This window comes from Urocitellus parryii, chromosome 2, assembly GCF_045843805.1.
Source record: "Urocitellus parryii isolate mUroPar1 chromosome 2, mUroPar1.hap1, whole genome shotgun sequence".
Lineage (NCBI taxonomy): Eukaryota > Metazoa > Chordata > Mammalia > Rodentia > Sciuridae > Urocitellus > Urocitellus parryii.
In genome coordinates this window covers 68,877,824-69,454,539 of record NC_135532.1, presented here as the reverse complement: position 1 = coordinate 69,454,539, position 576,716 = coordinate 68,877,824, and the positions used below count along the sequence as shown (strand labels likewise).

At 35.9% G+C, this 576,716-nt stretch overlaps 5 protein-coding genes and 1 pseudogene across 9 annotated transcripts; 4 read left to right on the top strand and 2 right to left on the bottom strand.

Moving 5' to 3' along the window:
* The first annotated feature begins 96,849 nt into the window (after positions 1–96,849).
* On the top strand, positions 96,850–377,275 carry Mycbp2 (MYC binding protein 2). Of its 4 annotated transcripts, XM_077795217.1 has the most exons (86): positions 96,850–97,405; positions 126,421–126,496; positions 146,229–146,444; positions 155,367–155,520; positions 160,497–160,693; positions 162,341–162,583; positions 162,815–162,886; positions 164,492–164,588; positions 168,799–168,872; positions 169,013–169,151; positions 170,682–170,758; positions 171,248–171,452; positions 173,270–173,434; positions 175,667–175,825; positions 178,909–179,113; positions 189,153–189,298; positions 189,635–189,736; positions 198,928–199,035; positions 205,191–205,310; positions 206,235–206,316; positions 210,113–210,230; positions 214,829–215,033; positions 215,649–215,802; positions 220,215–220,387; positions 221,562–221,687; positions 221,772–221,899; positions 235,266–235,357; positions 237,456–237,590; positions 239,009–239,092; positions 240,854–240,950; positions 241,709–241,901; positions 242,403–242,677; positions 245,787–246,008; positions 249,341–249,532; positions 251,875–252,081; positions 252,456–252,587; positions 254,515–254,693; positions 256,823–256,965; positions 258,322–258,422; positions 259,098–259,316; positions 261,519–261,744; positions 262,667–262,785; positions 263,408–263,495; positions 265,811–265,860; positions 269,483–269,655; positions 270,983–271,127; positions 274,624–274,839; positions 279,131–279,186; positions 287,839–287,954; positions 290,585–290,682; positions 291,380–291,496; positions 292,160–292,300; positions 301,738–301,812; positions 304,347–304,571; positions 305,393–305,525; positions 308,668–308,790; positions 311,703–311,858; positions 323,669–323,770; positions 328,159–329,799; positions 330,720–330,889; positions 331,770–332,014; positions 334,036–334,203; positions 338,014–338,171; positions 339,233–339,432; positions 340,315–340,464; positions 343,340–343,500; positions 344,570–344,726; positions 344,904–345,128; positions 347,168–347,233; positions 348,342–348,581; positions 348,832–348,930; positions 350,822–350,902; positions 352,467–352,733; positions 353,730–354,013; positions 355,714–355,810; positions 357,060–357,179; positions 358,713–358,814; positions 359,775–359,903; positions 360,240–360,372; positions 362,543–362,646; positions 363,459–363,647; positions 364,768–364,875; positions 366,060–366,269; positions 370,564–370,671; positions 371,263–371,428; positions 376,462–377,275. In XM_077795217.1, the coding sequence occupies exons 1-86, from the start codon at positions 97,104–97,106 to the stop codon at positions 376,575–376,577; spliced, it is 14,367 nt and encodes a 4,788-aa protein (XP_077651343.1). In that variant the 5' UTR covers positions 96,850–97,103; the 3' UTR covers positions 376,578–377,275. The 4 variants fall into 4 exon arrangements, with proteins under 4 accessions (XP_077651343.1, XP_026263278.2, XP_077651344.1 ...); XM_026407493.2 differs by lacking the exon at positions 323,669–323,770 and having other exon boundaries at positions 348,832–348,921; XM_077795218.1 differs by lacking the exon at positions 323,669–323,770.
* Positions 377,276–387,143: 9,868 nt separating this feature from the next.
* Positions 387,144–406,708, top strand: Fbxl3 (F-box and leucine rich repeat protein 3). 2 transcript variants are annotated; one of them, XM_026407505.2, is made up of 5 exons: positions 387,144–387,507; positions 392,282–392,630; positions 396,062–396,184; positions 399,582–399,753; positions 405,908–406,708. In XM_026407505.2, the coding sequence occupies exons 2-5, from the start codon at positions 392,283–392,285 to the stop codon at positions 406,549–406,551; spliced, it is 1,287 nt and encodes a 428-aa protein (XP_026263290.2). In that variant the 5' UTR covers positions 387,144–387,507; position 392,282; the 3' UTR covers positions 406,552–406,708. The 2 variants fall into 2 exon arrangements, with proteins under 2 accessions (XP_026263290.2, XP_026263289.2); XM_026407504.2 differs by having other exon boundaries at positions 387,235–387,325.
* An 8,578-nt stretch (positions 406,709–415,286) lies between these two features.
* LOC144250322 (ADP-ribosylation factor-like protein 2-binding protein pseudogene) lies at positions 415,287–416,412 on the top strand (annotated as a pseudogene).
* A 4,004-nt stretch (positions 416,413–420,416) lies between these two features.
* Cln5 (CLN5 lysosomal BMP synthase) lies at positions 420,417–428,969 on the bottom strand. The gene is made up of 4 exons (XM_026407507.2): positions 428,645–428,969; positions 425,305–425,470; positions 424,242–424,467; positions 420,417–421,617 (listed from the first exon to the last, which is right to left on the bottom strand). Exons 1-4 carry the CDS (start codon positions 428,809–428,811, stop codon positions 421,106–421,108), a joined length of 1,071 nt encoding a protein of 356 aa, XP_026263292.2. The 5' UTR covers positions 428,812–428,969; the 3' UTR covers positions 420,417–421,105.
* Positions 428,970–458,130: 29,161 nt separating this feature from the next.
* Acod1 (aconitate decarboxylase 1) lies at positions 458,131–462,755 on the bottom strand. Its single transcript, XM_026407508.2, has 4 exons — positions 462,588–462,755; positions 461,652–461,741; positions 460,061–460,266; positions 458,131–459,215 (listed from the first exon to the last, which is right to left on the bottom strand). Exons 1-4 carry the CDS (start codon positions 462,753–462,755, stop codon positions 458,264–458,266), a joined length of 1,416 nt encoding a protein of 471 aa, XP_026263293.2. The 3' UTR covers positions 458,131–458,263.
* Positions 462,756–521,811: 59,056 nt separating this feature from the next.
* Kctd12 (potassium channel tetramerization domain containing 12) lies at positions 521,812–523,901 on the top strand. Its single transcript, XM_026407506.2, has one exon. It carries the CDS (start codon positions 522,008–522,010, stop codon positions 522,986–522,988), a length of 981 nt encoding a protein of 326 aa, XP_026263291.1. The 5' UTR covers positions 521,812–522,007; the 3' UTR covers positions 522,989–523,901.
* The last annotated feature ends 52,815 nt before the right edge of the window (positions 523,902–576,716 follow it).

The following is a 576,716-nucleotide window of genomic DNA, read 5'->3' as shown; positions in this document are numbered from 1 at the left end:
CTAATCAGTCAACAGTTCTGATTAAAGTCATGCATGGCTGGCTCTTTAAATGACAGAAAATTAAGTCCAATGTTGAAAATAACATTTCCTGCTGAACAAATAATTCCAGTCTTATCCTTCCTTAGAGGATGAAGAGGGCTAATGGTTTACCACATGAAGAATCATCATTTACTGTCTTCATACTGAAATCCTAAAGATGCTACCAGACATCAAACCAAATGTTGATTATGTGCGGGAATGATATAGACAATATGTAGCCACTGGTACATGCAGGCACCAACCATTCACAGTGGATAACCCAGCCCAGTGGAAGCAGGCCTCAAAACATCAGGGTAGATGCCAGTGTAGATCACATGTCTGATGCTTTGTATGGGACAGAATCTTCAGCCCTACTCACAGGTGCTTAGAGATAAGGAGAAAAGTAGGTTGAAGAGTAAAGGAAAGTTAATGAGAGGGAGGAGAGCCATGGAACTAAGCTATAATGTATGGATTTGCTTTTAGAAACACAATAAAGTATAGTTTCTAGACCTGAAACACACTATTAAGAACAATCTTGTAGCAAGGCACAGAAGTTACTGCAGAACTAAAACTGCAGAACTACAGAAAGCTTGCATATTTGGTGCTGGATAATCTGAATATTCAGCCAGAGGTCCTGACAAATGAAGGAATCAGTCCAGTGATTTTGGGGGGTTATATCAAACCTTTAAGTTGATCCAGATTATCTGATTTAGCTGTAAGGATATTCTTTTCTGAACTTGAAAAGAATAACAAATGTGTTGGCAGGCCCATCTTCCATTCTTCTTTCCTCCTTTTCTTTCTTTTCTGTCTGAATTACCCTGTGGCAGATACAGAGGATACGTTGCTTTGTTCTGGACACGTCACTAGCTCTTAGAATGACCTGCTGCTGATTCGGGTATTTCCAAGTCTTCTCTACTTTCAGAGATAGAACTAATCATCCCACATCTGTGATTCCTGGCAGCACTGCTGCTTTGGAATAGTGCCTGGTTGTGATTTGAACTGCAGGTGATTGGACTTCTCAAGTAATTCATCTTGAATTACCCAGGACTACCATAAATATTAGAACTTATATTTTAAAACTTGTTGGAATAAGGGAGTATGTTGATAGTTATATTAAAAATGTTTACATGGACCTAAAAGGGCTTTTATGTCCTATTTCAACAGAAATTAAAACATTTTGTGGACACCTAAATATAATGGGCACTTGGCACTGTGCCCACGGTGTCTGATGAGAACATTGTCCCTGAGTACACATGTGCTCACATCTACATTTTTCTCACTTATACAACCTACAGCTGAGAGGGGCTTCTCCGAGGGAGGAAAGACTTAGTTCTAAAATCTGGTGATGAGACAAATTTGAAAGAAAGATCATACAATTCAACATCAAGAATGTTCTTTAAAGGAGGTTTATATATTTTTATGGAATTATTTCAAATAACTAATGACTCTTTAAAATGTTTTTAAACTCAAAACTAAGGCTACTGTGGGCGTTGGCAGTCATCTGCTTTGTGTGGGCATATGTCACTTTAGAGCAATATTTGAGTTAATCTGAAATAAAATAACTACTCCTTGCACGATACTTCCCAATTGACAAAGCATTTTCATATATATTATTTATATGATATGCACAATGACCTGAAAGCTGGATATAATTTATTTTTCATTTGGTAGCAAGAAAAACAAGCCTCAGACAGATTAAATGACTTATCCAAGGTCACACGACTGTTAGTAGAGTCTGGGAATCATGCCCAATTCTAATTCCAGAATCTCATTTTCTTTTCACTACTTCATGTGCCCAGAGGAAAAAAGCGTCTATGTGAACACGTGCATAAAAATGCTGAGCTCATTTTCTGAGTAGACTGATGCTCTTTTAGAAAACTTAATCGCATTTTTGGAAATGTAATTTTGCTGTGGATTTAGTTCTAAAACATTTTAATAAGAAGATGGTTGACAAAATTTTTTTTCAGTGGAAGTCTGAACTGAATGATATTTTTAATTTATTTTTATTTCTGTGGATCACAAACTTTGGTCAAAATAATGATAATTATGTCAAAAATGTAAAGATAGTTTAGACATATTTTAATTTCAGGTTGCAAGTCTTTGTTCTTTAGATTGTCCCAGTTCCCTCTTATTTCTTTCTCTTCCTAGTCTCTTAAACCTATCCACCTTGAGTAAACAAATGAAAATATACTTGACTTGGAGAGTTTTCTTTTATCAATTCTTTTGCTCCTGAAAAGGGCAATCTCCTCACAAAAGAAACAAATGGAAGGAAGTAAATGGCATTGAGCTAGTCTGATCTTAAAAAAGCCAAAATTGTGCAGGGCATGAAGACTAAATCATATATTATCTCGAAGAAAAAATGCAGGCTTATTAAAATCAGCATGGATCTTCACTCTTCACATGAAAATTAGGCAAAACAGAGAATGAAACTTGGGCTGGGGCTGTAGCTCAGAGGCAGAGCACTTGTCTAGCATGTGTGAGACACTGGGTTCGATCCTTAGTACCACATAAAAATAATTAAATAAAATAATTAAAAAGAATAAAAACATTAAAAAAAATGAATGAGACTTTAGGGATTTCAAAGGAACTGAACCAAAGCCATACAATACATAAACTCACTATGTCAAAGTACAAATGAGAGGGCTGGAGAAATAGCTCAGTTGGTAGAGTACTTGCCTTGCATGTACAAAGGCTCTGGGTTCAATCCCCAGCACCACCAAAAACAAAACAACAACAAAGTACAAAGGAGATAGTTTGGTCAGACTTACATGAGCTAGTCTGACCAAAACGAAAAGTATATTAAGTTAAGTTTGTAAGGTCAGGAAGTAATTGAAAAAAATTGAATGTGTACATGTCATCTCAGTTCAATTTAACTTTGATTATTCACAGAAGAAATATTGGGGAATATTTATAAGATTTTTTTTCTGATACGTATTTCTGAAGCCTTAAAATATTTATGTATTACTTTATTCAGAGATGAAAATTAATTTTACAAATGTATTTTACATATCTTACATCTTATTTCATTTGCAATATGAATACATATAATTATACTGCGGGGCTTTTGGATACACAACGTAATTTTGTTGTACATTCTATATTTTTTAATTTTTTGGTCTCTAGATTACAAAATAAAAGGCATATTTCAGGTTCAGTCTCCTAAGCTAGATTGATTTATCTGTCACTTATCTTCAACCTGCACCCTAACCAAAAAACCAGCAGTTCAACCAAAGGCTGCAGGTACAACCTGGCTCAACACAGCAAGGAAAGCCTTAAAGCAATTTTTGCACATTATGTGTTCCTTGTGCTCAGGCAAATTTGTTGCCATAGTAGTAAATTTCATTTGAAAATCTAAGAACAATATTTGTTGTCCCATATTTTCCTGATTGACACATGGAATAGTCCCAGAACTTTGCATACAAACATTAGAATGAAGAGGAAATAGTCAATAACGATAAGTTGCTTTGCTGGGCAGGTGGGGTTGGGGGGATACTTTTAATACCTATTTATGGAAGATCTAAAAGTTCAGGCATGTGTTAAGTGCTATGAGGAAAACACAACACCAACCTCAAAGAATTCAAAGGGGTTTAATAGCTGCTCAATAAATGTTGACTGAATCAGTATATGACTGCTTACTGTTGTAAAAAAGATGATAAACCTAAGCAACTTAGCAAGATCCTGCATCAAAATAAAATAAAAAGGGCTAGATATGTGGCTCAGTGGTTAAGTTCCCCTGGGTCCTGATAGCAATAAAAAGAAATTTTTTTAAACTGATAGAAACACAGATAGAGAAGCCAGGGTGACAGAGTAAATAAAAATATCAGGCAAAGCCAGGTTCGGTGGTGCACACCTGTAATCCCAGCAGCTTGGGAGGCTGAGGCAGGAGGATTGCGAGTTCAAAGCCAGTCTCAGCAAAAGCAAGGTGCTAAGCAAAACAGTGAGACCCTGTCTCCAAATAAAATACAAAATAGGGATGGGGATGTGGTTCAGTGGTCGAGAGCCTCTGAATTCAATTCCTGGTACCAAACAAACAAACAAACAAAAACACACAAAAACAAACGAACAAATAAAAACACCAGGCATGAATGCAATGAGGGGGATAATAGTAGGTTTGGTTGGCATTAGACAACCCAGGGGAGAAATATAGTACAGAAATATCTTCTTACAGTTAAAGATGTGGCCAGGTGCAATGGTGCATACCTGTAATGCCAGCGGCTCGGGAAGCTGAGGCAGGAGTATCATGAGTTCAAAGCCAGCCTCAGCAACAGTGAGGTGCTAAGTAACTCAGTGAGACCCTGTCTGTAAATAAAATACAAAAAATATGGCTGGGGATATGGCTCAGTGATTGAGTGCCCCTGAGTTCCATCCCCAGTACCCACCCCTCCCTCACACACACACAAAAAAAAAGACATAAGTGAATTTTACCAGAAAGGAAAAAAAGAGTTAACTAAAACACTAGAAAAAAACTTGACTTCATTGATAATACACCATTTTGTATCATCTTAAAGTATAAATTGTAGAATAAACTCTGAAGACTTTAATTAAGTCTTGCCATTCAAAAGATCTTCAATATTTTAAAACTTCCATTTTTTTCAACCACTTGAGCTTCTAGGATGAATAATTATATATTGTTAATTTTTTCCCCACAGTAATCCTTGAATAGCTTTTGAAATTAGTTTTTTTAATCTAGAGAAAGGATACTATGCTACAGATAGGATGATGTGAATGCCCAAAAGTAAAATTAATAATGAGTGCACTTTAGGAAAGATCAGTGCTCATGAAATTTATGACATACCAGAAAATTCTTAGCTTCATTTTTTTCAATTTTACTTTTAATAAAATTACACAGAACAATAACTAGTAAAAACTTGCGTATATCTACTGAGAATACTTTTTACATCTTCACAATGAACTTTTGATGCGCTAGAATTAACAGAATCAGAACTAGAAGCAGCAGGTCATCATCTTGACATAGCTGTTGAAGTCTGGCAAGGTTCAAAGAGTACTTGGCAAATTGGAAAAAGCAAAGAATGCAAAAGCATGATATTTTAGATCTGTGACATTTTGGCTATAGGAACTTTTTGAATTAGAAAACATAATAAATCTTAAAAGGACAATTGCTACCTAGGCTTTATGAGAGATAGGCATTGTTAACAAATACATTAATATACAATTCTAACAAAGATTTCTTCTTTCTTATAACTAACATATAGCTGAGAGTTATCTGCTGCCAAGACAGGTTTTAGCCCTTGTCACTGTCAACAGAAACTTTTTAAAAATTTATTTATTTGTTCTAATTTGTTACATATGACAGCAGAATGCATTTCAGTTCATAGTACACAAATGGAATACAATTTTTCATTTCTCTGGTTGTACACAAAGTACAGCCACACCATTCATGTCTTCATACATGTACCTCGGGTAATGCTGTACATCTCCTTCCACCATCTTACCCCCATGCCCTCTCCCTTCCCTTCCCTCCTCTTTGCCCTATCCAAAGTTCCTCCATTCCTCCCATGCTCCCCCTCACTCCCATTATGGATCAGTATCCACTTCTCAGAGAAAACATTCAGCCTTTGGGTTTTATTAAATTTTTTATTTGTTTTAATTAGTTATACATGACAGTAGAATGCACTTATATACTTTGGTATATCATACATAGATGGGCTATAATTTCTCATTTTTCTGAGTATACATATTGTAGAATCACATTGGTCATATAGTCACATACATACATAAAGTAATAATGTCTGTTTCATTCTACTATCTTTCTTATCCCTACATCCCTGCCTTCCCCTCCTTTCACTTCCCTCTACCTAATCTAAGGTAACGCTGCTATTTTTTTTTTTTTGCATTACAATTCTTAATACGCATATACACTACAATTTTTGTATCTCTGTATATAGAATATGTTGACATCCAACTCAGGTCTTCATACATGTATTTTGTATAATGATGTCCATCACATTCCATCAGCCTTTGGTTTTATGGAATGGGCATACTTCACTTAGCATGATATTCTCCAACTCCATCCATTTACCTGCAAATGCCATGATTTTATTATCTTTTAATGCTGAGTAATATTCCATTGTGTGTGTGTGTGTGTGTGTATATATATATATATATATATATATATATATATATATATATATATCTCAGTTTCTTTCATCTATTGGAGGACATCTAGGTTGGTTCCACAATTTAGCTATTGTGAATTGAGCTGCTATAAACATTGAGGTGGCTGCATCACTATAGTATGCTGTTTTTAAGCCCTTTGGGTGTAGGCCAAGGAGTGGGATAGCTGGGTCAAATGGTGGTTCCATTCTAAGTTTTCTAGGGAATCTCCTAACTGCTTTCCAGATTTGTTGCACCAATTTGAAGTCCCACCAGCAATATATGATTGTGCCTTTTCCCCACATCCTCACCAATACTTAATGTTGCTTGTATTCTTAATAACTGCCATTCTGATTGGAGTGAGATGAAATCTTAGAGTAGTTTTAATCTGCATTTCTCTAATTGCTAGAGATGTTAAACATTTTTCATATATATATATATATATATATATATATATATATATATATATATATATATTGATCCATCATATATCTTTTGAGAAATGTCTGTTCAGTTCCTTGGCCCATTTATTAACTGGGTTATCTGTTTTTCTAGTGTTAAGTTTTTCAAGTTCTTTATATATCCTGGAAATTACTGCTCCACCTTATGTGCTTGTGATAAAAATTTGCTTCCTATTCTGCAGGCTCTCTATTCACCTCACTGATTGTTTCTTTTTCTGAGTCCTTTTCAGTTTGAAATCATTCCATTTATTGATTCTTGATTTTATTTCTTGCGCTTTAGGGGTCTTGTTAAGGAAGTAGGGGCCTAATTCGACATGATGAAGATTTGAGCCTACTTTTTCTTCTATTAGGTGCAGGGTCTTCAACAGACTTTTCTATCCTACAAACCTGATAATGTTCAAAACCCTTTCAAAAAAAGGTCCAGAATTCCCATTAAAATATACCTGTACTTTCTTTGTTTATTTTCTTAGAGTTTTTTCTATGCTTTTTTTATATGTTAAAGTAATACAAACATAACACAGTTTTTCCAAAGACCTGAATAATAAACACATTTCTTTCATTTTAAACTTTTTGAAAAGTCTGACTACAAAAGACATATTTGACCTTCTCAGTGATATTTTTTAGAAAGGAATGTTTGAATTTCATTTGATAATATATAATTTGGTCTTGTAACTGTGTAGCCACTTAAGTTCGCAATGTCTCAAGCAATTCACAGAATAGTATCTTAATTTTAAGATTATCTTAATAAAATATAGATTTGTTTAAAAAATTTGAACTTACCTACTCTATTATGAATGCTAGTGATAAATTAGAATATGAATGCCAATGGCCAGATCAGTAAGAAAATCAGGAAAATTTGATTCTATTCAAGAAATGAAATTTTATTTTCAAAAGATACAATAGCAACTATCAAAATTATTGAAACTTCCTACACACATGGGCTCCTTAGCATCTCAGGATCCCATTGTACCCCAGCACTATATTAATAATTTGACTCTGTTTAAAATAAATACAAGTAGATTGTAAAAATATTAAAAGTCTGAACCTATCAATTCATTTTGGAAATAAAGACATTCACTTCATTAGAACCAATAAAAGCAAACTTGGAATGTGGATCCTTTTTTTATTTTCCATAATACTAGGGTGAGAGCCCTGAGAGGACAATGTTCTGAAGATGTACAGTGAAGTCTAACCAGGAGGAAGTGACCTGCAGAGGAGGAAGCAAGGCAAGACATTGCAGTTCCAGAAAGCAATGAGGTTCAGAAAATTTAAAAAATGGTAATAGAAATAGGGCATAGTGGGTTTGGCTCAAAGGAGGAAGAAAAGACATATGATTATAAAAAATGGAGGCAAGTGATTAGAAAAGGTCCAAGTAGAATCTTTTCTGTCTTAGGGTGATATAGAACCCAGTGCTTAAGTTTTACCTGAACTTACTAATAGGGGGAAAAATATATTTCCCTGTTGCTAAAGAAAAAATTCTAGGCAGAAGCCAAAAAAAGTGAGTATAGTATATAACCAGAAATGTCATCCTACACAGGTATCCAACATCAGTTCTTAGAAAAGTAATAATAAAATTTATAAACTTCTAGTCTAAGAAAAAAGAAAAAAGTCACATTGATCAATACAGAAATGAAAAGGGAGACATCAATACAAAGCACAGTCATTAATAAAATAATGAGAACATTATTAATAATATTTTCCCAACTAACCTGAAAGTTTAAATAAAGCAGTCAGATCCTAGGAAAAAACCAGTATACTGAAACTTATTCAAGAAGAAATTTTAAAAAATATTATCCTATATGTATTAAGTAAATTGAATCTAAAACTAAGTATTTTCTCTCCAAAAAGACAAAAAAAAAAAAAAAAAAAAACCCTCCAGGTACAAATGGGCTCAATAGTGAGGGTAAAAAAGAATACTGTCAATCTTACATGAACTCTTCCAAAGAATAAAGGAGATGGGACGCTGCAACTTACTTATGAGTCTAGCCTAGTTTTTATGCCAAACAGACATTATAAGAAAGAAAATTAAAAGCTAATCTCTCTCAAAAACACAGGTGTAAAAAAGTCTTAAACAAAATACTACCAAATATTTACCAGTGTATAAAAAGTATTGTCCATCATGATCAAGTTGGATTTTTTTCTAGGATTCAAAGGTAGTTTCCCATTTGAAAAGCAATGAACACAATTTGTTAGATTTACAAATAAAAAAATAATATAATAAAAGAGATGCAGAAAAATATTTAATATTTTTTAAAACTTATTTGTGATTAAAAAATTTTTTTTTCAAAAAACTAGAATAGAGGGCATCACAGACTAAAGATGGTCGCACATTCTTTGCTACTCCTCCCACTGAGAAGTGGAATCTAGTTCTCTCCTTGGATCTGGGTTTATCTTAGTGACATTCTTAAGAGTAGAATACAAGAAAGGGATATTCTGGGACTCCCAGAGTTGGCCATAAAAATTCTCCGAGTTTCCACTCAAGTTTTTTTCAACACCATCTCTGGTAGTCTTGACCTGCCATGTAGAAATCCAACTATCCAGAGACCATCATGCTGGGGAGGCCCTATATAAGCACCATGGTGAATAGTTCCAGCTGAGCCAGCCTTCCAATCACTCCCACCAAAGGGACACACGTGAGAGAAGCCACCCTTCACCTGAGTACCCCCAAATGACCTCTGTCAATACCATTTGAAAATGAAATTTTTTTCCCCGGGCTGTGCTCATTATTAACGTAGCTATTGAAAAATCAAGGACATCTCATACTTAAATGGGATGGGATAACAAATGTTACCAATTATTTTCTGACTAGCTAAGGAAGATCTGAGACATCAGGAAATGCAGGAATGACATACATAATCTCCTTTTACTTCTCTAGAAAAGAAGTTGGCAAACATTTTCTGCAGAGTCCTAAACAGCAAATATTTTAGGCTTTTCAGACCAACAGGCAAGAAAAAAAAGAGAAATAGTATGTAGTTAATGTCCTTCTATAGCAAGGGAGAAAACAAACTTCACAAAATTTTTCTTAAAAACATTCAAACATAATGGTCATATACAATTTATATATAAACATATACAATGATTATATATAATATATTTATATATTTTAATACATACCTACTGAGAAGAATGTAATGGTTATAATAGCATTTATTTTAATTAAGTTTCAAAATGAACATGCCCTATATCAAATAAATTGAAAGTGTTCATCTACAAAAACCATTCTAAGCTCATAGACCATACAAAAATAGGTAACAGGCCAGAAGGAGCCACAGGTTAGTTTGTAACCCCTGCACTGAATGTGCTGCAATATAAAAAATGTAAATAGACTAGATTTTCTTGAAGCTTCCCTGCATTTAGGTGAACACATAAGGAGAGAGTTGTTTTTGTTTTAAAGGCTTTTCTACTGCTTTGGCAGAGCAGGACAGGTCTACACACATTTGTAGAGGGCCTTCATGTGATCCCCATAAGTAAGGAAATGCAAAACTCTATCCTTCAGTTTCCTCCTTCCTTCTTCTTTTTTTAATTTTTTCTGCATTCCTTGATTCACTTAAGATCCCATTTAGAAAGCTGCTCCATCACTCTGGCATAGAGTCCTGGAATAGGTTCTATTCCTCTAAAGAATACATATTTGGGTCTCGGGCTTCAGGGTGACTCATTCTCCATCTGTAACATGTCCTCTAATTGACTTTAGGCATCTTCACCAACAGAAAACAATTTTTTTCCAAAACAAAATTTTTCCAACCTCAATCATTTAAGTTGGATTAAAACTGCTTTGAATCTGATTAAAATAGAGGCCAGTTACTTCTCTGCGAGTACCCTCGGTACCCTAGGGAGAATTCCATCTCTTCTTCTAAGCGTGTGACAATGTCTCCTTGACTACAGGAAGTGTGTTGCTAAGAAGCACATTGTTGTGCTTGATCTCAGACAAAACCCAACACCATCAATGAAAACAGTTGTGTGGCACAATGGCTTCCTATCAGTGATTAACTGTGAGGTTTTTGTTAAAACCTAACAGACTGCATCCAGAAAACAATGTGATTTGAGGCAAATCCACATTCTAAGAAAAATTCCAGTAACTCCTACTAAAAATTGTACACTATCATTAAATAAATTCACATGTTGCTAGCAAATAAATACTTTTTAGACAATCGAATTCAATTACTCTAGGAGTAAAACAATACTATGTTGGAATAAACAGCACTTTAGCTGTCATGACTAAGCATCCTCCCATTCTCCCATTTTATTTCTTTGTGTGAAAACATTTGTTTTGTAATTCTAGTAGTGTGGAGGTTTGAAAACTAAGTTATTGGTTTGAAATGATAGAGGTGAGTGAAAAATGCTTAAGATATTTGTACAAGCAGATGAATCGCCTTAAATTAGAATTTCTTCATTCTCTTTTGTGCTTAGAATTTCAAAGGAGCTCATATCCATCCTCAGACTCTTACATGATGTTTTATTTGCATATACTGCCTTATAATGGGTGAGTTATATGTATATCTTATATTTCCTATTGGGGAATTTATCAGCCCCTTGTCCACATATTTCCATCTAGAGAACTCTAACAATGATAGGCCAAATTAGGTTGATAAAAATACCAGCTTCGATGAGTTCCCACCAATCTGAGCATTTTCATCTTGATAAGGAAATGAAAGGATCGATGTAAGCGTTGTCTGCTTTTGTAACAGGATTATATTTTAGCTTACTTGGGTGAGCGGGGGTGAGGTGCTTTATTCCAGAGTAAATATATTAATTAGGACCCTAAGGAATTTAGCATCTTTTGCCTACCTAACATGTTAAATATATATATCATGCTTTTTCTATTAGAATAGGCTCTTTTATGGGAACAATAAATTTTCAATCTCTCTCTCTCTTTTTTTTTTTATTTGTCTCAACTGAAATACAGCACCATCTGTAAGCCTGGGAGAGACCATTCCTAGAAGCACAATGAAGTTTCCTACAGTGAATTTGGTCACTTTGAAAGGTCAGATTCATCAGAAGACTCATTAGCTTCTGGGTTTGTTTGTCACCTGGGAATGGAATGGAGGAATCATGCCAAAAGATTTCTTTACTCAGTTTGGAGTGCTTTTCTTGAAAGGACATAATGTGTTCTATTTACAATTCTTATGTCTCTTCAGGATTGCTCCATTTCGTCTCTGGGTGTAATGGAAAGGATAGCATGTTTTGATATAAATAACTACATATGGCAAAGAGGTTCTTGTTAATTGATTGGTTTTTAAGTGAGTTCTACCTTTAGCAATTAACTGGAGTATTTCACTTTTCTCTGAATTTTCCCAAAGTATGTATTATGTATTATGTATTTCCCTTAGTATGTATTATGGGTTGAATTGTATTGCCTCAAAATTCATAGGTTGAATTCTAATCCCCCCTCAAAATCTCCAGAATGTGTATTTACTTGGGGATAGGCTCTTGAAAGGGATAATTAAGTTAAAATAAGGTCAGTAGGGTAGGCTCTAATTCAATATGACTGGTATCCTTGTAACATGAGGGGAGTAAGACACAGAGAGGAGACCATATAGACACAGGAAGAGAATGCCATCCACGAGCAAAAGAGAGAGGCCCCAGAAGAAACCAACACCATGGACACCTTGATCTTGGATACCTCCGTCTGCAGAAGTGTAAGAAAATATATTTGTCTTGTTTTAGTCACTTATAGTCAGGTTCTTTGTTTTAGCAGCCTCACCAAACTAATACAGTATGCCACATTGGGCAATAGTTATGTATGCATATATGGTATTTTAACTCCTAGGGCCTCACCTTATGTGTTCTTTGGAATCAAAGTTCATGTACTAAACATTCCTGTGTCCTCAACAAACACTCCTTTGCACATAGTAAATGTTTAATAAATATAAACTGAATGAATAAGGTTGTTAATTTTAAAATACAGAAATGGTACAATATTTTTAAGAAATATTTAAAACAAACTTGAAAATATACTTTTAGAAAGACATTTAATTTTTAAACACAGTATTAAGGAAAAAGATATAAAATGTATTATGATGTTCTACTATGAATACTAATATATTATAATCTTGAGATAAATATATATATATACACACACACACACACACACACACACACACATATATTTATATTCATGAGTGATTGTATTAGTTCTCTATTGCTCCTATAACAATTGAATGGCCTGAAACCATACAAATCATTCTCTTACGGTTCTTGAAGTCAGAAATCTTAAAACAAGGTGTTTGCAGAGATGGTTCTTTCTGGAGCTTTCAAGGAAAAATGTTTCCTTCTCTTTCTTTCCCAGTTTCTAGAAGTTGCCTACATTCCTTAGTTTCTGACTCTTTTCTCCATCTTCAGAAGGCATCTTTTCAACCTCTGGTTCCATCATCATGTCTCCTTTTTCTGACTTTGATTCTTGGGCTTCCCTCTTAGAAAGAACAATGACCTGGGGCCCCCATCTCAAAATCTTTAAGGACGTCTGTGCTGTCCCTTTTACCATTTCAGATCATGTATTCACAGGCCTCAGGCATGAGGATATAGACATCTTTGGGGGGTCATTTGAACATGAACTTGGGCGGGTTCTTGGGCTAGTCATGGCAAAGAGGCTGAGGCACAGAGAAGGAAATGGGAAAAGTCCTGCATGGAGCACATTCCTAGTAAAAGCAGTGGGCAGGCAGAGGGCCAGTGCTCAAAGACACATCAGGAGTCATACAAATATATGGAAGAAAAGGTTGTTCCCAGTTTCTATCAAGCCTTCTACTACATTAAATTAACTTTGAACTTATGTAGTAGAATGCAGAGATAGAAAAATATTAATTCCATTCAGACCATGAATCTTGGTAATCGTTACAGGCCCGTGTCCTATAAAGTACTTAAACCTTACAATAGCGTATTAAAACATAATTTGATATAGCTTAATCACTTTAATAGAACTGCTGAGAAAGTGACACCATTAAATTTCAGAGATCTGTGTATAATGACTATATCTCTAGAGGAAGTGCAGAATACAGAGTTTAATAATTTATTCAGAGATTATGATCAATTAGGTATTGTGGGGGGAAATTTTACAAAACAAATCTACAAATGAGCAAAAACCAAAACAATTTCAGTTTTGGAAATAAATGGTAAATTTGATATAGTTTTTTTTTTTTTGCCAGAATTTTCCAGATCTATTATCTACTTTTCTTAATTAGACCCAACCTTATAGCCATATGAAATGAACACACTTTGTGAATATCTTTAATCTTTATACCCATATCTATTTACCAAACCTAGATTTTTAAGATTCTTCTTTTCTTTTGTTCAGTTTTTTAAGTTTGTTCTAATTAGTTATACATGACAATAGAATGCAAGATTCTTCTCAACTATAAAACTAAGTCATATTTTTATGACCCAGGGAATGTTAAACCCACTAAAAATTGTGAAAAATTTCACACCCACATACCCACACACACATTTTTTCATGCCATAAAAACATTCAAGACATACAAAGGCATCTGAATAAATTTGAAACCCTTAAAATATAACATATATAGCAAACATCACCAGAACTGTTTTTAAATAGTCACTGTCATTTATATATTTGAGCAAACAGACAAATACAATATCCTACATCACTGAGTAGAGTGATGAATTCTTCTCCAGGTTTTAGTTCTCTATTAGCTGCACATTAAGGTAAATCACACAACTTTTCTGAGCCTCAGTTTCCTCCTCTGAAGCAAGAAGGAATTAAATTAAGGGATTGTATAACTTGCTTCCCATTCTCAGATTCTATGATTTTTAAGCCTGAGTCCTCATTACTTGTATAATAAACCCCTATTATGGTGAATTTCATACAAGATTTATAACTTTGAGTCAAAATGTAGAAAGGAAATCAATGTTAGAATCCACATATAGTTTCTATAAGACCTGCAGATAAAACAACCAAGGAGAGAAATTAAGTGAAAAGAAGTATGGGGACCTATTGTTAAAAAGGAAAAAACATAATTTCCTTATATACCACTGTGTCTTTCCACATGTCTCTAGACTCTATCTGTGTGATCCAGCTGTAGTAGGTACTCTAGGAATTCAGGTGTGTTTTCCAGTAAGAGTTTTTGAAATATAAGTAAGATGAGAAAACAAAAACAGAAGGGTAATAGTTAGCTGATGTCCATGGCAAAAAAAATAGACAACTACATACAGATGCGACCTTAGATGTGCAATGCAAAGAGCGTACACACAAGCTGTTTTGACATCCACCCAAGACAAGAAAACAATTTGTATAAAAAGCATTGAGAGTAGAGATCCAGCAGAGGACTGTGAACCCTTGGCAGGGATAGAAGGTAACTCTGCCACAGCAAACTCTTCATTTCATGCCTTTCTTATCATTACACATTTAAGTCTAAATGCTCTGCTACCTGACTGTGGCCCACCTGGCCTGTCCACCTGCACTGATGTCCCCAGGACCATTGGCTGTGAATGGAAAAGACCAAGGTGTCTGCAGAGAACAGATGGGTGCATATGGCTGTAGGCAGTTCAGTCTTCCCAGAATTACCAGCTTGTTCTGGCAGAAGAATTTAGAAAATGAACCAAAGGAACCACTCGGTTCAGACAAAGCAAAACATCACTACTTCCCCCTTTGCATGCATAACTGAGAAACTGTATGGATAACTGAAAGCTACACACGTTAGTTCTGTTGATTATGAAAAGCCAGGAAATAAACAGAGTCATTTTCTGGGACCAGATAAGAATGACTTTCATTTTATGTCAGTTAATGAACTGGGTTATTGGGGGTTGGGGTAGGAGAAGGTATTTTGTTTTTCCAAAGAATGTTTAAAAGTTAAACAAACTGGTCAGGGATGCAACTAAAAGCCTTTCAACAAAAATTTTCCCTGACCACTAAACAAAATTTGACCCATGAGGAAGACAATGGTTTTAGAGACAAAAGAAATATAAGTAATTATCTAGTTATTTTTATCAAAGGTATAATCTGAGCTGCTTACAGCACCAGTGTTTACTCCCTAGCTCCTGGTCTAAATTAGGTATGTACAGAAGAAAATCTGTGTAATTTCCCTAAAGACATAATAGGAACTATTTCATTTTTCAAGAAAAACCACATTCTCCAGTGAAGTCCATGTAAGAAAATGTCCTTCATGATTCCTCCACTCCTCATCCCCGGTTTGTGACTCAACACTTCATTGCTGACCTCAGGGACAAGGTAGGCACATTTACTAATAGGCAGGTGTCCTTACTTGGATTTCAGAGCCTATTACAAGAGTGACCTAAAACCAAAAGAATGTAGAGAATTTCTCTGGAATGCAGCTTCTCCTAGGAATCTTCTGAAAGCAGGCCCTAGGAGAGGAAGAGGTCCAGGTTGCTCAAACACTAAATTTTGCAATATCAGAGAACATTATATCCGGAATGGTAGGTCAATGTTGTAGCACCCAAGACTGAAGCAGTCAAAGCAAAAGACTGACTGATGTGCAGGGTGTAGCTCTCTCGCACTCTGGCCCTCTCTAGGAGTGAGGATGCTGTATACATATCTATAAATATTAGATACTTGCAAGGTGTCAATATTACTCCTTAAGGCTTAATTTAAATATTAGATTTTAACATTTTTTCATTTTGTTCCTCTAAGTAAAGCTTTTGAAAAATAGTAAGTAGCAAGATCTTTAAGGTTAAAATTTTGGTCAGGAAACTAATGTCTACACTATGCTTTTACCTAATAGTAGATGAGTAGGCCTCTCAAGTCAACTGCATCTGATGATTTTTTTTGTGTGTGTGGCTGCTGAAGAGTTAAACTAGGACTCATGGTCACTGGATATATGCATGGAAAGAGTAATAAAGCATTTTTATTGTAGAAGTCGCCCCTCAAGCTACCAGTTAAGCACCATGATATTGGCCTCTCATCTCACTAAAACAAAAGAGAGGGTTCTAATAACATTTTATGATGACTTTTTATTTTTCACTAAAATAGACTACAATGTTATTTCATTCTGATTGTGAGTGTAGCAGTGTGTGTGTGTGTGTGTGTGAGAGAGAGAGAGAGAGAGAGAGAGAGAGAGAGAGAGAGAGAGAGATACTAAAGCAAACTGAGCCCAGTAAAATCAAGTGTCCGGACCAGCAAAATAACAGATTGAATTAGATATAGTTTCTTCGTTACCATAGTGTTCCACAAAATGCCTAAACAATTAGAAAATTTGGTCAAAACCAGTGATTGAGAACAATAAGGGACAACCACTAACTGGATTTCTACTTTCAACTAGTCACATGCTTCTGCTTGAAAAAAAAAAAAGCTTCCAGTAAATCTTATCAATTATCATATGCAAAATGACAGGAGTCTTACGTTTCAATTTCAAAATCCCTTCTAAGAGTCAAAACTTACAAATTATCTGCTGCTAAAAGACAGGCAAAATTTTATTTTCAGCCATGTGACTAGACAGAAATCACTCAAATTCAAAATAGGGCAGGTCTGTGATATAACTGGGTTATCTTAATTGTATAAGCCAAATGCTTTTCTATTGCATTACAGAAGCAAAACATCAGGACTGTTCCTTTGCATGTTCATAGGTCAGCAAGCATCTCCCTGGAGATGTTGTTGATGTGGGTGTATAATAACTTTAAAATCAGAACAGTTATCCAATTTTTTGCTAGAGAAGAAAAAAGACTATTCTCTACCATACCAGTGCTCTCTGATAGAACTATAAGTATACTCAAAAATTTTTTCCATGTTTTATATGTATCCAAGTATATACTAGATCCATAAAATGAAAAAGAGATTCAAGGTAATGGCATACTAAAGAATCTGAAAGCTTCAAATAGGCAAAAGTTATTTCCTATTAAATACATGAAAGCTTTTTTTTTTTTGACATTGTACTTGATCTTAGAAATACTACAAAAGATCCACTCATTTCCCCTTTCCACCATACAATTTGCCTCCACTTTAGTAAACACAAGCTCTCTCAGTTAAACTGCTAGAACTAAAGGTTCAATTTTAGAAAAGATTTCACAGTACTTAAGCAGATGTTTACACATCTGTTTCTGAGTAAACAAATACAAAGGGAGCAGGCCCTTGACAGAGGTGTTCCTGGTGAAATGAGCATCCATCATGTGCCCTTGCCTACCAATATTGAGCATTTGATTACAAATTAGAGGGTGTGCCGGGGGCTTGGAGGGAGCTCAGGAGTGAGTGAGGCAATCATGATCAGGTTGACCCTTTAGGGTGACAAGGATACTGGGCTTACAGCAGATTTCATGTGGGTTAAGTCTCATATTTATAAACAGGAACCAAAAGATTTATAAGGGCTGTGCAGACTGCATACAACAGCCAGGCTTTAAGCAGATGGAAGGAAGAGATTCTGGCTTCTGTAGAGAGAGCTGGAGAAGTGCTTGCCTGTCCCAGAGGAGGGGGCTGATGTAATGACATTATAACCTTCAGGTCACCAAGCTGCAGAGAATGGCCCAAGGGGCCCTTGGCAAAATGATGTTGCTTTTACGGGGTCCCATGTGGAAACATGTAATGGGAAATCAAAACTGAAGCCCTCGTCTGCACAGGAGGAGTCAACATGGGTTCCATCTCCACAAATGTGCTGTGTGTGTGCGCACACCCAGTCCCAGGTCTTGAGGCTTGGTACCCAGCTGTGAGAGGGGATAAATACCTCTCCTGGGTGGGCCTTTGGAAAGAACTGTGAAAGAGCAGTGGCCTGGGAGTTGGGGCTCCAACTTCAGATTAGTCATCAGCTGGTACCAGAGCTGGCCTCCCTTCTGAATTCCACTTCCCAGCTACTCACCTCAGTCCCTCTCCTCCATTCTTCTGTCTCAGCTCTGGGTTCATCCCTCAAGGCCCTTTCCAAGATCATTTCAAGTTTTCTAACTTGTCTTCCTGACTCCAGTCCTTCTGTCTTTTTAATCCCTCCTTCAAGAATCATCTTGTCAAGATGACATTTGCTCTTCAAATAAAAAGTAATGCATGTCTAACAAGATGTTACATCGAAAAGACAAAAAAGCCTGCATCACTCCTAATCTCACTTTTTCTTATGGATATGAAATGAGAAACTCTTCCTTTCCTTCTCTCCTGACTCTTTGGCCCCCACTCTGGCCCCCATGATTAGGAGATCATTTTGTATTCTTCTAGCCTTTATTCTAGGTTTATAGTAATAAACATTTCGTTGTTTTTATTTTCCCAAATGAAAATAGAATCAGGCTGTGAATATGGTTTTGCAGAGGGCTTTTTGTTGTATTTACAACATCTGGTTTTTCCAAACCACTGTGAATGAATCGGCTTTTTTTCTACTTAGCTGCTTCATGAATTTCCTTCAATGATATTCTGTAATTGATTCAACCATTTTTCTCTCAATTGAATTTTCCCTCACTTTTTGACTAGTAAGCAACACTGCAAGGCAGCCTGAGGCATAAATATTTTATATATTTAAGTAGTACTTCTTTTGGATACTGGAAGTGAAATTGCTGGGTCAAAGGCCATATGTATTGTTTTTATTTTGATAGATAATGTCAATTTGCCTCATTAAAATTACACCTATATTCACTCCCACCAATACCATATGAAAGTGCCCATTTTCCCTTTACAAAGACTGAGGATGTTATCAGTCCTCCAAAATGTTGCCAACTGATAATTTTTATTGTTTAATTTTCATTTATTTATTATTTAAATGAATTCTTTTATCTGAAGCTTATTGGACATTTATAGCCCCGTTTCCTTGAATTTTTTTCATTTGTATTCTTTGTCAATTTTCATATATATATGAACTTATATATGAGGCATAGATATTAACAAGCCCACCACTTCTTCCACAATACCTTAATTTTATTTACTTACTTATTCTTATGTGGTGCTGAGGATTGAACCCAGCACCTCCCATGTGCTAGGCAAGTGCTCTCTGCTGAGCCACAACCCCAGCCCCCTTCTTTGTCAATTTTCTATCTGGCTGATTGTATTTTTTCTAAATGATTAGTAAAACATTCCAGTATTAGCCTTTTTTTTCACATATGCTGCATACATTTTTCCCAGATTCTCACTTATCTTTTAACTTTATTTTTATCCTTTCAAATGAATCAGTTTTTATAATTTTTGCTATATTACACTTCTCTCTATGGCTTCTAGGTTTTCTATTACACTGAGAAAATCTGTCCTCATCCCCAAATTATAAAATTTTGTTTCATTCCTTTTTTTTTCTAGCATTTTTATAGTTTTTAAGTTTAAAAAAATAAAAGTATAGCAGGGCCCAGTGGCACACACCTGTAATCCCAGCAGCTCAGGCAGCTGAGGCAGGAGGACCACAGATTGAAAGCCAGCCTCAGCAATTTAGCAAGGCTATAAGCAACTTTGAGAAACCCTGTCTCTAAACAAAAAATAAAAAGGGCTGGGGATGAGACTCAGTGGTTAAGTGCTGCTTAGTTCTATCCCTGGTACCAAAATAGATAAATAAATAAAAGTATAGGCTAGATTATCAATTATTATAACATCATTTGGAATAATTCTTTTTTTGTCCTATCATTTATGAAATACTACAACTGTCAGTTACTAAATTATCAAATTTATTGATGGATTTTTTAATATTGAGATATTACATGTTTATGTATTTACTACATATATTTTAATATCTGGTAGGCAAGCTTCCTATAACAAAAGAATTCATCCCAAAGGCAGCAATAAATAATGTCTAAGTCTATAGGACATAAAATATAAATGAGATTGTTCAAGAAACTCTGGTTTACTTATTAAAAATGATGTTCTCCGAAAGCACAGACACACACACACACAAAAAAAATTGTTCTTCTAAAATATTACCAAATATGTATTAGTGTTAAAAATAGTATTATATTATACAGATAATATTTTTAAACATTATCTCCTGGTCCAGTTGAAAAAAGTAATGCTTTGTTTTTGTTTTTGTTTTGGAAAAGCAAACAATTTTCTGTCATTTCTTTAAGCTGACAGTAAATTATTGCTACCACATTTTACAGTCCATGTCAAGACATAACTCCAATTAGGAAACAATTTATTCTATCCAGTGAGACAGAATAAATGGCTTACAGTGGCAGTCCATTTTGCAATTGCCAGGACTATAGCCCAACAGAAATTTTTTTTTCACAGATGGTAGTTCCCAAGAGACCTAATCCCTGGGATCTTCCCTCAGATAATCTGCATTTTTAAAAATCTTTGTTTCAATCCAGAAGAAATAAATTTTCACTAAGCTGTATTCTTACCAACACCAAATTATAGAAAAGAAGCTTTTTTACAAAAGATTATTTAATGACCCAGATGAAGCTAGCATGAGGGATGTTATCAGTAAGAGGCATAGATATTAACAAGCTCACCACTTCTTCCACAAGATGTTTACCCCATTGCTACTATGGCCATAGACGTTCTGGAAGGAGAGGGGACACAGGGACAGGGTTCCAAAGGAACACCCCCACAAACATGATCCTAACCCTGGACTCAGGTCTTGCCAACCCCTCCATCCTGTAGCATTCTTATTCAGTGCAAACATCTTCCCCAGGGGAATGAATGGAAATGTATACAAACCACTGAATTATTCATGTCCTTCACACTGGGAAGCTAAATGATGAAATGTTCCCCAATTTAGCTTGACATGAAGATGTGGATTTTGTTATCCATTAGGCCATCTTTGTGGCTGCTGAAGATCATTCAGGCAGAGGTCAAACATAACTGAATACAGACTGAGAAAAAGTCTGCCACATTGTTCTTAATGAATATCATGTCACTTGAAATCAGTGGGCATCCCCCAACCCCCTAAAAAGACACAAGTTCTCCCAAAGGAGTATTAGCATCTGTTTGCACACCTGAGTGTCTGCTTCTTCAAACTGACAGAGACAATTAAACCAGACATAATTTGCATCTTGAATATATAATTCTTCTTTATCATAGCCATGAGCTAAGATCACATCATTATCATTAAAACTGCTGTCTTGTCCTTTAAATATTGTATAGACTGCAATGCTCAGAGCCCACATTTGTGTGCAATTTGTCTTAATCCCTCCACACTAGAAATACAGGACTGTGCTTTACTCATTTTTATATCCTTTACATGTCCCATTCTCAGGTTTGCATTCCTTACAGTATAGAGCATAGTACCTTGCACATAGTAAGTATTCAGTAAACATAATAGAATTATATGAAGCATCAGATATTGTCTAGAATAGCATCCTCTGGGTGGATATGTGACTCAGTATTATTCATATGCATAAGTCATACTCATTTGAAGATGTAATATTTAGATATTTAAAAGCCCTTATACAGAAAAAATATTTCATAGAATTTGTATTAACTGAGAATCTGTTGTCTCATATTCTTTCAGATGAATAGCAGTTCTTATGTTACATACCAAAAGAAGGCAAGGCATGTCTAACTCAAATATTTACCTTGCTTGTTTCTTTACACATTAAGAATTCAATAAGTTATAGAATTATCTCCAAAAGACATTGTTAAAAAAAGCAAGAAACAGAACAACATGCACAGAATGTAGATATTTGTGTAAAGATGTCATAACTACATATGTATTTATATGTGTGCTTATATATTTATATGCACTGCCTTGACAGAATAAATAAGCAATATGATAAAAACAATTCAGTAAGTAGTTACTATATTAAATGTGTTCTCATGCTAATTTTTTTATATGCCCTTCAGAGCTAAGCCAGAGGAAGTACTTCCAACACCCCCAAAAGAGGGAACAAACTCCAAGTCAATTGATCTAATGATGAATACTCAGGTGGACCTCCTTAGATCCACAGCCATGTCTGTTTGGGTGGCTTTTGAGCCACTCCTTTGCTCTTTTCCAAGAGTTCTCAGGAAAGGGGTTGATAAAGTTTAGGAAGAATATAGTGTTCGGCAAGAAAGTTGAAGTTAGATGAATATCTGTTCTGAAGATGAAAGTGGAGTATAGAAATGCAAATCACAGGAAGAGTTTTGTCATAAGTCTTGGGCAAATGTGACAAGGAGTGCAGAGGAAGAGGGTGCTGTTAAGAGTGATTGATAGGGATATTCCTCTTGGACTCAATCCAGAACTTCCTCCACTGCCCCCAGCTCCCCAACCCTGCACCAGCTACTTTTTAGTCCATTGATATACTATTTTCTTGGATAAGATTGGTTCTGAGTCTTCGCAGAAGAGGAGTGAGCCTGCAGCAGGAAAGATGATTTCAGTGTCTGCAGCTGAGGGGGCTGGAAAAGGTAGAAACAGACCAACCACCACATTCAATAAGGACAATGTCCTCCACACCATCCCACTCATACCCAGTGACCATCTTATCAGATAATTTAGTCACATGAACACAGTTCAAGTATGCTGCTTTTAAAAAAGAATTTTCAGGTTGCCCATTTGACCCCCCAACCACTATATTGCCTTGCTTTATTAATTATAAATTTACTTTCTTGATGTTTTGAAGATAGAATTTGAGACTAAACAAGAATAGTAGGTGAAATTGAGAAAAGACTTAAAACATTTGCAAAACAGATTTGGGGATTTAATGGCTACTATAATAAAATGTATGTTAAATTTATAAACAAGCCTATGAAATGTGCATCATTAAACACTGTCCTTGGGGTTTATGCTATGAAATTACTTTTCTATGAGCAAATTTATTTAAACATATATACATTACTTTTTATAAATGTTCTGAGACAGTACAAAGAGAATTTCATTTTATGCCAAATTTCCTTCTATCAAGGATCATAACTGAGTACTATGAACTGGGATCTGGGACAAACACCATGGAATTGGGAAGAAAAAAATTGTGTCAGAGTATAACACCCCAAGTCAAGGCCATAATAGGAGTCAAGAGAGCCAGCAAAGAGAGGAGCAAGCAATGTGGGAAACACCAGAGCAGTGAAACTAGGTTCAGAGCCCAACATGGAGCAAAAGTCCAAAGGAAGTTCCAAGATAACATAGTTTCTAGATCAGAAAGCCAAGACAACATAAGAAAGCCAATTTTAGATGAAAGAGGCCATTAGGCTCTCATTGATTACAGAGGAGTCTGAAAAATCAAGGTTCATGGACAAAAGAGTTGAGAGATAGACTTAGGACAATAGACAACTTCCCAACTGTATTAGATACAACATTCCATTTTTTAGATTACAAAAACTTAAAACCTAAAATACCTAGTTTCAGAGCATTTTGTGAAAGCATACTTAGAAAAGTGTTCGGTAAAGTTTTGTGTCTGTTTACCACCCCAGTCTTCTCCACCATCCCTAAACAGATTTAGCCACGTCTTCTGTTTTGTTACCTGTTCCCTCTAGTAAATAATGCCCTCTATTATACATTTACCCAAGCATTCCCCATCTAAGACCAATTCAAATTCCAATCACGTATGAAGTGGTTATTCAGCCCAACTTGAAAGGATTTCTCACAACTCAGAATTTTCAGGTTGCCCGTTTGACCCCCAACCACTATATTGCCTTGCGTTATTAATTTTATTTTCCTGGTCCTATTGTCTTATGTTAAGACAGTAAGATACTTATCAATTGTCTCCTATTGAGAAATACTGTGGAAGTATTTGATAACTAATCCTATCATGAGGAGGGAGAGCCTCATAATACTGATATTCTCTTCTCAAAATGTAAAACACAAAATTAATCTTAGCTTCCACATCTATAAAATGGGATTAACAGCTACTTCACTGATTTAGGGATTAATAAGGTATATATGTGAAGCATTCAGTTAGCCTACAATGTGATATGTCATAAGTGTTTGTTGTCTTTGAATCTGAATCAGCCACTCTTAGGAAAACTGAACACTGCTTTTGATCCAACTTGATACCTGTGAAATCTCCCAAAAATATTGACAGACTTTATCCGGGAGTTCTATTTGTAAAATCCCCAGAAACATATTGGGGGGTATCAAATTCACAGAAAAAAAATCAAGTGGGTTTTCTATTCAAACTCACACCTAGTACTGAAGACATTTGATAGAAAGCGGACCCTCCAAAAGGATCTTATTTTATGTTATTTATAACATAGTATAAATTTAGACACAGTGGATTTGATTTATATATGTTAACCAGATGGTATTGAGAAATAAATAAGTTATATGAATATCACATTAGCCTTAAATAAAATGAGAAAAAAAATTAATCAGTAGAATAACAAAAATATTGCTACAGAAAGTACTTGGTCTTGAAGAATGAGACTAAGGGAATTCCATAACTGGATAGGGAAGAGAATTGACAGTGGGTACTAGAGATGGTTCAGACTGGCCTGCAAGAGCCAGTTAAATTACCAGGAATTGTGGAGCCAATTGTTAAAATGGCTATTATTAAAAGTTTCATTATATAAACTTACAATGAAATAAGTCATATTAAAAGGTAATAAGCATTCAAAACTCATCATTTCCTACTTACTTTACTAAATTTTAGTATTATCTATTTTTAAAAATTATTTATGTCTATTCTGTCTGTGTGATACAAATATACAATAGTGTGCTACTGTGCATCTCTTCAAAACTTTGCATTCATTGGTGTTCTATTGGTGGCTCAAAATCAACAGTATTACCATATAGACATTATGGAAATTAATAAATGCTGCAAATCAGGAATTCCCCCACACAGAGCTAATTGTTAAATATCTGTCAGCATACCACTGATAGTATCCTATTTGCTTCTTAAAGTTTATAAATTCTAACTATTTTCTGGTTGGTTAGAAATGATTCTTCACGAGTCTCCCATGTTTTCACATCTCTTGCAAAACAGGGCAATGACTGTCAATCATTATGAACCATCTTTTCAAGGATTTTTGTAGTAGTTCATAGACTTAAAAATTACGGGGACTCCCTGCAGAGCAAAAGCCCTCATGCTTGTGCCCATTATAAAAGACTCAGGTTCCCTAAGTTTCAGATTCCTCTTCTTGAACTCAACCCACTGCCTCTGGAGGAATTCATATGGACAACTGTGTGGAATTTGGGGGCAAAGGAAACAATCCCAAATATGCCAGTATTCATACATCTTGCTATGCTATATTTGTGATACTCTCCACCCCAGAATTTCATCAGCCTCCATCAAACTGTGGCAGGCTCACTTATTAGTTTGCAAATAGGGTAAAATCTCAGACCCATCATAATTCTTGATAATCCTTTTCTAAAAAGAATAATCTAATATTTTAGTATAACCTATTATAAAGCTGGAGTGGCTAAAAATTATTTCTAGATATATTTTTTTAGTTGTAGATAGACACAATACCTTTATTTTATTTATTTACTTTTATGTGGTGCTGAGGATTGAAGCCAGTGCCTCACACATACTAGGCATGTGCAGTACCACTGAGCTACAATTTCAACCCTTAGACTTATTTTTAATATGGTGATTTTCCTAAATGTTGGTGGGAGAATTTTAGTTGCTAAAACTTAAATACTTACCTAGATCCTTTTCTGCCTGCCCAAATCTTTGTATGCCCTCAATTGTAGGCTAGGTCTCTTCTGTTTGTCTTTTATATGCAACAACAACAAAAAATCTATTGTCAAGAAAAGGAGAAATAACAAGATAGAGGCAATGGAAGTAATAGCTTAAAGGGAAGGAAGTTATCTTTCATTTTCAACAATGAAAATTAAGCTTAAGATACCAGTAACAAGTTTAAACATGCAAAGACTGCTAGAAAAATAATGAAACAACTGTTATTTTAGGAAATAACAGTTGACGTAAGAGTAATAAATGCTGTGTTCTGGGAAAGCCGTGCCTGAAGGTCCTATGAAGACTTTAATACATTTCTTTTTATTATCATTTTAATGTAATACTTTACCCATTTGAGAAATATTCATACCTTAACACAAAATCTTATTTGGGGAGGGGATCATGGTGTCTAGAGGTTTTACCCCACATAGCCAACTTGAGGATCTATGAACTTATCTTGCCATTAATTAGGACAGGCTCTAGGAACTAGAGGCCATTGTGAGAGTCACCAGAATGAAGATATATAAAAGCCAACTTCTCTATCATCAATAAAGTACTGCCTGATTCAGGCACATGCTTGGAGCATTGCCATCAAAGTCATGACAATTAAATTGCACCTATTCAATATGAAATGGATAGCAGCATTTACAAGCTACCATCCCTTTATAGTATATTCTGACATAAAATCTCTTAAACATTCAAGTCCATGGCTGTGTTGTATTTACAAAAGGAAAAAAAAAAGAGTAAGGAACGCATAGCAATAGAAGATAATCCATTATACACCAATAGAATTTAAACATAGAAAATATTTTTATTTCTAAGTTACATTCACTGCATTCTCTAACATTTACAGACTTGCAAGAGCTTCAGAATTAATTAGCACTTACAACACAGAAAAGTCTCATCATTTAAAAATAATCAAGAGTGCCAGGAAATAATTATTGTACAAAACAAGATATCTGTTTTATAAAGATATGTTCATGAGTAATTGATTTCATCTTTTTTTTGTGTCTCATTTAACTGGAATAAATAACAATATTTTAAATTAACATAACCAGAATATGTTTGCCTTTATTTTCTCATATAACATTTAGAGAATAGAGTTAAGGCACAATAATAGTAACAACACAACTTCTTCTTTGTCCCTGCCCCTCAACCCCAGTCACAATTTTGGAATCTCCAGATTTCAAAATCTCTAGTTCTATCTGGGAGTTCCCAGAAGCAAATCTATTGTGTTTCTACTAACCATAAAGGAGCAATAACAGAGATTGCATCAGCAAGAACCAGCCTTCACAATGATAAATTCCTACAATGCTAAATGTGAAGAGCTCTCTGGAAATTCAGTGTGCCAAAGCATGCTGTGATCACTCCTGAAAGGGGAGAAAGAGGAGAGTGTATCTCTTCCTCCTTGGCTTTGTGTCCAGAGACCAAAGTAGAGATGGCTGGTGTTTTAGAGATGGCTGGTGTCCTCCCTTCTTAGAGACTTTAGACATTCCTATTCTCAACATCTGTTCCATGTAAGACCTGCATTGTGCTGGTCCAGAGATAGGGCTAAGAGGCTGACAAGGTACTATACAAAGTCAAGGCTCTCTTGGATGTCAGAAACGTCTGTTAAGGCAAGAGTTCCCTGCCTGCCCCTCTCTTTCTAGGCATGAATTCTTTTCCCAATTCTTTTCCTTTAGTCCTGCAAAGAGACCACTGGCAGGCCCACCCCAGCCCCCAGCCACACAGACATGGTTGAATCCTAGCAGGAAATACAGCTTAGATTCCAATGGAGTCCCTAGGATGTTCAAGCTGTTTAAATTAAAAAAAAAAAAAGAAAGAAAAAAAATGTAAAAGTTGGCAATCATCTGTAATTACTTACATACCCAGTGACAAAAAGTTTTTAAAGAAAAATTCTGGTAAACTGAGAGTATAAAACAGAGTGAATTTTTCACAACCATCAAGACAGTGAAATTGATGTGAGGATGAACAACAACAACAACAAAAAAACATGTGTTAAGCAAAAATAGTCTTATCAATCCATGGTGCTGAAATAATTGTATATCAATATGCACAAAGGAACTTTAATTCATATCTCATATCATATATATATAAATTTATCTTATATACACTAAGGACTTAAATGAACAATAAAACTAAATTTTCAGGACAAAAACATAGGGGATATTATTTGTGACCTTGAACTAGGTAAGAAATTCTTAACTATGCCACCAACAACACAATTTTTAAAAAAAACTTAAAAAATGATAAATTGGTGCTCTGGTCTAAATGTTTGTGTCCTCCCAAAATTTATATACTGAAATTCTAACCAATGAAGTGATGACATTAGGAGGTGGGGCCTTTGGTAATTAGGTCATGAGGACAGAGCCCTCATAAATAGGGTTAGTGTCCATATATAAAAGGCCCCAGAGAGTTAGCTTGACTTTTACATCATGTGAGAATACAGTAACAGGTCACAATCTAGGAATCAAAAATCTGACTCTCCAGATCTGCCTGTGACTAATCTTGCACTTTCCACCCCCCAAAACTATGGGAAATAAATTTTTGTTATTTATAAGCTACCAATTTATGGTATTTTGTTATAGCAGCCTGAATAAACTAAGGCCATGGGTTTTGTAAAATTTTAAATATGCTATTCTTAAGAAGAAAAGTCATATAACTTGGGAAAAAACATGAAGAATATATATTTTAAAAAAACCTTTCAAAACTCCACAGTTAAAAGAAAACCAAACAAAAATTATTTTTAAATGGTCAGAATATGTGAACAAACATTTTGCCAAAGAGGATTATGTGAATGGTAAATAAGCACATGAAAATTCACTTAACACCTTTAGTCCCTTAGGGAAATGTAGATTAAAACAAAGAGTTACTACAACTTCACCATTAGAATGCTTAAAACTAAAATGATTGACTATACCAGACTTCAGTGAGGACATGAAGCACTGAGAACTCTCCTTCACTGCGAGTAGGAGCATAAAATAGTCCAGTCACAGGGTACAGCCACACCAAAGTTTATGGCAGCACAATTCACAATAGCTAAACTGTGCAACCAAACTAGATGCCCTTCAATAAATGAATGGATAAAAAAGTGGTATATATACAAAATGGAAAATGACTCAGCAATAAAAGAGAGTAAAATCATGGCATATGCAGGTAAATGGATGGAGTTAGAGAAGATAATGCTAAGTGAAATTAACCAATCCCAAAAAACCAAATGCCAAGTGATTTCTCTGATATCAGGAGACTGATTCATATTAAGTAGGGAGAGGACTGTGGAGAAATAGACAAACTCTGGATAAGGCAGAAGGGTGGGAGAAGAAGGGAGGAGATATGGGTTAGAAATGATGGTGGAATGTGATGAACATGATTATCCAAAGTACATGTATAAAGACATGAATTGGCGTGAATATACTTTGTACACAACCAGAGATATGAAAAATTGTGCTCTATATGTATAATAAGAATTGTAATGCATTCTGCTGTCATATGTAAATTTAAAAAATTAATAAAAAAATAGTCCAATCACATTGGAAAATACATATTCAGATTTGAAAAGTGAAACATCATGTTAGGATCTCACCGTTATACATACAAAGATTTATGTAAGAATGTTCACAGCAGCTTTATTGTAATAGTCCAAACCTCAAATACCCAAATGTCTGAATTTAAGTAAATGGATAAACAAAAATGAGATATGCTTACACAATGGAGTACTTAGCAATAAAAAAGTGTTTGTCTATTCCTCCCACACTCCCCTCCCTACTCATATGAATCAGCCTCCTGATATCAGAGAAAACATTTGGCATTTGGTTTTTTGGGATTGGCTAACTTCACTTAGCATTATCTTCTCTAACTCCATCCACTTACCTGCATATGCCATGATTTTACTCTCTTTTATTGCTGAGTAATATTCCATTATGTATATATGCCACATTTTTTTCCTTTCATTTATTGAAGGGTATCTAGGTTGGTTCTACAGTATCAATTCTTGGTACAGATGACAACGTAGATGATGCCAACATTATGTTAAGTAAAAGAAGCCAAACAAAAGAGAGTGTATAGATAACACCTTTATCTTAAATTCTACAACATACAAACTAATACAAAGTCACAGAAAATAGGTCAGTTATTTCTTGGTGATATTTAGGAGAGGAGAGCAAAGAGGGATTATAAAGATGTAGGACAAAACATAAAATATGATGGGTATATTCACTATCATGACTGTGGTGTGTTTACACAGGTATATGAATAAGCCAAAACATATTGAATTGTACACTTTAAGTTTGTGCAGCTTATTGTATACCTATTGTAATTCATTAATTCTTACCAAAACACATAAAAATACTTCCCTAGAATATCAAATGTCAAATATCACTTAAAACTTCAAATTTGGCATAAATAAGAATTACAAACACTCATATCAACTTTCTTATTTCTAAACAGTCTGCAAAATCTGAAATAAATGGAGATTTAGAATTGTAACATTTTAAAGTCATTAATAGTCTTATTTTGCAACTTAGTAAAATAGTATAATGTTAAATTACAACTGAATTTCACTATTATGTATAATTATAATGCACCAGAAAAAACAAAAGAGAAAACATTAACATTTAACATCATATAACAGTATAATAACATTATACTCTAGTAAAACCTTAAATTGCTAGTCTTTAACATGAAAGGCTTCAATCAATTTGAGAAGTTAAGCATCCCTACTCCAAAAATCTGAAATCTGAAATTATCCAAAATCTAAAACCTCTCTCTCTCTCTCTCTCTTTCTCTTTCTCTATACAATGGTGCATTATAATTATACAAAATAGTGGGATTCACTGTTACATGTTCATAAATGCATATAACATAATTTGGTCAATTTCATTCCCTCCCATCATCCCTTCTCCTGGTCTACTTCCTTTACTCTATTGATCTCCCTTCTATTTTCATGAGATATTCCCTACTTTTTCCCCCTTCTCCTCTCTATCGTCCATGTCTGAAAGAAAACACTTGATTCTTAACTCTCTGAATTTGGCTTATTTTGCTTAACATGATGCTCTCAACTTCCACCATCTTCCTTCTAATGACACAATTTCATTCTTCGTGGCTAAATAAATCTCCATTTTATATATATCACATTTGCTTTATTCATTTATCTATTGATGGCCACCTAGGCTGGTTTTCTAATTTGGCAATTGTAAATTGTGCAGCTATAAACATGGGTATGCATGTTTTGCTATAGCATGATGACTTTGGATAACTACTGAGGAGTGGAATAGCAGGGTCATTTGGTGGTTTCATTCCTATTCCTTTGGGGAATCTTCACTCTTATTTCCATAATGGTTATACTATAATTTACAATCCTGCCAACAACATATAAGTGTTCCTTCCCTCTCAGCATTTATTAGTATTTATATTCCTTTTTTTTAAGTCAGTAAGGTTACATTTTATTTATACCAAAAAAACCCCAAAATTAATTGAAAGTGAATTCCTTTTTAAAATTTGTTCTAATTAGTTATACATGACAGAAGAATGCATTTTGATTCATTCTACATAAATGGAGCACAACTTTTTATTTCTCTGATTGTACACAATGTAGAGTCACACCATATGTGCAGTCATACATGTATCTAGGGTAATGATGCCCAACTCATTCCACCATCTTTCCTGCCCCCATGTTCCCTCCTCTTCCCCCTCCCCTTTTCCCAAAATTCCTTCATTTTTCTCATGCACCCCCATTATAGATTACCATCCACTTATCAGAGAAAACATTCAGCCTTTGGGTTGTAGGGATTGGCTTATTTCACTTAGCATGATATTCTCCAGTTTCATCCATTTACCTGTAAAAGACATAATTTTATTTGTATTCTTGATCACTGCCTTTCTAACTAGAGCAAGTAAAATGTCAGTGAACATTTTTCTTCTTTCTTTCATTTTTATTTATTTTTTTCTTTCTGTGGCACTGGGGATTGAACCCAAAGCCTTGTGCCTCCTAGACAAGTGCTCTACCACTGAGCTTCATTCCCAGCTCTTCTCAGTGTAGTTTTGACTTGCACAAAATCTGAAATTTTTTGAGCATTAATATGACATCACAAATGGGAATTTCAGCACTGTGATCAGTTGAAGTCAAAACACAGGTGCACTAAAAATATGTAAAATTAGCTTTCGGCTACATGTATAAGATGAAACACAAATGAATTTTGTGTTTAGACTACGGTAAATCCCAAGATATTTCATTATGTATATTCAAATACTCCAAAATCTGAAAAAAGAAATATCCAAATCCAAATACTTCTTATCCCAAGAATTTTGGATATGGGATACTTAATCTGAAAAGGAATCCTTGGAGTAGAAATCTACTCTTTCCTGAAGTTTTAGCTAAAATGCATGGAAAACAGTGTATTACAGTGGCCTGTGCTAGCAACTGCAACCTTTGAAATTATTAACAGATATTAGGTGCCCAGCATTCTAGCCCGTCAGTGTGTCAAGAAGTCCATTGACCTAACAACAGGATACAACACTTTAATCTTGTCTCTACCATAGGGTATCCACTCTACTTTGTACCAGGCCCAAAAAATATATGCCAGACACATGAAAGTGATTAATTAGGTTTCTGTTCTAAGGAACTCATAGTTTAATATTATCGTCACGTCAGCAGACAGTGATATTGTGTCATGAAGATAATTTAGCAGACATATTGCTAAAGAAAAAGACATAATTGTTTAAATGCAGAAATGATTGCATCGAATCTATAAGAAACATTGCTTCATTCATATCTAGGGAAAAATAAAGTTTATTAGATGACACTATGGTTTATGGTTTTGATTTGTGAACACCCTGTGAATCAGACATTCTGACACAAAACAGGTCAAGTACAATGCATGAACAGTGCAAATGAAAAAGAAAGATATAGCAAGCACTATGTAGCAACTTGTCTTTTCACTAATCCTGCATTAGTCAGCTTTTCATCACTATAATGACATATCTGATACAAACTACTTATGACAATAAAGGTTTTTTATTTGTTTGGGTATTTTTTTAGCTACAGGTTTGAAGTTTCAAAATCTGAACAGCATAGCATGGTCTCTGTGTGGAAACCTTGCTGCCCTTCGGCTGTCTCCTTGTTGTAGATAACAATGGCAGGAACATGGGTCAGAGCCAGTGGTCACATCTCCAGGAAGCAGGCCTGCTCCTTTTATAATGACCCTCCCACAAGAACTCAACGGGATCCCACAAGAGCTAGCAAAGGGTCCCAGAAGAACTACCTCACTCCCCCAGGGACCTAAGAACTTAGAATCCATTATAATCCATCTCTTTAAGTTTCCTCCACTTCCCAACACTGCCCTGCTAGAGACCAAGCCTTTAATTGCTTAAACCTTCAGGAGCCAATAAACCATATCCAAACCATAGCAAGGCTTAAGTTACTGCTCATTTTTTAGAATTTATTTTTGTCAAATATGAGGGTTGCTGTTTCCATTAGACTGTTTTTACATCTGTTGGGTATTTTTCATTACCTTGGTGATAGGTTTCAAATCCTAGTTCTAGGCTTTCTTTGCAAACTCCAGGACTAAGATCATCTGCCCATTTGCTCATTTCTCAAAGAAGCAAGTATGTTGCATGATTCACATAGATGTGCCCTCTATTGCGGTCAGCAAGTTTAAATAACAAGTACATCTAATGGGTGTAGCGCAGGATAATGAGTGTACTTAGGTAGGCCCTTCCCTGTAATTATTTGTGACTTTTCACAATAACCTTCACTCCTATTAAGAAATCATTATAATTTTAGCACTTAACTCTGCTTGGGAAACTTGTTTGAAGTTCTAAATGCACTGGCCATGTCTACACAACGCAGAGCAAAATGAAGATTTGGGGAAGTTAATCTGCACTTAGTAAATCTGAATGATTCAAAGCTATAATACTCACCTATAACAGTCCAAAATTTGTCCCTTTTACTAAAAGTAAAAAATGTTGTCAATGTTTATAGTAGCTCAATTTACAATAACTAAACTACAGAACCAACCTAGGTATCCTTCAATAGATGAGTGGATAAAGAAAATGGGGTGTATATACTCAAAGGAAGATTACTCAGCTTTAAAGAAGAGTGAAATTATAGCATTCACTAGTAAAAGGATGGAGTTGGAGAATATCAAGTGAAATAAGCCAATCCCACTAAACCAAAGGCCAAATGATTTCTCTAATATGCGGACGCTAATTCACAATAAAGCACACGGGGTGGGGGGGGCAGTAGAGAAGAATAGCATTACCTTAGATTAGGTAGAGAGAAGTGATGGGAGGGGAGTGGAGGGGAAGTGGGGATAGGAAAGATAGTAGCATGAAACAGACATTATTTCTGTATGTATATATGTGACTACATGACCAGTATGATTGTACAACATGTGTACACTCAGAAAAATGAGAAATTATATCCCATCTGTGATATATCAAAATGCATAAATTCATCCTACTGTCATGCGTAACTAATTAAAACAAATTAAAAAATTAATAAAAAAGAGAAAAAAATGTCATTCAGACATAGCTAATACAGACTAGAAATAACTAGGCATTATATCCCCATTTGGCATGCCCACGCTTAATTAGTGATGTTTTTGAGGTGTTCTGCCTGAATCTAAAGCTTTGAATTTTCCAAAAAGTAATGTCAGAAGAAAGTACAATAGAAAAATTACACTCTGAGTTGAGTAATATTAGAGAACCTATTGTTTTGCAGATTAGGATTGTCTGGACAAGCAAACAGGATACAATGCTAATAGAAGTCTCTTCAGGAGTTTGTTTTAGTTTTCTCACTCTTCTCAGTCAACATCAGTCAGAGCAAGCACAATGATGCTGTACATTTCTATCACCAAGAACCAAAGTTCAGTTGATACAAACTGACCCAGCTTACAGGAGAACTTTCTTTGTATGAATGTATTGATTCTGCTACAGTTTTCTAATTGCTATACTATTTCCAACTTGCTAATAAACTGATATAACTGATAATTTATTGTAGTATCATTATAATATTGCAATTTAGCAAATTTCATGATATTGAAGTGAATGAATGAGGATATCCAAAATGAGCCTCCTTGGAAGTTTCTAGAATGTACAATTTAACATCAGCAAGAGAAATTAAAACAAAATCTTGTTTTAATGATTCCATTCTCTTTCTACATATTTTTTCACTAAGAATATACTGTTTGTTAATGTTTGCTTTTGTCTATTTTTAGAATAAAGGTGAAACATTCTAAACAGGAACTACTTTTTGTGGAGCAAGGGTTACATTTATTTCTTTTCCAGTATTCTTTGCCTGATGATTACATACTTCAATTACATTAACATTACTTCTCTTGGGAATTTTCCATTAACTGATCAGTCTGTTCATTAGGATATTTTCCCTAACATCATATTGAGCTCCTGCTCTCATTTTCTACTTTCCTCCCCACTATTAGTGATAATTAGGTCCCCTTGAATCAGGGAGAAGAATGCTGTTCCATTTTGGCATTCATTCTTGATTCTGTAGACATGATGCACAGCTTTATTTATTATGCATTGAATACTTATATATCGCCCTGAATAATTCTGTGTGAGACTGTAATTATGTCAACTTGCCCTTTCAAAGTTTTTAAATTGTCTGATCTTTTCAAAGATAAAATATTTTAAATTCATTATAATATGCAATATTAGAAGAAAACATGTTGGCTTCTGAACCAATGACTTCTAATTGTATCCAGATACAAGGCAAGGAGCAGGGAGAGAGAGACTGGGAGGGAGAGGGGAGGGGAGGAAGGAAGGAAGAGAGTGTCAGAGGGAGAGAGAAGGGAAATGTGGTTTATCAAAAAATGTGATGTGCAGAATTTCACATAAGGTACATTTATAAGGATGTAAACTATAAGATTGATTCAATTTCTAATTTAAAAATATAACTTTAAAAGTAGTTCAGTTTTTATATTTAATGAGCTTAAAAGCTTGGTTACACTTTTTTTTCCTTTTGTATTCCTACTCTCATGTTCTGATAGTCTCTGAAAATGTATTTTGTTCAAAACATCTTAGGCATTCAATAAACACTAGTTAATCAACAAGTACAATGTTGGTGAATGATACAAAGTGCAGAAATACTTTCAAATAGGATTAAAATGTCTTACTTCCAAAAGATGCAATATGTGACACTGGGTTGACAAATAATTTAATTAGCTATGGGAATCCATGCTTGAATTACTTCTTTTAGTAATTACTAAATTACAACTAGTCAATAGTATGGAAAAAATTAGTGAAGGAGATTTTAAAAAGAAAAGAGGTGAAAGCGATTGAATATAAGATTCTTGTTTGAATTCTGTTTTAAAACAGCAATAAAAGAGGCATTTGTTGAGACAGTGTGATTATTGCTATAACTTGGATCTTGAATGTCCCCAAAGACCAATGGATTACAGGATTGGTTTCCAGAATGGTACAATTAGGAGATGGTGGAACTTTTAGAAAGAGACCTTCTAGGAAGTCCTTAGGTCATTGAGTTTATGCCACCAAATGGGATTGTGGGACCCTAGTTCCTTCTTCTTTCTCTCTTTTGCTTCCTGACCATGAGGTGCGCAGTTTGCTCTGTCATTGCTCCCCACCATTGTTACTGGCACGCTTACCAGAAGCTCAATGTAATGTGTGCATCCAGTCTTGAGCTGGAAGCTCCAAAACTGTGAGCCAAAATAAATCTTTTTAATTTATAAGTTAATTATCTTAGGTATTTTGTTACAGTGATGGAAAGCTGGCTAATGAAAGTATGGACTGGGTATTAAGGATCATTATAATTATTGTCAATTTTTAAGGTATGATAATGGCACTATAGTTATGTAATAAAATTTCTGTAACTCTCATTGATATACACTGAGCCAGTTATGAGTGTAATAGAATGCTGTCTGGAATTCCTGACATTGTTGGCTGTAATAGATAATGCATATGTGGAGATTCAATACGTTATTCTCTTCTTTGATGAATGTTTAAAACTATTAAATAAAATGGTGTGTTTTTTTTGTTTAATTATTTGTAGTATTGGGGATTGAACACAGGACCTCATACATGCTAAGCAAGCACTCTGACACCGAGCCACATACCTAATCTGTTAAAATTTTTTATTTCAAGGCAGGGTCATCTGAGGATGACCCAGAACTTGTACTCCTCCTGCCTCAATATCCCAAGTAACTGTAATTACAGGTGTGCACCATTGTGCCCAGGTAAAAAGGTTTTTCAAATAAAACAAAAGTAATCCATATTCAATACATTGAAATAAAAATAAAATAAAATACATATAAGTTAAAATACAAAAGTCCTCCTTTACCATCACTACCAAATCCATCTCTCAGGAGGAAACCACTAGGAACAATTTGGTGTGTATGTCAGTATGGTCATTTCTATCTATTATGTATATATTTAAATTTTTACCAAAATATTTCTAAAATTTTCTTTGTAAAGGTTATATCTTGGGTATTTTTTCATGTCAATAAATTTAGATCTGCCTTATTCTTAGTAACTAACACAGTATATTCTGTTGTTTGGGTATTTTCCAAGGATGATTTTATTTTTACAATCCCATATGGATAAGTATTTAATCTGCTCCCAGTTTTTAGCTATTTTACAAGCAATATTACAGGGACATTTTTGTACATGCTTCTTTGCACATTTGTAAGATGAAGCTTTGAAAGTAGAATTGAGAGGCACTCTAAGATAATGAATAAGCATGGGGCCCCTACAGTCAAGATCCTTGAGATCCAACCCCAGTGCAGCTATTATAGTCTTGAGTGACCTTGGGCATATCGTTTAACATTCTCAGTTTCATCTTACTGAAAGTAAGATTGACAATTATATCTAGTTCATGACATTATTACAAAAATAAATAACATAATACATATAAAGTATTGAAAATGGCTCATGACACTTCGAATGAGGCTCACTAAATGTCAGTGATCCTTCAGTCATTACTGCTAATATAGATTTGGTTGATTTATATTCCTACCAATATTAAGAAATTCAACTCTTTTAATGTGGTGAAGGAAAATTTGTTTCAGTTTTCATGTTGTTGTTGTTGTTTTTTCGGTACTAGAAATTGAACCCAGGGCCTCACACATGTTAGGCAATCAGTTTTCTTACTGTTTAACAATGTTGGACTCATGTTTATAGATTTCATAGCCACTTGAACATGATTTCTGCAAAATATTAATTGCTCTGATGTCCATTTTCCCACTGCTACAGTTTGGATCTGAAATGTCTCCCAAAGATTCATGTTAGAGGTTTGCTCCACAGCCTGGTACTACTGGAGGTGGCAAAAACTGTAGGAGGCAGAGCCTAGAAAGGGGTCTTGGGTTATGAGGGGTGCACTCTTGAAGTGAATCGTGGGACCCTGGTCTCTGTGTCTTTCTTTTCCTCTTCCCAGTCATGAGGTAAGCAGTTTTCTTCTGCCAGACGCTGCTGCCATGATGTGCAAAGCACTGGACACAATGATGATGATGGACTGAATCTCTCAAATTATAAGTCAAAATAAACCTTTTCTCTTTATACACTGATGATCTTAAGTATTGGTTATAGTGACAGAAAGTCTATGTCCTAGGACTGAGAACGCCAAAATATACCCACTGGAATATAAAATGAGTGATGGCAGATTCCAGAAAGAGGAACAGCAACCTACAAGTTCTGGTCAGACCTGAATTACCAGAGATTCTGAAAAACTTAGTTTCAGTCTGTCCTGTTTCGAGAGCAGTGTTAACAATAATCATATCTACTTCAAAACATTATGATGAGAATAAATAACATAATACATAGAAAGTATGGAAAGTGACTCATAACACACAGAATGGGTGCTCAATAAATGTCAGTGATGATTCATTCATTGTTGCTAATATAAATTGTTTTGGTTTACATTCCCACCTATAGTAAGATGGATTCTTTTAATAATGGTAGAGGAAATTGCAGAGGACCTCTACTTCCTGCTGTATGTCCAACCAACGCTCTCACTAAGAAGCTGGATGAAATTCTATTTTTAAAAGTCAGTTATTCTAAGGCACTAGGGAACAACCTAGAGAGTAAAACTTAAAGGGCCATGAATGAAGAAAGAAGAAAAGCACATAAATGTGAGTTCAACATCCTCCTTCACATTGCCCCTTGATAAATTTGCCAATTCTGAAACACCACAGGGGCTATTGGCCAAGCTTTCGACTTCAAGCTCAGTGCTTTCAGCAAGTTCACAGGGATAAGAAAATAAAAACCATCAAGAACCGTCAAGATAAATAGCTTGGCTTTGACTTAGAACACAAAAAGTCTATGTCCTGGGACTGAGAACACCAAAATACACCAGATCTTACACGGACTGAAATTCCATCACAAATTAACTTAATCATTAAATAAATCAAGTGATCTATCCTTACACTAACTGCCTAACAAAAGAAAAGTAAATCCTCCCTAGAAAAAAAATATAATGTTCCAAATGTCAATAATTCTTTATATATAATATCTAGTATTCAATAAAAATTATTAATCATACAAGGGACAGAACCAAATTACCAAAAGTCAAAACAACAAAGAAAAGAAGTCAGATAAAAATGGAAGAACAGAATATCAAATGGTAGAGTTAGCACTTATAGCAAAAAAAAAAAAAAAGGGAAACATTTTATCCAAGTCAGAAATAACAATACTAAAAGCTGACTTCGCATCATAAATTATGAGAGAAGTCATTGTCAAGTCATATTTCGATACTCAGAAAAAATAGTCATCAAATGTGAAGAAGCTGGCACAGTGGAATGCACCTATAATTTTGCAACTGGGGAGGCTGAGGTGGGAGAATTGCAAGTTGAAGGCCAGCCTTGGCAACTCTGCAAAACTGTTTAAAAAAAAAGAAAAGAAACAAAAAAGAGGGGCAAATCTGGGAAGGTATCTTTGTAGAGTATCACTGGGTTAAATCCCCAGCACCTCTTCCACCCTCCAGAAAAAGTGAAAAAGTTTCACAAAATAAAAATGATCTGGAGATTGATTCCACAACAACATGGATGTACTTAACACTGCAGAATTATATACTTTAAAATTATTGACATAGTAAATTTTATGTTGTGTATTTTACCACAATTTTTTTCTTATTTTATTTATTTATTTCTATTTGTTCTAATTAGCTACACATGACAGTGGAATGCATTTCCGTTCATCATACACAAATGGAGCACAGCTTTTCATTTCTCTGGTAGTACGCGATGTAGAGTCACACTATATGTGCAGTCATATTTGTACCTAGGGTAATGATGTCAGTCTCATTCTACCATCTTTCTCTCCCATGTCCCCTCCCCTCCCTCCTCTCCCCTTTGCCCAATCAAAGTTCCTCTATTCTTCCCAGCCTCCAACCCCTACCCCAGTTAAGGATCAGCATGCACTTATTGGAGAGAATATTCGGCCTTTGGTTTTTCTGGATTGGCTTACTTTGCTTAGCATGATATTCTCTAACTCTATCAATTTACCTGCAAATGCCATAGATTTATTCTCTTTCAAGGCTGAGTAATGTTCCATTGTATGTATATATATATATATATATATATATATATATATATATATATATATATCACAGTTTCTTTATCCATTCATCTACTGAAGGGCATCTAGGTTGGTTCCATGATTTAGCTATTGTAAATTCAGCTGCTATAAACATTGATGTGGCTGTGTCACTGTAGTAGGCTGATTTTAAGTCCTTTGGGTATAGACTGAGGAGTGGGTAGCTGGGTCAAATTGTGGTTTCATTCCAAGTTTTCTAAGGAATCTCTATACTGTTTTCCAGATTTGTTGCACCAATTTGCAGTGCATCAGCAATGTATGAGTGTAACTTTTCCCCCCACATCCTCGCCAACACTTATTGTTGCTTGTATTCTTTTTTTTAAAATATTTATTTTTTAGTTATAGATGGAACAATGTCTTTATTTTACTTTATGTGGTGCTGAGGATAAAACCCAGTGCCTCATGCCATGCCAGTCACGCCCTCTACCTCTGAGCCTCAACCCCAGCCCATTGCTTGTATTCTTAATAACTGCCATTCTGACTGGAGTGAGATGAAATCTTAGAGTAGTTTTGATTTTCATTTCTCTAATTATCAGTTAAGTTGAACATTTTTTCATGTATTTGTTGTTCGACTGTATTTCTTCTTCTGTGAAGTGTCTGTTCATTTCGTTAGCCCATTTATTGATTGGGTTATTTATTCTTTTTTACCACAATTTTTTAAGTGAAAGAGACAGAAAAAAAATAATGTGGAAGAAAAAGTGACTTTTGTGTACACAAATTATAAATCTGTTTTAAAAATAGTGAATAAAAAATAAATTTTAAAGCAAACAAAAACTTAGAGAATTCACTATTAGCAAAAGAGTCCAAAAAAGGAATATTTAAAGTAGTTCTTCAGACAGAAGGAAAGTAATACAGGTAGAAATATAGAAATTCAAGACAGATCGAAAAGGAACAGAAAGAATAACTATAAATAATTTTAACTGCAGAAAATAATAATACTCTTAAGGGAGAGGTACTAAAAATATGCATATTTATAAATATAAATAAATGCATTTATTTATACATCTTAACAAGCATCTTCATTTATACATATGAACATAGAAGGAAAAAAAGGCAAGAACAAGGGCTGGGGTTGTGGCTCACTGGTAGAGCACTCACTTAGCATGCATAAGGCACTGGGTTCAATCCTCAGCACCACATAAATGTAAAATAAAGATATCATGTCCACCTAAAACTAAAGAATAATTTTTTTTAAAAAAAAGGCAAGAACACAGTACATGGAGTCAGACTGCCCTTATCTCCTACTACTGTTCAGGAAGTAATAGATGTATTAAGTTTCATAGACTCTATGAAGTCAAGAAAGTCTTTCATAATAGTGATGATAACCACTAGGAAATATACCAAGTAATTTATATTCAGTTATTAATAGAAGAGAGAATAAATTTCTAAAAATAATGCAACAATTTAAGCACCAAGAAAGGGAAGAAATTTAAACAACAGAAATGACAAATAGGAAAGAAATAATAAGATGCTATTTAGGAACACAAATATATCAGCAATTTAGATAAAATTCTCCAATTACAAAAAGTCAGCCAGGAACTGCAGCACACATCTCTATTCCCAGGGGCTCTGAAGGCTGAAGCAGAAGTCTCCTGAGTTCAAAGCCAGCCTCAGCAATTTAGCGAGTCCCTAAGCAACTTAGTGAGATCTTGTCTTTAAATAAAATATAAAAAAGGGCTGGGGATGTAGCTCAGTGGTAAAGTGCCCCTAGGATCCAATCCCTGTTAACAAACAAAAAAGCGTTAAAAAATGAAACTCTTCTTCTTACAAGAGACACACCTTAAACAAAAGGGCACAGAAACAACATATTGGAAAAATACAAGGCAAAAGCAAAAGAAAGTTGCTATAACTACATTAATATCGGGGAAAAGGGGGACATTATTAAATATAGCAAATGTTTATAACAATTAAAATGTCAATCCACCAAGTTGATTTAATAACTAGAAATTTGCATGCTTCTTACAATGTAGCCTTAAGATGCTTCAAACAAAAATTGACAGACTCCAAGAAGAAATGGGTCATCAGAATTAGATTAGAAGATTTTAATACATCTATTTCAGTAAAGATTGGGGGGATGGAAACCGTAGTATTTAGATCTTAACATGATTAATGAGCTACATTTAACTGCTGTATGTAATATTATAACATTTTTTTTTCAAGTGTGCAACATCCACTTGCCAAAACTGATGAAGTATTGTGTCATAAATCAAGTCTCAACAGATTTCAAAGCACTGTGAACATTAATCTTATAAAGTTAGGGTAGAAATCAATAATGAAAAGTAATTAGAAAAGGCCCAAATGTTTGAACAAAAACAGTATACTTAATAACCCAATGGGCAAAGATTCACTCACGATGAAATTTGGACTGATTTATGAAAGAAAACACAGTATGTCAAAAAGTTTGAGGTGCCTAGGGTGTGGCTCAGTGGTAAAGCGCTTGCCTCCCACATTTGAGGCACTGGGTTCAATTCTCAGGACCACATAAAAGTAAATAAACAAAATAGATACTGCGTCCATGTACAACTAGAAAATATTTTTTTTTAAGTTTGAGATGTAAATAAAACTACTCAGAGTAAAATTTAAAGCCTGAAATGCTGATATTAGGAAAACAAAAAGGGCCACAATCAAATGATCTAAGTAAGTATCCATCTCAGTAATGAGCTCAGATTTTTGGTTTTCAATATATTCTAGTGTTGTTTTGTTGTTTTTGGTTTTTGGTTGTTTATTTTTTATCTTCTTTTTTTTTTTGGTACCTCGAATTGAACTCAGGGGCACTCAACCACTGAGCCACATCCCCAGCCCTATTCTGTATTTTATTTAGAGACCGGGTCCCACGGAGTTGCTTCGCACCTAATTGTACTGTTTTTAAAAGAATTTTTTTAAGAAAATGGAACTCCATAAGATTCAGTCTTAGGTTCTACAAGTATTGAATGGATCTCAAAGTCTGTATATGTGTTTGACAAGCGAATAGCTCTCATTCCTCCTTAAAATGCTTTTACAATCTTGTGCATACCCTAATCTGGGAATGGGTTTTTTTTTTCTTTCTATTTTATATATATTTGGAAGCCAGAATTGCCTTTTCAGAACCACTTTGTAGCAGAAGATACTCAAACATGCAGTGGTTCAGACACATCCTTCCAGAAACAGGCGGACACAAGCCTCTGGATCAACAGAAAAAACCAGTTACTCTTCAGGCGTTCATCTCACCACACCCCGCCAGTAGGAAATACCAGTGCAGCATATGCATTATCACACTAGCCTAAAAACGTTTCTCCCCTTCTTTTGTAACATAATAATTGATTAGTGGTATGTTTTAGATTATCTAAGCAAACAGTATTTCATCACAGCAATCTACCACAATTAACCCTACTACTATACCTTACTCATGAAATTAAATGTTGTTTTGAGAAAGCAAAGAATTCATTATCTTAATATTAGAGCCTAAAAATCAATGTATCCCCCAAAAAGTTTTCATGATGTACTTATGAATTTTCATTTGAAAAAGTATTTGAGCTGTGGTATGTATGTATTAGTATTATTCCCCCAGTAAATGAAATTATCTGCAAGCATGAATTAGAAAGATTTAATGTGAAACGTCAGATTAATATACTATCAATAGAATTCCCAATCACATGAAATGATCAAGAGTTTTGAAATGTTCTTTATTTTCTTTTACAACATTAATATGAGACTATATAATTTTATTAAATAAACATAGAAAACTACTCTTTCATTGAAATTACTAAATTCATTTCTAATATTCTCCTAATACAGAGTATTGAAAATAATACTCTTGAGAAACCAAGAGTTCAATGCGCCCCATTGAATTCAGGCAATGCATTTCCTTAAGCCTAAAAGGCCAAAGAAACCTCACCCTTCCCTGTACTTAGGTTTCTTTTCTTTTTATTTATTTATTTTTGGGGGGTGTGGGTGGGTATTAGGATTGAATTTAGGGGCACTCGACCACTTAGCCATATTCCCAGCCTTTTTGTACTTTATTTAAAGACAGGGTCTCACTGAGTTCCTTAGTGCCTCACTTTTGCTGAGACTGGCGACTGGCTTTAAACTTGCAATCCTCCTGCCTCAGCCTCCTGAGCAGCTGGGATTACAGACATGTGCCACCAGGTCTGGCAGCTTTCTGTGGGAACAGATAGCTTCGACTGTCAATAAAATCACCTCTCCTCTAGTTGGACAGGAAAATCACAAGATAAAAACAAGCACTGCTCTAGCAATTTCTTATTGGACACCCCCAAAGCCCAAATCAATTACCCACTGCCCTGTGACTGATTTTACAAGGAAGATACTCCTTCTTCTTAAAAATACACAAAAGGAATTTTCTCCAGAAGTTTGCAACAGTCTCACAAGCAGGGAGATGACTGGAAAGGAAGAGCTTAGAGCTGATATTTAATCTGAGAAATTGGCAACTACCAAGGAGAGTATCTGTGCCTTTTTTTTTTTTTTTTTTTTTTTTTTTTTTAGCTGTAAGTGTGTACCAGGCACCACCCTTTGTTCGAAACTAATTAGCATCCTGCATCTCTCTCCACCCCAACCTATTTCCTCATTCTCTTCTCCTTCTCACAGGAACTCAAAGTAAGGCACCCTTCCCACAGGTACTGCTTTCACTAACCCTGATTCTGACCTCTTTCTGCCTGAATTCTCATTTTCTAAAGTACCCTTGGAAATCATCAATAAATCTCCCTCCAAACAAAACCTCCCTTTTAGAATAATTTAAAACAAAAAAATGCTAGTTTGATCAAAATGTGTTGGATTATATGTGATTAAACATCTATCAACTTGCAACTACAGCCCATGAATATGGATAGGGAAAAGGGCCCTAAATATTATTTAGTGCATTGAGACACTATGAAAAACAATCCTAAATAATAGTTTAGCATTTTTCTCATTTATTTGTCTTTTTTTTCCATTGAAGTGTCTCTAATACCATGGTAACTCATTCCCAGTGAAAAGGTATACTTCAGAAGGAAAATAAATACTTTCATTCCCAAATCTAGACAAGGAGTAATTCAAACAACAATATTTTATATTTGGATAACATCCTAGTGATACTTCATTTGCATAGATTGCCTGTAATTTAATCTTTCAAATAACCACATAGGTAGGCAAGACAAGCCTCATGACTTGCATTTGAGAACCAGAATCATACAAATCATGTGATCTGACACAGTACTCTTGTACTTTGACTATAAGCACATTTTGCCTTTTGAAGCATTCATAGCAACTCAAATTTGCCTAGCAACAATCCGTCACCATAAATAATATCTAAGAGGTACTAAATTTTATTTCATTTTTTTCTTTATTTTTTTTATTTAAATAAATGACAACGGGATGCCTTACAATACTTATTACGTCAGATAACCTAAAGGACATGTCTTCCCAAAGATTGTTGCAAAAGATTATTACAAGTGCATGGCCCAGAGTCTGCCATTTATTGGGCAGGCATGAATCTGTATGCTTTTGTTAAGGAGAGGGCTTAAGGAAAGAGTCATCAAGAGTTTATTATACATATAGAGTACAACTTTTCATATTTCTGTTTGTATATAAAGTATGTTCACACCAATTCGTGTCCTCATACATGTACTTTGGATAATAATGTCCATCGCATTCTACCATCCTTGCTAACCCCCGCCCTCTCCCTTCCCCTTCCACCCCTATCTAGAGTTCATCTATTCCTCCCATGCTCCCTCTCTCTACCCCACTATGTGTCAGTCACCTTATACCAGAGAAAACATTCAGCAATTTTTTTTGGGGGGGGGGATTGGCTAACTTCACTTAGCATTATCTTCTCCAACACCATCCATTTACCTACAAATGCCATGATTTTATTCTCTTTTATTGCTGAGTAATATTCCATTGTGTCTATATGCCACTTTTTTTTTATCCATTCACTTACTGAAGGGCATCTAGGTTGGTTCCACAGTTTAGCTTTTGTGAATTGTGCTGCAATTTTTTTTCATTTCCTATAACATCTTTAAACTAGAAAGTAAGATGCTAAATATAAATTTAGCCCAAGGACCAGAGAACCTAAAGGACATAAACCAAATATTGTTGCAAGAGATTGTTACAAGTGCATGGCCCAGAGTCTGCCATTTATTGAGCAGCCATGAGTCTGTATGCTTTTGTTAAGGGGAGGGCTTAAGGAAAGAGTCATCAAGAGTTAATCAGAACATGCCAGTTCGTGACCCACATTTCAAAGACTCAAATGGAAAGAGAGCCAGGATCTTAGCATGAAGGTCTACATACAAGAAAGGTAATTTCTACTCTCCCTCTGCACTCCTTACCCCCAGTCACTGGCAATAACATTGATAGAGGAGCTGATCAACCATTTAGAAGGGCACTGAATGCAGCCAAAATGAATGGTCTGAAATAGCTGAGGAGTTTTCTCTATAAACTTTCATGTGATCACATTGTGACCACTACATTTTATGACATATCCATTTTTATAAGTCTATTTATGAGTACAAAGAGGTAGCCACCACTGCTTTGCCTTGCCAGCTTGGACTGACTGCTGCTATTTTAACCCCACGGCCCCTGTAGAAAGAGCATAGCCAACGATTCCAAATTCCTGAGGGACCAAGATCTGTTTCTACCAAGAAAATGGAATGATATATTTGGAAATTTGCAATTTGAGACATATCAACTGGTGGGGGTTTTGTTGTTTGTTTGTTTTGAGTAACCTCTTAGAGGACCCAAGTTCCATATTCCCACTCCTATTCCCAAGGGTGACTGGCTCCAGGAGTGAAAAACTATCCTGAAGAAAAGCCCAGACAACCAGACATCAACAACCAACAGACCCCAAAAAGGAAAGTCTCAGGGCTCAGCCAACGGTCCCCAACAGGTCAAGAATATCACTTTTCCTTAAACACTAAGAGTGAAAAACAATATGAACAGCCACTGAAGGAGAGCAGCCCAAGAATTTAGCACCTCAACAACTCAAAGACTCACCTAAAAGTCACTTTTAGAGGAAGGGAAAAAGTGCTATCTTTATGAAAAGTCATACCCTAGAGAAACAAGGAATCAAGGGTTACTTCCTGCTAACCTGTTTCAGGAACATAAGCTATCCTAACCTCAAATGCCTGCCCACTTCTTGGTCCTTCCATTCTTTCATGGCTGCTTTGAGCATGGTTTTAGCTTTTCTTAGGTAATATCAGATCAACCTGATCATTCTTTGATATTTCTTACTTGCCTCAGGCTATTACTGCTTTTCAGATTCAACCTCTACCTCACCGTGATCATTCAGCAATGACCCACATTAGGGGTCTTTTTTTTTTTTTAAAAAAAATATTTAGTTAGTTAGTTAGTTCTCGGCGGACACAACATCTTTGTTGGTATGTGGTGCTGAGGATCGACCCCGGGCCGCACGCATGCCAGGCGAGCGCGCTACCGCTTGAGCCACATCCCCAGCCCCCACATTAGGGGTCTTGATACTCGGGAAAATCCTCAGGTAAAGAACTGTAAATACATTTGCCAAAAGTTTGCAAGCTGACGAATTATCCTGCCCTAGTTTATTGAATATTGGCAGAGGACATAAGATTCCTGGATCAAAGAACTTTTTTTCCAGAGACAAAGAACTTTATAAAGGACTTTATAACTCATAGCACAATCTAAGGAGGACTCGTGGATTCACTGAGCCTCAATGGTGACAATGAGACTGCCCTATTACATACCTGATGAAGTAGTGTCATAGGGAAATAAGTTCAAATGTCCTTCAACTGAAACAAACATGACATATTGGGGAAGGAAAGGACAATTTGGCTGTTGCAAGAAGCAGCAAGGGAGACAATAGTACTGGATGGGTTTAGAATAGACTGGATGATATAGAAATCTATAAGCTTTAGTAAGGAGTTTGAATTTTATTTGAGGTACAATACTACATCTTATAAACTGTCATTATTTTTTAGCAAACAAGAGCTTATTATAGAGAAAACTATTCCTTAATATGGTTTACATACTGAGCTTCTACATAAGCAATCAGAAGGGAATTCACACAAGCCACATCTTCACACCTACTATATCTGGGCCCGTGGACCCCTCCTCGTCTGCTGTTACTGTGGATGAACTGTCTTCCCTGAGACAACCCCTCCATATGTGCATTCATGCCTATCATCTCTTTCTTTTTTTTTTTTTTTTTTTTTTTTTTTTTTTATCATCTCTTTCTTAACAACATCCTTCTGACTATTCTTTCCTCTCTCTTCCTTATCTCAACTTTTACCTTCCTACAGGTTTGTACCCATCAACATTAAATATATAGTAATTTCCTTACACCTATACATAAAACCTCTCTTGGCCCCTACATCCCTCTCCAGATACCATGCCATTTCTCTTTTAGATTTTATAGCAAGACTTCTCAAAGTACTTGTCTATAATTATTGCTTCAATTGCCCTCTTTCCACTCTCTCCTGAACTTTCTCCAATCAAGTTTCCACCCCTACTTCTCCCATAGAATGCCTCTTATTCAGGTTACTTGACCCATCTACAGCAATACTGTGGCTTATCCAGACCAACTTCTTTGCTCGTAAAACAGCTATGTGCTTTAGGGGACTGGGACTTCTCCTTCACAAAAGTTGGAAATCATGATTAGTCTCTTAACTAGATATTCATGCTACCACCACTACCCTTGTTGCCCCACTAGCTTAGGAAGGACTGATGTGAGTCATCAAATCTCAGGGAGCTTTTGCTCTTATAATAAAGTGAAATATTATTTCCCTGATAATGAATTGTTAAATTGATTCCAATTTAGTATCAATCATTTATCAGACAGTGACAAATATTTTATTGAACATAGGGATTCTGCTTCCATCCACTTTGTTGATGGGGCAAAGTCCTTGGAATATTTTCATCCTTCTACCCTCATTCTACCAACCTCCCATGTAATTATAAATGGTTGCCTTTTAGCTCTCAAGTTCTCTCTTGACTTCTATCAATCACTCTCATAGGAGGTACTCAGTAATTATTTATTGAAGACAGGGAAGCTGACAAAAAAGAAAGGAGGCTTTCTGTATACTGCATTAAGATGTGAAAATATTTCACATGCAGAATGGGGTTGCATTCAGACTTTTGATTCTTCATATGGTGAATGAATTCATTTTCTCCAGGTGGTACATTAGGCAAATGCTGTCATCTGTGTTTTATTATTATTATAAGCATCAGAAACCAATTCTGCATTAAGTAATACAGAGAAGAGGATTTACTGGATAAATGTTACAGCATTTCACAAAGTCAAGGAGAGAAACAATCAACCAAAGCTCAGGGCAGCAGGGACTATGGCAAGAATTCATAAGCCTCATTTCTGGGCATTTGTATAAATGCAACAGGTCTCCAATGCCCTTAAGTGCTTCTCTCTTACAAGTTTCAAAATTGTCAGAAAGAGTATGATTGGCCCCAATTAGATCAACTGTCAGCTTGCACCTAGACTGATCAGCTTTGGCCATTACACAGTAGAGACAAGGTTACTCTGTGTTTTGATCCATTCCCAGAAGAACAAAGAGGGACCCAAGATGACATCTTCTCTAGATAAGGACAAGGTAGACATTTACATTGCCCAGCAAATGTGCCAGAGCAAGGTGAGTGGAAGCTTCTGTTAACAAGTATTCTAACACAAGTTTTATTTACATTTATTATTTTCTATATTTATTGTTTTATATAATATACTATCTATAAAATTTAATTTACATTATGAAAACACAGAAAATTAGAGAAAAAAGAACAATGGCCACAATGTACCCATCAACCAGCTTTAATAATTGTCAGCATTTTTAAATCCTTATTTTATTTTCTCTATAATATAATATATAATAATTTCTTCCAAAATTTGTTTCTAGAGTATGTTATAATAAATGCCAGATATCATATCTTTTAACCTTATAAATACTCCAGTATATTAAATAAGTAACTTTAAAATTATAACTACAATATTGTTATCATACTAAGTAACAATAATTCCTTAATATTTGTGATCATTGGTATATATCCAGGTGCATAAGACTTGTTTTCCGTTACCAAAAAGCTTAGAATTTAGAAGGAATGATAAGACATTTATTTAAATAACTACAAGAAACAAAACACATAAAGAAAGCAGAGATGAAGTGCCATGGGATAATGAGAGGAGACACTCAAACATACTCTGATAGAACAGATGGGTGCATGGATTTTATATAATTGTGCAGACACGTTATTAAGCTATCTCTAAAGCTCTATAGACCAATCTCCCCCATTCATTCAATTACCTTCTGTTTTCAGAGAATCCTATTATGATAGCTTCCAGCTAGGATGATACATTTTCTCGTTAATCCAATCTAAACTGACTCTAAGAGAAAAATTAGAAAATTTCCAAGACATATTCTCAGTATGCCTCAAAAAGTGTATACTTTCCACTAATATTTAGAGAATACTTTAAAAGAGAACTGTATAATTATTGCCAAATTATCCTTATTGTCAATTTAGATATTTCTCTTATTTGAAGGGGCATGAGTATAAAATCCTATATCTTAACAAAAAATATCCAATGGATAAATTCCCTAACTGAAAAAGAATCTTTTCAAATACCATAAAAGCAGTAATATTTTAAGATTATCTTCTTATTCTATAAAACAAGAATTACCTAGAAATCATACATTCCTGATACTTCTAATAGTACAGGAATCTTTTCTATTACTTTATCACTTTGGAAAATGTGCAGTCAGTGTAACTATCATTTGATAGTCACATAGTTAATTCACACTCATTTACATAAAGACTAAGATAGTTCAAAAAGTTCCTGAGCAAGTTTTAGCTTGTATGGGAGCGCTGAGTCAATTAAGCCCTTTGTGCTAGAATGAATAGGGCTGGTTAATAACAGATCATCAACTCATTGGGCAGAAAACTTCGTTGTTATATAAACAAGCTTATAGAAGTATAGTGCTGACTAAGACATTTGGTTTGGTTCACAGATCACTGATAGTCATAATTTAAAATTATATGTAGTTTCCTCAGGCAATCTCAGAAGTTTGTACCTCTATTTTTTTTCTGAGAAGTAAACATTCACATTAAATTGGAGTACATTTTTGCTCTACAATAACAAAAATAAAATACCAATTATTCTTTCCAGGGTCATGGCCACCTCCAGTGTTATTCAGAATCCCAGATGGATAGAGTTGAGTAAAGAGAGAGTTTAAGGGAGAGACCCGTATGGGCAAAGGTAAGGAAATCAACACATGTTGGTAAAACAGCCCAAGGACAAAATAATTGGGAGTCATCACCATCTCTAAATCTGAAGGGGGATGTTGTGCAGTCAACTGGAAACTGAAGAGGGTTATACCTGTGAGTATAGGAAAAGAATGATCAGAAGGATCCATGGATGTAGTCATGAGTTGCTGCAAAGAGAGAGCACCACTTCTGCCACTCAGATTTCCTTCCACTTCCTCCTGTTGGCAGAACTCAAGTGAAAGCCAGAGCGAAATGGGGTGAGTCGATACACAGCCCACAAAGGTCAGCCAGAGCAAGCAAGCAAGAGATGAATGGAGAGTGGGTCTGGAAAGCCAATGGGAAATCCCCAACATGTATGCTTCTACCATTGTAATTCAAGTTTGACCAGATTACATATTTTCCAGCAGTTTCTCTTATTCCCATGGTGGCTGAACCAAAAAGAAGCAATCTAACAGATTGTAGGACTCAATTAAGTTCTCATAGAAAGACATGAATTCTGCCCCCAAGATGTTTATATTAGTTGAAAGCTATGATAAATACATGTGGAATAAATATGAGAGAATACACAACAATTTATAGAATATAGAGAGGGTTGAAAATCTGGCCTCAGGCAGGACTAAGTATTGCCTCTAAAGCATTTTTTAGAAGGTCTTGGGTGTAAGTGGAAGTTTTTGCAAATGTTAAAGAGAATACAGGAAAAGGAAATGGAAGAGTAAAGATGTTATTTGAGAGTAACAGTAAACTAACATCCTTAGAAATATTCTGGTAGCACCCTGAAACTTTGCCCGGCCTAGGTGGCTAAGTAACCTCTTCCAGAAATGAATAGTTAAGGAAGTTAAGGAAGTTAAGGAAGGAGAAGTCGCTTATTCTTTTCACTCTTTTCACACAGTCATTTCCAAGAGGAGCAAAGAATTAGTCATCATAAAAGCCATTTTCAACATTGTAAGGCAATCACATCAAAGCCTAACCCAACATCAGTTGGTAGAGGCTAGTCTACCACCCTGAAATGGTTAAGATACTTCCTCATCATGCAAATGTCTATTAATTCTTCAGGACTCCACTTTTAAACATAAGACCTATATTACTGAGCATTCTAGGCAAATCCAGACCCTTCTCTGAACTTTAATCTCCAAAAGGATTTAAAAGGGTTATTTCAAAATCATACCCTGGTTCACATAATTATGTTTGAAGAAGTTACATGATTATCTTCTTTTATTTCTTTATTTCAGTGTAAAAATTTCATAAATGATACACACAAATAACTTTGTTCAGGTTCAAAAGTATGACCCAGAGAGATCTTTTCAGGGCAAATTCTCTAAAAGAGGAAACCAAAAACTTACAATTATTATTGTACCTTCTGTGACAATAACTCTAAATATGAACATATAAAAACTTTCAAGGTCTGGGGATGTGGCTCAGAGGTAGCGCGCTCGCCTGGCATGCGTGCGGCCCGGGTTCGATCCTCAGCACCACATACCAACAAAGATGTTGTGTCCGCCGAGAACTAAAAAATAAATATTAAAAAAAAAATTCTCTCTCTCTCTCTCTCTCTCTCTCTCTCTCTCTCTCTCTCCTCTCTCACTCTCTCTTTAAAAATAAATAAATAAATAAATAAATAAATAAATAAATAAAAATAAAAACGTTCAAGCTAATGGAAAACTCCTCTTCTCCCATTAAATATATCATCCTTTGTTGAATAAAAAGCTATTATCCAACCAACATTGATTTATCTTTTATGGATTTTTCCATAGTGATAATTAAAATCATGATTTTTCTGTTTTCTAACCATTCCTATGGGATCTAGTGATTTCCTAACTTGTCAAATCACCACTGAGCTTGGTTAATTTTGAGAGAGGGAACAGGAGTACCTATAGAGAAATAGTCTATACTTGATCTCAGTCAAAAGGTGAAGAAGTGAAGAGAGGGAGAAATGCTCTAAAAAATACCTTTTTATTTGAAAAGTAATCATGATAAAACAGGAGAGAATGTATTCTGGAATTTTGCTCTGTGAAGAATATGAAGAAACAATACTTTTACCTCAAATATCCACTTAGATTTTTAGAAAACGTGACCATTTATAATGGAAAAATAGGGAGGAGAGAGGAGGTAAAATAGCTGCAGCCTCACCCAATTTTCTATTTGAATCAGGTTTATAGCTGGTTTGAATAGAGAATTAATTGTTTAAATTGGGCTGGCGATTAGTTCAGTGGTAGAGCACACGCCTAGCCTGCTGGAAGCCCTGGGTTCCATTCTCAGCATGGGGTGGTGCGTGGGAATTATCCATTTAAATCAGGTAAAAAGCCATGAATTTCTAAACAATTTGGAAAGAAATCAGAAATGTTCAGCAAATGTTTACTGAGTACCTGGTTGTGAATAGGCATTTTGGCTGTTTCTTTCCCTGCCTGTATATTCTAATTGGGGATAATAAACACATTGTTAACATTATACATGTTATATGCTAAAAGGGAAGCAAAAAAATTAACATTTAGTGATAGGCCATACACATCACACAGAGAACCGTCTTCACAATGATCCTATCACCTAAGTACTATTCAATCAATATTAGAAATGGGAACTTAAGATAAGAGACACTCAAGTCACCAAGTTTACCCTACTCTAATGAGTATTGGGGATATCTGACTCTAGAGTTCATTATCTTCTTTCTACTCAAGAAGTTTTTGCTTGCATACTCACACACAAACCAACATGAAATTGTTATTGAAACAATGGCTTTCCATGGAAACCATGCATAGAAAAATAATAATAAAGTTACTTTGTTGTAGGGGTAGAAAACCTTTTCTTACCCATCACCAGGTTCTTGACTGAAGCCCCTATAACAAAAGACAAATTAGAAGAGTGAAGTCCACAAATATATTTAATATAAATTCTAGGTAATAACAGAGCCTTTAGAAAGGAAGACCCAAAGAAATAGGGAATCTGTGTATTTTTTAAAGAGTGGATGGAGAAATGATGGGAAGACAAATGATGTCATATAAAGCTAATAAACTGAGGGGAACTGAGCAAAGTTTGTTCAGATTCCTGATATGTCCTACAGAGACCAAAATTTTTTTTTTAAGAGAAAACCAAATGCCAAGCTTTTGTAATGCCAAGAGTTATTGTTATGCAAATTGATGTCCCTGTTTCTGTTAATTAGAGCTTTTTCTCAGTGGAGAAAAGTTTTCATCTTTGACAATGGAAATTTAACTGATTTAAAATACACAATAAGACTCAACAGAATAGCAAAATGTGTTTTCCTGTAATTAACATATTTCAGTGACCCTGTTTTCTATATTTCCAATATACACTGTTTCCATAATTTGTATTTCTTCTTTTTGCCATTCAATAATATTAGGCAATTCAGCAATTTTGACTTTCAGTAAATAGTAAATATCTCATCATTGGTTAAAATGTGTACAAAACCAAATGAACTCTAAAATCAAAATGAATAGGCATTTAGCACTATTAAAAATTCCTCCCAACCTGACACGTAAGTCTGATATTAAAAACAAACAAACAACCCCCCCCCCAAAAAAAAAAAAAACTCTTGGCTAATTTAATCTAGCCTTAATCCTAAATACCTAAACTTGGTACTTAGGAAAAGGAATAATATAATTACTTTGTTGTAGGGAGGAGAAAATCTTTTCTTACCCATCACCAGGTTCTTGACTGAAGCCCCTATAACAAAAGACAGATTAGAAGAGTGAAGTCCACAAATATATTTAATATAAATTCTAAGTGACAACAGAGCCTTCAGAAAGGAAGACCCAAAGAAATAGGGGATCTGGGTACTTTATAAAGAGTTGCAATCTGGTACCCCTAAAACTAAAGCAATCTCCTTGTGCTCAACAATATTATCTAGCCTCTATGGCTGGGCTTGTGTCCCACTGGACATTGGTATGACCAACTGGGACAGGGGCCCCTGAACCCCTTCCTGCTAGAACTGGGACTATGGTATTCTTCCTGGTCCCTCTTCAAAGGGAATAGAATTGCTGGGAGAGTTCTCCCACACACTCAGTAAGCCTGTCCAAATCACGAATGCTGTTTCTAGCCAGATTGTTTGAGTATCCTTATTGCCACGATAATCCTACTGCTGTTGAATAGGTAGGACAGTCAGATAGTAAGACGTAGCAGGCAGTTAGGGCAACAGACCCCAAATGGATATCTGTAGAAACATTCCAAACATCCCAACCACCAAAACCCTCTGACTCTGAAAAGTGGAAAAAGGGAATGTAGGATGGACCTGAGGTGGAAGGTACAAATAATTTCGAACCCAACAGTTAAAAGAGCACAACCAACCAGATCTAATAATCATAAAGTTAGGCCACACCCTGAGCCATGTTGATAAAGACTTCTAGGCCAAACCTCTCCTTGGCAACCCTCTATCAGGACCCCGCTTCTTCAGCAAGAGCTCTATTTCTTCTCTTTCTCTTGAATAAATATTTTTCTTTCACACTAACTCTTGGTTGTCTGTAGATTTTATTCTTTAAGATCATGAGATAAGAAAGTGCAAAGGGATCACTGGTGCTCTGCTGCTGAGCAATATTACTAGCAGGCACGGTCTGCTGTAAAGCTGAAAGAGGGCACTGCCCTCTGCGATACTGACAGCAGAAAATCCAGCTTCAATGCGCTCATAAAAGAGCCCATTTCCCACCTGCAGCCCTCTTCTGACTTCCAACCACTCTTCATCTGGCTTCTTTCTCTATCTAATGGCAATTACCCTGAAACTGCAGCAAGTGTCATAAAATCAGATGACTGGTCACTGTGTACTCTTTTTATTTTTCACTAAACAGTGAGAAATATTGGGTTTTTGTTTTGTGTTAATGATCATTAGAGTCTAAATAAGGAAAAGGTGCACAGAAGCAAAAATGGAAATGTCCCTTCTAAAATCACCAACATTTGTATCTTTTAATGACCCACGCAAAATATTCAACCCTTCAAAGACTATCATTCTAAATGATGCAATGGAAATTTAAATTTAAATCTAAATTTTGCAATGAAAATGACTTTATTCTTAACGGCTAAGTACTAATGATACACTTTTTTCTGAGATACAATTTTTTTATTGAATTATAACTCACCTACTTCTGCTTTAAAGTGTACAATTCAGTGTTTTTCAGTATTTCCACAGGGTTATGTAGCCATAACCACTAATGACAAACATTTTCTTTGCTCATTTCCTATATTACCCACTAGTAGCTATTCTCCATTTTTTCTTCTCTCAACCTCTGGCAATCACTAATCAGTCTAACTTCTTGCATTTTGCATTCTAGACATTTCATATAAATGGAATCATACAATATGGCCTTTTAAGTTTAACTTCGTTCATTTATTATAATGTTTTTAAGATCCATCCATGTTGTACCCTTTATCAGTACTTCATTCATCATATGACTGAATAATATTCCATTGTGTGGATATGCCATCTTTGTTTATCCACCTACCAATCAATAGATAGCTAGGTTATTTCCATTTTGGAGATATTGTAAATAAGAATGGTGTTATAACATTTGTGTACAAGAATTTTTTTGTGTGTGTGCATTCGTTTATGTTTTTTATTTTTTATTTTTTTTAGGCATTGAGTTAGGATTAGAATTTATATGTCATATGGTAGGTAACTCTATGTTCAACATTTCAAGAACTATCAAACTGTTCTCCAAAGTGATTCACTGCTTAACTAATACCTAGATTGAATGGTGGTCTATGCAAAATGAGTCTGAAATGCCAAAGATGTCAGCAAAGATAGGAGCCTGAGTCACTTGTGACAGCATGCAGCTGCCACACTAGCCTTTGGACAGCACATCACCAGGCTTCTTTTGTATGGGGAAGAAAAATCTTTGGGCTTATTTGGATTATTTGAGTAAACTTTACAAATATATCGCTCTTATTAAGCCAAAACTAATCCCTGTTAATACAATATTATAAGCGCATAAATCTTTTTTATTAGCCATTCTCAAGTGGACAGATGGTCATTTACCCAGCAACTGTGCACTGGGAAATCATGGTGTATTTTTCTCTTTATTAAATTATACATTTCCTAATTCTTTCTACAAAAAAAGACCCCAAAACTATGGCCAATCTAGTAGCAATGAACTCCCTAACACCTATTAAAATGAATAAGGGTAACTCAGAAAATGGCCAACACTGGATCTGGGTCAGGAAATATACAAAAAGTGCCTTCTTCCTTGTGCTAGGAAGCAAGGAGTTTATCAGAGACTAATGGAGTGCACAAAGAACACAGGAGCCAACTTGAATATTCTCTTAAAGGTCCAAGATGGAATAGAGTAAGTGTCAAAATTGTTTTCAATTATTAAAATACAACAGATACATAAAAAAATCTTTCATGATGATGCTAGAAGAAAATAATTTCATTGTCTATCATTAGACATAATTGACCACACATGAACATACCGATCAGTCCTGACACTGAAAAAAAATAAAACCATCAGCCAGTATGAATCTAATAGGCAACAAGGTAGTCACCACCTGTGAAATATTTTCAGCCCCAAAAAATAAAACTGAGCTTATCTTAAATCTCAATTTAGTCAAGTCAATGCCCTAACAGAGCATATAGAGTGAACCACGAACAGTCAATCAGCCAAATCCAGAAGGTATGAAATCCTTTTTAAGCATGACTCAACTTTTTTCAACAATGACATAATAATTTAAAAAATAATTTTGAAAATCAAAAATATAAGGAATCTATATAATAAATATTGAAGGGATTGAATAATAATAATAAATTATAAGAGACTTAGCAACCAAATAAACAAACTAATTTGGCTCCTGATTCAAACATTTGAGAAAATCAGAGAAATATAATTATGTCCCATGTGTAACCAAACACAATAGGTTAACCTTCTGGTGAGTGCAAAGCCGATAAGCACAACCAGGAGATGAGAAAGTGGAGAGAGGTTTATTACTTATGGAATGGAAGAACACCACTAGAGATAGCTCTCAAAGCAGTATTCTCCCTGAACAAAGACAATAAGGAGCTTTTATTGGAAAATGTATGCACATCCATATAGGAAAAACTTATCATCACATGTAGAGATGGACATACTCCTCAGTTTGCTCAGTTCACAATCATATGTCACATGTTTCTTTAAAAAATGATGAATAAAAATGCTTCTGGAGGGAGAACTTAATGTTATGATGAATGTTATGATTTAATGTTATGATTTAATCAAAGTGACTTGGCCTTTTGGATGGTCACTTGTAAATTTCTCTGAAGGAATTTAGCTGAAACCACAACAATAGCAAGAAAACTTTGCAGACATATTGATTCTTCTATAGGGTCAACAGCTTATCCCTGAGTTTGTATAGAAGCTTGTCCTATACATACAGTGCCTGCCTAGAGGCTACCAGAGGCATGTAAGGCCATATTACAGAAGTTTTTGTTATTTGTATGTGATATATTGGTACTATGTTAGTGATCCATTTTAAAATATTTGTGAATGAAATTATACTTTGTCTAGGATTTGCTTTAAAATATTCCTGTTAAAGCAAGAAGGGAATCCATGAAACTAGATTGGCAAAATGTTGATAGTTGTGGAAAATGGGGAAAAGGTGCATGGGATTCATACTAGCATTATCCCTATTTTTGTGTATGTTTAATATTTTCCAAAATAAAGAACTGGAAAAGGAGAAGGAATAGGGGAAAAGAAGAAAATGATGACAACTGCTAATGTTGCCTCCTCTTCCTTGTTTCTCCTTCTTCATGAATGGTATGTGACCATGGAGCTTACGTTGCAGTCACCTTCAGGCTGCTGCAAGTCAAACACAGTATGGGGATGAAAAATAACATAAGAATGGCAGACAGAAAGATAAAAAGGAAATGCTGAGCTGCAACACCAAGTCATTACTCTCCTGTGGACACCATTTTGATGAGACACTTCAATCCCTGCATGTGTAAGCCTCTGTGAGTTGAGTTTTCTATTCACTGAAGTCTCCCACTGTGATTATGAATACAATTTGGCCAGATTGACATTGGAGGATTTGGGGCTCTTCATATCCTCTGTATAAAGCTGGGTGGAGTGACCCATATTAAGAAGAAATAGTGTTGCTATTTTTTGTTGACTTTACAATAAAGTCAACTGGCAAAATCAACAGACACAAAATAAAAATTTAACCATTTTTTTTAATGGAATCTCTTATTTCATAAAAGAGAAAACATTAGAAGGTAAAATAAAAGATCTTATCCTCTGTCAGTTATTTTGTGGTAGTTTACTGGTGTAGTTGGAACTGGTGTAGTTGAGTTACTGTCTCAACTATTCTGTTGTTTGATCACACACCACTGATGAGAGTGCAAAGGTTGTAAGTGGTCATACTATAATTTATAACTTACTATAGTGTAAAGGTATATTTGGATCAATGTCAGTATTAAGACCACATTCTAAGTGCATGCAGTGGCTCAATTTCAGTGTCTTTATATACCTTAAGCAGAACCTAGTGACTAAGTGGCAGAAAATCCCATTTATTTTTTGAAATTTGGATTGGCATTTACATTACTGCTACTTCATACACAAGGAGAATAGAAGCATTGCCCTCTATTAGGTTTAAAAAATGACTTAACAGAAAAAAAGATCACATTAAACCCTCTACTGATTTTTGTGCCACCGGATCAGTGGAGGTGGTTATTAGGCCTTTGTTAATTTCTTTCATGTCTTAAATTTGGTTCTATTTTCATGATTCCATTGATTTCTGGATTTCACAAGTACACAAATGACTTAACACTATACAAACAACTGTGCATTAGTCAAAACTTTCTTTTTTTTAAAATTTTTAGTATTTATTTATTTTTTAGTTTTCGGCAGACACAACATCTTTGTTTGTATGTGGTGCTGAGGATCGAACCCTGGCCGCACGCATGCCAAGCGAGCGCGCTACCGCTTGAGCCACATCCCTAGCCCAAAACTTTCATAAAATTCTACATGGCAACTTCGAGGAAGTTCATAACAAAATGACAGATAAAATTTAAAGTTAAGTAGTAAGAACATGAATAAAGGTATTGAATTTATATGATCTGTAAAAAAGAGGGCTTAAAGAGGGACTGAGTCTCCTTTTTTGAGTATAAAAAAGATTTCCAGGGCTGAGGTTGTGATTCTGTGGTAGAGCGCTTGCCTTGCACATGTGAAGCACTGGGTTCAATCCTCAGCACCACATAAAAAATAAATAAACAATATAAAGTTATAAAAAAATTGAGAAGGAAGAAATACAACTTTTTTTTTAAAAAAAGATTTCCATATTAATGATAGAAAACAATTACTGTCAGTCTCATGTGGTAGACAGAAATTGCAGTAGGGAAGATTTAAACTAGCTATTAGAGGAACTCTGAGGATTGTAAAACACGGGTATAGAAGGCTGCTGTATTATGCAGTTGGTTTGGTTTTTAAAAATGGGTCAGAGTTAGTAGTGATTTTTAAATAATTTTAACACAAGCTAAAAATGGGACAACTCAACTCAATTTCCTAAGAAATATTCACATCAAGACTCTTTATAGGAATGCAGTAAAGTAAAACCCATTTCTGCCCTCTGTCAAGTTACCATGTTAGAAAGAAGGTGAATAGAGTTGCCAAGTACAAAGATAACTACTTAATAAAAGAAAGCATAACTGATAAGTAATAAAAGCAACCTATATTTCTACAAGTTGTGTCACAGTCATGGCCACATATACATCAGGTTACGACACTAGTAACAAAAACTACAACTCAGATGTCTCAGCCCTGAGAGCCATGATTGCTCCTCAAAGTGAAGCCGCGCACTGGCAGGACGCATACGGGATGGACGCACCACAGAATATAAAAAGAAGCTGCTATTTGGCTGAGCTGTATAGTAATTTAATTTAACAAGTTGGTAACTAGGATTGAACATTATATGCTTTTCTCATCTTTGAGGAAGTATATAAAGAAGGAAGATCTTCTAAGTTAGCAGAGGTTGCTTGAAATCTGCAAAGAAGAAATGCAAAAAAAAATGTGCTTAAGGAAGAATCTTTTTTAAAAATTTATTTATTTATTTTTGCATTACAATTCTTATTACATCTTTATACCACAAGTTATCATATCTCTGGTTATATATAAGGTATGTTGACACCAAATTCACATCTTCATACATGTATTTTGTATAATGATGAGGGTCTCCTTTCACCATCCATGCTATTCCCCTTCTCCCTCTCTTTCCACCCACTCCTATTCCCTATCTAGAGGTAATCTTTAAGGAAGAATCTTTAAAGTTTTAAAAAAAGTCTAAAAGTGTTATACTTTAAAAATTTCTATGCATACCCAGGTATTTGTGATTCTGGCAATCAATTTCTGACCATTTCAAAAATATCATCTGTAAACCTCTATGAAGGAACCAAATAGCCTTGGAAGAATAGTTTTAAACCTTGTTCCCCATATATTACCATGCTTTGGATACTTAGAAAATATATTCATATCCATTGCTAAAATATTTTCTAAATCATATAGCAATTTAGAAATGGCATTGCTTTAAAACACACTTAGACTATTTGATTCTGTTAAGTATGGAGAAAAAAAAGCTTTTTGAAAACAACATTATTTTCCACATTTCTTAGCATCCCTCAAATGTTGGCAGGACCATGGTATCACTAGTAAAACAGTCTTCTTCAAAAGTTATTCTGTAAATTTCAAATAATTTGTAATAAAATATAACTTAGTTTGTAGTCACTGAACATTTACAATTAGGAAAATGTTTTAATTGCCATAGAAAAACTGGCAATGGCATGACCAAAACAATTTCTAGGAAAAATACAAATTAAAAAAATGAAATACAAATAAGTATTTTTCTACTATATTCATAAATGATTTTTAATTATAATGATTAGCAATGAAGAGTTTATCATTTAAATGAATGCTTGTAAACAATTGGTATAAGCAATTTAGTATAATCATTCTGGAAAGCCAGCAACAATTCATACCATAAGCTTTAAAAAGGTTTATAACTGTGGCCAAGTTTTTCCACCTGTAAAAATCTATCCTAAGGAACAAAAATCTTGGAGAGGGAAGAGAAGTATGAGGAAATGTTGATCAATAGGTAGTAAGTTATAGTTAGATAGGCGCAAGAGGTTCTGGCATGCTACTGCACAGTATGGTGACTATAAATGACACTGATGTACTAGAAGAAATGATTTCAAAAAGTTAGAAGGATTTCAAAACTTTCATCATAAATAAATAATAAATGTTTGAGAAGCTGAGTATGTGTTAAATATCACATAGTGTATTCACATATTGAAACATTACATGTTCCTCCACTGATATTTGCAATTTTTATTCATACCTGTCAGCTAAAAAATAAATTTAATTTTTCCCAAAAGCTTGAAGAAAGACCTAGCTTCAATGATGTTCACTAATTACAATAGTGACAAGTTAGCCCTGTCAGGCTCCATGGGGAAGGCAACCCTGGGAACCCATGCTTGGGATCACCTTTGCACTGTAATGACTATACAGAAAGAACCATAAACAGGCTGCCTAGTACTTCTCAGCTACTTCATACACTAGGAGAATAGAATTCAGAGTGGAGGCCGATTTCCTAACAAAATGTTGGGCAATGAGAAGGGGAGGTGGGACAAGGGGTTCTAGAATACTTAGACAACTGTATGTGTAAATCAACTGGGGTTGCCGTAACAATATGCTGTATAGACTCCAAACAACAGTTCTGAAGACTGAATATCTGAGATCAGGGTGCTAGCATGGGCAGATTCTAGGAAAGACCCTCTTCCTCTTTCTGCATTTCAGATAGCTGCTTTCATGTTGTGTCAAATGTGAGAGAGAGAAAAGAGAGAGAGAGAGAGATAAAATAGAAGAAAGAGAAAGTCCAAGATTTCTGGTGTCCCTTTTTGTAAGAGCACTAATCTCATGATCTCATCTAAACCCAATTATCTCCCAAAGGCCACCATGTTGGAGGTTAGAGCTTCATTATATGAAGATTGGGGGTAAATTCAGTCCATAGTGCAAAGCCTGAATTAAAAAGTGAAAGACCAGGTATTGTTAAGTTCCTCTGCTACACCCAGAACCTGAAATTCCTGAGGCAGTTAAGACAACGCCCTACTGACCATTTAGCCTAGGGCCCTGTGCAGCTTGTCACTAGGCATACAGGGCCCGAACCAATCAGTTTGAATGTGTACCCCGCTTAGGAGTGGCCAATCACCCCCACCCGACCTGTTCCGGCCAATGAATGTGCTAATTATGTATGAGAGTTGTTGTTCAATTTTCCCGTGCCTCATGCTGATTTGTTCTGATGTCTGCAAAGACCCCGCCCTCCCCAAAAAGTGTACTTAAGCACTGCTCGATCCCTCCCTGGGGCTCTGGGCTGCTCTCTCTTCTTGAGTGAGCCTGGAGCCTCAGTGCGCTGAATTGGATCCTCAATAAATCCCCTTCTGCAATTGCATGAGTCAGTCTCTTGGTGGTCTCTTCCTCCGACTTTTCGCCGGACTCTTACATTAGTAGTATATTAAAGAATAATTTTTCTAGGTAAGCCTACCTATAGAATAACAACATGGTAAAATTTAACTCATTCATATGAACTAGAGCTCTAGCACCCTGATGTAATTCTTTTAAAAGCAAAAGAAGTTACTGAAAAAATTCCTGTTTAGTATGACTGGATTAGAAAATCATGATTCTGCAATACCTAGTGCCGCAGTCTGGCTGGGCACAAATCACCCGAGCCGCCACAAAGCACTTGTATGTTCAAACAGGAAACTCCAACAGCACTCCACGCACTCCCCGGGAACTCCCGAACGCCCCCCACGCGGCCCCTCTCCAGCACACCTCACCAACCAGAACTCCCTCCACCGGAACTTCACCAACCAACGTGAACTCCCCAGGAAATCCCCGAGAGAACTCCAAAGTATGTGCATACAAAGGGAGGTAAATTAATTACTCATAATTTTAATTCTCATTTTATGCTGACTTGTCACCATCCAAGCCGGACAGCAGGGGTCTATATACAATTGAATCAATCCAGCATCATCTTAATGGCTTGCCTCTCAACCATTACTTCTGGCAAAATGCCAGGGGCCATTCCAACTCGACTGTGGCTCTCAACAACCTAGTAAAGAGCTGCTAAAATTTTTTAGTAGGTGGGTTGGAGAATAGGATATTCTAAAGAACAAAATGCACCTTTACAACACAGAAGTCTGGCAGTCACCATCAAAATCAATGCAATCACACTGAGAAACACAATGCAACATGATTAGTCTCCTGATATGTGAAGTCAAACATTAACTTTACCATGAACGAAGTATTCTTAACAAATAGATTTAACCTCAATTTAATCAAGTTAAGGCTAAATTTTAGTTTACCAGACACCAAGGGCATAAGAACAAGTTAAATGACATCAAGTGGAAACAATCAGGATATAGGATACACTGTGTAAGATGACTGGTTGAACTCTGCAAAAAAATTCAGTTAGGAAAAAGGAATTCTGGTTGATGATTATCCTGGATTAAAACAGAAAACTGTTATAAAATTCATTTGTCAAATTCAATACATTCACATATGCATCTATAAAAGGAATTTGGAGAAAATAGGATGACTTTACCACACACTGAATATTAAATAATGTAAAATGATTGCTAAGTTTATTAGGTGTAATAATGGTATGTTAATAAGCAGAACATTCTTACTCTTAGAAATTGTATGATAAAATATTTAGGAACAAAAATCCATATGTATGTAATTGACTTTCAAATATTTTAGCCAAAAAATAAATTTATACATGTACTTAGCAATATTTTAAAATTTGGCAACAAGTTAATAATTGTTTAATTTAGTGGAGGGTACATGAATGCCTTTTATATCATTATTTAAATTTTAAATTTTTCTCCATATTTGAAGTTTTAGAATAAAAAGTCAGAAACACTCCAGCATCAATTTTTGGTTTGAATTTCCAATCTGTCAGCCAGCCCCATGGGGTTTATGCCATACTACGCTCATGAAGCATAAGTAATTCCCTTAAAATTATACATATGTCTGTGTGCATATACACACATGCCATCAACATACATATACTTGTGGATGTATGTGCATACAAAGGGAGGTAAATTAATTACTCATAATTTTAATTCTCATTTTATACTGACTTGTCACCATTCATCTGCTTAGGACTTCTCTTTTGTAGTATTAACCTATTTCTTATTTTCCATAATGTCCAGTACCCACTAATTATTCTTGTCCATTTTGACATGATATCCACTGTTGTTGACATATGTTCTTCAAAAACATATATTTTGTGTACATGTTTTATTGCACATGTGCTGCAAATTGAATCATTGCATATTACTTCACTTTGATGTTTATGTTTTATTTATTTCTTAAATAAATTCATTTATTTTTAATTGAAAAAGTCAGAAACAGAAATTTGATATTTTTATTTAAAAATAAATAAGACTAGTAATTCATGTAATAAAGATGAATTAAGTATCCTTAATGTCATCCAACCTGAGATCTATAATAACATTATTAAATTAATATTTATCCTCTTCCCTATTGTATCCCCCGGTCTCCTCCCCAACTACCTTGATATTTTAATATTTATTATGGAAAATTTCAAGAACACACAAGAAAGTCTACTCCAGGCTTTGCAGCTTTGTTTTCAAATATCAGAGATTATCCTTAGAGAATTCCCCCATTACTTGTAAAACCAGCAGTGCCTTTAAAATGTATCTTGTCCAGGAATTTAATATTCTGTAAAGGAAGATATTTAGTCCAACTAATGTCAGAAGTGAAAACTTTAGTGCAATGCTTATCCTTTCTGTGGATGCACACACAATCTTATTTCACTTGGAATCAGTTCTAAAAAGCAGCATTGTTTTGGAGACAATGTTTCTTTCTATATAAAAAATAAATATATTTTTCATAAGAAATTTAGAATATATAATAATTACAATCACCTGAAGAACCTCTTCTGGTGTTTCATTCAATTAATTCATTGCTATTTTGAAATTTGCTTGTAAAACAGAAGTGAAAATTGGTTCTCCATCCTGAGAACTAGATGAGTGGAAGGAAGTATGCTAATCAGGAAACTGATATTACAGGAGTTCAATTAATAAAGTAGCACTTAGTCAAGAATAAAGAAAGGATTCTAGAACTGAGCAGAACATTGAGTGATTAAGAACAAAAGCAAGCAAGCAGGAAATAAAGGGAAAGAAAGACTTTAGTCAAAGTTTAGCATAACGTTAAAGAGGAAATAAAAAGAGGAAGTGGTTTACAGAGTAAAGATTTTTATATATTATCTTGAGTTTTTAACCTCTATTGACAGGAAACGTAATAGCCACCATAAAATAGTTAATACATTATGAGAAGAAACTGTAAAAAGCATAAAGTAATTATGTTTTTCAAATCAATCAGTTCTCTGTTGTGCATCTAGATGCTGTCTCATGATCTGATTTTAAAGAATTATAAAATGTGTAGCTATTAGGTGCTGGATTATCTTATTCTAACTTAATTCTAACAAACACTCTGGAAGATGAGAATTGTCCTCTCCACTTTATGACTGAGTTAACTGGGACTCAAAGAAGTTAAGTATGGATTCATAACACACAACTAGTAAGTGATAAAAATAATTTTGAACTCTGGTTTCTTTGGATCTAAATTAATGCTTTCCATTTGCTAGGCTAAAGAGTATAAATTTATAAATAAAGTGGCTCATGGGATTTCTGAGCTATTAATGTAAGATTAGACAATTTGATTATTAATCAACCTGAAAAATAGAACTTAATAGAATGAGCTTTTAAAAAAATTGTTAGTAGTGATTAGAAAAAGAAAGGACAGTTCCCAGAGATAAGATACTAAACTTACATACACACTGGCATACACACTTATACTATAAATATGATGTGGCTCAGCGGTAGCGCGCTCGCCTGGCATGCATGCGGCCCGGGTTCGATCCTCAGCACCACATACCAACAAAGATGTTGTGTCCGCCGAGAACTAAAAATAAATAAATAAATAAATAAATATTAAAAATTCTCTCTCTCTCTCTCTCTCTCCTCTCTCACTCTCTCTTTAAAAAAAAAAATATATATATATATATATACTTTAAAACACCTATCTAGAAAACAAAACAACAGCAAGAAAAACAATGATATGACTATTTCACCTTTCAATTTGCCTAATTATTTTCATGTTACAAGAGTACTATGACACAGATGCTTCCATAATTATTCCTGGGAGTTATAATGAGCATCATCTATCTTGAAAACAATGTATAGTATGTAAAGCCTTAAAAGAAAACCTGTTCATCCAGCATTTCCCCTTCTAGGAATGTAGCTCAACTGAAATAAAATTGGAGGTCATATCAAAATTTTATGGAGAACAATGTACATCTTGACATCATTTATAAGGGTGAAAGAAGGGAAACAGTTGAACAACAAAAGGGGAATTGTTGAACAAAATATGGAACATTCATATGTTGTTCATTATATAGTTATTAAAATTAGTTTCTCATAAAATATTAATTACATAAAATGATCAAAATATAACTTTGAGTTAAAGAAGCAAGATATAGCCAGGCACAGTAGCTCACTCATGTAATCCCACTAGCTCAGGAGGCTGAGGCAGGAAGATCGCAAGCTCAAAGCCAACCTCAGTAATTTGGCAAGGCACTAAGCAACGGAGTGAGACTCTGTCTCTAAATAAAACACAAAAAAGGACTAAGGATATGGTTTGGTGGTTAAGTGCCCCTGAGTAAAATACCTAGTACCCTCTCCCCAAAAAAAGAAAGAAGAAGAAGAGGATGAAGATACAATGCTGGATGTAACAGTATAATCTTAAAATATCTTTAGAAACATGCATACATAAAGAAGAACTATTAAATGAAAATACACCAACATATTAACAGATGTTACTTCTGGGTTGTGAGATTATCAATGATGTTTTTACAACACCTTTCCAAGTGTTTCTATAAATGAGTGCATATCAATTTTATAATAAAAAGGCTATAAATCTGGTTTTTAAATTGCAAAGTCTTGTTATAGTTTAATGACATATGGTAATATTTCCTACAAAAGAATACAGTATCAATCCTTGGATTCATTTAGATTAAAATTTTATTTGCCTACAGACAACATTTTGCGTTTTTTGTAGGTCTAAATTCTGGTACAAACAAGAATTACATTCCTACAATACTGACTGGTCAACTAAGATGAAACAATTGGTCTATTTTATTATGTACTTGGTTTGTTAAGAGATCCCAGATAGCAGAACAGAGAAGGGCACATTCCTGGCTGCTCTGTGGTATGAAACCAAGAAATCAGAAAGGCAGCTTCTCTACAAGTGAAGTACTGGAAACTTTCAGGGACACTCTAAGTCCACAGGGTAGAAACTCTTCTGCCTCAGATCCATACTGTTAGATGGGTAGACACACAAAGGTCATGAAAAAGCAAGGAAACAAATTGCCCCAAGCAAACCAAGATACTCCAATAACAGAATCCATTGATACCACAGTGGAAGAAATGTTAGAGAAGGAATTTAGAATTTACATAGTTAAACTTTATCTTCAAAGTAAAGGATGATGTAAGAGACCAAATACAGGTAGCAAAAGATCACTCAATGAAGAGATAGGGATTCTGGAAAAAAAAAAAAAAACAGAAATCCTTGAAATGACAGAAACAATAAACCAAATTAAAAATTCAATAGAAAGTATTACCAACAGATTAGACTACTTGGAGGACCGAACTTCAGACAATGAAGACAAAATATATAATCTTGAAAACAGAGTTGACCACAGAGAGAAGATGTTAAGAAAACATGAACAGAACTTCCAAGAATTAGGGGATAACAGGAAAAGACCAAATTTAAGATTTATCGGGATAGATGAAGGCACAGAGATACAAACCAAAGTAATGCAAAATCTTTTCAATGAAATAATATCAGAAAATTTCCCAAAACTAAAGAATGTAATGGAAAATCAAATATGAGAGTCTTACAGGACCCCAAATGTGCAAACTTGCAACAGACTCACATCAAGGAACATTGTAATGAAAATCCTTAGCAAAGAATATGGATAAGGGGCTGGGGATGTGGCTCAAGCGGTAGCACAATCGCCTGGCTTGTGCGGGGCGCTGGGTTCGATCCTCAGCACCACATAAAAATAAAATAAAGATGTTGTGTCTACTGAAAACTAAAAAATAAATATTAAAAAAAATAATATGGATAAAATTTTAAAGACTGTGAGAGAATAATATCAGATTACATATAGGGGGAAACCAATTCGGATCTCAACTGATTTCTCAACCCAGACCCTCAAAGCTAGGAGGTCCTGGAATAACATATACCAAGCTCTAAAAGAAAATGGTTGCCAACCAAGAATCATATAGCTAGCAAAATTAAGCTTTAGATTTGAAGGTGAAATAAAAACCTTTCATTATAGAGGAGCTTTGGGATATAGCTCAGTTGGTAGAGTGCTTGCCTCACATGTACAGGGCCCTGGGTTCAATCCCCATCACCACCAAAAACAAAACAACACAAAACAAAACAAAAAACAAATAAACAACAACAAAAACTTTCCATGATAAACAAAAATTAAAAGAATTTTCAACCAGAAAACCTGTACTTCAGAATATTATCAACAAAATATTCCATGAAGATGAAATAAAAACAAAAAGTGAAAACCAGTGAAGGGCAGAAGTACACTAAAGGAATAGTCAATCAAAGGAGAAACCAATTCAAATTAAAAACTAGAAATAAACCAAAATGACCAGGAACACAAATTATGTCTCAATAATAACCTTAAACGTTAATAGCCAAAACCCATCAATCAAAAGACACAGACTGGCAGATTGGATGAAAAAACAAAACCGAACAATATGCTATCTCCAAGAGACTCACCTCATAGGCAAAGATATCCACAGACTAAAGGTGAAAGAATGGGGGAAAAAACATACTACTCACGTGGGTTGCATAAACAAGACAGAATTTCAATCCTCTAAAATAGTCCAAGTTATGTAAGCCATATAATTGTAATTATTCAATTGTAATATGACCTTAATACATTTTTAGCATCTGTAGGGTTGTTTTGAGAGCTCCCTTTCCACTGATATTTTTTCTTGATTAGACTTGTTCGATTTTTATCAACTTTTAGCTGTATTATTTCTTTTCTATTTCACATAGTTCTGCTGCTATTCCTATTTTTTCTTCCTACTACCTAACTTGGAAATGATTTATCGTTAATCTAGCTTCTTTCTGATACAAATACTTTAAGTTATAAGGGCACGTCTATTTTGTCCCAGAGATTCTGATATTTTAAGCTTCTATTATCACTTAGTTCAAAGCACTTTTTGTTTACTTTTCTTGTACTTTCTTCTTTGATCTGTGAGATATTTATAAGTATGCCATTTAATTTTAAAGTATTGAGACATGGGGACAGAGTTCTACATATCTTAAGGTGATTGATTTCTAATGTAATAAATCACGCAGGAAACAGTCTGCATTATTTCAAATTTTTAAAACTCCTCAAAGCTTATTTTATGAGAGGATATAGTTTCTCCTTATTAATTTTCTACTTGTCATTTTTTAGGTATAGTTCTCTGTAACAAATAGGTCAAGGTGGCTGATAATGTTGTTAAGCCTTCTATCATTAGACTTTCCAGCAAAGTGAGGGGGCTTAAAACCTCCAAATACAGTTGTGGATTTGCCTTTCTAGTTTTACTTATTTTTACTTCATGTATTTAAAACTTTGTTATAACGAACATACATATTTAGGATTGTTAAACTTTTGTGAAGAAATTACCCTATTGTGGTTATGAAATGTTCCCATTAATCTCTGAAAAATACTCTTTCTTGAACTTTATTTTATATTAATACCTCTCCTTTAGATTTTTCATGTTTATTTTCCCCTTCTTTTACTTTTAACCTATTGGTGTATTGGTATTTAAACTGTGATATATGTATATAGTATTTAGTTATTGTTTGCTTTTTATGCATGTTGAACAGTTATACCTTTTAATTATAATATCTTGATCATTTATATTTAATTATTGATATTATTGAAAAAAAAGAACACCTGCTGTGACAGTCAGTGGAAAATTGGGAAAATGATAGGTTGGATGTTGTAATATTTTGGAAAACAGGTTGACTAGTCCTGCTGTCAGACTCAGAGAGAAGATTGTTGGAATGCCTTTGTTGTAATTGTTCATTAATTTTTACTTCATGTATTTTGAAATTTTGTTATAAGGAACATATGCAAAATTTGAGATTGTTACACTTTCTTGAAGAAGTTACCCTATTATGGTTATGAAATGTTTATCATATGGTACACTGCAACAGATCTATTTTGTTGTTTGTTAATACTTTTTATTTTGCAAATTAAAAAGAATATATACATATATATGCACAATAATATATACATATGTATGCACATACATATATATATATATATATATATATATATAGTACCATCTCTTAGGTTGGTACATTATGGTTTTAATATGAAATTCTCTAACAACAAATAATGCTGGGTATTTTTTTTCATATGCTTATTTGCCATTTGATTATCCTCTTCAGTGGAATATATGATTATGTATTTTGTTAATGTTTAACTTCCTTATTTGCTGATTGTTGAGTTTTCCAATCTTTGTATATTTTGTAAACAAGTTATTGCAAATGTTCTTTTTCACAGTCTATGGATTGTTCCTTTATAAATGATTTGTTAACTAAAAAAGTTTTTAAAAATAAAATTATGTAATAAAAAAAGAAGTTGCAACTCAGAAGTATAAATAGAAGATGGTTTTATTTTCTTTAATCAATTATACTCTGTTAACAACATCTTAAGCAGATTCCAGATTCTGTAAGGTAAACTCACTTTTTTTTTTACCTCCTCTCCCTCCTTCCCCCAGTACAGGTTAGACCAAGTAGCTAATCTCAAATGTGAAGAGTGATGCCCCCTGTGCATTCATTTCTCTTTTCCTCTTCAATGTACAGGTTCAGTGGGGTTAGGGAAAGGAAATGCAGTTAAGGGAACTTTACCAGGTGAGGAGGTGGTCCTCTCTACACTCCTTCTCATTTCTGAACTGGCCACCCTCTGCCCCAGCCATCCAGAACACTGGCTTTCTCGTGGGGTGCATGTGTAAGGTCCTTTGCAATTGTAAAGAATTTCCCCTCTAGACAGTTCCCTAGCCTGTGGACGACCTAGGTCAGTTCAACCTCTTTTACCTTTCCTCTACTCACAGTCTCCCTCCATCTGTGGAATACCCACAGTCTCCAGGTATTGCAGTCCCGTTTTCTGGCAGGACATGATTCTAAGTGTTATTCTGAATAGAACGCTCAAATCCAACTCTATTCCCTCTTGCTCACTGGAGCCACAGAAATTCATATCATTGTCCTGTTGGGAGACTGATTCTTTGTATCCACATCCTTTAACATGACTTTGTAGACTCTTTAACTAAAAATGTGGAGTTTATTTCCCAATTCTTCATGTCTGGACTTGTCAGAGAATTTCTTTATCCCAAGATGGTTTTATTTTCTTTAATCAATGCCAGTTCTGGGTTGGGGATTTCTTTGGTCTGTGGATTACGAACAACTGTTACCCAAGCAAAAACTTGGGAAGTGGTACAATTGGGCTTGTATGCACTTGTTCACTGGCATTACCATGAGAAGGGCTTGTTTTTGTTGACCCACTGTCTCCAAGGTCAGAAATGCCAAAGCTATCCTAATAAAAGACACGCTATGCCATTCAACAGCCACCTAAACCCAGAAAAATCAGTGAACCCCACCCAGATCAGCTGAAACTCTCAGATATTTGAGTGAAATAAATGCTTGTTATAGTCACTGAAATTTCATTATTGGTTATTACATTACATTATTGTGGTGATAGTCAACTTGTGTACCCAGTTCATTCATAGTCATGCAAGCTGATCCATTAAATTTTGTAATAAAATATTGGCAAGCCACATACAAAAACATATTAAAAAGATAGTGCACCATGATCTAGTGGGTTTCATCCCAGGGATGCAAGATTGATTCAACATATGGAAATCAATAAATATAATTCACTACATAAATAGACTTAAAGATAAGAATCACATGGTGATCTCAATAGATGCTGAAAAAGCATTTGACAAATTATAGCCCCCATTCATGTTTAAAACACTAGAAAAACTAGGGATAGAAGAAACATAAATCAAGATCATAAAGGCTATATATGACAAGGACAAGACCAACATAATTCTGAGTGGAGAAAAACTGGAAGCACTCCCTTTAAAAACAGGAACAAGACAGAGATGACCACTTTCACCACTCTTCATCAACACAGTCCTTGAAACTCTGATCAAAGAAATTAGGCAAGATAGTGAAATAAAAGGGATACGAATAGGAAAAGAAGACCTCAAATCATCCCTGTTTGCTGATGACATGATCCTATAGTTAGAACACCCAAAAAAAAACTCCATAAACAGTACACCTGCCAGAAGAAAATATAGCTCCAACACTCCAACTGTCAGCTCAGAAACTGATTTTCCTAATAAGACAAGCACAGGAGGTAAAATAAAATATCAATAAATGGAATGGTATCAAACTAAAAAACTTCTTTACAACAAAGGAAACACAATCAAGAGTGTGAAGAGAGAGCATATAGAATGGGATAAAGTCTTTGCTAACGCCTCCTCAAATAGGGTATTAATATTGAGGATATACAAAGAACTTTAAAAAACTAAACACACACACACACAAAAAGTCAAATAACCCAATCAATGAATGGGCAAAGGAACTAAACAGAAACTTCTCAAAAGAAGAAATATGAATGGTCAACAAAAATGAAAATAAATGTTCAACATCTCTAACAGAGAAATGCAAATTAAAACTACACTGAGATTTCATCTCACTCCAGTCATAATGTCAATTATCAAGAATATAAGCAACAAGAAATGTTGGCAAGAACATGGGGAAAAGGTACACTCAGATATTGCTGGTGGGATTGCAAATTGGAAGGCAATATGGAGATTCTCAAAAAACTAGAAATGGAACCACAATTTGACCCAATTATCCTGTTCCTCAGTATTTATCCAAAGGATTTAAAATCAGTGTACTATAGTGATGCAGCCATATCAATGTTTATAGCAGCTCAATTCACAATAGCTAAGCTATAGAGCCAACCCAAGTGCTCTTCAACAGATGAATGGATAAAGAAAATGTGCTCTACAAACACAATGGAGTATTACTCAGCTATAAATAAGAATAACTTAGGACATTCACCAGTAATCGAATGGATCTGGAGATTATCATGCTAAGTAAAATAAGCCAGTCCCCAAAAGCCAAAAGTCTAACGTTTATCTGATATGTGGAAGCTAAACCATAATAAGGGGGATGGGATAAAAGAAAGAATAGAAGAAAGATTAGTGGAATACACAAAGGAGAATGAAGGGAAGGGAGGAGAGGTGGGATAAAGAAAGACAACAGAATGAATCTGACATAACTTTCCTATGTCCATATATAAATATACCACAGTGAATCTCACTATCGTGTCCCTCCACAAGAAATTAATTTAAAAAAAATAACTATGAGTAAATGGCAGAAAGATCAATAAAACAGAGGGAAGGGAGCAGGGGACAGGGGAAGGGGAGGGAAAGCGGAGGTACTGGGGACTGAATTAGAACAAGATATATTCCATGCTTTTATAATTGTATCCAAATGTATTCTACTATCATATATAACTAAAGAGAACCAATAAAAAAGGACAAAAATTACTAGTTAGACTCACAAAGATGAATGAATACATTTTGATCTAAACACTGCAAAAATTAATGCAGCAAATATATGAAGAACAAATTCATTTATCTCAGAAAATAAAGGATTCCCATGAGAATGTGGATAAATTTCAAAACCAGTAGGCTGAATATTTAAAAAGATATAAAAGGCTACACAATTTATAATATCTTATTTATATGCCATTCTTTACAGAGGTCATATTAGCATTTTTCTGGGGTAGTTTTATATTTTATGAAGCAATGGAAATAGCCTATATATTGACAGGTAGTGGTGGAGGTTGCCTAACTATATATTTTTGTCCCTGAACTGTATATTTGAAAAGGATGGATTTTACTGCTTACATAACATACGTCAATAAATCTAACTCTAAAATTAAAAAAAAAAAGGGTAACTGATCAACTGATCTTAAAGTAGATTATTCTGCATAATCCAGGTGGACCCAGTATAATCACAAGGTCCTTCAATGTGAAAGAGAGAAATAAAAAAGGAGAACTAGAAAGATGGCAGCATGAAAATTCCCTCAATGTTGCTGGCTTTGAAGACAGACAAAGGGGACCACTAGCCAAGAATTGTGGGCAGTCACTGGAGCTGGAAGAGGCAAGGAACTGGATTCTTCTGTGGAACCACAAGAAGAAAGGAACATAAGCCTATCAACACCTTGATTTTTAGACCAATAACACCCATATCAGATTTCTGATCTATACAACTGTAAGAAAATAAACTCATGTTGCTTTCAAAAAAATTAAAAGACGCTCAAATTAGGTGTGTGTATGTACACACATGCACACAATACACATGCATAAATAAAAGTATGGGAAGTAAATGTTAAACAATCTATCTCAAAGACCTGAAACTCAAAGTGCTGGGGGAAAGGAAATTGAATTAGAATTTAGAAGTCTCCCTCAAAACAAGTGGGATTATTTATGGACTAAGGAAAAGACCATAAAAGATCAGTGCTCTCAGAATCCCAGCAGTCAGCATTTGCAGAGCTGTGATGTCCACTAAGCATGGTGCTAAGAGTTTCCAAGAATTAACTCATTCATAATCCTGTCAGGCAGGACTACTATCTTCATCTCAGAGATGTGTACTATGAAGGACAGGGAGATTAAGTAATACGCCCAAATTGTGAAGAAGAATTCAGTCAGCTGGACATAGTAGCACACATTTGTGATCCCAGCTACTTGGAGGCTGAGGCAGGAGGATAGCCAGTTCTAGGCCAGCCTAGGCAATTTAGTGAGGCTCTGCCTCAAAATTAAAAAAAAAAACAAAAAAGGGCTGGGGATGTAGCCCAGTGGTTGAGCACTCTTGACCTCGATCTTCAGTACAGCAAAACATAAAAATTAAATAAAAGGAATTCACTCAAGTTCTGTATATGCACATAGCTTGGAGACTCTTCTAAATACCATTTTAAATTATGATGAGAATAAAATACAGCACTCAGGCAAACTTTAATTTTGTGCCCTTGAACACATCTTAAACCTTTCTGGACTTAGTTGCCTTTATCTAGAATATAAGGATAGTAGTTTAATGTTTTCAGTTATATTCTGAAAATGATGTTTAAAACTGCAGCATTCTACATACACATGAGATAATATTAGTTGATATGCTAAACAGACTGAATTTTTAAAAATATTTATACAGTTTATAAAATCCTAAAGTTGAAGATGTATAGTAAAGACAAATATCAGTTTCTTTTATTTTAGACAATTTTAACTTCTTCCTTGGCTATTATTTATGCATGCATATGTGTGTATTTCTGAAGATTTGTAAGTAGTCATGTATTTTCCTAAAGCTGGTAATAAGTAATAATTTTTAAATGTCACTGCATTTCAAGTTTATTCTTTTAGGAAAGGAAGAGTAACAATGAATTAGCTTATTGAGATTCTTTTAGACAAATAATTTATAATCATAAATCATAAGATGCCACAGTGATGATTTCTATGTAGAACATAATGGGGAGAACAAGAATGAGATGCCTTTATTGATTCTGCAAAATTATGCAACTCTTCTAGTTAATTACTACCCCATTCTCACATTTTCTCTTTCCAGTCCAATTATTTTACTTTATGAAGTAGGGCTGCTTTCTCTCTTAATATCAGCTGTATTAAAATGATCAGATAAACAGAACAATGGTCCTGGAGTACTTTTCGTTTGCAGTACAGGGAATTGAACCCAGAGCCTTGCACTTGCTAGGCAAATGTTTCATCACTGACGGAGCCACATCCTCAGGCCTTTTTTTTGTTTTTTATTTTGAGAGAAACTTAGTATTTGTTATCATTTGGTTTTATTACTACCTTTTTCTTGGTCCAAAATTAAGTGAACTCTTTAACCAGTTGAAGAAAGACTTTATGATTTGTATGGGAGGGAGGAGTGACAAAGATTAGTATGTCAAAAAGATTACAATAGCATTTATTATTGTATATTTCTAATGTCTTAAATATTAGTGATTAAATTAAGTAACTACTTTCACTTTCAAGAAGCAAAACCAACTTTTCTCTTACCACACAGAATTGAGACTGACCTAGTTTCCCAAACTAAAACTGAAGTAGACATGGTGACTGACTTAAGTAGGGATTTTCTCTCTATAAGTATTCAAGGTTCTCACACCAGTGAACAGTTTTGTAAAGCATGCAGATAAAGTTTGCTGTGAAATTGGGTTTCTCATGCCCTTCTAGTAGGCTAGAAAGGCAAATAGATGTTTATCTGAGGCTACTGTAGCAACAGTAGTTAAGTAATCACACTTCTTACATCCTTTCTATAATATTCTTTTCAAAGGGGTAACTGACAGAGAATAATTTACTTGAGGATGATTTATAAGACTGTTTTAGTTTTAAGATCTTGCTTTTCTATTATTCCACCAGAGCAGAAGGGCAACAGCTGTCTAACTAGACCAGGAAAGTATAATTTATCTAGTAGACAAGGAGATCAGTAAGTGTCGACCAGACCAGGAGGCAGCATTTACCATCCAGAGCAGGAAAGCCACCTGTCTACTAGATGAGGAGTGCAGTCAGTACCTGTCCAATAGAAACCAAGGTCCATCTGTCTACCAACCTTCAAGGTATCCTCTGTTTACTAGAAACAGGAGAAAAACATTTTTCAAAGGATATTAAGTGAACTTATTTGGTTTCTGTATTTGTTTATTTGCTTTAAAAATAATTATGGGAAATGCTGATGATTTAATAATCATAGACACATTTATGTATTTTTCTATGGAAGTATAAATATTAAAAACTGACCCCCTGAATATAGAGTAATACATCATACCTGCATAAGCAATAGAGCACAGAAACAGATTATCAGTAGGTATGGCTCTATAGAATTTAGTTTTAGATGTTAATTATATTTCAAGTACAGTACTTATTGAACTTGATATTTTAAGGAAGGTTATAGGAAAAACAATTGCATATAGGCTGGCTTTCCTAAAAGGTCTAATGGTTATTTTATTTCTTTAGCACGTCTTAAAATGAGGTGAAACCATTGGAAATGTCAGAAATCTAAAATAGGTATGATTCTAGTTTTATTAAAAATATGATAATATAGTAGATAAATCAAGAACTATCTTCTCCTCCCTATAAAGCAAGCTTCTTCTCACATCAAGAGTGGAAATCCCCTACACCTAACAAAGTAGAAGAAAAATTAGGCCCAAATCTTCATCATCTCGAATTAGGGCATGTCCTTCTTTCATCCAACTAGGCATTAGGTACCTTTGAGGAGCATGCAATCTCTTTAAAGCTTAGGGAGAAGACTGTCTTGCCAGACCTAAAGTGAGTGAATGAATAAAAGTGTTAATATTTGGGGTTCTAAGGAAAGAACTTAAGGGTCTTCTAGTTTATTTATTATTGTAATATGTGATATTTTGTTTCTGTTTCCCACATTATAATTTGTTTTTCAGAACTTGGAAAAGGATTCTAACAAATATCAAATTTACTATTTTTCACTAACCAAAGATTAACGAGAATCACAAAAAATATGTATTTATTGATTAAAAAAAAACCAGGTATGATGGTGTATGCCTACAATTCAAGCTACTTAGAATTTTGAGGCAGTATTATCACAAATTTGAGGTCAGCCTGGGTAACATAGAAAGACTCTGTCCCAAAATAAAATGTAAATGGCTAGGGAGATAGATCAGTGGTGGGGCACTTGCCTAGTATGTGCCATGTGCAAGGCCCTGGGTTCTACCTCTGGCATGGGACAAGTTGGGGGTGGGGGTGGGTGGAGTGGGAATAAAAGCCAGAAATGTGGCTGCCAGACCCATAGATTCCAATGTCATCTGCATTCAACCAATGTCATTTGCTCCTCTCCCAGCAACAGGACTGGGGCTGCTGGTGCCAAAAGCCTTGGCATCACCTTGGGACCTGGAGAAGTTCCCATCCATGTCCTGAACCTCCAGGAATGTAGATGCTAGAGCCACAAGCCTCAGTACCACTATAAGTGACTCAAAGGACCTAGGGAAGGTCCTTTTTGCATCTCACTTTACAAGTCAGTAGTTACCAGTACCATAGATACCAGTACCACCTGTACTTATTCTATAGAATCTAGGGAAGGCTCATCCCATCCTAAAGCTCTAGAACTTTGGCTGCTGCTGCCATGGATACAGGCATTTCTCACTTTCATCCTGATGGGTCCTATGACTCTGGGATCATGGATGCTAGCACCACGACCTTTAATGTCATGTGTGCTTGCCTAATGGAACCTGGGGACAATCCTTTCCACGTTTCGTACCACAAAGACCACAGCAGCTTCCCTAGCACCATCAGTGCTTGACTCCTTGTGGCCTGGGAACATGCACCTTTGGAAGCCTACATCCACTGCAGAGTCATACAACTACTTCATGAATTGCTATGGTTGTAGACAGTTTTGACCCTCAAAGACCTGGTGACATCAATCACAGCCAACGAAGTCACACAGAAGCTATACTTTTGAGCTCACATGTCATCAAAGTTAGAGTACCTACTCAACTGAGACCTCACATCCTCTAAATAAACAAGGCTTTTCTTACCAAAAAAAAAAAAAAAGCTACTTCATAAAATCGGAAAAAGCACCTGTTAATCCAGATGCACAGATGTCAATGTAGGGACATAAATGCAAACACAACACTTCCAAAGGAAAATAATAATTCTAGAGAAATAGATTCTAATTTGAAGGAAAACTATGAAATGCCTGAAAAAAATAATGATCCTAAGGAAACTCAGTGAGATGCAAGAGAATACAGATAGACAATACAAAGAAATAACAAAAACAATTCAGAATATGAATGAGAAATTCACCAATGTCGGGAGCTGCCCCATGATCCTGCCTTTAAGTCCTGATGCCCCAGGGGCACTCAACGATTATTACAGTAACTTGGGATTTACCTCCTCCGCTTGGGCAATGAGGCAAGGCTCCAGGTATATGCGTTACCAGCTGAGGTTGAGTTATACTCATCTGTTCCTTTGTAATCCTACCCCTTTGCCCTTTTTGGGATAGAATGCTCCATGGAACCTCCCCTTCTGTGTCCCCTACATAAGAATAAAGAATTCCAGTGGCTCTCTCTTTCCACGGTCCCTTAAAGCAGAGCCATCCCCGGATTATTGAAAAGGTACTTCTGTGTGGTTGCATGCTTTCTTAAATTATTGGAATAGTCATAATTTGTGAGCCCAGCATTAGGTCACCCGCTAGAATAGATGGTAATACACCAAAGACATAGAAATCATAAAAAAGAATCAAAGAGAAATCTTGGAACTAACTTCAATCAATGAAATAAATACAATGGAGAGCTTCCACAACAGAAAGAAGAATTTCTGAACTCAAGGACAGGTTTTTAAAATTAGCCCAGTCATATCAAAAGAAAGAAAAAAGAATAAGAATTAAGAACAAGGAAGAAAGACTATGAGACATAAGAAACCATTAGGTTAAAAAAAATCACATTCTACAAATTCCAAAAGGAAAAAAGAGGAAAGGCACTGAAAATCTATTTCATGAAAAAATAAACCCCAAACTTTTAAAATCACAAAAATCATCTCAAAATGGATAAAAGACCTAACTGTAAACCTGAAACCATGAATTGCTATGAGAAAACACAAGGGAAACACTTGACAACATTGGTGTAGGTAATGATTTTTAGCTAAGACCCCAAAAGCACAGGCAATTAAAGTAAAAACAGACAAATGGGATTATATCAAACTAAGAAGATCTGTATAGCAATGGAAACAAAGTGAAGAAACAACCTATAACCTTCAGAACGAGAGAAAATATTTGCAAACTCTTCATCTGAAAAGGGCTTAATATCCATAATGTCTAAACTAACTCAAAAAACAGACCCACCAAAAATATAAACAATCCAATTTTAAAATGGGCTAAAGAATTGAAGAGACACTTCTCAAAAGACATACAGATGGCCAACAAGTATATGAAAAAATGCTTAATATAGTTAATCATTAGGAAAATCAAAACCACAATGAGATATCATCTTATCTCAGAATGGCTATCTTAAAAAAATAAAAAACAATTAATTAAGTTCTGGTTCAGAGAAAAAGGAACTCTTTGTGCACTACTGGTGGGAGTAGGGCCATTATGGAAAACAGTATGAAGATTCCTTTAGAAATTAAAAATACAACTTGCATATGAGCCAGTGATCCTACTGTGTCTATATCCATCCAATGGAGATGAAATCATTATAGCAAAGAGGTAGTTGCCCTTCCGTGTTAATGGCAGCACTATTCCCAATAGCTAAAACAGGGAATCAGCCTAGATGCTCATTAGTGGATGAATGGATTAAAAAGTGGTACATATACACAACAAAATATTATTCAAGTTTGAAAAGAATTAAGTCCTGTTATTTGCAGTAATATGGATGGAACAGAAGATCATCCATTACATTAAGTGAAATAAACCAGGCACAGAAAGACAAATAACACACGTTTTGCTCATTTGTGGAAATTAAAAGTCTGTCTCATAGAATGGAGGGTAACAATGGTCACTAGGATGTGGGAAGAGTAGAGAGAATGTAAAGAAGTTAAATAAGGGCACAAAAACACAGAAAGGAAGGATTTTAGTTCTGTTTTCAACAGTAGGGAAACTATTGGCTAAAATGATCTATGGTATATTTCAAAATGACTAGAATATGAATTCCCATCATAAAATGATTAACATTTGAAGAAATGAAAATGCTTTTTACCCTGATTTAATTATTACATAGTGTATTATACATATTTCCAATTGCCATAATACATCTATCCTGTAAAGATTTACAACATTATGTATCAATAAAAAACTAATATAAAGTAAAATCACAATATATTTAAACCCCATGAAAATATTTGGCAATAGATATGGTACTAGATAACTCATTTTACAGCACAAACAGAAATAACTGAAACGTACATCTATTTAACCTGGGTTGAAACTTTTATAATAAAAATATCAATCACATTTAAAAAAAAAAAAAGAACAGGTTTTAGGGAAAGCAAAGTCTTTCTGAGTACCGATTATAAAATGAAAATTTCAGGCAGGAAATTTGAATAATGTCATCAATATTTTTAAGCAAATTTAATGACAAACATTACATTTTAATTAAAATACTTTAAACAGAATAACCATCTTAGATTAAGTTTTCTGGAAAACCAGTTGTGAAACAAAAAACCTATTAGATTTATTGCTAGTATTAAAACTGGTAAAGAAGTGAGGAAAGTTGAATTAGTTGGCAGGACAAGTTGAAGGATCAATCAAAACAAGAGACATCAGCTAAACCTCCATGGAGCTCTGGATTTGGGATGGTCCTTGGAGTCGTTCCCAAATTAAACACTGGGATGAAGTGTTTGTACCCCTGCAATGTTAAGTTAGTAACTTGAAGTGAACTATGCCTTATGGAGGGACATCTACATGGGCCAAGCAGCAACCATCCGCCAAGGACAGTTCTCAGAGAAGGGCTCAGCTGTGAACTATCAGCCGCCAATACTTTTGACATGTGGGAGATGAGCCATCCAGTCTGGAAGGGGGAATCTGATAATACACTACAGAATCAATTGCAGTTCACACTTAGCATTGATAACTAAGATCCATTTTTCTTCTCTAAAGAGTTTACTACATGTCCAGGATTCTGGAGAGTTTTTTTTAACTATAGAAACATAAAATAGGAAGGTAATTAGGGTGATCTACCACCACCTTTGTTGCTGTGTATGATTCCAATTCTACAGCTGAAACTCATAATGCCTCTCTTACATGTCTGGATTAGATCACCTTCACATTCAGCGAGAAAATTTGCTAGTCTGGGTGGCCTCCCTATTAGGATCACACACACCATGAGCCCTGAGAGACCTGAACCCACCCTCAGGCCATGAAGACTTAACTTGTTCATTTAACAAAATTCAGTAAGAAGCATGAACAGACACAGCTATGTATCACCTAAGTGCTATACATATTTTCTCTGTTTCCATATTTAATAGCAGCCCCATTTATTCCTCAAGATAGAGGTCAGTTATTTTTACCAGAATAGGGACTCCTTTCTTTGTCTGCTGGTCTCTCAGACTAAAAAGTGATGGAAAGCAACCATAATTTAAAGTATAGTGTGGCTCTTATGGGTCTTCCAGTAGAAGCATTAAACCTTTGGGACCCAGGTCCCCAAGAAGGCAGAAAACAAAAATTCTCTAAGGGGGTCACCCATACCACTATTTGTGCTCTGGGTTCCTGAAGTTAAATATTCTGTTAAAAGACACAGCTTTATATTATACTTGTTAAACTGTACTACATGTAGCTGTGCCCCAATTTCACCTTCAAAAGGCCACAGCATCATTCTATAAACAGCAGGTTCTGGGTGGTGTTTGATGTGATAGAATACTGGATCCAAAGGATGTTTTATTAGTTTCCTGTTGCTGCTGAAACAAATTTACTTAAAACAGATTTACTATCTTACATGTTTGGTGGTCCTAAAATCAAGGGGTTATCAGGCACATTTTTTTCTAGAGACTAGAAAGAAGACTTAAATGAAAAACTTTTTCGATATTTAGAGGCCATTTGCACTTCTTAACTCTTGTTTTTTTCCTCTGGCTTTAAAGCCAGAAGCATAGCATCTTCAAATCTTTTTCTTTCTCTCTTGCCTCTGATTCTGTAGTCACATAGCCTTCCCTCCCTCTTACCCTCCTGCCTTCCTCTTGTTAAGAACTAGTGAAATTACACTAGGCTCATCACCTGGGTAATCCAGGATAGTCTCCTCATTTGAAGGTCCTTTTTGCCAAGTGATGTTGACACCAGAGTTTTGGGATGAAACTCGAGTCACTGCTTCTGCTGGCAGGTGGGGTCTACACAAGCGGCAGGCTTCTGCATCCTAAAAGTGCTGTAGCTCTTAACAGCGGGCCATGCCTTCCAGCGTTGCAGCAGACCCCAACATTTCCCTGTCATTTTCTTCTTCTTTCAGAGTTCTTGTCTTGTGAATTCCAATAATGAAATCCACAGACCAGAATGAGTGAGTGTAACCACAGGATTTATAAAAGAATAGGAATGGAACTCTTAGAGTGCAAGAGGGGACCACACAGCAGATTTTCTCCAACCAAGTGTGCTTGTCTGGGGGTTTATGTAGGATTTGGTTCACTGCTATTGGTCCAAATTTATGCCAATTAGGATCTGGGAATGTACTAATACTATTATTCTTTTAAGAAATTTTTTAAAAAAATTGTTCTAATTAGTTATACTTGACAGTAGAATGCATTTTGATACATTATACACAAATGGAACACAACTTCTAATTCCTCTGGCTGTACATGGTGCAGAGTCACACCAGTAAGAGTAATCATATGTGTACAGGGTAATAATGTCTATCTCATTCTACCTTCCTTCCCATCCTACATCCCTACCCCTTCCTTCACTTCCCTCTGCACAATCCAAAATTTTTTTATTATTCCTTCTCCATCTCCCTCTTCACTACAGATCAGCATACAATTATCAGAGAAAACATTTGGCCTTTGGTTTTTTGGAAATTGGCTTATTTTACTTAGCATGATATTCTCTAGTTCATCCATTTACCAGCAAATGCCATAATTTCATTCTTCTTTAAGGCTCAGAAATATTACACTGTGTATATGTACCACATTTTATTTATTCTTGATCCCAACTTTCATTTAAGTCTGTCCCACTTCCATTTTCTCATGGCAGCTCAGAAACCCAGAAGCTGAGATGGTTAGATGAGGCTGCAGCACTGTGTAGAGCCAGCTTCTGCCCCTGTGACTGACCCATACCCTGGCCTGGCTGCTACAGGATGACAGGTCAGCATGCATTGGCTCAACTAGGCACTGGCTCACTGTGTCTGCATGGTGGGCTCCACACCACTGCAGGGCATGCGTGATGCCCATGCTTCGGCCCACCTGAGCTGCCACTCCATTGCTCCACTGCTCTACCGCTCTACTGTTCCTTCTCCTCATAGGCCAGTAAGCTTGGCAGTCAGGGAGCCGTGTTAAGGCAACATATTTACAGGTTAATATGGACATCTTTGGTGAGGTGTGATTTAGCCTACCACAGTCACATATCCACTCTCACACATTGTTTACTACAAAGTGGGTAATGTTTTTCAGGATCCTGGATTTGTGAAAGTCTTCAGATAATGGTGCAAGCCAATGAATGCCTTCTAGGCGGGAAGGCAACCCCAAACCAGAGTATATATCAACCTCAGCCAAGTTGAATCATTGACACTTTTAGAGTGTAATGTAATCAGCTGTCCAGCAAGTGGCTGGTTGATCTCCCTAAGAGATCATGCTATCTTAAGGACTTACTGTTATTCTCTTTTGTTGGCATTTTTGTACATTTGGCAATAAATCATACCATTGCTGTTCAGTGAAAATCCTGGCTATAAATTCCATGCATAACCTCTGTCCTTACTACCAAGCATAACTCTCATCACTACACCGTGGCTACTCTATCCATGTGCCTTTGTGCCACTGTTGGGTGGATAAAACTGAGGCTAACTGACATCAACTGATGGAAACTTCCTGTGTGACTCTTACTGTGTTTTCCAGGAAGGATGCCCTCTAATGAGTATCACTCTGTCATCCAAAGATATTCACACTTCATACCCACTCCCATAGGTCCATTCACATATCTGTTTCATAGACTTCTTCCCAATCTTCCTTTCTTCATCCAGGCCTCTAACCAGTCAAAACATGTGCTATGACCCACAAATCTTACATACTCTTTCTTCAGGCCACATCTCTTTATCTGCAAAATGGGTGATGATGTGCACTGAAGGATTTGAACTACTGGAAGATTTTGTCTCATCATCATGTATCAAGATCATAGTCTAATAGCAGTCCATTTTCAGCTTGCACCCACTTACTAAGTCAACTTATGCATGAACCAGTCTCAGCCTTTTTCTTCTTCCACCAGTTAGTCATAAGTCACTCGGTGCAACCATATGTTTGAGCGTAGGGGACAGGCACTAGGGCAACAGTGGTGGATGACATGTGAGTCTTGCCACAAAAACATGTTACTTACTTTTATTCTGACTCTGTGCATGTCTAGTTCTGACCCTGTTTATGCCAAGTCCTCCATTTTTGCCATAGATTGATGCCAGTTGAAATTTCATAGTTGGTGGGTCTGACAAAATCCAGCTCCTGATGTAAATGTAAATGTAATGTAAATATCCTAGCCATTTTGCTTCTCATGGTGATGACTTGACATGTCATGGTGAGGTGCTCTGCCTTTATCAGGGCCCCAGTAGTGTGCCAAGGCCATTTTAAAAAATAGCGGATGAGTTTTTTTCCCCTAAAGCTCACATGGTCTTGCTCCAGAGCTCTGGGCTCTTTTTTATGATTGTCCCATGAAACTCTCCATTTATTTCACAGCATTTTTTTTTCCTGCCATGAATACAACTAATTTCCTAGGCTGTGACACATTGTGGTCCAAAAAAACAAGACTGACGATGCCACAGCCCAGAGATAATATGGAGCCATTTCCCACTCTGGACACAACTTAAAGCTGGCACCATCCCTCATTAAGTAAATTGTCAGAGCTACATTCCCAAGTATTATGCCTTCAGAACCCAAAGAAGTTCAGCAAGTGTTGTCCATACTTTGCTGTAGGAAGTGTGAGATGTGATAATTTACCCTTGTCTTTGTAGGAGACACCTGACAGGCCTCAGACCACTGGACCTAATAGGACCTAACTCTCAGCCCTTCATTTCTCCAGTGCATCTATATCTTGGGTTATCTTGTACCTGCAAGTGCAGTCCCATCTACAGGAAACACATTGTAGTTTACCTCCAGTGAAAAGTTCAGCAACTATACAGCTACATTTACCATAGGTCAGGACTATCAAAGCTCTTTCTATCATCTCTGATGATACTGTGTTTTCCAGGAAGGATGCCCTCTAATGAGTGTTCTATTTCTGCATAACAGTAGCATCACAAACTTAGGGCCTTAAAATGATACATTATTATCTCACAGTTTCTGTACATTAGGAGTCTGGGTATGACTTTGGCTCTGTCGTCTGTAAGGCTGTAGTCAAGATGATGTTTTAGGGTGGGTGTGGTGGTACACGCCTGTAACCCAAGCAGCTTGGGAAGCTGAGACAGGAGGATCACCAAGTTCAAAGCCAGCCTCAGCAACATAGTGAGGCCCTGTCTCCAAAAAATAATAAATAAATAAATAGGGGCTGGAGATGTAGCTTAGTAGTTAAGCATCTCTAGGTTCAATCCCTGAACAACAAACAAACAAACAAAACAAAAAGAAAAGAATAAAAGATGTCATCTAGGGCTACAATCTCATCTGAGACTCATGCAGAAAGTAACCACTTCCAGACTACTCTTGTTTTTGATAGAATTCATTTCTTTGCAGACTATGGGACTGAAGGACTCAGTTCCTTATCAGCTGTTGGAGCGGCTTGCTTCTTCAAAGCCAGAAAGAAAGAGAGGGTCTCAGTCAGACAGGATTTATAATAGTTTAAACTTAATCATATTATATAACAGCATATGACTTAATCAAGTATAATCATGCACATTCTGACACCTTGGCATATTCTATTGGTTGGGAAGGATTTTTAGATCCTTCCCATATACAAGGGGGAGGGTTTATACAGGTTAGAGATATTTTGAAATGAAGATCATGTGTGTTATCTTAGATACTGTCCATTATAGATAGGGTCCTCATCTATAATGATCAATAAATAATCCAGCTCCCAAATCCCATTTGAGAATCCATTTCTTCAGATTAACTCCCCAAACCAACTGACTCAAATTGGACTCCCCTAGAGACAGACTCAGAGATAGAGACTTACATGTAGAAAGTTTATTATAAAGAGTTTTCAACATTACATGTGAAAGAGCAATGAAAACATGAGTAGTGGGGACATAGGGCAGGGAGACAGAGAGAAACTGAAAAGCAATGCAAAAGCTTTGGCTAATTCTAGTTCTGGAAGCTGCAATGGCTCTTCAGAATCATCCTGAGTCAAAGTCAGAGTGCCAGGTCTTTGTATACCATATTCGGGAGTTGTCTGAGGCAGCTCCGCTAGAGAGGGGTTGTAACCTTGAGTAAAACAGCTTCCTAAGGTCAAGAGCAATTCATAATAGGGGTTTATTCATGAGCGGCCAGCAGTCAAATTTTCAGCCACTGGGGACTTACCTTAGACCTGGAAGGGGTTATCTGGGAGGAACAATACTGTAATAATAATGAATAAAATCCAAAGGCATAATATAAAATACTGTCCAGTGAACTTTCTGATCTTCTGACTCAATGAAATGAAGAAAATTTAGGACCCAGGTGGATGAGTGGATGTTTATGCTTTTAATTACTTTCTATAATTTTTGTTTTAGACTACTGGTGTTCTCCAGATAAGAAGTGCACGCTGATAAGATGCTGGAGTTTAACATTTTAACCCCAAGGAACAGAATAGTTCGTTAACCCACCCGAGACCATTAGAAGTTGATTTTGCTTGCGTAAAAATAAGTTGTTTAATGGCTCTGCAATGTCACATCAATATCAGTGATATTCTTGGCCCTTATCTCAGGGCTAAAAATATCAGCCATTCTGTCTATCTTTGAGGTGAAAAGGAAGAGAGAGAGAGAAAAGTAGTACCAACAGATTTTTCCCTCCTTGCTGGCCTGAATTATGTCACAAAGCCAACTTAGCAGAGACTTCCAGACAGACTATTTCACTTTTTCCAGTATCTAACATGGAAGAAGACCAAAGAAGAAGGGAATTTAAAATAGAATGGATATGGCAAATCAACCAATACTGTTTTCAAAGCAGGTTTTTGTCTGGCTAATTGAAGTCAGATCCAACAAGTTTTAAAGTCCAGTTCCCATCATTTGGGCTGAGAAGCCACATATTGTTTACTATTTGGATGGAAGAGCATTTGTATCATTCAGGGTCCAATCAGGAAAACAAGCAAGTGCATGCCAGGTCATAAAGGTGGAGAATGGAATATGGAAACGAACTGTAATGGCACTGAAGGAATTAAAAAGACAAACAAGGGACATCTCAGGGATTAATTTTATCACGAAGCTTTACAATCCAAGGAAGAAATGCTGATTCTGTAGCAATAAGTTTCCTGGTTGCCCCTGAACTATGGAGGAGAAACTGTTAAACAGGAGCTGGAACCACAAAATGTTGTCCAAAGCAGTGAGGGGCAAAGGGAGGGAAGGAGGAGAAAGAGAGAGAAAAAAAGGTGGGGGAGGGAGAGAGTGGGAGAGAAGGATCTGGGAGAAAGGAGAGAAGAGAGATTAATTCTTTCCTCTACCCACTTTCCAATCACCCATTTCATTCCACAGTCTTACCTAATTTGAACCTAGCTGGCAAGAGACCTGGAAAATATAATATGCAGAGGTCATTCTCCTACTGTACAGAGCAGAAGTATCTATAGGGAAGCCACAGTTTTTTCTCTTCAAGAAGTAAATTAATTACTAAGGGCCAAGGACCTGAACAGACACTTCTCAGAGGAGGACATACAATCAATCAACAAGTACATGAAAAAATGCTCACCATCTCTAGCAGTCAAAGAAATGCAAATCAAAACCACCCTAAGATACCATCTCACTCCAGTAAGATTGGCAGCCACTATGAAGTCAAACAACAACAAGTGCTGGTGAAGATGTGGAGAAAAGGGTACACTTGTACATTGCTGGTGGGACTGCAAATTGGTGCGGCCAATTTGGAAAGCAGTATGGAGATTCCTGGGAAAGCTGGGAATGGAACCACCATTTGACCCTGCTATTGCCCTTCTCGGACTATTCCCTGAAGACCTTAAAAGAGCATGCTACAGGGATACTGCCACATCGATGTTCATAGCAGCACAATTCACAATAGCTAGACTGTGGAACCAACCCAGATGCCCTTCAATAGATGAATGGATAAAAAAAAAGTGGCATTTATACACCATGGAATATTATGCAGCACTAAAAAATGACAAAATCATGGAATTTGCAGGGAAATGGATGGCACTAGAGCAGATTATGCTTAGTGAAGCTAGCCAATCCCTAAAAAACAACTACCAAATGTCTTCTTTGATATAATTAACGAGAGCAACTATGAACAGAGCAGGGAGGAAGAGCAGGAAGAAAAGATTAACATTAAACAGAGACATGAGATGGGAGGGAAAGGGAGAGAAAAGGGAAATTGCATGGAAATGAAGGGAGACCCTCATTGCTATACAAAATTACATATAAGAGGTTGTGAGGGGAATGGGAAAATAAACAAGGAGAGGAATGAATTACAGTAGACTGGATAGAGAGAGAAGATGTGAGGGAAGGGGAGGGGGGATAGTAGGGGATAGGAAAGGTAGCAGAATACAACAGTTACTAATAGGGCATTATGTAAAATTGTGGATGTGTAACCAACGTGATTCTGCAATCTGCATTTGGGGTAAAATTGGGAGTTCATAACCCACTTGAATCTAATGTATGAAATATGATATGTCAAGAGCTTTGTAATGTTCTGAACAACCAATAAAAAAATTAATTAATTACTAATTAGTTAATTAATGATTTAAGTAATAATTAATTCAGTTCTTAACATTTGATATCACATAAATAATATTATTTTGTATAAACTAAGAAAACACTGTCATTAACCACAGATTAATTTAGGAAGAATATATAATATTTTTCAGGAATCATATATCCTTTATTTTAAGATACTTTTTTAGTTGTATTTTGACACAATATCTTTATTTATTTTTATGTGGTGCTGAGGATCCAACCCAGCGCCTGGCATGTGCTAGGCGAGCGCTCTACTGCTGAGCCCTAGCCCCAGCCCCAGCCCAGGAATCATATATTCTTAAGAACTTTTTTCAGTAGCGTCTGGCCTACTTTGAAGACAAACCTAATGTAGCATAAAAAAAAAAAAAAAAGCCACATATTTTTAAGAGACTACATACAGAGTAAGGTGACTCTTTTTTACTTTCAAAATATAAAAATAAAAACAATTATCAAAATAGTCAAACTAAGCAGAGGTAAGATTTTCATGTTAATTATAGATAAAGTAACAGAGCTATGAACTATGAATGATTTGCAATTTATATATGAGTCTTTACATATAGTATAGCCACTCAAAATGTGAGAAGAAACTATCATCTGTTTTAATTATTACGTGTCAAAATGTAATCATCAGTTAAAATTCTAAAAATTCACTGAACTGATGGAAGGAAGTAATGTGTTTTGTAAATTAATGTTACCCAAGAGGAGGTATTTCAGGGAAACAAGTGTTGTCTTTGAATTCTACTCTTCTTGTCATGTCAAGATACAGTAAATCTGTATTTGTTGACAGGACTCTATTAAAATAAATTCACTTACACCCCTCAAAAAAGAACCCCAATTTTCAAATTTAAGTCTATATAACTCAAACTGTATAACTGTTTTTTTTTTACTTCCCCTATCACAGGATTGTGAAATACCTCAAATAAAGGACCATTAATATATTTGAACAATATTAATAATAATAATTATTGCTGCCTGAGTGTGCCAAGTAAGTACTTCATACATATTACTTAATTTTTAAATAATCTAATGAAGTACGCACTGTTATTATTCTCTTTATTAATGAGAACATGTAATTTGAGAAAGGTTAAATGTCTTTATACAGAAACAGAAAAGAAAATTCATGCCTAGTAAAATCAATTTAAATCCATTTAAATATAATCTGATAAATGAATTTACCAACAACCTTATTAAATATATTTTTAAAAACTCTGATATGATAAAATTGCTGTTTTATATATGAATTCTAATGATCCTTTAGTGTTTGAAGGTATATAATTTAAATTATCTAATCTTCATAATAAACACCAATCTAGTAATTATTTATAAACTATATTGAAGCTTTCAAAGTTGAAGTTCTGTGATTCTTTAACTTCTTTCCTTGGGAGAGTTATACTTTCTATGACTTTCTCAGTTGTGAAAGCATGCTATGCTTTAAATCCATTGTAAATAAGATTTTTTAAAAATGTTGTGTTTTATGTCTACATATATATTATGGAATTCACACATTTCCGGGCATGTATTCACTAAGAATATTTTCAAATGAAAATTCAGGGGTGAAAATATTCATATATAACTCAGGCCCCTGGGAACTTAAATTTTTTATTTGTAGAAAAATTTGGACATGTAATTTGCATCTTTTAAAACTAACATGAATAAAAAAGAAAAATAATTAATTCTTCATGGCTACTGGACAAAATAGCGGAGGGATGCAAATTGTAATTTATATTTTAAAGAATTTCCAATTTGGGTGTAGTGGAGGCTGAGACAGGAGAATTGCTTGAGCCAGGGAGTTCGGGCCAGGCTGAGTAAAAGAGACCCTCTTAAGAAACAAATAATTAATTACAAATAGGAGAATTTCAGTTGCCATGATCAATTCTCATATTCACTGTGGAGTATTCAATATATTATATAAAAATTACTTTATTTTAAAATTCATTATCATCCTAAATGACCTTAAAAAAGTAAAGGTCACTGAAGAGTGAGCATTTCTTTACTTTTCAATCCTGAGCTCTAACCCTCAGCTACCACACTTGTTTTAAAATGCTCTCAGCTCCCTATTTTGTTTTTAAATGTTCCAGCATATTATTGTACAAACCAGGGAAACAAACTCAGACTTTTGAACACGGTTTTAGCAGTCTTTGTGTGTCTGACAATATACATGCTTCCTGTCTTTGTCAGAGTGTAGCATTCGTATATTAACCTTCTAAATGAAATTTATTAACACTGATGTGTAACTACACTTTATGGGCCCCTGACACGTTATTTATTACACCAGCTCTGCAGCTCTGGCTTCCTTTTTTTTTTTATAGAGTAGAAATATTGTGATAAAATTTCAAAAAATTGTGGTGCATATTGGCAATGTCAAATGGAAAAGAACGACAAAAATCTATGATCCTAAGAGTGAAGGATGCAAGAGTCCTTTGAGGAAATGAGCCGATCAACCACAAAGACTGAAAAATTGCTACGCCCGTAATGAAACGGGTAAAGGCAGGATTTGCCTTGGTTCCATGCTATTCTTTCAGAGCGACTGCTTCAGGCACTCTGGTCTAGCCCATGTTGACACCCAACGCTGCAAGTGCGGCCCCCAGGGCTGTGCTCCAGCAGCCAGGCTCCTAAAGCGAACCCATTGGCGCCCAGCCACATCAGGATAAAGCTAAGATGGCAGCGCGGAAAGTGCAGGAGCTGTGCTCGGTGGGGCTGGAAAAATAAAAGCAAAGCCCTCTGTATTCTTTTATTTTGCATAGTTCCTTAAATAACACGACACCCCTCTCCCCAACACACACACACACACACACACACACACACACACACTTGGCCTGCATAAGGCAATATAGTAGTAGAGCTTGCAGAAGTGGCGGGAGAGGACACAGGCTAATGCATCTGCAGCGATGGCTTGGGCTTGCCTTGGGGTCCACCCTCCCTTTCACGTCCCCTTGACCATGGAATTAAGGGTCACTCCAAACACCATTTTCTGCCAGATACGCGCCCCATTCCCCGGAATCCGAGGGCAGCCTTCTGAGGTAGCCAGCAGTAGCTGTGGCAGTTGCAGGAACCAAGGAGGACACAGCGAGGAGGAAGAAAGAGTAGGGTGAGAGTGGGGGCGGAGAAAAAAAAATCCCGCAGCATTGGCTATCAATTTAGAGTAGAGCGACCACTGCCGCTGCCGTGGAAGGAAACGCTGCCAACCGCAACAGAAACACCACCCTCGGATACCTAAGTGAGCATGTGTGGACTTTGCGCACGCCTAGTGGGGTTGCTCAATGTTATCGGATTTCTTAGGAAATTATCCAGTTACCAGGTTTTGCATGTACCTTAGGCTTAGGAAGGGGCTTGTTTGGGACTGAAAAGTAGTTATAAAGTCTGAAGTGAAATGAAAAGGTGGGAGGAACCCGGAGACCAGTGAAGCCACACGGGGTCTTTTTCCACTAGAAACTCTACAGGGGTCACAGTTCTTTAGAAATTCTAAATGGGCAATGAATGCATATGCCACCACCTAAGCCTGCCCTGGAAATGCTTCTCTGTGTAGGCAATATTCATTCATTCATTCACTCAACCCATTCCGTGCTAGGAGCAGGGAATGGAAGGGTGAATAGACACAGACCTCATTCCTACGTTTATGGAAGAGTCTAGTGTGTGTGGTTTAATGTATATTATAGTTTTCAAAAAGCCATGTGTCAAGGTGGACATCCAAGAAGCTTTAAATCCTCTCTTATGTAGTAGTTATTATTTTTGACCATTATTCAAAGTAGAAAACTTGTCCAAAGATATAAAATAGTAAGTAGCACCAAGTCCAGGTCCAAATCCAAGGTTGTCTGATTTTAGAGTCTTTTAGCTATCCTGATGACTTTTGCAATACTAATGCACCTTTGCAGAGCCTACTTGTCTGGACTTGAACTCCACCCTTAAGAGTGTAGAGCCAGTGTCTTGATTCTCCTCCAAGGTGGTGGTAGGGTGTGGGAACTTCCTGTTCTACAGTAGGGTTTGTAACTGTGCTGAAGAATTTGGATAGAAATTTAGCTTAACAAAGTATATATTGCATACTTATTATGTGTGAAGTTCCAGACAGGGACTAAGGAAGACAAAAATAAACATAAGCTCTGAGGGTACTTAGAGCTGAGGAAACAAAAAGTGCAAAATTTGTTGAATAGGTATTAAAATATTGATTCTCCATGTCTGCCTTTTGTTCCTGTATTTTCATTATCTCATTTCTAGATATCTTTTTAAAAAACATTCTAAATGACATTACATCTATCATTTAAAACTCCAGATAACATTCACTCTTTTTAGCACCTTACTTCTCCAAAGTAAGAATTAATTTACTTCTCCACTCTTTTTTGTACTTTCAAAAACTAAGCAAGACTTCTTTTTTTTCTTAGAGATAAAGCCATTTAAAGAAGAGGAACAGATAAGAACTAGTAAGCAGATGAAAGATACTGTGATGATAGCACTTGGAAATTATTTTGTCAGAATTGTAAATTAATCAGGCAAACTCTTGAAATTGAGAGTCAAAAAGAAAAAAAAAACACTGGGCATTGGCACATGTTTTTAGAGCATTTATGTAGATGAGGTTAGTAGAATAACTTGGAACAGAGCACTCTGCAAATGATACATTTTTATAAATAACAAGGATAAGATCATTGGTAGCTCTGAGATTTACAGATGTTATACAGTCTTAGTTACAATTATAGTTTCAAGTCATATTCAAGAATTATCTTTAATAATGTAAGTACAGGCAGAGAAATATGGTGACCACTGTCAAGAGATAAAAGTGCACCCTCGGGGTGAGTGAGGAATGAACAAAATAATATTTAGGAAAAACATTATTGCATTAAGGTTTATTTAACTCTGATATAAATGACGAGAACAAGAATTTGAGAATGACTCCCTATTGGGAATGTCAGTGTATTAATTATATCTTCACAGAAAGAAAGAATATATCTGATTACTACCTCTTTGTAAGTGATGCTGTTTCAAGAGACTTAAATCCTAATGATAAAAAATCCAAAATACAAAGGCGGACGGGATTCGGATGGTCGTTTCTATCTTGAATTCTGAATTAATTAGCACCATTCACAAGGAATCTTCCTGTTGGCAGCAACGACTCAGGGAAAAGGAAGCAGGAGAGCATAATCCTCTGGTGATGGGCAAGTTCCCTCTTTCAGGTTCTTGTTCTTCCAACTGGATGGAACAGTACCTGAAGGCAGGCGCCCTTATCTGACAGCCTTCCAAGCACTGTCTCCTTTTAGTTGCTCATGCTGCTAGTAAAACACGGAGAAGTGGATTTTTCTGTAGATTCTGCACCGCCAGACTGCCCCCACACCCCAAGCCCAGAGGCGGAGGGAGCAGTGGTAGAGGAGGGGCGGGGTGGGAGGAGACGGACTCGAGTTACTGAGCATGTGCAAGGCCTGGCGCATGCTCAGTGAGACCGGCAGCTTCCCATTGCGGGTACCCCCGGTGGTGGCAGCGGTGGCGGCGGCAGCGGCGGCACCGCCTCCTCCTTACACACCCGGGGTGGCGGGGTTAGATGAGCGGCCCCAGTAGCGGCGAGGGCGGCGCGGGGGGGAGGAGGAGAAGGAGGAGGAGGTCGCTGTCTTTGTAGTCTCCCTGCTGCGGGAGCCAGAGGCCGCCGCCAGAGCCGTCGTCGTTGGCAAGGGGTGTAAGTGCGCGCGCGTGTCTGCCCTCCCGGCCCGCGGGGACGAGGCGGCGACGGCGGCGGCGAGGATGATGATGTGCGCAGCGACTGCCTCCCCCGTCGCCTCCTCCTCGGGGCCCGGCGGGGAGGGTTTCTTCCCAGCCGCCACAATCTCTTCCTCCCCGGCGCCGGGGGCGCTCTTCATGTCGGTTCCCGAGGGCTCCGTGGCTGCTGCGGGGCTGGGGCTGGGGCTGCCCACCTTGGACTCTCGGGGCCACTACCAGCTGCTGCTGTCAGGACGGGCCCTGGCCGACCGCTACCGGAGGATTTACACAGCTGCGCTCAGTGACAGGGACCTGGGGGGTAGCAGTGCTGGACACCCGGCCTCCAGGTGCGTTTCTTTACTTGTGCCACATGTCGCGTGTGCACCCGTGTGTATCCATGTATGTGTATACTGAGCTGTCTTTCAGTGGGCGCTTGATGCTGGTGGTAGAGCACTTATCGAGATAAGAGGGTGCGGTGGCTGTAGTGTCACCTCCGTGTGTGTGTGTGTGTGTGTGTGTGTGTGTGCGCGCGCGCGCGCGCGCGCATGTGTGTGTATGTCTGTCTATGTGGGGATTTATGGAGGGTGGGAGCGTAGCCTGTGATGCTAGAAAAGGTGATGGTGCTGGTCATTTGTGACACGTATGTGTATTGTTGAGGAAGGAGGAGGCATAGGTAGGGGATAAAAAGGTAACACGAATAGAAATTGCGAGAGTGGTGAGGAAAGTGGCGTTTCTAGTGTCTCTGCGGCAATGTTATTTTGCACGCCCCCCCACCCCCAGATGACATTCTTTTCTCTCTTTGCTACCCTCTATGGAAGAAGTCTGCCTTTTTCTAAGGGGAGCAATGGTATAGGTTAAGGTTAGTGTCATTATTTGTAGAATGAGTTTTAGATTATCAGGCTAGACGTTTCGTTTTAAGAGATTTATGAATAAGAGTTGCAGATGGAGATTTATGTAGATATGTAGATGAGAAAGTGTCTAATAAAGATTTTCAGAGCTGTATTTAGATAACTGGGCCTTTTGGCCTTCTAGAAATGTTTGTAGCTGCTCTTGTGTTCTCATATCCCATCGGCCATTTCCCTTCATTTTCTGTTCTATTTCCTCCGGTACTTATAGAGTAGAGGGGATTTTGTGGGAAAAAGGAAAGCTGAAAAACTTCAAAATATGACAACTGGTATGATGTACAACTGCTATCAGTTAGAAAATTTGATTAGCTCCTAGATCTTGTTCATTTAAAGCCTGCACCTTTAGCTTCCTCCATGTAGATGCTCATTCACTTTCATTTTCTTTTTCTTTAAATGTGGGTACCTTTTTTTGCCAAGGGCTCTCCCATTGTTTTCTTTCCCATGCCCTTACTTGCCACACACCCTGAAGGATGGTGACTGACTTGTTTCAGCAGCTTTGACAGTGATAATTGGGAGTTGCCTTCATTTCTTCCCACAGCTTCTTGCAGTGCATTAGGAAAGCATAGTAGGGTTTTGTCAAATGAGTATACAGTATTACTGAATGTGCAGTTTATTAGGTAATAACCAGATCTCTTTTTTCTTCCATTCCTGAGTGGTTAGGCTGTAAGTCAGGTATTTGTAGTTTATCAGTATGCATTGTGCTTTTTCCATTGAGACAGTTGTGAAGATGGAGCTTTGTTCACACCCTTCTTTTCTCATGTGTATGATTGTTTATGGAATTGAGCACATGAATAATTTTATCATATGGATATGTAAAGATGTGTAACTGCCCTTTGCTATCTAGACTGAAAGCCAGAATGGTGCAAGTCTGTTTCTTGCTAATGTTTTTGAAAATAACACAAAACCACAGAGAGAGTTTGCTCTGATAATTAGGTATAGTTTTGAGCTTCAAGTCTCTGAATTGTGACACTCAAAAATTATTATCTCTCTCAAAGGTTTAAAATTATTTTATGTTTTTTCCCAGACATACAATAATTTGTGACTGGTATATTCCTGTTTTGACTTTCAACTACTTTATTTGTACAATAATGTGATTTCTGTGGATCTAGAAATTATTAACAGTTATTAGACAAAATTAATATTGGTTAATCATGCACATAAAATTTGTGAATGATCTTTAGTCTTTGGTTTATTTTGGTACAAAGTGATGAGAAATCACTTTGGTTTAGGTATTTCAAGAAATACTGAAGCCAGACTTATGATATTGATATTATCTACTAATGCTTGTTTATAACATTATTGTTTATGATAGTTTGCCTTATTTTTTTCTAAGTTTTAGCTTGCAGCTACTCTTTATTGAAGTTTGATTAAGGATTCGATCACATTTCTTATTAAAGGTGAATGGAAAAGAAGAGCTTAATGCGTGATATAATTATTTGTTTAAAGCTTTAGTTAGAGAATGGATTGAGAATAGATGGAGTTTTAGTGATCAAAAAGTTTGAAGGTGTGAGAGAAAGGAGATAAGGAAACTAAAAAAGAGATCAGAAAATTAAAAAGAGAATCAAGAGAGGATAACATCTCTGGCCCTAGGAAAATAGATGGAAAGTGTTTTTCAGAAGGGTTAAGTGCTGAAGAAAGTTAATCACATGTTCTAGGTCACTGAGAAGTTTTAGGAAAAGATTATAGTAGAGGGATGGGGTGAGGAGTGAATGGGAATAGCCTGGGGGAGATCAGGATTGAAGAAAGAATCAGGAAGTGTTGGAGGCTGGTAGGGTATTAAAATATGGGAGGGTAAGTGGAGAGGGAGAGATTAAAGAATTGAGGGGGGGATAATTGATAGAAACATATCAGTGGATTATCTCAGGAGCAAGTTTAAGCTGATAGGCGGAAAGTTAGTTTGTTGAGAAGAATAGGGGCTGGTCTTTATTTAGACAGGGAGGAAATATACAGACTGGGAGTTTGTGGAGGATAATATTCATTCATTTTGGTAATCTGAATGTCTAGCACGTTTTTGTGACATTCATCCTGTAAATATAAAGGGCCTACTGTGTGCCTGGCACCATCGTAGGGGCTGAAGATGTAGCAGTGAGCTCAATAAATAAGGTCTCTACTGTCTTAGAACTTCCACTTTAGTGGGAGAAATAGACAACTGGTAATTTCAGTTAGTGATAGGTAACTATGTAGGAAATGCAGCCAATTTCATGTGATAGAGCATTTGTAGTTGGGTTGTTTTAAGGGACATGATTGTGAAAGATCTTTGGTAGCTGGTGTTTAAGTTGAAATATAGTCATGAGGAGGCAGATCTAGAGGAAGAGTGTTTAGGAAATTATAAAGTTCTGAGATGGGAACAAGCATGTTGTGTACAAGGAACAAAAACATTGGGAGTGATTTCCAACCACAGTTGAATGAATTAATCAGTATAGATTGTATTTTAGTAGTATGGGGTTGAGAAACTGAATGATTAAAGCCTAATGGAATATCTGTGACCTTGATGACATACTAACAAACTTGGACTCTGATGCTGACTGGTTTTTAAATCCTGGCTCTATTATTTGCTAGTTATGAAACTTTGAGTACATTGTGTAACTTCCATGTAAAATGCAAATTCCTGTTTTGATTTGTTTGCTGAGAGTGAGGGCTTTGAGGACTTGAAGACAAGGATCTTGTCTTTTACTCTTGCTTTTGGTCTCAATGACAGCGTTGAATGTGGAAATAACTCATTCGGTGACTGAGTAAATATGTTTTTGAATGAATGAGACTTATCAAAATTGGAACATTCTTTTGGGGAAAGGGTTGACAGGAAATGATTGTTTGATCAGTTCTGAGTGTAAGTGGGATAAGCCTTACATTTCGGAAGCATCATAGCTCAGTGGCTGGATGTTAGAGCTATGGAGGCTGACTGCCTTAGTTCAAATGCCAGTTTTACTTTTTTTTAATGTGTTGAATTGGGCAAGTTAAGAGGTTTTCTTGGTCTGTTTCTTTACATGTAACATAGGGTTTTGCAAAGGACATTGTGCCCACACATGGTAAGTGCCTATAAAATGTTAAAATTTCAATCATAAGCTTTTACACTCAAAGGAGACATGGAATAACTTCTAATTGCTTGTTTCAAGGTTAAAGTGTGACTGGAAGTCAAAGAAAAATAGACATTGAAGGTTTTTGGTAACTGTGTTTGACTATTTGGTGAAAAGAGCAGTAATGCCAGGAAGGAGCTGATAGTCTACGGGATAAAGAGGAGTCAGGATATCTGGGTTTTGCAGTGGTAGAACAAAGTTAGTGGAAACAATAAAGGAGATTGTGACCAAAATGGGGAATTGCTTTTCTTGTGTAAGCTATTTAAACCAGCATAGTTCCTTCATCTTTTTTTTTTTTTCTTGTTAGAAATGGTATTTGAGCCCATCCTACAGGCACAAGGGATTCTAGTTGAAAGAGGTTAAACAGTCAGTTAATCTAACAAATATTCAGGGATTACTACTTAGCCCTAATTGTTGGTCTTATAAAGATTTATACATTCCTGTTCCTAGATTTGAGTGTATTTTCTATCTAGGAGTGAAAGACACAGAAGCAGATACTTTTGTGAAAGTGTTAAATGATGTAGCTAAGAAAGCATGACCTATTATGAAAAGGGTGGCACTAGGCCTGCTCAAATGTATGAGTAGAGACGAAAAACAGTTTGTGGGTAGGTAATGGTGAGATTTTTGTTAATGCTGTAGGTATCAAGAGGGAGAGGAGTGGGAATTCATTCTGAAAATGGAGGCTTTGGCTAAAAGTGCAGGAGTACAGGATATCTTGAAGAGCAAGTTAAGAATTAGATTTTAGGGCTGTGGCTGTGGCTCAGCGGTAGCACGCTTGCCTGGCAAGTGTGAGACACTGGGTTCAATTCTCAGCAACACATATAAATAAATAAAACAAGGTCTGTCAACAACTAAAAAAAAAAAAAAGAATTAGATGACTTTTTTTTTTTTTTTTTTTGGTAGTGGGAGCACTCATGGCTGAGCCGCATCCCCAGACCTGTTTTATATTTTATTTGGAGACACGGTCTCACTGAGTTGCTTAGGAGCACCTCACTTTTGCTGAGGCTGGCTTTGAACTTGAGATCCTCAGCCTTAGCCTTCTGAGCCATTGGTATTATAGGCATGTGCCACCAAGCCTGGCTAACCCTGATGGTTTAGAGGTAGGAAAATTGGAGTGTATTTTATTTTATTTTTTTAGTTTTAGGTGGACACAGTATCTTTATTTTATTTTTATGTGGTGCTGAGAATCGAACCCAGTGCCTCACACATGCTAGGCGAGCGTGTTACCACTTGAGCCACATCCCCAGCCCTTTATTTTATTTTTTTAATTTGTCTTTTTAGTTATACACGACAGAAGAATGTATTTTGACATCATACTGACATGGTGTATAACTCACCATTCTTGTGGTTGTAAATGATGTGGAGTATAGTAGTGTATTAAGAAGTGATGTAGGATGTATTTATGAATAGGTAGTAATTTTCTTGATATAGTTATTACATCTATGGAGTCCTATACAATGTATAATTCAATGTTAATTCAAAGACTGCTCTGTTGGCATATGGAAGGTAGAAGTGTGAAATGAATTAGTTTCTCAGTTCAAAAAAGAGAACAATCTTGTTTGGGGTCTTGAAAAGAAAATAAAAATGATAATTTAAAAATACTTTCACATTGTACAATATTTGTTTAAAAATCAACAGAATAAGCCCAGTGTGGTGGCACACGCCTATAATCCCAGCGACTTTGGAGGCTGAGACAGGAGGATCACAAGTCCAAAGCTAGTCTCAGTAATTTAGTGAGGCCCTAAGCAACTTAGTGAGACCCTGCCTCAAAATTAAAAATAAAAAGTACTGGGGATGTGGCTCAGTGCTTAAGGGCCCTTGGATTTAATTCCTGACACCAAAAAACAAAACAACAGAATGGTCTCATGTTTTTCTCAAAAACACTAAATTTGCAGGATTTTCGGGGAGGGGTTAGTAAGGTTAATTGAGGTTTAATTTATGTATACTAAAGTATGCATAAAGTACACTCTCTTTAAATATTCATTTGAAGAATCTTGGAACCATCATCATAGTCAAGTATAGAACATCTTCATCACTTCGGAATGTTTTTTTAGTCCTTCCTTCTAACCCCTGGCTATCATGACCACTTTTTGTCACTAATATTTAACCTTTTCTATAATGTCATATAAATTTAGCTCCTTAAGGGCAGGGCCCCAGCTACTGTTTATCTCTTAAGGTTTCATTAGATTTTGTTTAGACATTTTTAGCAAGGATATTTTGTATATAATGTTGAATACTGTGTGTTGCTTCCATCAGAGGTTGTCAGTTTATTTCACTATAAAATGGTGCTGAGTCTGATTACTTGGGTAACATGGTACCCACTAGACATTACTTTTTCCATTTGTAAGGAGCACATAATCATGTGCTAATGACTTCAGCACACTGAATATCTTTTACCTAATGGTTTTAGCATCCTTTAATAATCCTTGCCTGAGTCAGTAATTTTATTAGGGATTTAAAAATGATAATTTTTCCCTATAATTTTATTATTCCTTCTATGTTTGTTAGCTAGAGCTTTTTTGTAAAGAAAAATTTACTCTTATTAACTGTAGTTTCTCCTAAGAAAGCAGAGCAAATGCTTAACTGCCTTCCCTCACTAACCCAATTGCTGTCATAGTCCAGTGGTGGTGTGGCAGGTGCTACTAGGCCCCAGATCTCTCTCCATACCCAGTTTAGCACATTTTCCTCTAGCTTTATGGGAGTATTAGTAGCTAAAGCTAATTATAGCTGAGTTTTTTCCCCAGGCATTGCCTTGAGCTAACAGAGCTTCCTCTCCCAAAGGCAAGCCTTCCCTTCTTGTGAAGCCAGTGTCTTTTCTGTGTAGGTGTATAAATGCCTGGCTCTTTTGCCCTAAGGCAAGGTAACTTTGAAAGCCCATCCCTTCACCTTAGTTCCTCTTGGGACTTGTCAAGCTCTTCCTGTGACTACATCATAGGTCAGCTCATTTGACTGCTCAGTCCTACTCCATTCATTGCCTCACAGCTGTAGATTCTGAGAGCACTCCACAATATATTTCTGAGTGTGCACATCTTCATTTTAGTCTTTCCTGAGGGACTCTACCCAGGTGGTACCAGGAATATTCTGAGGAAGTAGATTTCAAAATGACACTTTGCAGTGGACCTGTCATTCCAGCAGTTGGGAAGGCTGAGGCAGAAGGATTGCAAGTTCGCAGCTAGCCTGGGCAACTTAGCAAGACCTTGAAGGAAGAAAATAAAAAGGGCTAGGATGTAACTCAGAGGTATCTCTGGGTTCAATCCCTAGTCCTACGAGAGAGAGAGAGAGAGAGAGAGAGAGAGAGAGAGAGAGAGAGAGATACATACATACATACATACAGACTTTGGAGCTAGATTTATGTACTGGCTGGCAATGAGAACCCCATTCTGAAGTATCAGTGGAGACCTGATGCTGTTAATCCTTGGCAAGTACTGTGGCTGTTCCACTGTTAGAATTTTCACTGGTGTGAATTGGAATGCAGTTTCTGTGGAAGTGGAACACTATCTTGGGCTTTTGAGAGAGTCAGGGAAGTTATTTATTATTAGAACAATGTAATGAGAGGGGTATTGGTGAGCAACATTGATGGGTTGGAGAAAGATGATGAAAAGCTGAAGATAATTTGGGGAAAAATGTAAAAAGAAACATTTTTATTAGCAGCATATAAAGGAAAACCTCCAGTAGGAGGAAAGAGGTTAAATTGTAAGGATAGCAAAGGTCCAGGGTATGTTTAATTCACAACACCGACCCTCTGTTAATGCCAGGGTCACTATTCTGATTAGGAAAGGATGCACCCCTCGCCCTTAGGTTGAGATATCTAAATTGATGCACTTGAAAACTATGAACCCCCAAATTTGCTTGAACCCTGGGGGCTTTCAAATTGGCCTACTTCTGCTGGCTAAAAGGTGCTTGCATGAAGATTAACCAATAACTAGAGTTAATTTTCAACAAATCTACTTGTAGGTGCTGGACCCAGGGAGGAAGGAACTGTATACACACACAGACACACATGTACACTGATTTCCAACTGCACCAAGGCACCTCAGTGTACCACAGCAAATGCACTGGTATGCCATCTACTATTTCAGAATTTCAAAAGAAACATGGTAAAATCTGTCATAAACTATTAGCTTGAGGTAGTAAATGTTTTTGACATTCGATCATACTGCATTCCTTTCAATATTGTCATATTTTTGTGAAGTTGGTTGTTGTGATATAAATCATGTACAGAAATGTGGAACATCAAAAGAGGGTGGCATGTTCAATCTCAGATTCTAAGTTTGAGAAGTTTTTATGGTGCCCAACAGGTATAAATGTCCTATAATTAAGTAGTTGTCATTGTCTAAGAATAAAAAGTGTATTTTGTTTCAAATTATGTGTGTCCTTTTTCAAAGAACCACTAAAGTGATATCACATAAATTATTATTAATTATTTGTATCTAATTATTTTATAAATATTACTGTTAGGTAATTTTTTTTGGTCTGTGAGTATGTGGAAAAATTACTGATGATGGCTGTGCATGAGTTCAATAGAGGGTTTCTGTTTGTCAGTGTTGGTGTAGCAACTGCTGCTGCTATTGAATGTCTAGCCTAACAGCCGCAGGGAATAACCTTCAAGGAGATCAACCACTTCTTATACCTTGGAAAGGACTATAGTTCATTTTGACTGGATTTGACTTATTTTCTGAGTATGAGTGTACTTTTCCAGCTTGCAGGAGCTCATCCAACACTACTAGCTAAGCACATGGATCATTTGAGACGAGGGATCCACTTTATAGCAAAGAAGGATCCATGAGATCCATTTATCTCATCATGTACCATACCAGCCAGAAGCTGCTGACTTAATAGATTATTAAAATCTCTTTTGATGGAAGAACTGATAATGATATCCTGGAGCTTGGATCTAATATCCTGCAAGGATGGGGTGCTATCCTCCCATGCTTCCAATCTTAAGAACACATGAAAAATAGGAGTGGCTCTACTTAGCATCACTCTCCATGATACACCTGGGAAATCTATGCTTCTCATTTCCATAGCTCTGACTGCTAGGGAAATAAAGGATACTGTTATCAGATGAGAAACATTTCCAATAGAAGATGCTGCAAGAATCCTATTATAATTGAAGCTACAGCTGCTGCAAAGATGTGGGTCTTCTTTTCTACAGAAAGAAGTCTCTGGGTAGGGATGATATACCTGTTTATCTGGATTAGGAAGGACTGCTGTTACACAGTAGAGCACAGATGTTTGGTATGTAGGTGATCTGAGGAATATCTCTTGATACCTCCTTGTCCAATGATGATGGTAAAGGGACATGAGAAAGTCCTGATGACGACTACATGAGGTCAGTCAAATGGTTTGGACTAGCAGGAATGCTAGCCAGAGATAAAGAGAATCTTCCATAACGTTGGAAAAATTGTCAGAGAAATTGTCAGTGTTAGTTTGCTCTTGAAACTATGTTTGGGGAGTATTTATTAGGATTGCATTGGATCTACAGATCAGATTGAGAAAAACTGACAGTTTAATAATATTGAGCCCTCCTATCTACAGTTATAGATATTTCTCCATTTATTTAGTTGTTGTTGATTTCTTTCATCAGAGTTTTGTCATTTTCTTCGTATACCTTTTGTACATAGTTTGTTAGATTTATGCCTGTGTATTTCATTGTTTGGGCTGGATGGATATATATATATATATATATATATATATATATATATATTTAAACTCTATTGCTAGAATAGGAAAATAATTGACTTTTGTATTTTCAAACTCTATTGCTAGAATAGGAAAATAATTGACTTTTGTATATTAACCTTGTATCATGCAACTAGACTATAATCTCTTATTACTCGAGTTTTTATCTCTTCTTTTGGATTTTCTGTAGTCAATCGTGTTATTTTCAAACAGCTTATTTTTTCCTTCTCAATCTGTATATTTTTCCTTTCCTTTTCTTTTTTTATTTCTATTTTTATTTTTATTAGCTTAGACTGTTAGTCTGATGTTGATAAAGAATGGAGAGGGAATACATCCATGCCTACATTGTTCCTTATCTTATTGAGAAAGTTTCTAATTTTTCACCATGAAGTGTGATGTAGCAGTAGGGCTGTTTTTGTTGTAGTGGTAGTGGGGATTGAACCCTGGGTTGCTCTACCACTGAACTACATCTCCAGCCCTTTTATTTTTTTTATTTTGCAGCAAGGTCTCAATAGTTGTCAGGCTGGCCTGGAACAGGAGAGCCTCCTGCATCAGTCTTCAAGAAGCTGGAATTACAGGCATGTGCCACTGTGCCCAGCTAGCAGTAGGGTTATTGGTAGTTATTCTTTATTACATTGAGGCATTGCCCCTTGATTTCCAGATGCTGAGAGTTTTTTTTTTTTTAATATTTTTTAGTTGGGGGATCTTTATTTATTTATTTGTGGTGCTGAGAATCGAACCCAATACCTCACACATGCTAGGCAAGTGCTCTACCACTGAGCTATGTTTATCACTAGTGAGAGGTTGGCTTTTGTCAAATCCTTTTTTTTTATTGGTTGTTAAAAACATTACAAAGCTCTTGACATATCATATTTTATACATTAGATTCAAGTTGGTTATGAACTCCCAATTCTACCCCAAATACAGATTGCAGAATCACATCGGTTACACATCCACATTTTTACATAATGCCCTATTAGTAACTGTTGTATTCTGCTACCTTTCCTATCCTCTACTGTCAAATCCTTTTTCTGCATCTATTGATATGAGCCTGCAACTTATCATTTTTAGCCTGTTGATGTGATAGATTACATTAATTTTTTTCAGACATTGTATACCTGGATAAATCTGATTTGGTTGCATCTAACTTTTTTTAAATATATTGAAAGATTTGATTTGCCAACATTTTGCTGAGGATTTTTTGGAACTGTTCCCATGAGAGAGACTGATTTATAGTCTTTAGATGTTGTAATGTCTTTGATTTTAATAGTAGAGTTATATTATCCTTGTAAAATAATTTGGGAAGTATTCCTTCTGATTCTGTCCTTTGAAAGATATTGTAGATAATTTATATGATTTCTTCCTTAAAAGTTTGATAGGATTCACTAATGAACTTGTGGGGCTTTTTATTTTGGAAGATTATTAATGATTGATTCACTTTCTTCAAATAGTATAGACAGTTAAGCTTACCTATTTCTTTGTGAGTTTTGACAGATTGTCTCTTTCAAGGAATTATTCTATTTTATCTAGATTATCATATTTGTGAGCTCAGAGTCATTTATAGTGTTCCTTTATTTTTCTTTTAATGTCCATGGGATCTGTAGTGATGGCTCCTTTTTCTTTTGTGATAATATTTTCGTCATTGTTTTTTTCCGCCACTTTATCATTCTAGCTGGCAGTTAGTCAATTTTATTTATAACTACAAAGAACCAGCTTTTGACTTTATCTTTTGTATTTTATTGATTGTTTTCTTTTTTTTTGTTGACTTTCTTATCATTAAATTTACTTCTTTCTGCTTTGAGTTTGCTTAGCTTTTTTTCCCCTTCCTAGTTTCATTAGTTAGAGTCACTTATATTTTAGATTTTTCTTTCTTAATATAAATATTTAAAGCTATTAATTTTTTATCAAAGCTCTGCTTGAGAAGCATACCAAACATTTTACTTGATGTGTATTTTTAATTTAGTTCAAAATATTTTTGGGCTGGGGTTGTGGCTCTGAAGTAGAGCTCTTGCATAGCACGCATGAGGCACTGGGTTTGATCCCTAGCACCACACACACACATACGCACACATACAAAATTGTCTATTTTTCTTTGTGATCTTAATTGATTTATACATTATTTAGAGTTATTTAATTTTCAGATATTTGGTGTTTTCTTATATATATTTGTGTGTTGTGTATATATGTAACTTTCTAATGCACATTTTGATCTTTTAACATTACAAAATGTTGGTTCCCAGGTATATGTTTGTCTTGGAGATTGTACTGTAGGCGCTTGAAAAGAATGTATATTCTGCCACATTTGTATTTAGAATTCTATGAATATCAATTATACAAAGTTGGATGATAGTGTTGTTTGGATATTTTGTCTGTATTTTCTTTGTCAAGTTGTATAAAATAGAGAAAAATATTAAAAACTACCAATTTGTGGCCTTTTAATTTTGTCAATTTTTGCTTTTGTCTCTGTTATTATCTTTGTATACATTGATAATTGTTAAAAATTACTAATGTATTTTTTTCATTGTGATATCTCTGTTTTTCTCCAGTAATACTCTATGGGATCAATTTATTTTTCTAATATAAAATAGCCCTTCAGGATTTCTTATGTTTACTTTTTGTATGTTTATGTTTCTCTGTTCATTTAATTTTTACTGGTCTGTATTTTTATATTTATAATTTCTCTCAAATGGGCAGTATGTATAGTACCTTGCCCATCCTCTCATAAAGCAAAAGTACTCTGCAAAGTATTATAAAACAGAAGTACTCTGTGGGACTTTGTCCTTTAATTGAAGCATTTAGATTATTTATATTTAATGTAATTAAGTTAGTGATATGATTGGTATTAGGTCTGCCATTTTGTTTGTCTAATGTTTATTTAACTCTTTGTCCTTTGTTTTTTTTCTCCTTTTCTGTCTTCTTTTGGATTATTTTAAAAATTTTGTTCTAAAAGTTATACATAACAGTAGAATGCATTTTTTATTTTTATTTTTTATTTATTTTATTTTAAAAAAATATTTGTATTTTACTTGTAAGTGGACACAATAACCTTTATTTATTTATTTTTTTGGTGCCGAGGATGGAACCCAGTGCCTCATGCATGTTAGGCGAGTATGCTACTGCTGAGCCACAACCTCAGCCCCACTTTAAAGTTTTCATTATTTATTTATTTATTTGTTCTAATTTGTTATATGTGACAGCAGAGTGCATTTCAATTCATAGTACACAAATGGAGCACAATTTTTCATTTCTCTGGTTGTATAAAAGTAGAGCCACACCATTTGTGTCTTCATACATGTACCTAGGGTAATGATGTCCATCTCATTTCACCATCTTTCCTACCCCATGTCCCATCCCTTTCCCTGCCTCCCCTTTGCCCTATCCAAAGTTCCTCCATTCTTCCTCCCTCCACCCCCATTATGGATCAGCACCCACTTATCAGAGAAAATATTGGCCTTTGGTTTTTTGGGATTGGCTTATGTCACTTAACATGATATTCTCCAGCTTCATCCATTTATCTACAAATGCCATGATTTTATTCTCTGTAATGCTGAGTAATAGTAGAATGCATTTTGACATATCATATATAAATGAAGTATAACTTCTCATTCTTCTGGTTGTACCTAATATAGAATCACGCCAGTCATGTAATCATGTATGCACATAAGATAATAATATCTGATTCATTCTACTATCCTTCCTTTCCCTATACCCTTCCCTCCCTGTTACTGCTCTCTCTCTGCCCAATCCAAACTACCTCTGATCTTCCCTAGCCCTCCCACCCTTATTGTAAATTAGCATTCACACATCATAGAAAACATTTGGCCTTTAGTTTTTTTAGCATGATATTCTCCAGCTCCATCCATTCACCTTGCAAATGCCATAATTTGATTCTTCTTTAAATCTGAGTAATATTCCATTGTGCATATAAACCACATTTTCTTTATCCATTTTTCTGTTGAAGAGCATGTAGGTTGGTTCCATAGTTTAGCTGTTGTGAATTGAGCTGCTATAATAAACATTGATGTGGCTGTGTCACTGTAGTATGCTGATTCCTTTGGGTATAAACCAAAATGTGGGATAGCTGGGTCACATGGTGATTTTTGGATTTTTTTTTCACATTTTATTAACAGTCTTTTTGATTATATCTCCTATGTTAATTTTTTATGCTCTAGGAATTATAATATACGTACCGAACCCTTCATAGCCTAGAGTTATTGTTGTTTTGCTTCACTGAAAACAGAGAAATCTTTCTACCATATACATCTTTTTATTTTCCCTCCCCAACTGATGTGTGTGGTCATATATTGTGGCTACATGCTTTGAAAACTTCACCATATGATATTATCATTTTTGCTGGTAACAGTCATGTATTTTAAAGAACTGAAAGAAAAATGTTTTTTATTTTGTTTACCTGTGTATTTATTATTTCTGTGGTTCTTCCTTTAATCCTGAAGATACATTTCATTTCAGCTTAATGTTTACAATAGCATTTCTTGTACAGTAGTCAGATGGGGATAAACTTTCTTTGTTTTTATGAGAATGTCTTTGCTTTCATTCCCAATGGATATTTTAGGTGGACATAGAATTCTGAGTAGGTGCTTTTTTCCTCTTAGCACTATAGTAAACTGTTAGGCTTTTCATTTCTATGGTTTCTGACAAGAAATTTTTGGCAACTTGAACTGTTCTCCTGTACATTTTGTTATTTTTCTCTATCTGTTTTCAGAATTTGTTTCCTGTTTAGCAGTTTGATTTAATGTGTCTAGCCATTGTTTTCTTTGTGTTTGTCCTCTTTGAAGAATGCGGAAATTCTTGAATATGTACATGTGTGTCTTTCATCTGTTTTAGGATTTTTTTCTGCCATTTTTAAAAGATGTTCTGCTCTAATTTTTATCTGTTATCCATTGTTTACAACTAGATACTTAGTGCGCGCACATACACACACACACACACACACACACACACACAGAGGAAAAGAAAAAATTACTTGGGGACTATAAAAAGCAACTCCAGTACAATTACCATAAAATTTTAAATTTTCTAAGAGTCTGAGGCTGACCTTGAAATTGTAATCTTCCTGCTCAGCCTTCTGAGTCATTGAATTACAAGCATGCACCACTGCATCCAGCTAGATTAGATATTTTTATTGATCCATTTTCTTATTGAATTTTAAAAATTTAAAAAATTTTCTTATTGAATTGTCATTTTCATTTTCTTATTGAATCATGACGTAAATTTTTTATTTTACTTGTTATATTCAATCTAATTAAAAATAATTTTCTTAATTGAAAACTTCTTTTGATGCACTTTAGTTGTCTTTGCCTTTACTTGATGGGGCATATTTATAGTTGTTGCTCTAAAGTTATTTTTAGCTATAACGTGGATTATCTTAAAGTTGGCATCTTTTGATTGTCTCTTCTTTTGAAATCAACCACAGTTTTCTCTTTTTATTGTAAGAATTTTGGGTTGTATCTTAGATGTTAAATGTTTTGCAGTCTTCTGGGCTTATTATAATTCCCTGGAGAATATTGGTTTTTGTTGTTTCAGTTAGCAGATCATCAGCTCATTTAGGTTCTGACAACAAATTTGGTCTTGCCTTCTGCAATGGTGGTTCAAATATTAATTTGCAGTTGATATGGTTTGACTCATACTTGTGCAACTCCAGTGTAAGTCCAAAATGTATATGTGTGTTTATGGACAGGATTAATTTGTCTCTTTCCCTGTCTTTCTCTTTTCAGAATTTCCTTCTGAAATTCCTTCAGAAATTTCCAAGAGAAATCTTATTTTTTGGCCAGAGGAAGTGGGAAAAGGGGCTTCTTCACATTCTCCAGCATGCAGGAGCCCCTGGCCAGAAAGAGATTTCTCTTGGATTTTTAGCTACTGGAGTGTTGCCTTGTAGGGCAGTGATTACTTTCTGGCCTGTAGGCAAAACTTTAGAGAAAGGAGAAAAAAAATAAAATTGGGAAATTCATGCTCCTATGGGTTGCTTTTTCAAGTTTGATTCCTTTCCACAATCTGTTTTTTGTTTTTCAGAGTCCCCAAATAAGTTTTTTTCTCCTTTCTCTCTTCCTCTCTTTTTGTACTTTGCCCAAAGTATTGTTATAAACAGTGGGGAAGATAAGCTGTCTTTTGTTTATGCCATCTTGCTGGAATCAGAATACTCTTTTCTAGCTCCTTTTGTGATTTTTTTATTTTCTCTTTCATTTTTAGCAATTTGATCACATTGGCAAAATTGGGAATTTTTTTTTTTTTTGGTGTGTGCTTATCCTATCCTACTTGGTATTCATCGAGCTATTGAAATCTGTGTGATGATCATTATTTAATTTGGCAAGTTTGGGTCTTTATTTCTTCATGTTATTTGAGACCCAGTCTCTTATTTTCCTCTGAGGATCTACTTATCACACCTGATACTGTTTGCTATCTTATGTATATAAAATCATACATTAATGGCACATAAGTACTCTTTATGGTGTATACATATGGCATATATGCAGTGATATATGTATATAATCATATACTTACGCCTTGTGGCCATGCAGTCTCTGTTTTAACTATTTCACCCTGTTTTTGTTTGAAAGCATTGGTAGACGATATGTAAACAGGTGAACATGGCTGTGTATAACTTTGTTTACAAAAAGAGGTCACAGATTAGATTTGGACTTTGAACTATAATTTGCTGGCCCTTGAGATAAATGGAGGTAGGTACTTCAGTGTAGGTACATTGTAGATTCAGGTAAAATCAACACAAATATTGGCAATAACTGAAGTTTTGGGGAGCTAGTGAATGAGAATTAAGTGGGTAGGAGATGAGACTAGAATGATATGTTAGGACCAGATTATTTTGTTCCAGGTATTGCTTTATATGACAACAGTGTGGAACCATCATAGGTTTTTAGGTAATGTAGTGATATAATTAAACTTTCAGTTTGAACAGATCCCTAGTAGCGTTGTAGAAGAGGAATCAAAAGGAGCAGATCCCCAAAGCAGGGCACTTTCAAAGAAGCAATTGCAGTAAAAATAAACTCAGAAAAAGGCATTAGATACTGATGGAATAGAGTGGATTTAGACATATTTTGGTGTTAGAAAATGAAGAAGGAATATTGATGTAAGTAGATAATTAGATTTCAAATATAGAAAGGAAAATGCCTTTCTTGTAGATGCAAAGGAATGAGGAACTTGTTTTTTAGGAGTACATTCTTGGTATTTTGTAGTTTAGATATGAGGTATCCCCCAAAAGCTTATATATATGAGACAAAGCAGGAATGTTCAGAGGTGCAATGATTAGGTTATGAGAACTGTAACTTAATCAGTAGATTGATCCATATGATGGATTAATAATTTGAATGGATTACGGGGTGGTTACTGTAGGCAGATGTGACAAGATGGGGTGTGACGAGAAGAAGTCATTGGAGGCATGGCCTTGAATTATATCTTGTCCCTGAATCCATGCTTTCTCTCTCTCTCTGCTTCATGGCTGCCATGTACTGAGCAGCTTTCCATTGCCACACTCTTCTGCCATGTTTTTTGCCTCAACCTAATGCCCAGAGCTGTGAAGTAAACTGATGATGGACTGAGACCTGAAATCAAGACCTAAAATAAACTTTTCTTCCTCTAAGTTGTTCTTGTCAAGTACTTTGGTCACAGTGACAACAAATGAACTGACAGTGTCCTAAATTTTCTTCATTGTTTAGTTCAGTCTTGTGGTTTCAAATATTACCTAAATTGCATTTGGTATCGCAGTCTGTAGTTTGTTGCTAAATTTCCTCTAGATGGTATTTTGAAAAGTATTCTGCTTAGGTTCTCCCAATCTTGTCTCAGCTACGTTATGTTCATTGTGCTCAAGGGTTCTTTATGAACATACTGTTACTTACACACTCTCTTTTCCTTCAGGTCAGTTAAACAGAGGTTTGAGGCCTGATCACAAAGTTGGCATTAAGAGATCATTTATGAACTAACATCCATTCACCCTCACCTTCTTTTTTCAAAATGCTGAAGAAGTCACATTTCAGTGCTATAGTAAGGTTAGATGAAGAAGGGAGTAGGGTATTTAGAAATCATGTTGGAAAGGAAAGGAGAGTGGTAGCTTAGGGAAGGGGATAAAGAATTATCTTTTGGATTAGAGATACTATAGCACATGTTCTTAGAGTCATAGTTATATCCCTTTGGTATTTATTTATCTTTATACTGTTTACTGTAAATATCTGTGACTTTCTGTCAGAGAAGTGCCATGCTTGATCTCTGTGCAGGGCAGTCCAGAAATGCTGGAGAGTTTGTGTTTTCAGAGAAGATTTCAACAAATAATGGATGGAAAATTGATAGGTAAATACTTCATATTTCTTACCTACAGTTGGGATAACTCTGAGCCATTTTCTGTACCATTTATGAGAGTTGTCCAGTAGGGTCAAGCTCTTTTACATCTGGGTAAAAGGTTTTATAATGTAACCTTTCTTGACTTCCTTCTCATTGCTCTTTTACTTGTTATTTTCCTTTCCTGAAGAATTATCTCTCAGAACAGCTACTGCACATGAATCATTGACTCAAAGTCTTCTTTTTGGGGACTAATAATAAATAAAATTTATTTAACACTTACTAAAAATACTTATACTATAAGTCTTTTTGTTTTGGATTTTTTCCCACCTTTTTTTTTTTTTTTGATTGGTGCATTGTAGTTGTACCTACTGATGAAATTGGTGTTACATATTTGTACAAGTACATAATACACAATATAACAATATAATTTGGCTTAAAGCACTCCTAGGTACAATTTTTAAGTGCTTTATCATCCAATGAAAGAAATACTATTTCATCCTATTTTACATATGAAAGAACTGAGACACAGAAAGTTTAAGTAACTTTCCCGAGATCACAAAGCTGGTAAATGACAGAGCCTACATCTGAACCAGGCCATTTGTAAATTCTGTATTCTTTTGCCCAGTAGGCTGAAAGAGGTGAGAAATTGGAGAGAGGGAGAGATTATGAATGAATCACTGAATGAATAAGAATGAAATGGGGGATAATTAATGAAGTCCTAGTAGAGATTATGCCAAGATGGATGAAAGGAAAGAAAACATTCATAATGGTGTCTACATTTTATCAAGTTCATAGTTAAATCTGTTCTGAGTTGATGAGTAGGAATTGAAGTGGCTAGAAACGTGTAACTTTTTTATGGTGTGGGCATGCTTTTATAGTTAGAGAACATAAATAGTTCTAGATCAGTATTCTGATGATGGATATGGACTGCAATACAGTGTAAAGAAAGGGAATATAAGTAGTTAGGCAAATCTGATGGTTGGTGATTGAGATATGGAGTCTAGTGAATGAGAGGTAAGTTGTAGTTGGTTAGGGTAAGGGCTCTGTCTTCTGGGGTGGGGGAATGATGAGTAGTAGGAGGTTTCATACTTTGAAAAAGTCTAGAGTCATATTTTCAGCCTTTTTTTCTTTCTGGGCAGAATTATAGATTAAAAAATAATTTTCCCCCTACATTTTAAATTCTCCACTCAGCTGTGTCTGGTATGCTTTAAAATACATCTATTGAATTTTTAGTTTCAGTTATTTTCACTTCCAGAAGTTTGATTCTTTTTCAAATGGAATCTCTTCATTGAAGATATTTTAGTATTTTATTTCTTTAAATTTGGTAAACATAGTGGTCTTTTAAACCATCTGAAAATTCTACCATCTGAGGTCTTGTTTGTGTCTATTTTTTGTTTCTTCTGTTCTCAGTCATGGTACCTTTTGTGAGTTTGTCCCTAGTTATTTGTTAGCTCTTATAATCTGGGTTTTTTTCTGAGACCTGGGATGAAATGTTGTCTTCAGAATGTTTTACAGTTGCTTCATAGTTTGTGTTTTTGTGGCTTGTCTAGGCTATTTGTATTTTGAGTATAATCTGCATGGAGCATAGTCTATAGTCACAACTTTTCAGAGACTTCTCCCCTCGTTTTCTATCCTGTCCCCATTCCCCCTCTCTCATTTTTCATCTGCTGCTCTGCCACTGCCAAGGTATCTTTATTTATATCTTTTCCCCATGTGAAAACTTTCAGACAAGGTGGAGAGTGTTTTAGTCAGCTTTTTAGCTGCTAGACTTAACAAGAAAAGTTTTAGAGGAGGAAAAGTTTATTTGGCACTCAAGATTTTAGAGATCTAAGTCCATTGCTTTGGGCCCAAGATGAGGAAGAACATCATGGTGGAAGTAGGAAGAAAGCAGCTCAGGACAGGTCACTGGGGAGCAAAGAGAGCTCCCTACCATGAACAAAATATAAACCCCCAGTGACCTACCTTTTGCAGCCACACTCTACCTGCCTATGGTTACCTCTCAGTTAATCCTTATCAATGGATTGACTACTGATTAGAGTAAGGCTCTCCTAACCCAATCATTTCACCTCTGAATGTTCTTGAATTGCCTCACATAAGCTTTTGGGAGACACCTCATATCTAAATCATAGCAGAGACTGAGCTATATATATATAGGAAGTCTGTTTGCATCTGTTTCCCAAATCAATTTGAACTGTTAAAATCTCTTTTCTTCCAACAAATTAGCATGCTAGGTTAAGTATGTAAAAGTTTTCTGGATGAAAACCAGACTACTGTTCCCTCTTATTTATTCAGTGATTCCTGAACATAGTGATGAAGTATCATTACATTAATTACATGGGAGAATAAGTCTGGCTTCTATAGAAAAACTTTAGTAAATAAAATGGTTGATTTTTAAAAATTGATTTTTGATATCAGTGACCTTTATAATTCTCTTATAAATTCTTTATTAGTGAATTATTTTGCATTTTCTATAAATATAATTATGCACAAATGAAATGAAAATACTTTACTTTTCCTTCTTCTTCTTCTTCTTTTTATTTTTGTACTGGGGATTGGACCCAGAGGTGCTTTACCACTGAACCACATCTTGAGTCTTTTTGTTCTTATTTTGAGACAGGGTCTCACCAAGTTGCTCAGGGCCTCCCTAAGTTGTGGAGACTGGCTTTGAATTTATAATTCTCCTGCCTCTGTCTCCTGAGTCTGGAATTATAGATGTGCGCCACTGTGCCTTGCTTACTTTTTACCTTTCAACCATTAAGACTTTTGTTTCTTTTGCTTCATTTACTGACCTTCAGTACAGTGTTAAGTAGAAGTGATGACAGTATAAATACTTGCATTTTCCTTATACTTTGTGGGAGTATTTAATTTTCATAATTGAATATAACTAAGTATAGTGTTAAATGTAGGGATATTTTGTAGATAATCTTTTTTTTTATATTTATTTTTTAGGTGTAGATGGACACAACACAATGCCTTTATTTTTATGATTGAACCCGGGTCCCGCCTGTGCTAGGCGAGCACTCTACCGCTGAGCCACAATCCCAGTTTCTGTAGATAATCTTTGATTAAGTAAATTCTCTTCTGTTCCTAGTTTACTGAGGTGTTTCATCATCAGTGGCTTTTGAGTTTTATTAACTAACTTTTTCTGCTTTTGTTTAAATGATTGGTGCTTATTCTGTTATTGTTTATTTGAAATTTGTATCTTATATGTTATCTTTTTTATATTACTAGATAATAAAATTATTAAATGATTTTTTTTCTTGTACTTTTTTATAAAGAGATAATTTACTTACCATAAAATTCAACCTTTAAAATGTATATACAACTCAGTAATTTTTAATATATTAACAAAGTTGTGCAACTAGAACATTTTTGTTACCCCCCCCCCCAAAATTTCTGTAGATATTGGCAGTCACTCCCTATTCTCCTTTTAGCTTCTGGCAATTACTAATTTTCTTCTTGATTTTATAGATTTACCTATATAAACATTTTACATAAATGGAAATTTATAATTTTGACCTTTTGTAACCGTTGTTTCTTTCATTTTGCATAATGTTTTTAAGCATCTTCCATATTGCAGCAAAAATCACTACTTCATTTTTATGTCTGAATCATATTCTGTTATAGATAATTTGATTATCCATTTACTATTCAGTAAATATTTGGGTTGGTTCCTCTTTTGGCTATGTAGAATTTTTGCTTCTGTGTTAATTAGAGCCATTGGCTAAAATTTTCACATTTTGAAAATCTCCTTTTCAAATTGTGGTGTCAGAGTTATGCTAGTCTCATAAAATGAGTTGGGAAGTGTTTTTTTTTCTTTGTATAGTCACTGGAAGAATTAGCCTGAGGTTGATATTGTTTGAAAGAACATGCCAGTAAATTCTTTTACATGTTTGGAAGAATTTATCAGTTGAAGCCATGAGTGTGGGAATTTACTTTGTGAATAAGATTTTGATAGAGATTTAATTTTTTAAAAAGATTTATTAATTCTGTTCTTGTATTATGTTGTTTTTTACTTGTTTAGTGTTGAGAACTGTTTTCAAGCAATTTGTTTGTTTGTTTAATATTGTCAAATTTATAGGCAATATTTGTAGTGATGTATCTTCTCTTATTTCTCACATTGATAATTTATGCTTTTAAATTTTTTCCTATAAGTGTTGCTAGAGATTTATTACAGTTATTACTTTTCTTTGGTTTTCTCTGTTGAATTTTTGCTTTCTGTTTCATAGGTATCTGTTTTTATTTTTTTTCTTTTTATATTCTTTGCATTTAATTTGCTGTTCTGTTTCTATCTTCTTGTATTGTAAGCCTAAGTAATTTACTTTCAGTCTCTTTTGTTTTTAGCATTTACATTTGGGTATGTTCAAAAAATTATGCATTTTGGGGCTGGAGATGTGGCTCAAGTGGTAGCGCGCTTGCCTGGCATGTGTGGGGCACTGGGTTTGATCCTCAGCACCACATAAAAAAAATAAAATAAAGATATTGTGTCCACCTAAAACTAAAACTAAAAAAATAAAGTTATGCATTTTGTCTAAGCACTTGCATTCCACAAGTTTAGATGTCATATTTAATTTTCATTTAAGTGAAAATATTTTCTTATTTCCATTATGACTAGTTCTCTGACGCAGTCCTTGGAAATTTGTTGAGACTTGATCTGTGGTCCAGCAAATCATTTATTTCAATAAATGTTCTATGGGCATTTTAAGAGAAGATGCCTTCTGCAGTTGTTGGATTTAGTTTTCTAGGTATAGTCAGTTAGGTTGAGTTTATTAGTCTTGTTTTAAATTTTTCCTGTATTTATTTTGTTTTGTACTTATTCTATCAATTAAAGAGGAAGATATTTTATAATATACTCTATTCAGTTGTGGATTTGTATTTTCTCTTTTTACTTTTGTCAGTTTGCTTCATATTGTTTTGAAGCTGTATGTTATTATATGTATGCACATTTGATAATGTTATGTTTTCTGTTGAATAAATCCTTTCAGCATTATGAAATGCTCTTCTCATTTATTTGGATACTGTAGCCCTAAAAGTTATTTTGCCAAATATTAATACAGCCACACTAGCTCTGTTGGGATCTTGGGGAGTATATTGGAACTCCATCTTTTTCTATTGCTTTTCTTAAAATTTGTCCTTTTATTGAAAATTATGTCATACCAGTTATTAAAGAAAGACCTTTATTTTAATATTTCATATAATAATGGTCATTTGAGAGTTATTTTTTTTTTAGCTTTTATGGGTCTAAAAGCATCTTTTTTATCTTCATTTTAAAATTATATTTTTGGTAGCCTATACAATTCTAAGTTCCTAAGTGCATCTCTTCACCATACTTTTTAGTACAAAAATGAACATTTTATTTAAAAAAATTTTTTTTAGTTGTAGATGGACACAATATATTTTTATGTGGTGCTGAGGATCGAACCCAGTGTTTCAACACCTGCGAGGCAGGCATTCTACCACTGAGCTACACCCCAGCCCCTAAAATGAACATTTTTATTTATATTTATTTATTTATTTAAAAAATTTGTTTTTTTAGATGTTGATGGACCTTTAATTTGTTCATTAACTTATATGTGGTGCTGAGAATCAAACCCAGTGCCTCACACGTATTAGGCAAATGCTCTACCACTGAGCCACAACCCCAGCCCCTTAAAATGAACATTTTAAATTGTATTGTTTTTAAGTGTATCTCTTTTCTCTGACTGCTTTTGAGATTTCCCCTGTATCTTTTGTTTTAGCAGTTTGATTATTGTGTGCTGAGATGTGATTTTCTTTTGCATTTTTGTGCTGGAAGTTCCCTGAGTTTCCTAAATCTCTGAGTTAATTTTTTAACTTTTGGAAAATTATCATTAATCATCTCTTCATATATTGCTTTTGTCCCATTAATCTTTCTTTCTCTTGTGATTCTAACTATATGAATATGAGAAGACTATTTGATTGTGAACCACGTCTTATAATGTTTCATTTACGTTGTTCTTTTTTCCCTGTGACTAAATTTGGATATTTTTCTCTTGGCCTGTTTGCAAATCCATGAAATATATCTTCTTGTGTCATATTCTGCTCTTAAAATTGCCTAACATTTTATAATTTTAAATATAGTGGTACTCCATTCTCTGCAACTTTACTTTCTGTGGATACAGCTACCTGTGGTCAATTACAGTCAGTAAGTGGGGTGTTAAATCCCTAGAACCCCCCAAATGGAACATTACAGAAATAAACAACTTATGAGTTTTAAATTGCATCCTGTTCCAAATAACATGATAAACTCTTACATTGTCCAACTCCATCCTGCCTGAGATGTGAATCATTCCTTTGTCCAACATATCCATACTGTCTCTTAGCTGTCTCAATTAGGAGATGGACTGGTATTGCAGGGCTTGTGTTCAGGTAACATGTAAGATTTGGTACTATCAGGGTTTCAGGCCTCCACTGGAAGTCTTGGAATTAACCCCCTTACACATACCCCATAAGGGTGGACTACTCAAATTTATAGTTCTGGAATGTCTGCTTATTTCTTTTTAAATAGAATACATTGAAGATTGCCTTATTTGATTCATTTTGTTCATCTCTACATCTACCATGTCAATGACATCTACAATGTCAAGTCATTGTCCTCTAACTTTGATATCTGGATTGTCTGTGAGTCTGCCCAATTTTCTGGTTTTCTCTTTAATTATCTACCACATTATTTTGTTTTTCTGGTTGTCCCTTAATATGTTTATATTGTGCCCCAAACAAGACTAATGTTATATGCAAAAATCAGTTATTTTCTTTCAGATAATATTTTCTTCCAGAAAAGTTTCTCTTTTTCTCCCAGAAAGGTTAGACAGATAGCATGAGGTATCATTTCAGTCCATTCAGGAATTAAGTAGACCTCTTTCTCTGCTGGGATTCAGTCTTCTAAATGCAAGAAGACAATGGAAAATTTACTTTCCTTTTGAGCAGGCTCCATATCTTCCTTCCCCTGACTGAGGAGATGTGTTTCTGACAAAACTAGTCGTGTTTCTAGGCTTTTTCTAAATTCTAATTTTCTTTTTTTTTATATTTATTTTTTAGTTGTAGTTGGACACCATACCTTTATTTTATTTATTTATATGTGGTGCTGAGGATTGAACACAGGGCCTCGCATGTGCTAGGCGAGTGCTCTACCACTGAGCCACAACCCCAGCCCTAAATTCTAATTTTCATTCCAGATAAGTGGACATCCAAAGCACCATCGTTTTTGTTTGCTTAGTAGAGTTCCTTTGCCTACATGAAGCTCAGTTCTTACTCATGCTCAAACTCTTTAAATGCCCCCAACGGAGGTCTCAGCTCATTTTGGAAGTACTCTTCTATCTGTGGATCTTTAGTTTGTCTAGTCCTCATTGCTTCCATATCTCTGTTATGTTAGTCTAGTCCTTGAAGGAAGATCAGTGTTCTGTTTCTCATTAGTATCTTACACTAGGGAAGTGGAGGTCAGGAATGTTTCTTTACAAAAAGGAAAGGTACATAATTTTAAGAGTGATTATTTGTATAAGCATAGTGATGTATTGAGTAGTCTTCTCTGATATATATATATATATATATATATATATATATATATATATATATATATATATATATGTAATGAATGATATGAATCTTTCTGATTCAGTATTATCAAAGTGTAACTTGGACCAGGGAGGTCATCAAACAGTGACCCATGGACTAAATCCTGACATGTTCTTCCTCCTTTTGAGTGGCCTAGAGCTAAGAATTTTTAAAAACATTTTTATAAAGTTGAAAAGAGGAGAAAAGACAAAGAAAATTTTTAACACATGGAAATTAAATGAGTTACAAATTTCAGCATTCAGAAACAAAGCTTTATTGCCACACTCAATCTGTTTATGTGCTTTCTGTGGCTGCTTTCATGCTATAGTGGTTGAGTAGTTGCTGTAGAGAGCCTGTGGCTCACAAAGTGTAAGAATAGTTTACTTGGAGAACAGTTTCACCTATTCCTGCTTTAGACCATTGGCACAGGAATTTTTTAGTTTTCATTACTAAGTAAAATTAAGATAAAGATTGAAAACTTTATTCCAGAAATTGTGTAAATTTGAATTTATCAAAATCTTAGTATTTTAGAGTTAGAGGAAACCTCAGAGATAATCTCTTTTATATCTTTATTTGACAAATGAACAAATAGATCTGAATGAGAGAAATTTTAAAGTTATATTATGACTGACTTTTTGTTAGAAAACAGACTCTGATAGAGAAACTAATGATCTATATCACTGAATAACTTGTAAAATCCATTTGTTCTTACATTGCAGAAGAATTTGGTTTTCTTTCAACAGTGTAGCTGTTAAGATAAATTCTTCCTTTGAATTTTTGAAGTAAATATTTAATGGTAAATATGGCATTTTACCTTTTACTTTTTATTTTTAGCTATAATTCTTTTAGATCTAGTGGGTAGAGGTTTTTTTGTTTTTTTTTTTTTGAGAAGACTAAAAGTCTCAGGAACAATTCCATATACTCTTCATTAAGCTTCTTATTGACTTAAAATATAAAATTCTAAATAATAAAATTAGAGATTCAAAAGTCAATTGTTAGTGTGTAAGGATGATTCCTAGAGTTTTCTCTGTTCATCCTCACATATGAAAAATTTACTCATATTTAGATATAATCGTATAATGGAATGTTAACGTTACTAGCAAATAGTATTATTTTCCAATGATGAATAGATTTTCTTTATATAATTTTCTGTTTATTTCTGGATTTTTTTTCTTCCTACCTTGCTTCCTTCCTTCTTTTTGTGTGTGGGGGCGTGTAACCAGGGATTGAACCCAGGGGCACTTAACCACTAAGCAACGTCCATAGCCCTTTTAATATTTTATTTAGAGACAGGTTCTCACTAAGTTGATGAGGCTGGCTTTGACCTTGTGATCCTCCTGCCTCAGCTTCCCAAGCTGCTGGGATTACAGGTATGCCACTGTGCCTGGCTGAATCTTTTTTTATAATTCTGTGCTTATAAAAAAAATCAAGTCAATAAACACATTAAAATAAGTTAAAGTTATTTTGTAAGTAATTTTAGGAAAGCTGGTTCTTCAGATGGCCTATATGCAAGAGTTGGTTGGTTCAGACTCATCAGAATTGTTTAATCAATTAAATGCTACCACATTGTTTGGAAGTTGGATAGATTTTATAATTAGATGTATCTATTCATTTTTAGCATTCAGCACTGTCAGCCACCTTTTTTTCTTTAATTTGTTTCATAATATTCTGGAGAAATGTCAGCCATATATGTTGTTTATATTACATCCTTTCCACCAAAATTTGTGTAAAATAACCCCATGTATGTAAAATAACTCTTCAGTGGATATTTCTGGCTAGATATCCTTTAAATGATTTGTTGTTATCTACGAATCTAATCTTAATCCTCTTCTTATTTTGCTCTCTGACTAATGCTTGTCTAGAAGTAAGGTTTATTCTATTTCTCTGAATTTTCTCATTTTAACCCTCTTCTTTTTCCTTCCCTTTTATTTTCTCTTTCTCTCAAAATACCATTGAGTACTCTGTTCCAGGTGCCTTTCTGGACAAAGAGGATAGGCAGTGAACAAGATGAACATGGCCTCTGTATTGTTGGAGCTCATGGTTTGGTGAGGGTATGATGCATTAAATCATAATCTCAAATAAAATTACAATTATAGGTTATGAGATAAAGTCTAAAAAATTTTGAATCAAAAATGAAAAATGAATTGAATGTGCATGTTAGGGGACGTTACCCAGTCTATAGAGTTAGAAATACTTTCCTGAGTAAGTGACACTTAGGCTGGGGATTCAAAGATGAGTAGTGGGTAACAGGAGATATGGAAGAAAATTTCAGGCAAAGGGGAAGCTTTTGTGAAAGTACCAAAGGAGCTCAATAGGTTCAGACAACTGAAGAAATGTCATTGTAGCTGGAGGATGTTGAACAAGTTAGAGAGGAATGTGGAGTGAAACTGGAGAGGTGGGCCAAGATTGGTTACTGGAAGATACTTTAATCAGTGCCAGTGCTTTTAGATTTTATGTTAAGAGAATTGAGAAGATACTGAGTTTTAAATGGAGGAAAGTTCCCACTTAGATTTGTGATTTTAAAAGGTGACCTAGTTCCTAGGTGAAGAATGGATTGAAGTGGGATAAATATATATGTGCAGAAGTAAGTTAAGAAGGTTTGTCAGTGGTCCAGGCAAAAGATGGTGATAACTATATTATTAGTTACCACAGTAGAGATGCTGTGGACAGAATCAAGAACTATTAAAAGATATAATTGACAAGATTTTGTGATTATTTTGATTGGAGGAGAGAAGCCTGAGGAATTGTTAAGGATAAAATTTTCTTATGCTGGTTGCTCTTGTCTGTCTTGACATTTTAGTATATTAAATTCAAATGTCTTCAAAATGGACGTTCCCTACCCACAAATGACCTAGGCTTAAAACTGTTTTTCTGTCATTGCTTCTACCAGTTTTCAGGTCTAAGGACTGGACTTCTTTAGTCCTCTAGAATTTTCCTCTCCTCCCCATCTCCCTGTAGTCATCTAGAATTTTCCTTTCCTCCCCATCTCCCTGTCTTCTTGTAGTTGTCCTATCATTACCCCTTCACCGCTCTTAACCCCTTCTCTTTTTATCTAATGGCTATTGTATCCTCTTGCTAGATTATTATACTGTGCTTTCTATTCAAGTCTCTGAGCTCCTCCAGGGCAAGAACTGTCTTTTTCATTTAGTATCTTCACTACTTAGTAGTGAGCATCTAAGTGTGGTGAAAATAAAAATGTTTTGCCTTGCCTCTTGTTTCTTCCACTATAATCCTATTCTTACCACCTTTCCCCCCTGCTTTCTTAGAGTCACTCAGAGACTTCCTTTTTCTCAAAAAATATTTTAGTCTTAAGGATGTGAGGTAATGAAAAACTCATTGCTGGATATACAAGTGTATGTGTTCAGGATTTTTCGTATATTAATTCAGTAAAAAGTGACTTGAGTTTTTTTTTCTTCTTTTCTTTTTGCTGCAGTGTAACTCATTCCCAGAGAAAGCAGTTTTTTTTTTTTTTTTGGGGGGGGGGACGTGACTGATGTTTATTAGCAATCCCCACTGTTTAATAAAGTTCTAAAAAGCTTGATTTGATACCTTTTTCATGTTTTACTTTTTGTAAAATTTGTTTTTGCAGAATTCAAATTTTATAATTATTTATTATTTAATGTATTTCCTAGCTGTCCAGTATTGCAGACAGCTCAATAGCTATTTATTTGATAGTATCTTAATGTGTATGCAGAGTATCCTGTTTCATGGAAAGTTTGTAAGAGAAATATTCAAATGTCTGTTTTGGTGATACCTATTTTTAATAGCTTTGTATATCCTTATATGAATGTTCATAATTATTTTGTCCACTTTTTAAATTTTTAGGAATAAGAAAATTTTAAATAAGAAGAAATTGAAAAGAAAACAGAAAAGCAAATCAAAAGTGAAAACAAGAAGCAAGGTAAAGTTGCTGGTAATTTATGGGAAATGAGGACTTTTTTCATATAATAATTTTAATAAAAATGACAGGATTTTAAAAATATGAGTATAATTAGCAAAACATTCTGCTTCTATGTGCTGAAATAATTTTGTAAAAACTTTTTATAATTTGGTTCTGCTTTTACCTTCATCTTTAGTTTAGGCTGTTTCTTTACTGAAAGTTATTAATATCTGGGTATGGAAAAATATTTATTATTTATTCTCATTTTTTTTTTTTTTTTTTACGATACTGGGGATTGAACTCAGGGTCACTCGACCACTGAACCACATCCCCAGCAATATTTTGTATTTTATTTAAAGACAGGATCTCACTGAGTTGCTTAGCACCTCACTGTTGCTGAAGCTGGCTTTGAACCTGTGATCCTCCTATCTCAGCCTCCCTAGCCACTGGGATTACAGGAGTGCGCCCACCATGCCCAGCCTATTCTCATTACTTAATCCGTTCTTTGGGGAACATATTCGTAGTTCTTCTCTATTTTTCACTTTGACTACATGTATTTTAAATAGTAAATTTTGGTTTGTGAGTTGGGCCTTGGATTTGGATTCATTATATTATGCCCTTCTTGACATGAATTAAGACGACTCTGGGTGTGTCTATATTGTTCTGGCTTTTGACTGGTGATAGTTGTGCAAAAGAAAAGGCAATGTGGATATTTGTTTTAGGGGGAACCTTAGAGACTAGAAATCTACTTTTTTTTTCCCATCTGATAGAGAAATCTTGTCTATAAAGTCTGTCTAGAGCCAACTTTCTATTTTTTAGAGTGTTTTCTATTAAATAGTTCTACTAAGAAACCTAGACAAGAGGAAAAGAAGAGTTGTAACTATGGTTTACTGAACAGTTCATATTGAGTTAGATAAATAGTAGTTTAGCTGGGTCTGCATAGTGTATTTAAGTTCTGGAGGCAAGTGTTTCCTGCTTTTTAAAATTAGTGTTCTTGCTATTATAATTAAACAAAGTCTACTTTGAAGTAGTAAATCAAATAAAATAAGAGTGGGGGATGGGATCTATTTGGTTTCTCTGTTTGAAAACAATCTGGATGCAGAAAATAATGTCATCAAATCTGTGCCTTCTCTTGTCTATGCTTTCCTCTGATGTGTGCCTATGCTGGTGGCTGGAGGCTAAAGCTGCTCGCAGCTCCAACTTAATTTTCTTTTATTAAGAAGCATTTCTTTTACTGCTAGCAGAAAGTCTGGTAGGAGTTTTGATTGAACCCATCACTCATTTTGATCAGGGAGATGGGGTACTTTGGTTAGACTAAGTTAAGTTTGTAAGCCAGTGACAACCATAGTGAGTATACCATGTGGAATGGGGGAAGGCAGATATGTAATAGGTGTTGGGCAGGCAGATATGTAATAGGTGTTCAGTTGTATTACCTCTCATTACCTCTGGTTTTGGAATAGAAGAGGGAGGTAAAGAGCTTTCTTAATATATAAAAATTCTAACAAAAACACATCATTCAGATTCCAGCTTCTATACCTTTTCCACTTTTTATTGTGTGCAAAGTCAGAGAGTGGCAATCTTTAAAATTTTTTTCTTTCAAGGTTTCATTTGGTAATTTTCCTAAAGTGGGCAGGAAGAGATGGGAAATCAAGGTGTTTTATCTCCTCTAACTACTTTTGTGCCTGTTGTAATTCAAGTTGCTTTTCTTGTCCTCAGTGTTGGATCTTTTTTAAGAGTAGCTTTTAATAAGAGTGATGTAAATAAATTCATTCATTTATTCTTCAAACATTAATTGTGCACTATGTGCAAACATTGGGCTAGGTATTTTGATACAAAAATGCTAAGAAGCATTTCCTGATCACTATAAGCATATGTAAAATTAGAATAATCTCCTTACAAGAGAGATCCTTAATCACAAGCTCTTTAGTCATATCTGCAGAGTTCCTTTTTCTATGTAAGGTGTCATATTCACAGGTTCTGGATATTAGGGTGTTGATATTTTTGAAGGCCATTATTTTACCCACCACACCCCTCTTGTATATTTCTTGCACTTAGCTGACAAAATTCAATCCTATACAAATCCAATATTTTCTCTTTCACTGAAGATCCATGTTCTGCTGAAGGGAATTCAAGACTAAATAGATAATATTAGACATTGATGATCACCAATCTCAAATGGATCTTTCATGTCCAGACTATTTTATTGCTTTTTATAAAATAGTTCTTCCATTTTTTACTGTGATTGGTATGTTTCCCAATTTCCTTAAACCTCTGGTAAATTCTATGTTCCAGTATGTCTTCACTTTCTTTATTTTTTAAGTTATTTTATTTTATTTGTTCTAATTTGTTATATACGACAGCAGAATGCAGTTCAATTTATCTTACACAAATAGAGCACAGTTTTTCATGTCTCTGGTTGTACACAAAGTAGAGTCACACCATTTGTGTTTTCATACATGTACTTAGGGTAATAGTGTCCGTCTCATGCCACCGTCTTTCCTGCCCCCATGCCTCCTCCCTTCCCCTTCCTCCCCTTTGCCCTATCTAAAGTTCATCTATTCCTCACATGTTGCCACCCCCCCCATCTCTAATACGAATCAGCATCCTTATATCAGAGAAAACATTTGGCATTTTGTTTTTTGGATTTGGCTTACTTCACTTACCATGATATTCATTTATCTTGATTTTATTCTCTTTTAATTCTGAGTAATATTCCATTGTGTATATATACTACATTTTCTTTATCCATTCATCTACTGAAAGATATCTAGGTTGGTTCCACAATTTAGATATCATGTATCATGCTGCTATAAACATTGATGTGGCTGTGTCCCTGTAGTATTCTGTTTTTAAGTTCTTTGGGTATAAACCAAAGAGTGTGATAGCTGCATCAGATGGTGGTTGCATTTCTAATTTTCCAAGGAATCTTCATACTGCACCAATTTGCAGTCCCACCACCAATGTGTGTGTCTTTTTCTCCACATCCTCGCCAACACTTATTGTTTGTATTCTTAATAGCTGCCATTCTGACTGGAGTGAGATGAAATCGTAGAGTGGTTTTGATTTGAATTTCGTTAATTGATAGAGATGTTGAACATTTTTTCAGGTATTTGTTGATTGATGGTATTTCCTGAGAAGTGTCTGTTCAGTTCCTTGGCCCATTTATTGATTGGGCTATTTATTTATTCATTCATTCATGTATTTATTTTGTGCTAAGATTTTTGAGTTCTTTGTGTTCTTTCTGATGTGCCTGTGGTAAAAATCTGCTCCCATTCTGTAGGCTCTCTATTCACTTCACTGATTGTTTCTTTTGCGGAGAAGAAGTTTTTCTGTTTGAACTCATCCCATTTATTGATTCTTGATTTTAATTCTTGTGCTATAGGAGTCTTATTAAGGAAATCAGGGGCTAATCATGATGAAGATTTGGGCCTACTTGTATTAGGTGCAAGGTCTCTGGTTTAATTCCTAGGTCCTTGATACACTTTTTGAGTTTTGTGTGTGGTGAAAGTTAGGGGACTAATTTCATTTTGTTGTATATGGATTTTCAGTTTTCCCAGCACCATTTGTTAAAGAGGATATCTCTTCTTTAATATATGTTTTTGGCTCCTTTGTCTAATATGAGATTCATTTATGTAGATTTGTTTCTATGTCCTCTATTCTGTACCATTGGTTTACTGGTGTGTTTTGGTGCCAATACCATGCTGTTTTTATTGCTTTGTAGTATAGATTAAGGTCTGGTATAGTGATGCCACCTGCTTCACTCTTCTTGCTAAGGATTGCTTTAGGTATTCTGGGTCTCTTATTTTTCCAGATGACTTTCATGCCTGCTTTTTTGTATTTCTGTGAGGAATGTCATTAGACTTTGGTTGGGATTGCATTAAATCTGTATAGTGCTTTTGGTAGAATGGTCATTTTGACAATATTAATTCTGCCTATCTAAGAACAAGGTAGATCTTTCCATCTTCTAAGGTCTTTAATTTCTTTTTTTAGCATTCTGTAGATTTCATTGTAGAGGTCTTTCACCTCTTTCGTTAAGTTGATTCCCAAGTAGTTTATTTTCTTTATGCTGTTGTAAATGGGGTAGTTTTCCTTCTTTCCCTTTCAGAGGATTTGTCACTGATATGCAGAAATGCTTTTCTGTGGGTGTTGATTTTGTATCCTGTTACTTTGCTGAATTTATTTACTAGTTCTAGAAGTTTACTGGGGAATTTTTTTGGGTCTTCTAGGTATAGAATCATATCGTTGGTAAATAGTGTAAATTTGAGTTCTTCTTTACCTATCCGTATCCCTTTAATTTCTTTCATCTAATTGCTCTGGTCAGTGTTTCAAGAACTGTGTTAAATAGAAGTGGTGAAAGAGGGCATCCTTGTCTTGTTCCAGTTTTTTAGAGGGAATGATTTCAATTTTTCTCCATTAAGAATGATGTTGGAGTCAGCGGCCAGCATCCGGGAAAGCTGAAGGATACACCGCCACTCTCCTTCAGAGTGCGACATCAAAACAGGTCGGTGTCATTCAGCTCACCCCACAGACAGCGGGAATTCGCATAAAATCTCTCCTAGGCTTGCCGGGAGAGGGAGTATCAAGCTGAGCCTCCATACAGGCCAGGGGGAAACCAGAGACACCTGACCTCCAACCCCTCCTCCCAGTAGCAGCCAAAAGGAAACCTGGCTAGCCAGCGCTGGGGGAGGGGCAAGCAGAAAAAATCAAAGTGATAGAGTGCCAGGGATCCCAGCAGCCTGCAGCAGGGCCCGGAGAGCCAGGCCAACTGATTCGCGTGGCCTGCCCTGCGGCTACAGAAGGCGTGGCGCCTCAGTGAAGCCATTAATTGGCAAGCAGGGAGGGTAGGGAAGGCCATTAGGTGGAATCCCACCAGCCAAGCCCACACGGACCCTTGGGCCGAGCACGGGTTCTCAGAAGGGGAAGGAAGCGGTACAGTCCCATCCCCCACAGCGGACACCCCGCCGAGACAGTCAGCGGCCAGCATCCGGGACAGCTGAAGGATACACCGCCACTCTCCTTCAGAGTGCGACATCAAAACAGGTCGGTGTCATTCAGCTCACCCCACAGACAGCGGGAATTCGCATAAAATCTCTCCTAGGCTTGCCGGGAGAGGGAGTATCAAGCTGAGCCTCCATACAGGCCAGGGGGAATCCAGAGTCACCTGACCTCCAACCCCTCCTCCCAGTAGCAGCCAAAAGGAAACCTGGCTAGCCAGCGCTGGGGGAGGGGCAAGCAGAAAAAATCAAAGTGATAGAGTGCCAGGGATCCCAGCAGCCTGCAGCAGGGCCCGGAGAGCCAGGCCAACTGATTCGCGTGGCCTGCCCTGCGGCTACAGAAGGCGTGGCGCCTCAGTGAAGCCATTAATTGGCAAGCAGGGAGGGTAGGGAAGGCCATTAGGTGGAATCCCACCAGCCAAGCCCACACGGACCCTTGGGCCGAGCACGGGTTCTCAGAAGGGGAAGGAAGCGGTACAGTCCCATCCCCCACAGCGGACACCCCGCCGAGACAGTCAGCGGCCAGCATCCGGGAAAGCTGAAGGATACACCGCCACTCTCCTTCAGAGTGCGACATCAAAACAGGTCGGTGTCATTCAGCTCACCCCACAGACAGCGGGAATTCGCATAAAATCTCTCCTAGGCTTGCCGGGAGAGGGAGTATCAAGCTGAGCCTCCATACAGGCCAGGGGGAATCCAGAGACACCTGACCTCCAACCCCTCCTCCCAGTAGCAGCCAAAAGGAAACCTGGCTAGCCAGCGCTGGGGGAGGGGCAAGCAGAAAAAATCAAAGTGATAGAGTGCCAGGGATCCCAGCAGCCTGCAGCAGGGCCCGGAGAGCCAGGCCAACTGATTCGCGTGGCCTGCCCTGCGGCTACAGAAGGCGTGGCGCCTCAGTGAAGCCATTAATTGGCAAGCAGGGAGGGTAGGGAAGGCCATTAGGTGGAATCCCACCAGCCAAGCCCACACGGACCCTTGGGCCGAGCACGGGTTCTCAGAAGGGGAAGGAAGCGGTACAGTCCCATCCCCCACAGCGGACACTCCACCGAGGCAGTCAGCGGCCAGCATCCGGGAAAGCTGAAGGATACACCGCCACTCTCCTTCAGAGTGCAACATCAAAACAGCGGACACTCCATCCAGGCAGTCAGTGGACACCATCCGGGAAAGCTGAAGAATACACCACCACTCTCCAACAGCTTGCAACATCAAAACAGCCAGCAGCAGGACCCCGGAGATCCAGGCCAACTGATTCGCGCGGCCTGCCCTGCAGCTACAGAAGGCGTGGCGCCTCAGAGAAGCCATTAATTAGCAAGCAGGGAGGTTAGGGACTGCCATTAGGTGGAATCCCGCCAGCCAAGCCCACCGCCCACGCCCGGAACAGGCCCAGCGATCTGCCAGCATTGTAGTCACGATACCCCAATTGGAATAGGGACAGAGCAGAGCCGCCTTCCACTCCCGGAACAGGCCCAGAGAGCCGCCAGCGTGGTAGACACGTCACCCCAATTGGAGTAGGGGCACAGCCGCTGCCCGCACCTGCAAGGGAGACTTTTCAAGTATACAAGAGCAACATAAATAAATAGGGGGTAAATTTCAAAACACAACAGTTGCACCAAGCAGAAAGAAACGCGAGCAGTATGAAAAGACAAGGAAAGAAAGGTCCACAAGCAATGCAGGTCAACTCAACTTTAGAAGAGGTAATAGCTGCAACAGATGGAATATCAGATAAAGAGTTCAGGATATATATGCTTCAGATGATCTGGAGTCTCAAGGAAGACATGAGACAGCAAAATCAGACAATGAAAGATCACATTGACAAACAAATCCAGGAAGTAAAAGATCAATTTCACAGGGAGATAGAGGTAATAAAAAACAAACAAATTGAAATTCTAGAAATGCAGGAAACAATAAACCAACTTAAAAACTCAATTGAGAATACTACCAGCAGAGTAGATCACTTAGAAGAGAGAACATCAGACAATGAAGACAAAGTATTTCAACTGGAAAAGAACATAGACAGCTCAGCAAGTCTGCTAAGAAACCATGAGCAGAACATCCAAGAATTATGGGACAATATCAAAAGACCAAATTTAAGAGTCATTGGGATACAGGAAGGCACAGAGCTCCATTCCAAAGGAATAAACAGTCTATTCAGTGAAATAATACGAGAAAACTTCCCAGAATTGAAGATTGAGACAGAATCCCAAATCCTAGAAGCCTACAGGACGCCGAATGTGCAAAATCATAAGAGATCCACACCTAGACACATTATAATGAAGATGTCCAACATACAGAATAAGGAGAGAATTTTAAAAGCTGCAAGAGAAAGAAAGCAGATTACATTTAGGGGTAAACCAATCAGGATAACAGCTGATCTCTCAACACAGACTCTGAAAGCTAGAAGATCCTGGAATAACATATTTCAAACACTGAAAGACAATGGGCTCCAACCAAGAATCGTGTATCCAGCGAAATTAAGCTTCAGGTTAGAAGATGAAATTAAAACCTTCCACAATAAACAAAAGTTAAAAGAATTCGCAGCTAGAAAACCATCTCTTCAAAAAATCCTTGGCAAAACATTACAGGAAGAGGAAATGGAAAACAACATTGAAAACCAACAATGGGAGGTAGGACAGTAAAGGGGGGAAAGTAGTCAAAGAGGATAACAAATCAGGTTTAGTAACATCAATAAACAAATATGCATAGAAGAACAAACCATATCTCAATAATAACCCTAAATGTTAATGGCTTAAACTCACCAATTAAGAGACACAGGCTAGTAGAATGGATCAAAAAACAAGACCCAACAATATGCTGTCTACAGGAGACGCATTTGATAGGAAAAGATATACATAGACTGAAGGTGAAAGGTTGGGAAAAATCATATCACGCATATGGACCGCGGAAACAAGCAGGAGTGTCCATACTCATATCTAATAAAATAGATTTCAAGCCAAAGCTAATCAAAAGGGATATAGAAGGACACTTCATACTGCTCAAGGGAACCATACACCAACAAGACATAACAATCATAAATATATATGCCCCAAATAATGGTGCAGCTGTATTCATCAAGCAAACTCTTCTCAAGTTCAAGAGTCTAATAGACCAACATACAATAATCATGGGAGACTTCAACACACCTCTCTCACCACTGGACAGATCTTCCAAACAAAAGTTAAATAAGGAAACTATAGAACTCAATAACACAATTAACAACCTAGACTTAATTGACATATACAGACTATACCACCCAACATCAAGTAGCTACACTTTTTTCTCAGCAGCACATGGAACCTTCTCAAAAATAGACCATATACTATGTCACAGGGCAACTCTTAGACAATACAAAGGGGTAGAGATAATACCATGCATCTTATCTGATCATAATGGAATGAAACTGAAAATCAATGATAAAAGAAGAAAGGAAAAAGCAAGCATCACCTGGAGAATGAACAATAGGTTGCTGAGTGATCAATGGGTTTTAGAAGACATCAAGGAGGAAATTAAAAAATTCCTAGAGTTAAATGAAAACACAGACACAACATATCGGAATCTATGGGACACATTGAAAGCAGTTCTAAGAGGAAAATTCATTGCTTGGAGTTCATTCCTCAAAAAAAGAAAAAACCAACAAATAAATGATCTCATACTTCATCTCAAAATCCTAGAAAAAGAAGAGCAAAACAACAGCAAAAGAAGTAGAAGGCAAGAAATAATTAAAATCAGAGCTGAAATTAATGAAATTGAAACAAAAGAAACAATTGAAAAAATTGACAAAACTAAAAGCTGGTTCTTTGAAAAAATAAATAAAATTGACAGACCCTTAGCCATGCTAACGAAGAGAAGAAGAGAGAGAACCCAAATTACTAGCATACGGGATGAAAAAGACAATATCACAACAGACACTTCAGAAATACAGAAGATAATCAGAAATTACTTTGAATCCTTATACTCCAATAAAATAGAAGATAGTGAAGGCATAGATAAATTCCTTGAGTCCTATGATCTGCCCAGATTGAGCCAGGAGGATATAGACAACCTAAACAGACCAATAACAATAGAGGAAATAGAAGAAACCATCAAAAGACTACCAACTAAGAAAAGCCCAGGACCGGATGGGTATACAGCAGAGTTTTACAAAACCTTTAAAGAGGAACTAACACCAATACTTTTCAAGCTATTTCAGGAAATAGAAAAAGAGGGAGAACTTCCAAATTCATTCTACGAGGCCAACATCACCCTGATTCCGAAACCAGACAAAGACACATCAAAGAAGGAAAACTACAGACCAATATCTCTAATGAACCTTGACGCAAAAATCCTCAATAAGATTCTGGCGAATCGGATTCAAATACATATCAAAAAAATTATACATCATGATCAAGTAGGATTCATCCCTGGGATGCAAGGCTGGTTTAATATACGGAAATCAATAAATGTTATTCACCACATCAATAGACTTAAAAATAAGAACCATATGATCATCTCAATAGATGCAGAAAAAGCATTTGACAAAGTTCAGCATCCCTTTATGTTCAAAACGCTAGAAAAATTAGGGATAACAGGATCATACCTCAACATTGTAAAAGCAATATATGATAAGCCACAGGCCAGCATCATTCTGAATGGAGAAAAATTGAAGGCATTCCCTCTAAGATCTGGTACAAGACAGGGATGCCCTCTCTCACCACTTCTGTTCAACATAGTCCTCGAAACACTGGCCAGAGCAATTAGACAGTCAAAAGAAATTAAAGGCATAAAAATAGGAAAAGAAGAACTTAAATTATCACTATTTGCAGATGATATGATTCTATACCTAGCAGACCCAAAAGGGTCTACAAAGAAGCTATTAGAGCTAATAAATGAATTCAGCAAAGTGGCAGGATATAAGATCAACACGCATAAATCAAAGGCGTTCCTGTATATGAGCGACAAATCCTCTGAAACGGAAATGAGGACAACTACTCCATTCACAATATCCCCCCAAAAAATAAAATACTTGGGAATCAACCTAACAAAAGAGGTGAAAGATTTATACAATGAAAATTACAGAACCCTAAAGAAAGACATAGAAGAAGACCTTAGAAGATGGAAAAACATACCCTGCTCATGGATAGGCAGAACTAACATCATCAAAATGGCGATATTACCAAAAGTTCTCTATAAGTTCAATGCAATGCCAATCAAAATCCCAACAGCATATCTTGTAGAAATAGATAAAAGAATCATGAAATTCATATGGAATAATAAAAGACCCAGAATAGCAAAAACAATACTAAGCAGGAAGTGTGAATCAGGCGGTATAGCTATACCAGACTTCAAACTATACTACAGAGCAATAGTAACAAAAACAGCATGGTACTGGTACCAAAACAGGCGGGTGGACCAATGGTACAGAATAGAGGACACAGCAACCAATCCACAAAACTACAACTATCTTATTTTTGATAAAGGGGCTAAAAGCATGCAATGGAGGAAGGATAGCATCTTCAACAAATGGTGCTGGGAAAATTGGAAATCCATTTGCACCAAAATGAATCTGAATCCCTATCTCTCGCCTTGCACAAAAGTTAACTCAAAATGGATCAAGGAGCTTGATATTAAATCTGAGACACGGCATCTGATAGAAGAAAAAGTTGGTTATGATCTACACGCTGTGGGATCGGGCTCCAAATTCCTCAATAGGACACCCATAGCGCTAGAGTTAACAAATAGAATCAACAAATGGGACTTACTCAAACTAAAAAGTTTTTTCTCAGCAAAAGAAACAATAAGAGAGATAAATAGGGAGCCTACATCCTGGGAACAAATCTTTACTCCACACACTTCAGATAGAGCCCTAATAACCAGAATATACAAAGAACTCAAAAAATTAGACAATAAGATAACAAATAACCCAATCAATAAATGGGCCAAGGACCTGAACAGACACTTCTCAGAGGAGGACATACAATCAATCAACAAGTACATGAAAAAATGCTCACCATCGCTAGCAGTCAGAGAAATGCAAATCAAAACTACCCTAAGATACCATCTCACTCCAGTAAGACTGGCAGCCTTTAGGAAGTCAAACAACAATAAGTGCTGGAGAGGATGCGGGGAAAAGGGCACTCTTGTTCATTGCTGGTGGGACTGCAAATTGGTGCAGCCAATTTGGAAAGCAGTATGGAGATTTCTCGGAAAGCTGGGAATGGAACCACCATTTGACCCAGCTATTCCCCTTCTCGGTCTATTCCCTAAAGCCCTAACAAGAGCATGCTACAGGGACACTGCTACATCGATGTTCATAGCAGCTCAATTCACGATAGCAAGACTGTGGAACCAGCCTAGATGCCCTTCAATAGATGAATGGATAAAAAAAATGTGGCATTTATACACTATGGAGTATTACTCTGCATTAAAAAATGACAAAATTATAGAATTTGGAGGGAAATGGATGGCATTAGAGCAGATTATGCTAAGTGAAGCTAGTCAATCTTTAAAAAACAAATACCAAATGACTCCTTTGATATAAGTGGTGTAAACAAGGACAGGGTAGGGACGAAGAGCTTGAGAAGAATATTTACAGTAAACAGGGATGAGAGGTGGGAGGGAAAGGGAGTGAGAAGGGAAATTGCATGGAAATGGAAGGCGATCCTCAGGGTTATACAAAATGTCATATAAGAGGTAAGGAGGGGTAAGTCAAGAGAATACAAATGGAAGACATGATTTACAGTAGAAAGGGTAGAGAGAGAAAAGGGGAGGGGAGGGGAGGGGAGGGGAGGGGGGATAGTAGACAATAGGACAGACAGCAGAATACATCAGACACTAGAAAGGCAATATGTCAATCAATGGAAGGGTAACTGATGTGATACAGCAATTTGTATACGGGGTAAAAGCGGGAGTTCATAATCCACTTGAATCAAACCGTGTAATATGATGTATTAAGAACTATGTAATGTTATGAACGACCAATAAAAAAAAAAAAAAAAAAAAAAAAAAAAAAAAAAAAAAAAAAAAGAATGATGTTGGCCTGGGGCTTAACATAGATAGCTTTTACGATGATGAGATATATTCCTGTTTCCCTGGTTTTTCTAGTGTTTTGAACATGAAGGGGTGCTATATTTTGTCAAAATCTTTTTCTGTATCTATTGATGATCATATGGTTCTTTCCTTTAAGTCTATTGATGTGATGAGTTACATTTATTGATTTCTGTATGTTGAACCAACCATGCATCCCTGGAATGAACCCCACTTGATAGTGGTGTATTATTTTTTTGATATGTTTTTGTATTCAATTTGCCAGAATTTTATTTAGAAGTTTTGCATCCATGTTCATTGGAGACATTGGTGTGGAGTTTTCTTTTTTTGATGTGTCTTTGCCTGGTTTTGGAATCAGTATGATATTGGTCCCATAAAATGAGTTTGGTAGTGCTGCCTCTTTTTCTATTTCCTGAAAGAAATTGAAGAGTATTGGTATTAGTTCTTCTTTAAAGGTCTTGTAGAACTCTCATGTGTATCTATTCGGTCCTCTGCTTTTCTTGGTTGGTAGGCTTCTGATGGTGTCTTCTATTTTGTTGCTTGAAATTGATCTGTTTAAATTCTGCATATCATCCTGATTCAATTTGGGCAAATCATATGACTCTAGAAATTTGTCGATGCCTTTGAAATTTTGTATTTTATTGGAGTACAAGTTTTCAAAATAATTTCGAATTATCTTCTGTATTTCTGTTGTGTCTGTTGTGATATTTCCTTTTTCATCATGGAAGTTAGTAATTTGAGTTTTCTCTCTCCTTATCTTTGCTAGCATGACTAAAGGTTTATCAATTTTATTTATTTTTTCAAAGAACTAACTTTTTGTTTTGTCAATTTCTTCAATTGTTTCTTTTGTTTCAGTTTCATTGATTTCAGCTCTGATTTTAATAATTTTCTGTTTTCTACTGATTTTGGTGTTAATTTGCTTTTCTTTTTCTAGGACTTTGAAATGTAATGTTAGGTCATTTAGTTGTTGACTTTTTCTTCTGTTAAGGAATGAATTCCATGCAATGAACTTTCCTCTTAGTACTGCCTTCATAGTGGCCCAGAGATTTTTAATATGTTGTATCAGTGTCTAATTTATCTCTAAGAATTTTTAAATCTCCTCTTCTGCAACTTACTCTTCATTCAATAGCATATTATTTGGTCTCCAGGTGTTGGAGTAGCTTTTATTTTTTATTTTATCATTGATTTCTAATTTCATTCCATTATGATCTCATAAGATGCTGGGTAGTATCTCTGCTTTTTTGTATTTGCTAAGAGTTGCTTTGTGGCATAATATTATCGTCTATTTTAGAGAAGGATCCATGTGCTGCTGAGAAGAAAGTGTATTTGCTGGTTGATGGACGAAATATTCTATATATGTCAGTTAAGTCTTAAGTTATTGATTATATTATTGAATTCTATAGTTTCTTTGTTCAGCTTTTGTCTAGAAGATCTATCCAGTGGTGAAAGAGGTGTGTTAAAGTCACCCAAAATTATTGTGTTGTGGTCTATTTGACTCTTGAACTTGAGAAGAGTTTGATTGATGAACATAGAAGTTCTATTGTTTGGGCACATATTTTTGAAATTGTTATGTCTTGTTGATGTGTGTGGTTCCCTTGAGCAATATGAAATGTCCTTCTTTATCCAGTTTTGTTAACTTTGGCTTAAAGTTTACTTTATTTGATATAAGGATGGAAACTCCTTCTTGTTTCTGCAGTCCAAATGAGTGGTATGTTTTTCCCCAACCTTTCCCCTTCCGTCGATGGATGTCTTTTCCTATGAGATGAGTCTTAAAGGCAGCATATTGTCATTTTTTTTAAAAAAATTAATCCAATCTGACAGTCTATGTCTTTTGATTGGTGAGTTTAGCCATTAACATTCAGGGTTATTATTTGAGACATGATTTTTATTCCCAGCCTTCATATTTGTTAATTTTTAGTATTTAACTTGACTTGGTTTCTCCTTTGATTAGTTTTTCATCTAGTGTAATACCTCCCTCTGCTGATTTTCATTATTGTTTTTCATTTCCTCCTCATGGAATATTAGGCCGAGGATGGTCTGTAGTGCAGGCTTTCTAGCTGTATATTCTTTTAACTTTTTTTTTTTTTTTAATCATGGAAGGTTTCTATTTCATTATTGAGTCTAAAGCTTAGTTTGATGGATATAAGATTCTTGGTTGACATCTATTTTCTTTTAGAGCTTGATATATGTTGTTTCAGGATCTTTTTTTAGCTTTCAGGGTCTGGGTTGAAAATCTGCAGGTATCCTAATTGGTTGCCCCCTATATGTAATTTGTTTCCTTTCTCCTGTGGCCTTTAAGATTCTCTCCTTATTCTGTATGCTAGGCATTTTCATTATAATGTGCCTTGGTGTGGATTTGTTGTGATTTTGTACATTTGGTGTCCTGTAAGCCTCTTGGTTTTCCAATTTATTCTTTATGTTTGGAGGAAACATTTTTTATATTATTTCATTGTTTATTCCTTTGGTTTGGAACTCTATGCCTTCCTCTATCCCATTTGTTCCTTTTATGTTATCCCATATTTCTTGAATGTTCTACTCATGATTTCTTATCATCTTCACTGTGTGTTCTACATTCTTTTCAAGATTATATATTTTGTGTTTATTGTCTGGGATCCTGTCTTCCGAGTGGTCTAATCTGTTGGTGATACTTTCTATTAAGCCATTAATTTGGTGTATTGTTTCTTTGATTTCTATTTTTTTTTTTAGAACCTCTATCTCCTTATTGAAGTAATCTTTTGCTTCCTGTGTTTGCTTATGTACCTCTTTATCGAAATGATCTTTTGCTGCCTATATTTGTTCTCTTATATCATCCTTTAATTCACAGAATATTTTAATTATGCACCTCCTGAACTCCTTCTCTGTCATTTCTTGTATTGTGCTAGCCATGGATTCTAGTAATGTAGTGTCTTGATTTGTTTGGGATACTTTTTTTCCTTGTTTTTATTCATGTTGTTCCAGTGTCTTCCCTTCTAGCACTGTGAATCCAAGATGTTACTGTTTTTACCCTATAGGCTTATAGCCCTTGCAGTGTTCTAATACTTCTCCTTTGAGGGGAAGAATAATGTTAACAGATCCCAGTACTAACAATATACAACCTTAAACCAAATAGTTGCTATTAAGACATTTACAATTTTGTCACAATATACGGAAATGGTGAGTTCAGTTATTATCTACAGTATAAACAATAGGTTTGCAAAAGGTTTTATAGTTTCTGATGGTGGTCAAAGAACAGAGGGTGATCTGTAGGATGAGATGTTGAGAGGGTAGGAGGTGAGGATATAGAGTTATTAGATCTTAGGAAGTGTGAAAGAGGAATCTAAAGAAGATGGTTAGTAGCAGGAGAAGAGAGAGGAGGTGATTTTGGGGAGACAAGTAAGTGGGAAGACATTAGAGTACATAAAAGAAACACATAAATATTAAGAAAAATAAAAAAATGTAAAAATAGGAGATAAAAGAATAAACAAAACAATTGTAATATCCCATTCACACATCCCAGTCCTTAGTATCCTAATTCATACAAAGTACTTGGTTTCACAAATGTTGGGGATGTGAGGGCGGGAGAAGAGAGAGCGAGAAAAAAACAAACAAAAAAAAAATGTTGAAGGAAGAAACCAGGATTGTTTTGTTCAGAGATCAGTATCTTTCCTTCTCTTCTCATCCAACAGGTTGGGTTGTTTGTTGTTTGCTGATATCTCCACCCTCAGGATGGTGAAGGTTACCAGGGTGGGAAGATTGGTCTTGGGTACAGGGCACCTGGAAGTGGGTTATGACACCATTGGCCCCTGATGGGAGACCCCACTGGGTCCAGAGACAGCCTACAGCCACAATGCTGCATGCCACAGAGCTGCGTCTTTGAACATTCTGCATCATATATCCCAAGGATTTCCTTTGGGGCCTGCTCGTGTGATGTAGGTGCCTGTTTTTTTTTTTTTTTTTTAATTTTTTTTTTTTATCATCTGTAGGCCTCACAGTTCCTGGTCTCTAATTTAGTCTCTAAATTATATCTCACTCACCCTCTCCCTTTCTACTTCCTAATCGGGAATCTTTCTCTCTGGAGTTCTTGTGGGTTGTGCTCTGGGTGCTGTGTACCTGTCTTGGAGAGTTGTTTTGTATTGGGCAGTCACTGTGCTGAGTTACTGACTGTAGGGGAAGGAAGGAGTTGGGGACTATTGTACCTGCCTAGCCAGTGTTCCAAGCTGAGTTGCCTCAACTAAAAATGGCAATGAAGGTGCCCCACGATGGCTGCTTTCAGTGATGAAGTTTTGGGTTGAGGGGGGGCCTAGGCGGTGGTGTTGGGCAATGTTTTCAGAAATGCAGCTATGTGGCATGTAGCATTGTGGCTGTGGGCTGTCCCTGGACTCAATGTGGGCTCTGTGGGGTTGGCAGGGCTGGCCTGGGCCTGCCTGGGCTCCCAGAGGGTCAGCGCAGCTGTCTGTCTTCACTTTCTTACAAGAGAAATGAAATGAATAACACAGGAAGCTTCCTCACCATCCTGATAACAAATGTATTTATATGTTAGGTTAGGTTTCTTAACAGCAGAGCTTGAGACAGGGATTTAAAGTACATACTTTTGAAAATTAACATAAATGCAAATACTATACCAGTCAAGCTTCAGAACATTTCCATCATCTTCAAGGATTTTCTCATGCTCTGCTGCATTCCATTCCTTCATGCAACCCTGGCTCTAACAACCACAGATACATTTTCTGTCACTGTAGATTAGTTCCCATTTTCGAGAATTTAATATTAATGTGATTATACAATTGTTCCCTTTTTTATATGACTTCTTTCCATAAATACAGTATTTGTGTTTACATTATTGCCTATGTCAGTGGTTCATTCCTTTTTGTTTTGCTTACCAGTATCTCATTGTGTGGTTATATCACATTTTGTTTATCCAGTCACCTATTGTTGGACATTTTGGTGGTTTTTCTAGTTTTTGGCTATTGCAAAGTTGCTATGAACCTTTATGAACTAGTCTTAGTGTAGATATGTGTTTTTATTTTTTTTTAGATGATTACCAGGAGTGGAATATTTAGATGGAATTTCTTTTGAGGATTTGCAAGAATCCTCATGTGTTTATGTGTTTTCTGTACTTTTATTTTTTATACATGCTTCCCAAGTCCTAGTATAGTACTTGGTTTCTGGTCCTGGTTCTTCTCATTCTTTAAAAACTCAGGGTAAGATTTCTGAATAAACCTGGTGTATTAACCACTTTCACCTCCATTTCCACGGAGTGAAGTTTTCTGTTACTTGGAAGTATGGTACAGCAGCAGGATCTCTACTCTGTGAACTTGTAGTGTCCCGATCACTTCCCACTTATTTTAGAGAAAGAGGGAGCAAGGAATAGCAGTAGTGTTAGCAACTGATTTCTAGCCTTAAAATAAGTGTCTGCTATCTACTTTAACATCTATAACACTAATTACCACTTGGAGAGGTATTGTGGTCAGTATTTGACATTAGCACTGGCAATAAATAACTATGAACTAGAGAAGACGTTGAACAGCAGGTATCTACAATGTATCGTGTAGTCACAGCAACATGAATGGGGTAGGAATTATATAAACTATATAATTCTTTCAGTTAGTGAAAATTACTGATCCTTAAGTGAAGAGAAGAGAAAATAGAGTGGAAAGGCAAGAGAAGGTTTAAAATATTGAAAAAGTGAACAAGATGGAAACAGGAGAGAAGGTGGTATGATGGCTATAAAGGAGGAGGAATGACAAATAGCTAAAAGTAAACAAAGAGAGGAAGATGGGATGGGAAAATTTGGCTGTTAATAGATGTAGAAAGAGAAAGGGGAAATAAGAACAAAACCCAAAGTATTAACAAGCAAATAACTCAAGCCCATGTAAAATTTTACCCTTCCAAAAGTTAAACCAAGGCTAAATAATAAACACATGAAGAAAAAAGCAATTAAAATGAAAGAAAAATTATATGTGTACTGTATTTTATTTTAATTTAATTTTCGTAATGATTAATGATGCTAATCTCTTTTTATGAGCTTATTTTTGTTCTCTGTATCTTTGGTAATGATTCAAGTGTTTTGTCCACTTTCTAACTGGATTGTTTGTTTTTACTGTTGAGTTCCAGGCATTATGTATTCTGAGTACTAATTCTTTATTGGATATGTATTTGCAAATATTTTTTTCTTGTCTGTGACTTAATGCTATTATTTTAAAATGACATTTAAAATTGTTCATTCATTGTATATGGTTATATTACATGTTTTTATGTACTGATCTTGCATCCTGTGACTTTGCCTAATCCACATATTACTTCTAGAAGCTGTTATTTTTATTTTATTTTTCTTTTTGAAGATTCCTTAAGATTTTCTACAAGCCTTCCAGAAATGAAGACTTTTTTTTTCTGGAAGATATTTTTTTCTGATTATCTTTTTTGTTTGTTTTTGTTTTCTTAGTTTATTGGATAGTGTATCTCATACACGACTGAATTGAGTTACTGAGAGTAGTTTTGTTTGCTTTGTTCACAGTCTTAGAAAAAGGCGTCATTCAATCTGTTATGCTAGGTGTGGGTTTTTCCGTTACCCTTTATTAATTTGAAGAAATTCCCTTCTACTCCTAATGTGTTTAGATAATTTATTTTGAATTGGTATTATATTTTTTGTCAAATATTTTTCCATGTTTATTTGTAGAATTTTATGTTTTTTTACTCTATTTTGTTTGATGAGAAATTACACTAATTTCTTTTCCATTGTTGTATCAGCATTGTTCCTGTGTTATAAATACCAGTTGGTTATGATGTATTACTTTTTTATATATTGTTAAATTTGGGTTGTTGATATTTGCTTTCTTTTAATCTCTCAAAGATATGCTCACAGGTTACATGCCAGTTTAACTTTTTCTTGGCAGTTTTCTTGGAATATTTCTTATTTCCTTTTCCCCAAATTCTTTATGGAAGAAGAGCAAAATTTGGGGACCAAGTGTATTTTTACTTGAGTTTACATTTTATTTACCTTACATATACTTCCTGGACATACTCTAATTGTTAGAACTTGAATTTGCAAAATATAACACTTTTCTATATTTGTAATGTACATATTGATATCAAAAGTGTAGTGCTATCTATCTGATGAGTGAAACGCTGGGCATTTTTGTTTACATATTTAAACAAGTAAATTGTTTTATTTTAACAGATTACCAACCACGTGGTTTTTTAGCCTTTATACAAACTGATAGCTAAGAGAGAGTTTGAGAAACATAATTGCAGTTTTCTTGACATTAGTGTTATTTGAATGAGAATGAAATTAATGAGTTGATGAAAATTATATCTTGTTGAATCCTAATTTCTACATAAATCCCTATACTTTTGACAGAATTCAAAATGTAATGCAGCATTTTTAGTAGTTCATTGAGATGCTATAGCATGTTTGGTGTCCCTTAAAAAGGCATTAAATTGATGTTCTTTTATATGTTATTCCAGCAGTTAAACTTTGTTGACTTTATTCAATCATGGGGACCAAAGGATATTTTTGTTAAGTTCTTTGACCTTTTCCAGCCTTGTCAGTTTTGTTAATTGTTTTATTACTCGAAAAGTAGTGAAGGTAGTGGAAAGAGTACTAGAAGTTGAGTGAATAGACTTAAAATGTCTTTGTTATGTCACTTATATGACTTTTGCATGTCAGTTTAGTTTGTCTATTCTTTACATTTTTATTTAAAATGGAAATTAATGATTATAGAAAAGAATGTGATATTGAAATGTTCTATCTTGTATTTCAGTCTGAAAACTTGGAGAATACAGTAATCATACCAGATATCAAACTACATAGCAATCCTTCTGCTTTTAATATTTACTGTAATGTACGCCATTGCGTTCTGGAATGGCAAAAAAAGGAAACATCATTGGCAGCTGCATCTAAGAACTCTGTGCAGAGTGGAGAATCAGATAGTGATGAAGAGGAGGAATCCAAAGAACCCCCTATCAAGCTTCCAAAGGTAAGCCACTGCATTCTATTTAGATGCATTACTTGAGGGGTTCTGGCTATAATACACATATATTGTATGGTTAAGAGATTCAGCTTTTTATAAAATTAATTAATTTTTAAAATTTGTTCTAATTAATTATACATTATAGTAGAATGCATTTCAATGCATTGTACACAAATGGAGCACAACGTTTCATTTCTCTGATTGTACGAAATGTAGAGTTGTACCACATGTGCAGTCATATATGTACCTAGGGTAATGATGTTCATCTCATTCCACCATCTTTCCTACCCCATATCCCTTCCCCTCCCCTTTGCCCAAAGTTACTTCATTACGCACCCCCCCCAAATGGGTCAATATCCATTTATCAGAACATTCTGTCTCTGGTTTTGGGGGATTGGCTTACTTAGCATGATATTCTCCAGCTCTATCCATTTACCTGCAAATGCCATAATTTTATTCTCTTTTAATGCTGAGTAATATTCCATTGTGTATAAGTATCACAGTTTCTTTATCAATTTATCTGTTGAAGGGCATCTAAGTTGGTTCCACAGTTTAGCTATTATGAATTGAGCTGCTATGAACATTGATGTGGCTGCATCACTACAGTATTCTGATTTTAAGTCCTTTGGGTATAGACTGAGGAGTAAGATAGCTGGATCAAATGGTGGTTCCATTCCAGGTTTTCTAAGGAATCTCCATACTGCTTTCCATAGTGGTTGTGCCAATTTGCAATGCCACTAGCAATGTATGAGGGTACCCTTTTCTCCACATCCTCATCAACACTTATTGTTGCTTGTATTCTTGGTAATTGTCTAAAATGGTGATTTAAAAATAACCTGACTTATGGATAAGAGTAGGTTTGGAACAAACCAGGAAAACTACAACTTTCTAACTAGAGCTCCAAGAAAGTTAATAGTTGGTACTTGGAAAGCCTAGGCAGGGAGACCAGTGGGCTGGTGGATGTTACAGGGACAATTATAAAGTACAGAAGCAGTACTGAGTGGAGATGCTGGCATGGAGGTAGTGAGCCACTGCAGGTGGAAGTGGAGCTCTGAGGTGGTGGGCTGCCAGTAAGGTGAACACAAGAATAAGCACAAACTGCTATAAGCCAAGAGCCATAGAAAGCTGAGAGAGTGCCCCAGCAGGGAGTGATCTCTAGTGCAGGTATATATTTTATTTTATTTTTTCCTGGTTGAGCAGCAGCTGAGCTGAAAGCTTTTTCCTTTTCCACCTAAGTTTATAATTGTACTCTTGCTATTCTGGCTCCCCTTGTCTAGGAAAATAATCAGTATCAATACCATTTTGATACTGTTCCCTATTACTAGATGCATATAAGGTACTTGGTGTTACAAAAACATGTATTTAATAGATAAATTATTCTTAATGAATTCTGATTAAGTATTTGTATATTTTAAAACTAATATTATTTTATTCATAAAATAGTTTTTCAATATAGTAAGTGCAATTAATATTTATAACAAAAGAATAGATGAAAATATAAACACTTAAAAATGGTAGATTATGTGATTCATGCATATTGCTATTTTCTAAATAGAGACATTTAAAAATGATTTCTGTCAAAAATGTTCATATTTTGTCTTTTTTACCAAAATGATATTCTAAAAGTATGTCTTGAAAACTTACTTCCTGATGTGTCTATATACATGAGATACAATGCAAGTGTTTTTTATTCCTTGGCACTAGCAGCACAGATGGAATCTGTGCTTCTGATCTGATTTCTCTTGCCCATTTCATGATAGATATTCCTGAGTATGCCACTGTCCTCAATGATTCTGTCAGATTCTTCTAACCTAATTTTCAGCAGATGACTTGCTTTCTGTTTCACATAATAGTAAGATTTTGTGAACATTCTTGACTTCTTAATCAGCCATCTTCCAATGTCCATATCTTCTGTTTCATGATCCTTTACTTTTTACCTGTCTCTAGTGTGTCATCTGCACCAATTCTAGCTTCTTTCTTTAATCCCTTTAAGTCTTTCCAGGTACAGATCATGGTCTCTAATTATTATTTCTTATGCTTATTTAGGAGAGGTTTAGGAAAAAAAATGTTAGGATGTAAGACTGCAGGACTTGTATGGTATTCTTTTATAAGAATATGATTCTGTGTGTGGGCAGGTCACACTGTACTATGGTAATCAGTGTTTAAGTTCACTACAGTATTGGATGGGGTGAAGTACAGAGAAATCTTTTGCAATAGAAATGCAGATGTTGAAAATAAACTGTGGTACATATTAAAAAATACTGTATAACTAAGTGCAACTGATTCTTAGTTTTAGATCATCAGGATAAATGAATATTAAAGAAGTAAAGTATCAGGCATTCTCAAAAAATTTTCAGCATGATAACAGAGCCAAAAGGGTATCTTTAAAAGAAAATTAAAAGCCCAAGTTCTTAATTTTTTTTTTTAATATGGACACAATATCTTCTTCTTCTTCTTTTTTTTTTTTTTAGAGAGAGAGAGAGAGAGAGAGAGAGAGAGAATTTTTCTTTCAATATTTATTTTTTAGTTTTCGGTGGACACAACATCTTTGTTTGTATGTGGTGCTGAGAATCGAACCCGGGCCGCACGCATGCCAGGCGAGCACGCTACCGCTTGAGTCACATCCCCAGCCCCTGGACACAATATCTTTATTTTATTTATTTATTTTTTATGTAGTGCTGAGAATCTAACCCAGTGCTTCACACGTGCTGGACAAGTCTCTACCACTGAGCTGCAATCATAGCCCCCAAAGCCCAAGTTTTTGATAACTAAGTTTTTCCACCATGTACTGACCTGTTGGGAAACACAGTGTATTGCTTAGGAAAATGGGTTATGGAGCCAAACTGTTTGTGTTCAAACACTCCATATTAAAGTACGAGTTATGTGGTTTGTAGTACTAAAGTACTAGGAAAGTGGTTTGACATATCTGTGCCTCAACTTTGTCATGTATAAAATATGACTATTATTTACTCATAGGGTTGTAGTGAAGATTACATGAATTAATGAATGTTGAGTGCTTGAGAGAATAAGTACCTTGCAAATAGTAAGTGCTTAATAAATAACAACTATAGTTAAAGATGTCAGGTTGGGACAAATGATTTTCAGTTGCTTCCCAATGAACCCTGTAATATATTAAGAAATATACTATTTCAAGAAATTAAGCTTGGAGAGAATCAATGTGTTCATATAATCAATGAGATACAAAGAGAGAAACGAGCTCTCTCTGCGGTGGCAGCCAGCATGCTGCCTGGATAAGGAGTGAAACTTTGAGGTGATGTTTTTTGGCAGCCCTTTACATCACTTGAGGGATTATGGTTTAAATTAATAGGAAATTGAGGGCAGGCAAGAAATACTAGCATTTTTCTTTTCCTTTTGACTATTTCTTTCACTCCAAATGCTGCTTATCTCAGGTTTTTCCTCTTCCATTCTTTTCTTTTCCTTCTCTCCTGAGATTTTTCTTCCTCCTCCCTTTTTTTCCTCACGTGGTTAAATGCAGGTTTTATTTGTTGTTGAAATGTCATTATAATACAGTTTTATTTTTCCCCTTAATTTTTATTTGTTTTAATTAGTTATGCATGACAGAATGTATTCTGACACATCATACATAAATGGAGTATAACTTCTCATTCTTCTGGTTGTACATGATGTAGAATCACACAGGTCATGTAATCATATATGCACAGAGGGTGATAATGTCTGATTCATTATACTATCCTTCCTACCTGCATACCCGCTCCTCTCCTTTTACTAACTTCCGTCTAATCCAAAGTACCTCTATTTTTCCCTAGAGCACCCCACCTCTCCCCTTGTGAATTAGCATCTGCATATCAGAGAAAATATTCGGCCTTTTTTTGGGGGGGGATTGGCTTATTTTGCTTGGTATGATATTCTCCAACTCTATCCATTTGACTGAAAATGCCATAATTCCATTCTTCTTTAAGACTGAGTAATATTCCATTGTGTATATATGCCACATTTTCTTTTTCCATTCAGCATCACTAGTAATTAGAGAAATGCAAATAATAACTACTCTAAGATTTCATGTCACTCCAGGAATAGTGACAATTATCAAGAGTACAAGCAATAATAATTGTTGACAAGGATGTGGGGAAAAGTATACACTCGTACATTGCTGGTAGAACTGCAAATTGGTGCAACCATTATGGAAAGCAATATGGAGATTCCTTAGAAAACTTGGAGTGGAACCATCATTTGCCCCAGTTATCCCACTTCTTGGTTTATACCCAAAGTACTTAAAAGAAGCTAGATCATGCAGGGCCTTAGGTGTCACATGACCAGTTTAGTTGTCTTATGAATAGAAATACTACAGTGACACAGCCGTATCAATTTTTATAGCAGCTCCCCCTTTCTTTTAAAAGTTAAACTGAATTTGACTGTTATTAGATTTTGTCATTTATTTTTGCATTTTATGAGTCAGTGCTCATTGATGTTCTAAAAAGAGATTTTTTACCTTTGCCATATTCCTTCTATGTTGAGTTTTTTATCTAGCTCAAACTTTCACTGATAAATCAGATCCTCTAAAGCTTTCTAAATTTTATGGCTGCATAATATTTTGATAGTAATATTTAAGAGTCATACTTCTAACACTGAACAGATTTGAAGGTAGTCCTACTACATATTTTTTAAAAAGATGTAGATTCACATATACTTATTTATTTAGTTTGTACTTCAGTAAGTTTTATGTGTGTATATATGTGTGTTTGTAGCTAGCATTATATTAGGCCTTGAGAACAAATGGATCAAACACAATCTCTGCTCTCAAGAAAGTGTTCTCTAGTAGGTATAATAAGCAAATCAATAACTGTGCTTTCGACCTTTAATGATTGATAGGTATAGCGGAACACATGGGAATGAGGATGCAGCACTGGCTAAGATAGGGATAGAGGCTGAGAGCAGAAGCTAGATCATGCAGGGCCTTAGGTGTCACATGACCAGTTTAGTTATCTTATGAATAGAAAGCATTGAAGATCGTAAGCCAAGGAGTCTTATTAGACTTGTATTTCAGCAGTGTTATTCAGGTGCTAGCAAGGCATATGCACTTGGCTGGGATAATGATGCAGTTTAGGTCTGAGTATTCAGATTTTAAGGTGGATGTTAGGTGTTCAGTGTGTACTATGTGGGACTCAAGCTCAAAGGAAAGTTGCCAGCTAGAGATATCAATTTGGGAGTTATCTCTGTGTGAGCACAAGTAGAAGCAATTCTGTGAGGTGGGAGGTGTAGGGTCAAGAATATTTTATTTATTTATTTTTTATTTTATTAGTTATTGATGGATATTTATTTATTTGCTTATATGCAGTGCTGAGGATTGAACCCGGTGATTTATACATGCCATACAAATGCTCTACCACTGAGCCACAACCCCAGCCCCCCAAGAATATTTTAGAAAAAAAAAATTAGGTTTGAAAAGTGGAAACAATGAGTTTTCCTCCAGGTATGAAGAGAAGAAGATGATAGTACTTGTAGATAAATTTGTGTTAGAGGATAAGAACTTAAACATTTCATAATCCCGAGAAGCAGAATTCTTCTTCTCCTTCTCTTTCACCTTCCTTCTTCCTCTTCCTCTCTTTGTTTTTTCCTTCTCCTCTTTTCCTCTTCCCTTGTAGATTCTATTTTTTATTGTTTATAAATATTATTTCTACTAAATATTGCTTTAAATGAACAATTTCAAGAGGCATTATGCTTATAATATTTAAATATACATATATAAGTTGTAGTTGGACACAATACCTTTATTTTTCTTAATTTATTTTTATGTGGTGCTGAAGATTGAACCCAGCACCTCGCACTTGATAGGCAAGTACTCTGCCACTGAGCCACAACCCCAGCCCTGCTTACTCTATTGTGATATATAAACCTACTTTTGACTCTGTTTTAAGCCTTATAAAAATATTCTATAAATGTTAGAACTGACTCTAGGGCTTTTCAATAATAGAATAATGTGTGGTTTATAGTGGCAAAGAATTATTATTAAATCGAAAAGTGATGTAACCAAGCTTTTATGATTTCACTTACCTGAGAATGAAAGGTCACCTTTGGAAATACATAATTTGTGGAGAGCACAGTAGAATGTTGAAAGCTCATTATGGCATTTTTCTTTGGCTGAGTATATTTTGATCCCACTTTTCCTAGCATTGGTGTTAAATTGGCTATATTAGGTAGTTATTTAAGCTTTGTTCCTTCATCTTTCAAGTATAAGAGATAGCCTTCAAAATTTAATTATTTGAAAACAACAGTAAAGGCAAAATTCAGTAAATTTCCCAAAGGCTATTTTTCTAAGAGAAGTGGAAACCCATGTTTTAGGTGGTGAGTGATGGTTTATCATCGAAAATATAAAAGCTTAGTGTATCTTATCATTATACTTAATTATTCTTTTTAAAAGTTACATATGTTTTGCTAATTATAAAGTCATTGTGTAATCATTCTAGACAGTGTGGAAAATGCAGAACTTTTTTTAATGAAAAGACATGGAAATTACAAATAATTTCTGAAATGTTATTAACCCCAAAATACTCAAAGGAAACATTTTTTTTTTTTGGCCTCTTTTTTTCTGTGCACAGTTGAAATGCATTTATTTTGGGGCTGGGGTTGTAGCTCAGTGGTAGAGCACTTGCCTAGCATTTGTGAGAAATTGAGTTCCATTCTCAGCACCACATAAAAATAAATAAAAGAAAAAATTTTAAATGCATTTATTTCTACCAGATGAACTCATTCTGTATCTGCAATATTTTTGTTCTGTATATTCTTCCTAGAATTGAGGGAGGAGGAAGTATAATTTGATTTCAGCCATTTAGATGGACTTCGAAGTGTGAAGTTCAATTTCAGAATTTTTACTTTTAAAATAAAATACTCTATACTCAGTCATACTGCTGCAGATAAATACTTTAAAGACCAACTCTATTCAATAATTCAGAGCTAAATATTAATTTTTAATGATTGGAAAACTTGAGGTTGTTTTTTTTTTTTATATTGCCATATATCAGATACCTATCGGTATTTGTTTTCCTGTTTATAATAAGCCTGCAGTGAACCAAGGTATGGATAATTAGTGATAGTGTTTAATCTAGACAGATGGAGAATTCTCTGCCATGGTCCTTGTGCCTGAAGTCTTGTGGGTATTGCTCACTATCTTTCTCTTTCCTATGTGAGTTACCTATCATCATGCATTTGTTATCAATACTTAAATTTATGAGAGGGACAAATCAGGAACCTGTTTGATGAGCAGTCTTAACTGTTTTTGGCAAATTTCAATAATTTCTGTTACCATGGGAAACTTATTTATACAGATAAAACTTAGTAAAAAGTGTGATCAATTAAGAATCTTCTTAGATTTATGAAAAGTCATAGTAGTAAAATAAGCAATCTTAAAGAATGATAGAATGTAGAGTCTCACACTAGCTTGGTAATAGAGCCCCCATGTTTTATACTTTAGAGTTTTTTTTTTCTCCTGTATTTCCTGTATTACAAAAGCAGATGGAAATCTTAGTGTGTTTTCATTTTTTAGTCCATTCTAGGAAAATAAACTGTATCAAGTGGAATTTTTCCCAGTTAATGGATTTAATCAATTGAAATTGTATGCAAACACTTGTGGAATCTTAGTTGTAATCAAGCCTGCTAGGATTTTAGATAACTTCTCTAAAACAATTCTACTAGTTGGGTTTATCTTCTTCAGAAACCTTGCAAATGATAATTAGAACAGTTGACATGCCTAGAACTGATTTGATTTTATCTGGAAAATATATTTCTGACTTGCAGTGCTTTTTAACACACAAAATGAGTGGGTAATTAAATAAATCACTATTTATGTTGTGCCCACCATGTGCCAGTTTTAATTGAGCAATGGAAACAAATAGTAACACTTTAATATAAAAAGTGCTTTAATAGAAGTCTGGGATAGGTAAGAATTATGTACATGTTTTATTTATCCTATTAGATTATAAACTCTTAGAAGACAAGAGCCCAAATATAGCTTCATATCTTCTATAGTGAGCTGCAGAAAATAAGTGCTTGTATATATGAACTAGTGTAAAAATCTCAACAGAGAAAATATTCTTCCACCATTATGTCCAACAGACTTTATCTTTGGGGCATTTATACAAATTACTCTCATTTTAACTATTTTTGTTTCTTGCTTCTGTAAATAAGTATTATTCTCAAAATGTTGACATTGATTGAGAAATAGAATTTCATTGTCTATTGTTTCATCAGTCCTCTGAAGGTATATCCTTATACTACTAAATTACAATTTTCTCTTACTCTTTAGTTATAGATTTATCTGTTTTGCTAAATAGAGTCATATTTTTCTTGGTCCCAAAGAGGACTATTATAATTAAATAAAAGTATCAGGGATATTTTTGGCTAAGCAGTTTTCAGTTTTTTTGATGATAATTTTCAAGAATAAGGGATGCTACCTATAAATAATAATATGTCATTATATTATTATGGAAGGGCTAAGATGAAAGATTAAAAATTTTTTGGCTGCATGTTGTTTATATTTATGGTTATAAGTAACAGTTAACCTGACTTAACAAAAAAAAGCCCTGAGTTTTATTTGAGTACAACCAAATGAACTTTGTAAATTAATAAAGTTTATTTCTTCTGAGTGACATATTCTACTCTCCAGTTCACTGTTACAAGTTGTTTTCATGCTGTGATATTATGGCTTCATAATACTAAAACTGTTTTTTAAACAGTGCCACTTGTTTTTAGCCATCTCATAACCAGATGGTTTTTCAAAATCTTCACATTAAATACACTAGGTTTTTTTTCTCTAAATGTGTTGTTGCTTTGCCTTTTAAATATCATAACAGTTTTTCATTGGGTGTAGAAGTAACTTGTACCAACTAGACTGTGTGGAAAGTGGCATTAGCTTACATGTTATAAAATGTAATTTCTTTTTATCTTAAATAGATTATTGAAGTTGGACTTTGTGAAGTTTTTGAATTGATCAAGGAGACACGATTTTCTCACCCATCCCTGTGTCTGAGGAGCCTCCAAGCCCTGCTGAATGTGCTTCAGGGACAGCAGCCAGAGGGCCTGCAGTCAGAGCCACCTGAAGTCCTGGGTAAGAGCCAATTCAACTATTTTTTTCCTACTTTTATATAAAATATTTAATTTTTAAAACAGAGTGTTCATTCCACATAAATATCTTCAATTTTAGGTTAGCTGTTTATGGTCAGCAGAATTATCAGGTGTGACTATTAATAACTTAGATACACTCACTTATAGGAAAATGACTCTCCATATTAAAATTTCAGAACTTGAATACTATGGCTATTTTGCTAAATTTCAAATATTTATTTACTTTCTGTAATGTGGTTTTATTATAAGTTGTTAGTACTCCAGTATTCAAATAAAAGCAAAATAATTTTTCTTTCATTCATTTTTTTCTTCCCAACAACAAAATTCCGCCCTAAAATAAAATGATCATCTGACATCAACTCATTTTATAATAGTAAAATGGTAAATTATCCTCTCTAAAATATGCTTACTATTACCAAACTATGTTTCCCACATCCTGTTTTGAAATGTAGATTCACAAATCAGAGAGCACAGGGTTAACTGGTTTTAGAACTGGAACAATTTTCATTCTGTAATAGTTGTTCCAATTTAAGACTCCAATCAAAAGATTAAACAGGGCTGGGGCTGTAGCTCAGTGATGGAGTGCTTACCTTGAAAGTGTGGGGCACTGAGTTTGATCCTTAGCACCACATAAAAATAAATAAAGATATTGTCTCCATCTACAACTAAAAAATATATTCTAAAAGATTAATCAATTAAAACAAAATGGTTAATTGGCACAACTTTGATTTGAAACGTTTATGATGAATTAGTTCTCTTAGGAAGTACATGCAGTGTGCTCCTGTAACTTGGCCTCTATCTGATTGTGTACTGAAATAGCTCGGATATAAATTTTCAGGTTTTGCTATGTTTCACTGAAATTATGGTTTAAGAGTTATAGTTCATGCACAAATATTTCCTAATTATAGTAATGATGGGGTAAAAGCAAAACAAAAATTCCTGAAAACTAGAAGTACTTTACAAATCTTAAAATCACCATTAACTTAAATTAGTTTTATTAAACCTTTGGCCAAAATGGCTAACATTTCACCTTCTATAACTTTACTTGTTACTAAAAAAGTAAAGAAAAAGAAAATAAAACAGTTTCTAAAAAAAATGGGCATTTCTTTTGTATTCATTATAAATAAAAATATATTTGTGTTGTGGAGAAAGCTTGTGACTTATTACTAGTTTTCATTGAGTAAAAATATTGGTTTTTCCTTAAAGTGAGTTTAAATTTTATGGATGCTTGCCAGAGACCTAGGCTCAACATATAATCCTATAAGCAAGATAGGAACTTTGACTGTCTTCACACAAGAGTGTTAAGGAATAGAAATATGGATGGAAGCATAATTTTTAATGGGCTTATTTCTTTAATACTAACTATGGGTCCCAGTCTAGAATTTCTAGATCCTTCAGGTAGTATAGGAAAGTTGTCACAATTACTAAAGCTGCAATTCTCAATTATTAGCATGCGTCTGAGTCATCAGGGCCCTACCTGTGGAGTTTCTCACTCAGTAGAATTGGAACGGGCCCCAAGAATTTGTATTTGGAGTAAGTTTATGATGTTGGTCTGGGGACTACACTATTAGTTTGGAGTAGAATTTGGTTCTTTTTTTCTCTACATGGCTATTTAGATTTTTATTAGACACACATGTTGAGAACCTAATTGCATGAACTTAATTACATGTCATATTTTTCTCTTGTTTTTTGTTCACTTGGGATATTTTAGTTTTTGTGTTGATTTTGTTGTTTTGTGTTGGTGGGGAAGGGGAATGCTCACCATGAAAACAAACTGAGGATTTTTAAAAATACCACCACTCCATCTTCCCACACATGCAGTTATTAAAATGTTCTTATCCTTTGATAGGTTGGTGATTGTTTCAGTAGCATCAGTGATCATAATAATATTGTGCTATTTGACGTAACAGCATTTTACTGAAGATTTGATTTATTTTAAGAATAATGTGCTATTCTAGTCTGGTCTGTTCTTTTTCTCTTGAACCCAGAAGTACCCTATCACTGAGCTACATTCCTCCCTAGCACTTAATCTTGCTAAGTTGCTAAGGCTGGCTCTTCAAACTTGTGATCCTCCTCACTTAGCTTCCTGCATCACTGGTACTACAGGCTTGCCTACTGAGCCTGGCCTTGCACTGATTTTTCTTAACTCTGTCAGTCATTAAATAATTGAAGTATTTAAAATAACCACTAAACCCATGAAATCATCTTTTGTACTTTGAACACCCCGCTAATCATTTCTTTCCTCTTGGGTCTTCTACCATTCTGTTGTCTCCCATACACTTTTTTTTTTCTTTACCTAAATACTTTCTTTTTTTAATTCTTTTTAAAGTAGATCATGTTCTTAATACTAGTTTTTGAAATTATAACACATACTAATCATCTTCTGTCTATTAAGACTTTCACCCTATTTATTTTTTCATTTTTATCTCCTTGTTAGCAGTTTCAAATGGTGCTATACTATCTTTGGTCTTCTCTCTTTTCTGTGCTTGCTTCTGATCTCACCACTTCATATTAATTTTATTTAACCAGCTCCAAGATATAAGTAGTAATTTGGTTTTTTTACTACTAAACTTCTATTAAAAACTTGCCTCTGCTTTTTTTATTTGATCTCATACCACAATCACATTAATTACCTAGACCCCCACCCCTTATTTGGTTATTTTCATTGTTCATGAAAATATGTGTACATTTATAATACTCTTTTTGATTTTATTATTTTTTTTAAATACACGACAACAGTGGAATGCATTACAATCCTTATTACACATATAGAGCACAATTTTTTGTATCTCTTTCTATATAGTATATTTATGCCATTATACATGTACTTTTTTTTGCATTGCAATTCTTAATACACATATATACCACAATTTTTCCTATCTCTGTTTGTATATAAGGTAATAATGTTAGAGTATCTTGAATATCTTGAGAATTCAGTGTATACTAAGATTCTTTGCAAACAAATTTTTATTGTTATCTATCTTTTTGTTCAAGGTCAGGATATATGTTCTGAAGTATTCACTTAAATGTGTAATAGTACTTTCAATCTGACTAAGAGTGTTTGATACCACTGCTGTTACTATGGAGTTTAGCATTAGAGATTTTGACACATGTATAATTAGAAATGAGGCTAAATAGAATAGAGGAGAGTAGAGGGAGTTCTGAGATTCATTTTTCCAGAAGGTATGACATTTGAGATTTGGAGAATGAATAGGAAGGGACAAACCAGGTTATAAATATACCAGACAGAAAGGACAGTATGTAGTCAGGCTGAGACAGAAAGAATGAAGAAATACCAATATGACTAGAATTTGGAAAGTAAAAGGAGGGAGGGTCTTTTTATCTTTTTATTTTGAGATAGAGTCTCCCTAAGTTGCTTAGGGCCTCACCAGGTTTCTGAGGCTGTCTTTCAACTTAGAATCTTCCAATCCTGAGTCACCGGGATGACAGGCATCCACACCACACCCAGTTAAAATAGGAAAGGTCCTGTGGTGGAGGAGGCAAGGACATGTGGAGCTTTACAGGCCATGTTAAGAAGATTGATTATGGTGCTAGGAGGTATGGAGAGTCATTGTCCATCTCATTACATTTAAAAAAATCTGTTTATTTTATAGCACTTATTTGCCTAAATTATTGATGATTTTCTTCTATGTGAATCTTAACTTTTTTGAGGGTAGAGATGTTCTTTGTCTTATTTGCTAGTGTACTATTCTGACCTAGAGTAGTTCTTAGACAGCAGAAAGAGTTCATTAAATTTTTGCTGAATAATTAAAAGACGGAATAGCTGAGGATAATGGTAGGAGAAAGGATGGGGAAATAGAAGAGATATATATTAAAGGCTAGAGAGAAGGAAGTATACTTGAGGGGAAAGATGGATAGGTTGGAAACAGACAAGTGAAGGGAGGGGGAGGAATGGGGAGAAGGGAAGAAAAGGGAAAATAATTAACAAAGGAGTGAGTGGATTTTAGGCTGACAGATTTTTGGTTTGAAAAATCTCTCCAGCTGTAAGTGGGAAAAGTGAATGGTAGAAGAGAATTTGTGAATGTTTTTTGGTAGCCTAGTTAAGAGATGGTGATAGCATTGATTGAATTGATGGATCAAGATAGAGAGAGATAGAGGAATTAATTAGAAAATAAATAAATAGGGCCTTATTTGAGATTTGATATGAAAAATGATTGGTAGAGGACACTTAAATTTCTGTGAGTTACCAAGTAAACCACAGGTGGCCTTTCAGTCCTTCTTACTGAGGAAGTACCCAGATGTCTTGATTTAATCTTAGATGGAGTTGTTCAGGGAGTTTTGTGAAGAGACCTCTGCTTATCATAAGAACATTCTTGTGTTAGTTGTCCATCTTTGTTACTGCGTAGCTTTATGATTTAGGAAAGTCTTTTAACCTCTTTGTGTCTCAGTTTCATTTCCTTGGAGGTTTTTCTAGGATATAAGTGAATTATATACCCCTTCTATTAGTGTAACCTGCTGTTATATTAATAATAAAGCATTTTTATATTAAAATTTATAGTATATATTTTGTGGATTCTGTTGTTGTTTTGCAAGTATTGACGTAATTTTCTAGACACTTAACAATTTAAGAAACCCATACTCCTCCCAATATAAAAGGTAAAAATAAATGCAGTGAGTAGTCTATTACTTGATTGGATGAGTTTCTTAAATATGTGAATGCCTGCAGACAAGTTTGTTTTTTATGATCTTAGAGACAGATTTCATTTCTTCATTTGTGAAAATGAGGCAGTGAACCAAAAATGTTCTCTAAGACCCTTGTTACATAAATGTCTTAACTTATGGGGAAAAGGGAGTAAATAGAAAGAAACTAATGCAAAGTAAGTATTCTAGCTACCTTAAATTTTGTGTTTAGAGAGACAAGGTATAAATAAATAAATATACCATATAATGTTTTATATGTCAGATGAATGTAATTGAATCCAATTATTTTATCCGCAGAGTCTCTTTTCCAGCTCCTTTTGGAAATCACTGTTCGGAGTACTGGGATGAATGACAGCACAGGACAGTCCCTGACAGCACTTTCCTGTGCTTGCCTCTTTAGTCTAGTGGCTTCTTGGGGAGAAACAGGAAGGACACTTCAGGCCATCTCTGCTATCCTCACTAACAATGGTAGTCATGCTTGCCAAACTATTCAGGTATTTTATGTTTATAGCTGCTTAGACATTTTATAAGATGCTACATTGCAGTTTTATCTCTGTTCCTGTCAATGGGAATTTTATGATTTTTCTCATTCATTATATAAGAGTTTGATCTTTCCAAGGTTGATATATAAACAATCTATAGTATTTGAGTGAAACTACATGTGTGTTGACTCTGTAGCATTAAAGATAATAAAATGAGTTTTGGCAAAATTCTTGAATCTAGAACTTAGTTTTGTATAAGCACTATGACCTTATCTTTCTTTGCATTGTCTCTGCCTTCCCCTTATATTTCATTTGGCCCTGAATTTTCAAGCATAGAATTCTTTCATAGTTTTAAATATCTTCTTTATATTGAAAGAAAAAGATGTGCCATCAATCTGCTATATTTTTATTGATTATGATTTGTCATAAGTTGATTTGTTTCTGATTTACTTCAGCTATGCCTCTAACATTTTGAACTTTTAATATCTAGGATAAATAAGTAAACTTTTCATCATTGTTAGTAGGGGGAAAAACAGTCCTCTCTATAGGCAAACTTGATTGAATTCCTTAAGATGGTTCTTAAAATTGAGAAATAAGTTGTAATTTTAAGACCCAGTTATCTGCTTTTCTCAGGCCCCTTGGACAACTGCCACGATGGGCAGAAGAGCCCCCTCAAAACTCTTAGCATTGTTCTTTATTATTTCACCCCTTTCCTTCTGCCACCTCCATTCACAAATCTTTCTTGGCCTGTGTGTTGATCAAGAAAAGTCTTTCATTGGAATGTGTAACTCAGTAACATCTCAAATTGTTTGTACACCCAAATGTATATTACCTATTCCAAAAAACTTAACAGAGTGTTTAAAGTAGGGTAAGGTGGTAATGTACTGCAAATTGCCTTATTAAAGGCCTCTAAGAAATCCTTTATTTGAGATATGAACTGCAGATATCAGAGACCTCCTACAGAGGAAACACTATTGCACTTGAGTTTATAAATAAAAAAAAAAGGGAAAAAAGGAAAAAGAACACCACCATTGAGAGAGGAAACAAATACAGTAGAATCAATCCTTCCAAGTTTTTAAATGTTGAAATTATTTTATATTTAAGAGAAAATATTTAAATTATGACTAAGGAATGAGAATATAAAGAGTAGTCAGGTTGAACTTTTGGAAATGAAAAATAATTACAAGTAGATAATTAAGGGATGGGTTAACTAGTAGATAATACAGTTGAAGATAGAAATAGCAAATTGAAAGATTAAAGAGAAAGAAATTGTCCAGAATGCAGAACAGAAATATAGAGAAAATATGAAAGATGAAATAAGAAATGTGAAAAGAATGAGACAGTTTACTGTATTAATACAATCTGAGCTCCATAAGGCAATGATAAGTTTATGGAGATAAAGAACTTGAAATAATGGTCAGCATTTACAGAATTGGTAAAAGACGTAGAATCCTAGATTAAAGAAGTCTGCTTTGCTTGAAATTTGCTTCTTGTTGATGACCTTTTTGTTTGTACTTTCTATTAACATGCCATACATGATCATTCTGACCAATTCATTTTCTTAGAAATAATATGTATAGAAAATATCTTTTATTTTGTCTTTTTTGTGTTTGGAACATTTTAAAATGTGTTTTTCTTTTTTCTTTTTCTTTTGAATAGGTGCCAACTATACTAAATTCACTACAGAGAAGTGTACAGGCTGTTTTGGTGGGAAAAATTCAAATTCAGGACTGGTTCAGTAATGGCATTAAGAAAGCAGCTTTAATGCACAAGTGGCCATTAAAAGAAATATCTGTTGATGAGGATGACCAGTGTCTACTTCAGAATGATGGATTTTTTCTTTATCTCTTATGCAAGGATGGATTATACAAAATAGGCTCTGGATACAGTGGAACAGTTAGGGTAATGCAATTTTCTACAGTTCTTGATCATAGAGTTGTAACTGTACTGAATTGGATTCTGTTTGTTTCTGGCTTCATTTGTAGAGTACTGTTCTGATTTTAATGTTACAATTTTTCTTTGATAGCTATAACTAAAACATATGCCTTAAATTGCATTCATTCACTTGTATTCATTCATTCCATTGACTATTGATTATGAAACTGTAAATAACTAACTTTTGTTATTTTGCAGGGCCATATATATAATTCTACATCCCGCATCAGAAACAGGAGAGAAAAAAAGTCTTGGTTAGGGTATGCTCAGGTAGGAGAATATCCTCTATGAACCAAACTGTCCTTATCTTTTAAAACATGGAGTTCATACTTGTTAAATCAATTTTTAAAAATCCTCTGTTTAAACAGAAATGGTGTATTTTTAATAATCTGGCTATAACAGTGGTATAGTGTAATGTAAAGAATATTGGCTCAGAATTCATAAGAGGTTTAATTTTAGGTTATGTCCTGCTTCTTAATAATTGTGCAACTGGGGGCAGTTAACTCATTTGGTCCTGTGCTGTTTAGCTGTTAAAAGGTAATAAAATATCTTCATTGGAGTTCTTGCTTAAGTGAGAATCTGAGTAAAAATCAAGGCCTTTTTTATCATTAGCAAATCTGAATTGAGAATACATATGTGACCTGAGGTCAGATTAAGGCTTCTTGTCAAAAACTTTTCCATTCTAAGTCTAGATCCACTATGCTAGGAACCAGTGTTTGGTCTGCCCAGTGAACAACCAACTGCATAAGGATCATGCAAAGAATCATCCTTTCCTAATGCTATGACCCCATTCCCTGACAGAGACAGATGGTTATGTCTCATTAGATCAGCAGTCAGATATATTCTTTTCCTACCATAGAGAAAAGCAAATTGAAAGATGGACAAAAGGGATCAGAAATATTTATTTCCCGACTGTACCCTCTTAAGAGACATGTTCCCTTATAGAAGGATGAAGAATAAAAATTTCTCTGTAACTCCTGCCTCGCTGAGCTCACAAGTTCTATTACCAGCATGAAAAGATAAAAGATACTTGAAAGTGTTTGAAAACTAAAGAAATTATTATTGTTGTTATATTATGAAACATCCTGCCATAGCAACTATTGGGAATATTTTGAAATTAAATTTTACATATCAAATTAACCATTAATTTGATTGTCTTTTAAAAACAACCTGGTTCATATTGTCTCTTCAGATTTTTTATTTGCCAGCCTTCTATGTTTTATCTAGGAAATAAAGCCATGGAAAGTATATTATTATGGCACTGTGCTCAATGGCACACCACTGCATCCAAATATTTTTGAAATAGCAGCTTATATATTTTAGTTATTTTTCCTTAAAATATTTATCAAAGAAACAGTGATCAGGGGCTGGGGTTGTAGCTCAGTGGAGTGCTTGCCTAGCATGTGTGAGGTACTGGGTTCGATTGTCAGCACCACATACAAATAAAATAAAGGTCCATCAACAATTAAAAAAACATTAAAAAAAGAAAAAAGGAAACAGTGATCAATTTCTGTTATTTCCATGACCAGTGAGTGATATAATCATTTTGAACAAATGTGCTGTATGGTTCCTGTTTAGTATGCCTTTTCTATTTATCTGAAAATATAGCATGTCTTAAAATTGATTCCTTAGAGTATACGATTCCTCCTCTAGTTAAATATACTCATGTTCTTTTATTTTTAATATTTAATATATTTTATAAAACAATACTGGTTGATTCTTGGAGCTCCAGTGGCGCAATCGGTTAGTGCGCGGTACTTATAAAACAATACTGGTTGATTCTGCCTTAAAAATTGTAATATTGAGATGGCTGCCTTTTTGTGCTGAAGTTGGTAATGAAAAATATTTTAACACAGGAACATTTTCTGTTACCAGGGTTATTTATTATATAGAGATGTGAATAACCACAGCATGACAGCCATAAGAATAAGCCCTGAAACACTGGAACAAGATGGCACTGTGATGTTACCAGGTATGCTTTAACTAGTCATTTTTTTCTTCACAAATGACTTTAAGAAATATGCATGTTAGGCTGTTTAGATAGGTAAAGGTTGATTAGCAAGGAATTGTTTGCTTACAAATAGGTTTAAAATTTTTTGACATGAAAAATGTTTTATAGTCTACAAAGTTAATGCATATGAGGACAGTACATATCAGAAATATAGTAATAATGAGGCCCAACATTTGTTTTCAATTTTTTGCCTATCTGTGTTGTTTAATCCTTTATCCTTACCCCACCAAGATTTTTTCAGCTGCTGAATTAGTGGGATGATATTATTTTATCACTCTTAATAAAACTGCAACTTTTTCACATGGCCCAGTACTAAGAACATTTTACTTATTTTTGCTTTAATAATAGTGCATTTGGGTTTTTCTTTAAATTTCTTTAAATATATCTTTTAACATTCTTTTTTTAGAATTTTTTTTTAGTTTTCAATCAGTCTTATTTATTTATTTATATGTGTTGCTGAGGATCAAACCTAGGCCTCACACATGCCAGGCAAGTGCTTTACCACTGAGCCACAACTCCAATATTATTATTTTAATTATTGTTTTCTTTTTTACCAGGAATTGAACTCAGGGGTACTTTACTACTGAACCCCATCCCCAGTATATTTTTATTTTGAGACAGAGTCTCATTAAGGTGCTTAGGGCCTTGCTAAGTTGCTGAGGCTACTTTGGAATTTATGATCCTCCTGTCTCAGTCTTCTGAGTTGCTGGGATTACAGGTGTGCACCATCACACCCAACTAATATTGTTACTTTTCAGAGTGCTCTGATGAGGCAATTTGGATATAATTTATCTTATTTTTGTATGTGTGTGTGTGTGTGTGTGTGTGTGTGTGTGTGTATATATATATATTTTTATCAAATCATTGCTGTCTAAATTCTGTGGCAGTAGGTGTCAGGTTTTGGGAAACATTGGGTAAATGCATAAAGTAGTTTTCATTGTAAGGTCTTTGAATTTGCTTATACCTTTTATACTTTCTAAAATTGTTTACATTAAAATCTTAAAATTTAAGATTTAATGTGTTTTTAATGTATTTAATTTGTCTGTAATTTTATGGCAAGCAGCAGTATTACTTCTGGGCACTTGACCATCTGAAAATGAGACCTACTTCTAAAGAAAACATTAAGAAGGATAATTGCTCCCAGACTTTTTGTTAATTTTTAAAATATTCTTACATTTTCATTAGACATTTATTTGAAATTTGCTAACTGTGCATTTCCAAATTAGTGTACAGTATATATAGTGTTAAAGCAAAGGAAACATTTCATGTCCATTTCATAGTTAGGACAGCTTTGGAAAACAGAAGACTTAACAATAGGTTTACAGAGGCAACCCCATCCCTTTTCATTATAAGTCCTGGACCACATCTTTTGACTTACTAATAGTAATAACAGTAATTCCAAAAAATATTTTTAATAATGACATGCATATTCACCCTACATATATTAAAATAATCATATTTATGGTATAAAAATCATATTAGCATGATATATACTTATAAAAATGTGATCATATGCTACATGTTACTTTTTAATTATCACTTTCACTTAATATTCTGAATATATTTCCAGCCATTAAGTAGTCTTTACAATATCATTTTAATATTGCAAAATATATTCTGTTGATAAATGTGTTAGAATGGGAGCTTTCCATTTTTTTTTTCTATATAAATTACACTGTAATGAGCATCCCTGTCACTCTGACAAGGCATTTTTAGGATAATGGTCATAGAAGAAAAATTCTCAACTGACAAATGCTGCTCCCCCAAACAGATGGATACATGTATAATGGACTTAGTTTTACTGTGCTTACTTAGGAAATTGTAACTAAGAGGACAATTTGAAATTATTTACCTAGACCTGTTTTGTTTATTCAGACATAATACAAAATGACTTGTTAATGTCTTTATTTGGTTTAAATTTCTCTGCATCATTTAACATAAAAAAATGCAACTTTTAACAATACAAGCGTGGCTTTCTGTGTTTCATAAATATGTGCTGTATTCATGATGAAGAATGAATCAAACGTTGGGAGGATAGTCCCAATATTGTGTGTCTTCCGAGCTTACAGATGTTCCTTGATATATTCCTGAAGATTCTGTCTTATTATATTACACGATGCATGAAGAAAGGATAAAGAGAAAATCTTGGAATCACATTGCAGGAAGACTCAGCTTTCAAGCCTGAAGAAGCCATTGTTTGTCATTTTTCTCATTTCTTTGAGCTGGACTGCATGTTCTTCAATAGTACCTTTTGCTTATTTATGTAGGGACAACTCTGCTCTGTAGCTTTCTCAAGAAGAGCAGAAGTGAATTGCTGGGTTTTAGGTAGTAATGAATACCATGTTTAAAATTGAAGTAATTCCTTGATCTTTATGTTGCAACTTGTCTTACAGCCTAATTTATAGAAAAAAAATATTTCAAACAGTTATTGATGAACTTCAAACTTACATTCCCCCCAGATTGTCATTTTGTTCTTTATATCTTGCCTTACCTTTCAGATTATGTCCTCATGTCATATGTTTTCTGTGTCTGGTGACAGGTTGCCTCAGATCATGAGGCTTTTTGCTACACTTCTTGCGCCGCTTCACTCCTCAAGCCTGCATTTATCTGAAATTATAATGAGTTTTTCTTCTTTGCTTTTTAGTTTAAAAATCTTACTGCTTAAAGCTTGAGAAGCATCTTTCTTGCGCCTCTTTGTATTCTGTACAGTGGACTAGGAACTCTTTCTTTCGATTTCTCCTCTCTTTGATTACCAAGTCTCTTGGGCTACCAGTGGGCCTTGTCTCCCAGTTTCTATTTCCAGTTTGTGATCACTGAATTCTCTATTTGGTAAGGGTCTGCCTGTGTTTTGCATATTTATAATAAGGAAGTATGCTAGTATGAAGCTCCTGGGCAAAGATATAGAGTAATCCAGTTTATTTGAGTGGGCTTCATTACTGAATTCCAAAAATCAGAATTTTATGTTTTGTTGATTCAGGTGGAACTAGAAATGAAATATTACTTTTTTGGCATTGTGATTTATGGAGAGATTCATCCTAGTTCTGTGCAATTATTTTGGAAAATGTGTGTGCTTTTATACTTGCTTGCTGAACATTTGTTTTCCCAAAAGGATACAATTTATACTTAAGATACTGATTTTGCTTGTAGATTTGTGTTATTTAGAGGCAATCACTAACACTTGTTCCAGTGGTCCTTCTGTAATACTGGTATCCCTTGTTACCTTTGAGTTTGTGCTTTGTTTGGATCAAAGTATGTGGTGTACTGCTCTACAGATATCTATACAGTATTGACAAAATATGGTATGCTAGTTAAAAGATTTGACCATTTATGACAAAAAGAAATAAATGAGCATGAACTTGTCTCTGAAAAATGAATGTTGCCGTTTGCACTTCTAATCCCACTGGCTTGAGAGGATAAGACAGGAGTATCATGAGTTCAAAGCCAGCCTCAGCAAAAGCGAGGCTCTAAACAACTCAGTGAGACCTGTCTCTAAATAAAATACAAAATAGGACTAGGGATGTGGCTCAGTGGTTGAATGCCCCCGAGTTCAACCCCTGGTACCCTCCCCCACAAAAATTAAAAAATAACGAAGAATGTTAAAAAGTTTAGAGCATTCTAAAACCTAAATATGCTGGGAATGAATTATTAAGTGGGAAATATTCAACTAGTTATGAATATCATATGTTTTATAAAGCAAGTGATATCTGTAGTTGGACACCATAGACCTCAAATACAGAAGCTTTAGGTCTGTCTGTATTTCTTTGTGACACTAATGACTCTGATGTATGTCTGAGGGTAGAGTATTGCCTACATTGCATGTGATTTTATTGAAATGATTGTAACCAACATTGTAGTTTGTTCATTGTGTTGCATGTTTGCTGTCAGACTATATCTAATACTAATTCATTTTGAAATTTGGTGGGCTCTCAGGTCCTTGATTATGGAAGATTTATAGATGTAGGCACAAAATGTAATAAGTATTATTAGCAAATTATTTAGTTTCTGCTAATTTGTAATTCTTTATTAAAAAGCAGTCTCCTTTTGAGTTTAAGCCTGTCCTTATTGCGTGGAAAACTCTCATTCTATCTTCAACAGAAGAGTAAAGTCATTTTGTGAGTTGTTTATTTATATTTATGTTGTAATATAATTAATTTTTCTTCCTTTTGCACAGATTGCCACACTGAAGGTCAAAATATTTTATTCACTGATGGAGAATATATTAATCAGATAGCTGCCTCAAGAGATGTAAGTGTTTTGAATCATGAGTAGCTGGTATAGATGGAATACCTTTCTTTTATTAAATTATTTGTTTTTTATTAGATAAATACAGGGCCTTAAAGACAGATTTATGCAATGTAATATTCTGGGTGTTTTATTTCTTTTAGGATGGCTTTGTTGTCAGAATATTTGCCACAAGCACTGAACCTGTTCTCCAACAAGAATTGCAACTTAAACTGGCTAGAAAATGCTTGCATGCCTGTGGTATTTCATTATTTGATCTGGAAAAGGACTTGCATATTATAAGTAAGATGGAAAAATTAAGTTTCCCCCCATATTTAATAGCTATTTTATGTCTATTACTGTAAAACACAGTTTTGAGTTAATATGTAGAAGTAACCTGGAAATATAACCTTTAAATAGAGTGTAATATTGGAAGACTATGTTAAGGAAGTGACTACTACTAATACTTTTCCATTACTATTTTGAATGGAGCAAAAGAAAATAAACTTAACATGTAATAAGAATTATGGATGGACACTGGTGGACATCAGTGGTAGTTTGTATACTATTTTTCAATTATTTTGAGAACTTTTTTTGTAAATGATATTATAGTAGCATACATAGCTCTCTCATTTGAACTTGTGATTTTTATTTGAGCAGATTTTCAAGATATCCATAGAATGATCCTATAGATCATTAAAAATACTAATTTGCCAAATTAATCAGTAAGCTTCATCTGGATACAGAAATATAACCAGAGTTTATTTCTTTGACTTAATATACTTGCTCTTGGAATGTGGAAATAATTGGAATCACTAGCTCCTACCAGGGTCTTGATTTTTGTTTTCCATGCCATTTGAGTTTTAATAGTGATGTTCTTTAACTTATGGGATTCTCTGTAAGACTTACCTTTTTTAATTGTTGCCTCCCCAAACTTAATAAACTTGACATTAGTGCTTTACCTTTCATATCCTAATTATGTGGTGTTTTTGTAATTCTTCCATAGGAAAATATATTGAATTGGAGTTTAAAAAGCCCATACAAGAGTTTTTATGACTAGATAAAATCATAAAGTGCTGTATATGAAGCTATAATTAAATATTCTTAGTTTTAAAATTTGAAATGTGCATAAGGATACACATTCAAATTTTTGGAGAAGCTACATAAAATGTGCTGTAGAAAAAAGCATGGGTCAGAGAATCTGAAATACTAAATTCAAATATTTTCAAGGTGTCACTAAAGCTCAAATGACTATCTAGATGAATCTCCCCACATTTTATAATTGTTTATTTAGAAACTGGGCAGTAAAATGAGAATTAATACCCCATTTGAATCAAATGTATGATATGTCAAGATCATTGTATTGTCTTGAGCAACTAATAAAAAAAAAAAACACCACACAATCTAGTTAAAAAAGGAGGAAAAAAAATAAAATAAAAACTGGGCAGTATAATTTTAAGAATTAAACTAGGTAAGTTTCATAAGCTCCCAAATGCCTAGTACCTAAATGATACTTAATTAAAATTTATTCATTTATACCTTAATTCAAGGAATATTATTGACATTGAAATTTTTATTTTATTTTTTTATGTGTATTAAAAAATTTGACAACAGTTTAGAATATGTTAAGATTATGATAAATTTATCTTTTCTGGGAGTGGTATTATCTATTACCATTAAATTTTTTAAAAATTAAGGCATGTCATGTTTTCTCATCTTTCCTTTGAATGGTGTTAATTGAATTGACCTAAATTACTCTAAAGAGTACATGGTGTACTTGAAATTATTCATATTAAAAATGCAGTAGTATTTATTAGTCTTGTGATATTGTAGGTACAGGATTTGATGAGGAGTCAGCAGTCCTTGGTGCAGGACGAGAGTTTGCACTAATGAAAACAGCAAATGGAAAGGTAAAGTACTCTTTTTAGTAAAAATTAACTTTCTCTACTTTACGAGAATGTATACAATTTGTTGATTAGTGTATATAACTTTTTTTTTTTAACAAAATCAATTTTGTTTTTTATGTGCTAAAAATTTAATTCATGTTGAAAATAGCATTGTGAAGCAATGGTGATATTTAAGACCCTAAAAATATTAACCTCATAAAATGTTAAATTGTTACAACTATTTAATTTTAATTATGAAACGGTGTAACTTTTGAGTTGTGGTGAATTCCTATTTTGTGTTTATTTTGATGATTGAGAAACTCATGTAAGTTTCTGTAAATGTACTGAGTATAAGTTGGGGGGAAGTTGAGTAATAGAAAAAATAGTTTGGGTCATTAGTATTTTTATTTTTCAATAAAATACTGAAGCTTTTTTATTTTCTCATGTGAAACCTGGTGTGCTATTCCAAAAGGCACTATAATTCCCTGTTTTTTTCTTCTTCTAATATACAAGATATATTACACTGGCAAATACCAGAGTCTTGGAATCAAACAAGGTGGTCCTTCAGCAGGAAAATGGGTTGAATTACCAATTACAAAATCTCCAAAGATTGTGCACTTCTCAGTTGGACACGATGGCTCTCATGCCCTTTTAGTTGCAGAAGACGGAAGCATATTCTTTACAGGATCTGCTAGTAAAGGAGAAGATGGAGAGTCAAGTAAGTTGACAGATCAACTGAGCATTTAGTAAACATAATGTGGAATTTATTAACATAAAATTTATCAATTTGAGTAACACCTCACCAAGTTATAGATAATTTTACATTGAAGCATATTCAGTAAATAGTGTACTGTACATTAAAAAACATGATTGCTGATTTCAGTCTAGTGCTGATATCGATAAATTTTTATGCTTTATGGATACATGACTGTTCCCTGCAGTATATGCTAATTCTGTTGCATCAGTTGGTGTTATTTTTAAAACTTATTTATTCCAATAGAACATTTTTAGAAAGCTGAAAACTTTGGAAGGAATATATATTCAGAATGAAGGTAAATCTTATGCAAGCTCATATAATATTGTTGATTATGGATTACTGATGTTTTTATTAGTGCATTATAACTATATCAAATAGGTTTATTTTGAAATATTTATAAATTTGTATGACATAATTTGCTCTATTCCAGTCCCTAATACTTCCCCCCGTCCTTTCCCCCTCTTTCTCCCTCATCCCTTTTCTCTACAGGTCTTCTATTTTTTTTAATGTTTCTTTTTTAATTGTAAGTAGACACAATACCTTTATTTTATTTATTTTTATGTGGTGCTGAGGATTGAACCTAGTGCCCGATACATGCCAGGCAGAACTGTACTGCCGAGCCGTAGCCCAGTCCCTGGTCTTGTGTTAATTCATTATTTTTTTAAATTGGCACATTATAGTTATACGTAAAAGTGAAACTGGTTGTAATGTATCAATACATGCACATAGCATAATTGGTTCATTTTCATTCTGCATTTCTGTGCTTTCCCCTTCCCTTCCTTCCCCCAGTCCCACAGTCCCTTTCCTCAGTTCAACTTTCCTCTCTTCTATTTTCATGAGATTCCCCCTTTAAAAAAAAATATTTTTCTCTAGTGTCTGCATATGAGAGAGAATATTCAACTCTTTGACTTTTTGAGTCTGGCTTATTTCACTTAGCACAGTGTTTCACAGTTCTATCCATTTACCAGCAAATGACATAGTTTCATTTCTCTTTGTAGCTGAGTAAAATTTCATTGTGTGTACACCATATTTTCTTTATCCATTCATCTGTTGACCAGGGATTACTCTTTTTAGTGTTCTTTCTCTGATAGCTATCACTCAGCAAGGAAAAAATGTATAATCTCTTACATTTTCTATTCTTCTATTTAGAGTCTTGAGGAAAGGTGTTATTTTTTTTGTGACTTCTCTTTTGTACATTGGAGTTACAACTTAAAAGGATTAGGTTTTGAAGTCAACACATATGTAAAAATCATGTGAAAATAAAAGTTACATTGGAAAAATTGCTTAATATAGCTATAAAATATATTACTGTCTCATAGAAACTTCAGCATAGCCAGTTTTTCTTTTAATATTTGGAGAACATTTTCTTTCTTTTCTTGAGGTTAAGTAGTTACTGTACATATGTAGATGGATTATGTCATATAAAAATGTAATGATATTTATAGATTATTATAGAATGGAGTTGATAATGTAAAAGCTAAAGCAGAAATTGGGCACCCCTGAAATTTGGTGGAAAATTGGTATTACTCATTGGGAATTTCCATGTGTTACAAAGAAGGAAGATCTGACAGTGATAGCTTAAATATTAATTGACCAGATGAAGCTGGCAAGTTGACTCATTTTAATTAACATGCTGGAGAACCCAGACGTTTTTGAAAATAAATAAAGTATATCATAACTGCATATAATATGCTCTGTTTTGGGGGCGTTGGGTATAAACTGCTGTTATTATTGTTTCTATATAGATGCCTTAAATAATTTTATTACTATATTTTAAGCTAAGAGCAGACGGCAATCAAAACCTTATAAACCTAAAAAGATAATTAAAATGGAAGGAAAGATTGTGGTGTATACAGCTTGCAATAATGGAAGTAGTTCTGTTATATCTAAAGATGGAGAACTGTACATGTTTGGAAAAGATGCCATTTATTCTGATAGTTCAAGTAAGTAATAAAAGAACTTAAAAATCATTTAACTTTTATACAAAGAAGGTCCAATCCTAATCATTAAGTGTTATAAAGATATGTTTAGAAAATTTACATTTATAGCGTGCTTTCTCTACATTTTTACATTTTATTTTAAGTGTTTCATTTGGAAAGAAATTTTCCTTTGTCACTAGAAACTGTCCCTTTCAGTTTCATGAAGAGGTAGTCATAGAGCTTGTGAGTGACACTTTACTTTAGTGAGCAAAGCAAAGCTTTCCCAGACTCAGTTGCTCATGTGCCACGACCCTTGGGGAATGGTAGTACCCTGAAGGAAATGATTTTCATAACAAAGCAAATTGGTGAGTGAATTATTTCTCTCTCAACTAGGTCATGAAGGTGAGATTCTTTTTTTCTCTGTTCCTCTAGTATTATATTCCTAACCCAGTACAGTGTCTGGCACATGGTAGGGTCTCAAGAATTACTTGCCAAGTGACTGGGTAATTGATAAACAAAACATTAAAAAGTGGGCGGGAAGAAGAGAATTAGCTAAATAGTTTTATAATTGTAAACTCTAGTCTCTAAAACTCTTTGTATTTGATTGTTCTTCCTAGCAATCAAGAATTAGTATAAAGAATGAGTTATCCACTTAAGAGGATTTTATGCAAGATATATGTGTAAAGCCTTTGAATTTTTTTTTGTAATAAGGAAACTGGAATTAATAAGTATATTATTAGAAGTTTAAGTGATTATTTTATGCTGGGAAAATGGTACACATAGAACAATTATAGCAATTATTAGGTTGAGTTGTACTTAGGTGGTGTGAGCTGGCTTAATATGGTAATGTGTAGATTTAAAGTTGGCTTCAACTGTTAGTGAATCAGACTTTTAGTTTAGTACGTGTGAAGTTTAAAAATAATGTTCAAGCAACTGTTGTTACTTGCTAAAATCTTCTTGGCTAGGACTGGTGGAAAATATTCATTTAGTCAGCATAGACCACTGATGTGGTCCCTTCCTGCCCTCTGAGAATCTGAGAAACAGTTGGGTAAGATAATCAAGGGATATGGTTTAATGGTTATGGACATGGGCTCTGATGCCGGTACCAACTTGTTTATTGTTTAACAGTTTACTTAAAATTTCAGGGTTTTCGTTTTTCTTTTCCCTTTTCTTCTGGCCTTTAAAAGGGACTAGTGATAGTACCTGCTTCATATAGTTGTTACCAAAAATGTAGGCGTTGATACTTGAAAATTGTAGGAATTGAAGTGCTTTTCACAGAGCCTAAAACACGTAAGGTCTCAAAATATGTCAGCTAGTACTGTTAAAAGAAGTACTTCTGTTAAATCTATATGACACGTATCTTTTTCAAGTATAATAAATACTGAAAGTAGGAATTTTTTGAGGTGAACTTCATTAAAATGCAAAACTAGTGTAAGAGAAAAGGAAGGCCAACTTGTGGAAGCTTATATCAGAGTTCCTAATGTAGAATAATTTTCCTAGCATGTTGTAAAAGATAGGTAATATTTGCAATTTAAATAAATAATTTTTAAACATTGTTTTTATTTTAAAGTACATTAGAAAAATATTTAATAGTCTGAATTTTATTGATATTACTACTTTATAAAGTTAGACATACTTCTGTCAAAGGTGATATAAAAATACTAAATAGATAATGTGGGTGGCACTTGGATGTGACAAATATAATAAAACTAATATGTGAATAAGGGAAATTTAAGAAATAGCTTGTAGAAATTTAAGAAATAGATTGTAGAAGAAAGTATTATAGATGGAAAAGAACTGAAAACTACTGCTTTAGAAAATCTTACAGGTTTCTATAAAATCAATGTCATTACAGTGGCAAGGGTTTTACTTTGTTTTGTGGAGGCAGAACAAAACAGGCAAGGTGACTGATTTACAGGTTTCTTAGTGCCTGTACCAGGAAAGTTTGAGAACTGTTGACTCTTCCAAGTACTGTTGAGGTATTGGTATGTGGAGCAGGCATTCAGGAGGAAAGTTGAGATAAAGTTAGATAACATAAAGATTTGTCCCAAGTCTGAGTTTTAAGATACATTGAAACGCCATTACAAAATAAATTAATTTAATGATACCCTCCTACTCTCTTGGTCAATCATTTCCCATTGTTGTGAATTATTTTGCCCAGAGATAAAGAGTTCTACATTGAAGTAGTTATTTTACTAGGAATAGAAGGGTTTTTTTTTTTAAGTTGTTTTTACCAAATTTGTATCTTTTTTATAGGTTTGGTGACGGATTTGAAGGGCCATTTTGTAATTCAGGTAGCTATGGGCAAAGCTCACACATGTGTTTTAATGAAGAATGGAGAAGTTTGGACATTTGGTGTAAATAATAAAGGACAATGTGGACGAGACACTGGTGCCATGAGCCAAGGAGGCAAAGGTAGGTATTTAATTTTTGAATATTAAAATTTGTGTTGCCTTTTTGTCAGTTTTTCAGGACATACTGAAGAAACTCACTCTTATTCAGAATGATTTTGATTTCTTACTATGAATTAGGAAAACTTCTGAATTTCTTATTTATTTGATAAGTTATTGCAAAGAAGTATATCACTGAAAAGTTGAATCAATATGTAATTTCTGGGCAAATGAACTGGCTTACTAAATGGTTTCTAAAATTCTACATAAATTTGATTGTCTATCTTTAATTTGGCATTTTGATGATGAAATTGTTTTGGAAAAGTGAATTTCCTAAACTCTTTGTTATTAGCTTCTTTTATATCATGTCTTCAGTTTTAACTATTTTTTGGCAGCAGTTTCTCTGGCAAATTTCTCCTATTTAACAGCATGTGTGATCTGTAATTTAATCTTTTCTTGACAACTAAGAATGATTTTTATGAATATTTGATCTTTTGTCAAGATAAGTCTAACTTGTAGATGGCAACTTGATCACAGTATTCTTTGTATCACCCTTAGACTTCTTAAGGAAAGGAGGAATTTTCCCTTTGGTTGTCCTGCTGTTATGGTCTTTGTGAAAGTGTGTGTGTGTGTGTGTGTGTGTGTGTGTGTGTGTGTGTGTGTATGCTTGTGTTTAAAATACAGCAGTTTTTTTTTTTTTTTAAAGGACGGTCTGTTAGAAGTATACTAATTTTAAAAAAATGGGTTATTTCACAATGGAAATATTTTATCTTTTTGCTAAACTGGTGAACCATGGTTTTGGATAATACTTCTATGTCAAAGAAGAGAATCAGTTTAGTTTTCTATATATGATATAAATATATACACAAATTGTTTTATGAGAGTTGCTGAGCTGAACAATTATTTTCTGAAACTTGTGAACATTGGCATAAATTATCATTGATGTTCTGGATTCATAGGGGAAGTTCTATAATAATCAAAATGAAATTAAAATATTTTTCCTCAATAGGAATCCCACCCACTGTCTTAGTGAATTAGAAAGCAGATGAGTAAACTATGACACATAAAATAAATATGGATTGCAAAATCAAAAAGAACATATAGAGATTTTTTAAATTTTAAAATAGGGAAAGTACAGAAAATAATATTGAAATTTAAAAAAAATTTTACCTATGACCATATTGTCATTTTTTAGTGGAAAATTACAGATAAAATTCAAATGCTCTGTGTTCCCTTTCAAGGCTTATTATTATATTCTGTTTCTCTCTAGAACTCACCACTGTTATGATATTGATAAGTAGGCTTTCAGACATTATCTCATTTCTTAGCCTGTTCATAGCTTAGATGTGGCAAAGTCAAAACCAGCTAAGTATATTATGAGTTTATTTCTTGATTGTAAACCTGTATTGAGTGGTAGTTCTGTTAGATGCTTATTACTGGTATAAGAAATATAAGAGCCGTGACACATGCCTATAATCCCAGTGGCTCAGGAGAATAGGGCAGGAGAATCTCAAGTTCAAGGCCAGCCTCCATAATTTAGTCAGGCCCTAAGCAACTCAACCCTGTCTCTAAATAAAATACAGAAAAGAGCTGAGGATGTATCTCAGTGGTTAAGCACTTTGGGTTCAATTCCCAGTACAAAAAGAAACAAGATAATAATATTGACTAAGAATAAAGAAGTTCAAGTAAGTAAAAAAAACCCTTGCCTTTGAAGGTCTAAATCCAGTGGGAAAGAGAAACATAAATATAATTACTTGATTTGCACAGACTTGCTCTTCTGTACTATGTGTTCCTTCATAACCTTATCAGAGTTGTGTTTTTACACTTGTTTGGTTATTTGAAAATATCTATCTTTCTCACTAGATGTTAAATATCATAGTCTGTAGTGCCTCTAGTAGAAATATAGTGAACTATATTCTGATGTCTTATTTGCTCACTACCATTTTTTATATAGCTCTCCAAGCTAAAAATGGATTTTATAATTGTAAAGGGTTATAAAAAATGTAGCATATATTAATATTGCCCACAGAATCTAGATTATTTATTATCCAGCCCTTTATAAAAAGTTTGCTAACACTTCCATATGGAATCCTTGGAGCGTATTTGACAATTTAAAAAAATATAGTTGAATAAATTATAACACAATTTAAAAAGTTGCAGTTGAGGTATGAATGGGCTTTGAGAATAGTGACTAACTCCCTGGACAAGGTAGTAAATGCTTTCTTAGGAAATGACTTCTGAGCAGAATTCTTTTTTTTAATATTTATTTTTTAGTTGTAGTTGGACACAATACCTTTATTTTATTTATTTATTTTTATGTGGTGCTGAGGATTGAACCCAGGACCTCGCATGTGCTAGGCAAGCACTCTACCGCTGAGCTACAACCCCAGCCCCTTAGCAGAATTCTTGAAGACTAAAAAATTCTCTGCTAGGTAAGATAGGGAGAAGCATCTTATGAACTCAGGAATCAGAGGCACTAGATATTTTTGGAAGGAGGGAGAGAAAGTATTTGTGCAAGGTAGAAGGAGCAAGAATGAAGCCCTCGGCATGTGAAAAGACTCAAGATATTTGAAAAGCAATTGGAATGTAATTCACATGGGAGAAATGAGGTCGAAGAAAATTGGGAGCCATATTGTGATTGTTTCTTGCTGAGGAATTTTGTTCATTTGAAGACCTTGAAGGACATTGAAATTTTGTACATTGGGAAGTCAGACATATTTAAATATGTATTTTATGATAGTGGGAGGGTATTCTAGAGTGGGGTGATCTTGGCTTAGTGCAATTAGGTTTTCTTAGATCTGTTGAATGAAGGTGTTGATAGTGAGGACAGAAAAGAGAGACAAAGTCACAGAAGATTTAAAAGTATGATTGATAGTGAAGAGATGTATTTGACAATAGTCTTCCCTGCCTCCTTTTGCAGAAAGGAAATGGGCAGAGAATTAGCAAATTCTAAATTAAAATTTATTTTTATTATACTTATATTTTAGCAATCCTTTGTATAATCACTTGGACTAGCATTGTGTTATATAGTTTTTAAATTGGGAAATATTCAGTTTTTTAGAGATGGTCATAATCCATACAAAAATTCTAAATTGATCTGTCAAATAGGGTTTGGAGTTGAAAATATGGCAACAGCAATGGATGAAGACCTGGAAGAAGAACTAGATGAAAAAGATGAGAAATCCATGATGTGCCCTCCAGGCATGCATAAGTGGAAGCTGGAGCAGTGCATGGTATGCACTGTGTGTGGAGACTGCACAGGTTATGGAGCCAGCTGTGTTAGCAGTGGGCGTCCAGACAGAGTTCCTGGAGGGTAAGATGAGGATTCCTACTGCAGAAAACATTTCTTTCAAATGACTGTAGAGTATATTTACTGTGTTGTTTCTTAAAGGCACATTAATATATAATTATGATTCTCATACTTGTTTTTTATTATGACAATTTATAATTTGGTGTTGTCTTTAATTTTGTCTTTCATTTGATTCATTTAAACCATTTTTAATTAATACATTATAGTCATATAATATTGGGATTCATTTTGACATAATTACACAAGCATGGGATATAATTTGCTCTAGTTTAAGCCCCAGTACTCTTTAGATTTAGTGGGATTTCTGGATTATATTATCAGTTTATTTTTGATCTTTTGAGGGACCACCGTTTTGTTTTCCACAGCTTGTACCAATTTACATTCCTAATAGTACACAAGTACTCTAGTTTCTCCACATCCTTACCAACACTTGTTATTTTCTAATTTTTCTTTTTTTGATTAGTAGCCATCCTGAATGGGTATGCATTGGTTCCTTATTATAGTTTTAATTTGACCTTTTCTAATAATTACTGATATTAAACATCTTTCACTTGCTTCTTGGCTATTTATAGATCTTTAGAGAAATATATTCAACTCTTTTGCCTGTTTTTGAATTCAGTTGCTTATTTTGTGTTGAGTTTTAAAAGTTCACCATATATTCTGCATAGTAATTCCTTGTCAGAGATACAATTTACAAATAAATTGTGTCTGTAGGTTGCCTTTTTACTCTGTTGATATTGCTTTTTGTTTCACAAAAGTTTTAATTTTCATGAAGTTCAGTTTGTCTATTTTGTTGTTGCCTATATCTTTGGCATTATAGCTAAGAAATCATTATCAAATCCATGCTGTAAATGTTTGCCTGATAATTTCTTCTAAGAGTTTTTATATGTTTAGGTCTTCCATTTAGGTCTTTGATACTTTTTGTGTTCATTTTTCATATGGTGTTAGGTTTAAAGATCCAGTTTCATTTTTATGTATGTAGATATATAGTTTTCCCACACCATTTTTGAAAAGACTGTCCTTTCTCCATTTAATAACTTTTCAACCTTGTTAAAAATTCAAAATTTGAGGGTATATGTGAGGGTTTATTTTTGGGCTCTCTGTTCTTCCTTTGGTCAGTGAAGTTTTGTTATGCCAGCATCACACTTTTGATTGATTACTGTTGCCTTGTAGTAAGTTTTGAAATTAGGATGTATGAGTAATTTGTTGTTCTTTGTCAAGATTTTTTGACCATATAGGGTCCCTAGGAATTCTGTATGAATTTTAGGATATATTTTTCTCTATTATCTTTTGATGATGATAGGAATTACATTGAATCTGCAGGTGGATTTGGGTAGTATCTCTACTTTAGCAATATTAAAGTTTTTTAGTACTTGAACATGGGATGTGTTTCCATTTGTTTCTGTCTTTAATGTCTTTCAGCTGTGTTTTGTAGTTTTTATTGTACAAATCTTTCACTTCTTTAAGTTCATTACAAAGTATTTTATTCTTTTTGATGTTATTGTAATTGGAATTTTTGTTGTAATTTTCTTTACAAATTGTTCATTGTCAGTATTCAGAAGTGCAGGTGAGGCCTGGGGTTGTGCTCAGCTGTAAGAGTGCTCGCCTAGCACATGCAGGGCTCTGGGTTCGATTCTTAGCACCACATAAAAATAAATAAATAGAGGTATTGTGTCCAACTACAACTAAAAAATAAATATTAAAAAAAAGTATAAGAGAGTTTTGTGTGTCGACTGCTGATTTTGTTCTTTAGAGCTTTCTATGTATGAGATCATACTATTTTTGAACAGAGGTAATTTTACTTCTTCCAAATTTGGATGCCTTTTATTTTTTATTCTTACCTAGTTGTCCTGGCTAGACTTTCCAATACTACATTGAATGGAAGTGGTGAAACTGAGCGTCCGTGTCTGTTTGAGATCTTAGAGGAAAAGCAGTTTTTCACCATTGAGTATGATGCTCATTATATGTTTTTCACATATGGCTTTTATTTTGTTGAGGTAGTTCCACCTATTCCTAGTATTTTGAATATTTTTTTAAATTATAAAATATCGAATTAGATTTATCTAATACTTTTTCTGTATTGATTGAGATAATCGTGGGTTTTTCCCCCTTTATTCTGTTAATGTGAAATATTACATTGATTTTCTTTTTTTTATTATTGATTTATTTTTTATTGTTGGTTGTTCAAAACATTACATAGTTCTTGATATATCATATTTCACACTTTGATTCAAGTGGGTTATGAACTCCCATTTTTACCCCGTATACAGATTGCAGAATCACATCAGTTACACTTCCATTGATTTACATATTGACATACTCAAGTCTGTTGTATTCTGCTGCCTTTCCTATCCTCTACTATCCCCCTCCCCTCCCCTCCCCTCCCCTCCCCTCTTCTCTCTCTACCCCCTCTACTGTAATTCATTCCTCCCCCTTGTATTATTTTTCCCTTTCCCCTCACTTCCTCTTGTGTGTAATTTTGTATAACCCTGAGGGTCTCCTTCCATTTCCATGCAATTTCCCTTCTCTCTCCCTTTCCCTCCCACCTCTCCTCCTTGTTTAATGTTCGTCTTCTTCTCGTGCTCTTCTTCCCTAGTCTGTTCTTAGTTACTCTCCTTATATCAAAGAAGACATTTGGTCTTTGTTTTTTAGGGCTTGGCTAGCTTCACTTAGCATAATCTGCTCTAATGCCATCCATTTCCCTCCAAATTCTATGATTTTGTCATTTTTTAATGCAGAGTAATACTCCATTGTGTATAAATGCCACATTTTTTTTATCCATTCGTCTATTGAAGGGCATCTAGGTTGGTTCCAGTCTTGCTATTGTGAATTGTGCTGCTATGAACATCGATGTAGCAGTGTCCCTGTAGCATGCTCTTTTTAGGTCTTTAGGGAATAGACCGAGAAGGGGAATAGCTGGGTCAAATGGTGGTTCCATTCCCAGCTTTCCAAGAAATCTCCATACTGCTTTCCAAATTGGCTGCACCAATTTGCACTCCCACCAACAATGTAGAAGTGTACCCTTTTCCCCACATCCTCTCCAGCACTTGTTGTTGTTTGACTTCATAATGGCTGCCAATCTTACTGGAGTGAGATGGTATCTTAGGGTGGTTTTGATTTGCATTTCTCTGACTGCTAGAGATGGTGAGCATTTTTCCATATACTTGTTGATTGATTGTATGTCCTCCTCTGAGAAGTGTCTGTTCAGGTCCTTGGCCCATTTGTTGATTGGGTTGTTTGTTATCTTATTGTCTAATTTTTTGAGTTCTTTATATACTCTGGATATTAGGGCTCTATCTGAAGTGTGAGGAGTAAAGATGTGTTCCCATGATGTAGGCTCCCTATTTACCTCTCTTATTGTTTCTTTTACTGAGAAAAAACTTTTTAGTTTGAGTAAGTCCCATTTGTTGATTCTAGATGTTAACTCTTGTGCTATGGGTGTCCTATTGAGGAATTTGGAGCCCGACCCCACAGTATGTAGGTCGTAGCCAACTTTTTCTTCTATCAGACGCATAGTCTCTGATTTGATATCAAGCTCCTTGATCCATTTTGAGTTAACTTTTGTGCATGGCGAGAGAAAGGGATTCAGTTTCATTTTGTTGCATATGGATTTCCAGTTTTCCAAGCACCATTTGTTGAAGATGCTATCCTTCCTCCATTGCATGCTTTTAGCCCCTTTATCAAATATAAGAAAGTTGTAGTTTTGTGGGTTGGTTTCTGTGTCCTCTATTCTGTACCATTGGTCCACCCGCCTGTTTTGGTACCAGTACCATGCTGTTTTTGTTACTATTGCTCTGTTTGAAGTCTGGTATCGCTATACCACCTGATTCACACTTCCTGCTTAGTATTGTTTTTGCTATTCTGGGACTTTTATTCTTCCATATGAATTTCATGATTGCTTTCTCTATTTCTACAAGAAATGCCGTTGGGATTTTGATTGGCATTGCATTAAACCTATAGAGAACTTTTGGTAATATCACCATTTTGATGATGTTAGCTCTGCCTATCCATGAACAGGGTATATTTTTCCATCTTCTAAGATCTTCTTCAATTTCTCTCTTTAGGGTTCTGTAGTTTTCATTGTATACGTCTTTCACCTCTTTTGTTAGGTTGATTCCCAAGTATTTTATTATTTTTGAGGATATTGTGAATGGAGTGGTTGTCCTTATTTCCATTTCAGAGGATTTGTCGCTGATATACAGGAATGCCTTTGATTTATGCGTGTTGATTTTATATCCTGCCACTTTGCTGAATTCATTTATTAGCTCTAATAGTTTCTTTGTAGACCCTTCTGGGTCTGCTAGGTATAGAATCATGTCATCTGAAAATAGTGATAATTTAAGTTCTTCTTTTCCTATTTTTATGCCTTTAATTTCTTTCATCTGTCTAATTGCTCTGGCCAGTGTTTCGAGAAGTATATTGAACAGAAGTGGTGAGAGAGGGCATCCCTGTCTTGTTCCAGATTTTTCTCCATTCAGAATGATGCTAGCCTGAGGCTTAGCATAGATTGCTTTTACAGTGTTGAGGTGTGTTCCTGTTATCCCTAGTTTTTCGAGAGTTTTGAACATAAAGGGATGCTGTACTTTGTCGAATGCTTTTTCCGCATCTATGGAGATGATCATATGGTTCTTATTTTTAAGTCTATTGATGTGGTGAATAACATTTATTGATTTCCATATATTGAACCAGCCTTGCATCCCAGGGATGAATCCTACTTGATCATGGTGCACAATTTTTTTGATATGTTTTTGTATCCGATTCGCCAGAATTTTATTGAGGATTTTTGCATCTAGGTTCATTAGAGATATTGGTCTGTAGTTTTCTTTCTTTGAAGTGTCTTTGTCTGGTTTCGGGATCAGGGTGATGTTGGCCTCGTAGAATGAATTTGGAAGTTCTCCCTCTTTTTCTATTTCCTGAAATAGCTTGAAAAGTATTGGTATTAGTTCCTCTTTAAAGGTTTTGAAAACTCTGCTGTATACCCATCTGGTCCTGGGATTTTCTTAGATGGTAATCTTTTGATGGTTTCTTCTGTTTCCTCAATTGATATTGGTCTGTTTAGGTTGTCTATATCCTCCTGACTCAATCTGGGCAGATTATATGACTTAAGAAATTTATTGATGCCTTCACTATCTTCTATTTTATTGGAGTATAAGGCTTCAAAATAATTTCTGATTATCTTCTGTATTTGTGAAGTGTCTGTTGTGATATTGCCTTTTTCATCCTGTATGTTAGTAATTTGAGTTCTCTCTCTTCTTCTCTTCTTTAGCATGGCTAAGGGTCTGTCGATTTTATTTATTTTTTCAAAGAACCAACTTTTAGTTTTGTCAATTTTTTCAATTGTTTCTTTTGTTTCAATTTCATTAATTTCAGCTCTGATTTTAATTATTTCTTGCCTTCTACTTCTTTTGCTGTTGTTTTGCTCTTCTTTTTCTAGGATTTTGAGATGAAGTATGAGATCATTTATTTGTTGGTTTTTTCTTTTTTTCAGGAATGAACTCCAAGCAGTGAATTTTCCTCTTAGAACTGCTTTCAATGTGTCCCATAGATTCCGATATGTTGTGTCTGTGTTTTCATTTAACTCTAAGAAGTTTTTAATTTCCTCCTTGATGTCTTCTAAAACCCATTGATCATTCAGTAACCTATTGTTCATTCTCCAAGTGATGCATGATTTTTCCTTCCTTCTTTTATCGTTGATTTTCAGTTTCATTCCATTATGATCAGATAAGATGCATGGTATTATCTCTACTCCTTTACATTGTCTAAGAGTTGCCCTGTGACATAATATATGATCTATTTTTGAGAAGGATCCATGTGCTGCTGAGAAAGAAGTGTAACTGCTTGATGTTGGGTGGTATATTCTACATATGTCAATTACGTCTAGGTTGTTAATTATGTTATTGAGTTCAATAGTTTCCTTATTCAACTTTTGTTTGGAAGATCTGTCCAGTAGTGAGAGAGGTGTGTTGATGTCTCCCATGATTATTGTATGGTGGTCTATTAGACTCTTGAACTTGAGAAGAGTTTGCTTGATGAATATAGCAGCACCATTGTTTGGGGCATATATATTTATGATTGTTATGTCTTGTTGGTGTATGGTTCCCTTGAGCAGTATGTAGTGTCCCTCTTTATCCCTTTTGATTAACTTTGGCTTGAAATCTATTTTATTTGATATGAGTATGGACACTCCTGCTTGTTTCCGCAGTCCATATGAGTGATATGATTTTTCCCAACCTTTCACCTTCAGTCTATGTATATCTTTTCCTATCAGATGCGTCTCCTGTAGGCAGCATTTTGTTGGGTCTTGTTTTGTGATCCATTCAACTAGCCTGTGTCTCTTAATTGGTGAGTTTAAGCCATTAACATTTTGGGTTATTATTGAGATATGGTTTGTTCTTCCAGCCATATTTGTTTATTAATGTTACTAAACCTGATTTGTTTTCCTCTTTGATTATTTTCCCCCCTTTACTGTCCTACCTCCCACTGTTGGTTTTCATTGTTATTTTCCATTTCCTCTTCCTGTAATGTTTTGTCAAGGATTTTTTGAAGAGATGGTTTTCTAGCTGCAAATTCTTTTAACTTTTGTTTATCGTGGAAGGTTTTAATTTCATCTTCCATCCTGAAGCTTAATTTCGCCGGATACACGATTCTTGGTTGGAACCCATTTTCTTTCAGTGTTTGAAATATGTTATTCCAGGATCTTCTAGCTTTCAGAGTCTGTGTTGAAAGATCAGCTGTTATCCTGATTGGTTTACCCCTAAATGTAATCTGCTTCCATTCTCTTGTAGCTTTTAAAATTCTCTCCTTATTCTGTATGTTGGGCATCTTCATTATAATGTGTCTAGGTGTGGATCTCTTATGGTTTTGCACGTTCGGCTTCCTGTTGGCTTCTAGGATTTGGGATTCTTTCTCATTCTTCAAGTCTGGGAAGTTTTCTCGTATTATTTCATTGAATAGATTGTTTATTCCTTTGGTTTGGACCTCTATGCCTTCCTGTATCCCAATGACTCTTAAGTTTGGTCTCTTTATGTTATCCTATATTTCTTGGATGTTCTGCTCATGGTTTCTTAACAGTCTTCCTGAGCTGTCTATGTTCTTTTCAAGTTGAAATAATTTTACTTCATTGTCCGATGTTCTATCTTCTAAGTGTTCTACTCTGCTGGTAGTATTCTCAATTGAGTTTTTAAGTTGGTTTATTGCTTCCTGCATTTCTAGGATTTCCATTTGTTTGTTTTTTATTGCCTCTATCTCCCTGTGTAATTGATCTTTTGCTTCTTGGATTTGTTTATGTAATTCATTGTCAAAGTGATCTTTCATTGTCTCATTTTGCTGTCTCATGTCTTCTTTATGACTCCAGATCATCTGAAGCATGTATATCCTGAATTCTTTGTCTGACATTCCATCTGTTGCAGCTATTGCCTCTTCTAGAGTTGAGTTGACCTGCATTGCTTGTGGTCCTTTCTTTCCTTGTCTTTTCATAGTGCTCGAGTTTCTTTCTGCTTGGTGAAACTGTTGTGTTTTTGAAATTTTCCTTCTATTTATTTATATTGCTCTTGTATAGTTGAAAAAACTCCCTTGCAGGGCAGGTGGTGGCTGTGATCATCCTCCAATTGGGGTGATCTGTCTACCTCGCTGGCAGGCTGCTAGGTCTGCTCTGCCGGTCGGTCGCAGGTCCGCCTACCCTGCAGGCGCGTGGGGCAGCTCTGTCACTCTGCAGGTTGCTGGGCCTGACCTGCCGGTGGGTCGCAGGTCCGCCTACCTTGCAGGTGCGGTTGGAGGGGGCGGCTCCGCCCCTCAGCAGGCCGCTGGGCCTGATCTGCCGGTGGTCACAGCTCCGCCTACCTTGCAGGCACTGGGGGAGGGGGCGGGCCTGCCCCTCAGCAGGCCGCTGGACCTGTTCTGCTGGTGGGTCTCAGGTCCGCCTATCCTGCAGGCGCGTGGGGCAGCTCTGTCACTCCGCAGGTTGCTGGGCCTGACCTGCTGGTGGGTCGCAGGTCCAACTACCTCGCAGGTGCGGGGGGAGGGGGCGGCTCCGCCCCTCAGCAGGCCGCTGGGCCTGATCTGCCGGTGGTCACAGCTCCGCCTACCTTGCAGGCACTGGGGGAGGGGGCGGGCCTGCCCCTCAGCAGGCTGTTGGACCTGATCTGCTGGTGGTCACAGTTCCGCCTACCTTGCAGGCAAGGGAGGAGGGAGCGGGCCTGCCCCTCAGCAGGCCGCTGGACCTGCTCTGCTGGTGGGTCGCAGGTCCGCCTACCCTGCAGGCGCGTGGGGCAGCTCTGTCTACATTGATTTTCTTATGTTGTATTTCGGGAATGAATTGTCTTTGTCATATAATGTTCCTTTTAATATGATGCTGAATTTGGTTTGTTAGTATATTGTTGAGTATTTTTGCATTAGTGTTTATGAAGTATATTGGTTTGTGTTTTTATTTTAATTTCCTTGTTGTGTCTTTGAATTTGGTATCAGGGTACTCCTGGCCTGATAGAATGAGTAAGTGTTCTTTCCTCTTGAGTTTTTTTGGAAAAGTTTGAAAAGGATTAGTTTTATAAACACTATTTTAAAAATAATGTCCTTGGACAATTCAGTAGGGCATATTATTTTATAACAATTTTTTAAAAAAATATTTATATTTTAGTTGTAGTTGGACACTATACCTTTATTTTATTTTATTTTTATGTGGTGCTGAGGATCCAACCTAGGGCTTTGCACATGCTAGGCAAGCACTCTACCGCTGAGCCATAGCCCCTGCCCTATCACAATTTTTATAGTGTGTGTTAGTGATCCTCCAAATTGTCAGTAATAACTTGCTTTTAAAAGCTAAAAGAGTTTTGCAGAGTACCTCGCTGTGTCTTTCAAACTGCTGTCAGGTAGATCCTTGTTCTTGTACCTCTACAAATCTGATTAATTATGGTCTCAATAAAGCTGTCAAAAGTTTTTAAGGCTGATCCAACAAATAATAATAAAGATATGACTTGTATATCTACAAAACATGTGACTAAGAAGTTAGTTCTTCATTTGCTGGTTAGCCATCTTCTGGGAGTATTCTTGCCTTATTTTGTTATAAACACATATCATATAGTTCACAAGACCTCCAAGAAGGTCTTAGAATTCACAGTATTAATATGAAACAAAAAGTAGAAAAAGAATAGATAATTGGGCACAGTAAGCAGAGAGAATGGCAGATGATGGCATATAAAGAAGAGGGGGAACACTTACGTATGAAGCTGACAAGCTGGGCTTACTCATTGATAGCTGCCATCACCTCCCTTAACTTACCTGGTAGGTAGCAGTGTTATTTGCTTACTAGCCAATGACCCACCCAGGCCACTTAATACAAAAGCTGCTACTGTTTTACTGAGAAAACTTGTAAAAGAATGTTTTTTTGAATAGTGACTTTAACAATGGCAGACTCTTTTTTTCTTATTTTGAAAATAAAAATGCCTGTTAGGAGTTTAATAAACTCTTATTTATAGTTTTTAATTTAAAAAATGTATTATTAATTTTGAGGGATATTGAGGATTGAACTCAGAGGTATCTTACCACCAAGCTACATCATCCCCAGCTCTTTTATTTTTTTTTATTTATTTATTTTTAGACAGGACCTTGCTAAGTTGCTGAGACAGGCCTTATTGCAATCTTATTGAGTCTTTGGGATTATAGTCATGCACCACTGCACCTGGCTAAACTCTTATTTTAAATTATTTGCTTGTTCATTCCTTTTCTTTAAAATTAACTTCATCTCAGAAACATGGAAAATAAGTTAGAAAAGAATTTTAAGGAGCCACCATGCCTGTAATCCCAGTGGCTTCGGAGGCTGAGACAGGAGGATCTTGAGTTCAAAACCAACTTCAGCAAGGGTGAGATACTAAGCGACTCAGTGAGACCCTGAGATTCTAAATAAAATGCAAAATAGAACTGGGTTGAATGCCCCTGAGTTCAATCCCTGGTATCAAAAAAACAAACAAAAGAAAGAAAAGAATTTTAAGGAAAGATTAAAGGATTTCAGTTAACCCTGTTTTATTGTTCTTTGTCTATTTTTAAATAGGATCTGTGGTTGTGGTTCTGGAGAATCTGGCTGTGCTGTGTGTGGATGTTGCAAGGCTTGTGCAAGAGAGTTGGATGGTCAAGAGGCAAGACAAAGAGGGATTCTTGATGCAGTAAAAGAAATGATACCTTTAGATCTTCTTTTAGGTAACTTGATTTATTATACTGAACATCTTTTTCTCTACTCGATAATTCAAATATTTTAAATAAATTCTATTAGGTACATGCTTAAAAATTAGAGTAATAGTTAATAAATGCAATATTGCTCTTTTGGTAACTGACATTATGAAATTAAGTGATGAGATTCTTTTTCCCTTTTTTGCTAAGAATTCTTACAGTAAAACTAACTTGTTTTAGATCATGTTTTTGTTAGCTTTTACTTTCTTGAGTTTTGTGTAGTCTGTTTTAGCTGTTATATAACATGTATTGTTGTTGTTGTTATTATTATTATTATTATTATTATTGTTTTGATCAATCATCTAGCTGTCCCAGTACCTGGGGTTAACATTGAAGAACACCTACAGTTACGACAAGAAGAAAAACGGCAGCGTGTAATCAGAAGACATAGATTAGAAGAAGGAAGAGGTAAGATGTTGCCACAGAGAAAAAAAAAGTAGGAAAACTTTATTGTACTACACTAAGACCACTGAGAAATTTAGAAAATTGTATGGTTTGGTAAGAAATCACTAAAATTAGTAACATTCTGATAACTCATGAAAATATTCAGGGTATTTATAATTGTGTTAATAACATAGATTAATTTAGTAGGGCGTTTTATGGAATAAGTCAACAATTAAGAAATTTTACCATCTGCTGTGTATCAGTAACTACCACTGATGATAATTTTTTATAAAGAACAAATTCTGAGAATATGTCTTTGACCCAGACTTTGGACTTACATATTTGACCATGATACAAAATTCATATTGATCTAGTCTTTTCCTTTCTGTTCTTTTAGTCATTCATGATCTTTGCCATTTGGGCATAATTGCACCATGCTTCATATTAGTCCAGTTCAAAATTGTGCTTTTGTGTCTTTTTAGAAAAAACGTACTTTATATACATGCAAAAAAGAATAAGTTGAAAAATCTTCAGGTTTTATGTATGAAGATATGTTTTTTCTTTTTTTTCTTCATTGTTTATAACCATTTCTTGACCCCAAAATACATTTAATACTATTTATACATATTTGGTATTTAAATATACATCCTCCAAAACTAAGAGGTAAAAATATTTTTAAAAGTTTTGTTGTATATAGATTTTTTTTTGTAGGATTAAGAGAAATTGTTTCAGAGAACTGTTATTTTATTCCTCTGTTGGGTAAAAATTAGAAATATTTATTGATAGTGCATGTTAAATTCTTATTAGAAGTGGCATGGTATTTGATACATGAAATAAAGCTGTTACCATTTAGCCATCATTAAACATTTTTTTCTAGCTGTTTTTAAATGAAAAATGGAATAAGTAATAAAATATATAGTATACCTTATGAATTCTATTTTTAATAAATTTAAATTGTGCAACATGCTTGGAACATGCAGATTGTTCTTTATAGCATTTGATAAATCACATTGCTTAATCATTACAGTGAATATTTGCCATTAAGTTTGGCTGTGTTTACATAGTAATTTCCTTTAAAATATTTTTATGAGATTAATATATATGCTGTTATTACTTATAATATGTAAGTATGTGGGAAAATTGCACCTTAAATATTACTTAGAAAATAGCACATAATTTACATTTTGAGTCTTTACCACATATGATAATTATGAGATCATTCCTTTTATGATACTGTTTGCATAAGGCTATCAATAAATCTATTTACTACCAGTTTTTCCTTTTCTTTGGGAATATTAGGTTGAATCATATCAATTGACCTACAAAACTCAGCAATTTCTTACATTTCAACAAAAATATAGTAAATCCTTATGATGGTATTAAATTATTTGGTAGATGCTATACATCTTGTTACTCTTTTTTCCTCCCTTTTAAAAAGGTAGTCTTCTCTAGTTATAGTAAATTTCAATATTAGAAGTAAAGAAATATTGAATTATACATTGGTATATCAACAAAATTTAGTGATTGCAGATATTTATTTTAAAAGGTATCATAGACCTTTAAAACGTTATTTATGAACTCTGTGCACTTTCAAAAACTGTTCCACTCATTAAATATTTAAACAGATTAATTTTTTGTATATGAGTCTACAAATACAGGCGTAGGTGTATATTTGGTAACAAATTGATTTTTCTCTGCAGTCCTATTATATGAAAACACTTAAATATAAATACTTCATTCAGATTATTGGTGCACAAAAATTTTTTCATATCTTTATATTTTTTCATATCTTTATATTTACACATACCACCCTCTTATGATCATTAAAACAGAATATATTGTAAATGTCTTTTTTTTTTGAGAGAGAGAGAGAGAGAGAGAGAGAGAATTTTAATATTTATTTTTTAGTTTTCGGTGGACACAACATCTTTGTTTGTATGTGGTGCTGAGGATTGAACCCGGGCCGCATGCATGCCAGGCGTGCTGCTTGAGCCACATCCCCAGCCCGTAAATATCTTTTCTTGATGAGTTGAAATCTTCATTATGTACCTCAGTTATGGCAGTTCTGCCTTAGCTGCATGGATTTGGGACCTTAAATTCATTTATTTGGAACCATACCCTCCTGTTGCATAGTCACCAGAGTCATCACAGAATCATTCAAAGGCAGTCCAATGTGTGTGTTTCACTTAACACAGCACTATGCAGGGTGACACTTGCTTATATATTTTGTTTATTTTATAAAAATACTTTTATGTAAGAATTCCAACTGTATATCTATTTTTAAAACATCAGACTTCAAGAACTGGTACTCAATGATTTTGGACATGCTATGTTATATGTGAAGTAAATAAAAATGTGTTCAGATACAGCAGTTTAAAAAATCTTCATATTCCTTTTAGCATTCCCTTAATTTTATAAGAAAACAATTTTTGTAAGAAAAATTCAAATGTTCACAGATTACATATATATCTACACACACACACACACACGTGTGTGTGTTTTTTCCTGAGAAGTGAGTTTATGAGTGATTTTTATTTTATTCTAAGATTTGAAGGCTGGGGATATAGCTCAATTTGTGGAGTGCTTTCATGCACAAGACCCTGGGTTCAATCCCTAGGACCAAACACACACACACAAAACGATACCTAAAATTTCTTTTTCTGAATATTCTCCCACAAGCATATTACTTTATAAACAGATTAAAAGTTATGTTTTAAAATGTAAGCCTTTCCTTCTTGTAAAATACAGATCAGTTTTAAGGCATTCACACTTTAAAAAAAATGTCTTTATTTTAATTGGATGCAGGAATCCCTTCCAAGTACTATTTTCACTAATTTAGGGCAGTAGTTCTCAAAGTGGTTTAACAGGGATCAGGATCACTTGGGCACTTGTTAGAAATATCAGTTCTCAAGCTCCACCCTAGACCTACTGAGTCTAAAACTTGGAAAATAGGGCCCAGAAAATTGTACTTTAATCAGGTGACTCTCATGGTTCCAAAAGTATGAAAACTAGGATTCAAGGTCAGTGTTGTTCTCAGTTTGTCCCTTTGACCTTCTGTATCAAAATCCTTGGGCCTAATAGATCAAATTCTAAGTCTGTGGTCCTGGAAACAGATTTCAGATATACACACAGTGTTCTAGGCTCTTCTCTGGCATGTGCTGTAGAAGGTTGTTAGTCTTAGTTTGTCATTATAAAAAACAGTAATGTCAAATTTTTAAGGTTCCAGCTGCCACACATAATTATTTTTTGTATTCCTGGGTTCTGAGATTAACAGTTTAGTAAAATATTAGTAATTGTGTTTATTAGTAAATTGGCTCTTACCTGTGTTAACATTTCTGTTACCATTGTAATGTAATCATAATTTGATTACATTTACTTATTTGTTTCATTGTGTTTATCAAGTCTGTGTGCTGTTTTAAAGTTGATCAGCATTTTAGGACCCCTAGCTCTTCAATGAAAGCCTTGCTTAGTCTGCCTCAGGTCTATTGATATAATTTAGCTACTGTTTCTATTGTAACAGGATGTGCTATTGAAACCCAAACAACAATGTTATTACTACTCTTTGATACATTTAGAACTTTGTCTTTAATTTAAATTTTTGGCACTATTAATCTTCTAGATGACATTTTCTGAAATCTTTTAGGGGGCTGGAGTTGTAGCTCAGTGGTAGAGCGCTTGCCTAGCACATGAGGCACTGGGTTCAAACCTCAGCACCACATACATATATAAATAAATAAAGTAAAGGTATTGTGTCCATGTCCAACAACAACTAAAAGTCTTTTTAGGTATCATTAGGATTCATTTACACATTTTAGTTCTTTGGTGTTCGTGATAATTTTCGGTTTTTTAGATTACATGGAGTTGATTGGTATATCATTTCTCTGGTAACTCTGTAATTATAGTGCTTCTTCCTAGGAATTCTTAAGTAGAATTCTCTAAGCTATTAGAACTAATGGAAGATTGTATAAATGGTCTTATCTGTATATTCCTTTTCAGCATTCTGTTGAAAGGAAAACTAATCTTTTTTCCATTAGTGTCAAATTGAAGTTTTATAAATATGATATGTAGGTGGGGTGAGCCTGTGTTCTGGCTTGTTGGGGACAGTCCCATTTATGCCTATTGTCCAGGCAGATTTCTTAATAGTGCCCTCTTACTCTCAGTGGAGTCTCAATTGGATAAGTAACATGGCTAGCCTAGCTATAGAACTTGGTGGCTAAGAACATCGGTTCAAATCAAGGCTAAGGCTTACCAGACTCGGTTTCCTTAGCTTTAAAATGGGGATGACAACTGCCTAACTGGTAATGTTAATGAGAATTAGTGATATGTATGACAATGCCTGGCTGTACTAAGCCCTAAGTAAATGTTTGATGATGATGATGGTGTGGGCTAGTTAATAGACTTCTTTTCTCTTTGAGCTTGACTCTTTTCCAGCTTTGTCCTTGACATAATTGCTTTAACAACATTGTTAGGAATCACAAAACTGATTGTTACTAAGAAAAGTTCACAACAACTTCTCTAGAACAAAACAGATTTCATTTGATACAAAATTAGTTTTCTATTATAAATTAATGAATTTATTATTGTCTAATTCCAGAGTCATTGTCAAGTTGATGTTGCTAAATCATTTTTAAGCGTCTGATAACCATTGAGTTTTCTTGATTTGACACATCAAATACACTATGAACTGCTATTCTAACGTGGCACAAAAATCTTGGAATTATTATGTGAAACATTTAGAAAATATGAGTAAAAGTCACTGTAATTATTCATGGAAAGATACAGTTGGTGTAATTTCTTATAATTTTTATGTGTGCCTTTTTGTTATTTTATATAATTTCACACTGTAATATATATTGTTCTCTTTCCCCCATAATATTAAATCATAAATTTTTTATGTGCTTTATTACAGGTATGGTAAGTAAAGTAATAACAGGAATTTAGATTAAGGCTTTTCACGAACTTATCTTTTAATTAAATCACTACTTTTATTTGATTTTCATCTTCTAAGCAAGTTTTATATATTTCTGTTTATATCACTGACTTAATTTTGTTTTATGTATTTGCTTATTGCTATGACATACACGTTTTTATATTTTGTTAGGGTTTTTATTTGTTGTTTGGGGGATAATGACCTTTCCATTTTCTCTACCAGGCTAATAAGGTTAATAGTATAATAGATATACTTTCATGTCGTATTCTATTCTGATGTAATCATATGTAGATATATATATATATATATATATATATATATATATATATATATACGTGTATGTTAAAGTTTAGGCATGTTTATTTACAAAAGTGGCATAGTATGATATATACATTTTCAGCATGCTTTTCCCATTTTACGGTATATGAATCTAAGCTAGGTCAATAAATAGGATCTACCACATTCTACTTAGTAGCTATATAACATTTCATAGTATGATTATACCACAGTTTATGCAACCTTTTTTTATTGATAGGCATTCAGGTTATTTTTAATTTAATAGACATTTCACATTTGTTTTAAAATATTATAAGAATTTATATTCTCAAGACCAAAGAATAATAGTGGTGTTTTATTTTGGAGTACCTGTATTATTCTTTTTAATTTTTAGAAAATGGTGGTGAACTGTGTTTTCTCATTAACTTAAATAGCACAAAAGAATTTTCTTTGTAAAAATGCTTTATAAAGTAATGGCTGACTACTGTTCCATTGAGTGGATATACCATAGTTTTTCATTAATTTTTCTCTTATTTGGGTTTAAAAATTTTTTTATACAATTAATAGTAAATACCTTTGGAGCAGAAATACTTTAAAAAATATTTTAGTTTTCCTTAGGATAGATTTGTATAGGTACACTTACTGATTCAAAGGATATTAATTTTTAAGGTCTTGAAACACATCACCAATAGCTTTCTGAAAGCCCTTATTGCACACTTTCTTCACACTTACCTTTGGGCTGGTCTCCGAATAACCCTTTTTGTCTACACATGAGTGGTATATATCTAAATCTGATCATTTCATGTCCATTTTGTTCAGTCTAGTTCCAGTGAAAGAAATAAACCAACAAGTTCTATTAACTCAGGCTTCTTAAATCTTCAATAGTTTTGGAATATATTCACTTTTCAAAATTCCACTTCTCTTTCCTTAGCACAGGCCATCCTCTTTTTTTGCCTGCATTTTATACAAAAGACCATTTCAAACTGGTCTTACTGTCTAATCTTATCTCTTTCTGAGCTTTTAGCTACCCTTTATCCAGAATGATCTTTGTGCAATGCAAGTCTAATTGACAGCACTTTTCTGTTTAAAACCAAAAGGCTATTCATAGTCCTTAGAATGAATTCAACATTCTTCTTTCTATAACCTCATCTTTCTATCTTCTTATTCCTGTTTCCTACAGCCCTTCCCATTTTTTCATCATGGAACCTTTGTAGTACTGTTATCTTTTTTGATTAGGTCTCAGTTTCTGTGGTGTTCTCTTCCTAGTACCTTTAATCTCCTTACTTTGCCACCCTCAGTTGTGGTAGGTGCCCTCCCAGTGTGCTTCCTTTTGTGAAGTCTGGCTCATAATTTCTTGTTTAATTGTGTGCACATCTTCCCTCCCCCAGTTAGACTGTATGCTTCTTGAAGCAGGTGCCATATTTTGTTCACCAAGTGTTTTTAAGACAAAGCATGCTGCCTGAATCTGAGTATGTGTTTGTTGACTTGAAAGCAATTTAGGGACTGACTTCTTATCAGTTCTAGGTCAGTTTTCATGGTATCAAAACATTTTAGTTATCTGTTTTTTGTACTTCTCCATGCTTATTTTCTATCACTTTCTATTCCATAATCTATTCTCCATTCATTTCAGCTGTTTTTAAAGACTATACAATATTGTTTAATATTTTTATGCTTTTATAAGTCCTATTTCTTTTAACAGGAATGCCCTCTCCTATTAAACTTTTCACATTCTTTGAAACCTCTCTGATTCATCCAAGTTGATTTGATCACTTCTTCCTTTAATGTACAGCCACAAATTTCTTTAATTATTCACAATATGTTGTGGTTCTTTGTTTTTATTTCTGTTTTTCTTAGTGGATTGAGTTCCAGTGAGATCTGTGTCTTTGTTGTTATAGCCATGACATCAAATGTGTACTGTGTAAAGATAATAAAAAATGTTGGTCAAAAAATGAATTATTGAATTATGTTTATAAGAAAATTTATTTTAGTCCACTGGAATACAAAGTATTCTAAAGACTGATCGTGTTAATTTGTAGGCATGATTGCCTATGGGCCTTCTAGATATATACATCAAAAGATTCTAAAAACATTGAATTTAGTGAGAAGCTAATTATTGAATACAGTAGGTCTAATATATTTTTATGGGGAGAAATAATATTCCAGTCAGACCATAGAAATCAGAAAAGGGAAATACAACTTATTGTTTTTATTTTAATATTTACATATCTAATATTTAATATTTTCTGTAGTTGGAAAGTACTTTTCAGAGTAATTAATATTTTCTGTAGTAAATTGAAATATAATTCATGTTGAGCAAATAAGACATTTTGTTTACATTTTAAATACATCAACTTTGTTTTGTTTTAGTTATGGAACTCAATTTATATAATCTTAGCTTAAAAATAATTGGTGTTGTGTTACTGGAAAATATTTAATTCTTCTGCTAACATTAAATTGTCATGTTTCCATCTGTAGAATAACAGTTAATCATAGAACATGTTATTCTTGTTTTTTCATAGGGTCAGTACTCCTTTTTTGGGGGGTGGGTAGTGGAGATTGAACTTAGGGGCACTCAACTACTGAGCCACATCCCCAGTCCTATTTTATATTTTATTTGGAGACAGGATCTCACTGAGTTGCTTAACACTTCGCTTTTGCTGAGGCTGACTTTAAACTCATGATCCCTGTGCTGCTGCCTCCTGAGCTGCTGGGATTATAGGCGTGAGCCACCCTGCCTGGCTACTGCTTTGTTTTTGTCAGTATCTAGAAATATAATTGAAATTTTTTTCCTTTATCCATCTTTTCTATACCTGTCTAATGAAGGATAATTTGTATTTAGACTGCATTCCAAATTTATTATAGGATGGCAGTTTCAGTTTGTTTCATCAATAGAAAATTTAATAGAAGTATAAAGATCAATGGTCATGAAAAAAGCTTGTTTGATTAAAAATGTCCAGTGTTTATGTACTGTCATAATTTCTTTTTCAAATACTGTTTAACTGTCAAATTTAGAATGTTTTGAAACTTGAAGGCATTTTTGAAGTTGCTAAAACTCTATAGTACTGTTCTATAAGAAAACAAAGTGTAGCTCGGATTTTTCTTTTCAAGCAAAATGTTAATAGGGAAAAATTTGTTTTAAATTTTATTGAAATTAATCTATCGATTTTTTTCCCTTAAAAATCATGAAAGTAGCAACAACTATAATTTGTGTGGGTTTGTTTTATATATATGTCTATATATATATACATATATATATATATGTATATATGTATGTACATAGTAATCACTTCAAAAAGAAACAATTTAATGAAACATGGTTAATAGTCCTAAAATGTTTATTGAGTTAGACATTCCTTTTCACCATCAATGTAAAGCTCAGGTTATCCTTTGTTACATGTGCGCGTGCGCGCGCGCACACACACACACACACACACACACACACATACACACAAGATTATAGAAATTTTTTGGTTTTCTTTTTGATCATCTGGTTTCCTTAACCTCTATCACAACACGTAGAAAAGTCAGTAACATTTTTATCTTGGTTTTGTCCCAAGACTGTTGCAGACATTAAATCTCAAAGACCTAGTTAAAACTAAAGAATTAAATTAAAAGTTGGTTTCTGGTATTTCTTCAGGAAAGATATTTGTTTTAAATAAATGAATGGTTTATTAGGTTTTAATATATGATGTTGAAAAATATTTGTAAGATTATGTATTTTAATAGAACTTACTGATTATCTGAGACCTAGTAACTATACCAATTATTTCATAAGATAATAGATGGGATTTGTACTTTATAAACTATATTTAAGATATTAATGTGTGTGAAATGGTGACTAGTTTATGGTTGGGGGTAGGGGGTTGGAGTAGGGAAACTGGGAGAAAAGTATAATGTCCAAAGATGGTTAAGAATAAATTTTCATGATTTTAGTTTGACTTATTTTTGTTCGTTATAGTGTTTTCATTTTGTGAGCTTTTCTATGCACATACAAAATGTTTCTCCTCAGGCCCCCTTGTATTTGCTGGTCCTATTTTTATGAACCACCGAGAACAGGCTCTAGCCAGACTCAGATCCCATCCAGCACAGCTAAAGCATAAACGGGACAAGCACAAAGGTATTTGGTCTTCATTATCAACTAGGCGGGACACTCTCCCAATTTCTTCCACTCATTTGAATATTGTCTCTGGGAAAATGCACAAATCTGATTTCTTTTACTTTCTTCTATCGTGTTTTGTAGCCTGAGGAGAAAGAACATGCTGAAAGTGGTACATGAAAGTGACTGTTAGGCTTCTCAGTTTTCTGTTGTTGTTGTTAACTTTAATAAAGACGTCTTACAGTGTATCTTCATTTCTTTTCAAATTTCATTTTTAAAAAGGTGGAAAAATTTTGTTTCTTTCTAATTTTGGTCTTTATTATCTGTTTTCAGATGACCATGATGTAGCATTTTATAGTCCTTTTTTTTTGATTGCTGTTTATATGACTTAGAACTAACAAAATTATTAAATGTAATGAAGTGGTAAGTTAAGACTGCCATTATATTTTTCTGTTTTAATATTAAAATTTATAATACACATGAATATACAAATAAGGATATTTGAGGTTTATGTAGAGATAGATGTAAATAGTGAGTGGGCTTTAATTAGATTAACCAAGTCTGAAAGGGAGTAGGAATTTATTTCTGAATTATTCTTTGAGATCTCAGAGTTCTGGGTTAATTAAAAATATTTTGAAGGTATGCTTGTTTTTGTTTTAAACAATAAACAATGGATCAGTTAATATCAGGAATGAATTTAATGCAGAGAATTTTAAAATTTATAAATTATGCCTTGAATCCTGGCATATAAATCAGGGGGGCTCTTCACTGGTTAGTCCAACTTATTACAGTTGCTATCTTAAACTCCCAAGTCCTGAAAAATAAAATAGGAAGTTTTAAAACCACATATTCTAATAGTTTGATTAATGTTTGTGTCTTATTTTTTCTCTTGCTGCAAATCTTAGAGTTGAATAAAAATACATATATTTTAGTATTATCATCTTTATTTTCATTTACCTTTCTCAGTCTGTTTGCCACTCAGCAAAAGTAGAAAACAAAACAGACAAAACTTCTGTTTTTAGGAAAGCACAAATAGAGAGCTCAAAACTTAAGATATATATAGTCTGCAGAAATAAACATTGAGTGTTTATGTAATTAACCATAGTAAGATTTGTGATCACTCTTTTTATTGAGTGCTCAACAATGCCATTAATACTTAAATCTAAGGAATAATATTTGGAGTGTGAATTATTTTAATTATTGCCAGAACTTTGATCTCTCATGCCACTGTTAGAACAGGATTGTTTCATTTGTGTTGTCTCCTCAATTGTATGAAAGTGGAATTTTTCCAAGACTTTATCTAAAGCTAATACTCATATTCCGTGAAATAGTTTAAAATGTTAATATCTCAGAGATAAGAATCTTTAATTTTTCTAGATATTTTAATTAAATGCCAAATGAAGACCAATGTTACAAATTTAAAGAAGACTTTTTCCAAGGTCATATAATTATTAGCTATAGAAACTATTAAATGATAGCTAGCCTTATATTAATTTTGTCTGCCACAGGGCTACTTTTTTGTATAGTTTTAAAAACCTCTTTGGCAGGACCTCTTTGCAGTTCTACAATATAGGACAAGGATTTTTGTTTTTGTCTTATTTTTCTGGTTTTACAGAATGAGACTGTTTCATCTCTTTACTCCTTAAAATGAATACAGAATACAAATAACATCATCATATGATACCTTATTTACATAGAGTATTAATTTACCACTTACTAGTTCCCATCCACACACTAACCCTTTACCTTCATTGTCCTGTTATTTATTCATCAACTGCTTTCCTTAGATATTTTCATTGTCTTTTACTATTTTTCCCTGTATCTCTCTTTATTTTAATCACCTTTTCGAGTTTATGCACTGAGAAGTTTACTATACTAATTGTTATACTCTGTCTTACTAATGTTGTTGATACAAATTGTAGGGTGATAAGGATTAAAATTTTCTAGACTATAACTTTTTTGTGGGGTAAGAGCTTTGGATTTATTGTTAACAGGAGTGATCTATAACTTGGAAATTGGAGAACTTCTGGCCAATTGGAGATCTCAGAAGGTCATGGAATGGCAAATTTTGACTAGAGGCAAAATAAACTATAAAAAGCTGAATCAATGAGTAGAATGTATTTAACATATAAATTATTCGAAAATGTGAAAATAAATGATATTTCAAACAGAGACCTGGGTAAACATTTGTTTCAGTGATTTAGTGCTTTACATAGAAAGATTTCAGTATAGTATATCTAATTATGAACATCTGTTTCCATATTTAATCTTGAAATCTGATGTTTCAAGTGACTGATGTTTAATTCTGAAGGCATGCTGCTAAACACCTGGGTTATGTTATACCTATTTTCTGTTTGGAAGCAGTACAGTGTAATTGAAATCTTCTAGCATTTGGAATTAGAATTCCACTTTAATCCTAAATTTGTCATTTATAAGAACTACATGGCTGTTTCATAAATCTTTTAGTCTCTTTGACTTTAGTTTCTTTATGAAAATAAGAATGATAATGCATAACTTTCTATGAAAATTAATCTACATATACATACACATATATACATGCTTAAACTTAGTCTTTGCATATGGAAATCCTCTATGAATTCTAGCTTTAATTCATTAAAATGAGTTCTTTGCTTTCTCTTTTAAAATTCTACCAAGGGTACAAAATTCACAATTTCATTAAATTTATAGGTATTTTATATTTATTAAAGATTTAAGATGTCAACAATTTGGTGTATGAGCCTTATATATGTTCCTACTCTACCGTTTATGAACTTTGGGCTGGTTACTTAACCCCTTAAACAACTTAATTTAGTCACAACCCCTATAGGTTAGTTTTCTTATTTGTAAAATAGTTAAACAATACCTGCATTATTGAATTGCTGTATTGATTAAAGAAAGCAACAATAGACAACATTGATTACTTTTCATACTTTATTAATTTAATTCTCATAAGAACCTTGTAGGTATGTACCATTGTTGCTGTTTTATAGGTAGAAAAACTAAGACTTAAACAGTCTAGTGTCCAGTGTCATACCACTAGCAAATGGTGGAGCCAGGATTCTAATCTAAGTCCTAAGGCTCTAGAACCCACAAGGACATATCCACTGTGGTTTTTAAATTTTTACACAGAGCAAGTGCTTAGTGAATTGCAGCTGCTTCTGCTCTTACTATATTCTTACTATATTCTTACTCACTATATTCTCTGATAGTTTTGGTGACTGGGAGTACCCCCCCCCATCATGTAGCTTTATGTAAAAATTAAAATTTAAAGTGCTTTAGAAACTGACTTTTTTTCTTCTTCTGTGTACAAAACTATGTCTAAACAATATATACACAATATTTTAGATACATATCTGCTAAAATGTTATAGCTGTTTTAGTACTAATATCATATGATGTATACCTGTGAACATATATTAAGGAAAATACAGATAATGTTCATACTTAAATGGACAGTTACATGACTATTAAATAGATTGTTTTTTCTGCAAAGTTGAGATTAAGTCTTCTTGCTGCTCATTAACACTTTTCTGAATAATGAGCTTGGACAAAACTAATCTTGCTGCATTTCATTGTTGATTCTTAAATTTGCACTCAATTTTTGGTTACTTATTAAGTACCTTTTTTCTTTGTTCAACTTTTATATATTTCTCAATTATTAAAATTATATATGATTTTTGACATCAAATGCTATATGTGTGTGTATATATACACACACACATATATAAAAATATATATATATATATTTAAATTCTGCCACTACTACTGCTGCTAATCAAGAATCTCATCACCCCTTTTTTTACTTATAATATTTCATCATCTATAATAATTGAGAAGTTATTTTATATAGATACAGTTTTGTTTAGATGAGCTTTAACAAAATAGTTCTTGTTGAGTTTTAACCTCTAAATAATAGCAATTACTTTTTTAGTCATTATAGTTTTATTCAGTAAATTGCTAGGTTTCCCTTTTTTCCCCTTTCCTTCCTTGATGCTATGCCTCTATTGTGGGATTTGTGTCTATATTTAGGCTCCAAATCAAAAATGGGGACAAACGCTAAATGCAAAGGTAAAAGTTAAAAGCTTCTAACCAGACATCAGTTCATGTTATAAAGTGGGATGATACTTGAAATTTTTAATTTAGTTAAGTCTGCCAAATCATGTGAATACAACTTGTTTTTCATTTTCATCATATTTGGTTTTAATAATTAGATATTTTTATCAATTCAGAGAAAGTTGTGAACTTTCTTTATATCTGATTTAAATAGTTTTAGAAGGTATGTATTTCTTTTTGTGTAAGATGTTACCAGTCGTAACCATTCCACTGTCTTTTCAAAATGAGGAAGCTTTGAACTAAGTATATTTTAAGTATATTTCATTTGAAATGAAACTAAATGTGATTTTTTTTGTTGTTGCTGATTCTTTGATTTAATTTGGCAAACCCACATTAGATAATTTAGCAGAAGAGGAAGCATATTCTTTATCCTATTATAGTAAAACCTCTCACTAATTCTGAATTTATGATACTTCAGATGCAGTATTTGTGATCTTTATTTGAGTAAAAAATTCAAAGTAATTTCTTCCTCTGAATTTTCAGGGTCATACTTTTAAGGGGAAACCTGTCTAAAATCACTAGCTTTTCAAACCAAGGGCTCAAGAAATGAAGGATTCCTTCAACGTGCCTTCAACCTCTGGGTCCAGCAGTTAATTCTTGTATGTTAAAGGACTTTTATGTTTATGGTACATTTTAATGTAATATTGGCCTATTTTGAAGTATGGTATAGGTGAACACATTTATTGTAGCTTTTAGTGTAATCTGTGATCTGTTCTGCGTGAATGTAACAAAACTAAATTTACTTAAATATTCTACAATTAATATTTTTTGGTAAGTCATATGGGCCTACCAATTATGTCATTCCGAATTAGTGAGGTTTTACTGTCCTAGTGTTATAAAGAGTTTAAAGCTTTTTGAAATGATAATCAGTTATAGAAAGTTAAGTCATAATTTAGGTAAAGTTTGCCTTACCTGAATATTACTGAAAATAAGGTTAAAAGAAAGGATGAAATGAAAATACATTGATTTGGTGTTGTTCTGTTTAGCATTCTGAAATGGGTAATGAATTAAAAGTGTGTGTCTGTAGTTTCACATATGTATCTGCATATTATATATAGTTGTTTAGAATTGCTGTGCCATAAGAGAGTGGTTTAGACTAGTTGACCTTTTGAAATTCCTTCCAGATTTTTATTTATTCTGTGTGCAAGGAATTTGAGTCTCCATGACATAAAGGTCATATTTTAATAGTATTAACATATAGTTTTTTTTCAATTAGGAAAAGCAAGTTGTAGCTTGTATTTATACATTCCAAACTAGGGTTTTTATATTCTGGAATGTGGTTTTTGATGCTGTGGTTAAAATCCTAGAAAATTTAAAGTCAGAGTAGATTCTAGTAGTGGAGAAAAGGCCTAAAGCAAGCTTAGTAGATGAAATTGTGAAAAGGATAGTGGAGGAAAAATGCAATGAAAACAGAAAGGTTTGGTTGAGGGTACTGATTGGGGGCAGAAAAAAGACTACAAAGCAGAATGGCTAGGGGGCTTAGGTGGGACAAGAGGTATGGTGAGAGTATTTCATGAAATATAGTGCATTGAATAAAGCTTTTTGATCATCATAGAGTTTTCAAAGTGCAGTTTAGTTTAGCAATACTGGACAATGTAGCCTTTTTGAGATCTGTTTGGGAAAGCTAAGTCACTTGGGACTCAATTTAAGATGACAAGTACTAACAATATCACTAAGAAAAATAATTGTTAAATGACTTCGCATGCAATTTTTTAATGCAAACTAAATTTTCCAGTATAAAATTTAAGTTTTACATTTAAAAATTTATTTCTATAACTTAATTACCTATTTTCATGACATAACTGGCTAGCTTAATAGGTTTTATCCATAACTAGATCTTATCTTTGTTTTTATTGATTTAGTGATATTTGCAAACAGAAGTATACAAGGAATCTTTTCAAATTTGCTTCTTTGCAGGTAGATTCTTGATCTATCACTTCTAACAGCTGCAGATTCTTCTTGCTTGTCCCTTTTAACATTTTTATCATTCTTCCATAGTAAACTGATAGTAAATTTTATTGTGAAGATAAATAATTGCTTAATTACAAATTATAACACTTACAGATGGAAGTGGGGAAAGAGGAGAAAAGGACGCAAGCAAAATCACAACGTATCCTCCAGGCTCTGTGCGATTTGACTGTGAGCTCCGAGCAGTACAAGTTAGCTGTGGATTTCACCACTCAGGTAGCAGCTGGAACGTTAGGGTATAACTGCCTTTTTACAATTGTGCTCAATAACTTGTTTAATTTTGATGAAGTAGCCTGTTAATTGTGTAAAAGTGTGACAGTGTCTCTTAATTCTACAAGACTTTTGTATTGATTACAGAATCCCTTTTAAAAACTATAACATGATGAACAGGTACTGTACATGTTCAGAGATCTGTCTTCTAGTCTGTCTTTTGAGGGACTTATTTTATCATTCATGAAATCACCAAAGATGAATTTATCTCCCTAATCCATTTTAGTTCTTATAAAGCACTGTAGTTTTTATGATATAGTCCTATATTTTCTTAATGTTTGATAAGAAGAGTTTATCATCAAATGTATTATCTTAAAATGTACAGAATAATCAGATTCTTAGTAAATTATTGACATTTGGGTTAGATAGCTCAGGTTGTATATTCAACCTTTATAAAAATTAAAAATGTTAATTTTCTTCTTTTAAATGAAATGTATTTTCTTATTTGATCAGGTATTGATAATCATTAAAACTCTATCATTTCATTGATGTTGTACATAATTTGTAGCATGCCAACCATCTGCTTCCTATAATTACCCTAGATGTTAGAAGCAGGATTTTATATGGAATTATTCCAGATTTTATAGTTAATAAGAACCGATGTTATTTAGCATTAATATTTTAAATGGCATTTCTAAGAATTTTAAAATATGTATTATGAAAAGCATGCATTTTAATGACCTACAAAAGTGTTTTTCAAAACTAAAATTTATAGATTCTCATTAAGTACAAATTTGGATTAGCTTTCCATTATCTGTTTTTAATGACTATAAATTTTAGAAAATGAAAATTACACTGTTTTCCATATAGTTATGATAGAAATATAAAATGTATGTAATGAAAAAATAAAGTTGTATATTTTGATTTCAGTGGTTTTAATGGAAAATGGAGATGTGTATACTTTCGGATATGGGCAGCATGGGCAGCTAGGACATGGAGATGTCAATTCCAGGTATTCACTGACTTTTTGTTTGAAGATGCTGGATTCTTTCCCATGGCCCTCTTTTCTTTTTAATCCTTAGTGTTTCTTTTCATCTCTCTTCTTAAATATGCATTCCCAGAATTTAAATAGTCATATGCTATTGCAAAATATGGACCTTGAATTATTGTGGTTCCTGATTTTGTGGTTGAGTGCTTTTTTGTGTGGTAGGTAATCATGTATTATAAGGAAAAAGTTGATTTACATTTATGCATTTTAGATATAAAAGATTATGTTTATCACAAAATTCAACCATGTTCTTAGAGTCTCTTTTTAAAATTTTGAATATGTGATAGAAAAGACAGTGAATATCCTCATTGCATTTTTTTAAATAGCAGCAATGGGGTTGGCGCTGTAGCTCAATGGTAATATAGCATGTGTGAGGTCCTGAGTTCCATCCCTGGCACTGCAAAAAAAAAAAAAAAAAAAAAAAAGAAAAGAAAAGACATATGTAAATAAATAAAACATAAAATCAACTGTAGATTGATTTAATCATGTTCCTTAATGTTGTGTGTTTTGAAATGTCATCATAAAGTTATTAAACTTATGAATAATTTTCAACAAAACCTTTTCGTCTTAATAATTAACTATTTTGACTTATCCTTCAAATAGCAAAGAACTATTTAGAGAAAACTTGGTCTTATGATAGTTGTGACTTCAGCATCATATGAATGGTCCCATGCAATATTCTTATTTTGACTCTCTTATATAGGTGAAATTCATTTCTACCTTCATGGAAGTATTTCCTATGGCCCCTGGCTGAATCTAGCACAGTTATAAATTAATTCTTACTAAGTTTAAACACTTATAATCTGAAGCCATTTTCTTCTTCCATTACGTAGCTCCATTGTGGTTGCCTTTATCAGTACTTTATTCCCTACTACTCTACTTTTTTACTCTTTCATCCTTTTCACTCTACTTCCTAGCCAACTTAGAGATTTTTATCATCTCTTCATTCAAGATAGAGAAAATCTGCTTAATAATAGTATAATAGTATCCTCAATTTTTCACCTTTCTGGTCCTGTTATTAGAACCTGGCAAAACTTTGCATGAATCAATATGTCTATAATTTCCATGCCTACCCTCAGGTTTCAGGAAAGAAAGAATCCCTATAACTCTGAAGATTATTACATGATTTTCAGATTTAACCAATTCCTTTGAAGTGGAATTGTAACTCTGCTGTTTTGAACTGTTTGTTTTAAGATCTTTTGAGAGAATTTGATGAAATGTATGGGCTCTCTCTTAAGTAGATTAGAAGAATATACACATGACAGTTTGCTTACCAATTTAGGGGGTTCCCAGATCTCTTGAGGCTCACTCATGGTCTTCCTAAAAGTCTTGTCAATCAAATTTTAAAAGCTCTTGATCTTTTAAAGTTTTTAAAGTTCTTGATCACCACCAAGTAAGCAGATTTTCTCTATCTTGAAGTTCCCTGTTCACCCACCTTCTTTCTTTCATCATAGAATGTCCACTCATATCACATAAAAAAAAATAAAATTGTTAGAAATTCTTCAGCCCATCAAATGTACACACTTGGCTACTTCTATATCATTTCTCTACTCCTATCCTTAATTTACAGTGAAAGAGGAACTTGCCTTGTTCATGCTGTAAAACCTGTGTGGCTTTTCTTTAGGCATGTGGTTCTGTTTCCTTTCTTCTTTCTTATCTCTGTCTATCCAGTCTCTATCTTCACTCACACTTTTTTGCTGGGGGTGTGTGAGATTGGGGATTGAACTCTCTGGCACTCAGCCACTGAGCCACATCCCCAGCCCTATTTTGTATTTTAATTAGAGACAATGTCTCACAGAGTTCCTTAGCACCTCATTTTTGCTGAGGCAGCCTCCCAAGCTGCTGGGATCATAGGCATGCATCACCAAGCTCCTGGCCTTCACTCACACTTTGAAACTTCCTTAAATTTCTATTATCTCAAAAAGAACAAACTTCTGCCAGACCTTGTGACACATGTCTATAATCCCAGCCTCCAATCCCAGCATCTTGGGAGGCTGAGACAGAAGCATTGCCAGATTCAAAGCCAGCCTCGGCAACTTAATGAGACCCTGTCTCAAAATTTAAAAATTTTTTTAAAAAGGGGTTGGGATGTAGCTCAGTGGCTAAGTGCTCTTGGTAGCTGTCCCCCACCCCCCGTTCCCTGAACAAACAACTTCTTCAGTCTCATTTTCATTTTTATTTGCTGGTTCTCCTTTCCTTTTCTCTTTACTAATGGGTTACTTCTAGGGCCTTTGCCTGTGCTCTGTTTACTCTTGTTGGCTATGGTGTGGCTCCTGCTTCCACCAAAGAGTCTTCTGCTAAGTCAAGTAGCCACTTCTATGTCTCTCCAGAGTATTGAACATGTATTTTATTTCCCCTTTTTGAAACTTTCTTTCAGTGGCTCTCCCTGCCTGGTATGTACTGAACATCTGTGAGCTTTCCTTTCTCTTATCTATACCTGAAGTGTTAGCAGAGACTCTTTAGAAACCTAGGATCTCTTTCCTCTTTCTAGTAGCCTCATTTCTTCTCATGGCACAAGTGAATGTTACCACCACCTACCTTGTTGCTTAAGTAGAAAACCTTCCTTGCCTCATATTTATCAAGTTTGGCTGGTCCTCATCCTTACTTAGCTGTCAAATTCATCCATTCTTTTCACTCCACACTGTTCCTAGTTCAGGCCTTCATCATAACTCACTCAGACTCTAGTAAAATTTTCTTACTTAGGCTTCCAGCTGCTAATCTTGCCCCTTTCCAATCTGTTTTTCATTGTAGTGTGAATAAACATTATTTTTAGGTGATTTTAAGAAACTTGAAGTGTCAAAATTACATTATCTCAAAGCAAAGCTATCCTGTTATGTGTGAACTGTTTCTATTGACAGATATTGGTTATTTTAATTATAGATAATAGTTAATAAAATAGTTACTAGAAGTAGGAAAGAATATTAGGATGCCATTTATTATAGTTACCATTTATTAAATGTTTATTGTGTGCTGCCAAACACTGATTTAAGCACTTGATATGTATGAACTTCTTTATTATTTACAAAAATGATGTGGACTAGATACTGTTTATTATTGTTCTCTGTGTTATATAGGACAAAACTGAAACACAAGAAGTATGAGTGACTTGTTTAAAGTCTTGGTCTCATTGTTGAGTGGCAGAGCAGGATTTACAGTGAGCACTTGGGCTGTAGAGCCTGAGTCCTAGCCACTGCTGTGATTGATACCTCTCATGATACTGTAATAACTGACTCAGTAACTACTGTGTTAAAATCTAAGATTATAGTGATAAAAGTTAGAAAAGAGGATTATAAAACTGTTTAATCTAGTTCCTAGGTTGAATGTTGAATTCCTGTTAAAGTATCACATAATTTTTATTTTGTTCAACAAAGATCTTTGACATGCCATCCAGACTATAAGGTATCAGATTTTTTTCCTTTTAAAATAAAAGCAGCATTAACATTTTAGAAAAATTAAACATTATGTGTTCATAATTAGGGTAGTAATTTCTGAATATCTAATTATGAACACATAAACATTATATGGAAGTAGTTTCTAAATAATCTCCTTAAAGCTAGCATTTTCATCTTTATTTACGTAGCATATAGCATGGAGACAGGTATAGCACCTAATTAAGTATTAACTGAGTATCTTTTTTAGTACCTTTTTCTACTCCTATTGCACTGTTTATTGTTTTTTGTTGTTGTTGCTGTTGTCTTTAATATCAGATGTGTCACGTAAGAAATTGACTTAAATTTTTTTTTTTTTTTTTTTAACCTAGGGGATGTCCCACACTTGTTCAAGCCTTGCCAGGCCCTAGCACACAAGTCACTGCAGGCAGCAACCACACGGCAGTCCTTTTAATGGATGGACAGGTCTTCACATTTGGAAGTTTTTCTGTAAGGAATTTTTTAAAATATTGATAATATTGCATCACACCATTGACTTATAATTTATCTACCTTATCTTTTTATGGTTCTGGTGAAATTCTTATTTTATAATAATTGCATATACATATTTCTTACCTCTGCCTCCAATACTCACAAAACCTGAATGGCATTCTTTGAAAGGATTTTCACCTCTAGCTCAGCACTAGAATTTATTAATTTAACAGATGTATTAAGATTGGACATGGGTATTCCATATCAGAACCCTTTAATCATTCAGTAGAGCTAATTCTGTCATTTTGAAAGTTATTTCTCAATTTTAAAAGATTCTTTTTCTTAATATATAGAACTGTTTCTATTTTAGAACTTTTTAAAAGCCTATTTTTTAAAAATTAATTTGCTTAAAATTATGCTTCTCTTTTTCATCTCCTTTTATGTGTTTGTCTGCCTATCTGTTTCTCTCTTTCTCGCTACCAAAGCTTGAAGAGTGAACATGCTCTGAGAGTTTTATAAAGTTTGGGAATAGTAGATATTAAATAAAATCTTCCTAAGACTGTGCTGATAAATCTGTACCATCTCTGACATGAGTAACTGTTCAGAAAGAACTGTAAAACTTAAGTCTTCAGGGTGTAATTTACAACTCTTAATTAAAAACAACAACATCAACAACATGTGAACTTTAAAAATATGTTGTTTGGAAATGATTTCAAAAACTTACAGAAAGTCTGCAAAAATAAGAATAAAATATAAAGTGCCATACATCCTTTAATCAGATACCCTTATTGGCTAAAGAGTGTATGGCATTTTACATGCTATTCTTATATATTTAAGAGGTGAATAGATTTACCTATTGGTATTATTTCAATCAGTTTAGTTCGCAAATGGGCACACTATTAACTGTGTGTGCTTAGATGTGTTTGTATGTTGTGTATGTATTTTATAAAATTTTCATCTGAATATTTTAACAATAATTTATGTGTACTCTAGCCCTTTACTCATAAATATTTTAGTTCATATTTGGTCAGTGGATTTAGTTAATACATATACATTTTTTGGTATTTTTTTTCCCTCTCCATTCCAGGATCAGGCATTGCATTTGCTTTTCTCTTTAGTCTATAACATTCCCATAGGTTTTTTATTTTTATTTTTCACTTGCTGTGAAATTTTTGAATAATAATGTACTTTTTTCTTGTTTAATAAAATGTTTCTCATTTTTGTTTCTCTGATATGTACAAAAGTGGTAAGCTCAAACAGATGTTACTCTATTTCATTTCCCTGCATCCCTGCTTCCCCTCCCCCTTTACTCTACCTCTGTAGGTAAAGAATGCCATTGTTTTCTAATTAATCTTTCTTTTATTTTTATCAATAAGTTAAATAAGTGCATACATACACAAACACACCACTCAGATATATATACACACACACATATATAATTATTTCCATCTCTTTTTTTAATGTTTTTTGAAGTATTTATTTTTCAGTTGTAGTTGGACACAATACCTTTATTTTATTTATTTTTATGTGGTGCTGAAGATCAAACCCAGGGCCTTGTACATGCTAGGTAAGCATTCTACCATTGAGCTACAACCCCAGCCCCTCCATCTCTCTTTTTCAAAAGGTGTTTTTTTTTCTATATATGCTCTTTTATATTTTGCTCCTTTCACTTAATATACCTTCTAGAAATAACTCTATGTCAGTTCACAGAGATCTTTCTTTTTCTTTTTTTAAACTTCTGCATAGTTCTTTATTGTATGTATATATTGTAGTTCATTTAGTTAATTTTTGTGTGTGTGTTCTTTTATGGTGCTGGGGTTCTAACTCAGAGCCCCACACATTACTAGGCAAGTACTCTGCCATTGAGATACATCACCAGAAATCCTCCATCCCACCCAGCCCACCCCCTTTTAAAAAATTTTTTAAAAATTTGAGATAAGGTCTTGCTAAGTTGCCCAGGCTGGCCTTGAATTTGCCATCCTCCTGCCTAAGCTAAGCCTCCCAAGGAGCTTGGATTATAGGCATGTACCACCATACCTAGCCAACTTGTCAATTTCTTAGCTTAGAAATTTCTTATGATTATTACAAAGTTTAAGACCTTGTAATATTTTGCAATGATAATAATAATAATAAATACTGTTCAGAAGTGTATCTTTGAGGTAAATTCTAAGAAGTGAGGTTAGTGCCTATGTAGGTTTGTGGGATATTAGCAGTTCTGTTTTGCTTTCACATCAGCAATGGATGAAAGTCCCTATTTCTCTTCAGCCTTACCACACAATATATTGTCATGCTGTTTTAGTTTGTGCAGGGTTCATAGGTGAGAACCATCAAGTCCTGACCTTATGTTTTGAAATTAAGCGTTGAACTCACTTTTGGAGGATTGTTTTGTCAGTGCTTTTTTGTTCCCCTTTGTAATCCTCTTTCATGCTCTTTGAGTAGTTGGGGTTGCAGGGTGAGGCAGGCAGAGAGAACTCTATTGGAATTTGGTTTCTTTCTCTGGTTACTGGTAACTTAAAGACTCTAATATCTGTTGTCGTATTTTAGTAAGCATTTAAGCCATTTGTGATTCATGTTGACTTTGTGTTGTTTGGGAGGAGAAATGTAACAAGATGTGAAATCAGTTAATTGTTATTATTCTCCAGCCCCAGAAGTTCTAGTTGCAGACTTTTATGAACTCAAGTGTCTTATTTATAACGACATTCTGAGTCCCTTTTGGGGGATATTGCGGCATCTTTTATTTTTTGGTTGCTTTCACATGAGTTCATTGGTAGAAAGGAGTGCATGTTTAGTTCAGCAGTCAGTGTAATTTCTTCTTCCTTTCAAAGCAGAATATTTCCCTGTATAAGATATAATTCCTAGGGGTGGGGTTGTGGCTCAGTGGCAGAGCGCTTGTCTTACACATGTGAGGCACTGGGTTCTATCCTCAGCACCACATAAAAATAAATAAACAAAATAAAGATATGTGTTCATGTATAACTAAAAAAATATTTTTTAAAAAGATGTAATTCCCTCACTGTTCACAATTTTATGCTCCTTTACTTTTGTCCAAAAATGATAGACATTGAAAAAGATGAGAATAAACATTGAATGATTTGGCTGCTTCTCTAGTCATGTATTTAACTTTCCCTTTTCCTTATACTTCTGCATTGAAGCTCAGTTGCTTCTGCAGTTGTAGCTATTTACTTTCTATTATGTTAAAGGACTAAGGGAACTCAGAAGAAGAATTTGACCAGAGTGTTTGAATTACTTTAGGCTCCCTTGTTCTTCAAGTTTTTGTCATGGTTGGTTGATCATTCCTGTTGTGGAAATGCTTGTAAATATTCTGAAGGCCACATACAGCATTTTCTGCCTTCCAGCCGTTTTAGGAAGGGAATGCTGTGGGGAAGGAGAGGTCCTCATCCTATATGAATGAATGATATAGTCTGATCCAACATCAACATTCTTCTATTCTTTTTCAGGTACTTGCATAGTAGTGAAAAACTTTGTTACTTTTTAAACTCTTACCTAAACAGGTACCTATAGACATCCATATTGAAATAATATTAAATATTTAATATTTATTTGAGACATCACATCTTATCATTGATGATCCTGTTTATTTTAAAACAGAAATAAACACAAGGTGCAGTGGCACATGCCAGGAATCCCAGTAGCTTGGGAGGCTGAGGCAGGAGGATTGCGAGTTCAAAGCCAGCCTCAGCAACTTAGTGAGGCCCTAAGCAACTTAGCAAGACCCTGTCTCTAAATAAAATATATTTTAACAAGGGGCTGGGGATGTGTCTTAGTGGTTGAGGGCCCCTGGGTGCAATCTCTGGTATTACCTTACCCTTCCCCCCTCAAAGATAAAGCCAGGAATGAAATAATTTACTACTATATCATGTAAAAATTACCAAACTTTTTTGTGAATTGATGAAGCACTTATTAATTCTCATGTACTTGCTACATCATGGATTTTTCTAATTGTATTAACAATTCCAGTATTTATTATTTGATATTTTACCCAAATATTCTCTCTTGTGGGTTCAATAGTCATGTTCTTTTGTATTTTGAACTTAATATGTCAAAGATATTTTTTAAATGAACCATTTATAATACTGTTGTAAACATACTTGTGTTAAAAATAATTAAACATATTTATGTTTTTTTAATGTAGATAAAGACAATGTATTTTGGGAACATTTTCTTTTTTCCTTTTCTTTCTTTCAATAAAAAGGAAAAAGGCTTATTGCTTTTCCAGCAAAGGAGAAACACAAGGGACTCCTGTCTCAGAAGCTGTTCCTGCTCTTCAGCAGGAACAAGGGCTTTTAATGAAGTGATTCAAAGGCTATATTCCATGTGTTCTCTGTTGGAGTTATAATTCACTTGTTAATTTGGGAGATAGTCATTTCTGCTATCTTCTGGTACTATTGGTGAACATTTCTTGCATGGGAAAGTATCTCAAAAAATAATTTTGTATTTGGTCCAAATTTCATATGTATTTCATCTATTAAGACAAACAGTTAATGAAGAATAAGTTCTCATAGTGGTATTTTTAAATCTAATGTCTCTTTAACTTTACAAAAAGTCTAGTTCATTCATCTAACAATGTTATTAATATGGTTTATTTAATTTTTTAGAAAGGACAACTGGGAAGGCCAATTTTGGATGTGCCATACTGGAATGCAAAGCCAGCTCCCATGCCTAACATTGGATCAAAATATGGAAGAAAAGCCACTTGGATAGGGGCCAGTGGGGACCAGACTTTTTTACGAATTGATGAAGCACTTATTAATTCTCATGTACTTGCTACATCAGAAATTTTTGCCAGTAAACACATAATAGGTAATACCAACAACATATAAATGTCCTCCCCCAAACCCTTGTGTGGGTTAATATAGTAAATGGTTTGTTGTTCCCTATCATAATGAAATACAGTCTTAGAACTTTTTGTATTTTTCTTTCTTTCTGTTTAAAGAAATTTAAATAAAACCTCTAAGTGGCTGTGTTTATATGTGTCTCTATGCTGGAATAATTGGGAGAATTACAATTCAGAATATTCATAAGTTAGGCAGTTGTATAAATATATGGTAAATTGTAAAGTGAGAAACTTTCTGCATGGTTTCTTGTTAGTAAATAATAAGTATTAATTTTATGGGTGGTTGTAATGATCAAATTTTGAAGTTTCATTAAAACCAAGATATCACTTCATACTTGTCCATGATACCATGAATAATTCCATAATAGAATGGTATAGCATAGAAATTAGGAGCATGTGTTGTGGATTTATATAGCTGAAAGTTGTAATTCTAATTCTGCCACATAAAGATTTACTACTTAAGGTTATGTATGTTTCAGCTTTTCACCTGTAAACTGGTGATAATCTACTTACTTGGTGGGTTTGGGAGAATACAAAAAGGTAATGCATATTAAAATTACATATATATTTTTTCCCCTAAGGCCTGGTACCTGCTTCTATATCAGAACCTCCTCCATTTAAATGTCTTTTAATAAATAAAGTAGATGGGAGCTGTAAAACTTTTAATGACTCTGAGCAAGAGGATCTTCAAGGATTTGGTGTGTGTCTTGATCCTGTGTATGATGTAATTTGGAGGTAAGCATATAATAAACAAGTTTTAATTAAATTATACTTTTTTCATAACATAAAATTCATTTGTAGGCAGATTTCCACACATGAGAACACTCCTGTTTAGTAATTAGAGTTTTATCATGGTGATATACTTATTAATTAATGAAGCACTTATTAATTCTCATGTACTTGCTACATCAGAAATTTTTGCCAGTAAACACATAATAGGTAATACCAACAACATACAAATGTCCTCCCCCAAACCCATTTACTGTATTACTATACTTAATATAGTAAATGGTTTGTTGTTCCCTATATAATGAAATACAATCTTAGAACTTTTTGTATTTTTCTTTCTGTTTAAAGAAATTTAAATAAAACTTCTAAGTGGCTGTGTTTTTATGTACTTCATAGTACAATGTAATGGTTAAGAGCACATGTTTTGAGCCTTGCTACCTAGTTTTATCCCAGCTTCATAGTCTTCTCTGTTACCTTACTTTGTGTGCCTCATTTTTCTCATTTATAAAAATAGGTATTATAGTATAGAAACTCATAAAGATAGTGTAGAGGTGTGATGCTGCATCATGTACAACCAGAGAAATGAAAAGTTGCGCTGTAATCGTGTACAATGAATCAAAATGTATTCTGCTGTCATATATACCCAATTTTAATTAATTAATAAAAAAAGAAAATGGAAACTGATTTTTAAAGCAAAGGCTTCTTCTTTAGTGAGTGATATAAATGTAAAGCTTGTTAACAGTGATGATATTGTAAAAGTATATTTAAGAACAAAATCCACCATAGGTATTAAACAGGGTTCAGGTCAGGGCTTTGGAGAAAGCACAAAATTCAGGAGCTTATCATTTGATTTCTAAGTCCAGAATACTGATTGTGTAAATGTTGATTAGTCTCAATTTATAATGAATAAATTATAGTTAACAATATTACTGGCAAAAAGGTAGTGTAGAAATATTTGCTGCTATGTTATATAATTATTAGTTTTACTTTTAAGAGTTCTATTGTTAATAATTTTTAGTCTGTCTGCAATGCTGTCTTATTACATAGAATTCATTCTATTCTTGTTTCCATAAACATGTAACTATTAACATCTATATAGAAGAAATTATGCCAAAAACAATACAAAATAAAAAATAATTAAGCCTGCCCTTTAGCAGTGTACATAATAAAATACCCGTTTTGGCAGAGGAATCTATAGGATTATATAAACTTGGTAAAATATTAAAATGTAGCAAAAAAGTTACATAAGAGTATTAAGAAAGAAATTATATTGTACTTGTTTGAAATATGATTTATGTACATAATGAATAAAGTAAAGAGTTCTTATTCTCTCTTTTTTAATTTAATTGATTTTTTAAATTACATGATAGTGGAATGCATTACAATTCTTATTACACATTAGAGCACAGTTTTTCATATCTTTGTATATGAAGTATGTTCATGCCAGTTCATGTCTTTATACATGTACTTTGTTTTTTTTTTGCAGTACAATTCTTATTACACATATATACCACAATTTTTCATATCTCTGTTTGTATATAAAGTAGGTTGATACCCAATTCATGTCTTCATACATGTACTTTGGATAATGATGTCCATCACATTCCAGTTCTTATTCTCAGTGTTTCTAGCTTTGCATACTGGTGGGACAGAGATGTACCCTACCATTACAAGAGTGGCTTATCACTCTAAGCACTTTTTTCTTTTCTCTTACTGTGTTTATTTGGCTGGTTGTAGTAGTCAGTAATTCCAATAAGTTGCAAGTTTGAAGTAGCATATGTGAGAAGAGAGAGACTTTTTCTTTCTTCTTCCAGCAGCTCAGTCCTGCTTGCATTTTCATCAGCTCCCATTTCTGAAGAGGTCATAGTTTCTTTTGGAAGGAATTGTAGTGCTTCCCAGCTTGTTGACTTGCTTACTGTCTGGGCATTTTGTGACAAGATATGGAAATAAGAATTGAATTCTTTTAGGTATCTGTGGCAGCATTGTGCAAGGTAGATTAAACAAGGAGAGACTTCAAGTGAGTAGTCTTTTGTGGTCATTCTTAGGAAGAGAATGAAATACTGAGAACCAAAGTTAATTAAAGTGGTGCAGTCAGATAGAATGGAGAGGATAAAGAAAGAGTTAAGTGTTAAGATAGAATTCTTTATAGTTACTTACTGAATAGAAATCAATGTAGAGAGATTTAGTTACCAAGGAATAGACTCTGATTTGGACTTAAATGTAAGTTGATTTGCTTGCTTCCTTCCTTCTTAAATGATTTATTTGTAAATAAATTCATATTAGCATGACAAAAAAATTGACAACATGAAATTTATTTCTGGATACATTCCTTAAGTTAGGGATAAAAGTATAAATGCTGGGAGTTCAGATAAACACTTGAACTAGATCCCTTTCCCTGGGTTCTTAACAGAACTCTGAAATATAATATCCATCTAGTTAAACCTTATCTTTTTCATATATGCTAGTAGAATGAATAGGACAGATGATCTTAAGTGCTTGCCACCTTCTACTTCATTTTCTTCATTGTTGCAAAACAGATTAAAAGATGAAGGGCAATCTCCTGTGTTTCTCAGTAAAAAAAGGTGGGAGATATTTTCCCCTCCAGTCAAGATTACAATTTCTTTCATTATCCTGACTTCTAGCCACTTTGTGTATTTCAGTAGGGCCCTTTTATTTTACAGCTATCACAGGTATTGCAGATCCAGTATTAGCTTACTTTAACCTTTCTTCTCGTCTCCACCTGCTTCCTTTTGTATGGTTTCTATTATTTGATGCCATTTCAATTGCATGTACTTTGCTTCCTCCTTAAGAATATAACAATTCAGAAAGTTGTATTTTTTTCTCAGCAATAATTTTGCCCTTTGTCCTAGTCAGTAAAAAACAATGTCATTATTAAAACCATTAAAATTCTATACTCAGTACATAGCAAATATACCTGTTTTCCCATCAGTGAACATTTTAGATTGTTTTCTAGAAAAGTTTTGGTTTTACCTACAATGCTACAGCAACATATATGCACACATATCCACTCATTTTTTTTTTTTTAATATGTGAGAGTATTTCTATGACATAGCTTTCAGGAATCAGAATTGTTAAGAGATAAGCTCATAGAATGTGGAGGTAGACTGCTAAACCGACCTTCAGCAGTGTCACTTTGTAATAGAATTCATATGTCCCTATATTGTCAGCATCAATAATTAGTTATCATTTTCATCTTTTGCTATTTTAGTTTTATTATTTAATAAATGTATATTAAGTTTCTACTATATGGTAAGTAAAGATTGATATGAAATATAGAAGATAGTAAATGTCCTGCTCTTATAGAACTTATTTTCTTAGTGAAGACAGAAACTATGTGAAGGCTAATAAATAATATACTTTGTAGATACTGCCCAGGAAAAAGAGGATGCTATGAGAATACAACATTCTCCTCTCTTCCATACAATGGAGAAAATATAAGTTCAGACCTTTATGTATGAGAAATAAGCATTGAGAGTCAGAAGTTTTGTAGGCAGGGAGAGATTAGTAGGCCTAAATGCTTTTATGTAAACAAGATTGGCAGTATTTTAAATTTGAAGAGAGTCATTATAGCTAAAGTATATTGAATGGCATGAAATAAAATCAGAAACCAGGTGTGGTAGCATAGGTCTGTAATCTCAGCTATTTGGGAGGCTAAGGCATTAGGATTGAAAGTTCTAGGTTCAACCTCAGTAACTTAGCTAGACCCTGTCTCAAAATGAAAAAGGGCTGTGGATATATCTAGGTGATAGAGCACTCCTGGGTTTAGTCCCCAGTATAGTAAAATAAATACATAAATAGCAAAAAGATTGGTAGGGTAAGGATTTGTAGAACTTTGTAAGCTAGATTAAGGAATTAGCATTTTCTTCAAAATAGGAAAGAAGCCTTTCTAGGAATGTGAGTTTAGAAGTGATATTGAGATTATACTTAGTGTGGAAAAGTAATGGAAAAAAGTAAGGTAGTAGCTGTTGCAGTAGTGCAAGGGGAAAAGATGATGGTTAACTAGCTTGAACTAGATTAATTAGCTTGAACTAGAGTGGGTAGTAGGAAAATGAAAAGTAATTGTAATTTTATCTTATGTATGCTTCACATATTTTCTTTCACCTTCTCATCTTTAAACTTCTTAATGGGTTTTTTTTTTGTACAAAGAATTTATCTTTACATATGTGCATAAATTTTTAAGTATATAGATGTATTTTTGTGAAGCATTGTGATCTACTTCTCTGATCATTTTATGTTGTGATATAAATTGCTTTAAATATTTAGCTTTGTTAAGAAAAATAATGAGTTTATTTTTTACTATTTAAGCCAACTATTATTTATTTGTATCTTTAATTATATTTTAGAAAATTTTCAAAGAAAACTACATGTTGAGGTGCTGTGATATGTTTTCTTGAAAGGTTTCGTCCGAATACCAGAGAATTGTGGTGTTATAATGCAGTGGTTGCTGATGCCAGACTTCCCTCTGGAACGGATATGCAGTCCAGATGTAGTATCCTAAGCCCTGAACTTGCCCTACCAACAGGATCGAGGGCTCTTACTACTCGGTCTCATGCAGCTTTGCACATTCTAGGTAGGGTTACTATTTGATGTGTAGCTAATTTTCATTAATGTGTGCTGTTCTGAGGATTGGGGCTTCTTTCAGAGTATTTAAATTTGTATATCATTCTTTCATAGTTTGTTAAATGTAACAATATGTTAGGTACAAATTAATTTAAATCCTCTAAGAAGCTTATCCTGTGCAAATCAATGCATAAGACCTGTACCAACTTTCTTTTTTTAAAAATATATTTCTTAGTTGTTGATGGGTACAATACCTTTATTTTACTTATTTGTTTTTATGTGGTGCAGAGGATCAAACTCAGTGCCTCACATGTGCTAGGCAAGCACTCTAACACTGAGCTACAAACCCATCCCTGTACCAACCTTATTATGAAAGTTTCATGTATGTGCATAAGCAGTCCTGAACATAATTTTTCATAGTAGGTAAATCCTAAAAAGTAGTATTTTAGTTTAACTTGAGTGCAAAACTTTTAGAGAGATAAAATACTCAAATGTAAATTATACTATTTAACTTATTTTTAAATAACAGTCTACAAAAATGTTATAGTGTATAGTTCTGTCTCTTACATAACCCAGTTTTCCACAGAACATCAACTTGACATCTGTTTAATAACTTTGAGGTATAGTACTTTTGCAATATATGTGTGCTGTTGCTAAAAATGTATGTCAATCCACATACTTACATGTTTTGTTGCTTTTTAAAAATGATCCTTAAAAAGAACTCATTTATGTTGACCTAGCTTTTGCAGTTTTGAAATCATAATTCTTTGTTTCTTTTTTCTCAGATTTCATTGGGAACCATTGTAAACATTTAAAACTAGCATCAGTTAACATTATTTCAGGCTAATGTGTTTTCCTCAAATAGTACTTTAGGAATCAAAGTAATTCAGAGAGTTTCATAAAAGAAAGAACCTTGGTGAAGATTTTTTCAGAGCTTCAGTTTTGTACAAAATTTTGTCATCAAACATATGTTTAAATATGATAATTATTCACACAAAGGAGACTTTTTATTTGTTGTAAATATTCTATGAAGCAGTATTTAAGGCTTAGAATAAATTTATTGAAATTTAAACATTTAGAGTTTACTTATTTATTTTAATGTAGCCCCTATAGTATTTAATATCATCAATGTTATAGGAAATTTTAATTTCAAGAAGTTGAATTTTATTTGTTTGTTGTTTTAGGTTGTCTTGATACCTTGGCTACTATGCAGGACTTAAAAATGGGCATCGCAAATACAGAGGAGGAAACTCAGGCAGTCATGAAGGTTTATTCCAAAGAAGATTATAGTGTAGTAAACAGGTTTGAAAGTATGTATACTTAGATTTAGAAAATATTACCTTGTAAGTGAAATACATATGGATGTTCTAAAATACAAGATTTCTATCTTTTAGGTCATGGAGGTGGCTGGGGTTACTCTGCCCATTCAGTAGAAGCTATACGTTTTAGTGCTGACACTGATATTTTACTTGGTGGTCTTGGTCTGTTTGGAGGTAGAGGAGAATATACTGCTAAAATTAAGGTAAAGTTCATAGATACCAAGCCCTGTTTTGTTTGAAGATGTCGATTTGACTTAGTTTATTATTCGATGCTTCCTCTTATTTTTCTTTTTTACTTAGTTTGTTTTTGTTAGTGTCTCTTTTTATAAAAAGGTAGAGGAAACATTGCTAAAATCTAAAGCAATTATCCTAACTTGGTTTATTTGGTGTTTTTATTAATGCCTCTTTTTAGAAAGAGATAGAGGAACTTTGCTAACCTCAGTAACTCATTAAAGAATAAAAACTCAAAAATAAGGAAGGAAAGGAAAATGATTTTTTCATACTTTAAGACTCAAAAAGAGACTGGCAGTCAGTCTCAGCCCTTTGTACCAGTGTAGCAGACTTGTTTATGTGGCTGCCTAGAACTTCTTAGTGGTCTAGGAATAACAGCACCTTTTCTATGTGGCTGCCTTTTGTAGCTGTTTTAATAACAGGAGCCATAATTATTTTGATGTAACGAAAAAGTCTTTAGCATTTTTAGTGCCAAAAATGTGTAAAAGACATGATCATCCCAGGGGTAGGGATCAGGGATAAAATAAGAGATAGAACAGAATGGATGAATTCTATCTGTTAAGTGAACTAAAAATAATTTAGAATTATTAGTTTATCACACCTTTTCATCTCCAAAAGGGCGTACAATTCTCCTAAGTAAAATATGTCTATTCTTTGAATAATTCACCACTAGCTTGAACATTCTGCTTCTCAAATTATCTGATTTTGCTTTTAAAATAAAATAAAACCTTAATAGTTTGCACCTTGATTTTACTGTCAGACTTCACAAAAAAATATTAGTAGATCTCTTCTGTTCAGGAGGTGTTTTCTTAGTTTTCTCAATATTATCTAAAAATTATATAAATGTTCTTTGAGGATACTTTCCTTAGAGGCCATCCAGAACTGTTAAACTTTTAAAGATGTTTGCTTACTTCTGTTTACAATTATAATAAATATGCTAAAAATGCAGATAATATAAGAACAGACTAAGTAAATATTAAAAATACCCTATACTTGCAAGAATTATAGAAATAGAATAATGGTTAAGGGTACCTGTAACACATACATTGACACTAATAAAACCAGTAGTTTAGTGTTTGTATCATTTCAGTGCAGCTCTGTCACAATGGTTATTTTAGGATGGTTTAATTCATTATCAAGATAGAGAAGCAAACTGAGTGAGTTATATACTTCTGTTTGACACTATGTAATAAGATCATCAAAAGGATATAAATCTTTTTCCTTTTCCTGGCCATGGGAGATTTTGTTTGTTTGTTTTTCTAGTATTGAACACCATAGTGGACGTTATATCTTCAGTAGTGACCTTGTATACAAGTTGTTTTCGATTGGTCCTACTTTCTTTTTACAACTCAAATTCTGTCTCACTGCTCTCTTCTTTAGAAGTAATCTTGCCTTTGTAGTATTCAACAAGTGGACTGTGACCTTCTATTAGAATTTAGGCCCCGCACCTTTTAAATTTACTTCCCTTTATGTCACTAAGGTAGGCATTTTCTTTCTTTTCTTCTTTTTTTCTTTTCTTTTTTTTATTGGTTGTTCAAAACATTACAAAGCTCTTGACATATCATATTTCATACATTAGATTCAAGTGGGTTATGAACTCCCATTTTTACCCCAAATACAGATTGCAGAATCACTTCGGTTACACATACACATTTTTACATAATGCCCTATTAGTAACTGTTGTATTCTGCTACCTTTCCTATCCTTTACTATCCTCCCTCCCCTCCCCTCCAATCTTCTCTCTCTACCCCATCTACTGTAATTCATTTCTCTCCTTGTTTATTTTCCCATTCCCCTCACAACCTCTTATATGTAATTTTGTATAACAATGAGGGTCTCCCTCCATTTCCATGCAATTTCCCTTTTCTCTCCCTTTCCCTCCCACCTCATGTCTCTGTTTAATGTTAATCTTTTCTTCCTGCTCTTCCTCTCTGCTCTGTTCTTAGTTGCTCTGATTATATCAAAGAAGACATTTGGTCTTTGTTTTTTAGGGATTGGCTAGCTTCACTAAGCATAATCTGCTCTAGTGCCATCCATTTCCCTGCAAATTCCATGATTTTGTCAGTTTTTAGTGCTGCGTAATACTCCATGGTATATAAATGCCACATTTTTTTTTATCCATTCATCTATTGAAGGGCATCTGGGTTGGTTCCACAGTCTAACAATTGTGAATTGTGCTGCTATGAACATCGATGTGGCAATATCCCTGTAGTACGCTCTTTTAAGGTCTTCAAGGAATAGCCCAAGAAGGGCAATAGCTGGGTCAAATGGTGGTTCCATTCCCAGCTTTCCCAGGAATCTCCATACTGCTTTCCAAATTGGCCGCACCAGTTTGCAGTCCCACTAGCAATGTACAAGAGTACCCTTTTCCCCACATCCTCGCCAGCACTTGTTGTTTGACTTCATAATGGCTGCCAATCTTACTGGAGTGAGATGGTATTTTAGGGTGGTTTTGATTTGCATTTCTCTGACTGCTAGAGATGGTGAGCATTTTTTCATGTACTTGTTGATTGATTGTATGTCCTCCTCTGAGAAGTGTCTGTTCAGGTCCTTGGCCCATTTGTTGATTGGGTTATTTGTTATCTTATTGTCTAATTTTTTGAGTTCTTTGTATACTCTGGATATTAGGGCTGTGTCTGAAGTGTGAGGAGTAAAAATTTGTTCCCATGATGTAGGCTCCCTGTTTACCTCTCTTATTGTTTCTCTTGCTGAGAAAAAACTTTTCAGTTTAAGTAAGTCCCATTTGTTGATTCTTGTTATTAACTCTTGTGCTTTGGGTGTCCTACTAAGGAATTTGGAGCCCAACCCCACAATATGTAGATCGGAGCCAACTTTTTCTTCTATCAGACGCAGAGTCTCTGATTTGATATCAAGCTCCTTGATCCACTTTGAGTTAACTTTTGTGCATGGTGAGAGGAGGGGATTCAGTTTCATTTTGTTGCATATGGATTTCCATTTTTCCCAACACCATTTGTTGAAGATGCTATCCTTCCTCCATTGCATGCTTTTAGCTCCTTTATCAAATATAAGATAGTTGTAGCTTTGTGGATTAGTCTCTGTGTCCTCTATTCTGTACCATTGGTCCACCCGCCTGTTTTGGTACCAGTACCATGCTGTTTTTGTTACTATTGCTCTGTAATATAGTTTGAAATCTGGTATCGCTATACCGCCTGATTCACACTTACTGCTTAAAATTGCTTTTGCTATTCTGGGTCTTTTATTTTTCCATATGAATTTCATGATTGCTTTATCTATTTCTACAAGAAATGCCATTGGGATTTTGATTGGCATTGCATTAAACCTATAGAGAGCTTTTGGTAATATCGCCATTTTGATGATGTTAGTTCTGCCTATCCATGAACAGGGTATATTTTTCCATCTTCTAAGATCTTCTTCTACTTCTCTTTTTAAGTTTCTGTAGTTTTCATTGTATAAATCTTTCACCTCTTTTGTTAGGTTGATTTCCATGTATTTTATTTTTTTTGAGTGTTTTTCCTCATTTCCGTTTCAGAAGTTTTGTCGCTGATATACAGAAATGCCTTTGATTTATGCGTGTTGATTTTATATCCCCCCACTTTGCTGAATTCATTTATTAGTTCTAGTAGTTTTTTTGTAGACCCTTTTGGGTCTTCTAGGTATAGAACCTGTCATCTGCAAATAGTGATAATTTAAGTTCTTCTTTTCCTATTTTTATGCCTTTAATTTCTTTCGTCTGTCTAATTGCTCTGGCCAGTGTTTCGAGAACTATATTGAATAGAATTGGTGATAGAGGGCATCCCTGTCTTGTTCCAGATTTTAGAGGGAATACCTTCAATTTTTCTCCATTCAGAATGCTGCTAGCCTGAGGCTTAGCATAGATAGCTTTTACAATGTCGAGGAAAGTTCCTGTTATCCCTAGTTTTTCTAATGTTTTGAACATAAAGGGATGCTGTACTTTGTCGAATGCTTTTTCTGCGTCTATGGAGATGATCATATATTCTTATCTTTAAGTCTATTGATGTGGTGTATAACATTTATTGATTTCTGTATATTGAACCATCCTTGCATCCCAGGGATGAATCCTACTTGATCATGGTGCACAATTTTTTTGATGTGCCTTTGTATCTGATTTGCCAGAATTTTATTGAGGATTTTTGCATCTAGGTTCATCAGAGATATTGGTCTGTAGTTTTCTTTTTTTTTTATTTTAAAAATATTTTTATTAGTGCATTGTAGTTATACATAATAGTGGGGTTCATTTTGACATATTCATAAATATATATAATATTATTTATTCCATTTTAGTCCCTAGTACTTCCCTCTGCCTTCTCCTCCCTGCCTCTGAGCCCCTTTCTCTTCTCTATTGGTCTTTCTTTTTTTTATTGGTTGTTTACAACATTACAAAGCTCTTGACATATTTTTCTTTCTTTGAGGTGTCTTTGTCTGGTTTCGGAATCAGGGTGATGTTGGCCTCATAGAATGAAATTGGCAGAGCTCCCTCTTTTTCTATTTCCTGAAATAACTTGAAAAGTATTGGTATTAATTCTTCTTTGAAGGTTTTGTAAAACTCTGCTGTATACCCATTTGGTCCTGGGCTTTTCTTGGTTGGTAGTCTTTTGATTGCTTCTTCTATTTCATCCATTGATATTGGTCTGTTTAAATTGTGTGATCCTCCTGACTCAAATCATATGACTTAAGGAATTTATCGATGTCTACACTATCTTCTATTTTATTGGAATATAGGTTTTCAAAATAATTTCTTATTGTCTTCTGTATTTCTGTAGCATCTGTTGTGATATTGCCTTTTTCATCCCGTATGTTAGTAATTTGAGTTCTCTCTCTCCTCTTCGTTAGCATGGCTAAGGGTCTGTCGATTTTATTTTTTCGAAGAACCAACTTTTAGTTTTGTTAATTTTTTCAATAGTTTCTTTTGTTTCAATTTCATTGATTTCCACTCTGATTTTAATTATTTCTTGCCTTCTGCTACATTTGCTGTTGTTTTGCTCTTCCTTTTCTAGGGCTTTGAGATGAAGTGTGAGCTCATTTATTTGTTGTTTTTTCCTTTTTTTGAGGAATGACGTCCAGGCGATGAATTTCCCTCTTAAAACTGATTTCATTGTGTCCCATAGATTCCTATATGTTGTGTCTGTATTTTCATTTATCTCTAATAATTTTTTGATTTCTTCCTTTATGTCTTCTGTAACCCATTCAGTAACATATTGTTCATTTTCCATGTGATGTAGGATTTTTCCTTCCTTCTTTTATCATTGATTTCCAGTTTCATTCCATTATGATCAGATAAAATGCATGGTATTATCTCCACCCCTTTATATTTACTGAGGGTTGCCCTATGGCATAATATATGGTCTATTTTTGAGAAGGATCCATGTGCTGCTGAGAAAAAAGTATATCCACTTGATGATGGTTGATATATTCTATATATGTCAGTTAAGTCTAGGTTATTGATTGTGATATTGAGTTCTATAGTTTCTTTATTCAACTTTTGTTTGGAGGATCTGTCCAATGGTGAGAAAGGTGTGTTGAAGTCACCCATAATTATCGTGTTGTGGTCTATTTGATTCTTGAACTTGAGGAGAATTTGTTTTATGAATGCCACAGCACCATTATTTGGTGCATAAATATTGATAATTGTTATGTCTTCTTGGTGAGTGATTCCTTTTTACAGTATATAATGTCCTTCCTTATCCCTTTTGATTGACTTAGTCTTGAAGTCCATTTTATTCGATATGAGGATGGCCACCCCTGCTTGCTTACGAGGACCGTGTGCGTGGTATATTTTTCCCAACCTTTCACATTCATCCTGTGTATATCTTTTCCAATCAGATGTGTCTCCTGGAGGCAACATATTGTTGGATTTGTTTTTTTAATCCATGTTACCAGCCTATGTCGCTTTATTGGAGAGTTTAAGCCATTAATGTTTAGATTTACTATTGATATATGGTTTGTACTGCCAGCCATGTTTGATTATTTATCTTTTTTTTTTAATTTAGTTTGTTTCTCCATGATTAGCTTTCCCACCCGCCCTCTGTCATTACCGAGGCACTTCCCACTGATGGTTTTGGTTGTTGTTTTTCATTTCTTCCTCGTGTAGTGTTTTGCTCAAGACACTTTGCAATGCTGGTTTTCTGGCTGCAAATTCTTTTAGCTTTTGTTTATCATGAAAGATTTTTATTTCGTTGTCGTACCTGAAGCTTAATTTTGCTGGATACAGAATTCTTGGTTGGCATCCATTGTCTTTCAGTGTTTTAAATATGTTGTTCCAGGATCTTCTCGCTTTCAGCATCTGTGATAAAAACTCTGTTGTTAACCTTATTGGTTTACCCCTGAATGTAATCTGCCTCCTTTCTCTTGTAGCTTTTAATATTTTCTCTTTGTTCTGTATATTGGATATCTTCATAACAATGTGTCTTGGCGTTGGTCTACTGTGATTTTGTGTGCTCAGTGACCTATGTGCATCTACAATGTATATATCGATTTCCTTTTTTATTTCTGGAAAGTTTTCTGTAATTATTTCATTCAGCAGGTTACTCATTCCCTTGGTTTGAATCTCTGTACCTTCCTCTATCCGATGACTCGTAAGTTTGGTTTTTTTATGTTATCCCATATCTCTTGGAGGTTTTTCTCGTGATTTTTTACCTGCCTTTCTGAGTTGGCTAGACTCTTTTCAAGATGATATATTCTGTCTTCATTATCTGACGTTCTGGCTTCTACTTGCTCCACTCTGTTAGTAATACTCTCAATTGAGTTTTTAATTTGGTTTATCGTTTCCTTCATTTCTAGAATTATTGTTTGATTTTTTTTATAATCTCTGTCTCCTAATAAAGATGCTTAACTTCTTCTTTTATCCGTTTATGTAATTCCTTTTCAATGTGTTCTTTCACTGTTTGGATTTGCTGTCTCGTATTCTCTTTAAGGTTCCATTCCATCTGTCTAAGGTATTCCTTGAGTTCTTTATAGACCATTTTTCTGATGATTCTAGGTCCTCCTGAATATTTAGGCTGTCCTTCGTTGTTTGTACTCCTTTTCTTCCTTGCTTTTTTATGCTGCTCATGTTACTTCTTGTTCTGTTTGACTGCTGAGTTACTTTTTCCTCTTATAAATTTATTTGATGCTTGGGAGGAAAGATATTGTAAGGGAAGGGAAGAAGTCACTAAGGAGAATGAGAGTAGGCAGGTCGAATTCAAGGAAGGGAGAATAAGAAAATTGAAAAGAAATGAAAAGACAAAAGAAAAAAATAGAAAATAAAGAAAGAAAAAAATTTTTTTTAAAAATAATAATGATAATAAAAAAAAGAAAATTAAAATTTTAAAAAATAATAATAAAATAAAAAAATTTTAAAAACATTTAAAAAAAGTTAAAGAACAACAACAAAAAAATGAAAATTAAAGGAAAAAAACCCAAATTAAAAAATAATAATAATAATAAATGCAGTCATAGAGTTCGCTTAACTTCTCTTCCAGTAGGTGGAGCTGTGCCCACTGGGCCAAGCTTCTCCTCTCAATAGGTGGGAACCAATCACTGTGCAGCAGCTCTTCCTCCCAGACTGGGCGGGTCTCCAATCCTGAGTGTCTAGGGCCTTCTCTTGTGTTTCCTCAAGCCAGGCCCCGCTCACCTGTGACGCTCATCACAATACTGGCTACACGCCAGGTCTGCTGCTCCTGGGAGCCCTGTTTTCATGAGCACCTGGGAACACTCTCCCTGTTTGCCTCCCTCAGACCCTAAGTTTGTAGAGCTTGGGGCTGAGTACCCCCAGCGAATTTGCTTGCCCTCCGGTAGCCACGCCCCCAGTAGCTGGTGCAAGAGACCTCAGTTGTCAGCACTGGTGGGAATGGTAGCCGGGAGTTCTGCGCCTCGAGTCCCGCGCCACTCCTGATTCCCTCAGTCTGGCTATCGCGCTCACGGGAGACCTGGGAGGGGCCCTTAAGTTTTCCCCCGATGTGTGGAGAGGGATGGCTAGGGGATTACACACCTTTCGCTGCTGGTTTCAATGAAGTTATCTCCTCTGCCCGTGATGTCAGTTCTCTGCCATGGTGGTATCCCATGCAAATGGTGACTGTTCATTCCCTTTGCCAGGTGACCAATGCAACGGGTGGGTCCTGACTGTCTCCCAAGCCCCGTTTCAATCCTGTGGCCACTGCCTATGAAGGCTGGGTTGGCTTTTACCTCTGTAAGTTCAGAAGGGCCGACCAATTATTTCAGCGGGATCGTTAGTGCTGAGTCACGAGAAGCAGGCGAACCGGAGCTTGAATGCAGCCGATCCGGGCTCGGTGTATGTTTTGAGAGGCCCAAACTGTTCGCCCCAGATCCACGTCAGCTCAGCATTGCCTAGTGATCCTGAGCAAACAGCCTTTATCCAGTTTAGGACTCCCTATGCCTGCGCAGCTGAAGAGGTCAGAGACTTGATCTCTCAGCACCTGCCGCCATGTTGGATCTCTGCATTTTCTTTCTAATCCTTCTTTATTTTGTTTTGTTTTCATCCCCTTACTGTTTCTTCTGTCCCTCTGTAGATTCATTCTCTTCTGTGTGATTCATAGATATCAAACTGACATCTTCAGTGTGATTCAGCCCAAAGCCTTTTGGCTTCATTCTATGTTTTCTCTTAAGCACTCTTCTAAACTCAAGGTTTCAGTAGCCATCAGCATTCCATGATGCCCATATTTATATCTCCAGCTTAGACTTCTTTTTTGACCTGTTTTCTTGTCAGATATCAGTCATCATAATAATCTTTTTTAAAAATAATTTTTTAGGGGCTGGGGATGTGGCTCAAGCGGTAGCGCGCTTGCCTGGCATGTGTGCGGCCCGGGTTCGATCCTCGGCACCGCATACCAACAAAGATGTTGTGTCCGCCGAGAACTAAAAATAATTTTTTAGTTGTAGATGAATACAGTGACTTTTATTTTATTTTGTTTTATTTGTATGTGGTGCCAGAGATGAAACCCAGTGCCTCACACATGCTAGGCAAACATTCTGCCATTGAGCCACAATCCCAGACCATATATAATCTTAACTGAATTCATGCTTTTCCCTCTGGCTCTTTGAGAAATACCTTTCTAATGAATAGTACCATCCATTAACCTGAAAATGCCATGATTTTATACTCTTTTATTGCTAACTAATATTCCATTGTGTATATATGCCACATTTTTTAATCCATTATCTACTGAGGTAAATGGATGGCACTGGAGAAAATAATGCCAAGTGAAATAAGCCAATCTCAAAAAAACAAATGCTGAATGTTTTCCTCTGATATAAGGTGACTGACCCATAATGGGGTAGGAAGGGGGAGCATGGGAGAAATAGAGGAACTCTAGATAGGGAAGAAGGGTGGGAAGGGAAGGGGGCAGGGGGTTAGTAATGATAGTAGAATATGATGGTCATCATTATCCAAAGTACATGTATGAAGGCACGAATTGGTGTGAATATACTAAGTATACACCAGAGATATGAAAAACTGTTTTCTGTATGTGTAACAAGAATTGTAGTGCATTCTATCATATATTTAAAAAATAAAATCAATTAAGTATTTATAAAAAAGAATAGTACCATTCACCATATGCCTGCTACATAAGCCAGAGACCTAGCTATCTTTCTTAATAGGTTCTCTGTCATCTCTTTCTTCCTCCTAAAAAAGTCTTCTCTACTACTCTCCCAGGCCAAAACTATTGTCTTAGATTAGCAATCTAGCTGATCTCTGTTTATATTCCTTATTTTCTATATTTTGTCTTCATTCTCTCTTCCTAGTCTTTCTCAAGCCCATTTCAGTCAGGTTTGTGCCCCAACTACTTTAGTGAAATTACTCTGGTCAAGGACAATGATAACTCTTATTGAGATGATGATGATGATATTATTGTTGATGTTGTACTGGGGATTGAACTACATCCCTGTTCTTTTTTATGATTTATTTTGAGACAGTCTTATTAAGTTCCTGAGGGTCTCACTAACTTGCTGAGGCTAATCTTGAACTTGTGATCTTTCTACTGCAGCCTCTCAAGTTTTGGGATTATAAGTGTGCATCACCACTCCCAGCTCACTGATGCCTCTTAAATTGTTAAAGCCAGCTATCAAGGCTCATTCCTCACCTTCCTCAACAAGTCAGCCAAATATTATCTGATTGAGCTCTTTGAAATACTTCATTCTCTTGCCTCCCAAAGCACCATACTTCATTTTTGTTCTGTCCTACTGCTTACTTTCCTTAGTCTCCTGCTGGCTGCTCTTCTTTTGGACATTTTTTAAATCATCCTGGACAGGCATGGTGGTACATTCTTATAGTCTCATTTACTCAGGAAGCTGAGGCAAGAAAATGGTTTGAGCCCACGAGCTCCAGGCTAGCCTGAACAATACAGCAAGACCCTGAGTCACAAAATAATGAATTGGGCTGGGATGTGGCTCAAGCGGTAGCGCGCTCGCCTGGCATGTGTGCGGTCGGGATTCAATTCTCAGCACTACATACAAATAAAGATGTTGTGTCTGCCGAAAACTAAAAAATAAATATTAAAAAAAAATTCTCTCTCTCTCTCTCTAGACTGGGGACTGAATTAGAACAAATTATATTCTGTGCTTTTTTAATTATGTCAAAATGAATCCTAATGTTAACTAAAAAGAACCAATGATATATAATAAAAAAAATATGAATGAATGAACAAATAAAAGCAAGAAGAATAGTCATTCCCATACTGATCCAACCTCACGGCTCTAAATGTTTTTTTTGGTAACTTCCATACTTAAAGACTTCTCTCTTAATCTCCAAAGTGATTGACAAACACAGATACACATACACACACACACACACACACACACACACACACCTGTCTACTATATGTCTCCACTTAATGCCTAATAAATATTTTGTAGGTAATATGCTCAAAACTATTTTTTTGATGATATTTCTTAACCTGCTATTCTCACTTTCTTCCCATGACTTAGAATGGCATTAACATGATTTTTCCAATTGCTCAGACCAAAAATCCTACAGTCATCCTCACTCAGTTTCTCTCTTCCTTTCACTCCCTACATTCACTTGAACAGTATATACGTTGGCCTCACTTTCAAAATGAATCCAGAATCTAACCACTTATTAAAAAACTGCCACTAAGTTGTTCCATGCCATAACCATTCTCACCAGAATTATTAAAGTACCTTTGCCATTTTATCCTGCTTCTGTACTTGCACCATTCAATGTATTTTCAGTCCAGCAGAGTGAGTCTCTTAAAATGCACACCAAAGTATGTCACTGCTCTGTTTAGAATAATGTAGTGTCTTCCTGTATTAGAGTAAAAGTCAAAGGCCATATAAGGATCAAAAAGATCTCATCAGAACTAACTGCCAGCTCCTGTCTGACCTTATGTTTTATTGGCTGCTTCACTGTAGTCTGCTGCTTATTCTTCAGGAAGGCCAAGCACAGTCAAGCATCAGGACCTTTGCTGTTGCTATTCCCTCTAACTATTAGCTCTTTTCAACATCAGCATAGTTTACCTCTTTATCACTTTTATATCTCAACTCTCTGTTCAGCCTATTAAAATATAATCCTTTTCCCTTCTACAAACGTACTCTTGGTAGTCTTCATTGCTTGTTTTTATTGTTTACCACTGTATGTTTAGTTCTTGGAACAATGCCTGGTGCATAGTTTATGTTCAAACATACTTGTTGAGGATAAGCAGAAGAGCCAGGTTAGAGGAAAGTCATTCAGAACCCCAGAACCCTTATAAGATGCTGCAAAGGTGAGAAACCACTGAAATTTTAGATTTAAGACAGTATTTGGATTAAATACTTGTTTTTTTTTTTTAAAGAGTACTAAAAATTCTAGCATAGAGCTATTTATATCATTAAATAAAAATAAAAATCTTCACCTTTGTGGAACATGGATTAGAGCCAGGAGAGAATAGAAATGAGAAGACTATTAGTCATTATGGAAGTAATCCAGCCAATAAAAGGAAATATGCTTAATTTGATAAGATTTTATGCCAGCAATAGAATAGATATAGTGATGGCAGAGAAATATGGAAAAAAGATTCTAGGATTTTTTATTTTGAGTGACTAGTTTGATGAAAGAGCTTTTAATCAGAACAAGTAAGGTTGTTATTAGTACTAGTAAGAGCAAGCTGGCTGGGTGATTCAGTGACTTTTCAGAATCAGATTCAGGCTACAGACAGATTTCCAGGTCATTAGCATAAAATTGAAAAGTTTAGACATCTAGGACTGTACCTGCCCAACAAATTTTAATGAATTTTAATGTTTTGCTGCTTTTCTTGCTGTGGATTCACCAGAGTGAAAAGATTTTTGTTTTTTACACTTAATAGTGCATTTTTTTTAAAAACAAACAACAACAAAAAACTCTTTCTTCCTAATTCTCCTTTATTTTTACTTAATCTCAGAACCTCTTCCCGTTTAATATCTCTTCTCTCTATTCTTACCCATATTCTGTAGTTTTTTTGTGTAACTTTTTTCATGTGCTATGCCTCTTTGGAGCCCAAGTGCCTCAGACATGCTGTACAAGTGTTCTACCACTGAGCTATGTTGTATCCCCAGCCTGCCATATTACTTTAAAAAAAAAATCAGTTGTAAACAGATACAATGCCTTTATTTTATTTATTTGTTTTATCTGGTGCTGAGGATTGAACCCAGTGCCTCACACATGCAAGGCAAACGCTCTACCAACTGAGCAACCCCAGCTCTATTACTTTTTGAACTGTTTTTTATGACTTGATTTGTCTTTTTTTAAAGGATCCTATCACCTGTTATTCTTCTCTCTCTACAGCTAATATTCTTATAGCCTTTTTGCTAGGTATTTTTTGAGGTTTTTAAAGTACTATTTTATTTAATTTTCTCACATTTAGTACGAGGTGGGTAATACTGTTTATTGTCCAACCTCTTTTTATGGATGAGGAAACTAGGTCCCAGGGTCTTATAGCTAGCCACTATTCATAAGAGTTTACCTCATTTAGAAACTCTGAGATAAAAATTCTTTGGTCCAGTTCTCTCACCTCCTTCAGATGTTTATATTCTTACTTTATTGATTATATCATGTACAAAATTTCTAGTATAGAGCTATTTAGAGCATTTGATATAATATAATATATATATATATATATATATATATATATATATATATATGGAAGACAGATTAATATAAGCCATAAAATATTGTATATGTTTTTTTTAATTTAATGTGTTTTATGTAGTTCAGTAAATAATTAAAAACTTTAATAGTAGGTATGAGATTTTTATATTCTGTGTAGTTAGTTCTGTGTATATTAGACACACACAGAATTATAAACACATTAGTCAGTAGATTTATATAATAAAATGATTGGGAAAAATGTATTTTTCTTTTGTCCTCAGCTGTTTGAGTTGGGTCCTGATGGAGGAGATCATGAAACTGATGGAGACCTTCTAGCAGAAACTGATGTGTTGGCTTATGACTGTGCTGCTAGGTAAATGACTTGTTCATTATTCAGTGTAATCCTTATCTGCTTAAAATTAGAAATTTATTACAAGTAAGTAAATATAACTTTTAAAAAGTTTTAACTAATCTGCTATGAATATGCTTTTGCAAATTAAATTATATGTAGTCATATCCCACTTAGTGATGAGGATCCTCTCGAGAAATGCATTGTCAGGCAATTTGTCCTTGTGTAAACATTAAGATGGATAGCCTGCTTTATATATTAGCCATATGGTACAGCCATGATCCTATATGCAATCTGTGTAGGCAGCAGATGACTGTATTAGGAAATGTAAGTATCTGTTTTAATGATACTTGATCAAAAATATTAATATTCTTTGCAACTTTATTTCACAAGATAAATTGGTTCAAAAAGTAGAGAAATGCATATATTTTGCATCCTTTTGTTTTCATGCATCCCTGAGAGAACACCTAGAATGCTTGTGTTTTAGTAACTGATAGTCATTTATTACATTACATATAGTGTCAAGTAGTCATACTAGGCCATAATTTATATGGCCTATGTACTCTGATGTCATACCAGTAGAATATGCTTGACAATAACATACTTTGTAAGATGACCAGCTTTACTGAAGGCTCTAGGCAGCTTGCCACAACAGTAGGTTTATTTATGAAGGTTCATAAATAGGAAACTTAGGTTTGATCTGTCCTCTGTGTAATCCTAAGAATTATCTCAACACTATGCTATGATAAGTTAGTGGTTTGAGTCAGGGTATGTTATGATGTGAAAAAATATATCCAGAGCTTTGTAATAATAATACTATACTATACTTCACAATAGTAACTGTGTTAAGAAAACCTTGTGGATTATTTATAGGCTTTTTGCAATAGAAAATGTATATTTTCTGAAATAAGGATGAAAGTAAGACATTGATTTTGCTTTTACCAGATATATACTTTTGACAACCTAAAGAGTGAATCTGAAGAAAACTAATCTGCTATGAATATGCTTTTACAAATTCACTAAAGAGTGAATCTTCATTTTAGGTATTAGTCAATATCAACAGATAATTTTCAGTAATTCTTAATGTTTTATACAAATGGTCATGAGGGGGAAATTCAGGAAAGCTAATCAGTTAACTAAATTTCACAAGCTTTAATTATGCCATTGTCATTTACCATTTGCTTTCAGTATATGATTATGAGCCAAAGTTGATAGCATGTACTTCATGTGTTAAGAAGTCATCTGGATTTTCTTCATTACCCTTTTAATGAAGCCCAGACTCTCAAGGGTAGCACTAACATACTTTTTCGACCTTTTGCCTATTACTCTTCTTCCATCTGTCATAATGCAATAATCAAATAGATACCCTGCCTTTTCCCAATCCTCTCTTATACTTTTTCTCACCTCTACAGATTTGTTCTTGGCATTCTCCACTTCCTTCAAGGCTTTTCATTCTTCTTAATTCTAGTTACAAATAGTTCTTTCTACTCTGTTACCTAGTACTTTGTAATTGACTGTCCTTTGGCAGATGTCCTTAAATAAATACAAGTCTTTTGTCTCCTCTACAATCAATATACTTTTGTCTGTAGTTGCTGTGTAACATGTTCCTTTCCATATACTTGATGAATTCAGTCCTCAAAACAGCTCATTGACCTAGACATTATTTTCACCTCAATTTTCAGATAAAGAAACTGAGGTACAAAGAGGATATAGTAGCTTGCCCAGAGTCTCCAGCTGCCAAGTCTCAAAGCCAGGCTTTGAATGCTGGACTTGACTCCAGAGCCATTTTCCTAGCTTGCTGACTCTCAGAACACTTGAGCTGAATGAATAAACTTTAAAATTTAAGTCCAGATTTTCATTTTCTGCAAAATGTTCATCTTATTTTAATAGGAAAGTTTTATAAGCATGTTGTAGAAACCAAGAAGAGGAGATCTAGCAACATAACACAAGTAACTGTTAACTTCTCTGTGGCCATGTCTAGACTTTTTACATGGAAGGTTTTTAATGCCAACAAGAATCTTAAAATGTTATTTTTATGGTTTGGTTATAGAGGATTTAAAAAATAAATATATGTGACAGGGAAGTACAAAGGCATTGTCTTTGACTCACTAATCTTTCTCAGAGAAAAATATGCAATGATGTTTGATGAACCAGTTCTCCTGCAAGCAGGATGGTGGTATGTAGCGTGGGCTCGAGTGTCAGGACCCAGCAGTGACTGTGGTTCTCATGGACAAGCATCTATTACAACAGATGATGGGTAAGTAGAATATTGAAGTCTTTCTTAAACAGTTCTCATTTTCATCTGTGAAATATTCTTTCAAAGACTCAGAGGACTTTCAGCAGGATAAAAAGCTTCATATGATTAGAACATAATTGCTAAAAATTAAGTTTATGTAACTTCATATGCCAGTAAGCAAATACTTCAAGTTAAAGTGTAGACAGGACAGGAAACTAATTATAAACTACTGTTCTTTGCTCTTATAAGACAGCATTTGTGTGTGTTTATGAGTATCAAATTGCTTGAAAGCTTTATTACAAATTAGGAATTAGCTAGAGGAGAATGACAATATTGAGGAGTTTTGAGGACTTTGGAACCATAAAAAAGAAACAGATACTTATAGTTAAATTTGACAGTGCATGTGTAAACACTTTATAAATTGCAAAGCTTCTGTGGTCTGAAATGATAGTTTTAATGAAATATAGGCAAAATTTTTCTTCTTAAAAATAACTTTCATTTATAGAGTGGTTTTTAGTTTATACAACATTTTCATATATGTTATCTTATTTGGTGCCCTTAGTAATTTTGTGAGCAGTGATTAGCCCATTTTGTACTTGGGGACTAGAGAAACAAAGAGGAAATGATTTACTTAGAGTTCTATGGTAATCATGTGGCAGAGCTAGATCTGGACCTGGAATCTGTTAACTCTAAATCCAGCATTCTTCATACTCTTACTACTACTCTTACCTCTACTCTTACTTCATACTCTAACTCTGATTCATGAGTTAGGGATAACTATCATTTGTAAAAGAAATTCCTTATTACACTTAGCGTAAACTATTTGAAATGGGTACAAACTATATATTGGTATATTTCAGTTTAGTTCAACTCAAAATCAGAGTAGACCAAAAAAAAAAAATCCAGGCTGGTTTAATAAGTGAATTCTATGTTGCTGAATATTCAAGGAGCCTACTGTAGAAAAATTAATTCTGTTGTATGTATGCAATTCAACTTACTCTAAGATTGTTTGCTAGAACTGAGAAGACTGGTCTGACCCTGGACTGTGTGGTTCCCATTTATAGTTTGGTCAAACTTGGAATATCTTGGAACTTTAAGGCTTAACCCTGTAATGCATATAATCAAATAGATTTTATATTGTTTGTAAGTGGAAATCTTTTGTTAAGTTTACTGCTTTCTGTCCAGAAAGATGAGCTAGAGGACTAGGGCTGAGCAGGAGGACATCTATAGAGTTCCTGATTATATTCATTTCCTTCATTTTGCTGATTCAGTCATTTATAGTTAAAAATCAGAACAGTACTTATGTCTTTCTTTTTTTCTGAAAGCAATGAATGATTTACACTATTGTAAGATTTGAAAACATGATTATTAATTTCTTAGTTCTTTTAATGAATCTTAGATCATGTTGTTTTAAGCATCATTAATTTTTCTCTTCTTAGTGTTGTTTTCCAGTTTAAGAGTTCAAAGAAATCAAATAATGGTACAGATGTCAATGCTGGTCAGATACCTCAATTATTATACAGGTATTTTGCATATTTATATTTAATTAATGTGGCTTATTCATTTGCTATACTGAAGTAGAGCCAGTATAAAATATGTGCATAATAAAGGAGAATTTATTGAAGCATTCTAGAAATTATAATATACTGATAAAAATGTAGCTGATTTAACAAAAACATTTAGTTAATAATTTGCATATTTTAAAACATTTTCTTTATCAGGCTTAATTTTAAACTTTGCCTAACGATTCACATTGATAGTGTTATGCCTATAATCATATTTTAACAACTGATTTTTAAAAATTTGTCTTTTTTCTTACAAATTTTATCCAAATTGATCTTAAAGAAATGTAATTGGGTGTGGGAGGAGTACTTTAGATATAGGCTTAATCAGTTTACCTTAGTGTTACGTTTCTTATTTATCTTATGGTGGAAGGAGTTGGAAAATTCCTTATTGTTGATGAATTTCCATGTCTAATTGAAGTATTAAATAACAGCATTTTTGTGTGACATTTTTGACATTAAGAATTTTAATTAGTCTATGGTTATTCAGACATTTGGAGGCATATGCTTATGTGTTTTTGTATTTCTACATTACCGCAGTACTAGAATAAAAAAATGAAATGGATATAACCCTCACTAAAAATGTTATCATTTTTCTTCAATTTAATTGATTTTTCTTAAATACACGACAGCGGAATGCATTACAATACTTATTACACATATAGAGCACAATTTTTCATAACTTTGTATATAAAGTATGTTCGTGCCAATTCATGTCTTTATATATGTACTTTTTTGCATTACAATTCTTATTATAGATATATATCACAATTTTTCATATCTCTGTTTGTATATAAAGCAGGTTGACACCCAATTCGTGTCTTCATACATGTACTTTGGATAATGATGTCCATCACATTTCACCATCCTTGCTAATCCCCTGCCTCCTCCCTTTCCCTCCCACCCCTCTTCCCTATCTAGAATTAATCTATTCTTCCCATGCTTTCCCTCCCTACCCCACTATGAGTCAGCCTCCTTATATCAGAGAAAACATTCGGTATTTGTTTTTTGGGGGGGATTGACTAACTTAGCATTATCTTCTCCGGCACCATCCATTTACCTATAAATGCCATGATTTTATTCTCTTTTATTGCTGAGTAAAATTCCATTGTGTATATATGCTACATTTTTTAATAGTAAAAAATCAGAAGCAATGTTTCTAGAACAGGAATTCTCTTCTTCCCATCTTTCTTCCAAATAATTGCTTAAAGAACATGAATGTTACAAACTTCATTTTTCCCAAGAAGGGTTCTGGTTGGTTGGTTTATTCGTTTGTTTATTTTTTGAAATCCTAGGTACTACAGAATTGTTTTTAATGCAATGTCTGTTATAGTCATTGTTTGTAATGCATAGCTTTATGAACATAACAAGTTGCATTGGACTACTCCTAACTAATATTGATTGAATAACTTTTTGATAATAACATTAAATAGTAGTGTTGCTGCAGAACTTAAGTTACATATGTTCTCTACAAGAGGAGAAAGCCTCTACTCCAGTCTTACCCAGGTAGAATTTAAAGAAAGTATTTGACATCCTAAAAACTTTGTTTAGTGTTGGAAAGTGTTTCCAAAAAGCTCCCTATTGGCGTTTTTACCTGCCCCCACCCCCCAGAATGAAATGTTTTATTTAATTATTTTACTATTGCAAAAATGTATTTTTTTAAAAAAAGAAAAATGTTGTCAGATTTTTCAGCATTACTTTATGTGCATATGTTACCTTCAGACTTCCAACCAGTGATGGCAGTGCTTCAAAAGGCAAACAACAAACCAGTGAACCTGTACACATTTTAAAGAGATCTTTTGCAAGAACTGTCTCAGTGGTAAGCCATTTTTTTAAAATTTCAACTTTTTCATTCAGCATTGTTTCATTTTGATATTTAGTATTTGTCTGCTATCTTCTAAGAATTTCTCAGTATAGCTTTCTGAAGTCAGATATGCTTCTGTATTAACATTTATATTCTAGGCCAAATATAGTATATACTTTAAGTGGAATAATGGAGGTGTTGCCTATGATGCCCAGTTGACATGGCCTTCCCATTTTTGAAATAAATGTTAGCTTTTCGATTAAGTCATGCATGAATGCATATATGAAGGAATTAGAAGATGAAGAGAAAGTTAAGCATGGTGCTGTCCCACAAAGCATTACTTTAATACTTGAGGAACTAAGTAGAAGATTTGCTTGTCCAAGTAGGAACTTGTTAAACTGCTTGATCATCCCCATTCTGCATTTAAAGTTGCACTATGCTCTCTGGGTTACCATGGCAGAATGAAAAGTCACTTGATGTAATTCAGAGATCATAATGTGTCCATTCAGGAAGTCTGAGTTAATTTTTTTTTTAAATGCATAAATACTGAAGAATGTTTCTAAATGCCTGCTTTATCTTCTTTGTCAAACTTCAAAGATACTCCTCTTAATGGTAATTTAGTAAGTGAACTATAAGAGTGTCTATGATTTGGGCTGACAAACTTAGTAAAAAAGTTCAAGATAAAGAGGTTTTGAAGTTACATGTCATTACTTCTATTTTGATTCAACCTCTGGTCTCATAATTTTTGTCTATATTTTCATATTCTGGATTAGGAATGTTTTGAGTCATTGCTGAGTATTCTTCACTGGAGTTGGACCACCTTAGTCTTAGGAGTTGAAGAACTTAGAGGATTAAAAGGATTCCAGTTCACAGCTACACTTCTAGATTTAGAGAGACTACGCTTTGTGGGTACCTGTTGTCTGAGGTTATTGCGTGTCTATACCTGCGAAATTTACCCAGTGTCAGGTATGTTGTAGTTATTAAATGACTTTAGGGAGAAAACATTTGAGACCTTGAGAGAAGATTTTTGTAAAGCTTACCAGGAGTTAAAGATCTCAACCTGCTTTTAAGCTGCTCCAAAAATGAGCTTACTGCGACTCTTGTGTATTTGCTTATAAAAATAAAATAGATTTTCTATCATTCTGATAACAAAAAGCCATCATGGGCTAAGATTAAATATTCTAATAAAAGTGTTATTTTACACATATTTGTCCAATAGTAATATTTTATCAACAAATGGTTTGAACTTAAATATTAAAACCAGTTAATTTTTTTCCATTTAGTTTTTTTAAAGGAATAATTTTAGACCACACTCAATATCTTAAATTGTTTAATTTCTAGGTTATTTGTGATTTTAGCCACATAGTTAATTATGGAATTATATTATTTTAATGCCTGTTTAGTATTTGTATTAATTAGTATTTAATTAGTAACATTAATTAGCAGTTTACTTTTTTCCCCTTACAGCTACAGGAAAAGCAGTTGTAGAAGAAACTAGCAAATTAGCAGAGTGTATTGGAAAAACCAGAACTTTGTTAAGAAAAATTTTATCGGAAGGAGTTGACCACTGCATGGTGAAGTTGGATAATGATCCTCAAGGATATCTCAGTCAACCCTTGAGTCTTTTAGAGGCTGTCCTCCAGGAGTGTCATAATACTTTTACTGCCTGTTTTCATTCTTTCTACCCAACTCCTGCATTACAGTGGGCTTGCCTTTGTGATCTCTTGAATTGTTTGGATCAGGTAATTTAAGTTTATAAAATCGAAGTTGAAAATATGATACATTATTTAGTATGCTTTCAGAAAGTAAATTGCAGTTGTCTCCATCTTTTTTAACTTTTTAAAAGGTAAAGTAGAAAGCAATTTGGTATCTATGATTTACATAATACAGGTTTAAAAATTTGTTTTCTGTTTATCATCTTTTAATCAATACATTTGTGAATCTGCTGACTTACTCTTGGAATGTATTGGTGGCAGTATGTATAAGAGGGTAATAGATAATAGAGGAGAGAGTGTGTGAGGAGGACAGCATCAGACAGTGACCCTTGACACTTTCACATCTGCAAGAACAGGAAGGAGAGAGGCCTTGAGTGAACAGACATGGTTATATCATTCACTCATTCTTTTTTTAAAAATATTTTTATTAGTTATTGATGGACTTTATTTATTTATTTGTTTTATATATTGTGCTGAGAATTGAACCCAATGCCTGACACATGCTAGGCAAGTGCTCTACCACTGATCTACAATCCTAGCCTTCAACTTTCATAGATGTTTATGTACTAAATCACAGTTTCCAAACAGAGGGGCAAAAACCTGACAAACCTACAATGAGAAATAGACAAATTCACTTGATAGTTGGATCCCTCAGTGCTTCTCTTTCATTAATTGTCAGGAAAACTAAATAAACAACAACAACAACAAAAAAATCAGAGATACAGAAAACTGGAACAGTGCTATCAACTACTTTGATCTAGTTGACATTTATAAACTAGAATATGCTACTGCAGGCTGCAGTTTCTTTTCAAGTACACATGGGATATTCACCAAGATACATCATTTGTTAGGGTATAAATAAGTTGAGTAAGTTTGAAAAGATTAAAAGCATAAAGAATGTGTTTTTTTAGTTCACAACAAAATTAAATTAGAAATCTATAGCAAAAGCTATTGAGTAAGGTACCCAAATATTTAGAAAACTTTGACAATACTTTTAAGTAATCAGTGGACGAAAGAAGAAATAATAAAAGAAACTTTAAGTACTGAACAGTGAAAGATGAAAAATCTAACATCAGAATTGGTGAGATGTAGCTATTGCATTACTCAGAGAAATATATACTTTTTAATTGCTTATACTAGCAAAGAAGAAATGTTTAGGACTAATATCTAAAATTCCACTTTAAGAAGGCCAGAAGGAACTGAGTGTGGTGGCTCATGCCTGTAATCCCAGTGGCTTGGTAGGCTGAAGCAGGAGGATTACTAGTTCAAAGTTAGCCTAAGCAACTTAGTGAAATTTTAAAAAAAGGGTGTGGGGACTGAGATGTGGCCCAGAGGTAAGCAAATCAAACCTCAAGTAAGAAAAAAAACAATAATAATAAGGAGAGAACTCAGTGAAATAGAAAACAGAGAAAATTAAGAAGCTGAAGTTTGTTTGGTTCTTTCAAAAGAAAAATTGATAAACATCTAGCAAGCCTCTTTGAGAGAGACAAGATACAGAGAAAGAAAAAAAACATAAAATACTATTATCAGAAATAAAAGAAGGAATATATCACTATAGATCCAACTGATGTTAAAGTGATAATAAGAATGTAATAGATAAACTTAGGAATTTTACAACTTCAGAGGAAGCTGACAGTTTCCTTTAAAAATGTAACTACTAAAACTGATACAATAAAAAAATTAAAAATCCTGATTGCCTTATATCTATTCAAAAAATTCATTTTTAAAAACTTTCTCATTAAATAAGTTCCAGGCCCAGATGTTGTCATTCATGGATTTTGTTAGACAGTTAGAAAGAAGTAATGCTGATTTTCTAGAAATTCTTTCAGAAAATATATGGGGCAACACTTTCCAACTGATTTTATGAATTTAGTCCTATCGGGCCTGACACCAGAATCTAACAAAAGATATAACAACAACAACAAAATAACAGACAAGTATCACTGAGAAACATAGAACTTCATTAAATTTTTATTAAGTCAAATCCCAAAATATATCATGGATTTTATCTTAGGTAAATTTAACAATTCAAAAATCGATGTAATTCATTTTAACTAAATAGCAAAAAATTATATGATCCCCTCAATTGCTTGTGGGAAAAAAATGTTGGTAAATTTAAGTCATTCAGTGATGAAAACTTCTTGGCAAACTAGGATATAATAAAACTTCCTTATTTTGTGGACAAAGAGTATCTATAGAAAATCAACAGTTGACATCCAACTTAGTGGTCAAATATTAAATGCTGCCCTAAGTTTGGAAAGAAGGCACAAGTGCTGTCACTCCTTGTATTCAACATTGTACTGGAAGTCCTACCCCACCTCTTTGATCCACCTCCCTCCCAACTCAGTTTCATCACTGGGGTTTCCTGGACAACTTTGGATCCATGTGGCAGGAGATTTTAGGACTTAAATAGTAACATAGTGGATAGCACATTATAGTGGATAGCACAATTATTGCCTGCACTAGTATGTAACTTAATTACTCTCTCACTTTCAACCATACCACTCTAATATGGTTATTTTCTTCCTTTGCTGCTCAACAAGTAATGTTTAGCAAGCATTGGTTCAACTTAGGGAATATGATTTTGCATTATGCTTGACTTTGTAACAAATGTTTGATGAACTAAGTACTATGTTCACAATTTTTGTGAGTTAAGATATCCTATGTGGATAAGTTTTATAGGTATGCTACTAAATTTTTGGATAAACTGAAATGTGATAACATAATTTTGTGACCTTAGTAAAGTGTTACTATAGTAGTATAGAATTATAATTTAAATAATTTATTATTTGAGAAAAATAGTTTCAGTACTTACAGGAAAATGCTGTATATTCTAATTCTAGTACTTTGAAAATAGTACTAAAGAGAACATTGACTATGGAGATACATAAATATTAACTTTGATTTACTAGAGACCTGGATGCTTATTTTTGTTGACCATAACTTTTCCATATTCATTGGATAGTCAAAATTGTACTTTAAGATTGATGTGATATTATCCCATAACAAAACAATTTAAATGATTGATAGAAAATTTTGGTATAATTAAAAATATTTACTATTTATATATTCAGAAATATGGCTTATATTGATGCAGTATTTCTTAGTGGGAATTTTTGTTTGTTTGTTTTTAAAGGATATCCAAGAAGCAAACTTTAAGACCTCAAGTAGCAGACTCCTTGCAGCTGTTATGTCAGCTTTATGTCACACTTCAGTTAAGCTGACTTCTATTTTTCCTATTGCATATGATGGAGAAGTACTACTGCGATCAATTGTTAAACAAGTTAGCACAGAGAATGACTCAACACTAGTTCATCGTTTTCCCCTTTTGGTAGCACATATGGAGAAACTCAGTCAAGTAGGTCTTTTCTGAAATTTCTTTTATAATGAAGCAATAAAACTGCTTATTTCTCTGTGTTAGCAAATATGTTTACCCATTGATTATTTAACAAATGATTATCTGTTTCATAACAACAGCCAGATTTAAATTTTTAAAAGATTTTCATTTATTTATAAAGTGAGTTATGCAATGAACAGCTATATATTTGTTTTTTGGCTGTATCATTTAAAGGTTAAGTTCCAAATACAATGTCTTTTCTTTTCTAATGTAATATTTTAAGTTTTCAAGATAGAATGATATGGAAATAAAGAACTTTTAAGATTTCTTCTGTGAAACATTTTAGTAAATTAACAACTACTTTTATTTTACTAGAAAGTGCTATAGAGAAAAATTAACTAAAAGGCATTCTTATATATTTACTCTCCAAATGGGAACTAATCGGTAAAAGTGGAAGCCAGGTGCAGTGGTACACACCTGAAACCCAGTGACTCAGGAAGCAAGAAATAGAACATAGAAAGTTTTCCTAATTATTGTGCAGTAGCAATTTTCTGTTGACTAAATCAACAGAAAAAGAGTGAAGAAAGTTTCAACAATGGAAAGAAAAGTTGCAGGGAGTTAATGTAGTATCTTTGCAGGATACCAGAAGAAATACTAAAAATAAATATAAGAGCCGGTGTGGGAAAAATTTCTCTCTTATTAATAGTGAATGAAAGTAATATTAAGGTATCAGTGTGTTTCTATGGAATTAAGAAAAAATATTCTCTTATAAATTCCTATGCTTGTGAGACTATGAAGAAAACTACTAACCGTATACATTGCTTGTGGCATTATTTAATTAGTTTAAATAAATAATCCTTTTCTTTCAATCTTTTAGTATTTATTGCGTATTTACTGTTCACTGGAATTTTTATTAGTTGCTAGTTGAGACAGGAGTGAAAATATAAATATAGCCCTTGAATTGAGATTCTGTAAACTAGCAGATAACCTCAAGATGAATTTTCATTTCACTGTTAACGTGTTATGAGTGTTTTCACAGAAAATTCAGGGAATAATTTGTAGATGAAATCTATATGCATTTTACTAAGAATAACATTTAGAAACCCTAGTTAGAACTTTAAATGTTCTTCACTAACTGAAATAGCTGAATGAGTATATTAAAACTTTATAGAATATGGTTCATAGAATAATGGTTCAGCCATTAAAAACAGATATATTTACATTTAACATTAAAAGAAATCTTTTAAAATATTTGAAAAAATGAAAACAAAAGTGTATATATGCAATGATGACTATGTAAAATATGTATGCAAAATTTATTGATTGGAAGAGTATACTTAATGATGAAAATAATATATGAGTGATAAAGTTATAGATAATCTGATGTTTTATTTTGTAATTCCCTTTAGTCTTATAGTATTAAAAAATTTATATACACAGTAAATTTTTAAAAGCTGCTAATATGTAGTGATTATTAATAATAATTGTATATTTGTATGTGTACATTAATAATAGTCTGAATATGTATCCTGTTTAATATATATTCTTCCACCATTTTTTTGTGGACAAAGCATTCTAACATTTCAGTATAGTATAATCATTCACACACACACACACACACAAACACACACACACACATTTACAATATTCTTAGTATTACAGTATTTTGAACAATGCTCCTAGAAATATCATTGGCTAAATTTTCATGCATATTTATGATTATTTTCACCTTTAAGTGTAGAAAAATTCTTAATTCAAAGGAAAGTTTGTTAATTTGTTACAAATTGCCAAATGACTTTTGAAAAGCTGGTGTCAGCTTGTATTTGCCACCATGAGCAAATGAGAGTATATTTTTCTAAAAGTTTAGTGGCTGTTTTTTAAAAATTTGGTCCTTCAACAAATCACATTGACAAACTATTAACGCTGTACTATCTGGCAAGTTTCTTGTATTAATCTCAGCAACTACTAATTAAATACTAAACAGGCATAAATGAACACACTTCATATAATCTCTCACCATTCCCTCCCCATTCCAGCGAAGCATAGCAAGATTCTTGATTTATGGAGTACAATTGAGGGTTGAATTTTATCAAAAGCTAACTTTCTGATATTTTCCAGAAAGTCAAGTTTCTGGAGAATGGGAAGGTAAAAGGGATAAAAGAATAAGGGTTTTAATAAAGATCAAAAATTGACTATTTTAAATTCATAAGAACTAGATTAGAAGTGAATCAAAATATTATGGTGATTTTATTTAAATTGTAATAGAAATAACTTAAATATGAAAAGTTATATCTGAATTTTTTTTCAGCCTAAAATTATATTAAGAAAGAAGTTAAAATTGTAGTCATGATGATTTTAATTGAAAGGTCAGCTAATTTCCAAATGGATTGAAAGTACATTCATTTACATATTTGATTTATTTTGAGAACAGAGTAATCTAACTCTGTGCCCCTCTTTACCCTGAGATTTTGGTTCCTATGGCTTCCTGATGAAATCGTACATTTCACTTTCTGTTCAGTGTGGGCTTAAAGACATAGAAGATGGCAGAGAAGAAATAATTTTCATGCTGGATATCAGCTAAATTAATAATATTTTTCATGTTTTTCCTTTGGTTTTTAAATGGGATTTTGATTTCTTAATTATATTTTTTCCACTGGTAAAAGTTGGAATTTTATTTCCCTTTAAAATTTGAATATAGTAATAATTGTAAAACTGCCTACTCCACGTATGGACAAGATAATTTTGTTAGAAAATTTATTTGCACAGATTTAGAGTTGATTTACCTCTATATATTCCAGAAATAATATCTCTGATTGAAATCTTGTATTATAGAAAAAGTTTTAAGTGGGAAGAATAGCTTTCTCTCTGTTTTATAGGATTATGGCTTAGAAGTTAAAAAAGGGACTATGTAAAAATTACTCCAGGCTATTAAAAACATAAGCATAGCCTATCATGGTGATGCACGCCTGTAATCCCAGCTATTCAGGAGGCTGAGGCAGGAGGATTGCAATTTCCAGGCCAATCTCACCGACTCAATAAGACCCTGTGTAGCTCAGTGGTAGTGTCTCTTGTGTTCAATCCCCAGTACCTGCCTCCATACACAAAACATTAACACTATGTAAATGTGTGTTGTTTTTAGGATACAAAGATTTTAATCATTGAAAAAAGACTTTACAAATGAAAAGTAGATAAAGAAGCTTCATATACAACTGGATAAATTTGTAGAAATAGGCTCTGATTTTGGTCTGGATTTTACAGTTGTCCTGTGGAATGATAAGATTTTGCAATGAAATGCTCATGGGAAGTAAAATTTTAAAAAATGTCTGGGCGCTTTCTCTTCTCGTGTATCATAGAGTGAAGAGAATATTTCAGGGATGACAAGCTTCCGTGAAGTTCTGGAGAAAATGCTCGTTATTGTTGTGCTACCAGTTAGAAACAGTCTGAGAAGACAAAATGAACTCTTCTCTTCCCACCTGGTCTCTAATACTTGTGGATTATTGGCCAGTATTGTCAGTGAACTGACAGCATCAGCCCTGGGATCTGAGGTAATAAGTTATATTTTTTAAGACTGAATAAAAACATACATAAATTTTCCAGTTTCTTTTTTCATATATTTTCATTTTATGAAAACTAGTTTATACTTGTGTTGATTAGAAAAAAAAATTCTTTTTTCAACTCAGCTTTTTATTTTTCTGCCTTTCCTTATACCTTTTTATTTGCTTTTTCTTCCTTATAACTTTACCCAGAAAGTTACAGTAATATAAAGCATACATTTTCCCCTTGACTAGATTCTCATCTGCCCTATTACACAACTCCAGCTCCATGCCTCAATAAAAGTGAAAATAGTTCCCATTGCTGGTTGATGAGTATTATTAAGTCAGGCTACTGATAAAGAACACATGGTATTGAAAAGGTAAAGAGCTTCAGGCCATTGCTCTACCCACTCAATTGACCCAAGCCACATATATATGGAAAATCAATTTTTTTTCTTTTCACTCATATCAGTTTTTTAAATTGTAAAATATTCATAATATAAAATTTGTCATTCTAATTATTTTTGTGTACAGTTCAGTGACATTAAGTACACTCACCTTGTGTAGCCATTGTTAAACAAAGTTTTAAAAAGTATGAAATATTATGTTTGAGAAAATCACCTGAAACAGTTTTAAACACAATTTCACTTTTTAAGGTAACATTTTTTTTTCCACTCCATTTCACTGCCTTACTTATTCTGTTGGTTTGACTAAATTTAATATTTTTATTTTCCCCCCAAAAAGTAGACTATAGATTGGTTTTGGAAATCATGTTTTAATGTGAAATACCTTATATCACTCAAAGAAATGTTTAATAACTTACAGATGTTCAGTGGCTCCAGCTCTCAAATTTCTTGCCAAGGAACTTGTTATCTCTATTTTACTTTTATAATTTCTAGACTTTGCGTTTTTTTTTTTTACACTTTCATATTTATTTCAGAATCTATTCTGGAAATCATCCAATCTATGTTGGCCACTGATTCACAATGACTAGTGGTTATAATTTCTGGTTGTTTACATGGACCTGAGCAAATCTTAGAATCTCACCCTAGGAAGCATTTCCTAGGTTTCTTGTTTTGCTTTGACTTTGCCCTTGGATGCCATTGACACTCTTGTCAGAAAAATTTTTAACTAATTTTTTTAAAATATTCATTCAGTCTATAAAATGTTTTCCTTTTGTACTAGACTCTAGAGGATATAGGAAAGTCCATAATTCATATGACCCCCTCCAAACATTAACTCATATGTAAACTTAACCTTTCTAATGGAACAAAATTTCTAACGAAATGCCCAAGTCACAGGGCACTTAATATACAACCTTAGGAGTTCCCAAAGATCCTAGTTTAGATGCCCACATTTCTCTCTCTCAAAGTAGTTTATAAATCTTGATAAATCATAAACTTCAACTGTTCCCTCTCTTAACTCTCTCAAGGATTAGAGTTAGGGTTAGCAGATCACTCATATATGGAAAACATTAGATCAAAAGAGAGTGATTTTATTTGATTATTTGAGTGACATCTTGTATTATTCCTGTCTCGTATTTTTTGCACTTTTGGAAAAGGGAAGAAAGTGGAATTGAAAACTAGTAAGTGTATTTCAAAGCCTCTGATTGCAAATCTTGAGTAATTTTTTTTGTTGTTGTAATGTATAGGGAAAAGCTTTTGGCTAATTTTATATGCAAGGAAATAAACTACATTAAAACAGTAATTAATTACAATGTAACCAACTTAGATTAGAAACAGTTTCTGTAAATTAAAAGATTAGTTTCAAATCAAAATAACTTCTCTGATCCTCTGTACTGCAAGTCTGAAATTAGTATGGTTGTGTATATATCACGCATACCTTAGTGGTATTCAAATTTAGGAAACAGTATCGTTTTCTTCAAATGAAGTATCACTTGGAAGTTCGAAGATAAGAGAAATGGTCTGGCTAAAAAACCTTTAATCCACATCGTCTTTGTGTACCTATCTCTGCAGAATTCTCAGAGCTCTGTATGTATGTATGAAAACTACTCTTATAGAGAATGTTGATTAAATTTTTGGTATCTCTTTTCAAAGTGAGTAATGATTCATATGTTGTGACTGTGGTGACATATGGGTTTGTAGTTCTGACATACTAAGTTAAATTTATGACTAAAAGAAAATACTGTGAAGTGGCATTGATTTGAGATGTTAGAATGACAAAATCTGGCTCTATTATGGGTTAATTTCTTAATATAATACACCCTTACAAGAATCTAAACCCATATATTATGTATAGGTTATTTTACAAACCTTTAGATAGTTTTGTTACAGGTGTATTATTAACACTCAGGTTCACACAACTGCTGATGTAACTGCTTGTGCTATTCACAGGTTGATGGACTTAATTCTCTTCATTCAGTAAAAGCCAGTGCTAACCGATTCACTAAAACAAGTCAGGGAAGAAGTTGGAACACTGGAAATGGGTCCCCAGATGCAATCTGTTTTTCAGTAGACAAACCTGGAGTTGTTGTAGTTGGTTTCTCTGTCTATGGAGGAGGTGGAATTCATGAATATGAATTGGAAGTGTTAGTTGATGATGTAAGTATCAGTTGGGTGGTCTGTGAGAACTTATCATTGTCATAGTATGACGGTTTCATATCTTTGAGGGTTTAGCAGATCACTCATATATATGGCAAACATTAATTATTATTTGAGTGACATCTTGGATCATTTCTGCCTCGTACTTTTTGCACTTTTGGAAAATGAAAGATTTTAAGTGGAATTGAAGACTAGTAAATGTACTTCTAAGCCTCTGATTGCAAATCTTGAGTAATTTTTTTGTTGTACAGAGAAAAGCTTTTTGCTAATTTTATATGCAAGGAAATAAACTGCATTAAAACAGTAATTAATTACAAATCAAAAATGTTCCTAAAATAAGAATCTAATGGATTTTGTTTTGGCATCTTCATTAGAGTGAGCATGCGGGAGATTCAACTCATTCTCACCGATGGACATCTCTAGAATTAGTCAAAGGAACTTATACAACAGATGATTCACCTAGTGACATAGCTGAAATCAGACTTGACAAAGTTGTTCCTTTAAAGGTAATTTCAACAATATGTTTATGTTGTTAAAAAGAGATAATATTATGTAGTTTTAAGTAGTGAAAAATATTCCGTAAATTTTCTTTGTTAGAAATCGCTTTTCCTAAGTTATCTTTCATGTTATGCTTCAAATATTAATGAAGTTCCCTACTGTGTTCCTGATATTGTACCATATTATATTCTGTTTTTGCATAGTATCTCTTATAGTATCTCTTAAATTTGGTAGGAAGAATAGTTATGTTTTAGTCAAACATAACTTCAGATACCTGATCTTCCATGTTAGCTTTAGCAACACTAACAAGTCATTGTTTTGAGCCTAATCTGTAAAGAGGGAATGATAACATCTGTGTTGTAATGTTATGCAGATTAAATTAAATAATGGAAATAAAGCGCCTGCCTCCCTGTGTAGCACAGTATGAAAACTGAATAAATGTTAGTTCCTTTCTTTCTTCTCTTACTGTGCCCAAACTCTTTTAAAACATAAGTGGTCTTAACAGTATTATTAAAGTTACCACTTTATGTAAAATAGTTTTCTAAAAATGAACATTTGGCAAAATAGCTTATGCCTTATTAATTTTCAGTGTTAAAGTAGCACTGAAGTATTTCTGAGTTCAACTGAAATAAATTCATTTTAGAACAAAATTTTGGATTAAGTAGGTTCATCAAAAACTTCATCAAAAGAGTTTAGAACTGGGCACAGCAGTGCATGCCTGTAATCCCAAGGTATTTAGAAGGCTGAGGCAGGAGGATTGCAAGTTTGAGGCCAGCTAGGGCAATTTTGTAAGACCTTGTCTCAAAGAGCCAGGGATGCAGTTCAGTGTTAGAGTGCTACTGGGTTCAATCCCTGGTAGCTGGGGCGAAATGTTCAGATACTGAAAAACCAAAAATCCTTTATTATAAGACTTATGTCTTGAGTTATAAACATGAGTATCTGTAGCTCACATTTTCTATGTACAGTGCCTGATATTCTAAACAATTATTATCTTACAAATATTTTCTCACATCTGTCTGCCTATTTATTTTTGTCTTTGAATAAACCTCTGCCAAAATAATACAATGGACTCACTTATTCTTTTTTAATATTTTTTTTAGTTATCAATGGACCTTTTATTTATATGCCGTGTTGAGAATCGAACTCAGTGCCTCACACGTTATGCAAGTGATCTGCCACTGAGCTACAACCCCAGTCCTCACTTTTTTTTTTCACACATTTAAAATTATTTCAAAATTTAGGGGCTGGGGATACAGCGCAGTTGGTAGAGTGCTTGCCGTGTATGCACAAGGCCTTGGGTTCAGTCTCCAGCACCACACACAAAAATAATAATAATATTTCAAGATTTAAACTTCTCTAGGAAAAATATTGTATTATATTCTTAAAATCCTTTATTAATAGCTAATAGTCTAGCAATGTGATTTTAAGAGCAGGAACTAGCTCTGTTACTGGTGTTCAAATCCTAGTTCTATTATTAGTTGTATAATTTGGGCAAGTCATTTAACCTCTGTACCTCAGATACTTCATCTGTAAAATAATGCTGATGAAGATATTTTAAGGATTGATTTAATTAAATCACAAAGTAATTAGGACAGTTTTTGTTATGCCAAAAGCGTTCAGTAATTGTTAACTGTCATCATATTTGATTCATTAAAAACTCATTCAGTGAGGCTGGGGGTGTGGCTCAAGTGGTAGTTCGATTGCCTGGCATGCGGGAGGCACTGGGTTCGATCCTCAACACTACATAAAAATAAAATAAAGATATTGTGTCCACCTAAAAAAAAATTTTAAAAAAACCTCATTAAGTAACATCATCTATAAATATTATAAAGAAGTTCAATATATTTATTTGCCTAGTTTTATTGCTAGAGTTCTTTTTTAATCGCCTCTGTACTTTATGAACAAACAAACATGTTTTGCATCTTTATCATGAAGGAAAATGTTAAATATGCTGTGCGCTTGAGAAACTATGGAAGCCGTACAGCCAATGGAGATGGAGGAATGACTACGGTTCAGTGCCCTGATGGTGTGACCTTTACATTCAGCACATGCAGTTTGAGTAGCAATGGCACAAACCAAACCAGAGGACAGATTCCACAGATACTCTACTATAGGTAGGTGTATCTATAGATGGAATGGAAATATTCTAAAGCAGCATAACTTACAGTATACTGCCAAGGTAAAAAATTATAAATGAACAGTTGTAATTAAATACAAAATACCTTCCTAACACATATTTGTGCTAATTTATATAAACAAGTCTCATTTTAAGATATAAATTAAAAATTTAATATAATGGTAAATGCTTTAAAACATGGGTTTTTGGTAATTTCTTGACATTTTTGTGTATTGGACACGTGCTGGGTACTTCATCATGAATCATAAAAGTTTCAAATTTAATTAGAATTTATTTATTTTTATAAGTACCTAAAATAAATTATCAGATTGACTCAACCCAGGTAGTGGTGTTGCCTTGATCCTATTATCAGTCTGTAGAATATTTCAATGTTTATAAATCTCATATCTGCCTGAGGTATCCTCTTGGACCCTAGAATATACAATGGTTCTTTCTTTTATTTCAACAGAAACCATTCTACAAAAAGAATGGAAATAAAAAATAATATTAACCTTTGGGTTAAAAATACTTCTCTGAATTTTTCTTTTAGTAACTTCGCTAGAGTCTTAGGTAGTAGCGAGTACTATTGACCACATTTGTTCTTAAGCCAACTAATTACTAAAGTTGCATAGGCTTGATGCTTCCTCTCTTTCCTTCATAAACTATCTAGGGACACCTCCTAGATTGTTAGTACAAAATAATTTCCCTAAAGATTTTCTCCTCCCTTTATTCATATGTCATAGAGTAGAGACAGTACACAGTATATAGCTGTACAGTACAATGCTGTTGCTAAAATATATAAGGTTTCTAGTCTTTTTATCCTAATTATGAAGAATGTTTTTTGTTACATAAGCATTATAATAAATAGTTCATTATTCTCTATCTCAACCATAGATTAAAAGCTGTAACATACACACAAGGACAGTTTTATATTTCAAAAAGCTAGAGAGCCATAAACAGCAACTTGTATTCAAACTTCTGGATGTTTTCATATTTATAAGCAAGCTTTAAATACTCTTACTTTAATAATTTAGGTTAAAAAAGATTAAAGTCTCTTGATATTTAACATCATTCTTGATGTTAAACTCATATCTAGTTTTGGTATCCTCTCTGAGAGCCCTAGACTAAATATTCAAGTCTCTGATATCTTTCTTCAGATAACCCCGGGTGGAGATGATGTGATTCATATATACTGAGCGCTTAAACTATGTGCTTTATCTGTCTTGTCTAAGGTAGTCATGAGGTAGGCACTTATACAGAAGAGGGAACTGAGGCACTGAGTGTTAAAAATCTTGCCCAAATCACACATAATCATTTATGGTACAGGGATTGATAGGCAGGAAATCATATTCCAGATGTCATCATCTTGAACCACTACACATTCTCTTTTAGAATGCTCTGTAGTTGACTAATAGACATCTTAGGTTTAACAGATCCATAGTACTCCTCTCCCTTCTGCAGTTATAGCCACATACCTTGTCATTTTTTGATGTCTCTATTACCCTCATACTTTATATCTAATTCATCAGCAAATACTAAACTAAACTCCTCAATCCAACCTTTTCTACCATTACTATGATTAGTAACCTAGTGCAAATCACCACTATCTCTGTCTGTAAAATTGCAATATCCTGTCTACAAGTCTCCTTCCTATCTCTGTTGCCCACCTACCATCACTTCTCCTTGGCACAGCCAGTGATATAATGAAACCATAAATCATACTGTATTCTGCCCTTTCTCAAAGTCCAGTGGCCTCCTGTTGCCATACCAGTATGAAACGTGAAGTTAGTTGATATTGTGACTCCTGTTTCCTCTGCCCCCCATCGCCACTCTTTACTCTTTCCCCTTTCATTCGAGCAATACTTGTCTTCACTCTGTTCTTCAAACTCAGCATTGTTGTCTTTGTCCTGACACTTTTCCCTCACATCTTTGCATTGGATTTTTTGTTGTTGTCGTTTTTCTTCAAAGTCTTATTATTTCCTGAAACTGTATGATTACATATTTACTGTTTTAACTTTAACTTTTTAAATGTAAATTAAATGAGAGGCTCTGATCTGTATGATTTCTAAAATTAGGTCATGTTTTACTTACTATTGTAGAATACTCTCTTGTTTACTCATGTCACAGGAGTGAATTTGATGGGGATTTACAATCTCAACTTCTGAGTAAAGCCAATGAAGAAGATAAAAACTGTAGTAGAGCTCTCTCTGTGGTAAGCACTGTTGTTCGAGCTGCCAAGGACCTCTTGCACAGAGCTCTTGCTGTAGATGGTAAGACTATCCTTTTTTTCTCTTTGTAGTCATATTGTAGATTCTTTGTTCCCTAACTTTGCATGGAGTAATTGAGGAGGAGCCATCTTGTAGAATCCCTGAGTGATTTATTCACTCGAGATCTATGCATACGCGGATTTCGGACCAGCAGATTTTTAAAGTATGTTCAAAGCAATTACTTGGCATTTTAATTTCCTTAGTTAACCTAGTAAAAAAAGAATTCTGTCTTAGGTATTGCCTTTATTCTTTTTTTGGTAATCAAAAAGCTTTTTCTTCCTATATATGTTGTCTTCAGTAATGTGTCACCATTCACCCAAATGTCTGGATACCCTAACCATCTCCTTGGATTTGCTTGTCTAAATTAAGTTCTATGAGTTCTTTCACTGGAAACCTTTCCAGTTTGTATTCATCCCTCTTTCTGTTCTCCCAGTGCTTAGTTCAGGCTGCCATAGTGCAAGTGCATGCCCTGCCTCCTTTTCATGGATGGATAAAAATCATAATAATCTTATCACTACCTTTCCCACTTTCCCTATCTAGTTATCTAATCATCCCCTACATTGGAAACAGTTATCATTATAAAAATAAACTGTTGCCCTAGTACTCTGTTACTATAACATTCATTCCTAAGCCTAGGTGCACATTAGAGTCACCTGAGAAGTTTGCCAAAAATGAGGAATATTTGTTCTATTCCCAATCTATTTTGTGAAGCAGCACATCTAGAATCCAATATTTGGAAGAATAATTGACCTTATAAGTATCTTTAGTATCTAGACTCAAATTTATCCTTCCACCATCGTGACTAATATGTCACAGCACAGATTTTTCTTTAGAAAAATAAAACACAATATAGCTTAATAACAGCAAACATTTTTGGAGTGCTTTATATGTGCAGGCATTGTTCTAAGTGTTTTACATATATTAACATATTTAATCTTTACAGCATCCAATGAGAAAATGAGAATTATTATCCTGTTTTACAGATTATTTTCCTAACATCAGTAATAGTCATGTTTGGTACCAGAGTAGTAGTTTTAAAATCATGGCTCTGTTACCCTAAGTTCTAATCCTAGATATTATACAGATACATATACTTAATACCCATAAAGTATTTTGTGTAAGATACTTAAACACTGTGTGCCTTGGTTTCCCCTTCTAAACAAATAGTAGGAATAATAAAAGCATTTTATTGTGATAATTGAGATGACATGTGGAGGTAAAACACTTAGACTTGTACCAGGTCCTTAATAAACAGTTAATGTTAATAATTTTGTCCAAGAGAACAGAATATAGGTAGTATAGCATGTATGTAGTACAATGAAAACTGCCTTCTAACTATAGTTTTAATGCCTTTTTTAGCTGATGACATTCCAGAACTGCTTAGCTCTTCCAGTCTATTTTCCATGCTGCTTCCCCTTATTATAGCCTACATAGGACCAGTAGCTGCTGCCATTCCCAAGGTGTGTAATTCTATAACTTTGATTTTAAAAAAATAACATTTTTTAGATTTTATATCTTTTATTTAAAGATACTTTTTAATCCTTGAGGCACCTGGGTTATAGGTAATAGGCAGAGATTGATGTGTTATGTGGGAAAAGTTATTCGTTAAATCTCTCAGTTCTTAGTATGTTTACTGGGTTATTGTGCTTACATACTGAATGTACATTTGAAGAATTTGGGAATGGGAAATTTTATGTTTTAGAAATATGTCATGAAAGGAAAGACTTAAGATAAAAGATTTTTAAAATATATGAGCTTGATACCATATCTTCATCATCTTGAATAATAATAATGGAAAAGGAGAGAAGAGTTTTAAAGTAGAGAAATATTGAAGACATGGAAGAAATTGTAAATTATTGATTCTTTGGCATAATTAAATATTGAGTATAACCTAATTTTCTGTAGATCACAAAAAACAAAAGTGTTTAAAAATACAGACTAGGTATTTTAGTATAACATCTAAGAGAGATCTTTTTTATCCATAAAGCAGATTTCTCATTGAACAAAAACTTAGAACCAACCTCTTGATGCAAATTGTTGCTAATGAGGATAACCAACACTTATAGTAATTCATAATTTAAAAACTAATTTCACATTTATCATCTTAAATCTTTTGTTTTATATATATTTACTAGGTGGCTGTAGAAGTCTTTGGCCTTGTCCAACAATTGCTTCCCTCAGTTGCTATTTTGAATCAGAAGTATGCACCCCCTGCTTTCAATCCTAATCAGTCAACAGATAGCACCACAGGAAACCAGCCTGAACAAGGTCTCTCAGCTTGTACAACCTCTAATCACTATGCTGTCATAGAGAGTGAGCACCCATATAAGCCTGCCTCTGTGATGCACTACAAGGTAGGCACAGATTTCTGATTAGACTCAATTGTAAAACTTTATTTGAGGTTCTATAATGATATCTTAAAGAACGCTTTGCTTATTTTCAGAAATGTAATCTCTTTTTTAGTGTATAAGTATAGAAAATCACAGATAGATACTACCAAATACACAGAAGGCTTTAAGAAAGAATTTCTCCCTAAAGAATACAGGTTTATGAGGATGGTTCTCAAATCTTCTTACAACTATATTCCAGTATGTAATTCTAAACTCCCATGCTGTATATTGTAATAATAATGCATTTAAGAATTAAAATTCATAAATCATTTTTTGAATTGACATTATTTGAATCCAGCCTAAGCTCTGAAAATTTACATATTGTAGGATTTAAGGAGTCCTCTGTTTAGTGTTAAAAAAAACCCCTGCAAAACATTTATAAATTTAATATCATTATATTCAAAATCCTTTTTCTTTGTTTTTTTTAAATTACATTATGTAAATTAATAAGTCATTCATTTCATCAGTTTTAATTAGAAGTTAACATTTTGTATTCTTATAAAATTTTCAGGTTTTTTTATTGTAGAGAATATTAAATGTATAAAAGTAAAGCAAGATAGTATGTTATACCTGAGCTATTCATCTCCCCAAGTTTAACAGTTTCATTATTTTAAAGTACATTCATGATATTTTCTTAAGCATATCTCTAAAATATAGGACATTTAAAAATAATCATAATTGGACAGAGAGAAGTGAAGGGAGGGATGGGGGTATGGGGATAAGAATGATAATAGAATCATATATGTGCATATATGATTATACAACCAGTATAACTCTAAATCAGAAGTTATATTCCATTTATGTATAATATGTCAAAATGCATTGTACTGTCATGTATAATAAATTAGAACAAAAAATAAAAATAACTAATATTATCACTTCAAAAGTGAATGATTCCTTAATAAGATCATGCAAATTTTGCTAATTTATTTAAATCAGAATATAGATAAGATGCATACATTGCAGTCAGTTGTGTCTCTCAAATCTCTTTAAATTTTAAAACCCTTTACATCTATAGATATTTTCTCCACCTCCCGCCCTTTTCAATTTTGTTAGTTGAAACTGGACCATGTGTCTGTTGGGTGAAGTCCTCTTCAGTTTACCTGCTGAGTCCTATAGACACCTTTTGTAGGTGTGAAATTCCTCATTTCCTTGCTCTCTGGTATAAGATGTTCCTGCTTCAGTACTGGAACCATCCAATTTTTTCAAAGACCTTGGTTTCTTTTAGACATAAACATGTATTATATGTGCGTGTGTATACATATATATGTATACATATATTTGTGTGTAGATATATTTATTTATAGACATATTTATCTATATATGTAGTTTTAGAAATATGTTTTTAAAGATAAAACCCTTCATGAGTTGTATTGATGATATTAATTGAAATACGGATCACCAGAGCAGTGATACACACCTGTAATCCCAATTGCTTTGGAGACTGAGGCAGGAGGATTGAAAGTTCAGAGCCAGCTTCAGAAGCTTAGGGAGCCCTTGAGCAACTCAGTGAGACCCTGTCTCTAAATAAAATATTAAAAAGGGCTGGGGATATGGCTCAGTAGTTAAGCACCCTTGGGTTCAATCTGCAGTAGCAAAAAAAAAAAAAAAAGGTTGGGGGAGGACACCTGAATCTCCTTTCTCACACATCTAGAATTTCTATTTTCAATGACACTGGGAATATTAAAATTAGAAAAGTGTATGTGCATGGGTAGGTAGGGTGGGTATGTTGTCCATTAATTATATCATAACTACAATGTAGTCAAATTGCTATGTTTTAAAGTAAATTAGAATGATCAATTACTGTCTTCTAAAGTAAGTTAGAATAACCTGTGATTATAAAACAATTGGTTATACATTTTGAATAATTTGTTTTATTTTAGACTTTTCGTAATTGCTTTTAAATTTACATTTTGTTTTATAAATGTTGAAATAATTACATAATATATAACAAATCAAGCTTTTATCTCTGTCCACTTCATTCATTTCCTTCCTTTTCTATCCTTGGTAATAATTTCTTTTAATTTTGTAGTTAACCTGTGGTTTTATTTAGTAAATGTGAAAACTCACTCACACACACATATACAGAGGCAGAGTTGTGTGTGTGTGTGTGTGTGTGTGTGTGTGTGTGTGTGTATGTATTCATATCCTCTTGCCTATTGCCAGGTGGCATTCCCAGAATGTGTCAGGTGGATGACAATTGAATTTGACCCTCAGTGTGGTACTGCACAGTCAGAAGATGTCCTTCGTTTGCTGATTCCTGTTAGAACTATTCAGAATTCAGGATATGGACCAAAATTGACATCTGTTCATGAAAATCTTAATTCATGGATAGAATTAAAGAAATTTTCTGGATCCTCTGGATGGCCTACTATGGTTTTAGTGTTGCCAGGTAAATGTCCTCTTTTCTGTCTTATGGGGTAAAATATATATGTGTATGTACATTTAGTAAGGTTACACTATTGAAAAGTTTATTTAATTTTTTGAGGAAATTATTTTTAGACTTATGGAAATTGCAGTTGAGGAATAAATAAGTTGCCCTGGATAAGGAACATACCAGGATCTGAGTTTTGGAGCAGAGTTAATATTGAAGAGTGGGTGTTTGTATACTTGGGACCAAGATATAGAAAAATATTAAATATTTTGTTTCTCAGTAAGTGCTAAATTTTCACAACTTAATTAAGGACTCCAGTCCTTCCTTTGAAGAGAAGTTGTAAACCCTTCCGAGTTGTGTTGAAACTATTATTTCAGTTGGCTTTAAAGGTATGTGTGAGAGAGAGAGAAAACATAAGTGTGTACAACTGTAATCACTGATACTCATGTTCTTTTAAAAGAAAGTTAAGTTTTTAAAATTATATGTAGTCTGTTGTGTTTTTATCCAATTAATCATAACTACTCTTGTGGTGCTTTAAAGTGATAGCCTATTCAGAAACTTCTTTCTTGAACTGTAAACTGCCTTTGTTTGTTTGTTTATAAAGAGATGAGAAAAATCCAAATGCCAGCCTAGAGGATTGCCTATTTGAAACAGCAAAGATTAGACTTGATCACCTCTGTGATTGACAGAAATCAAAAAATTGCTAATGTAACTTAACAGTAAATTTGGGGGAAATTAATTATGATGAAAAATAACAATCATTCTCTTGAGATGTTCTATTTTTAGTTTTACTTTTAGCACAGTTCATTTAGGAACCCACCTTCCAAAAAGTTTTAGTGTCTAAGTTGTATACTGCTTGGGATGAATAAAAGAAAGGGGAATTTTTGATAAAATTGTTTCAGATTTTGACCTCAATTCTGGCTTTTTTTTTTTTTTTAAGGAAATGAGGCCCTTTTTTCATTAGAAACTGCTTCAGATTATGTGAAAGATGATAAAGCATCCTTCTATGGTTTCAAGTGTTTTGCAATTGGATATGAATTTAGTCCTGGACCTGATGAAGTAAGAACAAATTATCTTTCCATTCTGTTAAGGAAGATTATGTTTTTAAAGACGTATATCAACTTAAATTGCATCATTGCCTATATTCAAAAGTTTGAAATTTATTGTAAGCTAAGGATGTATAATTTAAAATATTTTGTAGTTTATGAGTGTGCATTGATTTTTTTCTACTTTTAATACATGAAGAAAATGAGGTTTGTGCACTGTAACCCAGTTTGATTGAAGTGTAATTTTGAAGTGTAATTATGTCTTCCCTGAGCCTGCTCTAATGGATAAATCTTTCTGAGTAAATCATAGAACTTGATTTTATAAAGAGACTTTCAACTTTTCTGAATACTTTAAGTCATACACTAAAATAAAATCCAGGTCAGAGTTGATCGTGTTCCTTCAAAATGATGAATCAAAAATTATTTAGATAGTGAACCTATAAAACTGAACCTTATAACCTGCATTAGACAAAATAATGAATCTCTTCCATTCCCAATTTAACCATTAGCCCATACATACTTCTTTCTAATTTTAAAAAGTATATAAAAAGCTTGAACTTGAATTAATTTTTATTGATAATTCTTATTGTCTTTCAAACATTTTTTAAAGCAGCAAATTTTATACAATTCTACAGGGAGTCATTCAGTTGGAAAAAGAATTAGCCAATCTTGGTGGAGTTTGTGCAGCTGCTTTGATGAAAAAGGATCTAGCACTTCCTATTGGTAAGTCTTGTTGGGTATTAGTTGTTTATTGATAAATGTTTTTAAAAGTTAAGAGTAAAATATGTTTATTACAGAACACCTGACAATAGATTTGCAAAATGAATTCCATATCACATACTCATAATCAATAACTGCTTAATATTCTAAGGGTTTAAGTTTATTCTAAAGGGTTCTGTAATCCTTTTTAATTACACAAACCCATGCACATGTACACTCTCCTTATGTATGTGTATACAATGCCAATCATTGGGTTAAGCATTAAACATAGAGGATTATGCCAAAAGTGTGATATTTCTAAATTTCTGTGGAAATATCAAGTAGACAGTTGAATATTTAGTGCTTGGGGCTCAGGGGATATGTTAATAAAAATGTCATTTGAACATAGTTGTTATGTAAAAATAGCCCAGGGTCAAAGCTGGGACCACTAAAATTTTTAAGATGAACAATCAGGAAGAAGAGGTCACATGTAGAACTGTAAATGTGAACAGCAACTGAAGGAGCAGGAAAACTAGGAGTGGGTATTCATGAGAATTGTGTATACTACTGAAAATTAATTTAAATCTATCATTGCATTTGAAAATTTGTTTATTTGTGTCCTCAGTGAGAAATAAATTAGTAAAATTAGATATCTAAGGACCTTCAGAATAGATTGAGAATAGAAAGTGAAGGACAGCCTTCACTGGAAATAGCTTTTCAGAACCATTTTCATGTGGAGGAGAACAGAGTGAGTGACAGAAATGATACCTCTACATGAAGTAAAATTATATGTGTGTTAATTAATTTATGATCAAGAGGGTTATATATGGTTTAACATTGTATTTTCACTATAGTTATAAAGAAAACGTTTTTTTTCTTTTTCTAAATCTCTTCCCAAAATTCCATCTATAGCTCTTCCTTATAATATTAGCTTTCCAACTCTATCCTTTGTTTCCTCCCATTTTCTCTCTCTTCTCCTTTACTTCTTTCTGTATTTTACTTTTTTTCTATTGGTCCCTTTCAATCTTTTCAGTTCCCTTGATCAGACTTAATATTGGTATATATGTGAAAAATGAGACCTTTTATATTCTATTCATATGAAAAAAATGTTTTGCATCCTCTTTAGAGGATAGAGGATATTTGTTATTTGTTAATAAGTGTTCAATTTTTAAATATATATACTTTTTGACATGACAATTTTTTTATATACACTTGCACAGATGATCAAAGAGATAAGTTAAAGAAATGTAGCAGTGCGTGTGATTGTAAAACCTAAATGCAATTAAAAGGCTGTCAATGGAATCTGGTTATATTGTAATCACATATTCATACAGTGGGAGATGTTAAAGTACTTTTATATGGTTGACAAAGAAAGATGTCCAAATTATATTAAGTAGGAAAAGCAAGTTGCAGAAGGTTCCATTTTACACATGTTATCTTATTTACAAATGTGTGTGTTCATGTATGTGTATATTGACACACACTTCTGATTTATACATTGTTTATACAAATAATACGTAAGAAACTGTTGACACTGGTCATCATTGGAGGAGATGTGAAGCTCATTAGAAAGATAGAATTATTTATTCCATCCAGGCTCAGCAATGCACGCCTGTAATTCCAGCAGTGTGGGAGGCTGAGTTAGGAGGATCCTGAGTTCAAAGCAAGCTTCAGCAACTTAGCAAGGCCTTAACCAACTCAGTGAGACCCTGTCTCCAACTAACTGCTGGATATGGCTCAGTGTTTAAATACACAGTGTTTCAATCCCCAGAACCAAAAGGAAAAAAAAAAAAAAAAAGAATTCCACACTTCTGTACAATCTGAATATTTCCCCTTGAACTTTATTTGTAGAATTTCACAATTGAATCTATCAAAAAAAATCAATAAAATATGTTCTATATTAAGAGTAAAGAAGAAAATAGGTAGAGCACATGGTCAGTACTTTATGTTTCTATGTGAACCATCATTGTTTATGAAAAGTATAGTTATTCTCTAAGTCAACCAAAATACAAAGGTTCAGATTCAGAATAATCAGTTTCCTCTTTTTAATTAAATTAATTAAATGCACTAAATCAAAAGCCTTTATTTATTATGCATAAATATAGTATATATTTTTGCATATTATTCAGCAAATCTTTTTTGATTATTGGTTTGAGAATTGTAGCTTTTATTTTCATTAAAAATATTTTACAATTTAAAATCTAAATCACTGAGATTTACCCAAAACAATAAATCTTTTCCTTATGGAATAGCAGAATTGTGAACAGGGTGTGATGAATGAAAGACTAGAAGGTTTAAGTATTAATATATCTTAGTAAAACTTTTCATTTGCATAATAGGTAATGAATTAGAAGAAGATCTTGAAATTCTTGAAGAGGCTGCATTACAGGTATTGTCCTGAACACTAGAAGGATAAATTTTATTAGTTTCAAAGCAGTATTTTCACAAGATCAGCCTTACTTTTCTTGAACAGTGTTCTTCTTTAAATAATTCTTTCTCTTCCTCAGCAGTTATAAGAGACACATGACTTTTAATTGCTCTCCTTGATGAGAGGAACTCATGTGAGCTCAGACTATATTGTGTGGTGGGTATTGACTCTGGAGTTAGACCAAAATCTTATCAGAGAAAGAAGAGGAAACCAAGCTGGAAGGGAAGGAATCCGTTTCAGAACTGTGGACATTTAAATTCCATTTTGAAAGTTCCCTTTACCAGCTAGACAAAGGGGAAGGGCCTCTCATAGAGGAAACTAGTTTAAGGTGCTAATATAAGGGCTGTATTTGAAATACTTATAGAGAGTGGCAAAATTTGAGGAAGATATATTTGGTGAGTTTAGACTGTGTGAGACATATATGTCATATTAAATGGCAGAACCAGCCAGGCGCAGTGGCACACACCTGTAATCCCAGAAGCTCAGGGGGCTGAGGCAAGAGGATCGCAAGTTCATAGCCAGCCTCAGCAAAAGCGAGACTAAGCAACTCAGTGAGACCCTGTCTCTAAATAAAATACCAAAGGATGGGGACATGTCTCAGTGGTCAAGTGCCCCTGAGTTTAATCCCTAGTTCCAAAAAAGAAAATTAAAAAAGAAAGTAAAACCAGTTGGCTTTAGACATTTGGGAGCCCTTAATTTGTTACCATTATTGGTTGGTTTGTTTGTTTATTTATGTAGTCATTAGTTATGTAGACCATGTGACAGTGTAATGGAAATATATCAGTACTATATTTCAATTGAAATGCTCTTTTTTGTCTTTTTTGTCAAACTATAATATCTTCTTACTTATAATTTCTAAGAGATTTAAATTGCTCTATGAATTCATCAGTATGAATTTATCTGGGTAGCAGTCATTATTATTTGGATAAAAACATCAGAATGTGCAGGAAGCAATTTTTCAAATTATAATATCTGCTGAACCCAGGCCAGAAATGCTGATGGTACTAATTGAGCATTAATGTATGCTACATACCAAGACTATTAATAATGAGTGATTTTTGTGGATTGAAATGGCAAAGGTAGAAGATAGATGGTGACTCAGACATTCAATTGAATTGATGGCATCCAACCCAGATTTCATGGGTCTGTAAGGTCCTCTGGAAAAAAAAAAAAAAGTTAAATCTTTGTATCTTAAATTTTTTTTTCAGAGCTAGTGTGAAATATTTCCCCTTGAACTTAATTTTGTTTATTAGGTAAAAATACTCTAAAAATACACTATTTAGATGGGTGTGGTGGCACATGCCTGTAATCCCAGAGGCTCAGGAGGCTGAAGCAGGAGAATTGCAAATTCAAAGCCTGCATTAGCAACTTAGTAAGGCCCTAGGCAACCTGTTGCAAAATAAAGGGCTCAGTGGTGAAGTGCCCCTGGATTCAATCTCTAGAACCAAAAAACAAAAACAGTATTTTTATTAACAGAAATATCAATTAAAGGGCATTTTAATAGCCTAAAATAAAAAGGCTATATTCTTCAAATAAAGGACTCACTCTTATCGTATCCTTATTCTTACTAATTTTGCCAGCTCCAGAGAATAATGAGCACACATTTATGCTCATTATTCATGTTTACATTCTGTTCTAGGTGTGTGTAGTTAGTGGTAGTAACAGCACTTTTCTCGTTTACAGTATCTTTAGTATTATTTCTCCATTTTTACAGTTAGACTTTCAAATCAGTATTATTTTTTATGTGTTACAATAAAGTGAATTTCAGAGAAATTATGTGACTTATCTAAGAAGTGAGTTAGTTAAGAAATAAAGGTTAGTACATAGGTCTTCCAATTCCTAGAGCTGGTATTTTCCATTTTACTTATTTCCGGAGATAAACTGAACAAAGCAGCAATACTAAAACCAAACATTTATTTCTTATTAACTTTATTAAGCACTATCCTAAAAATTCTTCATATTTTTATCTTATTTATTCTGTAGGAAATTCCTGCAAATTAGAGATTCTTATCTCTGTTAACATATTTTAAAAAGAAAAACTGAAGGGCAAAGAACTTGAATAACTTGCCTAGGGACGCGGAACTTGTAAAACACGTGAATTGGAATTCAACTTATCGAAGTTTGGCAAAAAAGTTCCTAACTTTGACCATTAAGCACTGATGATAGGGAGACATCATATTCTCAGTAATTTTAAGAAGCCTCTGGATATTAGCAAACCACCAGTTTGTCCTTGTTTGAAAAAACAAAAAAGTTAAATCTTTGAATCTTAAGATATAAAAATAATAAACATTATATAATAAACATATCAAGCAACATTTACGTTTAGGTAGGCCATCAAGGAGCTCATACATTATGATTTTAGAAATTATTATCATATGTAAAATGTCCTTTAAGTTGGATATAAAGAAATCTTTAATGTGTTACTATTTAAGAACAAAAATGTTCCCACCTTTTTGATGTATAGTTGTGGTGATCTAACATGCATTAAATACCTTCCATTTGTCAAACAATATAGTATGTGTTTTATATGTGTCTGTAATTTAAATTGTGTAAGACCCTTATAAGGCAATTATTTGATCATCAATTTAAACATTTTGCAGATTCAGGGATGATAATTCATTAGACAATTTGTCGACAGCACAGAATTATTTGTCCAAAGTCAGGATTTGACTCTGAAGATAACATTTTTTCTGAAATTACATAAATTATAGAATGTAGGTTGCTGTGGGATAGTTCAATAAATTTAGAAGTGTAACCCTTTTCTACGAAAAATATTTTTGAAATTTATTATTTAAAAATTTTTAAAAGCAGAGGTCATAGTTCAGTAATAGAGCACTTGCCTAGCTGCCCTACCCATTCCCCGCCACAAAAAGTAGGGTTAAGCATTTTTATAGTTTTGGTAGTTAAAGCAGGTCTTTCCCTACATTTGATTTGTCAGATAAGTGAAAACTAAAATTTTACTTTTATCAGCCTATTTTTTCTTAACTTAGACTAATGAAGCTTGTATGCAGCCACAGTTAGGCTTCCACTCACTTTTTGCAATAATTTGATCATCAATTTAAACATTTTGCAGATTCAGGGATGATAATTCATTAGATGATTTGTTGACACCACAGAATTACTTGTCCAAAGTCAGGATTTGACTTTGAAGATAACATTTTTTTGAAATTACATAAATTATGGAATGTAGGTTGCTGAAGTCATGACCATGATACCCCCTACCCAAAAGAACAGATATGATTTACTGATAATTTCTGTCAATAAGGAAGACTTCAAGAAAGGGAGACTTAGAAAGAACTCTGGCTCTAACAGATGAGGATGTGAGGAGTAGAGGGCTGGCATAGGAAGAGATGCATCACTTCTGATAAGATGCTTATTTGTGAGGAGGGGAAAGAGACAGGAAGTATTATCCCTTATTTTTCCCTCCTAGAAGTTTCTACAGTATGGGCTAAAGGAAGGAATATTGCAGCATGGGGAGAAAATGATTTTTCTGAGAAGGCCTAACTAAAATGTGTACAATTTGGAAAACTTTATGTAAATTTTTGTATTTCAGAGTATACAAATAATCTTTTTTACCCAACAGGTGTGCAAAACTCATTCTGGTATACTTGGCAAGGGATTAGCTCTTTCTCATTCACCAACTATATTAGAGGCTCTTGAAGGAAACTTACCACTTCAAATCCAAAGCAATGAGCAGTCCTTCCTGGATGATTTTATTGCTTGTGTCCCAGGATCAAGTGGTGGAAGGCTTGCAAGGTATTGTGCTTTATATAATATACAGTTACTTTCTTTTAGGGCATCATTGCTGAAGAAATGAAAGGAGAGTCATTAGGATATTAAAATGCTGACTAAAATATTCTGGTTTATGTGTTTTGCAGTTGCTGAAATATAAAATGGTGATTAATATTTAAAACTACATGATATTTATTAATGATTATTGTTTTGCCATTTGCTTTCTTTTTTATGATTAAAAAATGCTGGCCTGTGTTATTTTACTAATAAAAATATAGCTGGATGATATAGCTCAGTTGGAAGTGATTGCCTAGCAAGAACAAGGTTTTATTTTTAAAATTGCAGAGATTACTCTACTTTTTAAAATCCAAATAGTGACTGACAATTTTTTCAGTCAGCCTCACTGCAATCTTTGTAAATATTTTTAGGTGATGCTTAATTGAATTACTCATTACTCATCTCACAGGACAACTGGAACATGTAAATCACAAAATGAGTCTGGGGGGTATGTTACAAACCAAAGAAAATTGCAAATTTTACATGGAAGGGAAAGTAATAAAGAATATAGTAAGAAATTGTGTGAAGAAAGGGTGGACAGTCTACCTTTGAACCTTGCTGCCCTAAAATCAGAATTCTTTTTCTGTCCAGCTATCATAGAACAATTGTTCTTTGCCAGGCTTTTAGACAGGTAAAATCAGAGAGATTTCCTGCAGTAAGAATAAGTGTCCTTAGGACTTCAAACTGTATATAAATTCAGTTCATTTTTGGGGGGTATTTAAATTAGCCATATTTAAAATTTCAGATTTTCTGCTGGGCATGGTGGCGCACATTTGTAATCTCAGCAACTTAGCAAAGCCTTAAGAAACTTAGTGAAACCCAGTCTAAATAAAATACCAAAAAAAGCGGGGGTGTGTGGCTGGGGATGTGGCTCAGTGTTAAGCACCCCTAGGTTCACTCCCCAGTACCAAAAGAAAAAAAATTCAGATTTTCTGATTTTTAAGACTTTTATCAAATTGTACATAAACATCAGAAATTTCATATGCTTTGGCATTTTTTAAATGAATATAAATAGTATTTAATTTTTATTGGTATATTATAATTATACATAATAGTGGAATTCATTATGCCCATAAGCATTTACCAGTTTGATCTCATTTCTCAGTTGGTATTTTTTAAATGAATTTATCATTAACAGTTGCCAAAGAGGCCACTTGTGATTATCATTGAATCAGAAATAGATATTATTTAGTATTTTGTTCAGTGAAAGTTTCATTTATTTGGCTTAATTTCATTATAATCATTGAAGGTGCTGATGAATGTTTGCTTTTTTGTTTGTTATCATTATTTTAAGATGGCTTCAACCAGATTCCTATGCTGATCCTCAAAAGACATCACTGATACTGAATAAAGATGATATTCGTTGTGGTTGGCCTACTACAATAACTGTTCAAACAAAAGACCAGTATGGAGATGTGGTACATGTTCCCAATATGAAGGTAATTCTGTCTGAATTAAATTAGAAGACTTTTGTACACTGACTGCTGTAACTGGTAAAATATTAGGAATGGCAGGTACACAGAGTCTAGTTTTTCTGTCCTTTGTATATATAATGTAGGACACAGAACATTTAAATGATTTGGTTATATTAATTCTAAATTATATGCTAGAAGATGTGGTGAGTCAAAGGAAGGATTCGAAAGTCTATGTATAAAGAGTGCTAGGCACATAGGGGGAAGGCCCATGGTAATAGTGATTGAATTTTTAATGAATGAAAGCATGTTTTTCTACATTTTTATTGATTTTTAAAAAATAAATGACAGCATAATGTATTACAATTCTTATTACACATATAGAACACATTTTGTTATATCTCTGGTTGTATATAAAGTATGTTCACACCAATTCATGTCTTCATACATGTACTTTGGATAATGATGTCCATCACATTCAACCATCATTACTAACCCCCTGCCCCTTCCCTTCCCCTCCCACCCCTCTGCCCGATCTGGAGTTCATCTGTTCCTCCCATGCTCCCTTTCCCTACCCCTTTATGAGTCAGTCTTATATCAGAGAAAACATTCGGCTTTTTGGGGGATTGGCTAACTTCACTTAACATTATCTTCTGTAACTCCATCCATTTTTCTGCAAATGCCATGATTTTATTCTCTTTTATTGCTGAGTAATATTCCATTATGTACATATGCCACATTTTTTAATCTATTCATCTACTGAAGGGCATCAAGGTAAAAGAATACATTTTTAAGTTATGTTTGTTTGTTTGTTTGTTTATATATCTTTGGTTCTGGGGATTGGACCCAGGGGGCTTAACCACAGAGCCATATTTTCTACTTTTTATATTGAGATAGAGTCTCGATAAATTGCTGAGGCTGGCGTTGAATCCACAATCCTCCTGCCTTAGCCTCCTAAACTGCTAGGATTATAGGCATGTCCAGTACCTGGCAGTTTTGTTTATAATTTTAAAATACTAAAGTACATTTTGCATTGGTATTATTGTTACCACATTTTAGAATAATGATATTAAATAAATTCGAAATCTATGAATTTAGGTCATAAAAAAATAAGGAATAGAAATAATCAATTACTGTATTAATGAAGAAAGAGTTCTTTGGACACCACTTTTCTGAGACATTAATAAGGATATTTAGGGCTGGGGTTGTGGCTCAGTGGTAGAGCACTTGCCTGGTATTCATGAGGCACTGGGTTCGATTCTCAGCACCACATATAAATAAATAAATAAAACAAAGGTCCATTAACAACAGAAAAGAAATTAAAGTATTAAAAAAGGATATTTATATTATATTGTAATATAATCTTGAATTATGATACCTCATCTAAACATTTTATCATCTTTCTGAATAATTGATACTGAAAGAAATTTTAGGCAGATCCCAATCTTGTTTTGCTCCAGTGTTGAATTGGAGGGATTGGTTTTTTGAAGCTTAGAGGTAATTAAGCCACAAAACTATTTTTGCTCATAGGATACCTAATTTTACTTCAGTATTTACTTACACTAGAATTGTTTCACCTACTTCTTACATTATTTCATGTACAGCATTTTCTTCCCATCTTTGGGTTCTTTTTTTTAATCATTAATCATTCTTTCTTTTCTGTCCTGTTTTTCTCTCTTCTTCTTTCCTCTCTTTATGTCTCCTCCCTCTCTTCCCCTTCTTCCTTTCTCCTATCTATGTGCTTTTTCTACAATGTCTCCTACTCCATCTTTAGACCTCTTATTCAATGTGTTAAAAATTGATATCATATTGATCTCCAAATTAGAAACTGTACCTAGAATACTCCTTTAAAAAGGAGAAAAGTGGGTTTTTAAAATTTTATAATTTTTAATTTTATTAATATCACATTGTAACAGCTAGAAGCAACATTAGTCTATTTTTATTTTTAGCACAGGGTCTAATTAGCATTTTAAACCTTCTCAAAATTATTAAAATATTTATGTAGTGTTGTGTTGCTAATTATTTGAAATGTAAGAGTTGATTTGCAGGTAATATTCATCAAATTCTATAATGCTTGGGAGATTTTTTTGGTGTGATGCTAGGGGTTAAACCCAGTGCTTTGGTATGCTAGATAAGTCCTCTACTACTGAGCTACACCCTGAAGCTCCAAAATGCTTTTTAAAGCAATGAATATTATATTTCTTTACTTACAAAATGATCATTCCAAGAAAGTCTTGTTTAGTAATGGGACCAGTCACATTGGAAATAAGAGAATAACAACAAGTTTATAAAAGAAAGCAGAATGATTAACATTCTGTAATATCTCAGCATTAACATTAACATTTACTCAGAAAATGGTTGTTTAGCTAATGATTCAGCCAAAATGATATGTATCAAAATATAGTTTGTTTTATTTATAATCAAATGTCTTAGAATTTGAAAGCGTTTGCTTTTTTTATTATATTTAAAGTTTAAAGATTTTAATCATGACAAATATGTATGAGCTGAGGAATTTTACCTTGTAGACTTAAGGTGTTGGTTTATTTTTTCAAAATACGAATGGGTTTTTTACTATTCCCAGGTCATTATGTCAATTCAAATACTGATTTCTTAACCCCAGCTGAAGATTGTGTTTCTTCAATAGATTATGTGTGTCAGCTACACTTAACTTTATGTATACATAAAAAGCCTCAAATTACAGATTCCATGGGATGACATTATTAATAAGGATAGTAAATATTAAAGATATTCTGCAATTCCAAGATGTCCCTCAGTTACTTAACTAATACTGTCACATTAATTTACACTACCTTTTCTATTTCTACAAAGATCCTGCTGTTTGATTACCTATTCAGAAGTATTGTCAATAGGAACAGCAAAAATTTTTTAGTGAAGCTCAGAATGGTGATGCCTGATGAGGAACTAAAGCAGAATTCAGATTGTAAATCTGTAGTTAGTTACCTAGGGTTCAAAATGCCCCACCCCCCCACCCCCCAATGCAGTAACAGACAAAAACAGAATAAAACAGTTTGCTGTAAATCCTGGTATAATTTTTGATGCTGTGCAGTGAATCAGGACCTTATGCTTGCTACATATACACTCTTATCACTGAGCTACACTCTACACTCCCAGTCCTCCTAAAGTATTTCTGAAAAATGTTTTGTTATAAGCCAGTTTGTATTTTCAGTATTTTAACATCTTAAAACATATGCTTGCAGGTGTGCTGGGGTTGTGGCTCGGAGGTAGAGTGCTTGCCTAGCATGCATGAGGCGCTGGGTTCTATCCACAGCACCACATAAAAAAATAAAGATATTGTGTTCACCTATAACTAAAAAATTATTAAGCTTTTAATAATTATTATTAATAATTAATAATTATTAAACTTTTGAAGAAAATGCCAAGGTAAATCAATGCTAATATAGAGTTTATATAATTATGAGTCCATGATTGTAAATTGCCTCTTTTGATGTGTCAAGGACAATTACATAATAATAGTATTTGTGTTTTATAATATCATGATTAGGTGGAAGTGAAAGCCGTCCCCGTTTCTCAGAAAAAAACATCTTTACAGCAAGAGCAAGTAAAGAAATCTCAAAGGATTCCTGGCAGTCCTGCAGTAACAGCAGCATCTGCTAATGCCGACATGACTTTTGGTGGGCTGGCATCACCGAAATTGGATGTCTCATATGAACCAATGATAGTTAAGGAGGCTCGATATATTGCAATAACAATGATGAAGGTAACTTATTTAAAAGAGAACTTTTTTTCATTATTTAACAAAAAATTCAGTCATTCAAATACAGACACAAAATTATATGTCTAAAGGTCTATTATTAGATGTTAAACTCCCAGAATATTTTTTAAAATGATGCTATCTTCTTCTACGGGGGATTTTCGTTGCTTTCAGGCAGATATGTAGAGGGGAATCACTAGTTTCAGAACAAGTTAATCCCATCAGAGGTTGATTTTTTTATTCCCTGCAAAAGTACTTGTGTATTTTTAATCCATATACTACTACTATTAGAACATAGTTCTTAAGGGTTTTATGTTTTTCCTATGCCCCCTTCACTTTTTAGTTCCTCTCAAATGCCCAATGCATTTCTTTATGTTTCCTACTTCTTTTGGCATTTTAGTTCTCCGATTCCTTTATGTAGATTTAAAAAAATATTTTGTCTAGCTATTTTTATCTTATCTTGAGAGGTAATATTAGTCTAAATTATCAAGATGGTCATTATATGAAATTGAAGTTATTAATAAACAGTGATGAGCCATTGAAGGCTATCTGTATCTAGTAAAATAATGGTCTGATTAAATTGGTGTTTTATACAGATTGTGGTGGAGTAGAGACAGTACAATTGGGCAGATAGATGATTATGAAGCATGGTTTGATTTAAACCTCTAGGAGACTATTGAAATGTGCTGAACTCTTGGACAAATGAGTTGTCACTCAGAATAGGAAAAAAATGAAGATATTTCAAGAGATAAAAATGGTATCTAACACTCAGGTTGTAGGGTTGGTCTTAAAGAGGAAGCATAATAGTGCCTTGTTCTTTCTACCAAGAGAGTGTAGACAATAATTAATACAGATGTTGGTAAATTTGTAGATTGTACACCTAATAAACTACTTAAGATAATATTTTTGTTTTAGATTAAAGATGGGAGTTAGGAATCTTAGGGTCAAGATTTTGAATCAAAACAAAAAAATAACAAAACAGTTAATGTAGAGAACTAAATATGAAATTGACCAGAAAAGACTTGTCATACATCCTTGAATTAATTGAAATTGAATACCATACAGTGTAGTGTGATAAGAATGTGGATAATGTGAGCATTTAGATTGATTCAGCATTGACATTTTGCCAAATAGTTTAAGAAGAGTACTAAACAGGAGTTGCGTATGTGGTTGTTAAAGAGAGGATAGTATAACCTATGTAGTTTTGGAAGGGGAAATGGGAGAAGATTCAGACAAAGAGAAAGTTGAGTAAGAGGGACTGGAAGTCTAAAAGTAGATATAATGCTAGAAATTGAGGTAGGAAACTGAGCAGGCTGTATTCTTTTGATTTCAGAGATAGAACAATTTTGTAAAATATTACGGGTCTGTGACTTTTGTTGTAGGTGTTTGAAATAAACTTGAAGTTGGTTATTAAGGATGAAGAAATTCAGGATCAAAAAGCTGGAATTTTGGGCTGGGGTTGTGGCTCAGTGATAGAGTAGATGCCTCGCATGTGTGAGGGACTGGGTTCGATTTTCAGCACCACATACAAATAAATGAATAAAAAAAGGTCTGTCAACAATTAAAAAATATTTCTTAAAAAGCTGGAATTTTAAATGTGATAGACATCATTATCCAAAGTACATGTAAGAAGACACGAATTGGTGTCAGCATTCTTTATATACAGCCAGAGATAAGAAAAATTGTACTGTATACGTGTAATAAGAATTGTAATGCAGTCCGCTGTCATTTATTTTAAAAAATTCAATTTTTAAAAAAAGCTGGCATTTTAGATGAACTGCCCACTGGCTATTGAAGAATTCAAAACTAAACATTCATTTCAGCTTGTATCTAAGGAACTGACTTTCTGGGTTTTTTTGTTTTTTGATTTTTTTTTTTAACCTCTCTCTCCCTAATCATTCTTCTTAGTTTTCTATTAACATGCCTCCACTTGTATAATTTTTTTTTTTTAATTCAGAACTGAGAGCAGGATTTCAGAATGTTCTGAATGGCACCTGGTTAGAGCAGTTAGAGAATGCCATTCCCAGACTATCTCTTTGGGACGTTCAGTCATGTTTCAGGAAAGTAGACATCATGTGCCCATTTAATAGTGAGTGAAATATTGTGGAAGGTGGAAAAATGAGATATAGTTTCTTCTCTCATGAATACATTTAATAATATATATTTACAGGAAAAGGAAAGTGATAGAGTAGAAGACACTACTGGGAATCTAGAATCCTGGGTTTTCTAACTGTTGACTCCTGTCGAAATTTGTAAAGACTCAAAGTGCATTTTTCTGGTCTAGGAATATACTCAATGATACAATGTTTTCCTGAAATATGTGAAGCCCTGGGTTCAATCCCCGGGACCACAGAAAATAAAGCAGAGGATGTTTATGTACAATGTTTGCATAGACAAAGGAGGTGAAATAATTTCTAAATTACTTTCATGAGGACAAAAAGATAAGGAGAAGGAAGGGGGGTTTTAAAATGGATATGCTCCTCTTTATAAGTATAATAGTTAGAAGCAGATGTGGAATTGGAAATCTTGACCTGAACTTTAAAAGATAATGATTAATTTGGTAATGTTGCAGATATACAAAAGCATAAAGAATAATGTGCCATTTTTGTCTACACATTTCACCATAATTGTTTCAATAATTTTGCTATTTTTATTAAGTAACAGATTTTTGCAGGCACAGTTGAAGCCATTTATAAAACCTCAATCAACTCCCATCCCATCCTTAGAGGTGACCATTATCCTGAATGTCATGGTGTTCATTCCCCTTACATTTGTATGTTTTTGTTCTGTGACTGAATACATATTTATCCATGAGCAATATATTTAGGTGTTCTGTATGCATCCCAAAAGTTTATAAAATGATATCAGATTTTACATATCCTTTTGCCAGATTTTTACTCATCATTAATTTTGAGTTTTAGTGAGATAGTTGAAGTTTATTCATCTTAACTAAATATTTCATTAATTTCTCTTCCAAAATTTGTTCATTTTCCCATTGATGTACATTTAATTTAAGCTGTTTGAAATAAACATCCTTGCACTTGTTTCCTTTTGCACTGGGTTTTTGTTTGTTTGTTCATTTGTTTTTAATAGACTATATCTTACTATGTTGCCCAAACTCCCACCTAACCCTCCAGTGTAGGTGGGACTATAGGCATTTACTATCATTTGATTATTATTAACACAATTTGATGACTGTGATATGATTATTTTGTTGTTTAGTTAAATAACTTTCAATATTTATTGTCCTTTCAGATTTCTTCTTTTGGAAATTGTATTTACTCACTTTTTTTTGTTGTTTGTAATATAATTTATTAAATTTTTACATTAATGTTTAAAACATATTGCATATGTACCATTGTACCAGTCTCTTTAATGTACGTAATCTTTTTTTTTTCCTTTTCTTTTGATCCTGGGGATTGAACCCAGAGTACTTTCCCACTGGGCTACGTCCCCCATTCTTTTTAATTTTAAAATTTTTAATTTTATTTATTTTTTAATTTAGATATGACAGTGGAATGTATTACAATTCTTATTACACATATAGAGCACAATTTTTCAAATCTCTGGTTGTATACAAAATATATTCACACCAATTCGTGTCTTCATACATGTACTTTGAATAATGATGTCCATCACATTCCACCATCATTTCTAACCCCCTGCCCCCTCCTTTCCCCTCCCACTCCTCTTTTAGAGTTTGTCTATTCCTCCTATGCTCCCCCTCCATATCCCACTATGAATCAGCCTCCTTATATCAGAGAAAACATTTGGCATTTGGTTTTTGGGGTTGACTAACTTCACTTAGCGTTATCTTCTCTAACTCCATCTCTCTACTTGCAAATACTATGATTTTATTCTCTTTTATTGCTGAGTAATATTCCATTGTGTATATATACCACATTTTTACTCACTTTTATTTTATGTAGTTTCTCTCTTTTATTGATTTGACCTTTATTATGGATGCATATCTCATTTGGGTTATATATATTACAAATCCACTCTCCTTTTGATGAAGCCTTTTCTCTAGAGCATATTTTTAATACAAATCTACATTTTAATATACTGAAAAGATATTCTTTTTAAAATATTTTGTTCAAGTTTTTTCATTTGAATCTTTAACACAACAGGAAAATATTTTTGTAAATGATGTAATGTAGGGTCATTGAATTTTTTTTCTTTTCTCCTTGTATGGATAACCAGTTTTCTCAATACCATTTATTAATTGTTTTATCATTTCACTGATTGAGAATGTTTTTAATGATTTTATGACTACTACTGGTTTGTTTTCCAAAAGGTTTATGAAAATTACTCATTTGAGGAGCTGCGTTTTGCATCACCAACTCCTAAGAGGTAAGGATCATTTTCTGAAAGAATAGCTAAAATGTCAGTTGTCATCTGCTAACACCTAAAATAATTCTACATTTCAACTTTTAACTTTCATAAATAAATAATTACCACCATATAATAAGGTGTAGATTTGCTAGCAGAGTGTACATTCAACTGGAATACTGTCAGTATTTTACAAAACTACTAGAGAAACAATAAATACTCATTAAAATAAGTATTAATTGGCTTGTTTGGGGTTGATTGGGTTTTGTTTGATTTTTTTGCTGTTTTTTAATTATTCCTTTTCTTCTTCCAATGAGTTATGAAGAGATTTCATATTTGGTTATGATATCTTAAGTTTTCAACCCCTGATTAATTCTGTTAACTTCATATTTAAGCAGATCCATGGTACTTCAGAGAGTTCATTTACATAAAATTTAGGCAAAGCTCTGAAGTAAATCTGAGAAAGCATATTTACTTATAGGCTTCATTGTATTGCATATCACATGACTTTACTAGAAACCAACAGATTACTTTGACTTTGTTTTGGTATATATGCAAAGTACAATTGTAATATATAATATAGAAAGTTTTCTTTTTTCCTAAAAAGCAGAGTGCTGTACATTGTATCTTTGGGTACATGAAAGTAGCATTTTGTTCCTGACTTTAGTTAATAAAATGTCTGCTGGAGTAGAAGCATATGTATATAGGTGACTTTTGAACAGTGTGATTCTGCAGTCTGTACAATTAGAAAAATGAGAAATTATACCCCAATGATACAAATGTATGAATTGCCAAGATCATTGTAATGTCATGTGTAGATAATAAAAAAAATTGTAAAATATATGTGAACAGTATTAATTTATAGCATGTTAAATAAGATCAAGCCGACCATTTCCCTACTAAACAGGTTTTTGTATACATTGGGCATCTTAAACCTAATTGAAATAGTCTCATCTAAGAAAATTAATGTATTCATTTTAAAAACTGTTGAGCTTCTGCTATTGGAAAGGCTTTGAGTACCTTTATGAACGTGACATTTGTGGTTGTGATTCTCATAGCATTTACATTCCTAAGGAGAAACAAACTATAAATAAATCATAAAGATAAATAAGGTTATTTAATGATGTTGGAGATGAAGCAAATTGTCAAAGTATTATTACATGACAGTAGAGGGCTACTTGAGGAGTTGTATTTGACTAGAGGGTTTGTGTTAGCTTTGGTTTGCTATGATCAAGATACCTATCAAGAACAACTTAGAGACAAAGTTTATTTTGGTTCATGAACTTAGAGGTTTACTCTATGGTTGGCTGACTCCATTGCTTTGGGCCTGAGATGAGGCAGAACATCATGGTTGAAGGGTGTGGCAGAGGAAAGTTGTTCAGCTCATAGCAACAAAAAAGGAGAGAGAGAGAGAGAGAGAGAAGATCCAGGGTCAAAATATAATCCCCAAAGGCATGTCCCCAGTAACCTACTTCCTCTAGCCACACCCTACCTGCCTATAGTTATCACACAGTATTTCATTCCAATTATTAATCAACCAAATGGATTAATCCGCTGATTAAGTTATGGCTCTCATAAACGAACAGAATTCAGTGTTGGTGGTTGACCAAGTAAAGATTTGGGGAAGTAGTTTTCAACAAAAGAAAGCCTGAGTGGATGGATCTTGATTCCTTTGAGGAACAGACAGAAAAGAGGCTAGAGAAAAGTGAGCAAGAGGGAGGAATAATAAAGGCGAGTTTGGAGCACTGTTTACATTTGGAGTAGTATTCTATGTTAAATAATTTAAATTTTCTTCTAATCAAATTTACTTAGAGAGTTTTAAACAGGAAAGTCACACCATCTGATTTGTAGTATTATAAAGATCATTCTGGCTGTTCTCTGAAGATGAATTATAGGGGTACAAGAATGGGAACAGAGAGATAAGTTAGATACTATTAAGTATCATGGAACAGTTGTAAAAAGACTAAAGATGGAATTTGGGATACACCTAGGAGGTACAGCTAATAGACCGTGCTTATAGAGTGGAACAGAAGACAAAAGAGAGAAGAATCAAAAATGATCATAGTTTTTCTTTGATTTCACCAGAAGTTTTATGATTAGCCAATTTGGTCCACAAACCAAATCTGGCCTGTTGCCTGCTTTCCTAAATAAAATGTTATTAGAGCACAATCTTGCTCATTAGTTTATATATTGTTTATGGCAATTTTTGTACTACAATTGTGTAGTTAAACAGTTGTAACAAAGACTCTTTTGGCACAGAAGGCTAAAATATTGCTACAGCCTATGGTATAGTATAATGGTTTTTATGAAAATCAAAAAGTCTAAGGAAAAAACAGGCATTCATTTCTCCTACTTTGTTTTGTAAGTTGTATATGGATGAGAAATGAGTTTTTCTTTAGATATGTTAAAATCGAGACACCAAGATATCCCTAGTTATCTAAGTGGAGATGGCAGCTTATAACTAGAAAGAGTTTGAAACTCATGGAAAAATAAATTTGCGAGTCGTCCTTATACATATGTGTGATTCTTAACACTGAGGAATGGATGAATTAGCTACTGAAAAGTTAGTATAGAAAAAAATGAAAACCTAGACCCCAGTCCTGGAGCTTTCTGTAAATTGAATGGTGATTAGAGAGCCAACAACACTAAGAATGGCCATTGAAGCAAAAGAAAAAAACTTGGAGAAAGTTACGGAAGCAAGAAGAAGGAAGTTTTTCAAAAAAGTAAGAGTTGACAACTATCAAATGCTACTGAGAGATTGCCTGGAAAAAATGACCATTACATTCAGAGACATGATGGGCATTCGTGACTTTGATATCAGCAATTGTATTGCAGTGTTGGGATCAAAAAACCTAGTAAGTTGTGGAAGTGGAAATTTTTTTAAAAAATGAAGAAGGTAATTGTGGACATTCTTTAGATAAATTTTGATATAAACGCGAGAAGACCTAAGAGACCTTACTGAAGACCATAATATTAAGAAGAGGTATTTGATTTGTCAAGATGGGAGAATCAAGGAACAAATAGTGATTCCAGATTTCCCAACAACTCAGAAAGGATACAGAGAAGGATCAGCAAATCAGAGAAGGATGACAGAATAAATACTCTTAAGATTCAATATTACAAAGATTGAGACCTGGAGAGCCTAGAAGATGGGTTACCAGCATAGAAAATAAGATCAGAGTTCCCTAACCCTGAACCTAGATCAGGGAGGGGGAAGGAGGGAGGGACACCAGAAAGAGAAAGAGAGAATGGAAAAACTCTTAAGCCTCACCCCTTATTAACAATATTTGGGGAAAAAAACATTTTAAAATGTATTAACAGCAAAGGTGTTCTCATACCAGGTCAAGCAGTTTAAATGCAGAAATGACCTTTGCTTTCATTTCATTTCCAAGCAGCTTGGAAATCTGCAGCCTTGTTGTGTAACACACAACTGATCAATCACCCTTTAAATAATCTTGTACGAGCCCAGGCAGGGAAGGGGCCTTCTGCGTAGTATCCAACACCCCCATACAGCATCCCACGTGAAAGCTGGCAGGGAGGGAGGGCTTAATGCAGCCTCTGCAAAAGCACTGGTAGTGACCTGGAACCAGGAAGGGAAGGAGTACCCTGCACAGCTTCTGCAAAAGCCCAGGCAATGAAGGAGCACCCCACTCAGTTTCCTTAGGAATGAGAAAGGAGCACTCCATGCAGCCCTAAAAAAGGGCCCAGGCAGGGAAGGAGTGCCTCATGCAACATCCCTGGAACACAGGCAGGAAAGGACCATCTGGAAGAGCCCTGGCAGAGAAAAAGCACTCTGACGCATCGAGGAACCCTGGGCAGAGAAGTAGAACCCACTCCATCAACCCCTGGCTGAAAGGGAGAGCTCCAGGCACTTGATTAGTGCCTTTGCAAGCCAGAATAGAGACAGATCTGTGGCCTGCAAATTTCAGTGGTGGGAAATAAGAGCTCTCATCCAAGCCAGAATACAGTTTTGGCCCCAAGCCAAAAAAAAAAAAAAAAAAAAGGAAACCCTTAAGACTGCTATTGGGGAAATTGCCTGAGTCCTAAGAAATCTAGAGGGCCTCTCCCCCGGATTCTTGCCACAGTTTTATGTGAGGCCTGTCCCAGAGGGAAGCAGCCTGGATATCCAGCAACAAAGCTGGTCTGTCCAGATCTTTGCAGCAGCCAGCAGAAATTATATGAGTCTTATAAAACTTAAAGGGAAGGTGTTTGGGCCCAGATCATAACCAGTGGGAGGTTGGTTGAAGCCAAAATTCTCCTGGTACGAGGCAGCAAATAACCATGGCACAAAGTCTGACCTGTGAACACCACAGATGTGTCTCTAGACACTTGTGGAACATTGGTTGGGCACTGCCTCAGCCACAGACAGCAGAGGAAAGCAGCATCCACTATACCCAACCTGGGGCAGTGGAACATAGAACCTAAGTGAACCAGCTAAGTTATCCTAAGTTATCCTACTCAATATTAAGGACCCCAGTGAGCTGCATCCCCAAAGGGGAGTGACTCCATCACAGATCACCCATGTAGAACCCACAACCCTGTGATTGGTGCTTATAGACAGCCACTAGGCTCTACACCACCTTGAAAAGAATCTGGTAGGAGAGAGCTGGTACGAAAGAGATATACAGCAATAATCCAGAGACCTACATCATTATCTCCAGCACACAATAAGGAAAACAAAACAAACAACAAAAACAACAAACAGACACAATACTGCACCCTTTGAGTAGTCAGTTCCAGGCCCCTGAACTGACAAACCAGTAGTGGCTAGTGAGAGGTTTATAGCAACTAGGAAAGTAGCTCCTGCATCCAAGCACTGCTAGAGGAATTCAAAAAGACTGCTGGACATCCTCAAAACATCCCAAACCCTAATGAAACCCAAACCAAGATTTAATAAGAACTTTCTTTGCCTTGATATGGTTTACTGTAAATAACTGTAATGTCAGCTTTGATTTTAGAAACTATTCTTTTTTTTTAAATTGCTTTTTAGTTGTTGAATAACCTTTATTTGTTTATAGGTGGTGCTGAGAATTGAACCCAGTGCCTCACACATGCTAGGCAAGCTACAATCCCAGACCTAAACTATTCTTTGTTTTGATTGATAGTTGTTACCCTAATAGCCAACTTTGCACCTTCAACCCATTTGAATGTATTTCTTCTAATGGTTTAAACACATTAATTGGAATCATTTTTTCTAGCTGTATTTTCTTAGCTCTGGTTTGTACTTGCTCTTCTTTCTCTTTGTTCTCATGCTTACACTGTTTACTATTGCCTCAAATCCCTCCCATTAATTTCTGTCTCCTTTTTACCTTGGTCTGTATCCTTCTTGCCTGTTCTTTTCATAAGGTTGAATAGTATGTGGCTTGGCTCTTAAGTGATTTCAGTAAATAGCATCAGTAACTGCTCTCAGAGTGGTACTGATACTGCAGTTATCAGAGGCCACACATTGAGTTAAACTACCAATACTTGGTTGTTTACTCAATCCAGGGCTCCTAAGAGGGAAAATCCCACAAAATAGTTGCTTGCTTAAAATAGGATGGTTATATCCTAATAATGGGTAGACATACAAACATAATGAAAAAGCAAGGGAACAAACTACCCCAGACAGTCCATAACACTGACTCCATAGATACCACAGTCAAGGAGATGTCTCATACAGAATTTAGAAGATTCTTGGTTAAAATGATCAGTTAGCTAAAAGAAGATGTATAGAGTGAAATTAGAAAATATAGGAAATGAAGATTACTTCAATAAAGAGACATAGATCCTGAGAAAGAACCAGACACAAATCTGGGAAATCAGGACTCAATAAACCAAATTAAAAATTCATTGGAAAGCCTCACCAGTCGATTAAACCACTTTGAAGATAGATTTTCAGGCCTTAAAGACAAAGTATATAATCTTTAAAATCAAGTTGACCATAAAGAAAAGATGTTAAGAGACCATGACCAAAATATTTTAAGAAATTTGGGACACCATCAAAAGACCAAATCATTGGAGTAAATGAAAGTTTCCAAAAACAAACTAAAAAGATGCACAACTTTTCAATGAAATAATATTGGAAATTTTTCCAAATATGAGGAATGAGGTGGTAATTCAAATATAAGAGACATACAAAACTTCAAATAGACAGTATATATATTCTCCAACACAATAATAATGAAGATACCTAATATACAGTATAAGGATAGACTTTTAAAAGCCACAAGGGAAAAACAGCAAGTCACATTTAGAGGAAACCAATTCAGATCTCAACTGACTTCTCAACCCAGACCATAAAAGCCAGGAGGGCTTGGAATAATGTATACCAACCTCTAAAAGAAAATGGATACCAACCAGGATTACTATAGCCAGAATTGAGGTTGAAATAAAAAAACTTCCACAATAAATAGAAATTGAAAGTCATAACCACAAAACCTGCACTACAAAACATACTCAACAAAATACTTCATCAAGAAGAAATGGAGAATTATAATGAAAACTAACATTGGAATGCATTGCATTAGAAGAATAGTCAATTGAAGGAGAATCAAATCTGAATCTTAACATTTGAAATAAATCCAATGACAGGAAGTAAGAATCACCTCTGTATAATAATATTGAATGAAAATATTGAATGTACGTCAAAAGACTTAGATTACATCTCTTTTTCAATCCAATCAGCCAAACATAGGATGTAAGAAACTCACCTTGCAGACATACATTCACAGACTGAAAGTGAAAGGATGGGAAAAGATATACCATGCCAATCGTTGCTGAAAGCAAGCAGGGATAGCTACTTTATCAGACAAGGTAGACTCCAAGACAAACTCAATCAGAAGAGACAAGGTCACTTCATACTGTTAAGGGAATCATCCAACAACAAGAAATAATGATTATAAATGTTTATCCCCAAACAATGTAGCTTCTACGTACATAAATTCTTCTAAATATCAAGAATCACACCTCTTTCATTAGTAGAGAGATCATACAGACAAAAACTAAGTAAAGATTCTTCTGAACTAGGGGCTGGGGATGTGGCTCAAGCAGTAGCATGCTAGCCTGCCATGTGTGCGGCCCGGGTTCGATCCTCAGCACCACATACAGACAAAGATGTTGTGTCTGCCAAATACTAAAAAATAAATATTAAAAAAAAGATTCTTCTGAACTAAAAAATACTACTTATCAAATGGACCTAACAGACATCTATATAATATTTCACTATTTAATGACTGAATTCACTTTCTTCTCAGCAACACATGAAACATTTTCTAAATAGACTTTATTTTAGGTCAAAGATCAAATCTTAACAAATACAAAAAAATAGAGATAATTTCTTCCATAATTGAATGAATTTAGAAATCAGCAAGATGAAAACAGAAACCACTTTAATATGTGGAGATTAAATAACACACTTTTGAATAACAAATGGATAGTAAAAGAAATCAGGAAAAATTTTTTAAATCTTACAAAACAAATGAAAACAGTGATATTATAATACCAAAATCTCTGGAATAGTACAAAGGCAATTCTAAAAGGAAATTTTATAGCACTTAGTTTATATATTTAAAAAACAGAAAGTTGCAAAATAAATACTCTAACAGTACATCTCAAGACCTTAGAAAAAGAAGAAGAAACTAACACCAAAATCAGCAGAAGATTATGGTGTATATACACACAATAGAATATTACTCAAGTATGAAAATGAAATTATGTTATTTGCTAGTAAATGGATGAAACTGGAGACTATAATGCTAAATGAAATAAGTCAGACTCAGAAAGTGAAGGATCAAATGTTTTCTCTGATATGGGGAAGGTAGTCCAAAATTAGGGTGGGACAAGAGAGAGAAAAAAGAAATGGGGGGAGAGTTCCGTCAAAATGACAGAAAGGTTAGGTGAGTAGGAGAAGGGGATTAAGGGGCAGAGAGAAGAGATGGGGTAAGGAAAAAACAGAGGAATGAATCTTATATAACTTTCCAGAGGTACTACAGTGAATTTCACCACCGTGTATATCTACAAGATATTAATTTTTAAAAGAAAATGTAAATAAATAAGTCAGTAGAGGAAAAGAAATGTGGAGGGCTGTACAGAGGTTAAGAATAAGTAAGGGGACTTAACTGGAGCATACTATACTACCTGCATTTACAATTATGTGAAAATAAATCCTAATCTTATATATAACTATTATAAAGCAATAAAAAAATTTAAATAGGAAATTCTCAAGTTTTTTGTATGCTAATAGAAATGATCCAATACAGTGGGAAAAATTGAAAATGCATGGGAGAAGGAGCAAGGTAATTGGAGCAAGGAAGTATTGAGGGAAAAAGTTTGGCAGTTCAAGTAAAGGGGCTGGCTTTGGATAAGGTCTAGGATGCTTCTTTCATTGAAACAGGAGAGAACGTGAGAGGAAGCAGGTTTAATAATCTGATTGAAACCTGAAGGTTTGTATCTGTATCATTTCTTTACTGAAGAAAAAGGTGAGGTCATAATCAACTGCAAGTAGGGAAGAAGGGTGATGGAGTTTTGAAGTGAGAAAGAAAAATTTCAATTGTCAGGGGTGGGGAAATACTGTAGCAGGCTTGCCAGTCAGTATTGAAAATGCCAACCAAAATTAAATGTTTACTGTAATATCATAGTGATCTCAGTTGTTTAATCAAAAGTAAATTTTCCAATATCCCTCTTAATTTTTTTCAGGCCCAGTGAAAATATGCTGATTCGTGTCAATAATGATGGTACTTATTGTGCAAATTGGACTCCAGGGGCTATTGGACTCTACACTATTCATGTTACCATTGATGGCATTGAAATAGGTATATGTGTATATATTTAAGTTATAAGTTATCTAGTGAAAAGAACTAGACTCAAAATCCTCCTTCATTGTAGTTTTGACACTTTTGTTATACACATGTATAGGTTTCATAACTTTTATATGTCTTCATTTTGTCCTTTATAATGAGTATGTAGTTAGTGCATTCCTAAGGTCTTAAAATTACGCTCAAGTATTATAGCCCTCATGACTTCTTCCTTACTTTCCCCAATGTGCCAGTCAGGTTGTGATGCCCTCCATGTTGCTGTATTATCATATGCATAACCTGTCTACCAATCATGGTCTGCCTTCTTCCTTTCCTGGATGTGAGCAGAAACCCTATTGTTTACCCATGGATTTCCCACTCTAGATCAGTAACAGCCATATAGTGACTACTTAGTAAATATTGTTGAATGAATGAATTTTCTTTATCTGCCATTAGCTTTGAAAAACATTAATTTTGGAAGGGAAATGAATCTTAATTTTTAAACTCCCTGTGTGATAGGATAATAGTAGATTTTTTTTTAAAAGTGTTTATCAATGTCAGTTTCTTAAAACGCTATCCTTTATGACACTGCTCAATAAATGGAACTCCTATGATCAGAAAATCTAGTATATCATAATTTCACCATAGACAATCACATGATTTACATCAACATATTAGGAATTCTGAGAAGTTCTAAAGTTAAGAATCTTGTTTTTATTTAAACCAGTGGGATCTCTTACCTATGGAAAAGAGGGAGAGAGGTCAGAGATAAGAATCCAGTCAGTCTTCTGTGTCTTTGGGTTCTACAGCTGTAGATTCAACCAGTTGTGTATTGATAATTTTGGGAGGTTGGGGGGAATGCATTTATAATGAATATGTGTAGACTTTTTTCTTGTCATTATTCCCTAAACAATACATACAATAGCTGTTTACATAGCATTTATTTTGTATTAAATTAGTAATCTAGAGATGATTTAAAGTATACAGGAGAATGTAAATAGACTATATGCAAATACTGTACTATTTTATATAAGGATCTTGAGCATCCATAGATTTTGGTAGGTGAGGGGGATCCTGGAACCCATCCTCATCAGACACCAGGGATGACTGTAATTCTAAAATGATTTCCTTTGGGAATCCCTGTCTTTAAGCAATTTGTTTTTGCAGTGGAGTTAAAGAGGTACATTACATTGATGTATATAGAATATATATTAGTATAACTGTATAGAATCAGACATATAAAATAATACCACCCCAGAATTTTTTTTTATCCACAGACTTTGCTGCTGCATATCCATAATGCCTTTTGTTTTGCAAACATGCTGATTCTGAGCAAAATATTATTGTACAATTCTCTCCAATATTAACTGTTTGGTGAAGATTGCTGAGATAAAACAAGCAAACAAAAATCATTTGTATTAGAATATAAGTAGTGACAGATGAGAGGTACAAATTAGAACAGGAATTTAAAAACCATGGTAGTAAAGAGTAATTTCATAAAGAATTTTTTTCTCTGCAAATATTATTAAAATTTCAGTAGGTTGAGTTTTTAAATCTTATCTAATATTGGAGTAAAGGAAACTGATTTATTTTTTAGAATGAACCTGAAGAAAGAGATTTGTATTTACTTAAAATTATTCTTTTTCTTTCTTTCTTTCTTTTTTTTTCTTCCCTCCTGTACTGGGGATTGAACCCAGGGGGCACTTTGCTTTACCACTGATCTATATCCCCAACCCTTTTTATTTTTTATTTTGAGACAACCTCATTAAGTTACTTAGGACCTTGCTAAATTGCTGAGACTGGCCTTGAACTTGTGATTCTCCTGCTTTAGCCTTCCAAGTCACTGGAATTACAAGTGTATGCTACTACCTATCCAGAATTATCCATTTTCTTCTCCACTCAATTTTCATACTCTTCCTAACTCAGCTCTCTCCCAAACTGTCAATAGACTAGGATCTTGCTCAATGATAGATAAGGACAAATGATAATTCATTGGAATGATTATAATAAAAGCTAACATTTTTGGATAGTTAATATACCTACATTGTTCTGCATATACCTTATGTATTTTAAATTATTTAATTTTTATAACAGCTCAGTGAATAGGTGTTATTACTATTTCCATTTCAGAGATGGTAACATCGGACACTGAGAGTTATAAATTAGTGGCAAATGTTGGAGCACCCAAGCAATCTAGAGCAAGAACTGAGCTTTCAACCACCATGCTGTATTGTGCAGTCTGCCTGTCTCTTATGCTGTCAGGCATGCTGTACTGCCTGTCAGCAGCAGAAGTGACTGGTAAAAGTAATGGGTGCTCTTGTCAGATAATATTTAATCGTACAAGGTTTATTTTTATTGCTATTCTGAATTTTCAGTATCATTTCATATGTTTAAGTTAAACACTGGAAACCCCATTTTTGCTTGAAGCCCTGAGGAAAACTTTGTATCTTGCCACTTTGGAAGCTCTGGTCCATTTTTTAAATATTTCTCTTTTTTAGCTTGTTCAATCACCAATCATCCTAAAAGGACAGATCGAGACATTTGTTTTTGTTGTTTAAAATAGCTTGTGAGTGTTTATAAGGTTGAGTTGAAAGATCCTTCCTCTCGTTTTTTTGTCAAATGTTTTAGCTGCCTTCCTTTTCTTACAGATGCTGGCCTTGAAGTAAAAGTAAAAGACCCACCAAAAGGGATGATTCCACCAGGAACTCAGTTGGTCAAGCCAAAGGCTGAACCTCAACCAAATAAGGTTAGGGTAGATGAAGTCCAAGCTGAATAGGGCACAGGTTTTTTAAGTATTTCCTTGATACTTCAAAATGGCCATGAAATATCTAATATTTTACTGATTGACTTTAGCATTTGAATTCTAAATATCTCAAATAAATTTGGAGAGTGTTACATGGTAATTATTTTAAATTATAAAACCTGTGCTTTGGGGTTTTTGTATGTAATGCTGTAATAATCATTGTGTATTTTCTGTTACTGAAAGTTTACAATTAACAAAAAGTTTACTGAAATTAAATGTAAAATTTGCAATGTCTTTTGCCCTTAAAAGAACAATTAATTTCCTAACATCCAAAGAATACATATAGGAATTTTAGTAAACCAATTTTTAGAAAGGAAACATTTTATATGCTACCTTTCTAAAAAGGTATCTTTTAACATTTTGGTCATATGTATTTAAAATTTAGAAAGGAAATTCTAAATATATATTAATAATTCTCTTAAGTTTTTTTCCATTCATATACATTTCAATATGTATCAAGATTTCATTTTTATAATTTCATAAGTAATCTGTTATTTGAAGATGTTCACAGCTATACGCAATTTTGAAAAATTTCTCAAAATTATAGTACTTTTAAATCTGTTTAATTTTATCTCTTACTCCTTATGAAATCTCTCTTCTATGTTTTTCCTGTTTTACTAAATATTTTTGCCTTTCTCAGGTTCGAAAATTTGTGGCCAAGGATAGTGCTGGGCTCCGCATCCGGAGCCACCCTTCCCTTCAGAGTGAGCAGATAGGCATAGTGAAAGTCAATGGAACTATCACTTTCATTGATGAGGTAATTCATAAAGAAACTCTTAGTAATAAATATTGGACAGATTTTTTTTTGCATTGTTTGCAGAATAGTAAGGCTACAAAGTTTTCTGTTAAAATGTGTTTTAAGCAGTGTGAGAATCTTTTGAAAATTGTTTTGCAGTATGTGTCCATGGAGTTTCAGACATTTGAATTTTTTTCTTTTATCAATAAAAACATAGCTAAAATTATATTTTGAACATAATAAGAACTCAATTAGACATAGTAATCAGAACCTATATAAGTATTCACTGAAAATGGGTATAATTGTTTTTCATTAAGTTTTGAAATATTTTTTAAACATATTATTTGTATTACTTTAACTTTGGTTGGTACATATTACATTTTTCTGGTAATACAACCAATTAATTAGTTCTTTGGGAAGACATCTGATTTTACTGTTTAAGCTATTTATCTTTAAGTGTGATTTCCTTTAGTTTTTTACTCCTAAGCAAAATTGTATTTTTCAGTCTCACACTAGGGATTATACTACTGTGGCATTCCTTGCTTTTTTCCTTAGAGGATCTCTAAAACTAAATGCCTAATCTGTTTCTACCACTTTATGCCTACTTCGAAGTCTTTCAGTCCTTGCTACCCCTATAGGAGTGACAGGAGGGCATGGCTTGTTTCTGTTGCTTCTTTCCCTTAGATCCACAATGATGATGGTGTGTGGCTGAGACTGAATGATGATACAATAAAGAAGTATGTTCCTAACATGAATGGTTACACTGAAGCCTGGTGCCTTTCATTTAATCAACATCTTGGCAAGAGCCTTCTGGTCCCAGTTGACGTAAGTAAAAAGTACTTTTAAACAACATCATAGGTACAGTCTGTCCTCATTACAGGCTTTCTTTAATTAAGGCTTTTCAGTTCTGAGGTAACCAACAATTAAGTAACTTTGACTTTAGAAGTGTTTCAATTCTTCAGGGCTTTTGTCTAATGAAAGTAAAATTTGGCAAGGTTAAGGTCCTTAATGATTATTTTGATTCATCACCAACAGGAGGTAGTAAATTTAAAATAGGCTTACTGAATTTCTTTCAGAGAGATAATGAATGAGAGTAGATGCATTTTTCCCTTTCTTATTTACACTACTATTTTGAATGAATTCCAAACTAAAATTTAAGAATTTAGAATTACTGTTCATTCAGAAACAGGTATAAATGTTTGTAAAGTGTATGTTATGTTGACATTTTGCAGTCATTTCTTTGTATTATGTTTAACTTTGAATCTTTTCTTCTTTGGCTTACAATACTATTACGTTAACATAAGATGGGTTTATACACTTGTAATGGTATTGAAATCTAAATCCTCATCTCTGAGAAAATTCATTGAACCTCTGGTTAGAACCATTGGTTATAAGATCACCTTAGTATTTAAACAGTTGAATTTCTTCAAAGTCAGTGTTAGCTTATTATATCAACCATTCAATATATTGTATTTGTTTCTCTCCTTGATAGCCCATAATAATGTTTTTCAAAGCAATGGTTTTATAGGATGCTTCTTTGTGTAAGAAAATATTGGTACTTTATGTTATTTGTACATATTTAATAACAGCACAGTGGAGAAAAAAACATTAGCCATTTGATGAAGAAAGTTTAGAGTGTTGGCCTACTGCTTAACCGAGGTTAAGCTGATGAGTTAAGTTTTAAGCAAATAGATCAGGTATTAGATTTTTCTTAGGTTTGCATCTACAGTGAAAATGAAAACAATTTTGACTCCCTGGAAAAGACGAATGATTCTGAGGCTGGGGATATAGCTCAGTTGATACAGTACTTGCCTTGCATTCGCAATGAGCCCTGGTTTCAATCACCAACACTACACACACACAAAAAAAAAGATGAATGACTCTGGAAAGTAAATAATAATTCTATAACATCTATGATTAAAAAGTTGGCTTTAAGTAGTTATAAACCATTATCTTTTTTTGCTTGGTTTTTAAAAATATTTCTATTAGTTATTGATGGACCTTTTTTATTTTATTTTTTTTATACGTGGTGCTGAGAATCGAACCCAGTGCCTCATGCCAGGCAAGCACTCTATCACTGAGACTCAATGCCAGCCCCAACCATTTTCAATTATTATAACCAGATAGTCCTCAGGATTATGAAAAGGGTATATTAAATAAGAATACTATAACAGTTTTTTTTTTAATTTGGCCAATTTGGACTTGGGTTTGTTTTTTAAAGAAAATTTTCTTATTTCGTACTAAAGCATTTTACTAGATTATATAATCTTTCTTACCTATCCCACTTCAATATTTTCTTCCTAATTCCTTTGTTTGCTAATTTGAGGAGATATCATTGAAAGAGGGAAGTATCCACATACATAAAGCAAGAGAATAACAAAGGTAGAAGGGGAGAGCAAGAAGTTCTGTGTTGAAATTCTAGAGCCCTTGAATTCATTTTGGGCTATTCTATCACAATTTGTAGTATACCGTCTCCCTTAAAGTCAGGGAGAAAAGAACAATATCAGATAAAAGAGGAAGCTAAATGGAGTGATCCATACTCCATAAACTTGTTGAAGATTTTCACTGGAATGTGAATGAGGAGTTTCACTGACATATTTAAAAGTTCTAGATGTAGAATATTAAAGAAAACAAAATGATAAAGTGCCTTTTTTATTTTCTGGCTTTTTTTGTATTGTTGAGGAATTGCATAAGTTGGGTTTTAATGTAAATATTCTCAGGGTGTCTGATAATAATAAGAATATTAAAAATGCTGAGATTTTTCAGGTTCGTATTTTGAGATCCTTAAAAGTTAAAACAAAGACCACCAGTATTACAGTGAGAATATACAGTTATAGATTAGAATAGTGAAAAAAGGAAGAGATAGAATTAAGGGCACATTTGGAAAGTTTATTTCTGTAAAGGAAAATGGGATATTTATGGTAATAGACAAATTGGGAGGGAGGGAGGGGATAGATTGAGGAAGAACACAATTTTTAAAATAAAGAAAGGAAAATCATCAGGTAAGAATGAGTGAAGTTAGGGAATTTAAAATGCAGTGAAGATTTGAAATAGTAGAGAGAAACAGTAGAGGTATTTGATCAAAAACAAGTAAAGAATTATTAGGCCACTAGGAGTTCAGTGAGACCATTGTATGGACCCAATCCAGACATCCCTTTCCCTCTCCCATAATCCTAAATGTCCAGAATTAATGTAGCCTTCAAAGAGCAGATTATAGTATTGGTTGGAATATTTTGGAATGTTATGACTAAAAATTAGGGACTAAAAGGGCTTGCTAATAACTGATTGATGCAATTAAGATAACCAACTGTGGAATTGGAATTTAGCCTAATTTAGTATGGGAAAGAACAAATGGAGGGTCCCAGGGACTTGGAGGACTTAATAAAATTCTTTAAAAATGTCTTAGGTGCACTGTAGTTAAAAAGCTGGAAAGATATAGGCAGTTTGCATGATGAAGTAAATTTGTCTTTGATTTCATAGATTAAGAAATTTAATGGATGAAAGTTCAATTAGGTTGCTGTCTGAAGTGTGGTGCAAGTGAAAGTCACTGGAATTGCCTCAGTCTACAGATAAAAGGCTAGACAGTTGGAAGATCACTTGCATAGACATGAAGACACACCAGTGTGTACTGCAAGGATAAAGATGAAAGTAAATTATTTACTGTTGGAAGAAGAGTCCCTTTGAACACAGTTTAAAGTCATGGGAGGGATGGGAGTCATTGATTTTGAATCAAGGAGACACAGAGAAGTTTTGCTATAAAGTGAGTGAACAGGTAGATAACTTAAGGACTTAAATTTTGGTTAGTGATCAAAGATGACAGAGGGGATACAGTGTGGCAAGATTAACTGGCATAACAGATCCTCAAACAGGTCTACTGTAAAGTTGATTCAGTGAAGGCATTAGATGAAGGCCCACCCAATCAGAGAGGCCTGACAAATGCAGCAACAGGTTTAGTTTTCCAAGATTTTGTTTGCAGGGCTAGACATGAGCACAAAAGGAATCATGATTCCATCTCATCCAGTGAAGGAAATAATATAGCTAAATAATTACATTTTATTAACTGTTTCTTTGTATCTCTTGATACATTGATGGCTGGAAAAACACTTTTCATCTGTTCTCTCCTCTTACTTCAGCCCGTTTGTGAGTAAATGAGCTATGATCATCATTGATAATTATAATTCTCTAACAATAGAAAAATATCAAGAAACAATCAAGGACCAATGCCACTAACTTAAAAGGATGCAAAAGTACTAAAAAGTTGCCTTCAGCAATTTTACACTTGCTTTTCAACATTTTCTAGTTAAAACAATTTTATATTCACATCAATGCATATACCTTGCTTGGATCCTATTGCAAGCAAACTGTAGGAGGGACATGGGGGTAGGGACTGGAAATCTGAACAGTAACTGAATATTTAATGAAGTATTTAAAAAACAAAGTTACCATAAATAACCAATTTAGATTAAGTTTTATACTTATTTTGTTATATTATTTTATTGTATTTTAGAACTTTTGTGTCCATTGAGGATACATACTTTAGCTAAATTTTGGCTTGCTTAATAGTAGTCCTGTTTAAACACCATTACTTCACTTAGAATTATTAGAGTCCTACTTTAGTTCAAATGAGACTTTTCACTGTTTTAGCACTTAGTAATGTTCTTGTTTAGAGATTAAATAACATTAAACATTTATATTATGACTGTATTTTCAAAACATTTTTTGAGTCAGTGGGAATAGAGTTAATTAGATAAAAATATAAATCCTTTGTGGGACATTAATTATATGTTGGAATGTTTTGTTCTTTTTAGGACAAAAAAACACACTTTTCAATTTTGAGTCTTAGAGTCTTTGTTTTGTTATTTTATTTATTTAGAATGCTTTGGCATATATATATATATATATATATATATATATAGTTCTAGTTGATTTTTCTCCTCTGGAATTCCCGAAATACTATAGTCTTTAATTGGTGCAGTTCTTGCTTTTGGGGTACTTACTACATAATATAGTAGGTATCTTGTATTCAAATAATTAAGTCATCTTGTGGTAAGTTGAAGAATAGCTTAACTCAGAAGGTAACATTTGAAGTAGACTTGAAGAAAAGCTGCCAGGAAAAAAATGAAGAAATGTCTAGACAGAGAATCAAATGTTCAAAATTAAAAAGACATGATATGCTTGGGAACTGATGAATAATTGATATGGATGAAGCAAAGGATTGGTGGTGGAAAGCAGATAAATGATGGGGAAATTGAGTTTCCCTCACCCTTTCCAGCTAGCACTAAGTCTGTAGAAGTAAAAGAGGCTTAATTCTTTCTCCAGCTACTCATTATATTTAGTTTGTTTTTCTCACCTTCAGCCCATTTGTATTCATGTACCTTTTATTTCCATTTTTAACCTCCTTCAGAATAAGAGCTAATAAAAGATTCCTTCTTCATCAAGTGTTTGTTTGTTTTTTCCCAAAGTGTTAAATATTTACTGATGGAATCTTTTCAACATCTGTTTATATCTAGTTTGAATTCTTTTCATTCGGGGTGTGATCTTGCTGCTTTAAGTAATTCCTAACACATGCTCCTCACCTTGATTGTCTCATTTAATTCTCAGTGTGACCCTGTGATGTTTAGGGTATTATTCTCATTTTTCCAATGAGGAAAGATAATTAGTCACCTAAGATCCCAAGTTGAAAAGAATAGAACTGGTATTGGAACCCAGTTGATTTTATTCAAAGCTCATAGTTTTATTTTAATATGCCTTATAAAGAGATAAGTATAAGTATAGCTTTAAATGAATAAGGTAAATAGCTATGTAGCTATAAAGATCATTATTTTGGCTAGAACTGCCAAATTAAATAATATGAATACTTATAATTTTAGTGAATGAATGAAGATGGATACCCAGAGATTTATTGAAGGTAAACGAGTCCATCTGAGAAAGCATATCTGGGGAATGTTGATTTTTTTAATTAAAATTCTTATGATTTGAAAGCTACAAAATATAAGCTAGTAGAAAGTTTCATACCTCTTGGAAAATATGAGTTAAAAAAGAGAACCAGTTATCCACATGACATGGTAAACATTTGACTACCTAAAGGAAAGCTGGGGATCTATCTTTAGAAGTGATGTAAGATTTGTTTATAATTTCTATATTATCTAAATTCTTTTTTTATCTTGCCTAAATATGTATGTAATAGTTGGTATATCATAGAGGGTATTACATATTACTGGAATCGTGTTCTCATTTATTTAGGAATTTTATTTGATTCTATTTTAAATGCTGTTGTCTTATTTTTTTATTTGTTTATTCTTATTAATTATTTTTAGTTATATGTAACATTAGGATTTATTTTGACATATGATAAAAACATGGAATATAGGAACATAATTTGTTCTAATTTAGTCCTTGCTACTTCCTTTACTTTGCTATTCTCTCCTCTTTCCCCCATTCCCTTCCCTATATTCTACTGGTCTTTCTGCTATTTATAGTTATTTTTAAATTAGTGTCTTGTGGATGTACATGATGGTGAGATTCACTGTGGTATTTTCATATGTGTACATAGAAATGTTAGGTTCTTGAAGAAGCAACTTGGGTCTCTGAACATCTCCATGTATTTATATAAGTCACTTCCTATTTAGACTCACGAGTATTCACATGCAGAAAGTATGTTGAGCTGCGCATGGTGGTAAATGCCTGTAATCCCAGTGGCTCTGGAGGCTGAGGCAGGAGGATCACAAGTTCAAAGTTCGCCTCAGCCTCACCAAATTCATGAGGTTCTAAGAAACTTAGCAAGACCCTGTTTCAAAATTTAAAAAAGGGCTGGAAATGTGGCTGAGTGGTTAAGTGCCTCTCAGTTCAATCCCTGGCATGAAAGAAAGAAGAAGAGGGAGAGAGAAAGAAAAGAAAAGAAAGCTGATATCTAAAATTTGGGCCACTGAAGATTTGGAATAGAAATGAAGGGAAAGTATCATTTTGGGTCTGTATTATAGAATCACAAAGAATTAGTAAAAGTGGCAAACATTTATCTTTAATTCAATTTCATTCTTTTGAAATACCTAATAGAACCAGACAGTATGGCTTTAACATACTGCATATTTCCTGGTTTTGAGTTGTTAATAGGTTTGTGCACTTGTGTATACACAAACTTTTTAAATATTAATAGTATTGTCTTTATTTCATATAGCATTATAAATGTGCTATCCTTAGATGGTTATAAACTGCTTCATTTCATCCTTTAATTATTAAGTTTCTTAAACAGAGTGAAGCCAGGTATGGTGGCACATGCCTGTAATCCCAGCGGTTTGGGAGGCTGAGGCAGAAGGATCATGAGTTCAAAACCTGCCCCAGTAACTTACCAAGGCTCTAAGCAATGTAATGAGACCTTGTCTCTAAATAAAATATAATGAGATGTTGGGGATGTGGCTCAGTGTTTAAGTGTCCCTGGTTCAATCCATCTCTAGGTTCAATCCCCCCACCTCCCCCCCCCAAAAAAAAAAAGGTTGAGATAGTTAGATAATACTGTAATTGTTTATATATACATGTTATGCTTAATTTTCCTAAGTTATTTTATCTCTTTTTCTTTAAAATTGGAAGCTCTTTAACTCTGTGTTTATCTAGCACAATGAAAAAATTTTATTTGGCATGTTTGATCGTGTATTTTCACTGTGATAATTATTCACTTCTTTGCTGTCTTCTGTGCCTTAAAAAACTACCAGCTTGGAGTTGCAATCTGGTATTGTTAGTTTACCTAGGTTTCTAGTATGCTTTCCTTTTCTAATTTTCTTGACAGAGCTTTTCTACCTTTGAAATAGAATTTGAGAATAAAATTACTTTAATTATTGTGGATATGTATATGTGGTCCATATTGATCTATGGAATTATGCAACTTGAAGTCTAATTCATACAGTTTAATACTGAGAAATTAAGATTTTTGGAGAGATTAATATTTTCATGAATGTTCATATAATTAGACTAAAACATTTCTAAATTTTCAAAAGAAAGCTATTTACGTATTTTATTTTTAAACTCCAGCTTTCTATTTGGCAAATATTTGGTACTTAATAAATGCAATTTAATATGATTATAAGATAATCTAGTGTGAACTAAGAATTTTCTACAACTTTAGACACTAAATCAAAAAAGTATCAAATTTGGATTCACATATAACATAAAATTGATTATATTAGTAATTTAGTACCAGTGTTAGTTATATCACTTTCAAATATCATTGTACATTAATTGACTCAGAAAATGGTTAAATTTGCACATTGAAATTAAAGACAGATTGGGCACGGTGGCATGTGACTGTAAACTCAGAGGCTCCGAGTCTAACGCAGGAGGATCGCAAGTTCAAAGTCAGCCTTGGGAACTTAGTGAGACCCTGTCTCTAATATAATATAAAAAATGACTGAGGATGTGGCTCAGTGGTTAAGCATCCCCGGGTTCAATCTCTGGTACCAAAAAGAAAAAGAAAAAGAAAGAAAGACAAGTATGAGTGTTTAAAAAAAAAAAAAAAAGTGTTTCTTTATTGCTAAATTCATGTGCATTGTTTCTAACAATTGCTTTTCATGTTGCTTTTAATAATAGAATAACTTATGCTTTTAAGTTAAAAATGCTAAAAAAAATCTCCATATTGTTTTATAGTTTACTCAGGTGGCTTTAGTTTCCCTTTAGAAAAATTATATTTCAGTATTGATGCTAGAGTAAAGAAAAATGTTGTTATGGTGATACATCTTCTGAAGATGATATTCTGTTCCCTTTCTTTATTGATATTTTACATCAAAAGGTCTGCACTACTATTCTCTGTATAGGCTAAAAACCATTGAGCAAATGCCCTACAAATTCTTATGTACATGGATGAACCAACAAGGACATTATTCTTCCCTGCAAAATAGTACTTTAGTGTGCTTTGCAGTGTTTCCACTTTACCTAAAGAGAAAGGATCTTATTTGCTATCTAATTTTAAATTGGGAGATTGGGTATGGTATTGGTGTCAACTTTGTTTTACATTTATTTGTAGGCATATTACTAGAAGTCCTTCTTTTTCTGTTTTAGATGTTGTATATTTCTTATTTAGTATATATGTATTTACATGGTTATATATCTCTAGCTGTCCATACACGTTTATACATGAGGAAAATAAAGAACTAGAGAATAATAAATACATTCTCATTGTCTAAAATGAGTTAGAATTAATTGAGATTTGTGGTGTTTATTTTGCATTGAAGACTTAGATGATGATAGTATTTTTAACATCCTTTTTTGGGTCCAGAATAACCATTTATCACAGTAATTACATAAGCATAAAATTGTTCAGTGGCTACTCGCTAAACAGATTTTAGTTTCAGATCAGGTAAATATAGATTGATAGTATAATATATCTATGTAAAATGTGTATTATTTGAATAGTCATTGTGAAAATACTTATTTTTCTGGAATTGTGTTACAGTGAATTGTTTGTTCTTTAACAAATATTTTTGGACTTTAACATAGAGATACTGAGTGCTTTCGAGATGGAGAAAAGTAGATCTGTATTTTGATAAAAGATTCAGATTATATCTTCCTTTATGCTTTTCTTAACAAATTTTCTAATAGCTTTCAAAAACATTTCAAAATCATTTTTTTTAATTCATAGAAGGGAAAAAATTGAAAAATTATTTAGGTTTTTTTGTTTCGTTTTACTTTTTCTTTTTTTGTACTTTAAAAAGTAATAAACCGGCGTGGTGGTACACACTTGTAATCCAGCAACTCAGGAAACTGAGGCAGGAGGATCACAAGTTCAATCCAGCCTCAGCAACTTAGTGAGATGCTGTTTCAAAAAATAAAAAGGACTGGGGATGTGCTCAGTGGTAAAGTGCCTCTGAGTTCAATTCAGTATCAAATAAAATAAAATAACCCAAAAACGTGATTATTACTTCACATAACACTATATACTCTCGTTATTATTCATAATAATATCCTCACTTAAGGAGTGTTAGGGTTGTCTTCTTGCATTGACTGTCTCAAACTTTATAAACAATGTCTTAACCCTTAATTTTAGTAAATGGCATGACACACTATATCTATGGAGAGCTTTTTAACAAAAACTTATTTTTCAGAATTTCCTTGGTGTGTGGTTTACTCAGGTGGCTTCAGTTTCCCTTTAGAAAAATTATATTTCAGTATTTATGCTAGAGTACAGAAAAATGTTGTTACTGTGACACATCTTCTGTAGATGATATTCTGTTCCCTTTCTTTGTTGATATTTTTCTTTCTTAAACTTTGTTGCTCAGAATATCTTTAATGCTAGCCAAGGAGTCAGGGATTTGGACGTATTTTCATGGACTTCCAAACCTTTTTTTCCCCAGGTGAGTTAACTGTAAGGAACAATCATACATTATTCAGGTATTTCAGCATGTACAACAAATTTTTCATTGTATCTTTGAAGGTTTTGCTTAGGATTAATAAAAATTGCTAACAAAAAATTAAAAAGATTTACATGAAGGGCTACAATTGAGTTTTCCCTCTATTTTCATCAATAGATGTACTATTAGTGAAAGTGACATTTCCATGTGACTTCAGAGTTGCTATGTTTACAGTTTCATGACTGACTTCACCAACAGTTACCTCCAAGTTTACTTTTATAGAACTAACTAATTTAGCTGGTAGTGCCATGACCTTATGGTGCTTCCATTTTTCTGCTGCCTACCCTTTCATGTTGCCCTTTTGAATATTCATCCAAGAACTGGAAGGGAATGGAAGGGGAAAATTAGTATTGACATTCATCAGTTTAATATCCTAGTGCTGAATCTCAAATTTCTGTATTGAATAAAATGTGATTTTAGGATTGTTGGAGAAGGACAGGCGACAGGCACAATTACATGATTTTATGTCTGTCAGTTCTTTTTTATGCTGTTTGATAGAAAAGAAATGGATTAGCTTTGTTTTGTATTTATTTAAGTAGCTTCATTAAGTATTTGATAAAATATTGACTATTATAATAAATGTTCTCGTATATTGCCTTTCATTGACTAATTCACTATTATTTTGCTAACATTTATCTCCCTGTGTTACCCTGAATGACCAGAAGTTGGAATTACTGTTAGAAGTAATTAAATGCTCTAAGAATATCATTGAATACCAATTAAACTTTTTTTGATGAATTTATTTATATTTACTTTCATTTTTATGCTGTCATATAATTTTAAAAAATCAGTTGTAAGTAGGATGAAAACTTGCCTCTTCTGCCTATGAAATTGCATTGTTTTTCACTAAAACTGATCATTCATAAATATAAATTTTTAAATGTTTTCCAAAAACCTTGTGGATATAGTAGCACTATTTCAAAGTTTAGATCTTAAACTTCAGTTTTATTTTGAGTGTTCTCCTTGTATTAATATAGTTGTGTACACTCACACAAGGAGGGCTATATAAAATGTACATTTTAAGCTTATTTTTAGTTGCAAGTCTGGTCTGCTTTATAAGGAATTAAAATTCCCATTTCCATTAATTTGGCAATATGTAACTAAAGCATATTGATACATACAGTATGATAATTATAGTAATATATAAATTATCCATAGTATGTATTCATATAAGTAAATTTTTTTGTCATCAGAATGAGATTTACAAAGTATTTAGTAAAAGTTAATAGTAGTTTAAATTTTTCCTAACCAATCATATATTGAACTAAGAGTATATAAGAATTCTTGAATCTATATATTTAGCCTCAGAATTTTATTTTTAATGTTCTACTATGTATATCGATATATATATACACATTTGCTATTATGAGACTTACTTATAAGGATAGAACTATTAAGTAAAATCTTACTTGTATAGTGTTCATTTAAAAATATTGTTTATAACATTATTAAGTATTAATTTTTAAACTATTTTTTATGAGCATCCCATTATGTTTATCTTTTACCCTATTTAACTATAATTCTTAGAATCCATTTTAGTGTATTTAAAAGTGCAGTTTCAAAGGAGTAATGGCAAGGGAAGAAATTCTAGTGGGGCATTTTTATTTACATTTAGGTGAGAAGAAGAGGAAATATCAAGGTTAATATTTCTGTTTATTATGTTACAGGGAAACAATTCATCACAACATTCAGATTCAACAGAAAATATAGAACAAGTTTGTTTCTTTGATCTTAGAATTGACTCTGTTCATAAACATAATTCAAATTCCTTTTATTTACTTAGAATGCATCCATAATGCTAATCTTTCCACAAAATATAATTGTTTCCTATTACTAGCATTAATATATCACTTCATAGTAATGATCTAACAAATCTAAAAAGACATTTTCATATATAGTTACATTAAGAAAATGTAAGTTGCTAAAATCCTAAACTTATTTCATTTTTAACTAGAAAATATTAAAATGTGGCTATTATATTTTGTATATATTTTTATTATTGTTATCACTGTTTGTTAGATGTCTCCAGAGTCTTCATATCATTTTCTCAATTTATAAATAATTATTACAAAGTGGGAAGAAATGAATATTTAGACTTTTTTGCCCAACCAAACAACATATAGCATTGTAATAAGAATTTAAAGCTCTTCAGTGTGGTTTGCATAATAAATTATTTTGACTACTCCTTTTAAATGTTGCATATAAAAGATAAGCAGAAAATTAAGAACTACAGTACTGTATTTCTCAAATGTGGTGGGAAAAGCCAAAGATTCAGTTGTTCTCCCATATTTTTTTTCTTTTGAAATTTATTGAAAGATTCTTTAATAGTGGTATTGACTAATACTTCATTTACCTCTAGATATTCTCTTTCTTAATTGGTGGGATTGTAGGTTTGCTATGAAAGTAAGGATTATGAGGATTTCAAAATGATAATAGATTGAATTTTGTTCACTTTTTTTTCTTATTCAACTTTTCAGGAACCTAAAACTAATACTGATGACTTTTTCAAAGACACGAACACCTGCTGCCCACAGGAAGCAACAATGCAAGAACAAGATATGCCGTTCTTGCGAGGAGGGCCAGGCATGTACAAGGTAGTGAAGACGGGACCTTCAGGTCACAACATCAGAAGCTGCCCTAACCTTAGAGGTATCCCAATTGGAATGTTAGTTCTGGGAAACAAAGTCAAAGCAGTGGGAGAGGTATGGATTCTTGTAGCTTCATGACTTCTAAGATATTCATTTTCAATGTAATACAAACCAAACATCTCTTTTTCCCAATGGTTTCCATTTTCATTCTGGGTTTTTGACTGTTAATATTTTGACTTTACTTGTATTAGAAATACTAACATAAATTTTCTTTGCTTCTTTTCTAATAATTCTCATAATTATCTTATGAAAATAACATTTATAATACATGATTTGTATTGCTTATATAAATGTGATATTTGTATATATCTTATTATTGCATATGTACTGTATGTACTGTTATGGATTATAAGCACTTACAATATTTTATGTGAATCAGCATGGAGAGGTGATGATATACAAAAGGATTCATTTCTTTGTTCCCATTCATAGGTCTCACTGAAGTCCTGAGCAAATAAAATTATTTTTTAGTCCACTGTGGCATTTGCCTGAGCCAATAAGCTTGAAGATGTAGTGTGTCATGCTATTTCTCAGTATCAGGGTCATTTTCAACTTGTACTATGGTACTATCGACCTAAATAATAGCAAGTATACTGTGTTGGGACATTTTAGATGTTAAAAGTCACATGTTCTGGGTAATAATTATTTAGGCATTTATCTTTATGCTTAGAAAATATTATTTTAACCAAAGCCTTCGATAAATAGTCATTTAAAGAACTTTTTATGATTTCTCTCTTACCTCAGGCTGTGGTCTTAATTTCAGAAACTAATTTCATGGTAGAAATGTTTTGGAACACTTAAGCTTTTTACTGGTTTTCAGCCTGAGTTATCTGAAAGAATCAAGCCAATCAATCATGCTTTTTGTTATGTACCAGGTAACCAATTCTGAAGGTACATGGGTGCAGCTGGATAAGAACAGCATGGTAGAGTTCTGTGAGAGTGATGAAGGAGAGGCATGGTCCTTAGCTAGAGACAGAGGCGGAAACCAGTACCTCCGGCATGAAGATGGCAAGTTGGCTTAAATTTGTGATTATTTTGATTACCCTTTGAAATACATATGTTTAATGTTTTATTGCATTTCTTTGTCTTAAAGAGGCTTTTGTGTTTATTTTTTAAGTAAAAGCAAAACTAGAGGCTTAAAAATATTGTAGTTATTAAATTTGTTAAGTACATTACTAAATGATTATCCATGAAAAAGGAAAATTGAAAATATATTAATCCATCTTTATAAATATGTGCTTTTATTTTATTTAATATGAATTTGTATGCCTCATTTTTTTTGTGTAAGTCCATGACTGGACATTTTATCCTTTTTACTATAAACTAGAAGTGCAGTTTTCAAACCACCAGTCACAATACTTCTCCCAGGTAACTTCATTTGATTGAATTTATTTCAGGAGTAGAGCATTGAATAAATGCATAGGAGTTTCCTATTTCACTGTTAGACTTTCGACTTTCAGCTTTATTTTTTTCGATAGTGGTCTCAGTAAGATTTTCTTTTTGTCTCTCTCTTTATTCTCCTGGTGGCAAAAATTAATTATTCACAGTTCACCTAGTGTCTTTACCCATAAGAAGCTTTAACTGATCCTTACAGTGTTAAGAATTCCTTCTAAGTCCCTCAACAACTGTATTTACCCCTAGAACACAATTGATGATATCATAATGAAGCTAATTTTTATTTTCTCATGTCCAGATTGTGAGTCCCTTGTGGACAGGTACAAGGTTTTTATCTTTTATTCCTAGTTTTTAAACAGTCTTGATACTAACTAGTTGCTTACAAAGTTCATAGGTGTAGGTTGAATTATAAAAATAATAGTTACAATATTAAAATAAATATATAAGAAACACCCCATATTCATAATACTCATTATCCAGGAGGTAATATGGCCATGAATATAAATAGATTCAAAAAAGTTTTGACATTTGCATGAATGATAGAGTACATATATATAATCTCCCTTTTTTCCATTACAATGAGCCTTTGAGGTAGGTAATATAATCTTCAATTTACAGATAAGGAAAGCAAAGCTCACAGATTTTAAAATTGATATGATTTGGGGCTGGGGTTGGGGCTCAGTGGTAGAGCACTTGCCTAGGATGTGTGAGGCCCTGGGTTCGATTCTCAGCACCACATACAAACCATAAATAAAGGTCCATCAATAACTAATAAAAATATTTTGGAAAAGAAAATTACTGATTATACAGCTGGTTACATGAGAGATGTAAGCCTTGACCCAGAATCATCATTCGTATTTTAAGTTCTACACTCATTATACCACACCACACATTGAACATCATTTGAAAACCTAATTTTTCTCTTATTTTTACCAAATAAACACTTTTTAATCAAAGATGATGTGGTTGTAAATGTTTTAACTGCTAATATAGCACAATGTGTAAGAGGGACTCTGAAACTGGTCTGCCGGGATACTGATTCTAGCTCAACTTTTTAGTTGTCTAACCCAGTATCTCTGTACCTTAGTTTTCTCATTTATAGAATAACCTCCTAAGTCATGACCTCATAAACTTGATATGAAGACTAAATAATAAAATAACACATAAATCTAGGAAATTGTATGCCTATAGTTTATTGTTAAAATGTAAAATGCCCTTTATGATAAGTAACAAGTTTAACATGGGAAATTGGTTCTCATAAACTTAGATGGTAGAAGATTCTTCTAAGATAAAATGCTTAAATTCAGTATCATTTCTGGTGAGGTACATATCGCACTCTAAGAGAAAGTATTGTGTGTTATCAATGAATCATCCTTTACTCTTTTGGTATGTATCTAAATAGATAAATATGCACACTTGTACTTGGTCATAATGTAAGTCTTAATATTGTAGTACCAATCATGGCTGATAAGATGTAATACAATGTTAGCAACTTAAAAAAAAAAAAAAACACTAGAATTAGTTGATATGGATTCCAGATAGTCTACTCATTGGTATTAATATGTAACTGGGTTTAATACAGAAGGGAGAGGATTGGGCACCATCCTTATTTTTATGAAGAAATGAGAGTAAAACAAAAGCATTTCTCTTTGTAAAAATTCTTTATTAACCTTTAATATCAATAGATAAAGTTTGTAAGCAAATATATTGCTGTGATAAAAACAGACTTCACTGTGGGTGCTAGAGCATTACACTAAGTTACATTAAACTAAGGTTTAGAGGTGGAGAAAAATTAGATTACTGTTTCTGGGTGTTTTTCAGGAAACATACACGCACATGTAAAAACACACACACACACACACACCAAAAAAAAAAAAAAAGAAAGAAAGAAAGAAAAAATTCCACTGCTGAAATATGTTATACTGAAGAATATTGCCAATGAAATAAATTTCTTTTTCTCCTATTACCTTTTGTTTCACAGATTTTATTTTGCCCTTTTTTAGCTGTCATTAATATGGCTTTTTAACATTTTAGATATTTTTTGTATTATTTCAGTATCTTAGAGCCACTTGATTATTTATAGGAAATTGACTGAACTGTAAACTAAATGAAATAATTGCCATTTCTTTCTTAAATTAAGAATTAGGACACATTTGTTGACTTCAGGATGTTGTAGTAGATTAATTTTGTAGCCCTCTTGCTCCTTCTTTGACTTAGGGATATATCTTTTTATAATAAGTAAAAATAAATTAAAAATTATAATTTTCACATTCATGATTTAAAATATTTTACAATTAAAAATTATTCTTAGTACTGTATTCTTCTTAGACATTTTGAAGACTTTTTTGAGTACTTCTATATAAAATGATTTTGATTTCTAGTTTATAAGGTGTCCACTTTTGTATTGTGAAATGCCTTTGTATTAATTGTTTAAAATTATAAAACTTCACTATGCAGAAATATTAGTATTCATTCAATGATGTTTCCCACCACAGTGAATATAAATTGACTCCTTAAGAGCATATATCTCATTTCTAAATTTTACTGTGTATTTGCTAAATGAAAGCAAATATTTAACTATGTGTTTTGCCAGTGTTAGGCAGAACTGATAGAAATTTAAACTTATCAAATCTAAATATGAAGTTATTTTTAAATTGAATCTTCATAAAATCTTTCTTAGAATTTTCTCTCTTTGTTGTATGAACAGGACATTGTACATAAGAAACTAATGTTATAGCTGTGGCTTTTATTGTAGAACAAGTTCTTCTGGATCAAAATTCTCAAACTCCTCCTCCAAGCCCTTTCTCAATGCAAGGTTTTAATAAAGGGGCAAGTTGCAGTGCCCAGGGATTTGATTATGGACTTGGAAATAATAAAGGTAGGTGTCTGAAAGTGAGTCTTTTATTTAATCTAATTTCAAAGTGCTTTTTGTTGTTACTTTTTACCCATTTATTTTATCCTGTGCACCCATATATTTTTCTTAAATAGAATTTACTCTTAGGAGACTAACACTCAAAAATTTTTTACAAAGGTGTTTGTTTCATAATATTATTTTTATGAATTTCAGATCAAGTTTAAGGGAGTTCTTATTTATTTGTTTTAAAGGCATATATTTTGAGTTTATGAACCAAAATAAATATGTGTCGCCACATCTAGTAAAATAACTGTTTTTTCATGCACCTATATTGGAGAATAATGATAACGAGCAACAGAAAACTTTCTTAAATGATAAATTTAAAGTCAGAATGTTACCCTTAAGTAATAATCACGAGCCTTATTAGATATATGTGGTTTTGAATGTCTGATATGTTTGTCTTATTAAGTTAAAAACGTATGAAATGTAATGATTGAGTTTGGCGTGCTTAATAAGAAAGGTATAAAATGAAAACAAAAACCCTAAACCATTGCGTGTAAAATATATATAACTGTTTTGGATGCATTACTTGAAGAGACCAGCATCATAGTTTAAACAATAATTTTGGAACAATTTATAATTGAAATTTATCCAAAATTACTTTTGAATTTGGTAAAGTCAGACAGTCCCTAGTTTTTTTCCTAAGGCCTTCAAAATCTACCATATTGTCAGCAGGTAACTTACAGTTGGGAGATGGGTAAGAGAAGATAGCCCATGTAGAAATAATTTTAATTTAAAAGTTTATTTAAAGTAATTTGCAGGACTTGATTTTAAGAAATAAATATGGTGTGATCATACATGATTCTCAAAGCAATTGAAAAAATGAAATAAGAAATGCAGAATTATATCAAGGTGTAAGAGATAAGTAATGTAAAATAAAACAACTTTCTGTTGGGTATCAATTATTTTCTACAAAGTATTTTTAGGAAGAAAACTTAGCCACAAGATTTCTATTTTGGGGGGGTTGGGGGCCAGGTATCAGGAATTGAACTCAAGGGCACTTGACCACTGAGCCTAATCCCCAGCCCTATTTTGTGTGTTATTTAGAGACAGGATCTCACTGAGTTGCTTATTAGTGCCTCACTTTTGCAGAGGTTGGCTTTGAACTCATGATCCTCCTTCCTCAGCCACCTAGCTATAATTTTTATTTTTGACTCTTGTTTCAGTCTGTCCAGTAGGCTTGGTTACTGTCTGCTTGCTCACTTTCAGAGTTCTGCTTTCTGTTAACTTAAGGCAGATCTTCATAGTAGGGTAAATGGTTGGTGGTGTTTTCATGTGCATTTCTACTATTATCAACTCTTAAATTAAAGTCTTAGTTTTTACTTATTGTACTATACTTCTATAATTGTTTTAAAGCCGAATTTAATTCATATTTATGTTTTCAGCCTTTAAAATGTCTCGGTCAATCCATAAATATATAACATGTCAAAATACATTCTTCTGTCATGTATAACAAATAAGAATTTTTTAAAAGTTTACTCTTTGAAAAAACAAAAAATAAAATGTCTCAGTAATTATACTATGGCTATCATAATAAATCAGTCTTCAAATTATAATTTACTTGTCAGTTTTCAAAATATGATTAAAACGTCATAACAATTTTTAAGAGACAGATGTTGCCGAGAACATTTGTTAAACTAGAAATTAAAGTACTTTTTTTAAAAAAATGTGATTTTGTGAATGTTGTTCAAAAATGGCATGCATTTAGTAGGCTTTTTAAAAATTCAAAAGGAATAAAGAAGCATTAAGAACACTTAAATTCAATTAAATATTTTTTTAACAGAACCTCTCATTTTCTTTAGCTATCTATACTGAGATCAAGGAATTGTTTGCAAAGGTGTTTATGTTAGTATTGTACAAAATTCTTTATAATACTTTGCAATCCTTCCTGTAATCAGTAACATTTATTTATTAAAAAAATAAAAATGTATAGCTTATGTACACGGTTCTTTCCATAAATCTGTTACTTCTTGCTGCTTCATTTGAAATTTTCATTTATAAAACATTTATATTTGGAAAGATGGTTTTGCAATTCACATCAACTAGCCTGAATATGGGGCTTTTCCTCTCCTCTTCATCATCTAAACTATTTAATACACTTCCTCTCACAAATAAGGTTATTATTATTGTTTTCTTTGAAAATATTTTCTATTAATATCCTTTATATTTAATTATAAGGAAAAAGTCAGAATTCATATTTGATGCGCTATTCAAATTAGGTAGTTCATATTCATGTTTGTCTTATAGAATTTTCAGATTTTTATATTATCTATTCAAGCAAAAGAGGTCTTGCTGAAAAAAAATAAAATTTTAAGTAACAACTTAAAATATTGATTTATAGATTTAAAACTATGTTATATTGCTGAGTTAATAATATATTTTATCCCTTCAGTCCTACATCTTTAAAAAAAAAGTCTTATCATACTGTGCTTATTTTTGGCATGAAATATACTACAGATGAGGCAGAGTGGTGTTAGTCATTATTGGGCACCATGGAAAAGACATGATTTACAGTACTTAGATCTTTTATGTACGCTTAATGTCAAAGCAACTTCTTATAGATTCATAGATTCTTTATTTTCCCATAAATCATGGAAAATATTACATATGAATTTAAGTGGATTTCTTTTTTTGTAGGTGGGTTGCTATTTAGGATTTGTGGAATGCTTCTGTTTAAAAAAATAAATAAATAAATAGCATGCAAAATTTGATCCTCAATTTGAGGATAATTATCACCAAACTTCCATACTTTTTTTCAATTGGCACAGTTTTATTTAGTGTTGAATTTATCTACATGTCATAAAGCACCATTTACTTTGCCATTTTGGATGTTAATGGATAACAAGTTGTAGTTTTGACTGTTTTGCCCCCTGCAGGTGACCAACTGAGTGCCATATTGAATTCCATTCAGTCACGGCCCAATCTCCCAGCTCCTTCCATCTTTGATCAAGCTGCAAAACCTCCCTCTTCCCTAGTCCACAGTCCATTTGTGTTCGGACAGCCCCTTTCCTTCCAGCAGCCTCAGCTTCAGAGTAAGTCTGTCAGTCTTACTTGCCTCATCAAGCATTTCTGAAGCTTAGTTCTAAGTTTTATTAGTTAAATTAATTATCAACTCACCTGACTTATTTTATATAATTAGGTTGTTATCCCCTCATATTTTTGAAGTATTTAAGCTGTTCTAAGATGTTCTGCAGCTAAAACATTGGTTTTTAGTCACACTTTTAATGAAGTGTAGTTATTAACAAATGACTATTATACTTTATATTCTAATCTGGTATAAGTAAATATGTACTATAAAACATGTTAAGAGAAACATTTTTTATTTCAAGTTTTCTTTTTTAACATGCATGACTGTGGAAAGCATCAGTGATAGGGATAACTTTCATTGCTTTCTTTACATTGAATTTTTATTACTTGAGATATGCCCCAAAAGAATAAGCTTATTTCATTATCCTGATTAGTGGAAAAATATACTTGTTTGGGCCTGTTTGTTTCTTTTAAGTAAATTTGATTGATATCTATGAAATATGTAATAATGTTGGTTCCCAGATTTTCTCAAATTGTCATTTCTTTTGTTGTTATTTCTGTCACATTATACACCGATTATTTTATTTCAGTTCTACCATCTAGGATTGCTCTACCCCTTTATCCATGACAGTAACTCACATTGGTTTGGAAAATAGACCCAAACAAATTAAACTTAACTGAAGATTCTTTCTCTTAAGTACCTCCTGAGCCTTCCACATACCCATCTCAAAAGTCTTTGTAGTATCACAATAATACATTCTTTTAGGCATTCGGTTCTCATGTTGGCTATGTAATAACATTAACTGAACAAGATAGCTTATGAAAGTCTCAGTTTATACATCCATTGTTTGGATCCAAATGCATGACCTTTTTGTTTTGATAAAATACATTCACACTTAGATCTAAGTTATTTTTCTATAAAAAGACTGTAGTAACTGTTAATTAGAGTTAGTTAAGAAAATGTTGGCTAATTTTGTTTGTAAATCTGTGTATTACCTAGTTAGCAATAATGCTGTTTGTTGTTATATTATTTACCCAAGGTAGAGAGTTTATAAGATTGTAAACTTTGTTGAGTTTACCTTGTACATAGGCATGATTAATTCATGTAGTTAATTTGAACATATAAGTGCTACCAATTTCTAGCTTATTACTGTGTCTATGCATGTATAACATTTACTTGAATGTCTCTTAAAAGAAAATATCAAGGAAACAAACTAGTGTCGCCTTGTGAAATAGTATTTTTTTTCTGTGATAAGCATTATTTCAGAATGAAAGAAAAATGTGAAAAAAAATGTGTTGTAGGAAGTTTTAAAGGTAAGGACAGGTGGGGATGGGGGGTGTTAAAAAAAAGGAAAAACATTACAGTCAGTCAGGCTTAAAATTCATATTAGGAAATTCAGATTCATTCATTTTCACATTCAGTTTTAAAAGAGATTGCCCTATTAATGATGTCACATCAGCAGCAGACAAAAGAACTAAGGCATTAGGACCCCTTAGTTCCACCTAAAGGATCATTGCAGGTATTGACAAAAACATTCAGTTCCAGCTCAAATTGCTATTTTTATTTTACTAAATTTAATTGATAAAATATTTTAGAACACAATGTAAATACTGAAATAAAATTAGATTTCTCTAGACAACAATTTTCTGAGTGACAATGTGTCAATATAATTTTATGCATATAATGTTATGAGTGTTATTAATACCACCAGGTCCTTTATCACCATCTCAGGACAAATTTGAAATCATGTCCTGGATAAATCTTAATTACTAGTGTTTTGAATCATCACTATTCTGTACTCAAACAGTGGGAGATAATTAGATTTTTTTCACAACCTCTTATTCTCAACAAAGTATCACTGAAGTTTAACTTCCAAATTACAGATAACAAAAGTCTTAACTATTTAGCATAACTAAAAAAGAATAGAATATGAACAATTGTTTTAATATTTCAAAAATATTATAGAATTGTTTTTTACATCATATTAGGAAATGTTCCTGGAGCTGGGTGCTTACTGTTAAGATTCCCTGAATGAAACATTCTTTTCAGATTTCATTGTTATGCATCTTGCCAGCATTTCACCCTGACTATAGAGGAAGTTCTGTGCATTCTGAACTTCCCCATACTAATTAGTAAAATGAGGGTCATTTTGCTTTTATATTTTGTGATGCTAAAATGAAACATTATATGTAGATGACTGTATTTACTAAATTTTGCTTATAGTACTAGTCACCACTATGTACCTTAAACACTGTATTTAAACATTTTAACACAACCTCATTTGAGATCATATTTCTTCTCTCCATTTTATAGTGAAGACAAAGGATTAGCGAAGATAAATGATTTTCCCTAGAAAATACATAGTAAAATGGTAATGCCAGAAATTGAGGCCAATTCAATTAACCAGAAAGGCCGTGTTTTAAATATTCATTTATGCCTAGGTAAATAGTATAAAATCTGTTCTTTAATATACATAACTTGAATTTGTTTAGTTCTAACATCTTAGAATATTGGCTTTGTTCCAATTAATTATTTTTCTTCTTTTGATAGTTTAAAAGGAAAAAAGATTTCATTAGTGTTGTAGCTCAAATTTCCAGTTAACTAGAAAAATTCTACAGAGAAGCTCATATTAACTTAAGTATTTCTATAAGTTTTATTTTTAGTTACTCTCTGGCTTTTTATCCCTAAAGTGTTTTTTTTTTAAGCTAGTCTTTGGAATCTATTATTTTATCATTATTACATTATCATTTACTACATGCCTTTTAGGAGGCTAAATAGTTTGCTTTCATTTTTCTGGTAGAAAAAAAATTGGTTAAACACAGCTTAAGACAATTACAATTCTTCCAGAGATTTTAAACAAATAAATACAACATATGCTAAAATATATATTTCTTTCAAATCCAGATATTATAAGTTATCTTCCAACAAGATTTTTTTCTATTATACTTACATGTTATATTCTTAAATGGTACTCCCCCCAAAAAAAGTTAAATGAGGGGGAAATGTCCATTTGGTTACCTGCATGGATATTTATTTACATTTGAGAATTATTAACATTCTAAAGCATTACTGGTTCACTAATCTTGTAGAAATATATCATGGAAAGATTTTCAGCTCAAGTTTCTCCTCCAGCTACTCAATAGCTTTAAAATTACCTGACCCATTTGAGCCCCTTTTAGCTCACCTATAAAATAATGTATCCAATAAACATTACCTGCTGATACTACACTTACTACCTCTCATGCTCCAAGGAAGAAATAGGAAATGTCACAGTCAAAGAGATGGCAGGCTATTCTCAGTTGTGGAATGAGGCGCAGGTAGGAATTTATTTTTATTTAATTGATTTTATTTTTTTAAATACACGACAGCAGAATGCATTACAATTCTTATTACATATATAGAGCACAGTTTTTCATATCTTTGTATATAATAGTGTGTTCACGCCAATTCATGTCTTTATACATGTACTTTTTTTGCATTACAATTCTTATTACACATATATACCACAATTTTTCATATCTCTGTTTGTTTATAAAGTAGGTTGATACCCAATTCGTGTCTTCATACATGTACTTTGGATAATGATGTCCATCACATTCCACCATCCTTGCTAATTCCCTGCCTCCTGCCTCCTCCCTTCCCCTCCCACCCCTCTTCCCTATTTATAATCCATCTGTTCCTCCCATGCTCCCTTTCCCTACCCTACTATGAATCAATCTCCTTATATCAGAGAAAACATTCGGCATTTGTTTTTTTGGAGATTGGCTAACTTCACTTAGCATTATCTTCTCTAGTGCCATCAATTTACCTGTAAATGCCATGATTTTGTTCTCTTTTATTGCTGAGTAAAATTCCATTGTATATATATGTGCCACATTTTTTTTTTATCCATTCTTCCACTGAAGGGCATCTAGGTTGGCTCCACAGTTTAGCTATTGTGAATTGTGCTGCTATAAACATTGATGTGGCTGTGTCCCTGTAGTATGCTATTTTTAAGTCCTTTGGATATAGTCTGAGGAGAGGGATACCTAGGTCAAATGGTGATTCCATTCCCAGATTTCTAAGGAATCTCCATTCTGCTTTCCATATTGGCTGCACTAATTTGCAGTCCCACCAGCAATGTATGAGTGTACCCTTTTCCCCACATTCTCGCCAACACTTATTGTTTGTCTTCATAATAGCTGCCATTCTGATTAGAGTGAAAGCAGTAGTAACAAAAACAGCATGGTATTGGCACCAAAACAGACTGATAGACCAGTGGTAGAGAATAGAGGACACAGAGACTAACCCACAAAATTTCAATTATCTTATATTAGACAAAGGTGCCAAAAACATGCACTGGAGAAAAGATAGCATTTTCAACAAATGGTACTGGGAAAACTGGAAATCCATATGCAACAAAACAAAATTAAACTCCTATCTCTCACCATGCACAAAACTTAACTCAAAATGGATCAAGGACCTAGGAATTAGACCAGAGACTCTGTGTCTAATTGAAGAAAAAGTAGGCCCTAATCTTCATCATGTGGGATTAGGCCCCAACTTCCTTAATAAGACTCCTATAGCACAAGAATTAAAGCCAAGAATCAATAAATGGGATGGAATCAAACTAAAAAGTTTCTTCTCAGCAGAAGAAACAATCTGTGAGGTGAACAGAGAGTCCACATCCTGGGAGCACATTTTTACCCCTCACTAATCTGTAGGGTATATAAAGAACTCAAAAAGCTAAGCATCGAAAAAACAAAAAGCTAAGCATCGAAAAAACAAATAACCCAATCAACAAATGGGCCAAGGATCTGAGCAGGTAGGAATTTAAAAAGGGATAAATGAGTTTTTCTAGATAGTTTTTGGTCTATTTTTACAGCATAACTTGATTAGAGATTAATTCTTAATTTAATTAGGTTATTAAAATATCAGAATGAAAGTCAGGTTTTTTCGTAGTAGTTAGATAATTTTTGTCCTGGATTATAATCTTTCCTTGTTTGTTTGCCTGCAATGAAAGTGTGTGGATGGAACTCTTGACTTAGAAAGGAGGCCTGTGTTTAATCTCTATAGTTCTGTCTAGTTTACTCTAGTTCTGCTTCTAACCAGCTTTGTGACAATATCAGCCAAGATCTTTTTCTGTTACTAAAGAAAAAATTATGATTTTCAACAAAGATTTCAGGAAATCAGGTCAACTTTATTTAAATATTCAAATTCATTTTTTTTAACACTTGAACTTACAGCATCTGTTATAATGAACAATGTATTTAGTTTTAGTTTGGGCTGTAACATCTCTAGCACCCCTACAAATTGTTATCATTTTAGTCCTGGGCCTGAATTTTTTTTCACGCAGCAGAACCATCTTCCCTATGATATGAAAGCCTTTACCCAGGTTATTTTGCTCCTCAGTCAGTAATTTCTCAACAAGTATTTATTATGTGTCACCCATATATTCCAAGCACTGTTTTGAGCACTGGCTGTTCACGGAGGCTAGTATGAGAGAGTTTGGCACAGAATTCATGGTGACTTTACCATAGTGTAGCCAAGGAGATGTTAGTAAACCATGGAATGTTGGATTTATTTTGAAGAGGAATCCTCAGGTTTGCTTACAATGAACAAGCAATGAGAAGAAAATTGTAAAGGGTAAATTTAAGTTTTTTGCTTAGGCAAGGGCTGCAGGAGAACCAGGTTTTTGGCGGGAATAACAGAGCTTAATTTTGGACATCATGCTGGTAAGCTATTCTTGCATAACATACCCCAGAACTTAACAGTTTAACCAAATAAAGCACTCTTTATTTGGCTCACAGTTCTGTAGGTTGGCAGATTAGGCTGGGTTCAGTTGTATAGTTCTTCTGGTCTTGGTGCTGAATTTCTTCATGCATCTATAGTCAACAATAGGACAGCTAGACATCTTTGTTTTGGGAAGATGACAGACCATTGCCTGAGATAAAGAGGTGATTGAGTCAAATGTCTCATGATTCAGCAGGCTACTCTGGGTTTGTTGTAGAATTCTGAGAAAATAAAAATATGCACAATCTTTTCAGGCTTAGTGTTGAAACTGATACATTACATCTGCCATTTCTGTTCATTTAAAGCAAGACACATGGCTAGCCTACCTTTGTGGGTACAGAAATAAACTCTTAGACTTCATATTTTGGTTGGAAATTCTGCAAAGGAGCATGGATACAGGGATAAGCATTACTGTAGTCATGTTAGCATATAAATGTATTTCGGATGCATTGAGTTTGAGGTTACTAATAAATCCTTTGGAGATACCAAATTGAGATTTATATATTACTCCAAGTTCAGAGGAAATGTCTGGGTAAGGCATATAAGTTGGTAGCCCACTGACTTATAACAGAATAATTTGAGAGTTGCTTGTGTATAGGTAACAATTAAAACTATATGGGTGAATGAAAGCAGCTGCAAAGGAGATAGAGGTAGAAAAGAAAAAAGGCCTAAAGACCAAACCCTGGCACATTCCAGTTTTTAGAGGGTGGAGAGAGGAGAAGTTGGCTAAATAGACTAATAAGAGGCCTTATTCAATTGTGTAGAGACAACGTCTTACACTAGAGAGCATGGGCCAGATTATGTGTTGTGCACCATACTTAGTGGTTTAGACTTTTTTTTTGTAGGTATACTGAATGAGTGCAGGGAGCAGATAGAGGAAATAGTTTTGTAGGGTATTAAAGAGAGAATTACAATCGATTTTATATTTTTAGAGTTTAACTAAAAATAGTCAGATATGGTGTCGTATGCCTGCAAAACTTTACTTGGGAAGCTGAGATAGAAGAATTTTCAGAAGTTTGAGCCTAGCTTGGCAACTTAATGAGGGCCTATCACAAAATTTTTCAGATAATTTATGAAGGGCTGTAGATACAGCTAAGTTGTAGAGGGCTTGCCTAATATACATGAGACTCTGGATTTGACCCCCAGTCTGTCTGTCCCTGCCAGCACATACACACAATATAACTGAAAATATTATGAAAAAGACAGAGGAAAGGGAGAATATTGGTGGTAGAGAGTCCAGAGAGAAGCTAAGTAGGGTTAATTGCGGAAGGAGGAACCAAGTGTAGAAATGTTGAGGCAATAAAGTACCCAGGACATACTAATCACAGTTGTGGAGTCAATCTAGAATGACATCCACTTTTCTGCTTTGTTTTTAAAGACAATATGCTTACTTAATACTAGAAATTCAGAATCAAAATCAGGTGTTGAGGAAAAATGAGTTAAGTTGGGTAACTTAGCTCCAGTGGTAGTTACATAATTAGAAATTACAAAATTTATTTGGCACTCTCATAACTAAAAATGGCACTGCTGAGAAACAATTTGAAAATATACCATTAAATATACAATTTTATCAGAAATTCATCATTAAAGCATTGTCTTGATTTGGCACCTAATTGAATTTATAAGGATTAGGTCTGCTATATCTCCCAGTTTATTATTCTCTCAAACTTCCACACTATAATTTATCTTTTTACTTAGGCTTAGCAAAACAGTTTGTCTTTTAATTCAGATTTCTCATTCTTATTAGATTGTTCTTCCTCCTCTTCTATTAAGAAATGAGTCAGAACCATCATGTGAAATAAATTTCTAGTGTTCAAGAGGCCTAAGAAGTCTTCCAGCTCCATTTTAGAGATGACAGAAATTCTCATCACTTGTTTAAAGTAGAAATCTAAAACTTGAAATGAGAATCTGCTAATTTACTCCAGTGTTGTTGTTGTTGTTTCTTTTTATCTATGACATTTCATTTAATCTTACATTGATTGTAAAAATTGGGAAAGACAAGAGGTCAGTTATTTCAAACTTCTTATTTTATACTTGCAACCCACAAAATAACCCAATATCATGAGCATGAGACTGTTCTGATTGTATTTCTTAGTGTTTGTTAGAGACTTAAAAAAAAAAGATAAGAAAGAATGGAAGAGAGGCCCTCTACTTTATCTGTAGTTTACATTTATCCCAACTTTAAGGCAGTAAGCTGGTATCTACCTTTTCTAATTTCTCCAAATACTGCTTTAAAAGATTGTTATACTAAAAGCACTTTTGTTTATGGTTTAGGTTTTAGCTGTCTTTCTATTAAGCATGGTGTCTGCCTCAGGCAGGACATGGTTATTATTAATGTTAATTATATGTGACCAAAGTGCCTGTTTCTCTGCTGTGTAATTACTGGTTTTTCCCCTTGTAACTAATAAGCAATTTGTGAAAAGGAGGACTTTCATTTCTGAGAATATCTTTAGCTCTTTAGTGTCTGAAGTTGTTGTTTAAAGAGCAACACCTGTCTCATCTTGTCTTTGCTTATTTATTTATTTATTTATTTATTTAAGTACTGGGGATTGAACCCAGAGGTGCTTAACCACTGAGTCACATCCCCAGCCCTTTTTTATTTTTTATCTTGAGACTAGTGTTACTAACTTGCTTAGAGCCTCACCAGATTGCTGAGGCTGATCTCAAAACTGTTTCAGCCTCCTGAGCTGGTGGGATTATAGGTGTGCACTACTGTACTCTGGCAATACCTGTCTTTTCTTGAAGTGTTTTGAAGTTTTTTTTTCTAAGGTATAGGATATATATACCTGTCAAATTATATTCAGAAATGTTCTATCTCAGCTTTCACAAAAGGAAATGAATGCTTTTCATTCTTTTGTAATTCTTTTAGTATATGTGTATGTAAAGAAGCTTTAATCCCATTGGGGGTGTAGCTTAGAGATAGAGCCCACACCTAGCATGTGCAAGACCCTGGGTTTGGTTCCCAGCAGTCAGTCTATGAGATGAATAAAATTTAATTCCTATTCCATGTCTTATTCTCCTCTCCCATTCAAATAATTCCACATTTCTCCTGATAAATTTACCACAAAGAAGAATACTGGATTCATTGATTGTGTACATCTAAAGCTGTCAGATAGTTGCCATAGCTAAAAGTATATAATCATTACTTCACCTTATTTTAAATTCTCTGAAACACTGATGGAAATGGGTATAATAATTATACTTAATTATACCTTTTTCTTTTTTCTTTTCTTTTTTTTTTTCAGTACTGGGGATCAAAACCAGGGTCTTACACATGCTAAAGAAGTACTCAACCATTGAGTTATACCCTACCCCAATTATACCTATTTTTTAATATGTATGTCCTTTGGTTACTTGCACCTTTTGGACAGATTGAAGGTATTATTTATATATTGTCTCTATTAGGGCCAAGAAACTAGTTTTTTATATTTTTTTAAGTAGACAGTTTTCCAGCAAATAATTTCTAAGAAATTTGAGCTGTGGGTTATACTTAACTATTTACTGCCTATTGTAGAAACTTATGCTGTCTTTAAATTTTTAATGTTTTTGAGCATCTTTTTTTAATGACTTCTATGACAACAAAATGCAAAAGGTGTCAGGTGCAAAGGAATTCTTATGCTGTTTAAATCTTATATAATAGATAATAATCTTTAGTTATCATTGAATGCTTGAGTTAGGACAGTGAAATATTTTTCTTCTTCAAGAAACAAACTGGAAAGATGGCAGATTCTGAATGGAATTCAAACTACCAGTGTCAGGACACAGTCTCTTGTCTTGTTTGCTAATATCTATGAGGTCCAGGTTTATAGGAAAATAGAGGAGAGGTGAATCTTAAGAATACCATTCTTTTTAGGTCTTTAGGGAATAGACCGAGAAGGGGAATAGCTGGGTCAAATGGTGGTTCCATTCCCAGCTTTCCAAGAAATCTCCATACTGCTTTCCAAATTGGCTGCACCAATTTGCAGTCCCACCAACAATGTAGAAGTGTACCCTTTTCCCCACATCCTCGCCAGCACTTGTTGTTGTTTGACTTCATAATGGCTGCCAATCTTACTGGAGTGAGATGGTATCTTAGGTATCTTATGGTATCTTGCATTTCTCTGACTGCTAGAGATGGTGAGCATTTTTCCATGTACTTGTTGATTGATTGTATGTCCTCCTCTGAGAAGTTCAGGTCCTTGGCCCATTTGTTGATTGGGTTATTTGTTATCTTATTGTCTAATTTTTTGAGTTCTTTATATACTGTGGATATTAGGGCTCTATCTGAAGTGTGAGGAGTAAAGACCTAAAAAGAGCATGCTACAGGGACACTGCTACATCGATGTTCATAGCAGCACAATTCACAATAGCAAGACTGTGGAAGCAACCTAGATGCCCTTCAATAGACGAATGGATAAAAAAAAAAAAATGTGGCATTTATACACAATGGAGTATTACTCTGCATTAAAAAATGACAAAATCATAGAATTTGGAGGGAAATGGATGGCATTAGAGCAGATTATGCTAAGTGAAGCTAGCCAAGCCCTAAAAAACAAATGCCAAATGTCTTCTTTGATATAAGGAGAGTAACTAAGAATAGACTAGGGAAGAAGAGCACGAGAAGAAGACTAACATTAAACAAGGATGAGAGGTAGGAGGGAAAGGGAGAGAGAAGGGAAATTGCATGGAAATGGAAGGAGACCCACAGGGTTATACAAAATTACATACAAGAGGAAGTGAGGGGAAAGGGAAAAATAATACAAGGGGGAGGAATGAATTACAGTAGAGGGGGTAGAGAGAGAAGAGGGGAGGGGAGGGGGGATAGTAGAGGATAGGAAAGGCAGCAGATTACAACAGACTTGAGTATGTCAATATGTAAATCAATGGAAGTGTAACTGATGTGATTCTACAATCTGTATATGGGGTAAAAATGGAAGTTCATAACCCACTTGAATCAAAGTGTGAACTATGATATATCAAGAACTATGTAATGTTTTGAACAACCAACAATAAAAAAATAAATAAATAATAAAAAAAGAATACCATTCTTATTTGAACCACCCATAAAAAGAAATGTGAGAAATTATAAGGGTACTTGTAAGATAAGATAACAGAGGCTTAAGGACAAACTAATGGAAAATGGTATTGAAGTCTTTTCAATATGTTACAAAGCCTGGAGAAACTGGATTCGTAGGTATAATTCAGTGAGTGAAAAGAAACATTTTTTTTGAAGTGAAAAATCTAAAAACAGATTGATGTTAAAAGACTAAAGAAATCAAATTAACTAGAAATAGCACGTGTTTTACACATTTAATTTTTATAAAATCTGGTTTTTGTTTAATCATAATTTCATAGTTACACTAGTTAACTTTTTAAAAAATTATATTTTTTAATTTAAAAAAGGGAAGCAATTCTATAAGAGAGACATAATATTGATGCACAAAAGAAGTTCATCAGTTTTTAAAAAGCCATTTGATGGGGACTAAATGATCATACTTAATAAGAACCTTCCATTCATAGATGAAGTAACCCATTATTTAATCCATCTTTATAAAATTAATTCTTTGGAGAATCATATAGTTAACTAAATAGAATAATACTAAAAATTTTTTAAATCAGAATTTTTCTCTAGTGCCCATTTGAAGTCAGTGTTGATTAATAAAAAATTTCCTCTTATATATAACATGAGCTCTTCATGCATCATTAATGCTCTGCTTTCTTTGTTTTGGATCCCAAATATCAAGTCCTAAATTGCACTTTAAAAGTTATTATACATTGCTAAGGGTACTAAAACAGTGTATTTTTTTTTTTATTCTCATTTTAACTTATTAAGTTTCAGGTCAACACATTTGGACATGTTAACATGTTATTGATCAAAATTCATTAATTTTACCTTTGTTTTTAGTTTCAATTTTATATAAACTATTAGGAATATAAACTATTAGAAATAACAGTTTATAGTTACAGACCATTTAAAAATGCTTTGTTTTTGCTTGTGTTCTCTGCTAAATTTTTTTTTCCATTGAATCTGTGCTGCTTCTTTGCCAATGTTTTCCACTGTAGAATCTCCATCCCGCAACCTTGCTTCTCGTGAGCGCATTTACAAAAATTTTGGTGTAGCTGGGCCTGCCTCTGCTCTCTCATCTCTGTCTCACAAACTGAAGGGTGGGTATACGTGCATCCATGGATGGGCCATTCTTATTGAATGAAGGAAGTATCAATAAAGAAGTTTCAGTTCATTTCATTTTCATCCCATTTCATTTTTTAAAAATTAAGGTTTATCATTTTATTTAAAATTTTATGTGTTTGAGATAATTTATGATGTTTCTGTTCAATATTATAGTATAGATTATACTAATTGCTGTGCATGTTTGTTATCTGTGGTTAAATAATATTCTTGTTTACTTTTAAAACTTTGTGAGATCTTAAAAGATGCAGTAGGTATACAGAAAGAAATCTCTAACTTGAGGAATTTTAAGTCATTATCAAAAAACAATGGCATAAAACACATGATTATACAAATATAGGGACTTTATGTGACACTTTAAACATATTTTACTGTCATGTAATGTAAAACTTATTTTTACCATTTAATTTTTTTAGGAGAAACATTTTGATAAGTTAAACACTTTTTATTTTAACTTAGTTATCAGGGTGGTTGCACGCATTCCCCCCCACTGCACACACGAATACTCATAAGTCTACCTGTCCTGTCTGACATGAATGAATCTTCCTTAATAGTTTCTTAGTGACTTAGTTTTAATATTTTCAATTTCAAAATGTTTAAACTATTGACAATTAACAAAATTTCAGAACATTTTAAAAATATGCCTTTGGTACTTTAAATTACTTACAGATGCCAGCCCTGCAACTTGGAAGGCTAAAGCAGGAGAAACACAAATTCAAAGTCAACTTGGGCAACTTAAGACTCTATCTCAAAATAATAAATATTCCTGAGGCGTAGTTTAGTGGTAGAGAGCACCCTAGGACACAGAAATAATTAATTGATTAATTAATTTATTAATTAAAATACTATAGATGTTTACTCAAGTATTTTTCTTAATGATTAAAGTTTTAAAATACCATATTTTAAGATAATTTAAATAAACAGTTTTGCATCAATAGCAAATACATTGTAGAAGTTGTTCAAATAATTGCTAATTTCCTTTTTTCTTTAAAATGGCTAAAACAGTTTTATATTTCTCCTTTGCATAGTAAATAGGGTTATATAACCTGATCTGTATAGTATTATCTCTAGTAGCTTATATGATTATGGAATCTGATATGTACTTCATATTATGTTGCAGTATATTATATTATAGGATATAATAGTATGGTATCATATAACCTGATTATGATTTGGGCATGAAAAAAATCATGTAGGTCACTTAGTGAGTGAATAGTTAACATTTAAAATGTTTACTTGAATTTAATTTGAATGCACTAAATTTCTATTCTATTATGCATTACTATTCAGAATTCCTTTGAGGTTAAAAAAAAATTTCCTATTATCACATAAACTCGCCTATTATAAATGTAGTCATTAAGCAATAAATGTGAAATGTTATATATGGTCTGAAGATTTAGTTATCTTCTTATATTTATTGATATTTTGGGGCAGCCACAACATGACAATTCTTAGTAACATTTCTAAACTTTTGAAAGCCAAAACTTTTGAAAGCCACATGAAGAATATAAACAAAAATTAGTTAGCATTTGGGCTTACTCACTTAACATATCATTTTCTTTTTTAAAAAATATATGAAGTATATTTTGAAGAAGTGTTTTTAGAAGGATTTAGCTATGATTTGAAAAATACATCTCAGGAAGAAATACTTTTGCCATTTTTCATACACTGGAACTTCAACAGATGTTTAGCTATCATCATTTACAGATCTTGAGAATATTTATCCCATTACTAGAGGAATATAAATAAGGTATACTTATTGCTTACATATAACAAGTGGTGATCCTAAATATTTGGCAGTTTCTGTTGTTTAGCCAATTAAAGAACCCATTTCCATTATGATATAATAACCACCACTGTGAATGCACCCACCCTTAGAATTAAATGCAACATAGGTATTATTCACTGTTCCATGTAACAACTATATAGTCAGCTATAACATGAGATAGGTAGTAGATAATCTTAGTCAGGAACTCTTCTCATTAAGTTTGAAATCCTAAAGTGTCCTTTTTAATAAATAAAGAAACTCTCAGTTTTCAGATTGAAATTTTGGAGAATGGAGTACCAAATATAAAATATTTACTGCCTATTTGTATAAATTCATCATTATATGTGATGCAGCTTCTGCAATAAATGTGGTGATAAAGAACAGTTTCTAGCTCTTAGAATAATAAAAAAATAATACTCCAAATATCACATACTCAAAATTGTGGTCAAAACTATGCTGACTTTTAACTCTTATCAAATATAATTTATTTGCCTATAAAATTTGCTCTTGACTGTTACTTGGTCAATAAAATAAAATAGGCAACAGCGTCTTAAACTACTTTTGAATAGTTTGAGAGTATCATATATCAAAGTCACATCTGTTTGTATTCTTCCAAGACAGGATCAATATTTGGAAATCCTTTTTTTGTGTGTGATTTTTTTTCCACCAATTCCCACTCAAATTTAATTATTTCTTATAACTATGTTTAGGTCTGCGTATGTGACACAGTGGTAGAGCATTTGCCTAACATGCATGAGGCACTAGGTTCAATGCTGTGCACCACAGAAAAAGAAGAAAGTACATATATGATAAAGGAAATTTATGATAGAATAATAAAGCATTGCAAGAAACCAAAGAACAGTATGTTCAGAATAGTAACTTTTATTTATTCAAAGAACCAGAATAATTATGCTAGACATTGACATGTAGGAATGGAAATAAATATTCAGTTCATCAGTGTGCTCTGCACCCTATTATTCACATCCTATTATTTTTTTCTGTAGAATTATCCACTTGCAAGCCATCTAATACTTAACATAGCAATGACTGCTATCACCTCTGCCCTGTGGTCTTGGGAGCTGTTATTATAAAATGTAGATTCTTAGGGAATCTGAACAATAGTAGAAGAAAAAAATTAGGAAAATAGTAATTTATTGCTAATTCAACAAATATTTTTTGAGCATCTACTGTATTCCAGGACCCATTTTTGACATGACATCACTGAAGAATAACACAAAAATACTTGCTCTTGGGGACCTTATTTGAAGAGGACAGATTCTACCGCACTACTATCCTGACATAGATTACAAGAGTGTGATTATAACTCCCTACACCCATACACAAAGCAAATGAAAAAATTTTTGTATGTTATACAAATTTGTTCACATCCTTTTCTATAAAAGCAAAAGAAATCTGTGGTTATAACCAGCAAATTAATCTCAATTTCCTAAGAACCCTCTTTCAAAAAATATAAGTACTTCTAACAAGATTTGCAGTTTTTCAGTTTTTCATACCACTTGAATCACCGCAGTCTGGTTGTTTTCCTCCTAGCAACTAATTAATAGTACATGAACTAAGACTAGGAGTTTTTATTTTAAGGGGAAAGGGAATGCTGAAGGCTGTAGCACTTACTGGGGACAAAGATAGCCTGGCTCTTAATGCCTCAAAAGAAAGCATAATATCAGCAGAAAGGAGAGACACTGAGTGAGGACAGGATGCCACAAACAGATGGCTTCCATGTAGAATTATCTAGTGTTTTGCTTTAGAAAAGGAAGGAGGGAGGTTGTTTTGTTTTGTTTTGTTTTGTTTTGTTTTGTTTTTCCCCTTGCTCTTGTCATTTTCCAGACTCCCTTGTGTCAAGGGCCTTCAGTTCAGACTTGTACTTCTCATCCTCAGGATACTGCCATTCCTCCTATTTCCAAAAGCCATGGACTCTTGAGTTTTAATCAGCTAAGCTTATTGAATGTTTGGAATAGAGCCTGTTTAAAAATAAAAGACTGCCTGACTTGCATACAACTAAATAATAGCTTTAGGACATTCCTATGTTAACTATACATTATGCTAATGCAATCATTAAAATAGGGTGTCTCCTAAGCTGTTCTTTATTAATCTTAATTGTATTCATTGTGCAATGGATAGCAATAAATGCAGAAATTCAGCCTCCTAACTCAGCTTAAGGATGTGATGTTTTAGTCTACAGGAAACTTAGCTTGATTAATTCATTTTGAAAACACATGTATTTTCATAATTTCTTATTTGAAAAAAATTAGATCTTTGGTCTTTCTTGTCCCTCACTGAACTTAAAATATATTTAGTTGTACTAGGACTGAGGTTCTGATTGTCACTAATAATTCACAGTGGGTCCTTAGATAATATCTATTCAGTCTATTTTGCATCTGTGAAAGTTTTTAGTGGTAATGGTTGTATAATGATATAATAGAAATTTTAGGAGAAATAGTTACCTTTTTTCCTTTATTCTTAAACATATGGCAGAAAATGTAAATTTTATAGCTTTGTTTATTATTGTAGTTTTTAGTGGCTAAATTATCAGTGATTTCTGATTTATTAACAAGTTTCACTATGAAATGGATCATACAGGTGACCGAGGAAATATGTCGACATCTTCTAGACCAGTCTTGACATCAGGAAAATCAGAACTGTCCTCTAAACACAGCAGATCACTGAAACCTGATGGACGCATGAGCCGGACTACCACTGACCAAAAGAAGCCAAGGGGTACAGAAGGTTTATCTGCTAGTGAATCCCTTATGTTAAAGTCAGATGCTGCAAAGTTGAGATCTGACTCCCATAGTAGGTCATTGTCTCCCAACCATAACACTTTGCAGACACTAAAGTCTGATGGGAGGATGTCTTCCAGCTTCAGAGCTGAATCTCCAGGACCAGGTTCTCGGTCATCATCTCCTAAGCCAAAGACTCTCCCAACCAACAGATCTAGCCCATCTAGTGCTAGTTCTCCACGCTCATCCTCACCACAAGATAAAAATCTACCTCAAAAAAGCACTGCTCCTGTTAAGACAAAACTTGATCCTCCTCGGGAACGTTCCAAATCAGACTCTTACACACTTGATCCAGACACCCTCCGCAAGAAGAAAATGCCCCTAACAGAGCCATTAAGGGGACGATCTACATCACCAAAACCAAAATCAGTACCAAAGGATTCTAAAGACTCCCCTGGATCTGAAAATAGAGCTCCCTCTCCCCATGTAGTGCAGGAAAACCTCCACAGTGAGGTAGTTGAAGTCTGTACTTCAAGTACTTTGAAAACAAATAGTCTGACAGATAGCACCTGTGATGAAAGCGAATTTAAGAGTGTGGATGAGGGTTCAAATAAAGTTCATTTCAGCATAGGAAAAGCACCACTGAAAGATGAACAGGAAATGAGAGCATCCCCCAAAATAAGTCGAAAATGTGCTAACAGACACACTAGGCCCAAAAAAGAAAAATCTAGTTTTCTTTTCAAAGGAGATGGATCCAAACCTTTAGAGCCAGCCAAGCAAGCCATGTCTCCATCTGTGGCTGAGTGTGCCAGAGCAGTGTTTGCCTCTTTTCTGTGGCATGAAGGCATAGTACATGATGCAATGGCTTGTTCTTCTTTCCTAAAATTTAATCCTGAACTTTCCAAAGAGCATGCTCCTATTAGGAGTAGTTTAAATAGTCAACAACCCACAGAGGAAAAAGAAACCAAGTTAAAAAATAGACACTCACTGGAAATATCATCTGCACTGAATATGTTTAATATTGCACCTCATGGACCAGATATATCTAAGATGGGAAGCATCAACAAAAATAAGGTGTTGTCTATGCTTAAGGAACCACCTCTGCATGAAAAATGTGAGGATGGGAAAACGGAAGCCACTTTTGAAATGTCCATGCATCATACCGTGAAGTCTAAGTCTCCCCTTCCCTTAACTTTACAACACTTAGTGGCTTTTTGGGAAGATATCTCTTTGGCTACTATCAAAGCTGCTTCCCAGAATATGATTTTTCCAAGTCCTGGTTCATGTGCAGTTCTTAAAAAGAAAGAGTGTGAAAAAGAAAATAAGAAGACCAAAAAGGAGAAAAAGAAAAAAGAAAAGACAGAAGTTAGGCCTAGGGGCAATTTGTTTGGTGAGATGGCCCAACTAGCAGTAGGAGGACCAGAGAAAGATACCATCTGCGAGCTCTGTGGAGAATCACATCCATACCCAGTGACCTATCACATGAGACAAGCTCACCCAGGTAAATGACATTATTAAATATATATATATATATAAATACTTTAATTTTTAATGAACTAGATCATTTCTAACTTCAGCTTCTCTATGAATTATGTCAAAGTATATGACAACATTTGTCCAGAACTTATAGTATCTGATACTGTCATTTTTATATAATAATAGGCTTTGTGAAAAATGGGTAGAGAAATTCGAATAGTGTGCTGATCAGGCAATATAATATTACTTCATTTCAGTGTAGTAAATTTTAAAATATTGTTTATTTTCTAAATATGTATTGTGTTGTCCAAAGGATGTCATTAAGAAATCACACAACAGAAATAATAACATGTTCAAACACAGAGGTATGATCCCAGAGTTAGATGTCCTTCGATTTTCGTATTTCCTGTTCAAAATTGCGAACTAAATGGATTCTACTGATTTCTTAGGGCTTTCCCTGTTAAAATGATATAAGTTCTTTTATGAGAAAACTGCACTTTAGGAAAATATAAGAATTTCTATAGCATTAATCAATATTTCAAAATTCACCTAGAAGAACTAAGATTAACTTGCTTCCTCTTTCTTCATATTATACCCCAAAAGTTTTATAAATTTAATTCCTGAAAATATGTCATTCTTACATAATATTTTATGTTTGTTTTGTCTATTTTTATTGACATTCTTAAGTAAATCTAAAGGTTACCAGATACTGTATTTCTTTTAATCTGCTCATCTAGAAATGGAGTATCTAACATTTGGCCATTATTTAATTAATTGTTTTTGGTCAAGCATGCTATTTTTTTTCTAATGTAGTTAATAGCCTCAAAAAATAATCAGCTGCTTACTTTTGCTTACTTTGAGAAGGTAAATTTGTCATTAATATATAATAAGGGTCAAACTATTAAAAACCCTTGTAATATTTATTATTTTTGTTACTGTTTCAAGGTTGTGGCCGGTATGCTGGTGGACAAGGTTACAATAGCATTGGGCATTTTTGTGGAGGATGGGCTGGTAACTGTGGTGATGGTGGCATAGGAGGAAGCACTTGGTATCTGGTTTGTGACCGCTGTAGAGAAAAATACCTCCGTGAAAAACAGGCTGCAGCAAGGGAGAAGGTATTTTTCAATCCATTGTGGTTTTTAATGTTGATGATATTTATATACCATATAAGGCACTGGGTTTGTGGCTCAGTGGTAGAGCACTTGCCTAGCACATGTGAGGCACTGGGTTCAATCCTCAGCACCACATAAAATTAAATAAATAAAGGCATTTAGTCCATATACAACTAAAAAAAAGAATCTCTTTATAATCATACATTCAATCAGTTCCATATGGGATTTTTTTAAAGATCAACTTATGAGCTCTTTATAACAGAAATAATATGCAAATTTAATATTTGTACTGGGTCAGCTATTTTTAATTTAAAAGATAAATTATGTCTTATGATAATACAAGATAACTAACCTATGGGACATATACCTCATTGACTCATAGGAGTCCTGGAAATTCAAGATCATTCCCACTAATGGCCTACTAAACCATGGAATTTTGTTGAATGCCCCTCTCGCCCCCCTCGCCACACATATATTGCTGGTTTCTTTAAACTGTATTTAGATTTAATGAGTTAGATTTTAAATTTCCCCAAGGATAGAAAGGAAATATAGTTTGTGTATAATATAAAGTAGTTTCATCAGTTCAGGAGAAGCATAAAGTGAATGCTGGTTTGGTAATCATTATTATTTCTAAATAGTTTTAGAAGTGTTTAATAAATTTTAAAAGAAATTCAAGGACTAGAGTCGTAGCTCAGTGGGAGAGTGCTTGCCTAGCATGTGTGAAGCACAGGGTTCAATTCTCAGGACCACATATAAATAAATAAAGATCTATTGACAACTAAAAAAATACATTTAAAAAAAAAGAAATTCAAAATACATAGTCTAACAAATTAAAAATTTAAGTATAAGTAGGAGAAAACCACTTCAGTTTCTTCTTTGCCAGGTCAAACAATCTAGGAGAAAGCCAATGCAAGTCAAGACCCCTCGTGCCTTGCCCACTATGGAAGCTCACCAGGTCATCAAAGCCAATGCCCTCTTCCTCCTGTCCCTGAGCAGTGCTGCGGAACCAAGCATTCTGTGTTACCACCCTGCAAAACCGTTCCAGTCACAGCTGCCCAGTGTGAAAGAGGGCATTTCTGAGGATCTTCCTGTGAAAATGCCTTGTCTTTACCTTCAGACCTTAGCTAGGTAATAAGATTTGTCTGTGTGTGTGTAGTGTGTATGTGAGTGAGTGTGTGTGTGTGTGTGTTTCACTACCTTTGGATTAACAGCTACTGTTAATTAACTGATATCAAAAGGTAGTTCTGTATTTCCTTTGATGATAGGGAACAACATAAGCAATTGTGCAAAGTAAAGAATCCTCCAGGAATTTATTTTCTGTGTTGCCTTTAATGGTTTCTGAGTTTCCTTGGCTGGCCTATGATTGGTAGGATATTCATGTTATGGGAATAAGTATTTAATGGAAATACTTTGTCAATTTGTAATTACTACAAATATAGAATATGTATTAGTAAGATAGTAACTATGTTTTATTCTCTGATAAGCTGACTTCAGTCTATTAATAGGGGGAAATGCTAACGTAGAAAGAAACTAATGTTTCCCTCTAGTAATCTTTCAGTTTTAAAATTATTCATTTGGTTAACATTAAATAAGTACCAAGTAGATATCAGCTTTGTGCTAGGTTCCAAAGACCCTGAAATTAATACAATAAAATCCTGACTTCTGGAATTTTCACACTCTTGTGGGAAGATAAACATGTCATCAGAACATTTACAATGTCATGTGAGGCATACTCTGTTAGAGCATAAAAGAAGGAAAACCCTTGAATCTTCCCAAAGAAATCAGGACAGGCTTGCCACAAAGTCTAATCCTTTAGTAGAGTCTTATAGAATAAATAGATATCCATCAGGTGATTGGAGGACAGTGATTTCTGGCAGAGTATCCCAAGTGAATAAAGACAAATGAAATTGCTACACATTTGAGGAGTCACAGGATTGTTAAAGGATTGGTTGCTGGTGGAAAATAGTGAAATACTGCTTAAAAGAGTGAACCCAGGTAATGTGGACTTCTGTAGCTCATGCTAAAGTTGCATTTGATTCTGTAGGCAGAAGAACCAGTGGAAGAATTTTAAACAGGGAAATATATGAAGGGTTTGCAATTAAAAAGTCACTTTGTGAAATGTGAAAACTAATATGAGAATTGGAAGAAAGGGCATAAACACAGATGGAGAGACTTGTTAATAGTGTATTATTTTCCTACATGGGACTTGGTGTTACGGCCTATACTGTCACACATTACACACTGACACTCCAAAACAGTCTTTCATATTTCAAATTCAGATTTTCTTTATTAGCTGACAGATGAAAATTTTAAGATATTGCCTACAGTTTCAATTTAGAAAGTGTTGTCCTCTTTTTATAGCAGAGTTGTATGTTTTTTAGAAATGTTTATAGTTACTATTGCAATAGGGCAAATAGAAAAGGAAACAGAAAATGTGAGACTGAGTACATTTGAGTCCAAGGTAGAAATCATCAGGCATGCCAAATACCACCTATGTATAGCCTCAGGTAGACCATTTACTGGACTTGGGTTAGTAATAATTTGTTCCAATCTGAAAAAGAATGAATCAATTTTTAAAATGTAAAATATTATAATATAGAATAATTATAGATTTTATACTTTTAGCTGTCTGGGGATAGGACATCTCCTAAACCATGGAACATTTCATATACCTAATATTTTCCAAATTTGACTCATATATGTTTCTTCCCCAAAAGCTACCACATGTATTTCGAATAGTCCATGCAACAAATTCTGTGAGCCTGCACTATGGCATTGATGATAGGGAATGAGAAGAAAGAATGGTTGTGAAGGGAAACCTAGCATCATAGGCCTTAATGATTAATGATGGTTGATCATTACGGCACTGAGATATTCTAACCTAAGCTCCTGGATGGAAGATGGAAATATTCTTGATAGAAAAGAAAATGGGTTCAATTCTGGATTTAAAGTGTTTGTTTTACCTGGAATATCTATATGTAAAATTATCAGACTTTTATTACTACCTGCTTACATCTATCATTCTTTTAATACTTAACCTTTAATTGTAGATTCACATATGCTGCTTTGCGTTTTTTAAAGGAGATTAAAAATGAAGAGGATCTGTGCTGCCATCATACTCTTAAGTTCTTGGGTTTTATTTAATACAGGCATCATCATGAAAATTTTGTGGGCTATCAAGATGACAACCTATTCCAGGATGAAATGAGATATCTGCGTTCAACATCTGTACCTGCTCCTTATATATCAGTAACTCCTGATGCAATTCCTAATGTATTTGAAGAGCCAGAGAGCAATATGAAGTCTATGCCTCCAAGGTATTTTAGTTCTCTCTTCTCTATTTAATCACCAATATTTGGTGGAAGGAAAACTTTGAATTAAAAAAAGAATGTTCTAGATCTTTAATACAACCTTCTGTTTCAGCAGGGACAGTGAGTCACTGTGGAGTAGTATGAAAAAGCATGCTTGTATGAATAAAGCAAGGTCCTTGACAGGAGAGGCAGACTAGCTTGAGAGAAAAGATCAACTAATGATGTAGTAAGAGATTATATTATAAGGTATCATACCATTTAATGTTATAGTTAGGCAAAGTAGGGAAAGGTTAACTTTGAGGCAGTACTCAGTCATTTCCTACGACAAGTGGCACTGAAAATAAATCTTAAAATGTCTTGGATTATTGCTTACAATGCCTCCTTTCTTAGGTATGGTAATGTCAAAGCAAAATGCTTCTTGAAAACTGAATAGAAGCATGTAGCCATAGTACACAAGGAAATTGAGGACCACTGAAACTATTTTAGAAGAGGAATTCCATGATAAAAATGCAGAAATAGTCTCGCAGCATCAATTGAAAAACAGATAAATTTAATCAAAGATTTCAGCTAGGTATATAGAATTGGATTATGTTTACAGTAGTTATGGAGGAATAAAGGAGATATTTTGTAGGAAAACAGTGAATGTGACCTGATTAACTGGATAATGAGAAAGATAAATTTAAGAGGACATCAGGATTTCAGTTATGTATAGCTGAACATATCACTGAAAAGAAAAATATTTGATGTAGGAAGAGCGAACATGCTGAATAAGATATGCCAATGTGTTAATACTATATAGTCATAATTATCATAAACTGAAATAATAGATACTTTAATAAGCATAATAGAACTTATATACCCAAATGAGTATTTTTCATTAAAATATTTGCAGCTTTTGCCCTCATGTGTGTGGATCACTCCTCAGTTTTTTGTGAGCTGCTCTTGACATTTTCTCCAAAGAGTATAGTGCAGGCTTTTAGATCTTTAAAGAAGATAACACCTTTTAGAAAGAGTGAGAAACCATTTTGAGACTAGTCTGATAAGTATGAGTCATTGACTTATTATTAATCTTTCAGTTCAAAGAGTATAAACTTCTAGCTAAAGATATGAAGTCAACTCCTCTTCAGCAAAAGAAGAATATTATTATAAGTATTCTCAAGCAGTGAAAAAATTGATAATGACATAAGTATAATAAAACATAAGCTCAGATGTGAAAATGAAATGAAAAGCAGAATGAAGTAAAAAGATATATTGCAGGGGCTGAGGCCAGGGCTCAGTGGTAGCGCACTTGCCTGGAGTGTGTGAGGCACTGGATTTGCTTCTCAGCATTGCATATAAATAAATAAAATAGAGACATATTTTATTTATTTATATGCAAGATATATCACAGAGTAAGAGAGCAGACCAACCATCAAATTAAAGTTATAAAACTAAGAAATTAATTAGAAGTGTTTATATAATCACAATGAGTAAAGAAAAAGGGACAGATTATAGCAATTAGAGTGGAAATAACAGATACAAACAGGATAATCCAATATAAGAATAACTGATGTCTTTGAAGTAGAAAACACAACTAATACAATAGAATATTTATCTAAAGCTTTAATATAAAAAGAATCTTCCTAAAAAGTACTGAATGATATTAGGAAAATTTTACTACATGTTACTATAAGAAATATCTTAAGTTACTGAAACTCCAGTGGGGGAAAAAAAGGATTTTTCAATTATCTGAGCAAGGCAAAACAAGTCATTTTGCAAAAGGAAAGTAAGACCCAAAACAGACTTTTGTATTATAACTTTGAAAGAAAGGATATCTCTAAAGCTTTATATTGTATTTTTTTTAGTTGTAGATGAACACAATATCTTTATTTTTATGTGATGCTGAGGATCGAACCCAGTGCTTCACATGTGTGTGGCAAGCGCTCTACCACTGAGCTACAGCCCTAGTCCTCATATTGTATTCTTTGTAAAAGCACTATTGTGCCACAGAATCCATAATTAATTATGAATCAATCAGATGAGTCAAATGGTTAATGAAAAGCATGTTTTAAAGACTATACAGTGTATAGTAAATATAAGATGGTACCAGAGCACATAAATGTAATATTTACAAAATCCTAAAGCAAAGAAACTGTGACCCAAGTATTTTATTTCCAGCTGGGTTGAGATATTTTCTGACATACAATGATTTGGGGCATGTAGCACCTTTGAGTTGTTCTTGAAAAAAACATCCTGACAACTCTTTGTTATTAAAGATGGTGAACAGTGAATCCATTAAATCAGTGTTTCTCAACTGGGGGTGATTTTTGCCTCATAGCTAACATCTGACAGTATTTAGAAACAGTTTTGTTTTCCACAACTGAGCTAATTCAACTAGTGAGTAGAAGCCAATGTTGCTAAACAAGATAGTCCTTACAACAAGGAATTACCTGACCCAGTGTACTCAGTTGTGTTATCAATGGCCATCTTTGCTTCCTCCCTTGGGTTTTGTTTTTTGTTTTGGTGTTTGAATTTTCTCAGAAGCATTATAATTTTTATAAGAACAGATCATTTTTTAAAAATTGATTCTTAACTCTTTTTAAGTTGATAAACTGCCTCTGAAAACAAGATAGTAAATCCAAATGTAAAATGAAGTATGCTAATGTATCCCACACACAGTCATTTTGGAACAAAGCAGCCAGACTGCCGTTCAGGCACATTTATCCCAGATGGTTATGTGCAGCATTCATATTCTATTTAAAACAAGAATTTCTGTCAGCTCAGAGAGGTGGTGAATAAATAAACCACCCAGGAAGTTAGCCACTTCTTAGAATATATATAAACTTGCAGGGAGTGGTAAGGATTCCAAGTTCAAGGTCAGTCTCAGCAACTTAGCATGGCCCTAACTCAAAAAAATAAAAAGGGCTAGGGGAGTGACTTATTAATTAAGCATACCAAAAAGAAAGAAAATATATAAGCTTACTGAGGGATATAGGATTTCACATCTGGCTTAAATGATGGAAATAAAACAACTCCAGAACTATAGGTGATCAAAAATGTCCCAATTTGAAGTGAGGTGACAGAAAAAAAGAGCACATGGAAGAATAGCTTGTAGATTTGTGCTTGAAAAATCAGAAAAGGAAAGTAGTTTAAAAAAAAAATCTCCAAAAGAAAGTTATATAGTCCTTTTAATAAAGTTTTAAGTATTTTAATGTTACTAAAATAAATAGCAAAACATCAGTTATTTAAGCCTGAATAAAAATTATTGCATTCTTATGGAGAATGTAGTTATAATAGAATGATAATGCCAAAATCAGTGTGACTTCTCATTATACTATGATATAGCTGTACTCTAAAATGAGCTTTGGGTAGCACTTCCCAAGAGTGAGAAACCTAATAGAACACTCAACTACCAAAAGAAAAATGCACTAAGTTTTGATTTTATTAGGATTGTGCATGAACACAACCATTTCCTTTCGTTCAGTACACTTATGATTATGTCTGCCTGTTTTCTCAGAGTATCTTGTCATGTGAGTTCCACCCCAGTGCTTTTGATTATAAAAGGATATTAGGATATTTGATAGCTTTTCTTTTTTGTTTAAAATGTAAAATTATTTTAGAAAATCAAAAACTTTAAGATACAGTTCTGAGATCAAAATTTTACTATATTTGTAAAGATTAAATTATGATATAAAGAGAAATCATCAAGTTGACTTTTAAGTTTGTTTCTTCACACAAATTCAGATTGAAATATTTGACTATACTATTGTAAAAGAAGTATAGTTACACTTTACTTTTTGTCTTAAGTTTTTACCTGTGTTCTTGATATATCTGCAGTTTGGAAACCAGTCCCATAACTGATACTGATCTGGCAAAGAGAACTGTCTTCCAAAGATCATACTCAGTTGTTGCTTCTGAATATGATAAACAACACTCCATTTTACCTGCACGAGTTAAAGCTATACCTAGAAGAAGAGTTAACAGTGGAGACACTGGTAAGTATATAGATAAAAAGAAAATTGAGTGATTCAACTACTGAACATAAAAAGAAAATTATTTTCTTTGCAGGTAATTTTAAAAGTGTAATATATGAAGGAAGCAAATGGATTAATTTCTAATTTGGGATAGACAATCTATGTGACCTGGCCATAACTGTGCCTCTCTAAGTTTTGCTTCTCAATTGGAGCAAATGTCCAAAGATCATTTAGTGATTATTCAAGAATAAATTGACCTTTACAGTCTTACTTGTAAAATATCAAAGCCAACTATTTGCTGCCATTAGCTCCTCCACCAAGCTTCAGTGAACCAGCAGTTCCTATGGCTTATAAATCATGGCTATCTCCTTACCCTCATAGAAAAATACAGCTCTTAAAGTTACCGTTACTCTGAGTAGATTAAAAAAAAAAAAGAATCTTGGCGATATGAGTAACCCTTAATCAGTAAATAATAATAATAATCTGTATAATCTGGACCAATTGCTGTCAGCAGCCTCAAATTAGTGCTGGGGATTCTGCCTAAAAAATACTGAAAGAAACCCAAGAGAAGAGGATATTAATGGTGATAATTTATTAGGTAAGCCATTTATAAAAATGAAGATTTGAAGTTAAAATAATAGGCAGATAATTATGTATCTTACTATTGAAGATCTTCAAGAAAATATTTTTAGAATCAATGATTTATAGGTTTGTTAACAAATATTTTGGAGCTTAATTATTGAGATATCTTTTATAAAGCAGTCTTAGAAAATTGTAGAGATGATGTGTAGATTCCATTTAGGGAAAATATAAATCACATAGCTTTTTACAAAGCGTGCACTTTGGATTCATCCATGGTTTCACCACCTCTACAAATAAATAGCTGTATACTTCTAGGAAAGTATGACATTTAATCTTTCTCAGCCTCAGTTTCTTTTTCAGTAGAAGTTGTAAACTAGTTATGATTTGTGTCATGTGCTTAAAAGTGCTATAATTGAATAAGCTAAATATTATTTTCAGTATTAAATATATTAATCAGATGCACCACCTATGAAAATTAATAATTTTTGTTTTTTTAACAGAAGTTGGTTCTTCCCTCTTGAGACATCCATCACCTGAGCTTTCCCGCCTAATCTCAGCCCATAGCTCTCTTTCCAAAGGAGAACGAAATTTCCAATGGCCAGTTTTAGCCTTTGTTATACAGCATCATGATCTAGAAGGTCTTGAAATAGCAATGAAACAGGCGTTAAGGAAATCTGCTTGTCGAGTTTTTGCTATGGAGGTATGAATACATTAATGAAGGTAGTGATTCACAGATCAAACAAATCACATGATGATTCTGTATTTAATGGTGCCATTTTTTAAAACCAAGTTAATTGCTTCAAATTAAAAGCCATTTGAAAAGCCTATTGAAAATATCAAGTGTTCACATCAAAACTAAACTCTAAAGTTTGTGGATATAAATTAATTTAGAATTCTGTGTTTAAGTACTCTAAGGAACTTTATTTCTGTATTACTTTATTATTTGAATCCTGAGATTTATCTTTTTTTAAGAAGCTTTTTATATTTAGAATATCATTTCATTAGAATCAAAAAATAATCATACAAAAAGGATGAGAAGTAGAACTTTTGATTTATAATTTTAGCAATAACTGCTTACCCAGATTTCCATTTTCTGGAATGATTAGATTACTGTATGTCACAGGCCTGAATATAGAAAATCTTTCTTCTTTATCATAAGTGTAATGAATAACTTGACACCTCATTGATGGGAATGATACAAGTATATTTAAGTAAAATGGTAGCTTGTGTAGAGCTTGAGAAATATTCTATTTAAATCCTAAACACAAATTAGAAAAAAATGTACTTGAGTAAATTAATATTAATATTAATATATTGATATTAATATAAATTAATATTAATATATTGATATTACTATAAATTAATATATATTTCCTCTGTTATATTTTTTAAAGGAAGACCAAAATTATTGACTATTTCAAGTTATTTGTGCTTTTAGTGAAACCAAGTTTAGGTTTCTATCATCTGACCTTGAAGCATATAGTCCATGAAGTTACTTCATTTCTGAGTAAGGAAGGTCCTACATTTTGTAACTCATGTACTTTTTTATTTTTATCTTGGACTCATTTGATCATTTATTCAGGCATTCAACTGGCTTCTGTGTAATGTCATCCAAACAACTTCTCTCCATGATATTCTGTGGCATTTTGTGGCTTCACTGACTCCTGCTCCAATAGAACCAGAGGAAGAAGAAGATGAAGAAAATAAAACAAATAAAGAAAATGCAGAACAAGTGAGATTTTATTTTTATTGTCCATATTTCTATATAAACTGAATAGAACACTCTTAAGTTAGTTTCATAATTTGTATGAAAGCATTCAGGGATTATCTAACCTGAAAAAAATGTGTAATATTTCAATGCCATGGACAAAGTATTAATAATACTTAGTGAAAGTTTTCTCTGTAGCACAGATGCTGTTAGTCACATCTCATTGAACACTACTATCATAAAGCAATCAACTGAAAGATGCATACTGTTATGGTACAACATATGATAGGTAAACAGAGCAACACTATTACATAGAGAATCAATAGCTGGGAAGACATTTATGTTCTAGCTCAATCACAGGAGTAAGTGTAAGGAAGTTTGCTAATGTGCAATTTAAACCCCAGAAAGGCCATGCCAGAGGAATATGGACCACATCTTAGCATTAAGAGCAATGCCTAAAGTCAAGAACACAACTGAAATAATATCAGTCCAACCAAGTTGAATGCTAATCCTTGGCAGAATATAGATGGCCTGCTCTCTCCCTGAAAGAACAAGATACAATAATCTTTAGAAAGAAAATACAAACCAGAACTTTTATGATGTGTAATCAATAGACATGCATTAAAGGAGGCAAAAAGTGATCATCTTTTACTTAGCTTACTGATGTAGTTCAAAAAGTTTGATGAGCTCACATTGGCAACAAGATGGAGACACAAACATAGTTTGCTATGGAGTAACAGCCTGTTGGAGAATGATTTGGCAAAAATCTAGAAAAAATTGGCATTAAAAATGATGCAGTAATTCTACTTTTTTGAGTTTTTCCTGTTGTGTATGCATGTGTGAAATAACGAATATACAAGTTGATTCTTTACAGAATTTAAAAAGATATATTTGTTTAGTTATAGTTGGACACAATACCTTTATTTTACTTATTTATTTTTTATGTGGTACTGAGGATCAAACCCAGCATCTTGCATGTGCTAGGCAAGTGCTCTACTGCTGAGTCACAACCCAGCCCCCATAATTTTTTATAAAAGCAAAAGATTGAAAACAAACCGAAATGACTATTGTGAAATAGACTGATGAAATAAATTGATATTTTTCTTTGTTGGAAGACTATACAGCAAGATAATATATATTACTACACTTGTAATATATAATGATCTCTAAGGTAAATTGTAAACTGTTTAAAAAGAAGAAGAAAATACAGAGAAATATGCTTAGAGTACTGCCATTTATGTAAATAATACTTATAAACCAGTTAGTAATATTGTATGCTGTAATAGGAATTACAAGTGTAGGTGACTGGCTTATCAGGATCAGGAGTCTCACTTTTTGTGGTATTTTTTTCATACCTTTCAAGTGTTTTATTATGATGTATATTACCTCAAAAGACTTGGATCATGGTAGGTAGTCTATAATAGTAGGCACTTTCATTATTAAGCAGTTTTGTTTCAGTTCAGCAAGTGTAAGGTACTTTGTGCAAAGTTATTGGAATAATTAAAATAACAATCACTACTTTCTAAGTACTTTGATGACCTAATGTGATATAAATGTGACATTATATTCTTTATAAAAGTAAGTACTTTATAGAAACATTTGTTGAAATTAGAAGAAGCTATTTTGGTTTAGGTGGAATGGGGTACATTATTCTTAAGTACATACCACAGAATAGATTTTAACCATGGTGTGTATAAGATTCTACAAATGGAAAAAACACCATGAGCAAAGACTGAAATATAAGTGTGAGTTTTAGAAATATGAATGCAGTCAAGAATTTGTTTGAAAAGAAAGTCATGTTTTTTTCAGTTGATTAAATGAACTTAAAATTTTTATATCATCTAAAAAAGCCTGGTTTTTTATTATTCAGTGGTAATTTTTAACTAAATCATCATAGTTTTTCCTAAAGTCTCTTTAAAAAGCAAGTGCCAGACCTATTAAAATAAGAAAAACCCTGGTGGTTCATTGGCCAGTTTGAACATTCAGATATTTTTGGCTTATATGTGTTTTTAAAAAATCAGCCTTTTAAAATAGATATGACTCTTCTTTTACAATAATTAACTGACAAACTTGCTTTTAATTTCTACCTTAGAAGGATCCATGAGTATGTGAATACCCTCTCTTAATTAAAGTGAAGTGCCTCACTCTGGACAGACATTCCCACATAATATCCATTGGCATGAGCTGTTGAACTCTGAACTCCAAGCCTGCGTCCTTTAATGGCCACAGCCCTCCCCTCCATACACATAAGCTCTCCGCTTCTCCCCATCAACTCCAATTTGGGGCCCACTTAGCTCTTGTACCTGTGTGCTTCATTCACCCCTGCTTTAAAACATATTTATTGCTCTGCTAAGATCCAGTTTTAACTAATTTCCTTTCTTTGGGAATTTGAAGTACTCTACTGTTTTCCATTATAAATGTTATTCCATAGGTAATAATATGAAAGACCTGACTGACATTAAATGCAGAATGAAATCCAGTCTGTCCCTCTTTCCAAGCTGTGGTTCTTCTGCCTTAAGGAAGGACCATTTTTGTCTTAATTCACATTAAAATCTCATAAAAATGTCATATGAACTAATGGTGACCTCAACTTCTAACATGTTATTTTCTCATATATAAATACATGCACAATTTATGCATATATACACATGCATATACATATAGATTGATTCTAATAATGATTTATGAATACCCTAGAACTGATGTGTATATATGCCACCTGTTTGCTGACTTTGTGAGCAGTCTTACTGCCTTTTCCCTAGAAATATTACAGATGTAATTAGATTGATGTTATTTATTGTATGTATTGGGTATAGTTTGAGTATATATAATATTCTTTTGTGAAGAAAGTTTTTTCTAGCATGTTATCTGATAGACTTACTTTCAATTTCTATTTTAGGAGAAAGATACAAGAGTGTGTGAACATCCACTCTCAGATATCGTGATTGCAGGAGAAGCTGCTCATCCATTACCACATACATTTCATCGTTTACTTCAGACAATCTCTGATCTTATGATGTCTCTCCCTAGTGGCAGTTCATTGCAGCAAATGGCCCTAAGGTAATTTTGTATAGATGTGTTCTAGATACTGTGGGAGAAGACATTTTATGGAGTATTCAAAATACTAAATGCTTGAAAAACATCTTTAAATTAGGTAAGAGTTTTAGGAATCCCTGTATTATGTTAAGTGATGTCTCCCTCCTTCCTGTCCTTAGCTCATACTATTTGCCCTTCTGTAAAATGTGAATAATATACTTCTTAGTGCTCTAAATGATCCTTTTAACAATCTCCCTCACTTTTCCCTATTTCCTATATCTTAGATCATGTTAATGTCACCAAAGAGAAGAAAAAAAAAGAAATCTCGTGAACCAAACCAAAATAGTGTTTTGACTTGAAAAAAATCTGAAGAAAAATGAATCCCAGTTACATGTAGTCAATTTTAAAACTACCCTAAGAAACAGACATAATGTTAAATTGGAATCTGTTGAAAGTTTGCATTACTTTTACATGTGAACCTATTATTAGGTCAATACACTGGACTTATGGATATAATTAAATCCGCATTTGTTTTATATAACAAATAAGTTAATGAAATGATTCAACTTCCCACATGCCTAATGATAAGACCAATGGAAGAGTGAGAATTTTGTCTCTTCATACAATGTTTGAACTGCAAGTTGCATTAGGCCCTAATGAATGAGTATGGAATTATAACAAATAAATTTGAGAAGCTGTTATAGTTGGTGTAACACTTGCCTATACAACAGACCCATTATCTTTCTTGCTTTTATCACTTTGATTTTCATATCTTAAATTTTCTATATTTAAAATGGGTGAACTTTTCTAGATATTATCTTATTCCAAAGAAATTACCTTTATTTCTCCAAAATAAAAAAAATTTTAAAAGCCACTAGTAGTGATTTCATTCCCTCATATTTTGAAATTTCTACTTTTTACTAGAGCATTAAGATTTCTTGAGATTTAAGCTACAGAATAAAGTAGAATAAAGTAATTTAAGCTACAGAATAAAGTAACTACTATAGAAGTTTCTTAGATATTCCTAGAAAATAATTGTTTCACATATCAAGTTTTTATATTGCTTATTTGTTTATATTGTTTATATTTTTAGATGCTGGAGTCTCAAATTCAAACAATCTGATCATCAGTTCCTCCATCAGAGCAATGTCTTTCATCACATTAACAATATTTTGTCAAAATCAGATGATGGAGATAGTGAAGAGAGTTTTAGCATCAGTATACAGTCTGGCTTTGAAGCTATGAGTCAGGTCAGTCATTCAACGATTTCCTGTTGTTCCATAGTTAATAGTCAAAAGTGGATTAAAGGAAAAACTGTACTCAAATAATTTGATTCTGTCTTACATTATTTATTATCATGTATCTCTTTTCTCATCAGGGAAGATCTCTTTTTGACTATTATGAATAGTTATATTTGTCTCTGATAGGAATTATGCATAGTTATGTGCTTAAAGGACTTAACCAGCATTGTTGACATAAAAACTTCGAGCCGACCTGCCATGATTGGAAGTTTGACAGACGGTTCCACAGAAACATTTTGGGAATCAGGAGATGAAGATAAAAACAAAACTAAGAACATCACTATCAACTGTGTGAAGGGAATCAATGCCCGCTATGTATCTGTACATGTAGACAATTCCCGAGATCTTGGGGTAAGAAAGGGAACTTAATTTATGGCTCATTAGTTCTTTTGAGACTACTAATAATCTTGCACTCATTTCTGAATATAATAGAAAGATTTATCACTTGGGACTTCAGATCTTAAATATAAAAACAGATTAATATGACTGGGCACACCATGGACTATCAATCTAAAAACAGGTCTGATTACAAATATACCATGACTACAGCTAAGCAATATAAAAATCTATAATTTTATTCTTCATGATCTTTTTTATTTCATTTTGGTTTGTTTTTTGTTGTTGTTGTTGTTGTTTGTTTTGTTTTGTTTTGTTTTGTTTTTGGCAATACAGGGGACTTAAACCAGGGGTACTCAGCCATGAAGCTACATTATCAGCCCTTTTTATTTTTTATTTGAGACAGTGTCTCTGTAAGTTGCCCAGTCTAGCCTCTCAAGCTTGCCTCAGTCTCCCCACTTATTGGGATTATAGTCATATGCCACTGTGCCCAGCTTTAAGATTCAGCAGAGAGATCCTCTCTGGGTAGCTTCACTACAGAAATAGAGTTCCTAAACTAAAATAGTCATAATTTATAGTCTCCTTGGTCGTAGTATATCTAACGTGTTTCAACAGAATTGAACATTGTTTCATAAAAGACACTGAACAAAGGAAAAGAGCCCAATTCACTTGAGCCAAAAAGATAGCACCATCTTCTGGACTACTATTTTTCTATCCTCATTCTTGGAGAAGTATAGTTCTTGGAAATTTTTTTCCTCATAATAGATGTGAATTGCTGGCAAATACAGTTTTAATAAATCTCTCTGGATCATTGCCAAGCAGTTTTTATCCATTCACATTTTTCCTTTCCCAGGAAGAATTAGAAATGGTGGAGAAGGGTCTCAGATAAAATGGAGGTAAAGCCCACCATGGCAGTCCAATGTGCAATCAGACCATCCATAGCAACCTTGTAACTCCAGTACATCCCTGCATATTAGTTTAGTCCCTGGTGTTGAATAAGAAAAAAGGGCTTAATTAATAAATTTTGAGCTTATTTGCTCTTCTGATTAAGAATTTCAACTGCTACAACTGCTTTATCTTATGAGAAAGTTAAATGTCATAAATCAAAACATTTTCTGCCTGGAACTCACTGCTCAGTACAAAGTTATCTTTGACTCATGGAACATTTTACACCAGGACATACTGTCCTTCAGAACATTGACTACAATTAGTTTGACATTATGTCTTTGCTAAAAGGAAAGAGTTATAACAATATTCATTTTTAAATTCTCTAGTGTATAAGCTGACATCTACCTTCCTTTTAAGATACTACTTCTATGTTATATATTATCCTTGAGCCTTGTACCTTGAGCTTGGGTTCCCCTAAACTTCACACTAAAGAGCCTTATTCAGAGCGTTTGTTGATTTAAGTTGCATCAGCCTATAGCATTCATGGTTCATAGCACTCCAAAGAATTAATATATTAATCTATTGTGGATATGCATTATATAATACTTATTCAATCTTAAGATCTGTCATTCTAATGCCTGAATGACTCATTTTCAGTATTTAAAGGTACTGAGTTTATAAGGTTTGATATTTATTTTTTGTGTAAAATGTTGCCCTCCCTAGTATGGCAAGTTATATTGAGAGCATAGAACCCACTGTTGTAAAGCAGGCCTTGTGGCACTCATAAGTATCTGTTATTTACCATCCTTCCTTCTTTTTACTTCCAAAATTTTTGAGAATATAGCAACAAGAATGGGACATGAATGGCAAGCAAAATTATTAAAAAGCTACATGAAGTTATGGAATTGAAATGTTTAGAATTTGGATAAAGAGAGGTAATGTCAAACTGTGAGAGCATATGAAGGAAGGTTGAAATGTAACATTTAAGATAGAATTTGTGAGAAAACTACAACTGTAGAAGTAATGGTTAGTTGGATAATTAGTCTGAGGTCAATTAGGAAGGACCATTAAAACAGACAGGAGACCTTTTATGGCATTGGTTGGTGATAAGAAATTGTAAGTTCTGAAGCAGGAATAAAGCCTAACATTGGAATTTTCTCTTTTAGAATAAAGTTACTTCAATGACCTTCTTAACTGGCAAAGCAGTAGAAGATTTGTGCAGAATAAAGCAGGTAATTGAAATTTTTTTCAATAAACATTTGTTACCTAGGGAGAAATTTCTTCTCAGCCTGTATTGTTGAGTTCTAATTTGGGCACATTACAAAGTATTGTAAAAATCATCTTAACAGTAACTTGATAGCTAGTCTATATGTTGGAACAGTAACAAATGTCTCTGAGCTAGATATTGCCCTAAGTATTCCCCTATCATGAGGGATTGTATTGGGCCTGCAGTCCTCCACTCCCCACTTTTCTACAGACTCAGGTACCTTAAAATTCATTACAGATCTGATTCACAATTAACATTCTAATTTACCTACACTTTAGGTTAAAATGGGTTATTATCTATTCTAAAAAATCTACCCTTATGGGCTGGGGTTGTGGCTCAGTGGTAGAGCGCTTGTCTTGCATATTTGTGGCCCTGGGTTCAATCCTCAGCACCATATAAAAGTAAAGATATTGTGTCCATATACAAATAAAAAATATTTTTTAAAAAATCTACCACTTATAACACCTCAATCATATCCAGGTTTCAAGTCAATTAACAAACCAGTTCTACAAACAAGTTAAGCTTTGTTTGGGCATGCCTAGGATTGTGAACAAACTCTCTTAAGTTGTGAAAGCTGTTCTTTTGGGGTTACAACTCATTCAAGAGTTGACCAGTTTTTTGTTTGGTTGTTTGTTGGTTTGTTGTGTTTTTTTTTTTAATTATATTGAAAGAATTAATTGAGGTTTCAGATGAAACAAAGCAGAGAGAGCTTCATTGTTGATCTTGTGAGTGTTTCTGACAGTCCCTATAGGTAAATTACTGTCATGTAAATTGTTGCTAATGGTTTTACTCAAATAACTTGGTGTAGGCCTCATGGTAGTCAAGCCTAGATTTTAATTCTCAAGTCCATCACTTACTCAGGATCTCTCAACTGTGTTAACCACATTTTCCTCTTCTGTAGGATAGCTCCTATAAATAATACTACTTAACCTCACAAAATTTATACGAGAAATAACTGTCACTCTCTGTAAAGTTGTTTGTTATTTGAGGTTGCTGTTACTAATGTTAAGTCTAGGAAAGTGATAAAAGTCATTCAGCTGTATCAGGTTCCTGTCCCTTTTCTCCTTGACCAGGTCGATCTGGACTCCAGGCACATTGGTTGGGTAACAAGTGAACTTCCAGGAGGAGATAATCACATCATCAAAATTGAATTAAAGGGCCCAGAAAATACACTAAGAGTTCGACAAGTAAAAGTCCTAGGCTGGAAAGATGGTGAAAGCACAAAAATCGCTGGCCAGATCTCAGCCAGCATGGCCCAGCAAAGGAACTGTGAAGCTGAGACTCTGAGAGTATTCAGGCTTATTACATCACAAGTGAGTGTCCTTAATGCATACTCTAGCACAGGATGAATTGACATGATACACTTTGAGAGTTTAAAACTCATGTATGGCTACTAATGTGGCCCATTTTTTCTCTCTCTTAACCCTTCACCTATGCTAAATGTTGTATTATAATTTTGAAAAGTCATGGTAACAAGAATAGCATATTATCCAACCTGTAGAATCAGCTGATGAATCCTCTAGCTTTCAGAATGGTAATTCTTGCATTAATTCTTTCTCACAGGTATTTGGAAAGCTCATCTCTGGAGATGCTGAGCCTACACCAGAACAAGAGGAAAAAGCACTCTTGTCATCACCTGAAGGAGAAGAAAAAGTATACAATGTATTTATTTGTATTCTAAAAATTTGTTTCCCTTTTTCATTTTCTTAAATAATCCATGTGCTGCTTTATATTTTAATAGATGTGGTTTATATGCCATTTAAATTATTTTTATTTTAATTAGAAGATCAAGGAACTGTTTTTAAAAATTTACTATTTGTTAATGTATAATTTAGTATTTTAAGTCACAGCAAAAGTTGCTGTATACCTAGGACTGTTTTATTCAATTGTTAGAATTTGTAAAATTAACTTAGTCATTTACTATGTTATGTCTCATCAGTTATCTTCCTCCTCCATTTTATCTGCCCTTCTCAGCCCAGCTCAAAAATACTATCTTCTCCAGGAACCCTTTTTATGATTTCCCCAGACAAAAAGCAGTTTTCCCTCTGTAAACATCATAAAAATCTATGTATCCCTCTCTTTGGTTTCTCTCTTTTTGTATTTATCTACATGTATGTTTTATTTCTTCCTCTGTTACACGCATAGCTTCTTTGAAACCAAATATACATCTGATTGGTCTTTCTACCCAAAAGGGCATAATCACATATACATTCAGTAAATTTTTGTTGGAATAAACGTTCTTTATAATGTTCTTGAAATTTCTTCTAAAATGCAATTACTTTACTTATTTTGTATAAACTAAAACATCATACCTAAGATGAAAATCTCAGCTTCTTGTGTTGTGTTATTGTACTGGTTCATCCTACATTGCTATATTGAGTAGAAAGAGATGAAAGTATCTTTGTTTTGTTCTAGATCTTAAAAAAGAGAAAGTACTTTAGTCATTTCACAGAGTATGCTGTTAACTCTACTGTTTTGTGTTTTTCATCAGTTAAGGATGTTTCCTTCTTTTCCTAGTTTGCTGAGAATTTCCATCAGAATGGATATTTTTATATATTTCTATCTTCCCATTTTTTACTTTTATACAGTAGAATAATCAATATGTTGCTATGGTTTTATTCAATATGTGATGTTAGCTTCCAGGTAATTTGTTTTCTTTAATTAAAAAAAAAAGAAAAGAAAATGAATTAGAGGAGGAGAGCTATACAGTACAGTGCTTCTTTGGGGCAAGATGAAAATGCTATCAGATTGTGGAAATAATTGCACATGTTTCTGAATATTCTAAAAACCACTGAAATTGTATCCTTCATATAGGTCAATAGTATGGCTGTGAAATCTATCTGAATGTAGGGACATTTAAAAAGCAAAACCAAATAAGTTATGAAAGATGTAAATAAAAATAAAATGGAAGAGACACTATCTAAAAGGATTTCTGTGCTAGTATTTAAGTAGGAAAAAAGGCCCCTATTCACTTTCTTTAATAGATACAGTAAATAAGTAAAAATAGATTTTATTTATCTATTTCTTCTTGAGCAAGCTTTGGTAGTTCTGTCATTCAGGTAATTTATTTCATCTAAGTTGCTGAATGTGTTGGCATAAGATATATACTGTATATTCTTCTATCCTTTTCATACCTAGAAAATCTGTAGACTGTGTCGTCTTTCATTCCTTATGTTGGCAATTTGTGTTTTGTTTATTTTCCTTGAGTAGTGTAACAAGGTTTATCATTTGGTCTTTTTAAGAAATCAGCTTTTAGTTTTATTGTTTCTTCTATTTTTTCTATTTTAATGATGTCAATTCTATATTTATTATTCTTTCTGTTTGCTTTTTCTGGGTTACTAAAGTCCAAGATTAGCTCATTAGCCTTTTAAAGCTTTTTCTTTTTATAGTCACTTTGACAATTATTATTTCTTCAAACTTTCTCCTTTGTCTTAATATTATATGCCTCAATTTAAAATAAATTCCCCTTAAATATAGCTGCTTAATAATTTCTCAAGCTACTTTGAAATGCCAGATGTACACATTTCATTTTTTTTTCTTTTTCTGCATAAAGGCAACATCAGATGCTGACCTAAAAGAACATATGGTTGGAATTATATTCAGCAGGAGCAAACTGACCAACTTACAAAAACAGGTTGGGTTTAGTCATGGCATTATCTTTGTCAGATTTTGTTTGTTTTTAGGTTATAAAATGTCTTCAAAGGGGCTGGGGTTGTGGCTCAGTGGTAGAGCACGTCCCTTCCACATGTGAGGCACTGGGTTCGATCTTCAGCACCACATAAAAATAAATAAAGATATTGTGTCCATCTACAACTAAAAAAATACTTAAAAAAAAAAAACGTCTTCCAAAATTTATGCAGGATTTTTTTATGGTGACTCATTTTAAGTTTTATAGAATGTGTCTGCCTTTTTCTAGAAAGGAATGATCACTCTGCCATATCTGCATTTTTTAGATATTTTTATTATGAATATTAACTTTTTTACCCTACTGCTGTTTGTTACTTCTCATTTTCAGGAATTGTTTTATTTTGGAAATAGATATCCATCCAGCTAAATCAGTTTACGTTTACATTTTCTGTGTTCCTCTCTGCCTGTTCTGTTTGTTGTTTGCTTGTTTGTTTAATTTTGGGGGGTACCAGAGATTGAACTCAGAGACACTCAACCACTGAGCCACATCCCCAGCCCTATTTTGTGTTTTATTTAGATACAAGGTTTTATTGTGTTGCTTAGTGCCTGGCTTTTCCTGAGGCTGGCATTGAACTTGCAATCCTCCTGTCTCAGCTTCCTGAGCTGCTGGAATTACAGGCGTGTGCCACCGTATCTATCTTATTTTATTTTTTGATGAGCAATTAATAGTGCTTACAAAATCAGCATTAATATTTTTAAATAAGAGTGGGCGTGGAGATAGTGCTAGATTGTTCATTTAAAGTGGTGCTAGATAACAAAAATAGCACTTCAAAAGTAAAAAAAAATTAATTTTAAACTAGCTTATTTTAACTTTCATTATTAAATCTTTTTAAAATAAATAATAACATGAATTTATTTGTGCTTTATCTTTCTAACAATGTTTCATTGACTTTTGGATACTTAGAAATCACAAAATAAATATTTCTGCCAGTTATAAATGCCATCAGTTTTAAATAGCTTTATGAATAGGCATGCTAAAATATGAAAAGAAAATGCCTTAAAAGTGATAAAACATGCTGATTAGTTTTTGTTTGATGTGCTAAGCCACAGGCAGAGACATTGGAAATTTGTATATAATCAATTTCTACATAGTGGTTAATTTAAATATTCATATTTTTATCATGGTTCCCCTTGTTTTACTTAATTATTTTTTGTTTTGTTTTAGACACTGGGATTGAACCCAGGGGTGTTTTACCATTAAACTACATCCCAGTCCTTTTTATTTTTTATTTTGAGACAGAATCTGGCTGAATTGCTGAGTGCATAGCTAAGTTGCTGAGGCTGTCCCTCAGATTTACAATTCTTCTGCCTCAGCCTCCTCCTGAGTCACTGGGATTATGGGCATGACCCACTGCCTGTCTATTTAATTGATTTTAAGATAAATTAAGAGAATAGTATAATGGAGCATTAACTGAGAGGAAACTGAATTGAGTATTAACTTATTCTTTGTTTTATTAGAAGAAAATAAGACATACGAATGTATTTTTACATATTCTGCATTGCCTTCATAGGTGTGTGCTCATATAGTACAAGCTATTCGAATGGAAGCCACCAGAGTTCGTGAAGAATGGGAACATGCCATATCAAGCAAAGAAAATGCCAATTCTCAGCCAAATGATGAAGATGCCTCCTCTGATGCGTATTGCTTTGAGCTGCTCTCCATGGTTTTAGCATTGAGTGGCTCTAATGTTGGCCGACAGTATCTGGCCCAACAACTAACTCTCCTTCAGGATCTCTTTTCCCTGCTTCACACAGCCTCTCCTAGAGTCCAGAGACAGGTGACTGACTGATCATGTCAATTGCCTTTGTGCTTCTTTGTTACTTGAAACTGTTAAAAAAACCACACGATGGAAGTTAGGGGTGTAGCTAAGTGGTAGAGCACTTGCCCAACAAATGAAAGACCCTAGGTTCAATACACACACACACACACACACACACACACACACACACACCCCACAAAAGTAAAAGTCACAAGGCAAGGCAAAGAAACTTACTTACCCAAGGACCTGAAGTACAGATTTTTTTTTTAATGTTTTGTTTAAGGCCTATAGTTTTAACTCCATGTCTTTTTATTTTTTATTTTTTTGAGAGTATAGAAGATACTTCACGATGAGAGTATAGAAGAGCAAAAACTATGTTCTGTTTTACTAATGTATTTTGATAAAGAATATTTTGGCTATTGATTACCTTTTTACCGTGAAATATATACATATAATGTCATTTAGCCCAGACCAAAAATAAAAAGCATGTTTTTTCTTGCTGCCCTGGGTTGGTACTTACTACCCCAGAAATTTAAGTATTTAAATCATATTTCCTAAGGGCTGGAGATATAGCTCAGTTGGTAGAGTGCTTACCTCCCATGCACAAGGCCGTGGGTTCAATCCTCAATACCACAAAAAAATTAAAAATTTTTTTTAAAATTATATTTCTTCACTTCCCAAAATTAAAAGTAGTATTTGAATGTTTTTTTTCTTGTAGATTTTGAAGTTGTAGAACGATAGCTTGGCGTATTAAAAAATGAAAATTTTAAAACATCAGCCTTTAGCCATGCCCAGTCGTGTATACCTATAATCCCAGTAGCTCAGGAAGCTGAGGCTGGAGGATCATGAGTTCAAAACCAGCCTCAGCAACTCAGTGAGACCCTGTCTCTTAATAAAAGTACAAAATATGGTTGGGGATGTGGCTCAGTAGTTGAGTGCCTCTGAATTCAATCCCCTGTACCCCCTTCCCCCCTAAAATCACACTTAAATGAATTATTTTATTGTTCTTACCAGGTGACCTCCTTGCTAAGACGAGTTTTGCCTGAAGTGACCCCCAGTCGTCTGGCCAGCATCATAGGAGTAAAATCTCTGCCCCCAGCAGATATCAGTGATATCATTCACTCAACTGAGAAAGGAGATTGGAATAAGCTGGGTATCTTGGACATGTTTCTTGGGTGCATAGCCAAAGCACTCACCGTACAGCTAAAAGCCAAAGGCACCACTATCACAGGAACAGCTGGCACCACTGTGGGCAAAGGAGTTACAACGGTCACCCTTCCTATGATTTTCAACTCCAGGTATGTCATTGCCTCAACCTCCCTCATAATATATAAAAGTAAATTTCAGTATTATGTTAATGTGTTTTTTACCACAATAATGATAAATAAATAACACCTGTGAGAAGCAAACCTCAGATCAATTAAAGTTTCTAGTCAGTCCTGGGCTGTGGCTAAGGTAGAGTGCTTGCCTAGCATACGTAAGGCACTGGGTTCAATCCCTGGCACCACATAAATGAAAACAAATAAAATAAAGGTATTGTGTCCATCTACAACTAAAAAAATTATTTTAAAAAAAGTTTCTAGTCTATTAGAACAAATTATAGAAAAATATTTTTCTTTTTGTTTTGGTACGGGGATTAAACCCAGGGGCACTTAAGCACTGAGCTACGTCCCCAGCCTTTTTTAAATTTTGAGACATGGTCTTGCTAAGTTGCCTAGGCCTCACTAAATCGCCAAAACTAGGCTTGAATTTGCCATCCTCCTACCTTAGCCTCCTGAGTCACTGGGATTACAGGCATGCACCACCACACCCACAGAAGAGATTCTTTCTAATCTTCAATTTGGGAAGGCTTTCCTAAACAGAACACATAATCCAAAAGATTGGAAAAGATTCACAAATTTAACTGTAAAAATTAATTGATGATGATACAATTAAAATGTAAGCAACTAACTTAGAAAAATATTTAAACCTACATAATGGATACTTATTAGCCATAATATTAGAATAAGGTTTACAAAAAGGCAAACAACTAATAAAAAATTAAATGACAAGAATATTTAAGAGTTCACAGAAAAAAATTTACAAATGCCTATTAATACATTAAAAGATACCTACTTCAGAACAATTTAACTTAAAACAATTATGAAATATTTTTGATGCTTTACCAGTGTTTTAAAGGCATTGGCATTTTCATCAACCATAAATTGCTTTGGCATTTTTGGATGTCAGTTTGATAATATCTCACTGTACTTTATGCATATTCTTTGATCCACCAGTTGTACTTCCAAAATTTTCCTACATGTACACAAAGATATATATAAGGATGTTCTATAATTGTGTGTAACAGCAGAAAATTCAAGACATCCAGAATAGTGTCAGTTCACAATAGTAAGCAGATAACACCAGAATGTTAATCAACATATCACTTCCTTCATACACATAGTCTTCCTAGGAAACAAAAATGTCAGATGAACTGCAGCTTAGTGATGCAGTTGGTTTGTATTCTGACTTCTTATCTGCATGTACACTAGAAACAAGTAGTTTGCGATCCATAGACTACATACTTTGAGTATCAGTAATTGTAATGCAAAAAAAAAAAAAAATAAGAGAGCTCATGTATAATGGCATAATTTGGCATGAACATTCTTTTTATACAGTGTTACGAAAAATTGTGCTTTGAATGAATAATTATGATTGTACAGCATTCCACTATTGTCATGTATGTAAGAAATAAAAATAAATTTTAAAAATACACAAAAGCAATATGTAAATGGAGAAGTATTTGAAAAGGAACATAAATGAGAATAGCTGTTTTCCTGAGATTGAAGTTAGAGATTTGGGGTAATGCTTTAACTTTCTTTTTAAGTGTTTTAACTCATTCAGTTAAACAACCAAAATGCTGCAGGTGGAAATAATATTTTTATTTTTCATTTGTAATAATTTATAAATCCTTTTTAAGTTTCTAAGTGCTGATTTTTTTTTCTTTTCTTTTTTGTAGTTACCTTCGACGAGGTGAAAGTCATTGGTGGATGAAGGGCTCAACTCCTACTCAAATCTCAGAGATCATCATTAAACTTATTAAGGATATGGCAGCAGTAAGTTCCCATTCTCCTGATATTACTGCATTAAGATGCAGCCGGAGTCTTGTTGAAACAATAAATAGCTTCCTCTGCTTAACTGACAGAGGAGAAATAACGTTAGTCTTTTCAGAATATTATTAGTATGTTAATCACTGTGCCATTTGTCTTTTCAGCAAATGATAAATTTGTCATTGATATAAACTATGTTCAATTCAAAATTCTCAATTTATTTACTTCAGAATTTTACACAAGTCTTCCAAGACTTTTAACTTAACAAAATTAAATATACTCCTTCTGACCCTAGGAAAGAATCTGTATCCAAAAGCCAAAAGGGAAATAGAAAAATTTTTTAAAAAGAGCTCTCAGAAGTGACATTTCTCATTCTCTCAGACCTCCTAGTTTATAAAGCCTTTTTTCTTTTTTATTAATGTCCTATACTGCTGTCATAAGATATTGGCTTTAGGGGAAAATCTGGGAGTGTGGAGAATGGGAATTAACTTCAGAGTGCTTGGTTCTTGCTAGTTGCTCCATAAATGTCATTATCCTCACTTTACATTGTATTTCAAGGAGGCAGCCTTAGGAGAACAAGTACTGTGGAATGTAGGTCCCTGAGAAGCAAAGTGAACAGACGGAGGAGGAGGAATTGAACTGCTCCATAACAGAATGATAACTTATGGATATGAGAAGATGGAGGAAGTTCTGGGGAAAGATGAAGTTCTATCACTTTTCCCAACAAAATGGTCATTTTCTCAATGTTTTGTAGGCTTTCTTAGGATGTTCATTGGATGAAAATGTCTAGGAAGAATATTTAGGAGCACCTAAATTTTATAATAATCTTGTGTTAATATTCATTAAAGTCAACATATCAAGTGGAGGTAATTGTAGTTTGAGCCCATTTATGCTCTTGGATTCCAGTAATACTTATCTAGTGCAGTTAGCTTAGCTATACAGATTTCCTGTATAATAACAGTTTTATAACCAAAATTTTTTTTATCCAAATTAAGAAGAAATGCCCTTAAACTTTTTAGGGAAAAGAATATTGAGATCTTAAATTTTTATTCTTCTTTTAAATCATTAAAATAATGATCAGAAGTTGAATTTTTTATGGGGTCATAAGGATGTTTAGTTCAAAAATTTATGCCCCAGCAAGGTCTTGCTACAAAAGATTTTTCTCTTTTAGTGAAAGATGTTACTTAAGACACGAGAATTTACTATAATAATGTGTTTCTAATTTCTTATTAAAATTTTCTTTCTTGCCCAATAGGGTCATCTGTCAGAAGCTTGGTCCCGAGTGACAAAAAATGCTATCGCAGAAACCATCATAGCCTTGACCAAAATGGAAGAAGAATTTAGGTCTCCAGTGAGATGTATTGCAACAACTAGAGTAGGTTTTGTTCTGTTTTGTTTTGAGTTTTGAGTGTCTCTTACATGTTCTTTTGATACTAGATTTGAACAAATGTTGATCAGTAAGTCAACTTGGTTGGTAATGTATTTTTTGAAAAATGTAAATGCCTTTTATGAATTGTGAACTAAATATGGTAGTCATTACTGTTCACTGTTAGGTATTCTGGATCATCTGTTTTTTTATTACTTAGGAAGCTAAGGATATATTAGTTAGAAAGGATAAATTACATTTTGTGTTTGTGTATTAACTTTCTAATGACCTATTTGCTATATTTACCACAGCATACCGCTGTGATAAGACAGGATACCTTAGAAGACAAGGCCCCTTCCTCCTTTTTTTTTTTTTTTCTGGCCCAGTTATTTCTAATGAAGACCCCTATAGCTTACCTACTAAGTTTGTAGATGTTACTTTTTAAAAACAAAAAGTTCTTGCTATTGGTAGGGCAGGTTGGAATCTGAGGAATTGGGATTTCTTTCTTCAGATGAGACATCTATAGTAAGTTTTAACCTAACACATGTCTTGTAATTCCAAAAGAGATTTGAGATAGTGTTAAACCATGACAGTATAACAACATTAAGAAGAAGTCAACACTAGTAGAAATTGCTTAGTTAATCCTGAGTAATCTGAAAAAGAAGATTAATTATATTTCTGTAGGGTAGAGAAAGCCAGTTTATGCTGTCTTCCTGGTGAGTGAGATACCTGAAACAAGTATTTTTGACCATAACTCTTTTCTACTAATCATTAGTTCTTTTCTTTCATTTTGCATTCCTGTTTCTCCTTGCATGCATTATTTTTCTGTTTCTATTTTACCATGTTTTGCTCTCCATCTCCTGTGATATTCACATGTACTTCTTAGAGTTGAGCCAGTTAAGTAATTTTCCAGTTTTTAATTAATGAAGAAATAATCATTCTATGTAAAACTGAAACTACCCTTTAAGCCTCAGAAAATTTTGAACTATTTTTAGGGCAATTTTCTAAAGTTTATTAGACATTTATTTCTGACAAAATGTACTAAGTATAGTGCTAAAAGCCCTGTCAGGCAACAGAAACTTTGTTTAGAAAAATTTAGTATTATGCACCTATTCATGCAAAATTAAGCAGCCTTTGTATCAACTTCTTTGGAATTTAAAGCCTTAGGCAGACGATATTAGATGGAAAAATAATGAAAACTGCATTAATAAAATGAATATTAATATTCAAAGACATTTATTCCTATAAATGATTTGGTTTATATAGTATACCAATGAAGGTTAGTTTTGTACACTGGCTAGAAAAACAGAATGGTTTACTAGAGAAACAGACATTGGGTCAATAAATATTTGAATTCCTGCTTTGTGGGTATGACATGGCAATTGCCATGTATGCCTATACTCAATCAGGAAAACCTGAGTGCCACGAAGTATCTGTATATTTTCAAATTCAACCAGCATTTATTGACAGGTTGTCCTGTGTCAGCATTTTATACGTGTTTCCTCAAATTTTTGGTACTATAACATCCTTTCCTCTCATCAGCTCTGGCTTGCTTTAGCATCACTGTGTGTTCTTGATCAGGACCATGTAGATCGCCTCTCCTCAGGGAGATGGATGGGAAAGGATGGACAACAAAAACAAATGGTAAGATCAGAATTATTTTATAAGAATTTTGTCTTGTTTTATTTTTATATTCAACTTGGGGTAGGGGGACCCAGTAAGTCAAAATACACAATTAGTGACACTCTTGAAAAACTGTGTGTAAATTGGCCAGTTACATCTCAAGAGTCTATTTTACTTAAAGTCCTCTTTTTGTAATATTTTAGAAATTTTAGGGGATTTTATTTAATTATATAAAAGAGTATTCTCCTTCTCTGAGTCACATTTGCATCGTATCAGTATTTGTAGACAGCTTCTGATTTTAGGTCTAGATTTTGTGCTAAAATATAATTGTTCTTTGGTAGGAAGGCAATAAAAAAATCAGAGAGGGTTGGAGCTGTGGCTCAGAGGTAGAAGCGCTTGTCTAACGTGTGTGAGGCCCTGGGTTCAATTCTCAGCATCCCATACAAATAAATGAAGGTCCATCAACAACTAAAAAACAAGAAGAAGAAGAAGTAGTAGTAAGAGAGGCAAATGTGACATACTACTTATTTACAAATGTACTTAGAGTAGGTTTGATGAATATTTTTAGGTTTACTGGAAGGGAAGATGTTTAGACCCTTTTGGCATTTTCTTATTAGTGTTCAAGTCTTAGAAACAAATTGTTCACCCATTTAGCATACTGAATGGATTTATAATATGAAAATACTTATTAAGTCACAAAGCATGTCCATTTTATTAATCATTGAAGTTGCATACACATTAATCATTGAATTTGGGGTTTGAGGAAATTTTCCGGCTCAGTACATTAATCATGTAATAATTTTTAAAGATTTTAGGTTAAATACACTTGCCATAATTCTGTTTAACATTCAAACTCTGAAAATCTTAATAGAGTTTAGAATAGCAGTCTGTTATTGTTATAAAGAAAATACAGTTGCTTTCAATATGTATAAATGTCTGACTCGTTTATCTACTGTAACATATGAAAATGTCTTATTTTAGCCTATGTGCGATAACCATGATGATGGTGAAACTGCAGCTATCATTTTATGCAATGTCTGTGGAAATTTATGTACTGACTGTGACAGATTTCTTCATCTTCATCGACGAACCAAAACTCATCAAAGACAGGTGAAGATTTCTTTCTTTGTACCCTGATCAAGATCAGAGCGTGAAGTATATTCAATGAATTTGAAATAAATGTGGGAAAAAGTAGACTTTGAAATCAATGACCTTGGTTGAGTTCCCAGTTATCCCCTGTAAATTAAGCAGGTTCTTCAACCTTCCCAATACTCAGCTTATCCATGTATAAAAATGAGATTGTTGTGAAGGTTAAAGAAATTGGATATATCTGGAACTTCTTACAGTGCCTCATAGATAAAAGCTGTTTTTATTGAATAATTAAATTTTATTCTTCTTTTTTCAGAGTGATAAATATATTTTCCCTTTTCTTTAATGAAACTACAGGTCTTCAAAGAAGAAGAAGAAGCTATAAAGGTTGACCTTCATGAAGGTTGTGGTAGAACCAAATTGTTCTGGTTGATGGCACTAGCAGATTCTAAAACAATGAAGGCAATGGTGGAATTCCGAGAACACACAGGTAAAAGAGGATTGAAAGTTAAATTGTGCCTAAAAAAAAAAAAAAAAGAACCATGCATACTAATTATGATTCAGCTAGAAATTAGTTTATCTTATGTGAATAATTTTGAATGATATTCTTAAGCTTAATTATGGTTTTGGCTACTGTCTATATTGATATGTTTATCAGACAGAGAGTATTCGGTGTCAGAAAGAACATTAGGATTAATAGTCAGTAAACCTGGTATTAATGGGCAAGTCATTTAATTACTCTGTGGCACCTATTGTCTTTTGTAAAACGAGATAGTTATGCTTTTACATTCCTGTTAAGTGAGCATTGCACATTAGTTGGGGCTCCAAAGATAGGACACATTGCTGTTGATATGCCCTTCTAATTCTGTTGGTTGTAACCCCATATTAAAATCTCTGTACTGTGTAGGCACTTAGAGCTCTTTTAACTGACTTTAAGGTATTTTTAGAGGATTCTAATAGATCAAGTGCTTCTCAAAAGTTTTCTGAATGGTACTAGTCCATTGATAATAATAAAATAATAACAAGGATGAATAGATAGTACTATAAACAAAAAATAATAATTTATGTAGGCTTAGTATGCCTTTATCTCTAAAATGTTAGTATTCATTTACTTTTCTTTTAAGTAAATCTTGTACATTCCTACTTAATGTTACCTTGAATCATACAAGTTCTCAATTTTCATCACAGCTATAGTCTGCCCATTTTTTCCTACTGACACAAACCTCCAATGTTGGAGTTTGATATAAACCTAAACAAATGAACCCTAAATATAAGTGACTTTTCATGTGACAAATCATAGCCTTTTTTTCCTCATAGCTGATATTTTTTCTCCTATAATCTGTCAGTACTATATATTATATTACTAAGTATTCTAATGTCAAGCCATCCTTGTGTTTATAATACTTATAACTTATAAACTTTAAAAAATATCCTTTCTGTAATTATTGCTAAATTCAATGTATTGCTATTATATTGGAATTTGTATACTTGTGTTTGAAAATGGGCCTGGTTTGTAATTTTCAGGGCTTCCTCCCCTTTATCCTTTTGTTCTATCTTTGCTTTGAGGATTTTTTCTCTCTTTAAATATTATAAACATATTTTAATTCATTTTCAAATTGAAGATTCCCATAAAGGATAGATATTTTTCTTTTTTTTTATTGGTTGTTCAAAACATTACAAAGCTCATGATATATCATCTTTCATACATTTGACTCAATTGGATTATGAACTCCCATTTTTACCCCAAATACAAATTGCAGAATCACATCGGTTATACACTCACGTTTTTACATAATGGCATATTAGTGACTGTTGTATTCTGCTACCTTTCCTATCCCCTACTATCCCCCCTCCCCTCCCCTCCCATCTTCCCTCTCTACCTCATCTGCTGTTGTTCAGTTCTTTCCCTTGTCTCCCCCCGCTTTCCCCTCACAACCTCTTATATGTAATTTTGTGTAACATTGAGGGTCTCCTACTATTTCCATATGCTTTCCCTTCTCTCTCCCTTTCTCTCCCCCCACTCGTCTCTGTTTAATGTTAATCTTTTCCTCATGCTCTTCCTCCCTGTTCTGTTCTTAGTTGCTCTCTTTATATCAAAGAAGACATTTGGCATTTGTTTTTTAAGGATTGGCTAGCTTCGCTTAGCATAATCTGTTCTAATGCCATCCATTTCCCTGCAAATTCTATGATTTTGTCATTTTTAGTGCTGCATAATACTCCATTGATATTTTCTCTTTTATTTTTTTCTCTTTATTCTGTGTATTTTAGTTTATTTATTATTGCATTCACTGATATCGTATATCTGTAAGTGAAAGGCTTGCCACATTTCATACTGCTAGCTTGACTGGATATCTAGTCTGTTTCTTAAACAAACAAAAACAAAAAATCCAAACCAGTCAAGAATTTACTTGCCTTCAGTATATTTTATTTTTTTTATCCTTTTCTTAATCCTTGTGGCAGGCAGGAGATTATCTGCTTTATAATTAGGGCTGCTTACAACCCTTGGCTAATTTTTTAGTGATAGCAACTAATATAGATCTGTTTGCTTTTTTCAAAGCAAGTATTTATACATGCTTCTGTATATGATAGAAGTTAATACATATTACAATATGTAGAAACCATGTTCTTAGGAAGAGTTTTCTTTTTCTGCTTCGACCTAGGCAAACCCACCACAAGTAGCTCAGAAGCATGTCGCTTCTGTGGGTCCAGGAGTGGAACAGAGTTATCCGCTGTTGGCAGCGTTTGTTCTGATGCAGACTGCCAGGTGCGTACATAGTGAGAGAATCAGACTTTCCCAGGAAGGAGGACCACTTATTCCCATATGACACCTTTACTTTATATAAATAAGAGTTTTAACTCAGACAAAGTTCAGGGTTTTTGGACAAGCATTAAATGCTTTATCAAAGCTGGAGATTGTATCAAATAGGTCTCTTAAGCCCAAACCAAATTCTTATGTTTGTTTTTCAACTACCACAACCATATCTACTTAATGTTTAATTTTGAGCTAGAAGCTGTTAAAATATCTGTGGACTTCAGTTTCATAGACTTTATTCATTTCTTTTCCTAAAATGAATTACTAGTATTGAGAGTTCTTGAGTCTTTAACGTGTATAATATACATATTTCATGCTGTCCAAATATTTTCAGTTCCTCAATTTATATGAGAAAAATTTGGATAATGTTCATAGAGTAAGAGATACATGTTTTGTTTGTTTGTTTGTTTTTTAAACCTCTATTTTGATGAGCTGTAAGGTGATTGGGAGATTATAAGTCAAGAATGTTTTACTTCATGCCTATGCATGATGGACAGATTAAAATTGTAGTTCACTTTTTATCAGCATTTCCATTATGTGGAATGAAATTTTTTAAAATCACATGGAAAGTAAAGCAGACTCTGTTAAAAATCCTCATTCTAATAATTTTATTATTCAAATAAAATAAAACTAACTGTTGTTACTTTGCTCTAATAGGTATTTTCTGTAGGAAAGTAATTTTGGAAAATTAGTATTATAGGTAGAATTACCAGGATATGTGCCCTTTTTGATCATTGTTTACCATTACAATTCATCTTTAATAGGAATATGCTAAGATAGCCTGTAGTAAGACACATCCTTGTGGCCATCCATGTGGAGGTGTTAAAAATGAAGAACATTGTTTGCCCTGTCTGCACGGCTGTGACAAGAACGCCACAACCCTGAAGCAGGATGCTGATGACATGTGCATGATATGTTTCACTGAAGCACTCTCGGCAGCACCAGCCATTCAGGTTGCCTCAGCTTTTAAATGTATCTAGACAATGAGTTGGGGAAATGTAAATATAATTGTCAAATAAAAAGATGATTGAAATCTTTTATCACTGGGCAAAAAGTCCATATATTGAGCAAATTCTGCCCTTCGTGTTCTTCCTATTTTGTGCACTCAGCTTTAATTTATGATTTTGTAGACTTATATACTTGATAGCATATATAAAATGTTCAGAAGAAAAAAAGTGATTAGATTATCAAGCAGCTAGTCTTCTGAAATCAAGAATGCCATTTTATAGTGTTATTTGATTGATCTGTATATATTTATACATGCTTCTGTATATGATAGAAGTTAATACTATTATGCTAATTCTTTTTAACTTTTGCTAGTTGTTTATAAGTATTTTCAATCTTTGTCACTGATTCGAAGGTAATGAATATTCTCCAAAAATAACCTGAAAGATTACTTTTTTTTTTTTTTTTTTTTTTTTGGTCATTGGGGATTTAACCCAGGGTCAGTTTCCCATTGAACTATACCCTCAGTCCTTCTTTTTTTATTTTTATTTGTTTTTATTTTAAAACAGTCTTACTAAATTGCTAAGGCTGGCCTCAAACTTGCCATCTTACTGCCTCAGCCCCCCATGTAGTTGGGATTATAGAGATGATATCTGCAATCTTTATATCAGTAGTTTCTTCTTCTTTCTCTGAGATATAATATTTCTCCCTATCCTAGCATATTTTTTATAGGTGCCATTACTATATAAATGGTAGGGGCTAGGGATGTAGCTCAGTAGCAGAACGTTTGCCTAGCATATATGGGGTGTGGGTTCAATTCTTAAACTCCCATAAAAAAAATAAAATAAAGCATGCTGTCCATCTACAACTATAAACTTTTTAAAATATATATGTATGTATGTATGTATGTATAAATATATACACACACACACATATAGATGGTAAACATTAGTTACCATTGAAGGGATTGTTAATAATGTCCCATGAATAATAAAGAAGTGCTAAAATTTCATTATACTAAGTTTCTTGATGTTTTTCTTCTATCTTCTTTAAGTAATATCTTACATTCCAGTTACTCAAATGTATCATTATTGCATTTGCTTACATGCTTTTGTTTCTTTCTTTAAGCTGGACTGTAGTCACGTATTCCACTTACAGTGCTGTCGACGAGTTTTGGAAAACAGATGGCTTGGTCCAAGGATAACATTTGGATTTATATCTTGTCCCATTTGCAAGGTTTGGAAAGAATCTGAATTTACCTACTTTCCATTTCTTTTCATCTTTCAAAATAAATAGGCATCAGTGTTTCTTGGTGCCCTTCCCTGTTTGCTGTTTACCATCAGCCTCCATCAGTTTATATTCCTCATCCAAGTGGTTCCTAAGAATGAGATACGGTCTCTATCTGCTATAAAGCATTTCAAAACAGTTATTGTCAATTAAAAGCTTTTTAAGTTAAATATTGCATGAAAAATTCATTTAAACAACATCGTGTGTTAATGATGCATCACTGTTTTCAGACCCCCTGAGAATTATATCACATGACAATTCCAAAAACAAAAAGAATCCTCTGGTGCTTGGAGGTATTGACACCTGCCATTAAAGAATGAAATATTGGTTGTTAGTGCCATTACAGCAGATTCTTTTAGAGCTAGTTAAAATGAGGAGAAAATTCTTGGCATTTTGACACATTTCTACAAAAGTAGTAAGAAAAGTAGGAAATTGTTTTGGCAGGCTAATAATGATTAATAATATGCTTTTGTTAATAGAATCTGACAATGCCTTTCTTATTAATTCTTCACTTGTTTTTGTTCTGTTTAGTTCTCCCTGTCTTCATATGTGCACCAGTCTTCTTCATATGTGCAGACTGGTACAAAGCGCTTAACATGAGAAGACAGTCATTACTTAGTTGGACTGAGGAATAATCAAAAAGATTTAGTGTTTTGTTTTCCCTTCTCATATGGTGCCAACCTGGGGGATGGGAGTCACATTTAAGAACCTAGAAATAAATACAGGGAAGTAGTGTCGATAATACTACCTGCCCATTTCTATCACATGTCATTCTACCCTTATCTTCCAGGAATTAAAATACACACACATTTCCCACAAACAGAGGGAGTGTATCTCATTTGTTTCAGCCAGGTAACTTTTATTCCCACAAAACTTAAGCAACAGGAAATATATTTCAGATTCCGGAAATATGAGATTTAAAAAAAATTTCATGCTGTCATTCCTAATTGCTCTATTTCCCCTTTTCTTATGTTCAAGAAGACTTTACAGAATTATTTTTAAATAACGTTTTTTTAAAAACGTGTTTATCAACTATCTCCTGATACATTGCTTGGCATGTGGGCCCACACTAAGTATTTGTTCAGTTAATTAGTAAATTATGCTTTTAAAGAATGTTCATATTTTTATTTCAGAATAAAATTAATCATATAGTATTAAAAGACCTGCTTGATCCAATAAAAGAACTATATGAGGATGTCAGAAGAAAAGCCTTAATGAGATTGGAATATGAAGGTCTGCATAAGAGTGAAGCTATCACAACTCCTGGTGTGAGATTTTACAATGATCCAGCTGGCTATGCCATGAACAGATATGCATATTATGTCTGCTACAAATGCAGAAAGGTAAACTACAAATTATATTAAGAATTTTTAAAGCTAGAAATTACCTATATTTTTAAGAAGTTGAATCATACAGTGATTTCTTATGTATTTTTTATGTATTTTCTTATGTATTTTTTATGTTTGAACTTAAAAATAAGAAAGCCTGATGCAGTGTTTCAAGGTGAACTTATTTACTTAATTTGCTTTAGAGTTTTTTTTTTTCTTTTTTTAACCTAAACTTACTTTTTACAAAACATGTTGTAATATTCCCGTACAAAAACTACTTCCCGGGGCTGGGCTTGTGGCTCAGTGGTAGAGCACTCGCCTAGTTCGTGTGAGAACCTGGGTTCGATCCTCAGCACCACATAAAAATAAATAAATAAAATTAAAGATATTGTGCCCGCCTACAACTAAAACATAAATATAAACAAAAACTACTTCCCATCAGTAATAACTTGCTGCAATTGATTCATGAATGAACTTCTCTTACTTTTCTCTTAACCACTCCCTTGTTAAAATTCTTACTTCCTCTGCTGGGGATGTAGCTCCGTGGTGGAGCACTTGCCTAGTATGCATGAGGCCCTGGATTCAATCCCAGTATCACCAAAAAAAAAAAAAAAATTCTTACTTCCTTGGCTTCCAGGAAGACACTCCCTTTTGATGGCCTCCTTCCTTTGTGGCTAACTTCTTTATCAGGCTCCTTTTGTTTTCTTTTTTTTTTTTTTTTTAAGAAAGAGAGAATTTTTTAATATTTATTTTTTAGTTTTCGGCGGACACAACATCTTTCTTTGTATGTGGTATTGAGGATCGAACCTGGGCCACACACATGCCAGGCGAGCACGCTACCGCTTGAGCCACATCCCCAGCCCTCGGGTTCCTTTTCATTTATACTTATTTTCCTAGTGAGAGCTCCTTATGTTTGGTGACCTCCAGTACATCCATGCATTTGCTACCACCTATACCATTATGACCTTCCAAAATGAGATTTTTTTTTATTGGTTGTTCAAAACATTACAAAGCTCTTGACATATCATATTTCATACATTAGATTCAATCAAAATGAGATTAGGTACAAATATCCAACTGCCTGCCAGTCATTTGAATTTCTTACAGGTACTTGAAAGTTCACTGTCTGGTATTAGGTTCATCAACCCTGACTTTCCCAGTCTATTTTTTTTTGGGGGGGGGCAAAGGGGTACCAGGGATTGAACTCAGAGGCACTTGGCCACTGAGCCACATTCCCAGCCCTGTTTTGTATCTTATTTAGGGACAAGGTCTTACTGAGTTGCTTAGCACCTTGCTTTTGCTGAGACTGGCTTTGAACTCACTATCCTCCTGCCTCAGCCTCCCGAGCTGCTAGGGTTACAGGTGTGTGCCACTGTGCCTGACTTCCAGTCTACTTTAATTACAAAGTCCTTTCAATTCTGTCTCCAAATCTCTGTTGAATCTTCTTTTTTTTTCTTTCTTTCTATTCTTCAACAACTCTAATCATTTTCTTTGGTGCTACTGAGTCCCTAAACTTTCCATCTGATCCCTTCTACTTATACTGATACTAGTAAGTCAATATTTCTAGATCTTAAATCTAACTGGGGCATTCTTCTGCTTATAATCTTGTAGCCCTGTGTGTTTCTTCAGACATGAATGGAATTCTCATCTCCCATTGTATTACCATTTATACTTCATGCTACATTATACTGAAAACTGCAATTGTAGCCATGTTCTCTCTTTCATTGACACCTCCAAGCCATTGCCAGATTGTTTCTCTTCAAGGAATGTTCTTTTCTACCTCCTGCACTTTTACTCTTCACCTGCCATGCCCATCCCGAAACACACCTGCTCAAAGGTATGATGAAATCTGTCTTATTCTAGTTCAGGATTCAGCTCAGGTTTCACATCCTCTGTAATGTGCCCATATCTCCCCACATCATCCCTATCATACGGTTTTGTTATCTTGCATACATCCATGACAGCACTGCACTTGCAATACCATTACTGATTCACTTGTCTCTCTGATCAAACTTTTTCCATGAAAACAAATATCCTTGTCTCCATTACAAGCATTTGTTAAATGTTAACTAAATTAGAAAATGAGTGAATGAGATATGCATAGTCTTGGAGTGTAACAAATATACAGTTAATGAATAGAAGGCTAAATGGATATATGATAGCCAGAATGGCAGACAAATATACATGGAAAGACCAACAGTGTACATTTATGAAACTAAAATATTATTTCTATGTTTTTAATGTGCTAAACATCATAAATGAATATTGTGCTACCAAAAGGGTAGTAATCAAATATTTAAGAAGTCAAACAGAATATATAGAAAAGTGAAATAGCTGAAAAAAGCATTGGGCCTCAAGGTAATATGAAATACTTCTCAGGCCAGATTTAGCTTGTAGATGGCCATTTATAACCTCTGCATCAATGGAGCCTGTCTTTTGACCTGTTTTTCTAGTACAGAAAATAGATTTATATTGAACCAGCTTGTTTATTCCCAATTTTGACTTAGCTTTTTGACTATGAGACAAGATATTCATGCATGATGTGCATGTCCCAATTTCTTGGCCTCATTTTGTGCCCAGAGCAAATACAAATAAATCATCCATCATGGTAATTTCATTTATTCATGTGTCTATACTAGATAAAACTATGCTTTATAAGTATGAAGAGTATTGTGAATAGAACTACCAAATTTTCCTTTCCTTTTAAAAAATGCATGATAAGAAGATGATTAAAATTGATTGCTTTTTCTTTCCCATTAGGCTTGAAATTATAATTTTGTACCAATATTTATGTTAAGCATATTTCCATTCTATAGTATTTTAACTTAGGAATGGCTAAGCATTTTTTAAGCAATGGAAGGGAATACTTCATTTTTTAAAAAAATATTTTTTACTTATAGTTGGACACAGTATGTTTATTTATTTATTTATTTTTATGTGGTTCTGAGGATCGAACCCAGGGCCTCGCACGTGCTAGGTGAGCACTCTACCACTGAGCACAACCCCAGCCCAGGAATATGTCATTTAATGTTTCAAAATGAGGAAAATAATCCAAACTTTGCCATGAAAAAGCAGTTTGTACTTACTTCTTCATATGTTGTTCTCAATATTCATTTGGAATATTATATATTCTCTTATCATTGTGCTTTGACATGACAATAGTTAAACTATCCATTCATGAAAGCATGAATCCAGAATTGAAATAGCTTTATTTCTTACCCTGATCCCGCCTTTTATAACAAGCAATATGGGCACCAGTACACCTGGCATTATAAAGGACTAGTCAACAGATAATATTATTTCTAAGACTTTTTTAAATTTGTTCTAATTAGTTATACATGACAGCAGAATGAACTTATTGTATACAAGTAAGACACAACTTATTTCTCTGGATGTACACGATGCAGGCCTTCCCTCCCCTCACTCCCCTCTGCCTAATCCAAAGCCCTTCTGCTCTTCTGTAGTCCCACCCACCCCCCATTATGGATCAGCAGCCACATATCAGTGAAAACATTTGGTTTTGGGGGACTGACTTATTTCACTTAGCATGATATTCAACTCCATCTATTTACCTGCAAATGTCATCATTTTATTATTCTTTGAGCCTGAGTAATATTCCATTATGTATATATACCACATTTTCTTGTATCCATCTTTTGTTGAAGGGCATCTAGGTTGATTCCAAAGTTTAACTATTGTGAATTGAGCTGCTATAAACATTGGTGTGGCTGCATCACTGTAGTATGGTGATTTTTAAGTCCTTTAGGTATTCTTGGTCAAATGGTTCCAAGTTTGCTAAGGAATCTCCATACTGCTTTCCAGAGTGATTGCACCAATTTGCAGTCCCACCAGCAATGTATGAGTGTGTCTTTCCCCTCAACATCCTCACCAATATTTATTGTTGCCTGTATTCTTGATAATTGCTATTCTGACTGGAGTGAGATGAAATCTTAGAGCTTAGTTTTGATTTGCATTTCTCTAATTGCTAGAGATGTTGAACATTTTTTCATATATTTGTAGATCAATTATATTTATATTTCTTCTTCTGTGAAGTGTCTGTCCAGTTCCTTAGCCCATTTATTGATTGGGTTTTTTTTGTTTTGTTTTGTTTTTTTCTTTTTTTTTTTTAGTTCTTTATATGTCCTGGAGATTAATGCTATATCTGGGGTGCGCATGGTAAAGATTTGCTCCCAATTTCTAAGACTTCTTGATCTGACTTTCACTACACACCTATGACAATGCAATATCACATCTCCCAGGCCGGCATTTTCTTTTTTTCTTCCATGATCTAAATATAATCTCTCCATAGGCATATTTTGGTGGTGAAGCGCGTTGTGATGCTGAAGCAGGACAAGGGGATGATTATGATCCCAGAGAACTCATCTGTGGTGCCTGTTCTGATGTGTCCAGGGCTCAGGTAGGTAGAACATTTAATTAGAAAGGACGGTTTACGGAAACGTTAAAAAAATTCCGTTTTTTAAATAATGTAATCAATAAACCAGGATTTTCTACTAGTGTTTTCTGTTGTTTATGTAGCATTGTGTACTTATCCAAAATGTTTCATTTGTAGCATTTCTTCTGGGTGGTATTTTCATTTTATAATTTGTTTTCCATGAAATTATTTTCATATTTAAACAAGGAATAATTTTATATATTTAATTTTTTTGAACTTGCAAACTTTTATGTTTTCCTGCACAGTACATCTATGACATTGGAAGATTGATGAAGAAATATTAATTTTTCATGACATATCAGTAAAGATTCAAGGAAATTAAGTAGTTTATATATGAAATCTTGTATGTTGTGCTGAAGATGGAATTAGAACCTGGGGCTTTTTCCAGATCTTTTGAGCAAAGCCACGTATTTATTCTTGAATTCATCAATTTTAATCCATTTTCAGAGCTATATATACTATCAAAATATGAGTTAATGAGTTTACTATGACTGTCTTAAGTGTAGTTGAAATAGTCTCACTATACTATTCTGCTATCTTTTCTTTTATTAATAGATGTGTCCTAAACATGGCACAGACTTTTTGGAATATAAATGTCGCTACTGCTGTTCAGTGGCTGTCTTCTTCTGCTTTGGAACAACACATTTCTGTAATGCTTGTCATGACGATTTTCAAAGGATGACTAGCATTCCTAAGGAAGAACTACCACACTGTCCTGCAGGTATGCCTTCAGTTTTTTTGTTTTTGTTTTTTTGATTTCAGTGTTTTAAAATCACAATTATAATCTACATAATCTAGTTTTGTTTTGTTTTATTTCATTATTTGGTACTGGGGATTGAACCCAGGGGCACATAACCACTGAGACACATCTTCTCCATCCTTTTTTTTTTTTTTTTTTTTTTAAGAGAGAGAGAGATAATTTTAATATTTATTTTTTAGTTATCAGAGGACACAACATCTTTGCATGTGGTGCTGAGGATCGAACCCGGGCCGCATGCATGCCAGGCAAGCGCCCTACCGCTTGAGCCACATCCCCAGCCCTCCATTCATTTTTTATATTATATTTAGAGACAGGGCTTCACTGAGTTGCTTAGAGCCTCTCTAAGTTACTGAAGCTGGCTTTGAACTTGTTATCCTCCTGCCTCAGCCTCCCAAGCTGCTGGGATTAAGGTGTGTGCCACTGTGCCCAGTTTATAATGTAGTTTTATGTAAAAATTATATGGGCACTCTATTTCAAATGATGGAAACTCAAACAGAATAAATACCTCAACCTTATAAGAAGAGCACTTCCTGAGTAAAGTAGAAAAGATAAGGTCCTCATCAAAAGTGAGGAGCGAGGAGCTTAATGGAGCAGATCTCTGAATATGAGAATGAAGTCTACCACGGATTAGTAAAAAGATTGTCACCAGGCACAGTGGCACACACCTGTAATCCAACAGTTTGGGAGGCTGAGGTTGGAGGTTCAAAGGTTACAAAGCCAGCTTCAGTAACTTAGCGAGGCTGTAAGCAACTCAGCAAAACCCTGTCTCTATTTATAATATAAGCAACTCAGTGAGACCCTGTCTCTAAATAAAATACAAAATAGGGCTGGGGATGTGGCTCAGTGGTTGACTGCCTGTGAGTTCAATCCCCAGTACCCCCTGACCCCATAAAAAAAAAAAGAAGATTGTTGATGAGCCTTTAAGAGCTATGTGAAGTTTGATATTCTAAATTCATTATGGAGCCACATAAAAGGGTTTTGTGATTTTTTTTTTTAAACTGGAACCAGCATTATAAATTGGATAAGTAATTTGCCTTAAGAGTGGCTGAGAATTGGGGATGTTTACCCTGGTGAGCATCAGAAAGCCAAGGGAATAAAAAGAAGCCACTAAAAATAGAGGAAAATGATTATGTATACATTCAGACAGAGGAAAGGAAAACACTGAAACCAAAAGAGTCTGAAAAAGATCTAAAGAGGTAGGGAGGCAGTGATCACTCTGAGGTGGAATACCAGGCTTGCTGGAATCGAGAGAAGTAGAAGGAGAGGTAAATGGAACCAAGAAAAGAATTTTTAATTAGATATATCTGCAATTAGTGAAACTATAAGTATAGAACACAATATATTGTGCTGTTAGATCTGGGAAGCATACCATCCCATCAAATCTTAGGCCCCCATGGAAAGTAGTTTGATAGTGCCCCTGAGATTTACCAGTGCCATTAGTCTTAAGCAATCCCAATTCTGTGATACACCTGTGCATGTAAAGAAAATAACAAAATACAAAAGCGTAAGGTTATTCATTGCTTTTTTTTTTTTTTTTTTTGGTGGGGGATAATCAAGGATTGAACTCGGGGGCACTTGGCTACTGAACCACATCCCCAGCCAGCCCTATTTTGTATTTTATTCAGAGTCAGGGTCTCACTGAGTTGATTAGCACCCCACTTTTGCTGAGGCTGGCTTTGAACTTGTAATCCTCCTGTCTCAGCCTCCCAAGCCTCTAGGATTACAAGCATGTGCCACCGCACCCAGCTACAGCATTGCTTTTAACAATAAAAATCTGTGAATAATACTAGTATCCATTGAGGGAGCTATTAATACTAAATACTGTACATCATTTTAAAAAGAAGAACGGTGTTTCTTTGTACTGATGTGAAAAGATCTGTAGCAGATAGTGTAAGTTAAAAAAGCAAATTACAGATCAATATATATAGTCTGCTACTTTTTTAAGAAAGCAGAAATGAAAAAATTTATTTATAGATGCATAAAGAAACACTGGAAAATTCATAAGAAACCAATAATATTGATTAAACTGTTGAGAAAAGCAAGAGTAAGGTGGTGATAGAGATAGGAGTAGAGAGGTGACTTCTGATTATAAATGATTTTTAATATTTTGTTTTTCTTTTAAGATTTTGATTTTAATCCATGAGAATTATATTACCTATTTAAAAATAAATAGGGCTTTTTTGAGTATAGCTACTTTTTGCCAAAGGCAAGACGTCCCCTTGTATGTTCACATGATCAAGTCCTTTAAACAGTGGTGAATCACAGAAGTGAGGCAGCAGAGGAGTTAAGGAGAGGCAGAAGGAAGGAGCTAACAGTGATTCAGGGCATTTCCACATACATATTTTACTTTTAATCTATAAGGTAGATGGTATTTTCTCCATGGTCACAAATAGAAAATTGAGGCCTGGGGAAGTAGTTACTTGATCTCAGGTCATAAACTTAGATGGAGATTTGTACTAGCCTCACACATACCCCTAATTCATCTATTCATTTAAAGAATGAACAGAATTAAAGGAAAGCCCACAGTGATATCAATAGGGAAGATGGTCATAGACAGTTTACTCAGAAGGACAAGGACAGGAGGAGCATTCTCTCAACCACTTGCAACTAAATTCTAATCTTGATTTGATGTATGGATGAGGACAAGAGTAGAAATTAAGAAATTGGAGTAGATAATCTGTTTCAGTCCATTTGGGCTGCTGTAACAAAATGCCACAAACTAAGTAGTGGAATAACAACAGAAATATATTTCTAACAGTTCTGGAGTCTGAGAAGTCTAATACTAAGGTGCTGTCAGACTTGGTGTCTGACCAGGGTTCACGCACAGCACCTTCTTGCTATATCATCACAAGGTGGAAAGGATTAGGAGTCTATTTATAAGGGAACTAATCCCAGTCACAGGGTCCACCCTCATGACTATATCCTTTCCCAAAGCCCTACCTCATAATACCATCACATTGGTATTTAGGTTTCAATATATGAATTTTGGGGCCACAGAAGAATGAAGACTATGACACAATCCCTCTGTCTATTCATTACTTTTCTAAAATATTTATTGATCGCCTTTTTGGTGCCAGGATACTTCTTAATCTTCCCAGTAACCTTTAAGTTAGATATTTGCTATGCCTACTTTAAAGATGAGGGATCTAATAATCAGAAAAAATAAGTTCCTTTGATTCAGTGTATATAATTATCTGAAAAATGAGGATAAGAGATTTGGATTTTTGTGACTAGTAGAGAATTGATAGACGATAACAATGTCTCAATAGTAATCACTCATATGTTTGCAGGTGCTTTTGTTTTGTCTTTACTTTTACTATTATTATTTCTTACATTGTGGTCCATTATGAACTCCCTGAAGACAGGAATCATGTACTTGTTCATCTCAACATCCCAAGCACCTAACACACCATTCACACGCTAGTGACTTCATCAGTGTTTGCTGAGTGAATGCCTTCTTTTTTCCCTGAAGAAACTCAAGTACTGCAGTTTGCATGAGCCACCACAGATAGCAGTGCTACCTGAACTAGATATGCCACAGGGTGTACCCCTCCTGCACACTGCCCTACCCATTCATGGGGGAGACACCAGTATGCATTGTAATTTGGGACAGGAGATCTACTCTCCTTTATAATTAAATGCAGGCATAATTAACTTGCTAGCCAGTCCTGGAGTCTCCCACATTGACCCATTCCAGGTCTATGCCTGCACTTGAATCAGCTCAGCTACTACTCTTTCATGTTAGCTCAAACCAGCAGTTGACCTCTGTTTCTGAGATTAGCTATCTTCACTTTTCTATCCACCCCATTCCTTGGTGTTACTCTTGTATGGAACTTACTTTTTATTCACCTGAAACAGACCTCAGTTTGTTGTTGTTCAGTAATAGTAATAACAGCTAATATTAATTTCATGCTTCTACTGTGCCAAGTTAAAAGCTTCATAAACTCCAGCCTTTTACCTCTTATTGTTTCCTTTACTGTTTTCACAGTAGAGAATCTTTTAAACCCCAGAGAGGTAAATTGAATTAAATCCCCATTGATCTGAATAAACTCAGTTCATCCACACACATGATATATTTCTCTTAAGCAAAGTCAGAATTTACATTTATTGATTGAAAAAAGTATCTGTAGAAAACTAATGTGTAGTTCCTGTCTGTTTTAGTGGGTAATCTGCAATTGAGTATAAGCACAATCTGTGTTACTCCTTGTTTGTAAAGAGGCTAAAGTGCTTTTTAAATGATATGAAACACATAACATGAAACACATTAGCATAAAAAATTTCTTTTAAAAAATAAAAGAGTATAAGTTTTGGGGTTTTTTTTACATCTTTATAGGCCTACTTTATTTGGTTATTATCTACAAATTTTTATCTTCCCGAAACTGTTTTTTCTAGATTATGATATTTTGTTATTTTAATGTTCATATTTTAAGTTGATTAATTTTCACTTTCCTACTAATCTCTGTTCAGGTACTTTTTAAAAATAACAGTAATAGTCAGTCTTCCCACTGATAAATGTTCCCTTTCTCTTCCGTGAAGGTAGGGTAATAATAGCATGGCTTATTATTAACGTATATTAGGTTTGTTTTTATTTATAGACAAACATCCTGCACCAAAGTCCTCCATATTTTCTCATCCAGAATAATTTTCTGCCAGTTTAAATTGAGGGATGTTTGTGACCATTTTTGCACATTGCAGATTTAAAATGACATATCTGATTGATCTATTACTAGAAAAAGACCTGTAAGCTTATAATGGTTCTCTTAAGGCAGGATGTTGTATGTAGGAACTATGTCACTTTCTTTGTTATTTGTATCGGTTATGTTGAAGTTTTTATAGTGAACATTTTTATTTTGTGATCAGAAGAAAATAATTTTATATTTTATTACCATGGTCATGCTATTTTGTTGAATAACTTATCAATGATTCCTATTTATGTGAAGTTGTGTGTGTTTTAAAAACATTAAATTCCTTTGTCTCCTTTAAAATTGATACAGGTCCCAAAGGCAAACAGTTAGAAGGAACTGAATGTCCACTCCATGTTGTTCATCCACCCACTGGGGAAGAGTTTGCTCTGGGGTGTGGAGTGTGCAGAAATGCTCACACTTTTTAGAACACTCAGATCCTTTATCTATAGAGAGAAAAGTTGCCTTCATCCACCAAGAGGATACAGTGAAGTTTAAACTTTGCTCAGGATAAGGACGGGACCATTTTTACATCCATGAAAATGAACTATTCACGGTGCAAGAAGGATGCCAAATACCATGTACATAATTCTTGCTATGGAAAGTTTCCCCGTTATTTTGGTTTATCTTCTTTTGAACCAAGACATCAAATTTGTGAGGTGTTTGCATGTGGCCATTACCGTCTTTGGCCTGTGAAGCATTGGACATTTATAGATAATTGATATAAAAGAATTGCCATACCCATGGACTAAGAATGATGCCGGCTTTCAAGCAAAAAAGAAAAATAATCATTGTTTATTGTATACTGCCTTTTTGTAATCCTGTACAATTGCATCACGGGTGGGGATAAAAAGAGGAATATTCTGGTTTATTTCCTAGACTGTTATTTAAAAAAAAAAATTGTGTTAGGACGGCATATAAATGTAATAAGTATCACACTGTATATAAAGATATCAATGTTTGTCCTGTATAAGAATTACTAAATTACAAATGCAGTTTCATTTAAACTTCTAGGTTAAGTTTGAGCCTGAAATTTTAATGAAGTGCAATACTGAGTGTGCCTCATTATCTTGCAGCTGTAAACATATTGGAATGTACATGTCAATAAAGCCACTGTACATTTTTATACAGTGATAAAGTCTAATATTTGTGTAAGGTGTTGTTTGTTTGAGAATCAAAATTTAAATAGCTTCAAAGTCTTAAATTCCATTTAAGCTTTTTGGAAAGAAATTATTAACATGGCCTAATTATGATTCTCAGAACTGATTATTAGGGAATATAAGAGTAATAATGAAGCACTATGCTGGAATCTTAAATACTGCATAGATCATGGTGTGTGTGTATGTATATCTTTTCATAAACACATATCAAAGACAGGAAAATACTTAGGGAATCAATCAACTGCTATCTTCTTAATTAGTAGCTTTTTTTTGTTCTTTTCTGTGGCACTGGGGATTGAACCAGTGCTTTACCACTAAACTCCATCCCCAGCTTTTGTGTGTGTTTGTTTGTGTGTGTGTGTGTGTGTGTGTGTGTGTGTGTGTGAGAGAGAGAGAGAGAGAGAGGTTCTCACTAAGGCTGGCCTGATCCCCCTGCCTCAGCCTCCTGAGTGGCTGAGATATAGGTGTGTGCCACTGCCTCAGTCTTTTATCTTCTATATACTAGTAATGTGTTTAGGTGGATCTTTTTTTTTCTTTATCTTTCCTTCCATTAGAGTCATGAAATTGCCAAATTATTGATTTACATTCTATCCTAAATCAGATGATATTTATTTCATGAGACTCACGAATTTATTTTATTCTAAATTCCCATTATTGGAAATACAGAAATTAATTTGTCAATATAGAAATAATTGTCAAATTTAATAACATTTTTAGTAAGCATTTGTGAGAAGTTTAAAACAATCTTTGTCTTAAAGAAATTAAAATACAAAAAAAAAAGATCAGATCTGAGCTCAGATAACTATTTTATAGAATGTTGTAATACATTTCATAAAAATATCCAAACCAAAGACAAAATTATTATTGTTTGGTTGGTTTTGTAGTTGGGAGAGTGGCAACCAAGAGACCATTGGAACTCCATCTTAAAGAGCAAATAGCATTTCAAGGAACAAAGGTGTGAAAAGTGGCATGAGAAAAAAGTGCTAGGTGGAGAAATATAAAATGTGATTAGAGAACAGTGTGCAGTGTTGATTTAACATGTTTCTAAGAAACGCAAAATAGGTAAGAGTCCCAAGGAAAATAAGGAGAGAATGAGGTAAGCCTGTGATGATAAGTATATTTGACTTAAACTCAAGTCCATAGGAATGAAACTAACCATGAGAATGCCACCCAAACAAAAGACTTAATGGACAGTTGGGAACTGTAAGGAATACCATTTCATCTACACTGACTTTGCTGATAAATTGATAAGCTCCAGGTAATGAGGGTGGGGGAAACCAGGAAACTACTGAGATGCATAGTAAAGTTCTAGTAATAAAAGGAGGGAAAGCAACTAAGTTCTACAATGTGTACTCACAAGGACTTGAACTTATCTTAATTTATGAGGAATCCATCTTTAATTATACGATCCTTAGTATTTCAAAAATAGCAAACTTAAACATTTTAGGAATAAACTACAACAAAGCACAGAAAGGGATGACTGGCAGGCATTTGGTTAAAGCATCTTGTGCACAAAGATCATCCTTTAAATGTTCTGTGTAATATACCAGGCAGGAAGCAGTAGAACCATAATAGGAAGGGTTAGTGAATCTTTCTGGACAGAAACTTCACCGGTTATATTTTCAAGCATAGTAAATGCAATTTTTTTAAAAACAGTTTTCTGGTCTAAGATCGTATTCTATAAATAAGCTTATTTGATAAAATATATGCAGTACTTTCTATTCACACTTTACTCAGCGTTTTACTAATTTGCTGCCTTTTTCAGATTTTTCAACCTCAGCAGCTCTCCCTGCCTACTGTGTCACCATATTCCATCTAGACCCAGACTCTTGTGTTTCTGATGGTCACTGTTTGATGGAACATTACAGCTCATTTTCCTGAAAACTGCCAATAGCACATGAAAAGTGCTGGGATTGAAGCAAGCCCTGACTCTGCCCCTTTTTGTGCCTGTGTGACCTTGAGTAAGCCACTTATTTTGGTTAGAAATAATACCAAATCCAAATCAAATGGAAATGTATTTACCAAGTACTTTATCCCACAATAAAATAGTATTTAAATGAGAAGAGCAAAGGAGAGAACATTTACTTAACATCTCTCAGATTGCAGACACTGAATTAAGCTTTTTATGTAGTCCTCCCAACAACTCCAGAAGTAAAGTATTATTAATCTCATTTAGCTATTTACAGAATTTAAATGACTTGTACTAGATTCATACTGTTGTGGCTAAAAAAAAAAAAAAATTCTAAAATGTACATCTAGAACTTTCAGTCTCTAAAGTCCAAACTTTTTCTGCCACATGATGCAATTACTTACTGATGGTTCTGAAAAGAATTTATGAAAGTTACTGGACATCTGTATGAACACGGTTGCAAAGAGGACAAGATAATATTTGCCCACAAAAGTGGTCAGTTTAGTTGGGAGCAGTGCAGCTCAGAGCTCCAGTTTAGGTGAGCCCCCACCTTGGGGAGAGTAGTTCCACACAGCCTTCAACTGCAGCACCTGTGGTATCCAACCCAACATGGGCCAAAACCACAGTCTTCTAGGGCAGCTCCAGCCAACAGAACATGGCCAGCATTCTAGGGCCTGTCAATTTATGTCCAAGCACTCAGATTGATCTTTATAGTCAATCTTTGCAACAGTACTTGGGCTGGCAGAAAACTGCTCAGAGCTTCATTATTGCCAGGGACCTTTCCAACCTGAGATTCTTCCTGTATCCCTCTCCTTTCATGAATCTGCATCACCTGAAATCTCTTCCTTCCAGCTCTCTCAGCCTACACTCTTTCACAGGCTTTCCTCCCAACAGATTCTAACTTCTAACTTCATGTAGGTATCTCCCTCCTAGAGGGCCTGACACATGAGGATAGTATGATTTAAATGGCTTACCTGAGGAGTTCACAAATGACCTCAGGTAGCACAGGGAAATTAGCTACACTGTGAAAACAAATACTGGAGGGAGTCACAGGAGAAATTATGAAAGAAAGTCAGGGTTGGGGATAACTGTCCAGAAAGTAACCCTGCAGTCTCAATATAGTTGCAACTTCACAGTAAGTTTCTAAGCAAAATGAGCCCAAGAAACATGTTCAGTTACAGCATGTCCAACTCCTCAAGAAAAAAGATGCGTTTTGACAAGAAAGGTGTGAAGGAGAATTCCAGGAAGAGAGTGTGGTGAGAACTAAGGTGCTGATGTGTTCCTCGGAGGTGTGAGTAGCTTTTGCCTCCTAAGTTTTATGAATATTTGAGTGCTCTTCTAGGCTTGCACTCTAATGAGGGTAGGATCTGTGTTCCCCATTGCTTAGTAACCATGATTTTCCCACTTGAAGGTGCTTGAATGGACTGTATGAGTTAGTTAATATGTGCAGCACTATGCACTAGTGACACAGAAATATGTCAGTGATACAATGTCACTAAGAATTACAGTCAAGGTTTTATTAAAAAAAAAAAAAGAAGAAACATTTACTGAGGGGCTTACTGTAGCCAAGCACTATATAGGTATGGCAGTGTAATGGCCTCCCCAAATCTTCCTGTGTCTTAATTCCCAGGATGTATGAAGATGTTATTACCCTGTGTGACAAAAGGGACTTTACAGATGTGATTAAGGACGCAGACCTTAAAATGAGATTAGATTGGATTAACACAGCAGGCCCAATGTAATCAGAAGGGTTCTAATACGGGGAAAGAGGAGGAAAGGGGGTCAGAGTAAGGGAAGTAGAGGATCAGAGGCCAGGTGCTACACTGTTGAGTTTTTGTTGTTGTTGTTGTTTAGTTGTAGTCAGAAAAAATACCTTTATTTATTTATTTATTTGTATGTGGTGCTGAGGATCGAACCCAGCGCCTCACACTCACTAGGTGAGCGCTCTACCTCTGAGCCACAACCCCAGCCCCTACGCTGCTGGTTTTGAAGATGAAGGAAGGGGCCAGGTGCCTGAAAAGACTGATGACCTCCAGAAGCTGGAAGGGGCAAGAAAACAGATTCTCCCCTGAGCCAGAAGGAATACAGTTCTGCTGATACCTTGATTTTATTCCATTTTGGATTTCTGATCTCTAAAGCTGCACAAAAATTAGTTGTTTTTTTTTTTTTTAAGCCACCAAGCCTATGGTAATTTTTTACTGTAGCAATAGGAATCATACAAGGGGCTTCCTGCACCTGATCATACTTTCATCTCCCACAAACCTATGAACTGTTGCTATCCTTTTTTCTTTTCTTTTTTTTTTTTTTTTTTGGTGAGGCAAACAAGTCTCACAGAAAAAGACTGAAAAAAATTTCAATAATTTTTAAACTGATTACACATAGAAATAATATTTTGGATACACTGGGTTAAGTAGAATAAATTAATAAAATAGATCTTACCTGTTCCTTTTAACTTTATTGTGGCTTCCAGAAAATTTTAAGTATGTGCCTTGCATATATTTGTAATGAAGAGTACTGGCCTAGAATCTTATCCTCCACAGTTTGATTTTATCATTTTATTTTTAAATTAAATTTTACCTGATATATAAAAATATAAAAATTTTATTTATAAATAGGGTAACTTGTGATGTTTTGACGCATGTATGTGCTTTGTAATGTTAAGAATATCTAACTCCCCAAATTTTATCATTTTATAGCAAAATATTCAATATCTTCTAACTTTAAAACTACGTAGTATATCCTTATTAGCTACAGTCACACTACTGTACTACTATGCAATTTTGTACTACTATGCAATTTTTCATAATTGCATACCAGAACTTCTTACTCCCGCAGGTAAAAACAAATCTGTGGTGATAGATTTCAGAACAGTGTTTACTTTTGAGAAGGCACTGCAATAAGTCACTTTAACATTTTATATCCTGAACAGGACAGTGGTTTCACAAGTGCACACATACAGAAATCCATCACACTATATATCTAAGATTTATGTACTTCACTGCTTATAAATGATACCTTCGTAAAAGAAAAGTTATAAAAGATGACTCAGGGAAAGAGCATGGTTATACATAAGCTTAAATGATAAGTCTAAAAATTTTTGTTTGATGTTATAAAGAGTGAAGTATTGAATGCTTTGAGTGAGAAGACATACTCCAGTCAGTACTTCATGAAGATGAACAAGAAGCACCAAACAGCCTTCCAAGACCCATCAGCTCAATCAGTCACGAACCTCTCTCAGTTACTGAAGTGGGAACAAATGATTAGGTGTCTGGTGATGAATAACGTGGTGTCAACACAAAAGCTTTGATTTAATGGAACATGGCATATGATACCAGAAGGCTGATAAAAATGAAATGTTCCCTCTACCTAGATTGTTTAGCAAGAAACCTAATGGCCCAACACATTGGTAAAAGACCTCACGGCAGTGACCTCACAGTTAGAAGGGGTCTAGAAATTTGTCAGGGCACTAACGGAAAGATGCACCCAATATTGGACACCACTACATGTAGCACACATAAATATGTGACTTGGATATTGTAATATAGAGAAGCACAATCTCACAGCTACAGTCAAGATAGGGCAAGAAAGAACACGGGAATTAAATATGGCAAATAGCATATTTTATATCAAAGAATGAGATCTATCAGGCAGGTAAAAGGGGCAATTAGGAACTCAATGTAGCATTGTACATGATGTTTAATTTCAAAATGCTCTCATATGAATAGGAAATAAGAAAAATTGACAGAATTATAGGAGAAGGTATTAATTATCATTGGGATAAATGAATGAGCTCTGAGAATGCCCACTTGTAAAGAATAGCTCTGATTAAAACTGAAGATTTCTATGCCTTGTAAATAAAGTCTGTGCCCATGGATATTCAAAACCTAGGCACAACTTGGTGCCTGAATGAAAAATAACTATATATCTGCCATTGTGGAATGACCTGGGAATTCCACCATGCGACCAGCGCACTGGTTTCATTAATGAGGTTCTTGGCATAAAAGTTAACTAGTGAGATCGAAATAAACACACAGACTCAGTTACCTTTTTCTATGACCAGGTCCAAGACGGTTCCCCCTCTGGCTCCCACCTCGAACCACCAGGCAGGGCAGCAAGGATTACTCAGGGCTAGCAGGAGAGAGAGAGAGGGAGCACGCCAGGGAGTAGCCTTTTATTGGGGAACAAATTCAGGGGAGAATTCCATCCAACGAAGGTTGAGGAGGACTGCACTCTAAGGTCAGGGTCAGTGATTGGCCCCCGGGGTCAGTGGTCAGTCAAACCCCCATATGGACAGGCTCTCGCACCAGGAGAGGGTCGGGGAAAGCTCCAACACAGTTTAGCCAGAGCGCCTCAGACCCAAACTGGGAGTTGCCCAGTCACATGTGAGAATGGCTCCCCACACTGGGATACATTTGAGAAATAGACAACTAGAGTTTGCCTCTTCTGGACTCAATTCTAACCAGTATGAATACAACTAATTAGCATCTGTGGACATGACAGGGCTGAGGTCCCTTAAACCTGCTTTGGAAAACATACTTAAAAATGTGAGTTTAATATCACTTACTCTTAGGGCAAAGTAAAGGTCATGGATGAAAATAATTGAGAAACACATTTTGTTTGCACCTAAAAAAAAAATAGTCTGTCTAATAAATCCCTCTTTCAGTGGATCAAATATCCTTGGCAGGTAGTGTTATCACTGGGGCTACTCAGGGATGTTTGGTTACAATGGCAGAGTGTGGGAAACCATCTATATTGGGAGAGGGGAATAGTGCAAACAATTTGAAATCTATCTGCAAGGCTAAATATGAACCATTTTCAGCTAGTGTGATGTGTCTCATAATGAGTGCCAAGCCCAGGAAAAAGTCATGTCTAGTATTTGCCTGGGTTATTAGTTTTCAAGGGACAAAACCAAAGGCTTAGGTAAGAACATTTTCTGCATATGTTAGTTTCCCTTTGGTTTAGCTTAGGCCAACAAGAGAGAAAAGTCACAACTTGTGAGGCTGAGAAGGCCTAGCATTGAAACAATCACTTCTGTCCTTCTTTAAGGAATTAGAGCCAATAGTAATAACAAGGATGTAGCTAACATTTCTTTAAGGTTGCCGTATGCCTACAACTAGATGACCTATTTGTTTTACATATGTTAAGTCATATGCAAATCCTATACCATTTTGTGTAAAGGACTTGATTATCCAAGGATTTTGGTATCCTGGTTGGGCAGGGGGAATCCTGGAACCAAACCCCCAAGGATACCCAGGGACAACTTGTACCACAACATAACCTAATCTATCCTGATTACTGGTATGCTAAGAAGGTGGTGTTTGGGGTATGCTCAGCCCCTGGAAGAGGTACTGTCTGTGGAGAATTTAAAAGCAATAATAAGGCTGTCTAATTATTGGACTGCTCTTTGGCCATGTGTACTGGCAATTCTAGAGAGTCACTAATAAAATTATTCTTCCCTGATGGATGATTCTGCTCCATAGCCACCCTTCCTCAACCCACATGCCATGGATCTTGACTAAAAAAATTGGTAAATGTAAATAAGTATTGACTTATCAAAAAATAAGTGCAAGCTTATTTTTTTTAAGCTGAAATAAAATCTTTAACAATAGCAGGGTTGAAGAGAGGGTATTCAATAGGTAAAGTATACCAAGGTCCTTGTTTTGTTTAGGAGGAAGGTAGACTCTAAAGGGGAAATTAAAAGGTACTATGATTGGAGTGTAATTGAATATTAATTTGATATACTGATTATATTTACTTAACTATTCCCAATATAAAATGGTCCCATTCATTCTGCCATTAAAACACAATATTCGCTTAACATTGCCATGTGCCTGCAATTGAGAAACTAATGTGACTCCATTTTTGAGAAACCAGCCTCTACCTCAGAGCAAAGCCTGTCCAAGGAAGGGGGCATGACCCTTGTCCTTGGAAAAAACCACGGAGCATTCCTAAGCACATACCCATCCTGCTGAATTGTTTGTCCATAAATAACAGGAGAGGTCTGAGGCTCCAGGTGTCCCTGACTCAGTTAGGCTAGGTGAGGACCCATAGCAACCCCCCTAGCAACCTCCAATCAGCATGCGTTGGGAATGGTTGTGAGTCTAGGCTGGAGCTTGCAATGAAGACTCTTGTGTGATTGCATTGGATTCTGCTCCTGGAGGTCTATTGGGGTTCAGGAATCTGGCATAACACAACTAGTTGACCTATTTGTTTTAGATATTAAGTCATATACAAATACTAAGCCATTTTATTTAAAGAACTTAATTATCCAAGGATTAATGTGTTATACCACATTAATGGTTTAATGTGGTTGGGTGATCCTTTATATTGCTAACCTAGCTTCAAGAAAAGGGGCCTATTTTTGACTTGTTTTTCTTCCTCTAATAATTATCATTACCTTTCTCAGAACTTCCTATTGTTCCTCACAATCCAGTCACTGAGGGACCTAATAAAACGTTGCAGTTCAGGTACATCCACTTATGATGCTGCTGGAGAGTTTGCTCAGTTTGTCTTGATCTGACAGCCAGTCCTTAAAAACAATCACTAGCATTTCCCCACATTTAATCTTAATGTAATTTTACATATGGCTTCCTAGTTCAATTTCTTGGGAGAAGGGGGAAAATGGAGGGATCCTCAGAATCACTGCCTTCCAGTCTTTCCCCACAAGGGTTAAGGAGTTCAAAGGCATCTTTGAATGGAAAACTCCTTTTTCTTTTTTCTTTTTGAGAGGGATGGAGAAATGGTGTGTAATTCAAACTAAGATTTTGCACCTAAGGGCATTTCTAATTTTGAAAAACTCAATACCCCCAAATCTAAACTTTTAAAACAAGTCAATTAGGTAGCAGTTACAAAAATGTCTTGATTTACAAAAGGCTCCTAATTCTTATAATTAGTCATCTATTTACACTCTCTCATTGTTTTTGAAAAATTTCAGGAGTCTCTTTACTTCATAAAGCAAGCATGGTTTTTAAGAATAACTGATGATAAAAAATCTTTTGGAGCCAGGTGTGGTGGTGCATGCCTGTAATCTCAAAGGCTCAGGAGGCTAAGGCAGGAGGATCACAAATTCAAAGCAGCCTCAACAATTTAGTGAGGCCCTAAGTAACTTGGTGAGACCGGGTCTCAAAAAAAAAAAAAGGGTGGTGGTGGTGGTGGTGGTATGGGGGCGGGGGACAGGTGGTAGAGATGTGGCTTAGTGGTTAAGCACCCCTGGGTTCAATCCCTAAGAAAAGAAAAGAAAAGAAAAGAAAAGAAAAGAAAAGAAAAGAAAAGAAAAGAAAAAGAAAAAGGAAAGAAGAGAAAAAGAAAGCAGAAAAAAGTCACATTGGAAAAAAGAGAAATAGAAATATTCGTAAAACAAAAACCATCTAAAATCCAAGTCCCTATCACCACGCTGAGGTATTCCTTGCAGTCTTTCAAGCACCTTTTATGTGTGTGTGTGTGTGTGTGTGTGTGTAAACAGTATTTTTAGAGCGTGCATTTAACCCCACAGGTCACCAAGAGCAAAGCAGGCGTGGTCACGAAGGCTGCGCCCGCCTCACGGAGGTGTGCGCAGGTCAGCACCTACCCTGATCTGCGGGTTGTAACTCGCGGCTGGATTGCAGCGGGCTCCAGAGACACTCCCTCCTTTCTGGTTTCTGCTCCACCTCTCTAAACTTTCCAGTTTCAGCCGCAGATAATCTCCTCTGCATCTAATTAGCTCTAGCCCGCCCACATTCCGCTCCAAAACAAAAATTTCCCTTCCAGCGGGAATCACGTCTCGGGCGGGAAGACGGAGGTCTCTCCTGTCATCAGAGCGCGGACCCGCCACAGCGCGCGCTCCGCTGGGCGCGCTCCCTCGCCACCAGGCCCCGGCCTGCCCCGCTGCGAACGAGCCGGCCTCGGACGCGCGCCCGCCCCCTCGGACGGAGACGCGCCGAGGAAAGCGCGCGGCCGTGAGCCGCAGGCGCCATTTTGGACTCAGGGCCGAGGCGCAGGGGACCTACGCGTTGACCGCAGTTCGCTGAGAGCTTCTCTGGCCGGCGACGGGGAGTCCCGGGGCAAGGACGCGGAAGACAGCGTGGGACTGAGAAAGAGAGCTTCTCTCTGGACAGCCAGAGCCGCAAAGGTGGAGCCGCGTTGGCGCCCGCCGCGGGACCAGCGCCTCGGATGCGGGCGGAGCGCGGGGGGCCGTGGCGGCGGGAGCGCGAAGCGGGGGCCCCGGGGGGCTTCATGTGAGAGCCGCGGGACCAGCCGCCGCCGTCCCCGGAGCCCGGGGTGGTGTGTGGGGGAAGCCGCCCCCGGCAGCAGGTAACGGCGGAGGGGCAGGGCCGGGGCCCCGCGAGATGGTCCGGGGAGGGTCCGCCGTTCGACTGTGGGCCGGCCCCGGGGCGCGGGCTCTGGGCTGCGGGCGGGCCGCCCCCGGCGAGCGCGGGTGGGAAGCGAGGCGCGACACGCAGATCTTGGAGCCTGCTTGGGGGCGTCTCCCCACGGTGCTGGCTTCAAAACATGTCAACAAGGCGTGGTGCGTGCGCGTCGGCCGTGTGCAGCCTCGCCGGGCGGTGTCATTAGTTTTGGCGGAGGCTGGTGACTGACACAGCTGAGCTCTGCCTCGGCGGAGCTCTGCCCGGCGTGGGCCGCGCCCGTGCAGGTAGCTTGAGAAGTCAGAGGCACTAAGATTTCAAAACAAACTGCCCTGGGTAGGGCGCCTGAGATGTCACAGAAAGCCAATCCGTGGAGGTGACGCAGGGAGGAGGGGACTCCTCCGCCGCGTATCCTAGTGGAAAACTTGGTCAACTTATGTGGAGCAGCTTGGCGCTGGCTCTCAGCGGAAGCAGAGGTTAGGTGGAGTTGCAGGCAGAATCAGGAAGCCGTCCAGTCAATAATTGGGAGAGGTAAGAAAGATTTTAGTTTTTGTTGTTAATGGTGTCCAAGTGACTCAGGTAATTTAATTATTTTTTCCTCCTTAGGAAAACTGTAGTTTCTGTTATTCCTGAGTTGTTTATAAGAATGCCATACACTCTGGGTTGAGTCTACTAGGTATTTTTGCCACCATGCTCTCACTGCCATTTTGAGAGCTTCTTTTTCATTGTTTTATTTTTGCATTTCAAAGAACGCATATTAATTTTCACATTAGTCAGAATATAAAAAGGACATAAAAGAGTGTAATGCCAAAACAGGACTTTTTGAGCTAAATACAAATGGGCTTGTATTTACTGCACACCGAGCGTACATTCAGAGCCTGGCATTGAGGCACACACTTTTAATCCCAGCTACTGGGGAAGTTGAGGCAGGAGTATTGCAAGTTCCAGGCCAGACTGAACCCTGTCTCAAATTTTAAAAAAGGAAAAGAAAAAGGTCTGGGGACCTAGCTCAGTGATGGAATCTTGCCTAGTAAATGCATAGCCCTTGGTTTGATTCCCAATAGGGAGTGGCAAGGGATTGTGTTCAATGAGGGGACATATTCTGTTCTTTAACTGATGAGCAAATTGACTCCTTTGAGTTTCTGGAAATGCTGGTAGCTCACTAACTCCCTGGGCTGCTCAGCTAGTCTTAACGTCATTGCTTTTGGGAACTTGCCTAAAAAGTTGTGGTTTTGGTGCTCTAGAAAATCTCTTTGACATTTATTCCTATTCAAATGTAAGAGGTGTGTTTCACCTTGACTGAAAGTTGGGTATATAAAATTCTTGATATAAATTATTTGTAGAATATAGAGTATGCTCTGAATTGTTTAGCTTTCTATACAGCAGTTTCTTATGTAAATAAATTTAATTAAATACTTCTGAAAGCATTAGAAATTTTTACATGAGTAAGTGAGACCAATTTGGAAACATTAAAAGTTTTTATTAGGGGCTGGAGTGGCTCAGCGGTAGAGTGCTTGCCTCATATGTGTGAGGCACTGGATTTGATCCCCAACATCATATAAAAATAAATAAAAACAAAATAAAGTTATTGTGTCCATCTACAACTAAAAAAAAATTTTTAAGGTTAATAACAGTGGGCTGGGGATGTGGCTCAAGCGGTAGCATGCTCACCTGGCATGCGTGTGGCCTGGGTTCGATCCTCAACACCACATATAAACAAAGATGTTGTGTCCGCTGAAACCTAAAAAATAAATATTAAAAAAAATTCTCTCTCTCTCTTGTCTGTCTCTTTAAAAAAAATCAAGTTTAATAACAGTAAGGTGTGCACTTACTGTTATTTTCATGCATAAACGAGGATAGTACAGATGACATTTTTATTGCTATTTGACCTTACATTCTTCAGTTGTTTAATATACTGTCATTATGGCATCACTGTCATAATACATATGACAGTTTACAGACTTTTTTCAGCTATTTATAATCTAGTAAGTGCCTAAAATATACTTTGGTGGTCACATAATCTTTATATTTAGATCAAGAGATACTGTACCTTAGTGTTGTATACATTTTAAAGAATTTGTCAGCTTTCTCCCAGCTCAACTTGGAAGGTATGGAAATAGACTTTATTTAAAACAGGACAGTATTAGACAAAAGAAAGGTTCTATTGTTAGGACCAAAAAGTATTATTCAGAATTGTTTGAATACGATTGCCCTTTTATTTTTGTTTGTGTATCCATATACTTTAAAGTAAAATGAACCATTCTGTTTTTGAGTAATTCTGGTTTTAGAAGACTTTTCCAGGAATAGGTGATAGCCTTCAGTAGTGAGATGTAGAAACTAGGAAGACTCCTTCATTCTCTTTTGAATCTGTGTCTCAATATTGTGAGTAGTTTTAGGCAGTTAGAAGAGAAATTATAAGCCCTTGGAAGCAAATTCTTTGTTCGTCGACCCAAATTGTATATGCTAAAATTAAAGTCTTCAGGATAAATTAAAGCAGAAAAATGGGTCATAATAATAATAATGTTATCTCAACCTCTAGTGGGACATTTTTATTAGGAAGGTTTTTTTTTTAACTAAAGATTACATTGTATATTATTCTACCTCTCCTCTTTACACACTTAACAAAAAAAATCTGTTCTTAGATTCAAACATGTTTCAGTCCTCCATAAATACTTTCTTGCTTGACATCTCTGTCATTCAGTTTTCTTCCTTCCTCTCCCCTGCTTGATAGGAAATCCATCATTTACTTACTTTATTCACATAGTTAGAGTAAGAACAATGAGGAATAGGGAGTTATATTGAGCATATATATATAAGCCTCTTGGACTAATTTTCATTGCCAGTGGCCTCTGCCATTCTGTTTCTTCTACTTTCCAGCCCTCAGTTCTCTTTCACAAATTTTGCTAGCTTGTTACAGGAAGAATGTGCAGGGATATATTTAATTTAGGCATGCATATTCATATCCTTCATCAGACACAAGATCAGAAATTCTTCCATGCTGATTTGCCGGGAATAAGTTGGAGCCCAACTATTACCCTGTCAGCACTGCTCTCTAGAAACAAACGGAGAGTATTCCAGGAGTACCAATGAATGATCTTCATTTATCCCATTTAGCTTAAAGCCTGCTATACTTTCGAACTAATAAGACTTAAAAAAAAAAAATCTGATTATAAGGTAAGATACTGAGGTTAAAAGCAATATGTAAAATGTAGAAAGAAACAGCATATTGTCAAAATAAAAACAGTTGCCTATAATTTCATTACCCATTTTTAATCATCATATAATTTGGCGGGCCAGGTCTGGTGGCATAAATGACTGTAATCCCAGCAGCTGGGAAGTCTGAAACAGGAAGATTCTAAGTTCAAGGCCAGTCTCTGCAACCTAAAAAAGGTTGGGGATGTAGCTCAGTGGTGAAGTACCCCTGGGTTCAATCCCACACCACCCCCACACCATTTTAAAACAAAAATAGGATCATTCTTTATCTTGTGATTGATAACCTGTTTCTATTGTGTGGTATGCTTTAATGTTTTTAATTCTGAACTGCTTTTCCAAACCAGAGTTCAACAGTCTCCTTTTTTTTCCAAAGCCTAATACTTCATTCCTCACAAGGACTTTTTATCTTGAACCTGTTTTATAAATTGAAGCACAGTACAGTCTGAAGTTTATTCGAAGCCATATAGCCAATGAGAGATGGAGCCAGGAATTAAATGCAGGGAACTTGATTCCGGAGCCCATTCTCTTATAACAACATTATTAGCTATGGAATAATAACAACATTATTATTAGCTATGGAAATACTGTCAAAGAAACAAATGGAATGAAGGTATCAAGAATACATAGACTAGCCAGTTATGGTGTTGGGTGCCTATAATTCCAGTGACTCAGGAGGCTGAGGCAGAAGAATTGCAAGAACAAGGCCAGCCTCAGCAACTTAGACCCTGGGTTCAATCCTCAGTACCAAAAATAATCCCCCCCAAAAACATAAAATAAACACATATGTGTCATTCAGAACTACAACATGGGAAACTACAGTAGTAAGTGATATACTGAAAGAAGAAACCACATTCCAGACCAAACATTTCGTGGTAGGGTGAGTTTGCTTACTTTTTTTGCAGTGCTGAGGATGAAACTCAAGGCCTCATGCCTTCAAAGCAAATGATCTGTCTTTGGACCACATTCCCAGCCTGAGTTTTCTTATGTTTAACAGAGGTCACAAAGTCTAGCAGTAGCATATATCACGGACTGTTCATTGTGGAAGATCTCTTGGCTACTTAATTCACATCCTCTCTGGAGGTTTGAAGACCCTGGTCTGCCTTGGACTTAAGAAGTCAATATAGCCAATATCTTAGATTTTTTTTTTAATGAAAAACTTTTAGAAAGTTTCATTGTAGATTCCCTTTTATATTCAATTTAGTTAGTTGACTACAACTTTTGAGATGTAAATTCTTGGTTTAGTTTCAAAATCATTTGTATTATGGTATAAATGCTTAAAAACATCTCCCAGAAATATACAGAATTTGTAAAACTGTAGTTTTTCTCTTCTGATATTTTTCATTATAGCTTGATATTCTTCCTGAATTGCTGATCCAGTTCTTTGTTCATATTTCATTTAAATATACAAACGCAGTTACATATTTGGTGACAGAAAATTTAATTTGGGGGTTATTTTTATTCAAAAGTTTAAGTGGAATGAGAAAAAAATGATGCATTTTTCTAAATAGGATGAAGCGAGGAAGAAGAGATAGTGACAATAATTCATCTGAAGAAGGTTCCACAGAGAAATCAAAGAAACTGAGGACTACAAATGAGCATTCTCAGACTTGTGACTGGGGTAATCTCCTTCAAGACATTATTCTCCAAGTATTTAAGTATTTGCCTCTTCTTGACCGGGCTCATGCTTCACAAGTTTGCCGCAACTGGAATCAGGTGTTTCACATGCCCGACTTGTGGAGATGTTTCGAATTTGAATTGAATCAGCCAGCTACATCTTATTTGAAAGCTACACATCCAGAGCTGATCAAACAGATTATCAAAAGACATTCAAACCATTTACAATATGTCAGCTTCAAGGTAATACTTTAAATCTTTCTTTTAAAAAATGAAGCATTTAAAATAAATAAATAAATGAAATCATTTTTAGCTTTTGTGTACTAGTTTAGAACATCCTCTTATGTCTTTAAAATATTTGCCTTTTAAGGGAACGTACTTAAAGATACAAAGTTACTGTATTACTTTAAAAGCTATTATAAATACTTGTGACATTTAATGAAGTTTAATTACTCCATTAGAATTATTAATAATTTCTTACAGAGAGTGAAAGCAGCTCCTAAACAAGCATAAGTCATTGACTAAAGCTATAACTGAGTTATCACAAACAAATTTGAGGAAAAAGGAATATAAAATAAATAATAAAAATCAGGGAGATTATGATTAAGTAGAACTTAATTGCTATTTCTTTCAAGCAGGAACTGAGTATTGCTAATTTTGATGAATTTTTGATGAGATCTTCAAACCCAAAGATGACAGACACCTTTATTTAAAAGGTTTAGATAAATATATTTTAAAAATAAAGAATGATACTTGGAAAAATGTCATAGGAAACTGTTTGCTTATTTTTTTTTTTTGCTGGAAGGGATATATCAGAAACCCTGCAATGATGTAATAGTGTAGTGGGGTAACTTTTGAGGTGTCCAGAGTACTTTTCAGAAATCACAGTGCTTTGTGTGTGTGAATATAGAAGTTTGTTGTGTTGTGTTTTGGAGAATAATAATGAAATATTAGAATAATGAAATATGTGGACCTGCTTACTCTGAATCCTTAATAATAAATTTTGTTTGTTGTAGCAAACAGATATTTTTTATAATAGTTGTTGAGAAGGGACAACACATGAATGCCTGATTTACCTATATGTACCAGTTGCTAAAGGTGCCCAGTTAATCCTAGATAAAGCAATGGTTCTTAACCTAGAAGCTTCTTACCTTAACTAAATAAAGGCTGATCTTCCCTCCAAGAAAGTCATTTCCTCTTGGATTACTTACCTGTTTATTCTCTCATTTGTGTCTAAAAGCTAGGAGAGCCTTGGTGATGGGAATGGTTGAGTAGATTGTGGTCATTCTGGAAAAATGCTCAAAAGCACTTAGGTCACTAGTGGTAGGATTGACAAGTAGCAAAAAAAAGGGGGGGGATGCATATCAAATAGTCGAACAATTCTTTTTCAAGTTTTTAAAATTAATTAGTTTGTTATGACAGCAGAATGCATTACAATTCATATTACACATATAGAGCACAATTTTTCATATCTCTGGTTGTACACAAAGTAGAATCACATCATTTGTGTCTTCATACATGGGCTTGGGGGTAATGATGTCCATCCCATTCCACAGTCTTTCCTACCACCATGTCCCCTTCCTGCCCCTCCCTGTCCCTGCCTCCCCTTTGCCCCATCTAGATTTTATCTAATCCTCCCATGGCCCCCATTCGCAACCCCATTATGAATCAGCATCCTTAAATCAGAGAAAACATAAGGCATTTGGTTTCTTGGGATTGGCTTACTTCACTTAGCATTATATTCTCCATGATTTTATTCTCTTTTAATGCTGAATATATTCCAGTGTGTGTATGTGTGTGTGTGTATGCATTTTATTTAACCATTCATCTACTTAAGGGTATCTAGGTTGGTTCCACAGTTTAGCTATTGTGAATTATGCTGCTATAAACATTGATGTTGCTGTGTCCCTATAGTATGCTGTTTTTAAGTCCTTTAGGTATAGACCACGGAGTGGGATACCTAGGTCAAATGGTGTTTTCGTTCCCAGTTTTCCAAGGAGTCTCCATACTGCTTTCCATTTGATGAGCAATTTTTCTATGGATACATCCCATACAAACTTTGAGACAGCCTTAATATTTTTAAAAAACTTGCTTACCTGAGATTCAAATATAATTGGATGTTACTTGGCAGTCTTAATTTTAGCAACAAGGGCATGGGATTGGTGAGGGAATCAAACAAAAATCCAGGAACAGTTCATCCTCCTTTGCTTAGGGAAGAGACCTGAAAAGCCTTTCCTTTGATTTTAGTCATCTTTGAGTTGCCCAGGAATGTTCTAATGGCAAATGCTATAAAAAGAAGAGTATAAACACTCATCTGATCTTAAAGATAAATTCTATACAGTAGATTGGCTGGGTTAGCTTTATTCTTTTATAGCTCTTTTACACAATTTAGGTATATCCACCTTGTATAACTCTCATAAAACTATTTATTCTCTAAGTTTGACATTTTTATTAGGGGCTGTTTTATTTTTTTTCTTGAGGAAATAGTTTTTTGTTTACGCTTTAGAGAAAAGGCACATCACAGGATTCTTGGCTCTTGATATTTTAGACAAAGAGGTTTAGAGTTAATAGTCTAGAACAATGGTTCTAAACTTTATGTGCAACCGAATCACATAGAGGGCTTATGATGAGAAAGATTGCTGGGTCCTACCCCTAGAGTTTTTTATTCATATGGTCTGGGTTGGGTATTAGAATTTGCATGTCTTTTTTTTAAAATTTTTATTTATTTATTTATTTTTAGTCATACATGACAGTAGAATGCATTTTGATATATAATACATACATGGAATGTACATACATCAATCATATTGTCTATTCTATAGAATTTGCATGTCTTAATAGATTCTTATGTTGATGTTGATACTGCTGATCTAGGGATCACATTTTTTGAACTGGTGTAAAGAAACTTAACCAAAGGATAATCTTATAAATGGCTCTGAGATTACAATGCAAATACTACATGGGTTTTACACCATCTTCTAAGAACGTTTTTGTGGTAATGTGTCTGAATCTGGAAATTAAAGTAATAGTGTTACTTTTAACTGTTCTGTTTTTAAGATGCTTTTTTAGCCCAGGGAACAACTATAGCTAACTTTTTAACATCCTTTGTTGGGTTTTTTGTTTGTTTTACTGTACTATTCGTACAGGAAATATCTAGGCAAAAGAATAAATGAGAGTAACTACCTTTTATTTTGGTTCAGATTTTCACGCTTGTTTAGTTTTTGGACACCCTTATTCTACTTTATATTCATCTTTTCATTAAGAATATTGCTGACAATTCGTAAGTTATGGTTCATTTGAACATTCTTAATAGATATTCATTTGTTTCTGATGCCTTGAAATATTTATTATGGACACTGTTTATATGCATTGTGTGATGTTCTACCAAATATATAATTATTTTTCAAAGACTATAAATTGATTTGTTTCATCAGTTTATCAAGTTTGGAATAGATCACCTTAGGTATCAACTAAATAGGTATCTTATATAAAAAACTCTCTCTCGACAATTGCAACTATAAATTTCTTAGGGGGACTCAGAAGGCTGAAGTTGTAGGGGAAGATAGACGACTGGAGTGCAATAACCAATAACTTTCTTGCTTTTGTAAAATGAAGATAAACAGAGAGAAATGTAAATATATGCATGGGTTAAAGGGTTTTTTTTCCCCCCTAAGGTGGACAGCAGCAAAGAATCAGCTGAAGCAGCTTGTGATATATTATCGCAACTTGTTAATTGCTCTTTAAAGACACTTGGACTTATTTCAACTGCTCGGCCAAGCTTTATGGATTTACCAAAGGTATCTGCTGGTTTTATTTTATTAGCTGTTATTGAGAAATCCAGTGAAAGCCTTACCATTTCTTGAATTGACAGTGAGATAATAAGAAAATATATATATATAATGGAAAAACAGTTACTATTTAGAATTTTAAGAAATACTATTTTAAAAATCCTTTGTAATTAAAGAGTAAATGCATTTACAGAAAATTCTCTAGGAAATGAAAGAAAGTAAAACTGAGAAACAAGCATGTCAAAGTAAAGGGAAATATAGATATTCCTTTTTGGGTGGTCAGAGCATATCGATGAGATTAAAATCAAAAGTTGAGAGTGCCAGACTTGGGAGCCAGGATAGCCTACCTTTATAAACACTTCTGGCAAATGTTCTGTTAAGATTTGCTCTTGGGCTGGGTTGTGGCTCAAGTGGTAGAGCGCTTGCTTAACACACATGAGGCACTGGGTTCCATCCGCAGCACCACATAAAAATAAAATAAAGATATTGTGTCTACCTAAAACTAAAAAATAAATATAAAAAAAGGATTTGTTCCTTGAGCAAACTGAGAATCAGTACAGCTTGGATTAATTTACTTTACTGAAAGAAAACATTGTTTTTGAATAGTTAAATGTTTATATTTATTTATATGCTCTAATATGGCCCTGTATATAGAGATAGTCTTTCTCCATAACCATTGTCTTAAAATAGAAAAATAAGAAACATGCATTTTTAGAAGGCTAACTGCTAAAGTCCCCTAAGTTATGTCAGGTAATGTTCAGTAGGTTGGCATCCAAAAATAATTTGAAAGTTTTCTTTTTAGAGTACACCACAAACCAAAATCAAAAAAACCAAAATATAGACACTCTTCAAAACACCTAGTAGTTAAATTTACCAGAATGATTCAGGAAATAATATTACTAAATTGAATGCATATTATAACCCAGTTGATTGTTCCAAGAGAATAGCATTACCAGATGTATCACCAGTTTATATTAAAATTTTGATTAATTTTTTTTTTCTTTTTTTGGTGGTAGTGGGGATTGAACCCAGGGCCTCATGCATGCTAGGCAAGTGTTCTACCATTGAGCTATATACCCAGTCCTTTGATTATTTTTTTTTTAATTTTCATTAAGTCTGTACATTTGGAGATAAAATGTTTTCCTCATTGGTTAAATAAAGGAAAGGGAGGAGAATTTCTTTATTTTAACATTATGAGAGCCTGAGTACATGAGTTAAATCACTGCTTCTCAGACTTAATTATGTATAAGTTTTGGATTTCTATTCCTATTCTAAATTTGCAGTGATGCTAAGTCTCCTTTCTGTAAATAGTCCTCATGACTCTTATTAAGATGGTTCAATGAAGCCAAATGCAGTGTGCATACTTGTGATCCCTTCTCTCGAAGCTGAGGCATGAGGATTACAAGTTCAAGGCTAATCAGGGCAACTTACCTAGCTCTTGCCTCAGAAAATAAGGGCTGGGGATATAGCTCAATGATAAGTGCCTCTGGTTCAATCTCCAGTACTAAGGATAAAAAAAGATAGTTCAAGGACCACTGCTGTAACACTGAGTTACATGACATAGAACCACCCTCTTCATTTAACATGGAAAATGAAGTGTCCTGAATTGATTTTTTTCTATAAACCTGCCGTGGTTGAAAACACACATACTATTCGTGTTCTCTCTCTCTCTTTCTCTCTCTCTCTGTCTCTCTCTCTCTCTCTCTCTCTCTCTCTCTCTCTCTCTCTCTCTCTCAAACACACACACACACACACACACACACCACAGTACCATATTGAAGTTTTTTTCTTAATACTTGGGGTTTTCACTGGGCAAATTTTAGTTCAAAATTGAGAACTGGTTTTTGTGTATGTTTGTGGTACTGGGGGATTGAGCCCAGGGCCACATACATGCCAGGCAAGTGCTCTACCACTGAGCTACATCCCCAACCTCTAATCTGAGAACTACTGATGTAGCTAGAACTGGTTCTTTCCTTATTAAATAGGCCTAAGGATGTTTATATTGTTCTTCTTTTCCTTATATGACTTTTTAGAAACAATTGAAATAGGTATTGCTCTATACTGGAATTCCTAAGAGAACTGAAAAGAATATTGAAGAAATATATTTGTCCATAGCTAGATCAGGGCAATGGTGAAAGGGGTCAGTGTTGCAGTCATGAGCATACTGATGAACAAATGTTATTGCACAAGATACAGGTGAGTTTGATATAAAAATATTGGGAGAAAGATGTTAATACTTAAGTTACTTAAATCAGAATTCTAGCAGTATAGAGGGAAAAAGGAAGTTATAGATTGTGACCAGCAAGGTAGTATTTGGTTATAATTTTTTTCCGTTAGCCTGCCTTCATCCTTTATCACTGCTGAACAGAATTTATAAAGCTAGGTGAAGAGTAAAATTGGTTATGTAATTAATTTTATCAGAGTGTGTATTAGCCTTTCTTTCTTTACTCTCCCAAATTCTTTGTCCATTGATTTATAGCTTATCTCAGCTATTATTTAAACTCACATACTTTACATGTTCTGATTTCTGTTTTCTATAGTTGTTCATTTTGGTCAGATTCTGTATCCAACAGTTATTTACATGCATAGGATAAATTAAAATATACTCATTTAGCATATTTGTGAATAAAATACATTGAAATTCAGTAAGAGACTTGAAAATGTTTTAGATAATTTAACATGTTTGAGGGTATCTTAAATTTGAAATCAAATTTAAGTATGATTTTGGTTGTTTTAGAATTAAATTTTAAACTTCCATATTCCAAATGAGTCAAGATTTGAACTTGTTACTAATTTTTAATGATTGTCCCAATAATTGTTGCTATTTTAATAGACATTACTATTAAATTTAGTGGAACTAAAGTAGGGTTTCCAGATACAGTAAAGTGTCTGAGAAGTATTCTTTTGTTGTTGTTGTTTTTGCTTCTGCTGGTTTTGGGGATTGAATCCAGGAACACTTTTCCACTGGTCTATATCCCCAGGTTTTTGTTGTTTTTGTTATTATTGTCATTTATTTTGAGACAAGGTTTTGCTAAGTTGCTGAGGGTCTTGCGTTTGAAATCCTCCTGTCTCAACCTCCTGAGTTGTTTGGATTGCAGGCATGTACCACCATGTCTTGCAAGAAGTATCCTTATTCTTGTTTCCAGAATTCCTGTTTTTACTTACCATGATTTACATCCTGAGGCTTGGAATTCATTTATCTTTCACAGGTAAAATGCCTCTGCGCAAAGATGGTAGTCACATCTTTTTATCATACTTCCAATAATAGTATAAAAGTGTTAACCCTTTAACAGTTTTGAAATATATCATTAGTATTGAGATGAATCATAGCTGATGTTATAAAGAAATCCCTAAGTTGTCTTTTCTAAAAATTAAAACGGTGTTTTAATCTTTTTTTGCTTTTCAGTCTCACTTTATCTCTGCGCTGACAGTTGTGTTTGTAAACTCCAAATCCCTGTCCTCACTTAAGATAGATGATACCCCAGTAGACGATCCATCCCTCAAAGTACTAGTGGCCAACAATAGTGATACGCTCAAGCTACTAAAAATGAGCAGCTGTCCTCATGTCTCTCCAGCCGGTATGTTGTATTTCTTGCCAGGTATATTTTAGTTAAATGTATTGATTTGTTCATCAAATTAAAGAAAACTGTGTTTAGTAGTTTGGTAGTTCTATTAACCCACATGTAGTTGTTAGGACTGTTTGTTCTGCATAAGAATATTTTTAGTGTCATAATACAGTAGCATAAATTCTATAGTGTTAGTAGCTTCTACATGGACCTTCAGTTTATTTGGCAATTTGTGTATAGCATATGCTAGAATATAAATAAATTTTACAAAGAAAAGAAGACAGAACAACATGAGATCTGACTGAGGTATTTCTGAGATTTTCTCTAGTTATAGTTGAGCTAATAGGGTAGAATTTGAATCAGAACAGCCACATAATTGCTGCTGTTCTCACTATGTAGAGGAAGAAAAGTTGTACTTAAGTGGTTGCCTTATATTTTGTAAGATAATGCTTTTTCCAAGTTCCATTTCAGAGCCAAGAACCCATCAAATATGTGAATAGTGTTGTAAGAGCTCTAAATTCTCTTACATAAAATTTCCTAAGCATTACTACATTGTTCAGTTTGAGATTATTTAAATTCCAAATGGCTTTGTGTTGAAAAGTACAAATGTGATTTTCATATTACTCTCTGTTGCTTCATCCTGAACCCTCCCCACTATTGACATCCATCCCTCTGGAACTTTAGCTATATTGTAAACTAAAGCTCCATATTCTCCCAAGGAGATGACTCCCTCTTGGTTGGAGATTATTTTTCCAAATTTTCCACAAGTGGGGTTTTGGTGATGGGATGGCTAGATGTACTACTATATTTTCCTAGTTGTCTCTGCCACTTCTGATTTATCATTGAGAATATCATAAAATAGAAGTTGAGAATAGGCTTAATAGGACTGCATATAGCTCGGTTGGTAGAGTACTTGCCTTGCATGCACAAGGCCCTGGGTTCAATCCCCAGTTCTACTAAAAAAAAAAAGAAAAAAAAGAAGAAGAAGAGTAGGTTTAACAGTTACTTCCTATGTGATCTTTTTTTTTTTCCCCCCTTATGGTCCCTATTTTATTTAATCTTTTTTCCTACTCACTCACATGTGGGTTTTATTTGAACCCTGTGGAACTACAGTTCTTTATCTTTGTTTGTGGTCAGTCCAAACACTGTAACATGTGGAATACTTTTTAATTATTATTATTTTTTTAGCATCTTAACCTAGCCAACTTGAAATGCAGTCCTCAAAATTCAGCTCAAGTGTTACCTGTTTTAATCCCCTCCTTCTCTCTGTTTTAGATCCCCTACTTTTGTGTTCTTCCATAGCTCTGTAAACATAGTAGCATTTGCCCACACTTATGAGGTTTTGAGTCTATTTTCTCTGAGAAACTATAAGCTCATTATTCTCTTTATCCTGCTATTTTCCATGTTCATTTATTTTCATTAGTTATACATATTAGTTCAGATAGTATTTTGGAATAATTTTTCCATAAGGAAGGGAAGAGAAAGACCATCTGTAATGCTTTTTAATTGACATGTATAACCACAGAAGGTAACTTAAAATTTAACATATTTGTATAGATTCTGTCTCTACTTGGCTTATTTGGATAGTTTTTCTCTAAGTTGAAGTTATGGGCTGTTTTCTATTCTACTTTTTACTGAACACTGTATGAAACTTTTTTCCATTTTCGTACAGTTATTACAATTATTTATTACCTCTAGACACTAATTTGACACTAGTGACTTGTTTCTTTTATATCATACTGCAGATTTTCCTGTTTTCTAATTGTGTCTACAGTTTCCTTTGATGGTTTTTCTTTCATTTCTTTCATTTTGCTGTTTCATTGTATTCTGTACTGGATACTTTTTTGTTGTACTCTCTAAAATTTTGGGCAATATTATTATTTTCTGTGGGTTCAGTTACGTTCTATGTTAATAATTTATATTTTCAGTTTCTCTGGAACTCCAGAGCTATGTGTTAAAACTGCTGATGGCCCAGTGCTTTAGAATGTCTCATTGGTACTTCAAACTAAAGAATTCCTTTTCTCCCCCTTTTCAGATCTCTTGCTCTGCCCTTTTTGCTATCTCTGTAAATTGTAGTATCCATCTAGTTGTCAGGAGCACACGTTTGATCCCTCCTACCTATACTTTCTATCCGTTAGTTACCAAGATCTGGTAACACAAGATTCCATCACTAAAATAAGCCTTTGAATCCTACCTTTCTCCATCTCCATTCTAGCAGCTGTAGTCTAGACCACCAGAATCTTTGCAGTAGTATCCTCTTAATTGATTTCCTAATTTGTAGCATTGCCATTATCTAGTCTTATTTCTATGCTATAGGCAGAGTTATCTCTTCAAAATGTACATTTGATTTTTTTTTCCTCCACTTTTCTTTAAAACTTGTTTTAGGTAAAAGTCTGCATTATTTACATAGTCTTTCAAGTTTGGTATGATTTGGCCCTTACTTTATTGGTATTCAACCTTTGATATTCTTTTACTTGCATAGTATGTTTTGAGCTCCTTTAGTTCTTAGAAAGCTTGTCCTCTCTTCCATGTCTGGGTATTCTCAGATGAAATATGATTTTCTTTCTTTCTCCAATCTCCATTTTCACAGCCTTCATTCTAAAATTTTCAATCTTAACTGTGTTGTTCTGGGAAATCTTCTCTGATTCCCTTATTATGAGCTTCATATTACATCCTTGTTTAATTACTCACTATTCCTATTAGGTAAGTATAATTGTTCCTTTGGTAGCTCTGCTATCCTAGCACCAGTGCTTGACGATAAAATACTTAATTATCAGCTGAGCTAGTAAACATTTTAGTCACTTAGTATTCTACATGGTTGATAAGCCAACATTTGTATTGTAGTTCTTTGAAGGGTGGATACTTGTTTCTGCTTTTCTGCTGTAATTTAAAAAATAATTAACTATGTTGGCACATAGCATTTTGCTTCTATGAATTTCTTCCTTCAGAAAAAATTTTAAGAAAAAGTACCAGGTCAAAAGTTCTAGTTTTGTTTGTTTTAATGCTTCTTGCCATGCCCCCTCTCTCCAAATGAGTTGTATTAATTAATATTACTTAATAATACCCTGGCCTGACAGCTTTATTGAACCTTATTTACCTACTATACAGTTTCAACTAAAGTTTACAGTTTACTGATTCAGAGTATATTGATGAGTAGTGTACCCATTATCTGCACTGTAGATTTTAGAATATTTTCATTATTCCGAAAAGAAACCACATAATCCCTTAGCTCACTCCCTAAAACCTTGAATCCCACTCAGTCCTGGGCAACCACTAATTTATTTTATCTCTGTAGATAAACATTTTCTGAATATTTCATATAAACGGCATCATGGCTGTATGTGATCTTTTTATCACTTAACATTTCAAAGGTTCATTTATGATGTAGCTTGAATTGGAACTTCTGTTTCTCTTTATTTCTGTGTACTATTCTTATATTCGTTTGTATGGGTAAACCACATCATACCACCACATTTACCTATCTGTTGGTGGATACTTGGGTTGTTTTCCATCTTTTTTTTTTTTTTTTTTTTTTTTTGAGGGGGGGATGTGCTGGGAATTGAACCCAGGGCCCTTAATCACTAAGCCACATGCCAGCTCTTTTTATTTTTTTGAGGCAGGGTCTCACTAAGTTACTTAGGGCCTCACTAAATTGCTGAGGCTGGCCTTGACTTGTGATCCTCCTGCCTTAACCTCCTGAGCTGCTAGGATTGTAGGAGTGCACCACCGAATCCAACTGTTTCCACCTTTTGACTGTACTGAATAATGCTGCTGTGAAACTTCATGTCTCATTTTTTGTGTACATATTGTTTAATTTCATTTGTGTATGCACCTTGTATTGGTATTACTGGATCATATAGTTACTCTTTTTACCCACTGAGGAACTTAACAGATTGTTTTTCAAAGCAATTGCACCATTTTACACTAACTTACATTACTCTCCCACATCCTCACACTTTTTGTTTGTTTTTAAATTATAGCCATTCTAGCTAGTTGGTGTGAAGTTGTCTTTCATTGTGGTTTTGATATGCATTTTCTTGCTGACACTTGATGTTGAGTATTTTTTCTTGTGCTTATCAGCCATTTGTGGAGAAATATCTATTCAGATCCTTTGCTTATTAATGAGGTTATTTTTTTTATGTTGAGCTGTATTAGCTCACCAGTTTTATTTTATCCTTGTCTCTGTTATGTTAAATATTTCAACATTTTTAACTTCTTATGGTTTTCTATTACTGCATAACAGACTACAAAAAGAGCAGCTTATCCTGACACATACTTATTAGCTCCATCCTGTAAGGCAAAATAGTATGCAGGGCTCTGGTGGCTTCTTTACTTAGGGTCTTAAAAGGCTGAAATTAAAGTGTTGGGCAAGGCGGGCTCTTAATCTGGAGGTGCTAGGGAAAATTTTACTTTCACACTCAAATTGTCTGAACTCATTTCTTTGAGGTTGTAAGACATTTCTTTTCTGGCCACTCACAGGAGGTTGCTTGGGGTCTGTCTCTGCTTTTAGGAGCTGCCTGCATATACTAAAGCCATCAACAACATGTTTAATTAATTCCCTTTTCGCTTTGAATCTCTCTGATTTCCTTTTCTGCAACCAGCCAGAACAAACTGCTTTTGAAAGGGCTCCTATAATTATATTAGATCTATCTAGATAATCTCTATTTTATAAGGCCAACTGTGCCAGATAGCATACTTATGAATATGATATCACATTCACGATGCTAAGGATTAGGATGTGGAATCTTGGGGACCATATTTAGAATTATGCTGCTATAATTGTTTTAGTAGTTATTAGATGGTATCTTAAAAGTTTCTCTTATTTGGATCTTTCCAATTTTCCATATGCTTGTTTTCCCTTGATATCAAGCCTTTTTGGTATTGCAAAGAACAGAGATGAGCTCAGGTTACCTTGGGTGATCAGGGTATATTTACTTATGGAAAAGAAATTGGCAGTGGCTGAATAGTAAAAATAATGAACTGCCAAGGTCCACTACTCCCTCTTCTGGTAATTTTGATATTAGTGATTGAGTTTATCTCTTCTGATTCTATTTACATATCTTCTTCCACTCGTATTAAGTTTTGACTTATTGGTGGCCTCTGTCTTTTCACTTTCTAAGTAATAGTTAAATGCATGAACTTTTAGAGTAACTTAGCCTGTGTTTGTATTCCAGTTTTGCTATCTTTAGTTAGTTGCCACAATACCAAAATAGAAATAATATCTAGGTTTCTAATTTCTTTTATAGTGCTTGTGGAATAACTTATTTATTATTACATATTTGTAAAATAAATAATAGATGAAAGTATGATATGTTTGGTTGTTCTTATCCCTCTTGTCTAAGCGTAAGAAATGGATTGAGTGGGTTATCATGTAGTATAGGGTGACATTTGGGGACAGAATTATTATACTAAGCAAGTTTGGGTATCAAATATTGATACCTTTGGTAAAGTTACCTATTGCTAGGGTAATCGTTTTGGGCGAATCATTGTGCCCTGAGTCTAGGGAACTACTTAAGGAACTACTTTCTGGGTGTTAGAACTTCAAAAGTCATAACTAATCTAGATTTCCATTCATTTGAACTGGGAGGTTTTCTGATTATCTTTGACTAATTTATCTAAGGATAATAATATTTTTCCTTGGAAACTTGATAAGCTTATTACTATTCACAAATTGTTGATCATTTGATGGAGTTTTACTTTGCAAATATTTTATTCGATTACATAAATGTTTTATATGGTTATATCTTATCCTGTTTCTTTGTTAGGATTAGGTTTTGAGTTTCAAAAAAAAAAATGTCCTTTGGCCTCTATTACAGTGACTATGTAATTTTTCTCAACCTGTAAGTTTAATGGTATTTAAAAAAAAATAAGGCAGTATACATGCATTAATAAGATAAATGCAACTGTATTTTTAAAATGTTATTTTAAAATTTTGCTGAGTTGACACATGAGCCTCATTATGACTTAGAAGTTCTTATAGATAAAATTAATCCTAGCTTTTAAATGTGACTGACTTTCTGATAATCCAACTGATTTTTTTAACTATGGTTTTGTGGTAAGGGAAACGAGGCAGAATTTTGTGGGCTGTGTAGTGTATTTGATAAAATTTTTGAACAGATGAACTTGTACAAATACTGGCAAATAATTACCTTTTTTTCCTTCCAAGGTATCCTTTGTGTCGCTGATCAATGTCATGGCTTACGAGAATTGGCCCTGAATTACCACTTACTAAGTGATGAGTTGTTACTTGCTCTGTCTTCTGAAAAACATGTGCGATTAGAACATTTGCGAATTGATGTAGTCAGTGAGAATCCTGGACAAACACATTTCCATACTATTCAGAAGAGCAGCTGGGATGCTTTCATCAAACATTCACCCAAAGTGAACTTAGTGATGTATTTTTTTTTATATGAAGAAGAATTTGACCCATTTTTTCGTTATGAGATACCTGCCACTCATCTTTACTTTGGGAGATCAGTAAGCAAAGATGTGCTTGGCCGTGTGGGAATGACATGCCCTAGACTAGTTGAACTAGTAGTATGTGCTAATGGATTACGGCCACTTGATGAAGAGTTAATTCGCATTGCAGAACGTTGCAAAAATTTGTCAGCTATTGGACTAGGGGAATGTGAAGTCTCATGTAGTGCCTTTGTTGAGTTTGTGAAGATGTGTGGTGGCCGCCTGTCTCAGTTATCCATTATGGAAGAAGTATTAATTCCTGACCAAAAGTATAGTTTGGAGCAGATTCATTGGGAAGTATCCAAGCATCTTGGTAGGGTGTGGTTTCCAGATATGATGCCTACTTGGTAAGGACTGCATAATGTAGGGCATAATGAAAAGCACCTTAACTTCAAGCAACTGTATTATAATAAAGTTAATTTGCTGTAGTTCTGATATAATTCTATTTTGTGGCACAGAAATTTGATATCTTCAATGAGAATTGTTTACTAGAAGATCTATAAATCAGTTTTGGTCAGAAAAATCCATGTGTTTCTTTAGCCTGTTAGCAATCAAATCTCATTTAAGTGAAGAAAAAAAAAAAACCTGATTTCAGATTAGAAAGTAATAACCATTTGTAAAGATTAAACAGTTCATAGTCTGAAGGAAACAAAACCTATGTATTATAATATCCAAGAAGCAAGTACTAATAGGTTTTCTGAAATGTTCTCTATGCATTTTTTAAAAAAATGTAAACTTGACATTTTAGGGTCTTCAGTTATACATACACCTGTTATAAGGTGTTTAATATAGCTCAGGAAAGTGAGCATTTTGTGAGAAAAATGTAGGATATATCCATATCTAATGAAAAAGATTGGTTGAATGTTCTCATATGTTTCAAAGCTCTTTAAAAAAAGATGTATAAGTAATTGGAACTCTTAGAAAACTGATAAATGTCACACAGTGGTTATTATAGAAGGATAATACACAGAGCCAAGATCAAACTGAAAGGAAATAAGTGGAATATAAAAGGTAGACAGTATTTAGCTTTGTATAAATCTAGGTTTTTTCTGTAATCAGCTAAACCATATAAAGTTCTCTTGTGATATGTTACTATGTTTGTGGCACTTGAGGCATTGTATGTAAAGTAAGGAATGCTTTACCAGTTCTCCTTGGTTTTGCCTGTTTGCTTAAACTAGTTTTGAAGTATTTTACTATAATTGAAATGAAAAGCTTATCTACTTTTAAAAAGCCAAGTTGAAATAATTAATGGTAGACTTAAAAATGTTTTATAAATTGTTTCCAAGAAAGAATATTAGTCTCCAGTGAATTTTAGTGATGGCCTGTCTTTCCATTTTGGAATTATATTGTTAATATAACTAGAATTTTTTTTAAAGGAGCACTAGTATATAGTTGAGCATAAATAGAAAATATGAAAAAGGATATATTTAAGTTCATTACCTTATATTTGAGTAAACAGTGCTCAGTGAACTGGAAAATTTTAATAGAAAAATACAGTTTTGTGATTGTTAATTTGGTTAAACTAATATTTTATATTATTTAAGTTAGCATTTTATATTACTTTAATATGAATAAAGTTAATTCCATGCATTATAGACTCTGTATAAATACTAAATTTGGGGCTATATTTAGTATTTAGTTGTTTTAGATACAATATAAATTTTGATTCTGGGTACTATAGTGTAGTAGATACTCCCCTCCTAAGAGAAGTTAGAAGTGATTTACCCCTAATGAAATAATACATTAATGCTTGAAATGGCTCTTTTCAGTGGTGTGACTTTTAGAAAGTATTTTGACAATTAATGGAAGCTAACAATCTTTAAATAGATGACCTTCCTAAGAATGAAATAAAAATTATTTTCTATATAACTTATGCTTTTCAAAAGTGATATTTTGCCCTTTGGTCACATATAAATGAGAATAAAAAAGACTCACCTGGACTTGAAAGTTAAAAGCAATTATTGTAGTATTTCCCCCTCCACCTTACCAAATAGTAAAAAGCTTTGATTGTACAAGAAATACTTGTACCTCGTGGATTTTTTTTTTAACTTGGAAAATGGATTTGACACTACATGATTAGTTCTACTAACCAAAGCTTTATTTGAAAATTTACTTTTTGTACAAATTGAATTGTATAATGCTTGAAATACTTTGTCACTTTATAAGCTAAATGCATAGCACTTAATTTGTTTATACTGTAAAATATGTAAAATGCTTTTATCAATTTGAGAATAAAGATAGTTACTAATGTTGTTGTATTATTAAAAAATTTTTTCAGGGGCTGGGGTTGTGGCTTAGTGGTAGAGCACTTGCCTAGCATGTGTAAGGCACTGGGTTCGATTCTCAGCACCACATAAAAATAAATAAATAAAAGGTTCATCCACAACCAAAAATAAATATATTTTTTGAAACTAAGAAACCTTAAGAATTTTTTTTTCAAACCACTCAAATACATATACCTATTTTGATTTTAAAACTGGTTAAGCTTGGACTGTGGCTCAGTTGTAAAGTGCTTGCCCAGCATATGTAAGACCCTGAATTCAGTCCCCAGCACCTCAAAAAAATTACCCATAGTTTATGGTTTAGTTTCAAATCTGTATTTGATAGAATATTTAACATTAAACACTTTATGGTAGACTGGCTTTTTTGAATTTACAATGTTAGGCATATGGAATATATTCTTGAAATAAGCTCTCATGCCTGTGAAATTTACCATGAAATGTAAATTTAGTTTTTACATTTGTACAAAAAAAAAAGGTTAATTAAAAATATAGGCCTTTCTTCATTTAGAATGAGAACTTACAAAACCAACTTATAAATAGAATTCTTAGTCTTAAAGTGTCCTTGAACCTTGCTAGCCTTTTTAGAGAGAAATATCTCTACATAAATCAGAATAGTTTTTAAACTATAGAAATTCTTTTCATCTCCTGTCTTAAATGGGCTTTAGAAAAAACTCGATTTTCTCTGGTATTCTGGGCTGTTTTAAACATTATCAAACCAATAAGCATGATTGAAGATGAAATAATTTCCATTCTAAGAAAGCATTTTTGTACTTGTGATAGATCCCAGGTAATATGAGGGGCTGGTTTAGATGTTACTGAGCAGTTGGGGAAAATCTAACATGCTAGCTGACACCCAGCTTTCCTTTAAAGAAGACATAAAGCCATTCCCTGCAAAGGTGAACTAAGGGATATTCCTTAGAATATCAGCTCAAGAAGCAGAAAAAATCAAAGTGATAGAGTGCCAGGGATCCCAGCAGCCTGCAGCAGGGCCCCGGAGATCCAGGCCAACTGATTCGCGTGGCCTGCCCTGCGGCTACAGAAGGTGTGGCACCTCAGTGAAGCCATTAATTAGCAAGCAGGGAGGTTAGGGAAGGCCATTAGGTGGAATCCCACCAGCCAAGCCCACACGGACCCTTGGGCCGAGCATGGGATCTCAGAAGGGGAAGGAAGCGGTACAGTCCCATCCCCCACAGCGGACACTCCACCGAGGCAGTCAGCGGCCACCATCCGGGAAAGCTGAAGGATACACCGCCACTCTCCTTCAGAGTGCAACATCAAAACAGCGGACACTCCATCCAGGCAGTCAGCGGCCACCATCCGGGAAAGCTGAAGAATACACCACCACTCTCCAACAGCTTGCAACATCAAAACAGCCAGCAGCAGGACCCCGGAGATCCAGGCCAACTGATTCGCGCGGCCTGCCCCGCAGCTACAGAAGGCGTGGCGCCTCAGAGAAGCCATTAATTAGCAAGCAGGGAGGTTAGGGACTGCCATTAGGTGGAATCCCGCCAGCCAAGCTCACCGCCCACGCCCGGAACAGGCCCAGCGACCTGCCAGCATTGTAGTCACGACACCCCAATTGGAATAGGGACAGAGCAGAGCCGCCTTCCACTCCCGGAACAGGCCCAGAGAGCCGCCAGCGTGGTAGACACGTCACCCCAATTGGAGTAGGGGTACAGCTGCCGCCCGCACCTGCAAGGGAGACTCTTCAAGTATACAAGAGCAACATAAATAAATAGGGGGTAAATTTCAAAACACAACAGTTGCACCAAGCAGAAAGAAATGCGAGCAGTATGAAAAGACAAGGAAAGAAAGGACCACAAGCAATGCAGGTCAACTCAACTTTAGAAGAGGTAATAGCTGCAACAGATGGAATATCAGATAAAGAGTTCAGGATATATATGCTTCACATGATCTGGAGTCTCAAGGAAGACATGAGACAGCAAAATCAGACAATGAAAGATCACATTGACAAACAAATCCAGGAAGTAAAAGATCAATTTCACAGGGCGATAGAGGTAATAAAAAACAAACAAATTGAAATTCTAGAAATGCAGGAAACAATAAACCAACTTAAAAACTCAATTGAGAATACTACCAGCAGAGTAGATCACTTAGAAGAGAGAACATCAGACAATGAAGACAAAGTATTTCAACTGGAAAAGAACATAGACAGCTCAGCAAGTCTGCTAAGAAACCATGAGCAGAACATCCAAGAATTATGGGACAATATCAAAAGACCAAATTTAAGAGTCATTGGGATACAGGAAGGCACAGAGCTCCATTCCAAAGGAATAAACAGTCTATTCAGTGAAATAATACGAGAAAACTTCCCAGAATTGAAGATTGAGACAGAATCCCAAATCCTAGAAGCCTACAGGACGCCGAATGTGCAAAATCATAAGAGATCCACACCTAGACACATTATAATGAAGATGTCCAACATACAGAATAAGGAGAGAATTTTAAAAGCTGCAAGAGAAAGAAAGCAGATTACATTTAGGGGTAAACCAATCAGGATAACAGCTGATCTCTCAACACAGACTCTGAAAGCTAGAAGATCCTGGAATAACATATTTCAAACACTGAAAGACAATGGGCTCCAACCAAGAATCGTGTATCCGGCGAAATTAAGCTTCAGGTTAGAAGATGAAATTAAAACCTTCCACAATAAACAAAAGTTAAAAGAATTCGAAGCTAGAAAACCTTCTCTTCAAAAAATCCTTGGCAAAACATTACAGGAAGAGGAAATGGAAAATAACATTGAAAACCAACAATGGGAGGTAGGACAGTAAAGGGGGGAAAGTAGTCAAAGAGGATAACAAATCAGGTTTAGTAACATCAATAAACAAATATGGATAGAAGTACAAACCATATCTCAATAATAACCCTAAATGTTAATGGCTTAAACTCACCAATTAAGAGACACAGGCTAGTAGAATGGATCAAAAAACAAGACCCAACAATATGCTGTCTACAGGAGACGCATTTGATAGGAAAAGATATACATAGACTGAAGGTGAAAGGTTGGGAAAAATCATATCACTCATATGGACCGCGGAAACAAGCAGGAGTGTCCATACTCATATCTAATAAAATAGATTTCAAGCCAAAGCTAATCAAAAGGGATATAGAAGGACACTTCATACTGCTCAAGGGAACCATACACCAACAAGACATAACAATCATAAATATATATGCCCCAAATAATGGTGCAGCTGTGTTCATCAAGCAAACTCTTCTCAAGTTCAAGAGTCTAATAGACCAACATACAATAATCATGGGAGACTTCAACACACCTCTCTCACCACTGGACAGATCTTCCAAACAAAAGTTAAATAAGGAAACTATAGAACTCAATAACACAATTAACAACCTAGACTTAATTGACATATATAGACTATACCACCCAACATCAAGTAGCTACACTTTTTTCTCAGCAGCACATGGAACCTTCTCAAAAATAGACCATATACTATGTCACAGGGCAACTCTTAGACAATACAAAGGGGTAGAGATAATACCATGCATCTTATCTGATCATAATGGAATGAAACTGAAAATCAATGATAAAAGAAGAAAGGAAAAATCAAGCATCACCTGGAGAATGAACAATAGGTTGCTGAGTGATCAATGGGTTTTAGAAGACATCAAGGAGGAAATTAAAAAATTCCTAGAGTTAAATGAAAACACAGACACAACATATCGGAATCTATGGGACACATTGAAAGCAGTTCTAAGAGGAAAATTCATTGCTTGGAGTTCATTCCTCAAAAAAAGAAAAAACCAACAAATAAATGATCTCATACTTCATCTCAAAATCCTAAAAAAAGAAGAACAAAACAACAGCAAAAGAAGTAGAAGGCAAGAAATAATTAAAATCAGAGCTGAAATTAATGAAATTGAAACAAAAGAAACAATTGAAAAAATTGACAAAACTAAAAGCTGGTTCTTTGAAAAAATAAATAAAATTGACAGACCCTTAGCCATGCTAACGAAGAGAAGAAGAGAGAGAACCCAAATTACTAGCATACGGGATGAAAAAGGCAATATCACAACAGACACTTCAGAAATACAGAAGATAATCAGAAATTACTTTGAATCCTTATACTCCAATAAAATAGAAGATAGTGAAGGCATAGATAAATTCCTTGAGTCCTATGATCTGCCCAGATTGAGCCAGGAGGATATAGACAACCTAAACAGACCAATAACAATAGAGGAAATAGAAGAAACCATCAAAAGATTACCAACTAAGAAAAGCCCAGGACCGGATGGGTATACAGCAGAGTTTTACAAAACCTTTAAAGAGGAACTAACACCAATACATTTCAAGCTATTTCAGGAAATAGAAAAAGAGGGAGAACTTCCAAATTCATTCTACGAGGCCAACATCACCCTGATTCCGAAACCAGACAAAGACACATCAAAGAAGGAAAACTACAGACCAATATCTCTAATGAACCTTGACGCAAAAATCCTCAATAAAATTCTGGCGAATCGGATTCAAATACATATCAAAAAAATTATACATCATGATCAAGTAGGATTCATCCCTGGGATGCAAGGCTGGTTTAATATACGGAAATCAATAAATGTTATTCACCACATCAATAGACTTAAAAATAAGAACCATATGATCATCTCAATAGATGCAGAAAAAGCATTCGACAAAGTACAGCATCCCTTTATGTTCAAAACGCTAGAAAAATTAGGGATAACAGGATCATACCTCAACATTGTAAAAGCAATCTATGATAAGCCACAGGCCAGCATCATTCTGAATGGAGAAAAATTGAAGGCATTCCCTCTAAGATCTGGTACAAGACAGGGATGCCCTCTCTCACCACTTCTGTTCAACATAGTCCTCGAAACACTGGCCAGAGCAATTAGACAGTCAAAAGAAATTAAAGGCATAAAAATAGGAAAAGAAGAACTTAAATTATCACTATTTGCAGATGATATGATTCTATACCTAGCAGACCCAAAAGGGTCTACAAAGAAGCTATTAGAGCTAATAAATGAATTCAGCAAAGTGGCAGGATATAAGATCAACACGCATAAATCAAAGGCATTCCTGTATATGAGCGACAAATCCTCTGAAACGGAAATGAGGACAACTACTCCATTCACAATATCCCCCAAAAAAAATAAAATATTTGGGAATCAACCTAACAAAAGAGGTGAAAGATTTATACAATGAAAATTACAGAACCCTAAAGAAAGACATAGAAGAAGACCTTAGAAGATGGAAAAACATACCCTGCTCATGGATAGGCAGAACTAACATCATCAAAATGGCGATATTACCAAAAGTTCTCTATAAGTTCAATGCAATGCCAATCAAAATCCCAACAGCATATCTTGTAGAAATAGATAAAAGAATCATGAAATTCATATGGAATAATAAAAGACCCAGAATAGCAAAAACAATACTAAGCAGGAAGTGTGAATCAGGTGGTATAGCGATACCAGACTTCAAACTATACTACAGAGCAATAGTAACAAAAATAGCATGGTACTGGTACCAAAACAGGCGGGTGGACCAATGGTACAGAATAGAGGACACAGTAACCAATCCACAAAACTACAACTATCTTATATTTGATAAAGGGGCTAAAAGCATGCAATGGAGGAAGGATAGCATCTTCAACAAATGGTGCTGGGAAAACTGGAAATCCATTTGCACCAAAATGAATCTGAATCCCTATCTCTCGCCGTGCACAAAAGTTAACTCAAAATGGATCAAGGAGCTTGATATTAAATCAGAGACACGGCATCTGATAGAAGAAAAAGTTGGTTATGATCTACACGCTGTGGGATCGGGCTCCAAATTCCTCAATAGGACACCCATAGCGCTAGAGTTAACAAATAGAATCAACAAATGGGACTTACTCAAACTAAAAAGTTTTTTCTCAGCAAAAGAAACAATAAGAGAGATAAACAGGGAGCCTACATCCTGGGAACAAATCTTTACTCCACACACTTCAGATAGAGCCCTAATAACCAGAATATACAAAGAACTCAAAAAATTAGACAATAAGATAACAAATAACCCAATCAATAAATGGGCCAAGGACCTGAACAGACACTTCTCAGAGGAGGACATACAATCAATCAACAAGTACATGAAAAAATGCTCACCATCGCTAGCAGAGAAATGCAAATCAAAACTACCCCAAGATACCATCTCACTCCAGTAAGACTGGCAGCCATTAGGAAGTCAAACAACAATAAGTGCTGGAGAGGATGCGGGGAAAAGGGCACTCTTGTTCATTGCTGGTGGGACTGCAAATTGGTGCAGCCAATTTGGAAAGCAGTATGGAGATTTCTCGGAAAGCTGGGAATGGAACCACCATTTGACCCAGCTATTCCCCTTCTCGGTCTATTCCCTAAAGCCCTAACAAGAGCATGCTACAGGGACACTGCTACATCGATGTTCATAGCAGCTCAATTCACGATAGCAAGACTGTGGAACCAGCCTAGATGCCCTTCAATAGATGAATGGATAAAAAAAATGTGGCATTTATACACTATGGAGTATTACTCTGCATTAAAAAATGACAAAATACGGACGTCTGGACCCGAGGCGGCTGCGGCGGGGCTCGCTGTGCGAGGAGGCCCGGCTGGCGCGAGGCCGCAGCCAGGAGCCCGAGGCCGGGCCTCGCGCTGAGCCGTCTGGGCCGTGGGCTGCCTGCGGCCTGGGCGGCGAGGCCTCCTCCCGGCTGGCGGGCCGCCATGCCCTCGATGCGGGTGTGGGCTCCGCGGAGCAGGACGGAGGCTGGGCCCTGGCCGAGGGCGGGATAGGAGGCCGACAGGCCCGCTCGCCCGCGCAGGTGGATGCGGCGCCGCGGCGATGGACGCCCTAGAGGAAGAGAGCTTCGCGCTGTCCTTCTCCTCTGCATCCGATGCAGAATTTGATGCTGTGGTTGGATATCTAGAGGACATTATCATGGATGACGAGTTCCAGTTATTACAGAGAAACTTCGTGGACAAGTACTACCAGGAGTTTGAAGATACAGAAGAGAATAAACTCATCTACACACCCATTTTTAACGAATATATTTCTCTGGTGGAAAAATATATTGAAGAACAGCTGCTGGAGCGGATTCCTGGATTTAACATGGCGGCTTTCACAACTACATTACAGCACCATAAAGATGAAGTAGCTGGTGACATATTTGACATGCTGCTCACATTTACGGATTTTCTGGCTTTTAAAGAAATGTTTCTGGACTACAGAGCAGAAAAGGAAGGCCGGGGTCTGGACTTAAGCAGTGGCTTAGTGGTGACTTCATTGTGCAAATCATCCTCTATGCCAGCTTCCCAGAACAATCTGAGGCACTAGGTCCCATCTCCAGGCAATGAACAGGAACATTCTGGATGTCACCAGTCTGACAGACTCAGAGAGACTACAGCTAATGACGACAGAAGAGTCCATCTCAGAAAGACTCTGTTCTGCAGCCCTTGGTTTGTGTTAAGTATTGACAGGTCAGAAACAACATGACCGGACCTTTGGACCCACTTCTCCTGACAAGCCGTTTTGTATTAGTGTTCTTCCCCTCCCCACCTAGTCACCTCTCAGGTGCTTGGGTCAGGCCCCTCTGATCAGGCCCAGGTCAGCCATTCCACCTGGGAGCCCTTCCCTGGTACATATTGGTGTGCATAACCACAACCATGAACCCTCCTCTTCCCAGCAGGCTTTGCATGAGTCCTTTGTGCACTCACTGCTCTTTTTTACATGGGACATAGTTTCAGTCCTTCACCCTCAATGGGGTTTTTGTTTGGGAGTATTTATTTAGGAAGCTACTGGAGCCAGCTGCCTGTCCTGCGATTTCTGTGTCTCCTCTGATCCCAGCTTGTGCTGGCTGTGGGGTCAACCAAGAGAGATGTCCTTTACCTAAAAGCTTCGTGTGAAAGTCAACTCCCAGTCTTAACATACCTGGTCCTTGTAACACTGTCTTCTGTTGGTCCTGATATAGTCCCACTGTTTCTAGAAGTCTCTTTCAAGCATTATTTTTGAAAAATATTTTTATAGATGAATACTCAGGCAAACTTAGTGGATATGATCTTGGAACTTCCATGATTATCCACCTAAAGATCAAAGTATTATATGCTATGTGCTTTTTAGTCATTAGTGCTGTAAAGATAAAAATGCTTTTCATGTTGGTGCACCTGTTTCAGCAGCACCAGAGAATGTCTGCTGTGTGCTGGAACAGGCTGAAGCGACCCTGCGTCATGGCATGTCAGGTGTGCTGTGCATGTTGGCTTAAAACCTTTTCTGTGTAAGCCAGTTGTTTGGTTTTTTTATTAGGGTAGATAAAGACTCTGCGATTTCTTCTTCCCATCACAATCTCCTGCCAAGATGGTGTTCACTGGTCTAGCTCAGCATGAGGAGGAGGCAGTGGACGGCTTTACTGGTCGTGTGTCAGCTTTGGTTTACTACATTGTTTTGTTTAGTACCGACCAGAGAACTTATGTGTGTCACATCCCTGGAAAGAAGGAAAAAACAGTTCAATTCCCCTGTGTACTTTTTTTATTTTACTTTTTATAGTGAAAATCAGAATCTGTGCTGACTTTTCACTTATCTTCTGGTTTTAAAGGATGAGCTATAAGCTGTGTGTTTTTCTGTACTAATGTGTCATTTATTACTTTTTGTACCATGAGTAAAATTTGAGGTGTTTTGCAAAAAAAAAAAAAAAAAAATGACAAAATCATAGAATTTGGAGGGAAATGGATGGCATTAGAGCAGATTATGCTAAGTGAAGCTAGTCAATCTTTAAAAAACAAATACCAAATGACTCCTTTGATATAAGGGGTGTAAACAAGGACAGGGTAGGGACGAAGAGCTTGAGAAGAATATTTACAGTAAACAGGGATGAGAGGTGGGAGGGAAAGGGAGTGAGAAGGGAAATTGCATGGAAATGGAAGGCGATCCTCAGGGTTATACAAAATGTCATATAAGAGGAAAGGAGGGGTAAGACAAGAGAATACAAATGGAAGAAATGATTTACAGTAGAAGGGGTAGAGAGAGAAAAGGGGAGGGGAGGGGAGGGGAGGGGAGGGGGGATAGTAGACAATAGGACAGACAGCAGAATACATCAGACACTAGAAAGGCAATATGTCAATCAATGGAAGGGAAACTGATGTGATACAGCAATTTGTATACGGGGTAAAAGCGGGAATTCATAATCCACTTGAATCAAACCGTGTAATATGATGTATTAAGAACTATGTAATGTTATGAACGACCAATAAAAAAAAAAAAAAAAAAACTAACCACTCCGATTCACCATGGTTGGCTCCAGATGGCCAATAGAGAATTTTATATCCTTGAATATACTGAGATTGTTGGTCCACCTATTAAAATAACAAAAATAAAAATGCAATCACTCATAGCTTTTTATTGCTTATTGCAAAATAATAAAAAATGAAGTGCAACAAAAAAAAAGAATATCAGCTCAATAAATAATATCTTCTTTTTAAAATATTTTTTATTATTTTTTTAGGTGTAGATGGACACAACACAATGCCTTTATCTTTATTTTTCACAATGCTAGGTGAGCGCTCTTCCGCTGAGCCACAATCCCAGCCCCTATATCTTCTTTTTTTAATTTATTTTTAGTTGTAATTGGACACAATACCTTTATTTTGTTTGTTTATTTTTATGTGGTGCTGAGGGTCTAACCCAGGCCTCGCACACACTAGGCAAGCACTCTACCACTGAACCACTACCAGAGCCTAATATCCTCTTTTAAACAGAAAGTCTAGAAAGGACAATTTCAAGAACAGAAAGCAACTTGGACAATAAAGGGTAAAGAAAATGCTAGAAACAAACCTGGCTAGCCCAAGTACTTTTTTGAACAGGGAAAAAAGCATGTGAGGTTTTAGCACATTGCTTTTATAATTTCCCAATAATTTATTTTAAAAATAAAGTCATCTTAAAGGAACTACTCCCTGATAATTCATCATTTTATCAAAGTATTAAAAACGATAAAACTTCCTTAAGTTGTGATTTTATTTTTTTCTGATTTTTAAGAACCTAATATTAATTGAGGGTTTACAGTAGTTATTTTCACCTCTGGACTGTTTCACCTGAAACCAAATTTAGATGGAACTTTATGAGTAAACTTACCTATAAGCCAGATTAATAAGTGAGGGTACATTTATTCTATAGCTTTTATATTCACATCTCAATAAGACATTTCTCTTGGAGGAAATTTTTTACATTTGTTAACAAATTAATAGAAGTTACAATTGTATGGCAGCTCAAAGGGCAGCAAAATTAACAGCAAATTGTGCCCAGGCTTGTTCCCAGCTGCTATTGGAAAGCATGTTCTTAAATGATGTGTACTTAAAAGTTCTATTTCTGGGGCTGGGGATGTGGCTCAAGCAGTAGCGCGCTCGCCTGGCATGCGTGCGGCCCAGGTTCGATCCTCAGCACCACATACCAACAAAGATGTTGTGTCGGCCGAAAACTAAAAAATATATATTAAAGTTCTCTCTCTCTCTCTCTCTCTCTCAAAAAAAAAAAAATGTTCTATTTCTTATATAATTTACATGACAGGTTTGATTAATTTTTTGGAAATAGTTACATGATTGCTTTCTGTGCTATCACCACCTGAATCTATTATAGTACTTTCACAGAATTTCTTCATTGATTAATATTAGGAATAACAAAATATCTTGAATGCTTTTTAAACATTACTATTAGAATCTTGCTTTAAAAGTCAAGGTCCATGTACAGAAGTCCTTGTTTGTTTCTGCTGTGGAGCCAAGCTCTGTGATTATATAACTTGGTATAAGACTCTTTGCTTGTCACTTCAGTGCAGTTCTAGAAATCCAAAATAACTTCTTATAGCAATTTTAAGATTTGTAGAAATTGGTGTTGCCCAAGTTAGCCAGTAAATGGTGATAATGTAAAAATCCAGTTTTCTTGTACATAAAAGGCAACATCATTAGGAATGGCTTAGGCACTAATTAATGTGAATGGATAGGCTGAAAGTGAGGCAGTGGAAGAAAGTTCTCCCTCTGTATTTGAGGAAGTCTTTATGTAAACTCTGCAGTAGGCGGAATGGTTTAGTGCAGTGCTTCTCAAGGTATCTGTGGTGATGGGGTTTTTACTTTACACTTGTGCCTATACTTTTCAAAAATGCAATAAAAATGCTAGGTGAAAGAAATAAGAAAAAAACATACAAAATACAAGCCCCAGATTTTTTTTATTAGATTAAATAGAAAAAATATTCATCAAACAGCTTTAAGAGTTTCTAAATGCTTCCTATCAATATCTATACTTACATCTCCCCACAGACTAGTAATATTTGGTGGATAGGCACTGGTTCAAGGGCTACAGTTAAGAATATAACTGAAAAACAGACCTGAGTTCAAAATCTGACTCCCTTATTACTAGTGAGGTAGCCATGGAAAGGAAGTTAACCTGTCTAAGCCCCAATTTTCTCATTTGGGTCAGGTAAGTAATATCAATGATTAGGCTTTTTATGAGAGCTTAGCGATAATGCACTAACCACCTCTCAGGAAGCACTCATGTGTTTGCTGAAACTGAATAATATAATTGGTGCATTTACATATTAAACAGGTTGTTTTCTCTGATCATCACTCTATCGACTTACTGGTGTTTTTCATGAGCTAAAAAATAAATACACAGTTGAGCATAACGTACTTAAAGAACCTTGAGTGTGTTTGATGGCCCTAATGCAAGCATAGCTACTTGAAGATCCTTCACAGAAACCTGTCCTCTCTCTGGGAAGTGCACCCACTTTCACTGCACTGATAACACGAGTGGGAGAAGGGAGATACTTTCACATGGCTGCAGCCAGATACTCAGTGTCCCAGATGTCTGAAGAACTGCTGAAGTATTACAGTATCAGCTCAAAGTCTAGGTGATGGGAAAGGCTGACATGAAATCTACATTAGGCAAGATAAAGGATGATACTTTATTTGATTAATCATTACAGCTACAATTCATTGTGAACTTCCTACACCAGATATAAAGTGACTTCAATCTTTGTAACAATCCTGACAATCTTTTATGACAATCATTTTAGAGAGAAGGAAACTAAGGGTTAGAGATGTTACTCTGCTTAAATCCAGAAATTTTGTTCTTTAACACTGTATCACACCCGAAAGCACAACCACTCCAGCTTAAGTGGCTAAACAAATCTTTAAAGCCAGGTGAATGAAATGCAGCCAGATTATTATACCTGGTTGCAAAAGTTATAAAAGCTATAAAGTCAGTCTAAACTACCAAAAAGCACTAAAATGAAAAAATATCATACCAAGAGAAGTAGCTCCCACCAAGAAAATGTCACTATTGAAAACAAAGAACCTACATACCTAATACAAGCCATAATTCTCAGTAGTAACAAAGGCTTGGAAATTGAAATCAAGACATTTAACATGCTCACTCTGGCCAACATAATAAGGGTTTCAGCTTTTTCTCAAAAAGTTCTGAAATGTTAATGTGCTGCAAATCTGCCAATATACAGTTTACCTTTCCGCCTCAAGGAAGAAAGGCTAACAAACCCACAAATGTAAAAATCATACCTTGAAAAAGTGATATGCTAGTGGTTGGAGGGAAAAAATGAGTAGTAAGAGTTAAAGTTCTATAAACTAGTGAATGTTTTCTGTCTGTTAGGTAAAGGGATTTCTTCATATGTGATTTTAATAAAAGGGAATTTCATAGGTAAAAACCAATATTCAAAATTATAAAACAAATAGAAACATCTATGCATAATCACTGAGTCAAAAATTTGCAACAGACTCAACAGAAATTCTTTAGTTGATAAATGTGGTTTGAAGGGGTAATAAAATTTTTTTATGGCTGAAGCAAGAGTCTTGTTTCCTGTTGGCCCAAAAATAGATGTTTCATTTCCCAAATAAATAGGTTCTCCACTGTAAAGAAATATTCTTGTATAGTTGGTTTCTATCTTCTTGAACTCTGCTCCAAATTCAGCCAACTTTTCATATGTCCTTAACACAAACTTTGAACAGTCATAGGATTCAAACCACGTCTCTGCTCCTTTTATAGGGCTGGCTTGGACAGTCCATGTTTCATAATAAATTCCTGTTTCATTGTCCTGTTTCACCCACTTTGCCATTTTGTTAAATGTGCTTCCTAGTTAAAAAAGCAAAAGAACAGTATGTGAACATCAAAGCTAATGACGTTTTAAGTAAACAAGTTCTGACCTAAGATCGTGGATACACACAAGTAAGAGATTTTTTTTTTTAACTTCCAAAGCTGAATCTTTCAACAGGAATCTAATCTCAGTCAATTTTTATTCCATTCTTCAAGCCATGGCTATATTATAAACATTAGATAAAATATGCATATAAAGAGTCTTATTATTTCTATAATCATTTAAGCTATAGTCAAGATTAAACAAATGCAGCAGCTCTATTTCTTTACCTTATTCAACAAACCTGAGAGTCAGAGGCAAAAGAGAAAAAGGAAGCAAGGAAGGAACTATGGAAGAGGAGAAGGAGAATGGGTAAAAGAGTATAAGAAAAACTGAGATGGGGAAAAGGCTGAACTTTAGTTTTACAAAGCATGGCATGCACAGAGCCTGAGAAGCAACTGTTGGAGAAGGCTGGCCTGCTAGTTAAGAGAAGCACCCACCTTCAATATTTGGTACTTCCCTTTTCTTCCTGTATATATAGGTGATAGGAAGCTACTGATGGCCTCCCCACTACCATGCAAATTCTTCCCATGAATCAACTGAATTGGAAATGGTTTTGGCCAACTTCATAAACTACACAGTCACCAGGATGGTTAGCCTTCTCTCCTGCCAACACTTTGTACCTGACAAGAAGAATCTTTACAAATATTTAAAAAATACTGCAATCTGCATGGGCATAACCATTATCTGGGCATTTATAATGCCCAATAAAACTGGGCCCCAACATTTCACTTTGTCGCTGTTTGCAAACCTTTCTTTGCTTATTCAGACTTGAGACCACAAAATAAATACTTCATGCTCTGTAAAACAGAGTGGTTGCCTTTATCAATTTCACAGAGTTAAAACTATGGGGTAATAGAAAGCCTGTTTTCTTAGAACTGGGGACACTGTTCTTAAGTATTCAAGTTCGAAAAGCCATAGAACTAAGAACTAAGAACTAAGCCACTGCTGTGTTGCAAAACACTGTTTTGTAACATGAAGAAAAGGTTACAGAAAGCATTAATTACAAGACAGATGGACAACTTAAAAGTCTTAACAGCACACTACAAACATTACAGAGAGGAGTAGTCACATGTTCAAATGATCAAGTTATGACAGAAGGGAAATCTTCAGATAATGAAGTAGGTGGAAATGGAGAAAGGAGAGATGTGAACTGGCTTGGAATGAAACAGCAACTATAAACAAAGTTTTGCTAAGAGATGCACTTTCATATTGTTAGAATGGTTTGGGATATATCAATTAGAAAGGAGGAGGAAGGACTAGAAAATAGCATAATGTTTTTAGTTCATGACCTTGAGAGACAGGTAGGTCAACCATTGCTTGGTTCAGCCTCAATTCCTTATTTGTGAAAGGACAAAGGATGTTTTTACCTTTCCCACCAAATTATAGGTCAATGCACATTAAAATGATTTGTAAAAAAGATATGTAAGTAGAAAGCCTGATCATTTCCCCAGTCCTTGGATCCACTGAATAATTATTATCACAAACAGTGCTTTCATTTCAGATGTTTCCACTTTTAGGGGAGACAGCAGTTTAGGATATAGTCCTCTATAAGTGCTATGGGTGAGCCCTTATTTCTAAAATGCAAAGGTAGCATTTGATGTGGGAGGCAATGGGAAAACATGGTAAACTATGACCCATTGTCACCTAATGAAACACTGATGAGGTTCTGCTGAATTCCTTTTACCACTAACCCACAATGCAACACATGCAAAATTCCAACATTTCCCAAAAGAATAGAAAATCACAGAGATAAAATATTTAAATTGCTTAAGAGTGCCTCAAATTTATAAGATCATATACATTTGGGGAGGCAATGTACCAAAGTTAAGAGAATGGTTTATGGGCTGGAGGGCTGGCAGGGCTGGAGCCCCACTTACTTAGCTGTAAAACTTTAACCTATCTGTGTCTCAGTTTCCCTATTTGTACAATGAGGGAAATAATAATATCTCTGTAATGGGATTGTTGTGATGATAAATGATGTACATGTACAGCACTCAGAATAGGGCCAGGCCCAGAGTAAGTCCATATGATTAATAGCTATTATTATTTCTCAACATAAAGATGATATCTTTAAAAATATTATTTTAGGTGTAGTTGGACAGAATATATTTATTTTTATGTGGTGCTGAGGATTGAACCCAGCACCTTGTACATGCTAGGCCAGCACTCTACTGTAGAGCCACAAGCCCAGCCCCTCAAGATGGTATTTTAATTGATCGTCACTAAAAATTTTTTTCAGGCACAGCCAATTGGTTCTTTAATCAGGCAAGTATGGGTTCCCTTTTCCTCGTATTTTATTTAGAAAGTCTAATTTAATTATACAAGGTGGTTTATTTCATTCATTGTTTAACATGGAATAAAGCCAGAGATAAGCTACTCATTATCTATTGGTGAAATTCTGCACAAGTACTAGTTTGGGTCAAAGTGTAGTGGTTCTATAAGTACATTTTTCAAATGACCTCTAAGGAGCAGAACATTACTGAAATGCCTCAATGGAAGTAATTCCTTTCATTTGGATATTGATGCAATCCTCAAATACCGCCACAGTTTTGAAACGTACCTGATATGGTTGCTACTAAAACTAATGTCCCGTTTTCCTTCCAATGGACATCATCAATTCCTTCAAAAAAGCAGGCAGCTCCTTGATTACACCAGAAAGGGGCATTCATTTCAGGCCGCAGATGGGGAAATGTACAGTTGCCAAGCTGGAAAAGTTCATACCATTCCATTGTGTAGTTCTTGCCAGTTAATGTACTCTTGAATCCAATGGCATCATGCATAATTTTCTGTGTAAAGATATGAACTTATGAGAGCAACTGTTAAGTGGCCATGGGTCCGGGTAACCTGATGCGCAACAACATGGTGAACCACTGTGCACATCAAGTAGGACAACTGTTTGTTCAGAGATCCCTTTTGGTGTCGCTATCCTTGTGTCCACTCTGTGGCCCCTTAAACTCCAGCCCTCATCCACTCTGGGTTTGGCCATGGCTTCTCATCTCAGGGAGCAGGGGTGTGTGCTGTCATCACACTCATAATTTTCTTACAGCTTAGAGTAAGTACAAGACCCCCCCATGCCACAGCCTCAGAAAGGAACTCCAGGGCTGGGGAATGTGGCTCAAGCGGTAGCGCGCTCGCCTGGCGTGCATGCGGCCCAGGTTCGATCCTCAGCACCACATACAAACAAAGATGTTGTGTCCGCCAAAAACTAAAAAATAAATAAATATTTAAAAAAAAAAAAAAAAGAAGGGAACTCCACACACATCTCAGGGTGATGATGTGCTAATCTGGAAACATGCCCACAATAGGACCTAGAAATCAAGAGGTGTCTACTGCCTGCCCTTTCCCTTCGTCTGGAATTCCTACCTTCTCATTTTCTAGGAGCTGGGTAGAAAAGTTGCATTCAGAGTCATTACATTAAAAGGGATTCAAGCATGTGCATTTGTTACTGTCAGGGTTATAAAATCTGATCATAACTATTTGACAACTCATGTTAATTACTGTTGGGAGGCACATCAATGAATTTGTGGTAAAAAAAGCAGCCACTAGAATAGTGACTCTTTCACTTGATTTAATAACTAGGGCATTTAATCAACCAATGTTACAAGATCAGGGTGCATCCTTACCAAATGTCCCAGGAGGTCTCCATATTTAAATTCCCACACTGGAGCTTGTAATCGAAAGACTTCAATGACATCCTCACTCTTCATAACTGGGATTGGTGAGCCAGTGGGACAGAAAGTGTACTTAGCTTGACAATAAGGGTCTGGTTCTGGACGGAAGGAAAAGCGTCTAATAAAGGAGAAACCGTAAACTTAGATTCTAACAGGAATTTAGTTGTTCTCATACATGTTAAAGTCCAGTTTTTCATTTCAGTGTCAGTAACATTTAAGGAAAAACAAAGATTTGACCATATTGAATATATATAAACATATATTTTACTTGTTACCTATGAACAAACTTATAATTTTATTTATTTATTTATTTATTTATTTATTTATTTATTTATTTATTTGCTGGTACTAGCAACTGGCTGAGTTGCTCAGGGTATGCTAAGTTGCTGAGCCTGTCCTTGAACTAGTGATCCTCCTGAGCTCCTGAGCCACTGGGATTTCAGGTGTGAGCTACCATGTCCAGCTTTTCTCTTTTGCAGTGCTGGGAATCAATCCCAGGGCCTCACACATGCCAGGCAGACACCCACTGAGCCACATCCCCAATCTAACAATGATGCCTTTAATAGCAAGTAAAACAGAATATGTGCTACATTTACTTAATAGTTAATCAACATTCGTTCAAAAACATTTGCTGAGGGTCTAAAACATGCAGGGCACTACTGGGAAGAAAGGAAACAAAGCAGAGTCTTGGGTGGGAGCTAGGAAGACATTCAACTCTCAGCCATGAGGGTGCGCGGGGGCAAGTGCTAAACTAAGGAAATAAAGTCCTATGGTGGGGGATGGGGAGAGAATGGGGAGGACAAAGGAGGAGATATGGACCTGGCCTTGGTTTCCATGTACTTACTAAGACAATGTGGACAGAAAAGGAGAGAAAACATTAGGTAATATTATCCAACCATACACAGTAGAAGGATCTCCAGAAGGTTCAAGCTTCAAGGCAGTAGTGGGAAGAGGAGAGGTAAGCAGGGGTTGTCATTCTGTCACTAGGAAAGTATGAACAGCAGCAGCCCCTAGAGCCCTGCAACTGACAGAACTAAGTCCCCAAGTGAGTATAAAGTAGCAGATCTGATAGGGCTGAAGATGCCCTAATATAAACCTTATTTCAATGAATTATAAGAGGGTCAGGAAAGGCCAAATTAAGGCTGAGAGATCAGTCAGGAGGAGCCTGCAATAATTCAAGAAAACAAAATAGACCTGAGAAAGCCCAGCATCAGACCAGGCTCCAGCTAGCTGAACTTAGCCAGACACATGCTGGTCACCTTCTATACTTGGTACTCAAAGAATCAAGAATAAGTAATGCCCTTTAACTCCTAAGAATCCTGATTCCCAAAAGTTCTAGTCAGATATATTTTGTTACAATCCTAGCAGATGAACACAAATTCTATTTTAGTTTAGGTACTTAACTGGTTTAAACAAACATATAATTATTCACGGTAAAATTTATTTTAGATCAAAGGTAATTTAAAAAGTAAACTGAAGTATGAATTTAATAAAGGCAATAATATATTCAACTGGGGTCACTGAATGGGAGACAAGCACTTAATTACTGAAACTTTAAAGAAACAGTGAAGAAGTCATAGACAACATGTCGCCCTAATACTAAATCATAGTTTGGGATTTATATTCTCTTCCTTGTTTTGTTGAAAACTTAATTTTTATTTCATGTAACGTATTAATATTTTCAAGAAAAACAGCTTTAACTCTCCTATGGTTTGGATATGAGGGTTTTCTCAAAAGTTCCTATTACCAAGGGAGGGAAGGGGAAACACTGAGGCATGTATTTTCCAAATTATTTTGTTGTGTGCATGTACAAATATGTAACTACAAATCCCACCAATATGTATAAATACAATGCACCAAAAAATGTGGGAAAAAGGTTCCTATTAACACAGGAATGTTCAGAGGTGGAATGATTAGATTATATGAACTGTAACCTATCAGTCCATCCTAGTTTTAAGGTACTGGGTGGTAACTACAGGCAGGTGGGGCATGGCTGCAGAAGATTGGTCACTGAGGCATGCCCTGGAACAGCATCTTCCCTACCGCCCCTTTCCCCCTTCCCTCTCTCTGCTTCCTAACCCTATCATGAGGGTGAGCAGCTTTCCTCTGCTGGGCCCTTCCTCCATGATGAGCTCCCTCATTATGGGCCCAGAATGCAGCTGGCCTTTGGACTGAGACCTTCCAAACAGAGAGCCCCAAATAAACTCTTCCTCTTCTAAGTTGCTCTTGTAGGGTCTTTTGGTCACAATGATCAATAGCTAGCTAAAACAAAGCCTAAACCTCTTTTCACATATATCAAGCAAAAATATTCATTCCACTCACAGAATATATGAATGTTTAGGCTTGAAACTACTGGTATTTAGTAGAGTTAATCTCGCCAAAACACTAAGGTAAGTGCTAACCACCATCCTATTTTCTGCATTCTCTATGTGCCCACAGAGAAACTGGATAACTTTACAGTTGGTGATCTGGTGAAACCAGAATTGATCCCCAGAAGTCAGAATCTAGAACTCTGCTCCTGATCATGAGGCTGTGAGGTTATCCTGCATCTGATTCATCGGTTTGTCACGCAAAACTGTGTGTATTCAAAAGCTGCTGGTCCTTCCCCTGCCAGATGCTGACATCCATGTTTTCTTTTTCTGTCTGTAGCTGTTTACCAGTCTTAGGCTGTATGAACACTGCTCTAGGTCAAAGTCTCCAAATCAGGTTTGCGGGTCTCGATTTATGACCAGCATCCTACCTTCAGCATGAAGAAGGTGGACAAATTAAGCGACCAACCTTCCCAGTTTGGGACTACCTGGGACACCCCAGATTTGGGTACTAAAATTGCAAAATCCGGGGAATACCTGGGCAAGTTGTTCAACCTCTAAATTATGTCAAATGTTATGCAGTACTAATGACAGAGCGTGAAATAAGTAATAAATGCAATATGCAAAATGCTTTAAACTTTTTAAGCAGTTAAATAAGTTAGATAAAAGCATTAACTAGTATCTACAAGTCACTCGATAAAGTAACACTGCTCCCCGTTTCTTCTACAATTGAGACTGCTCCAGTTCTGGCTCCCACGTCCAAGAGGGAGAAGGGCCCCAGGGGCCGCGAGCAAAGGGCGACTGCGACACTCCACTCCTTAACTTTGTTCTAATGGCGCCGCCGGGTAAGCCGGACCCCACACCCGCGCCGGCGCGGGGTTCCAGCCCTTCAGCACCCGACGCGCTCTACCCCTGTCACCAGCCCGGCCGTGCGCGCGCCCCAGGGACCGCGCGTCCCCGCCCGCGCGCGCCGTCGTACTCACTTGTAGGGCACCGGCCAGTGGCGGCGGGAGAGGCCGCCCGAGGCCCGCGGCCAACTCAACGCCGCCGTCAGCCCGAGCAGCGCCAGCGCCCAGCGCCGAGACGCGCGCCCCGGGGCCGCTCCGGGCGCTCCCCAGGCCCCCAGCCCGGCGCCCTCGGTCAGCGCCATCAGGCGGCTCGAGCGCTTCCGGCGCCTCCCCAGCCGGCGGCCGCGGAGACCTGTCGGGCGAGCATGCGCGGAGCTGCGAACCCCGACTCCGGCCGCCCACCGCCTGGGCCGGGCTCCAAGTCCTGGGCGCGCGACGCCTCGGAGCGCAGGACGCTCTCCCAGCGAAGCGCCGACGACTGGACCCGGCCGGGTTCCTGTCCCCCCACCCCCCAGCCCTAAGTGGTGGTGGCTGCCAGACTTTGCTGGTCGGGAATGCGCTTTGGTCCTGCCCCTAGGAGAATTCCGCCCAGGCCTCGGGGCCTCCAGTTTTAATCATTGATCAGTGATACGCATTGTCTTGGCCACCAAGCAAACAACCTGCTTGGCTTCTGATGTCCTGAGCGTGCCATGCCATTAACGTAGACCAGGCTCATCTGTGTCTTTCCACAGTGACAGGACTTATTGAATAAGATTAACTCACAAGCTACATAAGTTTCATTGCTACATCGGTTTCATTGACTTTAATTCACAGAGATACTCTGTGTCCACTAGTGTTGTGACTGAGACAATGTTTCACAAGTTTTTTCTTTTTCTTTTTCTTTTTTTTTTTTTTTTTCTTGTGGTGCTGGGAATTAAACCCAGAGCCTTGTGTAAGGCAAGGCAAGCATTCTATCAACTGAGCTATATCCCCAGCCCACAAGTTCTTTTATTCCGTTCCCATCTTAATTACTAACATCTTTAAGGCGCAAGTCACACTTCATACTTTGGCTTAGTGATGTGAGATATATGTATTACATTCTAGCAAGAGTTAAGGTAGTTGACAGGATTTCAAGAAGCTTACCAAGAGCAAAGGCAGAGAGCAGATAGAAGTGCAAAGAGTCACTGAAGGAGGCCAGAAATGGATATTTAAGGAACCAATTTGAAGAGTTGAGGCAAGGGTCCAAAAAGCACTCATTTTCACAGAGTAGCCTAAAGTGGGCTTTGTGTCATCATGGGCAGGAGAAACCGCCCTGAGCAGAGACAGAGAATGGGAAGCTTTCTGGCCAAGGTTAGTGACCATTCACCAGGCAATGAGATCTGTATGCTGCCAGTCCAGTCTTGGGATTCTTTGGTGGTTGTGGGTTGTAAGTGAGGGGGTTATGTAAGGTGACCTTGCTAAGTTCATGTGTCTGGTGTTCATGACATGATTTGATATGCTTAAGTATCCACATGCTTCTGATTTAATTTGATGTCAACTTTTTATTGACATGAATAAATTATTCATCAATTTGTGCCTATGGTTGTGCTGGGCAGATTGTGGTGGTTTTGTGGTGGCATCCCCCCTCTTCCACAGAAAATCTTAATTAAGCTTCTCCAGAGACCTCACCATTATTGTTCATAATTGATTTTGGACTCTCAATAAAATTTCTGCAAAAGAATTTTCAGGTGGGGGATATGCCTGCAGAGGCAGAGAATGATAAGAAAGACTAACCCAAGGCCTTCACAGAGCCTTTTGCATTTCAGAGTTAGGTCTTTGAAAGCTAGCTGGTGGGAGAAAGAAAGAAAAACAAAGCAAAACAAAAAACAAGCAAGCAAGCAAACAAACAAACATAAAAAACGCTCTTTCTCAGGCACTGATTTTTCAGAGAGAGAGCATCCTTGGGGTTATTTTTCTAAAATCTGAAAGCTGGGAGTCAAGAAGAGTAAAAAAAAATAAAAATAAAAAATAAAACAAAAAACCTACTGTTATGTGAACTTCTGCAGATTGTGAACCTCTGAGTCCCTGTCCTTACACACTGAGTATAAAGTTCTAAAACTTCCTGAACTCCTGGGATTGATTGATTATGGTGAAAGCTTTTTCCCTCTGAACCTGGCTGCAGCCAATAAACCTGCTTCCTGCTACTTCCTTGATGTCTAGCTTCATCTGTCCTCCAACATTTTATTTGCAAAAACAAGGTGTAGAGTCATTTTACCTTGGCACTTGTACTCAAAATGTGGAAACTCATGGCATACTAAGGCTTTATAAAATGGAGTAACTCAGGGCAAGGCACAGCCTGGAAACTGCTGTTCTTTACATCATGGAATAACTCAGAGCAGGGCACAGCCTGTGCTCCATATCTGGGCTTCTCCTTTGGAGTCTCCTACACCTAACACTTACCTGGGTGCCCAAAGCCCTGACTAAATGCCAACAATATTTCAGTGTATGAGAATTTTTATTTGGAGGCAGTGGGTGCAAGAAAGCTTGAGGATAATAATGGGGAAATAATTTGCCCTCATTGGGCTGGAGCCAGTGAAAACAATGGTCAACACAAACAATATGTAGTTTGTGTTATCATCGATGCTATGGAATATGTTCTATTGTATTGGATCTACCACTTTATTTGGAAGAAAATGTTACATTGCCTTCTTATCTTTAGTCCTTCAACCTGTTCCCCAAGAAACAATGGCATCAACTGCCCTGCTTCTGATGAAACACACTGTCCATGAATGCTGACTTAACCGTATGCTAAAGGGCCTCACCACATGGTCACCTGTTGAACCAAAGGGCAGTCTGCAGAACCCTCAGACCAGTACTTTCCAACTCCTTCACTTCACCCATGACACATGGGATCCATAGTATTTGTCAACATATTGGAAAAGCAAAGTGGCTTTTGTGGTCAGAGGTAACCACCACAACCCAAGTGGGGTATGTGTGTGTGTGTGGTGGAGGAGAGGGGGAGGTGTTACTGGCTTCCTCAGGTTTGCCAGACCTGAGGGTAGATAGGAATCAGCTTTCACCCCCCCCAAAACACACACACGAACACACTTGTACCCTTGTCTACATGCTACACAGGGTTGTAGAGTTCTAAGGAGCTTCTGGCAGGGTCCCAATATAACAATGGTCTACTTTATGCTTTGAATATAACCTTTGCTGCTCTTATTTTTTAAATGGACAAGTTTCTTTCTCTTCCTCTCTCCCTGCTCCTTCCTAATCTGTCCCACTCCCTGATAGGATTACCTTTCTTCCCCATTCTTCCCCAGAGTTATCTGTCCCTGAGTGCACACTCACCCTAGGAATAAAGTAATCCAGACTTTGGGGATGACACCAGAAGATCTCAGAAATTACCATCTCCCAAATTAACAAGTGAATTACAACTCCAGACAGAATACACCTGGAATGTCGCCTTTGAGTCACCTCTTTAAAAGCCCCCTGTTTCTGCTGATGGGCAGAATCACAGCCCTTGGGAAAGGAGTGCCCTGTGTTTCTCCTTTGCAAGCAAAGCAATAAACCTTTTTCCTTTTCCTCAAAACTGTGTCCTTATTATTGGATTGACATTGGGAACAAGGATGGAATTTTCTGCAACATCATCTCACATTCATTTGTCTAAGCTTTTACATGACTCTCCTACTTCTTCTCTATATATTACCACCCACTTCAAAATGACCAGAGCTAAACTGGCTTCTTTAAAAATACACCCAAGATGAGAGGGGAAAGCATGCTGGTAGCCATGAAAGCTGAAACAGAATGTCTGATTTGAATAGCACCCACAGGATTCTGTGGGTCCTCCCTTGACCAGTAACTTTAAAACTATTCAAGAGGAGAAACTCTTCAAAATCATAATAGAGGCTTTAGAGTCAATAGAACCAAACACCAGAGAGGCACCGCAGAACTTACTATCTGTGCCAAGACAGTCCAGAGCTTTAAAAAAAAAAAAAAAAAGAAAAAGAAAAAAGTTGAGCTTGACCTTGGTCAGAGGTAAGGGTGACCCCTTTGGCATCTGCAATCCCCACCAAGTACAGGGAGTTGTCATGTAAGAATATACCCTCATGTGAGCCCTTACAGTCCCACCCTTCAGCTCTGATCTGGTTCTGTTCTCTGTAACAACTTAAATAAGACCCTATTCCTCTTGGTTATGACCCCCACACACACCCAGTTTGTAGACCATTATTGCCTGATCCTTCTGCATATTGGTTACTTCCCTCTAATCCTTGTCTTGTAAGGCTTTAGAACCCAGAGATAGAAATGAATTTTAATCTAAGCGGTTTTCCTCAGGTCCTTGTCCAGTTTGCCACATAACGGGAACACTTCTGTCTGATAAAAGTCAGGTTTCTTAGGAAATGTAAGAGACTGCACACCAGAGGGACCACAAAACATCTCCATGAACAAATTTCAAGGAATGTTATTATAGGATTTGGGGAAGGATGGAATTGAAAATTTAAATGAGCAATGTTTTGTCAGGCTCAAAGCAAAGCAAGGATATGTGTCAGTACACTGGAGTAAGGGCTGTGGATGTGTAGCTCAGTGGTAAAGCACATGCCTGGCATGTGTGAGGCCCTCAGTTCAGTCCCTAGTAGGACAAAACAAAAACAAAAACAAAAAGCTGAAAATAGAACTTACAAATAGTTGGTGGTCACAGTGGTAGAGGAAGTATTTCATGGCTGAGCTACATCTCTAGCCCTTACTTCCTTACAGCTTTGAGTGTCGAGACTACAAAGTGGACCCAAGGTGAAATATTTCACTTCTACTGATATAAATTCTCTAAATCTGTAATTTTAGACAACAAAATTTCTCAGTGAATAAGAAGAAAACAGGAGGTTGTTATGACACTTTACTGAAGGGTCGGTTTGAGGTGGCTGAGGAACAAAGCACCAAGGAACCCACGAGAATCACCGGTCAGTTGCCAACAGAACCACCTGTCAATCAGCGGGGTCTCTTGACCAATCCTGGATCTCAGCAAGCTCCCCTGACCATCCCCAGTGGCACAAGGGACTCTAAAAACCTTCCTTTCCTGTCCCAAGCCCTCCCTTCCTGCCCTAAGCACAATAAAAATTCCAGTCTGGCTGAGCCCCACGCTTCTCCCCATCACCCTGTGGGTCTGGAGGGTCTCAACTGGGAGCAAATCTCCATAAAGCCTCCTCCAGCAGCCCTTTTAATCTGCCTCCTTTTGGTCACTGCTGCCTGACCTTACATTTACAACCTACCGTGGTTTGAGAGAAATGTTGTTTTTCTGATAATTTTGAGGCTTACTTTATCTTTTATTTCAGGCTGATGAATAATAGGGCAGATTTTTAAAGTTCAAGCTAATTTGTACTTGTTTCACTTATGATTCCATGGGCATTATAAACCATTATTCTGGGAAGGGGCTTCACCCAAGTTGCCAAAGAAGTCCATGGAACACAAAGGAAGATGAGCCCTGCCCTTGATACACTGATTTCCCACACTAAATTTTTTTTTTCTTGTGATACAGGGATTGAACCCAGAGGTGTTTTATCACTGAGATTACATCCCCCAATTTATTGGTTTTTTTAATCTACTTTTAGTTGTAGATGGCACAATACCTTAATTTTTTTGAATTTATATTTATGTGGTGCTGAGGATCAAACCTAGTGCCTCATACATGCTAGGCAAGTGCTCTACCACTGAGCTACAGCACCAGCACTATTGTTTATTTTGAGACAGGGTCTGGCTAAGCTGTTGAGGCTGGCCTCCAGTTGGGATCTTCCTACCTCAGCCTCCTGAGTCACTGGGATTACAGGCGTGTGCCACTGCACCCAGCTTCCACACCAATTTTAATGCAAGAGATTAAGAAAATCTTGATGTTATTATCAACCAACCAACAAACCCACAAAAAATCTTCCCCCAAATTTATGAGACTTGGGTATACTCACCTGTTTTTTTTTTTTCTAGATGGACACAATATCTTTCTTTATTTTTATGTGGTGCTGAGGATCGAACCCAGGGCCTCACTCATGTGAGGCAAGTGCTCTACCACTGACCTACTGCCCCAGCCCTGTTTTTATAGGTGCTTAATTGGCCTACACACCACATCAACTCTCTATAGGTGCTAGTTTCAAATTTTTATTAACAGTTTCACTTACCTATAACATTATTTTAGATCAAGGATAAGTTTACTTTGGTTATGTGGGTTTGTGTATGTGTGTGTGTTGTGGTGCTGGGAATTGAACCCAGGGCCTTGGACATGCTAGGCAATCACTCTACTATTAAGTCACATCCCTAGCCCCAATTATAAATTTAAAACCACAGTTTAAGTGTGAATTTATAAAGTTAGAAATTACAATGGTCACATAGTCATCTACTTAATTTGTGATACTTAAAAACAAACAATATTATGGATCCATAGCTAATACTTCGCCCTAATCCTAAATCAGTAATTTTGGATTTACAATCTTTCATTATTTACATTGAATCATTTAGACAATTCTTTAATCTTGTGTTTATTTATTGAATTATTTTTTTATTTCTGTTGGAAATAATTTATCAATTTTCTCAAGAAAACTAGTTTCAGAACAAAAAATTCTCTTTTCTTCACGTTGTTAAATAAAATTTATGGAAGGCCATTGTTTTTTTGTTTGTTTGTTTGTTTTGTTTTGTTTACTGTGCTTCTGCATTAGGTTCCAACAAGCCAAACTAAAATGTAGTCCTTTGTGTTAAGTGCCAAGTAAACAAAGTGAAGCCTTAAAGAAACAGGAAAACCCTCCAAAATAGGAGATTCATAGCAACCAGCAAAAAAAGGGCCCTAATCAATCTGTCCTCTCTGCTTTTACCCTCATAAGGAAAGTAAGCTGATGTTAACCAATCCACTTTTTATATTTCTGTTTACTGTTCCTGCCCAAGTTGTCTAACCAAAACCAACGGTTCTGCCACGCCCTGCAAAGCTTCCTCTATTTTAGGTGGGATGCTGTCCAACTTGTGAATCACTTATGAAAGTCAATTAGATTTTCAAGCTAAATTTGTTCAAGTTTTGAGGGTTGAACCCAGGGCCTTGCACATGCTAGGCAAGCACACTATCCCTGAACTTCAAATTTCAGCCCTGAAATTTTGTTTTTAACCATGTATATCCAGGAAAATGAAGTGGTGCAAACCTGTCAGGGTGCAGAAACACACTAATGTCAAGATTTTAACCCAGTTGACATTTTCTACATTTATCCTCCCAACAACCCTGTGAAGAAGGTGCTAAGCACCCCACCCAGAAGACCCTTACCATCATTAAGCAAATACTTCCCAGCATAATTGTAACATATAAGTTCCTTTTCTTGTCAGAAAGCTTTATAACAGAATAGCAGTAAAAATTTCTAAAAACAACTCAATGAGAGTTAGGACTTCCTATTTCTCGTGAGGACTAAAAACTGAGTTTGGCCACAGACTTGATGATGTCACTTCTGCTTTTGTTGTAAAACCTCTGACTAATCTAAAATGTGGGACAAAAAGCACTTTCTGTGAACTTAAAAAATATTATTTTTATGTAAACTCTTGCAAAAATGTAAAACTTCAAGTCCCCGCCCCCCAATAAAGTTCTAAGAATTTCCAGACTCATGGTCCAGAGAATCTTTTAGGCAATAGCCCCTCTGGACACTGCAGCCAATAAACCTGCTTTTTGAAAATTCCTCTGGGTGTCTGGTCTCTTTTGTCCTACAGCAGTGCTACTTCCTAGTTTCAGACTGAGTAAGTGTAGGCACTGAAACATTGAGTAGCTTTCCCAGTATCACAGAAGGCAGTGAGAGTGGCCTCAGGTTTGATCCCCAGCACTCAAACCCAGAACTAGATGATCCTGCTTCTAGAATTCACTATTCTTCTCCTTCTTTCCCTTAATGATGCCTGTGATACATAAGTGCTTTCACCTTTCCCTTGCTTGCTGTGTAAGTCATGTGCCCTTCCTCTTTCCTATCTGGAGCATCATGGTCTTAAGCCATGTAAATATCCTGCCAGGTCAGGTTTGCTGTTCTTCACCCACGACTTATGACCAGCATCCTACCTCCAGGCTAAAGGTGGGTTTCTTCTTGAAAATAGATGCTCGCCTTATTTTTTTATTTATGTTTTGATACAGTAGTGCAAAGTTTTTTTGTTTTGTTTTGTTTTTAAAGAGAGAGAGAGAGAGAGAGAATTTTTTTAATATTTATTTTTTAGTTCTCGGCGGACACAACATCTTTGTTGGTATGTGGTGCTGAGGATCGAACCCGGGCTGCACGCATGCCAGGCAAGCGCTACCACTTGAGCCACATCCCCAGCCCCAGTGCAAAGTTTTAATACAGATTTTTGTAATTGATACATTAAGAATGAATAGAAAAACTAGGATATATATGATTTGAATAGCACATTGACAAGATTAGTCTAATGGACATATAACACTTCGTGTTCATTTTTTTTTTTTTTTTGGTACTGGGGATTCAACCCAGGGGTGCTTTACCACTTATCTATATTTCCAGTCCTTTTATGTTTTGAGACAGGGTCTTACTACATTCTAAGGAATAATAATAAAGAGGAGACAGAGACAAGGTGCAGAGCACGGAAGGTGGCAAAGTGGCTCCTTGTCCAAGTGGCCATGTTTATTTATACCAATAGGTTACATTAGGTCATTAGTACCATAACTACATTATTGTTTAGAGTAGGAGTAAGGTTGCTTATTTTGCAGTTACATTTTACAGTTACAACATGCAATGTTAGGAGCTTTGTGCAGCTCTCAAGGAAGTCCATTGTCTGAAGTTACTGTTAGGCAGGTAGATCCAGGAGCTCCAGAGCTTGGTGAAGCATTGGAGTTATCAAGCAAGCAAGTTCCTTTATTCCCAGGAGTTATATGCCTAAGATTAAGGTTGAAACCCTCATGAAGAGCATTGCTACAGTGGCCAGGCATCCCATGTCTTTTACAGGGAAGTTTCCCAGCAGCCAGGCATTCTGCACCTTTGCACAGAAACTTCCTAGCCACGGAGAATGACACAATCAGCAAGTTTATTAGAGACCCCAATCCCAAACACAGAACCCCTACACTAAGTTGCTGGGGCTGCCTTGAATTTGTGATCATCCTCCCTCAGCCTCCCAAGTTGCTGGGATTATAGGCATGTGCCACCATGCCTGCCCTGTGTCCAGTGATTTTAAAACTCACATTCTTTTTAAGATATATGGAATATTCATGAAAACTGACCATTTAATAAACCTCAAATCTAGCCTTAAGATAAAAAGTTTGGTCATTTTTATACATTATATTATCTGACTGCAATGTAATTAAACACAAATAATTTTTTCATGTAGTAATAAAAACATCTTATATTTAGGATTTATTTTTAAATTGTTCATTTATTTTAATTAGCTATATATGATGGCAGAATGCATTTTGATTCATTGTACACAATTGCAGCACGACTTTTCTTTTATCTGGTTGTACACAATGTAGCGTGGCACCACATGTGCAGCCATGCATGTATCTAGGGTAATAATGTCCATCACATTCCCCATCTTTCCTGTTCCCATACCCCCTCCCCCTCCCTCTTGCCCAATCTATTTTTCCCATGTCCCCCTCCCCCATTATGGATCAGCATCCACTTATCAGATAGGGTGCTAGCCTTTTTTAGCACCTGGCACAGCTTAGAGAATTTTGTTGAAGGAACATGAGGCAAAGTCAATTAAAGCTCCGGTAGGGAAAGTAGAGAAGTATTTTCTGGAGAATGTAGAATTCATCTTTAATAATAAAATAATAAATTCCATTCAACTATATGGGGAATATATGAAGTTGTACAGAAGAAATTTGGGGACCATCCTAGTGGAACAAAGTAACCCGATTCTTTGAGCTGTCTTTACTGTGATCCTATAAAACCTTTAGGCTACATAAGAGAAATTCTGAACTTTCTAAGAATGAGTTACATTTGTGGGACACAAAATCTCACAAAAAACAGTTACATCTTCATGGCCCTTAGTTAACACTCTATCCAAACCTCAAACTCTGTTTTAAGCGTCCTAGGAAATGATTTATATTCCACTTCTGATGCAGATGAATGGGAGTAATGGTGTTTCGTACTCAGTCTTCTCAAAAACACCATTCAGCCTTAGAACCAAGGAGTGAAAACCATACTGCACAAAATTTTAAAAATTAAAAAAAATGCAGCCGCCAGGGGGCGCGCGGGCGCCGCCTCCTCACATCCCCGCGGTTGGCTCGCGACCCGAGGTCCAAGCCCTGGAGGCTGCCACCACTGCCCTCGCGTGGCAGCCAGGCCCAGAAGCTTTGGCTGCGTTGATGCTTCACTCTGAGCTTTTTTTTCTCCTGCGGATTTCTGTTGTTAAGCTGTTCCCTTCGCTCCTTTCTCTGCCATTCTAGAACAGAGGTTTGTTTTTTATTTTTTTTTTAAATTTTTCTATTTTTCTAGCTGTTTGTTGATAGACCTTTATTTTATTTACTTACACACGCTGCTGAGAATCCCACCCAGTGCCTCCCACATGCCAGGCAAGTGCGCCACCCTGAGCCCCAGCCCCAGCCCTTGAGAACACTTTTAGAGGCTGTCCTGTGTCTGCTGTCAGAGGGTGAAGAAGGGCAGACCCCAGGCCCTGCTCAACCTTCATCTGCAGCCTGAGACTACACTCCTGGCTGCTGACCTCTGCAGATAGCTTTTTTTTTTTTTTTTCTTTTGAGGGGAGTGCAAATATACTGACATAAGCAATTCAGTGGCATTGATTACTTTTACAATGTCACACAACCATCTCAACATTCACCTCCCAAACTTTTGCATCACCAGAAACTGAAACTCTGACTCTGTTAAATAACAACTCCTATTCTCCTCTCTCCCTCCAGCTCCGAGGATAAAGTCTATTTTACTTTCTGCCTTTGTACATTTGACTATTCTGGGTATATCATAGCAACAGAATCATACAATATCTGTCCTATTATTCTTTCACTTAGCATACATTTTCAAGGACATGTTGCAGCATGTGCCAAAATTTCCTTCCTTCTTAAGGCTGAATAATATTCCATTGTAGGCAGAGACCACTCTTTTTTTTTTTTTAACCATTGTATGTAGATGGACATTTTGGTTGCTTTCACATTTTGAATACATTGAATAATGCTGCTACAAATCCCTGCCTTTAACTCCTTTAGGTGCTTGCCTAAAGAAGTGGAATTTCTGGATCATATGGCAATTCTGTATTTAATTTTTGAGCACCTGCTATAGCAACTGCATCATTATTTTTAGTAATAATTTAAAATATGCTTATATATATATATATTTTTTTTTTTTTGACTGTAAGACTTGAAATTTGAAGTCAGAGCACACCTCTATTCCATTGCCCGGCTGAGTTTCCCCAGGAGGAAAAATGACTTCTTTAAGGTCGTTACTAATTAGTGACAAAACCAGTCCTAGATGGCAGGTCTCTTGTCTCTAAAACTTAGGAAAGGAAAAAATTGGCACCTGCTTCCCTGGAGGGGAATTAAAATTAATGTGGCTGTTATCTTATTCATCCTTTCAACAAGGTGTTACTGACTTCCCAGTGAGTGAAGGGCCATGTCCTGCATACCCTGGTCTGGGCTGTTTAATGAGCGAGCCCAGGTTGTTGGGATGAAGTCTAGTGGAAGTTGATGGACTTATTTGCTCTTGATAGCAATGCAGCAAATGCCTTGGTGCCTGCTAAAGTTTCCAAGGGACATGCACTCATTGAAAACATCTTTCACTCTTTGGGCAGGTGGATTCCATTAATTCTACAAATAGCTGAAGGTAATCTGTTTGCAGAATCATTGGTTTAAAACCAAATCCATATTTCTTTGCATGTGTTGTTTATGGCCTTCAGATTAATAATAGGAGATGTGTGTGTATGTGTGTGCATGTATATGCATGTGCTTAGAATATATTTTTTACATGCACACAACAAAGATAGAAGCTGTTACTCAATTTTATGAAATGAAAATATGATGAAGAATGGGGCTGGGAATGTGGCTCAAGCGGTAGTGCGCTCGCCTGGCATGCGTGCGGCCCAGGTTCAATCCTCAGCACCACATACCAACAAAGATGTTGTGTCCGCCAAAAACTAAAAAATTATAAATAAATAAATAAATATTAAAAAAAGAGTTTTAAATTAAAAAAAAAGAAAATATGATGAAGAATGTTTAGAAAAAATATAGATAGATAAATAGATAGATAGGTAGTCAGGAGGAGGCTCCGACTGTGGTAAAGAGATTTTGGATCCCAACAGGTGGGAGAAGATCTAAAGCACAGTTGGAACAGTGGACTTGCTTTATTCAGAGGTGGCAGCAGCTTCTAACCAGACCCCAGCTCCAGCTTTAGCCCCCAACCTGTTCCATTTATCTCTCAGCTTGTTCCATTTAGCAGCACCCATTTAGTCTTTTCCAGAGGAAGTTTTTTTTTTCTTTTTAGCTTTACTTTTTTTATTAATTAATTAATTTTTTTTAGTTGTAGTTGGACACAATACCTTTATTTATTTATTTATATGTGGTGCTGAGGATCGAACCCAGCTCACACGTGCCAGGTGAGCACTCTACCTCTGAGCCACAACCCCAGTCCTCCAAGGGCCTTTTTTTATATGCAGACCAGACAAAGAAGATACAGTATCAATAGGTTATATCAGTGGGCACATGCTCACAAGCAAATGTTTATGACCTTAAGGTAGATATGTGAAATCAGAGTGTTTATGACCTTGCCTACACACTAAAAACATAGCCCACTGAAAGTTTTGGTGAGGGAGCCTAACTACAGCCATTTTGGGCCTGCCCTACAGTTGTCAAATACAAAGTTTAGTAACAGGAAACTCAGACTCGTGATTTTATAATGTTTTAGCTCTAATGACAGCCTCTCAGAGAGTCCAGGGATGTTTGACTCAGACCAGCTTTGTGCCCTTTGTGGCAAAGTGGACCTGTAAGCTTTGAGTTAGAGAAACCAATGAAGAAGATAGGACTCAAAGGCTCCATGAAATGATTTGAATGTTTGTTCTCCAAATTCATGGGTTGGAGATCTCCTCTCCAATGTAACCCTGTTGAGAGGTGATAGGACCTTCATGAGACAATGAGGTTGCAGTGCACCATCCTCATAAAGGAATTAATGAAGTTCTTGTGAGAGTGGGTGAGTTATGTCAAGAATGGGTTGTTGGGGCTAGGGTTGTAGCTCAGTAGTTGAGTGCTTGCCTCACGTGAGTGAGGCACTGGGTTTTATTCTCAGTGCCACCTTAAATAAATATTTATTTTTAAAAAGAATGGGTTGTTGTAAAACGAGAGTTCAGCTTCCTCCGTTGACTCTCTTGCCTGGTGATCTCTCCCTTCATAAAGTGTCCACTTGCTTTCTGATTTTCCACCATGCCTGGACCAGCACATGGCTTCACCAAAAGCCAAACAGGTACCAGTACTATGCACTTAGACTTCCAGAGCTATGAGCTAAAATAAACCTCTTTCCTTTATAAATGGCCCAACTTTAGGTAGATTGTTGTAGCAATAGAAAATGGACTAAGATACCCACCGGCATACAGGTGGCTCCTCTGAGCTTCCTTCCTTCCCTCTTGTGACCAAGGGTAGGGGACAGGGAAACTAGAGTGATCCCTTTTCTCACCGAGTATTTCTGAAAGTGGACTGGGGGTATTAATCCAGAGTTTGGTGGGGTTAAATGCGTGTAAGTAGGTCAAGTGAGACCTACCAAATGTTTTACTCAGGATCTTGGTATGAAAGTCTCTTGGGATTTTCACTCAGAACCCTGAGTTCTAGTTCCCATTTGCATTAGTTCAAGGTCACCGGGGAGACTTTAAGACATAGCAATGCCCAGGCTGGCTGTTTTTCCCCAGAAAGTCCCATTTAACTAGTCTATTGGCCCCTAAACTTCCCAGGTGATTCTTATGTGCATTCTGGGCTGAGAATCACTGCTTTGAAAGGATTTCAAGGGCTGATTCAGCCAATTCCTCCATGTTTTGAGCCCTATGTGGTGGTAACTATGAAATTAGGTCTTCTCCTCCAACTCTTTAAAAAGAATATATCTATTTATCTGAAAACCTCTATGTGATCTCCTTTTATTTATAGAAACTAATTTATAGCTCCATTTTTCTTCTCCTGGAAGGTCCTGCACTTTCTTCCTTGTGGTTGAGTCGTAACATTTGCAGCTGGTACGGCCCTGAATGCACATGGAATGACTTAGTGGTTTTTTTTTTTTTCTGATTTTCTTTTCTGCTTTGGACTCAGATTTATTGGCTTGATTGTTTTCATATGGGCGATGACATCATTTGTTTTTATTTCTATTTCTGAGGGTGAAGGTATTTGCTCCTAATGCTGAGCAGATGCACATCATTAATCACTTGAAAGAGAGCCCAGCAGAAGAGAAGAGAAATGTGGGTGAGGAAAGTGCGGGGAGAGCCCATGGGACCTTCAAGATTTGGCAGACATGAACTTCAGTGAGCTCGATGCTGTCATTTGACCGGTAAGTTAGCTGAAAGCTGTGAGACCAACTGTTCATTTTAATTAATTCTCACTGATATTAAAATTGTCTTCCTCGCCAGTGCTGCCAGCTACTGTTTTGATCTTCTGTGCAAGGCTTTGGGTCTGTGGTTCTCAAACTTCACTGCATATGAGAACCACTTGGGAGGCTTTTAAAAACTCATGCTGGGCTTTACGTCTGAATCAGTTGAATCAGACTCGCTTGGGGCAGAAACCAAAGCTCGTGTTTTTCGTGTGCCCCAGGTGATTCCTCAGTGCTCCAGCTAGAGTAACCGCTGCTTACTCAACTTGGCCGCATCGGATGGAGTCCAAAGCCATCAATGCCTCCCACCTCTTGCAACTGGGTTTTTGTTGGTTTGGCTGATGGCTGGAATTTTTAAGATTTGCAGATGATTCTCACATGCAGACAAATTTAGGAAGCACTCCTCTGTACCATTGCTTCTCAAGGGACACATGAGTCATAGGCAGGTGGTGACAAGTGGCCGTGGCATGAAGTCCAGACTTTGAGGCCTCAAGGCTTTTTGGAAATCACAGTGGAAGGTTTGCCTATTTCTGGACCTTTTCAGTGCACTTTTAGAATAGTCACATCTTCAAATTAAAGATTGATTTATAAGTGTTTCGGATATTTCCTTGACTTTTTATTATTTCATTCTCTTCATAAGGAATTGTATATGTTTATTTTTTTTTTCAAAGCAAAGTCAATTTTATTTTAAGAGTTGCAATATTTTTGAAATTTTGGGAAACAACTTGGAGGTGTCCCATGCTGATGACTGGGAACTGTTATTTAGTCCAGGAAGGAGTGGCTTATTGATATTTGTATATATCTACTCAAATAGGTTTCTTACTGCTATTTTATATACATAGTTATTATAGTTTGAATGTGACGTGACTCCCAAAGACTCATGTGTTAAAGGCTTGGTCCCCAATGCATCAATGTTCAGAGGAAATGATTAGATTGAGAGTTATAACCTCATTAGTGGATTAATCCATTTGATGGATTCATGGTTTAAATGGACTATTGAGAAGTGGGAGGTAGAAAGTAGTTGGAGAAAGGTAGGGTGTATCCTGAAAGGTCCCTTGCTGCTTCCTCTCTGGCTCTCTCTGCAACCTTGCTGCCACAAGCTGAGCACTTTCTTCCACCATGCCCTGGTACCAATGATGTTCTGCTTCACCTCAGGCCCCAATGGATCTAGTCCACCAGGTACTGAAACTGTGAGCTCCAAATAAATCTTTTTTTTTTCTATAAGTTTTTGATGGGCATTTGTCACAGCAATGAAAAACTGACCAATCAATAGTATTTTAGATTCTTATGGCTGTGTAACAAACACCATCAAAACTGAGTGAGTTGGCCAGGCATGGTGGTGCGCATACCTGTAATCCCAGCAGCTTGGGAGGCTAAGACAGGAGGATTTCAAGATCAAAGCCAGCCTCAGCAAAAGCGAGGCACTAAGAAACTCAGTGAGACCCTGCCTCTAAATAAAATACAAAATCGGGCTGGGGATGTGGCTCAGTGGTTGAGTATTCCTGAGTTCAATTCCTGGTATCCCCCTCACCCCAAATTAACCCATAGTTAACCCATAGTTCATTTCCTTGGTTTTGTGGCTTGGCCAGCTGGGCTTAGCTGGACTTTGCATGGGCTTTGATGCAGCTGCAGTTATTGGGAGGCTTGACTAAGCTGGTTATCCACAGTGGTGTCTTCAATTATGTGGCTGGGCTGGCTTTCAGGTAATGCATTATTCCATGGGGCAGTCTTGGGTTTTGTATAACCAAGAGACCTGTGTGGGCTCCTTACATGAGAGCCAGCATTCCCAGAATAAGCATAAGATAAACATTGGCACATTAAAATTTTGGTGGGTTTATTTGGGCAGACATTCATATATGAATTGGGCAGTACCAGCTCACAAGCAATTCAGAACTCCCCCTCAGGGTCAAAAGAAGAAAACTTTTGTAAAGTGTTCTTGGAAGCAAGACAAATAAAATATTTGATTGGTTCAAGTGGGAAGTTCCTAGTTGGAGGTTAGTTGGTAGTCTCTGATTGGTCAAGCTTCAGTTTTATTTTTGTAGGCTATTATCATCACTCTGAGCTGGTTTTCTGCTTGCTGATATAGGAGCCAAGGTGCTGGGACATCTCAGCCTGATGGTCTTCTAGTTGATTATTTTAACACAAGAGATCCAGGCTTTCTTTCTTTCTTTCTTCTTCTTTTTCGTCTTCCTCTTCCTCTTCCTCTTCTTCTTGTCCTCCCCCCTCTTCTTCTTCCTCTCCTCCTCCTCCTCTTCTTTTTCTACTCCTCCTTCTACAACATTTTATTTTAAGGCTTTAGGATCAAGGGAGATAACAAGAGTAAATCCACTCTTGTCTTCTCCTTGTCTTCTCAAATGTTCTTTGGGACAGATTTAACATCTAATTCATTAATTAATACGATTGATAGATTCATTTTGGATTTTCCCAAGGGTCCTGATTTTATGGCTTTGGAAATTATACTTCCATAAAAGTTAAGAGTTTATAGATTTATTTGGGAGACAGATTGGGGTTTTATTTAAGAGTAAGAACTTTGTTGGAATAAATGAGTACTTAGAAAAAGAAAGAACCTTGGCCGTAGGGCAAAAGAAGAAGTTTGAAAGAGTTAAAATGAGGAAAGCTGATGACTTGGACTTTCCTCTTATAAAGTCGACGCAAAGGGAGATCCATTTCATTTGTGTTACTGACATTTAAGAATCTACTCTTTCCTTCCACTGCACATAGGATTGCCTAGAGAGAGCTTGGTAGATTGTTGCCTCTAACATCTGATGTTAAAATTAGCATTTTCACACCTAAGACGGTATCACTCTTAAATCAATCTAAAAAAGTACTGCTATTTTAAAACTCTTTTGTTCCATTTTGAAATTCTTTTGTTCTATTTTGAAATTCTTTTGTGCTATTTTAAAATTCTTTTGTTTTTAGGAAGTAAAAAGTTACCTCACATGTTTAACAATAGTTTTACTTGGTACCAGACTTGAAATATTTAGCAAAAATTTATGTCATGGTGGGTATCCCAGCTTGTGTCTTCAGAATTTAATATTGCTGATATATACGTATACTTTTGTTCTTATGAGATTAAAATAAGCCCTTTGCATCTCTAACATCCCATGCTGCCAGGGCTCCACTGAAACTATACAAAATCCCTCATGACAGGGCCTGTGTTTTAATATTTGTCACCAACTTTTTACAAAAGAATATCTGACTAACTTTGATAATTATTGTTATCCTGGCTTATAAAGACAAAGTAAATGAATTAATTTAAAGTCATTTTTAACTCTAGAATACTTTAAAGAAATGCTATTTTTATTGGCCCTAATTTCCATCACGTGGGGTTAGGCCCCAATTTCCTTAATAAGACACCTATAGCACAAGAATTAAAACCAAGAATCAACAAATGGGACAAATTCAAACTAAAAAGTTTTTTCTCAGCAAGATAAATAATATGTGAGGTGAACAGGGAGCCTACATCCTGGGAACAAATTTGTACCCCTCACACATCAGATAGAGCTCTAATCTCTAGGATATACAAAGAACTCAACAAGCTAAGCACCAAAAAAAAAATAATAATAATAATAACCCAATCAATAAATGGGCTAAGGACCTGAACAGACACTTCTCAGAATGCAATCAATCAACAATTACAAGAAAAAATGCTCACTATCTCTAGCAATCAAAGAAATGCAAATTAAAACTACTCTAAGATACCATCTCACTCCAATAAGAATGGCAGCCATTATGAAGTCAAACAAGTGCTGGAAAGGATGTGGGGGGAAAAGGTACACTCATACATTGCTGGTGGGACTGCAAATTGGTGCAGCCAACTTGGAAAGCAGTATGGAGATTCCTTGGAAAGCTGGGAATGGAACCACCATTTGACCCAACTATCCCTCTTCTCGATCTATACCCAAAGGACCTAAAAACAGAATACTACAGGGACACAGCCACATTAATGTTTTTAGCAGCACAATTCACAATAGCTAGACTGTGGAGCCAACCTAGATGCCCTTCAATGGATGAATGGATAAAAAAATGTGGCATTTATACACAATGGAATATTACTCAGCACTAAAAAATAACAAGATCATGGCGTTTGCAGGGAAATGGATGGCATTAGAGCAGATTATTCAAAGTGAAGTTAGCCAATACCTAAAAAACAAATGCTGAATGTCTTCTCTAATATAAAGGGGATGACTCAAAATGGGGGTAGGAAGGAAGAGCATGAGAAGAAGATTACCTCTAAAGAGGGAAGAGAGGTGGGAGGGAAAGGGAGGGAGAAGGGGAATTGCATAGAAGATGGAAGGAGACCCTCATGGTTATACAAAATACATGTATGAAGGTGTGAGAAAAAAAAAAAGAATAGTGTCACCTTAGATTGGGTAGAGAGAAGTGATGGGAGGGGCGGGGAGGAGATGGGGGGAAAGGAAGGATAGTAGAATGAAATAGACATTATTATTGTTATGTGTATATATGTGACTGTATGACCGATATGATTCTGCAGCCTGTACAATCAGAAAAATGAGAAATTATACCCCATCTGATTCAAATGTATAATATGTCAAGGTCATTGTACTGTCATGTGTAACTAATTAAAACAAATAAAAAACTTTAAAAAAAGAAATGCTGTTTTTATATTCTAATTGTGTGTTCCTGCTCACATGCACACTCATTCTTTTGTTACTGTAGTTGCACATTTATGCAGTGGTGTGATAATGTGATATAGGTAGACGTGTAACTACTGAACCTTAGGCCCTTGCTCTCAGTGTCAGATGGTTCATATGTTTTTGTCAGCTGCCTTCATTAACCTCCACTCTCTGTCTTTGCAGGTGGTCTTGCAGTGACCCTGGGTGCCCTGGATGGGAAGGACTGCCTGGTCAATAGTTCTGTGAAGGTCCCTTCCTGCCTCTGCCCTCTGCTGGAAGGCCCAGCGGCTGCTGCTGTGTTTCCCTGGGGATGGCAGCCAAAGCCTTCCTGCTTGTGGATTCTAGTACATCAGGGTGACAATCCACGGGGACAGAGAGGAAGCAGAAGGTGGAAAGTTGCCGGCCAGGTAAACAGGTTCTGCAGTGCTCCCTCTTTTCCTTCCTCCTGATGAGCATTCATGTTCTGATAGCTTGACAAATCATCTTTAGTTATGTGGCTGCAGGATTTGGTTAATTGGCTTCAGGTTGCAGGTGGGGATGACAAGGACTATGATTTAAGGTGATGAGACCAGAGGGCTTTGAATCATACGGAAGACATATTCTTTCAAAATACATTGATTTGCTTTGTAAGGAAAAAATTCTACATATGAGTTCTCTTTTATTATATCCTTCAACTGTGTGGATTAAATTGCATTTGCTTCGATTGCTTCCTATTGATCCTAGTAAATTTGGCCTTCATTTTTCTTACTAATTGGATATTTAAATGAATTCTCTTGGAACAGATCTCTTATGTGTCTGTGAGCTTCGGTTCTGAATATGGCAGTGTTGAGAGTCCACCGGGAACTGATGGTGTTCATCCTTCTTACAATCATGGTTTCAGGCACCTGAGAACATTTTCTCCCGCTCAGTTAGGTTTTCTCATCCCATAGGTTTGCTGCTGATGACGGCGATGCTGCAGCACAGAATCTTAGACGTGACAAGGATGTGAGTGAGCCCCAAGGGGATGCCACCAACAGAATGCCACCAACATTTGCTTCTGTGGCATAGCCCCTTGGCTTATTTCTGCTGGGGCAGGAAAAATGAGGGGGGAGTTGTTTTATAGCGTATTAGAAAAATGGTGCTTCAGCTATGATATTTAGAGGAATTTGCCCAAGTAAAAATACTTTAGCTCCAACCAAATGAATTACTTTACCATTTGATTGTGGGTACTTCAAATGTGATTTTTTTTTCCTTATACAAGGAATTGAACCCAGGGACACTGAACCCCACTGAGCCACGTCCCCAACTCCCACCTCTTTTTTTTTTTTTTTTGGAGATAGGGTCTTGCTAAGTTGCTCAGGGCCTCACTAAGTTGTTGAGGCTGGCTTTGAACTTGTGATCTTCCTGCCTTAGCCTCCCAAGTTGCTGGGATTACAAGTGTGCACTATCACGCCTGGCTCAAATGTGATCTTGACTCACAAAAACCATCATTAAATTATTCAGCACAGGGACTGGGGCTGTAGCTCAGTGGCAGAGCACTTGCCTAGTACCTGTGAGGCTCTGAGTTTGATCCTCAGCAGCATCACATAAAAATGATAAATAAATGAAATAAAAAAGCAAAAAAATATTTTTTTTAAATTATCATGGTTTCTATGTAAGCATATTTTAATTTTGATTTTCAGGATTCCCCGCCCCCACTCCATGGTGTGGGGATTGATCCCAGATCCTTACACATGGTAGGCAAGCACTGTACCACTGAGCAACATCCCCAGCCTTTTTATTTTGTAACCGTTCTTTTATTTTATCTTGAGATCTTGCTAAGTTGCTGAGGCTGGCCTAGAACTTGTGATCATCCTGGGAATACAGGTGTGTGCCACCGTGCCTGGAGATTTTCCAGTCTTTAAAGTCAGAAGCCACACTCTCATGCCATGTTTCAAACAGATGGACCTTGGGCTGTTCTAGAGTTTCTCCTGAATCTTCAGGCTGGTTCCTTTCATAGGCACTAACTATAACTATGTGGGTTGATATGTTATTAATAATAACCATGACAAAAAGCAGGGAGAATTTAAGTGAGATGGTGATCTTTGAATATCAATTTCTCCATTTACAACTGAACTAATTTTAGTTATTTTCTATTCATGATTTAGATAAAGCCATGTCACTTTAAAAAAGTTACTATGCATATCATACCTTTTGGATATACTATATATGTGTAAACTGCTGGGGACACCCAGGTATTAGCAGAAATCGGAGTAGTTATCTGTAAAATACTCATCTGATTTGGATATCTTTTGAATTATTGCTTTCTGTGCACTCATCCTCTGCTATTTTCTTTCCTTTTCCTTTTTACATAGGATTGGAGAAGAGAGGATAAGTGAAGCAATTTCTGAGTGATTAAACAACAACAACAACAGCAACAACAACCCCTCAAACTTCACTATTTCAGGTGAATGTCGTGGTGAGAAGGGACTGCACGCACACAGGCATACCCGAACGTGACTGCAGAGCTCTGCTGGAGAGAAAAGTGGTGCATCATGTTGAGACCTTTGTCCCTCTTAGGTTCCCTCTAGCTTCACTTTGTGTAGGCAGATCCTGCTAGCATTGCCACATGTCCTTTGTAGTCCCAGGAAGCTATTTAAATACATGAAGGGAAGGGTCACATGCTTTGGATTCTCCTGGTCCCTGAACCCAACTCAGCTTCTAGAAGCTGCCCTTCCTACCATGGCAGAGATGCAGGAATCATGGCACGGAAGACTTTCCTCTTATTGTCTGTCTATTCCACACTAGACTGTAAATTCACAGGAGCAGGAGGTTTTGCCTGTTTTGTTCATGGCTCCATCGCCCCACCAAGCACATCCCCTGGTGCATATGAAGCCCTCAGCACAATGATTTGAATTGAATAAATGCCCAGCATCCCCTGCAGTTTCTCTACACAGGCTTAAAATGGTCCCTGGGGCTTATCATAGAGCATTTATCTGACTGTGATCTCTCTCTCTCTCTCTCTCTCTCTCTCTCTCTCTCTCTCTCTCTCTCTCTCAGTTGCAAGTGAAATTGCTATAAAATATAATTTATAAAAAAATTCCTTTGAAACTCACATATTCTCATTGTAAGTGACTGGGTTAAATCCTTGCAGCTCTTTGGTCTGTGACAGGTTTAAGTGGATTGGGCCATCAGGTCTAGCTTGCTCTCCATAAGGTGATACAACACACAGCTCAAGGAGCAGGTGCAGCAGTGCAGTGGCAAGTCCTTGTGTGAAGAAGTCCAAGTTTGGGTAACACTTTTGTACCTTACAAAATCACACAAACAGAAAATGAAGAGTTTTGGGGGTGAGAGAATCTGTGCAAAATAGGTAACGTGGAGGCTTGAAGCTGCTGTAGCAATAGGGCAGCTTACAAGCATCTGGGAACTAGCACTTGACCTACTCCTGACTGGTAAGAGTGGCTCTCTGCAAATTGATTTATATTGGACGGCTGCTTTCCTTCTTTGAGTTTAGAATTCAGATCATTTCTAGGCAGAGGGCTCCTGCTTTAACCAGCCACTAGTTAAAACTTTGAGGGCTGAGTCTCTCCTACAGTAGAAACATTGCTTGCACATGAATTTTTCATCACTGAAAAAAGGAGTACATTTAGTGTGACCCCCCAGGGAGAGAGTGAAGCCAGTGCATGAATTTCTCTCTGATTTTTTTCTCTTGCTGTTTCTGTCGTGCATCATTACACTGTAATAAGCCAAAGCCACAAGGACACTACATCCGATATCCTTCCAGTGAATCACCAAAGGTGCATGTGGTCCTGAGGATCCCCCAAACACACACTGTAGCCAGCACTGGGGCTCCTGAAAGTGTGTCTGGTTTCAGGCAGTTTGACTCAGGACCCCGGATGTGTGCTGAAGATGCAGAAATGCAGGGAGGGATTCTGCAGTCAACCCCTACTCATGAATGGAGCCTTTGTGCCCATCTCAGGTGAGCTTCTCACTAGTGGTCTGGCTTGATCCTTATGGAGGGGTCGTTGGCCTGCACAGAAAGTCTATGACACTAAAAGTGAGCCGAGTAGCATCCTTGGTTGCTTTCCTCAAAGAAATGGAAGGGAAAACTCTAGCATTTTCCATAATGCCTTGACTTGATATTTGTTGAGCCCACATCTCCGGCTTTCTTGGGGCAGAGGAGATCACAAGCAGGGCTTGCTCTTCAATCTCATGCAAGGAAGGGACAAAAGGGCTCAGCTTCAAACCACCATTCCCACGTAAGGCCTACTAGCACCTTTTCTAAAAAGAAGGGAACCAACTAGGAAGGAACTTGGAGAGTCAGTCTTTCTCCACTTCCTGTCTGACTCTGGTGTCGGGGTGGGATGTGAGTGAAGGGCACACAGGCCTGCCAGTCAAGAGGAACCTGAAGCTCTCTCCACAGACCACCTCTTCCCCGTTTACTCTGCCTTCAAGTAACTCAGTAGACACACAGGCCAACGCCAAGGTCACCCTGCTGCTCTTTCCCGCTCAGGAGAGAATGGCTTCCCCACCATCTACTGTTGGTCTGGTGCATGTGTTAGGGTTTATCTGAGGATATTATTAAATGTTGTCTCTAGTAATTTCTGAAACATACTGATAAAGGACAATAATTAAAATTTTGCCCTAAGATCACAATAGAAATGACTTTATCTATATCCCCTTTGATCAGCTGTATTCAAATTCATCAGTTATATAACATGTTCTGTGGAAGAGCATCATCCAAGTGATACAAACCCAACAACGGAAATACTGCACTTTCCAAAGTACTACAGTCCTTAATATATAATGATTTTGTTATTGGTTAGTTCTAAATATTTTATAATTTTCATTATAATTTCTTCTGTGATCCAAGAATTAGAAAAAAATTTCTTGCCAGGCATGGGTGGTGCATGCCTATAATTCTAGTGGCTCTGGAGGCTGAGGCAGGTGGATTGCAAGTTCAAGGCCAGCAACTTAGTGAGGAGGCTGTAAAGCAATCTAGTGAGAACCTGTCTCAAAATTTAAAAAAAAGGGGGGGGGGTGCTGAGGATATGGCTCTATGGTTAAGCATCTGTGGGTTCAATCCCTGGTGCACGCGCGTACACACACACACACACAAGAAAGAAAAAAAAAAGAAAGAAAAAGTTTTCTTAAAAACATTTTGAGCTTAATTATCTCTTTTTATATTAATCTTCAACATAATTGTATTATAATTAGAGAATTTAATATGTATGATCCAGTTCTTTGCAAAGTTGTTGAGGCTTGCTTTATGGCAAGTGTGTGGTACATTTTTGTACACATTCTGTGAAAATTTTAAAAGATTGTGAATTCTCTAATTTTGGGGTTCAGAATTCCTATTGTATAGATGTAAATGTATGTTGTTATATTTAAATATTGCCATCTATTTTTGGTTTCCTTGAAATGTCAATTACTGACAGAAATGTTAAAATAATACAACTGTAGATGTATCTACTTCTCCTTGTAGTTCAGAATTATTTTAGTAATTATTTCATTTTAGAATTGTTATTAATCTAAATATTTTTAAATTATTTTATTTTGTGGGCATCCTCTTCATTCCTAGTCACACTTTTTGTTTGAATTCTATTGCATGGAATATTAACATTTATTCCAGCTTTCTTTTGTTAATATACTATCCATATTTCTCCCATATTTCTGCTTTTAAACTTTCTGTATTAGAAGATGCCTTATGATGCCACTCAAAGAAGGAATGATACATTTTTTTAATGGTAAAATAGGCTTGATCAAAAAAATTTAAAAAATATTTATTCTTCAGTTTTAGGTGGACACACAATATCTTTATTTTACATTTATGTGGTGCTAGGGATAGAACCCAGTGCGTTGTGCATGCTAGGCGAGCTTTCTACCACTGAGCCACAACCCCAGCCCCAGATTAAAATTTGAAATTTATCAAGGTATGCTATTAAAAAAAAGAAGGGGAAAAAAAGACAGGACACAGAGTGGGAGTAGATATTCATGTAACACGTATCTTCTAAATGACTTATACCCAGGATATATAATAAACTTTTCCAACTCAACCATAAGATAGCCAATTAAAAGAACTGGCAAAAAATAGGCAAGAAGGAGTCATTAGAAAAATGCAAATTAAAGCCATAGTGAGATATCATTAGACACTGCCTAGAATGGCCAAAATTATAAAGGGTTGGTGAAGAGTGAAGTGAAACCAGAACACTTATCTTTTGCTGGCATGCTGTGACCTGTGTGGTGGTTAATTTAGAAACTGGACAAGGGGAGATGGGGGATTAGAGAAGACAGACAGACACACAGGAGAGAAAAAGCTGGGACTAGGTGGGATATTACACCCTGATAGTTACGCAATGAACCAAAGCTAGCTCAGCACGTTTATAATATAGATTTTAATATCAAAAGGGTTCTCTATGAGAAAGTTTCTTCAAGGCACAAAGAACCACAGTCAAAGACTAGAGGCCCAAAATTATAATTATCAGCTTGCGCTCATAATTCTCTACCTCTGGCAGCTTGTGTCTGAACTCAGGTTAAGACTGATAGCTCTATGGCAGGCACAGAACCTCCTTTTGAGCAGGCCATCACCATAGCAACTGGGCACTCTCAACTGGCTCCTTTGCACCAAGAGTTCCCATCACAAGTGTGTTCTTGTCACAGGACAGTCAAAGGCCACAATTCAAATCACTGCTCCCAACACTGGCAAATATATAACATAATAGAGATACTCTACACACTGCTCTCTATAAAATTAAACATATATTTACCAAATGACCCAGCATTCCCATTCCTAGCTATCTACCCAAGAGAAATGGAAAAATGTTCACATGAAGATCTCTATGTGAATAGTCATAGAGACACACTACTCAAAAGCTGGTGGCAATCCAGCTATGAACAAGTGAATGAGTAAAGAAAATGTGGTATATGCACGAAATGGAATGCTGCCCAGAGATGAAAATGAATAAAATACTGATACATATGTGGAATAATTTCAAAACCTTTATGCTAAGTGAAAGAAGCCAGATATCAATATCACAACAGATACTACAGAAATACAGAAGATAATTAGAAATTATTTTGAAAACTGTACTCCAATAAAATAGAAGATATTGAAGGCATGGACAAATTTCTTAAGTCATATAATTTGCCCAAATAGAATCAGGATGATATACACAATTTAAACAGACCAATATCAAGTGATGAAATAGGACACCACCAGAAGCCTACCAACCAAGAAAAGCCCAGGACCAGATGGATACACAGTCGAGTTCTACAAGACCTTTAAGAAGAACTAATACCAATACTCTTCAATCTATTTCAGGAAATAGAAAAAGAGGGAGCACTTCCAAACTCATTCTATGAGGCCAATATCACACTGATTCCAAAACCAGGCAAAGACACTCAAAGAAAGAAAACTTCAGACCAATATCTCTAATGAACATAGATGCAAAAGTTCTCAATAAAATTTTGGCAACTGAATACAGAAACATATCAAAAAGATCATGCACCATGATCAAGTGGGATTTATCCAAGGATTCAAGGTTGGTTCAACATACAGAAATCAATAAATGTAATTTATCACATCAATATACTCAAAGATATGATTGATTATCTCAATAGATGCAGAAAAAGCATTTGACAAAATACAGCACTCCTTCATGTTCAAAACACTAGAAAAATTAGGGATAACAGGAACATATATAACATCATAAAAGCTATCTATGCTAAGCCCCAGGAAAAAATATCATTCTAAATGGAGAAAAATTCAAGGCATTCCCTCTAAAAACTGGAACAAGACAGGGATGCCCTCTTTCACCATTTCTATTTAATATAGTTCTTGAAACACTGCCCGGAGCAATTAGATGAAAGAAATTAAAGGGATACACATAGGAAAAGAAGAACTCAAATTGGCACTATTTGCTGAGGATATGATTCTATACCTAGAAGATCCTAAAATTCCACCAGAAAACTTCTAGAACTAATAAATGAATTCAGTAGAAGGATATAAAATCAACACCCTTAAATCAAAGGTATTTCTGTATATCAGTGACAAATCCTCAGAAAGGGAAACAAGGAAAACTACCTCAAAAACAACCAACCAAACAAACAAAAAACCAACCACCAAACAAGAAAAAAACCTTTGGAATCAACTTAATGAAAGAGGTGAAAAATCTATATAATGAAAATTACAGAACCCTAAAGAAAGAAGTCAAAGAAGACCTTAGAAGACGGAAAGATCTACCTTGCTCTTGGATAGGCAGAATTAATATTATCAAAATGACCATACTACCAAAAGCACTATACAGATGTAATGCAATTCAGATCAAAATTCCAAAATTTTAAAATTATATTCCTCATAGAAATAGAAAAAGCAGTCATGAAATTCATCTGGAAAAATAAGAAACCCAGAATAGCGAAAGCAATCCTTAGCAGGAAGAGTGAAGCAGATGGCATCACTATACCAGAACTTAAACTATACTACAGAGCAATAGTAACAAAAATAGCATGGTATTGGCACCAAAACAGACTGATAGACCAGTGGTACAGAATAGAGGACACAGAGACTGACCCACAAAACTACAATTATCTTATATTAGACAAAGATGCCAAAAACATGCATTGGAGAAAAGATAGCCCCTTCAACAAATGGTGCTGGGAAACTGGAAATCCATATGCAACAAAATGAAATTAAACCCCTATCTCTCACCATGCACAAAACTCAACTCAAAATGGATCAAGGACCTAGGAATTAAACCATAAACATTGCGTCTAATAGAAGAAAAAATAGGTCCTAATCTTCATCATGTTGGATTAGGTCCCAACTTCCTTAATAAGACTCCTATAGTGCAAGAATTAAGATCAGGAATTAATAAATGGGATGGATTCAAACTAAACAGTTTTTTCTCAGTGAAGAAACAATCTGTGAGGTGAAAAGAGAGTCTTCATCTTGGGAGCAAATTTTTACTCCTCACACATCAGATAGAGACTAATTTCTAGGGCATATAAAGAACTCAAAAAGTTAAATAACAACAACAAAAAAAACCAACAAAAAACAAATAACAATCAATAAATGGGCCAAGGACCTCAGCAGACACTTCTCAGAAGAGGATATACACTGGGTTCGATCCTTAGCACCACATAAAAAAATAAATAAAATAAAGGCATGCTGTCCATCTACAACTACAAAAAAAAATTAAAAAAAGAAATTTCAACATGCACACTTATCAACCAATAGTTAGAGTTAAGAACTTTGCCTTTTTTTTTTTTGGTAAATAACACCAGAAATTTAGCACACATTATGTATGATTGTTAATGTTGCATTATTTTAGTTCCATGTGACAATTAACTGTATGAAATAACAATGATTATTTCATTCATAATGTATGATATATAATATATAATATTATATATATTATATAACATATATATTATACCATACATTATATATTACATTATATTATATATATATTAACTGTATGAAATAACACAATTGTTATTTCATACAGTTAATATATAATTACCTGCACATCTGACTGCTCCCCTTTTTATTCTTTCTTGCTTCTCTGACTTATTCATGACATTTTTCTCAAAAACTGTTTGTACTAAAAGGTGGTATGTATTGTAAAGTATATTGTAAAGGTTAAAACCATGATTCTCCACAGACTTTTCCAGACTGCTGGAAACAGAAGCCAAGGGCTACTTGGTAATACCCTCAGAGATACATCAAGCAGAGGCAGGATCAAACCAATTGATCCCACAAAACACCCCTTACACTGTGGAGGGACAGGCAATACCCATTGTCAGAGAAATCTGTGGTGGCACAATAGACCATAGCCCCACCCCTGTGGCGGCAAACAGCATGCAGGGTCATCTTTCTCTAAAGCTTGAAGGTTCATTAAGTTCATAAATAATTACTCTGAAAAGATTACAAGCAAATCACAGGTAACTTAATATTCACCCTTTTTGTGAATGCTTATAAAATCATTTTTTCTTGAATATTTATTGTCTTAATTAAGGCAATTTGGATAGTCCTACAAAATTTATAGCACAAGACTCCTTGCAAACGTACATGACTTTGTTCCTGGACTCTTTCCACCTTGCTGGAGAGAAGTGCACCACCATGAATTCAGAAAACCTGGCGAGGGGAGACGGGGGGATTAATTCTAAAAGACAAACAGACACACATAGAGGGAAAGCTGAGATCAGGTGAGACGTTACACCCTGATGGAGATGTAGTGACACAGAGCTAGCTTGGCATGTTTATTATATAGGTTTTAACATCAAAAGGGCTTTCTGTGAGAAAGTTTCTTCAGAGCGCACAGGTCCAAGGTCAAAGTTCTTGGAAGCCAATTATTCTGATCTTTTTTTGCACTAATAATTCTCTACCCCCGGCAGCTGGTGTCCAAATTCAGGGTCAAGACTGAGTCCCGTGGCAAGCACGGAACCTCCTTTGAACAGGGCATCACCATAGCAACTGGGCAGTCTCACCTTTGCACCAAGAATTCCCAGCGGAGGCTCCTCTGTACCCGGAAAATAAGAGACCTTAATTCAAAGCACCGCTTCTGACACTTTGCTTTGTACCTGGGCAGACTGGCCAGCAGACCCCGGTTTATAAAGCAAATCACTGACACCCCCACCCTGTGCAAAGTTATTTAGATGCTGATGAGCCTCGGGGACATTGTTAAGCACACCGATTACATGCTGGATAATCTGGAAGCCTCTGGAGGAGAGGGTCCTTTCAGAAGAGTGGTGAGCACAGAACAGTCTTCTAGGTCTTCCAGCTTTTCTACTGTCTTTATGAGACTTTCTGCTGTGTGGCAGGACAGTGTCTTGGAGGCATTGGCTCTGAACTTTTCCTGTAGGTCCTCCTGGCTCAGTGGTTTCCTCCAGTGCCCATAGAAGGTGTCCGAGCGCTCGGTGAAGGTGGCTCCGCCCTGGAGGGTGACGCTCATCTCACAGTACAGTGTGTTGAAGTTTGGCAGGTTGTCCCGAGGGTGCTCCAGCTCCACTTTCCTGAGCAACTCTCTGACCTGCGGCCTATTGATCTGCTGTAGGTGGAACGAAGGGACAGTAATGCCACCATCCAGCAGCATGACACAGGCCACATACTGGAAGGAATGACGGGCTTCGTGCTCCGTGTTTGGGAAGGGCCTGTTGACGTATGGGACGTCTGGAACCCTGAGCACAATCCTCTCAATGTGGTCAGCAGGAAGCAAGGCTCTATCCAAACCTACCAGGTGCTTTCTCACAGATGCGGCTGCATCTGCCACCCAGTGGGTAGCCAAGTGCGCGGGGAAACGCTTGAAGGCCACGTCCTGCTGGTCCAGCAGCCAAGCATGAGAATCCAGACTTGGAAGGACTTTGGGGGAATAGTTGGTATAGAAGGCGCCAAACCCTGTCTCCAAATCCAAGATCTGCTTGTTTCCTTGGAGACCCGTCATTGCCAGAAAAGAGGCTTCTATTCCGTGTCTGGCAGCGTTGCCCATATGAAGGGGCTTGGTCTGAGTGGCAGCATTTGCCATGGGTGCCCCAGCATAAGAAACAGCAATAGCCAGGGCCTCTCGGCACTCTGTCAGGCTGAGCCCTAAAAACTTGGATGCAGCAGCAGCACTACCCAAAGTTCCCACCACGGAGGGGGGATGAAATCTGAAAAGCAAAACAGAATTGGAGGTTTGAAAATTTCATCCACCAGGGAGCAGTATTTCATAGTGTTCAAGAGCAATAATTGAGTCATACTGCCCCAGTTCAAATCTCTGCTCTTCCACTTAATAGCTGTGTGATCTTAGTAATAACTATTCAGTTTCTCGGAGATAAAAATAGTGTCTATGCATAAGGCTTGGGAGCTTTTAATGAATTCTCATGTTTAGAACACTAACTTCCAGAAAGTTCTTTATAAATGGTACTATTATTTCCAGAAAGGCAGAAGTTGCTGATTGCTGAAATAACCTTTAAGAATTGAGGGCCTTGTAGAAACTCAAAGTTCACGACCTGGTATTCCAATGTATTCCTCTCCTAGCAGGATGGAGCTCATGGCAAAATAAATGTTATTGAACTATATGATTAGCCAATATTTGGCCATTTTTGTTCTATGGGATGAACAGTCAAGGTTAGGATATTCTGAATGCTGTAATTAGGCTGAGGGATCCATGTGAATATCAGAGTAGATTGTGCTCTGAGGATGAGAGCAGGAATACTCAAAGTCTCATGAATGCTACAGTGAGTCGCCTTGGAATGAGAGGCCCCAATTTATTTTATGGACTTGATTGTTTCATAGGCTCTTTAAATCCAAAGAAAGTTTTCACTAGCACTTCTGAAACCACACTCTTGTATATTGACATGGGGTTTGGTAAGTGACTGGAATTGCCTTATCCACCAGCATTGATGTTTACATCTTCAGCTGAGCTAGCTTCTAAGCCAGAAAGCTCTACAGATATAACCTGGCAGGTGAAGGGGATGTGGCTGCTTGCCCATGGGACAAATTCTCTCCATACCTCTTTGGTATGTCACTGGCTTCCTTTGAGAAATGCATTAATCGGCCTTGAACTTCAATTCCAACATTGAAAGCCAGCAGCAGGTCGAGGCCAGAAAACTTGGGTCTTTGAGGCAGGGCTTCTGATAAAGCTATGAGGACAGGAAGGACAGCCCCCGTAGGGTGGGTGGCAGGGTGCCATGTGTCATCAAAATCCATTGAGTGAATCTGCATAAATAGACAAACAAAACCCTCAAATTTTCCCTGAATTTGTCATCTTTGGGATCAGCAAAGGGTTAATTTAGCAATAACCTTGTTTGCTAAAAGATTTTTTTTTAGTCTGATTTCCTGAAATTAAAACCTGAGATTTAGCTGTGATTCTTTTTTCTTCTTCTTTAAAAAAAAAAACAATTTTTTTTTTTAGTTGTAGTTGAACACAGCATCTTTATTTTGTTGATATTGTACTGAGGATGGAACCCAGGGCCTCACACATTTCGGGGGTCTACTGCTGAGCCACAATGCCAGCCTGTAATTGTGATTCTTAATCACATTTCTGGAGCCTGGTTCTTGTTCCTCTGCCCAGAGGAGAGCAGGACCTTGGAGAGCAGCTTGTGAGCCCCGAGGATCTTGCCTCTTGCTAGAGCTACTGGAAAGATTTATATTTCCTTTAAAAACAGATCTTGTCTTTTCTGTGTCCCCCAGCCTTTAAGCAATTGACACTAAAACTTTACTATCATCCATTTCATATCAGGCCATATATTTCGGTATCTCTTTGTGGTGAAATAATTGCAAATTTTCAGAGAAGTTGTAAGAACAGCACAAGAACCCTCAAACCTAACTATATTTTACAGTCATTATTTTGCTGTAGGGTTTTCTTCTTCTTCACTCCACCCATTGTTTTTTTCTCCCATATATGAAATAATAATAACCAGTAGTTGATTTTTAAATAGATTTTACATCCATTTGGTGTGACTGGTGTGTTTCCTACTGTCAGTTGGGCATTGATTCCTGAACATGTCATTGGGTCTGACTGTTGTATTCTGGATTACTGTCACCATAAATCATAAATACATCTTGGAAATCCCAATATGTTCATGTCTAAATTACATCTTGTAGACTTTCCCTGACACACAGAAAATGAAAAACCACAAAAATCATGTGTCAGATGAGAAGTGCTGATTTTTTCATTCAGAAAATATAAACACCATATGAACAAGGTTTCTTTCTTAATAAATACCTGTTGAATGAATGAAAATAGCATTGCTAGATGGAAACTTTTGTCCACAATAAAAAGAATTGAGAAGGAATTATGTGGGGCTTTATAATTTTTTGCTATACATATTCAAGGTTTAGAGTTGGAATACCTTGAAGGTCTTTTAAAATCTAAATCCTTCCATTTTCTCTACTTCATATTTTTTTTTGATAATCATCCATTTATTGTAAAAATGTGAAAACTGAAATAACTGCCTAGGAGAGACAGGGCAGGCCACTTCATCTCTCTGAACTTCAATGAGCTCATATGTAAAATAAGAAAGACAATTTCTAAGATATTTTCTGGCTCTAAAATTATGATGATGGTCTAGTATTTGAAAAGACACTGTAAACATCCTTACAGCCACACTGTTAACAAAGGCAGCATATGTGGGCGGGAGCCTGAAGTCTGGCTGACCCCAAACAGTGCTGGAGATATTGGAACTGTAGATCTGGAATAGAAGAACACCAGTCAGTGACACAGATAGAGCACAGCACACCAAGTCAGCATTTCAAGAGGGACTCTTTGTGGAGACGTTTTGTTCATAGTCCTTATCTGAACCCAGTGATAGACAGAAATTTTTAGTCATTGGAATTCTCTCTACCTCGTAGAAGAATGTGGAACCTTACCCAAAGAAGGGAGAGATGGTATTGCGCAATCCAAGATTGTGATCTGGAAGTGCTTCAGGAAAGTGAGGCTGAATTTATTGTTATTTATTCTTGGGGTAAATACTGGGGATTAACCATCCATGCCAAGTGCATCCTGTGGAGAGTGGCTGCTACATCTGTACATACATGTTCACTCTGCTCAGAGTCCTTGACCAGCCTTCCCACAGACAATCTTAAAGTCTTTGCAAGAATGAATGGTCTGTGGTAGGTGCCTTTGCTTCTAGGATTTTGGGGTTAAAACATACTTTTGGTTGTAATGATAATCTGTGAGAAATTACTAGTGAATGGTTTTACAACAATAACATAGCAAAAGATATGGATGAATTTTTAAAATCAGATAATGAAATAGAATCTCAAAACAGTATAGAACAATGATATATACACTGAGCATTATCTATAAAACTAAGTATAGGAGACTGGGACTATAGCTCAGTGGTATAGTGCTGGCCTAGCATGCATGAGGCGCAGGGTTCAGTACTGGGGAGTACTGCAAAACAACAAAACAAAGAACACCACCACCAACAAAAAACAAGTATAGGATAAACAGAACACATGCACACATCTCTCAGTCTATCCCAGAGCAGGCATGCACATATATTTGATTGTAGTTTAAACTTTGAGTCTCTTACTTTACTGTATTGGCTGGCTTTGTGAAACACTTCTGTGCTGGTTCCCAGGAACCCAACACCCAGAGTATCCAGAATCATCCTCTTGCTCCTCTGAATAACTCCATCAGTCAGGTGTCCCACTTTTAAGCCATGGATCAAGGTGGCAAAGCTTTCTGTGACAGACTTCATAGGGAAGAGGGTTAGAACAGCGCTACACTCTACTTTGTATTTGCATACTTCTTTTCTACAAGAGACCTTGAGGGAAAGAGTTTTGCTCCACTATAGAAAACCCAGTTGATAAAATTTAGTTCTATTTCTAAAAAATGATGTGTACCAAGCACTTCTGCATGAAGCCCAGGGATCTGGAGATGCACAGCCAGGTTCTGTCCTAAGTGGAGTTCAGGACACAGACTAGTGAGCAGATGATGACAACAGAGCATGGTGGGCGATGGTGGAAGGAAGCACAGAAGGTCCGAGGGGGAGGATGGATGGACTTCTCACCCATGAAATGAGAATGGCTGGAGGTGGGGTGTTTATGCAGACAGCTAAGAGCTGCCATTATTAGAGGCAGGCCAGGTACCGTGCAGAGTATTTCAGACACATTATCCATTTAATACCCACAAGTGTCTAGGTTGGTGCTTGACCCAGAAGTGTTCCAGAAAAGTACTGTACTTTGCAGGTGAGGAGACTGAGACCTACAAAGTGGAAGTCACTATTTTTCACAGCTCTTAAATTGTGGAATCTGGATATAAACCCCTGTAGGTCTAACTCCAAAATCAGGGCATTTAGCTAGTAAGCCCACATTTCCTTAGATGTTGTTTGAGGAACATGGACATCAGGACCACCTGGGATTCCTTTTCGAAAACCAACATTTCTGGTCCCCCTTGGACCACCACAATTAGACTCTCTCCAGAACCAGATCCTTTGGAAGCCTAGCATGGGGATTCACTTTTCTGTCAGATCTCTATGTGGTTTTTTGTGTGTGTGGAGCTGGGGATCAAATTAAGGGCCTCATGTACTGCTGAGGTACACCCTCAGCCTTCTAGAAGATTCCTAAGTGCTCTAGCGCTGTTATGTTCAAAATGGTACTATGCAATTTGGCATTTAAAATATGGCTAGTCCAAACCAGGATGTGTCATAAGAATAAAATGAACACTGGATTTTGAAGACTTAGAAGAAAAGAAAGAATATAAAGTATTTCAATAATTTAAAACCATAGATTACATGCTGAATCAATGTTTAACATTAATGTCAACATTTCTATATTATGATAATATAGGTGCATCAATTTTTTGTTACTTTTAAAAATATGGCTACTGGAAAAGTTGACATGATACAGTGAGCTGAAAAACCACTGTATGCTCTTTCTTGTTGTTAGGGACTACCTGGAGGCTGCTGGAGATGTGAGTGGAAGCTAAAGGAAGGGGTAGCAGTACAGGGCAGGGATTGGAGGGGGTGGTGGCTGCATGAATTTGATACACTTTCATTGCAGAGCTGCATGCAGAGTTGATGCAATGGGAAACCATAGTCCTTCTATAAGAAGGTGGAGATTTGATCAGCACTGTGTTTGGAAAGATCTCTTTGGGAATCATGTAGACAATGAATTGGAGTGGGCTAGACAAGAGCAGTTAAGAGGCTGCTGAAGTATCCCACATTCTGGGTGGGGGAATGACAGTGTCGCTTGCCAAGAGAGAAGATATTAGAGGAGGAGCAGGCTCCTCTGATGATGGGATCCTGCAAACTTGCTGACTATGAAGTGCCTTGTGATGATCCCAGGGGGAGGAACATTCTGCTGCTACCCACAAACCAGACAATGAAAACTTGCAGTATAGGATGATTTGCATTTCATAAGCAGTAGTGAAGTACTTTGTGATTCCTTTAAATATGAATTTCTTCAATGCACAGATGATTCTTTTGTTGTCAACATGTCTTCACAAGACAGCATCTATTATGTATATTTAAAAACCTCCAATCTTAGGAGGCATTTCATTATATGCCTGCTACTTAGTGCCACTTGGTCAATGATAAGTAGTTTCCCTTCCCTGTCTAAAGGCTGCATTAAAAAAAAAAGATTAAAAAAAGAAAAAGACTGTATCATTGCACAACTTCTTTTGCCTCTGAGCATCAAATACCTCATTTACCAATGTTAGTTGCAGGCTGAGGGGTTAATAGACCAGGGGTTCTTAGTGCCCTAGCACTGAACTCAGTGTGAGAGATCCCCAGACACCTTAAAGCTACTATTTGTAGATGAGGTATCTGATGTAATGATGTGATCATTAGGGATGGGAAGCCCCTTATCATTTAGCAAGTGACACTGAGAGCCAGGCACATAATGAAATGTCTTGAACCACTGAAGATTTTTAACTGTATGTAATAAATGTTCTCTTGAAAAGACATATAGTCAACAAAAGAATCATCGATGCATTGAAAAACTTGATATGTATTCAAAAGTCAGCCCTTTAGGGTTAGATCTCAATCTGGGTTGCCTTCTGGGGACAGGTGTATGCCTGGGGAGCAAGCAGCGGTGCCAACATGGTGTCCAGGAGGTGGGTGGAACATCAACCTACAAGAGGCCACACAGCTGGTGCCCTAATGTGGGGCCCATAGGACCCCCTGACAAGTCCTGAACACCTGTCCCCCTCACCCCACAATGAGCCAAAGAACAAAGGGCCCCTCTCTGGCCCTGGGAGGAAGGGAGCATGAGGGAAATTAACACACAGCTGCTCAGCTGTCTATGAGTCTTGTCTAAAATGTCTTTCTGATTTGTTTGACTTTCTCATGACCTTCACATCTCTTTTTAGCAAAATACTGTGACTTATGTATAAATTAAGGCACATTATGCAGTCATTTAGTAAATAAATTCTCAGATTCTTGTGAACTCACTGTACTAAACTCTCTAGAATGCCAAACCATACATGATGTTTTTTTTTTTTTTTTGCTTCAAAATGCATTATCAAGGGACTAATGGGCGGGGACTGTGACAGCAAGCAGATAATTAGAAATGCAACCTGGCTATGTCACAAAGTCTCATAGAACTAAGAGGTTAAAATTCAGTGAGCTTACAATGTTCCATTTTCTTCCTAATATGATCCATCACAATCATTTCTCTCATTGGTAAAATGCCGATGAGAGCTAACACATAGTTAATCAGGGAGCCCAGAGGCTATGAGGACAGTTAAAATGCCATTTGTTTAAAGCAGAGCAGGCATCTCTTAATTTGAGAAGGCAAGTGAGGAGATTGAGAAAGGAAGGAGTAAGCTAGGAAAGAGATTTAAGTAAGCCACAAAAAAATGCCACAATACCTTGAGCATCATGCTGTTCTAAAGAGGAAGTTTGGTGCAGAAGTGAGCTGGAGGAGTGGTTTGTTGACTCTGTGGCTGCCTTTATACCCTTCACTCCTCTCAAGCTCTTTCCTTTCATTCTAACTCTGGAGATTCTCTTATTTCAACACCTCTCAACTAACTGTACTTCCTCTACAGTGAATTCTGGCACTCACCCTTAGCTGAAGGATTAAATGCAGTTAGGGGGCACAGTAACCATGACTGTATGGCTACTCACAGGCAACAGAAAAGTCCATTTATGGTAAAATTAGGATTGCCTCCTGTGCCTAGATGTCATACATTAATATGAGAAAAAAAATACTTACTCTTTTAACTAGGTGTTTCACTTTTAAAAATATGTCCTATGGAAATAAGTACGGAAAGATGGAAAGATTGAAAGAATCACTCACATGTACTCTAAATAAAGTTGGACACTTGTTTGTGGCTCAGCTGCCTCTCTTTGTGTGTTTCTGTTTTCCTAGTCGTCTGCCTGGCTTCTGGGACATCCTGGCTGCTTGCTCCCCTCCCTGCCATGGCCTGAGTCTACTTTGACACAGCTCGGCCTGGCCTCTTTGCTTATAATCGCTCACTGTGGTCTGGCTTGCCTGGACATGACAGTGCTCACCTGGGCATTTGCCACCTCCTTTGGGCTGCCTAGTCCTGGCCAATTTGTTTATACATAGAGTAGACACAAAAAAAACAAGTTATCTAAAATCTGAGACTGTTGTTCTAGATAGAGTGGAGGAATTCATCTTTGGGGAAGACTGTATTTCAGGTTTGGAGGAAATTACCATAAACTTTATGGTTTATCTCAGGCCTAGAGTAGAAGGGAGAGTTTGGGGACAAAGAGAAGCTATATGATTCTACATAAAAATACAAAAGGCTGTTTTTCTTGTGGACAGGCAGTGTTTCTGGGAGATGAGGGTAAGTAAGTAAGTCTTTCTTCTCTTGGATAGAGTCTATGTAGAAAGAATGCTGGGACTCAGGACACAGGGCCGAGGGCAGGGCCAGTGGGAGCTCTCTTGGCTTGGTGGGGGTGTTACTAAGGCTATCAGCTAGGAGCTGTAGAGGGAAATGGCCAATAGGAAACTCAATGTGAAAGGACAGGGGCAGAGAGATTTAGGGAACAGTGAGACCAAATGTGTGATTTGAAGTTTTTTTTTTTTTTTCTCAACGTAATTCTCTAATGTTATCTTTATATTCTTAGGCAAGTTTTTTTTTTTTTTTAAATATGCCGCACAAACTAGTGTTAGCCGTGTTGTGGGAGATGAAGGCAGGGGAGGCTGATTGTGCATGGAGTCAAAAGAGCTTGGAGAGAGAAGCTCAGGGTTTGAGTCACTGGGAGGAAATGACCAGCAGCAACCACTGCTTTAAACCCACTGCGGCGTGGAGTAGGCTTCCCAAACATGGTCCAGATCAGAGAAACCCAGACAGGTTCAATATTGGCACAGGTGGTGCTTATGTGTGTAGGGATTTCATCTCAATATTTATTTTATGTCAGTAGACTCCATATCCAGCTTCCATGGAAGGGTAGATTCTTGTGTCCAAAGAACAAGATGGGTGTTTTGGAGCCATCGTGTAAGAATGCTCCGTTGTTGAGCTTCTCTGTCACTCAGGTTTTGCCACCATTGAATTTAGAAAAAGTGTTAGCTTAATTACTTGATAGTTTAATTATTTACTGTGACTTTCATGGAACTGTGATTAATTAAAAAAATTAGGTCCCTCTGTAATTAGAATTACTTTATAACTGTCTAGGAGCTTAAATGATAAATGATATGTTGATTGTCACTCTCCAATGAAGAACAATTGATAACATTGATGAAAGAAATTGAAGAGGACACTAAAAAAATAGAAAGATATCCTGTGTATGTGGATTGGAAGACTCATCATTGTTAAAATATCATTCAAAGTGATCCCTATCAAAATGCCAATGACATTCATCAAAGAACCAGAAAGAACAATCCTCAAATTTATACAGAAGCAAAAATCTCCGAAAGAGCTAAAGCCATCTTGAGCAAAAAGAAAAAGAGGAGGCATTACATTTCCTGATTTAGAAATACACTACAAAGCTGTAGGAATCAAAACAGCATGGTCATGGCATGAATACAGACACATAGACCAATGGAACAGTGCAGAGACTCGTAGAATAAGCCCATGAATCTATAGCAAACTGATTTTCAACACAGGTGCTAAGAACATACACTGGAAAAATAGCAGTATTTTCAGTAAATAGTGCTGGAAAAAAAATTGGATGTCCATATGCAAAAGAAAAATGCAACTAGACCCTTATTTCTTACCAATTACAAAGATCAAATAAAAATGGATTGAAGATTTTAAAATGAGAAATGAAACTAATAGTATAAAACATAAGGGAAATGCTAAAGAGCAGTGGAATGAGCAAGGATTTTTTTTTTTTTGGATAATACTCCAAAAGCAGAGGAAAAATAAGCAAAAGTATACAAATGAGATCATATCAAACCAAAAAGCTTTTGCCCAGCAAAGGAAACAAGCAACAGAATGAAGAGACTACCTACAAGGTAGAAGAAAATATCTGCATACTACACATCTGACAAGGAATTGAGACCTAGAATACAAAAGGAACTCTAAAACCAAGAGCAAAATAAACAATTAAACAATCCACTGAGAAAATAGGCAATAAAACTATATAGCCATTTCTCAGAAGATTTATAGTATGAATGCATAACAATGAATTCCACCATTATGTACAACTATAATGCACCAATAAAAATATGGGATAAAAGACATACAAATGACCAACAAGTTATACAAAAAAGTGCTCAACATCATTAATCACTGAGAATATGCAAATCAAAAAGAGTACCAGATGTCACCTCACCCCAGTAAGAATGGCCATTTTCAGAGATTGAAGATAAAGAGCATGGGGAGGGATGTGAAGAAAAAAGGGGCCCTTTAAGCTGTTGGTGGGGATGTAAATTCATGCATGATGGAAAACTGTATGGGTGTTGCTCATAAAATTAGAAGCAAAATCACCTTAAGATCCAGCAATCTCACTACCTGGTATTTATCCAAAGGAAATGAAATCAGTATGTCAGAGAGATGTCTTCACTCCCCTGTGTCGGATGGCAGCACTACTAACCATGGCCAAGAAAGGGAGACAACCTGAGTGTCCATGACCTGGTGAATGGATAAGGGAACTGCGGGGAATATACACAAGGAAAGACTACTTGGCCCTCAAAAAGAATGAAGTCCTTCCATTTGTGACAGCCTGAATGGAACTAGAGATAGGCCAGCACTGAAGGGCAAGTACTGTGGGACCTCCCTCATAGGTGGAATGTAAAAATAGTTGATCTCCTAGAAATTCATAGAATGGTTGCCAGAGAGGAGGGCACAGGAGGGGAGAGGAGGGAAGGAGGAAAGATGGGGAAAGCTGGATCAACGAGTACCATGTTATGGTTAGACAGGAAGATATTCTGGTGTGCCACTGTAGGGAACAGGGTGGCTCTAGGTAACAATAATATTCTGCTCATGGCAAAAAGCCAGAAGAAAGGATTTTGAAAGTATTTATCATAAAGAAATGAGAAATGTTTGGAGAGATAGGTATGTTCATCCTGATTTAAACATTATATATACATATATATCTATATATCACACATCAAAACATTTTACCCCATGTATGATTTTTATGTATGTATAATTTCTATGTACCAGTTAAAAAATAATTAACAATTTAAAAAAATTGATGGCTTCCTGTTGCTTTTTGCTTCTAGATCTAAGTAGAAACCAGAGCTATTGTTTTTAAGGGAAAATCCCTCTGGTCACTTACCTGGAGGAAGCCGTGCTCTGGGCAGCCCTCTTGGGCACTGATCTGTGTGTAGGAAGTCATGTCTTGGGAGACTGCAGCCTGTAGTTTGACTACATCACCTCCTGTGAGACCTCAGTCCAGAACTACTCAGTGAAGCTGCTCCAAGTTTCCTGACTCTTTTGAGATAACAAAGGTTGATGGCTTTAAATGGAGAAGTTTGGGGATAACTAATCAACACAGTGTATTAGGATTCTCCAGAGGGACAAAATCAGATGCATGTGTGTTCACAACTGTACATATAGGTGAGGGGAAGTGTGAGAAAGAGGGAAAAGGAGAGAATTTTATTATAGAGAATAGGCCCTTGAGGCTGTGGAGGCTGACAAGTATCAAGATCTGCAATTGAGAAGCCGGAGACCCAGAGAGATGTTGTGGTCCAAATCCAAAAGGCGTGGGAAGACAATGATGTAGTTCCGGTCCAAATGCAAGTGAGCTCCACACTCAGGAAGAGCTGATGTTTCAGTCTGAGTCTGAAGGCAAGAGAAATCCTTTGTGCTGAGTCAGAGGCAGTGTGTGGAAGGAATTCCCTTTTTGTTTTAGTAAAACCTTCAACTGATTGGAAAGGACCCACACATTAAGGAGGGTAATCTGGGGCTGGGGATGTGGCTCAAGCAGTAATGTGCTCGCCTGGCATGCGTGGGGCGCTGGGTTCGATGCTCAGCACCACATAAAAATAAAAAAAATAAAGATGTTGTATCCACCGAAAACTGAAAAATAAATATTAAAAAATTCTCTCTCTCTTTTCTCTCTCTCTCTTTTTAAAAATAAAAAATAAAAAAGGAGGGTAATCTGTTTTACACAATCAATTTAACTATCAAACTCATCCAAAATATCTCTGCAGAAACATCCAGAATGGCATTGGACCAAATATCTGTGTCCCTCTGTGGTCCACACATAAAATTTGCCATCAAACTTTGCAATAGTTAGTTAATGTAATTCCAATTTGATGGTATAACTTAAAGGGCCCGTGGTATAGGACCTAAGTTATGTCTTTGTTCTCAGGTCAAGCTTAGCATCATCCACCCACCTGGGCCCCAAGAGGTCAAGGTCTCTATTGCCTTAGAATCCTTTGCATTAGTGACTCCTTCTCACTTTCTCGTGTCCTTCTCCTACTCTATTCCCTCTGTTCTCACTCTTACCCCCAAATCTTTTTCTCATCTTCCATCTAAATCACTTGTACTACTTGGGATGAGTTTGTGCCCCAGAGGACATTTGTCAATGTCTGGAGATATTTTGGTTGTCACCAACACTGAGTTGTAGCATCTAGTGGGTAGAATCCAGGTGTACTGCTAGATATCCTGCAAGGTGACAAGACAGTCCCAACAACGATGAGTTAATTGATCCTGTATTTTAATAGTACCAAAGTTGAAAGACCCAAAGGTGGAGCCCTTCACAACTTCTTATATTCAGGCTCAGTATACCACCTGCAGGTTCCCATGGGACACAGGGCTGTCCCCAAGTAGATGGGAAATCCCTCTGTTTTATCCTGCTGATTACTACATCCCAGGGTTTCACATGGGACTCCATAAACAGCAGGTGCTCTATTAGTATTTGTTGAGTGAATTAATGCAAACGATGCTTTCAGTATGTCAATTATACTCACATATGAAGTTTAACTTCCCTTTCACTTCAATAGAAATGTGACAGGAAGATACATTTTTTAAATGACTGTGGCTTTTGTCCCATTCTGAAATTGGGGGATCCTCTTCATGGAGTAGGCTGGCTGTGGAATAAAAGCTAAAAGAAGAAAAACCGGCAAAAATAAAACAAAACAAGCACCCCCACAGTACACGGGAAGTAATTTTGAAAAGTGAGGGCAAGAGAGCTCTTCCATCTTAGGGATGGAGCTTCCACATTGGAAAGAGAGAGAGAGAGAGAGAGAGAGAGAGAGAGAGAGAGAGAGCGCGCCCACGCTTGCTTTATTTATATGGGGGGACATCAAAGAATATCAATATTCTTTGTCAAATAAGGTAGGGGGTGGGCTGTTCAGTTCCCAATGGGTTACCCAACTCCAGAGCTATGAGAGCTGTCCCACTAGTGGAGCTGGGGCAGAGAGCTATGCCTTGGGCAGTCTAATACACTTGGGAAAGTGGGGCTCATTCCCAAGGACACCTAAGCTCACCGTGGCTTGGTACTGAGGAAAGACCCCTCAAGTAGCTTCCCAGGTGGCTTCCCACAGTCTTGACAACAGTAATTCCAGCTATAAGGAATAACTTGGACACAATGTAAGCTATTGAAGTAAATCAGGAATATTTGAAACAATCAGTGTTGGAATACGAGAGTGCAGACCATTTCTATAACAACATGAACAACAACAACTATAGCAACAAAAATTTAGTTTGGTCTGTTTTGTTCAGAAGAGCTGTTTTGGAGTATTTGAAATGCAGTTCCTGTGCTAGGATTGTGCAAATTCTGATGAGTCAGACTCCGGACACTGATTTGTTTCACTTTCATGTAAGGCTGACTTTTATGAGAAATCACAGTGGCGGTAATTAGGGTTCATTTCCCTGGATTATTTCATTGTTAATTTATTTGATGCATGAAATTGACTTAACATGAGAATGTTTTTAAAAAGATGACTCTTGAGGCATACCATGTTACTTTCCTTAAAATAACAAAGGCCACAATCTTCTCCACCTCAGGTCATTACCTTTCTACCATTTTTCTATATTTCATTTTCCTCAGCTCTTAGACAAGAAAATCAATCAAATTTTAGCAAAGGAAATGAAAGCTTTAGCTGCTTCAGGCAAGACTATATATATATATATATATATATATATATATATATATATATATATATATATATATATATATTTAGTTGTCGATGGACACATTACCTTTTACTTTATTTATTTTATGTGGTGCTGAGGATCGAACCTAGCGCCTCATAGGTACGAGGAAAGCACTCTGTCACTGAGCCACAGTCCCAGCCCAGGCAAGAATATTTTTAAACAAATATTTAGCAGAATGCCTCACAAAGCCAATATTTATTTTGTATGTATATGTTATGGTTTGGATGTGAAGTGTCCCCCAGAATCTCATGTGTGAGACAATGCAAGAAGGTTCAGAGCAGAAATGATCGGGTTGTGAGAGCCTTAACCCAGTGAATTAGTACCTGGTGGGATTAATTGGTGACTGAAGCAGTGGGGGTGTGGCTAGAGGAGGTGGAGCTCTGGGGGCATGACTTTGGAATATATATTTGTATCTGGCAAGTGGGAGACCCCTCTCTCTCTGCTTCCCAATCATCATGTGAGCTGCTTTCCTCTGCTATGCTCTTTCACTATGATGTTCTGTCTCATCTCGAGCCCCAAGGAATGGAGCCAGCCTTCAATGGACTAAGACCTCTGAAACTGTGAGCCCTCCAATAAACTTTTTCTCCTCTACAATAAATTTTTTTCTGGTCGGGTCTTTCAGTTTCAGCAGCAAAAAAAGCTGACTAAAATAGTGCCCCCTCTGTCTTCTCTACCAAAAGTTGGTATTGAACTTTGTGAAATTTATAAGTATACAACAAAGGGATTAATTTTGGACTATGAAGTAAGGAATCTGAACCATTGGATAAATGTATGACTATAAAAATCATTGCCTAAATACAATAAAATGCAACATATTTTATTGTGAGGAAAGCTTCCCATTTGTGGATGTGCAGGTAGTTATAATTTATCTTCCAAGTTACTAGACCTCAAAGAAAGATAATCATTTGTAGCTTTCTCATAAGCATCAAGTAGTTTATTAGTGCTTCTTAGTTAACTAACAAATGCAGAGTGATTATCCATAGGCTGTATGGTCAGACATTTGCTAAAAACAGATAACAATGGATTGATACCTGATCTGAGTATATCTGACAGACTCTAAAAAAAATAGTCTATGAAGAAATTGCTTCTGCATATATAACAGAATAGAATATATGTACTTTATGTTCTTTATAAGCTCAATTTAAATATAGAATTATCATGAGTCTCAAAAGGGATACAGTTAAGGCTGTCAATGGCAGAGGCCTAATTATATCCTTTTGACGTTCCCATGTCACACTAGAGACTGCTGGAAAGTCAAGTCTTTCATCTCAGATACATTCTCTATTACTATTATTTTGATTCTGTTCCCTCTCTTATTTTTGCTTCTGATATATCTGAGAAGTGAACTGACTCTGCATTTATCCTCTGTGACTCCACACTTTGTGTTCAGTGTTCTGATAGGAGTACATGACTGGATCTCTAGTTCCTTCTTCAGCTGTGTACATTCAATTGAGCTCTTTTACTGCATTTCTTATTTCAAAAACATGGTACTCAGCTCTCTGTCACATTACAAAATGCCTGAGATCATCAACTTGTAAAGAAGAAAGGGATTTTTTTTTTTTTTTTTGCTTCTAGGTCTGGAGTTTCCAGTCTATGATTGGGTGGCCCTGTTCCTTTGAGCCTGCAGCCAGGCAACGCATCCTAGTGGGAGCCTGTGGCTGAGTAAAATTCCTTACATTGAGGGAGTGAAACTGCTTATGACAAAGAGCAAAGAGGAAGAAGAGAGGCCTGGAGTCCCACAATCCTCTCCAAGGACACACGCCATGGTGACCTAAAGATCTCCTGCTAGGCCCTGCCTCTTAAAGATCCTATTACCCCTCATGAGCGCTCCAGGGACCCAAATTTTAATAGGTGGGTCTTTGAGGGACATTCAAGATCCAAACTATAGCAGGAAATCATGTTTTTATTTTATAATAACTCTTTCTTGTTCCTTGATTAACATTTCATTTCAGTGTATTTTGTTTTATTCATACAGTAACTTCTTGATATCTTTAAGAAAATTCCTGAAAGTTTTCTTCTAAAATCATTCATAGCACTTCTCATCTTGGGCCTTTTATTTCATGCTGTTGTTTTGCAGCATGAATGCAAGTGATTCTGCATTGTTCTTTCCTATTGCTAAACTGCACACTGATTAAATTGATCACCAGTGCTGGGACATGACCTTTGAATGCAGGAGCACTAGTTGTGATAGAAGAAACTTTGTTCCCTTAGTCCCCCAAGCTGGAATGTCCATTCCTAGTCTTGAAAATTGTCAACTTAGATGACAATCAGAGAGAGATTGTCCAAAAAAATAATATTTATCCAGAAAGAGCAGAGTGTTGAAATGGGAATATAACTGCCATAGCAAACTATATGTTTATTCAAGGAGTGCAGGTAAGGAGAATTTTTTTTAAACAGTAAAATAAGGATTACATAAGGTATTTTGAAACAATAATCCTTGGTTCCAAGGATTATTTATTTAGGTTAGGGCTGAACAAAAGCAACTCCATTTTGATTCTGAAAATTTTCACAAGATCATGAGACCTTCCTGGTCAGGTCTTAAAGAAGATCCCAAGGTCACATTAAGTAAGAAATACTGGTCAGGACCCCCAAACAGCAAGGCTAACATGCTTTCCTGTAGTAGTGTTAGCATTTTTAAAAAACATCTGCAGGTCATTGAACCTGCAGAGAACTTCAGATTTATTCACTGTCATCTCCTTTATTAATTTATTAATCTTTCAGTTACCCTAAGTTACCCCATAAATTGTCTTTTTTATTAATTATTTATTAACATGAAGACATGATGCTAGTTTATAGCACAATGCAATCAGATATTCCTAGACTTAAATTTTACTCCTCAAACATATCAACCACATTTTGTCAATGGTGGGTGAGATTATATACTCCAAGCTCATTATGCAATGAAACACAGTCTCTGAGGGTAACAGCATTGACAGCTAATGTGAAAAACTCACTACCATGTGTCAATGGAGAAATTCCTTTCTGCCAATGTGTTTGTTATAACCCATTCGAAAAGTATAAATTAACTACGCATTTGTTGAATGTGGCCAGTGATCTAACAAATTCTCACGAGGTTCCTTCTTTTAAAATTCCCACTTTTTCTTTTTCTTTTCTTTTCCCTCCCTCCCTCCCTCCTTTCTTCCTTTCTTTCTTGGTACGGGGGATTGAACTTAGGGATGCTGAACCACTGACCCCCTTTTTATGTATTTATTTAGAGAGCTAAATTGCTCAGGTTCTCAATAAGTTGCTGAAGCTGGCTTTGAACTTGTGGTCCTCTTGCCTCAGCCTCCCATGCTGCTGGGATTACGGGCCTGTGCCACCATGCCTGGCTAACGGTCCTGTTTCTTCTTAACATCACCACATTGGGGGCCAAGATTCCAATGAGAGAATCTTTGGGTAACAGACATATATGCAAACCATAACAATAGATACAGAAGTGATTTCGTATGGGAATTTTCTCATGTGATTATGGAGGCTGAGTAGTGCCACCATCTGTCATCCACAAGCTAAAGAAACAGGAAAACTGGTGGCATAAGTCATTCTGAGTCACCTTTGTTTACTACCTTTTCTTTGTTCCCCTTTTAAACTTTCATACCGATCATCTACATGTCATTGCAACATTTGGGTATGTCATAGCACAAATTCTTAGACTCTCTTTTTAGTGTAGTTCCTATAAAAAGTTACATCTGAGTTTTTTTTTTTTCCGCCATGTCACCTCAACGTTTGTTTTTCCAGAGTACAAATCAGAGTCCAACTTCAAGAACGAGCCACTGATATCTGGGCATAGTGGCGCAAGCCTGTAATACTGGCTACTGAAATGACTGATCTCACAAGTTTGATACCAGTCTGGGTAACTTGGTGAAAATTTGTCTCAAATTTTAAAATAGAGCTGGGGAAGTAGCTCAGTAGCAGAATATTTCTACATGCACAATTCCCTAGGATTGATCCCCAATACCACCACCAAACAAATAAACAACAACAAAAAAATGGGCTACGGATAAAAAATTGTATTTATAATCTTTAGTTCATTTCCTTCAGCTTCTGTATTTTCTGAAGGTTCTACACAAATTGATTTGTATCAAGCTCTTCATATTGCTTATTATTTTATAGAATTCCACTACATGAGGAATTTTATAGGACTTTCATATGATTTGTTACAACTGACAACTTTCTGGTATTTTTCACAAACACAGTGTTTTAATCCATTGTGTATTCTTACATGTGGGCCAACCAAAGACTTTTGAACCTATCTTCTTCTTCTTCTTTAAAAAATATTTACTTAATTGTAGATGGACACAATATCTTTATTTATTTATTTTCATGTGGTGCTGAGGATCGAACCCAGTGCCTCACACCTGCAAGGCAGGCACTCTACCACTGAGCGACAGCCCCAGCCTTTGAAAACATCTTCTACTCAAGATGAGAAACCTTCTCATGTGCTTTCCATTGTCATGAATTCTCTCCATTATGCATACTCGTGTTTGCTAGAATGATCCTGGGATAACAAAACTTTCTTACATTCTACATTCACGGTTACTGTCGACTGTGGCTTCTTTTTTCCTTGGGGAGGAGGGTGGTTACCAGGAATTGAATCAGGAGCACTCACCCACTGAGCCACATCCCCAGCCCTATTTTGTATTTTATTTAGAGACAGGGTCGCATTGAGTTGCTTAGCGCCCAGGCTGGCTTTGAATTTTCGATCCTCCTGCCTCAGCTTCCCAAGCTAGGATTACAGGCATGCACAGCGCCCAGTTCCACTGTGGCGGCTCCTTCTCCTTCTTCTGTGCTGGGATTGAACCCAGGACCTTTTGCATGTGAGGCAAGCACTCTACGGACTAAGCTATATCCCCAGCCCCTGTGAGGCTTCTTTAATGTTAGTAAAAGCAACTGGACTCACTGAAGGCTTTCCCATACATAGGATTTCTCCTCAGTGTGAATTCTTTCATGTATTTGAAGAAAACTGAAACAAATGTAGTTTTTCCCATTGTCTGGAGGGGTGGGGAAGGCTCAGAGCCAGGAAATAGATTTGGGATCCTGGCAAGTGGAAGAAGATGCAAAACACAGTTGGGATTGTAGACCTTTATTCAAAGGTGGCAGCAGCCCTGAGCCTCCAGCTCCAATTCCATGTAGTCCCCAGCCAGTTTCATTTTAGCATACAAAGAAGATTGCTAAACTGCCAATAGCATGACAATAGATTGCATGGGGGGGGGGCATGCTCACAAGCAAATGTTTACAACCTTGAGTACACACGCTGAATCTGGGTGTTCATGACTTGGCTACATACTAAAATCATAGCGGTTGGAAGCCTCAGCAAGGGAGCCTAATTATAACAATTTTGGGCCTGCCTTATACTCCAGAGGCCCCCGACTCCATTCCCCACTTCTGGTGTGTGTGTGTGTGGGGGGGACTCTGGTGTTCCCCCAAGGTCTTCTAAGGTCAGTGCAGGACGTGGTGTGACAGAGGCTGAGCCACTGGGATCTCTTTCAGCAACTGATATGGCAAATTTGAGTTCTTATAACTTGTCAGATTGCAGTTTGCTTATGGTCCATCTTTAGACATGTTGGCAGAGCTTGTCCTCCTGAGACCCTGTCATGATCTCCAGAGGGATGTTGTTTCATTTACTCTTTGGTGGAACAGAACAGAACTCAGTCGTCAGCTGTGGGTTTTGCTAGTTTAACTTTGAGAGGTAGCTTGTGTTCCTGTTCTAGGGTGCCTTATGTTGCACCAATGTGCTACTAATAAGGATTAATCCCAGGAGTATATGTGGGTGATCATGTCTAAAAGCAAAACTTTAAGTAATTTATAAAAAGTAAAGAAGTCAGAAAATGATAGGGTATGAGATGATTGAAAAGATAAAACAGGTCCAAAAGCAATACTGAACCAAAACCCATAATTGGGATGGGAGAAGAGAGTGTTATGAATTGTGTCTCCCCAAAATTCATGTGTTGAAGCCTTAGCCCCCAATATGACTATATCTGGAAATGGATAGGGCCGCCACAAAGCAACTTAAGGTTGAATGAGGTCATGAGAGCAACCCTAATCCAATAGAGCAGGTGTCCTTATAAGAGGAAGAACTTACAACGGATGTCGCACTATTCCAAGAGCTTTACCTGTATCAGTTAATGTTTAGTTCTCACAGAATGTCATTATCCCCATTTTACAGATGAAAAAACTGAGACAGTGAGAAATGAGTAACGTGCCCAAGGTTACCCTCCTGGTATATGGTAGAGCCTGGATTTAGAGACAGGTAGTTTGGCTCCAGAGACTACACGTAGTCACACTAAACAGTCAAATGAGTATAAAGAAGCTGAATAAAGGGGGCTGGGATTGTGGCTCAGTAGTAGAGCGCTTGCCTCGCACACAAGAGGCACTGGGTTCAATCCTCAGCACTGTATAAAATAAAAAAAAAAAAACAAGTAAAATAAAGATAATGTGTCCATGTTAAAAAAAAAGAAGCTGAATAAAGTGATTTCTTTATTGTTGTGTCTACTTTGATGCTTTTTAGGGAAATGTCAAAATCTTTCACAAATAATGTTTCTAATTTCTTGGTGCCTCTGCTATGATGGTTTGAAACTTAAAGGTCCTCTAAAAGCTCCTATGTCGAAGGCCAGGTCCTCACATGATGATGTATTGGAAGGTGGTAGAATGTTTATGAGCAAGGTCACAGTAGAAGGAAGTTGGGTTACTGGGGCATGTGCTTGAAGGGAATATTGTTACCAAGGCCCTTTATTCTGTCTCTCTTTGTTTCCCAGAAACAATGAGGTAAGCAGCTTTGCTCCACCGTATACTTCCTGCCATGAAGTTCTGCCTCGTCACAGGTCTGAAAACAAAGGAGCCAAGTGACCATGGACTGAAACCTCTGAAACTCTGAGTACAAATAAACTTTTCTTTCCTAAACTTGATTTTTCTCAGGTATTTTGCCATAGCCACAGAGACCTGACTAAAACACCTAATATAGCAGATGCCTTATGCACATGCCTATTCCTCTGTTGGGCAAGCCCTCACTGGTCTGTTAACTGATGTCAGACTTTCCTCAGACTGAATGCTGGTTGCAGTGCCACATGTACATTTGGATGTGGGGAATACCCCTGACTGATGCAGTTTCAGCCAACCCTAGTGGCAGGATCTGTCTTCTCAGTGAAGTGAGTAAATGAGTAAATCCTTCGATTACTCCTTTCCTACACTTAGTGCATCTATGGCCTGACTGTCTTGGTTGTTCCAGACCCAGGACAGCTTGACTTCCTTCCTAGTGAACACAATATTTTAGTCCATTTAGACAGGCAAGTTTACTTTGTTAGAGCCGGGTGCTAATTGTTTAGACTAATGGTTCTTGAACATTGTGTACACCAGAATTACTATGTACAGCACAGGTTACCCCAGAGTTTTTCATTCAGAAAATTTCCATTCATTTGGAATCTTACTCCAGACTTTATAAATGTAAAAATAAGGATAATGTCTTCTTGGGGGAGAAAATGTGAGCATGCTTACTTTTAGCCCCTTATAAAATTAGAGATTTCTCAAGACCTGCCTCCGTAGGACCAGGGTGGGCAGGAGAAACGGCACACTTGAAGTTCATGTTGCCTGCTATGTTGTGATGACTGTCTAAATGTGCGGTGGAGAGCCTGATGAGGGACCCAAGAATTTGCATTTCTGACAAGTTTCCAGATGAGCTATACACTCAATTGCCTCAGACCTGTGCTCGTGAAGTGTGACCACAGACCCATGGCCTGGATATCAGCTTGGGAGGTTGCTAGGAATGCATCATCCTGAGCCCCAGCCCAGACCCACAGAATCAAAATCTATATTCAGTGACTTCCTCCAAACTTGGTTTGTATGCGCATTCAGGTTTGAAAAGCAATTGTTCAGATCACTGGGTTCTTGATCTTATTTTGGATTTTCAATGTCAAATGAAAGAAAATCTTATTTGACAGCAGTACCTAAAATAGTCATAGCATTAAGGTATATTGTAGCCACCAAGGAGACCAAATAAGATTTTAGACAAATCTATCATAATTCAGTCTCAGTGGCTCAAGACTGTGTTTTAACAGAGGAGAGTATTGGCTTCAGATTAATAGCAATTTAAAAAAGTGTTCATAGGTACCTGCTCAATGCAGCTTAATGCCAGGGTGGTGAAGGCGATCCCCCTCTCACTGTCTTGACAAGGTCCCAGTGAAAATAAGTGTTGGCAAAACCGCTCCCCCACTGACTTGACAGAGTCACAGTGAGGATGAATGCTGGCAAAGCCGCGCTGGTGAGTGGGAAACCGAAAGCATGAGACCCTTTTTTATGTAATTGGGACTTTTCATTTTCATGATCCTGTTCCTGACAGGAGGCATGAGTATGTTAAATGCCAAACCAAATTAAATTTCAGATGTTAATCATTATGCTCATTGTACGAAACCCATCATACGTAGTTTCATTCTTGATTAAGGAAAGTTATGTTATACGTTTAGGAAAGTTAAGACATATAAGGATACATTCTTTTCATTTCTATAAACCCTCTTTTACTTCACATAGGGATTTATGATGAGCATAACTTAATATTGGCAGAAAATGGACTGATGTTTAGAACTTACTTTTATTTTTTTTATTTTTTAATTTTTTTTATTAATTTTTTTTATTGTTGGTCGTTCAAAACATTACATCTAACTTGATATATCGTATTTCACAGTTTGATTCAAAAGGGTTAATTGAGAAAGATTATAAAGATATGAGAACTAGTGCACCTTGACTGAGAAACAAAGAAACTCTTTGAGAAAGCAGCTCAACCAGTTTTATGAGAATAAATTTAGGAATTAATTAAAGTAGCTTTATAAGACATATTTTTAGAATAATGTTAGAAGTATTATTCTATTGAGATTCTTGGGTTTAAAATTCTGAAGTTTTTAGCTGTATGGGTTTTTGATATGTTTTAAGAATGGTTTATAAACGTTAGGATATTTTATAAGATTTAAGGGGACTTTTTTAGATGGGAATTTTCTTTTTTTTTTTAATTGGTTGTTCAAAACATTACAAAGCTCTTGACATATCATATTTCATACATTTGATTCAAGTGGGTTATGAATTTTAGATTAGAAATAAAAGTGCAGGTGTACTTTAAAACTTAACAGTTGATGATAGGTTAGGAGACTTAGAGTCTGGTTACGTAGTTTGGCATTAGTTAATAAGAAAATAGTACATCTTGGGAAAATCTGAAAAAATGTAAATCAGTGACGCATTTTATTAACTAAAAAGTCACATCCTGGAAAAATGTAAATTGATGTTACATTCTTCTATACCCTTAATTATGATTAAGGAAACGTTATGTCTTGGCAAAGTTTTGAAATTGTATAATCAATGAATGACGTATTCTGAATCTATAATGATGAGAAAAACTGTAATAAAAGACGACCCAGAGAAAGCTGCATTAGAGCTCTCTCTGGAGATTGCTCCAACCGAATGAGTCCCGTCTCATCTTTTCACCAAAGCCACTCATCCTTCAGGGCTCCCAGGACACCGCTAGGGCTGGACCCCGGCACCAGGGGAATAAGAAATGACTTTCTAAAATAGTTTTAACCCCTCTTCTATCAGTAAAACAGCGGATTGGCCTAAAATGCACACAGTTTAAGGGTTTGAGTTTGAGTATTTTGAAAATCAGTTAGAAATGAAAGCTTGGGTTGTGTGAAGTGAAATAAGATAAAAGCTATTTTCACTGCTACTTTTACATTTTGGACAAAAAAGAGAAAGATAAAAAATATCAATCTTGTTTTTTTAATTTTTTGTTTGTTCTTTTTAGATATACATGACAGTAGGGTATATTTTGGCATAGTATACATACATGAAGTATGATTTCCCATTCCTGTGGTTGTACATGATGTGGAGTTACAGTGGTTGTGTATTCACATATTAGCACAGGAAAGTTATGTCTCATTCATTCTACCATCTTTCCTATTCCCATTCTCCCTCCCTTCCCTTTATTCACTGTTGTCTAGTCCAGTGAATTTCTATTCTTCCCTCTTTCCCCACTTATTGTGTGTTAGCATACACATATTAGAGAGAACATTTGGCCTTTGGTTTTTTGGGATTGGCTTATTTTGCTTACTATGATATTCTCCAGCTCTATCCATTTACTGCAAATGCCATAATTTCATTCCTCTTTATGCCTGAGTAATATTCCATTGTTTATGGATACCATATTTCTTTATCCATTCTCCTGTTAAAGTGCACCTAGATTGGTTCCATAGCTTAGCTATTGTGAATTGAGCTGCTATAAACATTGATGTGGCTGTGTCACTATAGTATGCAGATTTAAATAGTTTGAGTATATAACAAGGAGTGAATAACTGGGTCAAATGGTTCCATTTCAAGTTTTCTGAGGCATTTTCATACTTTCAAGCTTGTTTTATAAATAAGTTAAAAATATTCAGAATATTATTATTTTTTTCTAAATCTTGATAGACATTTTTAGATTTTCTAACTCACTGTAAGAGAGAATAATTTACCTCCATTCACTGATTTTTGACATGCTACATGAAAATAATCAAACAATATCTACAAAGTCGCTACTTTAAACAGAAAATATGGAAAAGGGAAGTATCTAATAAATTTTACAAATATAAAATCTAATGCTTGGGAAGTTGAAACTTAACAATGATTATCTTTCTTGAGTGCTTACCACATCCCAGGCACTAAGCAAAATGTTTTGTCTACATTCTATATGATTTATTGGCTCCTTACCAAAACTTAGATGTTTTTGGCAGATAAAAGAAACTAAGTCCCAAGGAAGCTTCAGAGTGAATGTCCATTTTATTTCTGCAATCCCAGCAGCTCAGGAGGCTGAGGCAGGAGGGTCACTAGTTCAAAGCCAGCCTCAGCAAAAGCAAGGTACCAAGAACTCAGTAAGTCCCTGTCTCAAAATAAAATACAAAATAGGGCCAGAGATGTGTCTCAGTGGTCAAGTGCCCCTGAGTTCAATCCCTGGTACCAAAAAAAAAAAAAGAAAAAACAAGTGAATGTACATCTATGCATATTTATATATATGTGTTTCAACTACATAGATACTCGCTGTATAACTTACCTCTTAAATAATTTTTAGTTTATTTTGCCTGATTGTCGCTGATAAGAGGATAAAGAGAAAAACCTTCACAGATGTGTTTAACTTGCCTTTTATTAGGATGAAGAACATTTCCTGAGGCCACCTCTGTTGGTTTGCTAAAACCAGGAACATTCTGGGTATATTGATGCAGCCCTTCTCCTGAGATTTCAGATAGCTTGATCTCTTCTCCAGTTCTAGTTAACAAGTAGCCTTTATGATTAAAGAGAACTAAAAGCACTAGAGTAACATCAGGTCTGTTTGTCATGAATTAATGGAAGCTGAGCCTTCCATCACTAGAGCTGGCTTGTTTTTTCTCAGTACTGGGATGGGTTTGTGTGAGATGACACGCCAGATGAGCATCACAGTGTGAAGCTCTGTGACTGAAAAGTTGGATTTGCATCTAAAGGAGCTCAGAGAAGGAATCAGCTCTGAATGACCCTCACTGAAATGTCTCAGAGGCTTCACACCCTTTGAGTCTTTTCACTGGCAAGTGAAACAGAGGTCAAGCTAAATCTAAAGAGAAAGCTTCTCCCAAGATTAAGAAGTTTACTTGGGAATAGCAGTGCATTGTAATAGAATTACACAGGTCACAATAAAGTAGAGGTATATGCAAGGTGGCCGAGGCAAGGGGGAGCTTTTATCATCAAAAAGGGGGGAATTTAAATAAACCGCTTGAATGAAAAGTTCATGGGTCTTGGAAACTGGAGTGGACATCAGCTCACTTGTCGCAAGGGTTCTGTAGTGAGCCTCTTATTCGAATTGCTGCAGTCTTAAGGAAAGTCAAAGGTAAATTTTGTTACAGAGGTGTGTGGTCTACAAAGCAAAGCTGTGTGTCAAAGAAGAAGGAATTTCTTATGGGGTTTTTAGAAAGTCCTTAAGACAGTACTTTCTGAGATAGGCAGGTGTGAGTTATCTTCTTTCATAATTTTCAGGCTCTAATTTTGTCTGGATCTGACAAGAACTATTTCATCTTGGTATCAGCAAATTTCAGAGCTGACCTTCTTGCAGTACAAGCAACCCAATTGTAATTTGGGTTGTGACCTTATCTGTGACCTTATCTGAGACCTGGAGTATCATGATCTGATGAGCATTTCTTATGCTAATTTCTGGCTTGGTAGATGAGGCTCTTGCAGATAGTATAAGGTTTAGTCATAAATCCACATGAGGGAGACCCACACTTATGCATTCTTTTATTTAAAAATTTTTTTTTTTTTGGTAGTTGTGGATGTACAGTGTGCCTTTATTTTATTTATGTATTTTTATGTGGTGTTAAGGATCCAACCCAGGGCCTCATATATGTTAGGCAAGCACTCTGCCACTGAGCTACAGCCCTAGTTCCTACGTTTATTAATTCTTTTTTTTTGGGGGGGGGGTGTTACCAGGAATTGAACTCAAGGCCCTCGACCACTAAGCCACATTCCCCAGCCCTATTTTGTACTTTATTTTGAGACAGGGTCTCACTGAGTTGCTTAGTGCCTCACTTTTGTTGAGGCTGGCTTTGAACTTGTGATCCTCCTGCCTCAGCCTCCCAAGCCCTGGGATTACAGGTGTGTGCCACCAAGCCTGGCAATTCTTTTTTAGTTTTTTTTTTTTTTTAGTTGTAGATGGACACAATAACTTTATTTTATTTATTTATTTTCACGTGGTGCCAAGGATTAAATCCAGTGCCTCACACATGCAAGACAAAACGTTCTACCACTGAGCCACCACCCCAGCCTTTGCGTCTGGCAATTCTTGATGGGAGATATACCTCCCTCCTGTCCCCCACTACTTAGAGCCCACATGGAGATAGGTAAATATTCTCATAGCCTCTTTATGTTGGTGGGTGATTTTTCTTGTGTCCCTTAAGTTGCCAGATGAAACACAGGGTGCTCATTTAAAATTTCATTTCAGAACAACAGATAATTTTCTAGTATAAGTGTCTCCCAAATATTGCACTGGGCATTTTTTTGTTCTTCTACAATTCCAATTAAATTGGATATTCTGTATTATTATTTGCCAAATATGACAAATCTAGGTTCCTTCCACTTAGGTTGGGTTTTTTTTTTTTTGTGGATTCGGTTTTACTGGGGGTCTGTTGTTCCCCATGGGGTCTGTACCTCCTCAGTTGTAAATGGGGTCTCAACCATCAAAACCCCAGCCCAGAAGCCCTCTGGTTCTCTGGTTTCCTGTTAGTTTTCATTTCACTTTCACATTTCCCTACAGCTTCTTGTTTTGTTTCATGCTCAGGCGTGATTCAAGAGGATGCTTGTTTTATTTTCTCCAGGGTTTCCAGGTGTTTTGAATGATCTAGTCCTCCCTCTTGTAGGAGGCGGGAGGCGGAACCCCTGACATGGGCTCTGTAACCATCATCTGAGGCTTTTGATGCTGTGTTGTGTGGGGAAAGTTAGCACGCTGCTTTCCAGACTTTCTGAGCTATATGTGGTATCATACACGATCAAGTATGTTTGGCGTAAGTGTCACCACATTGGTGGTATAATGTGATACTTCAAAATGGATTTGATTAAGCAGGTTTATGTATCCAACTTTAAAGATACATAATGAAAAAATGATCAAAGATCTCCTAAATCATTTAAGGAAATGTAATTTGTAAGTCTAGGTACTTAATTCCTGGGATTGCGTTATATCAGTGTTTACCAAATAATCTGTTTCTTCATTGCAGTACCTCTCTCTGGGAAGGTTAAACATCCCTTTCTTGGTCACATGACTGGGGACAGGCTGCTGAGGTGGAAGTGGAGCATGTGATTTATAGTTTGTCACATCTCTTTTATCTTTGCCACAGCAATCTGCCAGGGGATATGAGGAACAGAGCGGCAGTCCACCGCTTCAACAGATGGGCTCAGCGAGCCACCAGCTCCACAGCCTTTGTTCTCTGTAGCTTTGAGGGTTTGGGGGTTGAATGTTACTGTAGCACGTGATCTTGACATACCGCTGCCATCAGCCCTCCAGCATGGTGCTAGGCACTGAAGTTAGCAAGCAATTTAAATGTGGTCTTTGCCCCTCATGAAACTTTTGGCAGCAGAAGTTAATCAGAGATGAATAAATATACAAAAAAAAAAAAGAAGGTAAATGTTTTGAAAGAAACAAATTCTTGATAAAATTAAAATGATATCCCATCTATTTCCAGAAGAGCCCCAGGCTGTTTAGAAAACCAAACATAATGCACAATGCACAATCTAAGACCAAGACACATTAATATAGCAGAGGAATCAATGTCACCAGGCCCTGGAGATAAATGAATTGCTTCAGTAGTAAAATTATTTTTGAGTTTCCTGGAGATAAGGCAAAAGGGAAAATGGGTTATGTAAGTCTTATGGTTTGACACAGGTCAGAGGCAAATCTTGAGAAATTGAAATTGTTCTTCCCTTGATTCAAGAAGCAATTTGGCAACTGAGTCTTCTCATGAGGGACATTTCCCAACTTAATAAATAATAACTCTAACTTTGGCTTTATGAAAGTCACACAGTCATTGTTTAAAGGGATGTTCCTTGTATAAAACATCTTATAAAAGTTGAAGAGAACAAACATCTTATCTAAAGGAATATATTTCTGTAGAGAGTTTAGGTAATAGGAGCCAGATAGCTTGCTTCCTATGGCCTCCTCAATGGGGGCAGTTCTTGAAAGAGGGGCTACAGACAGCAAATTGTTAGATAACTTTAAGGTCTCCCTGAAAAAACAGAGGTTTCACATGAGGCTTTGATGAGGACTGAATTTAAATTGGTTTGTGGTTAGATTTTTTCAACTGGGATCTTAAATATCTACATTCAATGCTGTTTCGCTGTAAAAGAATCCATCTATTCAATTCTCCCAGAAGGGGGCAGAATTGTCAATGTCATTGAAATTAGAGAGGCTGAATTCTGTGTTTTTGCCATGCCAGTCACATGGGATCCTGTAAGCAGGATCAATATTTTCTTCCAAAAGAAGCATTGAATTTCCTCAAGTATTGTTAATTAAGATGCCAGAATTTGGCCAGGCGCGTTGGCACACGCCTGTCATTCCAGCAGCACAGGAGGCTGCGGCAGGAGGATCGCAAATTCAAAGGTAGCCTCAGCAACTTAGCAAGGCCCTAAGCAATGCAGTGAGACCCTGTCTCTAAATACAAAAAGGTCTGGGGATGTGGCTCAGTGGTTAAGTGCCCCTGGGTTCAGTCCATGGTACCAAGGGGAAAAACAAAAAATAAACAATAAAACCTAGAGATTAGTAATATGAAACATGGAAGACACAACTTAGGTCTGAAAATTTTAAGGGGCTTTTGTTTACAATGTATTGCTTCAGCCAGACAAGGACCAGGTGGATCATACCTGGCCGGCTGATGGAGGGATCAGAAACACCTGTTCTAAGTCGGAGCTGGTTAATAGGGCAGGTGGCTGGACAGAGCCACCATCATCTCCCTTCCTTCTTGGGAAGCAGTTCACCTTTCCCAAAAGGGAACAGGCCAGTGCCGTAGAGATGAATGCAGTATGGGTTTTAGCAGAATATATGTCATATATAGAGTTTCTCATGATTTCTGCAGCAGGCACACTTCCCATCCACAAACTTAGGTATCTTTTGCAAAATCTCTACAACTGGACTTCTTTGTTGGTGTTAAATCTCCGTTCTGCTCAATGGCAGAAGCTAAATTTCAGTTGGTGTCATATCTCACTTTCCTGTACATTATGGTGGGTAGGGGCACCTATGTTGTCTCAAAGCATTGGGTAGGGGACGTCAGATAGCAGGTCTTAGGTTGTCATCATCTGTCTATGCTGGTTTGGGCAGAGACATCTTTGCTCCTCGTCTCTGATCTCAGATCATGTTTGCTGTGCCGGTCTCATTCCAACTGGAAGTCCCAGTGGGCTTCTCTCTTTTCCTGTTATTTATCCCTCCCTCTTGGGTAATAGGGATCATCTGGCTCTTCCTATGCCTCACTGGATTTAGGAATTCCTGATCATGATGCTTCAGGTATTTCTACATATACCTTTCCTTCACTGCTTCCACTCTGGATACAGAGGAACTCTATGGATCTTTCTAGAATGCTCAAAGTATTAACACCTCCCATTTGGGGTTGCTGTTATTCATCCTTTCCCACCAGTGTTGAGGGCAGGATTGGGGCTCCATTTTAGAGTTCTCTCTCCTCCTCCTCTGGCTCCTCTTGTTGACAGAATCCCTGTATAGTTTTGGGATGGTCTTGATCTTGGCTTTGATGAGGATGACTTCCTAATGGGATTATGGCATAAGCTAGGCCTGAAGTCTTTTGGTTTATGTTTTCAAAAGCTTCAAGATTGTGATGCTGGGAATTTGAGTCTGATTTTTTTCTGTTCTGCTCTGGCAAGCACTGTGAAGGGATGCAGACATAGAAAACCAGAGCTGCCTCCACAATGGGGGAAAATTCATGGGTCATAGGACAAATGAAGAGAATTCAAGTTACTCTATCAAAATAGCGTTCTGCTTCAGCGTTCTCATGACAGAGGTGGGTGAATATGTTAAAATAGCCCATCTAGGTGGATAGGTGGCTATGAGTCCCTTTGAGAATCTAACAAAAAACTTTAGAACCTTTCTTTAGAAAATGCTCATTCACATGAAATTGGATATAAAAGTCAGGAGATCATTGGATTTCAGTAAAAAAAAAAAAAATCTTTGTGCTAGAATATTGTTTATTATGTAGAGAGTTTTTAAGGATTTACACAAATCCCCACGCTATGCTTACCTTTAAAAATCCCTTAACCACACTTCATAGAGGAATAAACAGAGGATCAAAGAGGTGAGGTGAATTCCTGGGCCAGATACCAAGTTATATTGCTGTCTTCTTCTAGACCTTGATTAATAGGTCAGAAATATTCCAGTCAAATCTATAGGTGACATCAAACTGAGACAGACAGAAGACATGATCGCTCACAGTTCAAATTGTGTTATCTTGAATGGCTTTGATAGGCTGAGGAGCTAATCAAAATGAGGTTAGTGTGAAATGTTCAACAATTTGCCTTGGAGCAGTCTTGTCAGGAGTTACTGTGCCAACACCTGTGGCGTGTCGTCAGCAGGCCACAAGCCGGAAGAGTGAATCTGCAACTTATTACCGTAACTTCCTTTGTATGAATGCCACGATTTCCACATCCTCACAGTCCTGATTGTTCATTTCTGGGCAAGATAGTCTGTTAATATCCCTACCCAGAAGAGCCCCGTCTGTATATACCTCTGTTATTGAATCTTAAGGTTGAATTTTGTTCTCTTCAGTGTGACAAAATCAGCTCATTCTGATGGAAACTTGATCTTGAACTTCCCACCCTCCAACATACCCTCCAAAATACCCTGTGGTATTTTGTTATGGTAGCATGGGCTAATACTCTATTGGATTTTTCCTTGTTAATTTTTTTTAAAACCTAAAATATTCTTGTCTTCAATTACTTGAGGGATTGTTATCTTCTGAATGGGGTAGGAGTAGATAGTTTGACTGGGTAATGTAGAATTAGGACCAGATGATCAATATCACAGGGGAAGGCTTTTTCTTTGAAACTTTAGAGTTAAAAGACTATGCAAACAGAGAAATAAGTAGAGACCAAGTTACCTGTCACCAGAAGAGCTACAGCAGAAGTTGGGTTTCACTGGGACAACGTATAGAAGTTCTTGCATTGATAAGGAAATTGGACAGAGGACTTTGAAAATCTCTTCAACTCTAGGATTTATTTATTTAAAAATTTTAGTTGTAGATGGACACAACACCTTTATTTATTTATTTTTATGTGGTGCTGAGGATCAAACCCAGTGCCTTACATGTGCCAGGTGAGCGCTCTACCACTGAGCCACAATCCCAGCCCTCAACACTAGGATTTAAAAGAGCATTTACAGTGGGCTGGGGTTGTAGTTCAGTGATAGAGCACTTACCTCGCCATGTGTGAGGCACTGGGTTCGATTCTCAGCACTGCATGTGAATAAATACAATAAAGGTCCATCAACAACTAAAAAAATATTTTTAAAAAGAGCATATAAAATATTTTATGAAACAACAAAAATGGACTTTTCTAACTTCTAAGAAAACAACCTTTCCCCAGAACTCAATGTGCCAAAGCTCTGGAAGATCAGTATAATAAATTCTTTGACCATGTAGGGATTTCCAGGGAGCAATTTTACGCTACCACTATTTCGTGTGTGCGTATCATGAGTTAAATGCTATGGTAGGTACTTGAGCACAAAGAGTAAAAAATGTGGTGTCTGCCCCTGAGGGAGTTGAAAATATTAAATGGGAGAAACCTGTAATAATGACAAGAAACATGCAATGCATGGCAGGTACTAAAGAGTTTTTGTACTAACTTATTTCATGATCACAATAATCCTATGAGGTGGGTACTGCCAACATGACCATTTTACAGATGAGGCAACTGAGACACAGAGAGTAGAAATAATTTGTTCTACTTTATCCACTAAGTGAGAGCTGGACAGGCAGGTAGGCAGTCTGACTTAGGAATCTGTGGCCTGGATCCCAGCACTGTCTTCCCTTTCTCCTGTGACATCTGTCCTTTGGCCCAATATGCTCCACTTTCCTGGTTCATCTCCAGCCTCTCTAACGGTGCTTCTCTGTGTCCTCTATGCCTTCTCTCCCTCAGCCAGACCTGTCACCTAGATGCTCCCCAGAGTTCTGCTTGGGCTTTCATGCCAAACCCTCTCCAGGGGTCCTTTCTGGGTTTCCTGATCCTGGAATACTGCCCCAGGTCTGTGTCTCTTTGTCTCCTGCTGCATCCCAAACCTGCAGGCTCAGGCATCCAGCTGCCTCAGGAATCTCTACCTGGATTCCCAAAAGCACTGAACACTCTGTGTGAAGCAGACTGAAAGCATCATCTTTCTCCCTCAATTGTCTTTTCCTGTGAACTCCACAGCTTACATGGGTCCCGGTGCACACCAGAACTCAGTCGTCTTTGATGTGACTCTCATCTTCCTCACTCTATCCCATCACCAAGTTTTGGGGGGTTCCATGCCCCCCTGAACATTCCTCTAGTTGAGGCCATTATCATTTCTTCCTTTGACCACTGAAAAGGTCTCCCAGGTAGTCAGTCTTTCTGCTTCTAATCTCACCCTTTTAAATATGTCTATCTTTGACCCACCAGAGTATTCTCTCTAAAACACAAATCTTTTTTTTTTTAATATTTTTTTTTTTAGTTTTTAGGTGGATACAATACCTTTATTTTTAATTTTTCTGTGGTGTTGGGGATCGAACCCAGCGCCCCGCGCATACCAAGCAAGCGTGCTACCACTTGAGCCATATCCCCAGCCCCTCAAACACGAATCTTTATGTGGTTGTTTGTATGAGTCCCTCAAAGTCTCCCCATCACTCACAGAACTGTTCCTAAAACATGTGACGCTTGGGCAAAGTGCCGCAGGCCACCTAGCCACTTGATAAGATGGAAGATTTCTGGCTCTTCCCCAGATCTACTACATCAGAGCCTTGGGTGGTGCAGCCCAGGGAGGTGGATTTTTATGATTCTTCCAGGGTGATTCTTAATTTACCGCCTGGATAAAATCTAAGCATGCTGAGACCACGTGAGTGTTCTTACCTCTGTTCCTCTCTCCAGCCTTGTCTCTTACCAATCTCTCCAAGTCCCCCCAAACATCAGCTGCTTGTGTTTTCTACCCTTGATCAGGAAGAATAAATTCTGCTGATCTGTTGCATAGCATGGTGACCATCACTAATCATGCATTGTGTAACTCACTTATGCAATAACTCACTGTCCCCCCTGTCCAGGATACCTTATGCTGCCTCCTGGATGCTGACAGCCTCTTCCATTGCCCATTTCAGGCTTCCCCTCCTCTAATCAGGCCTCTCGACCTGACTCCCCAGACTCTGAGCTCCTTGGAGCTCCCCTAACACTCTCCTCACCCACCCTCTCAGTCCTTACCACACCGCCCTGTGATCATGTTCCTGTCCCCTCCTAGTTTGCAGTTTCTTGATAGCAGACCCCGGGCACTGCTCATCTTTCTGTTTCCATAGCTGGGTACAGTGTCCGATCTATGCTCCATAAATATTTGTTGAAATGAATGAATCAGTGGATGCATAGAACTGCAGCGTAACCCGTGGAGTGGCTGAGTGCAGAGGAACCACTGACGGGGTTACCCGTGTGACACTTCACAGAGATCTTAAGAGAAAAAGATAGGTGGAAACATGTTAGTGACAGTCAAGGGGCAAAGGGCGTTGTTGGCAGAGGGTGCTTTCAGGGAGAGGGAGCAGTTTGGCCTGGCTGCACACAGGGGACCCTCGGGAGTGGCAGCGGCATGCTGGGAGAAAGCTTGCAGCAGGACCCTTGATGCTCCCAAGCCTCCCTAAAGGGGCTCTTCCAGGCCAATCCTGGCAGAGAACCAGAGCGAACAGTGCCACCTACTGTGCCAAAGTGGTTTTCCATCTCCTGGAGTGGAAAGAAGTAAGTCACTCAATAACTTGTCAATACAGTGGGAGTTTTAAGATCAAATTTCTCATGGAATTAATGGCATAAGTGACATATTGAAAATCTTCAACAAGGAACAGTGAGCATTATTCTAACTTGTAATTCTAATCCTGTCCTTATCACAGGAACATGCTTTTGCTCAACAAAGGAAACAATAGTGAAGAGACAAGCTGGATTGGGAGAAAATATACGCACACCATGCATTTCCTAAGAGGCTAATTTGCAGAATACACAAGGAACTCAAACTACTTAACACCAAGAAAACAACAGCATTCAAAATACGCAAAGGGCTTAAACAGACATTTCTCAAAAGAAGACATATTACAGAAAAATGCTTATCTTTTCTAATCATCAGAGAAATGCAAATCATAACCAGCATGAGAAGTCACCTCCGACCTTGAGCCCACAGCCAGCACAGGCTTCATAAATGAAGGTTCAGCTGCAGGAGAAATCCAAAAAGGGAGTTTGAATTAAAGAGACAGACTCTAATTACCTTTAAACCAGCTCCAGGAGGGCTTCTCCTAGCTCCAGCCTCCAACTATCTTATTAGAGTAGCGAGGTTTAAAGAGATGAGCAAGAGAGAGAACATGCCAGGGAGTGGACTTTTATTGGGGAACAAAAAATTCTTGGGAAAATCCCATCCAATGAAGATTAAGGGGTGCAGTGTCCCAAGGTCAGGTGCAACGATTGGGTCTTCAGGGATAGTAGCCAGACACGCCTCCACACGGACAAGCCCTTGGATCTGAGAAGGGTGGGGAAAGCTCTGGACACAAAGATGTGTCTAAGCGCCTCTCTCCCAGCCAGGGAGGTAACTCAAATCACGTGCGAGGATGGCCTCCCACACCGACCTGTTGAGTTAACTGTCATCAAAAAGATGAAAGATGTGTTGAGGACATAGAGAAAAGGGACCCTGGGTACTGCTGCTGATGTTGTAAATTAGTACAGCTGTTTTGGAAAACAGAATAAAGGTTCCTCAAAAAACTAAAATAATATTGCCAGGTGACCCCCACATCCCACTTCTGTATTTATACCTAAAGGGATTAAAATCTGTAGTTTGAAGACATATCTGCATTCCCATGTTTACTGTAGTAGCATTCACAATAGCCAGATTATGGAAACATCCCAAGTGCCATTATGGATCAGCATTCACCTATCAGAGAGAACATTTGGCCTTTGGTTTTCTGGGATTGGCTTACTTCGCTTAGTATGATATTCTCCAACTCCATCCATAAAATAAAATTTTTTTAATAAAAAGATCATGTCATGTGTTATTTTATAGAATGAGTCTCATTTGATTTTTCTTTTCCTCCTCCCTGAGATTTTTATCCTAAAATTTTATAGGCACTGGAGGCTCAATCACTGCTACTACTTTTAATAACTTTGCTCACTGTTGAGATTTTAATTTCCATATAATAGTGACACCACAATTATTGCTAAAGTTAATTGGAACACAGCGCTCTGATTAGTAATTCTGTTAAAACTATTGCTTTGAATCTATTTGATCTTGTGGTCCATAAGCATTTGAAAGGTGCTACTTTGTACACAAGGCTACTTTTTCCTTCAATTTCCTTCAATGTCAGAATTCGGTCCTTAAGATTTTTCTAGGGGGAAATAAGACAACTGCTGCAACCCAGTTTACTGTTTAAATATTTCCCAGAATCAAAATTTCCAGAGAGGGCCAGATGTGGCAGTGCACACCTATAACCCAGCGCCTCTGGAGGCTGAGACAGGAGGATCACAAGTTCAAAGCCTGCCTCAGCAACTTAGCGAGGCCCTAAGCAACTTAGCAAGACCCTGTCTCTAAATAAAATACACAAAAGGGCTAGGAATGTGGCTCAGTGGTTAAGAGCCCCTGGGTTCAATCCCTGAAAAAATAAATAAATTTCCAGAGGGCCGGCCTTCCCTTCCATTTCTGTCACTTGTTGAACATGAATCAGGTGACTTTGTATCAGGGACGATCCTATCCATTAGGAATGTAGACTTCAAAGAGACCTGGTTTCAGCCCTCAGGAGCTTGGTGGACAGAGACAGCCATGAAAAAAACCTGTGGTCTGGAAGTTTGTGGGGGCCATGGTGGAGACACAAGTTGGTCATCAGCTTCTTGTGGGAATTCAGGAACAACTTCTCAGAGCAGGTTATGAGTTTGAACCAACCGTAAGTGCTCAAATGACATTCTTACAAGTAGAGGGTGGTGGTGGCAGGTGTGCAGTGACATCAGTTAAGTAAGGCTCCTGAGAAGTTGCATGGCATTTTTTGAGGAATTTCTATTTTGTCCTTCAGGCAGAGCCCCTGCCCTTTTTTCCTCTCCTCCTCCTCCTCCACCTCCTCCTCCTCCTCCTCATTGAGACAGGACCTCACCATGGTGCCCAGGCTGTTCTCGAACGCCTGGGCTCAAGGAATCCTCACACCTCAGCCTCCCAAGTAGCTGGGACTACAGGTACCTGCCCCCCTGCCTAGCAGCAAAGGCGCTCTATTTGTCTTCCCCAATGCCAGGGGTCGAGCCCATGTCCTTGAGCATACGAGGCCAGCCCTCTTCCACTGGGCCACATACTCAACCCTACAACAAAAGAGCTTTGAATAGGAGGGTGATACGGACAGATCACCTTTTAGAAACCCCGGTCAGGTAGTAGTGTGGACCATGGTTCATGGTATGGGGTGGGGAAGATGAGTGCATGGATTGAGTAATATTGGGAGAGATTTTATTGGCAAAGGAAGCCAATTAAAAAAAATAATGATTAAAATGACCCAGGTCTGAGACAATGAGGAATTGAACAGATCAGTGGTTTTCAACTGAAGCTGGCTAGAGACTTTGCCTCCGAGGGGACAACTGGTAATGCCTGAGACATTTTTGGTTGTTCCAACTGGAAGGGGAACACCAGCATGGGAGGGGTGGAAGTTGGGAATGCTGCTAAACTCCCCACAGTGCATAGAACACCACGGCAGCACAGAATGATACGACCCAAAATATCAGTAGGGTGAAGGTCAAGAAGCTCAGACGTAGATGGAAAAATACACAGTCATGGGAGCATACAGGAAGCAGGACGTACTACATGTGGTGACTGATGGGATGTCATGGGTAGCGGAGAGAGTAGTTTATTTAGGTGGTTCATGGTTCTCAGGTTTCTGATATGGGTGACTAGAGATGGAAATAAAAGAGGAGAAAAAGTTTTTTGGGGAAAAGAGATTAAGTTTGCAGTTACTGAAGTTTAAATGCTTGTGTGATTTGAAAGTGGAGAGATCCAGGAGGTAGATGGGTACATGAATCAGGAACTTAGAAGAGATCTCTGATGGAGACAGAGATCTGGAAGCTGTTGGCATGAAGATGGCTGTGAACCGGGTGTGAACAGAGGCAGCCTGCATCATTTCCGTAGAGGGTTCTTGGCATCTCTTGCCTCCTTCCTAGTGAGGGTGGTGCCGTGTGCCTGGGACTGGCCCATGGACTAGGGGCAGCAATGTGCCCCGTCCTTCCCTTCCTTCCTCTGGCTCTGTGACTGGGAGGCCATGTGTTCCAGAGGTAGAGCTGCCACAGGAGGAGGGCTGCTGAGCCTGGGCTGCATTTTCTGTGAGCAAGGCACCCACACGTTTCTGGCCACTGTGGTCTCAGAGTGGGCCGCAGTTTCTGACTTTGTTTATCCAGAAGGATAAATCCTGTAACTGGTTGAGCCTCTGATTCTGTCTAAAGGGCTGAAATCTGGTCTCTTCCAAATCAGCTCAGTCAGGTTCATGATTTCTCAAATGTATTTCCTTTCAGTTCTGAAGCTCCTGAGAGTCACAATGAGGCAGAAATGGATTTTGTTCAAGGGCATCTTGGGTGACCTCCACGGATGTGTAGATCTGTGGATCTTGGGTATTGTCACCGATTCAGACTTGCCCTGCTGAAGGGTTATAATCCACCTGACTTTGCCCTACAGGTCACACTGCTGTCCAAAGCCCTAGTCCTGACAACAGGACCATGTGTTCCCCCAGTCCCATCTGCACTTCCTTCCTCCTGGGGCTCCGAGGACCGCCTGGGGAGCTGGCAACACATCTGCTTTTGTTTCCCACAATTCCATCTCTACTCTCCCATGCCATGGCAACTCAGAGGAACCCAGATGGATCAGGGACACTGGTTTCTCTCTTCCCAGATTCTTAGATGGATTGAAGAGACAGAAGGGGTGGGGATGGGTGTAAGAAACTCACTTCTTGGGACTAATTACTTTCCTCCTAACTTTGTTAGGAAAGAAACTTTGGGCAGGTGCTACGGGGTGAAGGAAAAAAAAAAAAGATTCTCCATCTCTGTATCACTGTGTTGCTGTATCCAAATCTTTCTGTCTCATCTTTGGCAGGAAAAACTGAGATCTTGATCACTTTGGTATTCATTCCTTTTTGTTTTCTATGTGGGGTGGGACCTACAATTAGGTGACATTCTGGAGGACTCAGATGACTTAGCCTTTCAGGAAGGAACATCCCGTACTTGGTGAGTGTGGTCATGGGAGCAGACAAAGCCAATTAAGAAGAAACGTAGAGCAGTGCTCTTTGAACTTGAGCCATCAGAAACACATAAAGGGCTTGTTAAAAAAAAAGCTATGGCCCCTCACCCAGAATTTCTAATTTGTAGGTGTGACAGTGACTTGGTAATTTGCATTTAAAGTTCCCAGATTTAGCAAACAAAATAAGGGAAGCCCAATTAAATTTAAATTTCAGATAAACTATATATATTTATTTTGGGATAAATAATGTCCCTAATATTGTATGGGACATAGTTGTCTTTTTTTTTTTTAAATAAAAAATCTTGTTCATTGTTCATCTGAAATTCAGACTGAACTGTCTTATAATTTAACTGGCAACCTGTATTAGGGTTCTCTAGAGGAACAGAATCAATAGGAAGTATAATTATAAAAAAGTGATTTATTAGGTTGGCTTATGCGACCAGAAGCTGGATAGTCAACAGTGGCAGTCTGCAGGCTGGAGAGCTGGAAGAACCAGTAGCTGTGCAGTCTAAGAGGCTGAAGCCCCAGAACAAGAAGGATCAATGGTGCTGCCCTCGTCCAAGACTGAAGGTTTCTGGAGAATCACTGACAGAGTCCTCTTTGGAAGAGTGAAGAAGCAAGAGTCCTAGATTCTCAGATGTTCACAGCAACAATCAAAAGCCCATCAAGAAGAATCAAGCCTGCATCTGCTACTGCTTCTTTGTTCTTCCAATTTTTATTTCATCCAAGCCATCATCCTATTGGATGGTGCTGCCCACGCTTAGGGAGGTTCTCCATTTCAGTTGGCTATTCCGTATGCCAGTCATTCCCAGGCACACCCTCATCAAGATGCCCATAAACCTCTTAATCCTGGGCATCTCTTAATCCAGTTAAGTTGACAATTCAAATTAACCATTAATTTGAATTTACACAACCCAACTTTTATTTTCAACAAGTTCCCTGGTGATGGCAATGCTGCTGGTTAGCTTCTTTTTACAGATTTAATGTCTGATAAAGATAGAGGCCCCGGCAATACCAGCACTGAACCAGCAAAAGAACCTGAGAAGGATTGTAAGCAGGATTTAGAGCGCCTTCTCATGAGCCAAAGGAGAAAGTTCCAAAATCACGGAAGGATCCAGAGTTGCATGTTATAGAGTTTGAGGAAAGCTGAGGATTTAAAAGAAGACATTAGATTGGGCAATGAGGAGGCCTTTGGAGACCTTTGGCAAAGGATTTCAGCCGAGTCATGGGGCAGGAGCCAGCTGGCTGTGCTGAAGACAGAGTCTGTGTTGGATGGAAGGGACAGTGTGTAAGTGTGCCTGTGGTCATCTGGGGGGAGTCTTGTGAAGGGCAGCAGAGGGGAAACTGGAATATGTTCATAGCCAGAGGAGAGCCAGCAGAGAAGGAAAGTCTGAAATCACAGAAGATTGACAAGAGCAAATGGAGCATAAGGAGGAGTAATTACCAACGGGGGAAGCAGGAAGAAGATGGAGCTAGGAAGGAAAGCGGGAGGGTGGCAGCTCCATTTCATTACAGCAATGGAGATCCACAAGGATTAATTGCACTGCGACCACTGTCAACGCTCTACTAGGAGGGATCATCTATCACAGCAGAAATGACTGTGGAGCGGTAGCAGGAGGAGGCTCTATGATACATGGTATATGCTTTATTAAAACTGAACAAAACTATGGGGCTGGGGTTGTGGCTCAGTGGCAGAGCACTTGCCTAGCATGTGTGAGGCACTGAGTTCGATTCTCAGCACCACATAAAAATAAAGAAAATAAAGGCCCATTGACAACTATATATATAGTTGTATATATATATATTTCTCATTACCAGTGTCCTTGGATTTTTCTTTATTGTTTATGTCCAAAGCAGAGAGCCATGAGAGGGCTTTGACACTAGTTGTTTTAGTCAAGATTTTTTGCTGCTGTGACTAAAGGATCTGACCAGAACAATATAGAGGAGGAAATGTTTACTTAAGGGCTCATGGTTTCAGAGATATCAGTCAATAGAAGGCCGGCTCTGTTCCTTGGGGCTCAAGGTGAGGCTGAATATCACGATGGAAGAATGTGGCAGAGGGAAGTGGCTCATATGCTGATCAGAAAACACAGAGAGAGACTCCATTCACCAGATTTAAATATATACCCCATAGCCATGCCTCCACTGAACCACTTCCTCTAGCCACACCCCACTGGCCTCCAGTTACTACTCAGTTTATACTATCAGAGATTCACCACTGATTTGGTTAAAGCTGTAACCCAATCATTTCTCCTCTGAACCTTCTTGTATTGTCTCACACGTGAGCTTTTGGGGGACACCTGACATCCAAACCATATCACCGGTCCAGTGTATTAGCAGCTTGTATCCCGACCCCTTCTCAGCTTAGCTAAGGAGGAGTTTGGAGAAAAAAAATTATACAATAATATAAACTGATACGACCATCTCCATCACTCTGCCCTCTCCTGGGAGTTTCCCAGGGGTGTTGACTTTGAAACTCATCAACTGCCCCAGAGCCACAGGTGGAAGGAGCCTCATGTGTATTTCCTGGCTGAAAAGATCTGACGATTATGATGCCCTTTGTCCAATACGGTGTTAAGATGATGTATTAAGCATTTCATTATCATATTGCAGAGAGGGGGTGTTTTGCTATCTTAGCAACAATCTTCACTGAAATTAAGTTTCCAACTTGTGTAATTTTGAAAACAGAAATTCCAGGATGGGGTTTTGTGTTCCTTCTCCCCCTGGCTGTTACGGTGGTCTGCTCATCTGCAAGAAGGTGAGTCGCACTTGTCCAGATGTCTCAATGTATTAGGTGGAGTATTTGGTTGCATCTGAAGACCTCCACTAACCTGAAAACTGGAAAACAAAGAAAAAAATCAAATAAACTAAAAAGCTACGATGAGTTTGGGTTCTTTAAACTTCAGCAATGTTTCTGTCCACTAAAAAAGGATACCTCCCCACTGTTAAGAAGTTATTTGCATTTTTCTTCCTAACTTGTCCAGCTTCTCAGCAAGTGGAGATGGCCAAATTTTGACTCTACAACTAGGAAAGCTCACTTGGGTGGAGATGGGCTCTTCTCTCTCCTCTCATTCACTGGGAAATCATCTGGACCAGAACCACAGCCCTGGTTGACTGGAAATGACTGCTGGCTGGAGGCCAAACGATGCAGAGTTTAATTTAACCAGATGAATTAAGTCAATTCTGGAGACCTAACCACGGTGACTACAGTTATAACACTGCATTGTGTACTTAGAATTTTCTTGTTCTTTTTTTTTTTTTGTACCAGGGATTAAACTCAGAGGTGCTTAACCACTGAGCCACATCCCCAGGGCCCTTCTCTTTAAATAATTTTTTAAATTTTGAGACAGATCTCGCTAAGTTGCTTAGGGCCTCACTAAATTGCTGAGGCTGTCTTTGAACTTGTGATCCTGCTGCCTTAGCCTCCTGAGCCACTGGGATTACAGGTGTATACCACTTCTAATTTTCTAAGAGTACAGATTTTCCACACTCTTACCACATGAGGTGATGGATACTTAAATTAGCTTCATTTTATAATTTTACAATGTAGTATGTGTGATCCAAACATCATGTCCCACACCATTAATATACCCAGTTCTCTCTCTCTCTCTCTAACTTTCTCTATATATATATATCTAGTTTAAACAAGATAGTTTATTTCTCACATAAAAGATGTGGAGAGTAGGCAATCCAGGGCTGTAATGACAGCTCACACTTTCTTCAAGGAGCCAACTGCTTGTCTAACGGAGCTGCTTTCTTCGTTGAATGATTTCCTTCCTCAAGATGAGTCATAGTTGAAGAAGAGCGTGGAGGTCCAGCATCAAGTTCCCAATCCAAGCCGGCAGCAGGAGAATCTGCTGTTCCTCCCTTCTGGCTCAGCTCCTTGAAACAACTTTCCAAGAAGTTCTCCACGACACTTCTCCTTAGATGTCCTCGGCCAAAAGTCAGTCTTCTGGTCTCACCTAACTGCTTGAGAAGCTAGGAAATGTTGCTTTCTGGCTGGGTGCGTGGCCACAGTGAATAAAATCGGATTTCCGTCACTGAGAAAAAGAGGAGTGGGAGGGTATTGGGTGGGAATGAGAAATCTCTGCTGCAAATAAGACAACTGCTATTCATTCCACAAATTCCAAGTACTCTTCGAGGGATGGGGTGAAAGGAGAAGGAACAGAAGATTACAAGATGCAAACCTCAATTCTCAGGGATGCTTAGTCTGCTGTGTGAGATAACTTACGTAATGAGTGACTTTATTGGAGAGTGACTGCCATTCTCATGAGAGTGTGTATCACGGTGATGAGGGATAAGAACAGAGCCATTGTCAAGGGGTTGGGTGGATATGTCTTTTGTAGGGAGTGGCCTTTGAACACTGGGAGGTTTCCTCAAGCAAGCAATTTTTATTTTTTAACTACATCTCAATAAATCTGGAAAAAAGCCACTTGACTCGTGTACCTGAGAACAAACACACAGGGAAGGCTCCTCTCTTTCATGTCAGAAGCACAGAAAATTATAGTTTCTCCATCTCAAAGTGTGGTTCAGCAAAGCATGCTGATTTCATTCTGTAGGTATTTATGGTACTTCTTTATTTTATGGAAAGATATTTTGAGGTCATTGAACCACACAGATATGTCGAGACTTAAGAAGTAGGAAGACAAAACAAATTAGCATGTGAAAGAATGAGTCTCAATTTATACTTTAAATCAGAGTCTATTGTTGCAATACAGTTTGATTAGAGTGGTGGCTGCCTAGAGTCAGTTACACCTGATGGGCTGGGTCACCTACTCTGTGACTGGGTCACTGAAAGGATTTCAATGACCATGACAATGATAATAAGCTGATGTCTACTGATGGTCAGACTGGGTGCTTTCTGTGTGTTATTGCTTTCAAGTCTCACAGAGATCCTATGAAGTGGTACCATTATTGTCCCCTTTCTATACATGGGGACATCCATGCTTAGAGAGCAAAGGTAATGTGTCTAAGGACCCACAGTCAAGCGGCAGAACCAGGCCTTTCACTCAGATCTTTCTGACTGCAAAGCCCAGGCTCTGCTACACTCACGTGATTGACAATCCAGGGAAGAAGAGGAAATGTGCAGACTGCTGTTGTGTAGGGCAGATTGTGGTAGGTGGCAGAACACATAGGCCGACAAATTAATGTGGGATGCAGTGGAAGGAATGGCGAACCCTGGCTGGCAGGCTCAGATGGACAGCCAGTTGCTTGCTTGATGGCCACTCTTTCCCGCAAGCTCTCTGGGTTTTTGCTGGCCCATTGCTTGTGGAATGTGGATTACATTTCCTTCCTTGCTGCTGGATATCAGTGTGTCTCATGTATTGGCACAGAAGTGGATCATAGTTTAACTCCCCCTTTTCATTGACAAAGTTATTTTCAGAAATAGTAGTGAAATGAAGTGAGTAATAGTGGCCAGAAGAGAAACATGGGGAGCATTTTTTATTATTAATCTTGCATACATAATCCTATCAGTACACAAATGCTACAGGAAAAAAAAAAGAAATTAAACAATTTTAAATTTCATTACTAATCTTTTTTTTTTTTTTGTGTGTGTGTGTGGTCCTGGGGATTGAACCCTGGGCCTTGTGCAAGCAATGCAAGCACTTTGCCAACTGAGCTAGATCCCCAGCCCTCATTAATAACCCTTTTTGAAAAGAAAGTTTATACCTACATATTTGTCTGCCATAATAATGACGACATTACGGTAGCTATAAAGGACTTGACAAAAGCTAAAACATCTGCAAAAGGTACAAATGAGGCACCTGCTAAATTGATCACTGACATAATATTTTGCTTTCTCCATTTATTCTTTAGATTTAAGACAATTAACAATTTATGAAGAAGAAAATATTTCAATTTAAAAGTTATGAAAATTAGTTAAAATATTTCACGTAAAATTTGCAGTCAGCAAACACAATACATCTCACAGTTTGCACTCTTGTTTTGCTGTTTTCGATTGAAACACAAAATAAAAACTCTAAGCAGTTACATAGAATGAAAGAATTGAAGTAATTCAATTTCCATTTCTTTCCTGCACTGTATTGTTTCCTTGGAATCTGCTGTTTAAATGCAGGAATGTGTCGTACCACAGGAGCCAGAGACAAATTGTGCCAAGGAGGGTTTGGAGTTTCAAAGAAATGAACACGGCCTGGCGTGACAGGGACTAAATGCATAACAGGGAGGTTTTTGGATGAACTTACAAGTAGAATACTGTGTTATTAGAAGAGAAGTAATAAAAAATATACTGATTTGAAACTTCCGTGTTTATTACTAAAATTTAACAGTAATTGTGGCAATGGGTTAGAATTTAGATCCCCACCAAAATACTTCTTTGGGGAGGAGGATTTTATTAGAGTCATTTAGAATTGCTGACAGATGGATTTTAGTTTTATTACTTCTTAATAACTTCTTTATAAATAATGTATCCCCTTCCTTCTGCACCCAAGGCTAAAGAGATTGGAGTGAACGTGTATTACATGACTTCTGTGAAATTTGCTCTCGGTCAACTGACCCTGTTGGGAGGAATACTTCTCTTTCTCTTTTTCCTCCCCCTTTTTTTCAAAGTGTTAGGTGGAGATGGTGGTTAGAATTCCAGCAGCCTTCTTAGACCACGAGGGAAACTTGAGGAGGGAGGCTGGTGATAGGGAAGGAAAGAAAAACAGAGGATTCATATTCCTGGTGTGCAGAACGGCTAAAGTCACCCCCAAAGAGGCAAACCCTTTACAATAGCCTCCTGTTGAGCTGGGATGGAACTTGAGACTTGCTTCTTCCAATTAGTAGAATATGGCAAAGAAGATGAGATTTTACTGCCATATTCAGAGACTCTAAGCAGGGGGATCCTTTTTTTTTTTTTTCCCCCTGTTGCTATTTTTGAAGAAACAACACTCCATGAGTTCTCCAGCCACAAGGAAATGAATTCTACTAATTTGAAGGGTCTTGATTGCAGATATTTCCTTTGCCTCCAGATGGGAATACAGCTTTGTAAAACCACATGGCTAAGCCAGACCCAGGTTTGTGACCCATGGAAACTGTGGAATCACATGTGTGTGTGGTTTAAAGCTATTAAGTCTGTTCTGGCTTGTTACGCAGCACAGAAGACTAATACACGGATATCCATGTTGTCATGGTAACAGTCCAGGACGGCCTACCTGGGAACTTCTTTCATGTGAGCAAGAACAAAATTTCTCCTTTTTTTAAAAAAAAAATTTTTTTTTACCCCTTTCTCATTTCTTTAGGCCATTGTGATTTTAGGTTTTCATTTACAACCAGTTGAACCTAACCTTACCTGATTCATGGAATAATGAAGAAGGATTTGTAAAAGATAGATCTTTTTTGTCATTAATCTTGAAAAGTGGTACAATTTCAGAAGGTGAAAATAGGGGTCACCGAAGGTAGAAAATAGTTCTCATGGGGCAGAATGGACAAAAGGAAAGTACTGGGTGGTTTTCTCTGGAAACTTAAAGTTAATTAATTTTAATTATTTTATAAATCATACCTATTTATTTATGGGGTACCATGTGATATTTTGACACATGGATACATTGTGTGATGTTAGACGCAAGGTAAGGTATCTCCTTAAGCTTTTTCATTTCTTATGGTTAAAACATTCAAAATCCTTTCTTCTAGCTTTTTTGAACATAGTATTTTATTTTATTTTTAAATTTTTATTTATTTATTTATTTCTTACATAGATGACAATAATGGAGTGCATTGCATTAATAATTATCTATCCACAGAACAATTTTTCGTAACTCTGTATATAAAGTATGTTCATGCCAAATTATGCCACTATACATGAGCTCTCTCTTTTTTTTTGCATTATAATTCTTAATACACCTTTATACCACCATTTATCATATCTCTATTTATATATAAATTATGTTGACACCAAATTCACATCTTCATACATGTATTTTGTATAATGATGACGGTCTCCTTCCACCTCCTAGCTATTCCCCTTCTCCTTCCCTTTCCCACCCACCTCTATTCCTTAAAAACAAAACAAAACAAAAAAAACTAGAGGTAATTTTTCTCCCATGCTCTCCCTCCCTATCCCATTTTGAGTCACCTCCCTTATATCAGAGAAAACATTCAACATTTGTTGTTTTTTTTTTTGAATTGGCTAACTTCACTTAGCGTAATCTTCTCTAATGCCATCCATTTCTCTGCAAATGCCATGATCTTATTCTTTTTTAGTGCTGAGTAATATTCCATTGTGTATAAATGCCACATTTTTTAATCCATTCATCCACTGAAGGACATCTAGGTTGGCTCGACAGTTTAGCTATTGTGAATTGAAATACATAGTATTTTAAAACAAAATATTATGTTATTGGAAGGCTATTCTGAAGAAATAAAAAAAGAATTCATCTCATTATATTGAATGAGGTAAGACTGGGAATAGAGATTAGAGCCAAATCACAAGTCCAAAAATGTTTGGAGATTATGTTTAAGCAATAGAGAATAATGGAGATTTTCTGATTAGGGTGGTAGCATGATCAGAGCTGTGTCTTATTTAAAAATATGGCATGAGTGAATCCTCTATGGGCTGCACAAAAATATCCGAAAGTAGTTTTTGTCTCATGGAGATTTAAGGAAAGAAAACTTGGGAAGAGAAGCAGGTACCCAGGCAGGTACCTCGAGAGGCGCCTTGAAACCAGAACAAGAGACTCAAGCCTAGAGGCCTCCTTTCCAGTTCTCTCTCCTATATCATTCCCTGCTTCAGTAGGTTTCTGGTGGCTGGATCATTGCCCCTGACAACTGCCCACCACAAGGAAGGGAAGGAAATACTATGTTCAAAAAATAAAATACTATGTTCAAAAAAGCTAGTTCTGATGAAGATATCACTGCTGGAAGCTGCTCTTGGAACAACCGTGGAACCACCCCAAGGGCCAAGGGGAGGGATGCATTGATTGGCTTGGTGTGTGTGTGTGTGTGTGTGTGTGTGTGTGTGTGTGTGTGTGTGTGTAAGGAGACTGTGGAATAAAAATACAGTAAGTAATTATAGGTACAATTTGAGTTTCATAATCCTGTCTTTTCATATCAGAGCCTCAAGGGACAGATGATACACTCATATAATTACACCCTGCTAAAGATATCAAGTTTCAGTTGAATTTACATTCAACTTAGGAGTTTAAGTATACACAGAAGGTTATTAATAACCTAAAAATTATTTCCCCTTATCCCTATCAACATCAAGCAAACTGTAAGCTAGGTAGTTAAAACTAGTTTCTACTATGAAATATTTTAAGTGCCCAATTATTGCTGCATGTCCGATGTGTATAAAGTACTGTGCTATTCTTACGGCATCTATCACTTGGAGGAAAGAGGATTTCATAGGACTTTTTTTTTTTTTTTTTTTACCAATACTGACAAGTTCTTGAAATAATCTCAGTGAAACATTGACTTCTTCCTCATGAAAGAAACACTCTTGCTCAAATGAATTAGTACTTAGATACATAATTGACAAATTAAATCTAGGGTCATCTAAAAAGCTACGTTACTCACATACCTAAGATAGCTAATTAAACCTGCACATTTAACTGGGTACACTTTGGTACCCATAAATTATTTGGAAAGTTTAACATTGGTTTTGTTTTAAATTCTTGGATAAATTGGACATCTGTGCAATTTTTTTGGAAATAGTCAAAGCACATAAAATTGAATCCAAATCTGTAATTCCCATGGTGAACATCCGTCTTTAGGAACTGGCCATACCAGCATTTAGAAAACCGGAAATGTTTCCATAAATGTGATTGAAATACTTCCTCCCTGGTGGGCGCAGCTGATGCTTTCTACCACTAGATGGTACTCTTCCTCCATCCTGTCTGAAGGTGTCTCAAAAGCAAAGGATGCAAAATCAATATAGTTAACTTTTATTTCCTGGCTTTTATTTAAATAGGAGATAAAACTTCATCTTGCTTATTTACTCATTATTGTTGCTATGCAGTAGTTTTAAAGTGGTTGGCTAAGCACTCCACACTGTAGAAAGTGAAATTTATATCTGTCTTCTAACTTTCCACATTTCAGAAAACTAAATACCGTCAGTACATTACCTATCGTTATTTTTTATTGATCTAAGGAAAACACAGGGTTAATCACATTTTTACTACTACTGCTACTATTACTACTAATGATAATAAAAATAATCTCATTTTTTGTTTTCAAGGAGAGAGAGAGAGAGAATCATTTTTGCACATGGACACAACATGCCTTTATTTTTATGTGGTGCTGAGGATTGAACCCGGGTCCCTCCCGTGCTAAGCGAGCGCTCTACCGCTGAGCCACAATCCCAGCCCAATAATCTCATTTTTAATTACATTAAAAAGATAGTTAACAGGCCCATGATTTCTCCTTGGAAAGGTAGCATATTGTCCTATCTGTATAATTTTACATGTGAAATAATAATAAAAAAAAAACAAAAAAGTCTAAGTTATTGGTTATATATTCTGGTTCAAGTATATTATTATCAACACAGTGGACATCTATGAAGGAGGAAATGCATAGGATCTGTCTGTTTATAGTCCCAGGATAAATGTTTGGGATAAATGGGAAGCAACTGATGTTGGGGATCCCTGTTTTACCTGTCTGGAGCAATTCTGCACCTCTCCGCTTATGCATGCCTAGTAAGCAATTCTGCTGATGAAGAGGACACAAACCGCCTTCTTATTTACATCCACTGGACCCTTTTGGGAAGAGATTTATGCATTTTACTAAGTCATCTGACTTTAAATTCAGCAATTCCAAATATGAACACTTTTAATTTTTCTCTCCCTAATGGCTAAACATGTGTGACAGTAAATAAAATGTTATGATTAAAAAATTAAAGCCAGCCAACAGAACAAGTCAACAAACTTTTATTGAGTGAGCTCATTTGTTTTCAGATACAAAAACCAAATGAGAAGACCTTTATTTTGTGGAAATTTAAAGTTCAGGGTGAGTTTGGTTTGGATGTCATTTGTGTACCCAGGGATCACATGCTGGAGGCTTGCTTCGCAGTGTGGCAGTATGAAGAGGGCAGTGGGGACATTTGAGTGGTGGAGTCTAGTGGGAAGGGTTAGGTCATTGAGGGCACCGCTCTCTGATGGGATTAATGTAGTTTTTAGGGGACCCAGTTAGTTTGTAAGAGCATAAAGACACTCTCCCCATGAGTTTGCCCTCTTTGGCATGTGGCCATTTCCCTTCTGTTTCTCTGCTGTGTGGTGACAGCCAAGGAGAGGGATCCTTGCCAGAGGCCATATGGATGGAGCTATGTGATCTTGGTCTTTTAGCTTCCGAAAGGGTGAGCTAAATAAATCTCTTTATTAATCCCAGCCTTGGGTACCTTGGTTCTAGTGACAGAAAACAGATGAATACAATAGGGCTGGTGAGGAAGAGAGTTGGTCAACGTGTAAACAGAAAAGGAACACAATTATTGCTCAAGGGGTTTATTTGCATGTGATGACAAACGGGAATATCAGGACGTTTGGGTAATGTAAACACAACTCAGAGTTAAGTGTGTCCCTGTCGGAAGAGAGGTGCTCCTGAACCTGCTGGTGACTCTGCTGTCCGTGGCCTGTCAACCTTCTAGATAGATGGGCCCCACCTGTCTACTCTTGTTATTCATTTTGGGCTGGAGAGATTGATGTGACAAAGGCAGGTGGGACTTCTAGGACAGGTGGGTTGCCAGGTGCTGTTGCCTCTCCTGACCATCAGTGCAAGCCACGTGTGTGTGTGGTGGACTCTACTCCCATCCTCTCTAATCGGATCAAGGGGAAGGTGGAAATCACACCAGCGTTTGTTTTTTATTTTATTCACATCTGTTGAGTCTAGTCTCCAGTTCAGGGCCCATTCTAACATTAGGAACAATAATATGCTTTTTGATCTAATTTTGGAAGTAGGGAATTAGTCTTTAGTTAGAGATAGAAATAACCTAATGGTCAAAATTAGTAATTGGACCTCTTTCATGCAAGCACAAGTACAAGTGACTGAAAAAGGTTACTTTGGAAGATGGAAAGAGAATTTAATTAAAAAGGAATATTGATTAATCTGGAAGAAGCTGAAAAGGCTGTGCTTTCCCAGCAACTCTTAGCTGAGGGATTCAGACAGGGGTTGTTAATAAAGGAGGCTGAAGAGGATATTGAGAGAGGCTGGGGGTAAGAGGTGATCCTCCCACTGTCCCTTCTCGGCTGCAAACCCCTGAGGCCCTGTTGGCTCCATGAACTCCTCCTTTGGATATTGGAGAATAATAATACCATGTCTTTAAGTATTGTTTTGAGAAAGTCCCCCTCTGTCCTCATTTCCCTCTTTTACAGCTTTGATCTATTCCACCATTTGAATCACTCCCTTGTCTATCTTCTTGGGTAAAGCCAACTCTTAGCTTCACCTGAGCACCTGAAAATAGCTGGGGGGGGAAATGCATCTTTGGATGTTCCCATGTGGGGTGCATTATTATTGCCTTACTCCAAGATGGGATAAAAAGAGAGTTTGCTGTCTGTTTCCCTTGATTGAACATCTGAAGGTTTGATGGGACGTTTAAAGACCCAACACATGTTAGTGCATATTTAGCCTTCCATGAGTGTGCTCACGAAGCATTCAGGGACAATCATTTGATCACTTGGAATGCCTGTCTAACTGAAGGGAAAATCAAAAACAGGGCTTATTGGAAACTTCTTACGAGGAGTAAGTGATCATCTCAATATCTTAATGATGTTCAGTTTAAGCAGGTTGAATATGCATTCATTATTTTGTTAGCAGTATTATTTTTCTTGGCAAAAATCTCTGTAATAAAGAAAAATTTTAACCGAGGCCAGGTTATTAGTCAGTAAGCTTATTTATTAATTCTACCAATATTTGTCGAGTGCATATTATGAAGGTGATAAACACAGGGCTAAAATACAGAGTTCAATTTATTTGACATCTGTATCCTCTGGGGAGCACTGTAACCTGTCTGCCCTGGACACAGCTGTATCTCCAGCACCGACACACAGTGACGGTTATCACTTCACATACAGAGACAGCTACTTCCACTGACCAAAGAGCATCCCTGGGTACCACATAGCAGTATAGGATGGGTCAGTATAGCTCCTACTTTGGGAGCCAGAAGGGTAAGAAGGATGATGGAGATTGTTTCAGCAAAGGGGATCAGATAATCCAAATATGTATTAAGTTCTTAACAGCTGTGTCACTGTCCTTGAGTATTTTTAAGGGCATCTGGTCTTATATAACTGGGTAAGATAATGTTCAATTTTTAAATTTTGACAATGCCACAGGCTGGGTCAGTTCTTGAGATTAATAAAGCTCTTTGTTTCCATCTGTATTATCTTTATATCTCTGTGAATGAGATCTTTGCAAACACTTATGAAAACAGGGTGATAGATTCTGCAGCCCAAGGGTAAATAATCAGAGAGCTGACAAAAATATGACTCCTTTAATTTTTTTAAAAATAGACTTTATCAGCCAGGTGCAGTGACAAACACCTGCAATTCTGGTGACACAGGAGGTTGAGGCAGGAGTATTGCAAGTTTGAGACCAGCCTCAGCAACTTAGCAAGGCCCTAACAAACTTAGTGAAACCCTGTCTCAAAAAATAAAAAGGGCTGGGGATGTGGCTCAGAGGTAAAGCACCCCTGGGCTTAATACCCAGTACCCAAAACAAACAAGCAAACCAAAAAAATTTCTTAGGACAATTTTAGGTTTACATAAAAACTGAACAGAGAGTAGGAAATTCTTATACACTATCATCCTATCCCCTCAGTTTCCTCCATATTAACAACTTGCACTGGTGTGGTACATTTATTATAATTGATGAGCTAATATGGATGTTATTATTAACTAAGGTCTATATTTTATTAGGATTCACTCTGCACAGTTATATGGGTTTTGCAAACTGCATGATGACAGCTTCAATTTTTATCCAGCATAAGGAATAAATAACATAAGGTTTTAATAGAATGAGTAGGTGAGAAGCCAATATAATTTTTTAAAAATCAATTTGTGTAATAAGATGATTTAAATCATGTGAATTGGTGCTATTTTATTTAATAGGTTTTTACTTCCACCATAACATTCTTAGAAATGTAGATTAATTAGTTATACATGTTATAATTGTGTAGTTAGATTTATTGAAATAAATGAATAACACTGATTATAAAACTCCATACAAATGTTTGGTAATAATGAGAAAACTGTCTTTACATTTAGTCAAAGATTTAACAAGAAAAAATTGTGTCATTTTTATTCAATCTACTAGTTGCTGGGTATTGGAGCACCTAAGGCATATTTGCCTGGATCTTTGGATGTTGGGAGTATATAAAATGTATTAGTTGTTGGTAATGAGCCTAAGTTCTCTAATATTAAAGCTGTCAAAGCAAGTTTTGATTTCTGAAAATGGGGGAGAAGATTGGAGAAAAATGCTTATTTTTGTGCAAGTAGTTGGCGAAGAAGATCATTGTGTGAAATGAGATCACCTAATGCAGCTCTTCAGCCTGAGTCACAGGTGCCTTCTCTGCCAGCTCCATGCAGTGGTGACAACTCGGTGTGTGTGAACTTGCCTCTAAGTGGAGGGCTTTAATTGTTCAAAAGGTTTTCCTTAAACTTTCCCTTCTAATAACTTCTACACATATATTCTAATTATGCCCTTTGGTGTTGGAAAGAATATCATGGAGCTAAGGTCTGAAAGTTCACGTCCACACCAGGTCCTGATCTCCCATGTGATGGTATTCAGAAGTGGGGCTTTGGAGAGGTGACTGGTTCTTCACAAATAAGAGACCTGAGGGAGTTTTCTTGTCTTTTCCACCAAGTGAAGATACAGTGAGAAGGTGCCAACCCTGAACCAGAAAATGGGCCCTCACCGTGTACCAAATCTATCAGGGATTTCATCTTGTACTTCCTAGTCTCAAGAACTGTGAGATATGAATTTCTCTTTTTTATTAGCTACCTCGCTTATAACATTTTGTTACAGCAGCAGGCAAGAAATAAGACAAACTATCATGGTACCTCTAATAGTAGAATGGCTTCTATCTAGGCCATTCTACTATATTTTAGGTAATATAAAAAATACTTACCATGATGTTGTTATGGATTCTTCACAACCTTGCTTTTGCTCCTTCAAATGTATCCTTGCTTATTAACCTAAGATTGCGATGGCTAGTATTAAAGATACACAAATGTCAGGTGTAGTTTTACTATAAGTTATTGTGTTTCCATAATTGCAAGGTCAGCTTTGATCTGTAAAAATAAGGGGCTTGACCTGAAAAATTTCTAAGGTCCTTTCTATCTCTTAAAATCTATTGTGTGTGATGCGTGTAGGGATGTGTGTTACAGACGGGCCATCACCTTGGCTTCCTGAACTTGCAGGTGATGTAGAATTCAGCCCACTTTTTACATGGATTGCTGCTGCCTTGCAGCTTCACAGTTACCCTCCTTATGTCCTCTCTTGCTTGTTTCTTTTTGCTGATGAAGCCTATGTGGATGATTCTGAATAACAATTCACTGTCTGTTAAATTAGCTAGCCCACCAAGCTCTGAATCATCTCAAATTTTCTCTTACTATATGAGAATCCTGATTCTCACAGTCATTTAATTTGTTGTTGAAATACAGCTCATTTGAAAGGCTAAAACAGAATAGGGCTCCTAAGCCCTTCTTCTTCACCTGGACTTTGTTTTGTCCATCTTTTGATGAATATTTGAATATTTTTGCTTAACCAACCATGTGTCCATCTAATTGATGTTATTATCCAGCCAAACATTCTCTTGTCCAAAAAGATATCATGAATGATATGTCAAGTACCTTGAAAAAGAGAATATACTGTCTCTACAGTGCAACCATGATGCATAAGGTTAGTAATACTGAAGGGAAGCACTTTGTTTGACTCAACTTACCTGAGTTGAGCTATGTATATCATCTCTTCTGTTTCTCTGGTGGCCCCTGACTCAGGGAGGTGACTTTCCTCCCTGTGACCTTCATGTGTGACACCCTGCCACTGCTAGTTGCTCACTGTGACATTGTGCAGGTTCTCAGGGGCCATGGACCTCCGGCACCATCTATGGCTTCTGGTGAGATCAAACACACAGCAGTTGCTCCATAAATATTCAAAAAGTTGCTGAAAATATGTGAAGAGGAGCTAAAGTTCTCCTGAATTACTGACATTTCTTCCAGTGAAATCTGCTGCCACCATGTACAATCGCTGTTTCCTTTGCAGCGTGTACACGTGCTCTTCCTCCAGGGAGCCTGGAGGCTGCAGGGAAACACCACAGTTGTTGGGGGTGATGTTCTTGTGTTCTTTAGGCTCAGCTCTTCATCACTTCCTGGCCTATGACCCTGAATTGGGCATAAAGAGGGAGTCACTGTCTTTGGATTCTCAGGACACCTGATGTGTTCATTGTGTGGTCTGAAATTCATCATCTTATTTAATCTCACAACAGTCTGGTGAGGCAGGCGTTTTTGCTCCATTATAAGATCAAAATATTATGTTTGGAATATTTAAATAACTTTCCCCCATACCTTCTATTTTAAATAAATCCAGGAAAAGAGTATAGGATTATTGAACTTCACAGTACATGATTTTTTCTACCCATATTTTGTGTAGGAAAAGAAATATATTTTCTAAAAGTGAATCATATTAAGTCATATGAATTTAAAGTTCAGCATTCTTTGAGGCCATTTGCTTACTGTGGAATAGGATGGTGTAGTTTTGTAGCAACTGAAAAGCAAGTTGGGGAAAGTTTTTTTTTTTCCTCCCCTTAATTATATCTAACAAATCATCTTAGAATTACATAAAAGTCGGCCATTATGGTCTAGCCAGTGGCTTGGCTTCTTATCCAAACCTCACAGTGAAATAAGCAGACTTTCTGGAACCACATATTAAAATTCTGCAGTTGAATCAGCCCTTCTTCTCTCTGAGTAACCTAAACTCAATACCATTCAACTTATCAGTGAACCCCAGGGATGAGATCCTTGAACCCCAAAGTCAAAAGGTGACTACCTAATAATCATCACCTTAGTTTCACATTCCTGAAAACTGGCTTAGTTCTAATTTGTTTTCAGGAATGTGAGTCTGTCCTGAAGTGAGGTGCCCTATTTTAGAGCCTTAATAAAAAGAGATCAACCCCAAAGGAGGCATAAGGAATAAAACAATAGGAAGATGTTCTTGTGTGAACTGAAGTTGAAGAAAAGTTCTTAACAGATGGGTTAAAAAATGGTGATCCAGCATCTCTCAAATAAGTGTATGGTTTCCAAGGTGATATTTTTTTTATGATTGTTATTATTGTAGTTGAATTTTTTGTTGTTGTTGTTAATTTGTTCTAAGTATTTGTACATGACAGTAGAATGCATTTTGACACATTGTACACAAGGGAGCGCAACTTCTCATTCCTCTGGCTGCAGGTGGTGCTGAGTCACACAAGAGTGTAATCATACATATATAGAGGATAATAATGTCTGTCTCATTCTACCGTCCTTCCCATCCCCACTGTCCCAACTCTCCCCCACTCCCCTCTGTGAAATCCATAGTTCCTTCATTTTTCTCTACCCCCCTCCCCACCCCATGAATTAGTATCCACTTAGCAGAGCAAACATTTGGCCTTTTTTTGGGGGGGGGGATTGGCTTATTTCACTTAGCATGATATTCTCTAGTTTCATCCCTTTACCTGGAAATTCCATAATTTTATTCTTTACTAAGGCTGAATAATATTCCATTGTGTATATGTACCACAGTTTTTTTTTTTATCCATTCATCTGTTGAAGGGCATCTAGGTTGGTTCCATAGTTTAGCTATTGTGAATTGAGCTGCTGTAAACATTGATGTGACTGCATCACTGTAGTATGCTGCTTTTAAATCCTTTGTGTAAAAACTGAGGTGAGATAGCTGGGTCAGATGGTGGTTCCATTCCAAGTGTTGTGAGGAATCTCCATACTGCTTTCCAGATTGGTGGCACCAATTTGCAGTTCCATCAGCAATATATGAGTGTGCCTTTTTCCAAGGTGACATTTTGAATGACAACCCTCATTGAGGGCATTAAATGGAGTCAATCTGACATGGCTGCTAAGGAGTGTATGGCACACTGAGGATGGAATCAGAAGGCATCCACAGACCTCCCAGTGCTGCATTCCAGCTACTGGACAGGCACCATTGCATCCTGCCACTACCTGAGAGGTGCCTTAAGTCACCTAATCTTTTTGAAATTTTCTCTTCATTTGTAACCCAGATTGGATAACCCCTCTCCAAATTGTGATAATTAAATGAATCTGATAAAAGCTCTAAAACACAACAAAGTTTTAGAATGTCCCAACTCATGAACAGCTTACCTCCGAGTTTAACATCACAGTTTGAAGCCAAGGCCTTCCAATACTTATAAAATGTCTGTGATGTTAATAATTAGTCTTGGTCAGAGATTCCAGACCCTTGTGTGTGTGGTCCAGCTTTTTGTGTGCCCAGTTTGACATTTAATGCCAGAAGTCCAGGGCATTTGTTCAGTTCTATGAGTCCCGGGAGACCAATGGATACCACTTACTTTTGAATAGCAGAACCCAGGTCTCTGCAGTTTCCACAGACCCACTTTATCCTGGTCTAGAATTAATGAGATCAGAATGAAACCAAATAAACACGCTAAGAGCCCAGTGCTTTGCAAACCATAATGGTATTTTAGAAAGCCAGAAATAAAAGCATGTGTATTGTGTGTTCAGGACTGAACTGGACAAAGATTGGGACATTATGTGCATTTCTATACACAGGCTCAAATATGTCCTTAGAGTTTCTCACTTGAGGCAAGTTTGTGCCAAGTGAGAGAAGGCAGAAGGAAGAATCAGGAGCCCAAAGAAGTCTTTCCTAACCCTATTCCTGCACATTGGCTACTTGAGTTTCTGGTTACCATTACTGCAGGGCATTAACCTTCAGACTTTAGAGTACCATGTGCCTCCAGCAGAGATAAATAGCTGCCTTATTTTGGCCAAGTTACCTACCCTTTCTTTGCCATGGGTTTCTCCTCTGTGAAGGGAGGGGGAAATAAAAGAAACTACTTTTTAATACATATAAAGCACTCCTAGAGGCTATAAAATGCAGTGTTTAGAAGCACAGATTCTCAGGGCTGGGGTTGTAGCTCAGTGGTAGAGCGCTTGCCTAGCATGTGTGAGGCACTGGATTTGATTCTCAGCACTGCATATATAAATAAAATAAAGGTCCACTGACAATTAATATATACATACACACACACACACACACACACACACACACACACACAGATTCTAAAGCAAGACTCCCTGGATTCAAATCTCAGCTTCACTACTTATCTGCTATATGATAACAGGGAAATTGCCTAACTTCTCTGTGCCTTAGTTTCTCATCCTCAAATTGGATCAACCTGATAATAATATGAACTTGATAGAGTTACTGTGAGGACTAAATGAGTTAGTACATGCACAATTCTATAAACAGACCTCACATTCAGTAAGTGCTATATAAATGCTTGCTATGAGATCGTTACTGGTTTCCTGGAAAAGGTTCAAACATTGTTTTTATGGAAATAGAAATAAAAATGAAAACGTTTCCAACATTTTGTTCCTCTGATTCTAGTAAGTATAAAAATCATAGAGCAGGGATAATCATTCCATGTTGGAACATTTTTCATTTCCTAGTATCTGGCAATGTCCTTCACAGAACTTTTTTTTTTCCTCTCATTTAAGATTAGATGTTAGTCTATCTTTTGCCAAATCCTTAATAAGTCATTTGGTTCCTAATTTAAACTTACTGTTATTTAATGAATTTCTGTACCCAATTTGTTTCTCTCTCTGAATGCAAAAAGCCAATGGTTTTAAAAGCCTGCATACAGAAAAGATGGACGTGTGTATTCTGGAGATGACAAATGCAGTCAGTATTTGTTCAGGACAATTTCTGATTCCACCTCTCCTCCCCTTTCCCTACAGCATTCGTTTTAACGTTTCTGTCATTCATTTATTCATCTAGCATTTATTGAGCAGACTTGTCAGGCACCGTGATAAGTGGTGGAAAATAATGATTCTGACAACTGAATGGTGTTTTACAGCTTTCAGATCATTTTCACATATATTAAATTCATTCAACCCTCAGAGGCACTCACTTCACTTTGCCCCAGATATTCCTCCCCTTTAAGCTTTATATTTCTCTTTGTGTTCCTCAATTCCTTTCCTCAGATCTTTGGTGTGTAGAACATTGAGAAGTGCTTTGGTGGGGTGGAAAAGTCGGTTGGAAGAGCAGGTGGTAGGATGGAATGAGATAAGAATTTAGATCTAGGGATGTTTCCAGTACCCTACACCCAGGAGCAAAGGCGGCAGTACTAGCAAGGCATGCTGATTCTTAGGAAAGTACAGAGTCACCTAAACAGGAACAATGATCAACAATGTATCCAGCACTAGAAACAGGGGTGAACAAGAATGGGACCTTAATTACAATAAGTTATACTCCATGTATGTATAATATGTCAAAATACACTCTGCTGTCATGTATATCTTTAAAAAAAGAAAAAGAAACTGGGTTGAGACTAAGCACAGGGTGAGTGGTTTTTCTAATCCTCCTGGACCCTCTTCCAATTAAGCATATTTAACATACTGGACATGCTGAAGAATTATAACTTACTCCTCGCTCCATAAACACCCAGGCTCTCTCGTGCCAGCATCAAAGTTCCTCAGTTACATTTCCTCTCGAATTTTGTGATACTAGCCAACAGACAAGAAACAGAACACACAAAATTAATCAGAAATTTACTCTTCGTTTCAAACCACAGTCTCTTTCATTATTGCATCTCCTGCACAACCTGGCTTCACCAGGAAGTACCAACAGCTTTTCTGCAGTAGACTCTCTTGGGGTGGATGAATACTGGGTGTGCTGCTTGCATATCAGCACACAGTACCTCTCACATCTGAGTCTGCATCAAATCATGACTTCAAGGTAACTTGGAGATTCCCAGGAGAAAGCAGTTGATGCAATCCCTACGCTGCTGTAAGACATACTGAACTCCTTCCTGACCCAGGCCCTTTTGACTTGCTTGGCTTCTGCCTGGAATGCTCTTCCTCCAGACTGTCCCATGGCTGTCTCTTTCTTATCGTTCAGCACAAATGTCACTTTCATGGAGAGCCCTTCCATAGGCCCTCTGGCAGAATCCCCACACTCACCCATCTCATTTCATGATGATGTTTTCTTCATGACACTTATCTCTATCTGAAATACACTTACATATATGTGTGTGTGTGTGTCTGTGTGTATATATATTATATGTTTCCAAAGGTGCAAAGGCAGGATGTGAGTTGCCGGCTGCAATTAGACTGTAAGCTCTAAGAGGGTAGTAATTATTTTTTAACACACTCTCTGAAACATAATAGTAGGCTGTTTTGACCTGAATCTAAAATGTTTTCCCCCAACGCTCAGGTGTTAAAGGCTTGGTCCCCAATGCAGCAGTGGTAAGTGGTAAGAGGGCTATTTGAGGTGATTGGATCATGAGGGTTCAAACCTTGTCAATGGATTCATTCATTGATGAATTCATAACTTAATGGGTTATTGGGAGGTAGAGGAACCTTTAAAAGGTGGGACCCTAGTTAGTGGAAGTAGGTCACTGGGGACATGCCTTGAAGGGTATATATTTCCCTGATCTATTTTTCTCTCTCTCCTCTTTGCTTCCTGGCCAAAGCAGCTTTGCATCACCACACACACTCTCCACCATGTCCTGCCTCACCACAGGCCCAGGAACAACAGAGCCAATGACCATGGACTGAAACCTCTGAAACCATGAGCCAAGATGAAATTTTCCTCTTTTAAGTTGATTTTCTCGGGCATTTTGTCACAGCAACAGAAAGTTGATTAACATATAGCCCCTGAATAAACCTTGGTGGAATGAATAAATGAACAACAGATATTTATTAAATGCCTGTAGTATGCAAGCTCTATTCTAGATACTGGGGAAGTAGCAATGAATGAATCAGACAAAAATCTCTGAACTCTTTACATTCTAATGTAACAGACAATCAACAAGTAAGGCAGGGAAGAGGAAGCTTCTAGAGTGTGGCTGCATTGTACTAAATTGGGTAATCAAGAAAGGAGACAGTGAAAAGGGAGTCAGCTGACTCTGGACAGGAAGGCATGTAGGAGGAGGGAATGAATCTTTTAGGCAAAGGAAAAAGGAAGGGCAAAGGCTCTGAGAAAACAGGAAGGGGGCTTTGTGGTTAAAGCTAGTGACCTCCTTGGAGATCCTCAGAGAGGAATGAGTGTGACAGCTCCAATCATACAGAGTCTTGTAGGCCACTGAAACGACTTGCTCTTACGTGAGATGTGAAACCACTGTGTGGCTCTGAGTAGAGAGACATACTGGACACAGGTTATAACAAGATCCCTGATTTTGTTCTGGTGATAGAAGACTAAGGGGACAAGGGTGGAAGCAGTTAGGAGACAAAGACAAGAGGTGATGGTGCCTTGGTCCAGGGTGGTGCCGGGGAGATAATGAAACTGAATAGTCTAGAAGGATCTAGCAGGTAGAGCTGACAGGATTTGCTGTCATGATGAATAAAATAACCATTAAAACAGATGTGCAGAATTGATACAAAGAAGGTTTTCCTTGGATTTATAGAAGACTAAGCTCTTCAATTGTGTGACAAATTATATAATACATAACAGCACAACCACCCAGAAATGCAGCATTGGAACTTGGAACTTTTGGATCATCTATTATTTATCCCAAAGAACAGTACAAAGAGTGGTGAAATATATTCAGTATCAAAATCTGTACTTGCAATTAAGCAAGCTGGTTTGGGGCTTGATCTTTTTTCAGAGCACTGACATGAGTGTGATAATTGTTGAGCAGACATAAACATTTCAAAATGGAAATGACACTTATCCGTGAGGAGACTATGAAGCTTACTGGGTAGTTACACAAAAGGGTAAACATGATTATCCAGAACAAAGATTCCTGCCAGATATATCCTGATTGATGGCCTGTATTTCAAACTGACGTGAAAATCCACACAGATCTCTGACCTTTTGCATATTGGACTATTTTCAAAGAGCCTTGGAGATCATCAAACCTTGCATTTTTCACTACCTGGAGTCCAGGAAATAGAAGGTGCACAGCAAATATTCATTGACCCAATGATTTCTCAATATTCTCTTTTATTCACTCTTCTTGAATCGCTGATGCATTTATTTATTTACCAAAGTCAGGATCAGCTAATCACTCATAAACACGAAATTTCAATGTGCTGAGCGCAAAGGCAGGACGTGGGTAGCGGGGCTGTAATTAGTGAATTTGAATGTGCAGGGAGCAGGAGAAAATCGGGCAAGATGTACTAGAGGGCTTTTAAACATACAAATATCCCTCCCTGAGATCAGAAGGAACCTGTAAAGGACTTAACCAAAAGATGGAAGCAAGCAGAAGAGCAAGGGCATCTGGGCCAACTGAGAAGATAAATACACAGGCACTGAAAGGTGGTTTTAAAAATTACGTTCCCTCTGAGTGTTCTGGCACAATTTACCGATGACTGAAGAGAACCTGTGGCCTTACTATTCTCTGTCCCTTCAGTCTGGCCACGAAGTTGCTACAAGGCGGAGGCTGTTTCAGTCCTCCTCATGGGGACGCATGTGTGACACCTTTTACCCATCCAAGTTCCCTCCATTGCAATTTCAGCTCATCGCCTCCAATCCTGAGGTCTTCCGACAAATGAGTGACTATGTACTGAGAAAAACTATCTGAGAGCGTCCTACGACAGGATACTGAGGTTATTAGCTCTTTGTTTCTAGGGATTTTTCGAAGCTATAGGGCATTAACGTGAACAAAATCTGCTTGTTCTAGGTTGGGGCGGCCTCTCTGTCTCTCCAGGTTTTTTGTTTTTCTCGAGAACTTCCAGCGACGGTGGCAGCACAGCTGTACTGTTTGCAGCGGCCAGTTCCGGAGACCGCGGGACTGGCGGTGGTCACCCGTTTCCATTCTTTGGAGTGGAAGACGCCCAAAAGTTTACTTCCTCCTTCCAGAGTCCCCGGGTGTGGGTGACGTTAACAGGGGAGGGGGCCCAGCGACTGCCCCTCCAAAGAACAGCGGCCAGTCCCAGCTCAGCCCCAGGCATTCGAAAGAGGGAGAAAGTTGGGCGGGAGAGGGAAGGGGCCGGAGCGCGGTCCGCCAGAAGGGAGTTGGGTCGCCCCCGGAGCGAGCGCGAGCCGGGGTGGAGCCAGCAGCCCCGCGCGGCGTCAGCGTTTAAGATGCAGATCGATTCCCTATTCTCCCCTCCCCCGCCCCAGCGAGGCTCCGCCGCTCCGCAGCCGCCCACGCCTCCTGCGCGCCGCGGCGCCCCAGCCGGCGGCTCTACTTAAGCGGCGCGCCGGCCGCGACCCGGCACTCGCCTGGAGCGCGCGGGCGAGGCGGGTGCTGCGCACCGGAGCTCACGGGGGCGCACAGCGGCGCGCTCGCACCGCGCTGCTCTTCCCAGTGGCAGCGGCCAGGGCGCTGGGCTGAGCAAGCGTCCCGGTTCCGGGGCTCTGAGAAAGGCGGCTGCGGCTCCTGAGCGCGGCCCCACTCTCGGCCACTGGTCCAGTCCGGCCACCTCTCTGCCATGGCTCTGGCGGACAGCACACGAGGATTACCCAACGGGGGCGGCGGCGGGGGCGGCAGCGGCTCCTCGTCGTCCTCTGCGGAGCCGCCGCTCTTCCCCGATATCGTGGAGCTGAACGTGGGGGGCCAGGTGTATGTGACCCGGCGCTGTACTGTGGTGTCGGTGCCAGACTCGCTGCTCTGGCGTATGTTCACGCAGCAGCAGCCGCAGGAGCTGGCCCGGGACAGCAAAGGCCGCTTCTTTCTGGACCGGGACGGCTTCCTCTTCCGCTACATCCTGGATTACCTTCGGGACTTGCAGCTTGTGCTGCCCGACTACTTCCCCGAGCGCAGCCGGCTTCAGCGCGAGGCCGAGTACTTCGAGCTGCCAGAGCTCGTGCGCCGCCTCGGGGCGCCCCAGCAGCCCGGCCCCGGGCCGCCGCCGCACTCCCGGCGCGGGGTGCACAAGGAGGGCTCGCTGGGCGACGAGTTGCTGCCGCTGGGCTGCGGGGAGCCGGAGCAGCAGGAGGGCGCCTCGGCCGGGGCACCGTCGCCCACGTTGGAGCTGGCTAGCCGCAGCCCGTCCGGGGGTGCAGTGGGCCCGCTGCTCACTCCGTCCCAGTCGTTGGACGGCAGCCGGCGTTCGGGCTACATCACTATCGGCTACCGTGGCTCCTACACCATCGGGCGGGACGCACAAGCAGACGCCAAGTTCCGGCGGGTGGCGCGCATCACTGTGTGCGGCAAGACGTCGCTGGCCAAGGAGGTGTTCGGGGACACCCTGAACGAGAGCCGGGACCCCGACCGGCCCCCGGAGCGCTACACCTCACGCTATTACCTCAAGTTCAACTTCCTGGAGCAGGCCTTCGATAAGCTGTCCGAGTCGGGCTTCCACATGGTGGCGTGCAGCTCCACAGGCACCTGCGCCTTTGCCAGCAGCACCGACCAGAGCGAGGACAAGATCTGGACCAGCTACACCGAGTACGTCTTCTGCAGGGAGTGAGCTCCCCAGACCCCTCGCCACTCCAGCACCCACTTTCCCTTCTCCACGCGGGGGAGACGATTATAGATCCTCCTGACACACGTCTTCTGTCCCCTGGTTCCTGACGCCCCCTCCAGTAGCTCGGCCAGACCTGTTAGACCCCCATTTAAGAATCAGCAGCCACAAATCCTCTGGGCTTCTTCGTCTTCTTTGAACCTCTCTAACCAAGAGCGCTCAGATGTAGCCCCCACCCCATGTTTCCTCTACTCCGTGTCTCAAACTACCCTTCCCCCAGATTGTACTTAAATCTGGATCTAGTGGCACCGCTGCGGGGCCACAAAGTCACCGAGTACCTGGGAATGATTGAATTGTTCAAAAACCTGATTGGACGTTGTTCAGTGTGTAGAAGATTCATTGGAATCTTCTCAAACTCTTTTGACTCACTCCGGGTTTAAGATATCAGAACTGTTGGGATACTGTTTTAAAAGGTCACTACAGTCTTTGGCCCTCTTAAAGGTAGAGTTTTAGAAGACTGAGTGGAAGACTGATAACTGAATTAAGACCCCGTGGAGGCAATTCGGTGACTGTAAATTTGAATACGTTTTGAAAAGTTACAGGTAGAAGTAGAAGACTAGTGCTGGCACGGTGATGGACCAAATCTTTTAACACATAGTAGAAGAAGCCTGTAGCTTGAACTTGTAGAAAGTGATCCTCCTGCCTAAGGGGGGCGCCCTTTCTCCTCTGCATGTTGCCAGAGTCCTTGTTCCATTGGCTGATTCGGCAGTTCTAGGCAAGAGGGAGAAAGGGCGCTGCCTCAGAAGAGGCAAGGCTGCCCAGGTCTCCAAGTGCAGTGGGAATCATCTGGCAGTGACAAATGGAGCTGGGCAGGAGTGCACGTCATGGGCAGTAGGACTGTACAATCATTAGATCTAAGATTTAGGGGGTGGGGAAGGGAGGGAGGTAGGAAAGGAAGGGTGGGAAGGGAGGAGCAGACATAACTCATTTATTATTTGAAGTTGGAAGTTTGTACCCTCTGTTTGAGAACATACACACTTAAAAATATCAAACAATAAATGCAAACTTGCAAAGCAATTTATCAAGATTACTAACAGATCTACTCTTAACTAGCAGTTTATTGAACTGTTTTGAGTCCTAAACTTAAAGTTGCTAATAAGTATAGAACTTAACCAAAGAGTTACCCAGTAGGGTTTTAGTTTTTGAACTTTTATTTTCTTGTTGATTATAAATCTTATCTTTAAAATCTATTGAGCAAAATAGGTTTGATTTTGGTTACTTTGACTTAAGATCTTTTATTAAAAATCCTCTTCTTTTCCAAGCCTAGCAAATATTTACTGCTGGGCATACCTGAAAAGCAGAAAAATGCCACTTCTTTCATGCAGTCTGTTTGAAGTTTAAGTGGAATCTTTTCAAGCAACAGAGCTGTAGAGAAGTATAAGCACTGAGGGCTGCCCATCTGTAGACAGCTGTGAAATGGGATATCTTAAATGAAGGCAGATAAGTACTTAAAAATGAGTTGAGCAATAACATGGTGTTTTAGGTAAATGCAACAGAAACAGGAGACCTGGTTGCCTTATGCCTTTACTCTCACATGAAATCAATTCCCAATGTGTATCCTGTGTGCACCCTAGGTGAAGGAAACAGATCCTCATCATGCTTCATGCTGTGAGGCATCCTTTGGATATTCTGTGATGATGGAGAAGTCTGTGTTTTGTTTGTTTCAGCATCTTTCTCTGAAATATGTTTTTAATAATTTTGTAAGAGTAGTTTTCGGTGATTAGTGTTATTTTTCCTTCTTTTAAAAAATGAATCTTGTACTGTCTTGCTATGTCCATGACCAATGTTATGTGTTCAAACAATTTTCTTATTAGACTCATATGTGATCCAGTCTGTATATACCATATATAAACATTTTACATGAATCATTTAGTTTTTTAATTCATTTACTAATGCTATAAAATTTCCTATATTTACCCCCAGTAACTTGCATCAGATGGTGTATATACTATAGCAACATGTTTTGATGAGTTTCTTATATCCTTGTCTATGAGGAAATTGGGTCAGGAAAGTAATACATAATTGTGAAACAGTTTGCTTTACTAGGACATTAGTTGTATACAAATCACATGTCAGTTAACTGTCTACCTAAAATCAAGGTACCTGCATTTTTAATCCATGAATTCTTTCATTTTAATTAGGAACAAGAAAGACTTATTTTCTTTTATTAGTTTAAAATAGTTTAGCTGTATATGCAAAGACTGTCATTTTAAGAGGAATAGAAGAAGAATCCAGGAACTGCTGTTTGCATATATGTTGAGTTTGTTCTCAGACTAGGTTATACATCAGAACTTGTCTTTGTTTTAAGCCTGAAATGATTTAGGACTGTCACTCACTGGCCACAAGTGATTGTCACAGAAATTTCTCCACTCCTATGTTATTCTGTTAGATTGCTCAACAAAAAAAAAACATATGATTGAGAACATCTTTAGGACAGATCATAAACACTGACACAGATGGAAAGACTTGTCAATTCTGGTTTCCCTCATCAAATCTGCACAACTCCAAGAGTCATGACAAACTACTGAAGTTTTGTCTCTGCCTTTAAAGTCTTAATGAATTTTATGTTCTAAAACTTTGAGCTGAACTATTCCACTCTCTTACACATAGGTATTTTTTCTTATTACCCACTTCCCTTTGCTGCCCTGTATCCCCTGCATTATGTTAAAGACTGAGAATTTAATGTTAGGGACAGTAAACCAACTTCTTTTTCTACTAATGACTGTGTCCTCTGAGGTTGACTTCATTCTGTTGGGTAGATGGTATAACTGAGGTAAGATGAGTGGGCATGAGCACCTTTGGATCCCTTTCTCTCCATGTGCATTAGGCTATAGAAAGAGCTTTTAGGTCTACGAAGTGATCTGGAATGTTGGTCAACACTTATGAGCTTGAACAGGGTATTGAGGGTCCATCTGAATAAACCCTCCAAAGACATGGTTTCAATAACCTGGGAATGTCATAAACTATTCAGAGAGTGAAGACTGCATTAATCTGACTCAGAGAGGCATGCATTTTCATATGTTGCTCTGTTACTGCTTGGTGTTCATAAATATAACTGAAATAACATTTTTGCACCAAGTGTTTGACATATCTGTTTTTTTATATACATTTTTTAAAAGAGGAATTGATGACAATGGGGGTTAAAAAACAGGTACCAGGTTCCTTGTTTTTGCACCAACTGTTTGACCTATCTGTTTTTTATATACATGTAGACTATGAGCCATATTCATTCTAACATCATTTTTTCAAAGGATATGTTGTGGGAAATATTCCTTGAAGGTGTGAGACTTAAATTTTTTCCACTTCAATACTATTTTTATTCTTGTGTTTCTTATTTGGTTTTTTGGGCTGATAGCAAAGTGGTAATTTATAATACTAGCCAAAATTGTCTTCTCTTTCAAACCAGACCCCTATATACATATAGGGCCTGCTGCTTCTCTGAGGAAACGCATAGTGTTCGAATACTCAGACCCATGGGCAACCGCAGTGCCCATGACGTACTCTAATTTTTATTGGAATTTTCCATAGAATGTTGTTATTACATTAAAGCCATGTAAGGTGAAGCTTTGATAATTTTTTTACTCTCTAATTATGGTAAATTCCCATTTAATATTCAAGTTGTTTTTATACTCCTATATGAAAAAGGGTGAATTACAAAGCAGACATTTAGAAATGTATTGACTGGAGGGGTTGAATTCCTTAAGAATTTCTTTTTATAGTCTAATCACATACTTGACACATTGACTTAAGTTTTGAAAATACTAAATAATCTTTTTATTGTAAATCTAGCAGAGACAATACTTTAGAATTTTCCCAGTGTTTTTCCTTACTGTAAATCATTTAAAACCTCAATCTTTTTTAGATGATGCAAGTCTGTCTCTTGAGAAATGAATAAAATATAGTATTCTTATTTCCAATATCTGTAGTACCTGAAATAGGTTTTCTTATAGCCTGCAACAAGTTATGTTGAAGTTAACTTTTCTTTGTCAAGTTTTTGACAATAAAAATCTAAATGTATTAATACTTGAGGATTTAGATTCTCTGCTGGGGCCCTTAAAACTTAGATAGATAAAATTCAAACAAACTCTCTACATTGGTGTATAATCTCGTGTGGTAGGAAGATGGACTATTTGAAGAATTCTTGTCACTTACATGCTTTGTGATTTTTTTTCCATGACAGTTTTTTTATTCTAAATGTGTTTTAAATATATGGACATTAATTGTAATGTAAACTATTACACAACTGTCTTTGTGACTTTATAGGCAGGTAAATTTTGCTATTATTGAATACAAATGAGGAAAATCCATTTATTACCTCCATTAGTAATCATTTAATGACAAAAGGTTTAAGCATTCATTATGGGGGTAAATTTCAAAAATGTAAACTATATGTTGTTGACATTTTTCTGGGCATCTGAAAAAGCTTATTTGTCAAACAATGGAAGACCCTCACAGAGCTATCCAGCATTCCAAAACTGTTAAAAATATTATATGCTAAGTGGTATAAATCATTTGAACTATTGTCTCAGAATATAAGGGAAGAAGAAAAAATATAAGATTATCAGACTTTTCTAATGAAACATAAAGCCAAGAAAAAAAATATCTGTATTAAAACAACAACAACAAAAACACACACTAATGAAGTCTTTTCAGAGATGCCCAAACTTGGAGAATTTCTTCCACCATCTAAATATGGTAGAGGTTTTTGTTTTCCCTGTTCACAACCAGTTGTATAACAGAAATACTCAACACTGTTTTCCTCCCTGTGTGTGAAATAATGAATCATTGATTATTAAACTCATCATGTATTCTATTAAACACTAAAGAATAAAACATTCACTCCTTTATTCCTCTTGGCTCCTTGGTATGGATTGGCTCAAACACTGGTCTAATTTCATTTAAAGGGTTCTCTAAACACTGGGAATGCTTTCCCAATTGTTGTGGGACTCATAATGAGCATTATGCCCTTAGATCTCCTCACCAAGTAATTGGCCACCTGGGCCAGGCATGAACAGATTCTTTCCCTACAGTTTATTGTCAAGAATGCATAGGCAATTGGCTCAATGTGGAAGAAAAGTCCTTCACAAATCTTAGTCTCTGACCTCGGTCTTTGCAGTGTGTGCCATCCTGCTTATGGGGAAGGTAAGTAGAAATGACCTCGTAAGTATGTAGGGACAAGAAATAGAAGCTGTCAGATACACCTTTGTTAAAATGCAGGCATAAACATAAAGTTATAATGAATGTAGAGAAAGAGGATCTGTGTTTTTTTATATAGGGACTCTTTTTTGCATCATCTCCAGTCTTTGAAGTTCCTCCTCTCTAAAAACAGTAAAGAGAGATTCAGATTAGGAAATCACAGAAACCAGAGTCTGCTGGGTCATGAGCACAGGAAGCAGCGAGTTGGGTGGTGGACTGAGCAAGGCTTTGCCTTTCCTCTTTGTACTTCCTCCACATAGCTTTTGTTTTGTGTATAGAGCACATGCTATTTTTGTATATGTGTGATGCTGGGGATTGAATCCGGGGCCTTGTGTATGCTAGTCAAGTGCTCCACCACTGAGCTACATCCCCAACCCTATGATTTGTTTTTTTGAAAATTTAATATGCATGGTGAAAAATTAAGCAATACAAGAATGTATCTAATAAATAGCAAATCTCCCTCTTGTAACCCCTGGCCTTCCCCAGAGACTACCACTCCTCTATCTTCACCGAGACCTTCTATACATATATAATAATACACCCCCCTTTTCTATTCAGTAGGAATTATACCTGTTCCATACTTTGCCCTCTTGTTTTAACCACATATCCAAGAGCTCTTGCAATGCATGAACATGTAGCAATGATCTACTTTTATTCAATAACTATATGCTATCCTGCATGCTATGCCATTGTCTTGATGTGCTGTCATTTACTTTTCCAGGGCTTTATTGATAAGCATTTAAATCTACAGGTTTTTTTTCTCTATTCCCAAGAATGCTGTATTGAATGTATTTTCATGTGTATGCAAATATATCTCTATCTAGTTTTTCTGTAGGAAAAGATGCCAAGAAAGAAAAGAACTGAAGGTAACTTTTCCTTCTTCAGGGACTACAGAAATACTATCCCTGACTTATGATTGTTCAACTTAAAAATTTTCAACTTCATGATGATGCAAAAGCAATACTCATTCAGCAGAAACCATACTTTTTTGAATTTTGATCTTTTCCTGGGTTCCCACAACCCTCTCTTGTTATGCTGGGCAGTGGTGGCTGGTCATATCTCCTAGTCAGCTACACATTTGTGAGGCTAACAAGCCTGATGATCCTTTACAGTAGACTGTGTGGCTAAGCCATGACATTAGGTTAGGTTAAAGGTATTCAATGCATTTCCAAATTATCATATTTTCAATAAATGATGGGTTTTTAGGACACTACCCTATCATAAGTGGGGAATATTCATAATAGTATTCGGTAGAAACCTTCCAGAAATGAGGCTGGTGGTGGTATGAATGAAATCTATAGTCATTAGGCATACAAGTGTGAATTTTTATGTAGTTTTTATATTGGGGACAAGTTCCCTTCTTATTATTTCTAATTTCCTTCCATTTTTATTTTGAATTTTTTCATGAATCATGACTTACACTTGGTTTTGGGGAAGATAAGTAAAGGAACCATAACATTATCCCATACTTAAGGAGGCATCTTAGGGGAGTCAGGAAAAGATGGGGAACCATAAGATAAGTATAGGACATCTGAATATCAGTTTTGCTATTTGACCTGGGGAATTGGTTATTATTATTTTTGTGGGGGGGGTATCGAGAATTGAACTCAGGGGCACTAAGTCACATCTCCAGCCCTATTTTGTATTTTATTTAGAGACAGGGTCTCACTGAGTTGCTTAGTGCCTCACGGTTGCTGAGGCTGGCTTTGAACTTGCGATCCTCCAGTCTTAGCCTCCTGAGCCACTGGGATTAAAGATGTCCACCAATGCACCTGGATGGAATTGGCTATTTATTTATTTATTTATTAGACATCTAATTTTTAGTTGTAGGTGGACACAATGCCTTTATTTTTATGTGGTGCTGAGGATCAAACCCAGTGCCTCCCACATGCTAGGTGAGCACTTTTCCTCTGAGCCCCAGCCCCCGCCCTGGATTTGGTTATTTAACAGGTAAGTGATTTATAAAAATCTTTTTAAGTTTATGGAAAGAGTAATACATTTAAATATAAATTAAAAAGATAAGAGCTTAAACAATAAAAAATATTCTTAACTTGTGGAACTCAGGGATGAGTTCACCCTCTCCTGTCATTAAGAACTTGGTGGTGGAGGTATTCACTGGGCCACTGGGATTTTTTTTTTTTTTTAATATAAATAGTTTAAGGGATATGTTAACCTCTTAAAATTTCTACTTTACTCTGTTCAGTTAAAAAGTTTCAGAGTACTTGCCTCTTGGGTCCACCAAACACTTTTCTTTCTATTCATAGATGTCCTTTGAGTAGACCTGGGGCTAAGTAACAAGAAGCTCATGAAGATGGCTCTAGGTCAATCACCCCAAGTGAGGCTGCAAGTTTTCCCCTGTGTAGCCACCAAGCATTCATTCATGAACTCAGAGTTACTTGAGGACCTTGACACTTGAGGTCAAACTGTGCCAGTATGACAGGGACACAGAAATGAGGAAAGTTTGGGGGATTAGGAAGGGAGTTGAATGATGATAAAAGAATTGGGAAATGCAGTGCTAAGGTAGCTAGAGCAACTGTAGGAATCAGAAAGGGACAGATGGAGGGAAAAAAGTCCTGTCTTAGGTTTGCTGGAGGAGATGACAGGACATAATGTTAAAGGTGAAGAGAAAGGGGAGCAAAGAGGAAGGGGAGGAGCCTTGTAAGTTCCTTGGCCTATTGGAAAAGATGAAGAACACTAGCTTTAGGAAACACTCTGTGTTTTTGAAACATGATTCAAAGGAAAGAAAAAAAAAAAAGAAAGAAAAAGCCCACCTTCTATTTTCACCAGAAACAAAACCGTAAGAAAACTCAAAACAAAAATAAACCCAACAATACAAAAACAAACCAAAAAGCTAACCAACTGAGCAAACATTGTTGGAGAGGCAAGAGCCAAGTCAGGGTAAGTTTCATATACTCTAGTAAAATATTTGGATTTTGCTTCTTAAGGTTTACAGAATAGTTTTAAGCAGTGTCAGAGAATTCCAGTTTGCAAAGACCCTGTGAGGCCTCTGTGGAGGTGGAGGTTGGGTTAGAAAGGCAAAGCCAGGGGTTAGTGGCCAGTTAGGAAGCTGTTTATGGAGTAAGAGGGCCACATGAAACTACACATAGATGACCTGCCTATAGCGTGTGTGTGTGTGTGTGTGTGTGTGTGTGTGTGTGTGTGTGTCAGGAGAGGGGGTGGGGAGCTGCTTACCTTCCTTCTCCCTTAGAACCTCTTAGGCTCTGAAATTTTATATAAATGAGATTTGTTCACAATAATGTTGGAAATACCTTCTTAGAACCAATAGGTCTCATCATCAAAGAGAACTCAAGTCTTTAGAGAGATGTAATCAAGTATTTATTTGTTTAGTAAGCACTTTATTGAGCACCTATTATTATGCAAAAAGAATCCTGAAATATCAACTCATTCTTTCAGCTTCAACAACCATTAAGTGAGCCTCTAATCTTTTGAGACCTAGTCCTCTCCTTTCAAGTACGCTCCTTTACTTTCACTAACAGACAGCAAAATGGTCAATTGACCAATTAATGAACCTTTACTTCTACAATTGTCAGAAATTACAGAAAATTTAACATCTTTGGACTTCATATATTCTGGGGTTTTATGAACAATACTACCTAATACCCCACAATTTTTTTTTTTTTTTTTTTTTTTTTGGTTCTGGGGATTGAATTCAAGGATGCTTAACCACTGAGCCACATCCCCAGCCCATTTTATTTTGAAACAGGATCTCATTAAATTGCTTAGGGCTCACTAAGTTGCTGAGGTTGGCTTTGAACTTGTAATCCTCCTGTCTTAGCTCCCAAGTTGCTAGAATCACAGCTGTACACCACTATGCCTGGCAGTCCCCCATAATTCTTGAAATACATTTAATTCCTACTAAGAATGACTTTTCCCTCTTGTTTTTTAAAAATGGAAAAGACTAGCACAGTAATGGTAGAGTCCAAAATCCGTTCATTGAAGTTGTCTTTTGTTATAGTAACTAACAACATTTTCTGGGTTTTTTATCTCTTTCTCCGTTTTATTTTCTGGTTGCATGAGGAGTGAATAAAATCCAAGATTAAGAAAACTCTAATTTCTTTTTATTATTATTTTTGTTTTAAAATTTTTAATTTGTTGTTCTTAGTTATACATGACAGTAGAATGTATTTTGACATATTATACATACATGGAGTATAACTTCCCATTCTTGTGGTTGTATGTGATGTAGAGTTATGCTGGTCATGTATTCATGCATGAGCAAAAGGAATTAGGTCCAATTCATTCTAATTTCTTTATAGAGAAAGAAAAGACAAATGGAAATATTTTCTTGCTCTTTCTTCTTTGGAAAGCACTGCATAAAAATTACACAGTTTTGAGTTAGAAACAAAAGTACAAGTTTAGGCTACTTGGTTATTTGAGTTGCTTCCTTCTCCTTGATGGCAGGCTGTAATTTTTTCTCAGCCCTGACATCTGTTTGCACATTCATAGAATGGGAAAAAGTACTTATTTCTTTATTTTGCTCCAGGGCAAACAACACAATGCATAGTACATAATAGACCATCAATAAAATTTGTTGAATAAGCAAATGAATATTTATGTTAATTCACTCCTTTTTATGTATCAGGGAGAAAAGAACTAACTTAAAATTTGCCAATCTTTAACTTAAAGAAAAACACTATCAAAAATCAATAATCCTTCTTTATACTTATATATGTATATTTCTACTTGGGAAATTATAACTATAGTTTCACATATATATGATTATGCTTCCATCTGACTGGAAAGACACAGAGATTAGGATGAGATCTAACTGACTAACTGATTTGGGCATTTTTTTTTTTCTGAATAGTTATTATGTTGGCAGCTGCTCCAAAGCCCTTGTGAATTTCTGGCTAAAGGAGAAAATGCTTGACAATGTTTCCATTTTATGATAGAAGTCAAGTTCACTGACAGCCATATTAGAGGCTTTCCTCTGGGGCTGTTATTTGGTGGAGTTTTGAAAATCTTAACTGGAAAGTTTCAAGAGGTGGCTCTTAAGAGTTGTAGGAAAGAAATTTGACCTCCTTGAAATGCTGGAGTATACTGTTCCAAATGTTCTGCTGGTGAAAGTTGTGGGTTTTAAAAATGTGGGTTGCAAGGACTTTTAGAAAACAAATGATCTGTGCCATGATGCTCTGACCTTGAAATACTGAATGTTTCTTCTTCCCTCTGTTCAGAACCATGTGAGTCCAAATGTCAGAATTCCTGAGCTAATGTCAGAATCAGAGATGTAGATGTTTTGGCTTTTGTTTGGGGAGTGTGATTTTTTTAAAACATGAGCAAAACTAAAAACAAAACCAACAATGGAATTTCATTATATGATTTTCTCCTCTGAAATGTGTAGTCTTCTTTCTGTGTCTTAGAAAAATCTCAAAAGAGTTTTATCTTATTATCATCATCCCATGGTTTAATTCTAGGGTGGAGTCAATTTGGGCAGACGTAAGGCAAATCAATACTTTGTTTTAGTTTCTGAATCTAACCGTCAAAAAGACCTTTTGTTGGGTTTGAATCCTTGGAGATGGTCTTGAACCCTACTTTTGTAATGGACATAGGTACAGTTGATTAATCTACCAATGACTTGTCAGTTAGAAAGAGATCCAAGTGGCGATAGACTGAATGTTTATGTTCCGATACCTCAAATTCAAATATTGAAGCCCTAACCCCCAGTGTAACTATAATTGGAGGACCTATAAAGAATTAAGGTTAAGCTGGGCCTGGTGGTGCATACTTGTAATCCCAGAGACTTGGGAAGCTGAGGCAGGAGGATGGCAAGTTCAAAGGCAGCCTTGGCAACTTAGTGAGATGCTGTCTCAAACTAAAAATATAAAGGCCTGGGGATGTGGCTCAGTGATTAAGTGACCCTGGCTTCAATCCCTGGTACCAAAAAAAGAATTAAAGTTAAATTGGGGTCATACTGATGGGACCCTGATCTGATACGATTAGTGCTCTTATAAAAAAGAGTGAGAGAACAGAGTTTTCTGGAGCTTACAAGGAAGAGTTCATGTGAGCACACAGAGAGGTGGTGGCCACTACAAGCCAACAGGAGGGCCCCAAGTGAAACTCATCATGCTGATACCTGGATCTTGTCTTCCCAGCCTGCAGACTATGAGAAGTAATTTCTGTTGTGTAAGTCCCACAGCCTATGATATTTTGTTATTGTAGCCCAAGCAGAGAAATATTATTAACTTTCACTGAACTACAGAAAATTACCTGGAAATGATCATTAGCCAAGAAAGAGCAAACAGGGAGTTAGTTAGTTACCATCTTTTAAAGAAGGCTGAAAGTAAAATTGCCACACATTTTAATGAGGAACTATGGGGAACCCCCACTCCTTTAAATGAGATATGTATTACCACATAGGAAAGTTTTAAAACCAGGACTCAGAAGTCTCTGGTGTTATTGTAAGGATTTTTGTGAAGGAAATTGGTCTCAGAGATGTGTTTAGTTATTGTCACCACTATTTGCTTCAGTCCTTTTCTCACAGAAATTAGATAAAGTTTGAGGTTCTAGTATAGCAAAAGAAATGTAAAAATGTTTCCCCCATTCCAAAGCTTGGAATTTTGTGATGATTTGGTAAATATCTGCTTATTTATTTTGAAATTCAAAGAATTTTTTTTTATAATTTAATACCATAGGTATACCTATGAAGATTCCATAGTCCTTATAGCCATGGACTACAGGGGTGGCGGCCAGTGCCTCATTAGGGGGTTCTTCTCCCTGCCAAGGAGGGTGTAAGCCCACCTGAGAAATTAAAGTTAGATTAATTAGTGAAGAGCAAAAGACAAAGTCAGAATTAGCTTTAAAAGATTGGAGTACCTTGCGGCGCCGCTCCCCTGACTCAGGCAACGGCAAGGCCCTACTGAGGTGGATGGCGCAAGGCGTCCATCCTCTGGAGGAGCACAGTATGTTTCTGGGAATGGGCTGGTTTGTTTTTGTATTCCTTTAATAAGTAGAGTTGCGACTTCTCATAGGACCATTAAGTATGAAGGAAAAAACATGACTTTCCCAATTAATGCAACTACTTCCAAAGAATAGATCTGTTTGCTCTAAAGGCAATGATTCAGCTGTGGAGTGCAAATTGTTAATGTCTAATGAAAAACTCCCTGTATTCCTGTCAAGGAAGTTTTTGAGAAATTAAATTGAAATCTAGAGAAGAAAAATTAATGTTAAGAAGACAGATTAGTGCTTAGTACTGGGCAACTTGTTCTTGTTCCTGTGCACAATGGTTTGTGCTCTTACTCTTGTTTGATTAAAATTAATAACAAGTCAACCACTTGCTGTAACCATGGCACCGGTTCCAGTCAGTAAGTCAAGAAACAATAGTCAAGGTATAGGCCAATAGTCTGGGACATTTCTAACTATTATTAAAAGTTAACTAAGCAGAAACAGCTCAAAGCAAAATGAGAACTGAAAGTACAAATGCTTGCTTATGCATAAGCCAAGATACATTCTTCTATTCTAATTGTAACTACGTAATATTTTGTTTCTTTGAATAATGATTCCTGTTTTGTAACCACAAAGTACTGTGTGCCTGCCAAAATGAAAAGTATATATGATCAACTTCACAAGTAAAGATGGGGATCAGCACCTTCACTTTGGTGTCTGTGTTGTTTCTCCACCCCCCTTTCGCCGACTCCTCACCATCCGTTCGTCTCCTGAGACCCCCTGTTGGAGCTGGACTCCGACAGTACCTGATACATCCAGTCCACACAGGAGTTGGAGCTAGACAACTAGAAAATGGCTCCTGTGGTTTATTTATAAATGCAGGTCTAAGGTTTGAAGGATGGAGTCTTGCTTCATGAGTCTTGCAGTTGGCAAGTTGACTGGCATCTTGGCAGGTCACACCCATCTCAGAGGAGCTGTGTGTCTGGGTGATTGTAGCAGGTCACCCCATCTTCAGTGCTGTGTGGGACCAGGCAGAGCAGAATAGGACTCACAATGTGTCTGGGCAGTCTCACACAGAGGAAATATCCACTGGTTCCCAGATACCAGATTATCCTATTCACTAGGCTGCTATGTGCAACATGGCTCACACTCAGCCCATGCATGGCTCTCAACAATGAACAGCTAAAATGACCTTGATTAATCAATCAAGTTAGGACTATGGAAAACTAAAATAAACTTTATCAATAAAATTTTATGAAACTTCTGTTTTCCTCAGTAATGTTTTGCATTTGTTAAACCAAAATGGTTTTGTCTAAAAGCAGAAACCTTTTTATAAAAATCAAGTGATCATTCTTTTGTCTTAATATCATTTAATTAATGAACATAGGTATCTTTTTGAATCAAATAGAAGCATATTTGTTAAAATAACTTTTTAATTTTACAGATACAAAAACATATCAGTTTGGTCAACAATCTTATATTCTATATACTGTTTAAGATCACCAGAAGCTCTGTACATGTTAAGTTCCACTGAGCTACTGAAAGGGTAACAGAGGAAGAATAGGGCTAATCATTGAGTAGTGGGTGTTATGGTTTGGATGTGAGGTGTCCCCCAAAAGCTCACTTGTGAAATAATGCAAGAAGGTTCAGAGGAGAAATGATTGGGTTGTGAGAGTCTTAATCTAATCAGTGAATGAATCCCTGATAGGATTAACTGAGTGGTAACTGAAGTGGTAGGGTGTGGCTGGAGGAGTTGGATCATTGGAGGGCTTGGCTTTGGGATTTATATTTGTATCTGGCAAGTGGAGTTTCTCTCTGCTTTTGGATCACCCTGTGAGCTGCTTCCCTCTGCCGCACTCTTCTGCCATGATGTTCGGTCTCACCTGGAGCCCCACAGCATGGAGCCTTCTATGGACTGAGACATCTGAACTGTGAGCCCTTAAATAAACATTTCCTCCTCTACAATTGTGCTGGTATGGTCTTTTAGTCACAGCAGCTATAAAAGCTGACTAAATCAGTGGGTATGTATGAAACATTACTATGAAAAAACTAGAATGCAGCACTTGGACTGTAGCTCAATGGCAGAGAGCCTGCCTATCACGTGCAAGGCCCTGATTTCCATCCCCAGCACTGCAAAACAAAGAAGAATGCTTATATTTAATAGAAGAAAGTTGAATTAATAAGCCTATATAAACAGTGTTCTTCAAAACAATCATTTTGGGAAAATTTATATTTATTTCAATAGGAGCTACAGGAAATCAAAATAATGTTAGCAGAAAGAACTGTCAAAAATGTTGATGCTGAAAAATGCAAAACTTCTGGAGGTGGATGGTGGTGATGGCTGCACAATAGTATGAATTAACATTTTGCCATAGAACTGTATATTTCAAATAGTTAAAATGGTAAATTTTATATATATATTTTAGCACAAGAAAAAATAATGTGGATTTAATGAAGATAGCACAAAGAATTAGAAAGTTATAAAAAGAAAGATAATTCTGATGTAAACCTAAAAAAAAAATGTTGACATTGAAATAACCTCCAATGATAATGAGGAACTGTGGAAAGTCACTCCTCTAGTTGTGCTATTCCAGTAACATGATGCTGAAACACAGCAATTCATCATTTGGGAGAGTTATAAATCACACAATAAAATTCATCTACTAACTTTTGATAACCTTCTAATTTCTGAAAAATTGAGAATATGTGTATGTGTCAGTCTGTGCTTAAATTTGCATCTTGTGAATTTTCTTTTTTGGTCCTCCGTCCCTCTCCATTAGCTCAAATAATTAAGAAGTGGTGCTCAAAATGAATTGAAATGAAATTCCACCCAATTTGGAATTTCAAAATGCTTTGCAATAACACTTTAATTTCCATTTCACAAGTCAGAGGAAGGAATGAACAATTGTTCAGTGAGGCAAAAATTAGTGTTAAGAGTCATAACCAAGTTAGCATTTCTAATGTTAAGAAAGGTTCTAGTCTATGTTTTCTCTAGAAACATGCTCATTGTTATATAAGTAAATTTAGTGGTTTGGGGGTTTATAGCCTAAGTGTAGTCTTTATGAAACAAAGGCATATAATGAAGAAATCACATTTGTAATATTTTTCTTAATATATTTTAATTTTTAATTGACATAATAATTATACACATTCACAGTGATATTTCAATACATGTATTCAAAGTGTTAAGGATCAGATCAGGGTAAATGATGTATCAACTCAAACATTTGTAATTTCTCCATGTTGGGAGTATTCAAATTTTTCTGTACTAGCTATTTTGAAATGTACAATTAATATCTGTCAACCATAGTTACCCTACTGTGCTATAGGACGTTGGAAATTCTTCATCCTAACCAACTCCACCTCTGTACCCACTAACAACTCCCTTTCCATCCTCCCCGCCACAGTTGTAATTTTAAGGAGATTTCAGAATATACAGGTTCAGCCTGGATTGTAAGCATACCTTGAGATAGGTTTTGCAGAATTCTCCTAATGTTATCCTGAAAAGGGATGGTCAGGGATGGCCTTGCAGTTATGAGACTCTGTCTCAGCTGCCTGGGGATTGGCACCCTCTGGGAAGGTGACTCAAAGCTGAAGGTTGCTACCTCAGGGGAAAGAAGAAACTTCAGAGTAATGGATTATAAATTGGAGAAAGACCAAAACTGAGGGGAAAATATATATGTACACACACACACACACACACACACACACACACACACACACCCGACAGCAAAGGAACCAATCTGAATAGATTAGTTTGGGAGAATTTAATATATGGAGTTCTTAATGGGGTACAGAGGCAATTCTTCCCCTTCTCAGTGAATATTTGACAATGTCTATAAACATATTTTGTTGTTACAACTTGAGGAAGGGGGCTCCTGTCATCTAGGGAGCAGAGACCAAGGATGCTGCTAAATATCCTATCAATACATGGAATGACACCTTCTTACCCCCAGATAGAACTATTTGGCTTTAAATGGTGATAGTTGTGGATTATGAAGCCCTGTGATAGGAGATGTATAGGTGGGCAAGGAAATAGCCAGGGCATGGAATTTGGCCCAAATATGAACCAAGGTGTGTGTCATGGTTTGGATGTGAGGTGTCCCTGCAAAGCTCACATGTGAGACAATGCAAGAAGGTTCAGAAGAGAAGTGATTGGTTTGTGAGAGTCTTAACCCAATCAGTGAATTAATCCCTGATGGGATTAACTGAGTGGTAGCTAGAGGTAGGTGGGTGTGGCTGGAGGAAGTGGTTAATTGGGGGCGTGGCTCTGTAGTATATATTTTGTATCTGGAGCTGGCATTTCTAGCTCTGCTTCTTGGCCACCATGAAATGAGCTGCTTCTCTCTGCCACATGCTCCACCATGATGTTCTGCTTCACCTCAAGCCCTGAGGCATGGAGATGGCCCTCTCTGGACTAAGACTTCTGAAACTGTGAGTCCTCAAATAAACTTTTCCTCCCCTACAGTTGTGCTGGTCAGATTCTTTAGTCACAGCAGTGAAAAAGTTGACTAAAAACAGTGTTGAACATTACGGAGTTGCAAGAGGAAAAGGTAATGTGACTTGTCAGAATTGAGATGGCTGAAGCGAAGAAGAGGAGGGTGGGTGGGCAGACCCTTGGAAAGCTATTTTCATCATACTATTTGGTGCTATGGTTTGGAAATGTTCCCCAAAGGCTATGTGTTAAAAGCCCTGGTCTGCAGCTCTATGGAGAGCTGGTGGGACCTTCAGGAGGTAGGGCCTATTAGGAGGAAGCTAGGTCACTGGGGTGTGCCCTTGAAGGGACCCTGACCCTTTCTTCTTTCTTTGCTTCCTGGCCACCATGAGGTCAATGGGTTTCTTTGGCCATGCGCTTCCACCATCTTGTACTGTTTTTCATAAACCCCAAAGTCACAGGGCCAAGTGACCATGAATTGAAGAGTTTGAAATCATAAGCCCGAAGAAGCCTTTTCTCTTTTGAAGTTGTATTTTTGTCACTGATGGAAAGTTGACCCACACAGTTGGTGTGCCTTTAGGGCTAGCCGGTGAAGCCGGGACAAGGAAAAGAGTTGAACGAAGTCTTGTTAGATAATGTGCCAAGTCTAGAGAAGAGGGAGCCAGTTCCAAAGCTTTAGGCAGCAGAATGAAGGTGACAAGACCTAACATGGATGACAAAGGGTGGGTCTGGTTAGTGAACGGGAAGGAAAGGTGGGAAGTTGTTAGAGATACAAAGCATCAAAACAATAGTTCTGACTTCTGTGTGGCATTATATTTCACTGAGGGAATGGTAAGAAGTATTGATGCCTGGTTCTCATCTCAGATCAATTGAATCCAAGTGTTTGGGGGTGGGTTTTGGATTTCAAGTATGTGTACAGACATTACCCAAATGTTTTTCACGTGCAACTAGGATTGAGAACTGCTGTCTCAGGTCAATAAAGTCTAAGATGAAAAAACAGAATGACATCAGCTTAGCCATCTGAGCTTAGAAGCCGCTTGTCCTCTGCCCTGGTGTTTTGTTGTCTTTTACAGAGTTGTGTGTGGGCTGTGGCTGGGACGTGCACATGACAGAAGGTTGAGGCTGGGCTCTCAGGGAGCCTCCTGGCTTCAATCCTGAAGGTAAGGAGGGCAGAGCAGGGCCAGCAGGTGGGCTTATTAGTGATAAATGATTGAGCTTTGGATTTAAACTTACCAGGAGTTCCTAAATTAATGAGGTTTTACTTTGAAATGAATTGACTTAGGAGTAAATATAATTAACAATTAAAAGTATTTTCTATTTTGTGGGTATACATGTATAAGGATACATATTACACATATACATATACATATATGTTTCATATATGGATAGATAGATACATGAAGAGAGAATGATATTATAAGAGAAGAAATGAAAAGCCATCAAACTACGGCTATTTTAGAGAAAGTGCATATGGTTGGTCGGCACAGACAGTCTGTTTTCCCACCTAGTTCCCAGTGAACAGGGCACAGTGGGGCCTCTGCCAGCCTCCTTTTCAGGGGAGTGTCCCTCATCTGCCTTCTCCATATCTGAGAAAACTTTCCTTTCTACCACAAAGGCAACCTGATTGAAAGCATCCTTTGTCTGCAGATTCCTGGGACACTTTTCAAAGGGAGTGAGTAAATGACTGGTGAGAATCTGTTCTGATTTCATTTGTCCCTGACAGGGCCTGGTGGCAATTTAATATTCTTTATTATTATTTTACATGCAACTTCCTTCCTTGCTTATGATTCCTGCCAGAACTGTGTATTATTATCCATTAGTCATTTTTTTCTTGGGCTGGCCTATAATGCTTCAAAGGAGTGCTGGTGTATTTCAATAATTCTGCTTACAATTTGATTTGTGTTCTCTAGAATCCCAGTCGAGTTTCATCAGCACATTTCAACCTACAACAGCTGGGCCCCTGGATGGGATCATTTACATACCTTAGCAGCTGAAGGCTAAGCACCAGGAAGCCAGAATCTGGCCAGATATTTTCCCAGAGCTTCACTTGACTGCTTTTGAAATAAACTCTGTCTCCCTATTTGTAATTATCTGTGTCAATGACAATATTTTGTGAACATTTTTTTTTTAAAGTTGGCCTCCAGATAATTTATGAGCTGAAAGGCTTTTATAAAAAGACTCACGGGATAATCAGAAAAATATTGGCCCTACTTCAGCATCAGGTAAAAATATTGCCCCGTTCCACAACAAACATCTTTATTAATAGGTAAGTGGTAAGGGAATCGGCTTCTTTGTTGGTCAATGATTAAGGCAGCATTGTGACTGAGCCCCTGAGCGTGACTCTATCTAAACACCGGACATTATGCAGCCAGGAAGTAAGAAAGGACTTGTGTGAGGCTTGTGAAAAACTCAGGTTTCTTTTAACCATTTTCTTTGCTTTCAGTCAGATTCTTGAACTTTGCTTTTGGTTTGTGTGGTAGGTAGGCTCAAAGATATGGACACCCTAATTCCTGGAACATGTGATTGTGAAGAAAGTAACTTTGCAGATGTTGATCAAATTAAGGGTTTTGAGATGAGATTATTTTGTTTTATCTGGTCATAAATGCCATCCCAAATGTCCTTTAAGAGTGACTGGAAGGAGGTCATGTGATTAGAGTTTGGATGATGGGACTATCAAGTGGAGGCTCTAAGAAGCAAGGAATGGATTTGGGAGTGAGGTCCTGCTAATATCTTAATCTCAGCATAGAGAAACTGATTTTGGTACTTGGTCTCTGGGTTGTGAGAGAATAAATGTCTTGTTTTATGCCACTGTGTTTGTGATAATTTGTTGCAGCAGTCACAGGAAACTAAAATAGCCCATAAGAGTTTACCCTGTGGACAGACAGGATAGAATCATGACTTCTGTAAATAAACTGTTAGTGTTTTTATCTTTTGGAACTGAATTTTTAATTTACTTCATATTTTTCATTGAAGAGCTCATTTATAACCCATATATTCTGAGTCCTTTCTGTTTGGGCATGCGGGGACTTGTAGGGTAAATGAATTGTGGGATCATTTGACCTGCTGAAGCAAACCCCAGACATGGCACACAAAACTTACATTACCCTTAGGACTCAATATTCCAGGAAGGAGAGGAAATAGTCACCTCTACATATTGAATGTTTATCATTTCACCATTTTACTTCTCTTTCCAGTTTCTTTGAGATAGATAGACTCACTGAACTTTACCAACATCAAATAGTGTTCTGCAAGGCACCTTAGTATGGTAATGAGACTCCTTTGAGTGACTAATGAAAGAAGTTGCAGATTTTTGTGTTTCTGGACTAAAGTGGGGAAGACAGAAGCAGGATGTCCTTACTCCATTTAGTCCATAGCAGAATACTGTTGGGCTTCACCTTGACTTTCTCTGCTGTTAGTGGGCCATGACTCACTGGGGCCAGCTTGGGAGTTATGTGACATTGTACTTTAGGAGTCACTGAATATAATAGGAGCCCTTGGGGAAACCAATTTTTACACAAGTTGTGGTGCTCAGTGAAATGCTTTGGTAAATCTAATGGATTTTTTTTAGTTTTAGTCAAAGGTCCTGGAAATATGGATGAAATAAATTGCTGGAGGTTTAAAAATGTTCTTTATAAAAACACTTCATGAATTTTTCTGTTAAAAAAAAAAAGAAACACACTGTTTTGATAACCATCGACCCCTCATGGGGCAATAATTGCTTCTTACAGGAGACCGTCGAGTCAGGAAACTATTTCAGTTTTTCTAACCTAATGACAAAGAATTTCAATACATGCTGTATGTGGCTATGGGTTTGCCAAAAGATATCAAGAAGCAGATGTTTCTTGAAGATGAACAGTTTTATAACAAAAATCATCAAGTAAATGTTAATGATTCTGTTTTCCCAAGTACCTTCCCGATGGGAATGGGAAAACTCTTCAAAGATAGGTCTGAGTCATTTGTGGAGAAATCTATACTTAAGCTTAATTTTGTTTGTGGGCAAGTACCTAGAAGTTTACAGCTTTCATATGCTGTCTCCCTTCCTTCCATAATTCATTCCAAGGCACTGCAGTAGGTATTGATTGAAGTAAATAAAACAATGTTTTTGCTATAAAATGTTTCATTAAAGTCCTCATGAACTTTTAGAGCTAAAAAGCTGTTGTGGGTAAGATAGACCCAAGATGAGATAGAGAAAAGAAGCTCCACACCTCAAGCCTCTAGCAAAGCCTATATTTCATCATATAGAGAGATGGATGGTACAGGTTGAATATCTCTTATCTGAAATGGTTGGAACCACAAGTGTTTCAGATTTTCATTTTTTAAAAAATTTGCAATATTTGTGTATACGTAATGAGACATTTTGGGAATGAGACTCAAGTCTAAACATGAAATCATTTTGATTTCTGTATACCTTCTACACATAGCCTGAAGGTCATTTCATGGAATATTTTTTGTGTGTTTGCACTTTGACTGTAACCCATCCCATGAGATTCAGTGTGAAATTTTCCACTTGTGACATCATGTTGGCGCTAACATGATTTTGTATTTTTAGATTAGATTTTAAAATAAGCCTTTGATAATAAAAATGCTAACGAACAATTACTGGCTCCTCTGAAGGGACAATCTGAGTATTGACCAGAGAGATGGCATATGAATCATGGATTTTCTTTACTAGTAACATTTCTTTTATCACAATTCCCTGAGAAATATTATATTTTGCATATTTAAGGAAATTAGAATTCATCTAATAACTCACTCTAACTATTCAATACAATTATATGACCAAAGAATGTGCTGGAGTAGCATGTGAGAGTTTTATTCTTTATGTGTTCAGGATTTTTACATGTGTGTAAATACAATTTTGTTAATTGAAACTATGATGAAAAACAGAATAGCCTCCCATATACTCTTCTCTAAGTAAGAAGTATATTTTCTTCAAATGAGGCAGTATATGCAGACTTACCTAATTAATATCCTAAAAATATTAAGGTGGATAATTAAACAATCTCCTATAAAGTTTAGAATTTGTTAAGCAAAAGCACCCAAGTAGTTGATTGGGTTGTGGAAGGGGATGAGAAAAAGGAAATAGAAAAAGAAGTTTCTTTGAATTTGGGGTAAAACAACTTGTGTTTTCAGGGAAGTACTGTGGGTATCTGGAGGAGGGAAGTAGGGATTTGGTTGTGGAGAAGGTGAGACACTATTTTAAAATCAGACTTCAGTGTCTCCTTGCAAGCCTCCAGAGGCCCTGCATTTCTGTATGCTGTTAACACCTACCCACCCCCCCACCCTCCCCACCCCCCACCCCCCACCCCTCACCCCCACCCCCAGCTCATTTCTGCATCTGGTTTTGACCTCTTAACATTGGCAACTCTCAGCCCCCACACTATGTCCAAATCTTGACTAAGAATCAGGCGGCTGCAGCTGAGATTCTCTTCTGATTGTTAGCCAGAGAAGGTGTGATAAAGTTGAAAATATAGGATTTTCACTCAGAAGGCCTAGTTTTGAATCCTGGCACTCTCACTTATTAAATCTGCGACCTTGGCAAGTCATTTATCTTCTTTGTGCTTCAGTTTTCTCACTATAAAATGGAAGTACTTCATGGTTCTGCTTTAAGCACTACATAAAATAACATACATAACAGCACCTAAAAGTGATTTGTAAGTAGTAAGAGCCCAATCCTTTTTATTTTTTATTTTTTCCCAAAGCACACTTTGTTGTTCAGCCAGTCATTGAGTCACCTTCTCCTTTTAACAGTATATATATCCTAAAGTTTCCCTGAAGATAGTTTGTAAATGTATTTTTTTTTAAACAATAATAACTAAAAAGCAGAAGAATTAAGGACTTTGCACCGGCATGTGCTTGCATATATATCATAAATATATTTTTCAGCATCTTTTCTTTTCCTTCCATCTTTTTCTTTTTATATTTTTCTTCAGTAGGGGAAGGACATAAAGTGAATAAAGAGAGGTGGAGCGGAGTTGGTTTCCTGACTGGACCAAACTGAGCTGCAGTTGGAGAGATTAGGACAAATTTGCATGTTGGCATAATGTTGTCAGCAGGGGCCCCAGACAAGTTTTGAATTTTATTTTGGAAGCAACATTTTTGGTATCCCTTCATTTTTGAGCCCCGCTCTGACTTCTTACTATTTTCCATTTCTGCCTCCAAAGAACTAGTTGATCATGCTGCCTGTGGAAGTGGACCAGGCCAAGGATCTTAAAATCCCATTTCCCAAGAGCTAGGATGAGAATTACATTTAAGACTTTCCCTTGATAAAAAGGAGTGGGCTATTGCATTTGGCAGGATAAGCAGTGATGGGGAACAAACTTCTCCAATTGTTCTCCTTCTCTAAGTGCTATGTAGGACCTCTTCCAGGATTTGCAGGTGGAGCGGAGGATTTGAAAATGTAGGTGACAGACATGATTTATTTGACTTGTGTGAAATTAAAAAGAAATGAATTAGCTGCAAAATTTTTAAGTCAATGGATTTCCCACTCAAATCTAGATTCAGGTTTCTCTTGAAAAAGATTTTGGCAACATCCAGTGGGGTAAAGACTGGTCCATGACAAATAGCTGCTTTTAGAAGGGCAAGTAATTGCAAGAGTTCATTTCTGCTTTGCTAATTGCTTAAATTACCTGTTTGGCCCCTGTAGGCTTTTTGGGTTTGCACACCTACCCTGCACTTAGCATTGCTTACTGGCACCATCTCTCTTGGATGCATCTCTCCTGTTCCTGCCCTGGCATTCGCCCACGCAGATGTGTTTTTCCAGCAGAGCCCATAAGCTCAGTAAAAACAAGAACTGGTCTCTAGAGAAAGAACAGGACTTACCATAGCAAACCAATCGTATTGAAAACCACAAACTGTAATTTCAGAAATGCCAGTTCTGTTTCTTGTTTTCTCATGAGAAATGAATAATCTTATTTTTGGAAATGAAAACTACAATTAGACTATTGCAAGGGTAGTAGAATTATGGAATCATTTAAAAAGCAGTGGAAAGAATAAAGAAAGGTTGAAATTAAAAGGATGGGGAGAAGGAGAAATCAGTAAATGATCACCAAAAGAAAGTGGGTGCAGTTATATTAGTTTATTGTAAAAATAAACTTTAGGGCAAAAAAGCATTTCTATAGAGAAAGATAACATGTTCGATTCTTGGGAATGATGTGAAATTTAAAATTTGGATGTAGTTAGTAATACATTTCAAAATATAGGAAGAAAAATGACAGAACTATGAAGAGAAATCTATGATGGTAATGGGAGATTTGAACACACCTCTTAGAAACAGCAAAGTCAATGAAATGAGAGAAAATTTCAACTACATATTAATAGATTTGACCTAATAATCGCATATAGAACATTCAAGAACTAAATGCATTTCTTTTAGGAGTGAATAGATCATTTATACAAATTGGGGCATAATGGGAAACTATCATTTAAAATATTAATACAGAGCACATTTTCTGACCAAATGCAATTAAGTTAGACATCATTAACAAGTCAATAACTGGAAAAAATAAATATGTGAAAATTAAGAGAAGGTTTTAATAACCCATGGATCAATGCAGAAATCATAAAGGAAATTAGAAGGCATTTAGAACCACACCCAAAGAAAAATACTGCATATACAAACTTGTGGGAGTATAACCAAAGCTGAACACGGAGCAAAAATTAGCTATAAATTTATATTCTTCAGAAAATTTGTGATGATACTCTTGAAGATGTAGATGAATTCCTAGAAAAATGGAACTCCCTTAAACTAACTCAATGAAATAAATCCTTTTACAAAGAATACTCTGGATCCACAGAACTTCACCACCAAATCTGAATAACAAATGCAGAGAATAGAAAAAGAAGTGTTTAGAATAAAGAGCTCCTACAAGTCAATTTGAAAAGTCAACATAAAAAGATGCCAAAAAAAACAAAAACAAAAACAAAACTGGAGAACTTCACAAAAGACCACACCTGAAAAACTAAAGATGTGAAATGATCCTCAGCTTCAATTCCTTCCCTTATTCTTTATGCTCTCCATCAAATATATGTCTATATTTATGATTTCCCCCCCCCCCATTCTTTTATCCAGGGACCTCAGTGGTCTTATTCTTTACTAAATGTATCTCCAGAACATAGAATAGGGTAGTAAGCCCTCAATATTTATGTAGACCTATAAATAAATACATATAGTCAAATTCATCCAAGTGGAAGGGGGAAAAAGCTCAAATATAGAAAGTGATAATAAGAGAAGGAAGTCAAAGGTGAAACTCCACAGCAGTGAGGAAGGGTGGGTGGAGTTAGGACAGGACCTGAAGAACAGGTGGTTTTTGGAAGAGATGCCAGGAAGAGAACATATTAGCATCAACTAAGATATCTGGTTGAAAGATACTGAACCCCTAAGTAAGAGTGGCTTAATAAACAAGGGCTTCCATCTCTCATGCAGGAAGTCTGGGGGTAGGTAGTTCCAGGATTAGTTAATTGGACATTTCCTTCCTGTCAAGGCTCTACATTAGCTTTGGGTGAGTTTCTTGGCTTTCCTCTCATCACCACAAAAAAGCTGTCCCAGAGTCAAACATCCAAAACTGAGTTCAAAGGCAGAACTGAGTAGCAGGAGAAATGGATCCTTGGTCACGCTGGCTAGAACTTGGCTCTGTGTACCAAATTGTAAACTAATTATAGCAACGGGCAATGAGACTTCTGGATTGGTTTGGATGCTCATAGCTCATCCCCTGGGCAGGGGAGGGCCAGCTTCCTCCGAGTACACTGCTCTTCCACACCTGGACTCAACTGGCACTGTGTTAGCAAGGGACAGGTTGTCATGTACGTGTGCATAGGTATTATGGTTTGGATCTAAAATGTCCCCCAAAGTCTCATGTTGAAAGCATGGTTCTGGGCTGGGGCTGTAGCTCAGTGGCAGAGTGCTTATGTAGCGTGGGCGAGGTACTGGGTTGGAGCCTTAGCATCACATAAAAATAAAAATAAAATAAAGGCATGCTGTTCATCTACAACTGACCTCATCAGTGGATAAAGTCATTGATGACTGAATGGTCTACTGGAAGATGGGATCTAGTAAGAAGAAACGGGTTATGGTGGGGAGTGTGCCTTGGAAAGGTGTATTTTCTCTGGCCCCTTCCTTTTCTCTGTTCTTTCTGGCTGCGGTGAGCTGAGCTTTCTTCTGCCATGGTGTTCTGCTTCACCCCAGGCCCAAAGAAATGGAGCTAGTTGATGATGAACTGAAACCTCTGAAATCTTGAGCCAAAATAAATCTTCCCATCTCTAATTTGTTCTTGTCAGATATTTGGGTCACAGTGATGAAAAGCTGATTAGCACAGTGGGGTGATGCCTGTCATAGATATAACTGACAGTGTATCTGTCACCCAGTGAGTCACAGGATTCAAAGAAGAGAGGCGCACAGAGTCAGTGGTAGCTAAGAGATCATTCATATGAGACAAGGATCAAATATGACTATTGAATTTGACAACAGAGAGAATGTTTTGGGTCAGTAAATCATCCGTCCTTAGGTTTTCTCCTCAGATCACTTATTTCTTTCAAGTTTGGAGGTAATGTTATGTTGGTCACAGAACAGTCTCTAGAAAACATTTATTTCGCCCTTCACTGGGTGTCTCTAGCTAGTGAATTCTATGTAGAATCTCTTATATTTGATGAAAGTATTTGAACTGATGGGAGTGGTGTTTAAACTATTTATTCCTCAAAGGGTTTTCCTCTACCTCTAACCTGTTTTAGTCTCTTTTATATTAAGCCACTAGAACTAAACAAAGCTATAAATTGACTTTGAATAGAAATAATACTTAGATCTGTGAAAAATCACTGATCCCAGATATAACCTTTAGGCCTCCGCAATCTTTCAGGAGATACAAAAAGACAATCTTATAACTCTTCAGTGCCAAAGGATTTTCAATCGCTAGTAAATGGATCTACAGCTCTGAGAGGATCTGCCTTTTTTTTTTTTTTTTCCTCTCTCTCTGCCCTGAGGCTCAGTTCCAGTTTGTGGAAGTTTTCTGGCTCATGGATGTGCTTTAGTGTGGCAGTCAAGGAGTCTGGGGTTCTAGTCTTACATAATAATGTGTTTGAGATTTGGGATCCATCTTTGGAGGTGTAGAAAAGGGCAATAGAGCCCCGTTCGTTCACTTCATTGCACTATCATGTAGCAGGAAAAGGCCTTTCTATGATTTTTAGTGAACCAAATACAGTCTTAGATGTTTTTCTTTTAGATATAAAATTACTTTCCTTTTAATGTAAAACAAAATTTAAATAATTAAAGCGGTAATTTATTAATGTGATTTGTTCTTTAGAACTTTGTCTTTGGTATCTCTGTAAAAGGTTTTGCCGTAGCCTGCTGGAATTGGCTCAGATTGGTTCATCACAGCCAGTTGTTAAATCTTCACAGATTTTGTGAGCTGGCTGAGGTCATGTCAGCAGCCTGAATTGTCCACAATGAGGGTCTTTCTGCCATAGAAAGCAGCAAACTTTATAAACCTGGTCGTCCCATATCCCGCCTCCCAAGAACAGGTTAGTAAGTATTTGTCAGCAGATCTCTGCTTTTCAGACATTTTAAAAGGCACTAGGAATTTGAACCTATCAGAATAAAGTTCAACATGGTATATTTGAAATAGAATAAAAGGTTAGGTATCAGGTATTGCTTATTCTACCAGCAGGTATTTGTGAAATGCTATCATTTACTCAAAAATAGTCATTTGAAACGTGACAGACAAATTGAATGTGGGGAGAAGGGAAACTACAAATAGAAGGCACACATTATGGTAAATGTAGACAAACAACAGAGATAAGGAAATAGAAAGCCAAAGGGGAAAAAGAAATCTCAAAGGAAGAAGACAGTGCTAAGCAAAATTGACACTAAAATTGAGAATCTGAGAAGCCCAGAAAGGTTAAAAAAAGGCATCCGAATGAAGTTGTTTTGAAAATGGTCAACAGTGCCAACTTGGTGAAGTAATGTTTTCCACCCAAGGTGACATTTGCTGCATGAAAAGTGGCACTAAAACCACCAGTGTCTGGAAACAGTTCATTTTGCCCTTGGCATTTTGGAACACACTTAGAAAAGAGCATTATGGGTAGGTGACCATGTTATTGAGTCTCCAAATGGGGACTTCTGTGAGTGAAAGGGGGCTACTGTAAAGGGGAGCTATTAATAGCTTCTGGACAACATGAACTGGAGCCATCGGAGACAAACTGGGATGAACGTAACACTGATCACAGTCTGTTATACAGTTGGTCACCCCATTCCCATCCAATAGGACAAGAGAACTTAATTGATCAATAAAACAACAGAAGGAATTAAGTTAATATCCCTAGAGTCTATCGTTATTATACATAACAGGTGTTTTCACATTGTGAGATGGTCGTAAAAGGAAAAGAATGTGATTCATAGTGCTGTTGACCAATGAAGATTTGGGTCTAAGTGGTCCTCATAGGACAGGCCTGACGCTCTGTGGCCCTCTCACTCCTTTGACCTTGGTTGAGTCCTGGCTAACTGTTCTCGTTGTAACTGTCAACACTGGAACTGGAAGGCTCGGAAGCCCTTGCACCTCTAGTTATTTATCAAGTTCCTCTTCCTTATTCTGATTTCTGTAATTTTCTTTGCCTTTTTTTTTTTTTTTTTTTGTGTGTGTGTGTGTGTGTGGTGTAAGTGGGAAACTTCCCACTGCCCAATGCCTGGGTAAGAATCCCCAGAACTACCCGAGAATGTGGCTGCCTTTGAGGGACAGACTCATGAGCTCTCTATAGAATTCCATGGTTTTCTATTTTGAATTCCTCAAATTTGCCACACTCTGTTTTAGCTAGCTTTAAAAAAAAATATCTTTTTTTAGGGACTTATATTAGATTTCTCTAGAAAAATCGCCATTTCTTTTTGAGTTTCATGCCTTCTATAAAGGTGACATTGAATTATGCACCCCACTTGCACCCCCTTATCTGGGCACATCTTTCTCAGGATGCAACGTCTAGGGCCTCAGTGTGATTTCATGCTCTGGTGCTCTTGCCACATCTTCCAGTGTATTCATTTCATTTTTCAGGAACTGGATCAGCTTCTTTAAAAATTCAATATCTGAGGCCAGGGACTCAAACATCCTTTTCCTGGCAACTCTCTTCCACAGGTACATTCCTAGAAACATTAGGGTCATCTTTCTGTAAGGAAAGCTCTTTGCTCCCATTTGCTTCAACATCGCACTCTGCATGCCGTGTTGGCACAGTCCAATAGACTTTTCTGTGGTAGTGAAAATGTTTTATATCTTCACTGACAAATGGAAAGGACATTTGCCAAATTTGGCTATTGGGTTCTTGAGATGTGACTAATGCAACTGAGAACTAAAATTTTAATTTAAGTTCACTGAAATGTAATTAGCCACAGGTGGTAAATGGCTATGGTCTTAGATGGTACAATTTACTACCAACCCTGTGGCTATAAAATTTGTCTGTTCCTTGACGTTCTTGCCGCAGTCCAGTTGAGCTGCATTTCTTAAACTCAGAGTGAACACATTTTGCTTCTACTGAGATGGTATAAAATCTCACTTTAATTTCTCCAAATACCAAGCAGCCTAATTTAAAAGGGGCCAGTTAGTCTATGGTATAGTTGACTATTTCATCAGAATTTGGACTACGCCTGGCCACCTACCACCCCAATAACAAGCATTTCTGTAGGCTCTCCAATGGAATGATTTAAGAATAAAACAAGAAGATTTATCATAATACTTCAAGTACTGTGTGATTATAATGGATAGTAACACTACAAATACTGCCATCATCTGTCTCAATCCCTATCTTTATTGTTACCAATGGAATTTCCAACTCATTCCTTGAGAGTGACTGAGCATAGTCCAGAGGAGGTCTACACTTCAGCTATTGAAAGTGCTCGATGCTTCCTCTACAAGGGTGGGCTGAGATCTCCTACGCTGGGCATCATCTGGTGGCTGTCCCCTTTTCTGCCAATACCATTTTCCTCTTCAAAGACATGTCATCATGTACTCACAGCCTCCATCAAAGGGAAGCCTTTTTATATTCTCCATGAAGAAACAGTCTCAAATGGCTAGGCTTGGCCTCTATGACTCTCATCCCTAATCAGAGTTCATTGTCCCAGAGATGGGTGATAAGGTCAGCCAATTCATAGGCTGCCCAGATGCCTATACCATATGGCTCCAAAAGATGAGCTGTGCCAATCCCGTTCCTGCTCTCAATAATATGATCTGTGAATCCTGAGGGGGAAGAGACCAACCATGGGAGATGAAGCAGAGAGATTGCTGAGAGAAAAGCCATGGAGTAGTGTTATTCCCTGAGGGAGCAGAAACCATGAGTAAGCAGAAGACACAAGGCAGAGATAGCCAAACACATCAACACACAAGGAGTCAATCTCTGGCTAGTGGAGAATGGTAGAGATACCAAGTGAGTAGCAGGACCACTGTGTGGCAAAGCCTTAGAAAGAGCAGCCACCTATCTGCTGATAAAGTCCTCATGTGGTGAATGGCCATCTGGATTATGGTGGTCTCCATGAGCCTGACTCTAGCTTTCCATTTCTGTAAGAGGAAGGGCTGTTGGGTTTTTCTGGGTTCCCTAGTATAGATCTGTGTTAGGGCTTTCCAGAGAAACAGAACCAATATTATATGTGTGTGTATGCATATGCACACATCTGTACATCTATATAATGAATTTTGTCTGTCATCTTCATCTTACTACAGAGATATTTATCTTAAGGAATTGGTTCATGTGATTTGTGGGGAGTATAAAGCCTCAAATTTGTAGGGCTTGAAATATTGAAATTTAGAAAATAGTTGATGTTGCTGTCTTGAGTCCAGGTCCCACAGGGCTACAGGCTGGAAACCCTAGAACTCATGCAGGGTTTCTTTTTCCTGCATTACTGGGGATTGAACCCAAGGCCACACTACCACTGAGCTACATTTGCAGCCTTTTTTTTTTTTTTTTTATTTTGAAGACAGGGTCTCACTAAGTTTTCCAGGTTGACCTTGAATTTGCAATCCACTTGCCTCAGCCTCCCAAGTAGCTGGGATTACTCACATGTACCACCCTTGGACAGGGTTTCTATATAACTCTTTTGAAAATTCTTTGTGATATCTGTCTTTTTTTTTTTTTTAAGACCTTCAACTGATTGGCTGAGGCCTGGACACATTAAGGCGAGTAATCCACTTTAATCAGTTTACCGACTTAAACGTTAATCAGAGTAGCATCTAGAAGAGTATCTTGACCAAACAACTGGGCACCATAGCCTAGCCAAATTGACACATAAAATTAACTATCCCAGGATCCTTACCAAAAATCTGTTGCTTGAGGCAACTTTATTCTTAGTACTTTGCTTAAATTTACTCAGCTAGTAAGTGGTAAAGAAGGATTTGAACCCAGCAATCTGACTCAAACCTTGAATTTTAACCATTAAAAGCTTATATCATTTTGTTTTATATTTATAATTTACTTATTCATTTCTTTATTCAGGAACATTTATGGGGTAGGAATTTCCTGCTAAATGGCATGGTAGGCATGGATATTATATTCTGGGGAGAGAACATAAATAACTAATATTACCAACAGTATATTTATTAAATAGAATTAAATGTTATTAATGTGTAACATGTTGCATATAATGTGTGTATTATATTTAAATGTCATATTAAATATAAAATATGGAAATAAAATAGCATAGTTAAAAAATAATTAAAATTGAATGTAATAATAGATGGAAGTGGAAGGTACAATGAAGACAGGCAGCTACTGTGGTTGGCAGTGAGTTCAGGAAAGGTTTCTAGTAGGTGATATTGAATATCAGGTCTGAGGCTAGATCAGAATCAGCTGGGCTGAAGAAGGTTGAGGATGGTATAAGGAATAGTATAGAGTGAAGGGCTACAGGGACAGAGAAGTCAGCAGGTGCAGAAGCATGGAGCCCAGCAGAACAGAGCTTGTCATTTTTTAGTTAGCTGAAGTCTCGAGTGTTCCTTGGAGAAAATGCCTTGCATTTCTTTTCTTTCCTTCCTTTATTCCTTTCCTTCTTCTTGTTTTAAACCATCCAATTCCCTGTACCTCCAGGCACTTAGCTGAAATCTTATATATTCTACACTCAATTAAATTCATTGAATAGATGAATGAATGAATAATCAGAAATACACAATTTACCTTAATAACCAAATTCTTCTGCAACTTTTGTTGCTGCTGTCAGAGATGCTGAGATCACAGGTCTCACCTGGTAGAGTAATTCCTGTTCTTTCAAATCGTTTTCCTTTGATGGTGATATTTTCAATGATTAATGTTGCCCCTCCCCCCTTTCTGCATAGCTAATCAAGGGCAGGTTGTGACTATGAGCTTGGTAGGCAGAGGAAGAAGAGCATGAGCACTGTGTTGGAACTCAGCCCCAGACAATGGGATGTTGCAGTTGACCATGGGGAACAGCTGCCACAAACAGCTCCTGCTGGCAGCCAGCAATTAGGAGAGAGGAATCTTGGAGTTCAGTTTGAGCAGAACCAATGGGCCATCTGGAGAGACAAAAGGCATGGCTGCGAATCGTGATGAGTATCCCAAGAAATGCAGTGTGTGTGTGCATACAGGTGTGGGCACACATGTCATGTGTTTGGAATATTTTAGGTCAGAAATCATTTTATAAAAGGAGTGTTACAAGAAAGTCTATTATCCTTTTTTTTTTTTTTTTTTTTTGGGTGGGGGGTACCAGGAATTGAACTCAGGGGCACTTGACCACTGAGCCACATCCCCCGCCTTATTTTTTGTATTTTATTTAGAATCAGGGTCTCACTGAGTTCCTTAGTGCTTTGCTTTTGCTGAGGTTGGCTTTGAACTTGCCATTCTCCTGCTTCAGCCTCCGGAGCCACTAGGATTACAGGAGTGTGCCACTGTACCCAACAAGGATCTATTATCTTAGCTTATATTTTCAAGTTTAGAAAGAACTGAATAATGTGTTTTAAATCAATATACTGCTTAAAGACAATCAGTAAAGATATATAAAGTGCCCCTGTCCACTATATCCCAATAGTCTAGACGTGATATAAGTAGATCTAAATATCGATCCATCCATATCCACACAATATTGGGACAATACAGATTAATAAAAACAGCTAGCAGGAACTCACTTATCTTAACTATAACTGTAGTAAAGAATAGTCATAGGCTCATGTGAAATTTGAAATTTTCTTCATATTAATATTTTTTAGGCTTTAAGCTTGGTGTGATTACTGATGATCTATGAATAAATTGAAGACATCAGTAGCTGTATTCTAGTACATAAAATGTTTTGTTCATCAGTGGAGTGCCTTAAATAAAAGTACTTCAAAAAGCATAGTTTCATACAAATGTAAGAACTGTAGCAACCATTTATTCAATCCATATATAGAGAGATTCTACTTTATGTTAGGAATTATGTCACATTGATGAAAAAAAATAAGCAAGTGAAATTACGTTTTTTGGGTTATTTGTTCTCTTTGGAGGGGGTGAAGACAATTGGAAGATTCTTTTGAGTTTTTACTGCTTAAAGAGTATATTATTTCAAGGGCTGCCATTGTGGCTCATAGGTAGAGCGCTCACCTAGCATGCGTGAGGCACTGGGTTTGATCCTCAGCACCACATAAAAATAAAATAAAGATATTATGTCCACCTATAACTAAAAACAAATATAAAAAAGAGTATAAGATTTCAGGTAGGTGTAAAATGAAAGGTAATACCTTTTGGGGACTATGTCACAAGATGGCTGTGAGAATCAAATGGATAATTGTTGTAAAATGTAAAAAATACTATTTAGCTCTGACCCTACTATGAAATACCAAGTGGGAAGAGAAAGAAATTGAAAGAAGATTGAATCATGGGAGCTTCTTTAAGGAGAGCAATAAATGAAAAAATAAAAAAAGATGGTATTGAAGATGGGCAGGGAGAGAGGTAATAGAAAAATGAGAAGTTACATGTGGGAAATGAAAACTAGTTTTATCAGAAGTATTTCAAATTTTACCCAGTTTAATATGTTAAACTCAAAGGCCATATTCTAGCAATATGTCCTGCAAAACAGTTTAAAAGTACATTTAAAAAGAAAAAAACCCTCTTTAATTCTTATATTCAAATTTTAAATCTAAATTTTAATTTAATTCTATAGTTGATCTCTATCACAGAGAAAGACAGCTGGGCATGGTGTGCACAACAATCATCCTACTACTTGGGAGGCAGGGTGATAGAAAGTTCAAGGCCAGCAACTTAGAGAGACCCTGTCTCTGGGCAACTTTGAGAGAGCCTGTCTCAAAATAAAAAGTGCTGGAGATGCATGTCAGTGGTAGAGAGCTTGCCTAGTGCTTATGTGTCCCTGGGTTCAATCCCCAGTACCAAAGGCGGGGGGGGGGGGGGGTGGAGAGAACCAAAAGACAGGGCTGAATAAAATAGCTTGCATTTGCACTTTATCCTGAACTTGTCTTTTTAGTGACTTTGGTCTTTGCTCTGGACCTGGAGAAAGGACCAGCCCTGCTGCAGAAGAGAGTCGATTTCTGGTTGTGCATGGAAGAACATGTTTGGGCTAAGCTTTGACATCCAAGCTTCACATTTCTAAAGAGCAACTCTTGCTAGTTGATGATATAGTAATTATTTTGTTGAAGGAAGTCGCACAAAATTAAATGCTTTATTGATGCAAGAATAAAGGTAGGGTAGGGAATCTGGCAAATGTTGAAGGGTATTTTCAAACCGACTATGAAACTTCTCCAGTTTTTGAGTTCTCTTAGACTTTTTCATTGAAAATTCTAATCTTATTCCAAGACTAAAAGGATATATTGCTTTTCTCTGGACAAACATATAAAATGTTTAAAGGCAAAATTATTTGATAATTATTTTACTCTGGCAGGTAGAGAAGTTGTCATTTTCATTAACAATATAAATAAGTTTGATATTGAATTTGGAGTCTTCATGAAAGCAGAAACTTGTTTGTGTGTCTTTTTGATGATATTTATCTGGTCATCTCTTCTTTGGTGTGCAGCACTTTGGCTGATCCTTTCTAGTCCTTTTCTTGATTTAAACTCTAATTATTTTTTTACTTGGATTCACTCATGAATCTAAAACATTTTTGCTGAAATAAAACCTTTAATATTTAGGGCATGTTTTAATGATTTATCTTCTTCTGGAATGACTAATTTTCAAGGAAAAAAATGCCAAGTCATATTCACACTTTCCAAGCATGTATCATTATATGACGGATTTTTCTCTGAGCATGAAGAATTTCTTAGGGCACAAACTTAGAGGAAGAGAGGCCCCAGGGCCAAAGAAACTGCAGGTGTGTTATCTGCAGGGGGAGCAGCTTATCTTAATATGTTGCAATCAAGAATAAAGGTAGATAAACCCTTCTTCCATGGTCACCTTAGGGAAGAAAAGGACAGATGAATGCTTATTGCTTTGTGTCTCTTCTTACATATCTCACCAGAAGATTTTCCCTGTCATTGCTAAATTTATCTCAGAGCAACTGCTGTTTAATCAAATCTTTGCAAGATTCTACTCAGGTATTTTAAAAAGAAACATTATTCAGGGTGAGAGGCTTTATTATTGTCTTTTGAATAATTCCAGGAATAGTTCATAAAATATTTGGGTCAGCAAGTGTTCCAGACTAAATCTCAGAGATTAGGTTGTCAAAAATTAAGACAGAGAGTTACAGAAACCAGGTCTGCTATGGTTTTACTGTTACTGTGTCAAGTTGAACAATCACTTCGTGTTATTTATTTCAGAGAAAGAAGCATGAAATAACTTCCATTTTGCTAAGGCTCAACTTTCTCATTTTCCAGTGAGAGGATCATCTTTTATGGAAGAATTTAAAAAACAACTAATTCCTGATGAGGTGAAAAGTATAATTCTTTTTCCTGTTATATGCATACTAATCCTTTCTTTTTCTTTTGAATCCTTTCTTGAGTGTCTTTTGTCCTGTAACCATTTCTTGATTTTTTTTTGTTCAATTTTCATCGTGATTTTTTAAACTGATAGAAAAAAGTTGCCCATTCCTTTCCAAAAAATTTCAATATGAGAAAAATAATTGGCATAATTTATCATACTGAGATAAACTGATTTATGGCGTCTGCATCATTTGGGGATTTGGAAGAATAAAATAATATTTTAAAAACATTTGCTCATTGCTTCCTCTTTTTTCCTTATTATTTTGCATAATTTAACATTTATAATTTCAAAACTGAAACTCATCTCAGCCATCAGTACCAAAAGTTGACTTTGTTAATGTCTCTGAGCTCTCACCAAATTCAATTATTACTGTGTATTTTACAAATTCTTGTAGTTTCATTTAGAGGTCTCAATTTCTATGTATCATACCTGAAAGCAGAATAAATAGAAATCAGTTTTCAAACTAAAAAGAATAACAAACCCAACCACAAGTTTATTTGTATTTATTTGTTTTCATTGTAAATTGACAAATTATAGTTGTATATGTTTATGGGGTGAAAAGTGATGTGAAGATTTATGAACACAATGTGGAATAATTATACCAATCTAATGAATACAGTCACCACCTCAAATAGTTATAATTTTCGTGGTAAGAACATTGGAAAATTCTTAGTGATTTTGAAATGTAGAATAGCTGTTAACTATGTATACCATGCTGTGAACTAGCATGAAATTATATCAAGATGTTTGCAGTATGGTTGGAGACTTCTATCCATTTTTCTCTTAGTCTTAATTGACTCTGCAGACCCTTAATTACTTTGCTTTCTCCTTGTCATTCATTCACTTTCTGTCTTCATTTCCTAGCCTGCTTAGAATTTATGTTCTCTCTTTTGACAGTATAAAATCTTTCTTCCCCATGTAACTTCTTTCACATCTGCTTGGCAAAACCCCAAGCCTAGATGAATCCAACTGACAGTCTTCAACACCTGAGTTTTGCTCATTAGAAAATTTCTTCAAGTAGATTGGTGCCAACAAAGTTTTAATGGGTTCAACTGGCTTCTCAGTATAGTCATGAATCTCTTAACGATGGAGATATATTTTGAGAGATGTGTCCTTTGGCAATTTTTTTTTCTCGTGAGTACATTAGGGAATGTATTTATGTAAACCGAGATGGCTATAGTCTCCTAGGCACACAGGCTATATATGATCTATATGTATAATTTAGATAGTATAGCTAATTGATTCTAGAGCTGTAATGAACAAAAGAACATGAATTAAATCAAGCACAAGAGAAGGTGCAAACAAGAGATGCCGAAAACATGGGCTATAAGAGATTGCTGTTGGTATAATAGCATACTGTTTTGCAGTAAATTCTATAAGTAGGAGTACATTCAAATCTTCTAATTTTCCTTATTTAATACAAAATCTATCAGTGCTTTCCTTTGGGATTACTTTTATTGTTAGAGATAGCTGTGTTTTCTGGACTCTCTTTAAAAACATTTCAGATATTTATGATGCTGCAGAATTGCTTGGTCATATGCTAGAGACTCATTTTGTCAGATGCCACTGTTACATTTAAACAAGTAGTCAACGACCACTGAAGATTAAGTTTCAAAAGTTTCTCCTTATAAGAAGAAAAATATCCTCATGTATTTTCTTCTACATTGTGATTTCCTTAAAAAATATATTTACTTAATAAATGCAGGATTTATTTTCATAGGATATGTGCAGTAAAAATGTTCAAGTAATTTTTCCCCCTAATAATTTCTCAAGTATAAATGGCTAAATCTTTTTTTTAACTTTCTACTAATTTGAGATGCCTCAGATAGCACACAGTAAGTGTTCACATATATTATATTATAGAGTCTTTCCCCTCCCTGTTGATATGCTTGGTGCCTGAGCTAAGCTTTGTAGTATGCTTTCTATAAAAGATGTGGCTTTATAGTATGTTTTCAAATCCAGTTGTGCAAATTTCCATAAGTTTCTTCTTTTTGTCATTTTCTTTATCTCTTGACACCCAATTTCACTCTGAGATAAACTTTGGGGCCATTTTGATAAATGTATTTCCCCAAATTTAAATTTGCAAGCTACCAGTAACTTAGAAAGAACTAAAGGACCATGTTTTCAGTATTCTTACCCAGGAGCATGCAATGTATCTTCATTTATTTGAGACTCCTTTTATGCCTTGGAAAAAAAAGATGAGGACTTCTTTATTGATAGGTCTGCTCATTTCTTCTTCAAGTTATGCTTTGGTAATGATAGTTCAAATTTGTGATGTTGAAATAAACATAGTAAATTTGGTCCCATTCTCCAGTCTGATGAGAACAGCTTGGACAGGGTAGCTGATACTCAAAAGCCTAGTGGGAGGTGGCATGAAGGAGGCTTGGAGGTCTTTCTGGTATATAGCAGGATCCCAGGCAGTAATTGAATAAAAGGGGTTTCTTTTTTTCTCCCCTAAGAATTTTATTTATTTATTCATTCATTCATTTATTTGTTCTAATTAGTTTTATATGACAGCAAAATGCATTTTGATTCATTGTACACTTGAGTACAACTTTTCATTTCTCTGGTTATACAAGATGTAGAATCACACCATTTGTGCAATCATACTTGTACCTAGGGTAATGATGTCCATCTCATTCCACCATGCCCCCTCTCCTTACTCCCCAAGTCCCACACCCCCTCCCCCTCTCTTCATTCCCCTCTGCCCAATCCAAAGTTCCTCTATTCATGCACCCCCCACCATTTTGAATCAGCATCCACTTATCAGAAAAAACATAAAAGGGGTTTCATAAAGGGATGAAAGAGTTGTTTGAGCCCCTGTTAAATGCATGGGTTTAGGAAGGAGCTTCAAGCCCAGTAAGGGAACAGGAAGGGTTGGTCAGAAGTTGTATTAGAAAGTTGAGCATGGTGTGCTCAGCAGTAAGGTAGGGTCAGCACCAGGGAAGGGTGCTCTGGTTTCCGAAGCTCACACAGCCTTTCTAAATGCTGAGTTTCCTACCATAGGACTGATTTGAGACCTTGGCAACTGCCTCTTCTGTTAGTGTTATTTTGGAGTATGGGTGGATAGCCAGATGTGTGAGGTCGACTGAATCCAGCAGTAACAGTGGTATGGTGTCATCAGAGAGGAGGCAAGAGAGGTAATTTGGGACGAGGCTGCAGAAGGCTTTCCCAAGGCCTTACCCGGTGGAGAGCCCTTGAAGAGAGTGAACTGCTTGTGGAATCCAATTAAATGAAAACCGAATAAATGTAAAATGTTCATATTTATTTATCGTTAAATTTTTCCACAATATTGTTTCACTTATAGGAAAGGAAAGGAGGTGAGTTTTAAAGAATTAACTCTTGGTTTAGTTGTGTATAGATTGTACTTTATGAAAATTTTAGAGTGGGTAGTTTCTTGGGTTGTCTTGTGGCCTCCTGGCTGTCTATTCTGCATGCTAATCTTTTGGTTTCAGTATATTCAGGGAAAATAAACTAATTTTAGTATTAGCCTAATCAAAATACAGGAAGGCAGATCAGTTGTAATAACATAATATGGCATTATCCAAAGCTTAATATATTTGTATCCTGCTTTAGACAAATTTAATATGTTAAAAGATAGTTACATAAAAAAAATCAATTGGAGAATAGTTATTTGCTTTGGAACATTCTCATCATATGATTTCTGTTAAAAAAAAAAAAAAAACAACCACCACAAACCAATTTCCTCTAGGGCATTTAAAATCTGATTTGGTATATTAAATCAGATTTTATAAACACATTTATTCTAATTAATAATCAAGTGGAACTAGTTAATAGGGATGAATGTCCATGTTTTGAGTTTCAGCTTCAAAATGTCCATATTAGTATGAAAGTCAGAGCTCTGGCTTTGGCAGATCAAGAGGCCAGTTTAATTAACGGCAAGCCAAGTGTAAGGTGATGGGGGTGACATGGATATCAAAATATAGGAATGCTATTGAGCCTTACTAGAAGCCAAGGATCCAGAGAGAGAGTCAGCTACTCCACCCAGACCACATCTGGGCACTTGTAGCCCCACTCTCGTGAGTAGACCTGACAAACTCCTGGCTGTGGAGGCAGGTGTTGGGGCAATTAATCGAGGATGAGTAGAGAATGTCTGGCTTAACATTTAGGATGAGGAACCATTTGCAAGCAAAGTTGGATTATTTGTTTTTGCTTCAGGCTTGTAATGCAAAGTGGGAACTACAGGGAGGCAGTTTCTCTTTTCTGGACATTTTAGGGAATCTTCTTGTAGGAGTAAGAGGATAGACTAGAAGCTTCTATGGCTCCTTCCACTGACTTAGCCCATCAGGTAAGTAACTCAGCTCTTGTTCTTGGTTATTTATACCTACATATCACTTATGTGTCTGGCATTTCTTCTGAACACGGTACACATATCAACTCGTTTTACTCTTTTTTGAACAACGCAATAAGTTAACAGTTTTCTGCATTTTATACTTACGGTTACCTAGGCAGTAGAGCTGTGAAGTTACTTGCTGGATTAACATAGTAAGAGCTAGGATCCACACCTAGGCTGTCTGCTCTTTATTTTAAGAACTGTTATCGTGAGGATTATATTATGCTTGAATTATGTGTGTGGTTGCTCTATTCTTGGTATATTATTGAGCAATCGTTCAGATTAGGGGGAATGAACAACAGCTCTTCCAAATCACTGTGGTTCAACATAAGAACCGAAAATAGTGAAGGAATAAAAAGTAATAAAATTACTTTTATCTTTATTGCTATTATGATTTAAAATGTTTCTTAACTGATTTACCTGGAATTATATATATATATATATATATATATATATATATATATATATATATATATATAATTGCTGGAAACAAATTAAAATCTTGTTTTTTATCCCTTGTGGCCTAAATAATTTCCCAATAGTAGTTTGAGTGATATAAACACTTTAATTTTATCAGCTCAATCTCCTTTCATACATAAATGATAATGAACTGTAAAAACTGCTTCCTTCACAATCTGTGTGATTCCTTCTCTATTTTAGGTTCCTATGTTGAACCACAGTGATTTGGAAGAGCTGTTTTTCTTTCCCCCTAATCTGAACTGTCAGGGGCAATCTCAGTCCTGGAGAAAATATGGATTATTAGGCTCACAATGGTAGCTGCCATTCCTTTGGCTCATAACCTTGAAAGCCTCATCGGTCAGCTGACTGCTGGAACACCCCCAACAGCCTTCCCAGTGTTAATGTTGCTAGTTCCTGAGGAAGAAAATATGACAGGTTCTGTATCTTCCAACATAGTTTCCCCAAACAGTAGTTAATCCCCTGCTTTTTCTAAGGCCAACAAAATTCATCTTTCTCCTGGTGGCAGAATATAGTTGTTGTTTTCTCAGTCTTATGTAGATGCTATTTACTGATACCATTGTTTGGCCAAGATGACTATGATTTTCCATATGGTATAAAGCAGACAAACATGTTTCCAGAACACAGACTAATTTTATGAAGAAAAATAAAATTATTAATTACCTACGCCAAGTTTCATGTTTTTTTTAGCAAAATAGTTAAATAATTTTAGATCTGAAGAAATAATATTTAATCCCATAGACAATTAAAAATATATTTATAATGTATTTACTTAAGTGAAAGTTTTTTTTTTTTTTTTTTAACCATTCTGGGGATGGAACTCAGAGCCTCACACATGCAAGGCAAGCTCTCTACCACTCAGCTATACCCCTAGTCCTTTAAATGAACAGTTTGATGGCCTAAATAACAATAATGCAAAATGACACTAGGCAACACTCCTTGGAAACATGGTTCACAAATGGCACAGCCTTTATATTTTAGTCAGCGTTTTCACTGCTGTGACTAAAATATCTGATGAGATCGATTTTAGGGGAGGAAAAGTTTATTTGATGGCTCATGGTTTCAAAGGTCTCAGTCCATAGAAGGTGGGCTCCATTCCTTGGGGTTGGGGGTGTGGCTGAACCTCATGGTGGAAGAGAGTGGTGAAGGGAAGCAGCTCACATGATAATCTGGAAGGGGAGAGAGAGGGAGGGAGGGAGGGAGGGAGGGAGAGAGAGAGAGAGAGAGAGAGTTAGTTCACTTGCCAGATACAAATATGCCACGTCCCCAATGCCCCACCTTCTTTAGTTACCACTCACTGAATCCTATCAGGGGATTAATTCACTGAGTTAAGGCTTTCATCACCCAATCATTTCTTCTCTGAACCTTCTTGCATTATCTCACATGTGAGCTTTTGGGGGACACCTCACATCCAAACCATAAAACTTTACCAGTTCTGCTGCATAGACTCCTGGAACAAGAATTCCATAGTGAGCAGGTAAGGGCAGAGGACTGACTGGGCAGGGGAGCTTTTGAGAACACTTGGAGACTTGAAAAACTGTATAGATAATAAAACAGGTAAGGTGGAGAGAAGAGGTCAACTGCCAATGGGAATATGAGCACCCCTATGACACGGCAGAGAGGTCTTGTGACCTTGGTGTAGCATCAGTAACAGATCCACTGGTCACCATGAATGTGTGTTCCTGGAAGGCACGAAACGAAGAGCCTGCAGCATGTGCTGCTGTCGGTGAGATCAGCTCTCGAGACCAAGGAGATGCAATGGGTTAGGGGTAGAAGGGAGGACTCAGATTCTCACACAGAACACCCATGCAGGCCAAGTCTCTAGGTGTAACTAGGGAAAGAAGCAAGCTGTCAGGAGCCAGGGAAGCATGTGTGCTGCAGACAGATGCCTTTTGGGAAGACTCAATAGCATTGTGGAGTCTATAAATGTATCATTGAAGAATGCTTTGAGTGGTATGTGTTAGAAAACCCAAATATGATATCTTAATTTTAAAGACATTTATTTTTCAAACAGGATGAAAAATCCACAGGTGGTTTGCTGCTGACACTGATTCAGGGACTCGGCAATGTTAAAACTTTGATGGTCCTAGGAAGGCTCCTGCAGCCCAGTTCTCATTGCAGCAAGAAGAAAGAAGTTTTGTTTGGCTGAACTGTGTCACAGGGCCATTCCAAACCAGAGGAGAAACTAGGGAAGAAGTTAGAAGCAGGGTCAGATCATCCAAGCAGCAATGTCTACCACATCAAACTTCTGGTAGCTAATCTTCATAATATAATCTCTTGAGAAGACTTCCCTTCCCCTGTATTTCAAAATATTGGAAAAAAGAGGGATGTGTGTGTGTGAAAATACCTATGATATTTTGTAAAATTATTTTCTATGAAATAATAAAATTAATAGATTATGTAGTCTTGTAATAATAAAAATGATGTTATATTAATAGTAATTAGCAGGTACAATTTTCTATGTGTCCAGTTATGATTTAAAATGCTCTGTATATTGGGGCTGGGGATGTGGCTCAAGCGGTAGCGTGCTCGCCTGGCATGCCTGCGGCCTGGGTTCAATCCTCAGCACCACATACCAACAAAGATGTTGTGTCCGCCGAGAACTAAAAAATAAATATTAAAAATTCTCTCTCTCTCTCTCTCTCTCTCTCTCTCTCTCCCCCCCCCTCTCCTCTCTCCCTCTCTCTTTAAAAAAAATAAAATGCTCTGTATATACATATTTGTGTATATAAATGTGTATGTGCATGTATATATGTATGTATTAGTCTGTTTTCTATTGCTATAGTGAAATACTTGAAGCTGGGTACTTATAAATAAAAGAGGGTCATTTAGCTCATAGTTCTGGAGGTACAAGGACATATTGTTGGCAACAGCCCAGTTCTAGTAAGGACTTCATGGAAGAGGACATCACAATGGTAGAGTGTATGTGAGAAGAAAAGATCACACAGTGAAATAGGAAGTCAGAGAGGGAATGGTCCAGGAATGACCTCTCCATAGGCCCCAACTCTTAAAAGTCTTCCCATCTGTTAACCTCACCACACAGGGGACGAAGCTTCTAATGCATGAAACTGCAGGGGACAAAGCACATCCAAGTGTAAATCATAACATTTTATTTTCGTTAGCTTTTTCATCACTGTGACCAAAGGTCCTTACAAGAACAATGGAGAGGAGAAATAGTTTATTTTGGCACATGGCTTCAGAGGTTCAGTCTCTAGTCAGCTGACTCCATACCTCTTGGTCCAAGGTGAGGTAAAAACATCATGGCAGACAGGCTTGATGGCGGAAAGCAGCTCAGGACATGGCAACCAGAAAGCAAAGAGAGAAAATTCCTCTCATCAGGAACAAAATATAACCTCCAAAGGCACACCTCCAGTGACCTACTTCCGTAGCCACACACTACCTGCCTACAGTTATAGTCCAGTTAATCCATTAATGGATTAATCTGCTAATTAGGTTATCCCTCTTGTAATCTAATCATTTCCAGTCTGAAAATTCTTCACATATGAGCTTTTGGGGGACACTTCATATCTAAACCAGAGCACATATTGATGACTTTAAAAATTCCCATCAGTTTTATTGTGAGATAGCAATTATTATTCCTATTTATTTATTCCCATTTTGCACATTGGGTAACTGAGTCCTTTGAATGATTAAATGAACTATCTAAAGTTGCCCCCCTAGCAAGTGGGGAGGCCTGTTGTCACACTTTGAAGTTTGATCCCAACCTCTTTACAACTGTTCTGCTCTAATGCTTCTTTTTCTTTAAAAAGTATCACACTTCTTTGTCATTAAGTTTTATTATTATTGTTGGTTTCCTAATGATTAATTAATTCTATTGTCCTGCAAAGACTAGAAACAATGTGAATATGGGCATCTGCCCCATTTTTCAACAAATTATATCACGTACAAGAAAAAGATACCTGCACAGGTGAGATGGAAGGAGGAGACACTGCATCCAGATGTGAGGCTGGTAGGTGAGGGCTACATTAATCAGTTCCTTTGATTTTGAAAAGCCCAGCACAGATTAAGAAGCCATTAGAGAAAGCTGCATGCCTGGTACACGTTGGAGACATATGGCTATTTAAAAGGCAGGTAGTGAAATTATTCCAGCTTATATATCACTTTAGGTATAATTTATTTTGTCACCTGCCTGAGCCAAACAGAATTACTTCCTGCTGGTGTTTTATTTTGTATTAATGGTTTTGAACATCCAGACTAAACAATTTATTTTTTATACTGAGGTAAGATTTCACAAAATGTCTATACTTAAATCAACCAACTTCTCACCTTGAAGTTTTAATAAAAATCTGTGTGTGTGTGTGTGTGTGTGTGTGTGTGTGTGTGTGTGTGTTTGCGTGCGCATGCACAAGCATAAATCAAAAGGTTGAACTGGTTGGCAGCAAAAAAAAAAAAAACATTGAACATTTTAAATTAAAATACAAAGAATAAAGAAATAATAAGCACATGAATTTGCCTAACATGATGAGCTATAATTGGAGAAGAGTACAGTTTGCTGGAAAAAGAAGCTAGCTATGAGTGAGAAGTAGCAGGATCTTGTCCCACGTGACCTTTAATTCCGGGCACTATAATGCTCTTGTCAATTTACTATTGTATCTTGATAACACTGTAGTATTTGTCCTATGGTCTGGTTTAGAGCCTTCAAAAAGAGGGTTCCATGTTTTAGTTCTGTGGGGCACTTTTGAATCAGAAAATAGAATCTGGGTGGGAAATAATTTATCTCCAAGATCTTTTGCTCCAACACCTATCAGTAGAGCTGACCCCTGAAGGGCTGGGATGTAGCTCAGTGGTAGAATGCTTGCCTAGTATATACAAGGCCATGGGATTGAAACCCTATGCTGCCAAGCAAGAAATGACCCTTGAAATATTTGAATTTGTGTCTAAGTAGCCCTGTTGGTTAGGATCCTATTGCATTTAATGTAGTTGTGGTTCACATAGAATTGAAAATATTTTTACTTTGCACATGAGATCTTGGAAGTTGTGTTAATTCTTTCAAGTCTAGACATGCTCCATTTGCCTCTAAGGTCTTTTGCACCTGAATTTACTCAACTATCCAGGAGACCTGCTTCAGTTGAGGGGAACCCATCATTTCCTGCTTCCTACAATGCAGAACTATCTGAGGCTCCGTCCACATTGCACGATACCAGTTACTTCTTCCCTTTCCTTCTGTGCTTCCCTCCCACTGAAGCATCAGTGTTCCCTCTTTCACTTGGCTCACTCCTTTGCCTACGCGGAGGCTCAGCTCAGGAGTCATTCCCTCTAGAGTCCTCCTTGACTGCTGCAGGTTGAGTCAGGCAGCACTTCCTTGGGATCCATTAATGCTATGTAAGTCACATGGTATTTCAGTACTGGATTAGAGTTCTACCCTTTAATACTCCAGTACTGTATTTTCCATACTGTGTTAAAATGACATTTTAAGTCCCTTCCCACTGAGAATGTGAGCAACTTGATGGCATATGTCTTGGTCATACTCAAATTTCCAGGGCTTGCTCCAGGACACATAGTTAATTCTCCATAAATATTTATGAATTTTATGAAAGCAGTAATAAAAGTTAAAACAAAACCTCACAAATATTCCTAACGCAATGTATGGGGTCACTCTAGCCAGGAGTGGAATGGAATGAGTTTTGGGACTGTCTGTACCCTGATAGAGACAATCCTACTCAGGAGGCCTCTTTTTTTTTTCCTTTAATCTTCTTTTCTTTTATCAACATAGTTCTGGGATTGGCTACTAATGCATTTCATCCAGTGGCATCTGTTGCTAACTAAGGGATTTTAATTTGATTAACTATCCTTAGCAGCCATGATATGTTTCAACTTACATTATTAGTTGATAACTGATACTATGTTACATTGCTTTCATTTTTGATATATATTTTCTGTAGTTATTACAATCTAGTATCTGTATAGTATGTCATTTGCCAACTCGTGTCTTCAGCATATTGGAAGTTTTAATACTAGCAAAACTTAGAGGTTGTCAATATTTTACTAGGGTTTGATTCAGACTTACAGGTTTTATGAGTTATGTAGTTTGCTAGCAGAGTTCTATGTCAAAGCCAAACACCAACTGTTTGTTCAATCTATTACATGCAAAATCCCATGGCAGGTGCAAAGGCAGGTAAATGATGGACTAGTGGGAAAGACAAGGAGAAGTACAAAAAACTTATAGGTGAAATAGAGTTAAATAATACAACAGGAACAGCCTGGACTTGGATAAACGTGTACATATGCTATAAAAGTAGAGGAGGCAAGACCAGTGAGCTGGGCAGATCTACACAGGCATTGGAGAGAAGAGGATTTATTGAGATTCTGAGAAATGGGGTGATGTCTTCAGGCAGGGAGGAGGGGAGAGAACTTTGCACATAGTGTGCATGGGGTGGTGGAGAGCACAGACCTGGGAATGGAGTAGGGCCTGTGGTTTTCCAGGGAGGCATATTTGATGAAGGATGGATCTAAAGCCACACGGGAGAACCTTGAAAGGCGTTATTCTAATGCTAAGATTGATATAAACAGTTCCCTGGGTAGTACTTCTTAAATGGGGCTGGAAGTTACATTCCTGGTGGTCTAGTTAAAATGCAGATTCGGATTTATTTGGTTTGAGTGGTGCTACTGATTGTGTATTTCTAAGTGCTTCTTGTGCCTGAATAGCCTAGTGAATAGCAAGAGATGGTGAAAAACCTTGAAAGTTTAATTGGAAAAATGGTTAATGGCATTCTTATTATATAACTGACTATTTTGAGGTTTTACATAGCACTTTGGAGGCGTGAAAGAATTATAGTTTCAAAGGTGCATAAATATTCAGCCAGGGAGTTGCATACACTTCTGAAGTCTACCTTCAGAAGGTAAGGATGTAGTTCCATGGAGCTGTCCCTGCAAGATAGAATATCTTGATTGGGTTTGTTTGTTTGTTTGGTTGGTTGGTTCTGGGGATTGAACTCAGAGATATTCAAACACGGAGACACATCCCCAGTCTTCTTCTTCTTTTTTTTTTTTGTATTTTATTTAGTCACAGGGTCTCACTGAGTTGCTTAGTGCCTCCCTGTTGCTGAGGCTGGCTTTGAACTTGCCATCCTCCTGCCTCAACTTCTTGAGCCACTGGGATTACAGACATGCCACTGTGTCTGACTGGGTTGGTTTTCATAAAAATTCATTATAAAATATATTTTATTGAATATTAGAAGATTTAAAAATCTAGAGGAATTACTTATTTGAAAGAGTTTGGGATAGCTTCTTTAGTATTTGTGTCTATTCAGGCATTTTTGAGTAAGGAATTATTTTGTGCATGAGGAAGAGGGCTTAACACTACACATTCCTTAGGTTAGATCAGTGATTTATAACCCCTGAATGGTTTTTTGAAAATGTTGGAGTTTAAAACACACACACACACACACACACACACATACACACACACACAGGTACATATCTTCCCCAGACCAATTAAGTCAGAATATGTCTGTGCCTGGTATCTGGGGATTAATAATTTTTAAAGGCTTCCAGGAGTTTCAAATGTGTATCCTGGATTGAGAGCTGCTGGGTTGATGGATCAGACTGTTTTTAATACCGAATTAAAGTTCTGGAACAGGGTTTTGACTAACAGATCCTGTGGGCTTGGCAGGAGAGAAACCAGTTTGGGCTGAGAGTCTGTCTGTGATCCAAGATGTGGAAACACTGGGATCCTCCTTCCAGAGATTCTAGGAGTGCACTGGGGGAAGTTGAAAATCAATGAGGGTGGCGTCAGAGGTGTGATAGATTGAAACTACTAGTAACTAGGGAAGCAGGCAAGGTAACCAGAGACAAGGATGTGGGAGCAGTTGCTAGGGAGAGGCAACAGCATCCTGCCAGATGGTGCCTGACATCTCCACCGCATGAAACTGTTTTTAACAGACTGAGCTCGTAGGGCAGCACCGGGTCTTAAAAACTGCCATTCTGGGTAGGTAGTTCAGAGCCAAAGGCTTTTGATGTGGATAGGCTTAGGTGGCATTTGAAGCAAGAGCATCAAACAGCGGGAAGTTAGCATGAAGATGAGGTCTGTGAATGGAGAACAAAGAGAAGTTTCAAGGCATTCAATAAAACATAAAAGGTGCTAAATCTGAGAGGGGACACTAAGTACAAACTGCATATACTTACTAATCCTCCATAGTGAAGCTGTCACTGTATACCTGAGGCTGTGCCAGTATGGATATGGCCATTCGTAGAATACAGGTGCTAGTATCCAGATCCTTGCCATATGCTCTATCGAATGTGAGCTGATGGTGTAAGGTCTTTGCCAGAGATGTTTCTTAGGTTTTAATGAGCTTCCTGTTGGAATGTGCTAAGCTGAGCGACTTTGATATGGAAATAAATCTTTTGAAACAAAGTAAACTAAATTTAAACTAGATTTTTATTAAAAATATTTTTCCTTATAAAAAAAAAGTTGTTCCTATTTTTCGAGAATTTGTGGCGGTGTGAAAATATTCACATCTCCTGGCACCAACACCTGAATTCTAGCCTGGACCTGTATGGGCTGTAATGATGATTACTTGGGCTCTATTAAAACAAGAGAGATACAGTTGCTAGGGAACAGGTTTCATGTGTTGGTTCCCCTCTGGGGTCCCAAAGTATAACAAACAAACAAGCAGAAAGATAAAGAAAAGCACTTTTCAGGCTGTGGAAGAGTCAGGCAAACATAAATTATTATCTGCTCTCAGTTTGAGACTGAAATAGGCACACAGGAGACCATTCTTATTCTTGGCAAAAGGCTCTGGTATGTATTGTGTTTTTCTCAGAGATTCATTAGAGCCCTCCGAAGGCGGGGCCCGAGAACTGACATCTTTTAAGGCAAGAGAAAAATATCTGAGTGGGATGATAGTGGCCCGGAGCTGGGCTGCAGTTGCCTATCCCCTTCCGGGGCTGGGAGTGAAACGTGCTTCTATCAGAGAGGCCAGTTTTGATAAACAGCTTTACGTTTGGGAAGAAAAATGGATAAGGACTTGTCAAACCATTAGCCTTTAATATTGCTATTAAATTAAAGGCCCACTATGAATTTAATATTTTCTTGGTTTTTTGAGGCCTTGACTATTGTTTTTTTGTTTGTTTGTTTGTTTTTTAAAGAAAGCCTCCCACAATTGGTAAGAACATAGCCATTTAAGACAATTATTTAGCAAAATGTTTCAAAGGTTAGAATCGATTGCTTTTTAAAGAAACGAGTTCTTCTACCATGTGGGCCTAGACAAAGCCAGACTGGGAGGACATCTGTTGTCACAACTCTCTCCTCTACTTTTATTAAAACACCCCTGATGCTCCTTATTAAAATGTGTTCCTACGGATGAGGTGTGGATGACTGATAGGAGAGTTTGAAATGTTCTCTCTCTGGGGAAGATTTTTTTTTTTAAACAGAAATCAAACGTTAGGCCATAGGTTAATTCCAAATCTGACTTTGGAGGGGCTCTTGCTAAAAGTTGGCTCCCTGTTCCTCTGAGTTGAAAAACTGGCAAAAGGGCAGGGGTGGGGGATCAACGCATGCTATTTGTCTAAGCTCCAGGGTCTTTGTGGGCAATTCTGCCACCTCCTTTCCCCTCTTCTACCAAGAGTACCTCCTTTTTTACTTCCCTTCCAGCTGAAGTCCTTGGAGAGGCTGGGGCATTTCTTGTTCACGAGTCCAGCAATTCTTCTGTTCCTGAAGGGAGGGATGATATCCTGAGATTCCTTGAGGAGGGAGTGGCTTTGAGGCTTCTGGAAGCGTGTAAATTCCTGAAATTGCATGCTAGTGTTTTTTGCATATTTTTCAAGGAAGAGGATTGATAGCTTCCATTAGATTCTCAAAGGCTCTGTAGCTCCCTCTGCACTTTCTCTCTACCTCCCACCAAGATTCCAGATGCTCCACGATGGCATTTCAGGCAGCAGGTAGCAGGTGGAAGAAATCATCGGAGGTCTGTCTCTAGGGCCTTCCTGGTGCACAGCTCACGTGGGTCAACAGTCAGGTCCTGCCAGTACTCACCAATGCAGCCATCCCTTAATGTCCTCCCACAGTTGGTTTCTGTCGAATGTAGACTCAGCATTAACGCTGTGAGCCCTTTAATTTAGCCTCACAGCAGCTCTGGGAATCCCAAGATTGATAACTGAATTATTCAGCACTCTCGCAGTTGCAAATTAGTTTGAACAGAAGAGAATATTTATTGATGGTGCGTAAATGGGATATTGTGGAGGAAGATGTGAATTTTGGGGGTGATTCAGCCAATGCTCTCAGGAATCACTTTCTCTCAAACACAAAGATGGCTGCCAGGACTTCGGGCTTCTAGAATGCTACTTTAGTAGCCCAAGTACAAAGACTTTGTTTTTTTTTCTTCCTTCCTTCCTTCCTTCCTTCATTCCTTCCTTCCTTCCTTCCTTCCTTCCTTCCCTCCTTCCCTCCTTCCTGTCTCGTAGCTCCACCAAATATCCAGAAGGCTGTAGTCAGCAATTGTGTCCTCCCATGGTCCCCTCATTATAACCAGGCTAATGAGTCACTATGCTTGGTCAGGCTTGGGTGACACAGTTGATCAGCTTTTCTGAAAACATATGGACCAAGAATTGGAAAGAGGTGGATTTACAAAGGGAAATCGTGGTGTTGTAACCAAAAGAAAAAGGCAGGGTTGCTGGGGAGGCAGAAGCAATGGATATCCACGGCCATATCCTTCTGATTCAGGGAATTCCACTATAGAAATGGAAGGGGTCTTGGAACACCTTCTAGTTAAGGGGACTTATGATTCCTTGAAATCCTGTGAGTAGATGTCTGGCAGATGCATAGCATATGCCTAGCTAGAGGCAGAGAATCCATAGCCTTCATCAGCTTCTCAGATTGCTTTTGGCTTCAAATCAGCTAAGAATCACTGATTGGATCTCTTCATTTCTTCCACATAAGGAAATTGAGAGCCTAGCTATCCTGCTCTAGGAGATGGGTCTCATTCAGCAGTCATCTACAACCCCAGGGTTTTCAAGAAGGACACTAGTCTCGATACTGTGCTAAAACCAGACTTTTCTGATCAAGTCTATTTGGGAAACAGTGCACAGTACTCAACCCTGGAGAGTCCCAGTGCACTTACCTATTATAGGTTTGGACAAAATGATCCTAGAGAAATATGTTTAACCCAGAAACCCATTTGAATACCTGTTTCACAAACCTCTTGTGTCACACTTCAGGAAACTCTGTGTCACAGCACTTTGCCTCTCACCGAGGCTGTGCAGTGTCCCATGGGTCCAAATGGGGAATCCAGGACACCTATTTTACAGTGCGCTGTGCTCCCTGTTTGTCTGGTTCAGATTTTGAGATTCTGGGACAGTCACTTTCTAATTTATGGAGGCTTCTTCCCGCTGCACTCTGCGACTTTTAATCATGCCTCATTGCCCACAGCAAAGCAGTTAGAAGAAGGCTTGTGGCTCAGTGCTGGAGAGAAATGATTGCCAGAGTTCAGTGCTGGGCCCTCAGCGGGCCTTGGAAAGGGCCATGCACCTGGGACATTTGTGAAGTAGGAGAAGGTGGTTTTGCTCTGCCTTCCTCTTTGGCCGGCCATCTGCTTCCTCCCAGGCTCCTCCCTTTCATCATCCCTCCACTGAGCATCTCCACTTCCGATTTTCTAGACCTCTCTCCCGTCCCATTACTTGTGCATTTACTCAGTTGTCATTATTGTTAATGATGATGATAATGATAATAACTGACACTACTTACTGGCAACCTATATCTTAGATGTATTAGCTCATTTACTCTTCTTAGCTATGTGACAGTCTAGGTACTAGACTGTCCCCATTTTATAGAGATAGAATCATATTCATTTTATGTCTGGGGATTCACACAGCTCTGAGGATGTAGCAGGAAACAAAGCAAACTTAAGACTATGGTTGGACTAACTCCCTTGGGATAGTCACTTAAGGTGACACCAGTGAATATAATATCTCAGTGCTCATGAAAATATTAACAGGCCCTCAGGATACAGTGTCCTCTTCCCCAGGAAGTGTTTTCTCATCTGTTGTCTTGGGAAGATGGATGTCTTTACATAAGAATAACCTCACCATGAGAACTTTAAGTCCTGAGGAGGCTGACAGAAGATGGCTTTGGGCTGGGGGATATTTTATCTTCCTTAGCAGAACGTGCATGTGGCTGTCTAATGTGGGGACTGCCTCTCATATTTTTCTTTTTATCTATTGTGATTTCTAAACTGGGAGAAGCAAGCATGCTTACTGTGGAGAGAGACAGAGAGGGAGAGAGAGGGATTCCGGATCTATTTTTGCCAAGACCTTTAGCCTATAACAAAACAACTTCGGAACTTCTTTCAATTTCCTCATTTTTCACCAACGTGTCTCTGCACACACATGTGCTGACTGTCAGTGCTCTGTCTTTTTTGTTCTTGTTCCACCCAGAAGCCTAATACCCTAAAATACTCTCACTTCTACAATTCATGCAGAGCAGTCGATGGTGGAATATATTTCTTCTCCCCAAAGTTCTTATATTTCAAATAAGGACGAGGGCTTCAGAGTAGAAATGTGAGGTGTTTTCCTTCAGATGAATTAGAGTGTTCTTATCCCTGCCTTTGCCATTTTATATAGGGTTCTCCTATTTGGCAGAGAGTCTAGAGATTTGAACAGAGATGCTGCGTGGTTATGAGTCTTTAGGTTCAGGAGTTGGATTGAGAAGGGAGGGCAAGAGAAGAGAATGGTGAGTCCAGGTCTGGCCACGAGAGGTGGGGACTCGGAGAAGATAGAGGCCAAGAGGAGCTGGAGAAAGAGAAGGTGCAGGTGGCCACAGAGGGCCAGTGCCAGATGGGGTGGCAAGGAGGCTGAGGTTTCTCAGTTGTGCTCTTACCTAGGCATTACCTGGATAGATATACTGTTACCTAGAAATTGGTAAGGTAGAAATTGTATCCTAGCTGCCAGATAGCTCATTATGGAGGAAGGGGCTACTCTGATAAAAAACTAAGGAGGAATGGGTTGAAATGTGTGCTCTCCCCCAACCAGGGGAGGAAAAATTTAAAAAGTATGTGTTGAAATCTTAACCCTGATACTTCAGAATGTGCCCTTATTTGGAATTACGGTCTTTAGGGAGTTAATCAGATTAAAATGAGGTTATTAGGGTGGACTCTATATGGCTGGTATTCTTAGGAAAAAAAATGCTTTGGACGCAGATGTGGAGAGTCAAAGGAAGCTGGCCCTGTGAAGGTGGCCGTAGAGACTGAGGTGCTGGGCTGAAGGCCAGCAAGGTCTGGGGCTTCCAGAAGCTGGGAGAGAGGCAGAGAAAGATCTTCTGCTGCAGGTTTCAGAGAGAACACGGCCAGCTAAAACTATGATTTTCAACTTCTGGCCTCCAGGAGACTGAGACAATAGATTTCGATTGTTCTAAGTCACTAGAGTGTGGTACTTTGTCACAGTAGCTTTAGCAATCTAATATAAGGAGAGAGGGTAACTCCGTT

What these genes read in the sequence shown, in the direction of transcription:
- Kctd12 (XM_026407506.2), top strand. Translation starts at nt 522,008, where the DNA reads ATGGCTCTGGCGGACAGCACACGAGGATTACCCAACGGGGGCGGCGGC.
- Mycbp2 (XM_077795217.1), top strand. Translation starts at nt 97,104, where the DNA reads ATGATGATGTGCGCAGCGACTGCCTCCCCCGTCGCCTCCTCCTCGGGG. An exon ending in AGAGCCACCTGAAGTCCTGG is followed by an intron (nt 155,521 to 160,496) that starts GTAAGAGCCAAT and finishes TTTTATCCGCAG; the next exon opens with AGTCTCTTTTCCAGCTCCTT. An exon ending in GGAATTCCGAGAACACACAG is followed by an intron (nt 360,373 to 362,542) that starts GTAAAAGAGGAT and finishes GCTTCGACCTAG; the next exon opens with GCAAACCCACCACAAGTAGC.
- Fbxl3 (XM_026407505.2), top strand. Translation starts at nt 392,283, where the DNA reads ATGAAGCGAGGAAGAAGAGATAGTGACAATAATTCATCTGAAGAAGGT. An exon ending in TACAATATGTCAGCTTCAAG is followed by an intron (nt 392,631 to 396,061) that starts GTAATACTTTAA and finishes TTCCCCCCTAAG; the next exon opens with GTGGACAGCAGCAAAGAATC. An exon ending in GCTTTATGGATTTACCAAAG is followed by an intron (nt 396,185 to 399,581) that starts GTATCTGCTGGT and finishes TTTGCTTTTCAG; the next exon opens with TCTCACTTTATCTCTGCGCT.
- Acod1 (XM_026407508.2), bottom strand. Translation starts at nt 462,755, where the DNA reads ATGAAGTCTGTCACAGAAAGCTTTGCCACCTTGATCCATGGCTTAAAA. An exon ending in CCTTTGTTAACAGTGTGGCT is followed by an intron (nt 460,267 to 461,651) that starts GTAAGGATGTTT and finishes CTATTTATGCAG; the next exon opens with ATTCACTCAATGGATTTTGA. An exon ending in GCCAGTGACATACCAAAGAG is followed by an intron (nt 459,216 to 460,060) that starts GTATGGAGAGAA and finishes TTTGCTTTTCAG; the next exon opens with ATTTCATCCCCCCTCCGTGG.
- Cln5 (XM_026407507.2), bottom strand. Translation starts at nt 428,811, where the DNA reads ATGGCGCTGACCGAGGGCGCCGGGCTGGGGGCCTGGGGAGCGCCCGGA. An exon ending in CACTGGCCGGTGCCCTACAA is followed by an intron (nt 425,471 to 428,644) that starts GTGAGTACGACG and finishes CTCCTTTATTAG; the next exon opens with ACGCTTTTCCTTCCGTCCAG. An exon ending in TTTAGTAGCAACCATATCAG is followed by an intron (nt 421,618 to 424,241) that starts GTACGTTTCAAA and finishes TTTTTTAACTAG; the next exon opens with GAAGCACATTTAACAAAATG.